The sequence below is a fragment of the Lemur catta genome, chromosome 4 (assembly GCF_020740605.2).
Source record: "Lemur catta isolate mLemCat1 chromosome 4, mLemCat1.pri, whole genome shotgun sequence".
In the NCBI taxonomy this organism is placed as follows: domain Eukaryota; kingdom Metazoa; phylum Chordata; class Mammalia; order Primates; family Lemuridae; genus Lemur; species Lemur catta.
The window spans coordinates 89,091,512-89,668,227 of NC_059131.1; positions in this window are offsets into that span (position 1 = coordinate 89,091,512).

Here is a 576,716-nt window from a genome sequence, read left to right on the forward strand (position 1 = left end):
TCTTTTAGTTGTGGAATTTTCTCAGGGGATCCAGTGAAACAATTTTATTCCTGTTTTACAAATTGGGGATTCTTAAGAATAGCAGTATATGGTCAGGTTGTTTGAACTGACTTTAATCAAAGAGTTCAAAGTCCCCTATTCTAAAACCTTGATGTGTTGTTTTTACATTAATTGTGTGTGTTTGTCATTTCTGGGTCAAAGTAAATTTTTCTCTAAACCAAATACTTTCATGTAAGACAAGGACAGTTGGACATCAAAATACGTATTCCCCCAGGAAGGGCTTCAAACTACTTCTTTTGATAACATTCTGCCTGACATGTTCAGTGCACCCATTACATCAAAGCCGATGCTGTCTTAAAAAAAGAAAAGGAAAAAAGCTCTTTAATTTTGTTTTTCTTAGAAAATGCATGTTTAAGTTTCCTCTCCATGTATATTTTTAAAACCATTGATGTACTTTCAAAAGAGGATTTTTCAATAACCTTGAGTAGAGATGTAGAATGCACACTTCTTATTTTGAAAAATATAGAACCTGGCAGATTCAGGAAAAGTTGTTAGAGGAGGTCACTTTGGGGCAGTTCTATAAAATGTTTAATGCTGACCTCAGTGGCCACAAACAGAATGAAGGCCTTCAAATTACCTTCGCTTCTTGGATGGTGATAAATTGACAGAGTGCTTAATGTACACCATTTTTTCTGATATCATTTCCAAATTCCTGGGTTCTGGTTTTCTGATGTACCTGAACTATCAGATAGGGTCTCCTGTTGCCCAGGAGATGGATAGCTGAGATCAGGAGCAAATGGCTGTCTTGGAAGGACCTATAAAATACTGATTAAAATGTTATCATTGATGGAAATGCATTATGGAAGAAAAATACATAGGTTGAATGTAGGTTTCTGGCCCTTCATACTTTTTCCAAATGCCTTTTGGATAGGAGGTTTGAAAGTGGGATTTTAAGAGCTGCCCAGATTTTTGTGCTCTGATACAACCAGTGGTAATAGCTATGGCAAAATAAAAAATATATATCTAAGATTTTATGCATTTATTAATATTTATTTTTTAACAGTTTTGAGCATTTACTAAATACCAGATGAAGAGTGGGGATACTGAGATAAATGCTATAGTCACTGCCCTTAGGATACAAACAATCTACTAGGAGAGGTAAATAGGAAATCCTCAACTTTTCTAATAAAAAGAAAAAAACACGCTCACAAAAGAGAATTAAAACAAGAGAAAAGTGATCAGTAAGGGCTTCGTGGAAGAGGAAACCATTGAGCTGAGTTCTACATATGAAATATTTTTGGGAAGAATACATGTTGGAAACTTGACAAAATTGGTCAATGTCAGAGAATTTGCTTAAGAAACTCAGTTCTCCCTTCTAGCTAAACTGCTTTGACCTTAGCATGAAATCTTGGAAAGCAGATTTGGGCTCTTTATGGTAACCACCATTTGGACCAAGATTCAAGACCTCTCATTGTTGAAAAGTTTCTCAGCTTGATCCTGATCTCCTTTACTTAAAGTCAATTGACTGTAGATGTTAATCACACCTGCAGTATACCTTCACAGCTCAGTTGCTTCATCAAACAACTGGGCCACCATAGCCTCGCCAAGTGGGCATGTCAAATGTAACCATCAAAACCCCAACTCCTTCTAATCCTTTCTCAGTGCTGCAGCCAGAATCATGTTTTCAAAACATAAATTAGATGGTATCATCATTGTTTCATACTTTAAAAATATTAAATATCATTCCCTTACACTATCTGCCCTACAAGGTGCAGCATGGCTAAGTCTAGGTAAGCTATATCTTTATTTCTCACATGCTTACATCTGTGGACCAGCCACAATATTTTTCTTATAATTCTTTTGTTGAATTCTTTGACTCCCGCTATAAGGATTTTGCAGACTTCTTTTCTTCCACATGGAATATTATTTCTTCTCCTCTTTGTTAGGTTCCTCCTATGCATCTGACATATTTCAGCTTAATTGTTCCATGTTCAACAAAATCTTCTCTACTTCTTTAGCAAGGTCAAGGCTCTTACAGCCTATGAATTTCATAATAACATGTGTTCTAATATCTAATCATATTTTTGTGGTTACTTTATTAAAGTCTGACCCCTCCCTGAACAGTAACTTCTAGTTACCTAAGAACAGAGACGTGTTTGTTTTTGTTTACAGTTGTATCTTCTGCACCTAGCAGGCAAACAAAGCAATGAGCAGAAGCACCTGTTGGGGAGAGAAGGGGGTCAGCAGACTAGCTAGCATAAAAGACACCATGTGGACCTAAAAGAGATAAAAGGAGTGGCTTCAGTTGCTAAATTCCTGATTTCCTTTGTTTTACTTGGAGTCTGGACATACTTTGGTTCCAGTCTTTGGATTCTGAGAAATTTCTGTACCCCTACAATAAATCTCAACCCTACTCTTTCCTTTTAGTATTTAGGTTATTTACATGAGCTTCCACTCTTTGTAGCCAAAGGAACTCAGAATTAAACACTGAGCCCCTGGGGGACAGTCTGACTGAAAGAATTACTCACTACCCTGCTGTACTTGACTTTCTCTTACTGCCATTTCTCTCCTTTCTGTGTTCTCTCACTATCTCAAGCACATGCAAAGAACAACAGTGAAGTGCAATCTTTGTCGGGCTGGTCTGATAGTAAACCAGTGAACTGTATGAATAAATATATAGATGAAAATATATTATTTTTAAGTACTTCAGTGTAGGCAACATATATATAATACTTACGAGTTGCCAGTTACTTTTCTAAGTAAGTCTATTAAACTCATTCATAGATTCTGTTTTTGAATTGCAATCTAGGGATTTCTGGATTCCTAAAACTATGCCTTTCCACCAAGTTTTGTCTCCTTGGAGAATCTGGGTGTAAATTATGACTCTGTGCTTTATTTGCTTCGATATTGAGCAAGTCACTTAATCCCATGAAGAACAGTTTTTCTCTCGTAGAAAACGAGGATAGCGAGTGTCACTTACCTCTCAATATGCCAGGGAGATAAAATTGTGTTTTCCTAGCTTGCTATATGAATGGAATGTATTATAAATCTTTAACATTCTTCACCTTCAGTTTTTCACATCAGTGTAGTAGTGCAATAAATACAGAGAGAGACAAAGGAGTTGACTTTTGGAGAAGATAATAAGTATACTTGTCGAGCACTTCAAGGTGAAAAGAAGAAAAAAGTAAGATGATTGAATTTTAGGACATGATACAACAGGATTGTTGGAGTCGGAGCACTTGAGTGAGCAAGCTAGAAAGAGAGGAGATGCTAGGGAAAGAGGGGTTTGTGTGGAATGAAGATCATGGAAAGATCACCACAGCTGGAAATGGCGACGTTGAGGTATGCCATGGGAATGAGTGACTGTGGTAGGTGAGCTGGCATCAACGCTAGAGGAGAGGTATACGAGGAACTGAAAGGCCAAAAGGAGGAAGAATAACCTATAAACTATGTTGGAATCATCTAGGGCATAAGGCAGGTATATAATTTTAGAGAGACTATAAGTAGTCCAGGAATTAAAGTGGTCAAAAAATGGCCTACATATTCCCCCTGGAAGATTACACTACAGAGTCAGCAGATATCGAACCTTACTTTCTATGCCACCACTTACTAGTTATAGAATAGTATAAAAACACTGTTTATGAGTGTTAAGAGTTCTCATTTTTAAAATGAATATAAGAATATGTGCTTTGCATCTCTGAAGTATTTTGGGGGAAGATTGTATGAGATAATGTTTATGAAAATTATCTAGTATAATGCATGGGGACTGTGAGATGGGTACTGTGTCATCTTGACCTTCACATTGCAAACTTCACTTTTCAGATCGCTGTAGGAGTTTCACCCAAGTTAGGTCACTCAGTCTGTGGTACAGAAAAGTGAGGAAGCACCCATCTTTTTTTTTGCTTTCTTTTAGACAGGAGACTAGATGACATTTAGGACCTCTTTTCATCCACTTTCCTGTACTCATCTGTTTTCAAACACCTCACTCTACTCAGTAAACATGGTAGGTGATTTTATTCAATAAATATTTGCAGAGCATCTCTTGGATGCCAAACACATATTTACCATACAGGATATTTTATATTTACATTTATTTTTTTCTAATACATCTCAGTTTATAGTAAGTTATTCCATTTTCATATATTTTTACCTTAGCTTCAGGAAAACATCCAAATTTTCTTGCAACTTAGATTATTCTTTATTGACAGAATAATTTTATTATGTCCCAGGTTCAACTCCACATCCTCTTACTAGAACACAAAGCAGTCTGGTAGAGTAAATAAATTAAATGTTAAAAGAAAATGAACAAAGAAATTAAAAAAATAACTAAACTCGAAGATTTGAACCTGTGCAAATACTTCTGAGAGAACTAATTTTAAAAAGACGTAGTGTACGACTTTATGTTATGTTAGAATTGTATACTTTAAGTTAAAGATCAATAGTAATCTTGATTTTGTAACAATAAATACTAATAGTTTTGGACACTTTAGAGATGGAGCCAAACATACAGTGACACTGCTCTAGTGATTATTTCAGTCTCTAACTTGTCTGTATTTGCCAATTGATTTTAAATTGTTAGAGAACAAGGGGCATGCCATTTCTGTATTTTTATTATAGGGCCTAGCACACGATAGGTCATCAGTAAATGTTAAATACTTTTAGTTAAATAAGATAGATGGAATTTATACAGAATAAAATGATTTTTAAAATGAACAATAAACCTCAACGAAAAGTTAATATTTTCAATGGTAAAACAGATATTATTTCTAAAAATTGTAAATCAAAATTATTGCATCATACAATTTTATCTCTGATTTTAAGGCAAGCAACAGCAATGCAAAATGCTTCTAAACCCTAGGAACATGTTTGTGTAGGATAAGTAATTTACCGTGTGTGACACTGAACAGTAGTTTAAATGACCTCTCTACTCTCCAAACATCTGGTATGTCTCCAATAAATAGGGCAGTATAAAAGGTAATATGGAAGAAAAACTTGCTCAGGGCTTTAGGGATATAAGTTTGCTGGGCTGGGGATTATGGATGTATATGCTTTTAATCATGGAAGATTATAAACATACAATCAAAAATTTTTATTAAAAAATATAAATAGCTTCTGAACAACCATTGGAATTTGAAATGGAAGCAGCAAGCTCCAAGGGCAATGTAATTTTCTTAACAATAACGGCTTCTATTTGATGAGAATTTTTATTTTGCCAGGCACAGTGATAATTAAATTGAATTTATTACCTTTCATCCTTATAACAACCTTAAAAGACAAGTATGGTCCCCAATTTAATTATGAAGGAACTGAAATGCAAAGAGTTTAACAAACTGGCCACAGGTCACAAAATAGAAACTGGTGGAACGAGGTTTGACTTCAGTCCTCATAGATGTTAAGACAAATGCCTGTTTTGATACCTACCACTTCGAGTTACTATGAGACGAAGATAATGATGGTGATAATAGCTATGATCAATGCTTTTGCATGTGCCAGACTATATTCCAAGCCCTTTACATGTCTTAACGTATTTAATCCTCAGAGCAACCTTATGAGGAACAAAGAAGTTATATGACTTGGCCAGAGGCATACAGCTTACATGTGAAACCAGACTCTTAAGTACAGAAGAACTACACTGTCTTTTTTTAAATTAAAAAAAAAAAAAAAAAAGGTGGGGCGGGGGACAGTTCCCAGTTCTCCAATTCACAAGAGAGTTATGATTTTCTCTATTTAGGTTTATAGAACTATCTGGCACAGTCATCACTTTTAGGTTATGTCTGTTTCATAAACTCTTGTAGTCCGGGCATTTTCATCTAAATGCCAGGCAATTTGTGATTATGCTTTGTTTTATGACCTTTCAGTTACTATGCAATCTGTTTGACAGTGCTCATCCGACACCTGTAGCAATTTTGCCTAATATGAAAGCAAGTTTTCCTGAGACACTAACTTGGGCTGAATAAATCAAATATAATCCAATACTTCTGCAATGCTGTCCTTATCGATATATCTCTGAATGGTATGACAAAAGGAGTCATGTTTTCTGGCATGATTTGTTTCTTTGAAAATCTATGCTAATTCCAGCTCATAGTTTATTTCTTTAAAAAAAACTGATTATTTTATGAATAGGCAGTTCATCATTCTAGTGAAGCTAGAAATAAACATGCTTATGGAGAGAAGAGTGTTTACATCACTGTCATATGGCAGATCATTGAACCTCATTATTTGCCATCGTGAATTTAAACAAAATTGATAAACTATTTTGGGGATATTTATTTGGTATTTAATCATTTTCTCTTCCCCCAAATTGAGTATTCATGTGTGTGTTTTTCACCTTCCTTTCAATAGAATATCTGGGTTTCTTTCTGATTTCCTTTTTAAGACAGAGTCTCTGTTGCCCAGGCTGGAGTGCAGTGGTGTCATCATAGCTCACTATAACCTCAAAATCCTGGCCTTGAGCGATCATCCTGCCTCAGTCTCCAAAGTATCTGGGACTATAGGTGCACACCAGCACACCCAGCTACTTTTTCTTTTTTTTTTTTTATTTTTTTTTTTCTTTTGTAGAGACATGGTCTCATTATTGCCTAGGCTGGTCTCAAACTCCTGTCCTCAAGCAATCCTCCTGCCTTGGCTGTTCAAAGTGCCAGGATTACAGGAGTAAGCCATGACCCCAGGCCTTAGAATATCTGTTTTTGAGGGCCAGAGAGAATGATTTTTATAACCTTTCATGTCTAGCACAATAAGAAGCATAGAGCAGTTGCTCAACAGTTAGTTATAGTTGTTTCATCTTCTCAGTCAACTGAGGAGAGGCATAAAGTTGTGGTTGAGTGTCAATGAGCTGACGTCATATAACCCTTGGTTCTAATTTTCTTTTGATTCCTACTGACTGGGTAATCTTGGGCATATTATTTAAATTTCCGCTTTTCATCTGTGCATCTTGGTGAATAATAGTCTTTACCACGTGGGAACAAATGGGATGATTAGCACTGTAATTGGCGTGTTGCAAAGACTGAAAATATTATTGGCATTAGTCATTTATTTAAGAATATTTATTGAGCACCTACTATAAGCCAATTAGGATCTGATCTAAGGGCTGGAGAAATTAGGTTGTTTTTGCCTTTAGGAGAGAGAGAAATAATATGATGTGATTAGTGTTGCAATCCATTATGTGAAAATATGGCACAGCAAGTGTCTAAATGCCTTAGAAAATCAAAAAGAATTCAGAAGGAAAGCAGTGTTTGAACTAATTCCTAAAGATGACCCCAACCAAAGAGGGAGAGCAAGCAAATTATAGGCATTAAAATACATGATCAAATAGCTTGTGTATCTGAGAAGCACTTTCGTGAAATTTGCATGACTACAGTTAATACATTTATTGAATAATTTTATAGTATTTACTTTCAATCGGAAGACCTTTCCTTACAACATTCACTGCTTGGTATTCCTCTCTAATTGCCATCATAACAATAGACTCTTAAAATATTTTCTTTTGGAAGGGTCTGTGTATTTGATTGGACAGTTTCTTCATAGTGATAATAGAAAAAGCTACTTAATTTCTTTTAAGTCCTATATTCCTCATCTATAAAACGGGACAGTTATTTCTGACTCACCATAAATGTGTAGAACGCTGGAGACGTTTTGGTCTGGACTCTTTTCCTATGCTATAGTGTGACTCTCACATGCAAGGCATATTTGGATTTGAAAAATATCATAGAGCCAGTCTGGGAGCCCTTGGTGCAGGCTGTATACAAGGGAGGGAGAGACAATAAACTAAGACATTATGTCCTGACTGTCTTATATTATCTGCACTACATGCTTTATACATTGACTTAGGGTTTTGGCTTGACTCTTTTAGTAAGATAGAAGGGTCTTTTATTTCTTATGTGAAATTTCACAAAAAAGCAGTTCAGGGTGTCAACTCCATGAGATTTTTGTAGGTACCCGAATCCTCTCTCTTGTTTCTCTGTCATCTCCCAGGGTGTTCCCTTGTTTGCTTTACAAAGTTGGTTCACCACCACCTTGTACATGTCCCAGCCCATGAGAAGGAGGAAAGAAGACAGAGAGAGCAAGAAACTCTCTTTTAAGGATACCACCCACGAGTTGAACACATCACGAACATCACATATCACCGGGGAGAACTTAGTCACAGAGTCCTAACTAGTTGCAAGGGGGTCTAGGAAATACAGTTTTTAACTGGGAAGCTATGTATTTAGTTGAAACACAGAGGTTCCATTATTAAAAGGAAGAAAGGAAGAATGGATACTGGGGTGTAATGAGCAATCTATATCTCATGCATGTTATTGCAATAATTCTCTAAGGATAATCTTATTGTCCACATTCAATGGATAAGATCATCGAAATTCAGAGAGAAGAAGTTACTTGTCAGAAGTCACTTAAATGTATAGAGCATGGAAGGATGATTACAATCAAGGCAGCACTACCCTAGGTTCTCAGCATAAAAAAGGAAGGAGAAAATAGCTACTTAATGTTGTTTTTCAACCCATCAAAAAACAGGCAGCTGCAGAGTTCATGTGCCATTGGCAAGCCTGTATTTTGCAGGCAATCTTGTGAGAGGTGACATAACAGGATAAAGATTAAATCATTGAAAGTAGTAGCTAGCGTTAAGCCCTTGGAAAAAAGCACAATTTGTTTTCAATTACTTGATTACACAAGCTTCAAAGATTCTCCTCTATGCCCTAGGTAGTTGAAATCTCCATTTTTTTTTTTTTAACCATCACTTTTAGTTGAATTTTTAGTTTGAGAGAACACCAGGAACACAAGTGATGTAAATTTACATGCAAAGCAAATTCAACCTTGAAAATATGGGGATGACTAGATAATAAGAAAGTAGGAGCAAAAAGATTGGACAAGGCCTAGCAATTTGCCATATTTTTGAGGTCCGATGTCCACGAGCCATGAAATTGTTTAAAAATTGCTCTGGATAGATAAACATATGTTTCTGAGAATTGCTTACAGGATGATGTTGCAGGTATCTGTCTAGGAAAATGATAAGAAAAGTTAGGTGAGAGAGAAAGCTCCTTAGGGCAAGAGACAACGTGAACACTAGGAAATATGTCCATGCATAAAGATGATACATTGAGCAGTATGTAATTACTTCCTTTACTTCCCCCATTCATGGGGAAAAATTTCTAGACAGCCTCAATTATTTTTAAACAATCCTAACTACTTCTTTTGAGGATTAAATTTTCTTAAGTCAGCTAATTTTTTTACTTTAGAGTTCTTTCATTTTACAATTCTTTGATTTTTGCTCATTATATTAGATTTAATTAGATTCTACCATTTTTTACATTTCTCGTTTTCCTTATTGGTTCTACTTAAGGAAGGGTTGCCTATAGACTTTGGTGTCAAGTACCTTTGTAGAAAGGTGGGAGATTTTGACAACAAATATTCCACACTGGAAACCAAAACTTTGAAAATAGAGGATGTTCCCATACATCAAGCATTATGATTTAAAGAAGAATCTCATATTATACAACAGAAAGTATTCCTTCTGTCTAATCGAAATTTTGTATCCATTGACTAACATCTCCCTAACACCTCTCCTTCCCCAAGACCCTGGAAACCACCATTCTACTCTACTTCTATGAGTTCAACTTTTTTAGACTTCAAATATATCTAAAAATTCCATGAAATCATACATTATTTGTCCCTCTGTGCTTGACTCACCTCACAACATGACAACTATAGTTCATAACGGTTTATTATGTTTTAAAAATAATTAGGAGAGATTTTTAAGTATTGTCACCACAAAAAGATAAATATTTGAGGTAATGCGAGCGTGTGTTTGTTCGATTGATTTATTCCACAATGTACACATATTTTAAAACATTGTGGAGTCCACACAAATATGTACAATTTGTATTCATCAATTTAAAAGAAGAGAGAATCTCAGTTGATTTCTTCTGTGAAAGTAACTGGTTAATAGCAACACAGAAAAGAATGACAAGACTTCAGTGTCTCACATCATAGTTATTTTTTTAAATAGATTCCTTCTCTTTCTATTAATGATACTACATACTAAAAATAGATGAATAAATTTAGAATCCTAGTCTAAATAGCCTTTGGAAAATTTTCTCTCCTTGGTCAACAGTCACTATTTGAGCAACAAACACTAAGAGAGCCCAGTAATATATTCATTTTCTAGTACGCAGAATTAAGCAAAACATTTAACTATGATGGTGGAAAAATGGAGTTAGACTGTATGTGTAATAATTTGAGAAGCTCATAATAATCCACATTTTGTATGGCCTATTTACCTTGTCTTTAAGGAGGTCTGAAATTCCCACCACTTTATCCAGTCCTTTGGTAAGGCTGTGTATTGGTCTGCTCTGGCTGTCATGACAGAGAAACCACAGACTGGGTGCCTTAAACAACAGAAATGTAGTTATTTTTTACAGTTCGGGAGGCTGTAAGGCTAAGATCAAGGTGCCAGCAGGGCTGGTTTCTGCTAAACACTTCCTTCCTGCCTTGCAGTTGGCTGCTTTCTTACTGTGTCCTCGCCTGGCCTTTCCTCTGTGTGAATATGTGAGCAGATTCCTGGTATTTCTTCCTCTTCTCATCAGTCTTATAGGATTAGGGCTCCATCCTTAACCTCAGTTTCCCCCTTAAAGGAGCTGTCTCTAAGTACAGTCACATCGGGGATTAGGGCCTCAGCATATAGATTTTCAGGGTCACAGTTCAGTCCATAACAGGCTGTGTTCCCCCAAAACTCTAGGAGAAAACAAATCTATATCCTGAGTGAAGAAGAAGGCTACAACTTTTAAAAATATATGCGTAACATGGGCAGGTTTATCATGTTTATTAGTTGTCATTTAAGGATACACGAAGCAGGATTTGGGTAGCGCAGGCCACGGGACAAAGCGTTTTTGAAGGAGATGGTCTAATTGCTAGAAAAGACAGTGCATCCTTTGCATGTAGGAAAGGCCTGGTGAGGCGCAAGTAGATAAAAGATGAAAGGAGGAACAGGGATGCAGAAATGGGCCATACGAACTATATTTGTCCCATTCTGGCTCTTTTGACATAACCCACCTACCTTTCTAACCTGTGGCTAACATGCAAAAAGAAAATTCCTAGCAGCACCCTTCTATGATTTACTGTAACTAACTGTCTTGGGTCTCATTGTTCCATTGTCCCCAATATTCCCAGTCTCTAACATTTGATCCTAATCATCGTTCTCATTCCTTGGACATGTAAACTGAAACTTTCATTAAACATTATATTAACAATAATCATATGCTTATTTACTTATAAAAATTGGTACAATTATTATAAGTACTTATCTAAAAACCATTAAGTAACATTTCCTGAGAACTTACAATGTGACAACTGCTTTACACTCATCTTTCCATTGTATTCTCATAACAGCCCCCCCAAATATAGTCTTTATGATCTCCACCGTTTTTCAGTATTAAACTGAGATCCTCCTCATTTATTAATAGCTAGTTTGCCACCTCCTTGTCTCAGAATAAGAGGTTGTACCTGGTCTTCAGGATACAACCTAGGATACAAAACACAAAATTATAGAGACACAGAATGAAAGATTGCACCAAGTCAAGTCCCCATGACACAATAGCACCATGGCTAGGGGCCAATTCGGTGGTAAGCATCCATCAGATCCACTTGCTTGGTGCTGGGTGGATTTTTCACTTGACTTTAGATTATTACTTAATACTGTGCAGCAGAAAATGTATTTCTGCAGACCTGTCATCTCCCCAAAGGGCACCTCTAACTTGCACAGTGTGATCTGCTCATCTGTATTACTGTGCTTGCATATCAAGGGCTCCCTTTTCCCAAGTACCCAGGAATTTTCTGATAAACATAACTGTTTGGAATAAAAGAGCATATTGGGTATAAAATTGTGCTTTCAGATTCTTACTTTCTTTTGAATATATCTCATTATTTATTTAATGTAGCTTGGATAGGATTATCTTAAAGTTGACTTAATTGCATAAAATCTGCAACTCATTTTAAACAACTAATATATTGATGTATAGTAACTGTGTTGAATGGATGCCTCATATGTTCCTGGCATTATACTAGAATGAGAGATCGTGTGATTTTAGCAACAATCTAAATGGTTAATAATTTTTACCTCTATTTAAAGATGCAGAAACTGAGGCATAGAGAAATTAAATACCTTTTACAGTGCTATGGAGTAATCAGTGGGAGACAGAGCTGGGGTCTGAAGCCATGGCTGGCAGACCACCATCTTAATATGTTTCATTATTAGTCTGTAGTTTCTCAGATGATTTTGAGTTTTCCAAATTATGAAATATAGTCACAGGTGGCCACAGCCATTTCAGTTAGTTTCTATCCCGGTGTGGATAAAGATATGCTTATTGCTCTTCTCACTACTTCCTTCATTTTCTAATAGCATGCCCGAATCTCTTTAAATGTTTATGATTTAAGTAAAAATCATGCCTTCTATGCACACATTAGTTGTTTCATTCATCTGGAATAAAATAATGCCAGAGAAAAATTCAGATTGAAACATTTTAAAGGAAAAAAATAGAAGACCTTGATTTTTATTTGTCATTTTAAGTTTAAGACACTGTCTACTTTTAAAGGTTATGGATTTGGCTTAAAACCTTGGCCCTGCTGTTCACCCGCAGGCTTGTGTGTGACCACGGAATCACTGTGCAAATAGCATACTTGGGTGTTTTTTGAGAGTATGTTTTCTGGTCTGTGGGCTTCATGTCTGTGTTTCCAAATGAGTGTACATTTCTATATGAGTATCTGAAAGTCTTTTTTTTTTTTTACCCCACAGAGATGATTTCATTTCCACTGGGATCTATAATGGACTAAGGATGGTTCCTGATATTTAAGAGAATTAAAATCCTGCTTCAAGAGAATTCAACATTAACTCTTCTATTTGTTCAATATTCCATCATCCCCATGTCCCTCTGCCCACTTATTTTCTGACTAAAACCATAAGCACTCTCGGAGCCAATTTTCAAAAAATTCTACTTTAAAATTTTTATTTGATCAGCAGCCTCAAGATCTGAAGGGGATTACGTTTTTCCCCCTTTCTTGTTTCTCGAACTAGCATAAATAATCCTCTTTATGATAATACCCTGTGTCCCAGAGTGCTTGTTTATCATAAGAGGACTCTTGTTTCCATGGACTAATGCACTCAGAAGCTTGGCTGACTTTCTGATGCAAATGTCAGACAGGAACCATGTCTTTGCTTTTCCAGCCAAATTGCTTCATTTTTATAACACTATGCCTGATTTATAGGGGTTTTTGAAATATTGAAATTGCCCCCTGTACTAAAAGAAATGCTACGTGTAGGCAGTTTAGTATAGAGACATTAATAAGAATAATTTATAGGGGAAATGGGTTGCAGGGTTTTGGAAAATACTCAACTCTTTGAGCAAAATATGGCAGTGTCAATGAACAACAGTGACATTCTAGAGGGAGGTGCATATATTAGGGGATAACCAGAGCCAACCCCAAGAGAATGTCATAATTTCTGAGGTTGGATTTAAATAATGCATTTAGAAATAGCAAAAAAAGAAGAAGAAAAAGAAAAAAAGGAACATAGAATATCAACTTATTTTTGTTTTTTATAGTGTGCTTCTTTATTTTTTTATTGATAAATGGTCCAAAATGACCATCAACCATGTGATTATTCAAAAATAGGGTTTCTATCTTAGTTAGGCTTTTAACTGGAGATTACAGCTGTATCTATATAGGAAGTGGGGAGGATGGTGATAGGGACTAATTTATTTTATATATTCAACATACAAGGAACAAGGACAGAGAGCTTACATGTCTTTTTAAATTTCATTCCTTCCATTTAACATGAGAACTGGGTGTTAGTGTTCACATGTCATTACTCTGGATACAAGAAGTCAAAGAGGTAAAGTGACATGTCTAATAGTCTAATATTTCACAGATAGTAAACTTTGGGTCAAATGAGCAATTCAGAAATCATGTTGAGAAGGAAAGAACAATATATAACAATAGTTGGTTTAAAAACATGTATTTTATATATAGCTTTAAAATAGCAAAATACTCACTAAATCTTATTAGTAAAAATTATATATATATATATTTTTTTAAATACATGACATTATTTTAAGCATAATTATAATAGTATGTTGTTATGGGGAGGGAAAATGGGTTCTGACAACATGATTTGCACCCCTTTTCAGAGTAGTTTTCATAATGGTTTTATGTAAGAATTCAATGGTTTTTATGGCCACTCAGAGGTCAGAGAGAACCTTTCAAGATGCATTAAACAGGGACCGAGTTTAAAAACCAACACATGGCATAAAACTTAAAGTAGAAGGTTGGAGAGAGAGTAAGAAAAAGTAGAGATGCAACAGAACACAGAAAACAGAAAAAAGAAAATTGAGGCAAGGGAGGAGAAAATATTGATTAAATCCACTGTCCTAAAGATATAGACTGCTTCTGGACAGTTTTATTTATTTTTATTTGATTATTTTGGGGGGTCATTAGTTTTTGAAAACTTGATAGAGGGCAGCCTTTGTTCTGAACAAGGAAGAGATGGAGCTCTATGATAGAAGGAGCTTATAGCCTGATGAGCACGACAACCAAGGAGACATGTGATGGTGCCAAAATGGGGATAATCCAGAGTCACTGCAGGAGGCCAACCCAAATATACAATGTCAGGAAAGCCTTCCCAAAGGAATGACAGTTAAACTGGGCTGAGACCAGAAAGCTAAGTAAGAGTTAGGTAATGAGAGGGAGCTTCGAGCAGAGGACAGAAAAGTTCACCAGGCACATTCTTTGATGTACGATAGCCCATAGTGAGAGTGAAATGGCACCATCTAGGACATGCAAGCAGTTTGGAATTCCTGGAGTGCAGAGAGGACACAAGAAACAGCAGGTAGGACAAAGAAGGACAGCAGAAGCTATTCATTCCTTCATTAAAGAAAATATCATCTTATGTTATTCATCTATTTATTATTTACAAACATTTATTATATGGCAGGTGCTCTGCCGTTGAATGTGAGTTTTTCCCGATAAAAATATAATTTTATACATTTGTAGAGGGCAAGAACAATGCTCTATTTATCCTTACATTCTGCATAAAAAGCACAAAATTGCATTTTGCATAGAAGGTGTTATATGGATTAGTTACTTGTTAAATGATCAATGATCTTGATGTTATTATTGAATCCACATAGCAGCTAAGGATTAGATAAATTTCAAAAACCCATGAGGAAATTAAGAAAAAAAATTAATTTAAAATAGCATCAAAAAGAATAAATTAATTGGGGATAACTTTAATAAATATAATTAAACAAATGCACTGAAAAATGTAAACCTTACTGAAAGAAATTTAAAATGAATTAAATAAATGGAAAGACTTCATATTCATGGATTGGAAGATTTAATATGGTTAAGATGGCAATATTCCTAAAATTAATCTTCAGATGCAAGGCAATCCCTACCAAAATCCTAACTAACTGCCTTTTCCCCCCTCAAAAAGGTGACCAACTGTTCCTAAAATTCATATGGAAATGCAAGGGACCGGGAATAGCCAAAACAATTGCATAAAAAGAAAAATAAATGCGAGAACTAACCTGTAACAATTTTGAAATTTTCTACAACACTAAAATAATCAACACAGTTTGCTACTGGCAAAGGATAGACATAGATGAATGAAATAGACTTGAGAGTCCAGAAATAAACACTGACATTCACGGTCAATTGATTTTTTTTTTTTTTTTTTGAGATAGAGTCTCGCTCTGTTGCCCGGGCTAGAGTGAGTGCCGTGGCGTCAGCCTAGCTCACAGCAGCCTCAAACTCCTGGGCTCAAGCAATCCTCCTGCCTCAGCCTCCCGAGTAGCTGGGACTACAGGCATGCACCACCATGCCTGGCTAATTTTTTCTATATATATTTTTAGTTGGCCAGATACTTTCTTTCTATTTTTAGTAGAGACGGGGTCTCACTCTTGCTCAGGCTGGTCTCGAACTCCTGACCTCGAGTGATCCACCCGCCTCAGCCTCCCAGAGTGCTAGGATTACAGGCATGAGCCACCGCACCCGGCCTTGATTTTTAATATGCCAAGATAATTCAATGGGGCAAAGAATAGTCTTTTCAACAAGTGATTCTAGGACAACTGGATATCTACAAGCAAAAAATGATATTGTATTCCCTCCTCACACCATACACAAAAATTAATTCTAAATGGATTAAAGACCTGAATGCAAGACCTAAAACTATAAAACTCCTAGAAGAAAACATAGCAGTAAATCTTATGACCTTGAATTAGGCAACAATTTATTAAATACTACACCAAGAATGAAGATAGATAAGTTGTACTTAACTAACATTTAAAAAAAAATAACTTTTGTACTTCAAAGGACACAACCAAGAAAGTAAAAAGACAACCCACGTATTAGTGAAAGTACCTTAAGAAATATTTATATATCTGATAAAGGATTCATATACAGAATATATGTAAAAATTTACAACTCAACAACAAAAAGGCAAATAATACAATTAATAAAAAAGCAAAGAACTTCTTCAAAGAAGACATATAAATTGCAATATGCAAAGGAGAAGAGGCTTAACCTCATCAGTCATGAGGGAAATGCAAATCAAAACTACAACACAACAACACTGTTTACCCACTAGAATGGCTGATGTCAAAAAGTCAGGCAGTAACAAGAGTTGGTGAGGCTGTGGAGAAATCAGAACTCACATACACTGCAAAAGGGAATATAAAATGGTGCAGTTACTTTGAACAACAGTCTGGCAATTCTTCAGTTAAACACAGTGTACCATATGTTGCAGCGATTTTACTCCAGCTGTATCTACTCTACTTGTATAAGTGTGTGTGTGTGTGTGTGTGTGTGTGTGTGTGTGTATACATGTGTACACACACACACACATACTTGGGGATATATATATATATATATATATATATCTCCAAGAAAAGAGAAAATATGTCCACACAAAAACTTCTACATAAATATTCATAGAAACATTCATTATATTAAGGAAAACATAAAACCAATCTAAATGTTTGTCAGCTAAGGAATGGGTAAACAAAATGCAGTATGTCCATATAATGGAATATTATTTGGCCATAAAAAGGGATAAAGTACTCATACATGCTACAACATGAATGGATCTTGAAAGTGCTATGTTAAATGAAAGAAGCCAATACAAAATCCCACATATTGTATGATTCCATTTATATGAAACGTCAGAATAGTCAAGTCCATAGACAGAAAGTAGATTAGTAAAACCACAGCAACAACAAAATGAGGATAATTTGGAAGTCTCTTCTTTCTGTCTCCTGCAAATAAGGGCTAACTTATCCAAAAGGCACATTATGCAGTGTTTAGTTTCCATGATAATTTTTATCATAGTTTCACAGAAGAATATAATCTTGATATTTATTCTTTTACAAATGTAGTAATAGAATATAATTTTTTAATAGAGGAAGGGTTCAACAAGGGAAATGTGGCTAGGGCCCACCAAAGTCATAGTGAGACTCTACCTGCTGTGTTTGAAGACAACCCCACCCTATCCCACTACCAATGGGGAAATTCTTGGGATGAAACAGAGGCTGTATATCTTTTTGTAAATTGCAAAAATGGCCATCATGTTTTGCAATGTTTTTAATCAAGTGGTGGATTTAATTTCTTCATGCCTTGTATCTGAGCTCACCTTTGATCAATAGCATTAGCAAATATGATGTTCAGACAGTTCTGAGCCTAAGCCACAAGATGTCTTGCAATTTGCAATTTCATAGTCTTGGAACTGGACAATCATCATGTGGACAAGGCTGGGCCAGCCTACTGGAACGAAGGAACATGTGGAGAAATGATCCAGTCATCACATCTGTGCTAGTGAAGCCATCCTAAACCGACAGACTCAAGGGACTCCAAACCTTATGACAAGCACATGAGCAGAGATCAGCTAAGCCTGGCTCCTTATTTTGCTTACAATACCACCCAATACAGTCACGTTTTAATGTCTGGCTTCAAATAGATATACTATATCATAAGAACTTTAGAAATCTCACTTTTAAAGTATATGTTCTTGAGTCTGGTTGTATATATTTGACCTAGATGAAATTTCATTATATGTTTCTTTTTGTTGCTGTTGTTGTTTTTTTTTTCAGTACAAATTAGAAGATTCTACTCTTGCCTCCATTTCAGAAAGATGAGCAGTGAAAGCTATCTGTGTTAGGAGACAAAGTAGCTTCTGGAATAAAATATGTGGTCTGGGCAGGGCGACATGTTATTCCAACTCTTAGATATAAGATGTAGGCTGCTTCTTCTAACAAAACAACATGATAACATACTTTATTCAATTATTTAAAAGTGCTAACAAGAATATGTAGATGGCGACAGCATACAAAACATTGGGTGTTTGAATGCATAGCTTCAGGGTCCAACTGATGGTGATTTTCACAGCATGAAATAAAAACACAAATTTTAAAAGATGCAACATACTCTTCACTTGCATTCTGAAGTTAGGTGGTCAAACAAATAAAGAAAGCTTTGTCTCTTAGTTTACTCTCACACAAATTGTTGTTGTTTTCTGTTTATCAAAAATAACTAGAGGCTTTAATTTACAGCACACTACAAAATAAACCCAGATAGAGGATTAAATAAAAAGAAGTGAAAATCATATAAATATATTTTTATGTGTAAGAGGAAACAGAAGGAATTCCTCATTATAATAAAAACAATGGGAAAAATCACAAAAGGATATATCAGATTTGGTACTTTAGACATTTTTGTCTGTGAAAAGATCATAAAATTAAAGCACAAAGAGAAAACTAGAAAAAATACTACATGCAACATTTATAACACATGTAAAGGTTATATAACTTAAAGTGTTCATACAAGTTAAAAAAGAAAAAAAAAAACTCTAAGTCATCAGTTTCATCAACTTCCAAAAAATCACTCAGAATCAAAGAAATACAAACTAAATAATAACCTTATTTTTATTTATCAATAATTCAACAAATGAACTTAAAAACTATTTTCGCTGGGTAGTATTGCCAGATATTACTTTTACAAAACTGAAAAAAACATTATCCTTTTCCTTGGGGAGTTTTCAATTCGTATGAAAAAAATAGACCAATGGGTCTGCTATGTATGGTTGTACAGGTTGTACACTATATAAAGTGCTCATGAGGTTTAAGAAGCAAGTCAGCTCTATCCATCAAACCATATGCCCTAGAATGAGCCACATTTATCTGATAAAATTAGATATTAGCAATATTTTATGTAGGAGGATCAACATGCATGCAGACACAAAAATAGAATATGTAGGTATAACATGGTAATGAGAAAAGAAGTTTTTGGAGTTCTATGATGACACTGCCTGGTTTTTAAGGAAGAGATTCTGCAAGGGGTCATGAACAGAGTCCTGAAAAATAGCCTGGAATTGTTGTCATTAATAAATATGCATAGATAACAGAAAATGTAATGCTCTGGATATGAAAGATTACATGGCACATTCAGCGTGACATTTCATGTGTGAGGAGAGTGTCATCAAGGCTGAAGCTGGCAAAGTATGGGGGAAAAAGATAGGCAGGACTTCATATAACCTACTAGGTGCTTGGCTGAGAAAAATAGAGTCATGGAAAGCTTTGCAAGCAGGAAAGTGATACAGAGATTTGAGTTTTAGGAGATTAAGATGGCATGCCAAAGAGAATTGGTTGATAATGGTTTTGGAAAGCGATTAAAAGGCTAGCAAGATTTGTTGTTCCTCTGTGTGTCTGCTATCCAAGCCTTTCCAGTTCCTTGTGAAGTATAGGCCTGAGTTGTCTGAGACATCTGTCCATCTTAATTAGGTAGTCTTTCCCCAGCCCACTCATACTTCTTCCACATTGTGTCCTGATAGTTTCTATTAGCGATTTTTTTTTTTTTTTTTATGTCATAGCTTCAGGTACCTATAGAGTCTGACCCATTTGCTATTGATCTTAACTCCAGATTCCTCGGAAAGGTAATATGGTTGGCTTAGACAGTGCTGGGTGATTTGTTGGGTCCAAACAGCCATGACTGTGGTCTCAGAGCCAGATGTGGATCAAAGCTGGCTACTGCGCACCCCCCATTCCAAGGAATGATGGGGCAAGTCCCAGGAAAAGAGAATATTTTGGAGTTAATGTTGACACACCTATGCATCTAAAATGTCTGCAATACACTGTACTAAATCAGAGGAAGGCTGGGGCTATGGCCTGAATGTATATGTGCCTCCTGCCCCCAACTTCAGGTGTGGAAACCTAATAACCAATGTGAAGGTATTGGCAGATAGGGGCTTTGGGAAGTGGTTAAGTCCTGAGGGTAGAGCCCTCATAAATGGGATTAGTGCCCTTATAAAAGAGGCGGCAGGGAGCTGTGTTACCTCTTCCATCACATGAGGACACGGTGAGAAAGTGCCATCTGTGCATCAGAAAGTGGGCCCTCACCAGACACCCAATCTTCCCACACCTTGACCTTGAACTTCCCAGCCTGGAACTGTGAGAAATAAATTTCTATTGTTTATAAGCTACCCAGTTCATGGTATTTATTTTAAAGAAGCCTAAATGGACAGAGACTGCTGGTATTTTAAGTATAAGGAGGGGAATATAGGCCAGAAGAGAGAGATGAAAGGGAATAGGAGGAACATGAGGAGAACGGCAGACATACTTATGAAATGCACCTGTGAAACTAACCTGTAAAACATCAAGAATTTTTACATTACTTTCATAGACCCAGCAATGTCCATTCCAGTATTCTGTATACTCCAGATACATCAGGGGTCTCAAGGAACTGGAGTCTTGCAACCCTCTGCCCCAGTCCCCTAGCTTTCTTCTGGACTCATCTCCTAGCATTTCTTGATGCAGACTTGCAGTTTTTCACTTCTGAGCTTATTTTTGTGCTTTCCTTGTTGCCTAAAATATCTCCTCCTGAACTCTTTTCTATATCTGTACTGGACTTTTCTTCATCATTTTAAGAAGCCAACCCATGCATCAACTCTGGCAGGAATATTTCATTCCAGGATGGTGGAATATTCTTCTCCAGAGACACTTTCCGTATAGTTTATGTTACTTACTTCTGAGTCAAGACCTTTCTTTAAAAATATAACTATCTCTCAAGAGTGTTCATTCTTAAATGATAAGGACTATGTCTTGTTCATCTTCATAACCTTTAAGAATATTACAGTGCTTTATTCATAGATGACATTCAATAAGCTTTTGTAGAATGAATTTAATGATGGGATGATTACAAAGATATTGAAGAGGGATGGGGTAAATATTAATATATTGATTAATTGCTGTCTTTGTTAAGAAAACTTGGCATGTTAACATGTGGGGACAAAAAGAATATTTCCTATATCGCTTCTGCAAGTATTTTTACTCAAGAGAAATGTCTAATTTTGCTTTGCTGGAAAGAGAGGCTCCTATCCTCTAATCTTGTGAGTGACTGTGATACCAAGTCTGGCTGCTTGATTGATACAGGGCAAACTATTAACAAGCATTTACTAAATTAAAGGGCAAAAGCCCCTATCCAATTAAAATTATAATGCAGTAAGTCCTCACTTAAGATCATCAATAGGTTCTTGGAAACTATGACTTCAAGTGAAATGACTTACCATAGGCTAATCAATGTAAAGAGGAGTTAGGTACTACTACATATTTCTGGTCACAAAAAAATTACCAAACTTCTAAATAAAGTCCGAAAATGCTTCTAAAATCAAACATTTAAATAAATGTTAGCTATACATACATTTAATAAAAATGAATAAAAAGAAGCAAGATAATTGTTTACCCACTTATGCAGGGTGCAGGTGGCAGGTGGTGGAAAGCCTCTCCCAGCAGCTCAGGGTCCCAGGAAGGAACTCACCCTGGACAGGATGCCATCCCATCGCAGGACACACTGACACACACACCCCCACACTCACTCAGAACGGGACCATGTAGACACACCAATGAACCTAACGTGCACACCTTTGGGATGTGGGAGGAAATCAGAATACCTGGAGGAAAGCCACACGTACCCAGGGAGAATGTGCAAACTCCAGAGAGAAAGTGGCCCCACCTGGGTTTGTTTTTTTCTCATCAATGTTACAACTAAACAATGTTGAACTAAATGACATCATTTGTGGACCTGCTGTAGTCCTATTCTGAATTTCTAATGATGTTTTAAAATAATTACTGAGCAATTTGATTTTTATCTCATTTTATTAAGAATCTCAAGAATTGACTAATAGTTTTTTCTCTTCTTGGGCCTTTATTCCAAGCAAAATTGTTGAGGAGGCAATATCAACATTTGATGCCATGTATTACAGCTTCTCATGAAAGTCTTTCTTGTATTCAATACTCTCCTCATTTCATATATTTAAAAAAAACTGCTCTAAGGAAAAAATAATATAACAATCATGTATAATATTGATAATTATGAATCAATTTTTTTGTGAGTACTAAACCTTATTTCTGATTGTGGAATATGCCCTTTTTTCCTTCCCTCTTCTTTGCGCCCTCCCTCCCTCTCTTCCTTCTTTTCTCCATCTTTTACTTCTCTGTCCTTCCTTTCTTTCCTTCCTTTTCTTTTTTTCCCCTACATTACTCTTTTTTTTAATTTCAGCGTATTACAGGGGTACAAATGTTTAGGTTACATATAATTACCTTTGCCCCAGCTGAGTCAGAGCTTCAAGTGTGTCCATCCCCCAGATGGTGCACACCACACCCATTAGGTGTGTATATACCCAGCCCCTCCTCCCCTCCTCCTATCTGCCCAACACCTGATGAATGTTAAGTGCATACTATGTGTGCACTTAAGTGTTGATCAGTTAATACCAGTTTGATGATGAGTACATGTGGTGCTTGTTTTTCCATACTTCTGATACTTCGCTTAGTAGAATGGGCTCCAGCTCTATCCAGGAGGTGCTAGATCACCTTTTCTTAAATCAAATGAATGAACATATTAGAGAGATATATGGATGGGAAAAAGAGCCTTCTGGAAGCTGTGAAATCATAGCTAAACTCAAAATTAGAGTTGGTACTTCACATCAAATAATTGATTAGTTATATTTAATACTACTCTTTTTTATAGACATACAGTCATTCATCACTTAACAATGGGGATACATTCTGAGAAATGTATCATTAAGCAATTTCTTTGATATGCAACATCACAGTGTGCTTACACGAACCTAGACTGTATAGCCCACTACTCACCGAGGCTGTATGATATAGTCTATTGCTCCTGGTCTATAATCCTGTATGATATGTAACTGTACTGAATACTGTAGGCAATTGTAACACAGTGGTAAATATGTCTGTAACTGAACACATCTAAACATAGAAAAGGTACAGTAAAAATGTGGCATTATAATTTTGTGGGAGCACTGTCACATACACGACTGAAGTGTTATTAGGGATGGCACATGACTTTTTTCTTTAGGAAAGATCACAATTCAAAAACTTGTCTTGAGAAAACCTATACTTTTTGGTTATGGTGGCCTAGAAATTGTCTTGGAAATAAACATCCTTTAACTTTTATCCTTTGCTGTTAAGTGACATAAAGACGAGTAAAAGTATTTAATTAATACATCTAAGATCATTTGCCTCAGGACAGCACTGAAAGGAATGGGTTAATTGCTTAGCTGCATTTCTATTTGTAGCATAGAAAAGTAATAAACATTACTCCAAGAAGAAGAAAAATTTCTATCTTCATTTGAGCTTTGTTTAAAAGGTAAACTTATTAATAAGAACCAATGAGAAATAAAATCCTGCAGAGTTCTTTATTTTGAAAAGACATTTCCAAGTGGCTGACTTTTCTCGTTTAAATTTAGGTTGTTTGAAAGAACAAACAATGAATGTACTTAATGATTAGAACTCAAATATCTTAGGGCCTTCATTAATATCTAGAATTGAAATTACCATCCAACACAGATGCATCTCAATTAAACTGATTCAATACACATTTCTTTCCAACCTATGCTCTTCTGATAATAAAAACTATTATATCTGACTTCAGAAGTACATCAAAGAGGCTTTGGACTAGATGACATTCAGTTACTATAAGTTTTGTGAAGTGAAAATATGATATTTCTGAAAGGAAAGCAAGCCGTTGTAGGCCAGGTCTGAAAAGCAACATTTCTTTTGACAGTGACATCATTCCTTTTCCCAAAGGAAAACATTTTCAGAAAAAAGTTTAAATGAAATTAAATTGATTTAAATGATAATTAAAATTTATATCTAGTTGTATATGTGTTTGTATATTTGCATATATACATACAGAGTACTAAAGTTTCTTGTAATAAATAGCATACTTGAAACTTTGAAATAAAGATGAATGAACCCAGTCCTGGCCTCTTTAATATATTGTCAGTAGAGAAAGAAGTGATTTTTCCCAGCTGCATCAATTTGTCACTTTTGTTGACAGAGTAGGTACAATAAATTTCTATACACAGTGAATCACCCAGATTTATACATAGTCTTTGCCATGACTTGAAGATGAGATTTTGGGTGACATCAGCACCTTCAACTAGACCCATTTTTCTGTTGACTTTAGAATAGAGTTGCATTGATAAAGTAGGAAGAAGCTTAAAATAAAGATTAATAATGCTCCAGGTGTGGTCAAGCTTGAATGGAGGTAAAACAGGATATCCACTGATAGCCACCTTTATAAAAAAATTAGAGAAGTAGCAGACCTCCATATCTAGAAATTACACACCTGATAATAGGCTTTAAGATAAATTATGTATAAAGGGCAATTTAAGCTTTTACCTCGACTTGCTTTTGTTGGCCATCGGTGGCCTGGGGGATGACTAGTGAGTGTGGTTTATATATGGGGTCTATAATGCATGTTTAAGTTTCTTTCTATGGGAACTGGTAAAATGAGGTCAACTTTTGTAGGTGCTGAGAATATCAATCTTAGTTGAGGCTTTCAAAGTAAGAGAAGAAGTTACTTATGTTCCCACTTGTGTGTCCAAATTATTCTACCTCTTTGAATGCAAAACTTTTGAACTAAGGCCTAACCTCTATGTGCTCCACTATTTTCTTCCCATTGCCAAGTTATAAAACTCTCCCACAAATTATGGATTTGACATCAGATGAGGTGTTACGTGGACTTTGGGTCCAAGTTGAAAACCCTGACCCTAATTTTAAAAAATTTAAAATAGCAATATTCTATTGTAAAAATCATGCTTTAGCATTATTTTCATGAACATTTTGATCATGATAGAATGTTCATATGGCCATCCTATTAAACAAAAGAAGCACATTTTCATTTGAATTTGGTCACCAAATTCTGCCTGCAGAAATCAGACTGACCCAAATCAACATGTTCCCCTGGATCAACATTGTGTTTCTTTATTTATAGGGGAAAGTGTTGGATTAAATCATGAAATTGAATTCTATTTCAGTGAGAGGCAGAGGGGTACAATGAACAGAACAAACTTCACAAGCCTTGTTTAAAATCTAATCCTGCCCTTTACTTTTGTGTGACCTTGACAGAATAGTTTACTTTCCCGGTCCATAGTTTGTTGTTTCAAGTAAAATATAATATTCTCTTTGTCGAATTCTCTGAGATATAGAGAATATTTTTCATGCTGCTGATGATCAATAGATAGTTACTATTGTTAATTTTGTGCAGCATGCTATAGCCAGAAAGGACTTACAAATTCTTTTCAGACTAATTCTGTGAAACCAACGGATACAGGCATTATTATTTCATTTTTATATATGGAGAATTGGACTTGTAGTGAGGTTATTTTCTTGAGTTCACAGCTAATAAGAATGTGCTAGACTTGAACTGTTATTTTTTGTTCTTTAATTGTTTCAACACACATGCTGTCTTTCTTAAGCCTGCTCCCAACTTTAAGGTCCACGATTCTGATATGTGTCAATCTTAGGTGATATTTGGAAACATATTGCAAAGAGTCTTATTTTGAAATAGATCTGTCGAAGATGGAAAGGCTCCATAATATTTGTTTCCCCAGTCTTCTTGCATTTACAATAAAATTTAATGTATATTATCTGTATTAGTTGCAATTATCTATAGCATTATTTTCATATCATGAATGTATATGTATGTTTGTGTGTGTGTGTATAAATGCTAATAATAGTCATTATTTTATTAGGAAATTAGTTTAAATATTTACTCAGCATAGTAGTCTGTGAAAACCAAAAGAGAAAACACTTTTTTGGTAATTTATTCAGTACATTGAATTTTGACCCTTGAAACTCAACTTCATCTAGATATTTCATTTTAATTTCCTTAAAAATAGCACTGGAAATCAGAATTTTTCAGCTCAATCACAATATCTAAGTTTGATTTGAAGTTTAATGCATTTTTAAAAATGTGGGCAACTGGTAATAGTCATTTGACCCTTCATGAATTTGTAAGTAATTTCCTAGAGCAGCCTAAAACATTATGCCTTCGAAGGGGACCTTAACAAAATCACCCTCAAATGAAATATCTAAGTTCCATTACGGAATTAATGTGACTTATTTTAGCAGCTAAAATGATATATAAGTTACAATAAATAGCCTAGCCCTTAGATAAAAACGCCTTTTCTAAACAAACAAACAAACAAACAAACAACAAAAAGGAAACTTTGAAGCAATATCGGTATGAATCCTATTGACATTGATGTATTTCAGGTATGCATATTTTATTGTTATGAATTTATTATTTTCATTCTTAAATTTTTTTAATAGAATAGATTTTTTGTGTTCATCTTGCTTAATAGTTTTGATTACTAGTTTTCTTTGCAGGAAGATCCTGTAGACATTCTCATATTACTACACAAACAGCAGTGATAATCTGACAAATATGTCATTTTTTAACCTTTTCTGAATGACTCATGGAATCTAAATATTCATGTCTACTTTGTACATGGCTGAATGATGACTTCCCCAAAGATGAACATGTCCTAATTCCCTGAATCTGTGAATATGTTACCTTATATAGCAAAAGGGCACTAGCAGTTGTGATTAAGTTAAGGATTTTGAGATATGGGGATTATCCTGGATTAGCCAAGTGAGTCCAATGTAATCACAAGTTTCCTTATGAAAGGGAGGCAGAGAGAGATTTGAACATGGAGGAAGAAGATGAGAAGATGATGGAAACAGAGGCTGCAATGGTGCACTTTAAGATGGGAGGAATGGGCCCCGAGTGAAGCAATGGAGATCTAGAAGCTGGGAAAAGCAAGAAACAGATTCTCCCCTAGAGAAACCTGAAAGAACACAGCCCAGACACCAAACACTTTGACCTTAGACTTCTGACATCCAGAACTGTAGGATAAATTTGTGCTGTTTAAGTCTAAAAGTTTGTGGTAATTTGTTACAGCAGCAATAGGAAACTAACAAATCTCTGTTTTGAAGGTAGAGCTGAAGCTATACATTTTGATGTTTTTCCTTTCCTACCGGAAATAAAATATTATTAATAGTTAAACATGTGATAGACCTGGAATTTGACGGATTTCAGAGGAGGAAAGTGAGGGATTTTAACCTTATAACGGTTGTGGAGTCTCTGATCTGCAAGAATATACTGAAAAAAAGGTGGTGGGACAAGGCGAGACCATTCCACTTAACTGGTGGTTACTTAGAGTAGAATTGTCTTAATAAATGCCTCCCTTTTCAAAAGTGACTGATTTCTTCAGCTGGTATTAATAAATGATATTGGAAATGATACTGGGTTATTTTTTTTCATATCATTCCCAATCTTCACATTCTCCGCATCTTAGATCTTTTCACTCTTTCATGAACAGTGCCTAATGCACCAGAACATTGCATTAAGTTGCTCTCTGGCTCTCCATATAAGCATTAAAATAAAAGAGACATTAGGAAGGGAGAAAAAGATTATAGTGGAAATAAAGGCCTTTTGTAAATTGTTTTCCAAGAGCTAGGCACCATTCCAGGAAAATGAAGGACTTTAACCTTCTCCTTGTGGTGGTATTCAAAGTCCTTCCTTAGGACATTAACTATATAAGCCAATGGTGAATATCTTGCCAGAATTTTTGCATTATAATTGTAATCACTTAATACTCTGAGGTTAAAGATATTTTATTATATAGAGAGTAATCTTAAAATTTGCATTTTAAGTTTATTATAATAAGTGGAGAAAACCTATCAAATATTTCTTCTTCTGGGACTTATACAACTAAATTTTATTTTTTCTATACATTTGTGCCAATATACCAAGAATGCCCATTGAGAAAAGGAAATAAATAGCTATTTTATGAGTAAAACCTATGTTTTTAATACTATGATTCTGTGGAAAAGTAAACATTCCTGACAGGTAAAGGGTGATAGAAATTTAGATATGAGAAACCAAACATTCCTTATACCTTGCCTATCATCAACATTTAAAATTCGACAAAATGAGACATGGAAGAAATATTAAAAAGTGTGAAGTGAAATATAAAGATAGATATGTAATATATAGAATAATATCACACTTATTAATTAATTATTGGAGCAGAGCCAAATTAGATAAGTTTATGTGTAGATTAAATCATTCTTTTCCTAACAAATACTTACATGAAATCAAGTTTAGAATTAGAGTGTAAGCTTATTTATAGTAAAAAATGTATATATATACATATTTTTACTATATACTATACATATGTGTGTATTACTCCTCTCATTCACACCATTTGGGATAAGACCATTTCATAAACTACAAAAACAAAGAAGCCACCAAACTAAAAAACCTAGAATCCCTGGGAGACACCTTGTTTAGGATGTCACACTAGCAAAACAGAGATGAGATTGGAACACAGTCTTTTGATGTGAAGATTGTACTCTTCCCTCAAATATAAGGTATTACGAAAAATGAGTGTCAAAAGGGAAAAGGGAAATTCTTTTAAGTGAAATTCTTCTTGATGGAGTTGATGTAGAAGGGATAGTATTTTGAGATTTGTGGGATTATTGTATGAGTCTTTGTTCTGTGTGTGTGCATGTGAATGTGTGACAAGCAGTGGATCATCTGAGTTTGTCAGTGGAAAGACCCATCCACCAAAACTTCCTTTTCAAAGGAAAATAATTAAAATGGATCTGTGGATCCAGTGAAAATGCATCTATTACCATAGTGACAGTCTGACATTTATGGAAACACAGAAGTAAATTATATGTACATTATTTTTGCTATTTGGTATATGATCTTTTTTGGGAGAAAATTCATGTAACTGTTATTTTGCAATGTACAAGAAGATTATCACTGGTGTATTAAATATATAATGTCAGGAAACTTTTAAGATGTTCTATGTGCCAGATATAATTCTAAAAATTTTATTTATTTGTTTTTTATAATGTATATCAACATAGTCCTCACAATTACTTATGAGGTTGGGACTGTTATAATCTCAGTTTTATAGACTGAGTAACTAAGCACACAGAAGCAAAATAACTTGTACAAAGTTACTCCCATAATAAGGGGCCTTCCTAGGATTCAAATCCAGGTGTCCAGACTCCAGAGACCTATATGCTAAATTATATGCTAAAATATATTACATTTCTAATAATAGCTAAATAGATTATCTTAAGATATTAAAAAGTGAAGGGAAGATTGAATAAATAGACTAATGAAACTTCCTAGGCCTAAATTATGATATGATTCTTTAGCATAACAGAGTCTACCAAGTACTGAGCAGGATGATGCAAAATGCACATTTAGTCACTTTCCCCATGACATTTCAGGCCATAAAAGATATAAAAAAGATTCCAAAATCCTACAGACACAAACAACAAGCTGGTTACTTACAAAGAAATGAGAATTAGAATAGCATTTGACTCCTCATCAGCAAATCTGAATGTGACAGTGGAAACAAAATACAGTTATTCTAAGTTCTAAAGGAAAATGCTATTTCCTGCCAAAATATCAAGGACAAGTGCAGCGCCAACATATATTTGGATATTCATTGACTCATTAAGTTTACCACTCATCTCCTAAAGTGATTTTCTAGAATGCACTCCAGTAAATTAAGATAAAATGCTGGAAAGAGGAAGACATGAGCTTCAAAAAATGTTATGCAAAACTTAAGTGAAATTTATAAACCCAGATGTTAAATGTACAGTTGGCTTAGAAAATGAATGAACTAAAATAGAATAGAAGTCAGCAAGCTCTAAAATAAAGACATTAAAGGAGAAAATTGTTTCACTGTAACATATAAAATGACATAGAAATGACATGACTTTGGTGCAGTGTTTCTCATTGTTGGCACTATTGACATTTGGGATCTGATAATCATTTTGTGTGAAAGAGGTTGTACTGTGAATTGTAGAATGTTCAGGAGCAACTTGAAAAATAATGAGATGCTTTATTCTTCTGTTGCATAGTATGTGCTCAATAAATATTTACCTGAACTAAGTTTACAGAAATAAAAAGAATAAATGTCAAAAACATTTATGTAAAAAGTAATGATGAATAAAATATGGGAGAATATTAGGCATTTGCACTTCTTAGCGTACATCATGAAAAATCTGGAGCTAATGTCTTAAGTTGACAGGTAATGAGCTAATATTTAAGTGAATATGCAAATCTATATAGATAATGAATAGGAAAGATGAAAATAAAATTTGGCATAAGTGTAGAAGACTAGGGAGTAAGGAAAGCACAAAAGAAAGTAGCTTCATGTATGGTTATGAAGATAACTTCCAGAATTATTAAAAAAAATGAATAGCCAATGAAATAAAACAAAAATACAAGTAAACCAAACCCAAAAAAAATTAATGGGCAAGAATCAGTGGTTGTAAAATCAATTTGTTATTTTTTACTCTCTTATATTGTTTAATTTATATATTTTACTTCAAGTTGTTTAAAACAAAAAATTATATATTTTACGGAAGGGTATTGGGAAAGTAGCAGAATGGTCTTGCCATGTAATGAGCTAGTTGTTTCACATGAAGCCTAATATCCTCCCCAGGAACACTGAATGGTGAGTGAGAAATTGGTAGATGAATAGTCAGGAAATGGCCCATGGAGAAGTCCAAACCATGGAACGGCAAATAAAACTTACATTTTAGAAATATCACTTTCAGGGCTGAATGGATATTAGGTCAATGATGTATTATGTTAGAGATAAGAATTCAATTAGAAGGTTCTTTTTTCCATCCAGGTTAGAAGTTAGGCCAGTGTGAATTCAGGGTCAGCTGTGGATTTGAAGGGAGGTCTAAACAGACTGATGAGAAACTTGGGAGTATGGAGGGGTAGAAGTTGGGAAAAATTACTGTATGAGACAGAGAAAAAGAGAACATCTAAGAAAACCGCTGTGGTGTCTCACAGAAAGATTGGATGAATGATATTAATAGTATCAACAATGAGAGGTAATATAGGAAAAGAAAGAGTTTTATTTGGGAAGAAAAGAAAAATAAATTTAATTTTTGAAAACATTAAATGTGAGGGCCTGTTTTAGTCCATTTCTGCTTCTATAACAAAATACCAAATCTGGGTAGCTTATAAATGACAGAAATATGTTTCCCATAGTTTCAGAGGCTGGAAAGTATAAGATCAAGGCACTGGCAGATTCAGAGTCTGGTAAGGCCCATATTTTGATTCATAGAAACAGTGCCTTCTCACACAGTAGAAGGGGAGAACTCTGATCTCTTCAGCCCCTTACAAAGGCATTAATCCTATTTATGAGGGTTCCACCCTCATGATTAGCCACTTTGCAAAAGACATTACCTCCTAAGGCTTCACCTTGCAGTTTAGAATTTCAGCCTATGAGTTTGGAGAGGAGACACAAACATACAGACCTTCTCAGTGTCTGTTGTTCATTCATTCATATAGATCTTGGAAATACAGGACTGAGGACTCAAAAAGTGAATTAGAAGTACACATTTTTTGAAAATCTTCAGTCTAGTGCTATTGTCTTTGAGATAATTCATGAATGTGGTAACTGATATGCTAGTCAGGGCTCTGGCATTTAGCTGTGTGAACTTGGAGAAATTACATATTTTGCACAGCAATAAAATAGGACAAAAGTAGGATAAGATTATATCAAAAGTATCTTGAGATCCTTAGAATTTATCAAAAGTCGTTACTGAAATTAGATGGCTTCACTAGATATATGGAGACTGAGTTTAGTCCACAGGTCAGAGCTATGTGCATTACAATCAGCTTCCTCCATATTCAGTATTTTCCAAGCACCTGGGAAGAGAGTGAATGCGGTACTGAAGCCAGAGCTTTCAGAGTTGTAGAGTCTCTGATATAATGTCACCCAATTTTTCATGGCTTATATCCCCCAGTATGTTCCTGAGTTTAAGCAAAGCATTTCTCTTATTTTTAGTCATTTCATAATAATCATATTGTTAATTTTTAAAAATATCTTTAGGAAAACTGGTTGAGTTAGGATGAAATGTGTTGTGGGATTCTGGGGGAGCCTTCTAAGATAACATACATGTTTCTGGATATAGGAAATTTTGGCCTGAGCAAATTTTTTTGATTGAGATTGATAAGACCTTGTTCAGATTATACTTCTTGAATTTATCCTGATTGTCCAAAACACAGTTAATTTTCTCCTTGCTTTTTTGCTACGCCTCTCTAGTCTAGACTGGAACTGTCTTCTCCAAGCATTCGGGAAATAGCCCAGAATGAAACTCCTTTATCAAATCCTACTTATAGCATTTCCCTAGGGAAAAATGCCAAAAACGACCACTTATGCCAAATAGGAAAACCTCAGCAGGCTTTCCATATTTAAACACTATAATTCTTCCAACAAGCATCTTTGAAAGCAAAGATATATGAGGTTTGCATGTTTTGGTTTACAGTGCTCAAACTGAAATTTGATTAACCTTAATTTTCATTAAGTACAAGGAAGAGAATAATCTAGGCTTTTCCTAGAATTCAACATAATCTGTTTACAACTGTATTCTGTGAATCTAAAAGCATTTCCAATGATTAAAAATAACCTTGTATCTATAATTCAGCCACAGTGCACATGATCACAGCACAGCTGACTTAAATCACATATGTTATCTTACAGATAAATGGCCCTCTATTTTGAGAAGAAGGAGTTTTAGATTTGCAAAATCAAAGATTAAAAATGAACAAATTCCAGGTTCTCTTGTAAAGTCTATGTTTTAGCAATATACTTTCTACTTAATGCTTATTGCCATCTACAAAGCGTGATGCATATTAAACTAGTTTAAAGATTTGTTATTTGTACTGATAGTCTTGTTTGTTTAGTAATGCAGTTTAATATTTTTGTTCATGTTATAATTGGCATTACTGGTTCTATAGATTAATTGAAAGTTAAATATTTTTATCACTCTTTATTAATATCAAGCTTGAAAACTTAGCATAAGAATTGGTCCAGTGGGGAGAAGGGTGGATTAGTTTGTGGACTCTCATGCAAATTGTGTGTGTTTGCATCTTCTTAGGTGTGCCAGGGAGGCTATTTTAATAAAGTTATGAAAATGAAGTTTTTAGAAAAAGGGAAAAGAGCTAATAGACTATTAATTCTTGTCTTAAATTGTGGTTTTATGAACTACAGAAATATTCAATTTTTGAAATGGATTGACCTATAACTTACAATTATAAAGACTTGTTTGTAAGCACTTTAGCAAAATTAACCTTCTCTTGATCACAACAGTATTTATTACTGAAAGATATGTAAATACAGTAATATTTGGAATTGTTGCTCTACATACATCTCAAATATCTTTTGAAAATATTTTTAAATAGATGTATTTTCCTTGACTTTTAATTAAATTTTGTATGTTGGTAGTAGTTACAAATAGAAATATCTTGTTTGCATGAAAGTTGTTTGCATACTTTTTTGAATAGCCCAGAATCTTCTTACAAAATAGATATATTCACTATATCTAAGCACATCAAAAATTCCACAGACATCTTCAATGAAATTTGTAGGATAAACTATTACCATGTATGTGGGGTCAAACCAAAAACAGCATGATTTTAACAATTCTTCAAGAGAAATCATGAGCAGGGAATAAATAATCTTCAAATAGCCCTGAGAGCTGAAGAACCCAGAAATCACCGTATTTGTTTTACGAGGCTTGGTGGACAAATCGTGAGCAGTCCAAATAAAAGGGGGTCTACAAAGGCTTAATTTTGCAAGGAAGTCAATGGTTACTATGGCAATTTTGGATAATGTTAAGATGACCTAGTCCCTATAAATTCTTGCAATTAATTAAGTTGAACTCACTTTTAAGATAAAGCCCCAGACTTAGGTGAAATTGCTGTCAATAGAATCCATACTCAGCAGAAAGTAGATATTGGACACAAAGGATGGATATAGTCCATAAAAAGTCAACAATGGAAACAGAGCCAGGATATCTCAGAACATACAAGGCTATATTTCTGAATTTTATATTATAATAATATATATTGTTCTAGACAGTTAAGTGACCAGATGATGCTATTTTAGTCTACCCTTCCCTTCTAAAAGTTCAGAAAAAAAATTCTCACTTATAAATAAACATCTAGAATCCTATACTAAATTGCTATAATGAAAAGAATAGAATGAGCAAAATAACATGCCTATAGATATGTAAGGCTTTCTGCAAAGACATGCATGAAAAACAAGCTAACATTTCAAAACAGCCAAAATGGAATTCATGAAGCAATAGAAATCATAATTAGAAAAGCTTAGTAATAAAGAGAATATGAATAACAGACAAACAGCATTCAGAAAATAATTAGAAATGAAAGAAAAAAGATAATTTCTGAAGTAAGTTTAAAGCAGAATGAAAACCATGGCTATTGGTTTATATTATATATGCATATATATTTCTCTCTCTCTCTCTTTCCATATACATATGTGTATATATATATAAACACACACACACATATATATACATAGGAAAGACAAAAAAAGTAAAGGAAACATAAAGAAAGGGAAAAAATAATTTGAGAGAATGATGGACATAAAGAATAGATAATTCTCTACTTCTAGTCAATTTAGTGTTGTTATAAAGGAATACCTGAGGCTGGGTCATTTATGAAGAAAAGAGATTTATTTAGCTCGTGGTTCTGCAAGCTCTAATTCATGAGAAGTTTACTGTAATATACCAACAACTTTTATATTTAGAGGTGGAAGCAGATTGAGCTACTTGTTCTAGAGAGAATTTTTGCTAAGAAAAGAATTGCCTTTTATTTAAGAATAACTCAAGGAAGGGCCTGTTTATTTATGTAAGGTGTTCTTTAGTAGAAGGTTAGAAAAGGACTAATTAGACCTCACCACATGGTAAAGTTTCAGGAATTTTGGCATTGGCCTCTGGGAGATGTAGAAGAAGACTGGGACTCCAGAGGAAGAAAGATGGAAAAACGAATACAGAAGAAAGGGATCGGGATAAAAGCATGCGCGAGATGGGGTAGGGAAGAGGCAGGGCTAGTGAAATGGGGGTACATTTCTGGGAATGGTGTGTTCCCCCTTGTGTTTTTCAGTAGCTTTTCTCCTTGTTGTAATCACTTCACAAACTCTCCTTCCTCACTTCCATATCCCCAAGTCACCAGTAAAAGCTCATTATACTTAAGTGATTGAGCACTGTGCTAGCAGTGTTTTAAGTCAGTGAAAAAGAAAGGGATGTTTTATATATTTGGGAAAAATCAGCTGAGAGATTAGCAAGCTGGAAAAGGCGATGCAGACAGCAGGTGTGGCAGATTCATTGGGCGCTGGAATGAATTAACAGTGAAAGGAACCTTGACAATGTAAATTGCCACTGAAACTCTCTCTTGGAGGAAGCTGTAATTCCTGCCTTTGGGTGGCATATTACTTTGAGCTGTTTTGTTTTGTTTTACAGGTACTCACCATCAAATTGGTTTCACTGATCATCACCTAAGAGTACATTTGGGAATAACACTAATGGGTGTCTGGCAGATGTGGGGTGGGGAGGGGATGGGTGTATACCTACATAATGAGTGCGATGCACACTGTCTGGGGAATGGACACGCTTGAAGCTCTGACTAGGGACAGGGGATGGGGGGCAAGGGAAATATAAGTAACCTAAACTTTTGTACCCCCATAATATGCTAAAATAAAAAAAAAGAAAAAAAGAAAGATTATCCCGTAAAATGAAGGACATATTATGCATATATAGACATTCAACCATGCTGTCTGGGCCCATTGAATTATTTGTAAAGTTAAAATGTTATAACAAAGCCCATCATTTTGTCATCTCCAAATATCTGCCTGCCCCCTTCTACAATTAGATTTCAAGTACATTAGAAATAGTTAAAATAAGTGTGGAAGATTTTTTTTTAAATTGAAAAATGAGAAATAAGAGCTGTCAGTAGGGAGGGACTACCAGAATCTCAAGGTTAAACAAAGGAACAGTTTGAGTTTGAGGAGTCAGTGTGGGGTCAAAAATCCAAAAACCTCTGCATTACTCCATTACTAAGGAGTAAAATAATTGTTATTCAAAATTATGATCTTTGTGTAAAGCCTTATAAACATTTTTTAAAAGCCCACACATCATTTTTAAAATTGGCACAATACTATTAATACCATAGGTTTTATATTCTTCATCCATTTTATAATAATTTTTAAACTATCCAGGGATTGCAAAACTACCGACACATTTATGAGGACATTTATTATCCCAGGTAGGCTGAGACCTGTGGATTGAAAAACTTCTATTATATATCTACTTACCAGCCAGAGATCCAAGGCAGGATCATGGAATCCAGGCAGTTGAGTTTACTTGAGCCGTAGTTGAATATACTTAGATACTTCTTACAGTTGGGTCCTGATGCTACATAAGTGGGCAACACTATTTCCGTGGCATCTGTCTGGAATTAATTTTGTAACCTAATGCATCCATTCTAGGTGTTTTCCATTTATCACATATTGTAATATTACTTAATATTTATGGCCAACGTTGCAGCTAACTCCCTTTACTTCTTGATTTGATTCAGCCTATGTTTTTACTGCCTCACTGCAGTCTTTATTGTTTACAGATTTTTCTATCTGGCTCTAGGCCTCAATTTTTATAGTCATTTTATTGTCACTGTTTATTTCAGAATGTTTTTCACACTGGTAAAAATATATTTCTAAATCTATGAACTTCAGGTCTAAGAAATATCCCATTATGTAAATCTCATTCCTCATTGATAGTGAAAAAAAAATGTTTGTGGGTGAGTGAGTTTGGGCATTATGACTTCCATTTCTTCTCTTTAGAAGGAAAAATCAGAGTGGAAAACTTCACTGTGAGCTTCAGTGAAAATATTCAATTATCATCTTTTTTTTTTTTTGGAGACAGAGTCTCGCTCTGTTGCCCAGGCTAGAGTGCCATGGTGTTAGCCTAGCTCACAGCAACCTCCAACTCCTGGGCTTAAGCAATCCTTCTGTCTCACCCTCCAAAGTAGCTGGGACTACAGGCATGTGCCACCATGCCCGACTAATTTTTGTCTATTTTTAGTTGTTTGGCTAATTTTTTTATTTTTAGTACAGACGGGATCTCGCTCTTGCTCAGGCTGGTCTCGAACTCCTGACCTCGAGTGATCCTCCTGCCTCGGCCTCCCAGAGTGCTAGGATTACAGGCATGAGCCACCGCGCCCAGCCTCAATTCTCATCTTGTCATGCAGTTTCAGGCCTTAGATTCCCCTCTCTCTTTATACCTTTTCTAAAGAATTAGAAAACACATTGATTTTTACTATTCTTCTTTTCACTCTTTCTTATTGTTCCTCTTAGCAAATTCTTACCTCAGAAATTTGGTCAAGTGCTTAGAGCTCTGCTATACCAAGAACAGATCTCTAGGATGACAACTTATCTAAAAGGTTCTTGACTCATTCTGGGAACACTGATATTCATTGATGCCAAAATATAGCTATGTTATTTGGGAACACTATACCCCATTGACCTAAATATAATTTCCCAATAACCTTATCCTCCATAGTTAAACATGATTTGTGTCAAATATTATTTCTATCATCTCCATTCACCCCCAGAAACATTTCCCTCAAATTTCATTTCATATGTATTCTATGTTTGGCCTAGATTTTGTGCTTTAGCTATCTTATTTTAAAGTTTCTGCCTTAGGATATGAGAAGAGCAATCAGTTTTCAAATTTCAAAGGAAAGGGTGATCTTGAATGATGAGGAGAATTTAGGTAAGTAGGGATAAGGGAAATAATATTCACAGAGCATAAAGTAATTTTATAATAGGTGTGGGTGCCTGTATATGCAATATTTCATATATAATACAAATATCCTATTTATTGCATTTTATCTTTTATTATTGCTGTGGTATAATAATTTATATTTTAAATGCATATATCATATAATTATATCAAACACATACCATAAAGAGTTTTGTGTGATCATTTTACTGATCTATGGCTGTATTTTCTCCTTACCTTTGTCTAGCAGCTATAAAGGTCAGGTTAGGAACGTAGACTCTGGAAACAGATAATCTGAGTTTGGATTTTATCCCTACTTCTTTCTTGTCATATAGTGTTGTTAAGTTACATAACTTCTCTGATTCATCTGGCTCATAAAAAAAAGCAATATTACTACACCAACCTCCTACAGATATTGTAAGGATTAAATGAGTTTGTATATGTTAATGACTTAGATCAGTGCTGGCAGTATAGGAAGGGGTGTGAAATCAAAGAAACTTGGGCAGAAGGATGGCAGACATGAACAAAAGCTCTTGCAAACTATTTTTAATAATTCATTTTTTGGTTACTTCCATTGTTACTTCTAATTCTATCTTCTACAGCTGAGTTTACCTATGTCTCAAAATAGCAAGGGAATTCTAAACTATAAACTAGGAGATAATATTTGTAAATCTACGCAAGACCTTGCCAAGTCATCTTTGTAGAGCTCAAAGGCAACAGCTCTAATTTGTCCTATGATAGTCTACAGAGCCTCCCTGAAAAACAATCTTCAAGCCAGATAATAAATGACACTAACAGTTCAACTACTTATAAAACAAAACTTTAGATAATTTCAGGAAGTTTTGCATTGACTTAGCAAAGAAGAGATTAAAGGAGAAAAGTCTTACATTTTGATTAGTGACTCAAGAAAAGTTTGTATAAATTGGATGAAAATACTCCATTTATTTTCACCCTGCAAGATTCATTATCTAAAACTCTTCAAATATTTAAGAACTGTATTTGGAATTAGATATCAGGAACTTATGCCAGCAATTTTAATATTAATATTTATCTTTGTTGGAAGCTATATTTGTATATAACAACATTTGTAGAGATTAAAGAGACTTTTCATGTCTTTGAGGACTTATGCTATGTAACCAAGCCAAGAGAACATTAAACAAGTCTTTAAGTGCCAGAAAGATCTGCTGTTATACGGAAAGTGGTTCTGTTATCTGTTTTACTGGGCTCCCAGTACAGTGTTACTTTAAGTACTAAAAATAAGGTTGGTAAAAATGAACTGGCAGGCCTCTTCTTACAACAGGGGAGCCTGCTCGTCGTCTGTGATGAACGTATCTTGCTCTTGCTCTGTAAATCTATCTTGCTCTTCCTCGATAAACCTCATCTTTATGCTTTAGAAAAGAAAAAAAGTCTGACATATAGATCAATGGAACAGAATAGAAAGCTCCAAAATAAATTCACATAGATATGGTCAATTGATTTTTGACAAAGGTACAAATACTATTGATTGGAGAAAGAAAAGATAGCCCTCCTTTTCAAAAAATGGGGTTGAAAAAATTAGTTATTCATTTGCCAAAAAAAAAAAAGTAAGAAAGAAAAAAAAAAAAAACCCAACCTGCTCAACCTGTACATCTCTTTTTATACCTGCATTAACTCATGATGATCATCATATGTATAATTATACAACTTTTAGAAGGAAACATGACAGAACATCTTTTTGACCTTGGGTTAGGCAGAGTTCTTAGATATGACACCGGAAAGCACAATCCATTAAAAAAAGTTATTTGTACTTCATCAAATTTCAGAACTTTTTGCTCTGCAAAAGATATTATTAAGGAAAGAAAAAAACACAAACTACAAACTAGGAGCAAATATTTGCAATCACATATTTAATAACAGACTTTTATCCAGAATATATATACAGAACTCTCAAATTTCAACAATAAATAAACTAATATCCAATAAAAGTTGGGGAAAATACTTGAACAAACTCTTCACCAGAAAAATATATGGATGACAAATAAGCACATGAAATCTCTGAAAAGAACACACGAAAAGATATTCAATATCAAATGAAAATGCTAATTAAAACAACACTAAGATATCCTTGCAAATTGCTATAATGGCTAACTTAGTGGGAAAACATGTACACACACACAAGCACAAAATACCAATTGTTAAAATAATTAAATTCCTCAGGCTTTGAAAATAGTTTGGAAATGTCATATAAAATTAAACATACATTTACTATATCATTCAGCAAATAGTATTTAACCTAAGTATCAACCCTAGACAAAAGTAAACTTATGTTTACCAAAAAAACTATGCACAACTATTTATAGCAACTTAATTCTTAACTATTCAATCTACATAATCATTTAACCAGTAAAAGGAAACACAAACAGTGGCATATCCATACAATGAAATACTATTCCACAACAAAAAAGAGCAAACACTTCTTGTATACAGCAACATGGATGAGTCTCAAAAGTATTTGGCCAAATAATGAAAGCCAGTATCAAAATATTATATACTCTATGATCCCATTTATTTGGCATTTTCTTCAAAGCTAATCTATGAAGACAGAAACAAATCAGTGATTGCCACAGGTTAGAGGTTGGGGTTGTGTTTCGTGACAAAGGAACAGTGGAAGAGAATTTTTGAGGTGACAACTATTTTGTATCCTGATTGTGGCAGTGGTTACATGAATCCACACAGATACTAGAAAAATTAGGAGAGCACACCAAAAATTTAAAAAGTTAATTTTATTGTACAATAGCTTAAGATTATATATATATATTTTTAATTGCAAAGATTTTTTTAATGGATAACATTGATAAAGACATGCAAGTCCACAGCTTATATAATTCAACAATAAGGAACTGAGCTGTGCTGCCCAGTACACTAGTTACTAGCGACGTGGCTATTGAGCACTTGAAATGTGACCAGTTTTATTTTTTTTTTTCAGGATATTTGAGGGTACAAACGTTTAGGTTACATGTTATGTCTTTGCCTCACCCAAGCGAGGATTAGAGACATGCTCTTCCCCTCTACAGTGCTCACCGTGTCCGTTAGTTGTGAGTTTACCCCTCCCCTAACCCCCTAATCCCTGGAGAATATCACTACTGTGTGAGCACCATAGAGTTGATCAGTTGGAGCCAGTTTGATGGCAAGTACATGTGGAGGCTACTCCTTCAATCTTGTGATACCTCACTGCGGATAATGGGCTCAAGCTTAATCCAAGAAAATATAAGAGGTGCTAGATCACTGCCATTTCTTATAATTGAGTGATATTCCATTGTATACATATACTAAATTTTAATAAGCCACTTATGAATTGATGGGCATTTGGCTTGTTTCCACATCCTTGCAATAGTGAATTATGCTGCCATAAACATTCGGCTGCAGATGTCTTTATTATAGAATGTCTTTTGCTCTTTTGAGTAGATGCCTAATAGTGCTATTGCTGGAACTAATGGTATTTCTATTTTTAGCTCTTTGAAGTATCTCCAAATTCTTTTCTGCAGAGGTTCCACCTATTTGCAGCCCCACCAGCAGTGTAAGAGTGTTCCCATCTCTCCACATCCTCGCTAGCATTTGTTGTTTTTGGGATTTTTTTGATAGAAGCCAATCTCAGTGGGGTTAGGTGATATCTCATTGTGGTTTTGATTTGCATTTCTCTAATGATTAGAGATGTTGAGCATTTTTTTATATGTTTGATGGTCATTATTCTGTCTTCTTTTGAAAAGTTTCTGTTCATTTTTTGTCCATTTATTGATAGCGTTGTCTGATTTTTTTGTTGTTGATTTTTTTAAGTTCTAGATAGATTCTTGTTATCAGCCCTTTATCAGATATGTAGAGAACAAATATTTTCTCCCATTCTGTAGGCTGTCTATTCACTCTAATGATGGTTTCCTTGGGTGTGCAAAAGCTTTTTAATATGATCAGATCCCATTTATTTATTTTTGTTGCTGCTTTGATTGCTTTGGGGGTCTTCCTCAAAAATTCTTTGCCTAGGCCAATGTCTGAAAAGGTCTTCCCAACATCTTCTTCTAGAATTCTTAAGGTTTCATGCCTTATGTTTAAGTCTGTTATCCATCGTGAATTGATTTTTGTAAGAGGTGAGAGGTGGGGATCCAGTTTCAATCTTCTGCACGTGGCTATCCAGTTTTCCCAGTACCATTTATTGAAAAAGATTCTTTTCTCCAGTGTATATTTTCGTCTGCTTTGTCAAAGATTAGATAACCATATGTAGATGGTTCCATCTTCGGATTCTCAGTCCTGTTATCAGTTTAAAATTATATTTTTTAAAAAGAACAAATATACTATCACAACTGGAGAACTGATTTTCTAAAATTCTTTGAGAAACCCTGGGTAGATTTCTAAGACTATAGAATACATCTAACTCCTAAATTAAAGCAAAAAGCCTTTTCTTAGAGCTATATTACTTGCATCCTTCTCTCTTTTCGTGTGTGTGTGTGTGTGTGTGTGTGTGTGTGTGTGTGTGTTTCGGGAGTGTGTTGCTGTAGTCAGTAGGGACATTTTCCTGGACCTAAAATTTGAGGAACGTTGGAATTATGGTTATCTTCCAGTCACTTCTGTTTCAAAAGAGCCCCACAAATCTTCATTACAATCCTGGATATACATTGAAATCCATCCATCTCTGGAGCTAAATGTATGGATGGAAGAGTAAAAGGGTCTCTGAATCTGAAAGCCACACTTGTTTTTGAAAGAATTATCAGAATATGAGGCTTTGTTTTGTTAGACTCTCTATAATTCTTGATTCTTGCTTAATCTGCCCTCCTCAGCCATTTCTGCTTCTCAAAATCCTTCCCATTCATCTGAAACATTCACAAATTCTACAATCTCCAGTAATAAATCCATGATTACCATCTTCCCAAACTGATATATATAGTTTATGTCTCTGGTATACTTTTAATATTTGGATGTTCCTCTTCAGTGACCATACCTGCTTTGTTTTTACCACCAGATTGAAATTTTCCTGAGATTACTATGAACAGTTTATGTATGAATTTCACATTGCATGAAGTACATAAAACCTTCATTAATTTACATTGTTTTGGGTTGATTGTTTGTTTGCTTGTTTTTAGGGCGAATGCACTAAGAACTAGAGTTAAAAAGATAATTTCAAAACATATGTGCAAAATTTCAGCAGCGCTTACTTAAGAATTTGTGGGCTGCTTTGGATTTGAGCACACCTCATGCCACATCCTTACTCATGTTTAGAATATAATCAAAGACTACCAGGTACCAAGAGAATAATGAACATCTATCTTTCTCTTTTAGGGCTAAGAAATAAGCTACATAGAAGGGGGAATTTGCCAAGAACATGCCCACCTTCCTGGGAAAGAGCATTCTAAGTAGAATGAACAGAAAGTGCATAACTTGTGTTAGGACTGTAACTGGCACACAAAGAGGACATGTGACCAGAGCAGGTGGAAGACATGGGGGGAGTTGTAAGACATGATGTAACAGAGATAATGGGGACCAGATCATGTGGTACCTTCTAGGCTCTTGTAAATATGCTGGCTTTTATTAAGAGTAAGATGGAGAGTCACTAGAGAATTTGAGAAGAAGAGTGATAGGTTTACTCTACCTTTGGGTAAAAATAGACCGTAGTTTGACAAGGCTACAGCAGAGAGACAAATCAGGAGAGTATGGAAGAATCCAGGTGAGATTAGACAGTGGCTTGAACAAGAGTACAATGGCAATAGTGTTGATGATTGGTTCAATTCTGTACATTTGCAGAAGGTATTTGCCTCGGTGTAGAGTGTAAGAGAAAGAGTGGATTCAGGAATGATTTGGCCCGAGTAGCTGGGAAGTTTATATTGCCATTATATGAGATGGAGAGGACTGGCATTGGAGGGAGCAGGTCTGATGGGTAATGGAAGGGAAATCAGGTTATCATTTTTAGAAACATTATGTTTTAGATCGCTATTGATCATCTACATCAAAGTGTCTAGTAGGCATTTGTGTTTATGAGTCTGGGGTTCTGGGAACAGGTTTGAACTGAGGATATTAATTTGGGAGTCATCAGACTGGAGATGATATTTAAAACCTTGGGTTTTCAAGAGATCACTTAGGGAGTCAGTGTAGATAGATCAGAAGTCGTCTGAGATTTGTGACCGAAGCCTTTCCATTGCCTAGAGATCGGAATATGTAAAGAAATTAACAAAAGGGAATGAAAACAATCTGCAAATGACATAAAAAGAGAATAAAGTGAGAGAGATGTCCAGATGCTAAGTGAACAAATGAGTTTCAAAAAGACCTAATTAGCTATGTCAGATACAGCTAGTTAGTGAGGTAAGATGCAGGCTTACAATTGAAAAGAATAACTTCAATGGAATAATGGGTTGAAACTTCATCTGACAGGGTTCAAGATAAAATGAGAGACTTTGGAGACATAATGTACAGATACCTTTTGTTGAGAAGATTTTCTATAAAGGAGAATGAAGCTGATTATAGAATCAAAGGAGAATTTCTGGTTCCTTTTTATACTGATCATTATTATAGCATGTTTATAAGCTAATAAGAATGATACAATAAAAAATAAAGGGTAATGATTTAAGAATGTTAGAACCATGAGTAGGTGGCAGAAGATGAATTCTAAAGCACCACAGTTGGGATTGGCCTTACACAGAAGCATGAGTGGTACATTCATCTTAACTGGAATGAAGAAGGACTATCAAGGCAAAAGCAGTTTTGTTGTAGATATTTTGGTCAGAGCATATGGATTTACTATCTGAATGTTTCCATTTTTTCAGTGAAATGGGATCCTAGGCAAACAGCTAAGAATGAAGGTGGGGTAGGAGGTCTTGGAAGTTCAAGGATAGAGAAGTTGTGAAATAGTTTTCTAGAAGAGGAAAGGGAATAAAGTTGTTCTAGAATTTCTGGGCATTGATAATGGCCTCTGTGAAGTGAGAGTTCAAGCTTTTAAAGGTAAACTATTTAGCTTAGTTTTGTTTTTCTCCACCCAAATTTAGTTGCTCTCATACAGATGAGGCATAGGCAAAGAATTAGAGTTTTGCAGAGTAAGTACAACACAGCAAGATAGGGGCAAGGGAGTTGATGGTATATATTAGAGTGTCATTAAAATCATGCCCCTATTTTGAGGGCAAATCAGTAGACACTCTATTGCATGGATCCCTATTCTGACTTTGATCCATAGTACAAAGCTTCCAATGGAAAGGGTATTGGCAGTGATATCATTATGGATAAATGTGCATCAAAATGTACCTACATCTGTAGTTGTTAGCCTAACTGGAGAAATAACTATTTAATACATTGATTCCTGTGATTTTCACCTCTCAGAGGTTATAGTGATACTTATCTAGTAAGTATCGCTTCTACCTTGTGAAGACTAAGGCTCCAAACAGATGAAGGAATTGAGGTCAGAGAGGAGAGCTGCCTTGCCCAAGGCCCCAGACAGTGGCTGAGCTGGGATTAGACCTACTGCATCCTTTTACATGAGCCTTGCTCATCTGCTATACCACACTGTATCAGCCTGTGCCTCGGGTCATAATTTAATTACATGTGTTGGTTTTAGTTCTGGTTAGGAACAACTGTTATCTCACTTGCAATTTCCTTTGTAGCCATTAGTGAAAAGGTCAAAAGTTTTGACTATAACCGAAACTCACTTCTAATAAATGGCAGGCCTTCTTTTTTTTTACTTTCCTCAGTCTTAAAGCTGTAGGATACAAAATTGCAAAAGCCTATGTTTATGCAACACAGATTACATATGGCATTAGGGAACTGAGAAAGTTTTGGAAACTAAATCTGAAAGGCAAATATAGGGTAATTAAATAAATTATTTTAGGGTCAGTGTTTATTTTGTCATAAAATGTGGCTCACTCAAGGAAGTAAAAATTAAGAAAATATCTTTTATCAAAACACTAAGTGGAAATTTAATTTTAAAAGGAAGACATTGCTCTGTTTTTCACCATGGAAGCTAAGCTCTGGGGAATTGCTCTGCTGTTTATGTGATGATTTCCTTATAAATGCACTACTTCCTCATGAAAGAACAAAAAGGGAAATATTTTTCTGTGCTTTGCTTATATTAAACCATTTAGAAATGTTACCTTTATTTGGAACCACTGTACCTCAGTTATTAAAATGTAGAGAATATGCTACTTGGTAATGTGTTGACATTTGTTTACTACTATGCTACTGCCTGAAATTTCTCATTCATGTCCACATGGCATTTTGAGAGATAGTTGCAAATCATGGTGTTTTAAATGTGTTGGCTTCCAACTCCATAACTGTCAGGCAAATGCATGTTCCACAAGCATCTGAAATGCAACATATTTTAATATTGATCTTATTTGTTCTCCCATCAAATAGCCCTCTCTGGATATTCTTGTAATCTACCACAGGATCCAAGTAAGATATCTGGAATTTATTCTTGGGTCCACAGCTCAATGGGTAAGATTTCAGGCTCTGGAGCCAGACAGACATATATTCAAACCTTGACTCTCCACCTTTTCAAGATGCCTTAATATGTTGTTTAGTTTTTCCAAACAGCATTTTTGTCATCTCTAAAAATGGGGAAATAATAGTGCCTAGTTCATAGGATTATTTTGAAGATTAAACAAAATAATACACTTAATGAATATTTACTGAGCCCCTACTGTCCAGTATTATAGAAGGCTCAATCTTTAATAGGCTAAGCAATCTATTTGAAAAACAGATATCAAATCAACAAACCAAAAAGCAAATATGATTATATCAAATAATAAATGTCATGATAGAAAAGAAAGTAGGTGAAATTACAAAGATAGGAGAATTAGATGAGCAGGAGAGGGGAGATCTTTGCAGGGATGTGAAAATAAAAATCCAGCAATATAAAAATCTAGATGCAGAGAATTTCAGCCCATGAGGAAGGAAGCAATTGCTGCAAAAGCAACAAAGTAGGAGTGGTGCTTTTGAGACATGTTGAATGATAAAAAATAGGCCAACATGGTCAGAAAGGAATGACAAAGAAGCAGAAGGGTGCAGATGATGTCAGAGTTTGGCAAGGACCAGATAATATAGCATGTAAAAAAGACAAAATCAAAGACTTTTGATTTTATTTTTAACGAGATAGAAAAAAACAATGGAGATTTGTATACAGGAGTGGCGTTATGCATCCTACTTTTGAAAAAATATTACTTGGTTACTGTTATGCTATAGGACAGTCTTACCATTTTATTTAAGCTGAAAACATCCTCTAATTTATTTTTCTCTGTAGTTCATATCATTGCTTACCATATTTTATATCTGTTTATTTGTTTATTGTGTACCTCAAGGCAATAAAATATAAATTGCACAAGACAAAAGACAATGGTTTATTCCATGTTGTGTCTTAGTTGTTTAGAAGGTTTTCAGCAAAGATCAGACTACATCAATTGAATGAGTTAATGCATGAATACAGGAATTAAGCAGGGCAGAGTGAAATCAGATTGATTCACAAATGAATGGATTAAGGACCCAACTAAATAGTGGTGACATAGTGAGAACCAGAAGACTGTCAAGCAACATTGAGGTTGGAGACATTTACAAGCTAAGGATTAGGAATAGAATTTTGATAATCCACACATTAAGACGGCTGTTAGACCAATGTAGGTAGTTGGATATAAAACACTAGAATCTACAGAAGTGGTCAGGGATGGAGATCAAAACTCCATTTTTGTGGATCAGAGGTCCACGTAAGTCTTTACTGGGTCCCCGGCTCAAGTATCACAGATTGCAGTGAAGGTTTTGGTCAAAACTGGGTTTTCATCAGAGGCTGTGCTGAGGAAGTGTTTACTTCCACACTCCCCAAGGCTGTTGTCAAAATTCATTTCATCGTGGATATGGATTCATGGAATCTTGCTTTGAAAACCAGCAACAGTAAGAGAGATTCCAGCAAGATAGGAGTTAAAATTTTATGCAATCACATAATTATAATCATGCACTTTCTATATCCTTTGCCATATTCCATTGGTTAAAACAGTTCACAGGTCCTACCCACACTAAAAAGAGGAGAGTATGTGAAGATGCACATGACAGGCAGTGAGGATCCCAGGGGCCATCTGAGTATCTGCCTCTCACAAGGCCAGAGGAGGAAGCAAAACAGCTTTAGAGTGCGAAAAGGAAACAGAAAATGTCAAACCAGGATTCTTTATGCAGTCCTGGTCTGATGTTTAGAAGTGAAAGTAACATATACAGACCTCTCTGATGCAGGACGCTAAAAGAATTAATTGCCAGAAGACCTACTCTAAAAAGAAATAAAAAGAAGTTTTTCAGACTGAGGGAAAATGATGCGAATAGGAAATATGATCTTCAGGAATAAAAGAAGAAAATAGAAATGGTAAATAGCTGGATAAATATAAAACACAACTTTTTCTACCCTCTACATTCTTTAAAATACATGTGACTATTTAAAGCAAATATTCTAACATTGCAGGTATTTTTAATGTATACAGATATACTGCATATGGCTATTATAAAGATCAGGAAAAATAAGAAAGGACATATAATTCCAAGTTTTCTAGATTTTACATGAAGTGGTCAAACATCAACTCTACAGATTGTTAAAAGTTTACTATGGACATTGTAATTCCTAGAATAACTATAAAAAAAGATAGTGTAATGTGGCCAAAAAGACAATAGATAAACTAAAAGGGAATTGAAATAACCACAAATTAGACAGGAACAGGAATAAAACAGAAAACAACAACAAAAAAAAGGACAAACAGAGAACAGTAATAAAATGTTACACTTAAATTCAATTACCTCATTAATTACATTAAATATTAATCACATAAACAATTCAATTAAAAATTAGAGATTAACACAGTGGAAGAAAGAGCAAGATTCTTTTATATGTTGTCTATAAGAGAAACACTAAAAACAAACACACATATAGGTGAAAGTAAATAGATGTAAAAAAGGTGTACCATGCACACAGCACACAGAAGAAGTCTGGAGTTGCTTTGCTAATATCAGATAAAATGTACTTCAATTTAAAAATAATACCAAAGATAACAGAGAAAAATTCTAGAACAACAAAATGAATACTTCACCAAAAAGGCATAATAATTATTAATGTGTATGTATGTAGTAATAGAGCCTTGAAAGCCTCAAAATACATGAAGAAAAAATATACATAATTAAAGAAAGAAGTAGATAATTTCATAATCATATTGAGATTTTTAATGCCCTGTATCAACAATTGATAGAAAAACTAAACAAACAGTCATTAAAAGCATAGAAGGTCTAACAACACTATTAACAATTTGATCCACTTGACATTTATAACATAATACACCCAACAAATGCAGAATACACGTTCATTTAAAATGCACACAGAGCATTCAGCAATATAGTATATATGCTGGGCCATAAAATAATCTCTACAAATTTAAAAAGCTCAGAATCTTACAGATGGCATTATGTGACAAAAGAAAAATTCAATACTGCTACTACTAAGAATCCAAATATCTGCAAAATAAACAGTACACTGTTATAAAATACATGGGGAAAAAACAAAATCATGGAGAAAAATAGAAAACATTTAAAAGTCAATGACAATGAAAAATATATCAAAATTTGTAGGTTGAAAGTAAAGCAGTGCTTAGGGGGAAATTTACATTTTTAAAATGCTTATATTAGAAAAGAAGATATATGTCAATAAATTAAATAAATTTTTCACTTAAAATCTGGAAAAATAAGAGAAATATTAGCTAAATGAAGTAGAGGGAAAGAAATAATAAAAAGTGAAAATCAAAGAAATATAAAATAGACAAACAATGGAGAAAATGTACAAAGCCCATAGCTAATTATTTCAAAGGATCAATAGAATTGATTAACCTCTAGAGGTTAATCAGAAGGTTTCTCCTTCTGAACAAGGAGAAAGAGACACAGAGAGAGAGAGAGAGAGAGAGAGAGAGAGAGAGAGAGAGAAAACAAATATCCAGAAATGAAAAAGAACTTATCTCAGATTCTAGACATTAACATGGTAAGAGAATGCTATGTACAAATTTGACAACTTGGATGATATATAAGTGTCTTTAAAAATTCAACATACCAAAATAGCTATACCTCCATGCTCAGAAAAGCTGAATATGTCTATATGTATTAAATAACTCACATTTGTTATCAAAACCTTTTTCAAAAATAAAACTGCAGGCCCAGATGCTTCACTGGTAAAATTTATTAAATATGCAATAAAGAAATTTAAAAAGTCTCAGACAAACATACTCTGAACATAGAGGAGAGGGATCGGTACCCAAATCATTTTATGTGGCCAATATAACCTTAATACATGGAAAAAAAAACTTACAATAAAAGACCAATATTCCTCAAGAACATGGATGCAAAATTCTTAAAGATATGTTAACAAATTAAATCCAACAATCAGATAATAAATATATCATGAGAAAGTAAGTTTTATCCTAGATATGTGAGATTGGTTTACCATTTGAAAATCAAACAATATAATCACCTATATTAACAGAAAAAAGATACAAATCTATATTATTACTTCAATTGTTACAGAAAAATCTTTTGACAAAATTGAGCATACATCCAAGATAAAAAATAACAGCAAATCAGGAATATAGTATGAAACTTTCTAAATGACAAAGGGTAGAATCTGTAAAAATTCCACAGTCAACATTTTATTTACTAGTGAAAAACTTAATTGCTTTCTTTCACGATAGGAGACAAAACACAAATGCCCACTATTGCCATGCCTATTCAACATTGTACTAGAAGTCCTAGGCATAACAATAAGGCAAGAAAAATAAACAAAAAGTACAATGATCAAAAAGGAAGAAATAAAACACTCCCTATTTGTAGGTTATATGATTGTTTATACAGAAAATCCCAGGGAACCTCCAAACAACTACTAAGGTAAATAAATTTGAGGCTGGACATGGTGGCTCATGTCTGCAATCCCAGCACTTTGGGAGGCTGAGGGAGGAAGATCACTTGGGGCATGAGTTCAAGAACAGCCCGGGCAGCAAGACCCTCTCTTTACAAAGAAAGAAAGAAGAAAGAAAGAAACAAGAGAGAAAGAGAGAAAGAAAGAAACAAAAGAAGGAAGGAAGGAAGGAAGAAAGAAAGAAAAGAAAGAACAATTAGCCAGGTGTGGTGGCATACACCTGTAGTCCTGGTTACTCAGGAGTAACTAAGCAGGTGGCAGGAGGATCCCTTGAGCCCATGAGTTCAAGCTGAGCTATGATCATGCCACTGCACTACAGTCTAGGTGACAGAGTGAGACTCTGTCTCTTAATAAATAAATACATAAATAAATATAGCAAATTTTCAGATAAAAAGTAAATATAAAGTATATATAAGAAGCAAATAATTAGAAAGTAATTTTTTAAAATCCCTTTTACAATGGCATGCAAACCACAAAATACTTAGGAAAATATTTAGTAAAACGCATCCAAGTCTTCCATAATGAAAATTATAGAACATTAATGAAGCCAAAGAAGAGATAAACAAATGCAAAAATATATGGTACTCATGAATTGGAGTGTTCATTATTGTTGTAAAATTCTTAAATTATCTTAAAGATTTAATAAAATGACATAAAATGAAAAAGTTTTATCACTTATTTTTTAAAATAAATTGACAAACATACTTCTAAAATAAATATGGAAATGCCAAGGCTTAAAATAGCTGGAATAATTGAAAGTCTTATCTTAACTGAGTTCAAGAATCAGAAACCTCAAAAGGCTGGTACTGGTGAAAAGATAGACACATACATATATGAAAAGAACAGAATATGGAGTCCATAATTACACTCACATGCTTAAAGAAAAGTGATTTTGAACCAAAGGGCTGAGGCAATCCTATTAGGAAAGAAACATATTTTCAACAAAGGCTTATGGACAAATGATTTATGTATGTAAAGATAAAATAATAAATATCTATACTTCATTCACACAGTAGACAAATTTTAACTTCACATGGATCACAGACAACTATAAATCTAAAAGAATAAGGCTTCTAAAAGAAAAGAAGAAAATCTTTACTATGCTTGCACAAAGATTTCCTGAAGAACACATAAAAGCATAACATAGAAAAACTAAGAGGCTGGATCTCACTCAAGTTTGCCATTGAAATACATAATTAAGAAGATGGAAATGAAAACTCCATATAGCAAGAAAATATTCACAACACATATATGAGGCAAAAGACATGTTCACTGAATATCTAAACAACATTTTCAACTCAATAATAAAGTAAATCATCCAACATAAATTGGGCAAAAAATTTGGGCACTTTACAAAAGACGAGATAGAAATGGCATATGGACATATGAAAAGATATTCAATATTATTAATTATCAGGGAGATGCAAATTGAACAGTGAGTTATCACTACATACCTTTACACATCCATTGGGTTTGCTAAATAAAAAAAGAATGAGCATACCAAGTATTAGTGAGGATTGGAGCAATTTCAATTCTCGTACACTCATGGTGGAAATATACAATGGTACTGCCACGTTGCAAAATAATTTGGTGGTTTCTTAAGACATTAAATGTATACCTAGCTTGTGACCCAGCCATTCTCTCTCTAGCGATGTACCTAAGAGAAACCAAAAGTATGTATGAATAATGACATGTACACAAATGTTCCTGGTAGCTTTACTTGTAATGTCTCCAAACTAGAACAACTCAAATGCTCATGAATAGGTGAGTGGATACTTACCCATCAAAAGGATGAACTACTGATATGTGGAATAATATAACTCTTAAAATCATTACAATGAGTGAACGAAGTAAGGCAAAAAAGAATTTACACTCCATTATTCCATAGATATAAAACTCTACACTCTATATAAACTAATTTATATTGTCAGAAAGTGGATCAGTGGTTTCCTGGAGACAGGGGTGGAGTGAAGAATACATTGCATATGGGTACAAGAAAACTTTCAGTGATGATCGAAATGTTCATTATCTTCATTTTGGGGGTGATTTCATAGGGATATATATGTCAAAACCATTTAAATTGTACTATTCACATAGATGCTATTTACCTCAATGATCTCTCAATAATGTTACAAAATTTTCATAACAATCTGACAGTAACAAACACTTGGAGAAATAGGCTTACCACCCTTAGTTGCTGAGAATTTAAATAGATATATTTTGAAAGCAATTTGGCATATCCTAATAAAATTGAAGATAAGCATATCTAAATTCACATTTCAATTCAGCATAGGAAAACTTTCACACATTTGCACAGAATATCTAAAAAAGTTCTCACTGGAGTATTGCTTTTATAATAATAGGTAAGATACTTAAACTAGCAAAATATTCAGCAGTAGGGGTATGAGCGAATAAAACGTGAAATAGTCATACAGTGAAAACCTATGTGATGCTTCTATACAAGTAAACTAGGTCCCTAAATGAAAGTATGGGAAAATATCCAAAACATCATAATTGAGTGAAAAAAGAAACAGAATGTTATACACAATATGATATAATTCATGAAAATTAAGCATACATTAAAACTCCATGGCATGGTTTTCCACCTGTTTATGTCCTCTGCTATTTCCTTCCGCAGTGTTTCATAGTTCTCCCTGTACAGGGCTTTCACCTCCTTAGTTAAATATATTTCTAGTTATTTTATTTTCTTTGTTGCTATTGTGAAGATCATTGAGTCTTTGATTTGGTTCTCAGTTTGACTGTTGTTGGTATATAGGAATGCTACTGATTTCTGCACATTGATTTTGTAACCTGAGACTTTGTTAAATTTGTTTATCAATTCCAGTAGTCTCATGGCAGAATCTTTTGGGTTTTCTAGATAATATTGTCAGCAAAGAGAGATAGTTAGGCATTGGGATGCCTTTGATTTGCTTCTCTTATCTCATTGCTCTGGTTAGGACTTCCAGCACTATGTTGAATAGAAGCAGTGATAGAGGAAAACTTTGTCTGGTTCCAGTTCTAAGTGGAAATGCTTTCAATTTTTCCCCATTCAGTATGATGTTGGCTGTGGGTTTGTCATATATGGCTTTTACCATTTTCAGGTAGGTCTTGCCTATGCCTATTTTGTTAAGTGTTCTTATCATAAAAAGGTGCTGAATTTTGTTGAATGGTTTTTCTGCATCTATTGAGAGGCTCATATGGTCTTTATTTTTACTTGTATGTATGTGTTGAATTACATTTATAGATTTGCGTATGTTGAACCATTCCTGCATCTCTGGGATGAAGCCCACTTGGTCATGATGGATTATATTTTTGATAAACATCTGAATTTGGTTTGCTAGGATTTTGTTGAGAATTTTTGCAACTATATTCATAGGGGATATTGGTCTGCAGTTTTCTTTTTTTGCTGCACCATTTCCTGTTTTTGGTATCAGAGTGATGTTGGTTTCATAAAACGTGTTGGGGAGGATTCCTTCCTTCTCGATGTTGTGGAATAATTTCTGCAGGATTGGCACCAATTCTTCTTTGTAGGTCTGGTAAAATTGGGGTGTGAAACCATCTGGTCCAGGACTTTTCTTTTTAGGAAGGTTTTTTATTGTTGCTTCAATTTCGATACTTGATATTGGTCTGCTCAGGAATTCTATTTCTTCCTGATTGAGCCTAGGGAGGTTGTGTATTTCTAAGAATTTGTCCCTTTTCTCCACATTCTCAAGTTTATGTGCACATAGTTTTTACAGTATTTATAGATGATATTTTACAGATCTAGAAAAAATAATTCTACACTTTGTATGGAACCAGAGAAGACCTCATATAGCAAAAGTAATTTTAAGCAAAAAGGACAAATTGGAGAGATCAATTTACCAGACTTCAAGCTATAATACAAGGCTATAGTAACCAAAACAGCATGGTACTGGCACAAGAACAGAGACATAGACCAATGGAATAGAACTGAGAAATCAGATATAAAACCATCCTCGTACAGGCACCTAATCTTTGACAAAGCAGACAAAAACATACACTGGGGAAAAGAATCCTTATTCAATAAATTGTGCTGGGAAAACTGGATAGCCACATGTAGAAGACTGAAACAGGATCTGCACCTCTCACCTCTCACAAAAATCAACTCACAGTGGATAACAGACTTAAATCTAAGGCTTGAAACAATAAGAATTCTAGAAGAAAATGTTGGATAAACTTTTACAGACATTGGATTAGAGAAAGAATTTATGAAGAAGACCTCAAAGGTAATCACAGCAACAACAAAAATAAATAAATGGAACCTGATCAAATTAAAAAGCTTCTGCACAGCCAAGGAAACTATCATGAGAGCAAATAGACGACCTACAGAACAGGAAAAAATATTTGTGTGTTACACATCTGATAAAGGGCTGGTAATTAGAATCTATATATAACTCAGGAAAATCAATAAGAAAAAATCAACCCCATTAAAAAGTAGGCAAAGGACATGAACAGAAACTTTTCAAAAGAAGACAGACTAATGGCCAACAAACAGAAAAAAAAGCTCAACATCTCTAATCATCAGAGAAATGCAAATCAAAATCACAATGAAATATCACTTAACCCCAGTTAGAATGGCTTTTATCAAAAAGTCCCCAAATAAAAAATGTTGGCATGGATACGGAGAGATATGAACACTCCTACACTGTTGGTGAGACTGCAAACTAGTGCAGCCTCTGTGGAAATTAATATGGAGATACCTCAAAGAGCTACAAGTAGAACTACCATTTGATCCAGCAATCCCACTACTCAGAATCTACCCAAAGGAAGAAAGACATTCTATAAAAAAGACATCTGCATTTGAATGTTTATAGCAACACAATTCACAATTGCAAAGTTGTGGAAACAACCCAAGTGCCCATCAATACATGGATGGATTAATAAAATGTGGTATATGTGTACCATGGAGTTCTACTCAGTCACAAAAACCAATGGTGATACAGCATCTCTTGTATTATCCTGGATAGAGCTGGAGCCCATTCTACTAAGTGAAGTATCACAAGAATGGAAAAACAATCACCACATATACTCACCATCAAATTGGTATTAACTGATCAACACTTATGTGCATATATAGTAGTAACATTGATCGGATGGCAGAAAAATGGGAGGGGAGGAGAGGCTGGATATATTCACACCTAATGGGTGTGGTGTGCACTGTCTGGGCGATAGACATGCTTGAAGCTCTGATTCAAGTGGTGCAAAGGCAATATATGTAACCTAAACATTTGTACCCCTGTAATATGCTGAAATAAAAATAAAAAAATAAAAAACCCTCCATGTCTTATGTACATCAGTATGTGTAAATTTATAAAATTGGATTTATATATTGTTAGTATATAAAAGTACATTAAACTCATATTCTTTTTCTTGAAAGTCCAGTAATATACAAATGAAATGGAACAGAGGAACATCAGAGTTTAAAAAGAAGCTTCATGTATATTTGCAGAGTACAACCCTTGACAAATCCTGAACAAATTTTGCAAAATACTAATAGCTATTAATTCTAGATGTTTGGGATATAAACATTTGTTACATTATGCTTGATGTTTTTAAAAACTTCTCAAACACACACATAACACTTAGTACATATAGATGTTTATGAATGTAAATATATGTACATATGTTTTATGTATGAAAATGCCTAAAACATATCTGAAAGGATGTGAAAATTGTAATATTTTATTTTTTTATTTTAATTTAATTTTTTTTTTTTTTGAGACAGGGTTTTGCTCTGTCACCCAGGATACAGCGCAGTGGCACAGTAGTAGCTCACTGCAGCTTCAACTCCTGGACTAAAGCAATCCTTCTGCCTCAACCTCTTGAGTAGCTGAGTCTATAGGTACTTGCCATCATGCTTGGCTTATTTTTAAATTTTTGTGGAGACAGGATCTGGTTATATTGCCCAGGCTGGTCTTGAACACCTGGCTTCAAGGGACCCTCCCACCTCTACCTCCTAAAGTGCTGGGATTATAGGAATGAGTCACCACACCCAGCCAATAGTTATACAATATGTTAGGAGAAGAGAGAGGGATTTAGAAACGGCAATTTGCAGTGGCAGGGTAGAGGGCAGTTAGCCAACAGAGACTTTGCCTTTACTTGTGCTGTTTTCATAGGAAGAATATATATGTGTCTTGTGTATTTAAAATAATTACTACATAAAATTAAATTACTAATAAAATGCCAAATTCTTTGATAGAGACAAAATATGCTGCCTTCAGAGCACTGAGATAAGGTGGTTATCCTGGCCTTGATGTGGACAGTGGTAACCAGAAAAGCTTCCTATTTTGAGAAGGTAACTACTAAATATAATCTAGAATTTAACTTGGGTGTTTAACTGAGGAGTCCATTAGATTGCATGGGAAGACATACATCTTTAATTTCACTAGCATTGAACTGAAATTTAGCATTTCCATCTAGTAGGAAAGAGGGCCACAGACCTTCCTTCTTATTGGTGGCAGGCCTGAGACTTTGTGGCCAATAGAAGTCATGGTATTTTCTAATCATAATTATAGTTAATGTAGATATATCAGAATGTCATTGAGCTCATCACTAATTTAAAATTGTGGTAGTAATTAAATATGCTGCAAGATCTTGTCATTTGATGTATTAATTAAAAAGATATATATTTTTTAGCTTAAATAGCTTGTTTTAAACAGTTCCAATAACTGGTTTCCTTTGTAATCCTGTATATTATGTTTTTAAAACCATGATTCTGAAATGGTGTGAATAAGCTTCACTAGACTGCCAAAGTGGTCCAACAAACACATGTTAAGAGCCTCTGATCTAGAAGAATGACCGAAGCAAGGGATGGTGGAGAGCAGGTGGATCGGGGTTGGGAAGGAATGGAGTAGCCCCAAGCAGCTGGACTTGGCCCATGAGGACGTGAGGGGATGCAGTGCTGTCAGGTCCAGCTCAGAAATGACTTCATGACTTTTTATGCTTCAAATACTGTTTGTCATCCACAGTTACCTGAGACAAAAATGTTCTCTTCTTATCAGTCTAATCAGCAGGTGGTTTGGTTCAGGAAGTGAATGACTTTGGAGCATGAAAGTATATCATGAAAAAAAAAAAATGTTTCCCAGATTCTACACTTTATGTCACTTTTACAAGAGAGTTATTATCCTTAGATTTTTACATGTGAGCTTATTATTTATAAATTGTTTATAAAAAATTACTTATCAGATTCACAGTTGAAGAAAGAGCTACTAAAATGTCCATGATTTAAACTTAATCTTATTAGCAAATTTGGGCTTCTTCACAATTACTACCATCCCAGTGGAAACTGAATAATCCAGAGAAATATTGCATTTTGTCTACATCAGTGGAATTATTGTCTCTAAATAAAATTTTGCTTGGGACTATAATATGTAAAAACCAAAGCAAAACTACTCTGCTTGGTGAGGCAGTGGGAAAACAGGCACTCTGCATACTTTCTGTCTGCCTTGTCCACTGCTGCAGCCCACAAGGCTATTTTACCTCAACCTAAGGCTTCAACGTCTAGATATTTGGAGTCATCTATCATTTTCCCTGGGATTTTCCATTTCAACTTGTACTTTGGACCCTGTGTAGCCTCAGCTCTGTGCTTTTAAAATATTACTATAATTATATATTATTTACATATACAAAATATGTTAGATTTTTCAATGCTGCCACTATGATTTCCATCTCTTATCTTCAGACACTATTCAGAAGAATAGGGGGTGTAAAATCCCCTTCTGTTCCCTCTCCTCCTACTCATTTGCCAGAAGCTTTCTAGGTCATAGGCTCCAAAAAAGTTCTTTAGAGCTCCCTGTTAAGCACATACTCAATTTCATTTCAATAATATCTTGCATGTATTCTGTCACAGGGCAGCTTTTTCTTAATTTCAATACTTTCAACTTTTGAACAATCACTCCTTTTGTACATAGAGGTTGACACCTATAAACTCACCATCATATACTGAATTCCAACATTGCTATAATAGATCACAAGTGCAAATTTCAAAATTTTCCATGATGACATTTGTTCTCAGTCAATAGTTCCTTGGCAACTTCACAAAGATACATATAATTATGTAAATTTAATAGTGATTTTATTGTGTTTTGCTTTGTTATTATATAAAAATGATTGAGGAGAAAAACAAAGCATTCTTATTGTGTTAAAATTAAATGCAGTTATAAATCATTTGTAGACATGTCAGAGCTACTGCTCTCATTGTTCTGGACTGGCTGGGTACCAGCTGCAAATAAGCCTTTTGACTTGAGGTTAAATTATAATACAAAAATCACAAATAAAGAGCACTTTTATGAAATGATAGAATTAAATTGTATTGTTAAAGATATTTAATCAGGAATCAAAAACTTTCCCTTTTCCCCTACCCTATAGCATGTAATCTGTAACTCAAGTTTGACAAGTTCTGCTTTTTGACAAGTTTTAGACATAGTGAAGTGAGGAAGCTCCCTGCGCAGTTTCTTGCTTCCAGCAGTCTGGGTACAACAATGGTCCTGCAGGCTGATAGTGATTTAAGCTCTGTAACTCCCAGCATATCAGTTAAACCTTCTGAACCCATTTCCTCATTCATGAAATGCCCGGGGGTCTCTGGCTAAGTGATCTCTAAAGTATCCTCCAGATCCATTGTCATGAGACTTAATATTTACTGCATTGAGGCAAGATATGGTCTTGGCCCTCTCTCAGCCACTACATAAACCTGGAATTAACCCATACCTCCTGCCAGCTGTTTGTGACACCTTGCACACCATATTTTATTGTATTGATTGAATGATAACCTTTTCCAACAAGACATCTAGTGGGATGCTCTTTCATATCACAGTCTGCCTTTACTTTGATGTATTCTCTTTAGATAAAGTATATACTTATTTTATTATATTTGAGAAATTCTGACTTTAAAGTAAAAGGATTCCAGAATAAAATCAATAGGCATCAACTTTCCTTCAAAACATTGCCTTAAAATTAAATGCCAGCTGGTAATTTAGTCCCATATCTGTTCATGACTGTACTATATAACTGAAAGTAGCTTCAGATGGTTTCTTTTTTCCAGCTAGAAAATTGATTTCATATATTACATCTAAACAGCTTAAATCGTCGCACTATTAGTAAACTTGCTAAGGAAGTCTCCAGTCTGGGTAGTATTAATTCAGATAAGCTTGAGAATCGTTAGCATAATAATGAGGTAATAGTTTGTCTAATTTAATCTTGACACAGTGATATGTGACACTTCAATAATAGCTGATGTGACCTTAAAGGTTAATGATGGCATTGCTCATCTCAAGTGACAGACTACTTCAAGTTCTCCTGCAGTCGATCTTAATTCCTTCTTTGCTTTTTTATTTTTTTTTATTATTATTAGGTTACTGGTGCGGTAATGAAGCTTCAGCGAACTGTTATCTGGAATTGCAAACTCAGGCAAATTAGTTCCAGAGGCCACACGATGAGACATTCATTGTTAAAGTAAATGGCAGCCCTGTTATGATAGTGTACATGAGGTAAAAATGTTTCTATCATAGATAATAAAATGCAGGACTGTTCAGAGATACTTCTGTGTATGGAACTTTTTCAACTACCAAGATAAAGTTTTCTCAGGCTATTGTATTATCATTTACATGCCCTCCTCACTTCCTGGAACAACCATATATGTGCCCCCCCCCAATATACTCCGAGATGAACCAGAATATGATCCCAGCTGCAAAGTGTTTATAATCCACTAAGGGAAATACAACAGATAGACAAATCACTGCTATAGAAGATAAGAAGCACAGCTGCCTTAGAGAAAAAATACGATGTTTTTGGATTCACCCGAGGACAGGAGAGATTTCTCCCAACTAGAGGCCGAAGGGAGGCCATTTCCTGGGTTATTCTCAGAAGCAGAAAAATTCAGAAATGTTCTGATTAAAATACACCTTATTCTACTGTGTTTGGTAAGAGAGGGAAAGAGAGAGACACAAAGAAATAATATGGTAAATATAGATATATAGGCGGATGGGATAGGGTAGATAAAGGTGGGCTTTGGCCATCAAGATATATAGGGACTGGCTTGAAAGACATCGCTGATGAGAAGATGTCATGTCAGCCAACTTGGAAAAGGAAGTGTAGGTGAATGGCCTTGAATGTGGAGGCCTGTGAGCAGCTTTATCTGATCCGTGTATGGGCAATGTGAAGACGGGAAGGCAGAGGTAGAACCTCTTTGGCTTGGGAAGTTTGGAAACCCACGGAAAGTCAGATTAATTTTATACTTTAGATTCTCTCTGAGGTGATTTCCTTTTTGATTTCTGTTAGTTTACCTTATGAGAATTTTAGCTTGTCTCTTTGATGTTAAGAAAGTCAAGGACCTGTTCCGGGTCAGGAACCAATATATGGTAAATCTCCCACTCTGTCTATTTGTCAGGTTTGGGAAGTCCCTGCCCTGAAGGACAAAGACCAGGACTTGGTCAGTTTTGGATTCCCCTCACATACACACACACCCTCCCTCCTGTGCAGTTCCTGAATAATTGAAAGCATCCAATAAAGTGTTCGTTAACACATGGCCACACTAGAAAAAAAAATTTGTCATTGGGGCCATGGGGTTTTATTATGAAAATAGAATACAAACTTTGAAAACACAATGATCCTTTCTAATTTAATGAAACATTTTTTATTTTTTATTGTTTTCTGTGTGTGAGTTATATGCAACTTGAAAAATAGCTCATGTGGCTCCCAAGGTGAAGAGACATGTGAGTTACATGTGCTTCATGGAGCCTCCCAGCTCAAAACTACAGTGAGTTCAATACAATTCACATGACAATTAATGTGTTAAAGAGAAATAAACTGATTGGAATGAACTATTCCATGTGGGCACCATGTGACCTTCAAACCACTGTTGAATTTTTGCAGAACACTCAATTCATTTATATACTGTATCGGCTGCCCCTTGTGAGTATCCAACAGTCAATTTAACAAAGAGGAAATAAAGGCACCTTTTCTTTATCTACTTCATTTCCTTAGTAGAGTGTTTAGGAGAGAGCTGTTGCTCAGGGATAATCACATTTTCTCATGTGAAGAGAACCCCAAATCATTGAAATGAGTAAGATTAGGACCCTTTGTGGCTCTAACACCAATGACATGTTCTCACCCGCATGACTCATCCTATAAACACCCTGTATAACTGTCAGTAGAGTGAATGCCCCACCCACCTGCAGACATGAGGGTATAATGCAGCACAGATTATCACAGAGCAGCTCAAATAAATATTAATTGAAGAATGCTGTGACATGCCATTTATTTTCCAGTGCTATTATCTTTAATAGCCCACTAAGTCCATCTAAAGGCATTTTCTCTAAACACCAAAAATAAAATAAAAATAATAGAGAGCCTATTCCAATCATCAGTTCTTATTCTGTTTGTTTATAATCTGAATATGTCTTTTATATCATCCATCTCATCTTAATGGACTTTAATCCACCCTATTTTGTTAAATAACTATAGCTAATTTTTCAGTTCTTAAATTGTTTTCTTATGCCTTTCTCATTTGACTCTCATTGTGTTTAGCCAGGGAGCTATCTCTTGCTATTGTCATTCTCCTTTGGCTCAAGCGGGGGCTGTGGAGGTGGGAAGTTCATTCTAAACCAGAAAATGGTGGAAATGAACTGGATGCCCAGCCATGAGCCCTGGTTTTTTGATTCTAGAACTGGCTTTTTGTTTGTTTGTTTATGCAAGTGATTCTCAAAGCATTTAAAGGGCTACCTGCTACCACACATTAAGGTCCACTGGGCACTTGTGAACTGCAGAACCAGGTGCTCCTACCAACCTCACCAAATCAGAACCTCTGGCTCCTGATGTTTTCTCTAACCCATTTGCTTTCTGTGTATATTTCTATTTTCTTATCCACCTCTTATTTATCTCTGTCATCTTGTTTTTTAAAAAATAACCCTTAAGCTAAGTTTAATGGCATTAATATTGATCCATGTAGCCATATAATAAATATTTACTACACTCCTACTACGCATCACATACAGAATCCCATAATGCAGAGACAGATGAATAAGACATAATAGTTGACATCCTAGCTTGTATTGGCAATGGGGAAATCAGCCATCAGACTGATTAGTCCTGCCATAGGATTTGGGCACGCAGGAGGCATTCAAATTGAGATTAATCCTTAAATGAGAGTAAAAGGAACAAAAGTTAGCCACTTGTATGCATACCCTGGTCAGAAGTTTAAGGCAAAAAGACCTCAGGTAGTCCTGATGTAACAGTTAAGGAAGCTTAAGGTATAAGATGACAGTCCCCAAATCCAAATAAACCCATCTCACTGTGTATCCAACTGCCCAGCCCGCTCCCTGCAGCCCCACTGCTTCCCTTTGAAAGGAGCTCACCGTGTAAGCAGGTGAGGGAATTTATAACAGAGCACATCAAAAGCAGAATGGGTAAGCGAGAGAAAGCAATGAGACAGGGTGCTCATTAATTGGAGGGGCTTACCTCTTCAGTGAGTTTGGAATGTGTAAGCTGCAGTGTTGTGAATTGAATTTCATGCACTCCTATTGTGTGTGAAGAGCTGGCTGCGTGTGGGAGGTGCTGAGTGATTTGCCAAAAGTGTTGTAAGAACACCAGCAATCAAACAGCCACTGGGCTCTGAAAGGCCTGGAATTGAGTGACGGTGCAAAAGCATGAAGGCTGAAGTGAATTGGGACTTTTCACTGAAATGGAGCTTGAAGCAGAGGAAGTACAATCAGTCATCAAGGGCTGGGAAGACAAAGGCAGGGCAGAGGGGCTTGGCCAAGGTCTTGCTAAGATCTCAATTCATCAATCAGATTTAGACTCTTGCTGAGACAAGGTCTACCTGGGCCTGGAGTAAAAGGCTCTCAAAGTCCAGAAAAGTTATTAAAACTAAGGGCCTATTAGGAATCATGAACCTATATTGAGGGGAAATAAAAGGTCATTTTAAACTATTCACATATCTAAACAGGACACTCCCCCCCACCCCCGCCACACACACACACACACACACACACACACACACAACCCATGAGGATGCTGAAGGCCTGATTACTTCACATGCTCACAACCCATTCCTCTAACCCACGCACTTACACACTCAAACATCTGAACTTTTGCCATTCTTCCAATAAACCATGCCACCTTTAACCCCTGTTTCCTTGGCCTGCAATACCTCCTGTATTACTTTTTTTTTTTCCTGCTTAATCGCTGCAACCAACTTTCTAGTCCCAGCTCTGATGCTAATTCTCCATTTGAAATGAGTCCAAGCTAAGAATACTTGCTCTGTAACTGCAGAGTAGCTTCTATCTAACACTCCACATCTGGCCCCTGCCTAATCTCAGCAGCTGAGCCTCATGATTTCTAGCCTGCCTTCAATTTCCTCAGTCCTTGCATCTGCACACATGCTATAATGTCTTTCTTGAAGCTCGTGCATTCCTCTTCATCCTTTAGAACTTTCTTCAAATGTCATTTCCTCAGGGCAACCTTTTCTGATCCTCAAGTTAAACAGTCTTAACAGTAGCCTATACATCAACTTTTATCGTTGATTTTCTGGCATCTGTCTTCCTCACTAAACTGTAAGCTCGGGAGGTCAGGACTGTATCTATGTTAGCCACTGTTGTATTTCTGCTTTTTGGTATGGTGCCTGGCATTTTTTGAGGCCCCAATAATTATGTTTTGTCTTAGACTGTCTTCTCAGTAGATTGCAAAATCCTTGAGGTTAAGGACTCTGTCCTAGATTTGTTTCTTTAGATTGAAACAAAATACCTGGTGCATAAGACATCTAACATCAATGAGTGTTAAATGAATCAATGTTAAACAAAAGTATCTAGAGCAAGGTTTCTCAACCTAGGCGCCAATGACATTCCAGGCCAGGGGGTTCTTTGTCATGGGGGTCTGCCCGGTGAACTGTAGGATACTTGGCAGCATGTCTGGTCTCTACCCACCAGATGTCAGTAGCATCACCACAATTGTGACAACAAAAAAAAATGTCTTCAGACATTGCCAAATATTCCCATTGGGGATGGATGAGAGTGTGTGTGGGGGTGTGTGTGTGTGCACACGTGTGCAAATCACCCCAGGCTGAAAATCACTCATCTAAAGTAAACACTTTTAAATCACCCAAACTGATAAACACAAATTTTTAGTTTTTGTAAAAAAGTGACCCATGCATAATGGGTAACAATTATAATAATATATTTATTTAGGATTATTTAAAAATTTATTTCATTGATAAGGGCTATTATCCAAGGTCTGTAAGAGAATCAGTGTGTATGTAGACAGAGGAGTTAATAAATTTTCTGAGAATATTCTAGTAAGGGTTATGTAGTAGGTACTTAGGCACATCTAGCTCAGTGTCCAGCTCACAGCAGCACTTCGGTTAATATTATTTCTCTTTCCCTGATCTAATAAAAGTATTTGATGTCAGATGGTCATAGCTAACAATGAAAAATTAGGAAGAATTTAGTCAAAGGAAAACACACACACATGCACACACACATGCACACAGAGTCTATTTAGTCATTTTTTTTTTCTTAAAGGGAAAACTTTTGACCAGTTGATTGACTGAGTTCTTTGTTAGGGGGCTGCTGTGTTGACACAGAGAGTTGGTTAAATTTCTTTCCTGCTGGGGAACACTAAATTACATCCCACTGACTTAAGCTCCCCTGGAGTGAATCACATAGTGGTTGACTTTAGAGTTCACTGAAGGTGAGAGTTTGAGCTCTCTGAGGTCAAATTTTCTCCATGAGCAGGATAAACAAAAATTTATAATGCTGAGATTCTTGGTATAATTTTTAAAAGTAGAGGGCCACTGGTTTCCTTCCCTCCTCCCAGCTCTTTCTTTGAAAGAAAGTGTAGGAATTACCTTCTGAGGCTACTGGCAGATGAAGAGTTTCTGGGTAAGTAGGATTTTGTTTTTTTTTTCCTTCCACACCCAGGGGAATTCATGGCTGACTGAGTAGTAAATTCACTCTCAGTGTTTCAGTGTACAAATAAAGAAGTAATAAGAGAAGCTCTGCATGCATATTGGCTGAAATAGAAAATGAACAATAAGTAACAGGAGTTTGTTAGAAAACATATCCTGCCAGAAAAATGTGATTGCTATTTTAGACAGAATTGCCAAATTGGAAACTACAGGGAAGTGGAGAGGTCATGCACTTTAAATAGAGGTAAATCTTAGATACAACAATTTATGAAATGAGATTTGCAAAACTAAATAGTCAATTTAGATTGCACGGGGCCACAAGCCAGGGAAGGGGTGTGCGAGGAGATGGGGGTAGGGAAGGGAGGTCTGTAGGTATCTCTGCAGCACACCTAGGATTACAGCAATTTGTTGAGCTTTATTCTTGTATTTGGGATTGGAATAGAATTGTTTGTGTGGCCCTAGCTTCCATAATGTCAAATACTTTGTGGGGTATCTAGAAAACCCTCAACCTATTTTTGTTTCCTGTGATTTATTCACAGAATTTCTTTATGATTTCCAAATAAAAAATATAAACAAAATAAAAGAGCTTCATACTTACTTCCTTTTTCCAGCTTAAGATTCCTTTCATGTAAAATGCTTGCACATAAATCTAATGTCTTTGAGTGGCTACATGATCCTAGAAGAATCATAGAACTTCTCTGGCCCTAGTTTCCACATTTGGAGAAGGACAGATTTGGAAGTTTCAACAAAGTACAGATAAACAAACAATGGATTCTTCTACCTGACTCGTTTTTGACTGGATTCAAATCTACTTTCTCTGATTACTTCAGTTTAGGATGACCTCAAGCTGAAAAAATGAGTGTTTGGGCTTCACTAGGAACACACTGATGTGGTTATGACTTCACATCAAATGTAAAGGCATAGATTAATCTACTTTGAGTGAGAAATATCAGAGAGCAACATCAACCACAGCCAGAAGTTTACAAACCAACATCAGGGATCAAATAGGTTGGGAAACTAAGGGAAACACGTGACAAAGTATCTACTACCTACTGGCTCTGTGACCTTGCATGCTTTGCTCCCCTTCTTCAGCTACTTTATCTGTAAAATGGAGTTTGCCATTCTTTCTCTGAAATTTTTCTAGGAAGCCTTAAGAACCTGAATCAGAAAGGAGAGTCAGGGTTCATAGAGGCCTCAAAACAAGATAAAAGGGAGAAACCCATGAGAGGACTCAGAGTGGAATTTGAGGTTGCTTAGAACCATGCCTGCCCTGTATCTTGGAATCTCTTGTGGCTTCATTCCATCTCAGTTAGTCTGGTCCCCTGGCCATGGGGTTAATGTGTGGGTGGGCCAATACCTTCATGGCATGTTTCAATAGCTTCTCTGTGACTTGACTTTTGAATGATACACAAACTAATCACCACCAGCCTCCTTATCCGACTGCATTAATCTGCTGGGACTGCCATAGCAAAATACCACAGACTGGGTGGCTTAAACAACATTTTCTCACAGTTCTGGAGTCTGGAAGTTTAAGATCAAGGTGCCAGCAGGGTTGGTACTTGGGGAGGCTTCTCTCCATGGGCCATTGCTGCATCCTCAATATAGCCTTTCCTCTGTGCACATGAGGAGAGAGAGATCATTGGTGTCTCTTCCCTTTCTCATGAGGAAACCAGTCCTATTGGATTAGGGCCTTACCCTTATGACCTCATTTAACCATAAATAGCTACCTAAAAGCTCTATCTCCAAATACAGTCACATTAGATTTCAGGATTTCAATATACAAGTTTGGTGAGGATGCAATTTAGTCCGTAACACTGACCATCTCTTCAGATTATTTGTTTTCTATGGACCTCCTAGGAGAAATGCTTGAGAAAAGGCAGAGTAGCAGGAGTTTTGAGTAAGTTATTTATAAGATCCCACAACTGTTTGGATCTATGGTTCAAAATTGTGATTTGCTGATTCCTATTTATGATTCCGTCTACCCAGAGTGATAACACAGTGAGATATTTAGAAAGGAAGTACAGAGGCTTCAGAGCCCAGAGAAAGCCCAACAAATCCAGCCCTCAGTGTTCCCATGCTCTTGCCTCTCTCCTCCCCCATAGGCCCAGGACTCTTCCCACTGGGGGGCCTCCACCCATGTCCTTTCCTTTGCTTTGGACATGCTTTCCCTCATGTCCCATGATTGACTCCTACAAGTTCTTCACGTTCTAGCTTCAATGTCTCAAAAGAGAGACATTCTTGATATTTTAACATTAAGGTCAGCCTCTAATATTCTTCTTTGAATTAGCTTTTACTTCCTTTATAACACTTATGAAATTCCACATTAGAGTTATGTGATCTTTTTTTAACTTCTTTAATGTCTTTCTTCCACCATTAAACTATGATGACAGGGGGGAGGAAACGTGTCTCTTTAGTTCACCACTTTATTTGAAGTGCAGAGAACAGTCCCTGGAATAATGTAAGAGCTCAACACACATCTGTTGATTGAATAAATGCAAGAATGAGCGAGCAGAGAATATCTAGCCCCAAAGAAGCCCATGAGGAGAGGACACAAGAACAGCTAGCAAGTAATATTTGTTTAAGGTTATTTCAGAGTGCTTTGATTTTCCCCTCTTCTCTTTTGTTATAAGCAACATTTTCCAGATGAGAAAATATAAAACACAGAGCTAAGTCTCTCTTCTAGAGATAAATTAATACAGTGTGAAATTAGAACTCATGGGCCAAATTGATTTTAAACTCAAATTCTCTACTTTTCCACGAATTATGACAGTACCTCAAACAGCTTCTGGAATCACTGGTCCCATCTTTCATTTTCTTCTAGGGAAGAAAATACCTTACTACTCCCGAGTATCTTACAGACACAACATATCCTGGACTCAGAGAGATGGTTAAAGTAATTTCTATTGTTTCATTAAAAGTCCTAGACTCCTTAATTTCTCTTCTGCAATCCTTCTTCTTATTATCATGTCATGAGATTTTGTTTTACATTAACTTGGCCCTGTTTATACCCAGATAAGGAATATTAAATTTATGATAATATCTTGCAACTTCATGATGCGCTTTGCATATTCTGCAGCAATTGCTTTGTTCATTGTTAATTCTCTGCTTCACCAGAGTTAATTCTTTTATTAACAACCACAGGTTTTCAGTGCTCTGTCTAGCCAATATCTTCTAAATTCTTCCCATTCTCTTTATGTATTATTGAATTCCCTAAGTGAATTATTTAACTCTGCACAGTGTTTTGGGATGCCATTTGCATGTAACACATTGTAACAACTAAAAGCATATCATATTAATACATCTATAATTGCTTGAAGGACATTCCTTCAGGAATTATATATATATATGAATATTTAATTAATACAAAAATAATTAATATATATAAATATGGGGAAGTTCTGAGTTCTAATGTGACAGTAACATGGAACAAACAGAAAAATTAGATGCAGAGATTTGACTTATATTTAAGCAGGTAAAATGTGTTTATGTGGCAACTGGGCTTTTTTGTTTGCTTTAAATTTTCATTTTCCTTTTGACCTCAAAGGTAATGGAAAGAGAACAGAGGAAATTTTTCCCTTAATTAATCTCTACAACAATTTTATTGAGTGGGTATTATTATTCCTATCTCACAGTTAAATCAAAAAGTTATCTGTAATAGTAAGTCAAAGAGATTAGTTGACTTACAGACCTTTCCAATTCCAAAGTCTCTGGCCTTTCTCTAGATGCCTCTTGCTAAGTGAATATGTGATGTAGGATATAGAATGACTGAATGGATTGAAATTTACCCTCTATGGCTTTTGTCACCGAGATGAGCAAAGGAGGTTTTGAGGAAGCAGATATGTTGGCAAGTCAGAGAGCATTTCCTTCTAGAATGTTTTTCTAGAATTTGAACCTGGAAGTCAGAACCTCCTAATTGGTACCATCTCTCTTAAAGTAGTACCATGTCTGGCTGTTGCCCACATGCTTGTATTCAAACTCTTTTCCTTGGCTGTAAAAGCCCTTGGTTGTCTAGACTTACCTATGGCCCCAACTTAACTCTCATTGTTTTCTCATTTTTTCTCCAGTAAGAAGATGTATCACTATTTTTGTAACACTCTTTTTTCATTTCTACATAAAGGTATTTCTGGATGGTGGAATGAATTGGCAAAAAGTTCACATTTCATTTTCTCAGAAGGAGATAAGGCTAGAGAAAATAGTAACACCCCATCTAACAAAGCTGATGCTATTCTTCCAGGAGGGTAAACAGGCAACACAGATAGGAAATGTAGATTTTTTTTTTAATTACCTCTAGGCCACAGAATAAATCTCAGCTAATAGAATAAGTGCCCTTTCATCAATGTGGGGTTAGGCTGTATTGGCTCAAAGAAAAATTCATGTTTATCTTAACAAAGTTTGTCCATTTTCATGGGAGATATGGTCAGTAGCTTTATGGAGGTCTATATCCAGACCAGTTCATCTTATAACCACATGTTCCTCCTCCAGAAATAGATCTTTGAAAAAGCTTATGTGAGGTGGACCCTACCCCCAACTCACAGACACACACACACTGACAATTCTCTTCTGAGATTCATTTGGCCCTTTAGGAACCTATATCACAAGGAATTTGCATATATGCATCTTAAATTAGGGTGTTTGATATGATGAAGACAGATGGCTCTGAATGGCCTTTGAAAGGCCAAGTATGAACTCAATGTAAAGAAATACATAATGAGTGCAATGGGTACCGTCTAGGGGATGGACATGCTTGAAGCTCTGATTGGGGGGGAGGCAAGGGCAATATACATAACCTAAACTTTGGTACTCCTATAGTATGCTGAAATAAAAAATAAATAAATGAAAATATAACTTAAAACCTAGGTGGCACGTGGAAGACTTTAGGTACTACTGAGAACGATAATGACTTTTAAACCACTCTACACAGTTTCCTAATGTATATTAGAGACCAAAATGAAGAAGGTTATATTGCTTTTAAAAGTCTGCTATGTAAGTTATTTCAAAGCCTTTGTCAATGTTAATGCTTCTTGAAATGGTTCTAAGTCTCTCTAGCTAGGAATGAGTTTATATACCCTAAGGAGCATTTTGATGTTTCCTAACTTCGTCATGAATTCAACACAATTTCTTGAAGACATGCTGTGTGCCAAGAAATGTTTTTGGTTTTAAAGATGCTGAAATGAGCAAGGGGGACATGAGTGTATGCATCAAGTTTCCACGTAGAAGCATGAACAGTCTAAGCCTGAAAGTAAAAGGCCTCCTTTTTTAATAGGCACCACTCACTTTCCAGTCTACCTTTTTGGAATTTGGTTTAAAAATAATTTGAATTTGCTGAAGGCAATGTATAACATTCTCTTTTTCAAAAATTACACTATACTCCTTAAAGAAGAATTTTTCAAAATTGAGTTTACCCAACCCAGGGAGCAACTGGGTGTTATCAGGAATTAAGCCTGTTTTGCAGATCTTGTCTCCCAAATCTTTGTTATGATATTCATGGCTGTTGACATTCAAACACTGATATAAAAATGACACTTAGGTACCAGTTTGTTCTGTTCTTAATAACTTCATATTATAAAAAATTGCATTATAAAATCAATATGACGTTTTCGGTGCAGAAGTATGGCTTGAAGAGTTTAAGTTGCTATTTAAAAAAAAACTTTCTGCAGATATTTCAATGACAAAAATTTTTTAAAATAGAATATAAATGGTTAGCTATAAAACCATGAAATGACTAAGAAAATCTAGAATTTGGTTACATTTTGCTCTTGGCCAATACTAATGAAATCATAATATTTATAATTACCTGTACCATCACTTGCATATTGCTTCTATACATTCATATAATTTTGTCACCTTTATCTCCCTTTGTTATAATAAACAAGCCATGAAGTCAGTAAATTTAAGCAACCCTGGTCATGAGAAATAAATTCTTCCTGATCGTGTCACTAGTTTGTGATCTTATTAGCATGATGCAACACACGTTCTCAAAAACAAAGGTAGCTAAATTCGTTAAATTCTTACTCTTTCCAGGTATATTATAAGTACTTTTATATAAAATACTCTGTTTTCACAACAGTCCTGTGAGACTAGTACTGATTATAATCCCACATTAGTAAAGATAAAGTGGCTTCCAAACTGCTAAACAGCCTCTGGGATTTGAATCCTGTTGATGGTGTCTCCAGAGACCATGGTCTTACCCAATCCACCTGACAGTTCCTCTTATTAATCAATTGGCATTATGAAAATGAAAGCTGAAGAAACACCTCACTTTATCAAGACAATCAGGTTGGAAGGGGGAATGAGTATATTTTGCTGTATAATATATTTGGACATAACATATAAGAAAGGAATATATGTGTGTTAATGTGGTGCTTTATAAACTTCCAGTTATTCCTTACTCAAGTATTGATGCCCATTCTGACCCACTGTGTCCAAGAAACGCATCTCTTTTGTGATTTAAATGACTTTTCTCCTCTCCACTGACTCTGATTTTTTTTTTGTTTGTTTGTTTCATAATTTCTGTGCTGCATTGTGTAATTCTTGCTTTTTTTAAATCAACAGCAAAAAAGTACATTTTGTTTATACACTAGGCAAATTTGTAGTCCTTCAACAGCATTTTTTTTATTAGTTGATAGTTGTTTTCTAAGAAGAACATTTCTTCCTAAGAATGGGTCATGCATCTAATTGTTTAACTTATTGTGCAATGGATAAATGACAGCTCTGTAATCACACTGCTTCAATCCAGCTGTATTTCCATAAAAAATTTACTTCACCTCTTTAAAGCTTAGTTTATTAACCTGTAATATGTGACTTGAATTTAACTCAGAGAAGTGTACCTGCAACCATGTAAGAGCCTTATAAATGTTAGATGCTCCTTACCAAGTTGAGGACTTTTGCTTGTCTTCCTAATTTGCTGAGTTTTGAAAATGAATGAATGATGGATTTTGTCAAATGCCATTTCCGTATCAATTGACATGATCGTATGGTTTCTGTTCTTCGGGCTACCTGAGGCCTTGCCTCGTGTACTTCCCAGCTAACTCTCCAATAGTGTCCTCTGCTATGAGCCCTTTCTCTCTCTCTCTCCATTCCAGGCACATGACCTCCTTTCTGCCTCCTGGCCACTTCATATTCCCTCTAGATTTCTCTCAAAATATCCACATGGCTAATATCCTCACCTCCCTCAAGTTTTTGCTCCAATTTTAACTTCTTACTGAGGGATAGTTTAACCATTCTATTCAATAATGTAACCTTAACCTGGTACTTCTGATCCCCCTTAATCTGGCCCATTTTTTAGTAGCATTTGTCACCTTGTAATCTATTATATTACTTACTTTTTATTGTGTTTATTCAATATTTTTCTGTTTCTCCATCCCAGCTGCTCCTCTTTCCCTCTAGCACCCTTTCCCACAAAAATGTAAGCTTCCTGTGGGCAACAGTTTTTATTTATTTTGTTTTTTGATGTATTCTGTGTACCTAGAACTGGCTCATAGTAGGTGTTATATCCACATTGGTAGAATGAATGACTGATTGACAGAAGGAATCACTGAATAATTTCTGCTTTACTCTTTGTTGGCCTCGTTCTCACCATTGCCAGTGAATTTCCTCATGAGTGAGAAGTGAACCGTGGCCACAGGGAGCATCATATTACCTTCAGGAATTCAGAGCAAAGAGAAATATACAATCAGTTTGTGTACACACACACACACACACACACACACACACACAGATACAGGAAAGAACTGTGATTGGCCAATTTTGAGTACTGTTTCTAAACCTGTTGGCTAGTATGAGAAAGGGGTCTGTCCCCAGAATCAGAACCATGTGGATCTTGGGTTGGGGTAGACTCAGGCCATTGACCCAAAGAAAGTAATGTGCTTTACTAGAAGAGAGGGGTGAGCAGATGTTGGAGAAACAAAATCCATACATGTTCACCACTGTCTTTATGTCAATGTGACACCTGCAAGACATATCGTCATTTGGCTAAGGGGTCAAAATGACCAGATATCTCAGTCCACTTTAAATGCCTTTGAAGTGGGAGTCACTCAAAAATCAGGTACAGCTAGCTCTCCCCAGTTACTATCTTAGACATTGAAAACTCAGAAGGTTTTGTTTACATTGCTTTTTGCTCCCAGGCCTTTTCAACTAACCACACTGCTAGCTGTTTCTAAATGTGCACGAAGAAGCTTCTTGGGTAGCCACAAAGTTTATATCTATTTCAAAGAAAATGGCTTTAGTCAGCAAAGATAATTTTTTTATATTGGCAAAGCCTACTGCAACTTATGGCAATTATGGAAAGATAACAGGGTTGAGAAAAAATGCCACAAATGAAAACAAACATTAGGTTTTATAATGGATGGAAACAGCAATTCAAGACAACTTTTAAAAAGGGAAGTTACTCAAAATATTAAATTCTCTATATCATCTGACATTTGCCTCTGATATAAAATCTTATAAATCAAAGAAAATGTCAATTATATTTATATTCTGTTATTTAATTAATATAATTTGCTTCATTTATTTAATATATAAATCACATTTATTTAATATTATTTAATCTATAATACATTATTTGATACTTTTAATGACACTAAGTGAGAGGAACTGTTATCCCATTTCACAGATGAGGACACTAAATTCTCAATAGTTTCTATTTATTCAATATCATTCAGCTAGCACCTGACAAGATGAGGAATCAGAATAATCTTGGATTATTCTAAATCCTCAAACAATAAATGTTAGCACGGATGTGGAGAGATAGGAACACTCATATACTGCTGGTGGGACTGTAAACTAGTACAACCTCTGTGGAAAGTAATATGAAGATATGTCAAAGAGCTGCAAGTAGAACTACCATTTGATCCAGCAATCCCACTACTGGGCATCTACCCAAAGGAACAAAAGACATGCTATAAAAAGACATCTGCACTAGAAAGTTTATAGCAGAACAATTCACAATTGCAAAGATGTGAAAACAACCCAAGTGCTCATCAATATATGAGTGGATTAATAAAATGTGGTATATGTATACCATGGAATTCTACTCAGCCACAAAAAACAGTGATGACCTAGCACCTCTTGTATTATCCTGGATAGAGCAGGAGCCCATTCTACTAAGTGAAATATCACAAGAATGGAAAAACAAGCACCACATGTACTCACCATCAAAGTGGTATTAACTGATCAACACTTAAGTGCATATATAGTAATAACATTCATCGGGTGTTGGGCAGATGGGAGGGGGGCGAAGGGATGTGTATATACACACCTAATGGGTGTGGTGCACACCGTCTGGGGGATGGACATGCTTGAAGCTCTGACTCAGGTGGGGCAAAGGCAACATATGCAACCTAAACATTTGTACCCCCATAATATGTTGGAATAAAAAAATAAATAAAATAAAAAATAAAAATAAATAAACTTTAATTCTCTAAGTTAGACAACAATAATGTGCTAGAAATTTGAGACTATTTTCTTTCAAATCACAATATCATACAATTTCCTAAACTGTTACATGGTTGACTGCTGCAAGATTGATCCAGGCTCATAACGTCTAAAAGCTCTTGGTATTATCTTTGTGTAAACCCAAGCTCCAAACCAATGACATGAAAAAAAGTTCACACACTGATTTTTTAACTTATTATTAACACAAGCACAGGGTTAAAAATAAAAGTCAATCAGTGAAATGCAGAAACGAAAATGCATATTGCAACCAATATTTATTATAGGAAGGCTGATACCTATAGTAGGAATGATTAATTGCTACTTAACAAGGTATTCCAGATGAAAAGCATTTTATTGACTATACCATAACTATAACATCATGTAATGAATCGCAGAACTTCTATTATACTGTCATTTGAAGGAAAGATTTCAAGTAATTAAAAACTGAGTTCATTTTTATAACAATAAAAAGTTCCAGAAGAATGTTATTTTTGGTAACTTGAACTAAAGATAACACCAGAAGCCTTGTGACTCAATAAAGTAAAGGGAAACAAGCAGCCTACTATTTTTGAAGAATGGAAACATCATTAACTAAGGAGAACTATTCCTATGGTATCTGTCTATATCGTGATATCAGTTAATGCTTCCACTTGTGGTAGTAAACAGCATTGGAATTCCAGTCTAAGACAAGTCCTGCTAGCTGATAACTCTACTGCCTTGTCGGGTGAACTTGAGCAGGTCACTTTAGTTCTCTGAGGTACTGTGTCTTCATTCATTAAATATGGATACTCCTGTCAATTTACAAATATTTTGTTAAGACACAGTAGGAGCACACACATACACACATAGAGAGACATACACACAAATATTTAGTAGGCTGTAAAGTCCATCACATAAAGGCATTGCTCTTAAATGTATTATTAATTACTCAAAGATTTTCTTTTAATAGTTTAGTCACTGCTGTCATTGGCTAAAGGTTCTTGTACCCAAAACTTGTTTTAGTAAACAGAGAGCTAAGGGTAGGTGGGAGGGCTTTATTAGTACAATATCTTTGGGATACTTTTGATACTTAAAAACCTGTATACTTATCTTTAGAGATGTTGCAACTCATGAGAACATTATAATATGTATCTGAGTGTGTGAGTGTGAAAAAGTTGGTAAGTTGGTAATGGTAAGAAATGTGTAGCTGGTGTATTGGGAATTTTACTATAAAATCACTAGCCAGAAAATACGCAAGAGTGATTTATTTTCTAAGTAAATTTTGAATGGCATATTCAGTGTTTATTTAAAGAAATGGTTACCATGGCATCCTTGCAGAAAAATATGCTGGTACCTGAAATCAAAAATAGCAATTTTAGTATTGTTCTTCAGGCTGAAAAATATACATGTATAGAAAAAAGTTTTGTTTAGTAGTGTAAAAGCATTGCCATGTAGGCCAGCAAGGTGATATTCCAACTGGAAGGATTTTTCAGGGAAAAAAAATAGCTAATATGATTTAAAGTAAAACATATATCACTTTTATTTATATAGGTATACAATTTCATTTATGTAAATTAAGATTAGAAAAATTTTTTTAAAAAACCATACAAGTTCAAAGAATTTGTGAAGAAGACCCCAAAGGCAATCACAGCAACAACAAAAATAAATAATTGAGACCTGATCAAATTAAAAAGCTTCTACACAGCCAAGGAAACTATCATGAGAGCAAACAGATAACCTACAGAATGGGAGAAAATATTCACATTACACAGCTGATAAAGGGTTGATAACTAGACTCTATATAGAACTTAGGAAAACCAGTAAGAAAAAAATCAAACAACCCTATCAAAAAGTGGGCAAAGGACATAAACAGAAACTTTTCAAGAGAAGATAGACTAATGGCCAAGAACTATATGAAAAAATGTTCAACATATCTAATCATCAGGAAAATGCAATCAAAATCACAATGCGGTATCATTTATCTCCAGTGAGAATGACCTTTATCAAAAAGTCCCAAAACAGTAAATGTTGGTGTGGATGCAGAGAGATAGGAACACTCATACACTGCTGATGGGACTGCAAACTAGTACAACCTCCATGGAAAGTAATATGGAGATACCTCAAAGAGCTATTAGTACAACTACGATTTGATTCAGCCATCCCATTACTGGGCATCTACCCAAAGGAACAAAAGACATTCTATAACAAAGACATCTGCACTTGAATGTTTATAGCAGCACGATTCACAATTGCAAAGATGTGGGAACAACCCAAGTGTCCATCAATACATGAGTGGATTAATAAAATGCGGTATATGTATACCATGGAGTACTACTCAGCCACAAAAAAACAATGGTGATCTAACACTTCTTGTATTATCCTGGATAGAGTTGGAATTGATTCTACTAAGCGAAGTATCACAAGACTGGAAAAATAAGCACCACATGTACTCACCATCAAATTGTTATTAACTGATCAACACTTAAGTGCACATATAGGAATAACATTCATCAGGTTTCAGGCAAATGGGAGGGGGAGGAGGGGATGGGTATATACACACCTAATGGGTGTGGTGCACACTGTCTGGGGGATGAACACATTTGAAGCTCTGACTCAGGTGAGGCAAAGACAATATATGTAACCTAAATATTTGTAGTCCCATAATGTGCTTAAATAAAAAAAATAAAAAAAAACATACAATTTCATGTCCCCTTATGAACTGCCTAAATTTACCTTTACTCTTATAACTCCCCCATAAATTTGACCTCTAACTAGCCACATTACTTGCATTTCTCAGAATGTGATTTTCCCATATAAACGAAGTATTTTTGTGGATTTTTGTTTTAGGCAATGACTCCATTTGACTTCTAGGCCCTTTCACATCCTGCAACACCTCTTCTTATTGCATTCTGCTCCCTTCAGGCTTAGCTTCAAAGTTTCATATGTTATTTTATTTCATTTTAATTAATTAATTCATTTATTTGAGACAGAGTCTCACTCTGTCAACCAGCTAGAGTGCTGTGTCATCAGCCTAGCTCACAGCAACCTCAAACTCCTGGGCTCAAGCGATCCTCCTGCCTCAGTCTCTCAAGTATCTGGGACTACAGGCACTTGCCACGATGCCTGGCTAATTTTCTTTCTTTTTTTTTAATTTCAGAATATTATGAGGGTACAAATATTTTGTTTACATTTTATACTTTGCCTCATCCAAACGAGGATTAGAGACATGCCCTTCCCCTCTACAAAGTTTACTGTGGCCATTTAGTTGTGAGTTTACCCCCTCTCCAACCCCCTAATCCCTGGAGAATATTACCACCATGCGAGCACCATAGTGTTGGTCAGTTAGTGCCAATTTAATGGCGAGTACATGTGGTGCCTATTCTTCCATTCTTGTGATACCTCACTTTGGAGGATGGGCTCAAGTTCTATCCAGGAAAATATAAGAGGTGCTAGATCACTGTCATTTCTTATAATTGAGTAATATTCCATTGTATACATATACCATATTTTATTAATCCACTCATGGATTGACAGGCAATTGGGTTGTTTCCACATCCTTGCAATAGTGAATTGTGCTGCCATAAACATTCAGGTGCAGATGTCTTTATTATAGAATGTCTTCTGCTCTTTGGGGTAGATGCCTAATAGTGCTATTGCTGGATGGAATGGTATTTCTATTTTTAGTAGAAACAGAGTCTTGTTCCTGCTCTGGGTGGTCTAGAACTCCTGAGATCAAGCAGTCCTCTTTCCTCTGTCTCCTAGAGTGCTAGGATTACAGGCATGAGACACCGCACCCAGCCCAAAGTTTCATATTTTAAACTTTCCTCTGTTACTTAGTAATATTAGGAGCTTCTTTGTGAGTTATATACTTACTTTTGTTTACTTTTGTAATAATGCAATTTAACTGTAATTTACAGGTCAGATTCATCAACTCTAGCTCCTTAATAGAAAGGTTCACAAAGCAAAGGATTAATAGATTCAGATTTATTCACCCATTCTTTATGTTAACAAGTATTTATGGAGCACTTACCATGAGTCAAGCAAGCAACCATCAACAAAAATCCAAACAATCCTTGACTTCATACAATTTACGTGGAGCCCTCTCCTAGTAGGAGAATAGACACTTGAACAATCTCATAAGCAAATTTATTATTACAACCAGGGCAAATTCTGTGAAGATAAGGGACATAGTGCTAGAATACCTGTGATGGGGTTAATTTGACCTCTTAATGCAGCAGGCAGCATAAAAGGCAATATCTTGTGATGGGTTGTATAATAGAACCAAAATAAAGCTGTTATGGCTGGAACAGAGAGAAAAGTGGAACCTTGTGGGAGGTGAGCTGAGAGAGAGAGATAAGGACCAACCATATTTGGAGTTCTGCCTCCTTTCTAACAAAGATGGAAAATTGCTAGAAGTGTTAAAGGAAGGTGGCAACATCAGCATAAAGCAAGATCTTACTGTCTTCAGTATTTGTGAATCCAAAGTCAAATGTTTCATGATATCCAGCTAAGAGATGATGGTACTTTGAATTAGATGGAGATTATGAGCTGGATTTGAGATATCTTTAGAAGGTGACATTAATGAGAATTCTGGTGTATTGATGAATTGGGGAATTGAGGGAGCGCCAGATGCCAAGGTTGCTGTCCATGTTTCTGGAGTGAGCCAGGCAAGGTGACAGTCAGACTGGGAGTACCTGGGGGCAGAAAGTGGTTCTCATTCAGCCTGTGGCTTCTTTAAGGTACTATTTTTTCTCAGTGCCTTTAACAGTGTATCAAGTGAATATTTGCTAAATAAGATTATTTATTTTTAGCTTTTAAAACAGTTATGGTATTCATGGCACTGTGTCTGGTAGTTATTTTATTTTGTTTATTTCTTTCTTTCTCTTGAAGTTAAAAATAAGGCAGAATTACTTCCCTTAAGACACTTTATATGATTCAATTAGGGGTACAACCATATACTCTCTCATTCTCTCACAATGTAGTCTTTGAGGTATGACTTTAAAAGGTATGTATATTGAGATCACAAGGGCATAAGAAACTTAATAGAATTAAAAAGATAGGAGAAGAAAAGACATAATATAAATAATGAAATTTAAGCATGGCCTTAAGTGGTGAGTATGATTTGGAAAGGCAGTTATGGATATTCTGGCAGAACAAATATCTTTTGCTTTTTTCTATTTTTTAACACTTTAAGAATTGGGTTTGTGGTATGTTGCCCAGGCTGGACTCGAACCCCTGGGCTCAGGCATCCTCCCACCTCAGCCTCCTGAGTAGCTTGGACTACACGAGAGCACCACCAGGCATCTGGAACAATGGCATGGATATGAGACTATGGCGGGGTGGGGGTGGGGTAGGGCAGCCACAGACATAGGCAGAGATGATGAGTGATGTAGTTTCCTGGTGATACAATGTGCTTGAGATAAAAAGAGAAGGCTAGAAAGTTTGAATTTTGATTGATAGCATGAGGATTATTTGCTTAATTTAAGAAGTGGAAAGTTTTTGAGTTAGATACAATAGCAATGGTAATTGGTGTTTTTCTGAGTTAAATGCAATAATTAGTAATTGAAATGGAGGAGAGACAGGATACTGGAAGATGCTAGATAACTATGAAAAGGTTGATAAAATAGTCACAAAAACCTAAATCTCCTTCCAAAATATGGAGAAGATAGACTTAGTCTTAAGAAGTGGGGGACATTCACATTTTACAACCCAAATATAGATTCTTTAGGTCATACAAGTGAAGACACTTGGAAGAAAGAGAAATAGAAAGCTTTCATGATTAGCTCAATTTCAAATTTATGCATGATACATAAAAAGTAAGTCTTATTTTAGGGATTTATTTTTATAATTACACTTAGGTATTCCATTATTTTTATTAAGATAAAAAATAAAAAATAATCTAGAATTGTGTGATTTTTTAACACATATATGACACAAAAAGATGATATTTTCACTTATGTTTAGGTAAACATTTTATGCTGTTTCAAAAAATTAGTAAACACTGCTTTTCATCTTGAAGCTATGTACTTTGTTTTAAAACTGCTGAATTCGGTTCAACAAAAATATCAATTACTGAAATAATGCATTTGCCACTGAGTAAATATGAACATGAAAGTTAGTGATTCATCTCACCTCTCAAGGAATTCAGCTAAGCATGAAGAACCTGTGAAGATTTGGAGATTTAATTAAATACTAAGTACTTTGAGGACAGGGCAATTCCTTCTGAGCCTATGCCAGAGCTTTACACATGTAGATAGTTAAAATACTGTCTGACTTGGCAGAATTCGTCTCTTAATTACATTGTTAGTGACAGGGACATTTTAATGAACTCCTGCTATATAAATATATTGTTAAGACTTATGTGTTTTCATTTAATTAATTTCATTTCACTCTTTTATTTTTCAGGAGGGATGATTAGCATTTCACAATCTAGCTTAAAAACAACTGTCATCATTTATACTTATTTAATGAAATTTCTTCATCATTTTCTACATTTCAATTCAATAAAGATATCACCTAGATAGGAGAGGTCAGAGGGGAATTCTTAGTTGATACTGGAGGTAAATTGAAAGTATGAATACATCTCATTCATGCAAGAGGGCATGCAGTCATCCTAGAATCAGAAAGCCTAAACAATATCACAGAGGTGAGAAGCAGCATGGAGCTGAAGGGAAACCAAGCAAATTTGTGACAGATGGTGGTAGAAGATAGGATAAGAGATGTAAAGGAATACAGTTTTTGAGGGTCATGTTTAGAAATTCAAATTTCAACATGCTAAAAATGGAGAGAGAGCTGTTGGTAACAAGTTTGGATTCATGCATCATATGAATCACTTCAATCTCTGAATGGAGAATGGATCTGGGAGAATAAAGCAGGAAGATGATATCAGGTAAAAGATTATTGGACCAGTTAGGACAATTGGTGATGAGGAGTTCAATTAAGGGGGCAGTAATGGAAATGGGGAAAATTACCCTGAATTTAAGAAATGTGGTGTACATAAGTTATGTTTGAATTTGGAACATAAGGGTCAGAGAGGAAGAAATGTAGATATATTAGGAAAAATGATGCTAGATTCTATAACAAATAAATTCTAAAATTTCATGGTTTGATAAAATAGAGTTTCATTTCTCAATGACTTTCAAAAACAGATGTTTCTGACAGGTGGATATCTTTCCTCCATGTAGTGAATTAGCTGCCCCAAATGCATCACCTTTTGGCTCTGCCATGCCCTAATACCTTGGAATCTTTTTCATCCAACCAGCAGAAAGGGAAATAGAGCATACAGGAGGAAGAGATACTTTCTAAAAGCTCCAGAAGGAAAATTACATGTATAACTTCCACTTACATTGCACTATTAGTCACATGGCCAAATCTGAATACAATAGTTCCTCCATCCAAGTGGGATACATTCCAACACTCCTAGTGGATGTCTCAAACCTTCGATAGTATCAAACTGTGTATATACTAGGGTTTTTAATCTAATAACTGAGATGGCTACCAAGTGACTAATGGGTGGGTAGCCTGTACCATGCAGAAGTGCTGCACGAATGAATGATTCATGTCCTGGGTAGGTCGAAGCAGGATGGTGTGAGATTTCTTCACACTACTCAGAAGTATATACAATTTAAAACTTAGGAACTGTTTCTGGGATTTTCCATTTAATATTTGTGAACCACAGTTGACTGTGGGGAACTGAACCAGCAGAAAGCAAAACCACAGATAAGTGGGGGGCTATCATACAAAGAAGGTGGGGAAATACAATTGAGCCATGTACCCAGGCAAACAAGAGCAGAATAGGTTGTAGGAGACAACTATATCTTTCCTACAGATGACTTCCAGGGTTCCAGCGTGTGGCTGCACATGGGTGTTGATGTTCTTATATTCGCCAGTACAAATAATTAACAACAAGAAGAATGATGCTGGGTTGTTCTGAACATGCTTACTCTGGAGTTTTATGGAACATTTCTACTGAAGGTTTCCAGAAGTAATTTGGATGGTAGGTCTGAAACTTGGAGAAAAACCTTGGGTTGCTTTTTGAATATGGAAGAGAATTGATAGACAAAGTTGACTTTTATAGGATTTAGTCAATCAATAAAAATATGTTTGTTCTAGAAATAAAATGATAGATGAAATAGATATGTTCTCTCTCTTGTGCTTGATAAAATGAGGAAACTCAGAAATTGTAAAGAGAGCAGTTTAGACCAACACTGTCCAACAGAAGGCTCTGTGGTGATGGATATGTTCTGTATCTGTTCTGTCCGATACAACAGCCACTGGCCACACGTAGCTATCGTGCACTTGGAATATGGCCAATGTGACTGACTAGCCCAAACTTCAATTTTATTTAATTTTAATTTAAATCTAAATAGATTGAAACTCCTATGACAAGGGTTAGCTTTTTCAGTTATTTAAACAATTATCAACAGCAATGACTACAAATACTTCCAGAGCACTTACTGTATGCCAAGCAAAATTTAAATCACTTCGCAGGTATTAACCAGCTTAGCCTTCATAACAACTCTCTGAGGTTAGCAATATTATTATAATTATCATTTTTCTGACAAGAAAACTAAGGCGTAGAACTGTGAGATATATTCCCTACCTTTAGGAAACATACAGTCCAATGCAGGAAATAGACTAGCACACAATCGTACTTCAGTGGTGGTAAGAGCTATGAAATAAACAAGAAATCACCTGAAATAAATCAGCAAGTAAAAATATAAATTTGCCTGATGAAAAAAGTGGAGAGGCTAAGATGGAACATGGAATAGACTAGGCATGAATTAGGGTAGGGTGGCAAAACTGACTATGTAAAATCTTTTTCTTAACATATAAAATTCCAGTGTTTTTCATTCCTTTTTTCTATCATATACAATGTTCAAGTTACTCCTTTACCTACCTGAAAGTACCTGGCTGTCTTTTACTTTAATCCTGCCTTGGATTACAGCATGTGGAGCCACCAAAAATACAGAAATGCTATAATATCAAAACTGAAAGGAGCTGTTCCCCTCCCCTGCCCCCTGCCTTCAGTTAGTCTGACTCTCTTCTGCTGAAAGCAACAGCCTGGCTGCCCTTTCCCTGGGATAGGTCAGCCTGCCTGGAGCTGAGCTCAGCCAATTTCCATGCATCATTAAGGCTAGATAACGATTAGCTTAAATTATTCCTTCTCTAAGCCTAATGAGCTGTGAGGTGATACATTTGTAGTTCAGTTTAAAAGATATAAATGTAGATAAAGATTTTGCCCGGAAAATGTTCGTCTAGAAACCCTCCACTTAACCCAACATGTCTCCTCTTTGTTGACTTAGAGAAATGTAGCCCATATGGTAACCCAAATTATTTATAAACTACTATCAGCTTCAAGATTATAGCAGATAATTGTTCTTAATTTACATTAAATATGTATATGCACGTGTGTGTATTCATTTTTGTGAAAATGTGACAACGGAACATCCTGGAGTTTATCCCAATTGGAGTAATAATAAATATCTTTCTGCCTTTTTATTTATTTTTTTACTTTTACTTTGAATTTGTTTCTTATTTATGGCTTGCTAATGTGTTTAATATAGATTTTTCTTCGATCTCAATTTATGCAATACAATATGTTTCTGCAAAGTTAGAGTCCAATTTTATCCTTGCAAATGATTAAAGACACTTCATGTTTAAAGGAGTTTCATGAGCATGATCATGTATGACTGTGCTTAAATCTGCACAGAGTGTGACATTATTTAAAGAAAGTCACAACTGCATTTCTAGATATCATAGATATCATATTTTGTGCCAGAAGCTCGTGACGCATTTGTTAGGACAAGCTCAGCTATGCAAACAAAACTGTCGGTAGCTTCATAAAATAGATACTACTTCCTCATGTAAGTGTTCTAGGAGGTTCAGATCAGCAGAGCAACTCACGTCCCCTAAGTCATGCTGGGACCCAGTCTCTTTTTTGCCATCTCTCAGGAAAGAAGAGGAAAGGAAGTATGAATGTAGGACACCAACTCTATTAAGAATTCTGACCAATAATCTTCCCACGTCATTTCTGCCCACATTCCACTGGAGAGAGGCTAGTCACATAGTCTAACTGCAAGGGAGAATGGGGACCATGGTCTAGATTTGTATCTAGCTATGATCCTCATTTTGATGGAAGGAGAGAATTGATTTGGAGGAGCAGTTAAGAGTTTCTGCCCCACTCTGGTTATGTAAAATATTGTATAGATCCAACTGATATATCTTCTACTTTTCTAATGTGAAAAACACAACCTTCAATTTTTCAGATGTCAAAACTTATACTGTCTTACTGTCCCCCCATTCCCCTGGCTTCTTTTGATGTCTTTATGAATAGATACTTGTTTCATTTATCTGCCCTTGAGATGCTTTGACTCCTTTCAAATTACCCCAGGATCCACACTCCACACACAATAGTAGGTCAATCTTTGTGTGTCTTCCCATCCTTCCCTTTCTTACCTCTCCTGCTACTACCACCTTTCAGATCTTGACACCGTCATAACTGGAATTTTGCTATCAGCCTCCTGGTGAGACTTCCTTCCTCCTATCTTTCTCTGCTCCAATCCATCATACACTGTTTCTAGATTAAATCCAAACGACCTCCTCACCCCCACCCCAAACATCCCCAGCTCAAAACCTGTGGTGATTTCTCACTGTATTATTTAATTTAAACTTGCTCACTCTGAAAGTCAAGGTGCTTCTCACTATGGTTCCAATCTGCCTTCCTTGTACAGCCTTAAAGACTATAGGTCACATCATGGTTCAGTTATTTCTCACAATCCATGTTTATTGCATTTTCATCTCTGCTCTAGCAAAGTACCACAAATTTAGTGGCTTATGACTACACACATTTATTACCTTATTGTTCTGGAGGTCAGAACTTTAAATGGGTTTCACGGGACTAAAATCTAGGCGCCAGCCTGTCATCTGTGCTTCTTTCTTGAGGCTCCTGGGGATCCTGTATGTACCAGAGGCTACATTTTCCTACCTTTATGGCTTCTAAGGCTACTCACATTCCCTGGTTCATGGTCCCCTCACTCTGTCTTCAAAAGCCAGCAATTGCATCAATCTGACCTTGCTTCTGTTCTCATATGTCTTTCTCTGACTCTCTCTTGTGATTACCTTGGGCCCACATAACCCAGGATAATCTGCATATTTAAAGGTCAGGTGATTAGGACCATTAATTCTATCTGCAAACTGAATTCCCTTTTGCCTGCTAACCTAACATATTTACGCATTCAGGGGATTAGGATATGTACATCTTTGGGAGGACATTATTCTGACTACCACACCATGTTTTTCTCTCTCTTAATTAGTGCCCATTCTACCCCTCTTACTTCCCTTACCCCATCTCAGAATGTTCTCTCTAAAACCCTTTATCCTTTGAAAACTTACCCATCCTCCATGTTCAAAGTCCATCTCCTATTCTACTTGCTTACCAAATTCTACTCACTGGGAGAAAACACATCCTTTCTATGCTCTTTGTCACTTTTTAAACACATTGCCTGATTTATTTTGGGTTTTCACTTTGGAAAAAAAAAACATAGATTGCATTTCGAGTGATATTTGTGAGTTCTGCACTCTTCTTGGGGAGAAGGCACTATGCTTTGTTCGCTTTTTATAGCCTTCATAAACTTTAGGAATGTTCTTACACATGATAACCATACATATAATTTTTTACCACCAGCAACCAAGGAGCACAGTAGCATAAGTAATCCTTTAAGAGCAAACACCCTAAAACTAACTTGCATGTGTTTTCGGAGTGCTTCTTATGTGGTTTTGCAAGAGATGTCTAGTTAAATTTTCCTCCTCATCCTGATATTATTTCATATGACTTCTCTCCTGTACAGTCTCACGAGTAAACATGAAGAGATCATCTTTGACAGCATGCTTACCCACACTGATCACATTTACTGGCCTTATCCCCAAAATGAATTCCCTGGAGAAAGGAGATTTAGACATTTGTCTGAATACTTTTTCACAAGAGAAATGCTTATAGAGTTCCTCCCTGTGTGAGTTCTCTGATGAATGACAATGTTGATTTCCAAACTCATTTTTTCTCTAAATACCGAAAGTATAAATTTTCTTCCCATGAGGACCCTTTGGTTGGCCTTTTGGCCAAGTGGTTTCCTCAGCCTTTCACCCTGATCTGGATTTTGTCTTGTACTTTGATCAAATGTTGACCTGGGACTGGGAACTTACGCAAATCTCATTTTTAGGAACAGTCTTCAATTATTTTTCTTTGCTTCAAGGCTTTTTTGTAAATACTAGGTTATCTATATCTTTCAGATTTGGGGGCTGTATCATTCACTTTTACTGAAGTTTAACTGGAAATCTTCTTAGAGATTGGCCTTTTGTAATCTTGTAAATCTTACATCGACATATAAGCTCATTAGAACATGTATTTCGTGAACCCAGGTGCTTCCTCTTGTTCCACTGGAATGGGGGCTGGGGAACACAATGCCAGTTAGGCCATATAATTGGTTTTCAAACACTAGCATGAATTACATGCATCACAATCACCTGGACAGCTTGTAAAACCAGAGTTCCTGCCTTCCTGCTAGAGTTTCTAAGATGAGCTGAGAATTTGCATTTCTATCAAGTTCTCAGGTGATGCTGATGCTGCTAGTTGGAGAACACACTTTGAGAATCACTGATACAAGTAATACTCCACAGAAAGAAGCACCCTAAAGAGTGAGAAAATTCATTCATTTAGTCATTAACTTATTCATTCATTTAAAAAATGTTTATTGTGTGTCTATTATATCTGATTCCTAAGTTTATTCTTTCCTTTATATTGATTTCATTTCTTCAGAATGAAATATGAAAATGGCTCAGATTTTACATAAATTAATATTTAAGACAATTTCTACAAATGCATTAATATATTGACATTTAAATTATGATATGTTTCTTACAAAACATAATTCAGCAATTATTTATTGAGTTCCTGCATTATACAAGAATTTTTCTAGCAACAGAGAACAAAATAAGAAAATAAAATAAAAAAAATATTAAATATATGAAAACACACCTCTACTTCTGTGTATCCCCATGCATAGTGTATGGATTTGTAAATTTTTCTATTAACTTTACTAGAATAAAATCTGACAATTAGCTTAAATGTCTATACTATTGTCATGCATTCTGCTAGCCAAGTTTCATTTTGCTTCACTTTTCATTTTACTTTTGTCATTGTGTTGTTTTTTGAGCCAAATTGGAAAAAAAAAAAAAACGCTGTTGGATTCAGAAATATGAAGTGTATGAAAATTCTATGTTAAACTTAAATTTATTTTTATTTATTTTAGTTGTCTTTATTTCCACAGAATTTTACTTATTATTCAAAAATTATAGTAAAGAAAGAATCTTTGAAAAGAAGATAGATGACTCGTAATTCAAAAACCCAAGCTTATTAGCAACGTTGTGTATGTGGCATGTTTGTTCATGTGTGTGCATGTGCACACATGAATGCTGCCTGTTGGCTCTTGCCTGTGTGCATATTTCTTTCTTACAATCTGAAGGTATTCATAATTTTGAATTTTACTTATTTCATTTACATTATAAACTATTTCTCACTTTCATAATTAAATGACTCCATAAATTTTAATTTAGACAAAAGTGCAGATTTCTCTTCATTTTAAACATATAAATCCTTCTATTTCTCTAATTTAGAAACATTTTTTAATGATATTCTTATGAAATAGTCCTAGTAGAGATGTTCTATGGTCAAAGTTATGAATATTTTTATTAATTTTTATTAGTCTCATTTATTTATAATATAAGCAATCATGTATAAAGATAATGATTTTTTAAGAGTTTATCATCACTGGGAATTTATGACTGTTAGTCATCTGATAGATATCAAAAGTGTTTTTTAATGTTAATTCACATGGATTTTATGACCAATGAATTTAATCATGTTGCTATGTTGACTTACAATATTTATTTGTATTTTTAGACGCACAAGTCACTTGAGTGAATATAATATTCTTTATTTTGTTTTTTTAATGGATAAGGCCACACTTTAAAACTGTGGACACTGAGCATAAAATATAACCTCCTTATTCCAAGTTTATGTAAACACTAAATAGAAAGTGGACATTTAATTAAAATAAACTGAAACTATAATTTCAAATGAAAATGAATATTTTTCTTATAAACATTTTAGATTTTTAAAAACAGCAAAATATCCATAATTTAAACACTCCAGAAAAATATTTCACTTTATTAGTAATGTAAGAATTTATGAAGAGCTTTTATAAGGTAAGACTGCATGCAAAATAGCATTCCCATAAAATATTTTATTATCATTTAGATGACTTAATAAAACTAAAGTAAGAATGCTTAAAAAAAATTATTGTAATTGTGTGTTAATGCTATAGACTGAACTGTGCATCCACCAAATCCGTAAGTTGAAGTCCTAGTATCTGATGTGGCTGTATTTGGAGACAGGGCTGCTAAACGCTAATTAAGGATAATTGAAAGCATAAGGATGGGCTCTTAATACCATAATATTGGTGGCCTTAGAAGAAGAGGAGAAAGAGTGATATATCTCTCTCCAACATGCACACACCAAGCAAAGACTATGTGAACACATAGCAATGAGGCAGCTATTGCAATCCAGAAAGAGAGGCTTCACCAGATCCTAACCATGCTGGCACTATGATCTTGAATTTCCAGCCTCAAAAACAGTGAGAAAATAAATTTCTGTTGTTTATGCCACCCTTTATATGCTATTATGTTATGGCAACCCAAGCAGACTGATAAAATTAATTATTATATGTATATTTATATGAGTACATCTTTTTCTGTTCCTCAAGGAAAATCTAATTTATTGGAGACTAATGCAGAATTTTGTTTTGGGACAGCCTAGAAAATGCGATTTCTAGTTTTTCCATGGTCTTCCCAATTATATAATGGAAATAATATCTGTTCTATTTTTCACTCCCTTTCTCACAAAAATTCATTGTGCTATTGTATATGAAAGTGGTTTGTAAGCAGAAAAAGACTATGAAAATGTGAGGTGATTATTTAATGATAAAATTCACAGGAATTAATTAAGCATCAACTATATTGCATGGACTAGTTTCTTTTTGTCACAATTAACATCATTAGAATCATTAGCTCAATACAAGTTACAAGACAGTAAAGAAAAAATAAAATAAATGGATTTGTGATACATCCATGAGCAGGAGCTTCACTGTCAGAAGTGGTCAGAAGTTCTGATCTGATTCTTAAATTAATAAATCTGGTATTTTAAACATGACTTTGCTTCATAATATACTTACAGATGTTCCATTGCCCTCACACTTCAGTGTAGGAGAATAATTTCAAAGAGTACATTTTGGAAAATAATGACTTGTTTGTAACTTCTCCTATATATAGGAAAAAGGGGGAATGTGGAAAGTTAATCTGAATCATCACTCTGCTTTATGTCTAGTAGGGAACCATTAGAACCTTGCAATGCACATCAGTTTTTCACCTTCCCCAACCCACTCAGTCTCTCAGCACACACTGTCAATTTTGCTATGTAAATTAACTTAACAATGTATGTAATTGCTGGGGAAAGTTGCTATTTAAGATAAAGAAAAAACTGTCAGATAAACTAAGGACAAAAAAATATACAGCTTCTAGATCTAGATTTTGTTGTCTGGAATCACCATCAACATCTTTTTCGTTTGCATTAGCAAGATTTCATAGTCCTGGAGGTAAAAGGCCACAATGAATGTTGATTATGGCCAAGAGTCTTGTTTACATTTTTTATTCCTGCTTGTTTTTGTTTCTCTGGTGTAACTGGGAAAGTTTTCTCTGATAGGCAGAGCCAGGTCATGACCGCATATGGTGGGCTCTTAAGACATATTTGTTAGAATTAATGTGTTTACTTGTTATCAAAACCAGATAAAATCCTGAATTTACTCTTTTACTAACATGTGGCTTTGTATCAATTACTTTTATGCTCTAAATCAGAGTTTTCTCATATGACAAATAAGCATATAATAATAGCTACCTAGGCTTGACGTGAAGATTGTGTAATTAAATATAAAGTAATATTTATAAAGTGAATGAACTGAGTCTGGAACATATTAATTACTACCTTGATGATAGATATCTTATTTTATCCACTCCTATTTTAGAAAAAGAGTTAAAGAATGTTCTATTGAACGTCTGTGAAATAATCTCATCTAAGATGCTCTCTCAAGAGCCAAAAAAAATCTTCACAAAATAAAAATATTGGGGAAAATTTTTGATGTCTAATATGGACTGAATACTTATGCTTTGATTTGAATGTTTGTCTCCTCCAAAACTCATGTTGGACTTTCATTGCCATTGTGACAGTATTAATAGGTAAGACCTCTGAGATGTGTCAGGCCATGAAGGCTCCACACTCATGCGTGGGATTGATGCCATTATAAAAGGGTGAGTTTGGTCCCCTTTTTTCTCTTTGCCCTTCTGCCATGTGATGACACAGCAAGAAGGTCCTCGCTACATGCTGCCACCTTAGATCTTGGACATCTCAGCCTCTAGAACTGTGGGAAAATAAGTTTGTTTATTATTTATTACTCAGTATCAGGTTTCTGTTATAGCAGCACAATGGACTAAGATACTTTGTAGCCCCCTGAATTTATAGGTTGAAATCCTAACTCTCAAAGTATTGTTATTTGGAGGTGGGGCTTTTGTGGGTGATTAGATCATAAGGTCAGAGTCCTCATGAATGGGATTAGTGTCCTTATACAAGAAACCCAAGAGAGTTCCCACATACCTTCCCATGTGGGGACCATAGCAAAAATAGCCATCTATGAACCAGACAGTGGGTCCTCACCAGACTCAAAATCATCTAGCACCTTGATCTTGGACTGGCCAGCCTTCAGAACTGTGAGAAATAAATTTCTGTTGTCTATAAAACACTCAGTCTATGGTATTTTATTATAGCAGTGCAAATGGACTAAGGCAAAGTCTAACATCTGTAGGTTCAGAACAAGATGAATTATTTTTTTTCTTTTACCTGGGTAATTGCCTCATTTAAGAGTTTGTACTTTCAGAAGGTTTTATATTTTTAAAAAACACTTTTCTAAAGAACATCTTATTTGTCTCTCATGGCAAAGCCTGCAGGATAGAACAATTATCAGTCTTGTTTTACAAATTTGAAAATACAATAGAGATATCACTTACCTGAACTTAAACAGGTTTTATCTTATCTCCCAAAACCTGTTCCTCCACCGTCTTTACCATCTCAATTAATTATAATTATCTATTAATAATTAATCAAGGCAACAGCCAAGAGGTATCTTTACCTACTTTTCTTCTTTTCCTTCACAACTTCTGCACCAGTGCCATTGCCTCTGTTTCAAATGCATATTCTGAATCCATCAATTTTACATCATTGCACTTTCATGCTCCAATCATTGCCATGACTACCTACATTACCTAGTATTGTTGTCAGGGTAAGACAAAGACAGAAAAAAATTGTTAACTGGAAAGTTAAAAACAAATCTAAATTTTGTTTCATTACTGGAGTTTAAAGAGTCCAATAAAAAGTACCCATTTTCCTTACCTAAATTTTTAATCAGTAGGAAGAGATAGACATGGAATGAAGCAAATAGAGATAAAAATGTCACCTTTATCGCTTTCCTGCATGCAGCACAACATTTCCATTTGTTCATTAATAGAATTTATGACCCTTCTCTGAGTGAATTAGTGGTTTCATTTTATTAAATCTCTCTTATTTATTCCATCCGTATATCTGGATATTCCAAATCTGCCACATTATTAGATTCTCCCGTAAGTCATGCGCCACAAGATTAGAGTAATTCTACTATATATTAATTGTAGGACTGATGGGAAAATTAACTGCCAAACCAAGGTTGTGCTTACCATGTGCAGGGGTTTTTGGAGTTTATTTCTTTTCACAGAAGTGTTCATGTAGCATAGCATCTTTGCTCCACCAAAGGAAGCTGCCTCTTTCTCCTGTCTGTTTTGTGGATAACTTGAAGTCAGACCTGTTAGAGATACTCTTCAGTTTTACTCTTTCATCTTAGCATCATCTTACATATCTAATCTCTGCCTCAATGGCCTCTGCAAAGTGAGGCCATACTTTTGTAGTTCAAGAGCAAACTGTAGCTTTATGCAGTCTAAAGCCAATATGGAATGCTTGATAAGATAGAACTGTCCAAGTTTGCTAAGGTCCCTGCAAGGCTTATTTGCTAAGGATCAAGGGGTCTATATTTTCTATGAGCTAAGCTGGCTAAAAATAAATCTACCTATATCAATAAAGCCACTTGCCGTGAACAAAGCTGCCATAAACCATAATGATCCACCAAGGACAAAATTCCACTCAGGCCACAGTTACTAAAGCCTTAAGAATAAAACTACCAGCCAACTTCTTTCTCTGTCCCAGGTATTTTGTTCCCCTAATTATTTTTCTTGACTTTTCTCAAGGTTCTCAGCCAGTAGACCCAGATATTGGAGTTTTGGGGAGCTTTATAAATAACAACTTTCTTCTCAGCCTTAGGTCAGTAAAAAATGAAATCTCAGAGATAGATAGATGGAGAGCCAGAGTATCTGCTTTATTGATATTTAGGTAAATGGAGACTTAGTCTGTAGATCTCTAGGCAGGTGAGCTTGCTAATACATTACTCCAGAATTGAGCAGATAGATTCACCTTGTCACAAAGGAGTATAGAATTACTGTTCTGCTCCCAACAAATATCGTTATGATTCTGCACTTCTTAAATGAAGAACCAAGTACTGAGAACTTAAATGATTTTAGTAACTAATGCGCATTAATTGCAAACTAATATCAAAGAGAAAGAAAAGATGCTCTTATAAATATGTGGCTGGTATGATTTTTCTCAATCCACTTATTTTGATGGTGATGATGATGATTAAAGTATGCTGGTTGTTTAAGAAAATAAATAGAATCTTTTTTATGATGTACTTTTTAGATCCTTGGTGCTCTCTTTTGGACCAATACTTGCACGTGTGTGGTAGTAGGGAGTATGGTCATTTGTCAGAATTAAGGGGAAGAGAAGATTAAGTTCCTCATATAGATGTTCTGATGTCCACCTCCAGCCCCTCCATTTGATAATTTCTTCTTAAGTGAGCTACAGAGGTGGAGTTTTAGAGAACAGTATGTTACATTCCTGGGGCCTGAAAGGATTTGAAGACCATTGTTTTGCAGTCCTGTCAATTCTCTATTGCCATGCTCATTTGTGGCCCCACTAGGCCCTTCGCTGACCTGACATTGAAACTCTTACCCCGGCATTTTGTGATTACCCTCCAGCTACCTAAGGCCTGTTGCCTCTCATGAATATTTCCTCCTGTCCTCTTCTCCCTGCTCCCACATGGAGATACTGTACTTAACCTATTAGAAAATATGCTTGGCATGTAAAGCTTATCACAAAGCAGGCTTTCAAGTGACCCAGTCTTTACTGCACCCATTTAATCCTAAAATAGTTGAGGACCATCTGCATGTGCCAGACCCTAAAGGAGACCTAAGATTACCATGGTTAGGAAGACACAGACATGGGCATGAAAGAACTTAGGGTGTAGCCAGAGCCACTTTTCCCAAAGTACCATTCTTAGAGCCTTACTACTCAAAGCGTGGTCCCCATGGCATTGTGTGAGAAATGATGAATTTTAGGCTCCACTCCAGACCTATTGATTCAGGTTCTGTATTTCAAGAAGAATCCCAGGTAATGGGTATGCATATCAAACTTTGAGAAATATTACCTTAAAATACTAATTTGGTGATGTGCCCTGCTACTAAAAATCTTCTATGTTTAATTCAGTTTCAGAAATTCTGGGTTAAATTAAGTTTTAAAGGCTTCTATATCGAATAGCAATTAAAGCCTCTGTATTGAGGCCTTAATATAGTTGTTTGCCATTTTAATCTGCAAGAAGCACATTATGTTTCCAAGAAGCACTGTTTTCCAAAATTTTTGAAGAAGCAACCACCTTCACCTCTAATCTAGAATGCTTAATAGAACTATGGCTTTAGAGAATGCCTATTGGAAAAAAGAAGGTCACATGTTTTTTTTTTCTTTTAATTTTTATTTTCTAGAAAATTATTATTTCATTATTTCTATGCTCTATTATACCAAACACCTTTCTCCCCAGCATACTTTGTTCTAGTAGTAGACATTGTTTCTGGCATTTAAACTCACCCTCTTCTTTCTCATTTTACATAGCTTGGGTGAGACGAGCTTACCCCTTAGGCAGCGGTGAGTGTATGACTCAGGACTGGCGAATCAATCACTGCGGTTTTGGTTCCACAATAGACGTATCAACTATGTTGGGGCATTGAGGTTAGCTATACTATGTTCTCAGAGAGAGAGAGGGAGAGAGAGACAGGGAAAGAGAGAAAGGAAAATGGGGGAGGGAGGGGAGAGAGAAAGAGAACACGTTAGTTACTATTGTCTTGATGGTACAATGATGCAATAATATCACATGAGCACCTGGATATAGATCATAGATATGCCTGAAGATTGCCCTCTGGACTTCCACCATTTTAAAAGTTATTCTGAGTTACGCATCTGCTGTTTTTAATCTAATAAAAGCCCTTTTTAATGCGCCTACTCCATTTGATACACTATTGGGACAGATACTGGGCCTTTTTGAAGGATTTGTTCTGTCATGGATGGCAAGGAGAGAAGATATGTGGGCCAGGCTCACTGTCAGCCAATGTCCTTTGAATGTCCAGTGAGTATAGAAACTGGGGTTAGAGACTACTCTGGGGAGATGGATTTTCTAATTGTTGCCACGGCACTGTCATTAGGGCTCTCAAAAACGGCATCTGGTGTCCCTAAAAACCTTTTTAAAAGTGGCTGTCAAATAAGATCATCTGGGGATCTTGTTAAACATTTAGACTTTGGGACCAATTGAGAGATACACAACAGAGTTGTTGGGGCAGAACCTAGGAAGCTGTGTCTATTAACAACCTCTCATCTGGCAGTTCCTAGTGCAGTCATCCTGGCATCTGTCCATGGTCGATCTTAGAAAAGCCTTGCCCTAGAGTATCTTTGGCTCCTCCTGGCTTTGGATGTCCTCCGGCTCAGTCAGTTCTTCTCCAAAGTAACCAGAAGTAGAGCCCTCCACCTCCTGGGGAATGAATTTTTGGGAGACAATCAACACTGAAACTTTTTTATTAAATCCTCTTGAGTGTTTTTTCCTGTTTCAGAGGGATTAGCTATACATACAATCTCAATATCTTGTGTCAGAATATCAAATGTTTAACTACATTTTTCTCCATCATCCCATTCAACCCTTGTGTATACTTGCCCAATAAAATACACAGCATTCAGTTAAATTTAAATTCCAGATAAACCATGTGCATCTTTTAATATGAGTGTTTCTCAAATATTGTATGGGACATATACTAAAAATGTATTTGTCCCTTTTCCTCTGGAAATCAAATATACCTGGACATACTGTATTTTTATTTGTTAAATCTGGTAACTCCAATACCTTGTAACAACCTATAAGAAAGACAGAGCAATTTTTAGTTTTAGCTGATTTTATAGATGAGGAAACTGAAATTGTGCAAGCCCGTGACTTTCTCCATGTCACACTATCAGTGAACTGCGGAGCAGAAACCAGAGCGAGGTTTCCTCACCTCTGATCCAGGTCTTTATTTTCACCCTTCCAGATTGAGGGATGACTGAAAAATAATTATCCTGTGCTTCTAACTGCTTCATTTTAGCATGCACTATTTTAGCATATATCGGTGGCATTAGTGTTACAAGGATGATTTAGACATGTTGTCTGCCTTTGAATCGATGATCAGATTATTACAAATAGTTTGGAAAATAAAATTATATTTCTAATGTGCTATATCAGAAATATTTATTTGCAAGATATATTCTATTTTATAATATAAAAATTATATTTCTGTAAACTAGTAGATTCCCAGATAATTGGTAGAAAGTATATTTATTTAAATATTGGTTAAGTAGAATCCTTTATTGTCTACAAAATGTCCAGTGAGCATAGAATAATCTATAACATGAATAAAAGCTAAATATTAATCTTTATTTGATTAGGGATTAGGAGGCTGTCTTCCTTGATTGAGTTGTAGGGCTAGGAATTAATATCATGGTCCAGAGTTTCAGACCTTTGTCATCAAAGTCAAATAACCTGGGTTCAAATCTGGTTCCATCTATTCTACTTCTGTACCCTTGGGCAAGTTGTTTAACTTTTGCAACTGAGTTTCTCACCTGTAAAACTGGGCTAATTATTGTAAACATTGCATAGAGTTGTTGTGAGGATTGATTAATTTAATGGATGTAAAGTGCTTTACAATGGTGCTTGGCAAGTAGTAAACACTCAATAAACTTAAGCTTCTGTGATGATTAATATTTTCCTTCTGCAGCTGCTGCTACCAGCATATACTGTAATTATTCCAGGTTTCCCCTTGCTCCAAATTACCTTTCTTCCTGGTTCCATTATTTGCAACGAATCACATAACTTCCAATAGAGGTTTGCATCCAATGCTCTGTTTATTAATAGACTGCAGTGGCTTTAAATGGTGGATGCCTAGATTGGTGCCTAAGCTAAGAATTAGGGTAAGTGCTCTGCTGATGCTCATGTGCAATGTAATTTTAAATGTCTATCTTCTAGCCTTTTAAGTTAGAGATAGTTTGGGCAAAGAACCATCTTGCAAACATAAATTTGTCATAAATTTAAGCTTTATGTCTTATCTTCATTTAGTTCATCAGAGGAATGTTGGAAATTTGAAACAGTAAGATATACAGTCAATTCGGAGTCTGTGAGTCTGAGCACATCAGACTAAAGTTTAAGTCCTTTAGACACGTACTCCTAAAATGAGTCTAGTTATCCTAGCCAACTTCTGTGGCCCACGGTATTCCCTCCATCTGCCAAGAGTTTGAGCATTTGATGGGTTCTGTGCCCTTTCTTCAGCTGATTGCCCGTCTGACCCATTACTGCTGACTTTAAAATATTCAAACCACTAACGTAATATGCAGCACCTGCAAGTACTGTGAAATATTAGTGGGGTGGTAATGAAAATTGACTGCAAGTGTAATGACAACAGGTGAAATTATTCATAGCCTGCTCGTGTAGCAAACTTAAGATATAAACTCATTGAACATAAATGGAATAAGTTCATGACAAATATGAAAATATCCCAAACTGCTAAAGTAATAAAAGTAAATATAATAAATCTTTCCTGCAAATATAATAAGGTCCCTAACTGCAAATGTAATAAAACCTATCAACAGCTGCAGTATATTTGGAACATATTATATAGCTTTACAAAGAATTATACCCCCTGTTGATATGGCCTCAACAATGTCATACTTTGTCTTTTTCCAGTGAGTCCAAATCTAGCAGACTACACGTTGCCCAGTATATATTAAATATGACAGAGCGTTAATACAACCAGGTTTAGATTGAAAATGAAATGCTCAATCCAGATGTGCTCTTTGGCCATTCTGCACGCAGAGCCAAAGGCTGTGGATCTCCCACCAGGGGCTGAAATGCTGCCAGGAAAGCTAAGCATGGGAGGTGAGGAATTGACGGATTGTTGGATAACCTTTTTGTTGCAATGATATGGTATCTGAATGAGGAAAGTAAGCAGTACGCAGGACTAAGGGAGTGGGGGCAGAGGGATTGGAGTGGGAAAGGGGTGTAGTGTGATGATGTTCTGTAAAGATCATGTATGTGCCATGCACTATGCTACATATTTTGTACCTTCCCTCCCTTGCTCCCTTTTTTCCTTTGTTCTTTCCAGAATTCAGCAAATATCTGTTGAATGCTTTCTAGTTTTCAGCTACAAATTGTATTCCAGGGAGAAAAGAGGAAATAGTGAAGTCATCATTCCTGGACCTGTGAGACCCTTAAATCCTGTGGGAGAATCAGAAAGGAATAAGGTAATTCTAATACAATGTAATTAAACCCATCACCAGGCAAGAGAAGGGAGTCTGGGACAAAAAGCTGAGAAATACTAACATTTAAGGGATGAGCAGAGTTATCTCAAATTTCTCTTTTCACTTCCCTTCTCATATTCAGCCAGTTTCCTTTTATATGTTATTTATTAAGTAAAATACTAAGAACTGAGCAGAAAGAGGATACCAGCAATAGCAACAGGACATCGTGGTTGTAAGCCCCAAACCTTGCAAATCTAAAAATCCTATAGCCTCTTCTAAACTAAATGTACATTTTCTTCTAAGTTATTTGATTATAGGTTTCCCAAATATTATGAAAAATAACAACACATGAGTTCATTACACCATTGAGGCAATTCCACCTCTCACACCCTCCCTTTGCAATCTGCCATCAGGTAACCAATGTTAACACCTGGTTTATATGGTAGCAGGTCATATTTTTTCTTCATGGAAGCCTAGATATACACATATACAGTTTTTGTAGTTTTTATATACACCTCACTTTGCATTTTGCTTTACTCACTTAATAGAGCATGGCTATCTTTTTAGGTCAATAAATGCAAAGCTAACTCATTATTTTTAAATGCTGCATGTTATTTCAAGTACTGATCTTCATCTGAAACCACCATTAGTGTTGCTTTCAGGGTTTCTTTTTTCCCTCTTCATTCTTCGTTTGCTTTTCTGCAGGAACAAACAAACAAATAAAAAAAACCCAAAATAAGTATCTTTGTACATATGGCTTTTAAATACTTGAACTTCACTCTATAATACTGAAAAGTGAATGTAAAAATGTAAAGGTATGAGATTTTTTATTTTGTAATAGATATTGCCAGATTACTTTTTGAAATGCAGAAGTGACCCACATTCTTATCAGAGATCTTTGTGGCTGCCCATTCTTGCATCTAGTCTCCAGCTCTGCTTTACATCTTTTGCAATCTGAGAGGTAAAACATAGTTTCCCATTGTGTCTTCAACTTCCAACTGTTGCTGGGGCTGCCATCTTTGTATTTATGGACTATTTGAATTTCTTATTATAAGAATTGTCTATTCATATAATTTCTTTAATTTCTATTTTTGTTTCTGATTTTTTCTTTTCATTATAAAAGAATTGTATGTACACTTGAGAAAGCAATCATTTACCTTACTATATGGGCTGCAAATATTTTATTATGTTCTTTGATTTGTTTATGGAATTCTTTTTATATCCATTTTCCTTTGTGGCATCTAGGTTTCCTTTCACTTTAGTGGGTATATTCTTTCCCAAAAGAACTCTACCAGACATTCTAAATTTTTCTAATATATTGGTTTTTAAAAAATTGTTTTAAATACATGTTGTATAAAGTTATAAAATATATTATTCATGAATATCATTATTTATTATTTATATACTTGCTATTTTTACAATATATTTATATAATTTATAATTATTTTGTATTAGATAACCAATATATACATTAAATTATTCCATAAGGAACTTTTTTATGTGGTGTGTGCTTTGTTTTCTTATAGATAGCAAAACACTTATGCTATCTATGAAAGAAATCACCATTTTGGTACCTAAAGGAATGATAACTTGTATATCCCATGATACTTTCATTTGGATCACTTTTGAGATAATTAATCTGATCAGTATGCATATACCTATGCAATTGCCACATCATTTTTATTATAATGGCTTTAGTGGAAACGTATCTACTAAGGCAAATTTTCCTCCACTATTCCTTTTTATTTTTTGAGACAGAGTCTCGCTTTGTTGCCCGAGCTGGAGTGAGTGCCGTGGCATCAGCCTAGCTCACAGCAACCTCAGACTCCTGGGCTTAAACGATCCTACTGCCTCAGCCTCCCGAGTAGCTGGGACTACAGGCATGCGCTACCACGCCAGGCTAATTTTTTCTATATATATATTTTAGTTGGCCAGATAATTTCTTTCTATTTTTAGTAGAGACGGGGTCTCGCTCTTGCTTAGGCTGGTCTCAAACTCGTGACCTCGAGCGATCCACCTGCCTCGGCCTCCCAGAGTGCTAAGATTACAGGCGTGAGCCACCACGCCTGGCCAGTATTCCTTTTCTTTTTTCTTTTGGCCATAATCAGATATTTGTCTTTCCATGAACTTTAATATCACCATATTCAATTTTAAAATAATATGGTATTCTAATTTAATATATGTTACCCTTATCTTGTGATTATGGGAGGATTTACATTTTGTAGTTAATATTCTTTCTATCAAAATACATGGTTGTTCCTCTATTTTCTCAGACTTTATATTATGTATTTCAATAAATGTTATTTTCTTCATCTGATTTTTCTCCATTTTTCATTATAACTGGATGATAGCAGAAACACTATTATATTTGGAGTGCTTATCATTTTCTAATTTTAGTGTGGATACGTTTGTGTGGGTGTGTTTGTGTGTTATTTTGTTTAAATTAGATAATTTTGATGATTCTAGGTATAAAAACACATCATCAGTAAAGACAGAATTTCTTGTCCAATGATAGATTTATATGCATAATTTCATTTTTGACTTATTGCACTAACTAGCACTTACAAATGAATATAACATCATGTCTTATTCCTAATTTTTTTTTTTTTTTTTTTGAGACAGAGTCTCACTCTGTTGCCTGGGCTAGAGTGAGTGCTGTGGCGTCAGCCTAGCTCACAGCAACCTCAAACTCCTGGGCTTAAGGGATCCTACTGCCTCAGCCTCCCGAGTAGCTGGGACTACAGGCATGTGCCACCATGCCCGGCTAATTTTTTCTATATATATTTTTAGTTGGCCAGATAATTTCTTTCTATTTTTAGTAGAGATGAGATCTCGCTCTTGCTCAGGCTGGTCTTGAACTCCTGAGCTCCAGCCATTCGCCCGCCTCAGCCTCCCAGAGTGCTAGGATTACAGGCGTGAGCCACTGCGCCCGGCCTTATTCCTAATTTTAATAAAAATTACATTACATTTAATTGTTTAGAATGATCTTTCTCATTTGTTTTAATAGTGTGCCACACTGTTTTTCTTATAATTTTTAATTAAAAATGCCTGATGAATTTTATCAAATTCATTTTTAATATATTGCTATAATTATTTCTTTTTTGTCTTTAATACACTGATTTGTTGTATTAGATTTTATGCACAGCCATTCTTTCATTTTGTAAATAATTTGTCTTGATTTTATTTATGATATAGTGTTTTTATTTTGTAATACAGGATTCAATTCCTAATTTTAAATTTAAAAATTATGTATTATTATTCAAAATGTAATCACTGCAGTTTTTAAAATTGTTTTTATCTTGATAAATTTGGATGCTATGATTTCTCTACTTTCTAAAAATGGACTGGGCTTCCAATCATTTGTGATCTATAAGATTTTCATAGTACTGGATTATGTCTTTTGCCCAGTTTTAAATAGAGTTATATGATTTTTTCTTGCTAATTGTTTGAGTTCTTTGTAGATTCTGCTTATTAACCTTTTATCAGATATATAACAGGCAAATATATTCTCTCATTCTGCAGGTTGTCTATTTGCTCTATTGATTGTCTTGTAGGCTGTGAAGAGCTTTTTAATTTTATCAGCTTTCATTTATTTATTTCTCTTGTTGCTGTGATTGCCTTTCCAGTCTTCTTCATAAATTCTTTGCCTGGGCCCGTGTCTATAAGAGGTTTTTTTTTTTTTTATCATTGTCTCTAGAATTCTTACAGTTTCATGTCTTAGGTTTAGGTCTGTTATCCATCTTGACTTAATATTATTGAGTGGTGAGAGATATGGATCCTGTTTCAATCTTCTACATGTGGCTTTCACATGTTCCCAGAACCATTTGTTGAATAGGCATTCTTTTCCCCACTGTATGTTTTTGTCTGCTTTGTCAAAGATCAAATGGCAATGTGAAGATGGCTTTATAACTGTGTTCTTTGTTCTGATCCATTGGTCTATGTGTCCCTTCTTGTGCCAGTACCATGCTGTTTTTGTTATTATAGCCTTGTAGTATAGCTTGAAGTCTGGGAAATTGATGCCTCCCAATTTGTTCTTTTTGCTTAAGGTTGCTTTGGCTATACAGGGTCTTTTCTTGTTCCATATGAAGTGTAGAATTATTTTTTCTAGAGCTGCAAAAAATGATGTTGGTATTTTAATGGGGTTTGCATTAAATCTGTAGATCATTTTGGGTAGTATAGACATTTTAGCAATGTTGGTTCTGCCAATCCATGAGCATGATATGTTTTTACATTTGTTTACTTCTTTTGTAATTCCCTTCCTTGGTGTTTCATAGTTTTCCCTGTAGAGGTCTTTAACCTCCTGGGTTAAATATATTCCTATGTATTGTATTTCCTTTGTTTCTGTTGTGAAAGATATTGAATCTTTGATTTGATTCTCAGCTTGACTACTGTTGGAATATAGGAATGGTACTGATTTGTGTACATTGATTTTGTAACCTGAGACATTTCTGAATTTATTTATCAATTCCAGGACTCTCTTAGCAGAATCTTTGAGTTTTTCTAGATATAAGATCATATCATCAGCAAAGAGCAATGCGTTGGCCTCATCTTTCCCCATCGAATACCCTTGATTTCCTTCTGTTGCTTAATTGCTCTGGCTTGGGCTTCCAGTATTATGTTGAATGAAAGTGGTGACAGTGGGCAACCCTTTCTGGTTCTCATTCTAAGTGGAAATGCTCTTAATTTTCCCCCATTCAGAATGATGTTGACTGTGGGATTGTCATATGTGGCTTTTATAATATTGAGATATGTTCCATCTATGTGTATTTTGTTAAGAGTTCTTATCAAAAAAAGGTGCTGAATTTTTTCAAATGCTTTTTTATGCATCTATTGAGAGGATCATATGTTTTTTGTTTTTACTTCTATTTATGTGGCGAATCACATTTATAGATTTGGGTATGTTGAACTATCCTTGCATCTGTGAGCTGATACCCACCTGGTCATGGAGGATTATTTTTTTTATGTGCAGCTGAATTCAGTTTCCTAGGATATTATTGAGAATTTTTGCATCTATATTCATAAGGGATATTGGTCTGTAGTTTTCTTTTTTGTTGTGTCCTTTCCTGGCTTTTGTATCAAGGTGATATTGCCTTTGTAGAACAGGTTGGGGAGGTTTCCTTCCTTCTCAATGTTATGAAATAATTTCTGCAGTATAGATACCAGTTCTTCTTTGTAAGTCTGGTAAAATTCAGCTGTGAAACTATCCAGTTGGGACTTTTTTTTGTTGAAAAATTTTTATTGCTGCTTCAATTTCATTACATGGTATTGGTATATTTAGGAGTTTACTTATTCATGATTGAGCCTGTGGAGGTTGTGTGTTTCCAAGAATTTGTTCATTTTCTTAACATTTCTAAGTTTATGTGCATAATGATTTTTATAGTATTCAGGGATGATATTTTGTATTACCATGGTATCAGTTGTATTAGCTCCTTTTTCATTTCTGATTTAGCTTATGAGGATCCTTTTCTTTCTATTTCTGGTTAATCTAAGTGAGAGGCCTCTCAATTTTGTTTATCTTTTCATAAAATCAACATTTTGTTTATTAATCTTCTGTATAATTATTGTGGAATTGATTTCATTTAGTTCTGTTCTAACTTTAGTTATTTCTTTTCTTCTGCTGGGTTTGGGAATGGTCTGCCCTTCCTTTTCCAATTCATTGAGACAATTCATTAGATTGTTGATTTGTGATCTTTCTTTGATTTAGATGTAAGCATTTAAGGCTATGAATTTTCCTCTTAAGTATGTTTTGCAGAATCCCACAGATTTTAGTAACGTGTGTCCCCTTTGCTATTTTACTCAAAGAATCTTTTGATTTTCATCTTAATTTCCTTCTTGGCCCAATAATTGTTCAGCAGTAGGTTGTTTAATTTCCATGACTTTGTTTAGAGTTGAGTGTTTCTGTAGGAATTGATTTCTAATTTTATTCCACTGTGGTCTGAGATAATACATGGTATAATTTCTATATTTTTAAATTTGTTGAGGCATGTTTTGTGGCCTAGGATGTGATCAGTTTTAGAGAATGTTTCATAAGCTGATGAGAAGAATGTATATTCGATAGTTTGGGGGTACAGTGTTCTGTACATATCTGTTAGGGACATTTGTTCTAGAGTCCTGTTTAAATCCATTGTTTCTTTCTTTGTGTTCTGCTTGGAGTATCTCTCCCATTCTGTCAGTGGGGTGTAGAAGTCCCCAGCTATTATGCTGCTGCTGTTTATCATTTTGTTTAGATCAAGTAGAGTTTGCTTTATAAATCTAGGTGCACCTGTGTTACATGCATAAATATTTAGGATTGTTATGTCTTTTTGTTAACCTATTCTCTTCAACATTATATAATGACCATCTTTGTCTTTCTTTACTTTTGTTGATTTGAAGTCTATATTATAGGATTTGAAAATTTGCTACACCAGCTTTCCTTTGGTTTCCATTTGCATGGAATATTGTTTTCCATCCTTGGCCTTGAGTCTGAATGAGTCCTTGTGGAATAGATGCATTTCCTGGAGATGGCAGATATTTGGCTTGCATTTTTTTATCCATTCAGCCAGCCTATGTCTCTTCAGTGGGGAGTTCAAGGCACTTAAATTTATTGAAAGAATTGATAAGTAGGGTTGATTTCTGTTCAACCTGTTGTGTAGAACTTTATTGCTTTATTTAACCTCTTGAGCCATTGTAGTATCTAGGCTTAGCTTTTGTATGATTTTACACCGGGGGATGTCTATTGTGCTGATCTGTGTATATTGTAGATCTGAGTACTTCCTGAAGTGCAGGCCTAGTTATGACAAATTTCCTCAATGTCTGCTTTTCTGGGAAAGTCTTAATTTCTCCATCAAATTTGAAACTTAGTTTTGCAGAATACAAAATTCTAGGCTGACAGTTGTTCTGTTTAAGAAGATTGAAGATGTGGGCCCATTCCTTTCTGGTTTGTAAGGTTTCTGTAGAGAGGTCCACTGTTATCGTGATGAGTTTTCCTTTTGTAGGTCATATGTTACTTACATCTAGCTGCTTGTAGAATTTTTTCTCTTTCATTTTGTCTTTGGCCAACTTAATTACTATGTGTCTCGAAGATGTCCTATTTGTTATGAATCTTCTAGTTCAATGACCATCTTGTATCTGGATGTCTGGATCTCTGGTGATACTAGGGAAGTTTCCCTTGATAATTCCCTCAAATAGATTTCCCATGTTTTTCGCACTTTCTTCTTCTCCCTCAGGGATACCTATAGTTCATATGTTTATTTGGTTTGCGTAGTCCCACATCTCTCAAAGTGATTATTTTGCCTTTGTTGTTCTCTTTTCTGCCTCTTTAAATGTTTTGGTTAATTCAAGAGCTTTGTCTCCAAGCTCTGAGATTCTTTCTTCTCCTTGGTTTAATCTGTTGCAAACTTTCTGCGGTGTTTTGAAAATCCCTGAATGATTCTTTCATTTCTTGTCTAGTTCTTTACTGACTTTTTCACTAATTTCCTGAAATATTTTTTGGGCTTCTCTTTGTTAGTTTTCAACTTTCTTTTTAATTCCATTCATCTGAGTTGCCATCCACATTCTGAATTCCATTTCTGTCATCTTGACAATCTCCTTATATTTGGAGTTCATTGCTTTAGCTCCATTGTGATGCATTTTTGTTTTGATTTTTCATGTTGCCAGGGTTCTTTCATTGATTTCTCCTCATCTGAGACCTCTTTTCTCAGCTCATGGCTAATGAGTTTGCAGTATTCCTGTTCCTTGCTGGAAACTCTCCTGCTTGGTTAGAGTAAGGGGAGATTACTAGGTAGAGCTCTTTTATTCCCCCTATTCTGGAATGTTGACTTGGCAGAGGAGGGGCATGTACACTAGAAGCCTGTAATGCAGCTGTTCTGATTTGTGATCACCTCTGCTTAAGCCTATGCTGAATGCTGTTTAGGTTGGGTGATGGGTTTCACCAGATAGTTGCAGGATGTTCCAATTGGGAGCTGAGAGAGACTGTCTTCACTGAGGCTGGTGTTGTTGAGGTCGCTCTACCCAGGGTTTCCCCACAGAGGTAACAGCAACAGCAGAATGTGGTTGTCATGTGTTCCGGGGCTGTGTGCATTTGCTCAGAACACAGCGCAGTGTACTGGCAGCTTGAGGTTGGGGGTTCCCTGGTTGGGTGTTGGACTTCGGAGCAATTCTTCCAACTCTGCTACAGTGGTGGAGGCTCTGGGGTGGGGTTTTGGAGTCTAGGTGCACCGCTGGAGACTTTGGATGCTGTCTTAGGCCTGGCGGGCGTTCTGGAGGCACAGAGGCAAAACCTCAGGGTCCAGTGTAAGAGCCTCAGATCTGGGACTGGGGAGGAGTCAGAAGCAGAGCTTCCAAGCAGGACTGAGGAGTCAGAAGTAGGGCTGTTTCCCACAGCGGGGCTGATTCGACCTGGAAGGCAGGTCAGGGCCAAGCAGGCAGGAGGAAGTGGGGCTGGGAGGTTGGAGTCAGGGCTGAGCAAGTGGCCGGCAGGCTCAGGGGCCCCGTAGATGCCAAGTTAAGTGGGCAGATGTTGGTTCCAGCAGCCCAGGGACCATGGAACTCTCTTTTCCCCACCCAGGACCTGCCCAAGCCGTTGCTCAACGCCTCTCAGGCAGGGGCCTGCTGTGCCTTGGTCAATTCCCGAGTTTGGCTCCCTTTGCGCTTTAGGAAAGAAGCGCTTGGCTTTTAAGTCACCTCACCAGGTATGGCTTAGGGAAGCTCCAAATCAGTTCACTCCTTCCCCAACCCGGTACAAACCTAGCACAGATCACTCAAGAGTTCAGGATGGCTTTAGCTGCAGCCGGATCCCCACGGGGCCTGCTGTCTGGTGCAATGGCTATGCACAGACTCCAGGCAAGTCCTCCGTCCAACCAAGCAGAGGTTGCGGGGGTGGTGGGAGCCGTCTTGCAGTTCAGTTTGCACTGCGCCAGCAGAACTAGCGGCATCCCAGTGCTCTATTCTCCTATTGTTCCCCGCTCGCTCTCTGATCTTCTTATATGTATCACCCCATCACACTTTTTTCCCACTCTGAGGGTCCCCTGTTCATTCTGTGTTATTTCACAATGCGGCTTCAGGGAAGAGTGAGTGATCCGTATCTAGGCAGCTGCCTGCACCTTTCACTTCTTTGCTCGGGAGCAGCACAATGGCAGGCTACTTCTAGTCCACCATTTTTTCAATTCCTGATTTTTCTTCAGATATTACAATTCATTGCCCTAATTTTGCACACTATATTTGCATATAAATATTTTAAACTCTTTTGAATATAATGATATGCCTCTTTTCTGATTACTCATAATATGTATTTTTGTTTTCTCTTTTCTTTATTTAATTAGAGTTTTATCAATTTTGTGAGGCTTTTCAAAAAATCAAACCACGGGGCTTTTAAAAATCATCTCTGTAAATTATTTTTGTTTTCTGTATTTCAATAATCTTACATTTTTGTAAATTGCTTTCTTTTGATTTTTAGGAACAGTAGATAATAGCTAAATTTTTTGGAAGGCCTGTAAATTAGTAATGCCTAAAATTTATTTACAGATTTTGTAGCCTCTCATAATTCGAATATTTATTCAGATAAATGTCTAGTAGCTATAATGTATTCATGATTTTATTAACATGTTCATTTCCCCCTTACTGTTACCTCATTTATTTATTTTTCAATTATATCTGTGTGTGAAACTCTTGATTTTCACGTCTAATGTACTATAATGTATAATTATGTTAAGTTGCCAGAGTTTAGCCATTTGTATCCTTCTTCACTTCTTGCCTTCATTTATTTGTGAATTGAAATTGCTTCCAATTATTAGAAATAATATATAGTACACCCATAAAAAATCTTGTCTAAATCTTTCTTTTCCCTGTTGAATTATTTCCTTGGGGTGTATTCCCTGATGTGCTTGTAGCAGGCAGAATCTTAAGGTGGTCCTCATGGCCCCCACCTTCTGTTATTCGCAGCCTTGTGTAATTCCCTCCCTTTACGTGTGGTGGTGACCTGTGACTTTACAGAATATGGAAAGGGTGATGGCATGCATGTGATTATGTGTATACAATTACGTTATGTAAGACTGTAATGCCTGTCTTACTGGAGTCTCTCTCTCCCTTGCTGGCTTCAAGGTAGCAAGTGCCTAGGTTAGGAGCCCAGTGTGGGAGGGGATTGTGAGCAGCATCTAGGAAGTGAGGGCAACCTCCAGCCAATAGCCAGAAAGAAACTGACACCCTCGGTATCACAAATGCAAGAACCTGAAATCTGCCAATAGCTCCAAGTAAACTTGGAAGTGGTTCCCCACTGAACTTCAGGTAAGACCCTACTCATGGCTGACACTTTGCGGCCTGTGAGACCCTAAGAGAGAATTTCGCTAAGCCGTGCCCAGACTCCTAATCTACAGAAACTGTGATACAATGAATATATATTGCTTTAAGCTGCTAAGTATGTAGAAATATTGTCATGCAGCAATAGAAATACAGCAGTATTATCAGGTCATATGGTAGCATAAGTCTAATATAGTAATATATTTTGAAATTTCTCTCCAGAAAGAGTGTATTCTTTAGGTGCAATCAAAATATATCAGAACTATCAAAAAATATCTATTTCAATCATACCTTTTCAAATATTAACTATTCATTTGCCGATTTGCTATTATTTTTAAATTTAATTTGTATATATGCACACAAATGTAGATACACATATATTTGCATATGTACATATACCGTCCTCCCTCAGCATCTATGGAGCGTTAGTTCCAGGACCCCCGTGGATACCTAAATCTAATGGATGCTCAAGTCCCTTATATTAAGTGGTACAGTATTTACATATAACATACACACATCCTTGTGTATATTTTAAATCATCTCTAGATTACTTACAATACCTAATATAATGTAAATGACATACAAATAATTGTTATACTGTAGCTGTATTGATTAGGAAATAAAGACAAGAAAAATAGTCTGTATGTGTTCGGTTCAGACACAACCATCCATTTTTAAAAAATATTTTTGATCTGCAGTTGGTTGAATCCACCAATGTAGAACTCACGGATATAAAGGGCCAACTATCTATGTATATGTATTCACACATATATTTGCCTAATATTGAGACTGAAAAAATGTCACATTTTTATCTATTATACTATTTGTTCTATTCCTAGTGTGAACTGTCAACTCCTGTCCCTTGCCGCTTGGCTACTGAAGTTTGGAAATTAATTTAGTAAAATTATGTTTTGTCAATTCTGATGTATTTCGCAGTAAAAATTTTTGTCACAGCAATCAAAAATTTTTCTTCACTCTATTTAGGCAATTTCTATATCATGCAAACCTCTTCTTTATTGTCAATTGCCTCTCTAAAATATGGGAACCAATTTTTCTTTATGTAGAACTGACATTTATTTAGTCCCCATTATGTGCCAAACAGTTTCTGCAAGACATAGGGTTCTTGGCTGACATATTCATGAATCTCTAGCATTTTACACACTGACAGAAATATAATAACTGCTCAATAAATCATTATTAGATACAAAAAGCAATCATATCTAATTGAGTGATTAATAAGTATAGCAAGAGAAGAACCAATTTGAAAGTGAAAGAAGACAAGAACTTATGTAGAAACTTCTGAGCACATAGTCCGCCAAAATGTTCTTTGTATAGAAGCCTTACCTTACACCATAGTTCTGTGTATTCTTTTATAGTCTTAAAAGCTCTTTCATTTGGTCTTTTCCAAAGCTCAGTGAACTTGGTATAATAGGTATATTTATCTGAATTCAAAAATAAGTGTTTCAGTAACTCTATGTCATAGAGGTATCATATGTCAAAATTGGAGCAAGAACCTGGGCATTTTACTGTGAATCCACTTCTCTTTCCATTATTCATAAGCTGTCTTAAACTGCTTATTTCAATGTCTTTACCTGTGGAATGAAGAAGTCTCTTGTGTTGGTGTTTTACATGGTTATTTATATTACATGTGTTATGTTCTGTCTCCCCAGCAAGACCCCAAGTTTTATTATGGTAGGCACTTGGTCTTATGTCTTTATTCTAGGTAACATGGAACTTTTTAGGCCCTCAATAAATAGCTACTGAGGATTAGTTTGAATACATTACATCTGTGATTCATTTGTCCATATACTTAACATCTTTGAACATCTCAAGTCCCTTGTCCACCTTTAGGCATAGATATTATACAGCTAAATCTGGTGTTAGGCTATGCTAATGATGTGGAACATGAAAAGTACACTCTTTGCAGTCTCCAAATGACAGTACAGAAATGGATTGGTTATGCTTTGATTCATATAGTGCCTCTGGCTAGACCACACATGCTATCTTTCTAAGTACCTAGATTATAAAGCACAGACATAGAAAATTCAGAGACAGCCATGCATCAGTGGGGATGACTATACTCTCTTATAGGACCAGTTAAAGGAAAATATATGTGCCTTTCTGTCTGTTATACTGCATTATACAGGTAACATGATAACTTTATGGAAAGTTACATTTCTTATATGATCTTTGGTTCAATACCACATTTCAATATCCTTATGGTCATTCTTACATATCATAAAAGTAAATACTGATTTTATGAGGATTTATCTTTGTGAAGGAAATTAACATGGGATTTTGATTCCTTCTGGGTGCTGGGGAATAAATATGTATATTCCAGAGATCAAGGAAAATATCTTTACCTCTCTCATAATTTCCTATTTCAAATGTCTGTTTCAACAACGTTTTATTTATGTCCTTGTATCTTATATCCGGCCTTTGCTAATACTGTCTATTTTCTTTGGAATATTTTCTCTAGGGTGTTTCCTTCTCAAACTTAAAGTCTCACTATAGAATTTTAATCCACCTGGAAGGCTTTCCAGCCCTCCCGTCTGCTCCTGTTTTTGTGTGTATCTTTAGCATGTCTTGTATTAAAATTATCTCTTTTTGTCTGTCTTTTCCACTAGGTATGATCTCCTTGGAGGCTGTGGTAATGCCACATTCATCATTGTATCCCAAGCACTTAGCACATACTGTAACTGCCAATAATTGCTGAATGTAAAAAGTAGTTGATTATTTAATATTAATAAAAGTTTGCTTTAGCAGTTGTCCAGAATAAAGACAAAAAAATGCATTTAAATAAGTAAATGCTACTGGTGATAAAGAGGAAGTAAAAGCTTTAAGCAGATGGATTAGAGAACATTTGGTGATTCCTTTAAATATTGTAAAGAAGAGGGAGGAGTCAAGTATAACTTCATGCTTTTCTGTTGGGAAAAACAGTTACGCGCTGCGCCATTGCTCAAGATGGGGAAACCAGATGGAGTTGCGCATGTGCAAGGCTGCTGATTAACGATGTTTGTGCGACATCTGAGAAAGTACAGGCTTAGATGGAAATGCATCATGATCAAGTTCAGTGATGTGATTTGCATTCACTTCTCATTCTGCCTGCAAAGTCCTTCCTCCCATTCTTCATTTTGATAATTGCTGCCTTTTTTCAAAATTTGACCCGAGTCCCCATCACCCCGGGAGCCTTGCCTAAATTGCGGATTGGATTAAAGTCCTCTCCTGTGAGTGAGCACATCTTGCTTCTCTCTGCCATTGGACTTATCATATCACACTGTCTCAGAGGAGATGCTCAACACTTACTCATTTACTTTTTCAATGAAGACTTATGGAATCAATAAGACTGATCTCTATAAGAAGAAAATAAATTGTTTAGTTCCACAGCACCAAAAACTAGCTTTCACTGTAAAGCTGGAAAAGAAACAATATACCTCAACAACCTGGAAAGCACAGATCTTTATTAAGGCCAGATGGATTCCCACCCCCCCCCTTTCTCAAATCAAGGCCTGCCGTAGCAAACATTAGAGAAGATATCATTTTACTTTTAATTTGTATTCCCCATTTCAGAGTTAGGAGAGTGAAATCTTCTTCAGATTATGTTAAACTGAATTTGTTCTGCATTAATTTTTCTAAATAAAGGTTCTTGCTTGGGGGGTTCACTCAGTTGGTCAGAAGGAAACCCAGGACTCTCAATTCACACAAACCTTCCAACATTGAGGAAAGGGTTGTACTTCTGAAAAATGTTTAAAAAGAGTTTTGTCAGGTGGCCCTCACTTTAGGAAGCAACCCTTCTGGAAAGAAAATGTCAGAAATAAAACAGTTTAAAATGACACTTAGTGAAAAATTCAGTCACAGTCTTGGGTCCATCTGTCTGGTTTCGATATCTTCCCATAATAGGGGACTCTGGGCAGAAATAGAAATTACTTATGAAAACTGAACACTCGTTTAAACCATATATAGTTTACCATACGTCTAGATAGAGGTTTTTATATATGCTAATTGTGAGTAACACATTACAGAGATTTAAGGTAAACTCCCATTTAAAAAAAAAAAATTCACTAAATATAGTTGGGAATTCAACTGTTTTGCAATGGTTCAGATTTATTTTCTTTCCTTTTAATTTTATATATCCTATTGAGAGTGGTTTAGATATTTTCCACTCCATACTTCCGTAGTAGCAATGAGAATAATAGAATCCTTATCATATAATTCAAATATATCACATATTGCACTACTTGGCCCAAAGTTGATGTTCAACAAATATTCTTGCCTACGCTTTTCCTCATAAGACCCATATGATACAATAGTTACTTTGTGAATGGGATAAAGTACTAACTTAGCTTTTGTTAAGGATGTTTTTACACAGTGGTTTTTATTTTATTGTAGTATCACTCTAGTGTGAGAGGATTTAAGCTCTAGCCATCATGGAGATCTATATATCTGTCAGCTATTGATTCAGGTTACAGAAAATCACAGAGAGCCTAAATTGTGCTGAGCGAGTGGATTTTTTAAACACAATTGCATTTCTTTGACTAGGGGCTCTGGTACAGTAATTACTTTTCTTCAAAAGAAACTTCTTAGCCCATCACAATGGCAACAGACCTAATAAAGCCAAATGGATCCCTGAAGTTATTGGAGCTGATCTTCTAGCTGATAGAAGCTATTTCCTTTAGTGTGAACAGAAACACATCTCTGGCCTTTATTTCCTTGTTATAAAATTCAAACGAAGTTGCATTTTGCTATCAAATCCTGTATACTCTGTCTCCTTCAAGCATTTTTAAGTATACTTACAAGTTCTTTGATTTTCAAATAAATTACCCATTGAACTTTATCATGACTGTTGCTTAAGTGACTGAAAATGTCTTAAACTACCTTATACATTGAATATGATTAATTACAAAATGTATGGGAATCTTGCTACCAAATTGCTAGAAGAGGCAGTGTTGTAACTAGTATCCCCAAAATACCTAAACTGCCAAGTAGGACCCTGGGCTCAGAAATTCCACTCGCTATAGAGGCTAATACTGGGGAAGGAACTTGGCCTACTGGAGGCAGAAAGTTTGAAAGGTTTTTCATGTTTATCAGGGGAAGGACTAGAGTGAAGGCAAGTGAAGCTAGGGTGCAGGATTTAAGGAGGCTTTTTCCCCAAAGTCATGAAATTGCCTCACTTGCCTTACCACAGTCTTCATCGATTTATTCCAACTTTTTTTTTTTTAATTCAGGCAATCAGTGGTGGTAAGCATTTCGATCAAAGAAAAACAATAAATTGAAGAGCTGGGACTGAAACACAGGCTGCAGGACCTATCATTTTAGAAGAGACCCCAAAGCATCTTTCCATGGAAACACAAGTTCCAGAGTGACAGTGGGACCCTGGGGTGGGTCAGCACAGGATGGTTGAGAGCTGAAAGAAATTGAAAAGACTATTCTGAGGAAGGTGCAAGTGGGACTGTATTTGTTCATTACGGCTTCCATAACAAAATACCACAGGCTGGGTGGCTTAAACAACAGAACTTTTTTCCTTTGCAGTTCTGGAGGCTAGAAGTTCAAGATCAAGGTGTTATCAGGTTTGATTTTTCATGAGGCCTCTTTCCTTAACTCATGGACAGCCACTTTCATGCTATGTCCTCACAAGAAAGGACTCTGTGTGTGTGCACCTCTTGTGTCTCTTCCTGTTCTTATAAGGACATTATCAGTATTGATTAAGGGCCCCACTCTTACAAACTTGCTTCACCTTAATTACCTCTTTGAAGGCCCTGTCGCTGAATACAGTCACATTAGAAATTAGAACTTCAACATATGAATTTTGGGGAGGACACAGTTTGGTCCATACCAGGTATGCAGAGATAATCTGATCCCTATTGTCCAAAGGAGAAGTGTCAGTCAGGGCAGACTAGAATGTGATGCAGTTACAAACAATCTTAAAACCTTAGTGAAATTAATACGATAATCATTTATTTCCTCCTCACACTATAGGTACAATGTGCCTTAATAGTGGCTCTGTTCCTGAGATCTCTCAGGGACCAAGAATGTCAGAAACATATCTTGACACATGCTTCCACCAGTGTAGAGAATGTAAAAAGGAAAATTGAGAGAATCGTGCATTGGTTTTAAAAACTTACCCTTTCCACTAATATTTAATTGGCCGAAACAAATCACACAGCTATGCTTAAATTGAAAAGTGGTAGAAAGTGCAATATTACTATTATATGCCTAGAAGGATCCCAGGGTGCCAGGCAGAGAAGAGAGAATCAGCTCATAAGTAAATTGTCTGTTATTGCCTTGGGTAGGGGGGTGGGTGGTTTTATGGATGTAGGCAGTTTCATATTTTTTTGTTTAGCTTGGTTATGGTTTTGGTTTAGAGGGGCCATTTAATTCTTTACTTTGTATTGTAAGATGTTTAGGATTTCTAGCCATGCCCAATAAAAGCCAGTAGCTCCTCTTCACCTCATTATAATAAGTAAAAACACTACCACACCACCACCAAATTTTCAAAACCCACTGAGGAAGGGAGTTGTGGGTTGGATGAACCTACTACTGGAATACAGTATTGTAATTTAGGAATGTACACTAATACCCAGGGGTCACTCCTCAATCCCAGGCCCTTCATCTGTTAGTCACAGCAACATGAAATTCACTTGCTCACAGAACTCACTCATTTTGTCATCACAAGAGACAGGAATGGGTTGAAGTAAGAATCACAGTGTCCACCTAGTGTCAGGCACTACAGTGTAAATAATCCATAAAGGCTATGAAGTCAGGGAAACCAACAGGAAGAAGAGACAGAATACAGACCAAAGGAAACAAAGGAGGCTCTGCTATAGCACCGACATCTATAGTATTTGCAGAGAGAATTTTTCCTGTAACATTTGAACTTAAGAAGCAAACCTAAATATTAATTACAACAAATCATAAATACCACAATTTGCTGAAACCATGTGGAAACACTCAGCTGGGAGTGTTATGGTCTGCGTACATAAATAGGTCAATATATTGGTCTTGCTGACTATGGCCAACATCAAAACCAGTAAAATGTACTGATTTTAATACCTCATTTCACTGTTGTTTTGCAGCAGTAAAATACTTTGGCAATTATGTAGCTTCAAGCATTTCTTATGGAAAATTACTTTTTCTTAACATAATGACCTTTTAAGTTGTGGTAATACTTCATTTTAATTCCCAAACTATTTATACTACTTACAGTTAGTGCCGTATGATGTAGAACTTTTATTTTATGGCCTCTTGTTCATTACTCTTTTGTCGTATAAATATTTCCTATTTAAACTTATTTTTAAAAGATGCTGGTATAAATATGGCAAAGGAGGAGGCAAAATTATTATCTTTTACATTTCTACACGTTTTAAAAAGCAAAATGAAGAAAATTATAGAAAATCATTTTTAACATTAAGGTAATTTATTTAGGCAGTTTAAAAATGAATATATAAAACACCAACATCTTTTCTGCATAAACGTAATAACAAGATAAGAATTGTAATAGAGGAAAAAGGCCCATATAAAATGGCAACAAAAAGGATGAACTGTCTAGAATAGACTTAATAAGAAATATGCATGATTCATATGAAGATAAAATTTTTAGAAGATAAATTTTATTAAGGAGCATAAGTGAAGTTTTAAGTAATTGAATACTCTTATATGGGAACTCAATATTGTAAAATTTAAACCCCCATAAAATTCAACTATAAATTCAGTGCAATCCCAATTGAAACACAAATAGATTTCATTGAAAACAAATAAGAAATTATATCGAAGAAAATAATGGAAATAAAATAAAAAGGCAAATATTAATAATAAGAAGAATGCATCAAACTAGATACTGAAGCTTGTTACAAAACTCTAATAATTAGTATGGTTTTCTACTGGATTTGTGTATCAATCGGGGTGGATTAGAATATACTGTAGTAACAAGTAACCGACACCTTAGTGGCCCACAACAACAAAGGTTTGGTTTTTCGCTCATTCTGTCTATTGCAGGTCACCTCTGAGCTCTGTCCATAACTCTTGAATCTAAGGTTCAGGCTTATAAAAAAATTGCATTATTTTGGGTATTACAAGTTATTATGGTAGATAAATTTTGAGTACAAAAATATCTTGCATTAGTAATGAAATGCTCTAGAACCTATCACTTCTGTTCACAGCTCATTGGCCAGAAATAGCTCCATCTAATGACAAGGGGGTCTGGGAAAAGGAAACCTGCCATGTGCCTGGAAAACAGGGAACCAGAAACATTGATGGTCACCAGTAACAACTAACACAATTTGAAATAAACAGATAAATAAAGCAGACAGAAGCATTCAAAGATAGACAATATGAGAATGAAGTTTCTAATAAATTTTGAAATATAATATTGAAATTGTATATTTGTGTGTAAGGGGGTTGTGAATGTTTTACAAAATAACTGATCATTTGTCCAAGAAAGATCGATCTTTTAACCTTTTGCCTACAATACGTTTGGTGCTGTTGTAGGTCCCAGGAATATGCCAAAGGAAAAACAAAAACAAAAACAAAAGCAAAAATTCCGACCCTTACTTTGCTTATTAAGACACAAATCTGAGAAATACTATGATAATTGCTCTCATGGGCCACAATCTGTCCATGAAAAACGTGGATATTACAGAGAATATACATAATTTTACAGAAATTTTTTAAGCACATGTACATTATCTTTGCGTAGAACATTTGGATATTTGTTTTAATTCTTCCTTTCCCTTTAGGCCTTTATATTGTTGGGGTTCAGAACATGAAATACTAAAATATGGCACTTGGCAATTGAGAAAGCCACAGATGCAAGATGACCATTGTGACCTTTCCCCACCTTTCTGTGTGAGGCATGGTCACAACGAATTTTACTCATTCCAGAGGATCGTGCTCCATCCATGGGGGAAGAAATGCTACACAGAGAGCCCAAGAAGAAACTGAACAGATCTTGCTAAGTTCACCCCAATTTATTACCATTAGCTCATACACTTTTTGTCCAATCATACCTCTCCACAATAATCCTTTTCTTTTTGTAAGACTTAGCATAAAAAGAAAGTTTTCCCTGGGTATTTGATGATTTTCTCTTGATAATCTGTCTTTTGCTATAGGGGTGTCAGCTGGGGACCTTGGGGAGAGTGAGGAAAAAAGATATCCTTCTCCTTGATAATATCCAATTCTCATTAAGCTATTTCTTTTTAACACTGAAATTTCCTCCCTGCTTTTTATATGTTTGTTTTTAGGCCATGGACTATAAATCAGATATTGCCATTTGTGTATTTTAATCTCAAAAACTTCATTATTTAACATAAAATTGTGTACATTAATTGAATAATGAATAATTTAAAGAGTAATCTAGAAAGAACACAATTCCTTGTAATCTATTACCTGTAGCTGCCTACTTTCAATATTTTGATGTGTTTTTAATTCATTTTTCTAAATGAAAACTATTTTTTAGGAACTAGATGTTCTTTTAAAGGTTGAATAATAAAACCTGTGACCACCATTGAGCTTTTAATCTTAATAGCAAATAATTTTGATAATCTGTTAAAATTATTCCTATGTATTTTTCCATTGAGGTCTTCTATTGAATACACTTTAATTTTTCAGAGAAGTTTTAGATTCCTAGTTAAATTCAGCAGAAAGTACAAAGAGTTTCCTTATATTCCCCCCCTCACCACATGCACAGCCTTCCCTATGGTCCACATCCCCCACCAGAATGGTACCTTTATTACAACTGATGAACCCACATTGACACATCATTATCACACAGAGTCCATAGTTTTCATTAGAGTTCACTCTTGGTGTTGAACATGCTATGGGTTTTGACACATGTATGTAGACATGCATCAACTACTATAATAATATCATATGGAATGGTTTCACTGCCACCAAAATCCTTTGTGCTCCATCTGTTCATCTCCCTACTAGCCACTGCCCCAGGCCTGGGCAGTCACGGAACTTTTTACCATTTCCGTAGTTTCACAGATTTAAGTTGGTGCCTTCTCCATTGATAAAATTTTATTGTGATTTAGAAATGCATGTGTTCTTCTCTTCCTGGTGGAGAAAGGAAGATACACTTACAAATACAGATTTTCATTATAAATGTAAATTGCCCTTACAAAAGAGTAACTTACACTCTGTTTTCAGAGCCTCTCCTGTGTATGCTGTTTCTCAAAATTATCAGCTCATAATAATCCTTCTGCCAGACAGGCATATTTTGGGGTGGCATATTCTGGTCTCCTACACTATATTTACCTGGTCTCCTACACTATATTTATTTATATATCTGGACTTTCTACTCTGGTACATTGGTCTATTTTTCAATTCTTTAACCAATATCACACTGACTTCATTACCATAGTTTTATAGTAAGTCTTGAAAGTAATTAACTTGTGTATGTATGTCAACCTTGTGCTACGGTTTGAATGTGTTCTTCAAAAGTTCATGTGTTGGAAGATTAGTTGCCCTTGTAACAGCATTAAGAGGTGATTAGGCCATGTGGATCCAGTCCTTATGAAGGGGTGAATGCTGTTATTCAGAAGTGGATTAGTTATTGCAGCAGTGTAGTCCTGGTTAAAGGATGAGTTCAGCTCTTTTTTTCTTTTCTGTCTTTCATGGGCTCACTTCCACCTTTCATCTTCTTCCATAAAATGACCTTTGAAAGATGCTGGCACCATGTTCTTGAACTTCCCAGCTTCCAATACCATGAGCCAGATAAACTTCTATTCTTAAATCACCCAGTCTATTATATTCATTATAGAAACAGAAAATGGACTAAGACTAAGAAAATTCATGCCAAGAATTGGGGCTGTTGCTAAAACAGCAACCTGAAAATGTGAAAGTAGCTTTGGAACTAGGTAATAGGTGGAGACTGGAAGAATGGGTAGGAAAAGGCTGTATTGCTGTGAACAGAGCATTAAGTATAAGTCTGGTCAGCCCTCAAAGGAAAAGATTAGGGAAGGTCTGGAACTTCTTAGAGGTTACTTAACTAGCTGTGACCAGAATGCAGGTAAAAATATGGACAGTAAATGCTATTCTGATGAAGTCTCAGATGAAACTGGGAAACAAGGTATTAGAAATTGGAGTAACGGCCATTTTTGTGATGAAGTAGCAAAGAACTTGGCTCACTTGTGTTTAAGCCCAACGGCTTTATGGAATACAGGACAGAAGAAATATCTAAATAGCTAAGCATTCAGGCTGTTGTGTGGTTACCTTTAACTGCATGTAGTGCGATACAAGAAGAAAGGATTGACTTAAAAACAGAATTTATAATTAAAAAGGAAGCAGAATATAAAGATATGAAAAATTCTCAGCCTGCCTTTGTAAAGAGTGAAAAAGTGTTTTTAAGAGAGAATACTAAGGATGTGGCAGATCAATCATTTGCTATAGATATTGCCCTCCATAGAAGGCAGCCAGGCGCTATTCATGAAGACAATGGATAAAAGATCCTGAAAACATTTCAATTATCTTCTAAGCTGTCATTCCCATCACAGTCCCAGTGCTCTAGGACAGCAAAATGGTTTGGGGGAATGGGCCTACTGCACCCTCCAGGGTGCCCAAGGCCACCTCAGGACTCTGCTTCCCAAATTCTGGTGCAACATTCCCTGGTCACCCCAGCCACAGCTGAAGCATGCCCAGGAGACGCTTAATCTGCCACCTGGAACGTACACACTATAAACCTTATCATTGTCTACATGGTGCTAAATCTACAGGCACATGGAATGCAACAGCTGTGGAGGCATGGCTTCCTCCACCTAGATTTCAAAGGATGACATAAATGGCCTAGAGGTCCAGGCAGACACTTGCCACAGTGGTGGGGCCATCACAAAAAGCTCCCAGTGGGGCAATGAACAGAAATTTGGGGTTGGATCTGCCACGGGGTCCTCACCAGAGCAATGCCTAGTGGAGCCACTGGTGTGGAACTGCCACTGACACCACAGAATCGCAAAACTACTGGCCTGTGCTGAAAGTCTCGGAGAGCTGAAAATGGGTTGAGTCTAGCAAAGCCATGGGTGAAGAGCTTCCCTGACCTTGGGGGCCCAAACTTTCTCCCAAAGTATCCAGGATATGGGACATGGAGTCAAACGAGAATGTTCTAGAGCCTTAGGATTTAATGTTTCCCTGTTGAGTTGTGGACTTACTTGGGACCAGTTACCCCTTTTTCCTACTTATTTCTGTCTTTGAAATGGAATTTTTGCCTTTATGCCTGTCTCACCATTGTGTTTTTAAATAGATAACTTGTTTTGATTTCACAGCCTCACAGCTAAAGGGAATTTGCCTCAGGGTGAATTGTGCCTTGAGTCCCACCCATATCTGACATAGATGAGAATCTGGACTTTGGATTTCTGAACTTGATGCTGAATGAGTTAAGACTTTTGGGGTTCTTGGTATGGAATGAATGTATTTTGTATGTGAAAAGGACATGAGTTTTGGGGTGGGGGTAGAATGCTATGGTTTGAATGTGTCCCCCTAAAGTTCATGTGTTTGGAAGCTTAATTGCCATTGTAACAGTATTGAGACAGTATTTTTAAGAGGTGCTGAGGGCCCCACCTTCCTGTAGGGATTAATGTGGTTATCCTGGGAGTGGGTTAGTTATTGTGGGAGAGGGCTGTGATATAAAAGGATGAGTTTGCCCTCCTTTTCCCTCTCTGTCTTTTGTGCTCAATCTCACCTTCCACCTTTCTGCCATTCCACTATGGGATAATGCAGCAAGAAGGCCCTGGCAGGATGCTGGCTCCATGATATTCGACTTGTCAGCCTCTAGAACTAGGAGAAATAATTTTTTTCCTTTATAAACTACCCAGTCTGTGGTATTATGTTATAGCAGCAGAAAATGAACTGACACCTTGTATCCTGCAACCTATCATCACTAATTAGTTCCAGAAATCATACTCTTTTCCATAAAATTTGTGTTTTCCCTTATTTTCTCAAAATTCTTGAACTGTGGCTATTTTATTGTTTTAATGTAAAACTTGTCACTACGAATTTTTTAAAAATCATATTGGATTTTCTAATTCACTAATTTCTGTTTTTGTCTTTAAAATATTAATATTTTTCTTCCACTGTATTTCCATATGTAGGTTTTATGCTATGTGTACCTAAATTTTGCTTTGAATGACTATTTCACATATTCTCCTTCTGCTTTCTTTAATCACAGAAGCATTTATGCTACTAGGTTGGACACTGAGTACATCTTTATGTGACTCTTATGCCTAGACTCTAACAGGTGATAGGCTGTAGAGTTGCATAGCTGAAGAATTAACTAGCCCTGTGACACTGGGCATATAAAATGAAAATAATGATAGTATCTTCAACACCAAGTGGTTGTAATGATTAAATGAAATAACAATGGAAAAGAATTCAGGGTAAGTATTCATTTTTAATAACTTTAATGAAATACAAAAGTATTCAATTATTACTAATATTTATATATACTTGGATATATATTTTTTGATATATTTTAGTTTAGATTAAAAATTTTAGAAACCTCTATTATAACATACCTATTCATTATTTGATTGAAATTGTCTGCCCTTATTTTTATTTTTTAACCTTTAAGCAAGTGAGAGATTATTGAGGTAAGTTCACATAAGCAGTCTTATAAGGCATGAATTTCTTCCAGTTTAGTCATTGTACTTTCAACACATTTCATTTTTATTACATATATATGCTATGCAATTTATTGGTTTCATTATGGAGTACAGAACTCCATTTTCACAGGCAACAAAGCCACACCCATTTCTTTATGTATTATCTATAGCTGCTTTCACACTACAATGCCAAAGTTGAGTGGTTGAGATAGATAAATGGTCTATAAAACCTAAAATATTCCCTGTTTCTTTGCAGGAAAAACGTTTATTTACCCTGTATAACAGCTTTTGGAGACAGCAAGTATTTAACATTTGCTGTGTGATATATATTGCATTCTTTATCTTTCTTAACTAGGGGAGAATGCTTTTTCTGTAGGATGAAATTTAGAACAAAAAGGCCACTGTGTTTACAGTTTTTGGCTCCCAAAGCTCCAGATAGCAATGGTCCTGCTTATTTAATACGTGGGACTTACATATATATCAGAACAAGGCCGTCTGGGTTTTGTATTCACATCATGTTCTCGGGGATGCAAGTGCTTCCAACATATTTTCCAAAGAGGTACTGAGCCTGTTATGATGATTTGATGGTGATGTTTTTGAAGAGAAGATAAGGGAAAGGGAATTGTTAATAGAATTTATGGGAAAACATTACATTAATTTTATGATTAATAGAAATTTTGGGATAGTTTTAAAGTATAAACTAGAATACTCTGAAAAGAAATATGATAAATGGGCGATATAAGCAACTTTTTTTGAGTCCCCGGAAAGTGAAGACTTTCCCAAATAGGTGCTTACTTTGGTGATGCCCTTCTCCCCTCACCGCAATGTGGATTTTGGAATATCCCCAGTGTTATCTCCATTTATTTAAAGCAGTTTTGAAACGTTTTTTAAATAATAAAGAAAGAGTTGATAAATAATTTTAATTTACAAAATAAATATATAGAATATAGCAATTTCAGGAGACCCTGGGATATGATACTCAATTAAACAAATAGAAAATTCAAATAACCACAGAATCAAGCAATGCAAACCAAAAGAACAAAAGATAGTATTTACTGGAGGAAAAATATCATTTCTTATAACATACTTGTCTAAAATCTCTATGCAAAGTCAGTGCATTTATTTAATATCTCTGATTATTTAAGCACACAATCATATTCAATATTGTTTCATTATTGGACTATTGTTGTCTAACTCCTGGATCATTAACTTTTGATGAATGAATATCTTGTTTAAAGAACTAAATTCAGACTCCTTAAGAAAATGGGATACGTTTTACATACGCACAAATTCTCCAGCCATGAAATGTAATTGAACATGACATAGAAATTAGAAGACCTATTATTCATTCTGTATACTATTTATAGTCCCCTATACCTGCTTAGGGCATCTAACCTCTCTATGCTTGTTTCTTCCTGCAACAGCCCTATATCAATGAGAAAGCAAGATCCCTTCCCTCATGGAGTTTAAATTCTGGTGGAGAAGTTAGACAATATACAAGTACACAAATAGACACTATATGAGTACAATAATAGACAATATTTTCATTAGTAATATTAAAAGAGTTATAGAAAACAAAAATCAGAAACAATAATGTGGTAACTGTAGTGATAATGGGTAGAAAGGACAACCTCAGAGTAAGTGTTCAGAGGTTGAGATCCAATTAATGAAAAGGGGCCTCATGAGCACGAGAGAAAACTGTATTTCAGACAGAGTAAAGGATAAACATCATGCTTTGAGGCAGACACCAGGTCTGCTTGCTCCAGAATGGAGTCAGATGTGCCTATGGCTCGATCACAGTTAGCCAGGGAGAAACTGTTGGATAGAAAGATGGAGCAATGTACAGGGCGGGCACTGGAAGATTTAAAGCCAGGAAGTAAAATGATCCCCCAGTTAGGAGGCCATTGTTCAGAGTCTTCACTAGAAATAAAGGTGCCTTGGAAGTCAGTGCTTTTATCAGATTTGGAGCAAAGTGGGTGGGCCTAAGACACGCTTTAGGAAAAAAAAAAAAAAAAAAAAAAAGCTTTGTAAATCTTACTGCACTGTGAAAATTTAACGTGCTATTATTATAGTTACTCATTATTTTAATAAATTTATCTTAACAGTTAATTGCTTATAAACTTTTACTCTTTTTTTTTAAATTAAAAGTAGCTTGCCTCTATGCACATTGCCATACTAGAGCAATCTTTGTTTCCTTGGTCCTTTTTCAATACAACAAACTGGCCTCTGACAAAATAATATCCAGGTGCATAGTTGCTACTTGATAAATATTTGCCATATTAATGACTACATAAATAAAATATGACAGGCTTGTTACGAGGCTATTGGGTCAAGGAGATATTTGAATGAATGAAGCATAGATGAAGGAATTTATTGCTACAAGTTAAAAGCAGTTGACGGTCTCTTCATTTCAGGTTGGGGATTTTATAATGTCACTGACCCTGCAATATGTGTTTACATGATATTTCTTGGCAGCATTAGCTTAGTCTGGTAGCATAAAATAATGTATATAAATGGGCTTTGAAGAGAACAAAACTCTGTGTCAATAATTTTAAGGATTGCTACCATTTATTTTCTGACCTCTACGTATCAGATCTCATGCTAGACATTTTCACATACATTATCTTGTTTAATTCTCACAAAAATCATGGAGGAAAGACTTTATACCTTTATTTTAAAATTGAGAGAACCATTACTCAAAAATGTTATTTAATATGTGGATAAAGATGTAGCTTTTAAACCCCGATCTGACTTATTTCATTCCTCAGTGAAGGGGGACATTACCATCTTGATTTTGAAATAAACATTAACACACAAATATCTACCAAATTGTTGATTTTTTTTTGAACGGTGTCTTAGAAATTATGCCACATATGCTCCTGGAATCATCATAGAGTTATAGATTTTAGAGATTTGGGGATAGATCTATAAGTAACCAGATACTTCTTCATATGCAATTTCTTGCCTGACTTTCACAGGCTCAAGGTCATCGGAAAGCAAAGCTAGGATTCAAATCCAATTTGGTGTTCTTCAGACCATAGCATACTGGCTCAGAATTTGACATTTTGTTTATCTCCGTGTTTATAAGAAGACTAAGATAAAAGACCTAGAGAAATCTATGAAAGGGCTCATTTTGCCATTGGTGAAAGAAATTTGTGATTTACTTGAAAGGAAAAAAAATGACATGACTAAAGTAACAAATAGGTTTGCCTTTAAGAAATAGTTTGCCTTACAAAATGCAGAAAAATAATGAAACCTCTAAGAGTGCTTAGCGTTACCATGAGCGTGTACTGCTCCAATGTAGAACAATATAGAGATGGAATGGAAGCTGCCAAATGTCAAAGGCAAACTTTGCCAGTATCAGCAGTGGCAGTATCAGCAGTGGCAGTAGCACAAACCTCTGACATGCACGGCCAGGAAAGCAGGAGGGCATAATAACAACAGAAAGAACAATGCATTGAGCATTCTGCAGATTTCTCAGCTGGAGAAGGATTTTCATCTCTCTTTGATCCCTTCAGCTCAAAATGGCCCCAAACAACAAATACTCAGGATGGTTCTTCCGCCTTCCTCTCCCCCGTGACCTCTGAGTGGAAAAGAACATCTATAGACAAACATAAGCCCGGGGACAGTCTTCCACTCAGGGCTAATCTCTCTCAGATAAACACTGGATATGTTTTCTCTGAACCCACCCACAACAAGCTCAGAACGCCCTCTACCCCACCAAATTCTTCAGAAGTGACTAATTTCTACACCATCTAATCAAGACAAAAGATTTCTACAAAAGATGTGGTTGCACTGAATCCATCAATTACAGTTTTCTTTAACTGAGAATTGCTTCATACCTCTGTTGGATATGGAGAATCCCAGTTTTGTTATAGGTATCAAATGAATCCAAAGTGCTGGGCGCAGTGGCTCACGCCTGTAACCCTAGCACTCTGGGAAGCCGAGGCGGGTGGATCATTTGAGCTCAGGAGTTCGAGACCAGCCTGAGCAAGAGTGAGATCCCGCCTCTACTAAAAATAGAAAGAAATTATATGGACAGCTAAAAATATATATCAAAAAATTAGCCAGGCATGGTGGCTCATGCCTGTAGTCCCAGCTACTCGGGAGGCTGAGGCAGAAGGATTGCTTGAGCCCAGGAGTTTGAGGTTGCTGTGAGCTAGGCTGATGCCACGGCACTCTAGCCCGGGCAACAGAATGACACACTGTCTCAAAAAAAAAAAAAAAAAAAAAAGAATCCAAAGTACTCACTGACATCACCAGTTCTGGATATTAATTATACTCATAATGATATACAAGAATGGAGTGAGAAAATATGAAAACCAAGGTCATATAGATAGGCTATAATTTATTACAGCCCACGACATTAGGAGTAAGCTAAAACTCTAAGCTGAAATATGTTTTGGGGGTTTTCACCAACAGTGAATTGCAGTTCCTAGCAGGGCTGAAAGTGGGATAGAGTGCCACTGGGAGTTGTACAGATTAATGTTTGAGGGGTTTGATTTAAATAGTTATGTCAGTTTACATGTTTATACTAACTTAATTGCTTCCGAATTTGTATTGTCATCCAACCGCTGCTCTATGTTTACCTTGTCCGTTGACTTATGAGAGCCTTTAATCCACTGTGAAAGGAAATGTAAAGGTGTTTTCAAATAAGTGGATTCAATGTACGGAGCAAAAAAACATAGAAATAAGAGCCAGAAGAAAATACAAAAGATGCAACACAAATCACATTGAGGAGCTGCCCCAAACTCTTTTCTGCCTCCTTAGTCTATGGCAGAACATACCATATTATTTTTCTATGTAGTAACCATCACATTGTAATTCAGTAATTTTTTATATAATTTCTTTGCTTGATATCAGAGCCAATTCTAGGCTATAAGAAGCTTTAGAGAATAGCTCGTGCCTGTGTTATTTTCTGCCTGAATCCATCCCCCAGGAAGTCCCTTCACACATAGGAGATATTTAGCACATATTTATTGAATGAATGAATGCTTATTTCCACTTTGTTCTGTATATTCTAATATTGGGTTTAGATGGATGGAATCATATATATTTTCATAAAGTTCCTTAGGTAATTCTGCTAAGAATTACTGACCTAGAGGTTTTTCACTTCATCTTGGGCATGCCATAAACTTGACAGGGGCCAAAGTGTATAGTAATAAATTTCTTCATTCTATTATTCTTATCTTTTCCAAAATATTTAATAACAGTTACTATGTTTCAGTACCATGCTTGGCACTGATAACATGAGATCAATGATCTGGTCCTTTTATGCAAGGACCTCTAATCTGTCTGTTGGAAGAGACAGATCAACAATTAGTCTGCAGGCCGTGGTTTGAATGCCACTCAAAATTCACATGGTATTAAATGATGTGGTCTTTTGGGAAGTGATTAAGTCATGATGGTTCTGCCTTCATGAATGAATGAGTGCCTTATAAAAGGACTGCAGGAAACCAGCTTAGCTTCCTTTTGCCTTTCTGCTTTCTACATTTAGTGTATCATGTTGGAAGCAGAGACTGAGCCCTCATCAGATACTAACTGTGATCTTGGACTTCCCAGCCTCCATAGTTGTGAACAATAAATTTATGTTCTTATAAATTACCCAGTCTCAGGTATTTTGTTATAGCAGCACAAATGGACTTAGACAATAGTATAAGCTTGATTATTTTGTTGTAAGTTACTTTTATTTTTCTAACCCTTTTAGTATCTTCTAGCCTTCAGTACTCAGTAAATTATTTTTAATCTTTCAGTCTGGTTTCAGTTGCACTATGAGAATTAAGAGAAGAGTCTTGTGCTCCATCTTGAAAGAAAATAACAAACAGAGAGTTGCACCCTCTTTAGGTGGCAGAGGAAAATAGAGAACCCTTCATTATGAAAGATAAAGAAGAAAAGATAAATTGCATAAGATTTGCCTTCTGCTAGTTTCTTGCCATAAAGATCTCTCATTTTTCTTCTCTCCTGTGAATTAGCTGTTATGATTATCCTAATTTTATGTATGAGGAAACTAAGTTTAATAGAATTTCTCTGATTCGCCCAAGGTCACATGTGCTGCTAAGCAACAAAATGGGAAATGTGACCTGAGGTGTGACTCTCCCCATGCTCCTACTCTCAGAGAAATAGAATCAAGTGGTGAAAAACACGTGGGATTTAGATCCAGACTGGATAGGGTGCCAGGCTTATCCCTTCTGCATGACCCTAAGCAAATTGTGGAACTTCCCTGAGCAAAAGTATCATAATCAATAAAATGGGAATAAAAATGACTAAACTGACTGTTGAGTGTGTTAATTAAGCTTGTTTATCCCATGGTTATCATGTGCTGGGCACTGTTTAAAACATTTGGCATATATTAGTTCATTTAACAACAACCATGTGGCTTAGGGGCTAATATTATGTCTATTTTATAACTCCAGAACCTGAGGCACAGACAGGTAAAGAGATTTACTACTTGTCAAAGGTCTTACAACAAAAAATGGAAGAGCAGGCATATGAACCAGAACAGGCTGGCTTCCTGTCCTTTTTAATCTTTATGCTGAGTAGTATGCATGACATCAGAAACTCTCAAAAACTGTGAGCCTCCCTTGCTCTATTGCTATAGATACCAAGCAATACATATACCACTTTCATACCAACTTACTATGCTGTCTTTAACACTATACAAAATAGTAAATAAAATAAAGATACTCAATTCAATACTGATGGATTAGAAATCAGTAAGATTTTTAAACTGCTGGTGATACGGACATTCACAATTTATTTCTACTTATTTGATGGAATTTTTTTTCAAAGTGCTCCATTCTGTATTGTGCAAAAGTAATAATATTCATAATTTGTTTTAGCAAATGCCTCGTATCATCATGTTCAACCCTCCCACTCCACCCCTACTTCCCCTATCTATGTTGAGGAAAGCCATATTTTAAATTATCTAGGTTTCGCTCACTCCTTGCTTTATGTATTTTAAAAGCTCTGATTGAAAGCACGTTATTAGGAGGGTCCTACAGAGCCATTACTGTGGAGCCACCATGGCTAACAGGGACGACCTAGTGACCCATTTGATGGTGGCTCTCCAAGGAGTGACAGCTTGAGATATAGCATATGTGTTAGGAGAGCTTTCCAGAGACAGCAGACTGCATTTTTGGCCTATTGTTTCACAATGCCAAGGCATTATGGGGACATGACTGTTAACAATAGAGCTTGCCATTGTTTTGCTGTTATTTTTTCTCAAGGCTTTCTGAGTGACAGTCCCTGGGGAGAGTGAATTATCATCCTTAACTTGTAACTTAACTGCTCCTTTTGTCATTCTGCATAATTTCTGTCACCCAGGTAAAACTAAATTGTTTTTCTCCCTGGCAAATTCTCCCACACTCAGCTTGGAGCCCTTCAGGCAAGACAGACAGACAGTGGGGAACTGGGCAGATAATGTGGCTATCTGAAATGAGTCCTTCCAGGGGGAGTCTTTGAAAGGCTTTGTCCCTGAAGACAAATGCCAAGCACAGTGAAAACACTAGTTTAAATAACCAAAGATGCAATTTACTTCACAATTACAAAAATAGGGATTATAATAGCATGGACCACATAGAGTAATTGTGAAGATTAAATTAGTTGATACATAAAAAGTGCTTAGTCCAGTGTGTGGCACAAAACATATAAGACCTCAGTCAATGTTAGCTTTTATTACTTTCTGACATTACGTGTTTAATCACTACAACCATCTTTCAAGGTAGTTATTATGAATCTCATTTCCAAGATGAGAACACTGGACTTTATTGGAGCCAGAATTTAGAAGTCAGTAGGCTTAACTCTGAAGTGGACAGGCTTAACTTCCAAAAGGGCTGTCTAGATTTACCCAGTGATGGCTGTAAAATATGCGATCCAGAGAGCTGATTACCCAGGGGAAATGGACAGTTCCTCCTGGGACTTATTATGGACTATAAGATTTATTAGATAGTCCATTACTTCAGTGAATTATTATATTTTTTCATAAAGCCATATTTTCATAAAATTAATATATCTGGTTAACTACAATAATCTATTTTGAAAAATAATACTTCAATACTTTCTTCATGTAATGCTTCAATACTTTCTTTGCTTTCATGGACCTGAGGCTGATAAGAGTTACTGATAATAATGCTTACCACAACAGTAATAGTAAATACAATAACAACAATGATAATAATTATGGCTTCTATTTATTGAGCATTTACTACATGCCAGACATTGTTCTAAGAACTTACTGTAAATAGCTCATTTAATTCCCATTAGGCAGGTGACGTTATTATCCCTGATTTATATATTATAAAACTGAAACTCAGAGAGATAAAGCAACATACTGAAAGTTGCAGTTACTAAGTGGATGAGATGGGATTTGACTCCAGGCTGTCAGACTCCCTCGTTATATCCTTTTAGACAGCTAGTAAATGATAAGTTAGGACTCCAACCCAGCACTGCCCCTCTCCCATGCTCATTCTCAAGGTTCGTGAGCATGGAAGCCCCTTGAATCCACCTTCTATGTCACTCACATTTGGTTAGCTTTTCTGTAAAACTAGGTAGTACACATTCATTAGATTCTAGAAAGCAAAATCTCCTTAGATTTCAGTATCATGCGTATTGGCCATGCTGAAATCAATAATTCAGAGTAAATGCAAGGACTGAGTTCACTGACTACATGATGATTCTCAGTCAAGTATGGATGGGTAGAAATGGGGAGAGGGGCACAGCAACATGGATAGGGATGGAGGCTGTGGCCTAGGAAGTAAAGGAAGTCTCTTTGTAACGATGCCAGTATTTCTAGAAAAGACAGGTATACATTGAAAAAGCACATTCATATGACTATGGTTTTCAAAACTCAGCAAAATCTTTGCTGATGGGTATACGAGTATGTCGTGGGTTAAAAAGAAAGAGTGAACCACTACTTAAAAGTTTGTCTACTTTTTACTAACACATATCTGAGGCTCAAACTGACTTGTGCTTAAAAACTGATTATATTAGGTAGTTAGCAAGGGATTCCAGGTCTCCAAGGGACCAAAGGGGGTGCTTTGCCTTGGTGAAATTGTCCCAGCTGGGAAAAAGGACAAGGGTGGGCTCCAGGCCCCATCTTGGTCCTGCCCCACCTTAATCCTTTCCCAAGGGACTGCCATACCTGGGGAGGAGGGAATACCCTACGAATCTGACAGTCACAACTTAGCACACCAGCTGCAGAAGAATGCAGAGGACTCTCTAGCCCACGGACCAAGCAGCATAGGTAGGACAGAGTCTGGAAGGTGACCTAGAACACCTGGCATGCGTAGTAACACTCAGATAACGCAACTCTCAACTGTCCAATCAGAGTGGTTCCATGGTGACCTCTGAACCACGAGGTAGGTCCCAATCTGGGCACTATAAAACAAGATGCAGACCATATCCAGGCTGGTTTTTTGCCCCTTCCTTTTGCTCTCGCTTTGTGCAACAATGGGTTTGGTCGTCATCTGTGGCGTATGTATCATGCTCAGTAAACCTGTATCTTTCTCTCCTCAATAAACCTCATTTTTGTGCTTGCCTTGCTTTGGTTCATCTGGTCATTCTTCAGCCATGAGCGCACCAAGAACCAACGTTTCATTCTGAAACTGGATGACTACGTTTTTGAGCAAGTTGAATCAGCTGAACCTCACAGCTTGATCAACTTTAAAACAGAGATTCTGATTCTTTCCTTGAAGGTATGGGTCCCAGCATATGTTAGGGACTCTGTAACTGGTATAACTATTATTATGATGATTATGTGTTTTAATAACAAATTTAAAGTAATATTCATCCAACAGTAAAATATTAGTAGATTTGATAGATTCATATTCACATTAATTTTATTCTTGATACTCCATAATCTATTCAATATATTTTTCTCTAAGTGCTAATTGTAAAGATACTTTTACCTCTAGTTTTTTTTTTCCTCTCTCTCTCTTTCTCTCTCTCCTTTCCTTTCTTCTTCTCTCCTGCCTTCTATCTCTCTTTTTTCCCCTAGGATTTCTTTGCTTCTCCTTTTCAAACCAGATTATCTATTCAGTTAATGCTTCATGACTTTATCTCTTTAAGATACTCAAAACAAGAAATTTTGAGTTTTCATGGCATAATCAATGTATTTTGTTTAAAAACACACAACAATTTTAACTCCTGCTTGTGCTCACTGTGAGAAAGCAGCTATCGCAATCTGCCCATTTCTTGATGAAATTCTTCATAACTAGTCTTAAAATGTGCAAAGCTTTTTAAAATATTAATAATGTGAAGGGCAGCCTATCCCTCCAGAGAGTCACTGAGTTGCAAAATCCAGTTACATTCTTTGAGGGGTTAAAGTCATTGTGAGGAATCTTTGAGAACAATTTACTCCAGTGATCAGTTGGTGGTGACACTGCCACTTTCTCATGCTCTGGACCTTAGGTGCCAGGGTCAAATATTTTGCAATTGCCTTGACAGTGATAGGGAAGAGGTATGATGTCTAACCTAAGCCACCAGCCAAGAGTTATTTATCTGTCAAAACTTTTCAAATGTAAGTTAGTGCTCCCGGGCCCTGCTGAGTCCGAAACTTCCAGCCTGTCTGATTTCCATGAGGAAGAACTTCAAATAATTTTTGTAAAGGCAAAACCAGGGCAGTCCCATCACCACAACTCAGAGATAAGAAGAGAAGAGAGACATTAAATATATATAATGTATTTAATGTCTCTCTTCTCTTCCATTAAAAGCAAACAAATATCTCTGACTTTTGAATGCACGTCTCATCTCCACAAGCATCGACTGAATTTTGAGTCAGGAAAAGCTACTCCCCCTTCTCCCAGCAGCTCCCCGCACAGAACCTCTAATTATAAAAGTTGGTTTTGCAGCACCTGGTTTTCTAGGAGTTCGAGAAGTGTCAAATTGGCTTAACTCAAACCTGCTTGTGCACTGCTTTTCAAGTCTGGGAGCCTAAATCTCTGCCAGGCCACCTTCCGCGTTCTTTTTCGTGCTCTGATCCCCTGATCTGTGGCCCTGCTGCTCCTCTCTCAACCCCTGAACCCTCAGTTAAAACGGCACAGTGGGGTGACATTTGGTTTGCAGAAGATAGCAGCACAACACTCGTCTTTGATTTAGTTCTATTAAAATTTTCTCTGAGAACAAGTTTGTTTGGGGGAGGAACAAGAAAGAAAAAGGATACCAGGTGTGTGTGTGTGTGTGTGTGTGTGTGTGTGTGTGTGTGTGGTGGGGAGGGGATACCCTTACAGCCCTGCTGATAAAATCAGCAGAGATTTGGAAGTGCATTACGGTTTTATTTTTCGACCAAACCACACCGCTGAGGGATTTGACTGCTGAGAGCAAAGAGGGCACATTTGTCAGACTTTTCACTTCAGTGTATGCTTGTGGAGTTGGTAAATAGAATACCTGAGCGGATATGAATTGCTCTGGTGTCCGGTGGCTTTAGAGCTGAGGGTTTACCTTACGGTTTTGCAAGTCCTTCTCTGGCTTATAACAGCTTTGTATTGAGTGAAGATATTTGAGACCTATTACCCTATGGAAAAGCACCTGAAAAATCAATTTGCTTACTGAAAACTGAGCTCACAGGTGTCAGGAGAAAAATGCAATAAATGTTGACAAATGTGTTTCAGAGAAATTCGGTGTTTCTGCCTACTGTGTGATTTCAGTGTAAATTCTGGGACACAGCATGTGCTTGATAAATGGCCATGGGATGAATGCATGGACTGTTTACATAGCACATATTACATAGCAGCTCACTGTTGTGCTCCTGATCCAGGTAATGTGTCACTGATGGGTCCATGTGATATGGAAAATAAAAGGATAGTTAACGAGTTAAAAAGGAGGCCAGTTCAACTTAGATGTTCAATACATGTTGGTTGGAGAAATTAAAACTCCACTACTGAAAATTATTGTCAGTAAAATCCTTTTATGCTGTGTCTCTTTTTCTTCAAGGTATTGGGCCCCGGCCACAAGGAGAACATACACTAAACATATATTTATAATGAACAATTGCCATTCCTTTAAGAGAACAGAATTCCTATGGCAATCTATTTCAGAATGTGCCTAAAACAGTTGTTTAAGTCATAATTAAAACATTTTCCTTGGTTTGGAAGGTGAGAGGAATTGAGTCCGTAGCTGTCCGGCTGAGAGGAAAAGCTTTTCATGGAGAAGGGGGTGACATTCTTTTCAGCCATAAATTAATGGCTCAATCCTTAGCAACATACCCTAATCATAGCTTCAGGATTTCAAGCTGAGTTAAATCAACATGACAACATAAGAACTGTTAAGGAATTATCTTGCTCTGTGAATACACACACACACACACACACACACACACACACACACACACACACACGTATGTATATATTTAAACCACTTTATCTGAGTATGATTTCCACGCAAAAAGCTTTCCTTAGTGCATACAACTTAAAACTTTGGGGATAAGTATACAGTCATGAAACCAGCACCACCAACAAGGTGATAGGAATATCTATACTTCCCAAAGTTTTCTTCTGCCACCTTTATTATTATTATTTTTATTATTGGTGTGTGTGTAAGTCTATTTATGTTTTGTAAGAACATGTAACATAAGATCTACTCTCTTAGAAAATTTTAAGAATACAATATTGTTAGCTATAGGCACCACGCTATATGGTAGATCTCCAGAACTTACCTTTCATAATTGAAACTCTGCATCCTTTGACTATCAAATATATCATTCATATACTGATTAAATCCTGCACATCACTTATTTTTAAGGTCAAAATGAATAGAAGTTAGGAAAGTCCCCTAGAGTCCTAAAATGACTAAATGTTTAATTATTGCTGTAGTGAGCAACCTGATGTATCTATGTAACAAACAGCACTTCAGCTCACCTTGACCAGCAGAACAGTGTCCCTTACGATGAACTTTCAGAAAAAAATTTTCTGGGAAATACTTGCCACCTCTTGAATGACACCAATTGATTTCCTTTTATCAGACCACAATAGCTATGTACTTAATGATATTTTCCTCCTTACGTTGGCTTAGAAGTAGCACAGGGTCAAATTTTCTCCTCTGCTTCAGACTTCACACAGACCCAGGATTCTTCATAGTCTTTATTCCCCTCTGCTTACTGAAGGCTTTATGTGCAACATTAAACTGTTTTTGGTTTTTTTTTTTACCGTTTCTATTTTAACAGTCTTTTTTGCGTGTGTGTATGTTTCATAAATCATCAGTCACTTCTTTTAGAATTATTTGAGCTATAAAACAACATATTTTGAATTATTAATTTAACCACACATTGTATTTAAATCATTACTAGTTTTGCCATCTCTGGCAAGTTTAAAAAAATTTCTATGCTTTTTTTTTTCCTATCTGCAAAATGGGGATAATAATATTTATCTTATAGTGTTGTGATGAGGAAACTGTGAATTAGTAATGCAAAGGATTAATTATAAAGTACAATCTTTGCCATTGACTTTGAGCTCCTGATACTACAGGAAATGACATAAACAGGTTCAGATTCCCAGGGCCTCTGGTGCACCTGGAAGCCAAGAGACATTTATCTCAATGGCTTTGGCCATGGAATTTTTTAGGCCTGGGATTGCCTTGTCGTATCTTGTCAAACACTATTCATCTCCGCCTTTATAAAGCCTTCCTTTCCCCTGCCAACTCAAATAGAACCGATCCCTTGGTCCCTGGTGTTACTCTGGTATTCTGTGTTTACCAGCATTTCTCAGCCTTGGTACTATGGACACATGGGACTAGGTAATTCTTTGTTGCAGGTAGGGTTCATGGTCGTACATGGAGAGGGGATTCCCACTGGGACAGTTTGTTTCCAGCGTCCTCGATCCTAACCACTTGGCTATGCTTCATGTCTTGTGAATGCATTTGTTTCCACCCTGGAGTGTGTCAGCCCCAGAGAATGGGGACGGGGGAGGGGATGGGACTCAGAGCCTGTAATTACCTTTGATTTCAGAGCATCAAGCATGGTGTAGACATTCAACTAGAGAAAGGTACATCTTTCTGTATTCCTACCTCTTCAGCAAAGAATGTTTTATACCACAGAGGTAAGATAATTAACTTATAGATGAGGAAACTGAGATTTAGAGAGATTAGATGGCTTCCCAAGGTCACAAGCCTGGTGAACAGCAGAAGGTGGCCCATATTCAATCTAACATGCAGTTTAATGCTCTTTAGCTCCTTATTGCTTTTCCATGATTCATTCCTTCCTTTGTCTTTCTTCCTTCCTTCCTTCCTTCTTTCCTTCCTCCTTTTCTGAGATGGGGTCTGACACACAGGCTGGAGTGCACGGGCACAATCATAGTTCACTTTAACCTTGAACTCCTGGACTCAAGCAATCCTCCCACCTCAGCCTCCTTTGTAGCTGGGACTACAGGTGTGCACCACCGCACCTGGATCATGATGATTTTCTTTCTTTGGATACTCTAATCTCACTACCAAAATCATCATCATCATCCTTATCGTCCTCATCACGCTCATCATCTATGCTCCATTGCCTATTTATTCTTTCCTAAAACTACTTTGAGTATTTATTGAAAATCCACAGTGTATAGCTTACTTACTGTACCTTTTTATTGTTCATGACAGAGGATTTCAAAGCTCAAAACATTAAACACTCTACTAATAACTCCCTTCTTACCAGCACCATTCTCCAAATCATTCTAAGCTCGTATGAGATCACTACATTTTGTTTCTTACACAGTCAAGCTTCTTGAATTTCTGTAGAAATGATGTTTGATTTACTGACATGAGGAATAATCAATTGCTAACTTTTAAGATGTCAGATAGAGTGGTAGGACTATTATAGAATTATTAGAACATTCCAAACACTTAAATCACACCCCCATGGTGGTTTTCGTAATTGTTCTTTGGTCTGCCAATGATCACTATGACAGATGGTAATTGTACAACTGCTGTTCTGACTCACAATTGCAGCAGCAAGAAAGAATCAAGTTATTCAGGAATTTAAATTAGTATATTACTAATAAAGCAGGGTCATAGCTGAATGATATCATCAAAATAAATCTTACGTGCAAGTAGGTGTTTTTCACCTAAGTTTTATGTGATTTGTGGAACACCCAGAAGGTATTTTGCTTCCTCTAGATATCTACTTACTCAAGGATTGCAGTACCTTAAGTCCCAGCACTAAAGAATCAATCCTTTTACTTTCTGTGTTCTTTTAAAAGCCAATAACCCTTGGAAGGAAGTGTTAATTAAAATTAATTCACACCCAGGTATTAACAGCAGGACATAATAATTTCTAGACAAAGAGTTAAAAGACTTATGATTTGCCTTGTTACTTTGAGCAAGTCGCTTAACCTTTCTCAGCTTGTATTTCTTCATCTGGAAAACAGAAATGATGAAATTAACCTGCAGATTCCTACTGTGAGCATTAAATAATGTCACACAAGTGAAAACAGTTTTAAAGAGTAATTTTGCTATTTTTGCCCAATTTTTGTGATAATTTTCAAAATGAAAGCGCAGGACATGAGACTAAATACCCAGGATGGAGATATTTAAAATAGATTTCCCAGATTTCAAAGTTTTATACACAGTAATCCCTGCACATATTTTTTTTTTAAATAATGAGAATTTAGGATTTGTGGAGTATTTGAGAGAAAATTGAAGGCCACTGACTAACAATGGAACTGCAGAAAGATTTCTCAAATACCCAGCTGCCTTCTGGCAATTACATAGTCTACCAATTACCCATAACCCTTCCAGACTTCTGGGTGTCCCCATTGCAAATTAGGAGACATTATTCAACTCCTTATTTGACTTTTTCAATCCAAAATGGAAGTTGTATTACTGTATCAACTCAGGGAAGTGCTATTGAAAACCATCTATTGCATGAATAAAACCAATGCCTAATGTTCACTGGCCTAAGCAGAGAGATTGGAAACCAATATACTAGTGTCCTGGTAGCTGCCAATCTAAATCCTAACAGTAGAGAAAAAGTAGTTTATTATGTTCAGGACAGCCACCTGAACACCGTGTTTGTCCAGGGTTGGGAAGTATCTATTGTCTAAAATCCCACTACTAGAGATCTGGTAGTCTGGTCATGTAGTGCTAAAGTGCCAGTTTTACCTTGTGGAAGATATAGACCAAATAAATGACTGCCCACCTAGACTAGGAACAGCCAACTCTCAATCATTTTCCTCTGTCTCGGTTCATAGTCATTTGCTACTACCAGCCACTCTGCTCTGCCAGGTATTTTTAACAAACTTTGTCTAGTTTAATTTTCCCAGCACATCAGTGAGAGAGTTAAGTATTCTCATCCCCTTTTTTGTTACTGATGAAGTTACTAAAGCCACAGAGAGTTAAGTGTGTCGGGTTGGGTGTGGAGCTGAGATTCAAACTTTGACGTTTTTGCTTTAAGTACTTTATCCATATAACACACAACCAAGGAATGAATGAAGCTTAATGCATCAATCACATGGGCAAGTCCTAACAATATTTTAAAGCTCAACACTGGTATCAGGTCTACATTTAACCTTGAATTAAAACCTTGATCCTCTGAACTTGTATGGTTCTTTATTTAAATCTCTTACTGCTTGTATTATCTTTTTTATATCAGAACCATTGATGAACGTCTCCCCTACTAGAATAGAATGTTGTGGTATTTCCCACAAACCCAAGCATTTTATCTTTTGATCATATTCATTAATTCACCCGTTCATTCATTCCTATCCCTTTTGTTTTGAGCCCCAGCAATATAGAAATACATGCAATGAGCAGGGTCCAGTGGTTTCACTCCAATTCTTATTAAGTGAATGAAATGCAGCTTTCCTTGACTGTTTTAGTTACTTCCCCAGATCCCGGGAGATATAAAGTATCCTTTCATAGCTCTTCAATCACACATGTTTTTTATTTTAGGATTTTTTTCCACACCAAGTATGTATTTCTAACAAGTGATACTCAAGGTCTGGGAAATAAGTTCTCACTTGGTAGAACCTTTTGTCACCTATTTCAAAGACAAAATCCATGTTTCACCTTCATCTCACTTTTGCTTTTACAGCCATAAACTTGTCTGTACTCATTATAATTGTGGTCACTGACACAGATAATCAGCCCAGTACATAAAGAGGGTTTTCAGAATTTTCACAAGGCTAGAGAGGAGTTCCCTGGGTGAAATTTACCCAGGTTCATGTAACATTCTTGTGCATGCATGTAATATATTTTCCAACTTCTACTTTCTAAGTTGTTGACTCCTGTGAAGAGTTCCCGCACACCTTGCCTTTTATGTTTGTTGTGTTTATTTCTAAATATTTTCTGACATTCCTTTTTAAAAAATAATTTTTGTCTTTATAATACTTTTTGATTTTCAGAAAAGTTGCAAAGATAATAAAGAGAATTTCCATACACACATCACCCAATTTTCTCCATCGTCAACATCTTACATTTCCATGATACATTTGCCATAAATAAGAAACTGATATTGGTACATTGCTATTGTCTGAAATCCAGACACTAGTTTTCCGTTAGCAATCTCTTTCTATCCCACTATCCAATCCAAGGTATCACATTGTGTTTAGTTGTCATATTTCTGGAGTTTTTCTGGTATGTGACAGTTCTTTCTTGTTTTTCATGACTTCGACACTCTTGAAGATTGTGGTCCAGGTGTTTTGTAGAATTTCCCACTAACCTGGGTTCATCTAATGTTTTTCTCACTATCTGACTGGGGACATGGATTTGGGGAAGAATCTCACAGAATTGAAATGTCCTTCTCATATTATCTTATCAGAGGTACATGGCATCCACATGATATGCTAGTGATGTCATCCTTCATTAGTTGATTAATGCAGTGTTTTTTCAGGTTTCTCCATGGCAGAGTTGTTTTTTTTTTTTTTTCCTCTCTCTCTCTTTCTCAGTGCTATTCTTGGGAAAGAATTGCCAAGTCTAGCACACTCTCATGGGAGGTAGAGGAAACCTAAACTCTGCTTTCCTGAGAATTGGAATTAGATTTATTCTGCAAGAAAATTGGTTGCCTCAATGCACTTATTTATTTACTTATTTATTCAATAATTTATTTATATCATATGCTTATGTTATACTTTAGTATGTAATCCAATACTCTGTTATTTATTGTGTTGTTTAAATTGTTCCAAGTCTGACCATCAGGAGCAACTTTAGTTTCCGCCACTGCTTTTTATTTTACTTTCTAAGAGAAGCAAATTTGCTAAGCACTGTCTATTTTGAGAATTAATATAGCCAACACTTGATTAACTAGCTGTGAAACAATATGAAAAAGTATGAAAAATAAGACATTAAAGCTGTCTGTAGAAGAAAGACCCCATGAGAGCAGGGACTTCGGGCACCTGTACTTACACCAGTGTGTAACACTTGGTAAATGCTCCATTACTATTTGTGCATTCATTATTTAGGAACACTATGTTCCCTTAAATTGCTTGATAAAACCTATTTCTTCTTATAACTGTACTACCTTTAGCTGTCTTTTCTTAGTTAAATTCTGTTACACAAATGCATATACACAAAGGTAAATAGAACCCTAATGGTCTGAATAGAAGATCAAACCACCCACAACATTACCTTAAGAGAAAGCCTTATCCAGACCAAGGCCCTAACTCTCTCCAGTGAAGGCTGAGAGAGGTGAAGAGGCTACAGAAGAAAATTTGGAAGTTAGCAGAGGTTGGCTCATGAGGTTTAAGGAAACCAGCCATCTCTGTAACATAAGCACTGATCATTTCTTGCCACTTCTTTTCCTCTCCTCTTCATCATTTACTTTCGCCAAACCCAGGATTCTTAGCCCAGTCTTTTCATGTCTTTTCCCATTCAGCTTTTCTTAGTTTAAATCTGTAGCAACCACTCTCACTCACCACTCAGGATGGGTCGATTGACAAAATGAGGTCGGTATCTTCTAGAAATATGTAAGTGTGGTTGTAGGAAAAGGGTGATCCATATCCCAGTATACATAAAGTGGCTTTTCTTTGTTGTCAGAGTTGAAAATAGAATATGCCCTTAAATATTATAGGCCCTCTCATAAAAAAGACTATTATTCATTCTGTTTCATTCATTATTTTTTCAACAAGCTTAACAGGGGTGCCAACCATGTGCTATGAACTCTTAATTTGTCACAAAGGGACCCTGCCCTCCTCCCCCAAGAAATTTTTAGGAGTTGACTGAAAGTGGTTGTTTCCAGAATAAGATTATCATAATTACTAACTATACAAAAGTATAATTAGTGTAATATAGTATTATACTATATTATATAAGCATAATAATAACTAGCTAAACAAAAGTTTAAAGGCTACTGAATGACTTTCTAATAATGTAGCTGGAAACTTCTTTCCGGGGGACAGTACAGGAAAGCATATCATTTGCATTTCTTGTCTTCCACTAGCCTCCGATGAACAACATTCTCTTCAACCCTTGTTTTCTTCCATGAATAAAATTAGGAAACTAGCTTAACTGTTTCAAAAGTCTCTTCCAACTAAAATATTCTATCCTCTAATGGAAATACAATTACATTGAATCAATAAACTTGGACTTGAATTCTGATTCCATTAGTTTAGACAAATTCCCTAAACATCTCTGAGACTCAGTTTCTTGTAGTAGAAATTGATTTAATATAAAGACTTTTTAGATATTTTTGAAATATTTTAAAATTTTTAATTAAAATATGCCTTCAATACATGACTGGATTAATAAAATGTGGTATATGTATACCATGGAGTTCTACTCAGCCACAAAAAACAATGGTGATATAGCACCTCTTGTATTATCCTGGATAGAGCTGGAGCCTATTCTACTAAGTGAAGTATCTCAAGAATGGAAAAACAAGTACCACATGTACTCACCATCAACTTGGTTTTAACTGATCAACACTTAAATGCACATATAGTAATAACATTCATTGGGTGTTGGGCAGATAGGAGAGGGGAGTAGGGGATGGGTATATTCACACCTAATGGGTGTAGTGCACACCATCTGGGGGATGAACACATTTGAAGCTCTGACTTGGGTAGGGCAAAGGCAATATATGTAATGTAAACATTTGTAACCCTGTAATATGCTGAAATAAAGAAATAAATAAAAAATATGCCTTCAATAAATGCTGCTTCACTCCTTGTCTTTAGTCTTCTCATACTCCTAATTTTTTTTTTTTAATTAATAGACAGTCCTAAATTCTGATCCTATCTTTAGGCATGTTACTTTACTTCTCTGGGATTCAGTTTCCTCACCTGAGGAATGGGGCTGATATGGGGCCAATGTGGGGTAGCAATGGGGCTGATATGATGATTTTTTTTAAATTGTTTTTCTGTAACCAAATGAGGCTATATATAGAAAATAAATGATCTAATGCAGGCATAGCTCATTTTATTTTACTTTGCTTTATTGTGCTTTAAAAATATTGCATTTTTTACAAATTGAAGGTCTGTGGCAACCCTGCATTGAGCAAGTCTATTGGCATCATTTTCCCAACAGCATGTGCTTCATGTCTCCGTGTTGCAGTTTGGTAATTCTCACAATATTTCAAACTCTTTCATTACTATTATATATGTTATGGTGATCTGTGATTAATGATCTTTGATGTAATGATTGCAGTTGTTTTTGGGCACCACGAACTATGCACATTAATTAATGATGGTGATCTGAATTGATAAATGTTATGTGTGTTCCGATTGTTCCATCGACCAGCCATTCTCCCTTTTCTCTCCCTTTCCTCAGGTCTCCCTCTTCTCTAAGACATGGCAATACTGACACAGGCCAACTAATAACCCTACAAGGGCGTCTAAGTCTTCAAGGAAAAGGAAGAGTCACACATCTCCCATCTCTCACTTTAAATCAAAAGGTAGGAATGATTACGCTTAGTGAGGAAGACATGTGGAAAGCTGAGATAAGACAAAGTTAGGCTTCTTGTACCAAACACTTAGCCAAGTTGTGAATACAAAGGAAAAGTTCTTGAAAAAAATTAATTATAACTGTGAATCCAGTAAAAAAAATTAGTAACAAGAAAGCAGAACAGATTTACTGCTGATATGAAGAAAGCTTTGGCGGTCTGAATAGAAGATCAAACCAGCCACAACATTACCTTAAGACAAAGCCTAATCCAGACCAAGGCCCTAATTCTCTCCAGTGAAGGCTGAGAGAGGTGAAGAAGCTACAGAAGAAAAGGTATAAGTTAGCAGGGGTTGGTTCATGAGGTTTAAGGAAACAAGCAGGCTCCATAACATAACAGTGCAAGGGGAAGCAGCAAGTGTTGATGGAGAAGTTTCCCCAAGTTATCTAGAAGATCTAGCCAAGATCATTGATGAAGATAGCTACACTAAACCACAGATTTTCAAGGTAGACAAAACAGCCCTGTACAATACTGGAAGAAGATGCTTCTAGGACTTTCATAGCTAGAAAGGAGAAATCAAAGCTGGCTTCAAAGCTTCAAAGGACAGGCTGACTCTTTTGTTAGAGGTTAGTGCAGCTGGTGACTTTAAATTAAAGTCAGTGCTTATTTGCCATTTCAAAAATCCTAGGGCCCTTAAGAATTAGGATAAATCTACTCTGTCTGTGCTCTATAAATGGAACAACAAAGCCTGGTTGGTAGCATATATGTTTACAGCAGAATTAACTGAATATGTTAAGCTCACTGTGAAGTCCTTCTGCTCAGACTAAAAGATTCCTTTCAAAATACTACTGCTCATTGACAGTACCTAGTCACACAAAAGCTCTGTGGAATGTACAAGTAGGTTAATGTTGTTTTCATGCCTGATAACCCATATCCATTGTGTAGTCCATGGATAAAGGAGCAATTTTGACTTTCAAATCTTATTATGTAAGAGATACGTTTTGTGAAGCTATAGCTGCCATAGATAGTGATTCCTCCGATAGGGGCAAAGTAAACTGAAAACTTTTTGGAAAGGATTCACAATTCAATATGTCATTAAGCACATTCATAATTCATGGGAGGAGGTCAAAATATCAACATTAACAGGAGTTTGGAAGAAGCTTATTTCACCCCTCATGGATGACTTTGAGGGGTTCAAGTCTTCAGTGGAAGAAATAACTGCAGATGTGGTGTAAATAGCAAGAGAACTAGAATTAGTAATGGAGCCTGAAGATGTGACTGAATTGCTGTAATCTCATGATAAAACTTGAATGCATGAGGAATTGATTCTTGTGGATGAGCAAAGAAAGTAATTTCTTGAGATGGAATGTAATCCTGGTGAAGATGCTATGAACATTGTTGAAATGACAACAAAGGATTTAGAATATCACATAAACTTAGTTAATATAGGAGGCAGGATTAGATAATATTGACTCCGGTTTTGAAAGAAGTTCTACTGTGGGTAAAATGCTATCAAATAGCATTACATGCTATGGAGAAGACATAGTGCTATTGCACACTTAATTGACTACACCATAGTAGTCTATCACTATAACTTGTACGTGTACTAGGAAACCAAAAAATTCCTGTGACTCATTTTATTGTGATATTTGCTTTATTGCTGTGGTTTGGAACAAAGCCTGCAATGTTTCTGAGGTATGCCTGTATGTCAATATATGATGCTGCTTTACTTTTTTTAGACACCATCTTGATTTTGATTGTATTTGCCCTAAGGAAGAGATGGCATTTGAACAAAAATTTGTTCTAATGGAGAGAGCATGAGTTTTAGAGTCAGGGAGACCCAGGAGTGAACCCTGGCTCCACAACCCATTAATGGTTTCATTGTAGCTTTAGGCTTCTCCAGTTTCCTCGTTTGTAAAATGTATGAATAGTGTTGGCAAGCTTAAACCAAACCAAGTCATGTGTTAAAAAATGACATTCTTTACAGTTTGGAAAAAAAAAAACCCTAAAACATATAATACTTTTAATAAATGAGTAAAGTGAATCAGGTGTTTGCCTCATTATAGAGATGCTAGTGTGTGTGTGTGTGTGTGTGTGTGTGTGTGTGCACGCGCACGTACAGTCATGCATTTCTTAATGACAGGGATGTGTTCTGAGAAATGTATCATCAGGCAATTTCCTCATTATGCAAACATCACAGAAAGCACAAACCCAAACCTAGATGGTATAGCCTATTGCTCCTAACTACAAATCTGTATAACACATTACTGTACTAAATACTGTACAGAATTATAACACAATAGTATTAGTGTATCAAAAAATAGAAAAGGAACAGTAAAAACAGTAAAAAATATGATATAAAAGATCAACAATGGCAAGTCCATATATGGCAGCTCATGTCTAATCTCGTGGAACAACAGTTGTATGTGTGGTCCATCAACTACTGAAGCATCATTATGTGTCACATGACTGTATTTGAGACTATAACCAGATTATTCTCATCCTTGTCTACAGTTCAAAACAATCAGCAAGATAAATAATTTGAATGATAATGGCATTTTGTCCCTTTCTGGATTTAGCCCCTATTTCATTTATCCAACTAATATTGACTGAGTACCTACTATGTGCTGGTGTAGACACAGCTTGCTGTGTGTTCAAACCTCTTTGAAGACATTTTTTCCCTATACAGTTAAAGTGATATCAATAAAATGTTATCAAACTAATTGTGTGATTTTAAACATTTGATTTTCTAACTATTAATCATGAGCTATGTTTGATATCAAAAATGAAATATAAAAAACATTTCAGTACAGTAAACATTGTATTTGTAAAGATGTTAACTAAATCTTGAGTACTGCTTTCCATTTGTAGAAGGGTGAACTTTCATAGATATAATATAATTTGCCTCCAATAAATCACATAAACAGTGAAAAATTCTCAGAAAAGTATTCTAGAAGTACCTGAATTTTTCATAAAAATTTTCACTGAGTTTGCAAAACACAGTTTTAATTCTAACGAAAGATAGATTCTGGTCCTATTTCTGCTCTCCATCAAATGATATTTCTAATGGCTTCCTGGAACTTTGAAACCTTGCCTTTTCTCCAAGAAAGAACTCATTCTGCCTTTCTTATTAACGTTTTCACAAGTCAACAATAATGTTTCAAAAATTAGCTTAAAGTGGGCTTGATATTTGAGGATAGCAGTCCTTTTGAATTCTCAATATATGACTATTCATTCATTGGCTATAAGAAAAAGATAAATGTATATGCGTTTGAGACAAAGAGACATGAACTATATGATAAGGTATTTTGATTTATGCTACGTGACATAAATGCAGGATTCTTAGAATTGTGGTCTTCTGAATCAAATAAATTGATTTTTACCTGAGATCTATAATTTTCTAGTTATGTGGCCTTGTAGGAAGTTCTTTAACTCCTTTAAAACTTAGTTTCCTCTTCTACGCTGTGGGACCAAGTCAATTCTCCAACTCATGGGCTTGTCATAATGATTAAATTAAATGATACATTGAAAGAGCTTAGTGCAGAGGTTTGTGCACTATACATGCTCAATGATTGTTCAACTTTTTAAATTTTTTTATTATTATCATTGTAATTAATGATGGTGGTAATGATGGCTGAGAGCAATAAGAATAGGAAGACTTCCCCCAAACCTTTCTCTAGTCATTTCCAAAATATTTTCCTTTATTTTTGATCATTTCCATTCTATATTTCTCTTTGCATTGTGTCTCACACTGAGATTGTTTTCTGCAGAGAATCTAGAGGGATCTTGTGGTACAAAAATAAGAAAGCATCAGCAAAAATAAAGGAGACTTTTTAGTGGAAGGTACCTGAACTCTGGAGTCAAACAGATCTGGGATTAAGTTGTCCAGCCTCATTTGCTACCTCTATGACTTTACATATATCTCTTAGTCCTCAAATTCTTATCTATAAAGGAAAAAAGTAACATTCATATCCCACAGTTAATATGAAAGTTCAGAAAGATAAAGAAGCTCTAAGAATCAAGAAAATGTAATACAAAAATTCAAATAGAAAAATCAACAGAAGACATGGGCAGACATTTTACAAACGAAGAAACACAAATGATTGTTAAATGTATGGCAAGATTTTCAGCTTCCTTAGTGATCTGTAAAACGCAAACAAAATCATTTCACCCATCAGAATGAAAAATTTTATTAAGTCTGACAATATTAAGTATTGGTGAGGATGTGGAGGAAGGGGAACTCTCATCCATGGTGTTGAGAAAATATGTTGGTACAGCTCTTTCAGAAAACAATTTGTCATTAACAAGTACAAATGAAGGCTTGCATACACCTGGACCTAAAAATTTTTGCTACCCAGTCCTTAAGAGGAGCTATTTTTGAAAAAAAAAATAGAGTATGTGAAGATGATTAACTTTTTTTTTCAGAATCTATATACCAAAGTCTTTACGATATCTTTTAATGTCTCAGATATTCTGTAAATGTGGCTCTTAACTCCTGATAAAATATTCATGGGGTACAATCCTTGAGAATCATACTCTAGAGCACCATTTATAACTTGGTAATTTAATTAAGTACTGACCCTGTACAGACATATATACAATGTGTCAGTTATTCATCCAGAGGATGATGGGATTGATTGGATACATGCTCAGAAGGACGGGGATGGGGGTAGATATCTGCTTTACATCCTGGCTCACGTCTAAATGAAACTATAGTTTTAGCCTCAACTGTAACTTAGCCAGCGCTTGGCCTTTCCAACAATGCTCATAAATTACTCTTCAAATCAACTTCATTCATAAATCACCAGTTTTTAATTACGTATTTTGGAATTTGACTCCAGATCCCAGACTTTTTTCTGCCTCTCTTTGCAAGGTACAATTCTAATTGGTGGTAGAAGATGAATGCACATAAAATTACAAATAATATTCCACATATATTTCCACAATAAAATACTTCAAAACAAGCTCTCTTAATCAATGTTCATGTAATAGATTCACTATACAAATGGAGCTTTCCCTTCATGCTATGAAACATATTGACACCCGTGACACTTTTAGTACTCAGGGTTTGAGGTTTTCTTTCTAGTTTGTTGACATATTTTGATACTTATAAAATAATGGGCACCTGTGGTATTAATAGCATAGAGCTCCATTGCTGGGGGTCTTTTAAACTAGGTAACTGTCCATCCAGGTTGCTGGAAATGTTATTCCTGCTTTTGTTTAGAGATCAAACTTATATTCTGAGGTCCTTATGCATTCATAAAAATTTGTTTATTTGAAACCCTAAATTCAAGAATTCTCTTTTAAGAGTAAAACACCATAGAGTTACAGGGAAAATGTTTAAAATTATATTTTTCCTTGGATAGACTTGTCTGAATTGTCATAAAATTGAGGGTTGTGTGATTTCTCAGAGCTCTCTCCTGGGATCTGCAGGGTGTTCAGAAGTAAGCTGGAGAAAAAGTCTTTTCACTCTCTAGTTCCGGGATGCGAGCCACAACGGAGTACCTAACTTAGACTACTGCTGGGATAATACTGACATGGCCACAATTCATCCTTGTCAAGTTAAATGTGGCACCCACAGAAATTCTCATGCATTCTTGGCATTCGTTCTCTTGGTGCCACGATGGGCTGATTAACAGCTCAGCTCTTTCAAAAGGATCATCATTCAGGGGTCGCATCTCTCTGACCACTCCCAGTTTTCAAGCATGATTCATGTTGCCATATAGATGCAGACATTTTCCTTGCAAAGCAGTCATGTTTCCTATGATGCAAATTGAACAGCAGTGCCTAAGGAGATTCAGGATGGTTATGGCTTACAAAGAAATTGATTATAGGTGCAAGGAATAAAAGTCCTTGGAAATGCAATGAAGATTTGAGAAATGAGAGGATGACGGATCTGTAACCCCTTTCCAATTTAGCTTGCAGTTTTCCCGATGTCTTTATTAGTAGTTCATTGGAGCCATCTGAGCTCCCGAATCGAAGTGAAACCTTAACTTCCCTCTTCCACTCCAATAAAGATAATAGTTAACATATATATTCAGACTATTATATACCAGAGGCCATACTATGGGCATCACATTTTATGGAATGCTTTAAATCAATGTTTTTTGAACATTAATGTGCATAAGAATTTCCTAAAGAGCTATTAAAATGCAGATTCCTAACTAACATCCTTTCCCTACATACCTCCAATTATGATTCAGAGTTCTGGAACAGGGCCCAAGAATTTGCATTTCTAGCAAGCTCCCAGGTGACAGGAAGCTGATGTTGCTGATCTAATAACAACACATTGAGTAACTCTGCAGTAACTCTGCAGATGATTCTCTGAGTCAGTTACTACCATAATTACCCCCATTTCATTCATGATAGAGCGAAGTCTCAGAAAAAGAGGATAGGTAATTTTTCCAAGATCAAGATACAGGAAAAGGTAGAGCCAGGACTTTGATAATAAAATCCACTATCTCAACTTCTACACCGACCCTGGGTTCTACTTTCTCTTCACTTTGATTTGTGATTTAAGTCCTTAATGTGCCTGAGTTTGACCTACAAACCAAAGACTCCTGTGGCTAGTACTATTGAAGGAAATATTCTTACTGGTTTTTATTTCACTAAGAGAAGCTGAGTGGTGGTAACAACAGGAGGAATGAAAGAAACCCTGGTAAGATCTTCTGGTGATTTAAAGGAATAGAATTTCAGGCTCAGGCTGCCAGGGTTTGTGAATAGTAGCTGAGCCACTGGCAACATCCCAAGACCTCAGCAGGACTGGAGATTCTGAATGGATGATATTTCTTTGTTGAATTCCTAAAACTAAAATTAATCACGATTGGGCATTGTTTAGAAATTGTCAGGGTGTATGCTTTCTAGTAATTGATTTCTTTCTACATGGACACCTTGTTTTCAATGCAAATAGTTTCCATGATGGGTTAGTTTTGTTTCTCCTTGTGTGTGCCAGGGGGCAGTGTGGTTTAATCATGTGTTCCTTGAGTCCGTGTTATTTTATTTTTACTTTCTGGAATCTGTGCTTGTAGCCTATTGTAGGATGAGGTATGGGTGTACTGTGACTCTTAGTTAAACTTAGCTTCTGAAAACTCCAGGTCATCTTATACTTGGTTTTGCTTTCCAAATACTATATTTCTCTAGACCAGGAACTCTAAGCACACTTGACTTTTGGAAGGCAGCTTTATTAATAAGAAGGTAACCTCGTGGTATGGAGGTGAAATTGCACAAAGTTAGCACTGAATACCTATTTAAACATTAGAATCAAATAAAGGTAAAGCAAAGTGAAATCCAGCATTACTATAAATGTGCTCCATTAGCAAGCTGCTGAGCCAAGGAATGCCACAGGCTAGGTTAAGAGGGAACTTAGTGACCTTTCAAGATTTCAAAATAGCCACTTAGAACAATAGTACTTGCCTATTTTAGGCACTCTAAGGATCCAATCCTTGAAATGCAGGAATACTGTGGGGATAAAGGCATTTGCCTTTTGTATTCTGAGTTCTATATCCAGCTGAAAGGTTGCATAACTGTAGCCATCGTTGAGCACTGACAGGTTCATACACAAAATAAGTCTATTTGTTACTGATATTTGGCCTTTGAAAGCCCCCTAACTCATGGGCTAAAATTTACGTCAGCACCAAAGTCTTCTTTTACATTCAGTAACACAGATGTGATGGTTGAATGTGCAGACTTCTGGAGTCAGAATGCATGAATTTGAATACTGTCTCTGCCTTTTACTAGTTTTGTGGCCTTGGGTACATACGTAAGTCAACCTTTCTGGGTCCAATTTTCTCATCTATAAAGTGAAGGACATAGGGTTTATGAGGGGGTTAAATGGGTTAATGTATGTAAAACATTTAGAAAGTGCTTAACACCTAATAAATGCTGCATTACATATAGGTGCTGACTATTATAGTTGGTGATCACAAAGTCACCATAAAGAGCAAGTTGATGAGCCACTGTGGCCTCTCTTCCTAGATCTTTAGCCTGATATTAGCCCTTGTCATCTTCTCCTTCTGAGGTGAGAAGAATCATAGATGGAAAGACCCTAAGGAAAGGCAGAAGCTCTTCTAAGCGCTTTATTCTAGGTCTCCTCTGCTCTGGGCTCCATCCACACTGGCTTCTGGTTGGAAAGGGGACTCTGAGCAGGAAATCAGCTCCTGGCCTGTCTTGCTGTAGCAACGCCAAAGAGAAGCGTTGCAAAGAGGAAAGGATACAGAAGACTCTATTCCGTGAAGGAAGCATTTTTAAAACTTATTCTTACTTCTCAAGGTTTTGCTTCCTAGTGTCTTGGCTCAATTTTTTCTCATAGGAATAAATTATGTCTGTAGCTGATACCTGTTCTTCATCTCCTCCTAGAATGGTGGATAAGACATGTGAAAAACCCCATTTGAAGCCTGAGTGAAAAATGCAAGCTCCCCACCACACACAGAGGAACGCTGTGCTGCCCTAGCTTAGAATGTTCAACAAAATTGTTACAAATAGATTGAGCAAATGCCAAAAGATAGTTACAAGGCACGAAAGATGTGCCCCAGCACTTTCTTGAGGCAGAGGCAACCAGTGTCAACCAGCCCTGACTTTAGCTGACATATAATACCCTTTAGCTAAGTGTAATACTAAAATCTCTGCCTAGTGGAGAATTATAATACCATTAACATAACGTGGGTTATATGAAGGCACGTGATAATTATACTGCACATGCTTGATTTATTTCAATGTGAACATGCAATGATACAATGTAAGAGTGCTGCAATATTCACTGGGAAGAGTTTAGGTAACAGCACAGGTACATAGGATAGACTTTGCTCTAGGAAGAACTTCTGCAGCCACCCAGGAGTGCGTGCCCAGAGGGTCCCTGTGTTAACCAGGAATGAATGCCTGCAGAGCACCTTTGCTGACCAGGAGCAAATGCCTGAAGATCCCTGTGTTGACCAGGAATAAGCACCTTTGTAAAAAAAGCTCTAATAACCTCATCTAACTCACTAAGCTGGACTTGTCTGAGTCACACTTTGGGCTCCCAGCTCCATCTCATTTTAGGGGGTGGTTTTTCTGTGTTGTCCCACCATTTTGCCAAGACAAAGTCACCTTCATGTTAAAGTATGGTGGCCAAAGAGCATGGCTCAGAGCATGTTATGGACTGCACTAAATGCTATGTTGTCATGGCAACTTCACTGTCATCTTTATGGCCATGCTCCTTCGAATTAAGCAGGGTCAATATCCTTTGGCAGCCACATCTAAGTTCCAGGAATCTGTTTTTACTTTAATCTCGAAAGAAGCTTGATTAAGTCAGAGGTCTAGAAGAATGAGGAAGGTATGGGACTCTGTCCTATACTCTTATGTACATAAGAGGAAGGAACAGCAGAATGCAAGAGGGTAGCACTAGGGAAGCAATTGATAGATACTTCCTATCTGTGACGATATGCAATGTTTGCAGTTTGGGTGCTATCTAGAGTACTTTAGTACAACTAAACCAAGGATGAGACACCATGGCTTTGGGATTATGGTAAAGGGAATAGTATCTATGATTAATTGATCAATGTTACTGCAGATGATCATCCCTCTCCTATTATATTCATGTAATTCAAGCTAACTAAATTTGCCCATCCCAGTGGTCAAATTTCTGTTGTAATCATCCAGGGCACACCCTTTTACTCAATCAGAGCACTTCTTTTCATGTAATAAAAAAATCTGCAAATAAGTAAGGTCAAAATATTTTGGGGGATGGACACACTTGAAGCTCTGACTCTGGTGGGGCAAAGGCAATATATGTCACCTAAATATTTGTACCCCTGTAATATGCTGAAATAAAAAAAAAATTAAAAAAAATTTTGGAAAGGTCAAAAATATTTCTCAAGTGCAGTTCATTTATTAAATACTTCCTTATCAATCAGAAGTCCTGCACAATCATGGTGACCCTATTTTTCCCTAAAATAATCTCTTGAATATCGAGGGGAAAAATATGAATAATTCTGTAATTGGAGCAATCATTGCATTAAGAGTCTAACCTATCACAACTATTTTTCATTCTTAAATTGTTAATCAAGATGAGAGAGAGAGAGAGAGCGTGCACATAAAATCAGACCAAGGGAGAAGGCTGACCTGGTGTTTTATTTAACAGACATTCTGTACAAGCTCAAAGCAACATCTCCACCACACATGAAGTAGGGCCTGACCTCTCTTGTGACTAGACTGCTTTGCTTTGCTTACACAGGCTTTAGGTACAACGACATCAATAACTCAAAAAAATAGAAATAGTAGAATGAAGGGGATTCAAGGATGGTTTAAAACAATCTTTCAAAGGCACCACTATACACGTATTTGATGTTTTCCGTGCTTACCTCTCTGTCTCTAACTCATAAATCTGTGGCTCAGAGGTTTGTACAGATTCCCCAAAATGATTTTTGCAAATATCATATTTTTTGTTCACAGTGCCACAATGTCCAAATAAACACATTATCTTCCACTATGCAGAAAATAGTGCATGAATACATTTTTCTGCCAAACTGGTTTTCTAACTGGAGCCACTGTCTTTTCCAATGACATGAATCCCCTAAAATGTCAATATGAATAAATTACTAATACTGAACTCTTCACTTATCTTTAATGCTTTGCCAAACACCAGATTGATTGAAAAGCTGATATTTAGCAGAAAGAAGAAAGGGTGTATCTTGAGGAAGAATCAGACTAACAAGGGTAATGGAGTAGAGCATTTCTGTGTCAAATTCCATCTGAACAATCCTGTTTTTTTAAAGGTCGGAAGCTCATACATACTTGGAATTTTTGCTCTCTGCCTTTGATTTAAAGCGCAAAATCAAAAGCCTGTTCTATGAAAAGAAGTGCACTTGAGCAACCCAGGAATGTGCTGAAGCCTTTCTACAAATTAATCTCTTCTTTAGTGAAGTGAAACATCGGGACCATTCAGGGACAGTAGGAGGGGCTCAGGGGGCTTGAATTTGAGCCAAGCTTAATGAGAAAGAGTTGGGGGCAAAATGGAATTGAACTGTACCTTGTTAACTGTTGAAAGCTGTGAATGAGATGGACTTTCTGGCCAAGAATTCTTTTCCTTTGTTGTAATTAAGTATAGGGGATACTTTTGAGGTAGTTTTCATGATTTTTAAAGATCATGATATCTTTTTAAAGTTTTATGTATTTTTTAAAAATATGAGGTATTTCCCTAATTCTGATTTCTAAATTTGCCACTGCCTTGAAGACACACAAGTTTATGTTTTGGTGGAGTAAACATTTATTCAGTTGATCATTTTGCAGGGAATCTGTATCACTAGCCATTCTGTCAGGTGTTGGGGAAAAAGCAATGATAATCTCAGCCCCTGGCTCAGAGGGCTCAGAGGCCAGCCCTGCTGGAATCTCTCAGCTCAAGGAGGAAAAGCAGAAACCAACAGGCCAAGTATGCATCACGCATTTAGCTGAAATTCTCTGAGCAAATCATTTCTTTTAGGTACCCTGACACAGCTTTCCCAGAGAGACCATTCTGTGGCACAAATGCTGGTTTACTCCATAAATTTCTTCTACAGGAAACTGCTAAGAAAAACTAAGCAGGAAGCCTCATAACCTTGAAAGTGAATGTTCAACTAGGACCCAGGAAACCTGGGTTTTATGACAAAGAAAAACCATCTGGAACAGGTTACTAAAACATTCTGTGACTCAGTTTTCTATTTTGCAAAATGGAGACATGTTTCACAGGGTTCCTGTGAGGTGTGTGCTGATTGCACTTCGCAAAATGGCTTAACTCATTGCTCAATGCAAGTTACTTGCTTAGCACCTTTTGAATGTTTAGAAATACACCTAATTTTGGTGTATATACTCTCTCTTAAGAGCCTGGGCACTAAAATATTTAATGAATAGAACAATTCTGTGGTTAAAATGGCTACTGGATTGAATGTGGAATCACAGATTTCTTTTAAGAGCTCTCAGGAGTGAGGGAAACTCCAAAGCTGTGAGTGAAATATGTAAAATGAATGCTTCAGTGTGGGAAGAAAATACTACACTCTGTGTTTTGTCTCATCTGTTACGAGTTTCTATTTTTATATATTTCATAATGCATATGATATAGTAGAACAGAAAACATATTTATACACACATATATGTAATTTATTAAGTGCACATATATTGGGATTGCCATGCTCAATTTTTTTAATTGACAGAGTTTATAGCCAAAAGAGTTAGGGGACCACTGTTTGAAAAGAGGAACAATTAAACTAGTGAGAATATATTTCTTTTCGGTCAAAAGTAATAAAGGGTCCAAAACCATGTAGGAGAGCAATATTCCAGTTTAATACAAATTCTCTTTAATATGAATCAACAAAAGCCCTCTAAATACAAAAAGTAACTAGTTTCCTTTTTCTGTCAATTTTAATGCAAGCAGTCTGAACCTGTGATTTGGTAGGGATTCTTAGAAAGCTGGGGAGAGTTTACAAAAATGACTACACAGGATATTTGCACCTTCAGATTCCCTGTTCTTTTTTTTTTCTTTCTTTCTTTCTTTTCTTTCTTTCTTTTTTTTTTTTTTTTACCTTACTGTCACTTCTGGGGGAGCTGGTGTCAGGGGTTGCATCATCTAAACTTCTTTGGATTTTGAGGTCTGTTTGCATTTGGTCAGTGAGAAGCCCTGGCAGGGTGTGGAGAGTGGAAGAAGAGAGCGTGGGGTGGTGATGACCTCAGTTCCTGCTTGGCATGGTGGCAGGTTGGCAGTGGCTGAAGGGCCACAGCTCTGTCCTGCAGACTTCTCCTACGGGCCTTACTCTCTCTGGGCTCTGGATGATGTCCCTCCCTTTGCTTTTTCATGTCGACATGGAGTAAGAACAATTTTACTCTTGCTGTATCATCTTGTTGGTTTCCTAAACCCTGCCCATGGGTTCTAAATAGAACCACCATCCATCTCTCCTTCATCGCCCATTTTGGTTTATACCCATTTCCTGTCAGTACCCTGATTGCATCTCCAATTCAATTCAACCTACGTCTGAACATACAAAAGCATACAGACCCCGATCTGGCTATGTGCCAAGTTTATCTGTTCTTATATTCAAAGAAAGTTTTTGATGCAGTTCTTTTTTAAAGCAGATTGAAAAAAATAATAAATAGGAAAATAATCTTTTAGCAGAAATATCATGCACTTAATTTTTCTTACCTGATGCAAGCATATACCTAAAAAAGGAAGCAGGTATTTTCTTAAAGGTCTTTTAGATCACATACCAAGCAAGGATACTATTATATAGATAAAAAGTACAAAATACAGTGACAATGTGTTTAATAGAGCAAAAGGGTGAGTTTAATTGGAAACCAGGTGCCAGACCTGCTCTGGTGGAGTGAGTTGACCTTATGGGGAATGCAAACATTCTACAACAATATGACTAAGATACACAGAGCTGCAAATTTAGGAGGAAAATATAACTAGTGTTAAGTTTAGATTTTTGAAAGTAAACAAGAGCATTACAACTATTAACAACAAATCTAATATTTACTGAGTTATTTGGTGCTATACATGTGTTAACATAGTTTTGTAATTTTTTATTTTTAATTTTTTTAATTTTTAATTTTTTACTTTTAATTATTATGGGTACATAATAGTTGCATATCTCTATAGGGTACACGTAATATTTTGATTCAGGCATACACTGTGTATAATCAAACCAGGGTACTTGGAGTTTCCATCACCTCAGGCATTTATCATTTCTTTGTGTTAGGAACATTCCAATTCCACTCTTTTAGTTATTCTAAAGTATATCATAACGTATTGTTAATTATAGTCACTTTGTTAACATATTTCTCATCATAACTAATAAAGTAGATACTATTATTATCCTCATTTTGTTTACATAGAAATTAAGGAAAAGAAGAAGAAATTCACACAAGATAAGAACCCGTACAATCTGGCTATATACATAAAGTGATGATTTAGGGTCAGCAGGAAAAAAATAGTGTGCCTTTAGCAATTATGCACAAACATATTTTTTCCCCTCTTTCAACTAAGTAATACATTTGCTTCGTTATTCGAATAACTCAAAAAGAGTTTAATGCTTAGACTGCCTCTTTCATTCTAGGAAATTCTCCTTAACAATTATAATTGAATTATTTCAGAAAGGGAGAAAAAAGAACTCTAGGATTTTTGTGAGATATATTAAAGGAATACATTGAGAGAGAGAGAGGTTTTAGCATTTCAATAGTTAGGACAGTAGTACGAAAGGCCTTTTTGAAGCAATTAAAGGACTCTTTTTAAAGTGGAGACCCAATTGTTCAAGGCCTCCCCCAAAGCTGGTCCATATCACCCAATAGTCTGGGATGCTTAATGGGCAAAGGCAAATATTTCAGCCTAAGTTTACAAAGGGAAATCAACTCAAAAACCTACTCTCTTTGAGAAACTGTGAAATCTCCTGGATGTTTAAAATATGTCACATTGGCTGTTATTTATCACATTCAACTGTGAGTTTTGCCTAGGAGGGAACAGATACAGTTGACACACTCTGGTCCTAACTGTGGTTGGGGTATGTGATTTATCCTGCATGGAGCAAATGGGAAGGGCCAGAGGGCTCTGAGTTCTGGTTTGTTCTGATGCTGAGCAGGCCTTGGCCTTGCTCCTGAAATCCGGCTATGGATGTCTTTTGGCCAGGCAATATTACAGATCAAATGCATTCCATCAGAAGATCTCTTACTAACCTCCTAGGATTATGCTGCATGTCTGAGACTGTAGTTCAAGCCCTGTAGAAATAGCCTTTCCCATACAATGGAAAGTGCAAGATGTACCGGAAAAAAAAAAAAAAAAAACAGGAATGCATGCCATGTGAGATCATTATTAAGAACCAGAAGGATTTCTGATGGAAAATTCCAAATTCCCTTTGAACAACTGCCTTGGGGAATGTCCTTCAGGAAACACAGGACTTACGTATAACATGTCATTAACTGCGCTTATGATTTCCTTTGTGTTTATAGATTGGAGTTAGGGTGTGGAATGTACAAATATAACACAAAAATTACAGTACAGTGATTGCCTCTTTCACTCACTCATTCTCCGGAAAGCTGTGAAACACACTGCAGTGGCATCTGTGGTATGTATGGAAACTTAAACTTTTACCTTTATTTAACCTCACAAGCTAGGTCTCACCCACAGTCTCTATCATACACATATTGTGGCAAGCACTTTGAGTAAATTTGGAAATGTGGGGCATTCTTATTGCAGACAAGTTTAAAATCTCTCTGTACCAGTGACAACTTCCTCAGCCTTACTTGTACTTGACAGTAAGGAAGAAGCATTGTCTCTGGAAAAGAAACCAGAAATAACATGCAGATGGTCCCATGGACTGTTCTCCACACTAGCCATTGCTGCTTTGCTGTAGTTTGGGACAGTGGCTATGGAGAAATTGTGGGTTGAACTTGTGATAGTCCAGTGCTAATGAAACCAAAGTTCACTGGCCTGGTTTGTCTCTTGGTGGCTGTCATAACTCTGACCCCATCTGGCACAGTTACACTCTTTCCCATGGGGATTAGGGGGTTCTCAGGGCACACACGGGACATAGAGGGGTGAGCTTAGTGTTCCAATCTCATGACTGGACTCCGGTGTCAGCTCAGCTGCTCTTTGCTTTGAGACCTTGAACAACATGTTTAAGTCCTATGTAGGCTTCAATTTCCTTTTGCAAAGCCCTTTGGGAACATTTATTATGATTTCACTAGCTAAATGCTTAGCCCACCGATGGTAGGAAACATGGTTTACATTTCTTCTCTTTCTCATGCAGTGCCTTACATACTGCCGGACGTAAAGACAGAATTAAAGAAAACCTTATTGATTCATATAGGGCCACCAGAATAGACTTGGGTGGTAAATTTCCTTTATAATGTCAAATAGTAACAATAATGGTAGTAGTAGTTGTTGTTGTAGTAATAGTAATAGTGGAGCAACTAATATTTGTCAAGTACATGACATTTCTTGTAAGGTTAGTATCTAATTTAATCCTCATAACAACCCTCTCAATCCGGTACTGTTACTGTATCTAATTTATGGCTGAGGAAAGGAAGAGTTACTTGACTAAGGTCAATAGCGAATAAATGACAGACCCAGGAATTACCTAAAGTTGGTTTCAAAGTTAATGTCACTCAGCCACTACATAAACTGCCTAATTTTGGACCCTGGGGCATTTCTAATAAATAGAAGCATCTCTTAATTCAACCTGTTTGACTCTTGTAGAGTATTTGACACATATAGATTTCTCTAGTTTAGAAAACCAAGGGTTAAATAATCGAAGAATAGATAAAGTGGAAATAGGGAATGATTATACTTGACTGCTTTCCTTATCACTGGCCTTCTACCAAGAAAAAGTTTCAGAAATTTAGGAAATATAAAGCTTTGCAGAACCTATTTCCTTGGTTTCCTTTACAAACAAAGTAAATCAGATTGTCCTGTGTTTGTTTATACTCCTTGGGAAAATGACTAATTTGCTCCTGTTTGAAATTTTAGGTTAAAGCTGGTTTCTATCTAAAGGTGGATTGGTAAATTAACAACCAAACTGCAAGCAACCCTCAAACTAACTGCAGTCTTGTGTAAAAGCCTAAATGCTTCTATCTCCTTTCATTCCATGAAGATCAATTTCACTTGTGGTTCTTCACACCTGCAGGGCATTACTGACCCAGCTTACCCCCCTCCATCAGGTCTTTACTCAAAGCTGCCTTAAAAAAACCTTTTCATCTGTCTCTATAACTGGAACACCAGAAAGAAGGCAATCTATTGGAAAAGTTTAGTAATTTTTTAGATATCTTTTAAATCAGCAATACTGGTGCCATGAATCCCACTCCTCAATTCATATGTTGAAGCCCTAAACCCCAATGTGACAGTATTTGGAGATAGGGCTTTTAGGACATAAAGTTAAGTGCAATCACAAGGATGGGGTCCTAATCCAGTAGGATTGGTAGCCTCATAAAAAGAGGAAAAGAGTGAGATCTTTCTCCCCAGAAGCGTGCATCAAGGAAAGGCCATTTGAGCACACAGCAAAACGGTCTGCATGTCAGGAAGAGGGCCCTCACCAGAACCCAACCATGCTGCACCTTGATCTCAGACTTCCAGCCTCCAGACTATGAGAAAATAAATGTTGTTGAGCACACCCTGTCTGTGGTATTTTATTATTGTAGCCCAAGCAGACTAAGACAATTGGAGAGCTATTTTGTTACGTGTATGTGTTTTCTTTCAATTCAACTTTTATTTGCTCTCCTTTCCTTTTTCTTTCTTTCTTTGCCTCCTTTTCTTGCCACATTTCTTTTTCTTCGTGTTTTCAAAAATTCTTAAATTTAGATTCGAAAACTTGTCCTTGAGACAGCCAAGTTGGCCTTCCTTGCCGATAGAGTTGACATGACTTTCAGTCTTTTCGTCATTGGCCATCTCTGAAGAATGTAGTCAGCAGTTTTTATTTCCATGTTTTCAGTCTTTCTTTCCAGATTCTTCAGCATCACATCTTCCATTCCTCAATGCCCCTTTTCCTCCCATGCCCAACATATTCAGAATCTGTGCTAAAGACAGGGCTATTCCTATCTGTGTGCATGCATCTCCCCACTACTATGGACCTAACTACCATGTACATAAGAGAATGGTAGTTTCTTACTGCAGAGGGAAAAAACAAAAACAAAAAACTTTGTCCTCTGCTATGGACTGAATTGTGTCCCCCCATCCATATTTACCTACTGAAGCCCTAACCTCTAGTATCTCAGAAGGTGACTACATTTGTTGATGGGGCCTCACAAAAGGCAATGAAGTTAAAATGAGGCCATTAGGGTGAGCCTGAATTTCATCCAACTGATGTCCTTATAGGAAGAACAGATTAGGATTTACAGAGAAACACTGGGGTTGCACATGAATTGAAGAGAAAGGGCTCCAGAGAAATCATACCTCCTTACACCTTGATCTTGGACTTCCAGGCTTTAAAACTATGAGAAAATAAATTTGTGCTGTGTAAGCCACACTCTCTGTGGTATTTTACTATGGCAGCATGAGCTAACTACTGCATCTCCTTCAAGGTATTCAGAACATTGGTGAGAGATGGGTGTGACTTTTGAGTGAAGAAAACCTCAGCATCTTTGATATCACATCAATAAACAACAAGAGGTATTGTTAGTTTTTATGGGCAAGTAATATTTTATTCTAGTTTTGCTTAGAATCACAAAATCATTATAATCTTAGTTGTTATCTATTCCAATCTCCTCATTTTACTTGTGAGGACACAGAGATGTGTATAGCATGACTCACTTGCCCCAGGCCCCACATTGGTTTCTGTCAAGGTTGGAGCTAGGTTTCAAATACATCAACTTCCAGTGCTCTGTCTCTGCTACCCTATAAAACATTTTATCTTGTTTTTATGTTTTCCCATCAATTCAAATGTATATTTTTGTTTTCTAACCTTCAAAGTTCATGTGTTTACATTTTCAAAATATTTTTATTTTCTTTTAAGTATTTATTTTGGAATACATTTTCTCTATCTGGGTTTACTATCTCATTAACTAAAAAGTTTTCAGGAATACACTAACAGTTTTTCCACTTCATGGATCTTTTACTCAGTTATTAAATTAAGGTGGTTTTCATAAGCTTTTCAGCTACTTCAAAAGGTTGATTTTACTGAAATAACTAAATGCATTTTTGTTTATTAAATGCACTGAATTTGTAATTACAGACCTTAATTAGATTATGGTCACTATCTTTGAATTTTTTCACTCCTGTATTATTAGAGCCCTCCCACCGCCACCACCACACACACACATAAAAGGTCCCTGGCTGTTTCCATTTTGAATTCTGCTTTCCTGAGCTACAAAAGAGCTTTTTTTATACCCTCACAGGGAGAGTTGATGCCTTGTGAAGTCTAAGGGTGGCTTTGTCAGATACAGTTTTGGCACAGCCTCAAATAAGTACTCAATCTTCCTATGTTGATACTATGTATAAACATGTGTGGTACTTTGCATGCATTTTGAAGATCATTTCTGATCTTTTTCAAATAAGGTAGTTCAATCTCAACATCAAACTGAAGTGTGCAGAAGCTCCTTTTCAGTGGTTGAAAGTGGATTTTAATCAAAGGGTTATCATGATGATGAAAGGAAATGTTTCCAGGGGACCTAAAAGTTTACAAGGCAATTTCACATACTTGAATCCACATGCTCTTCACACTAAGCCTGTAGAAGTTTACAGCAGGAGTAATGTTATATCCATATTGCAGTAGGCAAATGGATAGTGAGGAATCTTAAATCACTGACTCCAGGACAAAAACCATTATGGAGAATTGAAATCCATAATTTTTGTCTCCAGTGCCTTCCTTTTTATCCACCTCTATGTTCTTTCTTGCATGTAGCATCTCTATGTCAGTTGGAGTATTATTTCATTATGAAACACTTTACTGAGTTCCTTCTAGTGCATAAGGACAGAAAAATAAGCTTGGATTAAATGAAATTACTGTTAGTTCCAGTTAATGATCAGATATTTTAAAAATCACTAGTTGATTGACTCAGTTTTGTCTTCAAACTAATTTATATTTTTGGGTACAGTTTAGTTAGTGATGATTTAGAGAGTTTTAAGCCCAATTCTGACCTATAATCCTCTACTGTGTAAGAAGTATGGCACCCACAGCATATCTGAGCCTTCCTTACTGGCCATGAGGGTTTATTTGACAATAGAATCCAGCTTAGAAACTTGCAAAAAAACTGATATCATAGAGGTTAATAGCTTTCTAGACCTGGCTTTGGAGCTGGTCTATCATGGATGAAACAGGATATCAAAACCTTGTAAGGCTCATTTTCTTCAATATTTTTAAAAAAGAAAATGATAATAGTATTTCTGTCATGTGTTTGTTGGAAACGTTTAACAAAATAGTATATGAACACTGCTTAGGGCAGTGTGACATGTTGGTCCTAGAAGTTTACCTTTCTAAAACCAAAGCTAACCAAAATCAAAGTTTGAAATGTTACTTATCTCCATTATGAAGACCAAATTCTTTAGCTTAATACTTAAAATCCTTCACAAACTCAATCCATTTTACCATTACAATTTCATCCTCCTCCACTTTCACCTAACTTCCCTTCCAGCCACACTGAAATGACCGTCATCCTTAGTCACCTACTCTGCCTTGCCCTTCCTGTTTCACTGAAATTGTATTTTCATTATCCCACTGCCCTCTTGTTGGAAAGCCCATTCCTCCTCCTGTAAAAGTCCCACATTTCTAGAAAAAGCACAACAAGAGTATATTGCTTTGTTCTTTGTTCCCAAGGTACTTTCCCCCCTATATCTATAGTACTTTCTGTGCCCAATTGTATCTTACTTTCCACACATCTAACTCTTCCACTAGAATTCAAGGTCCTTGGAGTAGGTATTCCCTTTGATTCATATTAGCATTCCAGTCCCAGGTGCAGTGCCAGGCACAGAGTAGATATTCAATAGCTGTTAGATGAAATTAAACTGATCAATTAATCCATGAATTATTACAGAATACCTACCATACTGTGTGCCTGAGAAATGCCTTGAATAACAAAGATTTGTGAAATATTTCAAATTCATTGAATGAAAACTTGAAAGATAGAACACTTAACCAAGCTTTGGCTTAATTAATTGAGATGATCACTCTAAAGTACTCAATACAGTTAGTGGAATAGGATAGGTGCTCAAAAACTTTAATCCTTTCACCCCACAGATATCTGAAATGGTCAGAGCAGTGCTTTCCTTTATGAGAATTGTCCTAAAACTGTTGGAAAAGTGTTTACATAAGCCATTTAAAATCATCTGTAGATAAACAGCGTGTTCAACCAGTTGCACTCAAGTGATTTTAAAGTCTTCTGAAAATGTGTGAAAATGGACCTTAAGTTAGAAAATTTCAAAAGAATCCAGGCAATCCATATTTCAACAAACCTTTAGCCAACTGCTAATAATAAAATCAACTTTTATTTCATTTTTAATTTCAGCTATTCCAACAAGCTAAAATATAGGAATAGCATTTGATGTAGAATAAATTCAAAATATGTTTATGTAGATGAAAATAACTTATTTGCATGTTTTCCCTTTTCTCTACTTGGGGAATACAATTTGAATCTTACTAAACAAAATGCATAAAATGAAATAGCTCCTTGGAGCCTATTTGTACATTATTCTTGAGTAGCTAAAGATGCAATGAACTGGTTATATGTCTTCATTATTCAGGGTCCCTGAGAGAAACAGAACCAATAAGAGATTTGCATGTTTCCAGTGGTCAGGTGTGGTGCCAGACACAAAGTAGATACTCAATAACTGTTAGATTGAATTGAATTTATCAATGAATTCATAAGTTATTACAGAATACCTACTATGCTATGTGGCTGGGAGATGCCTTGGACAACAGAGCTTTGTCTGTTTATTTATTATAAGGTATTGGCTCATGCAATTATGGAGGCTAAGAACTCCCAAGATCTGCAGGGTAAGTCAGCAAGCTGCAGTCCCAGGAAAGCTGGTGGTGTAAGTTGCAGTCTGAGTACAATGGCCTGAGAGCCGGGAGAGCCTGTGTAATTCCAATCTGAAAGTAGGCAGGCTCAAGATCCAGGAAGAGTTGATGTTTCATTTTGAGTCTGAATGTAGATAAAAAGCTGATGTCCCAGTTGGAAGGTAAGCAGGCAGGAAGAATTCTCTCTTATTTAGGGGGCTGTCAGGCTTTGTGTTGTATTCAGGCCTTCAGCTGATTGAGCTGGCATTTTGGAGAGTAATTCACATTAGGGAGGGCAATTTGCTTTTTTTTTTTAAATTTCAGACTTTTTTTTTTTCTTTTTTTTCTTTAATTTCAAAGTATTACAGGGGTACAAATGCTTTTGGTTGCATGTATCGTTTTTATAATGCTTGAGTCAAGGTTAAAAGTGTGCCCGTCACCCACACAGTATTCATTGTACCCCTTAGGTACTTAGGTATATTTTCTCTTATCCTCTCCTCCTCCCTCCCTCCTACTTGATTTCCATTAGTTTTACTTCCCTCTATACACATGTGTGGTCATCAGTTACCTTTACTCATTCTACCAATTTAGGTGTTACTGTCATCTAAAAACATTCTTGCAGAAAAATCCAGAATGTTGACCAACATCTGAGTACCCAATGGCCCCGGAAAATTGACACAATAAAATTAACCACCACAGACTCCTTTGTTGATTTTGATCAGATAACTTAAATTTACCCAAATTGTCTTTATCCTCTTGTTCTTTGTCCTGGGATTCAGAATAACACATTGGACCCTCTGCTTTGATGCTGGTGGGCAAAATGACATCATTTTAGGCAATCCATCACATCTATTAGTAAGAAGGCTCAAAAGAAAAATAGTACTATTTGGAAACCAGGCTACAAAGGCCAAAATAAGGGAAAAAATATATTTCATCTCAATGACACAGAAGCAAAACTGAATTTTTATCCTTTAGAAGAATGAACAAAAACAATTCCTACATTTTCCTGATATTTCTAAAATGAAAAGTTTGGGAGAACAAGAAAGAGCTATATGTCTGAGATCAAGATTTCTGAATCCTCTACTGTTTCCCTGCTGTGTACATAGCCACCAGACCCACCTTTGCCACTCCCTCTCTCCATCCCTCTGAGATGTCCCTAAAAGGGATAGACTCACAGAAGACTAGACAAAGGAATATTTCATTATTTGGCTGCTCCAAGCTGCAGCTTACATATTTAAAATGGGGATATTATTAATTTCTACCTCTTACATTGTAGTGAGAATTAAATAAAATTATCAGCATGGCCAAGTAAATGCTTGATAAGGGTTAGCTATTAGTATTAAAACTACATCTTTAATGACAAACTTAGAATTAATCTCCTGTTAATATTTAATCTTTCTGTGTATTGATTTTAATGTTAATATTATTTTCATGAAATACACATGGCTTGATTCTGTGGTAAGGTATTTATTTACAAACAGGACTGGCAGAGAAATGGCCTTTCGATAGAATTCCGAGACCTATATACTTACTCATGCATACACCTGTCCATCCATCAGTTCACCCCAGATTTTCATTTACTTACTCAATCAATATTTGATTTGTAACTTTATCATGCCAAAAAGCCGTGTTGGCTTTAGAAATGTGTCAACCTGCCTAAGCTGAACATCATTTTCCAGAATTCCTGTTCCTGCAAATTTCCTATCATATAGGATGGGAAAATCACATTCTCGTGTGGGCCACAAGAGAGATTCTTGTGTGAGATTTGAAGGGTGCAAGTGAAGTAGCAGCCATTCTGTATGTCACATACTTTGTCTTTCATCTGCTGGTGCAGCATGTTGGTAAAAGGCAACATAACGCCAGTCTTACAACTACATCAATTTCTCCTAGATCCACTCCAGCTGCTCTGCCTCCTACACCAGTTACGTGTGTTTGGCTGTGTGATGCACGGTGCTGACTTCTGCAGGGCACCCGCACCATAAAGGTAAGAGTCAAAAAGAACCTACAATAGGCTTAGCCTGTCCTCATGGGCTCCAGGTCTTGCTTGTGGTTTCTAGCTTGCTCTTGTTCTCCCCAACTTTATATTTATCTTCTCTTCTCAATCACATTCCCTGAAAACTTCAAACTGTAGCATCAGATATGAATTCAATACCCTTATAGAAAGTGCTTAACTTGTTCCCACAAGTGCATATGGTCAAATATCTGTAATGAAACCTCTAGATGTACATTTGTATGAAATATACATTCCAGAGGTTCTGCTTCTGATTGAACCCTGACTGATCAACAAACCTGGTCTTGAGTCTGCTAGCAATAGTGCTAAATGTTGAATCATCTCCTTTGGTAAGTGAAAAGAAGACTAGAATTTATATTCTAGATAAACTCACTTGAACATACCATTCTAGTAATCACAGAGAATATATATTTATTGTGTGATTCAGATATACTTTACTTGATCTAAGTATTTTTGATTTGTTTTTATCTGCTAGACATTGCAACTCTTAAAACTGATAATTCCTTTTTTAACTGACTTTAAAAATACATATTTTCAAATTTTTATTCACCTTTTGAAGAGCTTGGAACATTGTGAACATTTAGTTCACTGATGGCTGCTTCTTCTTCTTTTTCCCTTTACCAACCCTTAAATTGTATCTTCCCTGATTTGCTTATCAGCTTCAAAGTGTACTTTATCCTCTTACTGTACTTATACTTATTTGTAGATTAAAATACATTTTGGAAAAAATGGGGTAAAAATCATAAATATAAATGAATGTCAGATATTTTCTTCAGTTCACCACTTGTTTTCATAAAAATATAAATATAAATTTTAATTTGATTTTTAAGGAGGAATGGAAGTTTTCCAATTTATTACAAACAGAACATTATAAACTTACAAGTACAAAACCGAAACTAATAAAGTAAAATTAATATTATGTTCAAGAATGTATAGATGTTTAAACGTGTGAGGGTCAACTATTTTTGTATTTCTTTCATTCATCTATCCTTAATCATTCATTTATTCATTCATTTCTTAACTGATTTATTCAACTAACAGAACAAAGTATATAAATGCTAGGGAGGAACAATATTAGATGCCAGAAATAAAATTTTCCTGCACATAGCTATGAGGAAAACAAATAAAGAAGAAGAAGAACAACAATACATTACAACACGTTAAAGTTTTATACTAAGGAGAAGTACAGAAGAAGAAGGGTGACGTAATCTCAACCAAAAATGGGGTGAACTCAACTCAGAACAGGATTTTCAGAAGTTTGTGAAAGATAAAACCAGAACGAATTTTGCAAGAAAGAGAGTGAATGAATAGGAAAGAATAGAAAGATATTACAAAGAAGCATATAGAGGCAAGTAGATAGTGTGTCTTTTAACAAATAGATATTTGTGTGGCTGAGTGTTAAAATATGTAGGTGGATGAAAGGGAAGGTTTTGGGATCACAGAATGAGTCCTGTCGACAACTTTGTACTATATCCTGAGGGCAAGTGGAGTTCTAGAGAGATTTTTCAGTGGGAAAATAACATCATATTTAACTTTGTCATCTAAACATGCATACCTAATAATCATCTCAAATTCAACATGGGTCAAAAGAGATCCATCATTTCGTCCTGAAACTGTTCTCCCAGGTTTCTCCATTTCAATAAATGGCAATGCCAGCTATTGAGTGCTCAAGCCAAAACTTTGGGCATCTTTTCTATTTTACTCTTTTCCTTACACTTCACATTCAGTTCATCAGTCAATCCACTGACTCTAAGTCTAAACACACTCTGAATCCATCCACTTCTTTCCATACCCACTCCTAGAAACCTCAGCTGTTTGTTTCTCTGTCCTCGGCAATAACCTTCTAAGTAATTTAGAGTACCTATCCAGTCTTTTTTTTTTCTACAGGTATATTTTAATTCTTTGCATAAGATCTGTCACTCTCTGACTCTGTATTTTCCTTGTTAACTTGCTTGTTTTTCTATGTCTTCTTCTAGAATGTAAATTCTCTGGTGGTAAAAACTGGTCTTATTCATCAACATGTAGAATCATATCTGGCAAATAGAATTCACTCAGGAAATTTGTGTTGCATTTAGGGATCAAAACATAAGAATCACTAATCTGGACACTGTGTAAAGAATGGCTTATAAAGGGGGCAAGCCTAGAGAAAACAGCAGTTACAAGGCTGTTTCTCTTGCTCACTACACTGGTTTGAGCTGCAGCTCTGAAGGGCATTTCCTGCAGGCTGGCAGCAGGCTACCTCTAGTGCTTCACTTAATTTAGCTTTTTCACCTCAGGGCATATATGTAGATTAAGCCCAGAAGTTCAGGAGAGTTACTGCTCCTGGGGCCACCCTTTCAACTGCCGGTGGAAGGGAGAAGGGGGATAAAGAACCACTTCCTATCCTGCAGAGGAACAGTTCTGAGATGCATTCTACATTGTTCTGCAGAATGTCCCAGAACCCCGAGCTCCTTTGCTCACAGTGGGGTAGCCTGCAGGATAATATGCCTGTGATTGACTTTTCTGGCTTCCTTGTCTCTCTCTTCCAGACCCCTTATTCCTGCTCCCCAATCAACTGGGGTCACTTCCCCCATCACAGGAAACTTAAACTAATACAGGATTTTTGGACTAATTTTTGCAAAGAGAGATGAAGATTTTCAAGCTCTTTGGGTGGTGAAATTGACAGGATTTTGAGAATTCTTCAATGAGATGATGGGGAAAAAATATAGGAGGGAGATTTCAAGGATGATTCCCAGTGTATGTTGATATAATCCATGTTAGTGGTAAAGAGGAAGAGATACAATGAATAATTCATAGTTCAGTTTTCCAGTACCACTAATTGCAAAAGTCCAGAAAATAGTCAAATGTGAAAATACGGAGTTCAGAAAAAGTTCTGGAAAGCAAGTACAGTTTCTTGGAGTCAGCATAAACTTGGTGTGGAAAATAGTTGAAGCGAAAGATCAGAGGAGGTACTACAGGGGAAATAGGTAGAATGGGAAAACAAGAAGAAAAAGAATACATTCTTGTGCTAATGACCCCTCCAATTCCTGAAATAAAGAAAACAAATGGCCACACCTGAATGGTTTCAGATATTCAATGGTACAGTAGTTTCACTGATTATTAATTGATATCTTGCACATATAGTAGTGTATAGTCAAACACATTTGAAACCTAGCTTAAACATACATAAACATAGTTTTTATTGCAAAAGAGTTTTAAAACTTTAAGATGCTAGCATGCTTTGAGAATTTTCTAAAAGGGGACTATGATATGTTGAATTTCCCAATATTTACTTGATGTTTTTCTGTCTTGAAGAACCACAGAAAATGTTCTTTGGCAAACATTAACTTAGCTGCACTTGAAGGTTCTTTTAAATTAGAATATCCAATCATTACATCTAAAAGTTGAACTGGTCTCTAGGAATGGTTTGTTTTCTGATCCTAAAGACAATGAACCCTACAGATTTCGAGGATCCTATAAATTGCAATATATGTGGAAAAAAGCAGGAATTAATTTTGCCTGTGCAAACCATGGTATTAAAACATTCTTAGTGCAGTTTAAAGCATGATAGAGAACATGAGAAAAAACTCACAGGTTCACAGATTTAAGAAATAATTTTAAAAAATTACCTATCATGTCATGGATATCCCTAACAGATCACATGGGAAATGTGTGACTGTGGTCTTATCAGGGCTCTTGCAAGGATAAGGAGACCCATCCTTGCCTTTTCCTACCCCAGAGAGATCCAGGTATGGCAGATTTCCAAGCCCCCAGACTCAACTCCATTTGGTGCCTCAAGCTCCCTCTTCAAACAAAGTCTGGGAGTGATGATGTGAGTCCAACATCCACCTTCAAACCCCCTGTGAGGATGTGCTTGCACAAGGTGTGGCCTGACTCTCTCTCCCTGGCTCTGATTGTTCCCTCTGGATAATTGTCCCATTCTCAGAGTGCCCCTTCCTTTTTATTCAGATGAGAAGCCTTCCCCTGAACTCTAGTCTCTCTGCTTGTCTCTCTGACAACCTGAAAAACTCCTGTTAGTCTTTGCTGGGGGCAGTGATGAAGTGGACACAGTATGTGAATGTTGTCCTTACATTTTAGCTTCTGATTTGCTTAAAACTAGATGGATTTTACTGTAACCAAGCTCTGATATTCCACTGTGTATAAATCTACCACTACCTTGAGCCACTGTTTGCTGTGCTCATCCATTTGAAACCATGTGAAAGGTTTTATTTACTCCTATTATATTTAATAAGAATTGAATAGAGTTTTAATGTGGGATTATAGAGACAAAGAAAAACAATGGGGATTTTTTAAATGCTATGCTTTCTAAAGAATTAATTTGTTCACAAGCATGACTAATTATAATATAATACAAATAACCAATTTCAATCCACAAGAAATTGAAATAAATAGAGCATAGAAAACTCAAGTGCGTACAGGAAAAGTTCTAAGCACACCTGTGCTCTTCTCTATTTTCCTCTCCTTGAACTCCTCTTTGGTACCTAGAAGGTTGTTTCTTTCCCTGAAAGTTTGTTCCCTGTGAAGACTCTTAGACACCCTTAGCACAAACATAAGTTATTGCTCAGGGGGGATTTTCACTCATAACCTGATTCTGCTAATGGTTATCTAACCTATTTGATATCTCTTCGGTATTGATACTGTTTACCACTTCCTCTTTCATAAACTTCTCATCTTATTTTGCTTTAACAATGCACTTATTTTCCATTCTCATTTTGATCATACTCCTTCTCAATCTATTCTTTATTCAACTGCTTCTTAAATATTTATATTACCCATGCTCGTTAATTCAGTCCCTTTGTTATTTGTCAATGAAACATGGTTGCAAGATGCTTAGCTGGCGTAAAAAATATATATATTTTGTAGCTATGGTATCCATTCCATCTTTAAGCAATTAATTCTTTGATCCACTATCTCTTTAACAAAATGCTCCTTTTCTATATATGATAGTTCCTGGTTCAGCATGTGGCCTCATTATTCAACCATGATATCTGGAATGATAATTAAGATTAAAAGTATCTGAACAGAACTGTAGGCATACTAGAAATCAATGGGTGACAAATAATAGAAACTACTCTACTCAGCTTAAGAAAACAAAAGAAAAAAAGATTAATTGGAGTAACACTGTGGCAGTTCAGAGAATCCAAGCTTAGGGAGGTAGGGAAAAATTAGAAACAGTTATTTAAATGTCACTGTTTCTCTTTGTATTAATGAATCTATTGTCACAATAAGGCTACACAAAAATATTTTTTCAAGAGAGCATACAACCTCAAGAATTTATTTTGCTTGCTCATAGGTGTGCAGGTCAGTTCAGGATGTTTATTTCAGGCTATGGCTTGGCTGGGCTTGGCTCGGCTTCTTTCTAGGCTGAGGATTGAATGTGGGCACACTCCATGTGTTTTCACATTGCCCCTGGCCCAAAAAATACCTGGGACATTTACTTCTCATGGTGAATCCCTAAAGTACATGAGTCTGAGAAGAAATAAGGAAAGCCTATTAGAGTCTCAGCCTGCAACTGGCATACTGATTCTCCAACCTACATTCCATTGACCAAAGCAAGTCACATGACCAATCCCAACATCAGGGGGATAAGAAAATATACTCTACCTCAAGTGGGAGGCACTAAAAAGTCACCTGGCAAAGGGGGTAGCCATAAAGAATTAGTGAATATGATCCAGTTCATCACATTCCCTCATTCTCTCATCCTGAATTAAATACAATAATTGAGGGTATCACAAACCACTCAGCCTCCCAAGCTAGAAGCCTGAGAAATGCCTTTCACCTATCCATAACTTAATTCCCTATATCTAGTGAATTATAAATTTTCCTCTGTTGTTTTCCTCTCATCTTTATCTCTCCTTTCCTTTTTATTATCATTGCTTGACTTTAGGTTGTAGTGCATTTACTTCATCATATAAATTTATATTATCTTATAATAATGTAAATGATTTATAAATATATACAATTTAAATGTAAATGTTATTTATAAATAATTGCTATGTCATCTGAACTGGTTTTCCCACCCCCAGCCACTCCCTACTGTCATCCACTGTCTACACAGCACTACAGTTCCACATTTCACTTTCTAAAGTACAATTCTGGGTTTTTATATGCTTCTGAAACATCTCTTATTATTTCTTATTTTCACAGATTAAAATTCCTTAGCATGGAATGGAAGTCCTTTTAAAGTCTTCTCCCAATTCATTTTTCAAGTTTAATTTTCTTCAATCATCCAGAATGAACCCATGCTCCAAATACAAATAACTACCTGTCATCCCATATAATTTGTGTATTTGTATATGGATTTCACCTTTAGGGCATCCTGATGCCAACCTCTAAATCTCTGTCTGGTTTCTCCTTTAGACCCCACCTCAAACTTTACATCTTCTAGGGAGTCTTGGCTGATCCCTTCCTCTCTCCTACCACAATACTTCTTGTATCTAACATGCTATTTGCCGCATCACTTGAATGCTTAATATGAAGCATTTTATATACCATATTTATTTTTACTCCTGCTTTGAACCCTATGTGGTAGGCGTTATTGTCTCCATTTTACTGATGAAGAAATTAGGCTTTAGAAAACTTAGGTAACTTAACCATGGCCAATGTACTGAGTAAGTGAAAAAAAAAGACAATGTTCAAAGCCAGGTGCTTTTGACCCCATAGAATGAAGTTTCAAATGCTACATTATAATAATGCTTGACGATGTACAATTATAAATGTATATGTGTGTCTATTTTTCTACTCATGTGATTTAATCAAAACAGGGACCTAGTTTTATTTATTTTTGTGTTATTACCAGGTAGTACTCTTGTCCCCAGGTATCTGTTAGTCAAACTATAGTATGGATAAATAAATCTAAAATGAAGTGTAGAACAGCTGATTGTCCATTGACAGGCACTTAGGAGCATGGTTAAAAAAAAGAGAGAAAAACAACAGAGAGATATGAAGACCCTGGGATTAGGAAGAGCAGAAGTGAGAGAGAACTCAGAGGGAGAGAAATTGTAGACTTTATCCTAATGGATGCCAAGGGAAATTGCTTTATGGATCCAAACACATGCCCTACAGAATTTCCAACAGGCTAAAGAAGAAAATCTCAATGTATTATAGTGTATGTTTTATTTCATTTTCTTCCTGTTGTAAAAATGACTGTTCTGCTTTGAGAGGGAAAGTGTTTACTTTTGCTTTTTAAATAATTTCCTGGGAAAACTGCTATGTTTATGGGGTGAGGGAGTTATGGAAAACTTCAAAACTGTCCTTATTACGCAGAACATTTTGAAACTGCTATAAATACATTATAAAGTGCTTTTCTTTCTAGAGGTTTGATTCCTACTTCTCAGACTATAATTATTAACATAAACCCTTTAAGGCACTCTCTTGTCATCTCCACCTGAATGTTCTATCTTGTTTTATCTGTGATTTCTCTCCTGCTTTATTAGCTTAAGGAGCCCTTGGCTATTCTCTAATGAGAGAAAACTAGGTTTCTGTAGCCTAGGTCACTGTCTATTGCTCGAAGGTAGAAAGAAGAAAGTTCATTGGGAGGTAAAAATAAATAAATAAATAAATAAACAACAACAAAAAAAAACCCTGACAGACCCAATCCCCTTAACATCCTTTTGTAACTACCAAGAACAACCTGCCTGATACTAAATTTAATTTTTGCATGACTGAAGTAAAAAAAAAAAAGAAAGAAAGAAAGAAAGAAATCACAATTCTACAATATTTCCCCTTAGGGGTTTAGCCTTATCTTGGTGTTCTCTATCTCTCTTGTGATCTCTAAATGCTGACAAATCTGCTAAACAACAGCCTTGGTGTTTCCTCCTGAATCCCCAAGTTCTCTCCTTACAGCAGTTGGCCTAGGGCAAGGTTTTTCAATCAGTGTCAGCTTCAGCCAGCAGCTTGCATCCTACTGCAAAATTTATGGAGCATGCTGATGAGAACAATGTGGCTCCCTGGGAAGATGACTGGGAATTGGCAGAGGAGTTTTGTAGGTCTGAGCTCTGCAGCTGGGCCATTGATTGTTCCTTCATCTGGTTGGACTTCAAAAGGTTGCATGCCTTGTTATCTGTTTTGCACTCCTAACCAAAAGCTACTTTGGGAGCACAATTCACTGCTTAGAATACATTAGAGTATTTTTCACAACCCATATCCCCTTTGCAGAGTTCACTCCTTTTCCAAGCTTCAAGTTTCTACAATGATGGGGAGAGAAGGGATTGGATCTGTTTGATTGGTTAGTTACCTGATCTGTCTCAAATGCAAATGACCAGGAGGTAAAAGAAAGAATGGGTTGTATTAAATGGTAGTGAAAGCATCTGGCACAGTGCCTACCATGTAGTGTACACCAAATGAGTACTTGGAGAGGAAATCAAGTGTAGACTCTGAAGTTAGATTGGTTGGATTTAAATTCTGGCTCTATTCCTTTTCAGCTTCATGAACACTAGCAGGTACTTAACCTGTTAGTGCCTCCATTTTTCTAACCTATAACATAGGGACAATATTAATGCCTCTAGGGATGGCTGAAGGACTGTGTGAGAAAATGCAGGCACATACTTATAAGGGTACCTGGCAAATAGCCAGTGCTTAATTTATGTTAGTTATTTGTTGAATAAGAACAATGGATAAATAGAGAAAGTGAATGAATCCTAGTCACCTTTAAGGTCCATTTTCTCTCATTTTTGAAATAACATTTGAGATATGGCCAAATATACACATACTTTTTCATAGTCATTACATTCCTGAAAGTGACCTAAGAGGAAAAAGATCTATCTTTTATATATATATACATATCATATATATGCCTACTATTCATATCTCACATATATATTATATGCAATATATACTATATTATATATGCGTTTATATATAAATCTTTATTTCTTATAGATAATACTTATAAATCTGATTTATGTATGTATAGATATATGTAATGTTATTTTTAACCCCACTTTTGATATTTCTACTAAATTTGAAATCAGTAGGATTGTAAGCAGAATGACTAATGTGAAATCTGAGTGTCTAGATTGTGGTTATATTTGTGTGCCTGAGAACTGATATTTTGATATTACCTGGTTTTCAGAGTATTTTTTATTGGCTTTTTAGAGCACTATTTCCTTTGGGCCAAAATTGTTCTCTGCAAGCACATTCTGATTTCCTCATTCAGTGTGAAGGTGGAAACCATCAGAGTTTAAATGCAAGACAGTAGGGGAGGAAGTTTAAGGATATTACTTTGTATTTTGCCTGGTTCATATCATCACTCAGTGTGAGCTTGCAACTCAGATTTTGGTTGACTTATTTAAATGCAGTTCTTCCCCAAAAGAAACTGATGAAAAAGCAAGAGAGTTATTGATCACCTTCAATGATATATACAGCAAAGCAACCTAAGGAATCCTTAGATGTGCACAGATGCAGTCAGTTACAATTAGGCACAGGGTTTGGCCAAATTATAAATCAGAAGTGACATCCAGATGTGGTGGGAAAAGGGGGTTTGGAATCAGGTAGATTTGGGTTTGATTTTTGCTAAAGCCTGAGTGTTTGTGCCCCCTACCTTTAATTCATATGTTGAAATGCTAATCATGATTATATCATAAGGGCTCACAAACGGGGTTGGTGCCCTTATGGAAGAGACTCCCAGAGAACTTCCCTGCGCTTTCAGGCATGTGAGGACATAGTGACAAGGCACAATCTCTGAACCACGAAACAAGCCCTCACCCAACATCAAATCTGCTGGTTCCTTGATTTTGGAGTTTCCAGCCTCCAGAACTATAAGAAATAAATCTCTGTTGTTTATGAGTCACCCAATCTATGGCATTTTTGTGATAGCAGCTCAATCAGACTAAAAACAATTCTTAACTTCACCACTTGCTAGCTGGTGACCTCAAAGTTTTAGATTTCTGAGTTTCTTCATTTGTACTTACAGACCTGAGCCTCACTTTCCATGTGGGAATGATTATACTTCCTTGCTGTTGAGTATTAAATGAAATACTGCCAGAGAAATCAGTCAATGTCAAACAACCAACTTAAATTTTCTATAGTGATTTTATATTAGTGATATAGATTCTCTTATTACTAAAACAGTATCAGAATTGTCAAAGCATACTCCAAATTTTGATGAAGTGAAAATAGCCTAGGTTTTGGAGGTGAGATTAAGTGAATTTGAATTTCAGGCTTTGTTTATTAGTTTGATAATCCAGAGAAAGTTAATAGGTATTAGAGAGCTTCAGTTCCCTCATTGGTGAAATAGAATACACTGAACCTGAGGATTCACTAAGCTATATAGATAGTGTTCAATGTGCACTATTTTTCTTATTTTTTTCTTAAAATAGGAATTTACTGTTTCCCTTTTTTTGCTTGAAGTAAAGGAAATATAACCCAAAGTCACTGATCTATGCAGTGTTACATTTTTGTCCTTTTGCATCTTCCCCTTCCGCCTAGAATATTGTTTTTCTCTTTCTTCTATAACTAGTAAACCTTTATTTTTCATTTGAGGCCCACCTTAAATATCACATATCTGAAATAGTGCCCATCTCTCTTAATATTGGTATAATGAGGAAGGAACTAACATTTTTGAAAATATACTCTCTCAGACATCATTTTATCCATTTGTGTAAATTATTCTGTTTAATACCAATAACACCCTATGGTTTGAGTAGCTCCAAGAAATCAAAAATGTAAATTGACGGATTTAAGACCACACCACTCATACATGATGGAGAAATGGTGGATCTTGGATTCTATCTCACATTTATATATCTCTAAAGCCCCAAACAAATTTATTTTCTTTGCCCTCTCTTCCTCTGCTCCCAAAGAACTGTATACTCATTTTTCTTTTAATGTTTATGCAAATTTGGTGGAACTATTTTCACATACTCTCTCTTTCCTATTAAACTATGAATATCTCAAAATCAGGAGCCTTAGTTTGTTTATCACTGCATTCTCGTTCCTGCAGCACTCTCTAGCAGATATTAGATATTCAGTTTGTGCTTGGGTGAACACATGCTCCAAACATTGAAATCCAATTTCCAAATAATCAATTGTTATAAAATTGAGTTATTAGCAAAATGATGCTTAGCAGGATGCAATCTTTCCTGCATCATTCAGGAGATTCTATAGGGCAAAGGAGTGCTTTATAAGAGAAACACATAATTATGAATATCAGTTGTCTACAGCCAGTAAGCATAAAAACATGGCTTTTTCTTAAGCAACACCTTCAGTATAATTGTCTGTAAATTTCCAAGTAATCTAGCAATAGTCACATTTCTTGACAACTGTCAGTGTGTATTTAAAATCTTAGTCTGGACCATTCAGACTTGTGCACATTATTCATGAATCTCCTCAGTATAGTATTTATAGAGGGATCAGCAAAAAAATTGTTTGTGGAATTTACATAGATAACCTGAAATTAAAAAGATTCTACATATTCTAGTATCCTAGTATTCTACAGAAAATTAAGTCAAATTAAAAGGGAGCCAGAATATTTCCCATTAATGTTAGCAATTTAACATGTTAAAAATAACACCATTTTCAACCATATATAGAAGAAGCAAAATTTACTGACCTCATTTGATTGGTTATCTATTTTTGCAAGTCCCCGAAGTAGCAAACAATTACTCTTGTCAGTTTTTGTTACAGTCTTGCAAAGATCTAGGGCAACCCTTTTTCATTTTTTTCTTTCTTCATCATGTTTAAATGCAGACAACAAGGACACTTCACAGGTTTATGCCAAAGACATCAATCGTTTTTTAATGAGGCCATAACCCTGAGTAGGTCATGGAATATTAAAAATAAATGCACATATTGCTGTCACTGGGGATTGTCACTGGGGTTGAAGGGTATCGATGAGGAAACACAATACCAGGATATGATACACGGAACTGCCTACATTTCAGAAGGCAGTTAATTAGCAGGCGCTGTATGAACAGCCCTTGCCTGAGTCCTCGGTGCACTCGAGTTACCTCTGAGTGAGAGACCCACACACTGCTTTTCTCAATAGAGGGCCAATTGGCCGAGACACATGACCGGGGGGCTTTATCTATACAGTCAATTGGGAGAATTAAAAGGTCAGTCATTCAATAGGAAAGATTTCCCTCTTAGTGGCCCTGTCTAGCAGGGAGATTATCCTCATGAATGCACGAGAATGAGAACAATAGTTTGTGAGGACCTAGACACAATCAATGAGAATGTGGAGGGAAAGGGGGAATTGAAAGATAAAGTTCGGTGTTACTCTAATGACAGGCTCTTCTTCAAGGGTCTTCATCTACTCCTCTAGCCTCATCTTCCACTATTCCCTACCACGCAGTGTAGAAGCAAGATGGAACTCCCCTATGCTCCTGTTTACACCCGCTCTTCTAACCTGCAGACTGTTGCACATGTTGTCCACTTCACTGGGGCATCCCGTTTGCTTATTTCCCTGGATAATGCCTGTTTATTATTTAAACCTCTGTTCTTGTGCCACCACACCTATGAAGCTCTCCTGACTCTTTCAGTCGGGTAGTGCTGGCTCACGGTGGAAACCTGTGGCAAAAATGCTATGACTGTTTACCAAATTTCTATAGCAAGGAGTTGTCTCTGGAAAGCAGCTTCTCAAGGAGGGACTGCAATATCTAGATTCCCTGTAATCTGGGTGAAATCCTGTAGCTAGCTTTTGCTGTGGCTTGTGAACAAAAACGATGTGCATTACTTTTAGGTTAAGGTGTTTAAGAAGTGGCGTATCCTTTTCCCACATCCTCCAGCTGAATACAGAGACTGGAAGACCATAGAAGATGCCTGAGGAAGAAACTGGCTAAATAATACATGAAGGAAAACCATGTTTTACCATCTGAAAACATCTGCATCCAGGCTGTTAAAATTTGGAATTCACTAGTTTTACCAATTAGGGTGTCCCTTAATAATTTAATATCTAAGTCTTAGTTTAATATTTTGACTCTGTGCTACAAAACTTGCATTTTAAAAACTACTTAATTACAGTATGACATAATTACTGTTCTTTTCCACATCTTTTTTCCTAGTAGAATTAGGAAAAATGCCTTGTCACCTTTGTAGCTCAGCTGCCCAGCAAACCTGTCACACCGTAACAGGGCTACAACAAAATGGGATGAATTAATGATGAACCATAGCTACTCCTTAATGGTCACATTCTATGCACAGTAACATGTGAGAGTTACCTCCTTTAATCTGCCACATCTGTGTAGTGAGTATGAATATCTATGTTTTTCAGAAGGCCATAGTCATTTATTCATTCTAAAATACGCTGATTCCTAATTCTGCACCATATATTTTGTCAGGAACCAGAGATAAAGCTGTGAAAAGAGAGATTTTTTTTTTTTAATTTCAAAGTCTATAATTAATATAGTGCATTCATTTCAAATTTTATCTTCCATGTTGCTGGGGAAGTTTTTTAAAAACACAGATCCCACTGTTATCTAAGTACAGAGTCACAGAGTTACACAGCATCTACTTCAAAGTCAGTGCTGTTTCTGAATTAAGTAATTATCAGGTTTTTTATGTTCTATGAAGAACATCGATAGTGAGATCTGTGGACTTGGTGTTTTAGCTATCATAATTTGGTTCTAAAATTTTTCTTTGTTCCAAAAATATATGAAGTCATTGCTGTATATTCATATATTGAGAAATGTATTTATGTTGGTGTCAGTTGAACCAATTTATCATGTGAATTCTAACTGCATTCTTTTCATGTAAATGAACTTTTACAGATAAACCTCATGTCTATAAAACTAATGAATGGTATAATATTAATACCTGATTTCTTGCTTGCCCAGGCCTATGCAAACTTACAATGCTATTCCTGTACCCACGTAACAATCTTCATTTTGCCTAGAGTATGAAATTCAATTGCTCAATGGTTAAAATTCATAGTACAAGGTCAATCGTGGATGATACTAGTTTGATGCTTAGCTTCCTCCTTGTCTTTGTTTGGGTGTTAGCTGAATTTCTCTGTGAGTGTAAATCTTATCAATATATTTCCAAGGGAATGATTTTGAAGAGTAATTGAGAGTGCATTTGGCCAATGACCAGACAAAGCCTTTTGTACTTTCAGAATAAATTTTAAAGAGTGCATAGCAAATATCTCATTTTAACAGCTAAATGCAAGCATTTATACAATACGCTAGTCTACAGATACAGGCTCTTTTGTCAAAAGGCAGTGAAGGTGGTTTCAATAGCTGCTATTCCCTCAAAAAAGCAATATAGAATAGTTGTTAGGAGCACAGATAGCTCAAAGGCTTCTATGACTATGCAAATGATGAAATGCAAATGATTAAAATCATGCTTGATCATTATAAGACTTAGACATGGTAATGGATATATAGTTGTTAGCTACAGTGGCTGGTATATATTGAGTTCTCAGAAAATGTTAACTTTAAATATTATCTTATAATACTTTTTAAAAATATAATTTTGCATCTTATATGAAACTTACCAGTGAGGTGGAACAATATGAAAGACTACTGATATTGAACACCAAACTTTCAAATTTTTCCAAGTTCTACAGGTTGAATGTCTCTTATTTAAAATGCTAGGGACCAAAAGTGTTTCCAGATTTTTTTTTTTTTTTATTTTGGGATATTGCAAATACATAATGGGATATCTTGGGGATGAGACCCAAGTCTAAACATGAAAATTTTTAATGTTTCTTTTTTTTATTTTTTTATTTTTTTGAGACAGAGTCTCACTTTGTTGCTCAGGCTAGAGTGAGTGCTATGGTGTCAGCCTAGCTCACACCAACCTCAAACTCCTGGGCTTAAGCAATCCTACTGCCTCAGCCTCCCGAGTAGCTGGGACTACAGGCATGTGCCACCATGCCTGGCTAATTTTTTCTACATATATTTTTAGTTGTCCAGATAATTTATTTCTATTTTTAGTAGAGACGGGGTCTCGCTCAGGCTGGTCTTGAACTCCTGACTTTGAGCGATCCACCCACCTTGGCCTCCCAGAGGGCTAGGATTACAGGCGTGAGCCACCGCTCCCGGCTGAAAATTTTTAATGTTTCTTATATACCTTATACACATAGCCCAAAAGTAATTTTATGCAATATTTTTAATAATTTTATGCATGAAACAAAGTTTTGACTGTGTTTTGATTGTGACTCACCATATTGGAGGTCAGGTGTAAAATTTTTCACTTGTGATGTTAGATTCACGCTCAAAAATTTTCAAATTTTGGAGCATTTCAGATTTTGAATTTTTGGATTAGAAATGCTCAACATGTATTTCCAGAGTTGATTCATATGCTATTGCCGTGAAGAGAAGTTTCCCTGAGTAGCACTATGGCTGAGTAATGCTTGGGCATCTGCTGCCATAACACAGCAGGGGAGATGACCTGACTCCATTCCATTTGTAATTCTCATTTCACTACCAGTAACAATGATATCCATACCAATTATATCAGTAGCAATATCTCCATTAATGATTTTCATCAACTTGCAAGAGAAATTATTTGACATATTTTCTCTTTGCTCTTCTTTCCACTTTACCAGTCTCATATGTAGCTAATTTATTGACAAGGAAAATAATTAATTCCTGCCATTTGTTGTCAAATTATTCTCAGATCTGCTCAGTGACATCTATACTATCTTAATAGTCTCTTAGTAAAATGTACTTTTGACTTTAAGAAAAGGCTCTCATTTGCTCAAAATAATAATAGTAATGATGACATTAGTAATGAGAGAGAAACAGAGAGGAAGAGAGAAAGGAGGAAGAAGAGGCAGAAGGAGGGGGAAAGAGGAGGAGGAGGAAGAGAAGGAGGAGGAGGAAGAGGAGGAGAAGAGAGGAAGAAGAGCAACAATAGTAACAACAAAAAAATAGGAAGAGGAGGGGAGGAGAAAAAGAAGACAGTAAAAGACAATAAAGTCTTTTGTTTGGATATTGTAAATAAAAACATCATTAAGTTTCTTTTCCTGTCTCCTGAAACTCAAATCATCATCTTCCTTAAGAAACATGAGGCTATACTTAGAAAAAAAAAAAAGTTGACATAGGTAAGAAATGCTCAATTCAATTAAATTCTGTGATAATTAATGAACCTTGTATGTGTCTTACTTCCTGTGGAATATAAAGAATAATGTATTTTTGTGTAGTGTAAAATTTCTTAAAGAAAATAGAATGGATTTTGAGTTATTTTTAGGTTCAAATCCCTGCTCCAACATATTGGACTTTCTTTTGGAAAAGTGACTTTCACCCTCTGTTTCTTTACGAACATAATGGAGATAAAGTTGCCTATTTTATAAGCTCATTTGACAGAAAAAAATCAAACTGTGCATATTAAGTACTGAGAAGAAGGCCATACACATACCAGATTTGCTATACATTTTAGCTTATGTCTGCCTGCCTGCAAGAAACGTGGGTTTTCATTGGCACAATGGGGCATGAATGTATTATTGGCCTGACAAACTATCAGGTTGTATGTGGTTATGGAGCAATATGAGCTACTCAGACAGTAAGATACTCAGAAAACTCAGGAGTAGGACAAAACTAGCGCCTTATGGACAAGACAGAGTTGGGGTTGGTGGCTGAAAGGAAAGGTGGGAAAGGCTTTGTTGAAAGGGAGATTGGGGTTTAAGTAGTGGCAGTGGAATCAGAGGTGGCTGAGGAAAGAGGATGAAGGAGCTCACATTTCTTAAGTTCCTACGGTTGAAAAGTGCCATATACAGTTTCTTTGGCAGAACACTTGGCCGAGCTGATGACAAGAAGAATGTGCTCCCATGGAATACAGTAAAATAATCAAACAGGAACCTGGGAGGAAGACTCTGGTGACATTGGCTCCCAGAGGAGCCTGCCTTCATGAGGCCGGATCATCACACTCTGTAATAAGAAGAATCCGGTCACAGGGCACAGGAAGCTACTCGTATGTTCCTTTCAAGACAATCAGCAGAATTCACAACCATTTACTGAGTGTTTCTATTTTTCAGTCATGACACTGAGCACTCCACAGAATTTACCGTTAATCCTCACAACATTGCTCTTAGGTAGATATTTTTAATTAACTGTTAATTAAAGAGAGAAAACTCAGGCTAGAAAAGTTTAATCAACTTGATCAAATTTCCACAATTTTAAGTGGCCAAGTCACTGAATTGAGGTTCTTTTTTTTCTCCCCCAGGTTTATTACAGTTTTATTTTTTAATTGTTATACATAAACTAACTTTTATTTTGATAAATTGAATATAAATTTTAAAACATGTATGGATTTGTGTAACAACATTTTAATAAAGTTTGAGAATAGTCCCATCACCTCCAAAAATTCACTTGAACTTTCCATTATGGTCACTCTCTACTCCTACTTCTAAGCTCTGGCACAGAATCATACAAACATACAGCTGCTTGAGACTGACAGGCTTCTTTCTTTCAGCACAGTGCCTTTGAAGCATGTCCAACGTATTAATAGTTTGTCCGTTTTTACTGCTGTATAGTATTACTTGGCATTAGTGTACCACATATTGTTTGCCCATTCACCCACTGAAGGGCATGAATCCAGTTTCATTTGATATTTCCTATCATAAAGCTAAGGGGAATTTTCTATAAGCTCTTAGGAAAATTTTATATTTCATTAATAGTTCAGAATGTTGATTTTTCTCAATCCTTACTTCTTTTTTTCTAATATGCTATCTCCTTTTTCTCTTCTTATGTGCGTAAATAAGCAGTGTAGTGTATCAGTTAGAAATATAGATTCTGTAGCCACATTTCTCAGGTTTAAATTTTTACTCTGCACCTTACTCACTGTGTAACACTGGCATGTTACTTAATTTTTATGGGCCTCAGTTTTCCTATCTGTAAGATAGGGATAATAATATCTACCTCATAAGCTTTCTAACCTTAAAAGAAGTAATACACACAAAATTCTTTGAAAACTGCTTGGCACATAGTGCTAAAAAATATTATCTATCTCTATGCCTATATATTAATAATTGAGCATAAGGAAAATAACATACCAACAAATTTTAAAACACAATTTTATATGTGTATGAATATAGGAAATTAATAGGTTTAAGTTGAATTTCCAATGTCAAATACTGACCATAGGGCTTAAAAATTAGTTGTAAATATCAGATATCATGCCTGTGGGATAGAGTATAGGAAAACTCATCAACACCACCTATGTCTGTTAGAAAACTGCTCTGAGATCTAATAATAAGGGGCAAGTGGGGTTTTAAATGATATTTATGGAGTTACGTTACTAACTTCAGTTGCATTTCAAGCAGCAAAATAGATGTGCTGATCCCTGTTGCAGTTTGACAAAATGGGACTGATTCCAATTCCAATGTTTGTATTTCCCCATCCCCTCATTTCTAAAGGAGCAAAGCAAAGAGGGAAGATTACAAAAGCAAAGACAAAGAGCCCTCTCTGTTTGCTGTTCTTTGTTTTTTTTATATTTTGTTCATTAATCTTTTAGAAATGTTTATATGCTTTTTTCCTTATTCAAAAGGGCAAAGGTGGGCTTGTGGCTTTGTTCAGAGAGAATATTTAGTTTTTGATATTTAACCAGAGCTTATACAAATCTATTTAGATCCCTAATACATTGTGATTACATTGAAAATCTGTTAAGATACAGATTTTCCTTGAATGTTCAAGTGCCTCTGGGTTACAAATAAAGCCACAATGTTTAATCTGAACACTTTCGGATGAAGATAGAAAATGACAAATTTACCCTCCCCCTGAAAATAAACAAATCAAAACTCTCTTCTGTCATCTCCACAAAGAAAAAAAACAAATATAGACAAAAATAATACACACTGACACACATATACAACACAAAAATCATAATCCATAGTGGCTCTTCTCCAGAAAGTCAAAAAACTTATATGTTTCTTTCTCCTTTATCCATTTGTTTCTGGCACAATTTACTCAGGATTTGTCACACATTTTCACAAATTTCTCATTTCTAGTGGACCTTCCATTTATCTAACTTGGACTACAGAATACTTGATGTGGTCTCTATGCCTATCCGTATAAACTATGACCATATCTTCCAAATTAGATGACTTTTTAGTATGAAACTATTAATTTTTCTAAAAAATTTCAAAATATTAAGGGGTAAAAATGTTTTTGTTACATGGATACATTTTATTATGCAGAAGTCAGTGCTTTTAGTGTGCCCGTCACCAGAATAGTGTTCATTGTACCCAATAGGTAAGTTTTTATCTCTCACCTGCTGCTCACTCTCCCCCCCTTTTGGTTTCCAGTGTCCTTTACGTGACTCCTTCTTTGACATCTGAAATTGTCATTTATCTCTTTTGATCTTTTCTTTGACTTATACATTTTCTTATTTTTTATCTTCCCTTCTGCAACCGTTCTTTAAAAAGCCAGATCAGGCTTACAGCTGAATTCAAATAAGTCTTCTACACAGATTTCTGTCTTTAACTTTTCCTTTTTGCCCACTCTACTCAAATAGATTCCTAAATCACTCTTTTCTCACATCTCTGCTCAAAAGTCTATACCTTCTCCATGGTCCACCTATGATCTTCCAACAACTTATTTGATAGCAATTCCTACCTCTCTATTATTCCAGTAACACATTTGTAGTTACTCTTAATTCTTGCTCTTTCCCCACATCTACTTGCACATCAATCAATCAGATGATCATTTTTCTCTACATCAGTTATATTGAGAAGCCCAACTATTCTCACTTCTCCTTTGCTACCTCATTGTGGATTAAGTAATAGCCTATGCTTCATTTATCTATAGGTATCTAGATTACTACAAATTACTCTAAAACTTTGTGACTTAAAGCAATATTTTATTTTTCTCCATTATGCTTTGGGTCGAGGTGGCCAGATGAATGGTTCTCATGGAAGCCTTTATTGCATTCACAGTCAGATGGTACTTGACACTGGATGTCCAAGATGGCTTACTCATTTGGCTAGCAGTGGATGCTGGCTATCGACTGGAGCTCAGCTGAGCTTGTGAAATGGACCATGCATGTACACACAGGCTTTCCATGTAGCTTGGGTTGCTCACAGTTTGGTGGTTAGGTTCTAAGCCAGAGCTTCCTAAGAGTGAGCTTCAAGAGGCTTAGTTCAAAGTTGCAGGACTTCTTATGAAGTCCTTCTGCTGTCATCTCACCTTATAGTCTACCCCAGATTCAAGGGGAGTGAAATGAGACTCCATCTCTTAATGTGGATGAGCAGCATTTGCATAACATAGGGAGGGGAAGAATTGATGGGAATCACCTTGGAGACTTGGCCATAGCCTCTTTTTGTTTCTATCTTTGCCCTTTTTCACTCTGTTATTGCTGAATCATCAAGAGTAATCCTCTCTAAATATGTCAGACTGTGTTAGTCCTTTTCACAAAATTATGCAGTGGCTCTCCATCTCACTTAAATGTTTAACTCCTTGTAATGACCTATAATACCGCTTACAGTTTGGTTCCCTGTTACCTCTCTACACTATTTTCTACCACCATCTCCACTACCACTCTGCTTTAGCCACACTGGCTTCCTTACAGTTTTCCTTAAATGCTCCAGGAATTTTTCTGACCTCGGGCATTTGCACTGACTATTCCCATTTCCTGAAATGATCTTCATTCAGCTATTTACAAGGTTACATTCCTCATCTGTTTCAACCTTTGTTTAAATCTCAGCTTCTTAGGGATGTCTAATCTGAACATCCAGTTTAGAATTGCAATCCTATTCCAGTTTAGGGCCTCCCAGTCTGAGGTAAGAGACTTCCTTCATTTCTGCTGTTTAGGGATTTTGATTTGTTGCATGGTCTGTGCATGCTTGTTCCTCTATAATCCACTGGAGATGAGTTTGGACAATTACAATTTTGGCTTGGTTTTGGAGATATTTTATCATTTGACAGTGTACATACCTGGAATGCATCCTGAGTCACCTATACCTGTCTTAGGCTGTTCCCTGACTGAACAGCTGCATCAGCATTGCCACATCTGAAAAGACTTGGTTCCCTTAATCTAGTCTGCATTAGTCATGTACCTTATTTCCTTCATTTCTTGTCCCAGTATAAGAAATGTCCCCCGCCCTTTTTGGAATTTTACTTCTTTCGAAATCTCTGCTTCTATCCCTGCTTCACCTCCTCCATATATCCATGCTCTAATCTCTTATTGTTAATATAGTTAGTTTTGTGAGAATCTCTTCTAATACAATGGTTCTCAAAGTTTGGTTCCTGGTAGTTCTGAGGCTCTTTTATGAGGTCCTTTAGATCAAAACAGTTTTCAAAATAGTTCTTGCTCTACAAAAGGGCAGCATTAAATTCATACCTGTTGATAAATTAGGTTCTGCAATGCAGCTCAGAATATTGTATCCTGTGGTTTCCAAATAGAGTAGGGGAAAAAAAGGCACACTCATGTTTTCCAAATAAGGTGGACAAAAGACAAATAAAATTGCAAAATTGAGTTTAAAAAAAGTGTAATTGCAAAGCCAGGTAAAAAAGATCTAGTGTGAAACTTTGAGAAACAGATTTCCAAAGTGTTTACTTCAGTCAAAGGAATTCCAGCCCCAATTATTAGCACCTAATCATGATACCCCTACTGATGGGTATGATTCCTGATTGGCCCATTGTCAGTGATATATGAGGTATTAGACTGAGAACAAGGTTAAGACAAGGTGTCAACTACCACATCTGGAATGGATTGAACCCTCCTTAGCAGCCCTATTGTTAACAGCCTCTTAACACCTCTCTTTTTATACTGCCTTAGCCTGAGAGGGGCAATTTCAAGTCCAGGTAAGACAGTACAGCTGGAAGTACTTCTCTACTGTATATATAACCCTCTCCATGGGAAGACTTGTTCCATATTCTAAATAGACTTGAATTATGCTGGAGAGGATAGTTTCATCCACTTAACCACTCTCCTTTTGTACAACCCTTCTCTCCTCCCTTAAGTAATTCAAGGAAACAATCGAATCAAATTGAATATATTGATTGTGTATGTATTTTACAGACATACTGAGAGATACTATGTCAATAAATATGCTGAGAGATCAAAACATAAACAGGACCTAGGCTTAGAATAGCTTTCCCAGAAAAGATAATCGATTTATACTGAATAAACCACATTTTCATTTAAAGTTCTCATAAAATCAACTGTTCATATTTGCAAGGTGACTTCAGTGGTGTAAGAGAGAGACTGTAATCTAAAAAGAAAAAAAAACCTCTACCTAACACCCCAGATTCCCATGTCCAAGCCTATAAAAGATGGAATACAATTAAGGCACTATGGAAAGAGCCTTGTTCCTGGAGTTGTTGAGACCCAGCTAACATAAGTTCAGTTGCTGGCCCTGACTACCAGCCAAAAGTGCCCCTTCTTTTTCGTTAGGTGCCATTTTCTCTGACTATACAATTAGGAGGACTCTAAGCTCCCATGCAGATCTGAAAATCCTATGGCTTTAAGTAAATATGTACTTTTAAGCCCCTAGATGTGGTAGAAAGGCCAGCTGCAGGCACTTGTCCTCTGAAGCACATCAGCCTGTGATGAGAAGGTCTGTTTTGAGCTAAGTTGTCACTCTGATTTCCGACTGTCCCCCGGGCCCTGTCCCTGCAGTCACGCAGAGAACAGACCCACTCAACTGTGCAACACGGACCAAAGAGAAGTGACAGGCGTGCAGAGGTCTCAGCCACCAACCAGCACGTGCTCTCACAGGACACTGCCATAAGCATTCAACCCTTGGAGCCCACAAGGGCAAAAGACTAAGTAAAAACAAAGTGACTATAGTCAACAACAAAGTTGTGGTATACTTTAAAATAACTAAAAGAGTGGAATTGGAAAGTTTCTAACACAAAGAACTGGTAAATGCTTGAGGTGGTGGATAGCCCCATTACCCTGATTTGACTAATACACATTGTATGCTGGTAGCAAATCATCACATGTACCCTATAAATATATGCAACTATTATGTACCCATAATAATCAAAAATTTAAAAAAGAATCAAAACAAGAGGTGGATACATCTACTTAAAAATAGGGCTGGCTTATACTTGCATAAGGGTTTGTGAAGGGAAAAGAGAAATTTGGTGATCTAAAATTATGGCAGAATGGATAACTGAAGGAGTATATATTCTATGGATACTTTTGGTTCCAAGATAGGATATTAATATTTTGAAATAAATAAAAAATAATTAGTATTCTCTTTCTTTATAATTCAATGGATTCATCTAAATCACATGAATTCTTCAGAATGCATTGTGATATAACCTGACCCCATAGAAACTTTACTGCAAGTTAGCCTTTAAATGATTGCATGCAGTATGTGACTGGCATTTTTAATCAGAACCACATTCATCTGTGTACCCTGAATCCCCTAAAGCCCTCATTAAAAATGAAAAGTCTTCTGTATAATAACTCCAGAGGTTGTTGAATTTCACAAACTCACCATTACTTCTTCCTGAATTTTATTTTACTACTTGGTCAACAGGAACTGTTTGCTGTGTTTGGAGATTTCAAGTTCCCAAATATGTCCAGGGTAAAAGTTAGCACTGAATTCTAAGCTACATTTGCCAGTTGAGATCCTGAGTGAAATGAAATACTCTAGTAAGATAATAATACTCTTATAATCTCCACTTATTAAATTGTCCATTGTGGTGACAGCCTTTATTAACATTTATTCCTTTTACTTTTTTTCTAACAGTCAGCAACAAACACATCCCTTCTACCTCCAGGAGGAAGTTCTAGATATAAATGGATCATTATTTCTATTTCTGATGGGAGGGATTCTTTTTTCTTTTTTTGCTGAGACACATCCAAAACATTTTTTTCAAAATATATATACAAAGCAAATGAAATGCTCTTATCGCTGTGTGATGGTGTACATTGGTTGACTTCTTTCCTTATAATCTTCTGTATTTTCCAAACAATTTTCTCTTAATATACATTATTTACAAAGTTCTCTTCAAAGAAGTTTCTTTAGAAATCTTATGCATTTATTCACCTCCATTGCTGAAAAATTCTCCATACAGTAATGGATGACACAGAGATATTTTTGGCATTTGGCAAAAGTCCTCACACAAAGCTGAGAGTGGATGGCAGTACTGGAGATGTGGAGGTGAAAAAATTTGCAGCTAAAAGCAAATGACAATTGTTTTAGATGCCCATGATTAGGAACATTCATGCGCTTCCTTTGCCTTCCGATTCATAGCAGCCTAATGACATTGATTCCACAGGGAAGCCTGTGCCTGCCATCTCAGTAGTTAAAAGAGTGAGCTTGACTTCCAAGGGTTGGTGCACAGGTGTACCAGGCGATAAAGAACCTAGGCGCTGGGAATGAGAAACAATTAGAGAACACTTCATTAATGCTTAATGATGCGGAGCAGGCACACAGCAAAGCTGATTGTGTGCTCTGTCTTAGCCAATGCTGCTCACACAATGCCAGTATGGTGTTGTAAATGCCCCTCTGCTCTATAGGCTGTGGATCAAAGAAGGCAGACGATGAAATTATCTGGGGAACTTAGTATGACAGATTGGAGAAACACCAGAAAATGACCACTGTGGATCCCATTGCCAATCTCAGTGCAGGCTGGAGAAATGTTATATACTTTTCATATTAGAGTCCCTAAGCTTAATTCCTAATAGGCATGGTTAAATCCCACTGAGGACTTCTGTTCCTAATAATGCATTAAGCGTCTCAGTTGGAAGGTCCCATAAAGCATTTTCCCCTGCTTTTTTTCTCTATCACACTGCAGTGAAAAAGGATTAAAAATACTGCACAGGTGCAAGTTGCAGCTGTTGAGGGTAAACTCTGTTCTCCTATATTAATTCATATCCCACCAGGGGAATTAGAGAATAGTTTAGTCCCCACAAGAAGAAAAAAAAATTGTCTTCATCAAAGAGGAAAGAAGTTTCCCATCCAGAGTATAACATTGTTTCTGGCCAAAGGGGTTTTTATAAATGTAATTTCCTAACCCAGTCAAACAGAGACAAAAATAAAAAGAGAGTTTCTTGGTTTTGGTTTAAAATTGTTTGTTTAAAATTATGTACGTGTATATATACATATATTTATGGTATTCATAGATAATCTAGTATATCTGTACATAACATACAAAACCTCAAGAAGCCACACTTCAGTAAAACTTTAAGCCATCAAAACTAATCAAGCCAGACCTATATCATTAGTCTTTCACCATGCTTAATTCCCACAACAAAAAACAATCTATGACAATATATAGTTTATAGCACATATTTATTTCAAAAAGTTAATCACATATTGGGGTGTCCTCGCTATAAAAATGTAGCTTTGTCTTCTGTACTTCCTATGGCCTCATCGACAGCTGGGTATGTTTATCAATAGTGTTCAAAATCATGGTCCCCGAGGTACAAGCTTTTAACTATTAAATGAAGACTCACATATGCTCAGTCTGGTAGAGTGAGAAGAGCAGAAGACAAAAAAGAAAGAGGAAGGAAGGAAAAAGAAGGGAGGGAGGGAGGGAGAGAGGAGGGGAAAAAGGAAAAGAGAGAGAGGGCAGAAGAGGAGCAAGGCAGGGGGGAGGCAGAGACGCCTGTTGTTACCTTGTCCCTCCCCCATTCACTGGCTCCAGGGTGACTTTTAACTGCTGGGATCCTCAGTTCCTTCCAAATGGATAACAGTTCCTGACCTGCTCATCTCCCAGAGTCATCATGGACATCCAATAAAATAATCATCAAAGACCTGTTACAATCTGATAATATCATGCTCTTTGTAACCCAGATCACACTGTCCTTTGATATTTTCATAAAGTTATCTTGGCTCCCCTGTCATGTCTCGTGAAAATCCATTGCTCCTACAAGATTTGTGTAGCTTCTACATATGTAGGGTCACTTTCAGCTCTGTGTTTTTCATGCTTACATGAAACTCTCTAACTTGTTGTTGTCAGTGATTCCTGTGGACACTCTCTTCTCTCTGACCCGACGCAGAGTTTAGATGAAATTCCTTAACATTCATGAAGCACTAGCCATGCAGGGCATGTTTGCCACCGAAGTTGACATTCAGCACCTATACATCTTTGGCCTTTCCTGTTAGGGAGAATTCTCACACCTCATATTTGTTTGTCCAGTTTCCACTAAGTTAACTCCTTATACTTCCCTTTTCTTTCATCTCATCTATCAACCGACCCCAATTTAATGCTTATTTTTACATGCAGCTATATTTCTATCACTGATTTCTCTTCTCTTCTAATTAAGGACATGTGAGAAATGAAGGACATTTCAATTTTAGCATCCCAAATGGCAAATAGCAAAACAAAACAAAAACAGAAACAAAAAAAGCCAAACAACAACAAAACATTCTAGAAGAAAATGGTGGCACTTCTTCATTTTGGATAGAAAAACTGATTTAAAGTGCTTTATATAGTGTTTTAATTACACATTCATAAATCTAGAAATCATAAGCATGTGAAATTTGTGTCCCCGTATCCCCTTAATAAATCCATGGCAGACATTCCTAAGCAAACAAGACCCCCTGTCCTGTGGAACTTAGAAACACCATTGGGATCCTGGTGAACACAGCCCTGCTAGACGACCCTGGTAGACTGGAGTTGGCACAGCAGATAATACCTATTTGCTATCCATGTTTTAGAACAAATAGACTAAGGCAAGAATGAGAAGCATTGCATTCATTCTTTCAATAAGCATATACCAATAAAGACACTCTGATGACTGCTCAGAATACACACATAATGGCTTTCTTAAAAATGACATGCTAGTGAAAGAGGCACACTTGTCAATAAATAAGTGAGAGAAAGTTTAACCTGTTAAATGGTTGCAGTTTGGTTCGGGATCTTCCTGGAGAACAAGGAGAATTTTAGAAGGAGAATAAGTAAGAGGCCAGGAAAGAAATTCTAAGAAGGAGGAATTATATATATTCATATATATATATTTATGCTTGTAATAAATGATTTCAGGAATAAATACTGTTACAAGTAAGATTTGAACTGTAATTTTTCTATTTAATATTTTAAACTAAATTACATGGTGATTATGTAACTCCATATACTTCACAAGAATAGTTATTTTTTTCAGTATTGTTTACTAATGTATCTTTAAAATGCACAGCAGTCTATGTTGCATAGAAGGTGCTCGATCTGATTAATTGAATTTAGAGGTATGTAGAGAAAATTCTCTTTTCTCTCTGTCCCCACTCACCCAGGTCTTACACAACTCTGATGCATAACTATTATTATGGGTTCTATGTACATTCTCACAGAGCTTTTATGCAGTGAAATGCAACAAATAATACTTCTTTTTCTCTTTGATTTTTGACAACTTTATTAAGATATGATTGGTGTGCAATGAATGATACATGTTTAACATGTATAATTTCATAACTTCTGACATAAATACACCCATGAAATAATCCCCACAATCAAGATAGTGAACAGATCCATCACCCTCCAAAGCTTCCCAGCACCCCTTTGTAATCTCTCTCTCACCCTTCACTGGCACCTTCGTCTCCAACCCCAGGCAATCACTGTCACTATAGATTATTTTGTATTTTCTAGAGTTTTATATAACAGAATAATAAATTTTGTCTGGCTTCTTTTGCTCAGCATAATGATTTTGAGTATCATCTATGGCATTGCATGTCCATTCCTTTTTAATTGCTGAGTAGTATTTGGTAGTAATGGAGGTCCATTTGAGGGTTTTAAGCAATTAGATTAAATTGTCATCTTACATGTGTTAGTTTCTAAATGATCCAAATTTAATTCTATCTTCAGGCTAGTCTCCTACTAATTTCTGCTCTTCTTTCTAGGAATATTGGAAATGTTTTTTGTTCTATGAACTACGTTGGTTAAAGGCCTTTTATATTCCTCTATGCTAATCACTATGCTTAGGAAAACAAATCTCCTGGTTCACGTGATGAATGCCTATTTATAGTTCAGAGCTCAACATCTGAGTATCTTCTAAAATGCCTTCTTTGTCTGTGATGGGGGTATTCACTTTCTCTTTTGTGTCACCTGAGGATTGTACTGTCATCTGTTTTAGCGTTTATCACATTTTACACTAATTATACATTAGTCCTATGAGTTTCTTCACTAGAATATGAGTTTCTACTCATAGAAACTATCCTACTAGAATTTGAGGTTCACATCATGTCATGATTATCATTTTCTATCCAACATTTAGCACAGTGCCAGCATTGTAATTGGTATATATTTTCATTAAACTTTCATCATGATTTTATTGGGTTGAATTGAATAAAATATAAATGTTGAAATTGCTTTCCTTCAACCTCTGGAATTAAGTGGAGACAACAATAAAGATGACTTTTTGTGAATCATATCAGGGTAATATCCAAACAGATGGTGGCTCTCTCTAGGTACCATTCTCAGGTTGGGAGGGTGAAGGTGGAGCCTGGCCATGCACACATGACAAACCCAGTATCTTCTGGAATCATGACTATAAAAATTGGTGGATGATGGGACTCAGTAACTTCTTAATTATACATGAAGAGTTTCTTTTCTTAGATGTTGTTAGCTCAAACAAGATTATTTGAGCAAATCTCATGGAACGAGTATAGTCATGCACTGCATAAGAAAATTTCCTTCAACTACTTACAGCATAGATGATGGTGTTCCTGTGAGATGATAACACTTATTTTTACTGTACTTTTTCTATTTTTAGATATGCTTAGATACACAAATACTTCCCATTGTGTTCCAGTTGCCTACAATATTCAGTATAGTAACCTGCTGTGCTGTGCAGATCTGTAGACTAGAAGTATTTTTGTAAATACACTCTGTGATGTTCACACGATGATAAAATTACCTGTTGACATATTTCTCAGAACATAATCCCATTGTTAAGTGATGCATGACTGAACTATAATTTTTAAATAAGTATTTTACCATATAGTTAATCAATTAACAGAACATAGATATAACTGCTTAGTAGTTGTCAACTGTGGTAGTTCTGCTCCAATAAGAGCATTTAACACCAAGGGCATTTCATTTTTTGTCTGGTGATGGTAACACTTTCTAGGAAAGAGGGAACTACTAGAATTGTGGAGAGTGGGTAGAGACATTAAACATTCTATATTCTTGGATCAGTCTTCTGCAAAAGAAAATTTCCCTGCCCCAAATCTTAATAATAGTCCTATAGTGAAACACTGATATTAAATAATTAGGGGAAGGCCGGGCACGGTGGCTCACGCCTGTAATCCTAGCACTCTGGGAGGTCGAGGCGGGTGGATCGCTCGAGGTCAGGAGTTCGAGACCAGCCTCAGCAAGAGCGAGACCCTGTCTCTACTAAAAATAGATAGAAATTATCTGGCCAACTAAAATATATATGTATAAAAATTAGCCGGGCATGGTGGCGCATGCCTGTAGTCCCAGCTACTGGGGAGGCTGAGGCAGTAGGATCGCTTAAGCCCAGGAGTTTGAGGTTGCTGTGAGCTAGGCTGATGCCACGGCACTCACTCTAGCCCGGGCAACAGAGCGAGACTCTGTCTCAAAAAAATAATAATAATAATAATAATAATAATAATTAGGGGATAATTAGCAGGAAATGCTTGCAAAAATATCTTGGTCCTGATTCTTTTTCATTGCTTGGTTCTGCTTCCAACGTGTATCATCTTGGGCTCTGTGTAAATCCCTGCCCCAAAGGCTCTTTCTTATATTAATAATCTTATCTTAACTGCAGAAAGTTTCCAAGGTTTCCATATGCAAACTCTGAAAGCTCAGTTTGATGACATCGTCTTCCTCAATCATATTTCCTTTTTTCTAGCTATTTCTGTTTTTATTTGTAATTTCAGAAACTTATAAAGATGATGGGATTACCAAAATCTTCCAATTCTGTGGAGATACTTCCTGGGAATGTCTATGTACTTCTTTCTTACAGTGCTGCTACCATGATAAGGGTTTTACAGTGCTCCAGATATTTCGGCAGGAAAGAGAACTACTGAATTTTTTCAATTTAAAGATAGATTTTAATATATACACATGTGTATATATATTAATATTTATTTAAGGATTTCATATTTACCGTTATGGGGTAGTGTTTCTCTGCCAATAATAATAGTAAAGCTATTATTAAATTTACATTTGTTATAAAATGGATTGCATTTGAGAATTAGAGAAATGTATTACATCAAGACTGGATGCTGCCTCTAAGAACATTCCCTTTAGCCTCATGACTTAGGATGTAGTAGCTTGACATCTAGAGCAGCATCTGTCCATATATGTGTATGTACAGGAGTTATCTCAGTGCTTAGTACGTACCAGCCACTCCATACTTGATAGCTGTTATTGTTAACTTCATTGAGATTCTGGCCACCCTCCTTTTGCTGAGCATACATATGGACGTAAGCAGAGAGCTTGGACTTATTGGCGCTCCAGCAGACTCTCTCAGTGCTGAGTATCTTTTTGCTCTTTCCCCAGCTCTGCTCTGCTGTTCTCTTAGACTGTTATTGTCCACAGGGAACTCGGAGGCATAGGTCTAGTGCATGCAGTGGAGGCAATCTCCTTTGGAACTGTCAGGAGACATGGCTGGAAATGTCTCCCTTACCATAGGCATCTTTGCCCTTTTCTCTCCTCAAGCCAACATGCTGGTTGTACAAGTATAGACAGATTTCTATCTGACAGCTTGGGCAGTGGCACTCAAAAAACAAAAGAAAGCAAGAAACAGTGAGGGATTTGTGTGTACAATGCAGATGGAAGTCAAGGAAGTCTCCAGTGTAGACATGGATCCTCCTATTACGAGTTTTTTTCCTACACATCCCTCCGGTGGGCTGGCTTCTTTATTACCAATGTCACAAACAAGCAATCTGTAGTCCAAATCCAGCCTGAAAAACTATGAGCCTGAACAAAAATTGAATTGTGAATAATTATTTTTTTAAGATTAAAAGAATTGATATAAAAATCTGAAATTCCAGCTTATGTTTAAATATCAGGAGATCTGGCACTCACGAGTCTTATTTTTGCACAAGAACAATCACCTTAGCTTAGTAGCAACTGCCCTATTTTAATTAGCCACAATTCTCATCAATGCCTATTGCTTTATATCAGGGCTGCTTCCCTTACGTACAGCATCACCTATCTGCCAGTGTAGATGGAAGGTGACAGTAAATAGTGCAGATTAAAACCTGTATTTGAAAAGGAAGTGATTTCTTAATTGGCAAAGTAACTCGGGTTAGATTCAATGCCCCTGTTATTCATTCTAAAAATCAATAATTCTCAGGGTGCAGATCCAGCACACACCTGCAATCAAAGTACCCGGAGTGCTTATTGAAATGCTATTTCCTGGGCTTCAGCTGGTCCTACTAAATCAAAACAACAGAGTAAGGCCTGGGAATCTGAACATTTAATAAACTCCTAAGATATTTCACACTCAAATTTAAAGATTGCTATCAACCAAAACCTTTTAAAACTGATGATCTCCTGAGATGACATTGGCTTTAACGGGAGCCCTCTTTGTTATTTTGTAAAAGTTTTGAAACTAGCTTTTTAAATTTCTGGATTATCTCTATGGCGGAGGGGCATTTCTAGGTCTTTTAGTTATATTATTATCTATAGCTTTTGTTCTTCGTGTCATAATAACCATTACCATTTTCATCATCATCTTTTTTATAGTATGCATTCAAAGTTGGCATACCCCAACCCTTTAGAAGAATTCCCTCTCCAACCCTAACCTTGATAAAGTACTACTACCATCAAGAATATATGTGAAAACAACCCCAGAGGTTGAATGACATACAGATTATACATCTTAGTTTGAAAATACTTTAGTGCAGTTGTTCTCAACTGGGGAAATTTTATTCCCCAAAGAACATTTGGCAGTGTCTGGTGATGTTTTGTTTGCCTTACATTGGGGGAATGGTGATACTGGTGTCTGATGGTAAGAGAAGCTAGATATGCCATTGCAACACAAAGAAACACCCCCAAACCAAAAAATTATCCAGCCCAAAATGTCAAAATTACTGAGCTTGGGAAACCCTGCTTTGGATTTTTTTTTCAAGATCAGAATGCCCTAGAATCCAGGAGTATCTAGTTTAGCTCATAATTCTACATCTAAGTGACATCAGCAGGAAATTATCCTTGACCTTGATAGGGAGATGGGAACTTAAAGAAGATTTAGGATTGGACAACAATACTTTCAGTGATCCTCTATTACATATAGTTTATAAGCCAAACTCCTTAGCTTTGTGATTCCCAAGCATTAGCATACATAAGAACCTCCTAGAGGGCTTGCTTAAACATAGATTTCTGCATTTCATCTGTGGGGTTTCCAATTCAGTAAAACTGGGGGTTTGCCAAGAATTTGCATTTCTTACAGGTTTCCTGGAGGTGCTGATGCTCTGGTGTAGATATCACACTTAGGGCACCACTACTGGCTTATTCCTCTCAGTCTGCTTCTAGTCTTTCCTTGGAAGCTTATTAATTTTCATTAAACATCTGCAGCAAAGTCAGATGGAATTCTTCTTTGATTCCTGTTTACATCTGCCATTTATTTATTTATTTGTTTGCTTATTATTACATTGGCAACTTAATTCAATTCCTTTTACTCACAATGGGTAAAAGGCCATAAAGGCTACTTTTCAAAATATCTCCTTCTAAGACAATAGTGCCCAGAAAGAATGAATACAAACAAATAAGCAAAAACCAAAAAAAATCCCTGGCCTTCCTCTTTAACTGACTTGTTACTGTTGATATAGTAACTGGTAGTATCTTTAACTTCTTCTAGCTAGAACCAAATTAACATCCAAGTACCTAAACTGAATACTATAAATACTATAAATTCTGATTTGCTGATGTTATACCTTTCTTGCTTTATTTTTTTCACTCATGATTTTTTTTAAACCCTGGTTTCTGCACCTTATTATTTTTAAAATTTGTTTCATAAAATCTTTTATAAGCGATTTGAAATCCTTTGAAAAGCAGGCAAGGTATAAATAATGAATAATACATCCTTCAGGGCCTGTTAAAAATGCCACCATACATACAAGAATTTCCCTGCTCTCACAATCTTAAAATAATATTGTAATAATGCTCCTTCTCTGAATTCCCTTAGACTATTATCCATGCCCCTCATGTGCCATGACTTTTTTTATGTTTTGATGTTTTAAATAATGCAGTATTTGATGGCTTAGTAGAAAATTTGTAACATAAATATAGGTCAAGACACCCTAGCAATAGAATAGAAGCCCTTGAGCCCTTCTAACTTCAGTCATTTGCTGTTGCTGGCACTGCTGGGCCCGTCCTTGACATGTGTCCTTGCCCCATAAGCAGAGATTTCCTTAGGGCTGATTCTACACTATAGCTGAATGGAACTGCCATATTGTGAGGTGCATATATGATCACTTTTACAAGACACTCGTCTGTGGATATACCACCTTATAGTTCTTTCAGCACCAAGATAGAGTTTTTGTTTCTTTAAAACTTTACCAACACTTTGGTAGTGTCCTAATCATTAAATTTTACCAAAATATCCAAAGGTAAAAAACAGTACCTCATCATGGTCTTAATTAATTTGTCTTTCTGTGACTGAAATTGGAGATTAATATTTCTTTTTTTTTTTTTTTCTAACTGTGAAATACTTATTCTTGACTTGCAAACTTTCAACTGGGTCATATGTCTTTTACTCCATTGAATTTTGTATTTTGTTTATTTGAAAATATGCTGGGGAGAAATATGTGCAGTTAAATAAATTTCGACTTTCCTGATGTCATCTTTTGATAACAGAATGTCTTGATTTTAATATAATTAAAGTTACAAATCTTTATTTTTATGCAGAACAAGTTTTTTTCTTTTTAGGAAAAATCTGGTTATAAAAATAGTCTTCTGTATTTTTTAACAGTTTTAAATTGTTTCTTTCTTATTTCAATCTTTAACCAATTGGATCTGTTAAATATGGTATATTGTAGAGATCAACTTATATTTATTTTTCCTAAAGAATAAACAATTATGTCACTTCATATAATAAGTGATTCCCTCTTTTCACTCTCATCTGCAGTGTCATCTCATGTAACACATTTTAATATGCTAGTTTTTTTCCCAGAATCTGTCTTAATTCATTGATCAATTTGTCCATCTCTGTACTAATATCACATATTCTTACTATTAAAGCTTTATAATACATTTTAGTATCTGGCAGAACATGTTTCACACATACTATGCTATTCTAACTATTCTTGGTCTTTATCTCTTTCATAAGTATTTAAGAATCAGTTTGTTACAGTCTTGAAGAAAAGAAGGACTAAAAGGCTTTCATCAGAATTCCATTAGACCTAGCAATCACTTTGGAAGAAATAACACCTTTATGACATGAACCTTCCTATCCATGCACATGGTACTTCCTTCCATTTATTTTGGTGTCCTCTTATGTTAGTCCTGAAAGTAACAGATATTTCTCCTAAATATATTGCATCTATTTTGAAAATTTTCCTAAGTATTTTAACTTTTGTTGCCCTTATAAATATTATCTTTAGCATTTTTTGTCTATTTTAGCTCTATAGAAATACAATTGATTTCATATTGATTTTTATCTCAGCCAGTTTGCTGAGTCATTTTTTAAACTTAATTTGCTGTTTTATTTACAGATTTAAAGGTGTTTTAAAAATGAGGAAATCTATAAATAATAGCTGCTTTGTTTTCTTCTTTTTTCATTTACCTATTTTACCACAATTGCTAATGTCTTGAGGATAATGGCAAGCAGATGCACTGATGGTGCCATCCTTATATTGCTCCTGATACTGGGGGATGGGAGAATGCTTCTAAATTGTTTATCATTAAGAATGATGTTTTCTGTACTTCTTAAAAACAATTACTTTATTTTCTAATTGATAAATACAATTGCATATATTGATGTTTTCTGTACTTTATTTTTTTGGGAGGTAGAGTGCATATACCTTTGCTAGATTAAGGGAGCTCTATTCTAGTCCTAGTTTGGTAAAAAGTTTTATTATAAATAGATGTTAAATTTCACCAAATTATTTTCTTTCCCAGTCTATAAACTTGATGGATGAAATATATGTTTCTTGTGTTAAACCACCCTTATATTCCTAAACAAAATCTAAGTTATTTATGATTATCTTTTATTATTATAATAAAATTATTGTTATTATTACAACTATTTTAACAGTATTATGTTTGATAATATTTGATTTTATTTTTTGCCTCTATGGTAGTGAGTGACATCAGTCTGTAATTTTCCCTTTTTGTTCCATTGTCTGTTTTTGGTAATAAGATAATATTGTCCTCATAGAATCAACTGGGTGGTGGAGAGATTTTTTTTAAAAATGTAATGATCTAGTCTATGAAGATTCTGTAGAACTCATCTGAAAGTCATCAGGGACTGAGTTTTTATTTGTGACATAAATTATTTTTATCTTAACTTACTATTGTTTATATATAATAGAATAAGACTTTTTTGAATGTATTCAATTATTTTTAATCACCCAATATATCACAAGAGGAGATATCATGAAGGAAGGCTTCCTAGAGTAGGTGACATGTAACTCAAGTTTTTTAACAACAAAAACAAGACACTAGGCAAGCAAACAGGAGGAGAGGCAGTAATAGACAAAAGGATCAGAATGTGCAAAAACTTGAAGGCATTTAAAAATTTAGGACGTGCAGGATGATAACAGCAGACTCATACCACTAGAATATACAGTTTTGGTAGTGGAAGTAGTTGGTAGGTAAGAGAAGACAAGATCAGGAAGCAGATAAGAGCCAGGTACCTTATCTGTCTGTGAGAGCCATGGCCTAGAAGACAAAAGGCCACAGGTCTTTACAGTTGGTTGTGGAGAATACTAGGGCTTCTTTTAAAAAAAGTAATAGACACCCTTGAAGATCTTGCTGTATGTTGCTGCTATTACTCTGACAAACTGAAGTCTCACAAAGTAAGTTTCCTCTGGAAAGGGATGGAGGAGAAGGGATAGAGTTGTAAGACATTCTCAACTTGGGACTTCATGTAGATCAATGTATTTAGCAAGTATTGGCAGGCATGAGAATCTGTCATGTAAATTCTAATGTGCATTAGAATAATGGAGGTCTAAGATAAAGCAAATAATGAGATCTCTACAATAAACATGGGTAAAAGAAATGTCTCTGATCATTAAAATATATTAAGGATTTTCCCACGAATCAAAACAGAGGTAACATATTGGAATAATTTCCCTATACAGTTTTATCAGGCAAATGGTCATCAAACAAGAAGTACATGATAAATGGGAGGGATTAGTGGTTGGGAAAATAAGAGTGCTGCGTTTGGAATTTTGCTCCTAAAAATGAGCCTGGTAGAGAAAAATTTAGGCAAAGGCATTAAAAGGGAATGTTTAGCTGAAATCTGGTTTAAGTGGAAACACTGAACAGGGATTTTGTTTCCTTAGCTCAAGACTTATTCATATCTCTATAAATTTCAGAGAATGAGTAGGACCCACATAATCTTTTCAAAGGATTATGATACTCAGAAATTCTTAATAATAATAGAGTCTAGAAAGGGGGTTGACATTTGTCTTGCCTCCAAGAAAGGAGAAAAATTTGACCACTACTCCAAAAGCATTATCCTTGACCATGTACATGACTAAGGAGAAGTCAGATACTAAACAGTAGGAAACTAAAGAAAAGCATCACATTATTTTAAGAGCATTTAATACATTTATGTTCAAGGTTAATATAGACATGTGAAGTTTTGTTCCTTTCATATTGTTAATTGCTCTAGTTGTTTTATAAATTCTTTCTTTATTTTTTTTTTCTCTGTCTGTTTGCCTTTGTGGTTTGGTGAAGTTTTGTCATGTGACCACTTGATTTCTTTCTCTTCTTCCTTTGTGTAATAGCTTTATAAGAGCCATAAGTTTTATACTTCCATGAATTTTTATGATGTTGAATATTGACCTTTAGTTTACAGGTTTAAGACTCCTTTGAGGATTTTAAAATCTCTATCAAAATGCCACTATCATTTTTCACATAATTAGAAAAACGATCCTAAATTCATATGGAACCAAAAAAATAGTCCAACTAGCCAAAGCAATCCTCAGCAAAAGAACAAAGCTGGAGGCATCACATCATGCTGACTTCAAATTATGGTACAGGGATATAGTAATCAAAACAGCATGGTACTAGTGTGAAGATAGACATATAGATCAATGGAACCGAATAGAGAACCTAGAAATAAAGCCATGTGTCTATAGCCAGCTGATCTCTGGCAAAATCAACAAAAACATACACCGGGGAAAAGACAACCTTTTCCATAAATGGTGCTGGGAAAATTGTTTTGCCATATGCAGAAGAATGAAACTTCAGTCTTTTCCCTCACCATATACAAAAATCAAATCAGTATGGATTAAAGACCTAAATGTGAGACTTGAAATGATAAAAATGCTAGAAGAAAATCTAGAGAAAACGCTCCTGGACACTAGTCTAGGCAAAGAATTTATGACTAAGTCCTCAAAAGCACAAGCAGCAAAACCAAAAATAGACAAATGGGACTTAATTAAACTAAAAAGCTTCTATATAGCAAAAGAAATAATCATGACAGTGAACAAACAACATGTGGAATGTGAGAAAATATTTGCAAATGATGCAACTGATAGTGGACTAATATCCAGAATTTGCAAGGAACTCAAACAATAACAAAAGATTCAAATAACCCTATTAAAACTAGGAAAAAGACATGAATAGACATTTTTCAAAAGAAGATATACAAATGGCCAAAAAGTATATGAAAAAATGTTTAACATCACTAATCATCACAGAAATGCATATTAAAACCACAATGAAATATCATCTTACACCTCAGAATGACTAGTACTACAAAGTCAAAAAATAACAGGTGTTGGTGAGAATGCAGAGAGAAAGGAATGCTTATATACTGTTGATGGGAATGTAAATGAGTACAGCCTCTATAGAAAACAGTATGGAGATTCCTCAAAGAACTAAAAATAGAACTACCATTCAATCCAGCTATCCCACTATTAGGTATCTACCCAAGAAAAAGAAATCATTATATCAAAAGGGTGCTTACATTCTCATGTTCATCATAGCAATCTTCACAATATCAAAGATATAGAATCAACCTAAGTATCCATCAGTGGATGACTGGATAAAGAAAATATGGTATATATATGCAATGGGATACTACTTGGCAATATAAAAGAATGTTTTCATGTCTTTTTCAGTAATAGGAATGGAATTGGAGTCCATTATCTTAAATGAAACACCTCAGACACAGAACAACCAATACCACATGTTCTCAGTTATAAGTGGGAGCTAAATAATGTATATACATGGCCATATATGGATAAAGAATATATAGATATATAAAACAAAGAATGAAAGACATTGAATACTCAAAAGGGTGGGAGGATGCGAGGGAGGTGGATGATGAGAACTTATTTAATGGGTAAAATATACATTATTTGTGTGACGAATACACCACAAGCTCAGACTTCATCACTACTCAATATATCCATGTAACAAAATTGCACTTTTGCCCCTTAAATTTATTCCAAAAAAGAAAAAAAAAAGAAAAGTACCGCATTCTTTTAGATGAGGAACTCCGGGTTAAAAGTGTGGTACAAAGGGCCCAACTACAGTGTCTTCAGTTGCTTTTTGAATTGCTTGTCTTCTCTGGGCCTCAGTTACCCTGTCTGCAAGATGGGCTGAACTGGGAGTATAGCTGTAACATGAAATTACTCTTAACAAAAATGCATCTTCTTATAATGAACATTGGCTTGCTTTTTTGCTTGACCAGCAACTATTTGCCTTCCTTCAAGTAATACGTTAGATTTAATGTGCGAATTCGCTGCCTGTTCTCTGTTCATCAAAACAGAAGTAGCTTAAGTATAGACACTGACGGAAGCCCAATCTATCTGGCACATGATAGGTGTTTAAAACATATTTCTTGTATAACGTAGTTTAAGTAGGGCTCTGTTACCCACTTCTAAGAAGAAAGGGGCTCAAGCCTAGCTAGTATAAATGTACCATGGTGGTTTTATATTGTTTATTTTTTTGGGGGGGGAAGGAGGAGGTTTGTGCTGTTTTTGTTTTTTAAAGGGCTATGTATATGACCTAAAGTGGCTAGATGAGACTTCAATTCAGGATTCTGTTAACATTATTAACATAAAAAACCCATTTAAATTTGAAGACAAATTTAAAGAGATCCTGAGGTTTACCATAAGAAACCTGGGGATTTTAGCTAATCCAGAAGAAGACAGACTAAAAGAAGAAAGAGAAAGATGGATCAAAGAGAGAACATGGTGGGGAGAGAGAGAGAAGGAAATGATGATATAGAGTCATGCATGATGGTGATATAATTTGTACACCTAGACAAACCCATTCCCAAAGTAAGATATATCTCATGAACTCTTTAGTTATAAGTGTCAATGAATTTCCTATTCTGCTTAAGTCTGTTTGACTTTCTGTAACCTTGAATAAAAAAACAAAATTCTCTATTTCTTGGAAAAGACTGGGAACCAAGATGAAAATAGTTTTCATCTTCCAGGCACTATAGCCCAGCATACCCTGACTATCTGCAACATAGAAAATATTACTCAATTAATTATATTGATGAATGAATCAATCAACAGATGAATAAACTTGGCAAGGATACCTAACTCTCCTGTAGAATAAGATTACATTGTAATCTGAATGTTGAACACCATGCAATTCCTGAGCACAGTGCATAAATAGCTTTCCTTCTCCGTTTCTTAGAGATGAAATTTAGTGAAAATTAATATATCCAGAGCAAGTACAAAGGAAAAAAGGAGAGAATAAAAAGGAGGAAAAGAAAAAAAAAGAAAGGAAAGAAGGAAGGAAGGAAGGAAGAAAAGGAGGGATTGAGGGAGGAAGGAAGGGAAGAAGAGAGGGATGGGAGAAGAAAACTAGGCAAGCCCATTGCCTCCAACCATACCCATAACAATATAACTAAACTCAGTTTTTATGGAAAGGGGTTTGCATATAACTCTTATATTATGTTTAACAGTGTTTTAGAAATACTCTCCACCCTTCTGGTTATTTCACCCTGAGACATTGCCCATATCTGGGCAGCAGTTTCTGTAGGTAGGAAATAGAGCAGAAACCACATCATATAGGAGTAGGATGCAGATTCCCTGCCACGAGGGAAATTGATTTGATATGTCACCTAGAGATGTCATCTGTATGCACCTTCAGCATTCTCCAAGGGTGAGTCATAAGACAGCATTTGCTGTGCTGCATAGCAAATTAGAGTCTACAGACAGATAAGATCAAAAGGAATGTGCTAACGTGCAAATAGTTACTAGACGTGTCAAATAAAGTGGCATGTTAATTAATATACACATGTGTTCATGTTGTGTTTATGGAAGAACATTGCAAATAGGGGGTTGCTTTGTGTCACAATTTCTGCAATTATCTGTTTTCATCATTTTCTGCTTGAAATTCATGTTTATGAATTATTTTTAAAAGAGTAGTCGAAAAATTGCAAAGTGTAGGTGTCTCAATTGTGCTTTCAAAATAACCAGTCTTGGAATTGAAAATATATGATTAAGAAAATAAAATCAAGATTTTAATAGAGTGAAGTTGATTTAGAAGATTTTAGCCTGCAGGCTTGGATACACAAGCATTGGCCACATTTCACTCTAAAAACAACATAGAGAAGGAATGAGGAACTTTCTTCCTGAAGTGGCAGGCCACATCTTGATTCATGCCCTTACGTTTTGGAAGTTTATATAGGTGCACAAATGCCTTGTGGAGGGTTGGGAGGAGGCCAGGAAGCTCTGCAGAACTCCAGTTTTAGTGCTCCTATCTATATATATGATTCCTTTTACAATACCAATAAGTGTCACTAAAACCTATCCCAATAACCTAGAATTGCTAAAAATGGCCAATCTATGTTTTACAGGGATATTTCTTCAAATATGGCCCAAGGACAGCCTCCTTCACAATCACTTGGAGTGCTTATTAAACTGCAGTTTCTGAGTCCCACACCAAGCCCATACCATTTCTGGTAAGGCACTGGGGAAACCTGCAGTGGAAAATCTGCAATTTGAAAACCACTTCCATAGGCAATATAAGGTAGTGATATGTAGTGATTAAGAGAAAATGTTAGAAACAAATTGCCTGGGTTTGAATTTAGGTTCCACCATTTAGTTATAATCTGTGGAATATTGAGCAAGTTGCTAAACTTCATTATACCTCAGTTTCCTGGTTTTTAGAATCGGTGTAGGTATGGATTATACAATAATTCCCATATTACACATATAGAGTGAAAATTAAGTAAGTTAATAGCATAAGTAGCTTAGAAAAGTACTAAACTATAAATACACATTAAAACCATTTTAGAGGTTACCATATAAAGAAATTCTGTGAATCCACACGATTTTCCCAAACTCCTCCACTGCTTCATGATATTTCCTTTGTTTTGATTTTAAACCCTGTGAGTGTAAAGACTATGTTGATTGGCTTACCTCCTTGCACAATGCCTGGGATATTATACTCTGAATAATTTTTAAAATTTGCTTTAATGTTACCCTCTCTCCTTATTAGAATGAAAGGCCATGGAACAATGGGTAATAGCTTTCCATCTCATAGGAAAAGATCTTAGTATCTTTAGACTGAGAAAAGTGTTGTAGCCTCTTCAAACATCTAAAGTTTCTGGACTTCATTAAAACTTTTCTTATAAAATATAGGCTTGTGTTCCTTTATGTCATTGTTGCTTTGTTTTTCTTTTTGCTTCTCCATAAGCATGGCAGGTCCTCCATAGTCCGATCTCTGCTTGCCTCCTAGCCTCATGAGCTTCTATGCCCTCCATTCTCACTCTAAGCTCCAGGAACATTAAACTTCTTACATTTCTCACCAGGAGCCACGAGCTCTCTTAGGAGTCATCACACATGCTGCTCTTTCCACCTGAACAGTCTTTCTCAGAATCTTCCTCATCTCAGTTCTCAATTGTTTGTCAGTAGGTCTGGGTCTCTGTCCACTCCATGGAGCATTTTGCAGACAGGAACCTTGTCTCATTTATCCCTGGATCCCCAATGCCTGGAAGAGGGAATCTTGCCTATTTCTACTGAAGTAATGAAGGAATCAAGGAAACTACAACCTAGGATTCTTCACATTTGCTTGTGTTCTCCTGTCGAGTGTTTGCATGGACATTATTTCAGGTTGTCAGGATCTTACCAGAAACATGGCATTGGACATGTTGGGGCCAGACTGGCCAGCTAGAAAGAGGGTTAACAGGCTGAGAAACATTCAACCAGAGAGAGCAAGAAAGCCCTATAGAAGCTTCAAGGCTTCCTCTAATATGGCTTCAGAAGTCACTCAACCATAAGTCTATTGCTTTATCTTAGTTACAGGCTAACTTCAGGGCCAGCCCAGATTTGAGGGAAGGGGACTAATAAGAGTATGTATCAATACAGGAGACTTGATTTATCAGTGAGGAGGAGGAAGAAGATCTTTTGACAGAAGACAGTATATGCTCACTCATCTTTATCTGACTCCTCAGATAAATTACAGAGGGGAGGAATTATGTAGTATGAACATTGCAGAAACTTTTAGATCTGCTATACCTGGGTTCACAGCCTGACTCCACCTTTTAGTAGCTATATGTTATGTCTTTTTTTTTTTTAACCTCATGTTACCTCTAAAAGGGAATTAACACTACCTACCTGTATTATAGGTTTATTGTGAGAATTAAAAATAAAATGAGAACAGCTTCTGCTATAAAGTATGCCCTTGGTAAATGGTAGCTATTGTTCGCATCATTTTTGTAATTTCACAAATAAATACTTATTTAACATGAGAAAGAGATGAATCACAAGATTTTATGTTTTTTCCCCTCTTAAAACAATCTCTAAATCAGCTCCACTCTGAATGTCATTAAACAGTATAAGATTATATATTTTCATCTCAGTTTCAATGTATTTTATATACAAGTAGCCCTTAAATCTGAGATAAAATCAATAAAGTTTAAATGCTTTATTGATTTCAATCTACCAACAGCAGTGAGTAGCCAGAAGCTTGCAAATACCCTTTATCCAGATGAATTGCTGATTAGACAGTGTACCAGAAATACTTGTTATTTATATCATAAAATTCAATGCCTTTTGCTAATAAATTAAAATGCTTTTCATATCTAGAACATCTTCACCTATCAGCCTTTATAATTTTCTGTTGAGAAAATATTACTAATCCTTCCTTTTCCCTTATTTTTGAGGAAATTTAGACCTGAGAGGTTAAGTGACTGGACTAAGTTCATTCCACAGGTTAATGGTAGAGAGAATAGACTTGTGTCTCTAACTCTGAGTTTGTGGCATTGTTGCTAGACTACAAACTGCTTTACTGGTTTCCCTCTGGACATTACCAAAAGTAAAAAAAGAGTGCTTTGCAAGGCATCATTCTATTTTAGCCATCAGGTATTATATTTTCATTAGACAAGTAAGTAAAAAATCTTTGGAAAACAAAGGGCAAGAGAACATCCTGATGATATTTCTGAGTAAAATCAGAATCACTGGACCCTGAAGATGATTTGTTTTCAGGTTTATGGCAGGATGAGTTTCCAATAATTCAATGTTCCTCAAGACTTCAAGGCTAGCAAAGATATTCAGAGGTCAGCTAATGTAATCTCTTGTTCCGAAGCAAAACTCACATATTCTTCAATATAGAAATAATGGAACTTTTTCTTCTTAAAATGGCTAGTGCAGGACCCTGTGGCTCACACCTGTAATCCTAGCACTTTGGGAGACTGAGGCAGGAGGATTGCCTTGGGCCAGGAATTCAAGACCAACCTGAGCACTATAGTGAGACCCCCTCAACCCCCATATGAAAAATATAAAAATTATCTGGGTGCGGTGGCGCACACCTGTTGTCCCAGCTACTCTGGAGGCTAAGGCAGGGGGATCACTTGAGCTAACGAGTTTGTGGTTGCAATGAGCTGTTATGATGCTACTGCACTCATGTCTGGGCAACAGAGGAAGGCACTGTCTTAAAAAAAAAAAGCTAGCAAATTTCTCTTAATTCCATTTATGACATAGATAATGACACATCCAATCTTGTATCCAGAGTGTATTTTCATAACCATCTTTCCCAATTTTTTTCTTCTAGAGATGGAGAAATAGAAATTCAAAGTGCTTGTCCAGTGCTCTTTTCTGGTGCCAACTTTGTCACTACACAATACTTCTGGACCATGCTATAGACTATCAGACATTTCCTAAAGCATCTTCATTTTATAATAATATCGATTTAAATTTTCTATTATCAATGTTAAATGCCAGTAGTGTCTGAGAGTTCCATAAAGACAAGGACCATCTTTTCATCTTTAGTTCTCAGTTGTTCTCACATTGTTTGATCCATAGAAGGCATTCAAAAGCTTGCCTGCTAAATGAAAGAATGTATGAAGTAATTACTTCCACCTTACTACTAGTAAGACAGGCAGATAATTCCATCTGTACAGCTCTAATTTTTATATATTAAGGCATATTCTGAGAAACTGACTACTTCTCAGGCAAAACAAAGAAACCCTTTGACCCAATAGGTCATTATTATTAAGACATCTCACCTTTTATTTGGCAGTGTTTTCTCTGTAGCATCACGACCTCTTGGTGTCTTCCATAACTCTGCTAGTGGTGCCATTGACTGTGTGCTCATTGTGTGCTAGGAACTGTGCTACAAACCTTATGTCCTACTTCCTTTAATTCTTACAAAAGCCTTATTGAACAGACTTTGGACACTGAGTCTTAGTGACCTGTTTCATATGACATGAGAGTTAATAACAGGATTAGTAATTGATTCTATGTCTTCTGGCTCCAAAGTCCATGTCCTTAAACATGACACTCTTCTGTCACAAGACAGTTAAGACACTACAAATCGTTGTTTCCTTTCTTTCCTTTGTTTCATATAACCAACAAGTATTTTCTGAGCACATCCTCGACATCAGATTCTGAGCCTAGGATTGCTGAAAGATGCTTCCCTCCATTCTAAACTAGTTAGCTTTCTTACCAGCTCTTCCTAAGCAAGGCAGTCCTACTGACCTGGTTGGTCAGAGTGTGAGACATTTGCTGAAACACACTGAAAAAATGGGCTGGGTTACTGTCTTAAAAATAGTAGAGCAGTGAAATTTCTTCTGCTCCCTTCTGATGCGGTCAGAGATCTGCAAGAGTGCTAGACTCTTTTCTGTATGGAAGGAAGTGTTGCGTCTTCTCTCTGCTTTTTCCCTGAGGCGTGCTCAGGGATTAGTGGTCTATCAAAGGTGAAATTTTGCCTGTGCTTACTTCATCTTACTCCTTTCCCTCTAGGATCAGGGTATAAGGTCTTATCACATTACAATGGTAAAATTGCACCCTGAGTTCAGAGAGGGGAGAGAGAACAATATTTAAGATCAGAAATGAAAGCGGTTTTCATATCTAGAATATCTGAACCTATCAACCTTTACAATTTTCTAATGAGAAAATATTACTAATCCTTCTTGTTCTTTTATTTTTGAGGAAACTTAGACCTCAGAGGTTAAGTGACTTGACTAAGTTCATACCGCAGGTTAATGGTAGAGAGATTAAACTTGTGTCTCTCTAACTATGAGTTTGTGGCATTGTTGCTAGAGTACAAACTGCTTTGCTGGCTCCCTTCTGTGACTTACTTCATCATTCTGTACTTAGTCATTACAAATCATTCTGACTTGAACCATTGGAAAAGTGAGAAATATCCTTACTAACAACCAGAGTGCAGTGTGCCCCATTGAACATAAACAATGCTTACAGAAAGACTATGATCACTTTGACAATGTTTGGATAAGACGACATAAACAAGGTTCCTTCCATGACCACAAAAATGACAATGACTAATGTGAAACTCTGGAACTAAATGTTCTCATCTCCTGATGTACATTGACTTTTTTTTTCAATTGAGTGATAGCCTCTCCCTTAGTATGGCCATTCTATCTTGACTTGACTTCTTCTGCCTTCTAGATAAAACTTACCATGATATCCAGTCATTAAATTTCCTTCACTTTTAGACAACATCTGAACCTGGTTCCCACTTCCCTCAACCCTGCTTGGAATCGTCTAACACATGCCCAAATCCTATAAGAAGCAGCTCCCAATTCTCCCTTTACACCTGGGTTCCCCTGGGGGTACATACTTCCTTTCTGCAGCAGGCTGAATAACCTAAACATCATCTTTACTGTAGATATGTTCCTAGTGGCATTTAGGGATGGACTTCCATACTATGTTCTCCACACCACACCATATTTTCCAGAAGTTATAGTAGTTCTATATTATGGAGTTCTGGGTCCTTGCCTAGATATAAATCAAAGTTATACATGCTTTTCTATAATATTATTAGGCTTCACAGTGTAGCTCCTATCTTAGTCAGCTCAGGCTGCCATAACAAAGTACCAGAAGTTTATTTGTTAAAGTTTGGAGGCTGGAAGTCTGAGAACTTTCAGCCTCCAGAACGCCAGCATGGTCGAATTCTGACAAGGTTGTAAACTGCCAACTTCTCATTATACCCTCACGTAGCAGAAAGAGAGCTGGCTAGCTTTCTAGCCACTTCTTATAAGGGCACTAATACCATCCATGAGGGCTCTACCCTGGTGAGTTAATTACCTCCTAAAAGCTCAACCACTGAATACCATCACATTTGGATTATGAACATATGAATTGTGGAGGACACAGACATTCAGCCCATTGCAACTCCCTCAGTAAAGAAGTTGATGAGGAAAAAGATAAAATGGGTAATATTCAGAACATAACAGCATTCTGAACCATCAGGGTTGATAGTTTCTTTCTGTCTGCCCTGCTTTTTGTTCTTCTGTCTTTAGTGGACAAGGCCAGATTAAGAATTTCAGAGGTGGAATAACCTACAAATATTTCTATTTCCTTTTATCTATTTTTGCTACTATTGAGCTCTTTCCATAAGCACTTGCTTAGTCTGAATATCATTTAATCATTCCACACTACAGTGTAAAATTTAGAGGGACTTTTGCTAATACTACTGTGGTAAGGCCATGCCTTCTAGACTGGGGGGGGTAAAATAGGACAGAGCAAAAGGCTGGACTTGAACTTGAACCTAAGCTACTGCTACTTTTTAACTAATAAGCACTTTTGGATGGGAGGTATGTGTTTATATATGCGTGTGGAGGGAGAAGAGGAATTATTTGATACTTGATTATCCATTAATAAAATGATTAGATTCTAAACAGAAAGGAAAGGGAGTGAACATGAAATTCTGAAACTAACACCTATGATCCTGCTGAAGAACACTCCCCAGAAGGCTTTTTTGTATATCAGCAAAAGCAAACACTAACCAAGTATTTGGAATAACATGTCATTAGTGCTTATGGGCAAATACCAGGGGCTAGCACAAGGGAACTTAATTTAGGGCCCCCAAAGGACATTTCATCTGAGATCTGAAAATGAGTAGATGCTCCCTAGGGAATCACGTGTGGGAAAGAGGCCCAGGGCACACAGAGCCTATGTGATAGTCTGGAAACAAGGCAGAGCTTTGAGTGGAGGAACAGAAAGAAGCTTTCTATGGTCAGAATGTTTATGCTCCTGCAAAATTCATATATTGAATTTCTTACCCCAAAAATGATAGTATTAGGAGGTGGGCCCTTTGGGAAGTAATTATGCCATGTGGACGGAGACCTTATGAATGGGATTAGTGCCCTTATAAAAGAGGTCCAAGAGACCCCTCACACCTTCTACCACACGAGGACATAGCAAGAAGGCACTATCTATAAGCTGGCCCTCACCAGACACCAAGTCTGCCTTGGTCTTGGACTTCTCAGCCTCCGGAACTGTGAGAATAAGCTAAGCAGTTCATGGTATTTTGTTATAGCATCCCAAAGAGACTAAGGCAGAGCTCCATCTCATATAGAATGAGGGTGAATGCCATAGGCTGAGCCATGTCAAAGGGCATAGACTTATTGGCCATGGATGTTGGTCCAGTCCAAATGTGAGTACCTTCTAGGCAAGGGAAGGAGGCCTCTTGTTCATCCTCATTTTACAATCTACCAAGAAAAAATGTTTTTCCCCAGGTGTTTCTCTCTCTGTCTCTCTCTGTCTCTTTGTCTCTCTCTGTCTCTGTGCTAGTCAGCTTTTAGATGTTTACTCTTTTTGCCTATAGTGTCATTTTTCTCTACTCATCCTTGGGCTGTTTTCTGACTGCTCAATAGCTGGTGTGTCCCCTGTGTATTAGGTTTGGGTTCTTACGTGGTACTTCTCTGATCTCATCTTGCTAGACCATAGTCATGATAAGATCTCAGAATACATGGGCAAGGCAGCATTCCACATGTGACTTGGGAGAAGTTACTGAACTGCTCTGTGCCTAATAAAACAGATATAATGATAGTTCTTTCACTTAAAGTTGTTGTAAGCATTAACTGAATTATTTTATGTAAAGTAATTACAGTAATAGCTAGCACATAGTAAGCACTCAATAACTATTATCTCTAGTTACCTTTGGAGCTTATCTATTGTTTTGTGCTTGTTCAACATCCATTCCCACTTCTAGTAAGAGCACTAATATGTACTTTGGAGAATACTTCTCCCCACTTGAAATCCTTGTCCTGGCTTCAGGTGTGGGCACATGCTCTAGTCTGGCCAGTCAGAATCATAATGATTCATTCATGAATGGATTTGACCCACTCCAAGTCAATGAAACTCCATCCCATGGCTGTTTGCCAAAACATCTGGGAAAGAGAGACTTTTTAAACTAATATTGCTAGAGGGAGTGAAATATAAATTAACCAAGATGGGATTTCCTTTCTAAGAATGAAGCTAAGATAGAGCAAAGCAAACCTGAAGGATGGAGACCAACAGATCCTGATAATCTTTTTTAAGTGCCTACAAACACCTAAGAAAACATCTCATTTACATATTTTGTTAAATTAGTAAAAACCTGTATCTGATTATGTTGTCAGTTTAAGCAAGGTGTCTTATATCCAAAGGAGCTCGAACCCACTGACATTCCCCAAGAGCTTTCTAATATGCAGGCTGCTCACGAAGACCTGGGCGTACAGTTTCACAAGTTGACCCAGGGGAACATGGCTGAGCACACACTTCATATTTCTACACAAAGGAAATACCTTTCTGTCCTTAAGTCAGCTTTGGCCTATGGCCCCAACAACTGAGAACACTTGCAACCTACCAGAAACTTCTGCTTCTGATTTTTCCATGCCCTGGGCCCTTTTGTTCTCCTGGGTTATGTCCGCCTCTCTAAGTTAGGTTTTTTTTTTTTTTTTTTTCCATTTCAGGGTAAGAAATCCATGCCATTTGTACCCATTTCAGTGATCTTTCTTGTTGTTCCTTGCACTCCCCAACACCAATGTAATCTTTCTCAGATCAAAGGAGGAAAACGGTTTATCCAAACTTCAACTAAGACGTCAAAAGGATGGTTTGGGCCACCATAGAGGCTGAAATGGACTCAAAGAGAAAAGGGGAACATGAAGAAATCCTAAAAATACAACAGAATTAGTGAGAAGAAACCACTGATGTAAGTGAGATAGGGACTGAGATGGGTAGGGAGGTCAGTTTGTTATGGAAAATTAAGCAAGAAATCTACCTGTAGTATTCTGCTGAAGCAAAGGTAGAAGAAAACACATCTAGCATTTGCCACAAAAAGGTAAGCATACTTGAAGGTGGGCAGAAAAGTGCAGAAACTAGAAAGTACTAAAATCAGAATCAGTCAAATTAATGGTTGTACTTTGGTCAGCTCTGTTCACCGGGCTAGTGAGGAGAAAAGTCTTGCTTTGTTTATATAACATCTAAAAGGATACAAAAGGATGTACTTATAGTCACTCATAATCCTGGTTCTGTTCTGTAGTATTTCTTCATGCTCTTCTTTTCCCTTTGAGTCCATTTGAGCCTCAATGGTGGCTCAAACCATCGTTTTGATGTCTTAGTTGAAGTTTGTATTAGCTAGCTACCTCCAAAAATTCACGCTCTGTTTTCCATAACGAAGATGTACCTGGGAAGGAGCTGCCCTGCCAAGGCTGCCTTTCCTGCATTCCTTATAGTTGTGTACAGCCACAGGAAGTATTTCCTTCATTAAGAGCCGTGGAGTCATTCTGACCTGGATTTGATTCCCTGATTTTCTACCTACTAACTGAGTGACCTTGGAGAATATCCTAAACCTCCCTGACCATCTATATCTCTAATATAGAAATGATTATCATCATTGTCCTGACTCAGAGGACTATTATCAGAACTAAACATGAGGCTAAATAGATATTTTCTAAATATGAAGTGCTGCAAAAATAATAATTATACATATTAGTATGTTTATCATCATCGCTATTATTTGGTGGAACAAATATCAAAGTAGAGACTCAAAAGAGTACAATGAATCTCTATCATGCAGATTGTTTTATAACTCGCGGTATCAGTGGGCATATTATTTTCAAAATGACAAAAACAATACATCAGAGATTTGAATCGTTCTTTTCCCAAGGGGAAGGTACTGAGTTTATGATGATTGATTGTGACCTTGAAAACATAATTATTTCCATGGTACTGAAAATGCAATTTATTATTTTCTGTATTTAGGACAGGTGGAGGAATTTCACACTGACCTGCAGAAGCGGTACGAGGGCACTTGCATTTCAAAATACAAATGAGACCATTGCAGATCCATAGAGCCAGTTCTCTAACTGTGCCTTGCAAATAGATTCAAATGTTCTCTTTAAAATGTCTACATTTTAATCATGTAGGTTAGTTATTATTGAACCTTTTCAATCAATGAGGAGAAAATCCAAAGGGATCACCTATGTCTAAGTATTTCCAGCTGGGTTTGGTGTCACTTCACAAGAGACCTTCTATATTTCAGACTCTAAAAGGCTGACAGAACAGATAAAAGTTGCCAGTATTTACCCTGACTATATATAAACACATGGTGTCAGACATTTTGGGGTAGAAAGCTTAAGTTCAATATTTACTAGCTTTGGTTTCTCAAATTTAACAACAACTGCCTGGGTCTCATGTTTTTAATCTATAAATTGGGAACACTAATATCTTCTTTGCAGACCATGTCTGTAATGATCTCTATGCAGAATAGATATTTAATATATGGTAGCTATTATAATTAGGATTTCCAAATTTAAAAACTAAAAAGACAAATTTCTTTACATTGTATACCTCTGTCCTGTCCCTAAACAAGAATATACTTTACTTTTGTAACCTTGCAATAAAGAACTGTACTTTTCTTTTTCTTCTTTAGACACTGACTCTACCTAATAGACTGTTGTCTGCAGTCTGCAGTCTGACTCTACCTAATAGATCCACCTTCCACGGTTTTTGTACCATTTCCATCTAGCTCATTCTCTCTAAAGTTTGGAACTTCCTTTTACACAGATCCCTGAAGTCCCATCCATTCTAGACCCTACACATTCCTGACTCAATGATCTTTTCCTTGCAATTTCTCCAAAATTTTCCCCAACCCAAATTCTCTTCTCAATTTTTTTCTGCCTGTCCATATTTTACACATCTTTTGAAGCACAGATTCAATGTTTCTGACTGTAACAAAGCCTCAACTCTATCTTAGGGACAGATAGTGATGGAATGAAAACAAGAGATTGTTGAGAGCATAGAGGCCAGTGTGACAGAAAGAATAATGACCTTCTGAAGATATTTATATCCTCATGCATGGAACCTGTGGATATTTTAGATTACAGGGCAAAGGAGAATTAAGGTTGCAGATGAAATTAAGGTTATTAATCAGCTGATTATCCCAGATTATCTGGGAAGTCTCAAAGTAATCCTGAGTCCTTAAATAGAAGAAGGCAAAAGAGTCACTGTTATGATAATCACTGGGGTCCTTAAATATGAAAGAGGGGCCCAGAAGAATCAGTGTCAGAATGATGCATTGTGAAAAAGACTTGACTCGCCATTGCTGATTTTGGGATAGTACACAACAAATATTAGTCACGCAGTCTGTTGTTTCTTCAAGTCCCCCAACATTCTATTCTGCAGTTTAAAATATTATTTTACTCTGGAATTTCAGTCTTATCTCTATAATTTGACAGAGAATGTTGTCCTCTATTACTGAATAAGCATGACATAGCATTTAGAAAATGGACTTTGACATTTACTCCACTGTATTTCATTCCCTTGCATCCCCTCACCCCACAAGCAGTTTACTCTCTGGCATTAATTTCTCTTAACCTCTATTTCATCATGTGTAAGATGATATTCCATAAATGACAGATAGCTATTATGTTTAGCTCTTCTATGTGCATTAATATATGTCATGGTTTTAGTAGATGCCAATACATACTCATTGAATCATTCATTCATTCATCAATTATTCAACATTATTAAAGTTTTATGTAGTATCTGGATAATATTGTCCTATTTTTTTCATTTTTTTGTGATACACTTTGGCATTGAAACAAATGTAAGCTTTAAAGACAGCTAAACATGAGATCAATGGAGAAAAATAATAACTCTGAGGGAGAAAACTTAGGTTAGAGTTTTAAGATTTGCATATACCAGCCATAAGGCTACATTTTTGTATAGTCACTCTTATATAGTCTCTTAACTCAATTTTCATATCTGTAAAGTAGAGAAACCTTAATGGGTTGTAGAGAAAATTAAAGTAATTGTATAAAAATTCCTAATGTGGAAGAAGCTGGTATGTAGTAGGTTGGTGCTCAACAAATAATTTGTATTATTATTTTCATTATTATTGAGATTGAGTTACAAATGCTTAGGAAGAACTATCATTTTTAAGATTGGTCATCATTATCATTATTGACAAAATTGTATTGTGTGGCTCATACTTTCTAAATGCTAAGCTCAAAGCCCTTGTTCTAGGAGTTGATGTAATCCCATTGCAACATGCTGAACTTTGCAAGAGAATAACAGGCTTGATTTGTACACGTATTGGCTAAATCCTGAAGATGATAAATGATTTTCATTAAAATTCACCCCACTTTATGTAAGCTCAAATACTATATGCAGTTAAACCTTCTGATAAATCAAAATAGTCTATGTGAAAGCTGAATACAAAACAGAGGTCAGAAAAGTGAGACTGGTTAATCAATTAATTTGCATACATATTTAGACATTCTGTTTAGTTATCCATCAAGCAATCAAAAAAATATAAATCTTTGTTCCATGTTCATTTTACCTTATCAGACACTACATGACCCTGAAGTAGGAAAGCAATAGATCATCACCAACAATATTTATTTAACCGTCACCATCTGCATAGAAAAATAAAGAACCCACTTTGCCAATAATGTCAAGAGTCTCAAGAAAGTTGTTTCCTTTTTTCTGGACTGATGAAGGCCATAATTTTAACCTCTGCTCCTGCAGAGAGAGACAGTAGACAAATTCATAGACCCAGTTTTTGATTCTTTCCACACTATAGATCTGAACATCCATTTGATTTTATGATACCTATATCTAGAGGATCTAGTATCATTATGATTTTCTGTTTTCAATTTCCAGGGCTGTCATTCCTCCATTTCCCGAGCTTCAATTGCATAGATATATTTGGGTCTAATTTTATCTTTTCCTTAATAACAATTGGCCATCACCCTTAGCAATTCCTTCTTCTAAACATTAGTTATACTGTTTCTTTATTGCCTCTGCTAACTTCCTTGGAAGGTCTTTAACACTTAATAAAATTACCTCTGAAGTGGCCACCTAATCTTTAGCTGTGATATCCTATTTTCAGAAAATATGTACACAAGTAGCAAACTCAAATGCTAGGGCCAGGCAGATGCTGCAAGGAGTGAAGCCAGTTAGGATACAAGTACACTTTGCATATGTATTCATTTCCACAAATACATGTGGTCTGTTTTATTTTCTGAAAGTCTATGCTTTTTTCCAATTTTTATCACTGGCCAATTAAATTTTCTGCTTTTATTAACTTACAATTACATGTCTTAGAATGTTAAATAGTACTAAAATTGTTATAAAGAAAAATAGTAGTTCTCTTTCCCACATTTTTCGCTCCTAATATGTGTTCCTGCAAAGACAAAACTTTTAATAAATTTGCCTGTTCCAATTGGGATTTACATCTATATTTCCTAAGAACTTTCTTATATTACCATTCTGATTATATAATTTTCCTGTAAGAGTATACTCTGGAAGAGGAGTGTTAGGCTTTCATAGTTTTCTCTAATACCTGCATTCACACCTTTCTTATATAATTAGTTCAGTGGTTTTCAAATGTTAGCATGTATCAGAATCAGCTGGAGGGCTTAATGAACCACAGACTGTGGGCCTCATTCTCAGAGTTTCTTATTCAGTAGTTCTGAAGTTGGACTCAACAATTTGTATTTCAAATGAAAGTATTCTTGCACTCACAATATCTCACAAGGTCTCAACACTGCTGTTCTCAGACATACTGTGAAAGATTGAATTTTTACATCATCGTTATTTGTAAAATCGTCATTTGCTATTGTTGTTTTTATGACCCAAATATTGTCTATACCTGTGCCTCATATGTACTATAATTATATTTCCATTATTCTGCAAAATTTTCTTATTCCTGTAGTTGATAGCTATTTTTCGTATTTTTATTTGAAAACTTTCTAACAGAATTGACATTTCTTAGTGTTCAAAGACATTCAATATGAAACAGAATATTTAATTTACTTAGATTCCATACTTGCAAACAGCAAAATTTTAAAAGGGTCAAAGTGTCTCATAATGGCATGTTCTCAAATTTTCATTTATGATTCACAAAATTCTTTGTAATGCAAATGATAATAATGTGATATAGTATATGTGTTTGTTAATTTATTTCTCATCTGAAGTCATATATATATATGTAGTGTGTGTGTGTATATATATGTATATTTTTTTGTTTTATTATCTTTAGACCTCTATCGTAACTTTCTTGTTTATAACATAAAAAATATTCCTTGCTTCTCTGGAAGCAAGGATCCTGGATTCAATCTTTTCCCCTGGGTCCTATTTCTTGATCCCTTATAGTTTTCACTTTCATTTTGCCGAAGCATATCCTTCATTAGCTTTCCTAAAACTGGTTCCTGTATGAATATATCTTTATTATATCTAAACATTTGATTGCTAGTTTGCCTAGTTATCCATTTATAGGTTAGAAATCTCTTTTCCTCAGAATTTTTGAAGCAATGTTTCATTTTTCTCTTTTAGTGTCACTATTGAGAAATCTGATACCATTTTTATTCTGGAAACTTTGTGTATGATGAGTGTAAACTAAAGATGTTGTATCTTTGAAAAGCTTTAACATTGTAAACCCATTAAGAGTAGGGCAGAGACTTCTAAGAGTTGTTAGATACTAATAACACAAAACAGCAGAATTTCTAAGTGGCCTAAAAAAATATGTATTTTCTGAGAGATGTATCTTTTCTTTAATAGGAGAATATTCTTGGCTGTGTGTGTGTGTGTGTGTGTGTGTGTGTGTGTGTGTTATAATTTACAACCCTTCAGATTAATGCTCCTTCAAGAAATTTGTCCCTGACTCCATGTGGCCACACTGGAGCTGTTGATGACAAAATCCTGCCTCTACCTTTCAGACGGTGAAGGACCAAGGCTGGCTGATGAAGCACTGTTCCTATATACCAGATCTAGGGATACATGCATGACCCAGCATCACCAGCCTTGTTGTTGTGTGGAGATCAGAAGAAAGTCCCCTTTCTGATGGATTTAAAAAATGGGAAACTATGAAGTTCCTACCCCTGGTGGTCGATATGCTCACCTTTCTCAGAAGAAAGCTAAATAGAGACAAAGAGAAAAATCCAGCTCTAATGACACGTTTGAGTCCCTGAATCCATTCCTGTCCTTTCTTGATCCATGAGACAGAAAATTTCTTTCCTACTTAAATGCGTAATTAATTTTCTGGCATTTGGAATAGATAAAAACTGGAAGAATGTACTTTCCACCCACGGCATGGACTAGTCATTTATGCCATTAAACAGAATATTTAATGCTCTTGGATTCCATACTTGCAAACAGAACAATTTTAAAAGGATTAAAGTATTCCATAGTAGTATGTTCTCAAGTGTTCATTTTTAATTCAGTAACTCTTTTTTAATGCAGGTATAAACTCAAAGCTGAAGTGATAGTCACGCGATACAGTATGTTTGGTAAACTCTAAAGGCTATTAACCATTATTCATACTATTGTACTTGTTATTATAATTTTTATTACTATTACTATGATTGTAATCCCACAGGTTTATTATTCTTCATGCATTCTATGGGTTAGAGCATATGACATGCTGATCAGTGTGTCTACTGTCACATCACTTCTATTGTACCATCATTTATTAATGTGAATAATATCATCATATAAAACAAATTGTATGACAGGCCATTATATATCTGGAAAGCTTTATCATAGCCAATCGCGATGCCACATGCCCCCCCTCACTGCTCTTGCTCTGTTGAACATTTTACTGCCTCCACTTTGTATGCCCTTCCTCTTATCCCTTTCAATCATAATCTTACTTTAATTGCCTCTTCTCTGGCAAATACAAACATTATCTTCCTTTCTCCTGGAATTAATAACTTTTTTGATGGCTTATCATCTTTTTTGCTCTCCAGTTCACCTTTTCCAATTAAAATGGAAATTAAATGGAACTGAATACGACAGCCAAAATCATGTATGTGTTATTTGGTGGATTTGGAATCCATTGAATGCTAATCAGAATTCTTTATATGTGAGCCTTTTCCCTATTTATTGTTTCCCAACATATAACATATGTTACATATGTATACACACTCACAGTTAAATAAATAGGTAGGTAGGTGGGTTGATCCTGGAAGGCTTATTACTCATTGGCATTATCATTTTTTTTTTGAGACAGAGTCTTGCTTTGTTGCCCGGGCTACAGTGAGTGCCGTGGCGTCAGCCTAGCTCACAGCAACCTCAAACTCCTGGGCTCAAGCAATCCTACTGCCTCAGCCTCCCGAGTAGCTGGGACTACAGGCATGAGCCCGGCTAATTTTTTCTATATATATTTTAGTTGGCCAGATAATTTCTTTCTATTTTTAGTAGAGACGGGGGTCTCGCTCAGGCTGGTCTCGAACTCCTGACCTCGAGCGATCCACCCGCCTCGGCCTCCCAGAGTGCTAGGATTACAGGCGTGAGCCACTGCGCCCAGCTGACATTATCATTTTTCAACCCTGACTTTACTAGTCCATTTTAACTGACGATTTTGATTTTTCTCTTTTGTTTACTTATATTTTTCATTGGTCTCAGTCTTTCTTGTTCAAATATAATTCTTAGTTCCTCTATTCTTATGTTTATTTAGCTTCATTTGTGAGAATGCAAAGGCTGCTGGAGAAGCTTTCTTCATTTGATCTGCCAATGTCCTTCTCACTGTCCCACCCATTTTCCTCCTAGGCACAAGGTCTCACTGCTGATCTTCTGATATTCCCATCTGCACAGTCAGTGAGGCTTTGCCCCTCAGCCAATCTTGACCACAGCAGGAAAGATATAAACTGCTTCCGTAAGGGCTTATTCTCTTCCAGATTGAAGAAGGTCCTAATAGTAGGTCACCTTCCTAGACCTGGGAGGTCACTGACATCCCCTGCATTCCTTCTCCATTTTCCTTACTTTCACTGTGGTTGATTTCAGCATAGTGCTTAGGCTAGAATTTTAACACTTCCTTGTTTACATTTCACAATAACTTTTGCTCTCTACCCCCTTCACATACAACTACGATGACTTTTTATTTATTTTTATTTGACAAAAAGTAATTCATGGTCATTACTAATAAAATGAAAGTAAAGACATCAGAAAATAAGAATAAAAGAAAATTACCAATAATTCCAACATAGGGGAGAAGCATTATTTAATATTTTGGGATAAATTCTCTCTTCCTTTAAAAATATTATACCACTGAAGTACTATGGCATAAACTCAAAAGAACAAGAATTTTAAAATGCAGTTTATGTTGCCCATAATGTTAGTTAATTGTTTTTGTTCTTTTAATAATATATCATGAATATTTTTTGAATCAAAAAATGATGTCTCTGTTAGCTCAGACTGTCATAGCAACATACCATGGACTGAGTGGCTTCAACAACAGAAATTTATTTTCTCACTTTTCTTGGGGCTAAAAGTACAAAACCAAAGTACTGTCAGGGTTGGTTTCTAGTGAGACCCCTCCTTCCAGCTTGCTCATGGCCTCCTTCTCACTGTGTCCTCATATGGCCTTGTCTCTATCTGCATGTGAAGAAACAGAGATCTGGTGACTCTTTTATAGGGACACCACCAATCCTATCAAATTAGGGTTCCATGCTTATGATCTCATTTAACCTTAATTACGTTTCTAAAGGCCTTATCTCAAAATATACTCACATTGAAGGTTAGGGCTTCAACATATGAATTTTCCAGCAGATACAGTTCAGCCCATAAAAATTTCTTTAATGCAATTTCTAATAGTTGCAAAATTTTTAATTGCATGAGGATAGCATAATTTCCTTGACAGATTTCATTTTGTATACTTGGGTCATGTCCATTAATTCTCTCTTTCTCTTAATTTTTTTTGAAATTATAAATAATGTAATGAACATGCTTTCTCATGTATAACATTTTACATTATTTTCCAGTTATTTCTTTTGAATAAAATATTCCTAGAAATAAAATTAGTCAAAATAGTTTCAAGTTTTAAAATTCATTCTACCAAACACTTTCCAGACAGATCATACCAATTTATTCTCACAATAGTCGTGATCAGCATGTCCTTTTTCTTTGACTCATCAACACTGGGAATCCAAATTTTCTTTAAATATATGTCATTTTGATACAAGAAAAACTTTATTTTATCAATTTTTTTTTCACTTACTTTATTTGACTAGTAATGGAGCTCATCATACTTCAACGTTTCTCCTTCTCTCAAGTGACTGGAGCTACTTACCTAAAACCTGTTCTTAGGGCAAAGGATTGGGTCACTCGATTGTACCTCCCTGATAGCAACCTTGCTAGCCCACTAGGACTCCCTAACGTCATGTCTTGCCACCTGTGTAACCTTCACTACTTTATCCCTTTCATCTGCTGTTGGACCACTTGGCTAGTTTATTTCTTTATGTCTTTGCATAAACCATTCTATCTGCCAGGTATGTCCACTGCTGATTTAACTTATCTCTCTAAATTCTACTAATCCTGAAACAACTAAGTTCAAAGATCACTTTCTGTGGAAGCCTTCCCTGATTTTCCCATTCTTATTAAATAGCCAGTTTCTCCAACTCCCAATTCATATATCAACACAAAGAGGATGGCCAATAAGTAGTAAATAATAGTATTATTATTGTTATTATCATACTCAGTATACACCACAGAACTTCTCCCACTATAATTTACTCATTTTTTTTTTCTGTGTCTTTTCCATTAGACTGATTACCTGGTCCTTGAAGACAACGTTCATATTTTGTTTAGCTTTTAAATCATAGAACATAACAATACATTTGTTTAATCAATTAATAAATGAACACTGTGTAGGAAGACTCTCTTGGTTTAAAATCATACTATCAAGGTTAGCTCTATCCTTGCCTCTCTTTCAACAAATTTGACCAAAGTTGAAGACATTTTGACGCTGACTTCACTTGCTCAGGAACTTGATACTTGATTTATGTTAGTTCTTTTTTCTATAAGCCAGTGGCCCACTTTGTCGCGCCGCACTCGCCTGCAAGGACGACGCAACAAACTGGAGTTCTTCCAACAGCAGTTTAATGAGGCATCTAGTCTAGTTACATGGCGAGAGACCCCGAACAGGAAGGACAGTGGGCTTATATACCATTGCAGGTAGTCGTGGCGGGAAGTGATTGGTAGAGGGCCCTGACAAGGCTCCCAGCAATGATTCTATTGGCTATGTGCTCACCCGTAATCAGAGACCGCTCCCAACAGCTCCCCCTTTTGTTTTGCAACACAAGCTTTGGGGACTCCAACTTCAAGGTCCGGATCCAGGGGGTGGGGTCCCTGAAGCAGGTGCAAAGGCCACCGTCTCCCGTGCAATGAGCAGAGACTCTGGGAGGTGCAACGGCTGGTAAGGGGGTGACACGCCACAATCTGGTGCAATGGGGAAACCCCTCAGAGTGCATGGGCCATGTCACGCTGTGCGAGAGGGGAGGCGGTCTTGACCTTCGGAGCGTAACATTTGTAGCCAGATGCCAGGGGATTGACCACACTCGAGGGTGGCTAGGGCTTGGGTAACCACCACTCGGTCCCTGCGGCGCTGTGCACGAATGCGCAGGAACCCCCAGATCACAAAACCTGCTCCCAGGATCCCCATGAACCCTAGGGACCCCAGGCCAGCCCAGTCCCGAAGTCCTCGGACTATTGACTGAAATGTAGGAAAGAGACCATTGGTCACTGTCAAGTCCAGGCGTGTGGAGTTAATGTGAGTGATCTCCAATTGCAACTGCCGGGTCAAGGCGGTAAATTGACTAGACCAGTGTCCTGTCAACATAGCAGATAATTGACGAGACTTGTTGGCTGCGGCGGAAGCATTATCAAACGGTACCGCGGTAATGCATAGTCCTGTGAAACGCCATTCGCAGCCCAGCTGTGCCAGCTGCCATAAGGCATCTATTTGCTCCTGGACCAAGTCCACACGTTGGTTCAGTATCATGATACCACCCTTCAGATGCGCGTTGACGGCGGATTGTGTGTCCAGAGCTGTAGCCACAGATGCCGATAGGTTGTTCAGCGTCTGTGCTGTCTGAACAGAGCCTACCGCTGCAGCCGTAGCGGCTGCCAGTGCGGCAGTCACTGCCAATGTGGAAATTACAGCTGCAGTAACGCCAAAATCTCTTCGCTGTCGGAAAAGGGTCAAGAAGCTAGGAGCCTCCACCGGCCTAGGAATATGCCGAGGCATACAGGCAACAATTGCCATGGACTGGCTGGAGGCATTCCAGCAACGGGCATAGGAGCAGTTTGCCGTGGAGCAATTGAGAACACCAGGACCAGAGGAAGTAGCAGTGATCCAGATAAAAGGGGGCCAGAGGCAAACAGGTGTGGAGGGGAAAGACAGATTACGCTGCTGAATAGCGTGGACCGACGTCTCAAATGTTGAGGAGGAGTTCCATGTAAGATTGGCAAGGCCCAAAGAGGCATTAGTAGCGAACAGCCGGGGGAAGATCTGGGCATCATGGGTCACCGGCATCGGTCTCGGGAACACCGACAGGATGGCCCAGCGCCGGTCCGTCGTCACCGATGCGGCCAGCAGCAGAAAGGTCAGGAGCAGCAGCATCCCCGGCAGTGGACGCCCCATCATCTGCATCCTCCACATCCGCCAACCGCTGCACTCGCCGCGTTAAGCGTGCCGGGACCCACACTGGATCAGGAGTGTCCTGTGGGAAAACACAGACAGCTCCCCTGGACCGGCTCACAACCGGATCCGGGCCTTTCCATTTGTTAAGCAGGACATCCTTCCACAAGACCTGCTCTGATAAAGGGGAACCGGGGTTGGCGTGGCGGTCCGCAGCAGAGCGCCCCTGATCATCCAGCAAAAGAAAATTTAAAGTGAACAAGGTGAGAGAGAGCACAGGCTTAGGGGTACGTAAGCCCAAAGGGCTCGTCCCCGTCTCCCCCTTTTGTTTTTTGAGATAGGCCTTTAAGGTGCCATGGGCACGCTCTATGATACCCTGGGCCTGGGGGTTATAGGGAAGGCCCGTGCGGTGCTCCACGCCTAGGCGTGTGCAGAATTGACGAAAAGCTTGTGAGGTATAGGCAGGGCCATTGTCAGTTTTGATAACCTGAGGTTTACCCCAGGCAGCCCAAGCCTCTAAGCAGTGGGTGATGACATGACTTACCTTTTCACCTGTCAAGGGAGTGGCATGAATTATGCCAGAGCAGGTATCAACAGAAACATGGACATAAGAAAGAGTGCCAAAGGAGGAGTAATGAGTGACGTCCATTTGCCACAAGTGGAGTGGCCGAAGACCACGAGGATTGACACCTACATGAGGTGCTGGACGAAAAGGTGCACAGGCCGCGCACTGCAGCACAATATCGCGTGCGGCTGCCCGCGAGAGGCCAAATTTGAGACGTAACGTCAGTGAAGGAGTATGGTATAGAGAATGAAACTGGTGAGCTGCCTCCAACGGAGAGCCAACCCAATAAGCGTGATCCGCCAGGGCATTGCCGGGCGCCATGGGGCCCGGCAAAAGGGAATGGGCCCAAATGTGCGTTATAAAAAATGGGGACCGGCGCGAATGGATGGCAGCACGGATAGCACAGAATAAGGAGAACACCGTGCTGCGAGAGTTAAGAGAATGGGCTGTTTCCAAGTGACGGACAGCCTGAACAACATAAGCAGAATCAGAGATTATATTAAGGGGCTCTGGCACGGTTCGGAGAACCAATTCAACGATAGCACATTCAACGTGCTGGGGAGAAGAGTAAGCGAAGCGGGCCGTAAACACCTGATCATTGATTACATAGCTACCAGTGCCTGTGGATGACCCGTCAGTATAAACAATGGTAGCCCCAATTAGAGGCTCAGGGGAAGTCAGATGAGGAAAGATAAGCTGATTGCGAAGTGCAAACTGAAGAAGGGGATGTTTAGGGTAATGGTTATCTATGTCTCCTGGGAAGATACAACAGAGTACTGCCCAAGAATTTAAGGAAGAGCAAAGGACTTGAGTCTGGGACTTGGTGTATGGGCAATGAATAACTGTAGGGTAAATACCGAAGTGGGAAAGGGACAACGAAAGCCCAGATAAGGCCAAATCCGCAACCTGCGTAGGATAATGTTCTATAGCACGCCGCGGAGAAGCATGTGTATGAATCCACAGCAAAGGCCCGTCCTGCCAGAGTACTGCCGTGGGCGCCACGGGAGAGGGCAAGAGGCACAAGGAAAAGGGGCGGTCCGGTTGGATGCAGACCAACTGAGCTTGCTGAAGAGTTTCCTCGACCTTAGCGAGAGCCTGCCGAGCCTCAAAGGTGAACGAACGGGGGGACAGTATAGCAGGGTCACCCTCCAATATTTGAAACAGAGGGCGCAGCTCAGAGGTTGGGAGACGTAAGAAGGGGCGAATCCAATTGATGTCGCCAAGTAATTTTTGAAAATCATTTAGAGTGTGCAGAGAATCTTTTCGAATTTCAATCTTTTGGGGTCGAATAGAAGAGGGACCGATACAAGCCCCCAAGAAGGTGCCTACATCGCCTTCCTGGACCTTTTCTGGGGCAAAAGTTAGGCCAAAAGAAGATAAGCTGTCACACAAGGCGGCATAGGCTTTGTGCATCACTGAGGTGTCAGAGTGGCAAAGCAAAAGATCATCCATATAATGGAGAATCTGGACACAGGGAAAGGCCTGCCTCACAGGGAAAACTGCTGCCGCCACATACAGCTGACACATGGTAGGACTGTTAGCCATCCCCTGAGGCAGGACCCTCCACTGGTATCGCTGATCAGGCTCCTGATGATTAAGGGATGGAAGCGTAAAAGCGAAACGCTCCTGATCATTGGGGTGTAGCGGAATGGAAAAGAAACAGTCCTTAATATCAACAATAAGAAGTTGCCAATGCTTAGGCAAAGCGGACAGAAGCGGGAGGCCGCGCTGCACTGACCCCATCAGCTGCATCTGGCGATTGCGCGGAGATCGTATAAGAGCCGCCACTTGCCAGATTTCTTTTTGATAACAAAGATTGGTGTATTCCAGAGAGAGCGAGATGGTTCCAAATGGCCCATGCGGAGCTGCTCAGAGACTAACTCTCGAGCGGCAGTAAGTTTGACTGAAGGCAGGGGCCACTGAGGCACCCAGACCGGCTCCACTGTTAGCCACGGTATGGGTATAGCTTGCTCCTCAGTTACCCCTAAGAAAAACCCAGCCCTTGTCGTGGAGGTTGCGGCTCAGGTATAATGGGCTCCGCTCGGCCCTGTAGCCGGGGGCCCAGTCCTTTTCCAGGAACGCAGCCCATAGCACGCATCATCTGTTGACTCTGTGGAGAGAACTCATTAGTCAACCGAAAAGACATTTGCTTTAACACTTCCCGTCCCCATAGGTTGACAGGTATAGGCATAACATATGGCTGAAATGAACCCTCATTACCCTCGGAGTCCCGCCATTTGAGACGGGATGCACTCATGGCCGGAGCAGAGGCATATCCGAGGCCTTGCAGACTATGTGTAGAGGGAACAGTGGGCCAGGAGGAAGGCCACCATACCGAAAGCATGGAGGTCCCATAGAGCGGGTATTTTGGCTTTTGCACTGTCTCCGAATGTGTCCTTGTTGGCCACACTTAAAACAAGTCACTTCGGAAGTGTCCTTAGCGGCGAGGATGGCAGCCGCCAAGCCCGCATTGGTGGGAGGGCCTCCAATTTCTCTGCAAGCTTTTAACCATGCACTGAGGCCCTTTCCCTTCCAAGGGGCAATAGCATGACGACACTCTCTCGTGCACTGCTCGAAAACCAACTGTTCCACTAATGGCATAGCCGAGTCGGCATCGCTGAAAATCCTTGCAGCGCATTCCACCATCCGAGCCACAAAGTCAGAAAACGGTTCTGCAGGGCCTTGGATGACCTTGGTTAAATTACCTGCAACTTCCCCGAGATTAGGCAGTTGTTGCCAGGCTCTTATAGCCAATTGATTAATCTGGCCATAGACCTGAATGGGAAAATTAAGCTGATTATTCTGCCAACGACCCTGTCCTAAGAGCATATCGGCATCCCAGGCAGGCTGGCCCTGCTGCGCGTTCTGCCGAGCTTGATTAATACAGGCTTCTTGACATATGGATTTCCAATCTAAATATTGCCCCATGGATAGACAGGCCCACGCGGTACCAGCCCAATCACTGGGGGTCATGGCATGCGCACTTAGCCGTTCCAGTAGGCCACGGGTGTAAGCGGCATTGCACCCATAAGCCTTGACAGCTTCAACCAAAGCTTTTAGTTGCTTGTAATCTAGGTGTTCGTGAAAGCGATGTTGATTAGCGTCCTCAAAGACGGGGAAAGCAAACTCCCTCTGTATCTTCTTTCTAGCTCGGGGAGGCACAAACGAGGTTCCGCCCTCCATATTTAGAGGGGCGGGTCCCGCAACGGGAAAAGGAGGGGCAGTAGCGTACGGGGGCGGGCGATTACGCTCCGCCTCATATCTAGCCGCCGCCTCCTCCAGCTCCGCCTTCTCCTGCGGAGACAGCCCCTCCTCCGCCTCGCGAGAACGCGAACGGGAAGAAGAGCGAGACGATGAAGAAGAACAGGAAGAAGAAGGACGAGAGGAAGAAGAGGAAGCCGACATGTGGAGGGAGGCCATTTTGAGAGCCACCTCCTAAATGTCCCTTTCAGGCGGCGGGCGTCCCCACCGTTCCTGTTTACCCGCGGACTTACGTTTCTTTTTCGGCCTTTTCCTCGGCCGCCCCGGCCGAGCCGGACCCACTTTGCCTCTCTCAGACATACTATCTTGATAATCACTGAGTACTTGCTGACCTTCCCGGACCGGACCGCTGCAACGGTCGTCCTCTAAACAGGAGCGCACCAGTGCCCACACAGGGAGAACACACTCCCAAAGGGGACCAGACTCTCGGGCACGGCGAAGGTCCTGCTCTAGCTTATCCCAACTCGGAATCGTTAAAGACCCCGAGTGGAGAAACCATGGGGCCACCCGGTCCACGTCCTGCACAAAATGGCGCAGGACACGGTCAGGGATAACTAGGAGAGTTCCCCATGGGGTAGGTCACAAGCACCCGGTGCCGGCGTCAGAAGAGGGCAGGGGTCCAAAATAAAGCCGCCCCAGCTGCTGTGGTTCTGAACTCACCTCCAAAGAGGTCGTCTCTGCCGGTGCGAGAAGTTCCCGGGTTTCGGCACCACTTGTCGCGCCGCACTCGCCTGCAAGGACGACGCAACAAACTGGAGTTCTTCCAACAGCAGTTTAATGAGGCATCTAGTCTAGTTACATGGCGAGAGACCCCGAACAGGAAGGACAGTGGGCTTATATACCATTGCAGGTAGTCGTGGCGGGAAGTGATTGGTAGAGGGCCCTGACAAGGCTCCCAGCAATGATTCTATTGGCTATGTGCTCACCCGTAATCAGAGACCGCTCCCAACACCACTTCATATTCATATATTGGTTTTTAAAATTTAAATAGATTTTTCAAAAAAAATTTAGAGCAGTTTTAGATTTATAGGAAAGTTTCAAAGTCCAGATAGGTGCCACATACCCTCTCAAACTTCCTCTATGTTTTTTCTTTTTTATTACGATGGCATATTCATCACAATTAAGGAACCAACATTGGTACATTATTATAACTACACAGTGTTAGGATTTCACTATTTTTTCCTAACACCTTTTTCTTTTTAGACTCTTTTCCAGGTGCCACATTACATTCAGTTGTCATGTCTCCTTAACCTTGTCTTGTCTGTGAGGTCTATCCGACTTTAGTTTCAATGACGTTGACAGTTTTAAGGAGCACTGGCCAGGTTTTCCACAGAATGTCCACAATATGCATTATTGTGATGTTTTTCTGATGCTTAAGGTGTCTTAGCCCATTTGGATTACAAAATACCATAAACCGGGTAGTTTTTAAACAACAGAAATTAATTTCTTACAGCTCTGGAGATTGGGAAATCTAAGATCAGGGCACTGGTAGATTTGGTGTTTGGTGAGGGGCCTCTTACTGGTCCATGGAGAGCTCTTTGTTGCTATGTCCTCACATAGAGGAAGGGACAAGAAATCTCTCTTGGACTTCTTTTATAGGGGCACTGATCTCATTCATGAGGGCTAGAGCCTAACGACCTAATTAAGAACGTCCTACTGCCATCACCCTGGGAGTTAGTATTTCAATATGTAAATACTGAGGGGACATAAATATTCAGATCATAACACTGGGTTCATAATTTTGGGGGAGGAAGACAAAATGAGGTGAAGTGTCATTCTCATCTCATCATATCAAAGGTACATATTATTAACATAAACACCTAACTTTCTGACCCTCTGTCTAAGGTAGTATTTGTAGATTTTCTCCACTATAAAGTCACTCTTAACTGCTTTTATTGACTCATGAATAATACTTTGTATTATAATTCAATACTACATTAATATTTTTGTTCATATTGCTACAGCTTTGGACATCAGGAGCAATTTTAGGTTGGTTCTCATGTCTCTATGATATGTCCTCATTCATTTTTTTTTTTTTTGAAAGCTTCCTAAATTACAGGCAGCAACAAAATTCTTCAGAATCATTTTGCATATTCTCTGTTCCAGCTCTGGAATCAATCATTTCTCCAAGAAGTTCTGATTTCTTTTCTTAGAGAATGATATAAGAACCTAAGATGCTATGCTTTCTCTCATATTACACTGGTTTTCTGGGTTGGATAGCCATCCAGCCATGCCATTACCACATCAAAAGTCTGCCCACTGCCCACATTGCTCACTCCTGTCTACAATCACCCCAGTGCTCTGGCCTTCAGATGGGACTTACTGGCACTAATGCAGAAAAAGCTGAATTAGCTATAACCATAGGTCCCTAAGCCTTGCCCTATACTGCTGCCCATGCTGAGTCTTACCTATAAAGTTAGGCCGACTTCCTGTTTTGCCCACATCATGGTGAGTTTCATTCAGTTTATTCTCACTTAATTTCTCTTCCATATCAGTTCAAATTATGACTGAGTCCCAACAACTTCCTTTTAGATTTCCTTTGCACAGTCACGGGCAGCAATGTCATCCTTGTGGGGCCTGGCTACAAGGTGGACTTTTCCAGAAGCTATACATAAACAAGACTACTTTCCATTACAACAACGAAGAGTGTCCTCATGGATTAATTTGACCAAATTTATAGGAATTATAAATCTAGATACTTTTCTGTTTTTATTGCCACGCAAAGATCTCTGAATAACAGTGTTTTCTAAAGGTAGGTATACAAAATTTGACGCAGCAAACTGAAATAATGGGACAGTTGCTAGTGTTCTTAAATATCTTAGGATACTGTTTTGTTATAGCTTCATATGAATTATGGCCATAGATTAAATAAAATTAAATAGCATCTAACAAAAGTGATAGTGCCCAATAGAAACTCAATAATTATGCAAGCTTTCAATTATTCCTAACATCTCCTTTCAGAATTTCTATGAAGTATGAGCTAAAGCTGCAGTCCCCAGCCCCCAGGCTGCAGACTGGCACCAGCCCATGGCCTGTCAGGAACTGGGCTGCACAGCAGGAGGTGAGCAGCCAGTGAAGGTTTATCTGTATTTACAGCTGCTCTCGTGGCTCCCATCGCTTACATCACCATGGAAGCTCTGCCTCCTGTCAGATCAGGGCGGTATTAGATTCGCATAGGAGTGAGAACCCTACTGTAAACTGTGCATGTGAGAGATCTAGGCTGCATGCTCCTTATGAGAATCTAATGCCTGATGATCTGAGGTGGAGCTGAGGTGGTGATGCTAGCCCTGGGGAGCAGCTGCAAATACAGATTATCATTAGCAGAGAGGTTTGACTGCACAATAAATGTAACGTGCTTCGATCATCTCAAAACCATCCCCTCCCCAGTCTGTGGAAAAATCGTCTTCCATAAAACCAGTCCCAGGTGCCAAAAAGATTGGAGACCACTGAGCTAAAGGACATGCCCCAGTGTTTTTGTGGACAGCTATCAGAACTAGGCAACTTCCAGTTGTGTATTCTAGTTCACATAATGAGAAGATCATTTATATCCAACCCTTTACCAACTGATGCTTTATCTGGAATTCTCTATACCTTGGGGAGCTGCATGCTATAGTTGCTTTAAAATCCTCCAACATTACTTGATTTCCCTCTTGAAAACTGACTATAATTTTATTACAAAATTTTATATTGTTTTCTAGAAGAGGTAGTTTGATTTTAAGTCACTGAATTTCAGTAAAAAGAAAGGTAACCACACACATGTGACATGTACAGAAGTTGGTCACAGAAGCATATACTTGAGTTAAATGCCAACTGCTGAACTTGGATCAAAAGATTGAGATTTCAAAATGTACACCTAGTTCCTGATTTAATAGAATAGACTTATTTCAAATAAAAGTCATAACTGAATTTCAAGAGAGCTGATTGATTTTTATCAGCTTGGACATTGATCTTTTCCTTTTCCTCCTGGGAAGTTGCAATGATGAATTTTTGTTATCCTTCAATAGATAGTTTTCGCATAATTCCTGAAATGTCCCATAGGAGGAATGTGCAGAAGCAACAAATATATTATTATGAAATGAAGATTTCTGCACTTATAACATTATATACAAGCTTTTGACTCATTTGTTTGAATACAAATAAGTCTTCTCCAGAGAGAACTTCTTTTAACATGATTTCAAGAGCCAGGCTCAAATCCAGAGTTCTAATCCAGGTCCCTTCACTTACCAGCTCTGTGACTTTGAGCAAGTTACCCAACTTCTCATTTGACAAATGGAGCCAATGCAAATGCTAATATTAATAGCTTTGTAGACTTGTGGTGCCCTTTACTGGCACTTACATGTAAAGAAATTAGCACAGTGCCTGATACATGTGAAGTGGTCAATAATTGTTAGATACTAGTATTTATTTCACACAGGAGTTCAGATGAGGGCTGTGATGGTTAACTTTTTGCATCAACTTGACTGGCTCTGGGGTGCCCAGATGCTTGGTTGAACATTATTTTGAGTGTCTCTGTAAAGGTTTCTTTGTTTTTGGATGAGATTAACAGTCAGATTAGTAGACTGAGTATAAAGCTGATTGCTGACAATAATGTAAGTGGGTTTCATCTAGTCAGTTAAAGGCCTGAATAGAACAAAATGGTTGACACTCCTGCAAGTAGGAGATCACTCCTCCTGCCTGACTGCCTTTAACTAAGAGACTGACTTTTTCCTCCCTTCAACTCAAATTGGAATATCAGCTCTTCTGGGTCTCAAACCTGCTAGTCTTTGAACTGGAACTACACGGTCAGCTCTCCTGGGTCTCCGGCTTGCTGACTCACCCTACATATCTGTGGGCTTGTCAACCTCCAGAATCACATGAGTAGCTCCTTCATTATATATATACATATATATACATATATATAAAAGTGTGTGTGTATATTGACTTTATTTTCTCTAGACAACCCTGAGTAATATTAAGATAAAATAGGGAAAAAAGATGAGATCTTAGAAAGCCCAAGTGTGCTAATTTCTAATTTCTGTGTTCTCTTCCATTGTCATTCTTCCACCCTGTGTTGACCTGTCAGTGTCACACAGTCATTAAAGTGCAGTGGTGTTGGTGTAAATTTATAATTGGCGTAGTCCTTATTGCTGACATGTCAATATTTAACTTGCATTAACCTTTACTTTGAAGCTGACAAATTGTGCATCTGTGGCTTGTTCAGTCTAATTTTTCATGTCATTGCCTTGCAGAGCACACAGATTTATAATGTCACCATGTGATGGATGCAGGTCCCTCCTTTGCCTTGGAGAAGGGTTTCAACCCACTTAGAGTATCCATGGGTTTATTTATTTATTTCCAGTTCCACCTACCACCTATTTTTAAAGGCCCTCCCAGAGGCCCACATTTTGAGGACAAGCAGAAGGGTACCCCTGTCAGCAATCATTAGCACGCCGCTGCTGAGGGGCCTACACATTGTTCTGGCCTGTCTCACCCAGAACAGCCTTCATCTGTGTGTGCATGTTGTCGCTAAGCATTTGTTGATAGGAAATGAAGACTGGTGAAGGAAAATTAGGTCAGAAGACTGTGTGGGAAGCAAATTGACATTCTTGTCAGTTTTGCCTAATCTCTAAGACAGAACTGACAGAGTTATAATTTCCTTAGGATGTGGACAGCTGAGACTTAAGCTCTATGCATTTTTGTGTTGTTTAATTTCTTAACGGTCCCTTCTCCCACTCCCCACAAGCTCTGGATACAAAGAATGGGCAGATGTCCAAGAGTTCCAGTCCAGAATGCTATGGATTTGGGACTGAGGGAGGCTTAGCAGTGCTGAGTCATCACATAGGTGTTCACAGTTTGTTTCCAAGACCAGTTTATGTAAAGATCAACCAAGGTCACCTGCTAGCAATCATTCTCCTCCCAGTTCCACAACACTGCACACACTCCAAACCACTATAAGCTGTTTTGGAGCAGTGGAGTTATCCAGCCTCCCTGTAGCAAGTCCAGTAAATTTATATAAACTTATCTAAGATAAAGAATGAGAGCTGCCTGAACCATATATTTAGGGGTGGGATGGTTATTTTAATTTACATTTATAGGAAGTTTGAGGCAAACCCAGAGGAAGGGACACTGAAATTTTCATCTCATTTTGGCAAAGTATTATTTACACATGTGCTATGAAAACGTAGCAATCATTGGTCTATTTCCTGGATCCGAGATTAAACTCTAACATATTGAGAAAGTCTAAGATGATTTATGGAAATTAAAAACGGTTAATATGTGTGAGTGAATAACACTCTGTTTCATCGCTTGCATTGGCTTTGTCCTGATCATGAGAACTCCAAAGCAAAACTGATGTTATATTTTCAATTACTGCTTAAAATGTTTTTCTTCTGCTTCACAATTTTAAGCAACATATATAAACAAAACTAATAAATTCCAGGTCACAAAATAAAAAGTGGTCTCAGATCAATCTTTGCCAATGCTAACACTATGTTGACAATCATATTTACAGTTAGGTTTTAGTTTAGTGTAATGAATCATGATAAATTTGTTGACCAGAGATAGTCATTCCAAGCAAACAAACAAACAATCATATTAGGGGTAGATTCCGCTTTTCCCCACTTAGCCATGAAATCTGCTCATTAAACACTAACACTAGCCTATATAGTAGCCCAATATTTAAAATAGGTAAAAACAGTAAAACTTTAGCTGAAGCAGGGACTGTGTTCTAAAGCCCAAATCAAAACTATCCCCTTTGTCTAGCCAATTTCCTCCTTGGAGTCTCTATTCCAAGCAGAGTTTGAAAACTCTAGATTCCATTCAACTCTTGGATTACAAATGAGAAAAATGATAGCTGGAGAGTATCAAGTGAATGACTCCATACCATAGTTTACAAAGCAGGGCCAGAACTAGAAATCAGACCTCCTAATTTTTAAGTCCAGTATCCTTTTCATTAAAATAGGTTAGGTGACTTCCACTCTGTCACAAGTTCATGTATTTATTTATTTATTTTAGAGACCAGGTTTTGCTTTGTCACCTAGGCTGGAGCGCAATGGCATGATTATAATTTACTGCAACCTTGAATGCCTGGGCTTGCTCAATTGATCCTCTTGCCTCAGCCTCCCAAGTAGCTGAGACTACAGGCATGTGCCTCCATGCACAGCTAATTTTTAAATTTTTTTGGTAGAGATGGGATCTTGCTCTGCTGCCCAGATTGGTCTCGAGTTCCTGGCTTCAAAGTGATCCTCTTTCCTCAGCCTCCCCAAGTTCCAGGATTACAGGCATGGGCCACTGTGCCTAGCCATTTAGGATGTACCTATCATGTGCCAGGCACTATTCTATGGGCTGTGGATACAAACATTTTCAATAAAAAAAATTTCTCCCTTCATAAGGTAAAGGAGTCAGGCAATAAAAACACATATCACTATACCATAAAATATTAGTTCTGTGAAGAAACAAAGTAAGATAAGTGTAAATGGTACTAGGGGATGCAATATTCAATGAAGTTGCCAGGGAAGGTCTTTTCCAAGCAGTGGTATTTGAGCAGACACCAGAATGGGGTAAGAGAATGAGTTGTGAGGTAGAACATTCAATGCACAGTGAACAGCAGATACAAATAACCTGAGTTAGATTGCGCTTGACACACTTAGGAGTGGCCAGAAGGCCAGAAGGGCTGGAACGCAGTGAGGGGTTGCTGGGAGGAGGCCAGGCTGGAGAGGGAGCAATTGAGATCATTTCAGATTTATTTGAGTCTCTTGGGAAGCCATTCATGGTTAGCATTGAGTGAATGACGTGTTACGGCTTTCATTTGAAAAGAAGTTTTCATCCTACTATTTGAAGGCTAAACTGCAGAGCAGCAAAATCAGAAGCATGCGTATGTACTAACAAACAATAATGCCAGTTCTTTATGTAACATCTTCTCCTTGAAGTCCTTTACACTGTTAATTTAATTTCTGCAGTTCTTCTGAGAGATAGATATGTCATATGGTATTAATTTCATTTAATATATTGGAAGCTAAGTTAGTAAAGTAGAAGATCAAGTATATACTCATATTTGAAGGCCAGCACCTCACTACACAATAATGACTATTTTTCACTGATAGATTGGCAGAGTGGGAGTAGGAAGGGGAGAGGAATACGTTTCTGCTTAGAAAGGAAAGTGAGGAATCAGCAGTTTTTTTAATTTAATCAACACTTATTTGGTATATGTTATATGCCAGGCACTGCATAAGGCTCTGGAGATACAGAAGCAACAACGTCAGTACCTGCACAGACAAAATTTACTCCAGGATGTAAGCATAACTATCTGCTTTTTACTCCTTACTGATGCTAAGCCATTTAGAAGTGGTATATGCTTTAATCCTCCTAATAACCATATGTTATACGTATGATTACAGTCACCTTTCAGTGTCCCTGGCGGATTGGTTACAGGTTATTCCCATGGATACCAAAATCCACAGATGCTCAAGTTCCTCATATAAAATTTGCATATAACCTACGCACATCCTCCAGTATACTTTAAAGCATGCCTAGATTACATATAATACCTAATACAATGTAAATGCTATGTAAACAGGTGTTATGCTCTATTGTTTAGAGAATAGTGACAAAGAAAAAAAAAGTTGTACATACTGAATACAGACAGAATTTTTTTTTCCTGATAATTTTGATCCATGGTTTGTTGAATTCACAGATGCAGAACCCAGGGATATAGAGGGCCAAATGCATAATCAACATTTCACAGACAATGAAATTAAAGAACAAAAAGATTTAAACAATTTTAAAAAGTCACTCAATGTATAAGTTGTGAGTTTTAGCATTCAAGCTCAAGGTTAACCCTAACGTCTATACTCTTAACTCTATGGTATTTTGGCTCTTTTAACATTCTGCATGTTTTAATGCCTCTTGCATCCCTCCCTCATCCTTTGTCTCTCTCAATCCTTTTTTTTTTTTTTTACCCTTATCATAGCCTGTGAATTTGTGGTTCTTATCAAATGAGTTGGTGGATGTGGGAACTTCAATGGGCTTGAGCTGATATAGGCAAATGGGACACAGAGCACTGCATTAGACTGGCCCATCGTCAAAAATGAAATCTTTCTTTCACTCATATACACACACCCCCCCACACTCTCTTTCTGACACACACATAGCACTAATAACACTGACCCCATCTGGTTCATTAGTTTTTCCTCAATTTTATAGGAAGTCCCTGTTTTACAATCTCCTGTTTGGTTTGTCCAAAGTTTTTAAACAATCTCAAAGTAATGCCATTGCTCCAGTTCTCTGGGTTTCCCATGGACACCCAGGATTAAGTATGCATTGTAGGACAAAATAGACTCCCAGACTTAGTCAATGGCCCCATAACTTAACCTATCTCTCTTCCTTGCTAACGTGGTTGGAAAGACTGTACACTTCAGAATTTTATATGGCTTATTTGAGATGCAATATTTAAGAGCAGGGACCCTGAGCCTGAGTTTAAATACTAGCTACACTGCTTACTAGTTGTGTCTGTTCTGGATAAATTATGTAACATTTCTGTGCTTCATTTTTCTCATTAGTAAATGGAAATAATAGTAGTACCTACCTCACAAAGTCATCTTGAATACTTAACAAATTGATAAAGTAAAATAAGTGATTTTCATTATTTGAATTCAAACATCAACGGTCCTTTCTAAAAATTAAGAGGTATTTTGACCACAAAAGATATTTTTACTAATTAATCACTTTTGTGTACTCCACAGGTCAGAAAGACCTTTTCTGTAATGGGCCAGAAAGTAAATATTTTAGCTTTTCCAGAACAAACTCAACTTTGATGTTGTAGCATGAATGAAGCAACAAGCAATAAGTAAAGAAATAATGTAGCTGTGTTAATAAAACATTATTTACAAAACAAATGGGCTGTGATTTGCCAACCCTTGGTATATGTAAATCTACTGGGTGCTCTGCTAGGTGCATCGTGTATTTCACTTCATTTCACTTTCAAAACAATATAATAAAGAGAGTGTTCTTAATATCTTCATATAATTTTATGAATTCACAATTCATATAATTTTAGCCAAAGTTTTAATATGTGCTAGAGCCTACTTCAAACATTGGTTTCTGTGACTACAATCCAAGCTTAAACTATTCAGTTACCTTATCTCTTCAGATGGTAAAATATTATAACTTGGTACCCTAAATGGAGTTGACTGACAATTTTAGCCCTAAGATAACAGAGTTAGCTGAAGGAAGGGAGTAAAGAAGCAGAAAGTATTTATGTGGAGAAAAATGACCCATAGACTGGACCTCCATATAATCAGTATTATTATTGCCAACATTATTTATATGGTTGTCTAGATATTTAACTAAAATGATTACTGATAAGCCTTGTAATCTGCTGAGCATAAAATCTTGTTTAAAATGGAAATTTTCCATATTTTTTCAATCTATAAAATGGGCCAATGTGAAGTACATAGATGGATTTTTTTTTTTTTTTTGGTGCCAGTCATAACTCTAAAAACTATGAATAAAGCAGGGACCAGGTTGCTTTACTCAAGAAGTTTCCATTCTAATGAGAAGAAAAAGGCAATAAAATGCACACAAAATAAAATTGGGGCAGCAAATCATACAGATATCTCTGTCAAAAGTATTCTATGCAAAGGGAACAAGTATGGAAATTCTGCAATGGAGGTGGCTTGGAAAGTTCTCAGAACAGGAAGACAATCAATGGAGTTGGAGTGGTGAACTAAGAAAGGGTGGTAAGAGAGTCAGAGACATAGCAGGATCAGAGTAGAGGATTTGCTTATGTTATGAGCAAGAAGTGACACCTTCTGATTTAAGTAAAAGTGAAGGAAGGCAGGGAGAGAGGAAGGAAGGAAAAGGAAGAAAGGAAGGAAAAGGAAGAAAAAGGGAGAGAATAAATGAATAAATACAAAATTCATACTATTGTGTGGAGAATAGATGAGGGGTCTGTCAACTGAAAAATGATGATGTTCATAAATCTGGAAAGGAGAACTTTATTTCTCATAAAGGCTTGCAGCCAGCAAGGTGGCCAATCTGACAGTCTGGGAAGCACAGCCTCTGACCAGAAGCTGGAAACAGGCACTTCCAGGGAAGAGTAAAAGGAATGGGAATTTATACTGAGTGGGGTGACCAAATATACATTTTAACAAGTTGTAGGAGGAGTTATGAATATTTATAAAAGGAGAAAGATACACATGAGCAATTGAGTTTCATGCCCCTTCATGGATTGCATGTACAAAAAAATGGCAGCATCAGTGTGATCTGAGGGTGGAGTTTTTGGCTCTCTGATAGCAAAAGGTACAACAGAGGATGTGAAGCCCTCTGTGTGTAGCCTTCATGGACTGACAAAAACCACTCCATGGTTGGTGGTCTTTTATCAGGAAGGAATGCTGGTTAGTAAACTCAAACCACAAAAGGGCAGGGCAGTCACAAGGTCGGTTGAAATCAGCAGTGGAGTGAGTCTTTCCTAAGAGTTGGTTTCTGTTTAACCCTTAGGGAAGACAGACTAATGGTGATTAATAAGGGAGATGTATCCCATTCCATCGTGGTTGGGAACTCAGTTTTAAGGTTTCTCTGGGGTCCCCTTGGTTCAGTTGGTTGTGGAACTTAAGATTTTATTTTTATTTGTCAGGGCAAAGGTGGAAGCAGGTTGAAGAGGAGTAATTAGAATGAAGGTTCTATTTGTGGGAAGATCAGTGAAGAAGGAATGTTAATTTTGAGGTGCATATTAAATAGCCATGTATGGATATAGAATATGTAGTTGGACATAAGAGTCTGTACTTCAAGATTTGGGGAGATGTGAGCATATTTGTCATTTGGAACCATTAGATATGATGGCATCATCAAAGGATTAAATGTTGATGCAACAAGAAGTCCAGGGATCAGTCCTGGTAGGTGATCATGTTTGGTAGCTAGTCTCTAGTTCCTTGAAGAAGAAACTAGCTAAGAAGAAATAGGGAATTTGGGATTAGAATTGTGGCAGAGTGATTCCCTAAAAGCCAAGTGTATAAAGTATTTCAAAGAGGATAGAGTATTCAAATAGGTACAATATCATTAAGTTGAGGGAGATAGGAACTTAGAAATGACTATTGAATGGGGGTCATTGATAATTGACTAAAGCAATTATGGTGGATGCAGTGGGAGTAAAACTCCCTGGGTTTAAGAAAGAATAAGAGGAGAGAAAATAGAAGGATATGAAGGCAGAAAATAGAAACTACAAGTTTCTTGTTGTTGTTTGTGAAGGGTATAAAATATAATTATAAGGCAGTTGCTCTAAGGAGATTGGGAGTCAGGGAAAAATTTTTATAGGAAATATTACAGATGTTATATGCACACATGAGTGATCAGGTACATAGGGAGATGTTATGATGCAGAAGAAGGAGGAGCAATTTCAGGAGTGATTTTTAGAGTAGAGAAACTGAGAAGGGGTGCAAGCACAGGTGAGTGAGTTGCCTTGAGAAGCACAGTGAGTTGACCCACTGGAATAGGAGGGAGGTTAAAGGAATGGGCCAGGCTGGTGGGTTTAATTATGGGTATCTGTGCAAGTTCTCTTCAGTTTCCTTCTTATGTTTTCTGAGAGTTAAGAAGGATCTGCAATCAAAACTCAGAAGGAGACAGCATGTGTTGGGGGATTAAGAGTTGAAGATTTCAAATCTTAATACAAAGGCAAATGAAAGACAAGGGAATTAACTGGTATTAAAGGGTAATGGTCCCTCAAGCAATCATGGATATAAAATGAGATATATTAGTACATGTATGTTTTTCTCCAATAATAATCAGCTGCTCCTATGCAGGTGTTAACCGGGAAGAGGATTTGGTTTTTAATTAGGGTTAGGGTGTCACCAGGAAGATGAGGGAAAGAGGGTAAATGGAGTTAAAGGTCTATCCAAGGAATTGATTTTAATGGTGAATTATGAGTCCAGGTAAAGGGGAAGTGAAAGAGATAAGGGATATAAAGGATAATGAGAAAGTAGATTGGGGATCTCAGGTGAATATAGAATTGGGTGGAGAAAAACAAGGTATAAGAAGAGAAAAGGAAACATAAGAGATGATAAAGAATGGAATTATTAAAAATTAAATATGGAGAAAGATAAATTATTGGTAATAATTTCTTGATCTTGACAATGTGTAACTATGCCTATTATACTTCTTAATTCACTTTTAAATTGCACAATCTCAATAAAATTTCAGACCTTATAAGAATTGGTCAGGCAGTCTTTTCTTTTGACACAGTATATTCCAAGAATTCTTCAACTTTCAGTATGAAAATGGTCACTTTTCTAGTCAGTCAAGAGCTTCACCTTCCAATAGGGTAACCACTGGCAACATGTGGCCATATGAATTTAAATTTTAATTATTTAAATTTAAATAAAATGTAAAATCACTTGGTCAGTCTCACTAATCACATTTGAAGTGCTCCAGAACTACATGTGGCTGGTCACTACTATCAGACAGTGCAACTCTAAAACTTTTTCATCATCATCAAAAGTTCCATTGAATAATGCTATTCTGGAGTTTTGCCTCTAACCACTCCAATGTTCAGTGGTTCTGGCATAGAGTGGGAATAAATTTTGTTTTTCAACTACCTGATCAGTTTTTCTAGGGTATAGGAATCATCTGACAATTACTATGGCACCACAGCTGCCCAGATACCATATGTTGTATGCCATCTATGGAATAGACAGATCATCGCCATGGTTACTGTATCACATAATATGAGCTAATGAGAAGTAATTCACTAGTAAAAGGCAACACAAAGGACGTGTTTGATTAAAGCAAGCATTTCCCATATGTCCTCCTTTGTTAAAGATTAGTTATTTCAGGGTATGGGAAGAAGGGTTTGTGATGCGAGCCATTAACCCTTATGATGATAGTGTACCTTCTAGCCCACAAATCAAATCCATGATATGGCACGAAATGGGGACTAATATGCAGATGGGGAAAACCAATGATTGTTTTAAAACCATGAAGCTAGCAATTTTCTTCTAGGCTTACTTCTTTTGGAAGAAAACAGATGAACAAATAAGCAATCAGTTTCTCATGAATGAAGGTGAGGTCAGCTAAACATCTGCTTTATTCTAGCCACATGGCATAATTTTCAGAAGAAATTGCTATGCCTATAACTAGAATGTCCACAAGGCTCATTTGCCAGCTAAGTGGATGTTGTGTTCATTTGATGGAATTTTGTTTCCTGTGGCATTTAAGTATATATACAAACATATACTACCAGAGGAGGGAAGAGAAAGGAAGATGAAGAGAGAAGAAGTAATAATTTGAAACTTAATCTGTGACATATCAGTGTGAGATTGTTAAATTATATCAGGCTATTTAATCTTCACACCAATTATTTGGTATATATTTTGTTTTCATCTCAGTTTTTTGGATGAATGTGCTTAGAAACATTAAGATCAAGTAACATGTCCATGTTGTCAGAATTTATAATAGTTCAAGGTTTACATCTTTCTGACTCTAACAAACCGTTATTGTATATAACAGACATATGTGCTACTTGTTGCATTTCCTTATAAGTCAGTGAACACTTTGAGCAGGTTGCTTCATTCAGCCAGTTAGACAGAAAACCAACCATGATAAATGGAATAGTGACAGACATGTATAAAACACTGCCAGTCAGGGAGGAAGGAAAGGTTTACATTATATCTACTCTGAATCATGTATCAGATAATACACTTTAAAAATGAATTTGTTGAGTCTCCACTGAATTTTATGGGGTTGATATTTTCAGCCAATATTTTGATAAATTATCATTTACCTCTCATATAGGTTAAGGTAAAATAGACAAGGTTACCCTAAAAGAGTACCTTCTGCTTTATAAGAAATGGCTCTAGAAGAGATAGCAAATCTGTCAATGACAACTTTTATAACTCTTAAAAAATTTCTTATGATAACTGGTATCTATTTTTTGGAAGATAAATTTTCCCTTAGTCTAACTAAAATTTTGCCGATGTTGTTATTCTTTTCAAAGAACCAACTTTTAGTTTTGTTGATTTTGTCTATTGTTTTTCTATTCTCTAGTTCATTTATTTATACTCTAATCTTTATTATTTCCTTCCTTCTGATTCCTTTGTTTTTATTTTGCTCTTATATTCTAGTGTCTTGTGGTAGAACTTTAGATTATTGATTTGAGATTGTTCTTTTTTTAAGATAGGCATTTACAACTATAAATTTTTCTCTAGTAACTATTTAGCTGCACTCCATGAATTTTGGTGTACTGTATTTTCATTTTCTTTCACCTCAAAATATTTCCTAATTCCCTTTGTGATTTCCTTTTTGATCCATTGATTATCTAGGAGTTTGTTAATTACAATATACTTGTGAATTTCCAAAATTTCTTTCTGTCATTGATTTCTAATTTTATTCCATTATATGGTTAGAACACATACAAACTATTCCAAAAAACAGAATAGGCTTAAATATTCCCCAACTCATTTTATAAATCCAGTATTGCCTTGATACTAAAAATACACAAAGATATTATAAGAAAAGAAAACTACAAACAAAATGTTTAAATAATATAAATGCAAATGCCCTCAACAAAATACTATCACACTAAATGCAGCAACATATAAAAAAGGTAATAGACCATTACAAAGTAGGATTTATAGTAAAAATTCGAAGTTGAAAACTCAAGCAGTGTAACACACCATGTTAATAGAGAAAAGAACAAAACACTGTTGATGGGAATGTAAATTAGTATAACCTCTATGCAAAACAAAAATCATGTCTTTTGCAGCAAAATGGATGAAACTAGAGGCCATTACCTTAGGTGAAAAAACCCAGAAACAAAAAGGCAAATACCACATGTTCTCACTTATAAGCGGGAGCCAAATGTGTTCACATGGTCACAGAGAGTGAAATAATTGACACTGGAGACTTGAAAGGGTGAAGGGGTGGCAGGGTGGGAGGGGAGTATGGGATAAAATAATTACTTTTTTAAATGGGTACTTTAAAATGTACTGGAGGTTCTAGTCTGTACAATTAGCCAAGAAAATGAAGCAAAAGGCATTCATATTTAAAAATAATAAAGATTAGCTATCTCCATTCACAGATGACATGAGCTTGTATATGGAAAATCCTGAGAAATTATCCTCCCTATACCCACACCTAAAACACTACTATTATTATTAATAAATGTTGTTTATTAGAACTAATAAACAAGTTCAGCAAGCTTTCAGGATACAAGATCAATATATAAAAATTAATTGCATTTCTATTCAGTGAAAGTGAATAATTGGAAAACGAAATTAAGAAAATGAATTTACAAGAGTTGAAAAATAAAATATTTAGGAATAAATTTAACAAAAGAAATGCAAGACTTTTACAGTGAATTTTACAAAATAGTGTTGAAAGTAATTAAGGAAGATCTAAATAATTAGAGAGATTTTCCATGTTCATGGATTATGAGACTTAATATTGTTAACATGGTAATATTCCACAAATTGACCTTTAGATTCAAGGCAATCAGAATCAAAATCTCAGCTGCCTCTTTTTTTGCAGAAATTGAAAGGGAGATTCCAAAATTTATATGGAAATGTAAGAGACCCAGAATAGCCAAAAAATCTCAAAAAAGAACTAAGTTGAAAGAACCGTAATTCCCAACTGCAAATCCTACTAAAAAACTATAGTAATCAAAACAGTATGCCACTGGCATAAAATAGACAGAAATTCATAAAAGAGAATTTAGAGTCCTTCACATTTATGGTCAACTGAATTTTGACGAGGTTCTAAGACCATATAGTGTAGAAAGAATAGTCTTTTTTCAAGAAGTGGTACTGGGACAACCAGATACAAAGATAAGAAAGAAAGAGAAAGAAGAAAGAACAAGGGAAAGAAAGAAAGAGAAAGAAGAAAGAAAAAGGGAAAGAAAGAAAGAGAAAGGAAAGAAAAGAAAGAAAGAAAGGAAAGAAGGAAGGAAGGAAAGAAAGGAAAGAAGGGAGGAAGGAAGGGAGGGCGGAAGAAAGGAGGGATGGAGGAAGGAAGGGGGAAGGAGGGAAAGAAAGGAGAAAGAAAAGAAAAGTAGGAAAGATGGAAAGGAGGGCACGAGGAAGGGAAAGAATAAAGGAAGGGAGGAAGGGAGAGAGGAAAGAAGTAAAAAGAAAAAGAAAGAAATTAGATGCCTACCTAAAACGCATTGCAAAATCAACTTGAAATGGATCATACAACTAAATATAAAGCTAAAACTATAAATCTTCTGAAAGAAAACATAGAGGTCAATCTTTTGACATAGGATTTGGCAATGCTTTTTTAGATAGAATACTAAAATCACAAGAAAATAAAAAAAAATAAGTAATTCAGACTTCATCAAAATTAAGAAATTGGGGGCTTAAAGGATGTTATCAAGAAAGTTAAGATACAACTCACAGAACAGTAAAAACTATTTGCAAATCATGTATGTGATGAGTGTCTAGTATTCTGAATATATGTAGAACTATTACAACTTCAAAAATACAAATAACTCAATTAAATATAGGAAAATGATTTGAATAAACATTTATCCAAAGAAGATATAAAAATTTCTAATAAGCACGTTAAAAGATCTTCAACATCATTAGTTATTAGGAATATTTAAATTGAAACCACAGTGACATATCATTTTCCACTCATCAAAATACCTATCTGGAAATTTCATACATTCCTGGTGGGGATGTAACATGATGTAGCTGTTTTTATAAACAGTTTGGTAGTTTTACTAAAAGTGAAAATTAGAGTCACCATGTGACTCAGATATTTCACTTCTAGCTACACACTGAAGAAAATTGAAAACATATTTCCACACAAAAACCTATACATGAATGTTCATAGCAGTATTATTCACAATGGCCAAAACAGTGAAAACAACTCAAATACTTCTCAACTAATTAATGGATAAGCAAAATGTTACATGTGCATGCAATGGAATATTATTTGGCCATAAGAAGGAATGAAGTATTAACATGTGCTAACAGGTATAAATCTTGAAATATTATGGTAAATGAGAGAAGTGAGACAGAAAAGACTACTTATTATAGATGCCATTTATATATTATATACTGAACGGGTAAATTTAAAGTACCAGAATGTAGAACAGTGTTTACCAGGAGCTGTGGGGAAGAAGGAGTAAGGGATTACTAAAGCATACAGGTTTCTTTTTGGAGTGATGAAAATATTAAAAAAATTAAATAGTGAAGAAGGTTACACAACTCTATGAACATACTAATAACCACTGGATTATATACTTTAAAAGTATAAATATTATGTGATTTATATTCTGGTAAAGCTACTACTTGATTAAGCCTATACTTATTTAGTCAAGGGAGAATTTCTAGGCAAATCTCCACCTGATCTTTCTGCAAGAATCAGTTCAGAATACTCCCTTCTTTGTGTCACTTAACAGCCAGCAGTGAGACTCTCAGCTTTATTGAGATATCATTTAGATTTTTATTGTACTTATGAAAGTATAAATCCATTATTCCTTATGGTCTTTGACCATGGTGGAGGTCAGGGGTCATATTTCATATATATCTCTATCTCAGGATCCAGATTTCGTGTGTTGAATAAGTGAATGGAGCTAAGAACTACAGGAAGGTGCAGATGAAACACAAAGAATAGCTTCTTAACAGGACAGGTATTAAGAGACTTTGAAGCATAATAATCCCAGCAAGGCTGACTGCTCTTCTGTAGGTAAGACTATCGAATGTTTAGGTGAAAAGGAATGAATAAAATTCAAATTTAAAAGTCATCAAAGGAAAAAATCAGAGGAGAACATGAGAAAAAAGTCAAAGAAAGGGAAATGTTTTGGACTTTTGCATCTGAAAGAGTGCAGGGTCACTTGGGAACAGTAAAGTCCCATCAGGACAATTTATTCTATTACCAGTAGAACTTGTTGTCTTCTGTTCATCGTGACCCATAGAAGTTGCAGGATTTCAGTAGCTGCCCATTCAGGGCAATCCATCATTTTCAACCCAGCTGCTCCATCTTTACTAGCAAAGTGGGTGGCAAATTGTAAAAGAAACAAACGGGGCTCACGTATGCAATAAGATACTTTTTCCCAAATGTTCTCTGAGATCACAATTTCTTTGGTGAATCAACCTGGCCCTTCTATTGCTCATTAGAAGTGGGAGGTAGATATGTCAACAAACATTTCCAGAGCTTCTGGAAGCAATCAACATGAATGCTGCAGGAGAGATGGCCTGCTTCTTTAGTTCCAGAATCATGGGAAAGAACTGATAAGCTCAATTCCATAACAACAGAGAGAAGGAGGAAAGATAATTGTCAAAAACTTATTTTTGTTAGTTAACTATGGTAGATATGTATGAATAGTTCCATCAGTAAGCTCTGTATGATGGTTGCAGATTACATAGTCCTAGTCATACTAGTGCGACATTCAGAAATCACATATACTTTCAGACCTTTAAGTCCAAATAACATGGTCCTAAACATTTAAAGCTCACTGGATGATAGAGTACCAGAAGAGAATATCGCCAAGTCTTAAATTGACATCCCAAACTCCTTTCAGTTGTGCTAATCCTGTACTTTCCAGTAGCATTGCTCAAAGTTTGGAGACTCCCTCACCCCCACTGTCATAGGCTCTCTCACATTGTCTCATTTTCTTCACCCTCCACAGCCCATTCTGTCCTCTTAATGCATGCAAGGGTTTGTATCCTCTAGAGCTCTGTGTCATCATCCATAATATCCTCTAAGAGAAAGGGCAGGGCTTTGGATCCTGATGGTGGAAGAAAGTTGGGGGCTCTCATGGTCTCATAGTAGCCTGGCTCCCACGTGGAAAAGTCTAAGAGGCCATGAGATGCTTTACACGATGAATACTAGGAAACTGGCATCCTATTTTCTGCCCTTTATCATGCCCAAAGATGATTATATCCCCTTATGCCTGAAGCTGCTTTACCAAAGCTCATCTTTTATCAATACTATTTCTAGGGGTGCCAAGGAGGCATCTAGGCTGGGTACAGGCAATAAGGTTATGCATTTAATGTAACAATAAAACTGACTAATAGTTATTCTGCTTTTTATGATTGCCCTGAGTAAACAGTCCTAAACAATTTCTAAATAATGACAGTAATAAAATACTCTTCCCTACTGGGACAGAACTCTCCCACTGCCTCCAACCTCCCCTACCCCCAACCACCATGCTACTATCAAAGAGTGCATAGATCTTCCCCAGAGGAGATGATTCAATCAATGGAGGGATCATGAGTGATTTGTTCAAAGCTATGTTCTTCACAGCATTTTGCACAATAACATCCTCATAGTAGGTACTCAAAAATATTTGTTAAATTAAATCTTTACCTTACATGTGAGGCTGTTGTAAACAAAGGGAACAGAATGTGCAAAAGAATTAAGGTCAAACTGCATGATATGCTCAGAAAACCATACAAAATTAGAAGTCTTGATGCATAAAATGTAAGGAGGGGCCAGGGCATGAGATGATTATGAAAGATGAGGAATTGGAACTGGGCTTGCCAAAATAGTAACATATAAAGAGGCAGAAAAGAGTGATGAGAAAGAGAGTGAGTCAAATCGAGGGGAGACACACTCATTTATTCAATTACTCAAACATAGTTTGAGCACACTTTCTATGTAACACACATTTTTTCCTAGGCTGAGGAGAAGTAATATTTATAAGATATTGTTCCTAAGCAACTCACAGTCTACAGAGAGAAGTAGATGGCATTAATTGCAAAAATATAAAGGGTATCTTTGAGTGCCTTCTATATACCAGGTACTTTCAAAATATTATTGGAAAGTATCCCAATAAGGCTGCAAGGCAGGTGTTATCATTGTTGGCCTTTTAGAAATGAGGAACTGGTAGATCAGAGAGGTCTTTGTTCACAAAATCTCAGGTGGGACAGTTGGGTTATCAGCTGAGTCCTGTCTGTGTCCCCTGGCAAATGAAAGGAGAAGCAAGAGCATGTCTATTTGGTGGCAGTATGGGGTTCACAGGAGTGTGAAGGGGTAGTAAGGCAGGGGATGAAAGCTGGAGTCTTTCATGAGGCCTCTGAAGCCTCTAGACTGTTGATGAATTCCTGACAAGGGGGGAAAAAGCCATTTGTTTAAAAAAGTGAAATTGGGTAAAATCAAGACCTAATATTTTGACTAATTTCACAGAATGAATCAGCATTTTGGCATTTCCTCTTTACTTGACTTTCTTTAAATCCTGGCTTATTGGTATATAATGTATTAATAAAAACAGAAGTCTGAGTGAGATCTGGCCTAGTTCCATTAAGATTGAGAGACCCCACATTGTCTGGGCTTATTCATATAAAATTTATTCCCAGAGATTCAAATAGATTCACTCCTCTGTCAAACTACCTTTATTTTTTTAAAATATACCTTAAAATCAATTATTAAAAATGTATCCATGTCTCCAATGCTGAATATTAAAAAACATATATATGTAGTATAGTTTATATATATAAATATATATTCATGTATATATACATGTACCTATAATGTATATAAACACATTTACACACACACACACACACACACACACACACAGATAGATATCCTGTTTAGTTTATGCAATTTCCCAATGAACAGAATAATGGGTCAGTATTATATATATTAGCCATGTCAAATGTTTTAAAATGCTATATATTTTAAGTGGATTTCTTTGTATTTTTATGCAATGCAAAGTTATTGTAAGTTCTCAGGGAAACTTAAGCACACATCCATCTTTTCAAGAGGGTTGTATATGGTTGTATATGAATATTTGAATTGCTTTCAAATATTCAAACTTCTGTTGCATTTGAGTCACAGTGAGGAGAATGTGAGAGTATTTGAGTTCAAGCCCAAGGTACCTCCTTTGTTTTCACTGGTATTTGATGTTTTGTTCTCAGGGGTGTTGCAGTAAGAAAGGGCGGTTTAAAGAGGCCCAACAGAAGCAGGTCTGTTTTACGTTAAAGAGCCAAGTCAGGTTTGCACTTGGATGGCTGTCTGTGTTTTATCCCGGCGCCTTGGGGAGGAGAAGTATTTCAGGGCGCTCTGTGCTCTCTGTGCTGAGGTCACAGACAACCTTCAGATCAGAAATGCAGGGCTCCAGGTGTCTCAAAGTAAATTTGATTAATCTTTACAAATTATTAGATAAAATAGATCATACTTTTAATAGATAATTTGAGGGTTATATCGTTTCATAAATTTGAACCCAATCATTTTGGAAACTTACTCAAATCTCCTTCTATTCTGTATTGGAACTCAGACATCACTAAGAAAAACTGGATACCGAAAAAGATAATTACGTGTTTTGCTTATTGAATTGATGTTTTCTTCTGCCCTATGAGCCCAATTTTAAATGGATTTCATGTTCCTCAATTTAAATAATGGCCATAAATATATGTCTATTTATGGTAAAGAACATACCAGCAAAACTTTGTTAGATAACTCATATTTATTATTTTAGAGAACTTCTACAAAATTTGTAGACAAGTGCTCATCTTAAAGAGTGAGAAACTGAAACTTGGATAATGTATATCTTGTCTAGTTTATCAGTAAGCGCCCCATATTTCTTAAGCATGACCAGCCTTTTGGATCTTTAATACTTATCCATAAAAACCAATTTCGAGTTCACTTAACAAAAGTATCTGTGTATAAGATGTATCATACTCATACACAAATTCCCCTAGATGTCTTAATCATGGCTCTGTTGCTGCTATAACTTTTTTCAAAATTCAATCTAAACTGGTTTGGACAAACACCCCCCCCCACCCCCCCCCCCACAGATTCAATCAATTCATCAATAAAAATTTTAAAAGAAACTTGAAATTATTAGCTCAATAAATCAACACTCAGAAGGCAGGAGTATGTATCATTCATGGGCAGAGGTCCATGCTGTCTTTCTCCTTCTGTCCACTCAGGATTTCCTCCTTTAAGATGGGCTTTTCCATAGGTACACATATTCCTGATCATGGACACTTCCTGGCATCATACATCCTCAGCTGTGTCATACAAAAGGAAAGGACTTTTGTCCAACTTTTCTACTTGGAATAGTTGCAGAGTAGATCCTTGATTGGCCCATCATGAGTCAATGTGTCCTTTCTAAGACCAGTAATTGAGGCTAGGTTGGTAAGAACTTATGAAAGAATGGCAATTTTCAGAATAGGAAGGGGAGGATAAGTTTTCTCAAAGAAGAGAGATAAGTGAAGATAGGATAAAAATTTTGTACCGGTGACTAGCTTAGTTTGGGGCTTCTAATACAGAAATCAATTTCAGAGAATAGCTATTTTGACCTATATGTTTCCTTTAGGAATAACCTAAAAATTGAATCTAATAGTCTTACTATTTCAATTTTTTTTTTCTTTAATGTGGGGACAGGTAGTTTCCAAGGAAGGAAGATTGTACAGCTCTGACTCACAGCTGCAGTAGGGATCAGGTTCAGAGACTCGAAGTAGAGTCTAGAAATAAAACTAGTTTTCAGCATAAAAACCATAATTCTGCATCTTATTATTTGGTAATAATTCATTAAACAAAACCAAACAAACACAAGTATTGATGCCTGTGAAGCTATCAGGTCAATTAAGTCTGAAGATTACCCAAAGGAAAATAAATAACATATCTAGTTCAAAGATCTTAGGTATAAGTCCTGATGAAGGAAAATAAGTGGGAATCAGGCTACTATGTAAGTCCAGAGTCAGCCAGAGGTCAGCTGCTTCTGATTTATAATTTATATCCAATCTCGCTGATAGTGGATGCCTGAGGGTAAGAAGGGAATTTGAGTTCTGGGTGGTCAATGGTATACTTAACAGAGAATAGCATAATACCTACTGAGTAATCAGAATATGCACTCAATAAATATGTGCAATTTTTTAACACATAGGGCAGCTATGATAGAAAGGTTTTTCATGGAAGCCCAAAATCTCTGTAATGTAACAACAAGCTGAAGATGCTCAGCTTATTTTCTCTATTTCCTCAATTGCTGTCTCTCTGTGTTCTAAGATGGGTTTTTCTCCTTGGATCATTCTAAAATGTGCCACTCACTTCCACAGCTTTCCAGTGGCCGGAAAAGAGAAATGATCTTTTCTCTGAGTAACACCAGCTTTATTTTTCTCTACCTGTTAAAATAGTTCATAATATTCTCTATTTTAACAGTTTGTCCACAGGTGGCCAAGAAGTTAGAGCCCAGTCCTTACGGGGAATGTTTTTCTCATGAAGTCACCTGAGACCCTGTTTTCCAAATCAGTTGTCAACCCTCACACCTTCGTGCACAGACTGAAATCCACTTGACTTGGTGAGGCTTTGCTCACTTTCATTCTTTCCTTAGGTGGCAGAGATCAACTGGTTGTAGGGAAAACTCCCTCCCTTTTGTTCTTCAGGACACAGTCCACTTCTCCCAGTCCTCCTTGCGGTAAAATGTGGCCACTGATTAAGTTCTAGGCAACAGAATGTGAGTAGAAATAATGTGGCCCACTTCTAGAACTGTCCTACTAAAACCTCCCATAAACCAATGCAAAAGCCTCTCTTTCCTCAGCCACCAATGAAGAGTCCACTGAGGGTGGACCTAGAGGGAGGTAAAGTCACACCTGGAAGGAGTCCTTGCTCTTGAGTGACCATATAGATGGCCACCTGACTACAAGCATCCCCCTGAAACTGTGAATGGAAAACAAAGTAAACTTTATATTTTTAAGTCACCAAGATTTGAAAGGTTATCTGTTACAGAAGCAAGTGTATTTTTGACTAGCAAATTCATTTCTCTGCCTTCAGTCAACATCACCTAGAAACAGTTGATCCTTCTCATCTTCAGTGCTTAGTAGTTTGTTCCTTCACTTCCCTCTTCAGCTTCTATTAGTCCAATGTCAGGACTTACACTAGACGGTACATGGTATCTTCTGAAGGATGGGGACCTTCTTTCTTTAGTGTGTGCCAAAGAACTTATAAAGCAAACCGCATATCATGCAAATATAGTATACATATGCATATTCATCCAGAAATCCACAAGAACAGTACAAGAGACTTTTTTTCTTCCTCAGCCAAGAGAAGTCCATGAAAGAAGTAAATAAAAACAGGTGTATTACACCTGTAATGTTGACTGAATCCCACTCAAACATCATATCAGTATTTGCAGGTGTGTTTTAGATACTATAGTCACAGCAAGCAGGGAAGAGTATTTTAAAATTTTATTTCATTTCCTTTTATTTCATTTTGTTTAACTTTATTTTATTTAAATTTAAATTTGTTGTGTGTATCAATGGTTTATTGATCAATAGCATTTCATAGTATGTGTGTGCCAGTTTAACTACTCATCCATTGAAGGACATTTGGATAGATGCAAAATTTTGGCTATTACAAATTAAGCTTCTGTGAACAGTTATGAACACATTTTATATAGATAAAAGTTTTTATTTCTCTCAGATAATTGACAGTGAGTACAAATGCTGGGTCATGTGACAATTGCATGTTATTTTTTTCCAGCTTTATTGAGGTATAATTGGTAACAGCAACACTTCACATAATTAATGTGTATAATTTGATGAGTTTGGACACATGTATGAACTCGAGTTACCATCACCACAATCAAGGTAATAACATATCCATACCCTCTAAAATTTCCTTGTGTCCCTTTATGTGTATGTGTGTGTGTGTGTGTGTGTGTGTGTGTGTGTGTGTTTACAGTAAGAATACTTAACATAAAATCTACGCTCTTAACAAATTTTTAGATTCACAATTAATTATTGTTAATGGTAGGTACTTTGTTGCATAGTAGATCTCTACATCCTCTTCCCCACCATCCTCTGGTAACCACTATTCTATTATCTACATATATATATATATATATATATGACTAATTTAGATACCTTATATAAGAGGGATCATGTAGTATTTGTCCTTCTGGGATTAACTTATTTAATTTAGCATAATGTCATTTAAATCCAAGTATGTTGCTGGAAATAATAGGATTTTCTTCTCTTTCAAGACTGAATTATATCCCCTTGTATGTATTTACCACCTTTTCTTTATCCACTCCTCTGTTGATGGACATCTGAGTTTGTTTCCATTACTTAAGTTATTATAAATAATGCTGCAATGAGCATGGGAGTCCAAATTTTTCTTCAAGATCCTGATTTTAATTTTTTAGATGCATACCAAAAGTAGAATTTCTGTATGAGACAATAGTTCTATTTTTAATTTTTTTAGGATCCTTTTTCCTGTTTTCCATAGAAGCTGCACCATTTTATATTCCCACAGTGTTTAAGGGTTCTAATTTCTCCACAATCTTGCCAATACTTGTTATAACTGTTTTGGGGTTTTTAAAATTTTTATTTTAATTATTATGTGGACATAATAGTTGTATATTTTATAGGGTACATATGATGTTTTAATATAGGCATACAATGTGAATTAATCAAATTAGGATAACTGGAGTATCCATCACCTCAGGCATTCATCATTTCTTTGTGTTACAAACATTCCAATTGCACTATTCTAATTATTTCAAAGTGTATCCTAACTTATTAACAATAAATGATCATAGTCACTTTGTTGTGCTATCAAATATTGTTCATTCTATCTAACTGTATTTTTGCACCCATTGACCATCCTCATTTTATCCCTCCTTCCCTTCTACCGTCCCCAGCCTCTGATAATTGTCATTCTACTCTCTGCTTCCATGAGATCAATTGTTTTTAATATTTAGCTGCCACATATGAGTGAGAATATGCAAGATTTATCTTTCTGTGCTTGGTTTATTTCATTGAAAATAATGTTCTCTAGTTCTATCCATGTTGTTGCAAATGGCAGGATCTCATTCTTTTGTGGCTATGTAATATTCCATTGCGTATGTGTACCACAATTTCTTTATCCATTCATCCATTGATGGACTCTTAGGTTGATTCAAAATCTAGGCTATTATAAATAGTGCTACAATAAACAGATAGTAGCCATCCTAACAGGTATGAGGTGATATATCATTGAGGTTTTGATTTGTATTTCCTTAATGATTAGCAATTTTGAAAATATTTTTATATGCTTCTTAGTCATTTATATATATCCTTTTTGGAGAAACATCTATTCAAGTTCTTTGCCCACTTTTAATTGAGTTATTTAGGGTTTTTTGCTATTGAGTTGTAGATTTGGAAATCCTAGACAGAATGATCAGGCAAGAAAAATAAATAGAAGTCATTCAAATCAGAGATAATGAAATGAAATTGTCTCTGTTTGCATATGACATGATCTTATCTCCAGTAAACTCTAACGATGCTACCAAAAAAAAAAAAAAGCTGTTAGTGCTAATAAACAATTTCAATAAAGTTGTAGGATAGAAAATCAACATATAAAAATTAGTTGCATTTCTATACACCAACAAAATACCCGAAAAAGAAATTAAGAAAACAATCTCATTTACAATAGCACCAGAAAGAATAAAATTCTTAGAAATAAATCTAACCAAAGAGGTGAAATACATGTACACTGAAATCTATAAAACAAAAGAAATAAAGCAGGCACAAATAAATGAAAAGACATGATGTGTTCATTGACATAAAGAATTAACATTATTAAAATGTCCATACCACCCAAAGTGATCTAAAGATTCAATGCAATCCCTAACAAAATCTCGAAGACATTTTCTTTTACAGAAATAGAAAAAACAATCTTACAATTTATATGGAATCACAAAAGATCTCAACTAGCCTAAGCAATTTTGAGCAAGAAGAACAAAGCTGGAGGCATCACACTTCCTGATTTCAAAACATATTACAAGGCCACAATAATTAAAAACAGTATGATACTAGCAAAAAAGATAGGTATATGAACCCATGGAACAGAACAGAGCCCATAAATAAACTCATACATATATGATCAAATGATCTTTGACCAGATGCCCAGAATCCACAATAGAGAAGGACAGCGTCTTCTGCAATGGTGTCGGGGAAACTGGACAGCCACATACAAAAGAATGAAGCTGAACCTTTAGCTTAGAATACACCATACAAAACAACCTAGAACTGCTTATACATAAACATATGATCTGAAATTGTAAAACTAGAAGACAAAGGGGAAAAGTTTCTTGACTTTGTTCTTGGCAATGCTCTCTTGGATATGACACAAAAGCACAGGCAGCAAAAGGAAAAATAGGTAAGTGAGACTACATCAAACCAAAAAGCTTCTGCACAGCAAAGGAGACGATCAACAGAGTGTACAGGCAACCTACAGAATGGAAGAAATGTTCATAAATTGTAAATCTGATGAGGAGTTAATTTCCAAAATAAAAAAGGGAGCCAGTTTTACTGATTAGGTAACCAACACTCTCTGGCTTACCTCTTCAGCTGCTTTTACGGACTTAATTTTTTAGATCAGTTTAGGTTCACAGCAAAATTGAGTGGAAGGTATAGATTTCTCATATACTCCCCACCCCACCATATGCGTAACATTCTCCATGATCAACATCCTACACCAGAGTGGAACATTTATTACAATGGATGAAGCTATTTTTACATGACGTTATCACCTGAAGTTTGAAGTCTACATTAGATTTCACTCCAGATGTTATACATTCTATGGATTTTGACAAATGTATAATGACATGAATCTACCATTATTGTGTCATACAGACTAGTTTCATTGACCTAAAAATCCTCTGTGTTATACCAAGTCACACCTCTTTCCCTATTCTCTAGCAACTACTGATTACTGTCTCCATAATTTTGCCCTTTTCTGAATATCATATCGCTGGAATCGTACAGCATACAACCTTTTAGATTGGCTTTTTCACTCAGTAAAAAACACTTACGTTTCCTCAATGTCTTCTTATAGCTTGATAGCTCATTTCTTTTTGGAGCTGAATAATATTCCATTGTCTACATGTTCCACAGTTTATTCATGCACTTTCTGAAGGGTGTCTCGGTTGCTTCCAAGTTTTGGCAACTATGAATAGAGGTGCTATAAATATTCATGTGCAGGTTTCTGTGCAGACATAAGTTCTCAAGTCATTTAGATAATACCAAGGAGACCAGCTTCTTCATTTTTATTACTAGACAATCTCAAATCCATCACTGGTTTTAGTGGTGATTGTACTTGGGCGGGTGGGTTTTTCTTTTTCGTTTCACCAGCTGACAAATGAAGAAGTGAGATTTCAAAGAATTTTCAGCTGGCTTTTTCCTTCCAGTTCAAGAGTGGCATCTCCCAAAGAAAGGGTTATCAGGGGGTTAAAGAAATCAGCTATGCTACCTCAAGTTTGGTGCATTCATTCCCATACATATACCACAAAAAGTAGAACTGCTTTTCTGTGTAGTCTTACAAAGATATTTTTTTTAGCAGAGCTGACTTCCAACCTCCTCTTAGATTACCCATTTCCCTTGATCTCTTCTTCTCTTTGGTCCCTGAACTAGGGCTCTGTTTTTATTGTTGTTTGTCTGTTTTTGTTTTGTTTCTTTTGGTTTGATTCCCCAAATCTTCATCCTCCAGCACAGATCTGATACTGACCCCATGGAGGAGTTCTGCTGCTGAGGAACATATAGCAGGAGCTTCAGTTCAGGATGATGGGATGTTCAAAAAGGCCAAGAGCTGGTCTGAGCCATAGGTTACAACTTGTCCTTTCTTTCTTGTTGATCAGATGTCTTAAATCACCCACGGCAACAAAGACAACAGGTCACTTGAAGAGGAGAGCTATTATCTGGCAAACACTTACTTTACCTTAATGTTAAAAGTACATCTGTCTCCTTTCCAAACATAAATTGCATTATGAAGATGGTTTCAAACCTCTTCTTTATTCCTAAATTTCATTTTCTCTTTCTCCACTGCAACATGTGTTAAAAAAGCCCATCCCATCACAATTAATATTAAAAATTCTTAGAATGTGTTGTTCTTTAGTATTTGACATCACCATTGGTACTGAAATTGTAATTAGTCTAAAAATGTTGCTTTCGTATTACCATAGGTTGATTCTCCTACCTCAGGTATCATTACAATCAGTTCCTAGTTAATGGAAAACAAGATCTTGAAAAGAAATAACACAGGAAGAGGTATGGCAAGTGTAGTGTTCCCATCACTTCCTCTGCTGGGACCCTAAAACTCCTGACCCTCACCTGCCATGCCCCCTTCACAGTGAGTAACTTCAGTGCTGCACTGTTTCTGTCTCAATGCCTGGAAGGCCATCTCCAGCCCTCCCACCCTCTGCCCAGCTGTTTGTATCTTGTCATCATTTATGCATCAGCCTGTGGACATGCCCAGTGAGTGGAGTTTGCTGATGATCTCCATGCTGCCCCTGCCTTCCTAGAATTCCCTCTTATTCCCTGGGCTGCAACTCCAGAGACCAACAGTCACACAGAATCCTCTGACTGAATCCTCTGGGAGGTAGCGTGCCCTCTCCTTTATATCTCCCAAGATCTGCATTTCACCATGAAGGTCTGGGGGCCAGGGCCTGTACCTTGAAATGAACTGTTCAGCAGTCTGTGATAAAACCAGAAAGATGTGCAAAAAATTGTGAGTTTTAAAATAAAGTCCCATGCGTCAATTTAAAAATCTGACTTTATTCTAAACAGGTGACCTGCTTACATATCTGATGTTAAATTATTCTATAGTTATGAAAGTACCTTTGTAGTTCGATTTTCTTGATGTCTGCGTCTGGCGAAATAAAAACATGGCAACAAAATTTGAGTTGTCAAGCTAAAGTAAACAGATATATACTGCTCTATAAAACCCACAAATCTGCTGTAGCAACTGTCCACATTTATTATAAATTCCGCTCTATATCAATGACTCTAGATCCAGGGGCAGTTGGGATGATGCCTTATTTATCAGTAAGCCAGAACCTAGTACAGCAGATGTTTAATGAATATTTTCTGCAGAATGGATGGAGAAGAGAAAGGTAACAAAAAGACATGTAAAGTGGTAGAAATATTTATTTTAGTCTTCCCTTCTTCTAGACACAATTCAAAGGACTGTAAAAAGGTACTCCTCTCCAATAATATGGTACTTCAAGGAGTCAAGACTTATCTGTAAAAAGCAGTTTCAGTCCTTCTGGTATGTCTGTTTCTATGATCTATGTAAGTATACATATACGGAAAAGAAGTAGTGAATTATTTTTAAAGTAAAACAGATTATACATGAGATAAAGAATATCCTGTATACCTGGGAATATAAAAATAATTAAAAAAATAAATAATAATCCTAGCATTTATTTATATGATATTTATGAACTTTATTGTTTCACAGGTGTTGTCTCATTTGATCCTTAGAAAACTCAGTGAATTAAGTGTATAATTCACTTCCAGGTGGAAGGATCAGAGAACCTCATTTACTAAGTGACAGGGTGGAAACATGGAGCCATAGCTCTAGCCCCAAACCGGATATTGTGTTGATTTGTTTGTTTGTTTCTTTGTTTTGTTTAGTTTTGTTTTCCCCCAGGAGCATCCCTGTAGAAGCAGGGGTGGGGTGGGAGCAGAGTGGTCCCCTTGCCTTCTGTCCTCCACTCCCTCCTGAATGCTCAGCCTCCTTCTTCTGCATGGGAAGAACAATTTTATCATTGATATTGTTTACACTTGCAAACGTGCAGTGATAATAAAATGCAGACTGAATTTTGGTAAGTTTTCTTTTATTATTTTTGTTTTAAATTTCTCTACATATAATGCATCATCTCTCCTTTTCCTGCACCCTAGGGGATTCTCACTGCCTCGTCACTGTCATTGGTGCACCCATTTGTGTTAGTCAGGCAAAATTGACAGCTAAGGCAAATAACTCCCAAATGGCAAATGATTTCTTGAGCAATAACAGTTTGTTTCTTGGTGACATTGCAGTGTGATTTTGGTCATCAAAAGCTCAGTTTCATGAAGTCTTCAGGCACCTAAGCTCTTTTATCCTGTGGCTCTGCAGCCTTTAGTTTCTATTTTTTCTATTCAGCCTGTGGATAATGAAAGAGAGAGCATGAAGGATCATGTAGAATATTTCAAGGATCAGGCTTGTGATTGGCATCCATCATTTCTGTTCGGGAAAGTGGGCACACATCACTGCAAAGAAGGCTGGGGAATAAGGACTATCTGTATACTGGGGTTGGGAAAAGGGCATTGGGTTTTGTGAGCACATTTCCGTATCACTACTTCATTCTATTTCCAGACTTTGTTCACTCCTGGACTAGGCCGATAAATAAGCAGTTTACTGGTCATGGAGGATGTCTACTAATCATGCATTTGGCAAAAAAAGTTTGGAAATGATTATTGAAATAAAAGCACTGTTTTTTCTAGCAATGAAATTCCTCCAATGCTAACTCAACTTGAATTCCCATAATCATAAAAATTCAATTTATTTTTTGAGTATTTTACAGTGTGCAAGTAATAGTCTAGCTTAGCGATTTCTCTATGGATGGTTGATATCTATTTCTCTTCCCCATATTATACATGTAACATTGATTAATGTTAATAGTTATAATCCTCATCTAGTGGGTAACAAGTACTCTCAAAACAGTATTGTGTAAGGGGAAAGTATGTTAGATACTGCTAGTTACCCAAGCAATATTCATTCACCAACTTTCTTTATTAAAATCATTCTCACTTCATTCAGATGCACAGCAGATGGTAGTTATATGACACAATTCAGGGAAGGAATACGTAAGTAGAGGTCCCTTCTAAAAAGGGACAGGTGGAGCTGATTTTGTCTTTTTTCTTCATGTATTAATAAAAGACCACCCACACCTGCAGACCTGTCTCCTTGAAAGGATCATATGTACAAATAAACATATATATAATACATTTATGTGTGTATAGGCATATATATTCCCAGTGTTTGCAAAAACATAAATTTATTCTCTGTTATAATTCTGGAGACAGGGGGCTGTGCATCTTCCCAAAGCTGTAGGGGGAAATACTTCCTTGATGTTTCCAGTTTCGGAGGGCTCCAGGCATTCCTTGGTCTGTCTATATATCCCTGCCACCGTCTTCACGTCGTCTTCTCTTGTTTTCTGTGTCTTCTCTTTTTCTATCTCTTATAAAGACATTTATCATTGTGTTGAGGACCCACCTGGGCAATCCAGCATGATCTCATCTCCAGATCCTTAACTTAATCTTATCTGTAGAAACCCCTTTACCAAATAGAGTCATATTTACAGGTTCTGGATGTCAGGACGTGGGCACATCTTTATGAAGGCCACCACTTGGCCTGCTACACCACGTCTACAGTTTTAATTTCCTATTACTGCTATAACAGATTACCACAACCTCGGTGGCTTAAAACAACATATCTTTACTACCTTACAATTCTGGAAGTCAGAGGTCAAAAATCAGATATCTTTAGTGCTGTTTCACTTCTGAAAGTTTCAAGAGAGGATCTGTTTCCTTGCCTTTTTCAGCTTCTAGAGGATGTCTGCATTCCTTGGCCAATGCCCCTTCCTTGTATCACTCAAACTGTTTCCATCATCACATCTCCTGCCACTAACTTCATCCCTCTTATAGGTGCCCTTTGACTGTATTGGGACCAACATGCTCTCCTCATCGCAGTACCTTTAACTTAATCACGCCGGCAAGGGCCTTTTTGGCCTGTAAGAAAACATATTTACAGGTTTTGGGGATTAGGATATGGATGGCTACTATTTAATCTATCACACCTGCTCCCCCATTCAAAAATATAAAATGCCATGAATAATTCAAGGTCTGGATATTTAGATTAAGGACTGAAGTTAAACCAGTGAGGGCATGTTGGGGTATGAGGCCAATGACCATACTCTATGGGCCAGGTCTGATACTGATGAACATGGAAAGAAAGGTCCCCTCTACCACTCACGAAAGTGCCAGAGCTGGGGACTGTCAAGGTTCTGGCCTCTCTGGTCTCTAGCTTCTCCTGTTTTCAGAGCAATAGATTTTAATTTGCTGTTCTCTCCCTTGTGGAGAGCTTAAAGGACTCTATAAGCATTTGGCTTATTAATCTTCATAACATCTCTGAACACCCCTGTGAAGTTATAAAAGGGCAAAGAAAAGGGCAGCAATAATTATCTTTATTTCACAGACGGGAGATTGTGACAGCAAAGTGGTTCAATTAAGGTCTCTAATGAGTTGTAGACAAAAGCAGGAAAAGGCCCCAGATCTCTGGAAACCATCTATTCCCCATCCCCTCAACCAGTATTTTGCTTTTACAGCTTTTTAACTAACAGTTTCTTAAAAACATGGCCTGGGCTTTCTTACAGGTAGGTTGGTAGCAATGGATGCACTGGTTATATTCATGCATGTGTATCTGCTTGTGTCACTGCCTTTGATGGGCAGCTTGCAGACTACCATCCCAGGGTGAGGCCAGAATGATCCAACCCCAGAGAAAGGTAAAACTAAAAGGTAAGCAGAGCTGATAGAACTCAACTTCTTCATGTGGAAATTATTCACTAATAATGTATTTTTCCAATGGATGGAATAAGTGTGTTTGCAACCTGAAATTTGAAATGGGCAAAAGGTACAAGGAAGTCCCTTGTATTCATCCAATTCTTTTGTGTTTTCTAGAAAATACACATATGCGTCTTAATCTATGTCAACCTAAAAGTGAACTAGTCTGTAAAAATCCTATACTGAAGCAAATTCTTGAACACCATTTTCACTGTGATTAGAGAAGCAAGAGGGTTTAGGTCAAAGGTGTTTCCTGACCCATATTCCTAAATCAGACACTGAACAATATTGATCAAAGACTGTATCACTCTTCATCCCTTTCCAACCTTTCCTTTGTGCTAATATAATGCTACTTTTCCGAATTTGTATCAGATAGGGAAGTTCACCAAACTGAGACAAAAGGCCAAGAGATTATGTAACGTGATGCAGCAGAGAGCAGGGCCAGGAAGGGATCTAGCCTTGTTGGATCTCTCATGGTTCCCTCCACGCCTGCAGATTTTCTTTTGAAATCTGTCACTATCATCCCTCCCAGTCTCCTGTCTCCAGCAATACTAAAATTCATCTGATTTTCCGAGCATGCCATGCATCTTCTCATTTTATTTCCTCTGTGTGAGATGCACTTGTTACCTTATACATTCTCCTTTTATATTTAATTCTCCCCTTGACTCCTATTCATACTTCAGATCCCAGTTTACACATCATTTCTTCTTAGAAGTCTTCTCTTTCTCCCTAAGGCTGGATTAGATACACTTGCAATATGCTCCATGACACCCAACAGGTGTTCCAAAATTATTTGTTAAATGAATACCAAGTTCAATGTTCCAATATTTTTAAAGTTAATATTTGACATATATTTTGAAAGAACCATCAAATCAATGAAAAACAAAGGCCAATTCCAAAATTACCACTCGTCCATAACCTTTTATCCTGGCATTCAATTTCAAGAAAATCTTCTTAAGGAAATAATCTGAAATTCAGACAAAAGAGCTTTGGTGAGAAGATATTCCTGACAGTATTATTTATACTCATAAAACATTGGAACAAAATCAATTTTAAAATATGGAAGTTAGGATATGTTGTGGATAGGATTTTATCTATCCATTAAAATTCTTCCTATGAAGAGTTTACAACAACAAGCAGATATTTGTACTGTAATGTTAAATATAGAATGTAGATTAAAAATACATATAACATCAAATAAAAATTTAAATATATAAAAATTAAATAACCACAAATTTGTAATAAAAAAGTAACAGAAAAAAAATAGACAGCAAAGTATTTTGGATAGTAGAGCTATGGGTAATTCATTTTTATTCTATATTCCTTATTATATTTTAAAAGTATGACAAGTGTGCATTAAAATTACTTTATTGAAATATTACTACTTTATGAAGAAAACTTCTATTCTTCTTACAAATTCCACAAAATGTATAAAATAAACCCCTAAAAACATATATACCCATAACAAATGAACAGTAACACTAAACTGTATTTTAAAAGGCATAAATTAATTAACAGATAATAAAAATTAGTGATTTTTATCATCTTTCCTGGCAGGCCTTGTCTATATCTTGTGCAGTTCAACTGGCAGTAGATATAAAAGTAACATACTTCGGGAAAATTTCTTAATTTGCTTGTAGTGAACATCTGTTGTTTTCTTCCTGCCCAGCATTGCTTCCATGTTCTTTGGAGATTACATCCTGATTTTTTTTGGAGACCACCTGTGCCATATTTGCAGTTTCTGGGGTTTGAGTGGGGGTGGGCACAGGATTCAGATTTATCAGTCATTTTATTCCACTGCAACCAAAAAGAACTAATCCAGGGATGGGATGAGAGTCAAAATAGGTCAATTTCAACAATTCTTCGTGTTTTGCTAAAACTTCCAAGAGAGTGATGCACATTTTCCTAGGGATCACCAATAATAAGAACTGTAAAGTTCATTTTTGTCTGAAAAAACTTAAGACAAAACATTTTCTGGTTTTGTTTAAGCTATTCTGAGTTAGTATTTGAAAGAAAAACGGTTTTCTCTCTACTCTGTAACTACTTTCAATACTTCAGCTCTGACATCAGATTGCAGGTGTTTTTTTCACACAAACTAATTCTCCAGTTCTTGGTAGACACTGACTGGGTGTCCTACAGTTTAACACAATTCTGATACTAAGTGCGCGGAGTTAGGGCAGACCCCACAGGTTAAGGGCTCAATCTCACAAGAATGTTTTCCACTTCAAATGGCCATCACAAGTAGTGGGTCCTCAGGTTCCCCACAAGTTCTGTCTCACTTGGCTACAAATATGAGGTTCTCATAACCTCTCCTCAGTTTCTGTAATTTGCTAGAAATGACTCACAGAGCTCAGGAAAAGAGTGGTACTTACTATTACATTACTGAGCTTTTTGCCAGGGACATATTAAAGGCTACAAGTGACCAGGCAGATGAAGAGATACATAGGATTAGGTGTGGAAGGGTTGTGAGCACAGGAGCTTCTGTCCCCACGGAGTTTAGGGGTGCATCACCCTCCTGGCATGTAGATGCATTCTTCTTCTTCATCCTAAAAACTCCAGGAAGCCCTTCGGTTTGGGTTTTATGGAACTTTCCAACCCTCTAATCACATGGTTGTTTCCCCTGGCAACCACCCTCTCTACTGTGGTTATCTAGGGGCTTTCCAAAAGTCCCCTCATTAACATAAACCCAGATGTGCTTCAAAAAGGCTTGTTATGAATAACAAAAGCTGCCCCTATCACCTGTGTGTCTCAAGCTATTTCAGGAGCTAAGAACAAAACCCAAATATTATAATAAAAGATGTTCCTAACTGCTTTTATCACTTATGAAGTTAAAACAAGGGTTTTAGGAACTATATGCCAAGAACAGTAACCAAACGAATACATAGTTCTTACTATATCACGATATCATAAGTTTCTATCATGTGCAATCAGCAGAATCCTAATTCTTCACTATTATTCAAGTGCTTCCCTGATTTGCTCCTCTTTTTCTACCCGTAAACATGGCCACATACAGACAGAGGCAGAGAAAATTAAAGCATAAATGTTCCAATTGGAAAAATATCTTAAGATTCAGCCTAGTCTGTTAATCAGTCCTGTGTTTGCTATATCATTAAGGTTCCTAATCATATTCAACCTTTCCACAGTCACTGACAGCTCACAGGTTCAAATATACGACACCTCAGATTTTGACATTCCTTAGGCATGATGTATAATTAACCCTTTGTAGAATATTTCTTCTTTTGTAATTTAAAATTTATTCTATCTGTAGTTTTCTAAATATTTTTTTAAAAGGGTATTGGTTTCTTATGATTAATTGCATAAATAAGCACATGTATTTTATTGAATTTGTAGTGAAATAGTTATTTAAGCATTTTTTTTATTATTTTATTTTTTATTTTATTTATTTATTTATTTTTTTTGAGACAGTCTCACTCTGTTGCCCGGGCTAGAGTGCCGTGTCTTCAGCCTAGCTCACAGCAACCTCAAACTCCTGGGCTCAAGCAATCCTACTGCCTCAGCCTCCCAAGTAGCTGGGCCTACAGGCATGCGCCACCATGCCTGGCTAATTTTTTCTATATATTTTTAGTTGTTTCGCTAATTTCTTTCTATTTTTTTAGTAGAGACGGGGTCTCATTCTTGCTCAGGCTGGTCTCGAACTCCTGAGCACAAATGATCCACCCACCTCGGCCTCCCAGAGTGCTAGGATTACAGGCGTGAGCCACCACGCCCGGCCAAGCATCTTTTAAATGGATTCCTTCTTTGGCATATCTTAGGGCCTTCTGATGATTCCTTGATATATTCTGTTTTTGTCTGGAAATATTTTAATCAATTAATTCTTTTTATTGCCTTCAATGGAGACTAAAAGAGAAAATATTTTCTATATGAAATAAATATTTTCCACATTTATTTATAGAATTAAATGGGAACTGTTAGAGCTGAAGATCTGGAAATTTTTATGCATGAGTTTAGGCATTTGATTCTAGGCTTATAGATGATGAAAAGAGAATAAACACCCACAATCTCTGAGCGAGCTGCTAACAATTTAATCTGGGTCTTTCTTTTAACTATGTTCTTTCCATGAGATTATTCAATTAGTTTCTTAAATAATAAATGACTGCTCAGTGGAACATCAAATGCTGGATAGTTTTCCTGCAGGATTTTTTTTTTTTAAAGACACCTTTTCCCCTGGGATACTAGTTGGAAGGTACTATGGATGCAGCACCTGGGGTGAACAAGGGTAATAGAGTTTATGATAATTAATTTGCAGCAGCTATTCTCTAGTGATCAAAGATTGAATCATATGCAAGTGTGGTTTTAATTTCCTCTTTTAAATGAAGAACAAGAAAACTATAAATCACATATCCAATTCTGCCATAAATTTCATTTGTTCCATTGCTTGCCGACAGTCTGAAAGAAATATTTTATTCTTCGCATTCTTTGTCCATATCAGGTTCATTATATTTTATTCTTTCCAGTAATAAGTAAGCACAGGACATGCAAACTCCGAAGTCGTTAGCAGTGATTTCTCTGCTGCCCACCAAGATTGATAGCAACAGGCAATCAGACACGTTAACAATATTGGCTTGTCTATGCATTGCAGTTCACATTCTGAAAGAGACAAGTCACATGCACCACAGTTTGTGAGGGGCATCTCAAAGTGATTTGTGGGTTGCAGTGGAAAAATAGTCTCCAACAACCTTTCTCTTAGGAGATAGATTTTCTTCAGTTTTGATGCCCCAAAACTATCCAGAAAATCTTTTCACAAACGCTTTGGAATGCCTTATACCCATCTATATAATTTACTGCAAAAAGCTAACAATATATGAAAATATCCTAAACTTTTATTTTTTTATTCTCCAGAAATGGAAGATTTTCTATTAGGTCTCCAATACTCAATCCTTACTTCAAAAGAAAGTAAGGATTCTGAGCCAAATTTGTAAACTGTTTTCTTTTCTCTCTCAATCACGTTCTTCCTTTGAAGTTTTGCAGACTTATATATGTATATATTTTTTCTTTGTTTATACTTTTCAAATGCTTGATATTTTTCTGGATACATAGCTTTTGCTAGGGAAGTGGCTCTGCTTGATGTAATAACCTAATAGTAGATAACACAGTAGATTTTTTTTCTTTCTTTCCAAAATATTGGTTTTGGTCAAGTTAGATATTGATATGCTGAACTAGAAGAACAGTCTTCCAAGAATAATGAAAAAGTTATACAACATGTCTTTAGTCTTTTATATTTAGACCGTTTTAACAGAGTAAAGTATTATGATTTTAGTGATAATGTAGTATGAATTTGTATTTGTTGGTCATAAATCTGAAAGTAAGGGTATGACTTAACTTGGAAGATATATATTTTTGTATAATATTCCCAAAAGTCATAGTTCATCACTTTGTAGGCAGGAAAACAATTTTCAGAAGAGGAGTCATGGATTACAATTCTAATCTCAGTCTCTTTGCTATGTCTTATTGTGTAAATCATTTGATTTATGAGTTTCTTTGGCTTTCCCTCAGAGAAAATGGACCTTTCTCCCCACTTACTCTCAACAAAAATGTTGAACATCATTGACATTTGAAAGAACACCAAACCAAGACTAGAACTGCCTACATTCAATGTTTAAATATATATCCTTAATAGGAATGAGTACTTTAATAATAGCACCTCTCAGGTCTCTAATCTTAGTGGAACTAAAGTTTCTTCCAAGTTATAATAAGCTATGGTAAGAGCTTTTGTTTTTTCTCTCATTCTTTGAGATAAGTAAATGTATGCATAGAGTGCAACATACAATTTATAATGTTATATAACCAAATATATACCAGGCAGTGTCCATGACAACACACAAACACACACACACAGACACACACACAGTAGCTCGTGTATCTTTCATAATTCCCTTTATTCTTAGGTAACATTAATATCTGCATTTTACAGTTGAGCAAACTTGAATCACAGAGAATAATGCAGAATAATGTGGCCAAAGTCTCATAGCCAATTAGTGTGATCATGAAGCCTAAAACACAGAGTTTGGCTACACAGTTTGCTCTCTTAAACTCTGAAAGGTAATGTTATTTTTTCTCACTGAAATGTAATAGTCCAGGATCTTTATAAATGTGATAAGTTCTTGCATTGTTCAGAAATATCCGAAAGACCACCTCTGACAACGAACACAACTTCTATAATAATATCTTGCCTTCAAAGAATATCACAGAAATCCCTTCTCATCTTCATATCTTCTTCACAAATAAATGGCTTGCTTATAATGGAAGAGCCACATGTTGGTGGGTAGTTATCTGTGTGTTTTGGTTTGTTGTAGCTAATTCATTTTAGTCATGGGAAATGGTCTCTGATGTTTGCTGTACTCTAATTTCCTGAACAATATGTTCTTTCTTTACATGTGTCTCCTTTGGAAGACTTTCCTGAGTTTGCCTTTGATATTGTAATTCTTGTGGGTTTTGCAGTAGTTTTGTGATGTTTGAGATTTGAGACAGAGTAAGAGTATCTGTGTTAACCACCTACATCCCTCAAAAGAGGAAAGAATGACTTGAACAGTGATCAATAATAAGAATGAAAAAGAGTAAGAATATTTTTTCTCTCCATATGATACAGAGTTGAAATATCCATTTTCATTTCAGAAAGTTTATTGTAGTAGCAGTATTATGCATTGTGTGGTAAGAATACCAGAGTTAAGACGAGCAAGTAGGAGAATGGGTCAGTAAGCCAGATGACAAATGATAGTGGACTAAATTAATGCAACGTCTATGGGAAGGGGAAAAATGGGTGAATTTGAGAAATATTAAAGAGATTAACTTGCTAGAACTCTGCATTTTGGTTCTGTGTGGGGGATGAGGAGATTGTCAAAATGATACCTACATTTCTACTTCAGAATTAGGTGGATAGTGAACAAATTACTTAACCTATCTGAGCCTCAGTGTTTTTGTATGTGAAGTAGAAATGCACACTTTGTGAGCATATCGAACATTCCAGTGAAAGAATGCAAGATATCCAGCATACAGGCAGAAGTAGCTGAATACTCACTGAAAAGGTTATTATTTAAGAGCCACTTTAAAATAAGTTTCTATTTTATACCAGACTTTTAAAAACTATGATACAACTTTGTGAAATAGATGACCAAGTGGCCCAACATGAACAAAAGCACAAGGGCATGAAAGTGCTTTACTAAGGCCTGTTCTTTTCTGGAATCTAAAAATCCAAAACATAAGTATTCAGAAATAATTTTAATTTATGCCTCTTTCTTGAGAGAAACAGGCAAATGGCAATTCAATGTATTTCTCAGAAGAAATACAGATTTGAGAAACTTTATAAAATCTTCCCCCAACAGCCCAGCTGCTCAGTAGAATATTTTATTCTGTATCCTACCTTTCCTATGACTACACAAAAAAATGTCACAATCCCAAAATATTACCACAAAAGTACAGCCCAGAGAGGGAATCAACATTTGGTGAGTGGATGGAGGAGTGACATATAGATTTTGACCCGTTCACTTCCAGTTGCATTTGTTTAAAGTCAGTTCTGTAGGTTCTTGTGGAACTAGAGCTCCTGGACAAAGAGCAGAAGAATTTGCACAGAGTATTCATTCAATACACACAGTCTTTACTCCCTATCTAGGGGAGATCGGTTGTAGGATTCTCCCATATACATACATAGACTTTTCATTTTGTAGTTTTGAAATTTTACTGAAAGATAAAAAGTCGCCATAAATATATGAGACTTCCAGAAAATCAAACATGAGCATTCATGTCAGTGGAAACGCTTGAATGGCTCGTGTCATCAAGGTCTTGGACAAAACTTAAGTGTCAGAAAAGTATCTAGACCATCATTTATTAGTTCATTACTGATTCATTTACTAAAAAATACTTATTCAGCACCAAAGAGACATCATGTACTATTCTAAGAACTGAGGATTTCACAATCAATCAATAAAGTTTAAATAAAATGAACTGAAGTCTCAGAACCCATGGACTTATTTTTTTAGTAGGGGTGAGGAATACTGATAATGAATGAATTAACATCTAGCTTATAATATAATATTGGATTGTATTAAGTGCTGAGAAGGAACTAGGCAGTACAAGAGAAAGAGAGTTTTATTCAGTGATCAAGGAAGACTCCCCGTTTGGGGTAGAGGCCCAAAGACAGCACTGTAAGGTTGTCATCATTAACATATCTGGCATCTCAAGACCAGAACATTTGTGTGTCCTCATCGTTGACATGCCTGGCCTAAGCAGACAATGAGATCCTCAAGATTTTTTCTTGCCCTGTTAGCCTTGACTCCTCAAATTTCAGCACTCTATAACTTCCCCCACTTTAATTTTATTGATAAAAAATATCCCTTTCTGTTTCCCCTTATTAATTGATTATTCTATTTTTCTCTCATAGTATATTGTGTTTTCAATCTAAGGGGGGGTTCTGCAAATGGCCAAATTGCTGTTTTTGTTTAATTTTGTTATGCTTATTTAAATAGTCTTACTGGAACTTAAGTACAGCCATTTCTTTATATACTATCAGTGGCTGATTTTGTACCCTGACGGCAAAGTTCAGTTATTGCAATAGAAACCATGTAGCCCTCAAAGCCTGAAATAGTTGCCATCTAGCCTTACACACACACACACACACACACACACACACAATTAGAATTTGCTGACTTATGGTTTAAGGCAATACCTATTGAAATAAAAAAGTTACAAATATATAAAATGAAGTAGCCAAATTTTCATACAGTCTTTCCCACTGTCTCTATGCTCTTCTTATAGCCTGTCATGGCCTCTCTTTTGCTGTAGCATTCATATCCACGGACTAGGACATGACAAAATCATCCCCTCTCCTAAAACACTTTGTGATCCCCAATTGACCCTTAGCCTCTCTATTCCTTTAACCTTCCTAAACAAGAAATGTCATTTAATTTGTGGCAATTTTTTTAGTTACTTATTAATATACTTCATCCATTTCCTTCTAACTTATGCACCCCAATTTTATTTGGTGTGGCCAGCTAAACAAATGCTTTTACAACCTGTCTTGAAGTTAAAAGTGGCTATGAAATTCACTTCTGGATGTGGTATAAAGGGGTATCACATTGAGGTTTTGGGAGACATTTTGGTTTCCTAATATTATTATTATGCAAAGGAAGGTGCTGCAGCTGCCACTCCTGTCCCATCTCTTCTTATCTTGAGTGAGGAGATGATGCACATAACTGGGCACCATCTGACTCCTGAAGACAAACCCCAACATATTAAGAGTAGGAAAGCTGACAAATTAGGAGTCTGAGACCCTGGTGGTTGCACTGAAAGAAAGGCTGAAGCAATGCCGGAAATCATTACCCCCAGACACCTTGCTACACAGGAAGAATATAACCCCATTGGTTTAGACTACTATTACTTGGATTTTTCTGTTACTGGAAACCAAGAACACTCCCAACAGACACACAATTAGTGGAGATAGCTGAAAAAATTCAGTCTCTCAAGTGTGGAATTCTTTATAACAGATCTTGATCATGTCAAGCAGAGTTTAGCTCATTTTGTGTGAGCTAAACAAGCATCGGGTCTGTTAAAATAAAAATACCAGTGTGTGTGTGTGTGTGTGTGTGTGTGTGTGTGCGCGCGCGCGCACGTGTGTATGTGTGTATGTAAATAAATATATATACACCTATATATTTACATATAATTTGACAATCTTAAAATACTTGGAAGTCTAAATTAAAAAATGTAAAAGCTGACATTTTACGTGACTTTGTTCTTTATAAAATGTTTCACTGTTTCCTTGGTTTTGATAGCAATTTTGATTACATAATCTTTCTCTTCTGCAATAACTGAAAATATTGGGCAAATAAGATAAATTGTGCTTAACATACTTAACATAAACAGTATATGTAACCTTGTCCTTTTGACAAAAGTTAGATAAAGGCAGAGACAGCAATTTAAATGATTATAAGTGTCCATTCAGCAAGTTACTTTTAAAAGCTAGCTCTTAATAGCAGTATATTGAGATGCCATTGGCCTCTTTCCCTTGGAGAAAACCAATACAAAACACAAACAAAACTAAATAAACATCAGGGACATACTTTTAGTTAGTTGATTTTTCTCATTCAGATGCAGTTAAATGAAAAACAAGTGTATTTTTGAGTGTCAGACAAGTGAAACTGGAAACACTATGTAGTATAATATAATCTATAGTCGAAAGGTCTTGGAAAATTTTTGTATGTCTTCTTTCTGGTAGAAGGAATGACCTGCAGCTAACAAAAAGTGTCCATTAACCAGGATTACATTCTGAGTCGACACATGGTTTCTACTAATACTTTTGTTGAGGATATAAAGTTCAATTCATTACAGAAATGCTTTATTAATTATTTATCCTATTTATTATTAATAACATTTTATTCATTGAATTAATACAATCAAGCACCCAATATATGAAAAATTTGTCTAAATAACAACCTTACTCTGAAGAGAGAGTTTAAGATTGCAGGATACATAATAATTTATACCATTCAAGTACTAACCAGGCCTAACCCTGCTTAGCTTCTGAGATCAGATGAGATTGGGCACATTCAGGGTGGTATGGCCATAGACAAACTTTTAAGTCAGACATACCTAAGTCTGAAGCCCAGCTTGGCTCTTCATTTCATGTGTGACCTCAGGAAATTTAATTAAGGCATTGACACTCTACTTCTCCTCTTGTCCCTTAGTCCCATATCACAGATTTGGTGTGAGGCCAAGGTGAGATAACATATATATAATGGCTAGCATTGTTCCTAGACCAGAGGAGATTCTATGGACATGTGTTGTATTCATCTTAGAGAGTTAACAGTTTATCACATAGGCAACAGGAGAAGCCTCACGAAGTATAGATTGAACACTGTGAGGGGGGTAGAGAATATACCTTGTGGGACAAAGAAATGAGGAATAAAAGAGATGACACTTGAGCTAAATGTTGAAGAAACGATTTTATCTGAACATGAAATGTGGTGTGGATGTATCTTCCATTTCAGAAGCAATTTATTTCTGCTTCTCACACAGCACAGCAATACATCCTTTTTGGTATTAACAGCACATCAGCTTCGTTAATGTACTGAATGATTTGAGTTCTTCGTTATTATCCCTAATTATTTGCTGTCTTGCCCAATTTAACCTCATCCATCTGAAAGCTGGGAAATCATGTTTAGATTCTTTTTCATCATTGTTTGGGTTAAGCAGGCTTGAAAGCATTGAATCCTTAATGACCCATCTTCATTATGTGAGGAAATTACATAATGCAGTGTACCATCTTTGCATTTAACCTTAAATTTTAACTCCATTATTTGGTCATTAACCTTATGTTTTATGTGACCCCAATTCTTTCGATGATCGGTAAAGGCTCACTTCTGCATTATTGTGGGGTAAATTGAATTAAATTCATCAAGATTTCCCAAATGTCGATTATGGGCCCAGACACTTCACATATTCATATCTGTATCCCCAAGTCTTACCATAGTACCTGGCACACTTTAGACACTCAATAAATATTTTTAAATGAATAAATGTTAGGTACTCTGAAGGGCAATAACATGAACAAGATGCCATTTCGACACTTAACAATTTCAAGAAATGATTATGTAGGCTAAATGAAATATATCTGAGTAATTCTGTGTGTCTGCTTGTGTATGAAAATAGTATAGGAGTTGTGTGACTAAAAGAGTAGATGACAACTGATTAGTAAAGGAGAACCAGAAAATTTAATATAGAAGGCAATATTAGACACAAATATCAACATGTGATTAAGAAAATGATAACATTGATTTTCACATGTATAATTCAGATACTTTTCTGTTTTCTTTGACAGAGGGGGCCATGTCTGTCACATCTGTCCTTCCCACATGATACAGATATGAAATAATCTAAGATGTGTAGTAAAGATTAAATATAGTCTGGCTTAATTGATAAAATTGATCAGCTCCTATGAAAAAGATGGGGCTACCTAATAAAACTCAATTTTATTATTGTTGTAGGTTTTTGTATTTTGTTTATTTGAGGCAGGGTCTCACTCCGTCAGCCAGGCTAAAGAGTGTAATGTCATCATCACAGGTCACCGAAACCTCAAACTTCTGTGTTCAAGTGATCCTCTTGCCTCAGCCTCCCGAGGAGCTGGGACTACAAGCATGACCCACCACACCCAGCCTGTTGATTTTTATAGGTAAAAGAAATTTGCAGAGAGGAAAATTTTGCCCAGCATTCCTCAGTACTCCAATAGAAACTGTTGCAAAAATTCCATACAAGTTAAAAGAATCCTCACAGTCAGCAAAAAGTAGGGGGCTGATGTTAGAAAATTTGGGTTCAAATTCAGACCCATCACTTTCTAGGTGTGTAAGTTGGTTTAGGTTATTTGACCTTTTTAGCTTCCATGTTAGCGTTATTAAAGTAGGAATAATAACCTCTACCTCAATAGTTGTGTAGAAAATAAACTAGATTAAAATTCATAAAGTACTCAGCAAATTTCAGAGCCTTAGTGCTTAAAAATTTTAGCTACTTTTGTATCAGTTAAAATGCCTTGGTTTCCAAGTAATAGACATTTCTAACTCAAATTAACTTAAAGAACAAAGGGACTCTTTTTCACATATAACAAAAAGCCAAGGGGAATATATTTGAACTTGGATCACTCAGAGGCTTCGTAATGTCATAAAGGAACCAGTTTCTTCCTTTCTCTCTGTACTGACAATTCTTGGTGCATGAATTCATTTTTCATGCTTCCAGGTTAGATCCGGCTACCCTCATGGCTCTACATGGCTGCATCAGTTCCAGACATCACATCTTATACAATAATGGCCAGAGGCATAAGGTGACAGTTTTTTCTAGTGTCTCATTATTTTGATAAGTAAATATTTTCTAGAATAAACTTAATAGTTGTGTTTCCTGTCTCTTCGGCCAAAATGAAATGTGTATATCTTTAGGTCACTAACAAGAAGATGGGATTATTTTATTTGTATGGACAATTTATTCGGGGTAGAATGGATTTGAAGAGTCCAAAATCATTATAACTATCAAGTATGATTTTCCAATTTGGATTTTTAAAACCTTTATTTTAAAAACCTCCTGGTAGCCACTCTTGAATAAATTTTAAAAAGTAGGACAAAAAGAGAAAAACTTGCTAACGAAATAATTTTCAAACATATATGAAGCCTAATGAAGTATCTGTTTCTATCTAATAAAATACAGTCAATTCTCCTTATAAAATGGGGGAAAATAATACTATTACCTTTGTATACCGTAGGGAAGGACGAAAAGATAAAAATATCAAATCGAATCGTATAAGCAATTCTCAATAAATTATAGCAGATGAACTACATCATTTTATTTTCAAATCTATTTTCCAAAAATCCATGGACCCCTCTGTGGTGTATGAATTTTCCATAATTTCTCTACCATGTATGTATTTGATTTTTATGAAGTGGGGTTCTGTTCCATGAAATTGCTTTTAACCAGAGATGAAATATGCATTTTGAATTGACCTTGAAAGAGATATGACATCATTGAATGTCAAAATATGGATCAGATAAGTTCTAGCAGTGACTTAGAAGCAGAGACTCATGTGCCAACCATTTCCTTACACAGTATGTTCCCTTTCACGCCTTTTATAATGTCTTTAATGTTATAAGGAAACTTTACCACAAGACAATGCACAGGAAATCGTAATTTCGTAGAGGTATTATTATCTTAAACTATAACATATAATAAATATATGAAGTTCTGTGAAGAATTTGACCCTTCATGAGGAAAAAGCAGTCTACAATAAGCAGGAAAGCTTCCCTTTAGATCTTAACATACTGGCTTATTTTTACCAGATGTTTTTATTTTAGTGATTTTTTTCTGTTCCATATAAATGACAATATTTTTCTCCAACTGTAAAAAGAATGAATATTTATGGAAAAAAATAAATCGTGAAACATTGCATTTGGCTTTTCCGTTCAGAGCCAAGATTTAGAGATGCAGTGGGAAAGTTACAAATTATTAATGTGTTCATTCCATTAAATGACCATAGAGTTTTCCATTTATGGATGAAATTTCCTCATTTCCAATTCTATCTTTTAATTTTTTTTTCATGCATTGTGCCTCTATAAACCACATAGCCCACAAAAAAGAGCAAATGATTTAATATCCCCCAGATGTTTAAAACCACGTAGGAAAAAGAAAATAGCAAGACCAAACAATTAAACCACGAGTATTGTTAACATGACACTCACTGGTAGGCTCTTGTCTTTCCCGGTGAGTAGCATATGTTTGGGGTTGTAAATTAATATTATAGCTCTTTAGAGCTCAGGATATGACATGACATTTTGAGGTCTTAGAACAAATGCTGTTTTAGAGATGTTCAAATGGAATTTCAGTTAAAATATAATCAGGTGATGTAGTAAGAAAAATAAATCTCAAGATGCTGTTATTATGGGCCTATGCCACAGTGCTCATGAAGATTATTAACGATCCACCAAATTTTCATGTTATCATATCAAAGAAATCAAGAGAATAATAATTATCTGAGATTTTACATTTGATTAGCATCATTTCTGACATGTAAAAATTAGCATTAAGACATATTTTCAATACTATGCTTACTTGGCTCAGTTTAAGATCACAGAGATTGTCTATAATTTGTTTATTGTAGGAAAGTAGGAGATGACTGATTTTGTAGGGAGACAAAAGATGGCATTGGGAGGTGACAGTTGAAGGCTAATTAATTTTTCAAAAAGAAACCTCATAAGATGGCATTATCTTGGTATCCTTAAACATTTTGTCAGTGTTTCAGTGTTCACAAAATTGAGTTGGTGGACTCATAATAATTTAGCACGTAGGAGAAAGAACCATATAAATCAAACTACCACTGAATTCGTTTCAAAAGGGACATTCCTTCCAATTGACCAAAATTATTCCACCTCTCATCTAGAGAATTCTCCTCCAAGATTGTAGTTCATGGGAATCTGGATTACTAGTTGGAGTATTGCTGGAAGAACATGGAAACTAAGCAAAGACAAGTGGTCAATTTGGCCAAGATGAGTAGGTATCAATCTAAGGCAACTGGAAAATGTGTTTAATTTTTGAACACTACTGTTTAAACTTGTTCACTGTGTGGCTCTTTGGAATGTCCCTTAGTTCATCCGGCCAACTATATCTTTTCATTCACATTCTTTCTCCAACATAAATTATTAGCCTGCCACTTCCAAACTTAAATCGCAGTCCAGTTATGCCACTCTTAAATTACATTCATTTTGCTTCCAGTGGTGTTTTGAATGTTCCCAACAGTTTTAAGTCACAAATTTACAATCTCCTATTATTATCAATTTGTCTGTTTATTTATACACACACACACATACATATACACACACACATATATACATATACACCCATATACACACATACACATACATACACATGCACACATATTTATCTTCAGAGATAGGGTCTCACTCTGTTGCCCAGGCTAGAATGTAGTGGCTTGATCATAGCTTACTGTAATCTTGAATTCCTGGGTTTAAGAGATTCTCCTGACTCACCCTCCAGAGTAGCTAGGATGACAGGTATTTGCCACCACACCAGGATAATTTAAAAAAAACAACTTTTTTTGTAGAGACAGGATCTCATTATGTTGCCCAGGCTAATCTAAAACTCCTGGTATATAATGATTCTTCTCTCTTTTGTCTAGATAGTATTTAAATCCCAAAGAATCACTTTATTTGTTTATTTGTTTTTTGTTTGCTTTTACCTCATTCTTGCCAACAAGATCTTTTTTTCTTTCTTCTTAGAAACTACCTATTTACTCCTTTTCCTTATTGTGTTTTAGTTTTCTAATTTATTTCCTACTAGTAATGCTACTAATGATAATTAAGATCTATTGCTTGATTACTAATAACTTAAATGTCACAAGTCTGATAATGATAGATCCAAAATCCAGAATCATGTTTGTATGACCCAAACATCTATGAATCATTAAACAAAAAAAATGTAAACAAAATCGTTGTTAAACTATAATTATGAGGAAAAATAAATAATTATATGAACTGGTAAATATATCAAGGTTTAATTGAATCTTTCCTAAAATAAAAAAAAAAAACAAAACGTAGGTATGACTACATGGTGAGTGCCAGGCGCACTGTCTGGAGAATGGACACGCTTGAGGCTCTGACTCAGGGGGATGGGCAGGACACGGACAATGTATATAACCTGAGCTTTTGTACCCCCATGAAGAGCTGAAATAAAAAATAAATAAAAAACAAACAAACAAACAAACAAAAAACAAAAACATAACCCAACAATGAATTCACAATGAAAGAGTCACTGGTTGATTCTTTCAGCTTTCAGCTGAAATCCCCAAATTCAGAGCAACTTCAGGGAACAGTGTATCATGTAGGTAATCTCCACAATGTAGCAGCATTATCATCCCACAACCACCAGCATAAATTGGACCTTCATTGTCTCTCAATGATCTTTGCATCCATCTCTTACTGAATCTCTTTTTTATTTTGTATGACTTCTATTTGAAACCTTCCATATTTTTTGAGCTCCCTGTTCTCTATTCTCGTCTTCTCATGGGTAACAAATGATCTTGCACTTTTTGTTGTCTACATAAGTACAAATGAATGTTAAAAGACAAGCTAACTGCTCATGTTACACTGGGAACTTCAATTTTATCTCAGAGTTCGCAAGTAATTTAAAGTAATCTCACTGAACGAATGAAAGTACACTAATTTATGAAATATGAAGAACAAGAATAGCCCAGGATTCTAAAAGTAAACAAATAAAATAAGAATTTTTTTTTTCAAAAAAAGAAAACGATAAAGACAAATTATGCAAGATGAGGTAAGAAGTTTATTATCAAATGTAGGCTTTGGATGTTATAGATGATAATGGAAATTATAAATTTTGTCTTATATGAACATTTTGAAATTATAATATTTAAAACCAAAATATACAAAATTTGAAAAATACAGTAAAGTGTGAAGCAACAAACAAGTAAATAAAGCAAAAACAAATATAAAGACCCCACCTCACTACAGTGGATTTTTTCAGATTTGTGGAGAATTGTTTGTCCATTTCTCTCCTTTGCCATCACTACCTATGTGGAGCAAAGTTTTCGAAATCCCTGACTTTAGGCTTTGTACATGGCTTGTTTTGGCCGATGAAATATGAGTGGCTTGAGTGTGATGCCCAAGCAAAAGCTTTTAGAAGCAGTGCATATTTTTGTTTTTGTCAGTCTTCTTGCATTCTTGGAATCCACATTGGAATGCAACATTGGAATTACATTATCCTCTTGTGTTCCTGCCCTACGCCAAAGGAAGCTCAAGAAAGAAAGGGTCATTTCAGAGGACACCTAAACTCAACCTGCACACTGAAACCAAGCTTAAGGGAGATAAGCTAAGACCAGCAGGATGTGAAGTCTTTGGAATTCTTTGGGGTATGACACTCAGTCTTCATGTAGCATAAATGAGAAATAAATCTTTGTTATGATGTTTGTTTTTTATGCACACAATATAGTAAATGCTGATTAACACATGCAATATCCTAATATCTCTTTGGCTCTTCACCAAGTGAGGTGGGTAGAAAAGAATTGTCAAATATTTTAATGTATTTTTATACAAAAAATGTTATTACATATATCTTTGTTCATGGTTGAGGTGATATATATACTTTTTTATTTTAGAATATTACAGGTATATAAACACTTTTATTACATATATTGCCTTTACACTGCCCTAGTCAGAGCTACAAGTATGACCATGCCCCAGACACTCCACAGTGCACCCATTAGGTGTGAATTTACCCATCCCCTCCTCCCCATCCACCTGGCTGACACCCGATGAATGTTATTTCCATACGTGCACATAACTGTTGATCAAGTAGTACCAATTTAATGGCGAGTACATGTGGTGCTTTTTTTTTTCATTCTTGTGATACTTCACTTAGAAGAATGGGCTCCAACTCCATCCAGGGTAAAACAAGAGGTATTAATTCACCATTGTTTTATGGCTGAGTAGTACTCCATGGTATACATATACTACATTTTATTAAGCCACTTATGTTTTGATGGGCACTCGGGTTGTTTCCACATCTTTGTGATCATGAATTGTGCTGCTATAAACATTCGAATGACGATGACTTTATTATAGAATGTCTTTTTTTCCCTATGACTAAAAACCCAGTAGTGGGATAGCTGAATCAAATTGTAGTTCTACCTTTAGTTCTTCGAGGTATCTCCATAGTACATTCCATAGAGGCTGTACTAGTTTGCAGTCCCACCAGCAGTGTATGAGTGTTCCTATCTCTCCGCATCCATGCCAACATTTATTGTTTTGGAACTTTTTGATAAAAACCATTCTCCCTGGAGTTAGGTGATATCTCATTGTGCTTTTTTTTTTTTTTTTTTTGATTTGCATTTCCCTGATGATTAGAGATGCTGAGCAATTTTCCCATGTTTGTTGGCTATTAGTCTGTCTTCTTTTGAAAAGTTCTGTTCATGTCATTTCCCAATTTTTAATGAGGTTGTTTGATTTTTTTCTTGTTGAGTTTCCTGAGTTTTCTGTAGATTCTAGTTATCAGCCTTTTATCGATGTGTAGCATGCAAATATTTTTTCCCATTTTGTATGTTGTCTATTTGCTCTAATGATAGTTTCCTTGGCTGTGCAGGAACTTTTTAATTTGATCAGGTCCCATTTATTTATTTTTGTTGCTGTGATTGCTTTTGGGGTCTTCAACATAAATTCTTTACCTAGGCTGATGTCTGTAAGAGTTTTCCCAAAAGTTTCCTCTAGAATTCCTATGGTTTCATGCCTTAGGTTTAAGTCTGTAATCCAACATGAATTGATTTTTGTGAGAGGTGAGAGGTGCAGATCCTATTTTAGTCTTCTATATGTGGCTATGCAATTTTCCCAGCATCACTTATTGAATAAGAATTCTTTCCCCAACTGTATGTGCTTGTCTGCTTTGTCAAAGATCAAATGACAATACGAGGATACTTTTGTATCTGGATTCTCAGTCCTATTCCATTGGTCTATGTCTCTGTTCTTGTGCCAGTATGATGCTGTTTTGAGGTGATATTTTAAAATGTAATTTTCTACCCTAACATTTTATTTGATATTGTTTATGATAGGATTATTTCATAAAGTATATTTGTAGTGGGTGCGTACTATTAAGAGTGACTGGATACTTTCCGGACAGCCCTCATATATGACACTGGAATGAGAACCTTTTATCTTAACCTTGTCTATATGACACATTTAAGGATATAAGAGTTTCCTAGAATGGAATTAATTTGTCAAAACAAGTGCATATTTTAAGCCTGGTGACACACATAACTTTTGTCATCCAGAAATTTTGGAGCAATTTACCCTTCTATCACCAATATATGAAATTTCACTTTTTGTTGTACTTTCCTTACCATTAAGAATTTAAATTTCTAAACATTTCCTAATTGTATAAGCAGAAATGACATGCTGTTTTAATCAGGATTAGAATGCAATTTTAAAATATTGAATTACAAGCATTAGAAGAGAAAGAATTGCTAACCAGGATTCAGGCAATGATTATAGTGAATAAGTTATACAACATTAATTTATGTCACACTAACATTGTTTACTTTGGAGAAGAGCATCACAGAGGTGGTATGTAAGGGATTTCTGGAGGCATAATACATTGTCATTTCAAAAACTGTGTTACAAAGGGTTTTCCTGAATGAAATAGAAAAGATGTGTACTTAAAACTATTAGAAATAGGCAAGTTTGTAATAGATTATAATACTGATTCAAGCGTGGTTCTGCCAATGGTTTGAAATGTTTTGAAAATCAATTTGAGTTGTTATGATGATTTAAAAGTGCTCTAAACATTTAGAAGATGGAAGCTGGAAATGCCACAGTTCTTGCATTGCATTGGATGGTTCTTCACAAAAACTGCCAGTCCAAATGCTAAACGCAATTTCTTTGAGAATCATTAGACCATAGGATATTAACATTGTGTCAATGGCAAGCTAGACAAGATCTGTGATAACAATTTTTCCTTGACTCCTCTCTCTCATTCTCTCACTCTCTCTCTCCACACACATGAACACACGCAAATACTAAATATTTAATCACATGAGTTCATCCAAGGATTTAAATGGATATGCCAATACCATGTAGTTCAAATTAATGAATAGCAAAGAAAAAAATATGACCGATGTCCTGGCTGACAAAACAGATTCCAAAAATACTGTAAAGTATCAGAATGAAGGCTCAAATTCAGTTTTCTTTTGGACATTCTAAATACTCTTTCTTCTAGAGCTGAATCCATTCTAACCTGTAATGACATCATTTGTATTGTTATGTTCTTTTTTACTTAGATAAACTTTAAGTGCCTTGAGAACAGACCATGCCTAACCTAGTTTGGGTTCTGGCATATCTTAATTATTCAATATTTATTTAATAAAATAAAGAATAAGTGGATGAGTATCATGAACTTACATCTATTCTCTATACACTTCCATTCACTCAGAAAATCGATGCTGCTGAAATGTACCAGTTAAGGTTCAGACAGGAGAAAAACAAACTATTCTAAGTATTTTTACCAGGATAAAATTTAAAACAGAAATAGCCACTTCAAAACATTTGAAATTATTGTGAAAGTCATAGTCAGTGAGAATCTATTCACTTCCAGGAAATCAGAAGGTGAGGAAATTGAGTGTAGATGGTTCCAATAATCTCAATTGCTGTCAGCAACAAGTCAGGTGATTTGAAGAAGTTCACTCAGAACTTTCTGGAAGCTGTCCCTCTACCCTATGCCCACATTTCTACCAGCTCCTGTTGTAAGAAATGGCAATGGCCTCTCCTTTCTTTCCATGTTCTAAATCTCACATAAATACCTCTTCCAGGCAGAACCTAAGCAGTAGACCAACTAGCCAGAAAGTCAGAGAAATACACTTTCCAGGTTTCAAGCCTTTGTGATACAATGACAATATAGAAGGGATGAGAATGGTGCTGAGATGCCAATAGTCAATCTGACACAGTAGGTAGAAATTCCAAATTCTGGATATTTTCACTTTTCATTTTGCTCCATAAAACACCGTATAACTATGCCATATGTTTGAATTTTTTCTCTTCCTTGACTATATTTACATTTCAAAAGAAGGACTATAAAATACATGTTCAAGATAGCATGCAGTTTCAGGGATATAGCTATGTTGGGGGTATGGCTAGGATTTGGAAACCATAGTAAAGCCTAGCTCCTAATGCCCATAATTTCATCAGCATTAAACATGTGAGAGCCTATGTAGAACATCGTGGAATGTCGGGTGTCTAGAAAAAGAAGATAAATAAGAAAAAAATGTAGATTTAGCAGTAGATTGCAAGGTCAAGAATGAATTAGCTGGAATTGGGCAGAAGTTGAAAAGATTCATGGAGAGTATGTAAACTGTGGATTGGAAAAGTGAGGAACACAGGGTTTAAATTTGTGCTGGGGGCAGGAGGAAAGGAATTTCAAGGTAAAGAGAAGCCATTAGGAAAATGAAGGACATGCACTGTGAGGCTAAAAGACAATTTTGCTGGATTCAGTAATACAATGACTGCTGTCCTTGATTGAGTCATTCCTCATTGACATTGTCACTGCATGATTATAAGGGTTTGATGTTAAGACTTATAACAATCTCCCTTTCATGTTTTCAGTATTTTAGTTTTTTTAAAACTTAATTTATCTTTAACCCATTTTCCACTGGCATACATCAATCCTTTCCCTAAAACAACTCCTAATTTTACTCTTCAACATCCAGTACATGTTACATCCCTTAGGACTCCATGGGGCATGATGTAGTTAATGATTATGAAGATGGAGAAATATCAGTTTGTTCATAGAATGATTTTTTTTCTGTTTTATAGTAGTGGTTCATGAAGCTTTTCTGTAAAGAACCAAAAAGTATTTTAGGTTTGCAGGCCATACGCTATCTTGCAATTACTCAACTCTGCTGTGGCAGTGTGAAAGTAGTTATAGGCAGTGTGTAAATGAATGGGTGTGAACGTATTCTAATAAAATATTTTAAACCAACAGTGAAATTCAAATTTTACATGATTTTCATATGCCACAAGATATTATTTTTATGTTGATTTTCCCCAGATATTTAGAAGAAGTAAAAATCATTCTTAGCACTTGGGACATACAAAAACAGACTGCAGGCTGAATTGGACCAACAAGCCAAAATCTTTCTTTAAACTTACATTGTCCAATATAGTATACACCAGCCACATGTGATTATTGCTCACTGGGAATGTAGTTAGTGTAACTGAAGAACTTACTTACTTATTTGCTTAACTTTAAATGTCAAGAAAGAAACAAACTCAGTTTAGTTATTGTAAAATATTAAGTGTTTGGAAGAACTTAAATATGTAAACCTACTTTCTAACTGCAAATTTTATGAAATATAAATAAAAATTAATTATTTCTAATTAAAATTTTATGTCAGAATTGAAATATCCTTAAACTACCTAAAATATATATCAGATTTTGAAGTCTTGATATGAAAAAAAGAATGGAAAATATGTCACCAATAATTTTTATATTTAATATATATTGAAATGATAAAGTATTAGATATATGGGTCTAAATAAGATACATTATTAAAACTAATTTTATCTGTTTGTTTTTACATTATAATGTGGCTACTAGAAAATTTATAATTCCACGTGTGACTCACATTTTATTTTTATTGGATAGAACTACTCCAGGCACACACAGCAAGGCTGTATTTCCTGTCTCTCTTGCCATTTGGTGTGGCTATGTGACTAAATTCAGGTCAAAGGAATGCTGGCAGTAGTGAAACAGGACATCTCTAAGCTTGGCCCATCAGCATTACCAGGCTTTTTGTTTTCACCTTCATGCCAACAAAAGGCAGAAAAATCTGACGAGCATGCTGGCACAGAAAGATTGAAGGAGCCTGAGTCCTGAGAGGTTGCTTGCAGGCCAGCTGGCCTGGAGAACTACCCAACCAAACATACCTACCTTGAAGTATAATGTGAGCAGGAAGTAACCTTTTATTATATAAGCCGCTGAAATTTTTATATATTGTTTTTACAGTAGATACTCCATCCTAATTCAATAAGCTAAAAAAATACCCATGTAGCCAGGACAGAGTATAAGAAGTGACTTTACCTTTCTGGTTTAAACAATTACATAACTGGCCAAAATATATAAGACAACCATTTCCAACTGGAAGCATACGACTATGATCTCTGAGAGAAGGGAAACAAATTAAACACTATGGTTCCACTTTTGCAGAAGTTTATTGAATGGAGGAAGTTTTCGGATTATAGAATAGAGGGAGAAAAACAAATAGAGCCAGGTAATGTTTCTGAGTAAAGGAAATAGAGATCAGAATTTGGAGAGTCCAAGGAAGCTAGAATTCATAGGACACAGTACTGAAGAGGATAGAGATATGAAGAGGAGAGAGAAAGAGAAAGAGAAAGACAGAGAGAGAATCTCTGAAGAGTTATGAAGGGGCCTCCTCAACAATTTGACTGTACATATATGAAACAAAATTATCTGAGACCAATGAAAGAGCCACCTAAAATGAGTAGACAGAATAAATTCTGGTGCTTATTATGAAAGTTAGGAAGAGTAGAAGAGTTCATGTTTCCATCAGATTGTAAAAATGTAGTAATAAATAAGATATTAGGTAGAATTCTCAAAAGGATATTGCCTTAATCATGAGGCTAATTTAGCCCCACAAAAAAGCTGCTCTGGCCCTAATCAGAAAGCCTTAAAAAATTAAAATAATTGTAAAAAATTTAATTGCATACTAAGGCAAAATAGAATACTGCTTAAAGGAATGCAGAAATATCCCTCAACCAACAACATAAAAGTTCTAATTCCAGCATCCAATAAAAATTACCACACATGCAAAGAAGCAGGAAAATATTAATATGACCCATAAGCAGGAAAAGAAATAATAGAAGAAAATCCAGAAATAAATAAAAAATGGTACTAGAAGATAAAGACATTATGACATCTATTGTAAAAATGCTGCATATGTTTAACAAGATAGAGAAAAATATTACCATGATGAGAAGAGAAATACTAACTACAAAAAATATACAATCAGAAAATCTAGGGATGAAAAATAAAATATCAGAAATGAAAAAACACTATATGTGATTAACAGCAGATTAGACATAGCAGAAAATAATCAATTAACATGAAGACATAGCAATATAAACTATCCAAAATAAAGCAGAGTGGTACAAAAAGTGATCTGAGCATCAGTGAGCTCTAGGACACAAACATGAGGATGAAGTATAATGTATGAATAATTAGAGTTCAAAAAGTGGAGGAGTGACATACAGGATAAACATATAAAAAAATGCCAAGGCACATGATAAATAAATTGCTGAAAAAAAGAAATAAAGGTCTTATAAAGTATCCAGAGGAGAAAAGAGGCCACAATATGCACAGAGGAATAAATATAAGAACTGTAATGACTTCTTGGTAAAAAAATTATGCAAGCCAGTAGACAGTGAAATGGTGTGTGTGTGTGTGTTTGTGTGTGTGTGTGTCTGTATAAAATTACAATTCATTATGTGGTGTCAATGTCCTTTAAAATAAAAAGCTAAATACTGACTTTTTCAGGAAATAAATCTGAGAGAACTCATTACTAGCAGACTGCACTATAAGAAATGTTAAGAGAGTTCTTTAGATAGTAATAAAATAAAACCAGGAGGAAATCTGTATCTTTACAGAGGAATGAAGTGTGCTGAAAATGGTAAATATGTATCTATGCATAAAAATGCAATGTATAAAAACAATAGCACAAAAATAGAAGGGGAAAATAAAAATACTGTGCTATAATTTTCTTAAAGTACAGATGAAGTTATATAACATGTTTATTTGAAGGTAGACTTTGCAAAGTTAAAGTGCATCTTATATCTTATGGCAACTATTATAAATAAAATTGAGGCATACAAGTGATCTAACAATGGAAATAAAATATAATCATTAAAATATAAAATGAAAAAATTCAAAAGAATCAAGAAAGAATTAAAAAGCAAAAATAGAAAAAATAAAACAAATAGCACAATGCCACCTATATAACAGATCATAGTATAATTATTTTAATGCAAATGTGTAAAAAATTTACTAAAAGTTGGATATTGTCAGACTGAATAAAAAACAGGGCCGAATTATATGTTGCTAAAAGAAACTTGCTTTAAATCTATAGAGACATACATAGGTTAAACACAAAACTGTGAAAAAGGATATACTATTCAAACAATAATTAAAACAGTGACTGTCATGCCTATAATGATAAGAATCAAATTGAACTTCAAAACAAAGACTATTTTGAGGGATAAAGAGAAAAACTCATAGTGATAAATGAGTCATTTCAGTAAGAGGATCTCACAATTCTAAACATGTTTGCTTCAAACAACATGACAGAACTTGAAAAAAAGGGAAAATAGACAAAATCCACACGGGTATATTAATTGAAAGAACATTAGATGGAATAGGCAAAAAGATATCAAAGATTTGAGCAAAACTCTTAAATAACTTGACCTAATTAACATTTATAGTACACTCCACACAACAACAACAGAATACAATTCTTCTAAAATGTACATGAAATATTAAATGAGATAGAATAAATTCTGGGCCATCAAACAAATCTGAATATATTTAAAGGAATGAATCATGTAAGGTATGTTCCTGGCCACAATGAAATCACTAGAAATCAATACTAGAAAGATACCTGGAAAATTCTCCAATGTTTGGAATTTAGCAACATACTGTTAAATAGCCCATGAGTGAAAGAAGAAATCCCAAAGATAATTAGAAAAAAATTTGAAATTTGAACTGAACAAAATGGAAAACTTTACACAGATATACACACACATATAGTGTGTGTCTAATAACACAAAAATAGCAAGTACTTCAAGGGAAGTTACCAGCATTAAAATTTTATATTTAAAAAAATAAATATTTTAAACCTGTAAGTTTCTATCTTAAGAAACTAAAAGAAGAAGAGTAAATCAAAGCAAGTCAGCATAAGAAAAGACCAAATAAAGATAGGAATAGAAATCAATAATATAGAAAATAAAAAAATATACAGAAAATCAGTGATCACAAGTAATGGGCATTTGTAAGGGCTAATCCTATAAACCTTCTAAAATTCTATAAATCTTTCTAAGGAAGAAATGTTTGTGGAATTGAGTTGGGCAAACATTTTATAGGTAAGACACAAATGTACTGGATATTAAGAGAAAATTTTGTTACAGTGGACTTCATGAAAATTAATAACCTTTTGCTCTTTGAAAGATACTGATAAGAAAATGAAATGGGAAGCTACAGACTGAGAGAAAATATTTAAAAAATATATGTCTGAATTCATACCAGAATTTACTAACAACTCTTATAACTCAATAAAAAAGCAATTCAATAAAAACTGAGCAAAAGTTTTGAATATATGCTGCATCCAAGAAGATAGGGGATTCACTGCCCTCCCACTAAAATTGCTAATATTAAAGATTAACCATACCAATTGAAGTTGATGCTATGGAGCAACTGTTTTAACCATGTTAGAAGTGAAGCAGAACAGAAGATACACTGTATGATTCCATTTATTTACATTTTTAGTAAGGCCAAAATAATGATATCAGAAAGTATATTGTAAATTGGTATTTGCCATGGGACTAGATTAAGGCTAGTACTGGCTTCAAAGTGGCACAAGATAACTTTTTGCATTGATAAAACTTTTCTCTGTCATAACTATGGTCGTGGTTACTCTATGGAACGTCTTTGTCAAAATTCAAAATATAGTGAATTTTATTGTATGCAAATTATAATAAAAACTGGCTTAAAAATACTTCATGAATTTAATTTCATTATTTCATAAAATGTGCTCTTTCATTGCTCTCCACTTCTGTAATATTTAGTATTTAATATTTCCTGTACAAAATATCTTCTCCTGCACAGTATATAGATTTTGTAACAGATGAGAGGTCTTTCCTTTGGTGTTCATTCTTACATTATCTGAGAGAAAACAAAGGGATTTAAGATGATTTAAATGGTAGAATGCTGCCAAAATTAATCAATTGGTTATTGGACCACACTGATGAAGACAAAGTGGTGTGTACAGAGGCCCCTAGTAGTGTGTCCTGTCTGCCTTTTAGCTCAAGATTGCAGTAAGACCCAGCCAGTTGTTTTAAAAACATTTAAAAATATTCAATAAAAGGAGTCTTACATTAATAGTGTGGCTGCTTCAGCTCTTAGCTTTTTTGATAGCTGATAAAACATCCCTCTTTATTGGAGGTATTTAAAAAAATATATTCCTGTAGAGTTAGCCATTTTTAAGGAGTTTAATCTAACTCATATTACAAAGCCTTCCCACATTCATATAATAAAGGAGAATTTATCATTACTTCTCTTAGAAGCTAGAAAAACTAGAGCCCTTGACCAAGATCTCAAAGTTAGGTGAGAGTTAGGATTTTTACCAACTTCTTCTGTTATTAAATTGTATTCCATTTTCTATGCTGCCCATATTATCTCTTTCTATGATTGATGGACAATATAATTATTTTTAAAAGGCTCAAGTTCTGTAGTAGAAAAACAATGGGAATAGAAAAATGTTTGGGGAAAGTGGTCAACTTAGATAATATTTTTTTCAGATTCTGGCCTTAGCTGTAATTCTAGGAGTGATGAATGAGTACCCATTGTTTATGTCAATATTATATTATATTTATCTATTTATCTCCATATGGCCTTTACAGCATCTGTCTTTTCCTCTTTCACTTGTGTTGCCTAAATATCCTGTCTTCTGATTTCAATTGCAATTTGGAAAGGTCCACATCTAAAGTATGAGAGTCTCAAAAATGACATGGTTTACCACCCTCTCTATAGATATGGATTCAAATATTTCCCTCTATACAACATAAGCCCAACACAAATTTCCATTTCCCTTCATGAGAAATATTCACTAGATAGTGGGAACAATTGTTTTGTTTGAGACCCTCATCTTTGTCTTAAAGCAAAACCCCATTTTCCTTGGGATATCAGCTATCTCTTAGCCCATGGGGTTGAGGAGGTGCTAACTCTTTGGTTCAAGGATGGGCATGTGACTTGACCATAAGCTGATCAGGTTACTCTGTCTTCCTGGCCTCAGTCATTGATTCAGAGAAAAGTCCAACTCACAGCCTCCACATTGCTGTCACCCTCATGTTACCTTGAGAAGAAAACTGCCTGAAAATAGAGGAAATCTCAGGAAATGAGGACCAAGTGATAGAAAATGAGTGGGCACTGATGATATTGATATTGTTAGACTTACTAAATTCAACCGTATCAGAAACCATAACCAATTTTTGTCTTTGCAATTATAGAAGTCAACAAAATTCCATATTGTTTAAGCCAATTTAAATTGGTTTTTACCTTTACATCAGAAAAATTTGCAATAATATATTTATCAAACCACTTCTTTATGTCTTTCCTTACTCACAAAATAGAAGTAGCCTCATTCCCTGGCACTGACTCTGAAAAACACATATGATAATAACACTGAGATTCAAAATGCAAATGGACTCAGCATTCAACTTATTTTCCCTAAGCTACAAGTAGGGTCTCTAGTTAGATACATGGAAGGATTGGTGGCCAGTAGAGATAGGCAAAAGCTAATTTCCTCATGCTAGGCCAGACTTCTTTTGTCCAAAGTTAAATATCTCTGGAAATTGAGGCTTATTGCAAAGGCTGTTACCATTTGTCTCAGATTAGTTTCATTTTCCCACCCAAATATCTATCTGGTATAACATCAGTCAAGTGTCCTCAATGGGTGGTCACTAGGTTTTACTTTTTAATGCTTTTATGGGTTTAAAAATAATTATTTTTCTAACTATAGGGTATTTTCTTTAATCTATTTGATTAAGCAAGCCAGGAATTGGAAGGAAAGATAATGTTTTCTCACTTCCTTTCTGATGAATAATAAATGTCACTAAGGAATTAGATAGTAGGAGGTAGTTGCCTGAGCCATCTGCTGCATTTGGGAACAGAAGAAAGATATTAAACTTTAAATTAGGTATTGCTTCACAGAACCTAAAAGATGAAAGGAGATACACACTAAACTGGAAGATACTCATCAATTCTTATCAGTGAACTTATTTCTTTGAATGAGTAAAAAAAAACACACACACACACAACTATTGCTTTTCCTTTCTGGTGAACATATATTGTTGCATTGAGTACAGGAAATCTGTAATTAGCATGACTCTTCTTCAGTTAATGCATTTTCAAACTTCTACAAATAAACTGTGCAGTTTTTTAAATATACACAGCTGATGATAATCTAAGAAAAAAAAAGGCTCTTTTTATTTCAACATATATAATATAGTAAAGAAACAGTCTCATTTCCATAGCAACTATATCATAGGTCAAAGGAGAAAAATAGAACATTTATGGCTAAGTACACTTACTTTAAAAATTATTGGCTAAGTTTTGGTCATCAACATAATGGTTAATTTTAATAAAGAAACGATCTCTGTTACTTTATTTTTCTATATAATTATTCATAAGGGAAGTGTCTATATGTCTACAAGTTTCTGCTGTCTTGATATCATTTCTGTTTAAACAAGATTTAGGGGAAACATTTTTATAAGAGAAGTGTAAATACTGGAAACGATATTATGAAAATAATTTAGTATAGTTCTTAACAGTATAGCTTCAAAGTCAAGCAAGGAGACTAGATGAAAATTGTGTACATGACACTAGGACCAGTTACCTAATTTCTTTAAATCTCAATTTTATTCTTCTATAAAATGGGTAAATGTTATAGCTTTCACCTAATACACAAAGTGCAGAAAATAATATAAGACACATTAATAAAAATTGGGCAGAAGATATAAAAAAGCAATTTAAAAAAAGGAATATGGATACATAACAAACATGTTAAAAACATTAAACTTTGTTAGTGATTAAATAAAAACAAATCTATGACCTTTCACATGTGAAATTGAAAAAATTAGAAAAGATTAGAATAGCCAGTGTTTAGAGAAGCTGAAGGGAAGGATAAGTCTCATGTACTATTGCTAATTATACTGTGTATGATTAGAACATTTGAGGATAGCATTTAGGAAATGCCTGGGAAATTTTAAGATGTATCTACTCTTTTATCTATTTATTTCATGTTTAGGAATCAATCCTACTGAGATACTAACAGAAGTCTACAGTCATTCATGTAAAAGGATATCTATTGCTGTACTATTTGTAATAGTAAAATATTGAACCAAATTAAATATCCATAAGCAGACAAAGGGACAACTGCACTGTGAAATATTGTCATCTTAAGAAAAGTGAAGTTGACGTGTGTGCAGTGATATTGAAAGAGGTCCATAAAATACTGTTTTATAAAAAACTGAAAAAAAAAACATGTTATAAGATATTTTTATAATGATGGATATATGCTTGAAGAAATGTGTGAGGTTTAACATGAAAATATAAAATCTACATTAGCATAATATTTTATAAACTATTCAGCAACATTTGTGGCACAAAAGCAGGGTTAAACAATTATTATTTCTGTAATTATTTAACATTTTGAGTCAACATCCATAAATAGCTAATAGAACTATGGTTGTCTAGAAATGAAAACTTAGAAAGAAAACAATTGCTTGGAGATAAGGTTGCTATGGAGATCTTTCTGGAGTATAAATTGCATTATTTTACAAAAGAATTTAAATTATTAAGACATAAAATTCTGTTTCCCTTTCTGCTATAGACTAAATAGCACAAGTATTAAAATGCATTTTTCTTCCCCCCTCCTCTTTTAGAAAAAGAGAGATTCACTAAGATTTCATGTTCTTTCATGCTGTGAATTATTTGCTTTTTTTTTTTTTTGGCATATGTGTTTTGAATGAGGATGGTTTTGTGTGTGTAGCAAGGACCTTAAATTTTAGAAGATAGGGCCCCGAAATGCTTTAGGTCAGATATGATGAAGGTGGATGAGGCTGGGGGCTGGGGAAGCCAGGGGAGATAAGAATATCTTAAACCCTGCAGGAAAGGTTCTCATTCCCTGACACTAGAAAGACTGAGAAGTAATAACATTTTTATGGAGTAATCACATGTTCCCCACTGGTATCAACACCCCAAAGTCATAGAACTTCATCTGGGGATGGCTGCATGGCTACTTTGAGACTGAATCCTTAGTTGTGTGCATTGGATCTAGCTTGGTCTAGAGTGGTTGAGAAAAATCAATGAAAGTACAAAAGAAAAACATGAAAATTTAAAGGCAACATCATTGGGGAAAAAGAAATAAATGAAGTGGATATTTTAACTCAAGTGATAGGATTCTGTGAATATTTATTTTGGAACATTGTAAATTTCTTATAGTTAGGTTATTTATAAAGAAAAAAATTAATTTTTCCTTGAATAATTGGCAAAATGAGACATTTGTTTTACTGAATCAATATCACTAGGAAAACATTTTTGTGCATTTTTTTCTCTGCCAGGCATAGTGTCCATAATTGAGCATTATCAGTAATTGAGACCATAAAATATGGCCCATGGCTTATGGTTTGTCAAAGAAATATACTGAAATAGTTTAAGGGCTTTTCTGGAGATGTCTCAGGATTTTTTTTTTTTTATCTCTCTGTAATTTATAAATTGTTTCTTAATTCAAAGATGTTTACAATTACAGGTTTTACTCTCGATCCTATTCCCTGTAACATATGCAATTGCGAATTTTCCCAATATGCCAAATCCCTAAAAAGCCCACAATAAATGTCTCCTCCAAAACATAGCTCTCAAATACAATTTTTGGTGATGTAATAAATAACTTTTTAAATGTCCTGACTGCTTCATCATCGAGTGGATTACCATGATTGCCAAGGGCAGAGACATAAATTGAAGTTTAACATTAATTATCATTTTAGTATGTGCTATTTTGCTCACCATTGGATTTATTTATTTATTTATTTTTGGTTTTCAATATTGCATTTTATTTTATTTTTTATTCTTTATTTTTTCTTTTTTTAATTTCAGAATATTATGGGGGTACAAGTGTTTAGGTTACATATATTGCCTTTGCCCTGCCCAAGTCAGGGGTACAAGCATGCCCATCCACCAGACAGTGCACTCTGCACCCATTAGATGTGAATACCTACTCCCTCCTACCCCCTTCCACCTGCCTGACACCCAATGAATGTTACTTCCATATGTGCATATAAGTATTGATCAATTAGTACCAATTAAATGGTGAGTATATGTGGTGCTTGTCTTTCCATTCCTGTGATATTTCACTTAGGAGAATGGGCTCCAGCTCCATCCAGGATAATACAAGAAGTGTTAGTTTATCATTATTTCTTGTGGCTGAGTGGTACTCTATGGTATATATATACCACATTTTATTAATCCACTCATGCATTGATGGGCTCTTGGGTTGTTTCCACATCTTTTGCAATTGTGAATTGTGTTGCTATAAACATTCTAATGCAGATGTATTTTTTATAGAGTGTCTTTTGTTCCTTTGGGTAGATGCCCAGTAGTGGGATTGCTGGATCAAATGGTAGTTCTACTTTTAGTTCTTTGAGGTATCTCCATATTACTTTCTACAGAGGTTGTACTAGTTTGCAGTCCCACAAGCAGTGTATGAGTGTTCCTATCTCTTCGCATCCATGTTGACATTTATTGTGTTGGGACTTTTTGATAAAAGCCATTCTCACTGGAGTTAAGTGATATCTCATTGTGGTTTTGATTTGCATTTCTCTGATGCAGGATTCTTTCATTCATTCACTCCATCTACTCTGTTTAAGGTGCTGTATGATAACTTGGTGACATGGGTTGAAACAAGGTGGTCTTGGACCCCAGTTTGTCCAAAGTTGAGAGTGAACAGAGATACATACAGACATACTAGAATAGTGATGTGACAATCATTCTTACGTTTGTGTGATGCCCAATGATCTACACAGGTCTGGTAACGAACCACAATTAATTCTTCTGAAATAGGCTTTAAAGGAGAAAACACTTGAATTAGATATTACAGGATAAGTATAAGTTAATCAGATTTGATTTGAAAGTGGAGAGACATTACTTCAGGCAGGGAGAAACTTATTGAAATATTTCAGAGCCACCATTACGAGCATTCAGGATCACAGACATTATAGAATAAAGTTGCATTGGCCCTAGGTCATATACCAAAATCTTTGTTTAAGGGGTCAGTGTCTAATAGCAACTTGTTTCCTATTTAACCACTTATTTTCTTGGAAATCTTTTATTCATCAATCATGAGTTAGCTTGCAGTATTGTTTTTAATCTTTTTAATTTAAAAATATTAGGGGTATACAAATGTTTTTGTTACATGGATAGCTTTTATATTGCTTTAGTCAAGGGCTATAAGTGCGTCCATCACCTGAATAATGTTCATTTTATCTATTAGGTAGGTTTTTATTCCTCCATTCATCTCCCCCTTCCCTTCTCGATTTCCAACAATTTGTACTTCTTTTTGTGCCCATGTATGTCCATCAATTAGTTCCAAGTTATTAGAGAGTGCATGTTGTGTTTGTTTTTCCATTCTTGAGATACTTCACTTGGGATAGTGATCTCCAGTTCCATCTGAATTGCTGCAAAAGACATTAATTCATTTCTTTTTATGGCTGAGTAGTACTGCATTACTATCAGTTGAAGAGGTTTCCTGATCCTTCCCCCCAAACTGGATTAGGTACTACTCCTCTGTCTGCTGAGCACTGCTGCATAGTTCCCCGATAGGAGGAAAAGAGAGGTGGACAGAGGGACAGGAGCAGGGAGGTATCACAGCACTGTCACATTCAGTAGGTATAATACATACTTGCATATGTTGCCCCACTGGGCTGAATGTCTCTTGTGGACGGTTCTTATCAAAGTGCCTGTCACATAACAAGTGTCCCATAAAGATTGAAAAAGTTAAATAATGAATGAGAAGAATATGGACATTTTCAGTTGTTTTCATTTTGTAGTGAGAGTTGAAAACATATTCAAGCAACGGTTCCCTGTTGCCTAGGAAATTGAAGACATGCTGCTTAGCTCAGCATTACTTAGCTCCACAATCTCTTCCTAGCCCATATCTTCATCCCCGCTGCACTGATCTCACATAGGAACCCTACGCACCACCCGAACTAGAGTCTTCCTGAACCTGCCCTGGACTTGCCATCAAGCTTCTGCTTTCCACTGTATCCTTTCCTTCCATTCATTTTTTACCATGAGTATTTTTTATAGTAAGTACTGACTAAGATTTGAAAGACACTGATCCTAATCCTAGTTTAGTCAGTAACCCCTCTGAGAGAGAGACAGACCATGTGATCACTTTGGGTGCCTGCTTTGTTATAATTAAATAGTTATTCCTTGCTATAAGCACTATGATCTTTGCCAACTCTAAATTATCTCCCCTAATCTTAGCTAAAACAGTCTCTGACAATCTCTTCTTGAGCCCTAAGTTTGTTTATAGCTTACATCACTACCTGGTGTCCCAGAAACTAGAGCAGTACCTGAAACAAAATATTTGCTCAAAATGTATTTTCTTAATAAATAAATGAATGAATACTTGACTCCATGCTTGTATCAGACCTCTGAAGTTTTTGAGGTAGGTCTTTGTCTAATATGTCTTTGTGTCTCCATTGTACTTAATTCCAAAACAAGCACATTGTGGAACTGCCAGGAATACCTATTGTATGGTGAATGCATGGATAATGCTTAAGTAAATGTTTCTTATTTAAGCCTATAGTAACCATAGCACAGAGGGAAGTCAAGATTTGTTCATTACTGTTTTAAAACCATGGACTAAACAGAATTCTAAAAACAGTTCTTGAATAATTTTATGTAATGTGTACAAAGTATATAATTAAGTTATGACACTACTTTATGGTATTGGGAAAAGAGATACAATATCACATATTATCTGTAGAGAAATTAGTATGCATTGGACTCTCATTATTTTTTATATAGATGCACATTTAATAATAGGATTAATGACTTTACTATGTTGGATTAGAACAAAATTGAATTCTAACCCTAAGAAGCAATTCCTAGCAGTTCTACCTTTGTGGTAGGAAAATGAAAATATAGCTTACCACCTAGCAAATTCTGGCTTTCCAGAACTATTACACACTATTATCCTAAACATTCCCTAAAATTCAAGAAGTTTATATTATCTTTTGTTCTCTGAGGTTACCTTCTTACCTCCATATCTTTGCTGATGCAAGTACTCCACCAGGAATGCCATGTCTTCACCTAGATTCACCTTCAAACATCCTACATGTCCTGCAAAGCACCATTCAGATGCCTCCTCCTCTGGGGAGCTTTTCTATACCAGACGATTGCACCTTCACTGAATCCAGCAACACTCTGTGAACTTCACTCTTATTTCACATATCTGAATCTATCTGTTTTAGTAAGGCCATTGTGCGCAGGTCTCATTCCCCATATTAGCTTACAAGACTCATCTTTGCTCCCTGGTGGAGTACCTTGCATACAAATGACATCTATATTGTGTTCAAGCATTCAGATCTATTGTACTGAAAATAAATATTCCATTTTGCCTCAGGGCTGACATATTCTGTTTAAGCTCAGGATAATGGAAGCACTGCATTTTTAGAGTGTTCACATATATGTATTCATTTTATCCAATCACTCTTCTGTTCGTGATGACTTTATTATCAGTTGTTGGTGGTGAAAGCCAGGAAGAAGAGGCTTGAGGGAACCACAGGATCTTGACCCTGTAGTTTAGTTCTTCACTCACCCTTTGCTCCTCAATGCCTGCAGATGCATGGTTTCCAGGTTCCAGGTGAAGTATAGGCTGGCAATCCCAGTTGAAGCATATTCCAGGACACCCCTTCATATTTGGGAAGCTCTTGGACAGGATTGCATGAGAGGTGAAGTTCCTCAGAGAATGATACCCTGGAGAGGCTTATGGCATAATAATGGCAACAGTGATAGGTACATCAGATGATGCGACTACGTTATATAAATGAGTGAAGAATGGCCTCAGTGTATTGGGCTCTGGCTATTTTTTCATTGTAATTCAAGACTTACTGGTTCAAAAACTCATTGGTGCCAAATCAAATTTTTTACACACCCGGTTATTTAAGAAATGGACCAAATAGTAGGATTTTTTGACATTTAGAGCTTGCATACTTTCCATATCCTGTGAAATCTCACCTCACATCCACTGGCCGTTGACAAGATACAGTCTTGCAGTTGTAAGACTCCCAAGCTGCCCTTTGCAGCTCCTGGACACAGATTCTCCGCTGAGATGATGAGTGGCGTCACCTAGGTATGCAAGCCCCTTTGGGATTCCCCCTCACCCAGGAGTCCCCTTGCCTCCTCACTTCTGAATGGTGTTCCCCTTGTTACAAGCCTCTTGACGGTATCGTGCTCTGAGGAACTTCACCTCTCATGCAAACCTATCCAAGAGCTTCCCAATAAAGCTTGTGGAGTGTTACCTCTTATTGTGGTCAAACCTTTCTTTCTAAATCAGCCCCCAAATCCCTCAAACAAGCAATAAACTAGCATCAAAGTTTGCTTTCAGAAGGAAAAAAAGATAACATAAATCTATTTATTCCTGGGGAGGAACTGGTTATTAAAATTATATTCACACTTTTGCCTTATGGATAAATGCATTTATGTTGCTACTCAGTAAAAGAAATGAAAACTCTCATTTCCCTTTAGTTCGAGATATATATCTTTTCTTTTTTATGTTGTTTTGCTATATATTTTTTTCATTTTAACTCAGACTTTTGATCTCTTCCCCTTTTCTCTTTTAAATAGTCTCGTGGGTTTTTTCTTCTATGTGTTCTCTTGAGAAAGAGAAAAATCTTAAACAGGTATACATTTATGTGGCACATAAAGGCTAATAAATAAGCACAAAGAAACCACGCTGCAGTGGTGTGTGATGTGCAAACACGCACACCCAGGTCCACAAATTTCTCAGCAAGAAAATTCGCTGGGGAGCTTTTTGTGACCTGCTGGTTAGCTAGAAAATCTTTATGTAGCATGAGGAGATTATAAGCTGTCATTATTGACCTTATCACCAGTTTTTTTTTTCCTTTATTTAAACGACATCCTTGATAAAGAAAAACTGCTCCCGTAAGGTTTTCTCTCAACCATCCTTTGCAGGCTCCAGGTCTGGTCATTTCAGTGCCCCTCAGACATCATTGAACCTTTCCATGCTTCTCAATCACAATTAGGGTTAATACTGCCTCAGCCTCCCCCTGTGCCCCATTCTTCCAGCTGTGATTGAATGCACTTCCCCCCAGCCCCAGCCCCAGCCCCCCACTGCAGCAGGAAGGAGGCTCTTGACTTTCATGTAGCCTGATTATGCAGGTATGTGTTTCCCATGGCAGCTGGCTCAGATCTCCCTGGCAGCTTGTCTCCCCTTGGCATGCATGCTGTCACCAAAAGGCACTTTTAAGCCTTCCTTTGCTACATCCTTTACAGCTCCTTGCTAGAAACAAATCCTTGAGAGAAAAAGAGACAGTGAAGTGGGGCTGACTTGGAGGGTCACAAAGGAATAGAAGTGGAGGAATAGGAAGAAGAGTGAGCAACCACTTCCCTTTTCTTCAAAGGCCCTGATTTACTATGGGTCTATAAAATTATTAAAGGGGGCACACAAGGTTTTGCAAAAGAAAATCAACATTTACCAAGATCTTGATGTAAACTGGTAAGTATATCACATGCTTACTATTACCCTGACACTGTACCAAATATTTAAACTGTAACAACTCATTAAAGGCTAACAACAAATTACTTTGGTGGTCACTATTATTTTCCTTATTTTACCATGGAGTGAACTATACAAAGTTATACCATCTTGTGGGTAAAGATGGGGCTTGGATTGTACTTCCAACACCTGCAGTTAGCTCTCTTCTACCAATATCCAAGAGTTTATTCAACCTCTCAGTGAATCTGAAATAGGAATTATACCGTATTTTGTTGATAAAGACTGAGGTTTGCTGTATTCCCATATATGTATATACAATTATACTAGCCCTTCGCAGGAACTATGGTATCCTATGGAAAATCTACAAAGAGTAAAATTGGATCCTTGAAATTTGGAGAGCTGCTCCAAATTCAGACTGCTAATAAGAGGATGAGAAAGGGTTCAAGTACAAATATATACAGCTCCAAACTTCTCTCACCTTCCAGTGCAGGTTTGAATTGATTCCCAAAAGTAGCCTAGACAAAGGAGAACAGGAAGTGTCATTCAAGTAGGGTATTTCTGGGTGACATTTTTGCTAAGTGTTACTTATTTCCAGTAGTTCTATCCTGAAGTGGTCATATTTGCTAGAGTATCCTAAAGTTACTGTGAGATCCTAGCACAGAGCTAAGTGACGTATACAACAATAAATGAATGGTAAGCTCTACAAATAAAAGCCCACTCCATTACAAAAAAATAGGAAAATAAGCATTCTTCACTTTACTGGTCATCAAAATATTGTATTGAAAAGGTCAAGTGGGTAGAGATATGTAATGGAACTGGATACTTGAGTTTTAAATTGTTATTCTGGATACTGAATATTAATGGTTATTAATATGGCTTTCTGGTTATTAATATGAGGAACCTCACTGAATAACTACAGAAGGAAATAATAATGCCTGGAGCCATGCCAATGTGAGAGTGAAGAGAAGAAAGGGAATTAGGGCATACCTACTGAATGAGAAAATATTCTAAAAGCCAGATTCTCAGGCTAGCGTATGGGGGTGTTATTGGGGCATTTGGTATATAGTTAGTAAGGGCTGTTCTGCTTTATTAGTCTTTTTGAACTGCTATATCCTGTCATACAGTTGAATTGTATACAACTGGAATTTGACACCATCTTGCCATCTCAGTAAGATAACTTCTTGTTTTTATTTTTTAATGAGCAAATCAAATCCAATGTTTTAAAGGAGTAATTTACAGAACCCTTTAGGAAGATCCATTTAATCTGTTCTCTGTTCTCATAGATTCACGTCAATAACATAGCAGGGACCACTATGCATGATCTTGAATTTTTTGCAAACATTTGCTCCCTACTTAGTGATGAAATTCTTAAGAGAAAAAAAATTATAGCATTATAATCTCCTCTTTTTAAAATGTCTAGGTTTGTTCAAGTAACTTGTCAATAAACAATTCATCATTAATTAGCTGAGGCATATTTTATGTTGAAAAAGTATTGAGTAGCTTTGGTATTGGTTATGTTGTCTAAAGTACAATTTATAGAAGGGAAGGAGGAGAATGTGTTTGATATATTCTGCTTGCTGGCTGAATCTACTCTCCACTCCAGGTGACCTGCCTTTTATGGAATACATCTGTGTGTTCTCCTTCTGCTATCTGGCTTGGGGGTGCATGTGGTTAGTCTGAAGCACAGGGAGGCATCAGCAGAAGGAAAGGAATGAAGTCAGGGAATGTATTGTCCTGGTTTCCTTCCTCCTAGGTCACCACAGGTGGATGTGTCTTTGGATCATAGGCCATAAGTTCTGTTTACTGATCCCCTCTATACCATTCTCTTGATGGATTCTATCACCACTCCTGCCACTTGTTCCTTCTGACAAAGGTCTTGCCATCAGCCCCAGGGGTACTACACCAGCACATGTTCTATTCTCTACCCCCTTACACTCCTCTATATACAATTCCTTTATTAAACTATCCTCAGCAATCTTGTTTGGGAAAGCCATTTTTTTTTGCTGACAAAAATGACATTGAAAATATCACATGGAACACTTGACAATTATTTACAAAGTGCCTCCTGAATGGCAAATGTCTTGAAGTAATACAAAAACATAATGAACAAAGGCTGTATCTCCATAAATTAAAGGTGAAGGTTGAAAAATTCAGGTCCTTAATTCATGGTTTTTTCTACATGATCTCAAGCAATATAACATCTATTTATTTGTCCCTGTATTACACTGATGTGATTTGATTTTTCACCGTGTTGGGCAAAGAACTAGGTGTAGTTATATGAAAGTAGCCAAAATTCTCAGCAACAGGAAATGCAAAAACAAAAGGGTGGTAGAAGTCAAAGCCAAAACTTACCACCAACATCTATTTATAAGTTCAGCTTTACAGTTTTGAGGACGTTTACATTGTCAATATTTAATTACACAATGTACTCAGTGTAAACAAACATTGAGGCAAGGATGATTGCCCTCTAAAATATCAATTTAATTTTATGAAATTGCACAACTCATTTCTAATTTTTTTCTCGCAAATGTCTTTTCTGAATATTTTCCAGTGTATTATAAGTACAAATGGAAAAGTCCAATTGAAAAAGCCCTCATGAATCTGTAGAATTTTTCATTAGAAGAACAAGTAAGGTGTTTGGGTTAGAAATCGGTGGAAAATACTTTTTAAAAAATGTGAGGAAAAACCTTGACTAATAGAAAAGGAAACCATGTATTATATGGCAATAAGTATTAGCAGCCTTTGAAACACATTAAATTGTTCTCTCTCAAAACGAGGGAGAAACCACTTCACTGATGGTGAACTAGACTGTGAGTTCACTTTTATGCCAGAGGGATTTGACCTTTATCCAGTTAAAGAAGCAAAATTTATTGCTATTGGTACTATTTCTCTTATTTCTGGTTCCACACATTTTGTAAGCCCCTATTTTCACAAAATAAAATTTAAAATTGTATTCTATTTTAATTTTTATGTGAGCTTGGGGAAAGGATTTAATTTTCAGGCTATAAATAACAAAGTTAAATAATAATTTTATTTTCCAATTTTTTATTTCTGATAGAAATGATACATTCGTTTGTCATCAAATGCTCAGAAAGAAGGCTAAATTCTATAATTTTTCAGAACATAAAAGTCAATAAACATTTATTGAGTAACTAATTTATAATAGTATTTGTTTGGAAAACACATTTTAGTTACTACTGTCTGCCAAGTAATGCCTACATGAAAATACAGGAACTCGATACAAAAAATATTTGTAATCCAATAAATAAACAGACATCTAAATAGATAATATACTATGAAGAGCTGCCAGCTGAATATCTATATATCAGGTTAATTAAAATTAAACCACAAATGTAAGAACACTTATATTAATCAAGATAGGTTGAGTTATACTATGGCAACAAATGATCCCCACACTCTGTGTGACTCAACATGACCACATTTTATTCCTCTGTCATTCCTCATGCCTAATGCAGGCTGCCAGGTTGCTGTAGTTATTATAGACACCCAAGGATCTAGCTAAAAAAGGTTCAATCTTGACACATGCTAAAATAATCACTGTGACAGGAGGAAAGCATACATAACAAATCGCACACTGAATCTTAAAGCTTCTACGTGGAAGTGAAGCTTCCCCTTACGTTTCATTTATCCAAACCAGTCACATGACCCCACTTAGCTTCAGAGACAGCGGGGAAGCACAGCATGTTTAGAACAATAGAACCAAAATATTTCTTAAGAGTCCTTATGATTAATACTGTTAAATATGAATGTACAACTCAAGAGTATGTTCCACAAAGATGGTAATATTCAAAATAACTCCTAAAATAAGAGAAGGGATTCTTTATAGTCAGATTAATTATTTCAAATAATTTTGTACCCTGGTTTATTCTACAATTTCTTTCAACTTATTTTTTATTAAATAATTTCTGATAATAAACAAGAATGTGTCTTTATAATCATTAGCCAATATCTTCATACATATAAAAACTCTTACACCGTTATACATTGCTATGGACATATAATAACTTTATATTTTTAAAAGCCTAAAATATTTCACCAGCAGTTAAAAAGTTGTTCATCCCCCATCCTTAGTCACATACACACACTAATGCCAATACCTTTACAAGTTCACAATGTGGTCTGGATTATTTTTTGAGAGGTTTTGTTTTCCTCTCTTGCTACATAATTCTCCCTAGTTGTTTATTCTGTCATTTTCAAAGCAAGAGTGTACGCTATGATTTTTATTTATCTATTTAAAGACCTTTTTGAGTTTTTTTAGGTCCTGATTTACTGGAAGTCCTTTTATTAAAAAAAGCCTAGAAATGACAATGTTAAACACACAGACAAATTATTTTTCTTAGATAACAGAAAATCATATTTTGCTTTTTTAAAATAGAATTTGAACACCAATTGGGTATCAGACAGAGGTGGGGGGTGAGGGGAGGGGATGGGTGTATACCTACATGATGAGTGTGATGTGCACTGTCTGGGGAATGGACATGCTTGAAGCTCAGACTTGGGGGGATGGGGGGGGCATGGGCAATATATATAACCTGAACTTTTGTACCCCATAATAAGCTGAAATAAAAAAAAATAAAAAAATAGAATTTGAACTCAAAAAGGTAGGGATCTTCTTCAAAATTCAAAAATGATGGTGCAAAAGTATAATTAGTACCTGGGAAATTCAGTTTAGCAGTCAATTTTAGAACAGTCATTACAAGATAAATGTTCTATTTGAAAGGGTTCATCTGTGGAAGAAACTGTAGCAGATTTTTTAAAGGGACCATAGTAAGTTTCAAATATAGCATTAGAAAGGTTTTCAAAGACTATAAATTAAAGAGAAAAGAGTTATAGCCTTATTTCTATTTTTCTTTGGAAGATGATATTAGACCGTGGGACTTTCAGTAAGATAATCAGTTTTTTTTTTTTTAAGCCATAGTTTTATCACTTTTTCTAACTATTCAAAAAATGTTGCCAAAATTTTACCAGTCTTTCCAGAGGAATCAGGTTGATTTCCCTCTTCAACTATGTACACAGCTTCCTTTTCTTTATGAAACTCCTTCTTCTTCCTTTATTGCCTACTGCAATACTTGCTCTCATTTCCTTCAATTACTTGTCTCTCCTCTCTCTAGTCAGACTACAATTTCTTGGCTGAATGCCCTGAGTTTTATTTTTTATTTTCAATTCTATCTTCTGGGTTTTCAATAGTTTCTTCTCTTGTGTTTCCATGAGATTTTGTTGGCTTCTCTTTCAAATTCATTGGTTTAAAGAAATCTGAAATTTCAAGACACTGGCTCCTGAAATACACATAGAATATGCTCCCACAGTCCTTGCAATGCTTATAAATAGATTTATTTCATTGCATTTTTGCTACACATGTGGAAATTGAGGTTGCAAGAAATAATAATTGTTATAATAAAAATAATTAGAGTAGTTTATGTGTTCCTATGTTCTGGGCACTCTGATTTTTCTGTTAAAGGAATTATCTCATTTAACCTGTAAATAATCCCAAGAGGTAGATATTATTATTCCTATTTTATAGAAGAAAATAAAACTCAAAAATATTAAGTAACTGGCTTATAGAGTCTGGAGTTTTAATTTTTACTCTATAAAGTAGTCCTCGAAGTGATATTCACAAAATTATACAAAGAAAAGTTACTATAATCTTTATAAATATTTATTTATTCATTGACCCATTGGCTTTCATATCAGGTCATACATCAGAATGGGAAAACATTACTGTGGTATGTTGATGATTCTCTGGGTAAAGATGGGAATCTAACCACAGACTCTAATAATTTGGGACCATCATATCTTTTTCATTTGATGAAACATTGAGTTTCATCATAGTCAAATTACTCTTAGTTAAATAAATTTACAGAATATTTTAAATACTATAATTTTCTAATAATCTACTTTGTCATAACATTGGAAGTGACTATAAAATGACAGTTAGAAACTTTAAAAATGTTTGCTGATCATCTCATGGCAAAGAATTTAGGATTATCAGTCTGCAAAATATATTATGCAATTTTTTTCACTGAAAAAGCATATGTGAAATGATAAATGCTTGAGGTGGTGGATACCACAATTACCTTGATTAGATTAATGCACATTGTATGCCTCTATCAAAATATCATATGTACCCTATAAATATAGACAATTATTATGTACTCATAATAATTAAAATTAACCCCCTTAAAAAGTAGGCAAAGGACATGAACAGAAACTTTTTAAAAGAAGACAAACTAATGGCCAACAAACATATGAAAAAATGCTCAACATCTCTAATCATCAGAGAAATGCAAATCAAAACCACAATGAGATATCATTTAACTCCAATGAGAATGGCTTTTATCAAAAAGTTCCAAAACAATAAATGTTGGTGTGGATGTGGCAAGATAGGACACTCATATACTGCTGGTGGGACTGCAAACTAGTACAACCTCTGTGAAAGTAATATGGAGATACCTCAAAGAACTAAAAGTAGAACTACCATTTGATCCAGCAATCCCATTACTAATGGGCTTCTACCCAAAGGAAAAAAAGACATTCTATAATAAAATCATCTACACTCGAATGTTTATAGCAGCACAATTCACAATTGCAAAGATGTGGAAACCACCCAAGAGCCCATCAATGCATGAGTAAATTAATAAAATGTGGTACATGTATACCATGGGTTACTACTCAGACATAAAAAACAATGGTGATCTAGTACCTCCTGTACTATCCTGGATAGAGCTGGAGCCAATTCTACTAAGTAAAGTAACACAAGAACGGGAAAACAAGCACCATATGTACTCACCGTCAAATTGATATTAATTGATCAACACTTATGTGCACATTTAGTGGTAAGATTCATCCGGTGTGAAGTAGGTGGGAAGGGGAAGGAGGGGATCCGTATATTCACACCTAATGAGTGCAGTGCACACCGTGTGGGGGATGGACATGCTTGAAGCTTTGACTCAGGTGTGGCAAAAGCAATATATGTAATCTAAGCATTTGTACTCCTGTAACATGCTAACATAAATATATATATATTTATATATACATAAATAAAAATAAAAAACATTTAAAATTTTTTCAAAATGCATATGTGCTTCAATTTGCTGAGCTTTTTTATCACACTGTGGTAGATTAATTAAATACATAGACTTTGTTGTGTAGCTTTGCGAGTCTTCCACTGTGATTGGAGTATATTTTTCCTGTGCCATGATGTCAGACTTTGTGATGTGACTTTTTTTGCTTAATAAAATATTAGTAAACATTATATGGACTTAAATGTGTGGGCATGGTTTGTTCTGCCCTCTTGCTGTAATCTGCTATAAGAAGACCATGACATGAATAATTGCTATAATCTTCTATAAGAACAGATATGAATAATTGCTGATTAAAAAAATAATTAGAAAACACATGCAATAGACTTAAACTTAACCCACAATTTAAAGCCAAGTCTATCTGATCCTAAACCATAGCCACAGTTGACCCAGGAGTCTATAAATATCTGAGATTGTTCAGCAGCAAAGCTAATACAGATATCAAGAGGTAGTCAATGGTTTGTTGACCAGCAGGTATTTTTGAAAATATAAACGTACTAAATATGTCCATTCAAGAAAAATGTGTAGCCACTTAATTAAGAACGTTATTGTTTGTAGGAGCTATGGAACTTGCTGTTATACACTTTTCCAGGCTTGCCCAGGGAATCCAATTCATACAGATATCACTCTCACAAACACTGATTCAGAACTTGACAGTGTTTTTATAACTAATTTAACAAATTAGTCATTTATGAAACTCTTCTTCATTTTACTCCTGTGAGTTTTTGTCAGCTCCTACACGGTGAGCCCATAATCTTTTTCTCTTCTAGTCAGTAACTTCTTTATAACTTAAATAATTCATGTCTATAATTAAATTCCAAGTACCCAATTATCAGGTAAATTTCATCAATGGGATTGCTTCTGTTTTTTCTCTGTTTACATTAATGTTTTCTTCTTTTATTCCAACAATGACATTGCAAAAATATATAACATGTGGGTTATAAGTACTGGCTCTGTAATTAGAATGTTTGAAATCAGACTTAATTACTTAATCATGTTAAACCTCAAATTCTTATTCCTGCATGGGTCAATATTAGTATTTGCCTTTAAAATTCTTGCCAGTGTTACATAGGTCAATGTAATTCTTAGCACAGTGGTTGGCACATAGTAAGTTCTCAGAGGGCAATGTGTAGGCAGTCAGAAAGAAGGACCTTCAGTGATAAGACAGGAGACCACCTCATGCATTGCGCCATCCTTATACACTCACTACCATTCACACCATTCCTCCTTGCTTTAGTACATGGTTTTCCCCCCTGCATATATCTTCATTCTTTTTGTCTTTCTCTAGTAGGAAAATTTCTTAAGATTCAACTCATATATTACCTCCTCTGAGAAATCCTCTATGATTGATTTATGATGCATTAGTCATTCCATCTTCATTATTCCTCTTTTTATTTTCTTTTCTGTATACATAAGAAACTTGGTGTAAATTATTTCTATTTTTTACTGTAATTATGAGACGTTATATGAAATACCCATAACATGGTCAGCCACAAGAGTAATTGACATTTTCTTAACTACATAATACTAATAACCTATGATCATGCTCAGTAAGTGTTGAATGAATGGATGAATGAATGAACAAAGAAATGTATAAGAATGATTTTTCACGTTTTGGAAACAAATATTAACATTGTGAGATGACTCTGCAATCATGTATTTCCTACCAAATTGAATAAACACAGAACTCCCCATAAATTTCACCTTCTGTGGGTCAACATATCAAGAGCTCTGTGAATACATGGGGACCCTTTTAAATATTCATTTATACAGTGTTTAATTATAAATGAATTAATCAATTACTCATAGCTATATAATTTCAATATTTTGTTTCTTGTCATTTTATTTAAAGTGACTCTATCTCTCATATTTGAAATCTCAGATAAATATTATGAATTTTGAGAGTTTCTGTAAATTTTGCTGTTTTTGCTATAGTCCCTAAATTGCATATTCTCTGTCCAAATTTGGAGAGCACAGTTGGATATCTTTAAAGAGTCTTGAAGAATTTTGATACTAATTTAACTGTAATAGACCAACTCCAGTATCTTGATTAGCCTAAATATTTTTAGTTCTCAATGAGGCATTTTTGTCAATGGTTTAAAGCTTATAAAATCCAGAAATGAACATCTGCTATTCTCTCCATCTTTACTACATAAGAAATTCAATTACAAAAGAAAATCAGAAAACTTTCCACCATTAGATGCTTCTCCATATTGTCTTTGATTTCACCAATGTCTGTAAATTAAATTTGTATGAAGAGTTTAGTTAAAATAATCTGGTCAGAACAGGTACTTGCCATGTCCCAGGCACTTCGTAGATACATAATAAATTACTCACTGAATCCTAAGTTGACATTAGGAGGTACCTGTCATTATCTTTCTCGTATATGGATAGATGGATGCACAGGTATATCAATAGTTAAATAGATATGGAGCCTCAGATAAATTAATTTGCCTATAGACACATTTAATAAGAATTAAAAAATGGATTTGAATTAAATTCTGAAAGATTTCAAATCCCTTGACCTTTCCATGGTATCACTTGGCCCTCTGTGCTATTTTGGACTTAAAAATGGACTTAATTGTTCAATTGGAGTAGATAATAAAGCATTTCAAAACCCAGACATTTTCAACCATACAAACACACACACACACACACACACACACACACATACACACAGATTGACCTTGGTCCCTATTCCTCAAACTTGGCAAAGTTTTTATATGTAATTATAATATACCAGGCATAGCCTAGAAAACCAGAGAGTAATTTTTCCCTGATGTTCTTTTGATATAAATAAGCAGGGAAGGCAAAAAAAAAAATATTCCAGTCTTCCTCTTATTTTAAGCAAATGAACATCTAAACAACTTGCCTGAAACAAAGTCTTTGATGTAATTTATGGCTCTTAGCACAGTTCTGCCCTAAGCACTGCTATAAGAAGATAAATAAGGGCATTATTACCAAGTTAACAAAAATATAGATCTTTGGTACAGCAGTTTAAATACGATTCATGCTGTAACTTAAGTACATGATGAGTGCAAGATGGGAAAACAAAAATTGATGAATTATACATATGTTGGCAGAATATTAATTTTTCAAATCATATTAAGTATACAAATTGATTAAAAAGGAGGGTTTAGTTTTCATTAAAATAAATGTTTAGTTCCCCAACTGTTATTTTACAGTATCCTGAATATTTTTAATATAGCACTCAGTATGTTTTAATAGACATGTGTTTTTTTGCTTAATGCTTTTTTCCCATCAATAAAACTTATGTTTCTAGGAAAAGAAGTAGGTATTTTATGTATTCTCAGTGCCAAACACATAGTAGGTGCTCAATAAGTGTTTTTTTCATAAATCATTGGATGGATATATTTAGTTTTATAACTAGTCTAATAAAGAACATCTAATGTAAAATATTTTTATTAGCCTAGAAACAATTTAAACTATTTTAAATTGAAATATAAAATAGTGTAATGGCAAACTCTGGAGCCAGGATGCCTAAGTTTCAAACCCAGTTTTGCCATGTACTTGTTATTTGACCTTGGGCAAATTATTAATCTCTTGGTGCCTTAATTTCCTCAATCTTAAGTGAGTGATATTTACCTCAGAGCCTTTTTATAGGCATTTTATGGATTTCTTCTCATATATAGCAATCAGTATACAAATGTTGCAACTTATTTTTATTTATCTATTATTTTATTGGTTGCTAGGCTTTCTGTTTGACCACATGATCTTCAGCTATATTGAGGGGAAAGCATTGATGAAGTCAATGATATATAAGGGATGATTTCTATTCCGTTTGTGAGGACTTTTCTGGCATGAGGATTTTTCCATGACCAAAGTCACTTTCCCTTTGAAGGTATTGCCTTTGATAATTAAGTAGATTAAGATAACTTCCTTAGGAAAAAAATGAGTGAGAATTAAGATGTCACAGTAGAAAGAGCATAAACATTGCAGTCTGACAGAGCTACTTTCAAATTCCAGTTATGATAATGACCTTGGATGAGTAACTTTTTGAATTTTGGTCTTCATCTGTGAAGTGGGAATTGTTTGAACTGTTCTTCAAAATTATGACATGTAATATCTTGACAATATTTTAATTCCTATCAGATAATGTGATGTATCTTCTTTGATTTTAATGCTTTTACCCACCAACTACTGCCCTCTCAAACAGCCTGAAATTGCACGGCCCTGTAGTTTAAAATCTGCTCTCTTTTATCTCCAGGGGAATGGATGTTGTACAATGGTAATTTGTTGTGTGGCCCAGCATCACAGCACTGAAAGAAGCATACAGATCTTGAGTTCAAATCCTAGCTCCTCTGTACTTTCCATGCATTGGGATTTGAGAAAAAGACTATAGTTCTAAGATTTTGAGTAGCCATGCAGAGCTCATAATAATTATTGTACTTAATAGTAAAGATCAAATAAGAAAGTCTAAGAGAAAATACATTCAAAACTGTAATATACAATCCAAATGTAATAGTGTGGGTTATGTTTGCTCTGGGAACCAATGGGACAAGTTCCATTTATTTGGAATCCAGCAAACACCACCAGGGAATATGACTGAGCATTTGGCACCCTCACATTGAAACAGAAATTATGATTCTGTTTCCAAATAGTTTGCAGTTCATTCATGATTCACTCTCCTCAAGCTTTACTGCTAATAAATCCACTGAAGCCCAAGCCACTGAATACAGCTTATTTACCAAACTCATTGCACATCCACTACATGATAAGGAGGCAGTTTTCCATTAGGGACATACACTGTATTTCAAGCTTTCCTTAATTTAACAAGACACATTTTGTTGCCATTCTGCTTCCAGGTAAAAATTCTAATTGTGTAATGCTATCTAATTTTTACACCAAAGAAATGAACACAGACACCATAAACACTAAAGTCAATGGTTAGAGTAATACATGCTAAGGATGCCTTTAAAAAGTGCCACAGATCTAATGATTTGAACAACAGAAATTTATTTTCTGAAATAAAATCACTATTTTCTGAATAATATTACTATTTTTTTTTCCTGGCAGACAGACATCCAGGATCAAGGTGTCAGAGGAGACAGTTTCTTCTGAGGCTTCTCTTCTCAGTTTGTAGATGATTATGTTCTCCCTGTGTCTTCACATGGTCTTTCTACTATGTGCCGTGTCTTAATCTCCTCTTACTTAAAATGATACCAGTTAGATCGGATTAAGTCCCAGCCCCATTTTAACTTAATTACCTCTGTAAAGCCCCTATCTCCAAATACAGTAACATTCTGAGGTACCAGGGATTATCACTTCAACATATGAATTTTGGGGGAATAAAACTCAGACCAAAACAGATGGTAATGTAACAACAAAGAAAATGATTCTAAGGGAATTTGATATGGTATTTTAAATATCTTATTCAGTTATTTATTTAACAAAAGCTTAACAGGCATTTATTAAATATCAACTTGGAACAAGAAATTACATTATCCTGTGAGCAATTATAATGGAGAGACACAGTTAAAATAAAAATCAGAATTCTGCAATTTTTCATTAATCGACACGACCACCCCGAGAATTTATGCTCATTTTAGGGAAAAAAGCAAACTGAGGTAAAAGAGGTTAAGTTACTTGTTTAAAATCATATAGCTGTTAGATGGAAGCCCTGCTAATCAAGCCTGGAACTACTGAACTCCAAAGTCTATAATTCTTTTAATTGTTTTTCTCTCTTTATTTTATTTTGTTTTCTGTTTTCTCTAGAGGTATGCATAAGGAGGCTGGAATAATCAACAATTATGAGAGAGTTCAAAGAAAAAAATATTTGTGAAGGTATTGGTTCAGTATAAGCCTTAGCTTATGACCTTAATACTTTATACCCACTAACCTCCGTGCTCCTAACAACCCTAAACTGTGCATCCCTGGGGTTCAAAATCTTCTTTCTCTGGTTCCAGAGGCACAGATGCTGGACAATAGGAACCTCTGGTGTGGTCTAGCAGCCACAGCATTAGAAGATGAATCCAAAATTTTTGGGGGGTCGGAGGAAAATCAACAATACAAACTAGAAGGCTAGCAAGAAGAAAAGTGTAAAACTGGGAGGCTGTGGTGAGATCGTGAGGCAGGAGAGACTCTGGATCATTGATACGGATGGAGGGAGATAGTGGAAAACGATCAAAAACCAGCTTAGGGCCAGATTTCAGAAGATATCAGATGCCACATTAAGGAATTTATACAGTAGTTCCTAGGTCAGTGGTTCTAAATATTTATTGTGTAAAAGAAACATCAGGAGTGCTTGTGACTGATCCCCAGAGTTATATTGCACCCCAGAAAATTCTGAGGCTGGGTTTCCAGATGTCACACACCGAGACCCATGTCTATAAGTAGTAGGTAACCGGGAGAGGCGGGTGAGCAGCAGATACTGGCAAAGTCAAAGGTGAGGCATAGCAGTGAGGTCTGGTAGGCGGTGAAACCAACTAAGAAATGACTTCAGTGAATGCAAAGATGATTATAAGCCCCAGATATTTCACATTTTAATACAGAGGGTTCTTGTATTCAATTTAATGGAAGGAGAGTTGTTTTGTTATTTTATGCTAAGATTGAAACAGTGTTCGGTCCCAAATAATCTCAGAAAGCATTTTAATTCTCTGTAAGCATCTTGGCTGCTTATTGGATTGTTTTGTTTTTCCTTTAGCTTAAATCTAATAAAATAAGAAAGCCACTAAGGAAGGATTAGTGATCCCTGACCTATTCCTTTAAGATGCTTTTACCGCTAGTATTATGAATCAACTGAGCTGTTAAGTAAAATAAACGACATCCTTTATTTTGTTTAATCTGGCAGTCAGAGAGACCAGGATCTTTCTTAATGTTCCGGCCAAAGGTTCCATTGAGTTCATTGCAAATCCTTTCTCCTCATGAAGGGGGACACGGCCTCCTTTTCCAGTTGTCTGCCTGTTCCCAAGAGCAATTCTGGGAGAAAGTGAGGAGGCCAACTCAAGGGCCCACATATAAAATTACACACAAACACAGTAGAGCCTCAGTTAATCAGAATGTTGTCACAATAGAGGCTTTCAGTTACTAGATTTTCCTGTTAACAAAAGGTTAATCCTATATTCCTTCTGGTTTAACCTTTGTTTAAAATCATGGGGCAAAGACTAATTCCTATTCATGTCTATAACTGTCCTGCCAGACCCAGCATCCACACGGTTTCACCCAGAGTGTGTACTCAAACAAAATAAAGCCAAAAGCGAACAATTATTGAACTGGACTTCTGTCTTCATATATTAAATCTAGTGGACAGTATTTAATCTTATAGTAGAAAGAGAAATTCTAATCTCTGTTATCTCTGTAACTCCATGAATATTTTCTGTTAACATATTTTTGTGATTATGGAAATAACATATTTATTCTAGTTAGAAAATAAAGACAAACAAAATTAAGAAATTAAAAATACCTATATTCTTATGAGAAAAAAATAAGCTTTTAAAATAATATATTCTTAAAGTATTTAGTTGTTTAAAGATATTCATTACTTGTTTTTTTTGTGTGTGTGTATATGCATTTTTAGGCCCACATATTTAAGCAAAATGCATATACATAAATCTGGGTACAAACATGTACACATATATCCATGCATATACATAGTTTATGGTACAACACTCATACCCATATATAATTTTGCCCAGTACGGCAAGTTTTAGCCAATGGGTTTTTATATAGTGTTACTGATTATAAATAACTTACCAACAACCTTATATCAAACTATGTTTCATTAAAGATAATTTATCCATTTACTCCTTTACTTATTCATTCAATATTTATTGACTCACTGCTCTATCTAAAACCCTGTGGTCAGCATTTTTGAAAATATACATATGCACAGTGCACACTCCAAAGTCTCAAATAGCTTATAAAGCAGTTTCTAGGCTTATGAAACAGCCAGTTCTGTCTTTTACTCACAGCCTCACAGCAGTGCCTGTGCAGTGTACATAGCTCATTTGCTGACAAGCCTTCTGACCCTTCGGAATAGGATAGGAATTCTCATGTACCAAGAAAAGATTAAAAAAAAAAAATCTTCAATTTCTGCTGGGTGGGCCATAGGCTTCTTGTGCTCTTTCAAGGATGTTTTGCAACCATGCAAGTAAGGAATGTCTCAAGAGCAAGTTCTTCCCTTAACATACCTTTCATTTGAGGAATCAAGTTACAAGACAGCTGTATACATAAGAGAGGAGTTCAGAGGCTGGAAAAGTTCTTGGGCCACCTGGCAGCAAATACCCTTTGGGAGAAGAAGGCAGTCCTCATTCCCTGGTTGGCACTCACACGGCCTATGGAGCCCAGGGTTCAGTAAAATAACTAATGATTCTATTTTTATTTTTAAGGCTAGATAAAGCACCAAACATAACACTGACTTTTGTACTTATCCAATAATACTGTCATGATTTATTTACTAACATTCTAATTGACATAAATAATTTTTTAAGGATATTAGGTTGTTATGTATCTGTTGTAAAATCTTTTTCAAAACGAATATACCTGATTTCAATTTGAATTTTAAAAAAAAATTTTGTTTTGTTTTGTTTTAGAATTTGGTTCAGTTTGGGTAATTAGATTATTTGGAGCCTTAACAAATTATCTTGTTTCAATCTGATTTTTGTTTACTTCTTAAATAGATATAACCTGGCGGTTATTATATTATATCCTGATTTGTCTTTAGGGATCATGTCATGATAAAGACTGACAAATATTCTACTGAATTCTATAGTAAGAATGGTAAGATGTATCATTTATTCATTATTCATTCATTCAACGAACACTTACCGTGTGTCTAGAAGGTGTCAGATTCTGTATTAGATGCTGGATGCTGGACTAATTGAAGAAGACATTATCATTCAAAAATGACACAGGATAAGATACTTTGAATGAGGTATGCCTATGATGCCAAGAAAGTATAAAACACAGTGCCTTATACAGACTATGGAATTCTGGAACTATTTTTTGAGAGTAGGATGCAGGAAGTATTGAGAATGAATTAAAATGCCACACTTGGGAGACATGGGGTAGTACACTATGGTTGATGTCAAGACTGGGCAGGTTGAACTCATGAACTAGGAGAGTGTTAGGAAGATCATATAGGGTCTTGTTTGCAAGTCATATAATAAAGGTACTATAACAGCTATGAAGATCTTATTTCAAGCAGCTTCATATTTAGTATTTTGGTCATCATAAGAACTTTTAAAAACAAACATGATAAGGTAGTAATAATTAACAATGAGTTGATGCAAATTAAGTTTTTCTACATTTTTCTCATGGTGTGCCCTGATCATGTAAAAACTTTGCCTATTATTTCTGTGTGGAAAACTTTTGTTCATTTTTCAAAACTAATTTGAAGGTCATTGTTCTAAGAAGCCCTTTTCTTACATACTATTGCCCCAGGCAGCCTCACCTCTTCTTTGTACCCTTTAATGCAACATTAAGACCCAATTCCTTGCGATTGCATTGACATTGCATCTGTCAGGTTTCTTCACTTGCCTATGAGATTTATATAAAAGTGAATGTGACTAACTCATCTTTGAATGTCTTGTGTTTAGCTTATGGAATAAAATGGAACAGAAAGTCAGTTTATACTTATTGAAAGAATGGATGAGCCATAAGCCTGTTTAAAGAAAGATCAGGCTCCTGATCAATATTCCTTTCTCCTTTAGCATGAAAAACATCTTCAACTGGATTATTTTAAAATAAATGGTATGCCTTGTTTTAATATGGCTATTAAATAAAACATGTATTTTGTCAAAAGTTCAAGAAATTTTAAAGAGCAAAGGGCAGAGAGAACATACCAGAATTCTACTACCTAGAGATAATCAATGGTAATATTTTGGAATATGTGCTTACAACATTTTTATCTTTTACTATGGAAAGGGAGATTTTTAGAATTTGTTTTGTACTATACATAGTGTTTTACAACCAGTTTAATTAAGCTTAATATGCCATGAAAATGTTCAGCTTATCAAAATTTCTCCCTCATCCAATATTTGAATGACTGCATGATATTTCATCATATTGCTTTGTAATAATTTATTAGACATTTTCCTTTTTAAGACATTCATGTTTTATTTTGTGTTTAAAGAGCTTCTGATTGTCATAGTCAATAATGTGAAGAAGATTCTTATACTTATGTCTCTTTGAACCTATGACTTATTTTTTATGAGAGCTACACAGAAATGAAATCGATAGGTAAAAGGAGTGCCAGAGTTGAAGTCTTTCAAATGTATTTGCAAATTGACAACTGAAACATTAAATAGTTTATATTGTCATCAGCAATGACTAAGAACATGAATTTTCCTAAACACGTTTATATTATTACCATTTAAAAGAACACCTGCCAATTTGGTGGAATTTGGCATATTATTTTTAAGTTTGATTTTTCTAATGATAGTGAAGTTTAGGTATTTGGAAATTTTATATTAGACAATTATTCTTCATTTTGTAATTTATATTACTATAATTTCATAATTATTATCAATTTATATATTTACAGATATTGTCTATCATTATTTGTTGTGATTTCTATTTGTTAAGAATAACTTTATATTATAAATGGGCATAGGTATTCCCCTATTTGCATTCTAATTCTGAGACATTGGCTACCAGTAACAAAATATAGCCAAATATGAGCAATGACAATGAGTATCCTTTTCGCCTTGAGTTTGGCAATAACGTGAATATCTTCATGGCATTACTCATAATTATATTAGCTTTCATGATTTGAAATACATCATATTCTTTTTAATGAGAAAATATGAACTGATTTTCTTATTTTATATTATTTAGGCATGGATGATATGTTTCATCAAATATGCATTTAAGGAGATTTGTTTCTTTCTGTGTAACTGAAGTAATGAATTACATGAATTGATTCTCTACCATTGAACAAATTTGCACATCTGGATAATTTCCTACATTTTTATGGCTTTCTTATTCTTTCAAGGAAGTGAAGGACTCCTTTGACTAATATTTGCATCTAAAATAATAAATAAATTTGCTCACTAATTTTCTTTTATTTAGATTTCTTTGCCACATTTTCACTTTAGGGTTGATTAATTGAATAGGTTCTATGATTTAGAATTTTGCAGATTCTCTCCTCTCTTTTGACTAAGCTAATAATTTTGAGGTTAGTTAAATGTATTCCTTTTCAGAAACAGAACAGTCGACTGTAGTTACTACCATCTCATCCACGGCACTATCGCATTTGCCGGTATTATTTCAGTGGTCTGGTGAGGAACCAGCGTCCTTGCACTCACCCTGGTGAGCCTACATTCTGTTTTCTACACAACAGCCAGTGACCCTTTCAAAATAGAAGTCAAATCATGTCAATCTTTTGTTTAAAATCCTGCAAAGGCATGTTATTTCACTCAGAGTAAAAGCCAAAACATTCTTACCATGAATTCCTAATCTACAATTTGTACTATGGAGAACAGTAATAGTCACTAGTCAATTTACTGAATGCACAAATAAAGCATGAATGTAACATGACTAGAAGGGAGTATATCCCACTTCTCATACCATTACCCTGTATCCCCCAAATCCAGATAGAACTTAATTGCTCCTTCTAGAATTTCAATATATCTATTTAGTGTTACCTGAATGTTACAGGGATGGGGGTAGAAGTATAAAAAGTAGGTCATGGTATATGACAAAATGGAACATTAGAATCATCAAATATTTTAAATATGTACGTATACACATAAATATATATGTGCATGCAAATATTGTAAATATACACATATATACATAAATATATATGTGCGTGCATTATATAATTTTATGAAAGTAATACATGAATATAATTTTTTAAAACTCACACAATTGTGAAATATTAAGCATGAGTATATTTATTCTGTGTTAATGTAAACTTGAAAATCTTTGGGCTGATAGAAATCCAACCCAGATGATTCTATAGAATGTTCTACTTCCATTATGTTTGAATCTCTCCCCAACTGCATTAGGAGTCAGTGACCTGTTAGAAACTCTCCCGCACAACAGGAAATGAGCGGCCGGTGAGCATGGGAAGCTTCATCTGCTACAGGCACTCCCCAGCACGGTCTCTGGCATCACCACGTATGCTCCGCCTCCTGTTAGATCAACCACTGCGTTAGATTCTCACAGGAGCCAGAACCCTATTGTAAACGGCGCATGTGAGGAAGCATCTAGGTTGTGCTCCTTATGAGGATCTCATGCCTGATGATCTGAGGTGGAGCTGAGGTGGTGATGCTAGCACTGGGGAGCGGCTGCAAATAAAGATTATCATTAGCAGAGAGGTTAGACTGCACAATAAATGTAACATACTTGAATCATCCTGAAACCATTGCCAAGTCCCAGTCTGTGGAAAAATTGTCTTCCATGAGACCGGCCCCTGGCCCCTGGTGCCAAAAAGGTTGGGGACTGCCAATTCTGTTTCAATTATGCTTCTGTAATTATTCACTTCATATGACTTTAAATCACACCCACCTTAAATACAACTTAGATATTGAATATATCTTGCTTTTTGAGTATGTTTGGAACAGCATAATATATTAAAGTGCCATTTAAAGTACTTCTTCATTTGTACACCTAAAGAGAATGTTAAATCTATTCAGCAATTCTTATTAGGATTGTTCCCTTCAGATTATAAAATGAAAGAGTAGAACCATAGGCATAAGAAAAAAAAGTCTGATTTTCATAAGAGGTTTTAATTAGCAAATTGAGAACTATAATATACTGAATCTTTGCTTTGGTTCTGGAATTTGCCTTAGAAAAATGTTTAATTTTGAACTTCCACTTATATTTTTAATATCTGTTTGATACAAAATAAGGTATCCCACACCTATTCCACTACAAATTATTAATATACACAGCATATAGAATGGCAGGTTCCAATTTTACTATTTTAGACTTGGTCAATGAAAAATGTAAAATGTCCATTGTATGGACAATTTAATGGGGTATAAATGATAGATTTAGATAATTTGGTCTCCCAAATCTGTAAGAATAGAGTAAACATAGGTTATTCTGAAGTACTTTATCAAGCTATTAGCAACTGAGTAGACTTGGCTTAAGCCCATGACATTGCTGAAAAATATTTTGTTCCTTTATTGAAAAAAACATATTTATTTGTTTTTATAGATTTTTATTTATACTTATTTCCTTTTCTGAAAGTGATACAGGAGAAACTGTAGCCATTATATATGTTTCTATTGGAATGGAAGAAAGAGGGAGAGAATAGCAATGAAATAAAGATAGAATTTTTCCCAAAGAATTAGGCCCTCATTTTTAATAAGCATTTTGCAAAGACTTACTAGTGGCAAATTAACTTGAGGAAAATAAAGAGGAAATTGTAACAGAGAAATAAATTGCTTTAATGGATCTAAAAATATATACAGAAAAAACTTGGAAAAAAAAAAGAGCCCTGATGTTCAAAGCCTGCTGATTTAAAATCTGGTAGGTAGGTTTAGCTACAGAAAGTGAAAGAGGAGATCACTGTTTCGATTTTAGCCCATTTTGTTGAATAAATAATCTCAGAAATGATTGATAAGTAAATCATAGCATAAACTACATATTGCACTATAGCTGTGGGATTTTAACTCCATCCCTGCTATCTTTCAATGATTACTTTTAGCAACATTTTGTTCTGAAGAAATTTTAAAAGGACACAACTTTTCCATGCATACAAAATACATTGTATTGAGAAATGGAATTCTAGGTTCCAGTCTTGGGTTTAATAATAGCACTTGATTTTGAAAAAAGATCGTAACATTTTCAGCTCCCATTTTTTTAATTAACAAATAAGGATTTGTATCGATATTCTTCATGACACTTTAGTACTCAGTGCTTCTCTGAGTTAAGCAAAAAACAATTCAACACTACCCTTAAAATTCTTTCAAATTTTCTTTATTATTAATATGATTTTTCAGCTCTGGTATTTAAATTCATTTTTATTATAATTATATAGAGTTATAATTACAACTCTTATAAATATTTTTACAAATAAACTTTAAAAGGAAATGTTTTCTATTTTATAAAAACAGGCTTAAGGCTGACCTATCATCAATCATTTTAATCACTTAAATTCATATTAGATAATGATATTGTAGATAGTCCTGTTCCTATAGGGAATTGGATACTCCTATCTACAGTGTCCTGATGAGAAGGGATTGGTATCATTGCACTTTTCCTTGAGGCTTCTTCTATTTTGGAAATGAGTTGGATGAACTAGCAATGCTTGATTTCAAAGACAAATTACATATTAGTACAATTTTCCCTCCCTCATTAGTGCAGGTGTTTATGATCTGAAACTTATGAATGGATACCATATCAATGAACATCAATAATTCAGAAAAAATTTCCTGACAGTTTCCTAAGCTTAGGAGGCATTTTGTGTAGAGGGAAAGGAAGAAGATACAGATTTATGTGTATATAAATACAGATTATATACACATAAAATATTTTCAACGCCCCATAATAATGTAATAGGACAAATGCATAGTGCAATTAAAATCATACCACTGAATCTCTATTTTAAATAAACAAAGCACATGTGTAGTTGTCATATTTTTGCATGCAGTTTTTGTTGGAGAGATAATTCATTGAAAATAAAAGGACTTAGCTCAAACAGCTAACCTATTAGTAAATATTTATTTTTTGGAGCAAGAACAAGATATTTTAATGTTTCCATCTTGTGGATCAGTGGCAACATGTTTCAATTACGCTCAATATTTTCAGTTCAGTTTGATAACATGTTTTTAAATTCTTTAGAAATGATGTTACATTCTAAAGAGCACAAATGATTCCAAACATGTTTACCTATGAATTCACATTTACTAATGTGTGCACAATTGTAGGTACTCTGAGATTTAAACTTTTTGCAAGTTTGATAACTCACTTTTGAAATTTTGGTAATTTTCAACTCCAGCAATGGTTGAAAGTGAGAACTTTTAAGTCGGATTACTGACTTCAAAATGTGTAAGTTCATGGGAAACTTACCTAACTTCCCTAAGCTTCAGTTTTTTACATCTATAAAAAGAAAGACTCATAGAACTTTCCTTAGTTTGTAGGAATGAAATGAAACAATGCATAAGAACTTCTTAGAACGCTCTGGCATACAATCAATAGATATTTTATTAAACATGACATACTAGATTGAACATCAAGTGTATGCCAAGCATTATGCTAGAAGTCAGAGATACAATGAAGAGCAAATCACTTTTTATCTTTCTTTTTCTCATTTTAATAACTTTATTAATATAATACACAATAAAATTTACCATTCAAAGTTATACAATTAAATGTATTTAGTTGTCCAACCATCACTGATATCTTTTTTATTCTGGGCTTACTGAAGTATAGTTGGTATTCAAAAACCACCCATAATTAATGTATACATTTTGGTGAGTTTGGACATATTTATACATTCATGTTGCTATCATCACAATCAAGGTGATAAATGTACACATCATGTCCAAAAGTTTGCTTTGTGTCCCTTATGCTTTTCATTTGTTTGTTTTATTAATTTTTTTATGATAATAGTTAACATGAGCTCTACCTTCTTAAATATTTAGTGCACAATCCTTTATTTTTAACTATAGGCATTATGCCATACAGCATATCTCTGGAAATTGCTCACCTTATATAATTGCAATGTTGTACTCATTAAACAACAATGGTCCATATCCCCCTCCCTCCATCCCCTGGGAACCAACCACCATTTAAAAAGCTTGACTATTTTAGATGCTTCCTATAAAAGGAATCATGCAGCATTTGTCCTTCTGTGACTAACTTATTTCCCTTAGCAGGTCTCCCAGGCCCGTCCATGTTGTTATGAATGATAGGATTTCCATGTTTTGTAAGACTGAATACTATACTATTGTATGTATATACCACATTTTCTTTATCCATTCATCTGTTGATGGACATTTGGTTTTCCAAATTTTGGCTATTTTGTGCAATGCTGCAATGGAAGTGGCAGTACAGATACCTCTTTGAGATTCTGATTTTAATTCTTTTGGACATATACCCAGAAGTAGGATTGGTGGGTCATATGGTAGTTCTATTTTTAATTTTTTGAGAAACTTCCATACTGTTTTCCACAGAGACTGTGCCATTTCACATTCCTACTACAGTGTACAGGGTTCCCTCTTCTCCACGTACTTAGCAACCCTTATCTATTTGGTTTGTTTGTTTATGTTTATAATAGCCATCCTAAGAGTTTGTGAGGTGATATATTTTGTGATCTTGATTTGCATTCCCTGATGATTAGCAATGCTGAGTATTTTTTCATATATCTCTTGGCTATTTGTATGTCCTCTTTGAAGAAATGCCTAAAGTTCTTTGGCCATGTTTTAATTATTTGTATTGTCTTTTTTTTTTTTTTTGCATTTGAGATTTAGGAGAAAAGCATTTCTAAAGAATGTATGCAGGAAAAGAGAGGAAGACAAAGAGAGAGAGAAAGACAGAGAACAACCTAGAACTATAATTACAGTGTATTTATATTTCACAATGTATACTGCACACCATGTCTGTAGTCCTGGAATTTAACTAATGTGACTGTTCTTATATGAACATTACTTTGTTATTTCAGGTATAGGAAGTCTTTTTAAAAGACTTGGAATCATGAAACAAATTGACTTGATGCCATTTGACTGTGAAACTGGGAACATTACTTCCTCATTAACAATATATTTTAAAGATAATAATAAAAGTTGAATTAGTGAACACTAGATGGCGGCATTTATGAAAATTTAAATTGGAGTAAGGTACTATGTCACGTAAAAAAAATCACAGACATCGTTTTTTCACAATGAGTTGTATTTCTCATTTGTTTATTTCTTTTATTTTGTTTACCATCTCAAAGATAAGATTTAATAAGTCAGGAGAGGAAAAGAGATAGGTGGGAAGGTATTGCAATATATTCCTTTTGTTTTACAGGTAGGATTCACTGAACACTTTACTCCTGAACGTCCAGATCTGCGTTTGAGTTGTTGAACTATTTATTACTAGAAAAGTGATTAAAGGCTGACATGTAGTCTAAAAGGACCAGTATTCAAGCAGGTGTTTGCTTTTTGAAAGAAACCTATTCTGAGTGTAATGCCTGGCATTTAGGTACCAGTGATTCCAGAAATGGTTGTGCTATTTTTCTAACATATAATAATGGGTATCATTAATTGAGTGTTTAGGGATGTTCCAAGTACAGGGGTAAGAACGTGTCATGTATCACCTCATTATATCTTTCTACAACATAATGAGGTAGGTACATTTTTTGGTCCTATTTTGCAGATGAGGATATGGAATTTTAGAAGGCTGAAGAACTTCTGAAAGTATGTACCATTTTTAAATGAGAGAATTAAGTTTCAAATTTCAAATCCACATAATTCTGAGTCTAGACTTGAGATTTTAACCATTTTGATGTACACATATCTAAATCACAGATTTTAACTACTTGATTCTTGTAAAAGGCACCATTTTGAGACATAATATCATGCATCAACCTAAATTTAAATGTGACTTAGAAATCGTTTGATTTGCAGATAGGAACCAAATTACTTACAAAAATATTTAAAGTGTGAGATTCAATGTCCAGAGAACAGAACTTAATCTTATTTTTCAATTTCCTTTATTGCTGTTTTGGATAGCCTCAGCTAGTTACTTCTGTAAATGAAGCTCTAAAATACCATAGAACAAACAGATTGCATTTCTCATTATACTTAAAAGCCAATAATTGATAAGATTCAAGAAAAAAGAAAGAATCAATTTATTCTTTTTAACATAAATACAAATTGCATGGCTTGGATTTTATGTAAATTATACAAAACCTTGTAGCCTTTAAATTTTCAATGTGTAAGAGTCATATCATGAATTATAACATCTAAACTTTACAAAATACATATTTTGAGCCTTAACTCTGAAAAAGTGTGCTTTTAAAAAAATGAGAGTATATAATAACTCAATTATATACCTTTAGGTAACTACATTAATATTTTAAATTATGAAAAACAATATAAAACTCAAATCCTTATAAATTTATGAGAAAAATGCTAATTCTCAGCATTTTTTGTGGTAGGAGATAGAGTAAGGAAGAAAGAAATTTCATTCAGTTATTTAAGTTAGAACTTTTCCAGATGTCTGATGATTTACCGTTTATATATATCAGGTTTTGTTTTAATTTGACAGATAAAAATAGACCTTTCTCATATGAAATTATAATATCAATCTGCCAATCAGATCCATTTAAAATATGTTTTGTCATAAGTTGATAGATGTTCAATGTAGAAAATTTGAAGAATATGGAAGACAAAATGTCATTAAAATGTATATACTGTTACCAATTCAAAGATAAGCATTATTCATATTTAACATATTTTTATAGTGTTTTCTTGATGCATTAACTGTGAATGTGAAAAACACAGATGCACAGCTACATAAACACAAATACACACACATCCCGTATACACCCATATGTCTCAGAATTGGAATAACTTGGAATATAAAACTTTAGATTCTGCTGTCTTTTTTTTAACATAACATTATTTTGTACGCATGTCCCCTATCCTATAAATATTCTTTGAAAAACTACATAATGTGCCATTGTATTCATTTAACAAATGTTATTTAAACGTCCCCATAATCACATACACTCAGGTAGTTTTCTATTATTATTCACTGTAATAAATAATTGCGATGACTAACTGTATACATACATTTTAAATATTTTTCTGATTATTTCTTTCAGATAATTTCTTAGAACTGAAATGCTGGATGTGGATTGAAGAGGACAAACACTTTTAAGATTTTTACATACATGCCAAATTGCTTTCTAGAAAACGTGTACTTATTTTTATTTCTACCAATAGCTTACTAAACTGCTTGCCATAACACACATTCAGCAATTTTTAGCATTTTATTTTTAAAAGCTTAATTAAAAATAGTGTCCCATTATTGTTTTAATTCCCATCTTTTTGATTACTAGTAAGGTTGAACAGTTGTTCATGTCTGTGTTTTTTATTTGTGTTTCTTTTGTGCATTGGCTGTTCATGTTCCTTTTAGGCAATTTTATTGAAATGAACATAAAAGCAGTATCAAACCAACGTGTTTGCCATACAACTACCAATCAGTTTGAAGCCAGCTTAACTCTTTTTGTCAAGAATATGAATAATGTACAAAAGAATTCTGCAAAAGAAAAAAGTACCTCAAGAGCAGAAAACTGACGCTAATCATAGGATTGTTTTTTTTTTTTTTAAATGAAAATAAGGCTTGCTTTGAAGTATTTTTGCTGCTTCCCTTCTATTCCTTTGGCTAAATTTTGTTTTCATAATGTTTATTCAGTTAACCTTCGTATTTTTAGGACTTATCTGGTCTTGATGTTTTCTCCAAAGCCCTGTTCTTTTTTGATTCATGTACTTTGGGCTTTCTTAGGTTGATTTATTTCTGTCAAAACCTATTTCATAGTATAATGTACTGTCCACAAATCCATTTCTTATGGTATGCCTATTGCTTTAGAAAAGTTAATTTCATGTGCAGATAAAACATGTATATTTTCGCAATTTTTTAACGGTATTATCCACTTGTGTGGCAGCAAGCTAGAGCTTTGAAAAATAATACTTTCCAGGCCTGACCTGGCGGTGGACTTTTGTAACGTTCCATTATTGGCTACTGTGCATTTATATATAACAAAGAAGTGGGCAAACCTATTTGGATACAAGTAGTGAAATGAAACTTCTATCCTTATTCTTGAGATGCATATATATTTTTTACATATAAATATACAGTCATGCATTGCTTAACGAGTGAGGCATGTTCTGCCAAATGAGTCTTTAAGTAATTTTGTTGTCATGTGAACATGATAGAGTGTACTTAATCAAACCCAGATAGTATAGTCTACTTCACACCTAGACTATATTGTTTCTGGGCTACAAACCAGTAATGCATGTAACTTTACTGAATACTATAGGCAATTGTGGCACAATGGTAAGTATTTGTGTATCTAAACATACCTAAATGCTGAAAAGATACACTAAAAATATGGTATTGTAGTCGTACAGGACCACAGTTGTATATACCATTTGTCATTCCCTGAAATGTCAATGTGTGGCATATGACTATATATAAAAATATATATATTTCCCACGCTGGCATATATGTATGCCATTATATATTACACAATATATATTTATAGATATTTTACATATCATATATATGTATTTCCCATGTTTTTCTGTAATCTCTATTTAGTTTAATATGTGTAGAAAATGCTAAAAGATAAAGGTAAGGGGGAAGAGGTCCTTTACATCCAGTTTGATCAGTGGATGATTGTGAGGTGTTTTTTTTTTTTTTTAAACCTTTGTCACCGGGAATTTTTATTTCCTTCTACAAATGAGATATGAGGCTGAAATGTGGTGATAAGTTTTATGTATTAACTTAACTGGCCTAGAAGATGCCCATAGAGCTTGTAAGGCATAATTTCTGGGTGTGTCTGTGAGGCTTTTTCTGGAAGAGATGAGCATCTGAATTAGTAGACTGACTAAAGAAAATTCGCCCTCAGCAATGTGCTTGGGAATCAACCAATCCATTGAGGGCTCCAAGAGATCAAAAAGGTGGGGAAGGATGGATTCCCTCTCTTTCTTTCTCCTTTTCAGCTGGAGCATGCATCTTTTACTGTCCTCATATATCCGAGTTCTGGTTCTCAGCCCTTTGGACTTGGACTGAGAGTTTAGGCATCAGCTTCCCTGCTTCTCAGGCCTTTGTACTCAGACTGAAATATACCTCTGCCTTTCCTAGTTCTCCAATTGTAGATGATGGATTAAGGGACTGGCTCCATAATCATATAAGCCAATTTCTTCTCTCTCTTTATAGATAGATAGATAGATCTCCTATTGCTTTTGTTTCTCTGGAGAATCCTAATACTTGATGTACCAAAATTTTCCATAGTCATGGTGCAGTATCACCTTAGAACTGGATAAAATCTTTTAACTCCCTCTGGAATACTTATTGCAGAAGGCACAATTCTATAGAAGCTTGATTTGATTTAGATTCAAATGTTCAAAACATACTTTAAGATTGAAGACAGCTTCCTCAAGTAAAAAGAAAAAGAAATATATCATGAAATGGAAGTAACCTGATTTTGTTCTCTCAAGAGTTAGACAATTAGATCTATGTCTTGTGCATGTAGAGATGACAATTAAATCTACAATAGTAGGTGATAACACAATTCACAACATTAAGGCTATTAACTCCAACTTGAACCAAAATGGATCAATCTCTGACTAAGTGGGAAATAGTTTAACTTATTTTAATATCTTATAATTTATTAAAATAATGTTTTCTCAGCATGAATTTTTTCTGATATATATTTTAACATGAATATCATTTTGTTTATGCTACTATTCTCACTGGCCATCATTTAACATTTTCCTTAACAATAACTCATATTTTTGTATGTTTAACAGTTACATTAATTTCGTTTGAATGTTTGTCATTTACTGTGCAAATGGACATATTTTTGCCAGGGCATAATCCACAATATTGAATAACAAATTTTCCTGTGTGTTTCATTTTTATTTCAAGAAACAAACAAAAATTTCTCATGACATTGCAAGAATAATGTACAAGGAGAGAATTTTTAATATTACTGTATCTACTACCTTCACCATCATTCGATTACCTTCAAAGTTAAGTCATTATGGGGAAACTAAACCACCTCAAATCTTATCCATGTTGTCAAATGAGATTCTCAAATGTACATATAATCCTGCTTTTCATGTCCTTCCTCCTCTTCTTTTGCCTTTTCATAGTCCTCAGCCAGAGATAAAGAATGAGAAGAAGAGAAAGAAACAGAGAATGATTTTGCATGTTAATTTATTTGTCCACTTAGGTACGTTTCCTTAAGATAGCCAGAGACATAATCTATGCATTACCAAACAAAGGTATCAAGGGGTTTGTTTGTCTAGTTGAAGCCATTTTCAAGGAACATTCTTCTTTTAATGAACAGAGAATTCATGCTTGTTTGGGTTAACTTGTAGCATTTTTTCAGCCCATTAGGCTTGATCCTAGAGGAAGGATGCCAGATCTTGCAAATATAAATAGAGGACACCAAGTTAAATTTGAATTTCAGGTAAAAAAAAATACATTTTCAGTATATACTTCTACCCTAAACATTGCATGGGACATAGTTAAACTAAAAATGTATTTATTGTTTATCTGAACTCCAAATTTAACTAAGCACTTTCTGTTTTATCTGGCTTCTTAATCCTGTAACCACTACACACAGAGCTGGAGGCATTCGCTTCTACTCTCCATTAGCTAGCTGTTGCTGTCTTACTGTTGAACTCTGATAAATATACAATAGATAAGAAATAGGTAGGGACTTGTCATACTTTCACTTTTCTTCTGTTCCTGCAAACAAGTATTTATGTTCTAAATTCTAGAGGAGTTTTATCCCCAGATACATATCTGTCATACTGTGCACTCATTCTGGGAAAAGAGCCAGGTGGAATATCCTTTTAATTCTATACTAAGCCTGAAAAGCAAAAGGTTCTGAAGACAGTTATCTAGAATGTCACAGTCATCATTTCAATGATATGAAGTCCATATACATGGATGACTGCAATATTTAGCTGCTTGTCACACTTTCATGTAAACTGATTGTAAAATTTTATTTCATAGTATTGTATATGCTACAAACAATGTATTTTGCCCCCAACTTTCTGTAGGTAAAACTGATACTGTTACCTTTAGCATGTATGCATGTATTAAGGGAATTGGAGCATGGTCAGACTTTTGTCTTCTAACCACACAAGCAAATCAATTGAGATGTAAACATTTGAGAGGTTAGAGAATATATCAGTCACTATTGTGCTTATCAGCAATATGCGATTTCATGGTATCTCATTTATTTTTAACCTCTTTCAGGTGTCTTATACTTCCATGCTGCTCTCTCTGCTGCCCTTATACCTGTCTCATGCCACTTCTCTTTATCTTTCGGGACCTAGTTCAAGTACTACTTCTTCTAGGTAGCCTTCCAAACCCATGTCAGCTGGTTTGAGAGGCATTTATTTATGCTTCCCTCTGTACTGTAATAGTGGTTTCTCTTCTGGCTCTGGTCTGTGAGATCAGGAAGCCTTGGTTTTGTATGCACAAGAGCCCTTCTCAGGTCCTTGCCACCTTGTAGTTTTCTTCTGCATAACTGCCTACCCCATAGTCGTCCACATGAAGGTTTCTCACGTATAAAAAATTATTCCCCCATCCACAGTTGATTTACGTGAGATCTCCCAAAGATGAAGGCTGGTCTATGGCTTGACCTAAGACACATTCTCAAGAGTATTTTTCAAAGGGTCTATCAGGCTAGTTGGGTTAATTGGATCCTGTCTCAGAAATACTTAGGCAGAGATGGAGAAAATAGCTGAATTATTTTCATGCCAGATCCCTAAAGTGAGATATAGTAAACTCACTTCCTGCTAAAGAGACAGAAAGAAAATTTTATGGTGATTGCAGCTTAGAACCCTGTTGGACCCTCAGTTTCCTTAGCAAAGCCAACCTTGACTTCCAGACTGTATTAGGCCCACTGCTACATGTATTCATGTTAAGTGCCATTATTTTAAACTATGAGTTGATTCAGATGATTAATAATTTCCTCTCTATAAAGCTGTAGAAAAAAGAGGTGGATTTGTATCTCTCGTCAAGGCACTCAAAAAGATATAGAGCTGAATGAATTCTGCATGAACTGTTATTTTCACCATATTCGTCTCCAAACAGCTGGCAAACTCCAGCCTACTAAATTTTACTTAAAATGAGGATCGCTGTGCTTAGAATGGTTTCAGAAATAACTGTTGAAATAGTGCCATCAGTTAAGCTCTAGGTCATGTCCTTCCTCCCTCCACTCACCTTCGTGGATCTTCCTAGCTAACCAGGATTCTTACATCTGTGAATTCAGAACATTTTAATATTATTATTATTATTATTATTATTAATGTCAGAGATATTCTCTTTCATTGTGTGTGTATATCCATAAAAAATTGACAACAGTCCTCTAAAGAGACTGTTTCATTTCTAATCTACAACAGCAATTATCACAATCTCTTACCTAAGGAGAGTGCATGATCTGTTTGTTGACTGAAAAAAAAATGTTTGAAAATGAGCATCATCTTGGCCTTTTCTTTTTTTTTCTTTCTTTCTTTCTTTTTTTTTTTTTTTTTACAGATTTTTGAATGAAAGTTAGTAGGATTGCAGAGCTGTGAGAAACTGAAAAATTTATTGAGTCTGGTTTTCTAGTTTTATAATTTAGGCTGAAAATCCAGAGGGCTTCTGACTTGTCAAGTTAGAGACAGCTAGGTTATTTTACTTAATAAGTGTTCTGAAGAAAATACACAGGATCAATAAGATGTAGACTTACTCAGTGAGGCAGGGGAGGTCAACTCCAAAGTGGTGATTGCTGAAAACCATTGAACTGAGCACAGATTTACAAGAACTTTCTATGTCTTGCTCTGGGGAAAAGGCATTTTGGGCAAAGGGTATCTAACATATGCAAAAGTTATGTTAATAAGACCCCTGAAGTTAATAAGACCTTGACTTGCTTAAGGAACAAAGGTATCATCAGGGAGGCTGGATAATTGCAAGTGGTAGTGAAAGCAGAAGAAGGTGAGACAGAGGAGAGTTCAAAGAAGGCTTTGTGGACTGTGGCAAAGCATTTGGATTTTATTTTATATTAAATAGAATGCCATTGGAGATTTGTACATATTTGTATATATTTAGACAAATCATTGTTTTTACACACATAAATATTTTTAAGCATTTTCTATGTACCAGGAACTGATTCCAACTATTGCAATCAGAGATGATTTAGGCAGCAACCCTACTCTAAAAACTCACAATCTATTGGAGAAAAAAAAGAAAACTATGTGTACACTATCGTATATACTTATAACAGAATGTAACCAGGTCTATAGTAGAGAGAAACTAAACTGTTAAACCCAAGAGGACAGGGACATATTCTGACTTGTTTATTTATGTAGCTTCAGCCCATAACACAATGGCTGGCACACAGTAGGTGCTCAACGATTGTCTATTGAAGGAAATGAGCAGAAAGGAAACATGGCAAATAAGTAGATACTTATGTAGGTATGGATTCTGTCCTCTACAAATAAAATACCTCAAGCTCAGTTTTCCTGTTTGCTTTCTACCAGGGCTAATTCTTTGAAATGACAGAGTTTCTCTAACCTTATTTCTCCCTGGATAAAGCATTTTCTACAGTCACTGAGGCACTGCCTTTATAAAATCATGGATTTTCGGTGGTAAATGTAGAAAAAGCTATCACAGATGTCCCAGGTTGGAGATTGCATCAGCCAGTCAGCTTATCTAGAGCTGGACCTCGCAGACACCAGGAATTTGCTTGACAGGCTTTGTGGAAATGCCAGCTGGCCTGTTAACGTGCTTCATGGTGGGACGTACGGGTGATGGTGATAATGTGGAGAACATTTAAGAAAGTGGGGACACAGTAAATAGTGTCACTGAGAGAAGAGAGTCATGGAAGAGAGGAAAGGAGGTGAGGAGAAAAGCCTGAGGATTGTAGGGGGGAATCTTGGAAACTAAGGACTTGGCCTAAGTAAGTAATCAGAGGACAGGAACTGTGCATCCTTCAAGATGAAGGATGAAGTGCCTCCTTCAAGAGATCAAATACTGGAAAGGCAGCTCCTTTGTTTTTGAGCAAGTCACTGTGGTTTGCATTAGGAGCCCAGAGGCAGCCACGCAATGGATGCATTTACCATTGTTCCCTTCTCCTTTCTCCAGTAACAATTTTGGAATGACACCAGCAACCTTCTTCTGGGAGGGAGCCAGGGGCTAGTGTTTACAGATCCTCAGAACTAGAAGAAGGGTGTTTAAAGATCACCTATTTCAAACTTTCATTCCACAGAAAAGGCAGCTTAGGGTGAGAGATGTCAAGCATCTTGCCAAGGTTACTTTTTTGTTTCATGGCTGAGCCAATGACAGAATCCAGGTCTCTTGATTCATAGTCAAAAATGTTTCTGGACAGCACTAGAGTCCTAGCTGCTTTTTACGACACAGTGATTTGAAGGTATTAATAGTTTGACCTGAGACAAAGCAAGGAGTGATCAAGTGAGCTCCAATTGTTCAGCTGGTTCATTTGCCAATGACTATGTCTGTTGTTAAAATAAAAGAAATAAATTACATCAGTTAAGGTTTAGGGATAAAGATTCAACAGTTAAACGAGAAACCAAAAATCTTCAGAGGCCATTCTAAAGAATTATCTTAACTGGTATATTTAATTCACTATATATGTAAACTTTGAGTTGTGCTCACTTCAAATCTTACAGTTGCCTGGCATGGTAGGTTTTAGTTAGTCACTGTGTGGTTAACTAATTAGTCTGTTACATAGTGGTGAAAAACTATAGGATGAGTGATAGATTTGGCTTCAATCAGAGACCTGTGTTCTAAGCTTGGCTCTGCCCCTTATAAATTATGGGATCTTGGGGGAATTTAAGAAAGTCCTTGTGCCTAAGTTCCCTCCAGCATGAGATGCTATTAATGGCTTTGAAGAATTAATATTGCAATAATTAAGTATATAAACTGATAACATACATATGTATACACACATGTACACATGGCAGCTAAGAATAGATTTTAAGATATTCGTTTATGATAATTACAAAAATATGACAAAACTAGAATGCTGAGTCAGTAACCACATGAGCAATATAGCCTGGTGATTTACAGAATTTGATAATTTTAGAGAGAATGTTCAAGTTATAAGGATCTAAATTCCTGGTTCTCTCCATTACCAGCTATTTGAACACTGGGCAAGTTGCCTAATTAGCATGAACATTAATTATTTGTAAAAAAAAGGAAAAAGAAAAGAAAGGGAAAAAATGGGAATGTAGTAAGGTGCTATGAGTCTTAAGATAATTAGCCATGTAAATGTTAGTCCTGTGCCTGCCTCAGTGACAAATATTATTATTACTCATAGGGAGTTCTTTGTAGTCTTTCAGAACACGGTATCTTCTGAGACTGGGTGTTATACAGAAAGAGATATAATTTTGAGACAAAGTTTTCCTCTCTAGCTCTGTTCTTTTCCTTTTTCCTCATCACTAATGTTTTCCTAACAGGAGGACAGTTAATGGAGAATGGGCTAAGGCATCATCACTGATGGCTCAAAAATTGGGACCACACCACACACAACAGCAAATGAAGAAATAGGATTACTGGATGGGATTTATATGCCATCCTGAAGACAATGTATGAGAGTTATATCACTTTCCTCTTTCCATGCCCAATATAAAAGAAAAAATGTTATCAGTTGGCAAAGACTATATGATTATCATCTCATATCTAAGGTTGCATACAGAGGACCAAAGAATAGCTCTTCACTTTGTTCTCAATAGTGAAAATAGAACAGCCAGCACTCTACACTAGTTAGGAGCAGAGCTGGGACTAAAATTTGGGATTGTAATAAAACCTTTCCATCGGATTAGGAAGAAACCATATTTTTCCATTGTCTTAAACACTTAACACTGAACCTAATTAGGTCCAATAAATAACTAGACAATTAATTCCATCCATATGTCTTCTTTTCAAAGATATTTCATGGAAGCTATTCATTCTCACATTGAATCCAAGCCCATGAGCATGCTGCAAAATGAAATTATCATCTACTATTTACCAAGAAATCCATTAAAACAGAAGAAACCAAGAATTGTTATCAATTTCAAAGCAATTCAGGGGAAAAACGAAAATGGTGAGCTCAGAATTATTACCTACCATGCGCCAAATGAATCCCTTGCACCAATATTCCTTCCCCTCCATAGGGAAGAATCAAAAACCTATCGAAAAGAGCATAAATTTTAGGGCCAGAGAGATGTGGATTACATATCCAGCCCTATCACTGATTATTCCCTGAGTCTCAGGCATCCTCCTCTGTAAAATGGATGTGATACCAACCTTACAAGACTGGTTTAAGGATTAACTAGAATATAAAATTAAGCAGAATAATAGTAAGTGCTAAATAAGTGCCAGTTATGATCCCTTCCCTTTTTCCTCTGTTCTTGGGAATTCATGGCTTTGAAATGCCAGCCACTCCTCTGCTGGCGGGATTTGTTTATCTTAAGAGCAATTCACAGACAGCCTTCCTTGTAACTGCATGCCTGAAACTGCTGAGTAATCCCCCTCAGTGACATGAACCATGTCAGCCTTTGACTTACATTATCATATCTGTGATCACCAATAGCTGTTTGACTTCTCTTCAACTTATGGCTATATTTATGATGATCCCTTTAATTCTAGACTTAAGGGAAAGACGCCTTCCCCACTAAATATGTCAGTATCAAAGGACATGCAAAATGTTAGTGTCAAAAGTAAATACAAAGAAGTAAATAATATTTAACTTTCACCTAAAAGATGAGAAACTAAGCTCAGAAGCTCCACACTGAGAACTTCAGACACTGCAGAGTGAAATTTTCAAATATAAAATTTCACTTTATTATATTGATTCAATTTCCAGAGACTGGACTCCATACAGCAGAAAGAAAATTGCCAGAACTGGAGGAAACAGTCTCTAATTGGAGGAAGAGAAGTTTAAAACAAATTTAATGATTTAGAAACACCAAATTTTATGCTTGGAAGGGAACCTCAGAATCATTAAGTTTAATGGTGGGCAAGACCCCAACCTCAATTAAAATAGCTATTCCTTAAATAAAATTAGAATACACTTTCTAGAACCTGTGTGTTTAAGCAGATTTTCTTTTAAATTTGCTTTTATTTCTATAATATATTTCAAATAATATAAGAATATTCAATATCATTTGACAATATCAAAATAGAATAATGTTTCAAAAGTTTATGCAAATACTTATGTTTATATCTATAATCACATTGGCACCAAAAAATGACTTAAATGACATGTCGCATTTAAACATGATTGCAGCATTTCTGAAAGTTGGATACATGGAGTATGGAGAGTCAGGATTATTATCTTCCTGATGGCGCTAACTATACTACTCAAGTAATAGAAACACTTCTCTAAAGTATTTGATCTACTGATCACTAAGTGTGTGACACTGGAAAAATCTTAAACTTGTAGAAACTTAGTATTCTCATGTATAAAGTGGGAATAATAATGATCTTACAGACATATAGCCAATCAATTACATGATTTAAAGTATTTAGCTCTGGTCTCACATGAAAGAGATGTACAATAAACATGATTTATACTTTCCCTTCCTCAAAACTCTGTTTATATATTTGCTTCTTGAGGCCACTAGCTGCATACATTCCATATATAATTAAATAAAACAAATACTGGACATGTTTTGTTACTAATAAAATAAATGGAAAATTATTTATGTATGACATGACTTGAGTCATGACATGACATGAATCTCAAGAAAAACAGGTCTAAAATAAATAATAAATACATTTGGAATACTTAGGAAAAATGTTGCCCTTTTAGAACAGTTCTCTGGTCTGACTTGAAGGGGAGAAACCAAAACTCTTTCCTATCTTGGCAAATGGACTCACTGATTCTGTCATCTGCAGGTAAAGTATTGGAACCTATAGTTAAAGAGATGTAAACTTACCCAGGTTGCTTCAGGCATTGTACCTAATGAGTTTTAGGATAACTCCTGGGTAATCTTTCATCGAGGAGTCAGAGCTTTCCCCAGCTTCACTGTCTGTTTTCCCTGATGGTGTCCTGAATGAAAGTATTGGCACAGACCAGAAATTGTGTTGCCATTTCAGTTTTGTAACTGCCATTACATTTCACGGTCAGAGTAAAAATCTGACCGTGGCCCTGCCCAACTCATCCCTGTGTCCTGGAAAACAGAAACTTGCTCCTAAATTTCCCTAACATTTATCGGAGTGGCAGGTAATGGTCCGATGTGAACAATACAAACACTGTAGACTGGTATTCATTTATACAACAAATAATTATTGAATCTCTAAAATTTCAGGGTCATTTTGTAGATTAAATGACAGAACAGGTTAGAATGTTTAACAGTGTCTGGAACACACAGCAGATTCCTTAACGATGAGATGCTTGCTTCAATTTATTTCCATTAAATTATGGAGACTACAAATCTCTGTAGGAATTTAAAATATCATTTAGCTCTCTCTAGCTAGCTAACATTTAGCAGGATAAGAATTTATGGATGTTGGAATGGTAAAGGAAATATCTAGTAGGGTTAAGATTACCAATAGGAACAGATGAGATGGGGAGGTGCTGGATTTAGGCAGATGTGATCCATGCTGGGATAAAGGCTTAATCCTGAAAGACAGGAGGGTAGAGATAAAAGCCAAAATTGTATCCACATTGTAAATACGTAGACTCAAAGATAGAAATCATCCTACAGAGAATGGCCAGATCCTGGTGTGTAGAGTCTGGAAGGGAGTCAGTTCACGTGCAATAAACAGATAAGAAGGGTGGATCATGAGAGCAGTAACAGTGAAAGAAATCTGACCACGCAGGATCTGCAGACAGAGCGAAATCCAGTTGCATAATCCAAGGTGACAGCATCCGGCATTCAGGCAGCGTCTGTGCTCTGTAGGTAGGCTGAATGTCTGAGAAGAGGCGTCTTCAGAGGGAAAGATTATCTAGTTTATAGATTTATCATAAACAGAGATTGTCCAAACTGATTTGTATCATTGCATGAGCCCAAATACCTAATGCTCGCTGCTTCTTGTCTTTCATCTATTTAAATATCATCTCCCCCAGTGCCAAGAAGCATGTATTATATGAGTACAAAAAACAAGACCAAGAGTAAATCATGGAAAAATGAGATAAAAGGGTGACTGAGAATTTGTGAGAGTACTTTGTCTCTCTGGGTGACTTCACATACACACTTGCACCCAGCTGGGTTCATCTTGTAAGGGAGTGGATGAGATGATTATAATATATTAAGTCTAATTTTTAAAGGCAACCTTGTAATTTTTTTTCTGTATCCATAGATGTTCTATATCCACAACAATGAAAGATGCGATAAATTTAGTTTTTTCCCAAAACTGTTTCAAAATTCCTTCTGAGCCACTCTTTGAGCCAAATCAATTTTTAAAAAATGTTATCAGTTTATTTTTACATGAAAACATCTATTGCTCAGTTTAATGACTCCAGTCCTTCATCAGGATTCACTCTGGTTAATGTTCAGCAGTTTCCAAGTGTCAAGTCCACCTTCAAATGATGATAAATTCTGTTGCTGGTGATATGCCATATAGGATGAGTTGGGAAAATATTTTTACCAATTTTCAGTGATGAGTCATAGAAGATGTGATTCTAAGTCAGGAAAAAGATGCTTATGGTGGCTGTGGAAATAGCCACTTTACATGTGATTTTTTAGATTCATCTTGTGTACTTTTCATTTATTTCATTTATTTATTTATTTGTTTTACTGACACTTGATATTTTACCTGTCATAGGACTGATTTGATTTTACATAAAGTACAGAATACAGGTCAATGGAATAAAATAATCAGTCTTAAGGCAGGTACCTTGTGGTTTGTCTCACATAACTTGTGGTTTGTCTCATATACATTGGTGAGTTAAGTCAGCAATATCTTCAAGTTTGTTTGGATAATAATTGCGATTTGTTACTTTTGCTACAACTTTAGTGTTTACAGAATTTCTTCCATGGACATCATTCTGTTTGAGCCTCAGGAACATTGTAGAATATAAAGTATTTTCTGTCTCTGTTATAAAGATGAAGGCTAAGTTTAGAGAGTTTAAGTGATTTACACAAATTACATAGTAAGGTGGAAGAGTTTGGGCTTAAACACATTTCATAAAAGAGTTCTTTGCATTCTAATATGTGAGGCTCTAAAAAATTTATCTGCCATAGAAATAAAGGCTGGCATAAAAGACAAGTCTAAAAATTTGGCAGAGAAGAAATCTAGAAAATACTAAATAGCGAGGGAGAGAGAGAGCATGCACGTCTGTTTATTGGGTGGGTGACATAGGTAACTTAGGTTAAATGTATTAAGAGTATTCTTTGTTTTGTGATATACAAGTCTTAGGAATGGCATTGGGAAAACTAAAACAATGTGGTCATTATTGACTCTGTCTATGAGCCAAATGAGTGTAGGTTTTTGAAAATAAGTACCAAATCTAACTAGCATCATCACCACCACCCCCAATCAGTGTGCTTATTGATGTTTCCATCCCTCACTGTTTTCACCTAAGGTGCACTCACCTCTTTTGCTAATCTACAGCCTACTCTTTCTTAAAAACTATTGTTTATAGTTGACTTTCTTTAAGAACTTTTTATTGATTCCAAGTGTGTACATTGACTTTTTTTGTCTCAACTCCAGTGCCTTGATATCTCATATATTAATGCTTAATTATTCTCAAATTGTGTTTTATCTATCAGTTTTCTTTCATTTTGAAAACAATTACAATGGTCACATGGATTTATTCTTTCTTAAAAATTAATTTTTTAATTGACACATTGTAGTTGTGCATATATATGGGGTACTAGTTCATATTTTGTACATAGCTATGTTTCATAATGACGCAATAAGGGTAGTTAGTGTATTTATCACCTCATGCATTTATCATTTCTTTGTGCTGAAAACATTTGAAAGCCTCTCTTCTAGTTATTTTGTACTATATATTTTTAATGCCTGGGAAATATTTACCTTATATTTTCTTCTAGTAGTTTCATAGTTTCAGGACTTACATTTAAGTCTTTAATCCATTTTGAGTTGATATTTGTATATGGTGAGATGTAGGGGTCTAGTGTCATTCTTCTGTATGTGGATATTCAATTTTCCCAGCACCATTTATTAAAGACATTTTTTTCTATAACATGTGTTCTTGGCACCTTTGTCAAAAATCAGTTGGTTATAGATGTGTGAATTTATTTTAGGGATATCTACTCCATTCCATCAGTCTATGTGTCAGTTTTTATGAAGTACTATGGAATTTTTATATTTATTATAGCTTTGTAGTATATTTTTGAAGTCAGTGTGATGTCCTCCAACTTTGTTCTTTTTGCTCTGCGTTGCTTTGGCTGTTTGGGGTCTTTTGAGGTTCCATATAAATTTTAGAATTGTTTAGGATGTGTGTGAATAATGTCATTGGCATTTTGATAGAGATTGCCTTAAATCTGTAGATCACTTTGGGTAGAATGCCCACTTTAATAATATTAATTTTTTCAATTCATGAATATAGGCTTTCTTTTCATTTGTTTATGTCCTCTTCAATTTCTTTCATAAAAAATGTAGTTTTCAGCGTAGAGATCTTTCTCCTCCTTGGTTGATTATATTCCTAGGTATCTCATATTTTAGTAGCTGTTGTAAATGGAATTGTTTTCTTGATTTCTTTTTCATATAGTTCACTATTAGCATATAGGAACACTACTGATTTTTGCACCTTGATTTTGTATCCTGCAACTTTATTGAATTCATTTATTAGTGTTAATAGTTTTTTGGTAGACTCTAAGATTTCCTATATATAAGATCATGTCATCTGTAGACAGAGAAAGTCCTGTCCAATTTGGATTCCTTTTAATTTTTTCTCTTGCCTAATTGCTTTTCCTAGGGCATCTAGTATTATATTGTAAATAATGTAAGTGGTGAAATAATCCTTCTCTTGCTTCTCATCTTACAGAAAAGACTTTCAACTTTTCTCCATTCATTATGATGTTAGCTGTATATTTGTCATATGTGGACTTCATTGTCTTAAAGTACATACCTTTTTTACCTAATATATTGAAAGTTTTTATCATGAAAAGATGTCAAATTTTGTCAAATGTTTTTTCTGCATCTGTTAAAATGATCTTTTTTTAATGTTAGTGTAGTGTATTATATTTATTGATTTGCACATGTTAAACTATTTTTGCATCTCTGGGATAATTCCCACATGATTACAGTGAGTGATTTTTTTTTAAGGTGCTATTGGATTTGGTTTGCTAGTACTTGCTGGGACTTTTTCATCAGCAATATTGACCTATAGGCATTTTGTTGTTGTTGTTATTGTTGTTGTGTCCTTGTCTACTTTTGGAATCAGGGTAGAACTTCCAGTATTATGTTGAATGAGGGTGTTGAAAGTGGGCTTCCTTGTCTTATTACAGTTTTTAGAAGGAAAACTTTCAATTTTTCTCCATTCAGTATGATATTAGCTGTGGGTGTGACATATGTGACCCTTATTTTGTTGAAGTATATTTCTTCTACACCAAATTTGTTGAGCAGTTTTATCAGGAAGGGATGTAGAATATAAACAAATGCTTTTTTGCGTGTCTATTGAGATGATCGTATGTTTTTGTCCTACAATCTGTTGATATGATGTACCACTTTTATTGACTTGCTTATGTTGAACCATCCTTGCATCCCTGAAATAAATCTCACCTGATCATGGTGTGTAACCTTTCTGTGCTATTGGATTTGTTTACTAGCACTTTGTTGGCAAATTTTTCATCTATTTCCATCAGGGATATTTGCCAGTACTTAATTTTTTGTTGTTGTTGTTGTTGTGTCTATATCTGGCTTTCATATCAGGGTAATGCTGGTCACATAAAATGAGTATGGAAGCATTCCCTCCTCTTCAATTTTATTGCATAGTTTGAGGGGCATTGCTGTTAGTTCTTCATTAAATATTTGGTATAATTCAATAATGAAGCCATCAGATCTTGGCCTTTTCCTTGATGAAAGACTTTTAATTACTATTTCTCTTAGCCCCTTTTGCAAGGCTATAAAGGAATGCCTGAGACTATATAATTTATAAAGAAAGAGATGTATTTTTCTCATGTTTCTTCAGGCTGTCCAAGAAGCATGGCACCAGCATCTGCTTCTGGTGAGAGCTTCCAATCAAGGTGAAAGGTGAAGGAGGAGTAGGTGTGTCATACTGTGGCAGAACCAGTAAGAGAGAGAAGGTGGAGGTGCCACACTCTTTAAACAACCAGCTCCCATGTGAACTAATAGAGTGAGAACTCCCTCATTATCAAGGAGGGCACAAAGCTGTTCTTGAGGGACCTTCCCCCATGACCCAAACACCTCCCATTTATCAGCTGGTCATCAGTGTGTGTGTACTTGGTGGGCTGCCAACTGTGTGAAGCATCTGTGTGGGTAAGGCAACCAGTCAGGTGCTTGGTGGCTTCTTGGCTGTGCTAGTCTGCCTGGTTGCTGGGCACGGTGGTGTGTTACATGGGTTCAGTCACCAGGGTCTCAGTCATTTTGTCTGGACTAGGCTTTGGGAAACCAAGGCAGTGATGCTACAGGCACCCAGGTGAACATGGTACAATGACAGCAGGGCCTCAGGAATGGAGAGGGCTCCTGACAGAATACACTCTAGTGGTGGGTCTAGTTTCAAGACAGCACTGTGCTGTAGCAGCTTGGGTTATAGAAATTGGGGGGATATGTGAAAAGGTGGGCTTCTACTCCAAGGCAATGCAGCTGCATGAACTCCTGGCTACTCTCCAAATTGGATTCAGAACTTGTGGGCACAGAGAAACTCTCCTGTAACAAGGATTGCTAGCATTTGTGGCAGCAATAAGGACTTCTGGGAATCTCAGCTTATCTTTTCTCCATAAGAAGTCCCTGCTGACTCTGATCTGATTCTGTTTGGGGAAACAGTGTGGCAGAGGCAGGATGCCTCATTGCCTGATCTATGGTACTATCCTGGGCTTCCCTTGTGCACTCCAGCATACTTCCTCAGTCACTCTAGCCAAAATAGAGTTGCTTATTCATTGATTTGGTCTGGTTTTGCTGGAGGGGTAAGCATCAGTGGCTCTAGTTGGCCGCCTTGCTGACATCACTGCACATGCATTACATATAAATTCCTGCCCTCTGCACCAGCCCTACTGTGGATAACAAAATGATTAAAGTCAGCATAAAAACATTGCACTTTGTGTCTAACACAAAGCTTGTCTCAAAATAAGAAACACAATTATTGCTTAATTGATTGATTGTAATGGTCTAATTGGTACCTTCATTCAATTAGTAAAATATTAGTAAACAAAAGAGAAGACATTATTTAATGTCTAGTTGTAACTGAGCTATAAGTGATATAAAATAATTCTACAACAGAATTAAGATATCTGAAGAAATTGAGGATATTTAACTCACATAAGTTTAAATATGTCTGCTAAAATAAAATATTATTACACAATTACTTTTATCAGAACTTTTTTTGTCAAAGATCAAGCAAATTCAGCTCAGTTCTTTTTTAAATTATGAATTATATATGTAGATATAAAATTTACATGCCATTGCCTATATGAATGTGTATATAGGATATGTAAATTCGACTAAAAATATGCCTGATGAAATGTTTATAAGAGGATGGCAAGAGCATATGGCCATTTTTTTTTTCTCAATCACATGGGTGCATTTACTAGAAACCATGGTATTTTATTGTCCAACATCTTTTCACAAGCTAACATCAAAAATCTGGACTATGGATGTCAAAAATGCTTTGTATTAGTGATTTACCTTATCTCCCACAAAAAGGCAGCCATGCTTTAGACATTGAAAAATAAAGAGGAAAAATTCTAGTCATTTGGTTACCTGTGTACTCTAGAGACATGGCGAAGAGGAGGAATGATAAAATAATGTGTGGTTACAAAATTCTACTGGTATGTAACATGCCAAAGTACAACTTCAAATTCCATTTGCATTTTAAAAGAAGCACACTCCAAAATAATTTCCCTTTGAACATTTCTAAGCCTGAATTTATTTTATATAACTCCCAGGGGACACACACTTTTCTGTTAGTAATTGAGCACATTTTCTTGTTCTAATGTTACAGACATTTCTTGAGCAAGTTATGCCAAAATACCTATCAAAATTATTTTGAGGTGTAAAAATATTGTGTCACCTGCTTCTAATTCCAAAACAATCCAAGTTATATTTTATTTAAAATTTTCTGCCAAAATATTCAGTTAAGAGAAAAATATCATTAGTAAAAACTATCACCTCACCAAAGTTTATGACCTGAAAGAGTTTTAACTGGGTCCACATGAAACTCGAAATGTTTGTGTTTGTTGATGACATTTCCATTGGCTGGGATCCTAAAGCACCCACGTTTGTAGGAAAAAAAAACCCACATAATTCAAATGCCATACATTGGGACTGGGTTTTGCTATTTGAGAAACAGAGAATAATAACATTTTTAACCTGAAAAACATCTTCAAAATTTACTCTGTCAGTTTTTCATTTTAGAGATGGGAAAAACAAAGCCCAGAAATGTTCATTTATTCCTACGTTACACAGCAAATGAAGGAGTTTCATTAAAGTAGAGGTGATGGTATTTTAACTGAATCTTGAAAGATTCTTTACTGATGAGGACTTTGCTAATGACTTGTCCTGAGCCTCCTCTAGACCTCAAAGATTGTTGCTCCATTTTCTTTGCATGCATTACTCTTATTCTAGGTCTCACCAGGCAGTTATCATGTGTTTCTGGGCTTCATTTCAATACTGGAGCTTCCCAGAGCCAACACACTCTCCCACAGCAAGTTGAAGTATTGCCAGGTAGCAGAGGAGAGGCTGACTTCCCTGTGGGAGAGCCAGCGCTGGGCTCATCCTGCCTCAAGCTAGGCCTCTAAAGGATGACTTGAACCTTCTTAGAATACTGATATTAGGCAGATACCAAAAGCAGCATAGAAGGATCTGCTCACACACCACTGGAAGGTTCCAGTGAGACCTGAGATACAGGGGATCTTGAAATGATGCTGTATCTGAATTTTTCCAAATGGTTGTTTTGGGAAATTAAAACATGGATATAGTGGGAGGATGTGGGCCAGGTAGGAAGAAGAAAGAAATGAATGGATAGTGAGCATCTACTGACATTCACTTCATTAGCAACTAATTAAAGTAGAGATGTCATCCTATCCTAGCTTAGCTTTGAAGTTTTAAAACATGTCTGCAAGTTCTTTGACACTCTTCCCACGAAAAGTGTGATATGATTTCTCACCATTTGAATTTGTATCAACATGAAATGACTCACTCCTAATGAATAAAATGCTGTATAAATTCTATACAGTTACTAAGTGATTTTTCTCTTTTGCTCTATCTTTTCTGTCTCTTTTGGGTCCTCAGGGGTTTGGATCCCTGGATGTCCAAGTAAGAAGTTTAGCTCCCCTGAACTTAATGTGCTTCAGTAATTATACAGAGATAGAGAGACTAGCCCAAGGAGCCACAGATGTCCTGTCTCAGAGCTGTTCAAGTCCAGATGCCCTCATGTGAGAGAGTGAGACTTCGGATATTCCAACCCCCAGCCTTTGAACTATTCCAGCTGACGGTAAGAGGAGTAGAAAAACCTTTCCTCACAGGGTCTTGTCCAGATCGCAGATATGTGAGTGAAAGTCACGATGTTTTGTTTAAGCCATTCAGTGTCGGGGTGGTTTGTTGCATAGCTTCAGCTCCTGGAACATGAGCACAGCTATCTCAACCGAGTCTCAGACAATTTTAGCCTTTTCTTCCATAGAGCTGGCCAGTGCAGAGCCAGGAGCTGAATCCTCGTTTTTCTTCCATCAAAACTTCTGCTTTTCTCATCATACTACATGGACCGACATGTTTTATTTCAGCTGCAAACTCACAATTTGTCATTTGTCTAAGGTGGTGTCTACAACAGTATAGTCTGAATGTATAATTAACAGACCTGTGTCAATACTAACAGTCACAAAGCTGTTATCTGGATGGCAAATCTCTGTGCAAAGAACCTGTCACATTGATATAATAGATAATAACAACCAATTTCACATAGCATTGCAGTTTAAATGAACCATACCTGCGGTAGCTAGTCCCCAGACAATTTCCTATATACATGTGCTACTGTGCCCGTCAAGACAAGAAACTTAGATACTCTCTCTGATCTGACCAATAGAATGTAGAAGTTGGGACGGTCAGGGACTTGTGAGCTCTGGCCTCTGCTTCCTTCCTTGTGAAGCCCTGAGTCCTGTCTTAGTAAGTTCAAGCTGCTATAACAAAAATACCATAGACAGCGTGTCTTAAACAACAAAAATTTATTTTTTACAGTTCTGGAGGCTGCAAAGTCCAAGATTAAGGAGCCAACAAATCCAGTGTCTGGTGAATGCCCATTTTCAGGCTTGCAGATTTTATGGATTTATTTTCGTAGCAGAGAAAGAGAGCACTTCCTTCCCTTAAAAGGGGACTAATCCCCTTAAGAGGGATCTATACTCATGACCTAATTACTTCTCACAGGCCCCATCTCCAAATATGGTAGTCCCTTCTCATCCACGATTTTGCTTTCCATGGTTTCAGTTACCCAAGGTACAGTACAATATGGTATTTTGAGAGACAGAGAGCGAGAGAGAGAGAGAAAGACACCACAATCATATAACTTTTATGACAATATATTGTTATAATTGTTTTATTTTATAATTAGTATTGTCATTAATCTCTCACTGTGCCTAATTTATATATTAAACTTTATCATAGGTGTATGTGTATAGGCAAAAATCATAGTATAGGATTTGGTACTACATGTGGTTTCAAGCATCCACCACCAGGTCCTTGAAACATATCCCCCTGGAGCAAGGAGCAACTACTGCACCATCACATTGGAAATTAAATCATTTGACACGTGAATTTTGGGGCCTGCAAAACATTCAGTCAATAACAACCACCATAGAAGAAGCCCAGACTAGACCGCACAAGAATTCAGCCACATGACAAGGTCATAGAGGATGACCTGCCAGGTGAAGAGAGAGGCCAAATGGAGGTGTGTAGGGGACTCACGCAAACCCAGCTGCAGCCATAGCCACCAACTCACGGGAACACTCCAAAGTGTGAAAAAGAGAATACCTAGTTGAGCCCTGGCCATCCCTTAGAATAGTGAAATATAGTAAAATGGTTATCATTTTGATCCTATGTGTTTGGAGGTGGCTGTGTAATCAGCAATAGCTAATCAGAACAGGACCTATTAATGCCATTGCCAGTAATGCACAGAATAATACCTATTAACTATTGACAGTTGCTATGTTTGACACAGTACTTAATGTATTGTTTAATCATAAATAAATTCAGTGATAGAAAAGCAGTTATTAATATGGCATTCTTTCAGTATGGAAACTGAGGTGTTGAGAGGTGAGGTTTGCTCCCTGACTTTATGCAGTTAATAAGTAATAGGAGTTGAGCGCGAATGCAAATTAATTGAGTCCAAAATATTTTTGTACTTGTGTTATTATTACTTACAAAGATTACTCACGTATCTGTGGTGATTCTAGTGTATATAAACCTACTGCGTTGCCAGTCACACAAAAGTCTAGCACATGCAATTATGTACAGTACTTGATACTTGGTGGTGATAATAAATGACTATGTTGTTTATGTATTTGCTATGCTACATTTTTAAATATTATTTTAGAGTCTACTTCTACTTATTAAAAAAGTTAACTGCAAAACAGCAGGCGGTTTCATCAGGAGGTATTCTAGAAGAAGGCATTGTTATCATGGGGGATGACAGCTCCATGCATGTTATTGCCCCTGAAGACCTTCCGGTGGGGCAAGGGTCACAGTGATGTTGGTGATCCTGACCCTATGCAGTCCTAGCTTAGTGTGAGTGTTTATGTCTTAGATTTTAAAAAAAAAGTTTAAAAAGTAAAAAAAATAAATTAAAAATAGAAAAATATAAAATCTAAAGAAAGATAATTTTTGTACTGCAGTCAATGTGTTTGTGTTTTAAGCTAAGTATTATTACAATAGAGTCAAAGGCTTTAAACATTTTAAAGTTTATAAAATAAAAAACTTACAATAAGCTAAGGTTAATTTATTATTAAACAAATAATTTTTAATAAATTTAGTGTAGCCTATGTGTACAGTGTTTATAAAGTCTACGGCAGTGTTCAGTGATGTCCTAGGCCTTCACATTCCCTTACCACTCACTGACTTACCCTGAGCAACTTCCAGTCATGCAAGGTATATTCATGGTAAGTGTCTCATACAGGTATACTATTTTTCACCATTTATGCTGTATTTTTACGGTACCTTTTCTATGTTTTGATACACACTTAACATCGTGTTACAGTTGCCTGCAATATTTAGTACAGTAACATGCTGCATAGGTATGTAGCTTAGGAAAATAGGGTATTATGCCTTATAGCCCAGGTGTGTAATAGGCTATACAATCTATGTTTGTGTAAGTACACTCTATGATGTTTGCACACTGAGAAAATTGCCTGAGGACACATTTTTCAGAGCATATCCCTATCGTTAAGGGATGCATGACTGTATTTGCAAGTGGATGCTTTACAGGCATTTGGGGAAGCAAGTTGTCTCAGGGTACTGGTGCTTCCTGGAGGAATCATCAATCAAGTTTCACTGTATCCTCCAGGAAGTGAGAAGTTCTTGGGTTGACTGGAGGCCTCCTGTGTTGTCAAGATGATTCAGGTTTCTAAGTGACTTGAGCAATCTGAGCAACCTACTGAGCTGACTAGACTCCTAATCATAAAAGTGCCACCCAAAGATGAAGCCTTCTGGGTCTTCAAAGGTTCGTTCCAAATTTAGAGGCACATTTGCTCAGGATGAACTTAGTGCATGGAAAAAAAAAATAGGAGCTCTGCATTCTATTAAGTAACCACAGCTAATAAAGTGGAATAGACATCAACTTGGGAAGATTTCCAATTTGAACTGGAGAGCTCTAGCAACAGCATTTGACTTCACATTGTTCTATACTTTAAAAAAGCGTGGGACATGAGTTATTTCCTCCCTTCCGGCTGTGTCTTGAATTATAGAAATTATCCACCTGTCCTATGGAGCTCCAGCTTGAAATCCTGAGCACCTGGTTTATATATTTTCTGTAGACATTGGCTTCTAGAAATTAAATTAAGAAAAGCTTTGTGAGGGAAATTTTTAGTTTAAAGATGACTTTATTCAGGTTATTCAGGTTTTAATTTTCATTCCAAATAAAAAACCCATTTATTAATGTTTACTAAGCCCCAGGAACTATTTTTGATTCTGGGTATACAATGGTAAATAAAATAAAAATGATTTCATCCTTTAAAGAGCTTAGAATTTTCTACTTCAAAGGTAGGATTTCTACTGAACTCCATGTTACTCCAAATTTGGGGAATTATTTATCAGTGATAACGTGTCCCTATGTAAGATCAAATAAGACTCAATGAGGAAATGAGCTTATGCATGTGCACAATTTCAGAGTCATAGATTGCTACAAAAAAGGCTTGAAGATAAATACTTCCCAACAAAGCCAAGTGAATCACCCAAAGATGTCAGAGGCCCCAGTATCTCACAGAATCCAAGACTTCTAATATGCAAGTCAGTATTCTTTATTATCAAATTCCCCCAAATCTTATACTGTGACTCTTTCAAGACACAGTAAGATGTCATCTGTGTTATTAAAGCATCAAATTGATTACTCCAAGTTATTGTAGAGTGGTTAAGATCACAGGCTTTGGAGTCAGAACTTTCTATCACATGCCCAGAGTATGTGTCATACCCTCTGTCCTGGTGATGTAATCTTGGGCAAGATGATACATTTCTAGGAGTTTCTGTACTCCCATTTTTAAAATAGGGAGATAAATATGACTCTGGTACCTTGGAATTACTCAATAAATGATAACTATGAGTTAACTGTTTTTCCCTCTTGAATGTCTATTTTGATTTTTATACTTGAAAATCTTTTTCCTTGGCAACTTTTAGTTATAAAATAAAGCAATACTCTCATGGTTCCTAACGTCAAGTCTCTGGCACACATGGGTGAATGAAAGTAGTCATTGGGTAAACAAAAGTAATTTTTAAAAGACAAGAAATCTATAATGGAAAAAAAATTTCTGCCTCCATGTATTAAAAAAAAATACAATACTTGAATCATAGCACAATGGTTAAAAGTACAAGATTTAGAGATAAACTACCAGGGTTTAAACCCCAGAAATATTTTACCACATATGTGACTTCCATCAACTTACTTGACCATTTCAGAGCCCTAGTTTCCTCTTCTGTAAAATATGGATAATTATTATTCTTGGTTTTAAGTTGTTATAATAAGGAAATGAGCAGTACTTAGCTCTTGGAGAGCTCTAAATATGTGTTTATTACTATTATTATTACAGCTATTTGACAAACAACTTTAGATTATCAGTCATAGAGCATGGAATTACACATTTATAAATGAGTAATTTCTTGAACGCCAGCTGTGTGTCTGGCCCTGTACTAAGACTGACTAATACTGTTATTTCTTATCTCTTTAAGCATTATCAGAGAGGGGGCCTGCAACATTCGGTCTGAAAACATTGTGGAAGCTAAAGAAACACAATCCAGCAAAAAAAATGAAAAAAAAAAGAAAGTAATTATCAAACACTTACTTTCATTTTTAAAAATACGTGAAAGACCCAATTATGTTTTCTATGGAGACATGTCAAATTTGTTTCTTTCCCTTTTTAAAATACACTTCCATCATACACCACCACAACTCTAGAGCATGTTTTCCCAGGAGCCTCAAATTTCCGATTTTTGTTCCTAATACCCATTTCCCTTTTTGTATTTCTGAATGTAGATCTACTTTGCCTTTCACCAATGAGAAAGAATGTTAATTCTTGAGGAGGCATAGAGAAAGGGGGGCAAGGCAATGAGAGCTGATGTGGAAATTATTTAATTCTCTTTGGCCATTGGAGGAAACATATCCAAATTAATAATATTTCTTTAGTCAAATCTAGATTATCCTCTTAATCCATCTATGAATTAAGTATTATTACCATTTTTATTGATGAAGAATTTAAAATTTAAAAAAAAAAAACCTTCAACTCTTAAGATATAGAGCTGAATTTCAAAGCTCTAGTTTATATAATTTTCAAAATAGATGTTTTCTTGCTAGATTATCTCATATGATTGTTATTTATACACTAACTGCCTAGAAGCAATCTTAACTCTGGACTGAGATCCTTGCCTGTTTATTCTTTCCTTGCTTCTTAGGTCTCCATGTTTGTAAGTTTGGACCATGCTTCATTTTCTTGGTTCATCCATGACACCAACTTATCATATCTAGGGTCAGCATGGCTATTCCCACATCCTCCTTCACCACTTGTCATTTAGCCCTTATGTTGTTGTGGCAAACACTGCTAGTTTCATAGCTGGCACCCATTCTTCTCTTCATACGTAAGGGCATCCAGGCCAGCAATTTGCCCACTAAAACACATCCTTAGCACTTTAGAATGGAGTGACTAGAAGAGAAACTCAGGCAAAATATGGGGTGCTGCCAATATTGTGTGTCTTGATCTGGGTACAAATTGCATAATGTGTTCCATTAGTAAAAATGTATCACCCTGTGAACTTTTCACATATATACCTTTTGGTATATGAATCATTCTTCAATATAAAGTGGGAAAAAAAAGAAGGAAAGAAAAGAAGTAAACAGGATGACAACAACAGCAATAACAAAACACTTCTTGAAGATAATGGTAACCATGTGATCCAATTTTGGATATTAAGATATAAGCAGAACCTACAGGATGGGGCTTCATAGTAAGACCATTGTTTTCTTCATAGAAGACTCAGATAGACTATGATGTTTACCTTTTATCCTTCTCCATTTCTTTTTCTTTGTTCCTGAGACTCAGGCATGAATGTAGAGATAGATCACATATCTTGTAAGCCTAAGAATAAAAGCCATCCATATGCTAAAATAATAAAGTAGGAAGCTGGAAGGAACCTGGGCCTTGACATTTTTTAGAAAGGGCATCTGTCCTGGATTGTGACCTCTAGACTTGTTATTTGACAAACATGTATTCTTTAATTATTTTTGCTTTTATTATTATTTTTAAATAACACGATCATTATACATATTTATGGGATGCAGTATTATATTTTGGTGCATATATGTAATGTGTAATGATTCAAATCAGAGTAATTAGTATAACCATCACCTCAAAAATTTATCATTTCTTTGCATTAGGAATATTCAAAATCCAGTCTTTTAGCTATTTGAAAATATACAATCAATGGTTGTCAATTATCATCACCCTATAGTGCTATTGAACACTAGAGTTTATTCCTCCTATCTAGCTAACCAACCTTTGGCTATCTCCAATATTAATGACTGCAAAGTCCCTTCCTTTCTTCCTTCCCTTCCTCCTTCTTTCCTTCCCTCCTTCCTTCCTTCCCTTTCTTCATTTGTTTATTTCTTTTTTTCACATTTAGACAAATTTAATCTTAACTAATTTTCTAACTTTACCTGAGAAACTCTACTATTCACTCTGAATTACATGTATTTGAATAAAACCCACCATTATTATGGTCAAATTGTGCAAGGGTTAAAATGTCTTATAGATGGGACCCCAAAAACCAATTAGTACAACCTCAGTGGGTGTGTCTGGACAGGTTAAGTCTTTTACAGATAATCATTAGTTACTCATACAGGTAATATCACAATGAAGTTCTTCAAGCCATCTTTTTTGTACCTTTTATATTCACTATCTTCAAATGATGACACTATCTCTTACCTAAATACATTGGAAGTCATGTTTTATAAAAAGCCAAAAATAAGGTAAATATATTCTACTACCTAAGAATGAAGACTGAGACTGAATATTCTGCATGTCTCATAAAATTGAATGAAGAGACTTTAACTGTTCTGAGCTGAGCAGCATTACTGTACCAACTAGCTATTTTCCTAAGAAAAGTCATTTGAATTAGAGCATTCAATTCTGCATGTAAATTTGGTACTAGTCAAAAACAAAACAAAACAAGATTAAAACAAAACAAAAAACAACAAAACTACAAAATAAAATAAAGTCAGCCATCCAGCAGTCACATTTGAACTTACAATTATTTGGGCCCCAAACCTTAAAGACAGAGTTAATTTTTCTATTTCTGTCACAGTGCTTATTCAATCTACTAAATGCTATCTTACCTACTGTCAAAACACATGCATGATCTTTTCCCTTCTCCACTAGCAGCGTGGTCCAAACCTTTCAGTTCTTCCCCAAACAGTTGCAATATTCTTTTTCCTAACTGCTATTCTGGGCCTCCACCCCTGTGTCCCCCGCTCCCTGCAGGCAGAAGTCAGTTAATTCCGCTGCTCAAAAGCCCTCCTATACCTTCTCATCTCATCCATTCTGTGATGGATAGGCTTTATTTTGACACAAAAGTTACTTAATAACCCAGTTACTGTTATCACACTTACATCTTACCACTTTTCCCTTCCTTTGTCAGGATGTGCTTTGGACTTAGGAGCTTTGACTTGCTGTTCCCTCTGCCTGAAACATTCTTATCCCAAATAACATCTTCACTTTCTCCCTTGTTTTGTTCTGTTTGGAGGTTGGATTCAAATGTCCCTATATCACAGAGCCTTATCCTGCACAGTGTATCTAAGATAACTAACCGCCTCCTCTTCCTCCTTCTTTTCTTAATCCACTTATCTAGCTTATTATTTTCTCCACAATTCGTATCATAGGAATTAGTATATTTTAATTTATCTGATTATTTTCTGTATAAAATGTAAGCTCCATGAGAGTCATCCTTATGCATGCTTTATTCACTGAAGTGGTGGGTACTAAAATAAAAATAGGCTGAACAAATAAATCATTCAAGGAATGAAGAATATAAAATTCAGCTTCATCTTTGGACATATGCTCAATTATTGGAGTAAAAGTTGGGGGAAGGAAAGAAAGAAAACGTTGAAAAAATCTGCTTCCCTGGAATTCTTTGTGAAAGACATGCTGACTACTCTTTGTCAAATGCCCAGTGGTAACAATGCGCTACTCAGACAGCATTCATCACGGTCAGCATTCCACACGCAGGGAGGGGAGGGAGCCGGTGCTTTCCCTGACAAACAACTCTCCTTGCACCGACCCACTGCACTGCCTCCTAAAACCTGGGAGAACCCCTGCCCAAAATGACAGACCCTCAATTTCAGTCAGGAGACACAAGGCAGGTAGAGAAGCTCTGTTTTGCTCCTTTAAAAGATAAAGGATGCCCTGAGTCCTCTGGTTTAAGATTTATGATTACGAATCTGATAACTCATCAGAGATAAACGTGGTTTGTTTTTCTCTCTCTTGCCAAAGATTACACCCCTCCAGACTGCCATAAATGTCTGCAGGTTGCCCCATCTTATCACTGCAAGGATGGGGTAGAACTATGTGAAATGCTCACCGAAATCCCATTCCAGCATCCTCATCTTCCTGCCGGTCCTCCTTGTCACGCTCCTTTTTTTCCCCGATGTAAAGCAGGGATACATGCAAATGCACGTTCACACACACATATACACACAAACATACAAATGGGTACTATTTTTAATGGTAGTTTAGACATGCTTCACATGAGCAGTTTCAACTGTGAACTCTGACCTGCTTATCCAGGCAATGCATTCCAGGTTTCAGCAGAAAGGTTTTTAATGAAACCATCATCTTAAAAAAGCAAGTGATGGAGCTTTATTCAAACATATCTAATTCTTGAAAGGTTACATAAATAACTTAAGACAAGATCACATTCGATTTTGTTTTGCTTTCTGCAATGGGGACTGTTTTTTTTTTTTTTTTTTGGTTTGGTTTGGTTTGGTTTGATTTTCTTTTTTTTGCTATCTTTCCCTTCTCTTGTGGGGTTGTACCATTAAGTGATTCATGGATTAAAGCTGAAAACTTGGAAATGGGCCAAACATATTGAGTTCCCGTTCCAGTTTTCTAACCCTTTGAGAGAAAATCAGGGAACAAACATTTTATAATATGAATATTTGATCTCACAAGCTGAAAATTATTATTTGAATGTGTGATTAAAATCATTTTCAAATCATAAAACTTATTGTTATTCCACAGACAAATTTGGTATTATGTCAAAAATACTGAGAAAAATCTCCACCCTTCCTAATAGAATGTTAACACTTTTAATTTCTTAGACTAGGAATACTTGAATACTGAAGTACTCGAGATAAACATAAAAGGTAATTAAGTTTTGGAAAAGGAAACCAGACATACAAGGGACTTTAAGTATTTTTCTCATCTCATTCTTATAGTATTTCTATGTGAGGGGGATTGTTATATTACACCCAGTTTCATGATGAGGAGAAGAAGATTCAGCAAGTGAGCTGATGTTTTGAGTGGTACCCAGCTGGCATGTAGAAGAGCCAATACTGAAAGATGAGTCTGAAACCAACCTGTGTATGCAAAAAAAGAAGATCTAAACAGGTTATAAGGTCTGTCTGCATTTTTGGTTCCTTAGACTATGAGATTCAGGAGTATTGCAAGAGGACTTTGTAGAAGTAAAATTTGAAATGGAATTTAAAGAGAAAATAATCTTAAAACAAGGATAAAGAAAGATAATAAAGATAGAAGGGATAAGGGAAATAAATACTCTAATGAGATAAGAAAATATAGGGTTGAGTAGACAAAGCCTAAATCAGAGCTATAATTTGGTGAAAACAAATCTTATAACTGTAGAGATTGTTTGGATTAGGAGTGGAGGATTCTGACAAATCAGGTTCTGAGGAATCTACAGATAATAGGGGAGACCCTGAAGATTTTGTATAGTGAGTGACATGTGCAAAGCAGAGGGTTAGGGTTATTCATCTGACAGTGGAAAACGGGAAAAATGGAAAGGGGAAAGAATAGAGATAAAAATACAATTAGATAGAATCCCATCACAATAGACTAGACCAGATGGTTGCAGTTAATGCAGCTTTGTGGAGAAGGCCTAAACAATCATGAGCAGAATATTTTGCATATCCCATAAAAGAATATTATGTGCCATGAAGTTTTTGTTACCATGGATGCATTCACTCTTTTTCACTGTTTAGCAAGCACCTCCTCCATTCTCAGGAGTTTGGAATGCACAGCGGACAGATATAGTCCCTGACCTCAAAGAGCTTAATGTCTAGTAAGAGGCAAACGAGTAACCAGGCAGTTGCAATGCACTGTGCTTATTGCTATAAAAGCAGTAAATACAGGGAGCAACTGAAGCACAAAGAAATACACTGCAATTGCAGTTTTACTAAATCTTTGATCCGCAGCTTATTTGGGACTGTTTTTGAACTAGATTTTAGGTTTGATTCTAGTTTGCAAGGGCTTGGTAAATGAATTATCATGTGAAAAAAATAAAATACAAAGAGAAAACAGAAGCAGAGATCCAGTTGCACTGTATGACCAAACAGTCTAGAAGTTAGGTGACAACTCTGGAGAACAAAGTGGTCCTGAGCATAGGGAATAAAATCCTTCATGCTTCGAAATAGCAGTTCTGGAAAAGCCCTAATAGTGTCTGGATAACCAATAGTCACAGTTGTAATTTAGAATCAGAAGCAATCATTGAGGGGTATGAATACAAGGAGACAGTTTTCATGGTGAATTAAAGTGTTTTAATAATGAAATAGGTATTTCAACATAAATTAACAAAGTGTCTCAGATGCAACATCTAAATTTACAGTGAAAAAATGTAGACGTCTGTAGCTATATTTTTATTAGGGTGAATAAATTAATGTGTTAGAAGAAAATTAATTACTGCAAAATGAGTTTAAAATAAAATAAGAGTAGGTAGCATATCATCTGGAAAAAACAGAGCAAAGACCACAGAAATCTCATCCTCACTACAGTGATACTCTAGATGACCTTGGGAACTAAGAATGATCAGATATTAGCTAACGCCTATGGAGTTTCTTGTTCTCATTCTTTCCTTTTCACTCTCTCTATAACACATCTGTTCACCCACATATCTGCCTACACCCCAAGCCTCTCTTCTCATTACATATCTGATAAAATTTCTATGGAGAAGTATAGCCAAGTGGTTAGAAACATAGATTTTGGACTCATGGGTTCCTGAATTCCAAAACCATTCAGGATCTAAGGTGACTTCCTTCTTCATCTCTTTCAGCTGAAGTTTCTTCACTCATAAAGTGAGCATAGCAATGTATTGTCTACTTACTAGAACAGTTTTGAGAATGAAGGTGATGCTATATATGAGGTGCTTAACATGGTGCTCAACATACGGTAAGGAATCAATCATGTTTTTTATTATTATTATGTACTAAACACTAAGAATCAATTTCTCAATTTAATGTCTCATATATTTTTTCAGATGTATTATAATTACCTGTGATATTAAAGGGTAATTGAAATGCCCTCCTCCTATCTATAAATCTCTGCAACTCAATACTACGTTTATGCACTCAAGTTACTAAGCTCCTCTGAACTGCACATAAAAATAGGCTGAGCTTTGCACTTGTACACTGAAAACTCTTAAATGAGAAATATGTGCATACACACACGTGCATACTTTAAGACCTTCACATCCCACGTAAGAATAATGTGATACCTGTATTTCATTTTTACATCTTATTCTTCCAGTTGGTAAGACTTATTAATAACTAATTGGTAAAAAATCCCAGAAACCCAGCACTGTCAAAGGATGAAAGCTAATCTCATGATCTGGGTAATTTGACTTGGTTAGAGCCATCTAGGTGGTCTGCTACTTAGATTTCCTGCCCTGCCTTTAACATGGTCCTGCTCATGTCTTTTTATTTTCTCCCAGGTCCCCTCCCCTGGCTCATGTCTTATGTAGAGGGAAAGCATGGAACAAGAAAAAGTAGAAAAAAGAAATGAGGTATAGCATCATATGCATTCATTATGTCTCTCTTTTTCATAGACTGTCTTAGATGAAATGGGTATCAAGATTATAAGGAAGCCTGAAAGAATATCAAAATGATTAATCCAATGCAATAAAGAGGCATATATGTGCAATGTTCAAGATGAGCTCTTTGCACATGCTCTATTTTATAGTAAAATTATAATATTTTCATTAGGGATCAAAATAGCCTGCACTTCACATGAAAAAAATATCCTGAAAGCTTTTATGTCTAATGAAAAGACTCAATGAATTCTTCAATTTTATAATAGTACCAGATAAGAGCGAGTCTAGCTCTTTTCTAGTTCAAGGACAAATTTTCCTCATAAAATGTTTAGATTCAGTGCTTTCTTTTGGGGTTGTAATAGAATTCAAATTTAAAAGCAGTCACTCTTCATTTTTGTGGGGTATCTACTCTTATGAGTATATAATGAAAGTTATGAGAACTTCCATTGGAAGAATATACATATGCACATATATTAAAATATTTCAGTTTAATATTTTTATTTCTCCCTTTTCCTGAAGTGTTTTCATTAACTCTTGAGAAGTCTTGGATCTTCTGTTTTGAGAATGATGTTACCTTCCAAAGCTAAATAATAGTCCCAGGAAAGCCACATTTTCACTTCTCACTCTAATACAAAAAACAATCAGGAAAACCTGTGGAATTTTAAAGATGATGGATTTTTAAAGACAGACTTTATCTAGTTTACTAATTCAGAAGAGAATGTAGCAAACTAAGTCATTGTGAAGGATGAAGGTAGTTTATTGAAAATTCCTTTTGTTTCATCTTGGAGATGCACTCTAGCCTTATACAAGCTTTCTACAGATAAGACTGAGAAAGGCCAGGGGTTGTACAGAGAAAACAGACTTTGATATTAATTGTATATAAAACCCAGCAATGACCAGGCCCAAATATAACAAAGAAAAAAAAAGGGGAAATCTAGTAGGAAAATTCGGCCAAAACAAACAAGGCCCTATTCCTCCCTTCTGACTCCTTTGCGGTCCATGCTGAGGTTATTAACATCACGGTCAGCTGAACAGAGAATCTCAGGATATGAACCATCCCAAGGAGGCAAGCCACAGCCACAAGCCTACAGCCTGATGAAGCCAGAGCAGTCACTGAACTGATGAGACAGTCACCTGTTCTCTTTGTGCCATCATCTCTCTTATTCTCCCCACCCCAAATTTCATTGTCACAAGCCAAGATCTGGTTTCTTTCCAGGGAGGGCTCAAGTACTTACAGGTGGCTTTACCACCTGTGACCATGGAGATGTAGCCAAAACAATGCTCTCTGTGGACTGCTTGGTTGGAGGATTTGGATAAATAATAAGACATGACTCAGGGTCGGGAGAGGAAACAGAGGCTGTTTTGAAGGTGGAGAGAGAAGGGAAGTGAATGGCAAGTAATACGTATGAGTGACTCTGTTCTGCTGCCTGCTTCCTGCCTCTGCCCTCCTCATTCTATTACGTGATGGATGGGGGTTGAGATAAAGGCACTTCACTTTAAATTGCACAGTCCTATTAAGAGCAAACGATCAAGACCTGGGATTTGTATATCTTTGCTTTTCTTTTATTCTCAGGACTGCTTTGGCTTCTCCCTGTTTCTCACTGAATCTTTCCCCTGGGCTTTAAATTTAATACTTCCCGTCAGAAGGCATTTCCTATTTCTCCTCTCTTCATGATGATACAGACATGTACAAAGGAGAGGAAAAAAAAAATACATTGGATTCTCATGTTAGAAAAATCAGCCACAAGAGATATCTTTCATTTTTCTAAGAGGTTGCTATGTGCCGTATACTGTAGTAAATACACAGGTAATTTGTAACCATCACAACAATTCTGCAACTGGCTTTTGTCATATGCATTTTGGGTTGAAGAGACTGAGACTCAAAGATATTAAATGACTTGACGATCTCGTCCTGAAAGACGAAGAAACAGAAAATACCCCCCAAGAGGCCTAGATAGTGTGACAATAAATAAAAACCAATATAAAAAGACCACATGCTCTATGCCAGGACTCTTCCAAATACTTTGCATATATAAACACTTTCATCATCACCAGAATTGCATGAAATAGATACAAGTGTTAGTCCCATTTTAAGAGATGAGATAACTGAGACTCAAAGAACTCAAAGTCAAGTTGATAGCAAGTGCAATCGTTAATTTTACTTGTCAACTTGGCTAGCCTATGGTGCCCAGTTTATTGATCAAATATCTGTTTAGATGTTGTTGTGAAGGTATTGTTTACATGTGATCAACATTTAAATCAGCGGACTCTACAAAGAGGAGATTGCCCTCCACAGTGTAGGTACACCTCAGCCAATCAGTGGAAGACTTTGAGAGCAAAGACTGAGGTTTTCTGAAGTATTTTTCCTCAAGACAGCACTATAGAAACCCTAAGTCCCAACCTGCTGCCCTGCAGAATTTGTACTCAAAGCTGCCACCTTCACTCTTCCCTGAATTTCCAGCCTGTCAGCCTTCCCTACTGGTATCTGACTTGGCAGCTCCTGATTCCTTTAAAAGTCTTTCTCTCTCTTTCCCCATCTCCATTTACACACAGCTGCCTTCTTAGATTAGGACAGTGTCTGGACTAGAACCCCTCAGCGATGCAGTTGTGATGATGATTGTGGCAAGGCAGACTAACTGTCCAGCTAAAATCTGTGCTTCCCCTTCTGTAGTACACAGTTGTCTCTGGGAAGAGGTGTCCCAGTCAGGGACTTTATATTGCAGCTCTCTCTGCACATAATTTGGGCATGGTGACAATCTTGACCAAGAAATGTGAGCAGAGATGCGGAAATTTGACCAAGAGAGTTAAAACACAGGTGGACTTTCTCCACATTGCCTCACCACTTCTGTCTGGTGGTTTCAGGGGACCCTGAAGGTCTTAGGGAACGGTGGGAACGCAAAATGAAAGGAGACTGTGTCTTTGAATTTTTACAGGGAGAAATATCCACTACCTGCTACCAGGAATGCCCACCTTGGATGGTTGTATGAATAAGAAATAAATGTTTAATATGTTAAACAACTAAAATTTTGGTGTTTGTCAGTTTCTAGCTTAGCCTCAACTAAATTGATGATAATGATAAAGAGTATAATAACAATGATATTTTCCCAAGCACAAAAATGTATTAAGTCATAAAGTCAGTATCACAACCTAGATATATCATGACTAGATGTAGAACTAGTACTCTCTATCCATTCATCTATCATTTATCAGCCTTTGCTATAACAACAAACAACCCTAATATTTCAATTGTTTGAGAATATATTTCTTATTCCTCTACAAGAACAGGCTGGTCTGGGCTGTTCCAGATTTCTGAGCAATGCTAGCATTATTCCATGTATCTTTTCATTTCAGAAACAAGGCTAAAATGGTAGCTTCTTTCTGAGGCATGGTTTTCTTATGGTAAAATTCAAGAATAAGGGTGATAGAGACAGATGTTAGCACACTTAGAGCTTTGGCTCACATGTGGTATATAAGTTCACATTTAATTGTCCAAAGGAACTCACAGGTCTAAGCTCGAAGGCAATTGGGCAGAAAAGTATATTCTGTATATGGGAAAACATGGCAAGTACGGGGAAGAAATAAATGGTTATGAGCCAGTAATACAATCAACTATATTTTCGAATTCATACTCTTTACAACATTTTATCAATAGCTAAGGAAGATTTTGACTATCATATGATTCTTCCAAAACTACTTAACTAATGATGTGATCACCTGACTTTATAAAAAAGTACTCTAGATCCTAAACTACGGGGAGGACCCATCTTGAAGACAACATCTTAAAGTGGGACATTGGAAAGAATGCAGAGTATTTTTCAGGTGGTATCGAGCTATCATATATCATGTATTTTCCACTTCTGTAAAGCATTTATAAAAATCATTAAGACTTAAAGTAATTTTCAACTCTCTACTTCCTACAATTCCATATGTGGTCAAATTTACTTATTGAAGATTCACTGAGTAGATATGAGCAATAAAAAGTATTGTATTGAATTTTATAACTGAGGTATTTATACTAATCACTCCCACCCCACCTATAACTCTCCATCAAAACTTCTCTTTCTTCTCCTTTTAACATCCGGCTATAAGAGCAACATATCTTCTTCAAAAACCAGGTAGTGAGCATGGCCACTCATAGTTAGTCAGTCATGTAATTTAATTTATCTAGCTGTTTCCAAAATACAAATTGATAAAATTCAATCTGACATCTACTTTGCTTTCTCTTTAAGCTGGAGTAGTGTGTTTGTGTGTGTAACCTCCTCAGCCTTAAGTTTTGCTTATTGATATAAGCTAAATAAACAAATTTCAAATAAACAATTATGTTAGACTAATCATGGCTGATTCAGTAAATTTCCCACTTTTCACTCAAACACTCAGATGTTATGGACTTATATAGAAGACATTGTATAAAAATCAATTCACCTGGAAATTAATTAGGCAATTAGGTATGTTGAGAATAAACAGTTAAAATGTTTTTGATTGGTTCACTTACATTAATGGTGGGTGGGGATACACAGGCTCTGTATTAAGTTAAAAATTTACATACAGATTTCTTTAAATTTATGGTAATGATCATGAGGGTAAAGATCATGTCTATTATTTTTATTATTTTGCATCTAATCACAGACTGCTGACAATTGATAGTGCTTAAGAGACTCACAAAATAAGTATTATTTCTTCTATGAAACTAAAGAAACTTTGAAAGTAAAGAAACACGCTGTATTTCAATACATACAGGCATTACCATCATGTAGTATATGTGAGCTTCATAAATAGATTTGGATTATAGCACCTACCTTAATATTCTTATCTAGAGGCTCACCTAGGGAAAAATCTGCTTCCAAGCTTTTGCAGGTTGTGGGCAGAATTCATTTCCTGTGGCTTTATGACTGAAGGCTCTGGCTTATACTGACTGTCACTTGGAGGCTACTCTCAGTTCCCTGCCACATGCCCTCTTCATAGGCCATTCACAACATAGCTTGTTTGCATTCTTAAGGTCAGCAGAGAATCTTTTCTAACTACAGTGTGCTAAGGCAGAGAGCTAGATAATATAACATAGTCATGGGAATGACATTCCATTCCCTTTGCCACATAATGCAGCATAATCAACAGAATGACATCCCAGCATTAGAATTAGAAGCAATTCATAAGTTCTGACTGCACTCACAGTGAGGAAATCATACAAGCATATGGTCATTGGGGGTTACCTTAGTCTGCATTTTTCATATGCCAGTTTTATTATCATTTTACATGTAAGAGAATTGAGACTCAGAGAAATTAAGTGGCTTGTCTATGGTCAAAAGTTAATAACTGAAAAAGTTGAATTTGAACTCAAGTGAGATGAATCTAGGGTCCTTGCTCTAAATTACTAGCCTATGTCTATTGGAGTAATCTGTTTCTAACATTCAATATGCATCTATTGAGTTACTCCAACGTGTTAGGTACTGATAAACATTGTAAATACTGTTGCAGAAGAGATATGTTCCTTGCCCTCAGATAATTTATCATCTAGTGGGGATATAGACAATGGAAAGTCATTGACAGAAAAATATTTTCTCAATTGTGTGAACACTTTACCTACTACACATAGAATAACTGGAGGCTGGGGGCTCAGGTAGAATTTGTTTGTAATATTTTAGGTAAGAGATAGCAATCATTTGGACCAGTTTAATGAGATTTAGTATGGACAGAGGTCAATACATTTAGGGGCTATCTTTATGCTTAATTTTTTCTTCTGGGATACATTTTCCGTAATTTCTTCAATTAGTATATCTCACTTTTAACATCAGAAAATTGTTCATTTAATAAGGGTCAATAAAACAGATATTCTCTCCAAACATGGTGTCCTTCTAATATTTTTAAATTAAATTTCAGAATTTTTTTTTTACCAGGTGATAATCTACACACTAACACATCCTTTCCTATCTTTTTCCCTGAAGACCTTACTGTTTCATAATGAAAAGCTGCTCTGTTACTTCTAGTGGTCTCTCTGTCCAGTATATCTAACCAGAATTTACTTTCCATCTTATCAGTAGGAAATTGAAAGCCCCAAGAACATATCGGGCTCATGCAGAGCTTGTTTTTCAGCAAATAAGACTGTTGTGGCACCAAAAAAGAAAGAGTAAGCAATTTACTAAGAATCTCAGAATTGTCTCCTCTCCAGCAGGTCAAAGAATGGTGGGGTGGAAAGCCTGGAACAGAGGGTCTGGAGTCCTAAATTTGGGAGCATCTGCTCCACCATCTTTGAAGTTCTATTGGACAGACAGCCTTGGTATATACATTTTGCCCAGGCTTTGAAAACAACATGGCTAAAGTTTAATGCCAAATGGCATTATGACATAAGTGTTCTTGGAACCCCTTGCTGGTCTGAAAAACTGTGCTCGGTTCCTGATGCTATCCCCAAGACCAGACTATTGTCTGAAAATAGTTTGGAAGGCATAGTAGGCTGAATAATGGCAACTCAAAGATATCAAGTCCTAATCCCTGGAACTTGTAATTGTTGACTTATTTGGGAAAAATGTCTTTGCAGATGTAAGTAAGTTAAGGCTCTTGAGATGACAGTACCCTTGATTATGCAGATGAACCCTAACTGACATGACATGTCCTTATTAGAGACAGACAAAACAATATAACACAGATGCTCAGAAAAGAAGGTGATGTGAAGATGAAGGACAGAGAGAAGCAGTCACAAGGCAAGAAATGCCAGCAGCTGACACAAGCTGGAAGAGCAAGGAATGGATTCTATCCTAGCTCCTTCAGAGTATGTACATCCCTGCTGCCACCTTGATTTTGGACTCCAGCCTTGAGAACTATAAAAGAATAAATTTATTTTCTTTTAAGCTTCTCACTATGATAATATGTTTTGTCATTTGTAGGAAAGTAATACAGGAGGGATAGAATAAGTTTAGGGCATGTTTTGTGTAAATTAGGAAAGAGCTTTGCTCTGTGAATGGATAACACTCCATTGACAACTGGCAGGAATGAAGCGCCTGGGCTGGGTTTCAGACTCTACTTACTACCTCTGCAAAAGGCAGTGAACAACCTCACTCTGTGGAGTGAGCCGCCTACGCAACTGTACCTGACAGCACTGAAAATGGATGAGTAAACAAGACTCTAAATTTACAGCAAGTCAGGATCTGGACAACGAGAAAGAGTGCCAAAATGAGGATGCGGTGGTATGTAAGCACAGGATTACAGCTCTCTTTTTAGAGAGTTTCTCAAAAATGCTTCATGTGAATTATTTCTGTGCCCTCACAATATCCCTGTGAGAAGGCATCAGCCCCGTAGCCTCCACACTCCACTGGGTACTGTCAGATGGCTAACTTCCAAATATTCTCCTCCTCCCTTTACCTTTTCCTGTCACTATTGAATTGACCAAGCAGAATCATTTTATTTTACAGGGAGTTTAATTAGGCACTTCTTTCAGGAAGTCTACCAAGTCCAGATTGGTTAAGATTGCTTTCGGAATGATATTTCATTGGGGTAATGGTTTAAACTGGTTATTGATGAGGGAAGATTCTATGGTGACTTGCTTAGTTCCTTCTGGATAATAGCAGAAATCGTTCCTGAGTCAGTTCCTAAGATAATTTGAAAAAATAAATATATTAGGCATGTAAATTAGCAATTGAGATAATGCTGACTAAGGTGAGCCAAAATTTTTGCCAAACCATTAAGAGTGTAAATTCTCTAGAACAGACACACTCCAGGTGACAAGATGATCTCTTTCCACTGAGTCATCTGTGAATTCAGTGCTAATTCTGTGCTCCATAATGTTTACTAAGGACCAGAAGCAGGCATCTTCAGGCTGAGTGACAACTAACAAGTCCTGAGTCCCACCAGAAAGAGTTAGGAGCGTGATATTCTGACTCTTTCATTACCACACTGCTCTGGGCAGAAGATATTATCATCCTCATTTATCAAGACTGAGATATCAAACAATTCATCTAAGACCACGCTGTGAGTAAGTGATGAGTGGGTAGCTTCAGAGCCCAGATCCCTGGAAGTATGAAGCAAATTCATTCATTCAGCAACTGTTTAATAAATACCCCTCTAAACTAAACCCTAGGAACCTGGAATAAAACAGAACAAAACATATCCTGTCATCAGGAAGATGACAATCAGTAGAGGCAAACAGACAGTGAACAAATTAAAAAGGAAACAAATTATGTGCCAGGGTAGAAGAGATGCCAAATGCCTTAGAACATACTATACACTCCCTCATTCTTTCCCTTTTTCTCTTTTTCCAAGAAGCTGTTTCCTTTCTCAGAACAACAAAAGGAAAGGAACTTAAGAAGACATCTGTAAGCAGACAGTGGCATTGTGAGGAGTGGCCTCTTTCTATTCGAGGATTGTCAATGGTGATTTTTTTTAAATGAGGTTTTAATACTATATTTTTGAATTACTCAAATCACCCCGTCTAATCGCATTTACCATCCCATTCATTTGCTTGTCATTGCTGCTCTGGTGCAAGCAGGTACAACCTTCTTATCATAGTCTAGGTTTTCATGGTAAGACTACCAGAGGTTGAAACATTGTCCTGTCACCTGCTTGTTGAGCCTCAGTTTCCTTATCTGCAAAGGGGACTGAAGAGTCAGTGGGCAAGATCAGGGAAAGTGCTTAGGAGAGGGCTTGCTACACAATGAGTGCTCAATAAATGTTAGCTATTAATACTCATCGTTATTCCTACATGATATTTTGTGTGAAGGAAACGGGGAGAGGATTAGGCAAGGCCTTGGGTGACAAATGCCTGAGGCTTTTTTCTCTCTCCAATTCTCTCCCCAGCTTGTCCTGTGATTACCTCTCTCCCTTGTATGTGTGTGTCTCACAACCCATGTGCCCTAGTCCTGCCTCTATCCCATAACTTGAACATCAATAATCTTGAGTTTTAGCTTTGTCTTTTTGTGCCTTTGTGATTTCAGCAAGTTTTCTAACCAAATGGGCTAAGTTGTCTTGTTTTTCAAAATAAGGACAGTAATGCCATCCCAGCATTTTTATGGAAGTTAGGAATTGCTAATGCTATCTAATATTTATTGATAACATATTTGTATCAACTTATTGGACAACTGATTTGTGGACAAGTACTTTACAAGGATATCTCCTTTATTTTTCACAATCCTGTCAAGTATTTATTTTTCATCAGTTGTACAGATGAGGAAACTGAGTTGTAATGACTCAACATACATGTGATTGAATATTAAAAAGTAATGTAAAACTAAACAACAATAAGAATGATCTAACAAAAGAAACATAATTCAATTTCCTTTAGAGTACCTGTAAGATTGCTATGGTTATGTACAATTTCTTACAGAAATTAAGTTATAATTTAAACTGTGATTTAAAAGACCTGGAAGACTTTGATCAACCAAACTAGCAGAAAGTACATGTTTTACACAACTATATACCCACACATTTTTTTTCATATTCCAATATTTTTGAAAAAAGTGATGTGTCTTAAAATTGATGAATATATTTTAGGTGATGATATTTCTATTTTCCTCTAAAAATCTATTATTGAAACAATAATTTTGTTTTGTTTTGTTGTTTAAAGAATTAATGTTGCTTGGAATTAGGGAAACTGAAATTATTCATGTTTACTGTATACATCTCCAGGGAGATAACCAACTCAATTTGCTTTCAGTAATCAAAACCAACCTTTGCTTTGAATTAATTAAAGAACCAGAACTGCATTTCTGTGTATGTAAGAATCCATTGGATTTGGAGTCAGGAGATCTGGCTTTTCAAATCCTTTCTTTCCACACATTAGTGAGATAACTAAATTCAAATATTAAACCACCTGGGCATCAGCTTTCTCAGCTGTGCAAACAGGAATTGTTTTTCTGCCCAACTCATAGGGTTAATTTCAGATTTAATAATGTGACATCTCAAATATTCTCTATTAAATATCTTACATTTTTCTAAATTGTCTTTGAGGCCATCAAAAGTATTACATTTATTTTTGGTCTTTATTTCCTCAAGCAATGAATGGACAATATCTACCTGCTGAATGAACATATGATTTAATAGTTACCATGATAAAATCAGCTGGTAAAATGTAAAAAGAAAACAAGACCCACATGCACACATATGGTTTTGTTGTTCAATCAACTACTTGACTATTTGAAACATAAGAACCATTTAAATTTCATCCATGTATTCATTCATTGATACTTTCTTATCTCTTACTGTGTGGCCCACACTATCCTAGAAGGTAGGAATACAGTAGGAAACAACATAGACACAGCCCTACCCACAATGCCTTGCAGTCTTTAAGCATTTTGAAGCATCTGCGGACACTTCGGCAGAAGCAGCAGCAGACTCCTTTGTGTGTAGGCCTGCATAAGGAATTATATTTTCTTTTAAAAATTTATTTGGTAAATAAGTGAATCACTCCAATTAGTTTACCTCTTTTTTAAAATAAGCACCAATAATCATAGTAGTAGAAGAAACTACATTTTAAAACTTGGATAAAACTAATTTTGCTTTCTGACACAGGGTATTGTAAAATTTCTGCAAAAACACAATAATGAGCTAAATTCACTAATCTTTAAAATGATATTTTTATTTCAAGAACTGGCATAAATAGATGGATTTATTTCAATTTAAAGATATTTTTGATGTTATAATTTCCTATAGATATTCCTATAACATAGAGAAATAAGTAATCTAGTATTGTTTGTTCTTGTCATGATTAATTATTGAGCAAACATAGTGAGATTTTCCTTCAAACATAACAATAAAGCTCTCTGGCTTCCAGTAGCATTCTAATTAGTAGATGAAAGTCTAAAAGGACAAATTAACCTGTAAGAGCTACCTGCCTGTACCCAAAAATCATGTTTAACATTTCAATAATTACCTAGATGTCACCCGGGCAGTAGTCTTTCCAGAATGAGAAGACAAATAGCTCACCTCTGAAAAGATATTTTTATTTTGAAATTAATAAGGAACATCAGAAGAGAGGTTTTCATGCCCACTGCGTTTAAAGAGAGTGATTTCTTTCCTAATACAGTGTAGCTAATTTGTTAATTATTCTGGATTTTTTTATGATTCATTCAACAAACCAAAATAATATGTACCATTCACTTTCTTGTTAACGTTTTTTCTATATTTCTGCTTGACAGCTACATTACTGGTTGAGGTCAACACTTAGCTTTTTTAAATAATTCAGTTCTAAGGAAAATAGAAATAAAATCCCTATGAAGAAAACAGCTGAGTAATTCTTAAAATATAGCTGAGGATATATTTGTTCAATTCTCTTGCCAGAAAGCCCCAAAAGAAACAAAGAAAATATATCTTAAAACAAGATGGCATGGCTAGATCTAGATCAAACACATCTTTCATATCAGATATTGGATCAAAAATAAAAGTATATACCATGTAAAGGCAAAAACTGTAAGCAATATGATTCATAAAAGTTTAAATTTAAAGGATAGACAAATAATTAGAACAGAATATAAAAACTACAAGGAGACTTGAGCAGACCCAATGGCATTATGAGAAAAAACATATTTTCTTTACATCTATTTGCCAGTTGAAGTAGACAAAGAATAATAACACCAATATAGAGTATATGTTTTTAAGTGACCATAAAACTTTTTAAAAATTATAATATAATGGACAAAAACAAAGCCATGTTTACTAAAATTATAACTAGTGGAATTGGTCTATGTTGGATATTTTGACACAGATGGACAGATTTCTCATTCTAGCTTTTCCTCCAGGCAATCACATAAGCTCTGTGTGTTCCAGTATTATCAGCAAAAGGAAATAATCATGGTGCCCACCTTATAGGGTTTGTAAATTTTAACAAATTCATAATAAGTAAAGGACCTAGAACATTGTCTTGCATTATATGAATGCCAGATATTATTATTTCTAGTTGTCTTCTTAAATAATTATTTCTGTGTTCCATATATCTTTTTTCTACAATCATTTTGTTTGTTTTCCTTTTGCTTCTGCATTCTGGAGAGTCTCTCAAATCTATACTTTGCAGCTCTGCTTCAGTGTTCAATAATGTCAGTTGTTTTCTTCACAGCCTACAAATATATTTCAATTTTGCTATGGTACTTTTTGTATCCTTATGTTATTTTCACGTATTAATCTGATTTTTTTCATCTCTGAAATTATTCACTCTCATATCTCCATTTGATCCTGTACTCTCAATTGTTATGCTTTTAAACCCATGTTCTTGCAAATATTTTAAGATTTAGGCAATACTTCTTAAAATTTATTTTCTTTTAAAGAAAATGATTTTTTTTTCAAAGCATTCTCTTTCTATGAATTTTAGAACAATGCAAACTTTTTCTTAAGGCTTTTGATAGATTTCTTTTAAAAAATAGAATAGCTACGTTTACCTGTGACAGATGTATGCAGTCTTTGTCCAATCAAAGTGAATAGCAGAGTGCCTGGTATTCTCCATTGCTCAACCAATATCTAGATCTTTTTTCCCTATTAGATCTCCATTCAATATATCAAGAAAATATACATTGAGCCCTTACCAATTTGCAGAGATTGTTTTAGGTAATAGGGATTTGTAGAGCATAGACTGGAAGTGGTTACTACTTCTATGATAGATAATAAACAAACAAGAACTGCAAAATTGTGGCATAGAATGTTTCCAGCAGATATGCACAGCCAGGGCAAAGGCAATGAGGTAGCAACAAGGCTGGCCTATACGAGGAACCGCAGAAGGCCAGTGTGGCTAGAGCATAAACATAAGGCTAAAGCTCACAAGCACAGGATTTAATTAAATTCACAATACCTGACAAATATATGTTTATTCTGGAGCTGTTTGTCGAGGGAGGAGATTTCCCTCCCCTCACTGTTGGGTTCTCTGAACTACTAGAGTCAATTGCAGTTTGTCAACCTCCTGAGGACTGAGGTTTAGGAAACACTTAATTCCCTCCACCTTCCAATGGCATTTGATTTTCTGGTCAAGTATATTCTCTCTATTCTGTAATTAGACATAATGTGGGGGAAAAAAACAAAGCGTTTTTCTAATTTCTTTGAGAGTACATCCTGTTCTGCATTAGGTTGTAACATATGGCATTTGTAGAATTATGTGTTTCTCAGTCTATTAACATTCACAGCTCTGATAAAAGGTTTATCCATACAGAACATATGTTCTTTGGTAGTTCTTAACGCATAGATCTGTTGTCAATTTTTGCTTTTTTATGTACCTTAGAAAATGTTTTAATGAAAGATTTCAAGGAGACACAGAAGACATGGCCAGTCCATCCCTGTGTTCACCTACAAGTTTTGAGGAAACATTTTATTGGGAGTGGATGATGAATTTGCTTTGGTAGATATTAAAATTTTCCACTTAGAGTTCTCTGGTATGTAGATGAACTCAAGGGGAAAGTCAAGTTTGGAAAGGTAGATCTTTGAATGTTCTGCGTAGAAGTGAGAGCTTTGTATAACTTGAGGCCAACGGAGCATCTTTCTCATTTTACCACTCTGTCCAAGTGGCCTAAAATATGCTTATGTAGCCTACTCCTTATCCTTCATGACTCTGCTCAAATTTCATCTTCTCATAGAGCCCTTCCATGATCAAAAAATCTATAATTGGTTACTTTAGATTAATTTATCTATAGTGACTAGCACTTTTCTCCGTACCACCCATTCTGTATGTAATTATATATGTTTATCTATTTGTTTGTTTAATAAGTGCCTCCATCGTTAGATTCCAAATTCACTGAGGAGAGAGTCCATGTCTAGTTTGTTTATTAATGTATACTAAGCCTACCAAGATGCTTGGCTCATATTAAATGTTAATTATTATTTGTAGAAGCAATGAGAAAAAAGTTAAGTAACATAGACAATGCTTGATGAATGTGTTTAATGAACACATTACAAAAGAAAGGGAAGAGACAAAGAAAACTGGTGGAAGAAAATTACATCACTATGGAAAATAATGCAGAGAAATGAAAGTACAAGGAAGAAAAAGGAATTGGGCTTGATCAACCTAATGTTATTCAATACTAGCTTCCTTTTTTGGCAGAGAAATATCTAAGAAAATTATAATTAAGAATGAAATGTATATCTCAATATCAAGAAACTTCTAGTTAGCTCAAATATTCCTATCATAGTGGCAATAGACAACCCTCACCTACAAAATAATATTTCGCGCATCATATGTAAGATTGAAGAGACAGATTCACTGGAGACCCATGTCTTCTGTTACATTAAGTTTAAACTAAAGTTGCCTCCTTACAGATTTTAAGTTCAGCTGGTTTCTCCATACATAGTGAGCTATAACTTAACTGGATATGAAATAGACTGTAAACTATTCTTGTGCCAGTCACCAAGTTTCAGGCAATCACAGGTGGCCAACTGTTTCAACCATGTTTAAATAAGGCAAAAGCTAAGCTGTAACCAATCCAGCTGTTTCGTACCTCACTTCAGTTCTCTGCACATCACTTTCCCTTTTCTATCCATAAATCTTCAACCATGGGGCAGTGCCTGATTCTCTCTGAACTTATTCTGGTTCAGGGGCTGCCTAATCCGCAAATCATTCTCTGTTCAATTAAACTTTGTTAAATTTAATTTGTCCAAATTTTTTTTAAAACATCTGTAAGTTATGTTTGTATCCTAAAAGGAATTAGTCTAACTTTGCAAGAAACAGATGGAGTCAAAGAGGTCAGGTGACTTGAATGGACGTTCAAAATTCAAGCTGCTCAAAGCACGGTATGAGAAGTCACAGAAAGTGGAGAAGGTATGTTGACAGGACTGCATTTTCTAAAGAAAGAGAGAGAGAGAGAAGAAGGGAGAGCATGAAAGAATTATTACATTATCTCATAAAACATCATCTTGCCAGTAAGTAGGAACTTTGAAGCTCACTGTGGAGTATACAGGTCAGGATTTCTCTTATCCTGCTTGAGTAAAGTTGGTCAGGCAGACAGTTTCCCAAACACTTAAGGGATTTGTACTTGAAAACTGACAGAAAACAGGAAGGACCAGGAAGTTTAAAGCAAAGAAAGTTCTTGCAAGATGTTAGGCCTATCTTGCAAATTTAAGAACTCCAGGGCATTCCAGGCAAAATAATCCTCCAGCATGAAATGAAGAACTCAGTAGAAGGAAAGGAATGTAGTTGAAACAGCAGGGTCCTCTTTTCCAATGGTCCATCCAAAGAGAATTAAGTTAAGGATATTCTAGAGACTTTTTTCCCTATCAGTCACTCCATGAGGCCAATAACAATGCAGGAGTGGTAAAAGAGAGCTCAACAGACAATATCCATTAATATTAACTTAGTAATGGAACAACAACAACAAAAAAAGTACAAAAATATTGTCTTGAATTTTAGAATATTGAGGAAAGAAAAATTCAAACTCATTAAGAGACAATCACAGTAAGCAGTGTAAAACATAGAGGAATGGGGAAGGGGAGAAGACTTCAGATAGAGAGCATTTGGACATTCTGCCTTCCAGAGAAAGAGATCCAGAGCCAAATCTACTGTCTTTTATATGCTTCTCAAATGACAAAATCACAACATATTTAGTTATAGATATAATTGGATTTTATTTGGGATTTATGAATCTCCATTGTACAAAATAGGATGAGAATTTCCACTAGGCAATACCAGACACTGGATTTAGTAAAGTGGGAACAAGGAGATAGCACAATAGAAAAAAGATACTGATTGTTTCACATCAAATTATTTCAGGTTACGTTCTTGTAAGGGTTAAAACAGAGAGGACTTCGTTATTCCTTGACTTAGGTAGACTAGAATCTCCTGTTTTCAGGAAAAAGCTGGCCTGTTTTAGTATCTATCTGCTTCCTTAAAGTTTCAGTTTGATAATGTGGCATTTAGCATCAGTGACTCCATTTTGGTTTTATCTTATCTGTTGGGGCCTGATGCAGGAGCTCAGTCCAAAGCAATGGCCTCATGTAATTTTTGTTTAATATTCTACACTGCAATTTGACCTCTTCATATCAACTTCTAAGAATATAAACCCTTGACTTTTACAATTGCATGCAAAATAAAAACCCAAGAAAAAAGGTCAGATATAGACCATAAGGAAAAGAGGAAAGGACATTATTCACTTGAGATGATTTATTACTATTATTATTATTACTTATGATAATAACAGAGGGCATTTAATTTTCCAAAGGAAAGGTTTTACTTAGGAAGGAAACTGGAATTCAGTTTAAATGTATTGAAAACAGGAAGTATAATATTGATTTCAAGACACATTTGACAAACTCCAGGCACTCTTTTCTTTCTCTGTTTTAGGACTGAGTAAGGGATTTCTGGCTTTTCTGAGTTCTGAACCTCTAAAGAGATAGCAGTAAAACTACAAGGAGAAAAAAGAGGAGGGGTATGATTCACTATGTGACTCAGTAGTGAGATACAGGGATTTGAGTCACAGCATTTCCTTGCCAGATTCTTTGACTCGGATGTAAAATGGCAAGAATTCCAACCTTCATTTTATTTGCCTGCTGATAATTATTCCCTTTAAACACTTTCTTCCCATACCAATTTTAACACAATGATGTGCCACATGTTTAAAACAAGAAAATTGCAAAGCACTAAGGAATAGAATTGCCTTCAGTAATTCATGGAAAATTTTATAATTTATGCAAACAAATATTTTTAATAATTATGTAAACAGACATTGTAAATAATGAAAAAATCACTGGAACCTCAGGCTGACAATTATGATATCGTATATTCCTAGTATAGCCTCTTAATTAAATTAGAAATAACAGACTCTTGTTCTTTACTTACAATAATCTCTCCAAAACCTTAGCTAGCTTTCTGATTTGCTTGGCAGATAAAGGAGACTCTGACTTCTGACCTTACTGAAATGGTGGTCTTTTCACAAAAATACACTGCTTTAAAAAAAAAATCTCTTTTGTTCTTCATTCTGTTTAATTTTGTTATTTTAAAAGGGTCTTTGTCATTGAAGACAAGCTAATAAAGTAGTGCTTTGGGGGCAGGGGCTAGTTTATGAATTTCAGATAAGGACACCTTGCTACCTCTATTAATTATATAGATCAAATAGGAGAGTTGCCTGTAGGGTCTTCAGCAGAGATAATGGTGATCTTCTTAAGTGGCTAGAGTGTTACATATTTAACAAACATGTGAGCAATTGCCATCTGGCAAACATCGTTCTCATCTTATGACTACTAAAAAGATAGTGCAGATCAGAAACCTTGTTTAGAAGCTTATCATCCAGAAATGGAGATGAAATATGCACATGAATAACTCCAATGATAGTCAGAACTAATCTACAGCCACCCTAAACAAACTCAGTGTGAGAATCCAACTCAGAGCATAATTAATTCCATTAGAGAGCAGAGCAGCTATAGAGGTTAAAACATGGAAAAATCCCTCTTCCTGTGGAGAATAGGCATGTTTTTATGAAGAACGTGGCAAGTTCTAAATAGAAAGGCAGGATGTAAATTTGTGAAGTAAAGGATATAAGGATATAAGGAAAAACTTGGGCAAAAGAGATAGACAATAAATTATAGAACCTTTAAAGAAAACAGGAAATAGCCTATTTCTAGTGTTCTTAGGGTCATAGAAAATATCCTCAACAATGGCAATAGGATTGGAGAATTACGTAACAAGATCATGAGCTAATGAAAGATGACATTTAATTTTTACCTAATTCCTCATTCGTCTACCTCCTTTGTATTTATTTGATATTTTTTTCCATATTGTATGCAATCTAAATTGCCAAGAGAACTATATGTTTTGATTTTCCCCGCATCAGTGGGCATTTAGACATTAGTGACTAGTGACTAGTCTTTGAGAAAGTGATGGTGAATCTGTCCTAATCATTATATCTTTCTTAGAGTTAATCATATCAACACAGTATTACTTAGCAATCACTTAGCTACAGTTAGAAAATTCATTTTAGATAGCTGATTTTCTATCTTTTTCTTTTTATTTGTTTATTGCATGACTAGAGACTAGGGAATCATTTTTCAAATAAACCTGGAAAAGCTGTGAGACTTTATTTCTAAATAACTTTATTAAATGCTGTCAACACAAACACAGATGAAGTTGGATTGTTCAGCAAGTTGATTTTCCTGTTCTTTAAATTAAATGATTAGTTTGAACCACAAAGGAAAGGCAATCTTACTTTTTTTGTGAATATGAGAGCTTTTGGTGTTCAGGGAGATTTTGAATATTTAAAATATACTTCCTATTTTTTTACTATGAATTTTAAGAAATCATTAGCTCAAACATTAATATGTACAAAATTTAGAACAAATGTAATAGAAAGAGTAGAATATCTTTTCAAAGTAGGGAAGGAAGATATTTGTTAATGAGAATACACAGTAGGGAGAGGAGAATCAGTTACTGACAATTCAAACTTTTAAGGATCAAGAGAGTGAGCCATCTGGATTTAATCAGCATAAATCTATAGCTTGCATTAGCTCCACAATTAAGACACTCATAAAAATCCACTGTGTGAGTAAACGCTTTCCTGAATCATAATTTAACCATGATATTCTATCAGATGACTGTTTCATGCTTCAATTTAAAACCACAAAGAAAATGCATGAAGCAAATTGGTGTTGAAAAGGAGAAAATATTTACCTATTAGTTAGTTACTTTTCTTCTTGTTAATATAACTGATGAAAAATAATTCTTTAATGATGTTTATTATTCTAATTTTAATAATGTTTAATATCATTACTTATTAATAATGTATATTTACTGCTAATAATAACATGATTAAATAGATTTATTCTACATTTAACAAAGTGAAATGAAATAAATTTTAGATATTATAATTTTAGAAAAAGCAATTATAATGTTTTAGAGGAAGCAATTATAATATCACCATAATAATAATGTGTGGGAAGCCGTGGACTCTAGCCCCAGTGAGCTTGGATTTTAGGAGACAGTCTGTCATTAATTTAATTGATGTTTCATTTTCATTAATTTGTTCATTTTGTTGCATTTTACAGGTTTTTAAAGATATCATTACATTTGAGAAAATAGAGAAGATGCAAGGTGAACTTAAAAGCATAAAGTCTAGGAAAATTATTAAATTGGAAAATGGTAGAATGCAGAGTCAGATGTCTGAACACTTGAACAACAGCTTGGTGGGATCAAGAAAAAGTGACCATTGCATATTTCTGTCTTTTAGAACAGAAAGAAGAGTTCTAGGAAATGAGACAGAGGTGATATCTGTAGCTCAGCAGAAACAGGAAATTCAGTCAGTAGATAGAGAAATCTTGAGGAAGAGCATGAGATTGTTCACATTTCTTGAGATGATGTCATGACCCAATTTTATATCAATCACTTAAAGTTAAATGACTTCAGTGGACACCTGGTTTGCTGAGTAGCAAGCCTGAGAGGACACTCAGGCAGGAAAACTTTGAGAGTGAAAAGAGCAAAGAAGCTCCAAAGACACGGATGAGAATGAGGGTTATAAGGTTGGGAACAGTAAAAGCTCCACAGAGAATGGTTCTGCTGGATGTAGAGACAATCGTACGTGGCTGTGACATAATGAGCAGATGAATTTTTGTAAGCAGACCTTAGAATTCTGACACTGGTTGAGTTGGTGAATCGTGAGGCTCTCAGTAAACTAGAAGAGAACAGGAGCCAAAGAGGATTTATCAGGCACAGTCAGAAAATAGTCTTGCTGGTGATGGGATAGGAATAATTAAGCACCATCACATGGTTGGATTAAAAAAGGCTTTAAATATGGGATTTATCAGTACAGTGGCCTGTAAAAAGTATTTGTCCTCCTCCCAATTATAATAGTAAAGAGAAGATTCTATATTCAAACAAGCTTGGAAAGTGCCATAGATCTCTTCCACATTCCTCTGTGGAGACTCATACCTCATATTGGGACCATAAATTCCAAAGAAAATGTACATTAAAAAGAAAATATTTTACCCTTTTTACCTTCATTTAACACAGTGTTAAACCCTTTTGTAAGGAACATTGTTTATTCTCCTATGAAGTGTCATAAAAGTTGGAAAATAGCAAAGTTGACAGGGCATGCCGAAAAGAAAATGTTGAAAGATTTAAGCCTGTGCTGAGCTAAGTTCCTGTGATTTTTATGAACAGTAAACTACTTCTTCTGGAAACATCCATTTTTGTGTGTGTTTGGTAACAATTTTGCTCCTGAACTGACATTGAATTTTGGACTAGGACAGAGGGCAAGCCAAGTAGCAACTGCTGCCAAATAAGGATCAAATATGGAATAGGACATAAATCTGCTTCCCTTAACCTTTCCTCATATTCTCTTGGGTGCAAGAAAACACACCAAGACAAATCATGGAAGAAACTGGACTGAGAGGGTCATCTTTTTGAGAATGCATAGATATAAGACTTCTAATGGCAGCCACACAGTAAGCTGTTGCTCTGAGGAGAGTAGTTAGCTTGTAGTAAATACACATGATAGAATAAGGCTAAGCAATACAACGGAAGAAACTATTAACACATGGCACAATAGGGATAGATGTTGAACATTATGCTCAGCAGGAGAAATCAGACACAGAAGACTGTATAGTTGTACTGTATACATCTATTTATATGAAGTTCTAAAACAGGTAAAAATAATTTATAGTGAGAAAATATCAGAAAAATATTTGCTTCAGGGGATTTGTTGACTGCAAAGGAGCACCATTGGGCTTTGTTGAGGGACAGAAAGGTTCTACATCTTGACAGTGGCATAGGTTTTACTGAAGTATGAATTTGTCAAACCCATCTAACTGCATACATAGATTTGTATATACGTACATTTTACCTTCTCCATTAAAAATGGACTGTAAAGAAATATTAAACCCTAGTTAGTAGGTTTTCTTTTTATAGTGATATGGATTAGAAATTCAGAAATGACTTTTTGTGAATTTGTACCTTGGGAAATGAGTAAAATATATTAAAGATAAAGGGAGCCAAGTTTCTCATTATTGGATAATGAAGTTCCCGATATAAAAAAGGGTAAGAATAAATATACCCTTTAGTGTTGGATAGAAATTCAAAATCCCAGAATGAATTCATATTTTACAAATAAACACATATATATATGTACACATATATATTTGTATACATGCACACACACATGTATATGTATATGCATATGGTTAGATGGAATTAAACTAATATACTTAGATAACTGCATACACACCTAAACATAATAGGGAAAGAGAGAGAATAAGCAAATATATTTATATGTATATAAATAATACATATACACACATATACATGTGTGTGTGTGTGTATATATTTCCTAGCTCTGTATGTTGAGAAGACTTAAAATGATTGGAAAGCTATTAGCAATGTGCAAACCTAGCATTCACATATTGATTTCCAAATCCTGATTTCCAGTTACCAAAACCATATATCCTTGGGGGAAAAGCTAAATCTAGGATTTAGGCAGGGTGTCTGAAGCGTTGTACTAGAGCAGAAATTAAGAAACTAAGTAACAGGCCGGGCGCGGTGGCTCACGCCTGTAATCCTAGCTCTCTGGGAGGCCGAGGCGGGTGGATCGCTCAAGGTCAGGAGTTCAAGACCAGCCTGAGCGAGACCCCGTCTCTACTAAAAAAATAGAAATAAACTATCTGGACAACTAAAAATATATATAGAAAAAATTAGCCGGGCATGGTGGCACATGCCTGTAGTCCCAGCTACTCGGGAGGCTGAGGCAGTAGGATTGCTTAAACCCAGGAGTTTGAGGTTGCTGTGAGCGAGGCTGACGCCACGGCACTCACTCTAGCCCGGGCAACAAAGTGACACTCTGTCTCAAAAAAAAAAAAAAAAAAAAAAAAAAAAAAACTAAGTAACTTACAAATGATGAGAGCCTATGAATAGGATAAAGGAGCAAGCTTGAGGGTGCTCCTACTGGCCAAAACTGGGAAAATTTCACAATCAAAATAATGACAATAATATATTATAGCTCATTGAATAAAATAAAAATCCTTAAATCTATAGTTAATACAGACATAAATATATATACACACATATGCACAAATAACATATATGCATAAATATACAAACAGGAAAGCTCTTCCTGACGGTAAAATATCAAATACAAAAACCTAGAAGGAATGTCAAAGTTAAAAAATTATTACTGGGTGCAAAAACCATTGGGTGAATTTTTGATGAGTTGCAAAATATTTACATAATACCACAATATCTCCCCACAAATTATTGGATACAAAGAAAAAAATAGAAATCTTAGGATGAAAACAATAAAAATCTCCAATATTGGGAAAAATCAAATATTATATGATGTGATACACTGAGGACATATCACATATTATACTCTTACCCAAATACATAAATAAATCTAAACCCAAATGGAAGAGAATTCTACCAAATACTTGGGTCATATTCTTCTGAACTGTCAAAATCAAGAAAGACATTAAAGGAAGCTAAAGAAAATTGACAACTAAATCAGTAAGATTCTCCATTGAATCTTGGAATAAATAATTATAAAGAAAAGAATATATTGGGGCAATTAATGAAATTTGGATATGGACTACGTAGTTTTAACTGAGGTCAACCATCTTGTTCTGTACAGGCCTGAAAACAAATATTTTAGACATTCCCGGTCTCTGTTGCAATATGTCAATCTTGAATTGTAGTAAGAAAACAGTATACACTATGTAAATAAATGAATGTGACTCTGTTCAAAAAAACTTTATTTATAAAAATATGCAGCATGGTAACAGAGTCCTATCTGATAAATAAAGCAATATCCGCCACCCGACTTTTTCTTCCTTTTTTGATTTTAACTGAACATTTTATATGATTTTATTTTACCTTCTCTCTTAGCATATTTATTCTTAAACATTTTTTACTGGTTATTCTAGAGTTTTATTTTATTTTATTTTATTTTATTTTTTATTATTTTTTTTAGAGGCAGAGTCTTACTCTGTCACCCAGGCTGGAGTGCAGTGGAGTCATCATAGCTCACTGCAGCCTTAAACTCTTGAGTTCCAGGCTGGAGTGCAGTGGCATCATCATAGCTCACTGCAGCCTTGAACTCTTGAGTCCAAGTGATCCTCCAGCCTCAGCCTCCCATGTAGCTGGGACTATAGGCACGCATCACCATGCCTGGCTATTTTTTTTAAATTATTATTTTTGTAGAGATGGGGTCTTGCTTTGTTGCACAGGCTGGTCTCTAACTCCTGACTTCAAGCAATCCTTCTGCCTAGGCCTCCCAAATGCTCATATTACAGCCATGAGCACTTGGCCTGTCCTAGGGTTTTAAATACATATTTTTATTTAATCAAAGTCCACCCTCAAATAACACTAGACTATTTCACATGTACTGCAAGTAATTTATTACAGAGTATTCCCAGTGCCTCCCTATCATCCCTTATGGCATTGCAGTCATTCATTTTATGGGCATATGACATCACCACCCAATACATTATTACTATTATTACTTTAAAAACTTATCTTGAGAACACTGTGGAAGATGGCTGACCAGAGACATCGCTTGCTAACTATCCTGGAGGAAGGTAGGATTTCAAATAGAGGATAGGGGAGAGGAGATGAAGCTCAGATGTAGATCATAGAGAGAGGTGCCAGACACTGCCAGGGACCTTGAGGAGGAAATTTGTGAAGCAGAGAAGGAAGAAGATAAAATAAAAGAGGATATAAGCAAAGATCAAAGGAAGAGAGGCTCAGACACCAGTGAAGAGGTAAGGGGAATCCCTCTCTCCCTCCCACACACACCTTTGGTGACCAGCGGCTACCAAGATTCTTGGAGGCTTTTCCATTCCCGCAAGCCCAGGCACAGTGGCAAACACAGAATAGTGGAGAGAACTTGTATGATCCCAGAGCTTGGACATTCCTTGTAAGGTTCCCCTCCAAAGAGAGGGGAACCTCTCCAAAGAGGCCGGAAAGCTGGCTTCCTCCCATTCAGACGCTTTTCCTTCCCTGCCCCTCCCCCATCCACTGCAACCCAAAAAGCAGTTTGAGTTGAAAATTTGGCAAGCAGCTGGCTCTCCCCAGTGGGTGTGTGCTTCAGGCTGAGTTTCCATGGAGAGCAGGACCCACACCTTTCCTCTTGGGGACCTGCACTGGACCCGGAGGCCCCACTCTGGGAGCTCCCTGCCCACTGGTGTTTCTTGGAGTCACAAGCCAGTGGACAAGACAAGTAGGTCAGACCCCATGCTCCATGTCCCCAAACTTGAGTGTGTTGCTGGAGGACACAGGGGAGGTCTGGGAGCTGGACTCGGGTGGCAAGGAAGCCCAAGTGGACAGGACTGATGGGAGAATACTGTGAGGTTCCAAGATGCAGTGATGTGGGAGAGTGCCCACCTCCTCTGGAGGAAAAACGCCCTGTTGGATTAGGGCAGATCCTGTGCTGAAGAAAAGCCCAACCCTGGGAGCCATAGCAACAAACATGGTACATTCAGTCACTCAGGCTGACCAGGAACTGTGGCCCCTCCCATTGCAACCAGGAGAGCAGTTTGAGCTAAGAATTTAGTGAGCAGTTGCCTCTGCCTAGTGGTCATGTCCTCCAGGCTAAGGTCTCCACAAAGAATGGGGCCCACGCCTCTTCCCTGCAGTGGAACCAGGGTGCCCAGCCTGGGAGCTCCATGTCTGCCAGTATTTTGCAGAGACCCATGCCAGCAGGTCAGACACACAGGATGGGTGGTGGTTTGAGAGCTGGACTAGGGTGGCATGGGAGCCCATGTGGACAGAACTGATGGGAGAATACTATGGGGTTCTGAGACATAGCAATCTGGGAGAGCACCTACCCCTCCCCACAGGAAAGCTGAGCCATTGGATTAGGGCGAGTCATCTGGCAGGGAAGATTCCAGCCTGGCACCATGGACACCAAGAATATAGGCCTCTGCCACTCTGGAGAGCCTGCCCTGACTTTCCTCCCAGCAGCTTCCCCTAGTGGCCAGCAAAGCAACCTCTGAGCCCTGCTGACGCTTTGCAAAGCCTTTCAGGTTTGCACAACCTTGCCATGCTCTGCCTTGCTCCTCCACCCACCTCTGCTGTGGTGGAGATTAAGCAACCTGCTGGGAGCTACAGGGCCCCTCCCAAATCCTGGGGCCCTCAAGTGCTCCACCTGAGGAGTAGAGCTCACCATGGGCACAAAACAGCATCTTGACAATTGGCCACAAAAGAGCCTTTCATGCAAACATTAACCACTGACAGAGAAGACAACTCTATAGCTCATCACAGCATCTACCAACTCAATCAAACAGGGTGTGGCTGATTCTTACTCACAAGTACAACCCACTATTTCAGAGATTAAGCTGGGGGACCCAGTACAATTCACACTGCTGGGAAGAAGTGAAGAGAGCAGGATAGAGGAAATGCAAGGGGACGTTTTTTATTAGGAAAGAAACAAAAGTTATAGGCAACTCGATCTCTGAGGAGTCTCCCTCTTCCACTGCAGACCTCTGGGCTGATCAGGGAGCTGCTCAGAGTCTGTGAAGAGACATTCCACTGGAGATCAGGGACAGCAGAGATCTGGTGCCTGCCAATACCAGGCTTTTGCAGCTGATCACATCTTGATCTCTCTGGTGCACAGAACCAGGTCTGCTCAGGACCCAGCCATCCAGCAGTAACCTTAGCATCATCCCTGTTGGGCCAGGGAAGAAACAGACGTTCCCCTGTGTTGAGCCCTGTGACTGGGGGTTGAGAACACCTCCTCCTTGGCATGGAAGCAGAACAGAGGGGGTGACACAGATATCACAGGCACCACTTGGGAAGCCTCTAGTGACTGCCTCAGTGGATCCTAGGTACGGGAGGAGAACCTTAGCTGACCAGTAGCTCTGGCCCACCTACATGGAACCTGAGCCCTGAGAGAAACCCCTGCCTGTGTGATTTGGCATCAGAAGTACCCATGCTGGTAGAACAGCCTCCCATGTTGGCAGCTCTGCCCCTCAAATCCTCAGAGCCAGCTCTAAAGCTCTTGCCATGCCCATGTGCAAGGCTCTGCCGTGTAGCTCCAGGGCCCCTGTTGGGCTTGTGACTTCACTGCTGAGACTCCAGAGTTGTGCCTGGACCCCAATAATCCACAAGTGAGTCCCCACCACTAACACTAGGCTGGTAGAGCCTCCCTGAGGTCCACCATTCATGACCCCAGACCTAAGCAGCCATCACTCCTGGATTTGGTCTCAGAAAGCACCTAGCAAAGGAGAACAGATGCTCTGCATACCTATTAACCCAAAGCTAAGAGAAGAGAAGCCAGATGAGAAGTTTGACACCCTCAGGAGTACACAATGGAGCTATAGTAGTGGATTCAACCCACAAGGAAATTGCTGAAATGACAGAAATGGAGTTCAGAATATGGATGGCAAATAAGATGATTGGAATTGAAGAAAAAGCTGACACCAACAAAAAGAAGCCAAAAAAGTATATTTCAGGAAATCAATGAAAAAGTCACTAGAGACCTAGACAACATAAGGAAGGATATAATAGAATTTAAAGAAATGAAAGAGTCATTCAGGGAATTTCAAATTGCAGCTAAAAGCTTTAATAACAGGTTAAGCCATGGAGAATACAGAATCTCAGTCCTTAAATAAGAGGCTCTCAAAATAACCCATTCAAACAGGCAGAGAAGAGTATAAAAAAGTCCGAGAAATCACTGAGAGAGATATGAGACTATGTGAAGCATGCTAACATTCGAATTATAGGTAACCCTGAGGGCAAAGAAGAAAGAGCTAAAAGCATGGAAAACCTGTTTGAGGAAATTATTGAGGAAAACTTCCCAGACATTACCAGAAACTCAGACATACAGGTATAAGATGGACATTGAACACTGAGAAGATTCATAGCAAATATGTCATCTCCAAGACACGTAACAATCAACCTGGCCAAAGTCAAAATGAAGGAAAAAATTAGGCAAGCAGCAAGATGAATGCATCATATAATCTACAAAGGAAAACCTATCAGGTTAACTGCAGACTTTTCAGTGGAAACCTTACAAAGCAGAAGGGATTAGGGCCCCATTTTCAATCAACTTAAACTGAACAGCTGTCAGACTAGACTATTGCATCCTGCAAAGCTAAGTTTTACAGGAGATGAAGAAATCACGTTCTTTCCAGACAAGCAAACATTGAGGGAGTTTGTCATGACAAGGCCTGCTCCACACAAGATACTCAGAACAGCACTATACACAAATCAACACAACAGATACCCAACAGCATATATTCACCTAAACTGCCCCCCCGCAAACTCATGACTTACAAAACAATAGAACAAGAGGTAAAATAAAGCAATAAGGGACTATCCAACAAAATGTTGATTCTTTGAAAAGATAAACAAAATTGACAGACCTCTTCCTAGATTAACCAAGAACAGAAGAGAAAGGAACAAAAAAAACCTCAATCAGAAATGAAAAAGGTGACATTACAACTGATACCACAGAAATATAAAACATCATCTATGAATACTACATAAATCTCTATGTGCATACACTAGAGAATGTAGAGGAAATGGACATGTTCCTGGAAACACACAACCTCCCATGACTCAAACAGGAAGTAATAGAACTCTATAACAGACCAATAACAATCAGTAAGATAGAATCACTAATAAAACACTTCCTAAAAGCAACAAGAAAAAGCTCTGGACAAGATGGATTTACAGCCAAATTCTATCAGACCTACAAAGAAGACCTGGTACCCATAATACAGAAATTATTCCATAATACTGAGAAAGAGGGAATCCTCCTTAACTCATTCTATGAAGCCAGTATCATTTTGATACCAAAACCGGGAATGGAAAAAAAAATTCAGACCAATATCATCTATGAAAGTAGACGTAAAAATCCTCAATAAAATACTAGCAATCTAAATTCAACAGCTCATCAAAAAAATAAAATAAAATAATTGACTAGGACAAAGTGGGCTTTATCCCAGGGATGCAAGATGGCTCAAATACATAAATCAATAAATGTGATTCACCACATAAACAAAAGCAAAAACAAAGACTATATGATCATATCAATAGATGCAGAACAAGCATTTGATAAAATCCATCATCCTTTCATGATGAAAACCCTCAACAAACTAGGGTTAAAAGGATCACATCTCAGAATAATAAAAGCCATCTATGAAAAACTTACAGCCAACATCACACTGAATGGGGAAAAGTTGAAAGCATTTCTCCTTAGAATTGGAATAGGACATGGATGTCCATTGTCAACACTCCTATTCAACACAGACCTGGAAGTACTAGACAGGGCAACCAGGCAAGAGAAGAATATTAAGCATATCCAAACTGGGAAAGAAGAGGTCAAACTATCACTCTTTACTAATGATATGACCTTGTACCTAGAAAAACCCAAAGATTCCACCATGAGTCTCCTGTAATTGACAAATAAATTCAGCAAAGTCTCAGCATATAAATTCAAAGTCCACAAATCACTAGTATTTCTATATACTAATAACAGTAAAGCCAAGAGTCAAATGAAAGACTCGATGCCATTCATGGTAGCTATAAAGAAAATAAAATACCTGGAAATATACTTAACCAAGAAGGTGAAAGATCTCTATAATGAGAAATACAGAAATCTGACAAAAGAAATCACAGAGGGTAAACACAAATGAAAAAACATACCCTGCTCAGGGATATGTAGTACCAACATTGGTAAAATTGCCATACAACCCAAAGTAATTTACAATTCAATGCAATCTCCATCATGTTACCAAGTCATACTTTACAGATTTAGAAAAAATAATTCTTTTAGAATCAGAAAAGAGTCCAAATAGCCAAGGAAATCTTAAGCAAAAAGAAAAAATTTGTAGGCATCACATTACCAGAATTCAAACTATATTACAAGATTATAGTATTCAAAACACATGATATTGTTACAAAAATAGAAACATAAACCAATGGAACAGAACAGAGAAACCAGGTATAAATGCATCTACCTATAACCAACTGATATTTGACAAATCAGACAACAATGTACACTAGGTATATAGTTTTCTATTCAATAAATGGTGCTGGGAAAATTGGATAGCCACATAAAGAATGAAACAGGACCCCTACCACTCACAAAGATTAATTCAAGATGGATAAAAGACTTAGATCTAAGGATAGAACCCATAAGAATTCTAGAGAAAAATATAGGAAAAACTCTTCTAGATATCAGACTAGGCAAAGAATTTATGAAAGACTCCAATGGCAATCATGGCAACAATAAAAATTAAAAAATGGGATTTGATGAAGCTAAAAAACTCTGTACACCTAACAAAACAATCAACAGAGCAAATAGATAAGCTACAGAACGGGAGAAAATGTTCACAAGCTACCATCCAATAAAGGGCTAATAATCAGAATTTACAAAGAACTCAGGCAAATCAGCAAGACAAAACCAAACAACATTATTAAAAAGTGGGCAAAAGACAGGAACAGATGTTTCTCAAAAGAAGAATGACAAATGGTCAAGAAACAGATGAAAAAATGCTCAATGTCACTAATCATTAGGGAAATGCAAAATAAATCCACAATGAGATACCACCTTACCCCATTGTGAATGGCTTTTATTAAAAAGTCCAAAAACAATAGATGCCGGTGTGGATGCAGAAGGAAAGGAATGTTTATACACTGTTTGTGGGACTGAAAATTAGTACAACCTTTATGGAAAACAGTATAGAGATTCCTCAAAGAACTAAATGCAGACCTACCATTCTATCCAGCAATTCTACTACTGGGTGGTTACCCAGAGGAAAAGAAGTCATTTTATCAAAAGCACAACTGCACTCGAATGTTTACTGTAACACAATTTACAAGTGCAAAGATGTGGAATCAACCCAAGTGCCCATCAATTCATAAATGGATTAATAAAATGTGGTATATGTACACCATGGTGTACTACTTAGCTATAAAAAATGAATACCTTTTGCCAAAATCTGGGTGGAACTGGAGACCAGTCTCCTAAGTGAAATATAATAAGAATGGAGAAACAATCACCACATGTACTCACCATTAAATTGGAACTAACTAATGAGCACACAAGTGCACCAAGGGAAGTAAAACTCAGTGGAAAGCAACCAGTGGGGAGGGGATGTGGGAAGGGGAACAAACCAACCTAATGAGTACTATGAACACTATTTGGGTGATGGGCACACCTATAGCCAGGACTCAAGCATTGAGAAAATGAACCATGTAACCTAAAACAGTTGTACCACCTTAATATTTTGAAATTAAAAAAAAGAATAGCAAAAAAGACACATTTTTGAGAGCCCCATTAAATGTTCTGTTTCCTGTACTGTCTCTGTTCATTTGAGTGAGAACTGAAATGTGCAAGTAAATATTGAATCAAATGAAAAAAAAAATGGTATCTTACTGATTAAGAAAGAAGAAAAATATTTTTTAAAATTTTACCTTTCTTGACTTTTTTCACCAATGACTTTCCTTCCTTTTCATGGATACAATTTCCATCTACAGAAATTTTAACACTTTTTGCAGGATGGCTCTTCAGGTGTGAAAAATTCCTTCAATTTTTGTTTGTCAAAGAATATTTTTTTCTCATTCAGTTTTGAAGTATAATTTTACTGCATGTATAATTCAAGGTTGTGTTTTTTTTCTTTTTTTATCACTTTACATGCAATGATGTGTTTCTTAATGACAGGGATAAGTTCTGAGAAATGCTTCATAGATGATTTCTTTGTTATGCAAATATCATAGAGTATACTTACACAAATTTAAATGGTATAACCTATGACACAGCTGTACTATATGATATAGCCTATTGCTCCTAGGTTACAAACCTACACAGCATGTTACTGTACTGAATAATGTAGGCAATTGTAACACAATGGTATTTGTGTATCTAAACATATCTAAGAATAAGAAAAGCTACAGTAAAAGTACAGTAGTATAATCTTATGGGATCATAAGCATATATCAATATATGCATGCATTCTGTCCTTGACTGGAACATCATTATGTGGCACATGCCTGTATTTAATTCCCTTCTTTTCTTATTTGAGTGGTTTCTAACAAGAAGTCTGCTATAATTCTTATTCTTTTTCATCTGTAAGTTAAGTGTTTTCCTTTGCCCTCTGTCTTTGTTCATTGTTTTCTCTTTGCCTTTTGTTTTCTGCAGGTTGACTAGGACATGCCTAGATATACATTTGTTTTTTATATATATTTGCTTTGTTTGTTTGTCTTTATGGGAGTGGCATGTATCCCGTTGTTGTTCTGTGATCTTCCTGGATTATACTTGGCATTTGTTATTAGTTGTGGAAAAACCTTGGCCATTTTTGCTTCATATTTTTTTTGGCTCTATTTTCTCTTTCTTGTATTCCAATTATGCATGTGTTATATCTTTTGAATTATCCTACAGTTCTTGGATGTTCTGTTTAATGCCTTTTTATCCTTTTATTTCCTCTATTCTGATTTTCTCTTAGGAGGCTTCCATTAACCTACCTTCAAACTCACTGATTCTCCCTCAACTGTGTTCAGTTCCTGATGAGTGTGCATAAGGTATTCTTCATTTATGTAAGTTTTTGATTCCTACCATTTTCTTTTAATTGTTTCAATTTCCATCTCTCTGCTTACATTATACATCTGTTCTTGTAGTTATCTACCTTTTATAATTAGAGCCCTTAACATATTAATTATAACTATTCTGCATTCCTTGTCAAATAATTTTGACCTCTTTGTCATATTTGAATATGTTTATAATGCTTGCCTAAGATTTTCTTTTTGGTGAGTGATAGGGGATTGGTATGGCTTTTAATTTTTTTTTTTTTTTGAAAGGTGAACATGCATAAGCTATAGGAACTGAAGTAATAGGACTTTAGTATGGGGATCTTTGTTAATTTGGGTAGGTGTTGGACTGTGTTTAAGGTTTGCGGTGCCCGTAGAACCTAGAGACTTCTGTTTCCTCTAGTGTCTTTGTTTTGTATTGTTTTCCTTCCTTGTATTTCTCCCTTGTCTTCAGGTTTCCCTAAGATCTCCTTCTTAAATTGAATCAGCATCTTGAAGCCTATTCATTTGTAATCCATTGTTATACCTGAGTCCTGTTTGTGTGGTGGTAAGGTGTGAGGGAGAGTAAATATTATATAATCTTATGATTAAATCAAATTCCTTTACTGGGCCTGTGTCTGGGGCCTGTGACCTTCACATGTGTTTCTCCATGGGTATATCCTTTTTGCCTTTTGGTAAATGGGAAGGTTAGAGGGGGTCAGAGTGGGAGGAGTGCCTTTTCCCCAGGTGGAGTAGGCTTTGGTAAAGTCTTTCTCCCTAGAGAGTAGGCCTTTGTTTTGGAAAAAACACTAGGAGTTTTTTCACAGTATTACTCTTCTCCAACCTCTGCCAGAGACTTAAGGGGCTTTTCTTGGCTCTTTACAGGGAGAACTTGGAGAGATTCTTAGAGGTCACAACCACAAAAAATTTGAGGACAACTCTAAAACTATGGCCCCCTGGAGTTTCTCTGTTTTGTTATTCAGCTGTGGGGTTGAGGTTTAAAGTTTATCAAGTTACCTTCTGGAATGTAACATTGAATGAAAAGCCAAGGAATTGCTAGGTATCTCAAAGTTAAAGGCACTTCATATTTTCTCAGTGAAGAGAAATTAGTACAACTCTAGACAAGAAAAATTCTTGGAATTCTGTTTGTAGAGAATGAATTTAGTGCAGAATCCTGGACACAGTATCCAAATAACCACTAGGCCACCCACAGTGGCCTTTCCTTTCCTCAAAAAAGAAAGTGAGGCTTTATGCTTTACAATTAGATGCTAAGCTCTTGAGCTCAGGGAACTAGTTTTATGTCATTTCCTAATCACTCCAATAACGTTACTATAAGGTGCTAACAACATAAGAGGTTTTTTAAAAAATACATTTTTTGAATATATACACATATTAGGGATGATTATTATTTTTTTATTCCAAAATATTAAGACGGTACAAATGTTTTTGTTACATGGCTTCTTGATTAAATACATTCCACAACTAGTAAGTAGAAGAGATCGATTTTGGAAAGACCAGTTAAGTAAGAGCTGTTGAAGACTTGAACTTAGGCTGGCATGATAGTAGTAGAAAGGAAACGCCAGATAAAAGAGGCATTTAGAAAACCAAGTAATTCAAGTGCGAAATAAAACAAGATGATCAAGGATAACTCTGAGATTGCAGGCTTGAATAACCGAATATTTCAACCAGAACAGATCCACTTACTAGAATGAAATATAGAACAAAGTAAAGATTTGGGGCTAGAAAAACAATTTGAGTCTGGAAAATGTTTAGATTGAAGTTTCTCAGGGATTTATTACATATCATTACATTAATGTTAATCCTTCATTCCAGTCCTTTTGACTCTTTCCAAATATCAGTTTTTTCATTTGAATTCTGAGCTAGTCTTCCTGGCTTCTGTTATCATTGATGATGAGAAATGTGAGTAATGGAATGGGATTAAAATGACCCTTCCTTGTGTAAGACACCATTTTACATGATAGTTACCTTATTTGTTTTGATCTGACACATATTATATTGCAATTTTGCAAATGAGAAGTTCAGAGTGATTAACTGGTAGAACCTAGATCTTTGTGAAATATGCTATTTTAAGATTAATAATCCTAGTAAATATCTCTAACAATTTTCATAAACAATCAGATGCTGTTAATACCTAATGGTAGACAGTTAGAAAGAGTTTCAATGAATATTTTAAAGAATAAGAATTTGAGACATGCATAATAATACTTTTGGTTAAATATATTTTATCTCCTTTTAAGTACATTTAATATCTTCTCCATTTCTTTCTCTCAGCTTTTATGAGCTGTCAAAATGCTATCCACCTCTGCAAAGGAGGCCAAAGAATGAATTGTTCATTCAAGTTGTAAACCACTTAAAGCTTTCTGGGTAGAGTAAATGTTACCACTTGAGGGCATCCTGTCATTATGTTCTGTAATAGTTCTGAACTTCTAAATCCACCTCAAAATCATGGCTTTCTGACAGAAGAGACTGAGAAAAAAAAGAAGAAGAAGAAAAAAAAAGCCTTTGCCGGAAAGGCTGAGGCAGCAGTGAAAATGGTAATTTACCATGCTAAATTGGTGTTTCCTGGAGTACTAGGTCAGTGAAGACTGTATTTCAAGAAATGCTAAGTCAACAGAAGAGGGCAAGTGACACAGGTAGAAGTTGATGGAACCTTCCTGGCAGGGACCAAAATAGGAATTCAGACACATCAAGCGCTCTACAAGTTTTAATTGGTTTTGGCCAATCAGAGGAGGGATCTGCATTTGAAATTTTCCTTGTGCAGAGAAGCAAAAAAAAACAAAAAACAAACAAACAAAAAAAAAAACACCATCGTAAACAGCATCCCTTCCTGTGAAGGAGTAAACAGCATTACTCTTCCCCTACCTCTGCCAGAGACTTGGGGGGATTTCTTTGGTTCTTTACAGTAAGAACCTGGAGGGATGCTGCCATCCTGCTTGGAACCTATCACTTGTAGGGAGAAAGTTGGAAATGAATGACATATCTTATTAGAAAATTTTAATTGACAATTACCTAGACATTAGGAATTTTCCTCCCTCAGATTTTCAACAAAGATGATAAAACAAATGCCTTAAAATATGTGCAAAATGTCTGAAAACTTATGATTACTGTTAGAGTTTAATAAATCTTTCTCTATTGTTGAATGGTAAATTTAAAAATGCCCATACTCATTATGATGACTTGGTGTTCATCTGTGCTTGTAGAAGAAAATAAATAGAATCTAGGGAAAGAAACGTTGTGTCCTAAAGTAAAAATAATGGTCAAAATTAGGGCACAACAAATAAAGCTAACTACATTTTTAAAAAACTCTATTAAACTAGTAGCTTTTACTAATGAGACACAATCTATAATTTTTTGGAGGATCAAAGTGTTTGTGATAAGCACTGTAAGTTTACAGTTTCATCCAACCCCTCAATCTTTCTAACAGTCTGTTGTATAATTTGAGTGAATAGCAATGCTTTGTTGTATTCCAAATTGCCTTTACTTTTGATAATTTGGAGGGGGTGGATATAAGATATCATATTGATTATTGATGAATAAAGTATAGGTACCAAGTCTATTTCTTGTGTTTACGGGAAGTTGACCTTTTTTTTCTATTTAATTGATTTAGTATGCTACGTACAGTGTAAAGCAGAGGGGATATGTTTACACTAAGGAAGTCCAACTCAGAAGCAATCTTAAAACAATTATTCCCATATATAATATAAAGTATAATTCTTAAATAAGGTTAATTTTACGTACAGAACAGCTGGTTAATCTTAGAAAATTTGGTTTAATACCATTCTTGACAATTTTTAAATGAAGGGATCACGAGTGCTAATTTTTTGTTGTTCGTGGTGTTATTTTTTTCTCCCCCCTCATGGTTTAATCCTTAGCACCAGTAGCTGCTGTTAGGCTATTAGCAGCCACAGCAGGTCAGTGAAGGAATGAGCCATGTCAAGGAGTTGTTGGGTCTGGGCCAGTATCCTTTAACACACTGTCATGATTGCTTTAGTGTGACAAGATAGCATCTTAAAAAGATCTGGAGGTAAACATTTCTCATTAAAGGCAAACTATCAATTCTCTCAACCAGAAACATTTGTCAGGGGTTTTCTCAGAAGCTTGGTCTTGAATTTCTATTCAAAATAGAGTTAAAGTTCCATACATTCACTTACAAAATAATCCCCTGGGTCCAGAACAAAGTCTATGACAGGTTGAATAAAATAGAACTTTCGAGTTTGGATTTCCCTGATAGCTTCAGGATGACAGAAAGCTCTGATAGTAGCAGACTAGGAAAAAAAATGTCCATTAGGGAGTTGAAAGTCATTTATTGTCAGCAAACTCCCAAGGAGGGAAAAGAGAAAAAAAAAAAAAAAAGAAAGAAAAGAAAAGAATTCTGGTGAGGTCTTGTTTGCAGTTAATTTCACACAAAGCTTGTGTGTGTGCGATGTATAGTAAACAAGTACCTCAAATTGATTTCCTTAAGGGGAGAAAAATGTCACTACCCAATAGACTTTAAAAGTAATATCAGAAAAAAAGCAAAAGGAGATTATTACTATAAAATTTCCAATCACCTTATAAATGGAGGGTAAAAAGCAGTTGATAGCAGGGCTAACTTCTTTTTCATCTAAGCAACAAGCTGCTCCTGTTCCGTGAAATGGTATGAAATGAATGCCATAGCCTTTTTCAGGGGCACAGGGGATCTATTTATTGTGAGAAGAGATTTGCTGAATAACCGTAAAATGCAGAGATGATTTTGGAAGTCAGCTAACAGCTTTGATGTGGAGACCCTCAGAACCCACCTGTCCATAATATCTATTCCTCCTCCAGCAGGCTTCTCATTTATTGAAAATCACTTTTCTCGTCATCATCAGCCAAAGTGTCTGTCCACTTGAAAAAAAGGAGTTTAAAAAAACGACACTGACAATGACAAGAGCTAACTTCTGGCATGATAAAGATTAGGGACATGGAAAATTGTCATTCAGTGACCATTAATTTCATTGGAAAACAGAAGAGAGAATGTGTTTCAGATTTTTCCCATTAGCACATGTCTACTCTGATTCTCTGTGCTCCCAACAGGGCAGGAAGGTGCAGTGTGAGATGAAGAGGTACGTAGTCCTTTTGGTGGTGCAGACAGGTATTCCTTTATTGACTAGGTTGGATGAGTTTATTCACAGATGTTGTTTAAATTAAATCTATAATGTTGTTTTAAATTAAATCTATAATGATTTTTGTGTATCAGTTACAAACATTTGAGAATGCAATTTTCTGTAATTTTACTTATGTTACAATACAAATCAAAGTTAACGTAGCATTTATCTTTATATCAAATATTTAAAGCAGAGATAGTGACATTCTGATAAAATATGCATAAAGTCACTCAAAGACACAAGTAATAATATATAAATTCATCTCTATGTTATGGAAAGCAGATTATAAAAAATGAAAAAAAATGACAATTTAACCAAAAGTGACAAAATCAATCTGAACCTCCTCCCTCCCTTTCTCCCCACTCCAGTTTTTATTCAACCTCTTATGTATATTCTATGACAATATATGTAACTGAATTTTTTTATTTCAGAATATTGTGGGGGTACAAATGCTTTGGTCACATAAATTGCCTTTGCACTGCCCGTCAAAGCTACAAGCATGCTCATCCCACAGACAGCAGGTACTGTACCCAGCATGTGTGAATTTACCCATCCCTTCCTCACCTCTCCTACCCTCCCCATCCCCAATGAATGTTACTTCCATATGTGCACAGAAGTTTTGATCCATTAGTACCAATTTAATGATGAGTACATGTAGTGTTTGTTTTTCCATTTTTGTGATACTTCACTTAGGACAATGGGCTCCAGCTCCACCCAGGATAATACAAGAGTTATTAGTTGACCACTTTTTGATGGCTGAGTAGTACTCCATGGTATGCATATGCCACAATTTATTAATCCACTCATGTATTGATGGGCACTTGGGTTGTTTCCACATCTTTGTAATTGTGAATTGTGCTTCTATAAATGTTTGAGTGCAAATGTCCTTTTTATAAAATGTCTTTTTTTCCTTTGGGTAAAAAGGAAAAGCTGAATCAAATGGTAGTTCTACTTTTAATTCTTTGAGGTATCTCCATAGTACTTTCCAAAGAGGTTGTACTAGTTTGCAGTCCTACCAGTAGTGTATGACTCCTCATCCATGCCAACATTTGTGGTTTTGGGACTTTTTGGTAAAAGCCATTCTCACTGGAGTGAAGTGATATCTCACTGTGGTTTTGATTTGCATTTCCCTGATGATTAGAGATGTTGAGCATTCTTTCATATGTTTGCTTGCCATTAGTTTGTCTTCTTGTGGAAAGTTTCTATTCATGTCCATTGCCCACTTTTTAATGGGGTTGCTTGATTTTTTCTTACCGATTTGCCTAAGTTCTCTATAGATTCTAGTTATCAGCTTTTTATCGATGTATAGCAGCCAAATATTTTCTCCCATTCTGTAGGTTGTCTGTTCACTCTAATTTTCGAAGGAAGTTAAAAGTAGATGTATTTTAGGCTTGAAGGTGTGACTTTGGAATAAAAGAGTGGAGGAAACACAGAGAGCAGAAATCCCAATTCAGAACATAATAGTAACATGGTAAGAGAAAGTATATTTCCTTGTACACGTGTGACATTCAATAAAGCCAAGTATCAGCCAGTGAATAGTGAAATGCTGACATTATTTAAAATTATATAGATGTAAATTTTTATAGATCTCTGCACAAGCAGCTATTCTGTTATTTGAGCTCTGACTTAAATGGTAGACTTCAATTTCCAGTAGCGTGATGGTCTACATATCCTTAATGATCACTCCAATAAAACCAATACAGTGTTTGAAAATAAAATATTTCTTAAATCTTATATATTGCATTACTGAGAAGACATGTTAGGAAAAAAAAAAATCATCAGAGTCCCAAAGTGAAGCCAAAACAGAAACCCTGGAGAGTCAGTAATCCCCAAAGCCATCTGGGGATTCAAATATAAGACTTCTGCATGAAACCAGAAGCCCCAAAGTGCTACATTTGGATCTTTCAAAACTCTAGAAATGGAGCTCTTAAACATTACAGAAGCATTGTGCCTCACCCTGTGAGAAACACCACTGTCCAACATGCAAAATTTCACATAGCCTTCGGAAGTGATACTGTTATGTTTTATGATGTCTTTTGTACCCAGGGAAATATAGTTTTGCTTTTAAACTGTTTTAGCATTTAGAAGGCATTGTGGCATACATATCTTCGTTTAACCTCAAAATAACTCTATGATGTTAGAATCTTTTATTACCCTGGTTGAGAAGTTGGGGACTTGTGGTCAGTGAAAGCAGACTGATGCAGTACTTGGAACGAAACCTAGCTTTTTCTGATTCTGAAGCCTGTTTCCTGTCTCAAACTGTCCAAACACATTCTGTTAATATGGTAAATTTTACTTTTTAAAGGATTCACCCTACATCTATGGAGTAGTTCACACCCAGGGAAAATTTGGTTCCATGCCTAATAGATTGTTAAAAACCTTATAAAAAGAAAAGTGCAACATTTTCTTCATTTTTTCCCTGATGATCCAACTTAGAACTGAGTACAGAACAGAACAGCAGAAAGCAATGATACCCACTTGCCGTTCCAAACTTTCTGGGTTATTAAGCATAATGGATCCAAATCATGTCTATGTGGATGGCTCAATAAATCAGTCCCAGAGGAGTTACGAATTTCCAATTCAAAAACAATTTCTACTTGGAGTTTAATACCTATTCCTTATTCTTCATCAAATGCATTGGGCCATCTGTAAGTCTGGAAAGGACTTGTAATTAACAATCCTAAAATGTGCTTTTGAAATTTTAACTTAATAAAGAGTTTAATGCTTTTAATCAGAAAACCTGATGATATGTTTAAAAACAAAAACAAAAGCAAAGTCCAGAGGAACCCTAATACTTAACTGCAAAAAAAGTTCATGGCAAGTGTATCATATATATGTCTGTATAAATGAATCTGTGTGTATGCATGTGTGTATATATACACATATGCACACACACATACAGATACATAATATAATATATATATTATATATGTGCGTCTATGTATTATCACCCCTTAAAGGATTTGATGGAGTTATATTAAAATATTATTTTCCTTTGACATTTGAGACATTTCTGGAAAGAAAGAATGAAGAGAAAAGATTATTACAAGGACAACCCATAATGCTATAACACTCAGAGGCTAGTAATGAAATAGAGGACTAGCTCCAACAGTCCTAAGGGATTTGACAGGCAGCTCACTAATCCAGCAGATAACAGTTTCATATCCTCGTGGCTGGCAGTCGATTAAGTGAAAATAATTTTGAATGTATATATGGGTGGAGTGAGTTATTGATTTTCCTCTCTCTCTGTATTTCCTTTTGGTTTTTATCATTTAAAACAAAACAAAAAATAAAAAAAGAGTGAGTTACAATCTTGGCCTGGCCACTGACATACTGCAAAGATGACTGGGTGCATTTGGGTACCTTACTCCACTGCAGTAGGAAAACCCTTTTTCTATCTCTTCCGTCAAGGTCTGCCATCTCCTTGAGGCTTCTCATAAAATTATAATTATAACAATACTGCTAAATTACATAGTTACCACACACCACAAATTCATACAACTCTTTCCAAACATTATTTCACTTGATTATCACAATAGCTATGAGATGCCAAAATGGCAGGTGCTTCCGTGTAGATGGTTATACCAAAGTTTAGAGTGGAGACTGTTCTTACCTGCTGTATTCCGACCTGCATGATTGCTAACTCTTCTGAATCTTATCACACATGTAGCCTATACCCCTTTTTGAGCTTAGGTCTTTGGTGAGTACATTAAGGTCTTTCTTACGAGTAATAACATCATAATAGCACATATCATTCTTGTTATACATCAAGCACTTTTAAAGAGATTTACATATATTAATTCCTTTAATCCATATAATAACCCTGTGAAATAGGTACCATGATTGTCTAGATTTTACAGATGAGAAAACTTAAAGAGCTTAAGCGACTTTGTCAAGGCCACATACCCAATAGGTGGTAGAGACTGGATGTGGAACAAAGCAGTCTGGTTACAGAACTTGTGCTTTAGTAGACTAGCCTTAGATTGCATAGTTTTAATGTAAATGTCTTTGTTCTTGCTATTTTCAGTTATAACTAATCATTTCAGGTTTAATTATAGCAATGAGACAACCTTTAATTATCCAAAAGAATAATTGTGCAATTCTGTCTGAAAGCCACAAATCTCTGATGGTTCTTGGAGGTGCTTTCAATGGTCTATATGTGCACTCAGCCCCATAACTCAGTTATGTATGTACTATTGTTATAGAAGACGTTGAAGGTTGCATAATGTGAGTGAGGCTCCCACAATAATCAAATTTCTTTATCCAACTATGATTTTACTATTGATCTAGCAGAATGACAAGTACCTCTAATAGAAGACTGGTAGAAATTGACCATATTTATAATTATTCCGTATTTTACAAATCAATGTCTCAGGGGTGGTTGTGGTTGCTATTTTGTTTATTTGATGATTTTTTGTTGTTGTTTTTTTAATTTTACCTCACATCCCCAATAGCATTGAAAGTATAAAATGATTTCACTGTGACACCAAAAGTGCTGTAATCTTTCCTGGAGAATCCCCGTGGCTCCAGTATACTGAGCTCAGCTAGCAGCTAGGTGGTTCATATATCTCTTACTGGAGGACTAAAAAGGTTGGAACGTTCACTAGAACCACAATTAAAGTCTCTCTCCTGGGTTTCTAAGGTCACTAGGCTGGTATTTGTGAGATTAGCTCTCCAGCATGGTAAATTCTGATTCTTGGGCTTTTTTGCTTCTACTATTAATACTCCCCATAGCTAATGTGTTGGAAATCATTTAGATAATATCTGCACAATCCCAGGTGATGGGTTAATCAACATATATTCATTAAGTTCTTGAGATCCAACTCTGGGAATCTGGCAGATCATTTGATTCAAAAAACTAGAAGAGACAATGCAAGTGAACACATTGTAATGCTCTGGCTGACTCCACAGCAGGTATCTGCTCACTTAAGCATTTTCTATGAGGGTGGAGAAAATATGGCATAGTGGTTAAAAACAGACTCTGGGAGTAGTCTGCCTGAATTTGCCTGATTCTTCCACCAGTCAAGATTGTCTAGGGAAAGGAAATATTTTTTCTCCCCATCTTAGGTTCGTGGCTGAGGCCTCTGTTACAAAAGACATGTTAACAAGAGAAAAGCACACATGTGTATTTAATGTTTTGTGTGTCTTGAGAGCCTTTATAAGGACATGCAGACCTAAAAGACAGGTAAACCTGTATATTTTTTACCCTAGGTTTGATGAAGAAGTGGATAGTCATGGAGAAATATAATAAGATAAGGGGGATATGATCTAATGATAACGAGTGGGGAGGGAGGACATAGCAAGGCCTTGTTTGCTCAGATTTTTCTATGTGTCCTGTGATGTCAGAGATAAGAGTGTCCCTTTCCTCTGGGTACAGGGATGGCACCTCTTGAATGAGGGTCTTACAACCTGTTTCAGGAAAAGGTCAGAAAATTCTTCCTAGATTTTATGACCTGCTTCAGAGCAGGTGTGTGGGCAGAAGGTAAGAATTACCTTCCTGCTTCTGCTGCTTTCTCAAACGCCAAGGTGCCCTATTTTGGGGTAGGGTCTCCTTAACCCCATTAATTGCATTTTCAAACACTTAAAATAGTGCCTGGTATATAGCATGCCATTAAATAGTTCCTAGTGTCATTATTAAGAACAAAGATGCTGTTCTTTGTATTAGCATATTCTACCTAAGAATGACATGCAGAGACTTTTAAATATATAAGGTTAACACTACTTCAGACCTACCTAATATGTATTTCTGACAAATTAAAGTCCAAAAACTTATATTTTTAATGAATTGATGATATTCACTCAGGTAGTTCTGATGCTGTTGATTGAGAACACAAATGTGAGCAAAATTAATGATTATTTTTTCAATATATATAGTAAGTTTTTAAAAGAGCTGTTATTCAATCTTCATATTTGTAAGACACTGCACTAAAACTGTATAAAGGTTTCATCCAAAACTTATAAAATACCTCATTCGTATTTATCTGCTTTATTTTTCAGCTAGAATAGACACAGCAGTGTTCACATTCATTTCATGACAAAGTAGAGGATGTTTAATGCTGTCACAAATTGTCCTCCTTCCCAATCCTTAGGACCCCTGGCAGCACATGTATACAACTGAAAGAGGGAAAAAATAAGTGATTTGTAAACATTAGCAGTACAAAAAAGACATAATGGACTAGGCTGATATTTTGGGAATCCTAATATAAAGATGGAGCATGGATTTATTTTTTTTTTTGCCTCCCCCATTGTGGCTTTTTGGAGTAATGTCACTATAGGAAAGCCCTGCTCAGGGAAGGAGTGAAGGCTCAATGATATATACCATGGAGAAGTGATGAGGTCTTACAGCAAAGGAAGGAGCAATGCCAACAAGCAACAAAGACCCTGATGCCAGGCCAACATCAGTCTGAATCAGCACAACAGCAGAATTAAGGGAAAAGAACATATCAGAATTTTCACCCTTGCTAGAAAGAATGTGTCAACCAATAAAAAATATTTTAAGTCCAGTTAGTTAAAGAGCATTAGGCTAGGTTCTCTCAGTTCTGCTTATATGGATTCAGGCTACTCTTCCCTGACATGACATGGGCTGTACTCCCACAAAACAAAGAGTGTAGCCTCAGTTTAGTGTCTATATGAAGTGGAAAGAAACAAACTAATAGTACTTATATCATCAGGTTGTTGTTGAAGGTTTAAAGGGATAATATGTAAAAACACATAGAAAAGTCTTTTGCACATGGTAAATACTACATAATTACTAGTTTTAACATTATACCTACAATAGTTCCTATTAAAATTACTTTTATACCAGCATTTCTCAAAGTATGGCCTGTAGACTCTTGGGTATCCCAGAGAAGTTTCAGTGGGTTGGAAAGCTGAAAAACATATTTTAAATATTTTTATTTGTGGTAAAAACAAACCCATAATAGAATAGATATACAAATATGGCATATACATACAATGGAATATTATTAAGACTCAAAAAGGAAGTAAATCTCACATGCTACAATGTGGATGAACTTTTAGAATATTATGCTAAGTAAAATAAGCTTGCCACAAAATGACAAATACTGTATGATTCCACTTTTATGAGGTACCTCTAGTGTTCATATTCATAGACACAAAAGTAGAATGATGATCAAACCTACTTTTATAACTATACTGTGTTAATCTGATCAGGCTGCTGTAGTCAAATACTGTAACAGAAGAAAAATTAATTTTTTCTCAACCCTCATAAGTTATTCAATAGAATGGACTCCCATAACAAAAGACAAATTCACAAGAAAAAAATAAACAGAATTGTATTAACATATGTACTTTCATATATACATAAGACACATCCGTGGAATAAGTACTTCTCACAGACATGGCTTTGACTCTGAGCTTATTCAGCATCTTCAGCAGAGAACAGTAAATTTTTGGAGCAGTGACAAGACAACTTTGGGATGGCAAGTTGGGGGAAGGCAAATAAGTGGCAGATAAAGCCTATTTAGTAACTTAAATTCTTCTGGTGCCATCTCAAGGCCAATAAAGGTCCAAAGTTGTCTTCAGTGGTTAACCTTTGTTCTCCCTGGTAGGAAGAAAAGGTGGGGTACCTCTGTCTTTGTAAATCTTTGTACTGCTTTCAGGCAAATAGAGGGAGAGCAAAGAGCTTTCCAACATCTGCTTCTTCTTAATTGCATAACACAACAATCCTTGTCAAAAGAGACATATTTTGGGGTGATATGTTCTGGTGCCCCACAATAACATAGCCTAGGTGACTTAAACAACAGAAGTTCACCTCTCACAGTTGTGGAGGCTGGACGTATACAAGTCTGATATCAAGGTGTTGACCTGTTCTTCGTTTGCAGGTAGACACCAGATTCTTGCAGATAGTCTGCAGATTCTTGCTATGTCACATAGCCTTTCCTTGGTATGAGCATAGAGGGAGACAGGGGAGGGGTTGGAGCTCAGGTTTCCCTTATTAAAAAGCTATTAATCATGTCATAGTGGTCCCCACCATTATAAAGGCAGATATTAAAGGGATTTACAAAAATCTAGAATGGTGCAATATCTTTCCCTAATTATTTTCTTATTTTAGAAATTATAACATTTTAATAAAAATTATGTCATTCACATCAACATATATTAGATTCATTATTTTTAACATAAATAAATCTATATTTAAAACAAATTCTGTTTTAATTTTTAATGTGTGAAATATTGTTAAGAGTAATCACGTAAACAAAATTTCTTTAGGTCTGTAATAATATTTAAGACTGTAAAAGGAATCTGAGACCAAAACACTTAATAACCATGCCTTATCCCAAATTCTTAGCAATTCTCCTAGACCTTTTTGGTATAGTCTTTAATACACTGCATTTTCATTGATTATTTTAGGTCAGAACTGTATGACTTAAGTTAATGATGGAAATGATAATAATAGAGTTTTATGTAAAATGAGCACTAGACTGAACATCAGATGACATAATTATTAATCCTAAATTTGTGGCAGAACTAAGGTTGCCAGGTTTAAGACAGTTAAATTTGAATTTCAGGTAAACATTGAATAATATTTTAGTGTGAATTATGTCCTATGTAATATTTGGGATATACTTATTCTAAAAATAAATCCATTGTTTATCTGAAATTTAGACTTAACTGACATTCTGTATATTATCTGGCAACCTTTTCTCTGATTACTCTGACCCTCACAAAGCTGCTTTACATCTAGAGGTTTACCCTTTTCCTTATCTAGAAAATATGAAGTATGGACTTCCCTAGCTGATAACCTCGTCATTCTATGAATCAAAGGTCAGTATGCCTAACCTTGGGCTAAACGTCAGGGAAAATGAGAGAGATTTTAGTTATTAGAACCTTTGAGAGGAAATATGTGCTTGGCACAATTGACCTGAAAAGGGAGAGCTTTGCGGAAATTTTTCAAGGGCAAAACTGGATCATTTTGGTTAGAAGAGTATTTCAATCCCAAGGCTGTGCCAGGCAGTTACCTAGAGAGTAAAAGAGATATTGCCTGAATCAGAGCTATTGTTTCTCTTGAATTTGATGGCCTGGGGCATGCTAATAAAGGAAATACTGCTAGATTGGGTGATCAAATGTCCTGGTTTGCCCTGGTAAGTTCCAGTTTAGATCTGTTGTCCTAATATCCTTCTCAGTTTAGCATTTGTCCCTCAAATAGAGACTTAAAATGATGGAAAGCCATGTCCCATCATGAATCATGAGAGAGTCTTAAGGAAAGACCACCTTGCTGAGGTCCAGCAGAAAGGAAATAGATAGCGGACACTGTATCCCACAACTTTGTATATTAATCCCTACCTCTAGAAAAAGACATAATAAATAATTACGCTTGAGTACTTCCTTCCTATTCATATTTTAATAAAAAAATGAAAACATCAAATACTTTGTAACTAGGTAGAGGAATACACTGTTTCTCAGAAGAAACAAGAAGAGCCACGGCTTTCAAGGAAGCAGCACTCTGTCCTATGGAGAGGTTGTGGAATTTGTCAGTTTGCAGCAGGAACACTAGGTATCCTATAATGCAAAGATATTTCTGCTCCATCATCGAGAAGGCTGCAGTGAACTTGACAAACAGAAGCCTTTGCCCTCATGAAGAGGATATGCTAGTGTAGGGGGAGGGCAATAAACACATAAATGTATAATATATATGAGATAAATTAATATGTATTTAGTGCATGTATGAGCCAGAAATTGCTCTAGATATTTGTACTGCATCATTTTAAAGAGATAGCAAACATATTCTATAAAAGAGTAGATTAATGGGCTAGAGAGTGACAATGAAAGATGGAAGAGGTCAACTAAAATAGTTAGGTATATGGTGAGAGAGGAATATCGAGTTGAGATTTGAATGGTCTTGAGGAGACAATTATGCAAAGATCTGGGGAAGAACAGGCAGAGCAAACAGTCCAAATGCACCAAGAAGCGAGTTTGGCTTGAACAAGAGACAGAAAAAGTCAGTAAGTCTGAAACGTAATGAAAGAAAGGGAAAGTAGTAGGAGATGATGGTGTAGGTAGATGAGCTCAAGATCTTATAGACCATGGTGCAAAATTCAGATTTTTGTTTTCACATTGGACCATGACAAATTTAATTCGTCATAAGGATGTTGGGAAGGTGACTAGCCCTGATCAGTGGATCCACTGGCTTTGCAAGTAGTTGTTTTACAAAGCGTTGTCCTAGCTACTCTTGCCTTGAGTCGGAAACCCTGGCTGCATTCCTTGATATGTCATCCATCACAGTCAACAATATGTCTCTACGGGAAGAGGATCCTCCCTGGTCTCACAGTTGACTTTCACTGGCCTGTTATAACGCCAGTGGGACTTTGCAAAGTGAAAGATCTGGAAGCTCCACTGGTGAATGGAAGAATAATCATTTTCCTAAAACTTAAAACAGACTATGACAAGAAGATAATTTTCATTTTATATTGATTGTATTTGTTTTAAGGAAAACGTTTTACTTCCTCTCAGATAGATTTGCAGAGAAACTATTTTGGTGAGTACATCTTCAGTCCATTAAGTCTTTGAAACATTGTTAATTGGTAATGTCTAATTTCATAAGGCATTTAATCAAATCATAAAATTTTGAATGTAAAAAAGATCTGACAAGGTTCATACACTAATCTCCAAATATGATCCTCAATATATGTCTATGCTCCACATTTTTGGTAACTCATATACCACTTGAGACAGCTCAATCATATTCTATTGTTAGAAAAATTGTATTTAACGAATAAAATTTTCCTTGAGATTTCCAATTTATGTAGTTCTGATTTTTATTCCTTGAAAAGATTTTTATATTCCTTATCCAGTCATGTGAGACCACTAGTATATCCTAACCTAACCCCTCTCTAAATTGAACAACTAAAATTCTCTCAATTTTTTTCTACTCTGATTAATTACTTCACAAGGATACAATCTAATTGGTCAATATCCTCTTTAAAGCGTTATGTCCAGAAAACAAAAATATTTCTGATGTGCTTAAACCAGCACCAAATAAATATTATTACCTTCTTTCTGAAATCCTCCATTCCTTCTCAAAAACTAGCAACTACTTTGTCGTTTGCTCTAAGACTTTGTCTTAAAGGATTTTTTACATTAATCTCTAGTTTTTTGAAATCACCAATGCCCTTCTTAAGGCCTACGGATCTTTCTTTTTATAATAATTATAGATAGCGGTAGACAATGTCTATTGTTGAGCTGTTATTATGTATGCTGCACAATTATCTCCATGTGCTAACACATTTAATTCATTTAATGCTCATCCCTAAGAGGTGGATACTGTTTTTATCTTCATTGTACCGATGGATGTTTGGGCAAAATAATAAATGAATGAATGAATCAATGGTCTGACCATCCTCCCACCTTATCTGGAGCCAGAAGTGGAGCCCAAATGTGATTCCCATTCTTGCAGAATTATTATTTTAATGGGCGTGCCATGGGCTGACTTGATTAATGGAGAATGTTATTCCTCCAGTAAGAAAACCTTAGATGCAGAAAACTTATTTTAAAAAAATATTATCAAGAAATAAGGTTACAATGAATGAAACAACATATATCTAATTGATTTCAAACTGAAGGGGGCTCACTTCCCATAAAATTCCCTCCATTTAGGCAATGCCTTATTTCCTGCATGCTCCAGCTGTACCTGCCCAAATCCACTGGGCACACAGGCAATCTCTCAGGAACTTGGACAAGGTAATTATAGGTAGCTGTCCATTCTCGTTCCCTCACTCTAGTGTGCCAAACAGCCTTTCAGTCAATCTGTGGAGTTTCTGGGAATTATCCCTGTCCCCTGTAATTCCCATGAGGCAGCAGCCTACATATTCCCTTTTCTTAGCACACAGAAGGTTTCCCTTCATTTGCCATCATGATTTAAGGACAGCACAGTCTAACTCCCAAATTTAATTTCAGACACATGTGCCTTGGATCAAATATTCTTCTGGTCCTTGTCCAAACCTCCTTTTTTCACCTTGGATTTCCTGACTTAATTACCTCCAACGCAGATAAAGCCAAATTCAAATTATATGAAAAAGATCATATCTTTAGCCATTATGGAATGGCCTCTTCTGATTTAAAACAATGGCGGAACATTAGCTACAGTAAAATAATGAGATATGATATTCACTCCTAAAAGAGTTTTCCTATTCAGCATTTTACTAGGTGTGAATATGTTTTAAATTCATTTTTCTTCTACTTGCCATCTTTGTCAGTTCCCCAGTAAATAGGTCTATGTGGCAAGACCTGGACTGGAATTGTTGAAGGGTGACTCAATAACCACCTTCATTATCCCAAGTGTGATCATGTGGAGGATGGTGCCCAGCTGTTCTCCCTCTCTGATGAGGCAAGAATAAGAGAAGAAGGGCATAAATTGCAGCTGGAGGGAATTCAAATGATGTAAGGAGAAACTCCAGGGGTAGCAAGCATGGTTAAGCAGAGGAGGAGTTAGCAGAGCAGTTAATTCCTTCCCTGACAATGTGTCTGGAATGGTTTGTTTTGTGAGCTTTATGTAAAGCAAGAAGTTCACCTAGATGACTTTGACAGAACTTTCTGGTTCCAAGATTCCACCATCATTCCTAATTGTGTAGTTCAATTGGTGGCCCTCATGATGTACTTTAAGAGGTAAATCATTTGCAAAAGTTAAATCAACGGGGACATTAAAAAAAATTAGACAGCTAAAGGAGTTACATAACATAGAGACTATAAAAATTGGGCTTTGGAATCAGGCATACAGGAGTCCAGGCTAGATATTTATTCATTTTCTGACCTCAGGCAAGTTACATAATGTTTTTTGGCTTATTTCATAGTGATGTTGTGATAACTAGATAAAATATCTATAAAGCACAAAATACAAATAAATGAAAATATAACAATTTTAATCAATAAATCTTTGTGGACTTGGTAATGTTGCTTTAGAGCATTTTGTTACTTTATATATCATCTCTTGAATTTTACCACAACCTTTGAGATTAATGGTTGGTATTTTATAGTTCTATAAACTAAGGCCCAAAGAAGTTGAGGAGGGACTTGTCCATGGTAACACAACTAATGAAGATGATTTAGAAACTCAAATTGAAGTTTTGCCTTGTTTCTCCAGATCTGGAATCAATTGTTCCTATTGTTTCATTATTAATCACTCTTTATCTACTAAAATCGATAAATGCACTGTGACAAAAGAATAACCATAAATACCATAACTGTGACCTTTTTTTTAGGATAAAAAATAACCACTTAAAACATACTGTTCTAGGGACATCTTAATTTGTAGTTGAAAAAAAACCAAAGCTTAACATTTGCTTAATAGTAATTTTTCAGTTGTAAAGTCTTTACCTAGAAAGCTGTCTTTTCTCTTTGAATATACTTATAGCATTTTATGATATTCTCAGCATCATTCACATTGACCATCACGTCCTGATACAACATCTTTTATTGGCCATCTTTCTAGGACCACATTCCCATATGGCATATATCTATTTGAAGAGAGAAAAGATACTATGGGGAATGAGAAGACCTACTGAGTAGCTTCCCTAGGAGACAGATTCTCAAAAACCTAGTAATATTATTAGAATAAATTAGTTCTCATGCATGCCACTATCTACCTGCCTTTAAATTGGGGGTCAGTGTTTGATGCTCTTTCCCACTTTGTGTTTTTTGAGAGTGAAAAAGTAATAAAAAATGTGAGATAGCTTGCCTCAACACCTCAATAGGGGTTCCCCATTTAAATTGCCAAATCCAGAAAATAATTCCAGTGACTGTTATCTCAATTCATCCAAGATGATACAAATGTACTGCCATTGTAGATGCATAAGGAAGAAGGCCACTCATTAGACCAAATGAATGCCTCTTAAAACATTAGGGTTTACTTCTCTTATGGAGTTTTGTTTAGAAAGGCTGATGAGACAAACTAGGTAGTTAGCCTTTCCTCCTCACTCATCAGCCTCCCTAAAGCTCTCGATCTTCCGAAGGTGCTCTGGCTTCACTACTCACTGACAAAATATAAGTTGTGCCAAGAGTCCCTCAATATCCCCAGGTCTTGACACAATGGATATCCTGCTTTGCCTTTGTCTCACCACTAATTAGTAGTCAAATAGTAAAATGAACATGATTAAGCCTTTAGTCCCATGAATGAAATGTTTGTATAAACTCAATTCATACTGGATAAATTTTATGTGAATACAACTGTGCTAAATTTCATAAGGAAAAGGAAGATTGTGATAATCTAGTTCCTGCCCACCAACAGATTATTATTTAGCCAAGATACAGAGATTTTTCAATTATGATATATTTTTAAATAATAGGGGGAATTGAACACAATCAAATGTTATCATGGGTTATTATTATTGTAATTAATTAATAATTATTAACTATTGGATATCAATTTTCTAGATAAAATACAAAATATGGATGTTCAAGTATCAAATCCCTGAAAAAGCCCATATTTTGGACAGAATACAGATAGAATATTACTAAAATTCTGGTTCAAAATGATATCCATGTGTTTTGGTGATAATACATTAAGAATATAAATATATATTTGTATATGTATGCAGACATATACAGTAATGGTATATATAGTATATATGCATTTTTTATATGTAATTAAATGAATAAAAATATATGTCTCCAGTCAACTGTGGGAGGCAGCATAGCTGAGCCGGAAATAGGTTAAAATTGATTTGGTTATTCTGGGCTGTGTTGGAAGCGCATGGAAGGAAGCTGTAATGGATGCTTGTCTCCCTCGTTGGATTGCACAGTGACACAACATCCAGTGCTCTCATCTGGACCTGTCTCTGTCCAGTCTGTCCAGACAGGAGGGTGAGTTAAAGGGCCAGATACCAAGAAAAGCACTGTAGATTCTTATGGATGACATCTTTACCCTGCCTGAGAAGCACTGCGATTAAGTAAAACTAAATATGCCGTATGGTCTGTGCATCTGCAACGTGGCCAGAAGTATAGACCTTAGGCAACATCTGCAGACTCTACATAGAGTAGAGGCTCTAGGGAATCCACTCAGAAGTTCAAGATGAAACCCCACCTCCTTTATCTAATAGTGATGCAACTAGGCTAGTCACTTAATTTCACCAAATCTCTGGTTTCTTACTGAGAAGTGTGAATAATCCATAAACTTGCAAGGTTTGAGGGGAACATTAGCACTTTTATACATACAGTCTAGAAGACCAATAATTGGTAGCTATTTTTGGGCTAAAGGTTTAAGCTAATTTCTCCCCCTATCTATAATAAAATGTATGTTTATAAAAGCATGCATCCATCATGATTTGGGTGTTTCTTTGTTTTCTGTTCGGAGTTATCTTTATTTTTTGCTCTCATTATAGGTGATATTAAGTGAGGAGGGGTTGTTTGGTACAACTCAGAAACAAACACAAAGTGTTCCCTGGCATCATCCTTCTGTCTGTTCTTTTGTTGAGTAGGAAGTATAAGACCAGGTGCCTTAAAGAGCTGACCAAAATGTTGCATTCAAATGATAAAAATATATGCGCACAGAATGGTCGAAATCCTTTTTAATCCAAATGCCTACAGATGCAGGTGGTATTGAAACAGCAACTTAAGTTTACTTGTGCAACATGGAACTTCCCTTCAGGCCCTATCCAAAGTCACTGTAACTAAATAAGAAAGAAAGAGTATATAGGAAACTTTGGAAGTTGAATTGGTAATACACTGAGAAAGTGGGGAAAATTGGTAATGGACTAGTGAGCTGAAGCACGGCATTAAACCTGGCACATATTGTGATTGAAAGTCATTCCCACCTGCAAGCTGCCCATTCAAATGCTAGGATGTGTTCTCAGCATTGATTCAGTTCCTGCTGGTCACAGGCCCAGTGCAGGGTCTATTCATCCGGAATGCCTTTAGCAGCAAACAGGGCAAAAATTAAATAAGTAAATAAAAAAGAGGAAGAAAGGGAAACAAGTGCTGGACAAGTATAAAGAGATTGTAGCCCTTTGCCCTGGAGATGTACTCTCTGAATGGGCCCCCCACAAGGCAACAGTGCTCGGCTTGAAAAGAAAAGGCGCAGACATATCCAATCCCTCCTACAAGCAGGAGGGAATAAATCACAAGTGAATAAAAGGTAAACAATTTTTTCCTAGTATATATTTTGAAACTTCTATATGTTTAACATTTTAGGAGGGATTATAGATGACTGTGTAGCTTAAATGCATAAGGTAGCAGGAAATAGATGACCAAATCAAGGATATTAGACAAGAGTAGACACATTAATCATAAAAATAATAATAAAAATAACGGATTGAAAAGCTATTGAGATAAAAACTTTGTACACATTTTCCCATTTAATTTCCACAACTATCTTATTAGTTAAGTCACTTTAAACCTCCTTCACAGAAGAAGGGTGCTCTAGGTTGAATTGTGTCTCCTGCCACCACCCTGCAAATTTGTATGTTAAAGACCTAACTTCCAGTATCTCAGAATGTAAACTTGTTTGGAAATAGGCTTGCTGCAGATATGATTAAGATGAAGTCACAGTTGAGTAGGATGGGCCCCTAATCTAATTAGTGTCCCTTTAAAAAAAAATAAAATAGGAAATTTGGGCAGAGACACATAGATACACACAAGAGGAAAGCCATGGGAAGATTGGAATTATGCTGCCACAAGCCGACAACCTACTTAGAGGCTAGGAGAGGGGCCTGGAATAGATGCTGCCCTAGAGTCTTCAAAGGGAACATAGTCCCACCAACATCTTGATCTCAAAATTCCAGCTTCTAGAACTGTGAGACAATATTTATCTGTTGTTTAAGCCAACCAGTTTGTGGTATCTTGCTATGGCAGCCCTAGGAATCTAATACAAGGAGTTTTAGAGAGATTAAATAATTTTTAAGGCCGGGCGCAGTGGCTCACACCTGTAATCCTAGCTCTGGGAGGCCGAGGCGGGTGGATCGCTCGAGGTCAGGAGTTCGAGGCCAGCCTGAGCAAGAGTGAGACCCCGTCTCTACTAAAAATAGAAAGAAATTATCTGGCCAACTAAAAAATATATATACAAAAAAATTAGCCGGGCATGGTGGCTCATGCCTGTAGTCCCAGCTACTCGGGAGGCTGAGGCAGTAGGATCGCTTAAGCCCAGGAGTCTGAGGTTGCTGTGAGCTAGGCTGATGCCACGGCACTCACTCTAGCCCGGGCAACAAAAGTGAGACTCTGTCTCAAAAAAAAAAAATAAATAAAAAATAAATAAATAAATAAATAAATAATTTTTAAAAACTTACATGGTCAGTCATTTGTGCAGTTGGGATTTAAACCCTGACTTATGACTTCAATCCATTTACTTAACACTTCAATGCATAGCAACACTGTAAAGGGTCCCTAAAGATGTTTGGTACAACACACTTGATACCTGAATCTGCTTTACAAAGTCATCCCTTCTGCAACATCACTGTATACAGTATCTCCCTGCCTTCCAATGTTGATTTTGAGTAATCTGTAATGTTAGAAAGCCATGGATATTCCTCAAAGCTTAGCTCAAATCCTAATGCCTCTGCAAAGTTTCCCTCAAACACATCTCAAATTCAGAAGAACTAATACATCCTTTATAATTTACTCAGTACATTTTTTTTTTAATTTGGCCAATACAATTCCTTCCTTTGCTGCTTTACTTTGATTTAATGAAGCAAGACAATGTGGTGGTTCCAAGTACTTGTTCTCAAAGTTTGGCTCCTGAACCTGCAATATCAGTGTCCTCTGGGAGCTTGTCAGAAATGCAAGTTCTCAGCCCCAACCTGAAAACTACTGAATCAAAAATTGTTGATGAGATCCAGCAATTGTGTTTTAACAAGTCCTCCTTGAGAACCAATAGTTTGGAGCACAGATTTAGTCAAGTATTAAGAAGAAAGCTGGGGCTTTCACTACAGTCTTCTGACTGTGCTTGTTCTCACTCTATCATAACTTTTTCCATAATAACATATATCAGATAAGTCATATTAATTATAGATAAGCTATAACAAGTCAAAATGTAACATATAGGAGGTTAAAGTTTTCATAAATTAAAGAAAAAAACAGTATGAGTGAAAAGACATATCCTATGCCAGTCAAAAATGAACCAGTGGAGATCAATACCTAGAAAAATTAAAAATCATATTAGTTTACTATTATGAAAACAAGTAGCCACAAAAAATAACACTTCATTGTTTAAAAATTATACTCCTCAAGCTAAAATGTTAAGGAGAAATTTTTCAGGAAAAAATATGAATCTGTAGCCTAGTTGGCTAGAATGTCCAAGTAAAAAATATTCTTTTAGATGTAGAAACCACATAATGGTGCACAGACATATAATTATTAAAAACACACCCACCCACACATATGCAACATGTTTTCTTGACAACATACTCTTACTCACTGAAAGCAAAAGAAACAAAGAAGAAAGAAGGAAGGAAGGAAATAAAACCAAATACTGAAAAAAGGAAAAATAAAACATAATGTAAAATCCCACTCAACACTCTCTGGATGCCTTATCAGCTTTCCCTGGCAAGAAATTTTTTCTACTCTTTCGTTGATTATTTAATCCTTTCCTTGCCTTCCTCAATCCTCCGACTTCCTTTGCCCCTTTCATTGTCTGCGGATGACCCAATGTCACATTTCATAGAGTTACATTCTCATACCACATAGGAACAACTGCATGCTCCCACATTCAATGTAGTCCTTCATCTCTGTCCATACTCCCCCCATTACACTGTAATGGGAAACATTCATGCATCCTGCCAGTGACCAAATCTTTCACAAATCCCCTAGATCTCCAACTGTCTTTCCAGCCCTATTGGTTGCTCTTCCTATCCTCATTTTCTTCCACTTCTACCTTACTTTTGTATCCTTCACAACACTTCTTGAAAGTGTTTTTAATTCTCACTTCCCGCTGTCTTTCACCCATTCTAATCTGGCTCCCTCTCTATCATAACTCGCTATATTCACAAGTGACCCAGTTGGTGAATCACATCTACACATTTCAGGCCTTGATTTTCATTAATTTTATGTTGCATATTGTCAGTCGCCGATTTAGCATCTCTTATTCCTTTCTTCCTTCCTAGCAGAATTCTAGTTAATATAGGCACATAACCCATCACCACCTAGTCAGGTGCCTTAGTAGATGATGATCTCACACTCAGCACCACTGCAATTGCTGTAAAGAGTAATTCCACTTCTCTTGCTCATGCATAAATGAGCAGGTGTCTCTTCTGTAGCCAGTAGAACATAAGGAGATGTCTGTAGGTCTAAACAAAGAGAGAATCCACCCATTTAAGGGATGTGAACTCATATAACTCTTTTCCACTGGCAAGAGGGAAGCCAGACTTAAGATTAAATTTACACTGTGGACAGCAAAGCAAAGAGGTGGGAAAATTGTGCTCCTTTACATTCTGGTTGAGACGCTAGATGAATAAACCCTAGCTTGTGATCAAATATAAATTCTTATTATTTAAGCCAAGCAACTTTAGCGTATCTATAAACATTCTTCTCAACAGCATTTGAGACTGTCTCTGTGACATTTCCTTGATACTCCTCCTAATTCTTTGGCTACTTTTCTACATTTTGCGTTTTGTAATCTCACTCCTCTTTCTCACTCTAAATCTGAGTGGTCTTGAGGACTCATCTCCCACCCTGCAACAGTACTAGTTTGTTGTTATTTCCTTAAATTGGATGAAGTATTGTTTGACTTCCTCAATTTTTCCCCACACGCTGATATTTTGCCAGGAGGTTTCTTTCATGGTCTCTTTGCTTGGTTACGTTCCATTCATTTTTCAAGTCATGTCCTAAAGGTCGTCCTCTGACTGGCTTTAGTGTTACCCCTTAATCTGATTCAGAGCCCCTGCTATAGCTCCTCATATGTTCCTCTACTTTTCCTTTAAAGCACTTGACCCAATTCATTTTCTTAATCTAGATAATACTAGTAACAAAACTTTTCTAAATATAAGAAAGGATAAAAATTAGACAATATTATAGATGTGAATATTAAACAGCCTGAAAATAAATCAAAGATATTTACATATTTAAACAAATATAATCTATATTGGCTTATCTTGAAGCAGGAAGACATGGTTTGATATCATGAAAATAATATCAACAGTGCAAATGATAAGAAATGATAATATTCATTGAAACCCTATTAGTCATCTATGAATTCAGTAACATTTCTCATTAAGGAAAATTAAATCCTAGTAATGTAGTCTTTCTAAATTAATCTTTAGGTTTGATACAATTCTTAACATGCCAATTATGTTTTTTAATGTTTTTCAAGGTAATAGTCTAAGTTTTCTCTTAAAATAGTATTTGTAAATAATGTTTCTAAAATGATTCTCCAAAAGTAATGTTCCATAGTGTATCAGGTATAAAATCTGAAATATCCAGGAAAACATTGAAAATAAAGTATGATGAAGAACTTCCAAATCATTATTAAAAAGTATTATGAAACTAAGATAGTTAAAATTTGTATGATGGGTTACCAGATTATTGACAGATATATCACTAGAACTGTTTGTAGACACAAGAAGTAGATACATGGTATGTATATGTGTATATGTTTGTGTCTGTGTATGTATTGCATCATATGTATATAATTCATTAGAAAAATTATTTTCTAAAAATCACATGGCAATTTATGTTTTTAAAGTTGATCTTTAAAAATATAGTAAAATAAGTTATATAGTAAAATAAATGTTAAAAATATTCAATATTTAAAGTGAGAAAACAAGTATTAGAAAAGAAATTATAGGTGACTATTTTAAAAATAATGTAATATAGCACACCATTTGAAAATATTACCGAAGACTGAAATTAAAAATAAAGTCATTGAGATTTACTACAATTTTAATGAAAGAAAGCACTATGAAGTAAACTAGGACAAATTATAAATGAAGAAAATATTAAAAATATATAAATTAATATATAAAGCATAATTAAATGCTATTTCAAACTGAGAAAGAAAAGACAATGTTCACTCACCAATCTGGTTTCCTTCTACATTCCCAGTTGTGTGTTCTTAATCTTCACAGCTAGCCTTTTATTCATCCCACATTGATAATTAAAGAAACATACTGCATTATAGTGGTAAGAACACAAGCTCTCAGGCCCAACAGACCTGAACCCCACTCCTACTATAATTCCTTATATTAATAGTTTTCTCAATTTGAATAGGTTACTTAGCATCAGTGATGATTCCCACATTTGTAAAGTAGAGAAGAAGCACCTATTTTATGGGATTATTGTAAGGAATAGAGAATTTACTTTTAGCTTTACTCTAATGCCCAGCACATAGTAAATGCATAATCAATGTCAGCTATTTTAGTATATATACAAACAGAAAAAAATTCAAAGAGAGCATTAATATAAAAGGGAACAAGAGTTGTGTCTGTTAAATTTCTAGAGGGAAAAAAAGGAATGCCAAGTAGTGAAATTTGGTAAGACATAAAGGAAGCATAAAACCAAATAAGAAAAACCAAAGATGACAAAATTAAGATCAAATACATCTGATATGATGATAAATATGTTAAACTGTCTCATACAAAATCCTCAGATTGAGTTTAAAATAATTAACATGGCTACATTTTGTCTATAGAAATGACATGGAAAATATGCCCTGTATATAGTTTATCATCAAAACCAGGATACAAAAGTGTATGTGAAAGGAGCTCTTTTGAGAATGAATAAAGTCCCAAATGAAACCACCTCCAAATGTCAATCATGATGCTAGATGGTTTTAAAACTAGACATTGAATTGCCAGATCAATTTGATTATGCTAAAATTAATTAATTAAAAAATGCTATTACTTTATTTATTGAGTATAGTATTAAATATTTTTGTTTTTATGAACCAAGTCCCTGGATAACTCACTGTATGGAGAGTTCTAATAAGTTTGTTCCTGACAATTTTCACTTAGTTTCAGAAGTGAAAATTGCAGGGTGAAATATTCAAGAGCTTTATTCACACTAGAGATGTTATTATTAAAAATACACAAGTGTGGCAAGCTAAACGGCTCTTATATCCTTTTGGCCTTCAGACAATGAGATTAAACAAGCCAAGCTATCTCAGTGCTCCGGCAAAGGTTAAAGAACTTAGAGACAACTGCATGGGGAAAAAAAAAAAAAAAAAAAAAAACTTTTAGTTAGCAGAGAGTTATAGTTAGATCAAGAAGGCTTTGAAATTTCCGTAGGGAAAATGCCTTTATTAATTTACTTTCTTTTGTAGTTCTTTTATTTTATAAATAGCACCCCATTCTAAAACCTTTCCTAGTTGTCCTAGTCTCTTCACACCTTCTTTTCACTCATTAGCCTCTTCAAATTTCCATGGAATCATTTCAGTTGAAATTTGCCATTGTTCCCTTTTCTTTCTAATGGCTTCCCCCCAAATTCTGTATTTATTTGCTCATTTCCTCAAAATTTTATAATAAAGTCAAGACCTTTTTTTATGCTTCTTCTTTAGAGATACATTTTTTTCTTTATGTGGGTTGAAAGTCTCCCATCCCCTTTGTTTTAAAGTTTCATTTTTTTTTCTGATTCATAATTTTCTCTAGAATATTTTTTCTTAATTGTTCAAATAGTGTTATATGGTACACCTTCAGGAATTGTGAATCAATATATTTTAAAATTAATTTTGATTTTCAAATAAATTTCCATTTTTATATTTGCAGACTATAGGAACTTTATTTATTTCTCTTTTGGGACCTTCACTTTTTGGGCAGGTTTACTGAGTAAATTAATAACTGATTCTTTGTGATATAAACTACTCAATCTGTACTAGAGTAAAATAAACCTCTATAACTTTAAAACTTCAATATTTTCTTCTCTATGAAACTTTCATTCTACAAAACTATCTAGACTAAATGTGAAATCATATTTTCCTCCAATAAATGCTCTTTTTAATATTAAGGTGGAAAGTCAACATAAAAAGTGTATTAATTCCTCTCTCGAAATGCTTTCAGTAAATAGTTCTCTGTTCAAAAATGAGAAAACGTGGAATATTAATTCTAACTCCAGACTAAATCACTCACCAGTTAAGAATATCTGTTTCTAAATTATTTTAATCATGTTGAAATTGCAAATAAAAATATGTTCAGTATTTTAAGGAATCACAAGTACTTTGAGATTTATGAAATGGGGGCACTTTGGCCATTTTTCCATTCAGCTGTTGCAACCATGAGAGTTATTGATGGATTAACGATATGTGTAAGTGGCAGCGATATAAGTAGGTGGAAAGTTTCAGAAGTCTGGAATGTGTAAGTTTTATGTCAAGTGACTTTGAAATGGAGAACACTTGCAGTTCACTTACAGCAACATGAAATAGCTATTCACTTAGGTTCCAATTTTAGCCTCTATAATTGGTTCACTGAAAAACAATAATACACCAAAATTCTATTGGAGCTATTTTTCTATAGCAACAAGGCTTGCTTTTATTACCTATGCATTTTCGTTTAGTTTTTAACAGAGTCAGGTAATTCCCAAAGAGGTTTGTATGTTTCCATTGCATTTTTTAGAGTAATGAGTTTTCAACTTATAAATGAAAGATAGAAGGCTAATTTTGCAATGGAAGAAGTTATAGGAACCAATAGAGCACCTTTGCACTGCATTCCAGCAGACAACAATTTGCCACATTTGTTTGGTGGAATCCAAGTGATTATTTCCAACAGTAGTTAATTAGCAGGGGATGAGATTTCAGTATGTTCTGAAATGTGAACTGCTATTTAAATATTTCACTCATTTTACATCCAATCTTCAAAATCATGGCAGCTGGTCAATGAGTTAGACAGTGGGCTTTCATTGTTCCCTGCCATGCATGATGCTTTGTGGGACTACCTGGTAACTAGGAGAAAACCAGGTGGCTTTTTTGTTTAGTTTCCCCATTAGATGAAATTGTCTAAAAATGATATTTCAAGAGGGCTCATAAAATAAATAAATTTATAGGGAGTCTGAATATGGCAAAAGCCTTTTTGCAATAAAATATGTGTAAGTGACAGCACATAGTCTAGGGTCTTTGATACACATTGCTCAAAGATTTATGTAGGAAACCTGAGCAAGTTAATGTGCAGCAAACAGTGTTATGGGAGGGCCATCTGTGTGAACCGCCACATGTTCAAGCAGTTATCCAATCACCATGCCATAATTTTCTCTGAATTGAGGTTCTATTAATAAATGTAAGTCTAATTTGGCAGTTTTAAGAAAAAAGAATATATCTTATTCTTGTTTGGAGAAGTATGGTGGATGAACTTTAGGAAAATAGTCATGATCCTCTCTCGATGTTCAAATGCTTGTATGGTCCCCTCACCTGGAGTATGGGCACAACCTGTGGCTTATTTCTAACCAATAGAACACAGCAAAGGTGGTGGATGTAGGTAATTAGGCATACTTGGTTATGCACATTATATTGCAGCACCAGCCTTCCTGGAGTCTCTCTCCTTTGCTGGATTTGAAGAAGCAAGTGGACATTGTGGGAAACCCCATGTGGCTAGGAACTGTGAGCATCTCCAGAAATTAGAGAAGCTTCTGGTTGACAGCCAGAAAGAACCTGGAGTCCTCAGTCCTACACATTCAAGAAACTGAATTATGACAACAATTTGTGTAAATTTGAAAGTGGTTCCTTCCCCCAGGCAAGCCTCAGATGAGACCATATCCATGGCCAATGTCTTGACTACAGCTTTGTAGAGGGCACAGCTAAGCTGTTTCAGGATACCTGACTCATAGGAACTGTGAGATAATGAACATGTGTTGTTTAAAATCATTAAATTTATGTCAATATTGTCACACAATAATAATTAAGTAATACAGGGAACCACATCTAATGCCTTGATGTTTGGTATCTACTCTCTTTGGCACTTATGTTAATCAAAAAATCCAGAGGAGTAACATGACAGAGACTCAATAGAGGGTTCTCTTTTTAATTTAGTACAATATGGCTCTAACCAACACCACAGTGAACTCTATTGTTTCTTAAAAGTCCTCATTTGGAGACCATTTTTCTTATCCATTTCTCTAGTTAACAGGTATAAAGTCACAAAATAATAGCCAATGAGCCAAATTCAATTTGCAGATATACTTAGCATGTGGACTACATGCTTTTAAAAAAAAATGATACATTTAGCATTACGAAAACAACTTTTCCATGTTCATGCAAATTCTGAAGTTCTGGAATATAATGATACATCTGGCAACTCCATGGTTATACACTCCGTGGAAACAAGCAACAGAAGCTGAGAATTATCTACTCTCTTAAACCGGGGTACATACTGTCTAATTCATCTCAGGCCAAACCACTTCCCATTGTATTTCATACTGAGGCCAAGTACAGTAGTCATTGGCTATTTTTCAAGCCACCTATTTATTTTTACTATTGCCCCATTTAACAAATTCACAAATTATTTTGTCCCTGTTCCAATCTTTCTAAGTGTTAAATATAAGTTATATCACCAACAGGCACTAGGTATGGGCTGTATTTACTTATCATTGTCCATTCCTTAGGAAATAAGTTATAGAGATATGGCTTCTATGACTTTCATTAAAATAACCATTTTGAAGTGACTCAAAAGTTTGGTTTTAAGTCAAAAATATATCCAAAATTATGTGGGACAGTGCCTATTTACTGTAATATAGGATACACTTTTAATCATTGATGTGTCTTAGTTCAGATAATATTCAGTCTACTGATTATGTATTGCCAAAGAAAGATCATTTATTAAATGATCCAAACTCCTCAGTATCACACAAATAAGCTGGTAAGATTAAGTTGGTAAGGTTCAATTGATCCAGTCTGGAAAAGATGATATTTTTTATGCTTGGTCATGAGTTTAGGGTTAGTTAGAGACTGGCTATGAGGCGGTACTGATGTTGGCTGAGCTCGTCAGATTCCCAGGGGCTTGCCAACTACTGGCTGATGTAGGATAGCCTTGGTTGGTCTGTCTGGAGCGAGTCAGCTCTATTCTCTGCAGGCTAACCCAGGAATATTCTCCTGGTCTTGGCAGAGAAGCAAGACTGAGCAACCCTAATCATACCACTCCTCTTCAAGTTTCCGCTTTGCCACATTTGCCAATATCTCACTGACCAAAAGAAGTCACATGGGTAAGCCCAGACTCAGAACTAAGGGTCAATAAAAGTTACTTTGCAAAAGGTATGGTTTCAAGAGTAGTTGAAGACTCGGGGCCTTTAATACAATCAATCTGTCACAGACATTGCCCTATGTTTATCAGCTTTTCCAACTTGGAAAATTGGGCCATAATTATAATTATAATCATAATTTTAGTTAAAACATTCACATGGAATCCTCATGTCAAAGTAATTTTATGAAATTTTCTTGCTGTAAAAAATGTTGGAGCTATATAACGCCAGTGGAATGGATTAATTCAGAAAGGCTGAAACCATGCATGATATTACATAGAGTTTACTATACCTTAATTATATTTTCACATTAAAAACTATAAATATTATGTAGTTTGTGTTTCCAATGATTATTTCAAATACGTGCTCATTACTTATTAGCTAAAATTTATTAAGCCAAAATGATGAAGATATTGGCCTCTGTCAGGATTCTATGTTGACTTTCTCTTCTGTGATTCATTTGGTTCTCATCTCATGCAGTGCGCTAGCAATAAATTGAGTGTGTGCGTATGTTTGTGTTTTAAAGCGGCAGACCTTTAAAACTGGTTAAAATTCTCATCTTTAAATCTGCAATAGCAATGAAAAAATATTCTAATGAACACACTTTCCTTGAAATGCTCCAAAATAAAGTTTTAATTTTCAAAAAATGTACATGTCATATGCTCTTCCAGACAGCCCATGCAATGCATATTGTTATCTTTAAGACTCCAAGAAGTCTTGCAAGCAAACCTCATCAGTTTGTTATAATTACTATTTCACAAACTAGTGACTGCATGAAAGTCAGCATGTGCTCAGAGTTCTGGTCTTTCTCCACTCATGGAGACGACTTGTTCTTCTCTCTGTGGAATGTATTTTCACGTTGGGTCATTTTGTATAGCTTCCTTCTTCACTCTCGTTTCATATAGCTTCTTTTTTTTTTTTTTTCCTGTAATAAACTGTGTGAGATTGCTCTGTGTCTGTGATCACTCTGTCACCAGCTCAACTTGGTACCAGTACTCATTGTTGACACTGGGAACTGGGGGGCCATGGAACATCCAGACAGTTCAAAATATAATTTCTCGTGAAAAATAATTGATATTTCTTAAAGAAAAGACTGAGTCTAAATTTGCATCAGGAAATGTATAAGATGAGCCTATCTTACCAACACATTTATAAGGCAATTATAAGCTGTCATACCAGAGAGTTTATAAGGCAGTTGAGGACTGCCTGGGTCATGTCTAAAGAGTCAACTTAAGCTCAGACCAGCAAAAGTTGTGCCAATTTAAAAATTAAAAATAACAGTAATTATATCAGATTGAAACTCATTAAATATGTTTAATTCCTGAATTCATAATAATATAATAAAATAGTCACATTTAGAAAATGATTTAAAAAGACAATTATATTAAAAAGTAAAAAAGTCAAAAGAAAGTGATATTGGCAAATTCAATGAAACAGTTGAATTTTTAAGAAGATTAGTGACATTGACAGGCCTCTAGCAATAATTGACAAAGAAAAAATTTGAGAAGTCAAAAATTATAAATATCAAAAATGAAATGGGATATTACTAAAGAAATATGAAGACATCAAAATGATAGCAAAGAAATGCTTTGGACAATTTCATACACATAAATTTGACAACTGAGATGAAATGGACCAATTTCTTCAAGAAATTGTAGCACAACTCATCCAATATAGAATAGATAACTTGAATAACCCTATAACTCTAAAAGAAATTGAATTCATTGTTAGAAACCTCCTTCTCTCCCACCTTAAAAAAAATTCCAAGTCCAGATAGTTTCACTGGAGAATTCTTTTTTTTTTTTTTTTTTTTTTTTTTTGAGACAGAGTGTCACTTTGTTGCCCGGGCTAGAGTGAGTGCCGTGGCATCAGCCTAGCTCACAGCAACCTCAGACTCCTGGGCTTAAGCGATCCTACTGCCTCAGCCTCCCTAGTAGCTGGGACTACAGGCATGAGCCACCATGCCCGGCTAATTTTTTTGTATATATATATTTTTTTTTAGTTGGCCAAATAATTTCTTTCTATTTTTAGTAGAGACGGGGTCTCACTCTTGCTCAGGCTGGTCTCGAACTCCTGACCTCGAGCGATCCACCCGCCTCGGCCTCCCAGAGCTAGGATTACAGGCGTGAGCCACCGCGCCCGGCCTTCACTGGAGAATTCTATCATGAATTAATACCACTTTTTTTTTGGAAAATAGGAGGAAACATTCTATAGCTAATTTATTACTCTGTTAGAAAATCCAGACATAGACAGTACTACGAAAAGAAGAAAACTAGACTAATATCTCTCACTAATATAGATGAAAAATCCTTAACATATTATTAAGAAGAATTGTTAATATATAAAAATAATTGTACACTGAGATCAAGTGGGATTTATATGAAGAAGTCAAGGCTGGTTCAATATGACAAAAACAATCAATATAACCAACTATATTAATAGGCTAAGCAAGAAAAATCAGATGACCTTATCAGTCTATATGGAAAAGTCATTTGATAAAAATTCAACATTCATTCACAATAAAAACTCTCAGGAAAATAGGAATAGAAGAGAACTCTTCAATTTGATAAAGAATATGCATGAAAAAAAACTTACAGCTAATTTACACTTAATGGCGAAAGACTGAATTTTTCTCCCATCAGATTGAACATAAGGATGAATGTCTATTCTCGACACTTTTATTCATCATAATGCTGGAAGTTCTAGACAGTACAATAAGGAAAAAAAAAGGCCTTCGGATCAGAAAGGAAGACATAAAACTGCTTCTATTTGGAGAGGATATGATTATCTGCATAAAAAATCTCTACATATCTATAAGAACAAAACAGAACAAAAATCTCTTAAAAGTTGTGTTACTCTCTTCAGAAAAGAAGGGAGAGGGGCTGAAGATTGAGTTAATAACCAATGGTTAATCATTTAATCAATCATGTGTATGCAATGGAAACTCCATTAAAAACAGCAACAACAACAAACCTAAGTGATGAGGTTTGGAGAGCTTACAGGTTGGTGAACACATTCAACTGCTGGGAGGCTGTCTCATCACTACTCCATGGGGACAGAAGCTCTTGTGCTCAGGACCTTTCCGGATCTCACCCTCGTACTTCCTTATCTGGCTATTCATTTGTATCCTTTATAATAAGCTGTTGATGGTAAATAAAATGTTTTCCTGAGTTCTTGATCTGATCTGGCAAAGTATTCAATATGAAGGGAAGTTTGTGAGAATGCCTCACATTGTAGCCAAGTCGGACAGACATGTAGGTAACTTACGTATCCAATACTTGAACTGGCATCTGCTGCTGGTATCTGAAGTGAGGGCAGTCTTATGAGACTGACTTCTTATACTGAGTCTGAAGCTAACTCTGGATAGTTAGTATGAGAATTTAATTGAAGTGTAGGACACACAGTTAGTGTTTGGAGAGTGGAAGAATTGGTTGTTCATGTACAAAAACCTACACACTTGGTGTCAAAAGTGTAATTAGTGAAAATACTTTGAACTGACCTAGGAGTTAAATTCATGTCTTCTACTCCAAATTTATACTATTTCTACTGTACCATTTTATTAAATATCTCCCAGAGTGAAAGGAGTCTTGCCTTTGATGGCAGCTTTTTGGCATGTTCCCATCATAGAGACTTGAGTAAATGAACTAGGAGTTGAATGATCTGCAGAGCTAGATTTGTGGGCTCATTGGAAGAAACAGGCCGCTGGAATATTTAATTTCATACTCAGTCAGCTCTGAGGCTTTTGTTGTGAAATTACTGAAAAAAAAGCCTAGTAAATCAGAACTGTGACCAGTTGTAGTATGGACTCATTGAACAAAAACTGATAAAAATGGTTCAAACAAATCCAGAGTTTAAAACTTGGAGTATTCCAATTTTAGCATATTCTCTCTTAGTTCTGGGTAACACTGACGAGGCCAGATACAGCTACAGTCCAGACAATACAAGAAACACACGTACACACTCAAAGTCACATAGTAAAGTCCATATCATTAATTTCTTATGTATCACTGCTGATACCATAAAAATAGAAAAAAACTGGAGCTTTTGAATACGCATGGGTACTAGGAGGAATTTGGCAAAAAGTAAATGAATAAAATCTTTGAAATCCAGACACATTGCAAATTTTAAATGTATTTATGTTGTATTTGTATCATAACACTAATAGATTAATTTAACCTTACAAGGTGACTCATTTCACAAATTATTTGAAGTACAACTTTGAAGTTATTAATCAAATTAGAAAGGAAAAAAGAAAAGTACTTTTGTTGGTTCTCAAACAAGCAACATTTGTTGAGGCTTCATTTTTGCTCTCAGTAGAGTGCCAGGCATGGTGTAGAATGCAGAGAAGTGTCGGCCGCGGTTCCTGCCCCCGAGGATATTACAGTCTAGTTGAGAAGACAATGGCCACATTCAAAAGACAAACTTGATCAATACAAAACAGTAAGTTTTCAACAATAAATTTCATGGTATGGATAGAAAGAACACTGAGAATTCAAAGAACAACTCCTCATCAAGGAGTGGTGTTCTTGGTCTTGACAAAGGTTTTAAGAGAATGAATTAATTAAAGTCTTAAAAGATGAGTAGAAATAGTGTGGAAAGAGACACAAAAGAAAAAGGCAAGATGAGGTAATAAAGGAAGCTAAGAAGACAGCAACTAGCAGGAAAAACATAGTCTTTTGGAAATGAATCCAGAAGGGGAAAAATAGATAACCAAGAGCTTGATTAAGGACTGGAAAGCCAGACAGGAAGAGTGAGTAAGGGGAAGATTTTTGAGCAAGGAAGTGACATGATACTGTTGGCTTTGAATAATTTGATGGAGAGACTGGAGGTAGAAAAGTGATTAGGAGATGATAAAAAATAAGTCACTAGGTAGGGAGCTAAGCTCAGCTAAGATGTTAATACAGGGAATGGAAAGAAATTATTCAAGTAGAGTAGTTATTTGAAGAAAAGCCAAGAATTGTCAGTATAATAGAGCTTCAGAAAACGTATGGATACAACATTTAGTCACCCTTGGGACCACTAAATAAAAAAAAAAAAAACAGCTATATACCCAATGACAGTAAAAATGGAAATCCAAAAAGTACGATAAGTGGAAGCACTGAATCAAACAAAAACAACAAACTCAAAGTGTCAGTTTCTGGTTCAGTGGAGTGATTTGCAGTTTCCAGTCTAGGCCCTTTCATTCTCATGTCTTAAATACTTTGTGTGGACTACTCACAGAGCAGAAAATTTTCTTTTTCCCTCTTCACCTACCTATTTCAGTTATCTTCCAAGACTTGCTCAGATTATAACCACTTCCTCTTGCTGACAGGTGAAGAAGGAAGCACACTTCTGCACTCCCAGTACACTGTTCATTTCCTCCTGTCATAGCACCTTCCACATTGCATTTTTATGTTGTATTTACTGGAAATCTCTCCATCAGACTGTGAGCTTCTTTTTTCTTAACCCAGAACAAAATCACAAAAAAAAAAAGAAGATACAACAATAAAACAAAACAAAACAGAGACAGAGTGTTATTCTGTCTAGAAAACAACCTTCTAGAAAATAACCTAGAACAACAGTCTAGAAAATAACCCCAGAAAGGAAGTCTGAGATTCGAGTAGACATTGTGAATAACAAAATGCTTAGCTTGCATTTTCCTTATAATTTTGACCTAAGTAATCTCTATATTCTCATATAGGCAAAGTTGTGTATGTGTGTGTGTATATACACTTAAGAGCATATATATATGTGCTTAAGTGTTTGGCCTCTTCCCAAATCTTTTGAGAAAACTCTGCTTGAACAGTGATCAGGAACAAAACTCAACCAGGCTTTGAACATATATATTTTTTTCATTCTATCATAGTTTTCCAGTAAATGTCCTTCATGAACTGAAACAGAAACAAAAGCTTTGAAACACAGCAGGGCCTGTGTACCTTCTCTTTTGACATTCCTCATTTAGGTAAGGAGATTCATGGCAATAGATTTCATGGAACATGATACCTTCTCAGACCATGCTCTTTCATTCTTTAAAACTGAGTGATAGTCTTCAGTTAAAATAAAATTACGATGTTTGAAACTAGTAAAATAAGAATCTCAGGTAAATTGAGAGGCTAGCTAAGAATATTTTTTCTTCTGAAATTTGTAGAGAGTCATTTTAAAAAGCAACCCCAAACCCCAAAGTTTAATACTTTTTAGAGACCCAGTCTGCATGATCCAGAGTCAGTGTCCTTTCCCTCCATTTTCTGAAGTTGAAACATTGTTGCTCTTCACCTTTTGGAAGCCAGAATGCAGCAAGCTCAACTAAGCGTCTGGGGTAAGGCCTGTGGAATACCAACTCTTTTATCAAAATGGTTTTGGAAAGCTAACTTTCTTCAATGTCTCCTGAAGAAAACAATAACTGATTCTTTATGGTGGTGGTTGTTTTAATTTGCTTCACTATTCTTGTTCTCTAGTTTTATATGACACATATATAACATCCAGGCAGCACAAATAGATGAGAGTATGGAGAATATGCAACAAGTTAACATGGTTTATTTCACTGGAATAAAATGACATTTAAAGCAGGAATGCAAAATTTTTTGTGTTCTTTCTCAAAAAAATTTTCAATAATTTATTTTACTTTATTTATTTTTATTTCAGCATATTACAAGAATACACATGATTAGGTTACATATATTGCCTTTGTCCCACCTGTGTCAGAGCTTCAAGCGTGTTCATCCCCCAGACAGTGCACACCACACCCATTAGGTGTGAATATACCCATCTCTTCTACCCCCTCCCACCTGCCGGACACCCCAAGAATGTTACACAGAATATGTGCACATAAGTATTGATCAGTTACTACCAATTTGATGGTGAGTACAAGCGGTGCTTGTTTTTCCATTCTTGTGATACTTCACTGAGTAGAATGGGCTTCGGCTCTATCCAGGAAAATACAAGAGGTGCTAGATCACCATTATTTCTTATAGCTGAGTAGTACTCCATGGTATACATATACCACATTTTATTAATCTGCTCATGCATTGATCGGCACTTAGGTTGATTCCACATCTTTGCAGTTGTGAATTGTGCTGCTATAAACATTCTAGTGCAGATGTCTTTTTTATAGAATGTCTTTTTTCCTTTGAGTAGATTCCTAGTAATGGGATTTCTGGATCAAACGGTAGTTCTACTTGTAGCTCTTTGAGGTATCTCCATATTACTTTCCACAGAGGTTGTACTAGTCTGCCGTCCCGTCAGCAGTGTATGAGTGTTTCTATCTCTCTGCATACACGCTAACATTTATTGTTTTGGGACTTTTTGATAAAAGCCATTCTCACTGAAGTCACTAATCATCAGGGAAATGCAAATCAAAACCACAAAGAGATATCACTTAACTACAGTGATGCTTGCATTACTATTGTAATTGTTTTGGGGCACCACAAACCAACCCCATAGAAGACAGCGAACTTAATTGATAAATGTGTGTGTTACTGCTCCACCAGTCAGCCCTTTCCCCATATCTCTCCCTCTACTCAGAAGACTCCCTATTTCCTGAGACACAAAAATTTTGAAAGTAGGCTAATTAACAACCCTACAATGGCCTCTCAGTGTTGACCTCTCAGTGTTTAAGTGAAAGGAAGCATTTCATGTCTTTCAGTTTAAATAAAAAAACTCAATATGATTAAGCTTAGTGAGGAAGGGATGTAGAAAGTCCAGATAAGTGAAAAGGTAGGCCTTTTGTGCCAAACATTTAGCAAAGTTGCTAATGCAAAGGAGAAATTCTTTAAGGAAATTAAAAGTGCTATTCCAGTGAAAACATGGATGAGAAAGTGAAACAACCTTACTGTTGATATGGAGAAAGTTTTTGTGGTCTGGATAGAAGGTCAAACCAGCCCCAACATTCCCTTAAAACAAAGCCTAATCTACAGTAAGGCCCTAACTCTCTTCAATCCTATAAAACCTTAGAGAGGTGGAGAAGCTTCAGAAGAAAAGTTTGAAGGTAGCAGAAGTTGGTTCATGAAATATAAGGAAAAAAGCCATCTAGATACATTAGAAGTACAAAGTGAAATAGCAAGTGCTGATGTAGAAGCTGTACAAAGTTATCCAAAAAATCAAGCTAAGACAGTAAATGAAAGTGGCTGCCCTAAGCAACAGATTTTCAATGTAGACAAAATAGCTTTGTATTGGAAGAAGATGGCATCTAGGGCTTTCATAGCTAGAGAGGAGAAGTCAATGCCTGGCTTCAAAGCTTCAAAGGATAGGCTGACTCTCTTATTAGGGGTTAATGAAATAGTTAGTGACTCTAAGTTGAAGCCAATGCTCATTGACCATTGAAAAAATCTTAAGGCCCTAAAGAATCATGATAAATCTACTCTGCCTGTGCTCTATAGATGGAACAGCAAAGTTTAGATGACAGTACATCTGTTTACTGCATGGTTTAATGAACGTTTTAAGATCACTGTTGAGACCCACCACTCAGAAGAAAGATTTCTTTCAAAATATTACTGCTCATAGACAATTCACATGGTCACCCAAGAACTCTGATGGAGATGTACAAGAATATGAATGCTATTTTCATGCCTGCTAACACAACATCCATTCTTCAGCCCATGGATCAAGAGTCATTATGACTTTCATTTCTTATTATCTAAGAAATACATTTTGTAAGGCTTTAGCTGCTACAGATAATGATTCCTTGGCTGCATCTGGGCAAATTAAATTGAAATATTTCTGGAAATAATTCACCATTCTAGATGTCATTAAGAACGTTTATGATCTATGGGAGGAGGTAAAAATATTGACATTAAAAGAGGTAGAGAGAATTTGATTCCAGCTCTCATAATTGTGACTTTGAGAGGTTTAAGACTTCAGTGAAGAAAGTAACTGCAGAGGTGGGAAAATAGCAAGAAAGCTAGAATTGGAATTGTAGCCTAAAGATGTAACTGAATTGCTGTAATCTCAGTTAAAACATTCATGGCTGACTAATTGCTTCTTATGGATGAGCAAAGAAAGTGATTTCTTGAGATGGAATCTACTCCTGGTGAAGATTTCTTTGAACATTGTTGAAATTCACTCCAACCTTTAACCACCACCATCCTGATCACTCAGCACCCATCAACATCAAGGTAAGATGCTATGCTATCAAAACAATATGATTCCTGGAAGCTCAGATGTTCATTAGCAATTTTTAGCAATAAAGTGCTTTTTAATTAAGAAATTTACTTTTTAAAGAAATAATGCTATTGCATACTTAATAGACTACACTGTAGTGTGAACATAACTTTTATATGCACTAGGAAACCAAAAATTTCTGTTGACTTCCTTAATTCTGATACTTTCTTTATTACAGTGGTCCAGGACTAAAACTGTAATATCTCTGAGGTACACTTGTATATAAAAATTGCAAAACATTAAAATTTAATGTTAAGACATTAATTCATTGTATCTGATGATACAATTTTACATAAACTACTTTGCCTTTCCAAGGCTAAATCATGAAAAGAAATTTTATCTGGACCAATTCAAAGGACAATATTTGACTGTGATAATGTTAATGCAGAAAATATCTATGAGCATTAATATGTATAAAAATGACATTAATGCATCTAATTTATCTTTGTATCCTTCAAGCCATTAACTTTATTAATGGGTGTCAACAGCAGGTTGAATAACTACTTAAAAATCTTCCCACAGGAAAAAGACTAGGTCCAGATGGCTGTACTATAAATTCACTCAAATATTTAAATAATAAATAATACTAAGCTTCACAAACTCTTACACAAGATAGAGGAGAGCACACTACCCAATGCAATCTATGAGGCCAGTGCTATCCAGATACCAAAGCACGACAAAAACATCAGAGGAAAAGAATATTACCTACCAATATCCATCACAAATACATGTGCAAAAAATCCTTCACAAAATATTAGTACACAGAATCCAGCTATCTATAAAACACCATGGCTTAATGGAGCTTATTCCAGGAATGCAGGGTTGGTTTAGAGACCAAAAATAAATTACAATTATATACCACATTAATAGAATAAAGGACAAAAAACATGTGATTATCTCAATAAATATAGAAAACACATTTGAAAAGTTGACCACCCATTCATGATAAAAATCCCAACAAACTAGAAGTAGAAGTGTGCTTCCTCATCCTGTAAAGGGCATCTTTAAAAAATCCAGAGGTAACAATGAAGCTAATATGTAAAGACAATATATTTTCCCAACTATTTGGAGTAAGGTGAAGATCTTTGCTATTGCTAATTTACTCAACATTGTACTAGAGGCTCTAACTGGTTAAATAAGGCAGTAAGTAAGAGAGATAAGATAGAGATGGAGATAGAGATAAAAAGTTAAATAGAAGAGAGAGAGAGAGTGAGAGAGAGAGAGAGAGAGAGAGAGATTCAGATTGGGAAGGGACAAGTAAAATGTCTTTATAAAAAAATTTAAGGAATTCATGAGGATAGGTGTGGCTAGTAGGACCATAAATAAGTTTAACAAATTGCAGGATACAAGGTCTATATGCAAAAAATAATTTTCCTTCCATATAGTAAGAATCAAATCTGAAAAGGCAATTATCAAAACAATTATTATTATAGTAGCATCAAAATAATAAAATGCTTAGTTATAATAGAAAAATGCAAGATTCATGCACTGAAAATTACACACATAGCTGAAATAAATTAGAGATGTTTTAAAGATAAATGGAAAGACATTTAATTTTTTTGGATTAGAAGACTCAGTATTGTTAAATGAAGATTTCCTTTATACTGATGTATAAATTGCATTCATTTTATTTCAAACTCAGTTGTTTTGTTAATAAAAGTTGATATATAGATCTGAAACTTTATATGGAAATTCAAAGAACCAAGGGTAGTCATAACACTTTTGGGAAAAAAAGAAGTTAGGGAATTCACACTACTATCTGATTTCAAGATCTGCTATAAAGCCATAGTAATCAAGGTAGTGTATTGGTACAAAAATAAGCATACAGAGTAATATAGCACAATTGTGAGTTCAACTGGACTTGAGAAAAATGTAAATCCCTATTCAAAAATCAAAAGGAAGAGGAGAAGGAGAAGGAATGAAGTAATGAAGGAGAGGAACTTAGAATTTCAACTCTTACCATAAACAAAAAATTAACTCAAAATTAATCAGATACTCAAATGCAAGAGCTAAAAACTATGAAACATCTGAAACAAAATATAGGAGGAAATCATCATGAACTGAGGTTCAACAATGATGCCGAGATATGATAATGAACATAAAAGAAAAAAATCAATACATTTGACTTTATCAAGATTAAAAACTTTGTACCTCAAAAAATTAAGAAAATCCACAGACTAAGAGAAAATATTTAAAGCCATATGGCTGATTAAGAACTTATACCCATAATATCAAGGATTCTCTCAATTCAACCATAAGTACTTAAGCAACCCAATCAAAATTAGCAAATTCTTTGAGTAGATCTTTCACTAAAGACTTCACTATCAAAGTCTAGTAAGCACATGAAAAGTGCTCTAAACTACATTAGAGAGAAGTATTTTAAAACCACAATAAAATATCGCTACATACCAACTAGAATGGCTATCATCTAAAAGAGAGACAATACCAAGATTTGGCCAGAAGGTAGAAAAACTGCATCCTTCATACTTTGCTAACTGGAATGTTAAATAGTACAAGTACCTTGGAAAACCATTTGACAAGTTCTTAAACACAGTAGTTAACATTTCCATAAGACCTGTCTGTTCCACTCCTGACATTCTACCCAACAGAAAGAAAATCTATGTTCCCCCAAAGCCATGTACACAACAACAAATTCTCACAGACCATTATTGACAATAGCCAAAATTTGAAGTCATTCCAAATTCTCACCAACTGGTAAATGGGTAGACAAATTGTCGTAATATCCATATGAAGCAATATTACTATTCAATAAAAAGGAATGAATTACTAATACGTACTCTAATGTGGAACAAACTTAAAATGTTATATAAAGAGAAAGAAGACAGACATAAAACACTACATATTGTATAATTGCATTTATATGAAATGCTCAGAAAATGCAAATTTATAAAAACAGCAGATCAGACATTGCATAGTATTGGTAGTAAGAGTAAGGATTAGATGTAAACAGACACAAGAGATTTGGAGGTTTATGAAAATGTTCTAAATTCCGATGATTGCTACATAACTATACATTTGCTAAAAATCATACAATTGGACAATTGCAATGGGGACACTTTATACCATGTATTATGTTTTGATAAAGCTGTTAAAATGTGAGTAATTGCAGAGAAGAGACAGTTTTGTGAGTGGTGGATGAGAGATTCGACACAGAAGATTAGTTAGAAATACATTGCACCATTCTAGATAAAAGAAGATTAAATGAAAGAGCCATGCATACACCAATGCACAGAGTTATTATAGAAATGGAAATGACCCAAGAGATCTTTGTCTTCCCACACCACTGGATTTTAAATTAAAACTCAGTAAAAGTAAATGAGTTTTCTATTTTCAAATGGCTGGTTGTTGGAAGAACCAAAACCAGATACTAGGTCTGTTGAAACATCCAGCACTCATTATATGGATCATTTACTCAAGAACTGGTAAGAACTCAGCTGAAATTGTTAAAAGCAAAGTTTTCTCTTAAAAAAAAAAAAACAACATTATTACTCTTTAGAGCTGTCACAAGAAAAGCAAATGATTTGTATAAACTGTGTTAGAATGGGCCTTAAGTACATAGTGAGAAATAAAACTAACTTAAAGGTGTTTTTTGGAACTCTAAAAACTGAATGCATTTTTTCCAAAGGAAACATAATGAATATCAATTTGTAAAAAAAATCCTATTAATAGGTGGAAAGTATTCAGAATGTGAGTAGTTTCTTTGAAATAATGGACACGTCTTGAGTCTGGTAATGTTTGTTCCACCTAACAAATTAGGAGTGGGAATTGGCGGGTGTTGAGTGGGGGTGGATGGAAGAATGACATCAATGATCAGTCAACTAGATAATAAAAATTACAGAACTCAGATTCATTCATTAATTTTAGAAGACTATTAGATTCATTTAGGGAAGACAATGTAAATGAGGATTCTGAAAGTCACAATTCCCCTAGGAATAAGATGAACAACTATTAGTTTATTTACCATGAATTAATACTGAATTACAGATTTATATTTATGGAAGGAAGAAAAGTGATCTACATTCAACATCTATGCAATTGAAAAGTGAAAATCCCAGCCTGTGAAGCATGAGATACACACAAAATCAATCCTAGAGATTTTTTCCTTGCAAAGCATATGACATTTTAATAATTAACCTACCATCAAGTGAAATCTACTGTAATAAAAATACATTTCTTTCAAGGCAGCCCAACAGCCCAACATGCAGTGCTATTGTTATTCTACAAGCACCTATTTTGATGAGGAATGAATCTAGATATTGTTAATGCAATGTTAGATGATTGAGAGACATTGAATTGATGTAGATCTTCACCATAAATGTTCAGTGATTTTGATGATTAGAAACTGAGTTCCCTAGTCCCTTGGCTTCTATGATAAAAATTCTGTAGGATTAAAAGATTTGAAATACGCACACACACACACACATATATATATATATATTTATACATATATATATTTTTTTTTCCTAAGGGCAGGGTCTTGCTTTGTTGCCCAGACATGAGGGCAGTTGCATCATAATAGCTCACTGCAACCTCAAACTCCTAAGCTCAAATGATTCTTCTGCTTCAGCCTTCTGAGTAGCTGGGACTACAGGTACACACCACCACACCTGGATAATATTATTACTTTTTGTAGAGATGAGAATTCACTGTGTTGCTCCTGACCTCAAGTGATTCTCCTGTCTTGACCTTCAAAGTGCTAGGATTACAGGCATGATTCATCATGCCCAGCCCTTGAAATATATTTTTGATAGCATTTAGTTATCTCTGAAACCTCAGAGAAATTGTTTAAACTCTTTGAACCTTAGTTTCTCTAACTGTGAAATGGAGGCAGTTACACTTGTAATTGCAATTCCTGTCTCAACAGATCCACATTAGTCAGTGTGAGCTAGGCTTCATTGTGATAACATAAAATAATAAATAAAACAAAATCAATAAAATGAAATAACCTTAACCTGTCTATCCTGTCTATGGTTTATGTTCCACTCATGTAAAATTTTATGTGGATTGCTGGACGTCCTCCATCTCTTAGCTATACCATCTGGAACATGTGTTATCCAAGGTCACTGTATTAGGGAATGACAGAAATATGAAGGAGATATACAGCTCTTAATTGCCTCATCCTGGAAATGACACACATCATTATTTCTCACTTCTCATTTGTAAGTAGTTATCACATAGCTCCAACAAATTGTAATGGAATCTGGAAATGTGGAGCTTTCATAATAATTAACATTGTTAATTAATAATAATTAACATTTATTGAACTTTTACCATGTGCAAAATTACATAAGTGCCTTATAGCCATTATTCCACATAATCTACTCAGCAGTCCTCTCTAGAAAGTATTATCATGCTTCCATTTTAGAAATGAAGGACCAGGTTTAATTACTGTATGTTTTTGCCCAACGTCACACAGTAAGTGTTAAATGTGATAGTCAGACTCAGATCTACCTGATTCCAAAACTTTCCTCCTAAACCACTGTACTATACAGTCAGGGACATGTGAGACAAATGTAATTCTCATGATGCCAAATGCAGTGCTGTTGTTCTTGTTGCTTTAACTTCTCCCATCATTCTTTGACCATGACCTAGGTCTTCAGTCCAACTTCACTGGATGTAGGTTCAACAAACTGTCATGGAGCTTAGGAGTGAGTGATTTCTTGTAGAAAACTGTTGGTGGTTCTATCAGTACACCCATCCCTGCTGTGATTGGCACATTACCCTACTTTTCCCCAAACCCATCAGCCTAAAGCAGATCTTGGCAAGTGAATTTCTATTCCCATTGTGGCAGCTGGATCATATCAAGCCTTGTATGCTATAGTGGTGATAATTTGGAAGACAGAAACCATAGATATGGCATGTTGAAGTCAAAGGAAAGGTGGAAAAGAAAACAAAAGGTGAAAGAGGTTATGTTACAAGCAATTATTACCTGTCATCGAACTTTTTCTTTGTCATTAGGCTGATTGTCCATAAACTAAGTGTTGTTTTTCAGCATAACTTTTAGCACATTGACAGAATGATTGAGTCTTCACCTACTTCTTTGCTACTTGATTTGATAGACTCTGAACTTGTGTCTGGATAATTTAAACAGTTATAAGAAATGGTAACCATTGTTTCTCTGAGGACTATTTTTAAAGTCTAGCAATTTTAAATGAGAATGTTTTTATATCTATTTTTAAAGTTATATATAGTTGATATTTTTTATGCTAATTGAAATTAATATTAGTTGATATCTCACTAATATAATGCTCGGAGGTTTTTTGTTTTTTTATCTTAAAATATTAAGGGGGTACAATTTTTTTAATATGGATACTTTTTTATTTCAAAGTATTATGGGGGTACAGATATTTCTGGTCACAAGGATCACTTTTGTAATGCTCGAGTCAGGGTTAAAAATGGGCCTGTCACCCAAATAGTGTTCGTTGCACCTGCTAGATAGGTTTTCACTCACCCCCCTGCCTCCCTCCTGCTGCTTGATTTCCTTTGAGATTTACTTCCCTCTATGCACATGTGTGTTCATCAGTTAGTTCCTATTTAAGAGTGAGTACATGCGGTGTTTGTTTTTTCATTCTTAGATACTTCACTTAGGTTAATGGTTTTCAGTTCCATCCAAATTGTTACAAAAGGCATTGAGTCATCCTTCTTCATGCCTGAGTAATATTAAATTAAAAAGCTTCTGCACAGCCAAGGAAATAATTAACAGAGCAAATAGACAACCTACAGAATGGGAAAAAAATATTCCAAGCTATGCATATAATAAAGGACTAATAACCAGAATCTACAAATAACTCAAGCAAATCAGCAACAAAAAAAAATCAAACAAACCTATTAAATAGTGGGCAAAAGACATGAACAGCAGCTTCTCAGAAGAAGATAGACAAATGGCCAATACATATATGAAAAAATTCTCAATGTCACTAATCATCAGGGAAATGCAAATCAAAACCACAATTTTATATCACCTTACTTCTGTCAGAATGGCCATTATTAAAAAGCCCAAAAACAATAGATGTTGGCAAGGATGTAGCGAGAAAGGAATGCTTATACCCTCTTGGTGGGGCTGCAAATTAGTACAATCTCTATGGAAAACAGTATGGAGATTCCTCAAAGGATGAAAAGTTGACCTACCATTTGATCCAGCAATCCCTCTACTGGGTATCTACCCAAAGGAAAAAAAGTCACTTTATCAAGAAGACATCTGCACTCGACTGCTTACTATAGCACAATTCACAATTGCAAAGATGTGAAATCAACCCAAATGCCCATCCATTCATGAGTGGATCAACAAAATGTGGTACATGGATACTTTTTATAATGCCTAAGTCGGGGCTTTTAGTGTACCCATTACCCAAGTAGTGTTCATTGTACCTTTTAGGTAGGTTTTATCCCACCCCTTCTTCCTCCTCACCTCTTCTTGATTTCCAGTGACCCTTACATCTCTTTGTTCCTGTGTGTGCCCATCAATTAGCTACCAATTATTAGAGAGTACACATGGTGTTTGTTTTTCTATTCCTGAGATACTTAACTTAGGATAATAGTCTCTAATTCCATTCAAGTTGCTGCAAAAGACATGTCATTCCTTTTTATGGCTGAGTAGTACTCCACAGTGTGTGTATATGTGTGTGTGTGTATATATGTATGTGAGTGTGTGTATATATATATTACAATTTCTTTTTCCACTCATGCACTGATGAGCACTGAGGTTGATTATAAATCTTTATGATTGTGAATTATGCTGGAATCAACATTTGAGTACAAGTGTCTTTTAGATAAAAATCACTTCTTCTCCTTTGGGTAGATACCTAGTAGTGGAACTCCTTGGTTGAATGGTAAGTCTACATTTATATTTTTGAGGAATCTACATACTGTTTTCCAATAGAGGTTACATGAATTTCCAGTTCTACCAACAACGTATAATCATTCCTTTCTCTCTGCATTCATGCCAGCATCTATTGTTTTTTTACTTTTTAATAATGCCATTCTGACAGAGGTAAGGTGATATATCATTGTGGTTTTAATTTACATTTCTCTGATGAGTAATGATATTGAGCATTTCTTCATATGTTTATTGGTCATTTGTCCATCTTTTCATAAAAAACTTCTGCTCATGTCTTTTGCCCACTCTTTAATGGGGTTGTTCATGTTTTTCTTGCTTATTTGTTGGAATTCTTCATTCCCTATGAGACCTGGAACAAGGCAAGGGTGCCCACTGCCACCACTTCTATTCGACATAGTACTGGAAGTTCTAGCCAGAACAATCAGGAAAGAGAGGGAAATGAAAGGTATCCAAATCAGGGAAGAGGAGGTCAAACTATTGCTTTTGCTGATGATACTATCTTGTATATAGAAAATCCCAAAGACTCCACAAAAAGACTCCTAGAATTGATAAATAAATTCAGCAAAGTCTCAGGTACCTAAATCAATGTACACAAATCAATAGCATTCCTATACACCAATAACTGTCAAGCTGAGAGTCAAATCAAAGACGCAATACCATTCACAATAACTATGAAGAGAATTAAATACTTAGGAATGTATTTACTAAGGAAGTGAAAGATCTCTACAAGGAGAACTACAAAACACTGAGGAAAGAAATTGTAGATGGCACACACACACACAAAAAGGAAAAATATCTCATGCTCATGGATTGGTAGAATCAACATTGTTGAAATATTCATATTGTCCAAAGTGATTTACAGATTCAATGCAATCCCCATCAACATACATCATATTTCACAGATTTAGAAAAAAATAATTCCACCCTTCATTTAGAACCAAAAAAAAAAAAAAGCCCAAATAGCCAAAGCAATCTTAAATAAAAAGAACACATCTAGAGGCATTACCAGACTTCAAATTATGCTACAAGCCTATAGTAACCAAAGCAGCATGGTACTGGTATAAAAGTAGAGGCGTAGAACAATGGAACAGAATAGAGAACCCAGATATAAAACCATTTACCTGCAATCGCTGATCTTCAACAAAGCAGACAACAACATACACTGGGGAAAGGAAGTCATATTTAACAAATGTTGCTGGGAAAACTGGATAGCCACATGCCAAAGAATGAAACAGGACCTCTGTCTCTTGCTATATACAAAAACTAATTCAAAATGGATAAAAGACTTAAATGTAAAGCATGAAACCATAACATTTGTAGAAGAAAATGTAGGAAAAACTTTTCTAGACATCAGCCTTGGCAAAGAATTTATGACTAAGACAGCAGAGACAAATGAAGCAACAACAAAAATAAATCAATGGGATTTGAGTAAGTTAAAAAGCTTCTGTACAGCAAAAGAAATAATCAACAGAGTAAATAGACAACACACAGAATGGGAGAAAATATTCACAAACTATACATATGAAAGAGGCCTAATATCTAGAATCTATAATGTTCAGCTTTTTATGAAAATCTGGGTCCTTAACAAAAGCATTTCAACAACACAATTGAAAAGCAAAGTGACACCATAATAGCCATTATCCTGTTGTTATGTGGTAGGACTTTATACATATACAACTAGATATTATTTTCATTTCTTGATTAAAATTAGACTATAAAATATTTTTTGCCATTTTAATCTTTCTAAATGAGTCCTAGATTTTGTTTTGCTTTTTCTTTTAGTATATAATACCTCATACCGAACCACTAAAATGATATCTACCTTCAGAGATTACCAGACAATGACATATACTATGACAATGATATTTAATGAAACATGTTATTGGATTGAGAGCATAATAGAGAAAGCATATAAGCATATTGGCTGTGATATTAAATGATCTACAATTCAGAAAGATAAGCTGTAAATGACTAAAATATTTATTGCTATTATTTAATTGTAACTCATTTTTCCAAGCATTCAAAGCACACAACCCTTTATGTAAATAGCAACAAGACAGTAAAACAATATCAATTTACACAGCAGCTGGCACATTTGTTAATTTTCTGATCAGGCTGAGATCAAGTATTCAATCAAATTCCACTAAAATGATAATTCCTCTTACTGGAATTCTGATTCTCACCTATCCTGAGAACCAAATGACCCAATATTAGGAATTAGTGGTATCCTGAGTAATTATATTAACATGTTTATATTCTGCAGTAAAAACATTGAAAAAAAAGAATGCTTTTGTAAAACTTTAATATTATATTAAATTTGATTGAATAACAGAACAAATTCCTGAATTGTTGTTTCCACACTTACAATTCATTTTAAACACTTTAAATTATTGAAGACACTTACAGGTAGGGAATATATGTTTCTTATTGTCTATCATTCATTTTGTTTTTCTTTCTTTCTATTTTTTGTAAACAAAATATATTTCTTTCCCTAGGCTCCAGTCATAAATTAACATTTGAATCTAAATGACAGGATGTGCTTTTTCTTTTCCTGTACAATTTTTGTCACAAATATGCTGTTTTTAATGGCAAAAATAATCTAATTAGACACAGTATGCTCTGGAAAAGCAACGGAGTTAATTGAATTAGTATTAAAATACTCAGTAATTAATCACTTCTTGTAGAACTGTTATTCAGAGCTGAAAATTATTGCCAAAGCTCATTCCTACCTGCATGCTTTCTCAGCACAACTAGCATATATTAGTGTACCCTAGGTGTGTCCTAAACCCACACAAGTTTACAAAAGAATGGTGAGCTCATTTAAGATTGTTGTAAGTCTACATAATTCATAATGTTACTAAATATTCCTTTCAATCCTATATTGAAATAACTTTAATATAAAATGAGTTAATAAAATATTGAACGAGGACTCTGGAATAAAATATTACTACAAGAGCTTGTTTGAAATCGGGAATTTCCCTTTCGACTTGTTGGGTGCTAGCTGAACATCAGCTGCTTTTTTCTTTCAGTATCTCTGACTTGTTTCTAGGCTGATTTTGACCTTTAGATCCCAGAGGTTTCAGTGAATTTTTTTTCATTCACCCTGTTTTCCTGAAAAATCAACACCTACCTCACATTTTGTGATGCTTTATCTTCAGTGTGTGAGTTAACCTACAAAAAGCTATTATATAATGTGTACACTCTTCTCTCCATCCATTATTCAGAGGTATATGGAAATAAGTTATTGACAAATTGAAAAATTGAGAATAGAAAGTTGGCATGAAGATTTTATTTATTTAAATTAAAAACTATTTCAATTCCCTTGTAGAAAAACTTGGAATTTGGTTGCACAAAACAAGAAAACATATTGACATGATTGTGTACAAATGTGTGATCCTATTTTTCATTCATTCATTCACTCATTGGATTAGTAGGTCAACACTGGTGGGACTCAACGTTCAACACTATCTGAGGATCTGAAACCTCTTTGCACTGTTTTAAAATAGACATGTCTAGACCTCAAAGGTTCTTCACATGTAGGCCTACAGTGGAATCCAGACAACCGTATTACTAAGGCTACATAGGAGATAAGATTCTGGTACACACCAAGTTTAAGAACCACTGTTCCGGGTGCTCTTCTAGCATTGTGGATGCAAAGACCAATAAACGACAGTTCCTGTGGAAGCTTCCAGTCTACAACAGTTATAAATCGCTAAGTAAAATTAGAATAATGGCCAGCTTTACATGCGGCAGAATTAAACCAGATAATTGATGATAAGAATACATACTATGGTTGAGGGGATTTGTCCCAGAACAAACTTTATTTTTAAATTTCTTTTTCTTTTCACATTAAATCGATATTTATTAAGAGCTTAATATATGCCCAATACTTTCACATTTGTCACATTTAATTCTTATGACCGCCTTGGAAAAGATATCATTATCAATGCCATTTGAACAAATGAAAAACCGAGGTGCAGACAGATTAAGTGGCTTATTCAAAGCTCTTCAGATGATACATTCAGAAGGAAGGATTTGAATTCAGCCTTGATTTCAAGTCCAGATCCTTCCCCACTGTTCTACACTACAAAAGGGTGAAAGGGACTTCTGCCACACACACAACACCAGGTCCTGAGTAGCTGTCTCCTGGACTCCTGTCAGGCTGTACCAGGGAGGTGAAGCCAGGAGGGAGGGTGGTGAGGAAGAGGTCCCCTTCCATGAGAAGAGTGACAGGGCTCTCTCCAGGGAATAGAAAGAAGCATAAAGGGGTGAGAGCTGGAATACAACCCAGGGATCTCACCGACTGCTCCTTCTTGGTGCAAGGGTGTGATGATTATGAAATAAAAATCCAATATAAGCACAATTTAAGTCTTCCTTAAGATCCTGTATTGAATAATAATTCTAATAATACAATTTCTTGATGTACAATTTAAATACATTCATTTTATTGTATACACAAGAATATTGGTACTGACTGGAAATGATAGTAAGAGAAGTGGTGTTTTCTCAATGAAAGTCATAGACTGAAAATTTAGAATCAATATTCAAAACCACATTTTTAGAATGTATTAGACTACAGCATATGGGTGGAAGGCCCAGGTTTTATTCATCATTATTTTTTTTGCAAGAACAAAACAATGAGAGGCACAAAGTAAACATCCAATCAATTTTTGTTGAATTAATGACTGAATGAATAATACACTATCTCTAAAATGATGATTGGTTATTGTTTCACTTTGACTAAATTAATTTTTCTATTCTTTCAGTGAAAGTCAATGAAAGCTGTTAAGTATTATAAAAGGGGTTTTCTGAATAACTGCTCCAAAGTATGACAGCCATAATGGCTAACAGAAATAATTTTCTCACATGCTGAGCAAACTCCCTCACCTCTTTAACAATCTGTGCAAAGTCAAATGCTATTGCTGCCAAAATAAAATTTTAAATTCTGCAAATGTTGGATCCTTCCTCCAAGAATATATCTAAAACAAGATTCATGAAACCAAGGAAAATGCTGCCAAGGCAATCACAATATTGCTTTCCAATTCCTGACTGTTTTAGAAGGTAAATAAAATTGGGAACAAAATTCTGTGAAGAATTAACTATGGAATTAAGTGATAACAACAAAGATAATAGAGAATTTGAGCCAATTTGGAGAATTAACTAAATAATTTAGGCTACAGTAATATGACAACAATTGAGAGGATTTCTAATACTCATGGTATTAGCTTTTGCCCTGAAGTCAGCACATCAGTAAACAATGAAAGATCTGAAACTCTAATTATCAGTGTTCAGATAGAAAGGAGGTAGGAGAATTGATGTATCAGAATCAACTCCTGAAAATAAAAATAGCTCACACATATCTAATGCTGTTTGTACAATGTTGCTATGATCTGAGCCTTGCTCTCAGAACTTTGTGATATAGATTCTTTAATCCCCTCAACAACACTTTGAGGCAGGTACAACTAGTAAATTTTTTCTTCTTTGTTTTTATGGATGCAAAACAGGCAAAGTGGTAATTGTCAGAGCCAGGATCTGAACCCAATCTTTCTGGTTCCAGCATCTATGATCTGACTCACTGTGCTAATAAAACAAACAAACAAACAAACTCACCAAGTTTTTAAAACATCCTATTTTGAAGACTATGTTTCCTAGATATTCCTTCACTAGTCTGTTCAGAAATGATAAATTAAATATTTCATGCTTCATTTAGCTTCCAGGAAGTATTGTCATATATTCAAACTCCTCTTTCTTCTGTCATGACACTGGTTCTTCATTACCAAAAGCCATCCCTCATCGACATTCATTTTCCCTCCAGAATACAGTAACATTACTAGACCTGCTTTTCATAAGGACCTACTTAAAACGGAAATAGTTGAGGTACAAACGTGTACCACAGGCTCACAAATAAACTGCTGTGAATCCATGACTCTGTAAAACACTTAACAGCTTCAGTAATATCTTTGGCATTGTGTTATTGGTGAGAATTTTTTTCAACTATGCTGTAAGTATATTTGGAATATATCCCTGTGTTATGGGGCAGCAGCTAAGAGAGAGAAGTGCTAAATGAAAGCAGGATTTTAATGGATCAGGTTGTGACTTCTGAAAAAAAAAAACTGAATTTAATAGAAGACTAAAATCCACTTGCCTTACTATTTTGGCTCTCTTTGAGTAGAAGAATTTCAATTGCATCCAGATACTCTTGTCATAAAAACCAGTGAGAATCTTTATACTCCTCTCAAGCCTTCTCAGATTGCGTGCTTGACCTAGTGAGCTGAATAATCTCTTCCCTTTCCTCTTTGGATTAACCAAGAGGTGAAAAAACCTGTGGCTTTATGAGCTTGGCATGATGTCTTAAAATTTGAACTTTGATAATTCTAGGCTTTATTCCAACCCCAGCCTTAAATGTCTCACACAGGTAAGACGTGCTTACTGATTCAGAGGAATTCTTTTTCCTTTCTACTATCAAGACTGCAAAATTTTGAAAATGTGGCATGACTCTGGCATCTCCCAACTGCAGTCAATAATAACCTTCACCTGAAGGCTCGGTCTAGTCAAATTTCTCAGCACTTGTGAATTTCTGATCATCAGCAACTCTGACATATGAATCCTACCTTATATCTCTTCTTCGGGCTGGATTTATATGCTGAGGCTTTAGTTTCTGGGTTGAATGCTCCATGGCCCCTCTGCGATGGTACTCATTCCTTGACCTCCAGACTGCTTGTCTTAACCATTGCAAGCTATATGGCCTTTGCCACTTTGATTTCCTGTTTTCAATGCTTCTGGTCTCTTGAATCTGTGTGTGATTGGTTTAAGCTTCCAGAATAATGAACAAAAATGCCTTCACTCTGATGTTTCTAGCTATGTCTCTTATGCACATAATCTGTGGCCACTGAAGGTTAAGGCAATCCTTAAGTAAATAAAGAGCCTGACTCCATACTTGATGTTTGATTGCTGACAGCTTTCAAGATCCATCACTGCCCTTTCCCTTCTACCGTATATTGGCAAGCTCATAAGGAAATCTACCTTCTGTCTTTTGTGGTGCCAGGGAGAAAATCAAGTCCCACAAACCCCAGCTGATGTGTGGGAACCCTCACCCCAGCTTCATATTCTAACCACGCTAAAACCCCAAGTCAGTCTCCTTTCCCTGCTCTCTCAAGCCGTTATCAGATCAGCTTGGGAGCCTGCCCTGTTCTTCCAAGAAAGCCTCATTATGCAAGTAATAAACTTCTCATACGTTCTTGGTGTGTATATGGAATCATTAGGATTGGCATCTGAAGTTCTGGATGAGGGTTCATTCTGGTTTTTTGGATTGATCAAAAATATCCTTCATTCTTCTTATGTCCTTTCTTATTCTTTTAATTCTCTATACAGCAGGTCTTTGAATAATATCATTGGGTTCAAAGTCATTTCATTATAAAGGTGATGAGAAAAAGATCTTGATTTCCAGCCAGAACTACTGTCTGTATGGAGTTTGCATGTTGTCCTCATGTCTGCGTGGGTTTTCTCCAGGTACTCTGGTTTCCTCTAACATCTCAAAGATTTGCACGTTAGGTTAATGGGCATGTCTAAATGATCCCAGTCTCAGTGTGTGTGTGTGTGTGTGTGTGTGTGTGTGTGCACACGCGCACACACACGTGCCCTGGGACAGAATGGCATCCAGTCCAGGATGCATTCTCACCTTGTTGGGAACTGCTAGGAGAAGATCCAATCGCCCGTGACTCTGAACTGGAATAAACTGGTTGGAAAATAAATAAATGAATAAGTACAAATTATTGTAAAATAAAAATTCCTAAAGTGTATGATAGTCATACAAATGCATTACAATAACGATGTGGTGCAGAAGCACTCAGCAAGACCACTATGCTTGTTATTGTTGGGTTTTAAACTGTGGCGGTAGGAGGTGCGTCTTATGACTTTCTTTTTGCAAACATTTATTCCTTGATTCAACCCATTATCATCATAACCACTGACCCTCACTGATTCTCCAAAAATTGGGTAGATAAATATCTTGTTTTTATTAATCTTTCTTAAATGTGTGCATATCTCACTTTTATTTCAATGCTTAGTATTAAAAGGGTTATGGCCTTTATTTAGAAGTTTGGTGATGTTTCTGTGAACATAACTGTGCTGTAGGAACTTAATTCTGGTTTATATCAATTAGCCTATGGTACAATTGGTTTTGTTTTATATATATGTCGTTTCACTTAAAGTTGCAGTTTCTGAGAACCTGCACGTGACATTAAGTGAAGACTTACTCTACTTCTCTGCCGTGATTCTGTTTGATACTGACCTCATTTCTGAGAACTTTCAACTATTTCTTCTGAAATATAGAGGGCAGATCTACCTATTTCCTCACCCTTTCTGTGACTTTTTTTCTCTAGCTCCTGTGTTCTCTTAATCCCAGATTTGCCTTAGAACATTTCTTCCTCTACGGCACTCACCGATAGACAGTGTTCATTTTGCCAAACCCATCATCCATAATTTCACCTGATGTTCAGAATTCCTATGATGTATCATACCAAAGAGTTTTGAGCCTGGGTTTTTCTTTCATTTTTTATCCCCTGGATGCTGTAAATCTGGGGGACATCAATAATTATAAGCAAGATCAACCCAACTAACCAGTTCCCAGTCCCTGGGCTTCCCCCATCTATTGGCTTTCATCTGTGCTTTACTCTATTATCTTCTTCCTGTATCACACCCTGGGTCTTATTTTCAGGCATAACTAAATCATAACAGAAAAGTTAACATCCAACAACATACTCTCTGACCATTGGGTTTTGCCATTCTAAGGATCTCACACCCTCATATTCATTAAACTTTCTAATGAAAGTACAGAGGCTGCCGATACATTGACTTTTCATTTATTCTACTATCTTAGTGGAAGCTCAACAATGCTAATTCAACAACACACAGGTAGTTAGCAGACATTTTCTTGGTTTACCTGGGAAATAAATTAGTTACGCACATTCTCTTTCAGCTTTGCTCTCTTCTGTCTAAATCTCATCTTCATTACCTTCTATACTTAGTTCATTTTCTGTAATTCTAGAGAATGATATTCTTCTTCCTGTCCCTGACTCTATCAATATCTTTGACCTCACTAATCCTTAACTCCTCTGGGATCTTGTACCATCAGTGCTTCACCCACTCGCCCTTCTATCTTCAACTTCTCCTTCTTTATTCAAACAGCCCCTTCATCAGCCTATAAATCTTTGAAAGCCTAAATAAGCTCATTCTGGAATCACATTACTCTACTACTCTCAAGCTGTCATCCCCGTCTCTCAAGCCATTCTAATCCATGATATGCAAAAGAGTTATCTGCAGTGGCTATCTTTATTCACCTTCCATCCACTACTCAATGACTTATCAGAATCTGCTAAAATTATTGCCACACATGTCACCAATGACCTTAATTCTCAAATTTTAGTAGATATTTCCTACTCATTTCTTCTTTAACATTTACCTTGTAATTAATTGACAACACTGTCCTTTTTTAAATGCTTTATTCTTTTTGATTCTGTGATGTGACTCTCTCCTGCCTCTCTTTATAGCTCTGAATATATCTTTTCTGTCTCTTCCATGAGCTCCTCTTCCTATACGATTGTACTCTTCTCACTCTATGTGCTTTCCCAAAACAAAGATCCACAATTGTATAGTTTATGCAAATCATGGTCATGTTTATTGCTTAAGCCACCCTCATACACCCACTTCAAACTCTACTGCATCCATTCACCTGAATGTCCCTCAACCACTATATATTGACCACGTTCCAATTTGAACTCCACTTAATCCTGTACTATCTCTTTGAATTGGTCACTGTTAGGTCATCTCTCAACCACTTAGCTGCCTTTCTCATTTTCCTTATACTTTCAGCCACCACATCCAATCACTTACCAAGTCCTAAATATTCATATTACATATATATGAAATAAACACATATTTTACATATGTATATATATTAATAAATACACATACGATTACGTGTGTGTGTGTGTATTCTTCTGCCTTCATATCAACCTCTCTGCCCTCACATATGTCTCTAAAATCTCCAAACTGGATTATTGCACTAACTTCCCAACTAGTCTTTCTGCTTTCATTTTTGACTCCTTAGATGATGCTGGCACCAGTGTTCCATAAATGCAAATCCAACTGTGACACTTCTAAAATTTTCTAGTCATTCCACATTTTCTTATGTAATAAAACAGAGTTCTTAAATATGGCTTGCTAGGCATTTTGAGGTTTGGATCTACTGATGCAAGCTTATTTCCTGTATTCCTCCTCTTTACCTTTTAGATTCCAGGAACAATATATTGTTTGTATTTTCTCTATACCCCTCCACAATATATGACATTGCTTTTGCTTATGTATATCTCTGCCTCTGTAATCCTTTCCTGTGCATAGTCCTCCTCCTCACCAATCCTCCTCATTCCCCTGACACCTGTCTGGAAAACTTCTACCCCTACTCATCCTTTAAGACTCAGATTAGAGGTCACTGTTTCCAGTGCCTCTTCTCTGACCCCCTAGGCTGGCTTATGCGTCCCTCTTCTGTATGCATTTCACTTATTTGATTCCATAGTATGTTTTGTACTTACCTTTACCATTAGACTGTGAAGTCCTTTAGAGCAAGGACTATGTCTCATAAATCGTAACTCCAGCACCTAGCAAAGTTCCTGACACACGGTCAATAAACTTTTATTGCATAGGGAGTCTTCAACCCATAAAATGATTCACAGGAGAATTAATGGAGAAGTAACAAGGTCCGAGCACTCCTCAAGGAATCAGTGCTCTGTGTGATGCTGGTGAGGTCACTGAACCTTTCTGCATTTCTATCTCTCAGCTGAGAAGAGACCACCGAGGTCATAAGGTTCTTTCCTGCTCCATATTTCTATGAAATGCAGACTCTTTATGCTGCATTTGCAGTTTTGATTATAGAATTTTAACAACTCCCTTGAGATACTTTGCGGACACTACACACAGAGTAAGTACATTGAAGCTAAGCTATTGTCAATCAAGTCATTTACAGTGATTATGTTCCCAGAAAATAACTGTGAGTAAATGTAACTTGAATAAATAAATTTACATTTTATTAGTAGCTTTTAAAAATTTATTGAATAAATATGAATTTTTATCAAGATGGATAAATAGGTATATAGATATTTTAGTCAACAAAGAATAAAGCCTACTCAAATACCCACAGGTTTTTTTTTTTCTTTTTGGTGGGGGGAGTATGAATAATCCAGATAAACTATGTGCTAAAGTATTATTCATTAAGCCAACAAATTTTGTTTTTATGTTTCTTTTTCTTTCTTTCTTTCCTTCTTTCTCTTTCTTTCTTTCTTTCTTTCTTTCTTTCTTTTTCTTTTTATTTCAGCTTATTATGGGGGTACAAAAGTTCAGGTTATGTATATTGCCCATGCCCCCCATCCCCCTGAGTCAGAGCTTCAAGCGTGTCCATTCCCTAGACAGTGCGCATCACACTCATCACGTAGGTATGCACCCATCCCCTCCCCCCACCCCCCACCTCTGTCCGATACCCAATTGGTGTTATTCCCAAATGTGCGCTTAGTTGATGATCAGGGAAACCAATTTGCTGGCGAGTACATGTGGTGCTTATTTTTCCATTCTTGAGATACTTCACTTAATAGAATGGGTTCCAGCTCTCTCCAGGAGAACAAAAGAGATCCTGTATCACCAAGCCGACAAAGTTTTGAGAATCTACTGGTAAGATTTTTATTATATGTAGTGAGCAATCCAATCAATAACAATTATATTAAAATTGTCAATTTCGTTATATTTCAATGGCACTAAATACTTATTTCTTCAGTATCAGCATAACTTTCTTGCTCATCTTTATATGTTCCTAGGAGAATAGAAGTTCTGGAAACTCACTGACAGAGTTAAGGGTCTGGTCCTGCCATGTCAGACCTGTGTGGCCCATGGCAAGATATTTGACTTTCCTGAGCCATATATCTTCTTCCTTAAAATGGAGCTAAATATATGAGTACCTACACATAGATTAGGTCAGGTATATCATGCAACATAATACATGCAACATAAGAATAAAAGGTGTAGAATTAAGTAAATTACAATAGCACATAAAACTAAGTGTGTTCAAAAATACTACTCTAATAGATGCTCACTAAATATTTGTTGGCTTAACATAAAATTGACAAGGTCAATAGATTATAAGAATGGTAGTTAAGCCATATATGCAAAAATTCTAATGAAAGGTTAAAAAATGTCTTAATGGATCAGTGAATTATATTGTAGAGGTTTAAAGCTAGGAAATATTACTGACACTTTATTCTAAAGATGCATTGGTATTCATTCAAAAAACATCCATTAAATATGAAATATATGATAGATATTGTGCTAGTTGCCAAAAATAGTATGAACAAAACATGTGATTCATGCCCTTATGGTGCTTATAGTTGGGAAGACACGCATTGAATAACTATTTGCATTTATGGAATATAAGATGAGAAAATTTGATGCCCTATAGAAGCACATAAAAATAGATCCAGTATGAAAGATAAGAAGAACATTGTGGAGGAAGTATTCCCTTTGTATAACCGCTGGAGCTTATGCATCCTTCTGAGTTATGATTAAATGGGTTCCTACAGAATGTCGTTTGGGGGATTACTCCCACCACTGTATGAGAAAGTTACTAGAGATAGCTAATGCAACATTTTATACAATGATAACAACCTAAATATTTACATCAAACTTCAAAACTGTGTTTTCATACACATTGTCTCATTTAAATTTCATAGTCACTAGTTACCTGCATATGAATTTCCTCATGTTACAAAAATGGAAAGTAAAGCTGATTGGCCTGTGTAAAGTCACAATACTAATGTGGCTGGAAATCATGTAACCAAACTGTAGATCCTGAAGACGATGCAGTACAAACTCTCGGTTCTCTGTACTGATTAGTGCGCATCCTGCACAGTGAATATGAGGGAGAGCCATTCATTCAACAAATATTGATACCTATCAAACACTGGCACTGATTTAGGTGTTGAGTATAAAGCAGTGAACAATACAAGCAACAGGCTTGTCTTCATGAAGCTTATTTTCTAGGTGGGAGAGGCAGAAAACAAACAAGATGAATGAATCAAATATATAGTACGTTAGTGGTGGCAAGGGCTAAGAAGAAAAATAAAGTAGGAAAGGGAGAATGAAGATCATCAATATACAGTTTCAGAAGGGGCAGGGGAAGACTCACAGGGATTGTAAAATTTGAGGTAAAGACTGTGGGAGAGGAGAGATACAGCCACACTGAGACCTCAGAGAAGGGCTCTCTAAGTAAAGGCAATTGCAGTACAAAAACCTTGGCCTTGTACAAAATAACCAGCATGCCTGGAGTGGAAAACACAAGGGTGGAAGTGGTAGGAAAGGCAACAAGAGGCTAGAATTTATAGGGCTTTGTAGGCCACTATGAGGAATTTGCCTTTTAGGTTGAGTGAGAAGGGCAGTCACTGCAGGGTTTAGAACAAAGGAAAGTCAATATCTGGTTTATGCTATAAGAGGATCACGAAGTTCTGTGGTCCCCAATCCGCGCTGCAGAGCTCCACTTTCCCCCACCCCAAGTTTTGCCTCCCCCAACCATCAGTCTGTGAAAAAAAAGTCTTCCATGAAATATGAAACTGGTCCTTGATGCCAAAAACGTTGGGGACCACTGACCTAGTCTATTGTGTTGGGATGAGACTATTTGCAAAGACAAATATAGAATGACAAGTGAGGAGGTCATTAAAATAATAGATGATGGTGGGCGTGCCCAATAAATAGGAGATGGTGAGATAGGATTAAATTCTGGATATATTTAAGCTTAAGGATGACAGGATATAGAATTGATTTAGGATTGGATACAGGTGTAAAGGAAGAAAGGCATCAATGAGTACTGCAAGTTTAAAAGGTAACGTGTATTATATCGTGCTCATTTATTTTCCTGCTAGCCCTGTGAGGATGTGCTGCTGTTGTTTTATTGTTTTTATTGTTGTTTATATGTCTATTAGTTATTTTGCATGAGTGGTTTGAGAAAGTGGAATTCAGAGAGTAAGATGAGCGAGGGTAATTAGTTGGGACTTGGTGTAAGTTCAAAGAAACTTCAGGAAGGGTATTTGTAGCAAACCTACAATAAAAATATCATTACAAAATCTAGGGGTCTACTGCTTATTTTGTTTTTCACCTAGAAAAGTGTTTCTGTCACATGTGCAGAAATTAGAGAAAATTGCACAATTGAGTTATATTTTCCAAGGAATTTCGTTGATTGTAATCACATAAACAAAAGTCATCTTTACATAGCAGCCTCTAAGAAATAATAACAGCTTTACTGACTGAAATTCTCCTTTGATATGTTATCTATTTTGAATAGCATTTCTCCTGGAGCAAAAATTAAGTATTGTGTTTACACAAAGGAATGCATGCTTATTAGTCTGCAATTTTCTCAAACTTGGCAGTCGAATCATTTTGCAAGCATGGACCTTGATATGAATACTTGCAAAATGTATTTAGGGGTAGCAAGGGTAGATATTAATGCTGAACAATTACAGGTATGACATAGGTGCTAGACTTCACGCTGAGGGGTCACCGCACATGTTATTTCACAATGACTGCCTCAGTGGATGAGCTAACATAACAAGCCACTGCCGATGCCATAAACGATTGCCAATTTCATTTTATAGGAGTCTCATAGAAGAGTTGAACCAGAAAAAGTGATGATGATAGACGAAACTGAATATGTATGACTCATTCAGAGCTGGGCACTAGCACAGATTCAGCATCGGAGAGCCTGGTTCAAACCCCAAGCTTACCATTTATTAGTTACGTGACCTTGAGCAGACCACTGGGTTGGTTTCTTCACTTTAGAAAATGAGACAATTAACTTAGACTTATCCTGGAGAATCATGTGAATCAAATGAGAAAAGGAATGTGTAAAAATATCTTAAAGCACTGCATAAATATTTGATGTTATTGAATAGATTTTCCCTTTGAAAGATTGAAAAGAGGAGAATTTAGCAATTATTTAAATTATTTAAATGATTTAGCAATTACTGAGTACCTTCCTTGGTTTCAGCATTGCCCACATGATACTCCATAGAATTTAAACAACACTAAATCTGTCTATCTGTCACTTATGTATTTGTCTATCCAACAGCTCTATTGCACATCTTGCCTGATATCATTGTGTATGTAAGAGTCAAGATCCAAACTGGAATCTTTCTTGCTCCCAAGACACAATTCCTATTATACCAAGTCGCCCTCTGTTCATTTTACATGTAACCACACTGTGTCAGAAGTATTAGAGATCATATAATGGAATGGTTTTTAAGTATTTTGTTGCTAAGTCCTATTGGGAAGCTCAATATTTGCTAGAAGTAGAGCTTCCCTTGTTAAAACAGGGGTACAAGGCCGGGCGCGGGGGCTCACGCCTGTAATCCTAGCACTCTGGGAGGCTGAGGCGGGTGGATCGCTCGAGGTCGGGAGTTCAAGACCAGCCTGAGCAAGAGTGAGACCCCGTCTCTACTAAAAAAAAAAACGGAAAGAAATTATCTGGTCAACTAAAAATATATATAGAAAAAATTAGCCGGGCATGATGGCGCATGCTTGTAGTCCCAGCTACTCGGGAGGCTGAGGCAGTAGGATCACTTAAGCCTAGGAGTTTGAGGTTGCTGTGAGCTAGGCTGACGCCACTGCACTCACTCTAGTCCGGGCAACAGAGAGAGACTCTGTCTCAAAAAAACAACAACAAAAAAAAAACAGGGGTAGAGTCTCCAAATTTACCTCTCTGCTTGGTTCTCTTCCACTTCTCCCCTTGGAAGAGTGAATATCTTAGGGTTTGAAGAACACATTAATCTAGCTCACTCCCCTCATTTTTGCATGAGTAAAAATCAGAAAGTCAAATGATTTACCCAAAACCACAAAATCTTTTAATGGCAAAACAAAAAGGGGGAGCCCAATTCAAGGAATTTTACTACCTTATTCTCCCTGTACTCTTCCTACATTATTCCTACAATGTTAATATTTGACAGGTCTCTATGAATAATATTCCTGTTTCCTATCATCTTTCTGAGCCAGTTAAGAGTTAAAAAAAAGGGGTTTGTTATGAGACAGAAATATCAGTCATGCAACTGATGGGACTGCCAAAGAGCATAACACACTGTGTGGCAAAAAAAGGCTGCTCTCAGGTGACAGGGCTTACCTTTCACAGGTGGGATGCCCTCCCTCAAGGACAGATCCCTTACCAGTAAACTTGCTACTGGGGCAAAAACCTACCAGAATATAAGTTCCATGGCCGTCAAGTCCTGCAGCTAAATGGGTAGTAGTTTGAGTTCTGCCTACCTGGTTCCTTCTCCCTAACTCACCAGGTCAATCATTCTTCCTTGGGAGCAGGGAATGAAGGGACAGGGAGAGTCCATTGTTGCCTTAATATATAATCTTTGTTATGAAATGAAACGTCAGAAGAATGGGCTTAGGGACACCACCTAATGAAATAATGGAGCTTATGAGAACTGCACGTAATAACGTATAGTTTTATGTTGTTCACACTTCTGATTTTAAATCTGATTTATTTATTGTACTATTAAGTATTATTTTTCTCATTAATATACCCATGTGTTTGAGTACTTGCTAAATTTATAAATTTTATGTATTTCTTGGTGACTTCATAATTTATAGATGAACTTACTTATTTCTGAAATGAATGTTATTATAAAGAGATATTATGTGAGGAAAAAGTAAACCGTAAAATACTATTTTTCTTGATCACCCTGAAAAAGCAGAGTTAGTGATTTCCAGGTCTTCAAAGCAAAGACATCCAAAAGACAGGGAGGAAATTGGAATCTCAGAATCAGTGAGACCATGCAGGACTTTTGAGAATCAAATAAACAGACTGAGGAAAGATAGGAATTGATAAAAGAACACCTGGATGTAGCAAGAAATTAGAAACACCCACCATCCAGGTAATATTAATATTAAAGAACTGTTGAAGATCCTCAGTGTGATTTTATTATAGCTGAATGTATGATTACAAGAGGATTACTAGACCTGCATTTAAAGTAACTGTTCAGTTTAATTTAAAAACAGGTTTAATGTCTGAGAGCATCGATTTAAAAAGCATTCACTGAAAAGTCAAGACACTGCAGTAGTTAAGAAAACCATCTTATTATTAAAATTTTTAGATATGATTTTAATAGTGAGTCATGCAAGCTAAAATTACTATGGTTTTAATGTAAAATGAATATATATCCTAGCTTCAATCCCTTAAAAAAGAAATTATATATTTCTTTTTATTATTCTCCATTTCCTTTTGAATCCTGGATCTACTTCTTACCTTTGGGATGTGGATCACTTTGGTGAAAGACTTGTCTTTACTCGTGTTGTTGTGGTCATTAACTTCAACTCATTCTCCAATTCTCATTTTCAATATCACTTCTACAAGGAACTCTGCCATTATCTTCAAATGAAAATGAGTTCCCCTGTTGTGTTTTTTCATAACATTCTAAGATTCTTTCTAAAACAGTGGCTACCAGGATAAGAGAGAGGGGAGGAAATGTAGAGATGTAGTTCGAAGAATAAGAAGTAGCAAATATGTAGGATGAATAAGTTAAAAGATGCAATGTACAATATGAGGATTACAGTTAATAATAGTGTGTTGTAGTCCGTATTTTTGCTAAACGAGTGGACTATAGCTGCTCTTGACACACAGGGGAAAATGAGTAGCTATATGAGCTGATGGATATATTCATTGTTTTATTATAGTAATGATTTTACTATATATACATATATATGCATTTTATAAGATCATGTTGTATACCTTAAATATACACAATATGATTTATTTGAAAAAATATGTCTGTCTCTTTACATACTATCCATACCCTCCTCATTTTGTACTTGTTAAATTTATAAATGTTATATATTTCTTAGTGGCTTCATACTTTGCAGATGAACTTAATTGTTTCTGAAATTAATGTTATTGTTGTGAGATAGTATGTAAGGCAAAAATAAATCTTAACATACTCTTTTTCTCTATCATTCTGAAAGAGCAGAGTTAGAGTTCCTTTGGTCAATCAAAAATATTTATTGAGCATCTATTACCAGTCAGGCATTTTTCTAAATTCTTGATATACAATATTGAATAGCATAGACTAGATTCTTGCTCTTATGTATTATACATACTAGTGGGGACACTCCAGGTGTTCAGGAATATTACTTAGAAGTTTCTATTTTTTTTCCCACTGATATTTGCTAAACTTTTGTAATAGTCTTTGATATATTGCAGGTGCTAATACATATTTATTTAATAAATAAATCAAAATTGTGAGGACTAAAAAAATAAGTGTATCAGTTATTGATAAATGCTATGTAGAGAATTAATATTCGGTGAAGTAATTGATATTCACCAGCCTATCCTAGATTAACTGATTATGTATGACCTCTCTGAGGACTTGACATTGATACTGACAAATACGTGATAGAAAGAAGCCAATTTTATGTGCTACTACCCCAAAACTACCATTCTCTGAGAAGCCCAAGCAATGGTGAGAGGCCTGGAGATTGAGATACCAGAGAGATACAGAGAGGGAGAGAGAGAGGGAAGAAGAAAGAATAGGAAAGAAAAGAATAGATAAGAAAGGAAGGGAATTGAAAGGAAGGAAAGGGGATGAAATGGAAAGAGAAGAGAAGAGAGAGAAGAGCAGAGGAGAGGAGGGGAGGGGAAGGGAGGGGAGGAGGGGAGGGGAGGGGAGGGGAGGAGGGGAGAGGAGAGGAGAGGAGGCACTAAGGCAAATCAAGATACCAAGCATGAGGGAAGGACCCATTTGGAAGTGGATCTTCCAGCCAATGCTGTCACTGTGTGGAACAGAAATGAACCATCTGAATTCCTGAGGCACAAAATTGAGACCAAAAACAAAATGTCTGTTTTAACTCATGGCCTGGGGTTGTTCCACAACCACAGAGAATTGAAGAATGTGTCTTTCAAAGACACTGCATCTACCAAGCTCAGTTACTGCCCCATACTAGATGAGAAAAAAAATTGTAGAAAGAATAATTAAAGAATTATTGATCACTATCTATGATATTTGGCATGCTCTCTCTCTGAGCCTCATTGTATTTGCATATAAAATAAAGATGTTGTGTAACTTTCAGAGTGCTTAAAAGAATCAAATTAGGTAACATATGTAATATATTTGATACAGTGCTTGCACACAATAGTTATAGAAGTAGCAGAGTTATTAAACTTACTTTATTGATTGTTTTATCTACAGTATCTAAAGCATCATCTATGATGTAGGTTTTCATTAGTATATTTTTACAAATGAGGAAATGAATACATTAAGAAAACTATCAGGCACCATTCAAGTCACTAGAACTATGAAGGATAACAGGCTCAGTTGTGTATGTGGCATGCCACATGCACCTCCTGGGGCCTGAGGACCTGCCCACCTGGTACCTGCTGCCACTGGTAACATCAACACCCACCACCTGTGAAGCCACTGTGTACTGTGAATGCCCCCTTTGATCCAAGGTGCCTGCTGCCACCAATGATGCCAACTCCTATCACCAGCAGAGTCACTCTGCCCAGTGTGCACCCTTACAGGGCCTAAGAGAACCAGCCTATCCAGTGGCCCCTGCCCTGAGCAAAGCCACATCACTACCTTCACAAACACCCTCGGTTTAGGCCATTGACACACATGCAGACACCACTGACATTGATGATAGACACAGCAATCACATGGAGACTACACTACTGTCCCCACCCAGAACCAAAGCCAAAGAACCCTATCCAACCAACACTAGAGATACAGAATCTACAGGAAAAAGGCTTTTCCTATGAAAGCTGTTTCATAGAATTAGAAGAGGTGACTGTTGTATCAGTTGTACAGATACCAAGATAAGGACACAAGAAACATAAAAAAATCACAGAAAAAAAACAGCAAAGAGCGAAGCAAGAGCAAAATGTCAAGTAACATATAAGGAAATGCACGTTAGACTAACAGAACATTTTTCAGCAGAAACATTACAGGCCAGGAGAATATCAGATGATATGTTCAAATTGTTGAAAGAAAAAAATGTCAGCCAAGAATACTATAGATAGCAAACTTATACTTCAGAAATGAAGGAGAAATAAAATTTTTCCCAGACAAGCAAAAACTGAGGAAATTTGTCATCACCAAACCAGCTTTGAAAGAAGTGCTTAAGGGATCCTACACATATAAGTGTTAGGACAATAACTACCATCATGAAAAAACACACAATTATAAAACTTGCTGGTAAATCAGATATGCATTTCAGAAAGAGAAAGAAAACAAAACTTATCACTACAGAAAACCATCAAACTGCAAAGGTAAACAAGAGAGGAAGAAGGAACAAAAGCTATTAAAAAAAACATGAAACAATTAACAAAATGACAGGAGTAATTTCTTACCTATTAATAACAATCTTGAATGTAAATGGTTTAGATTTCCAAATTAAAAGATATAGACAGGATGAGTGGTTAAGAAAACAAGGCCCATTATATGCCACATGTAAGAAAATCACTTCACCTGTAAAGACACACATAGGTTGAAAGTGAAGGGAGGAAAAAGATATTACAAGCAAATGCAAATCAAAAGTGAGCAAGAACAGTCTTACTAATATCAGATAAGAGAGACTTTAAGTCAAAAATTATAAAGGCAGAAAAAGAAGCTCATTGTATAATGACAAAAGGATATATTTAGCAAAAGGACATAACAATTAAAAATATATATGTACAACCAATACCAGAGAACTAGATATATAAAGCACACATTAACAGATCTAAGGGCAAAGATAGACTCCAATACAATAAGAGTTGGGAATATCAACACCCCACTCTAAGAATTGGTCAAGTCATCTAGACAGAAAATCCATAAACACTGGACTTAAACTGCACTCCAGAGCAAATGGACCTAACGTATTATAGATTTATAGAGCATTTCACCCACAGTTGCAGAATGTATATTCTCTTCAGCACATGGAATATTCTCCATGATATGCCACGTGTTAGGTCACAAAACAAGTCTCAACAAATGGAAATTTTGATGAAAAACTTATGTCAAATATCTCTTCTGACCACAATGAAATAAAACTAGAAGTCAATAAGTCTAGGATGTTTTTTATTGAAAAATAAATCAATAAAGCAATCTCATTTATAATAGCTTTGGAAATATAAATACCTAGGAATAAATTTAGCCAAGAAGGTGAAAGATCTATACAATGAAAATAATAAAATGCTGGTGAAAAAAAATTGAAGAGGGACAAGGATATAAAAAACTGAAAAGACATTCCATGTTCATGGATTGGAAGAATTAGTATTGTTAAAAGGATGATACCACCCAAAGTGATTTACAGATTTAATGCAAATGCAACGTCTACAAAAATACCAATGACATTATTAACAGAAATAGAAAAAACAATCCTAAAGCTATTATAAAACCACAAAAGATCCCATGTAGCCAAAGAAATTCTGAGTAAAAAGAACACAACTGAAGGCATCACACTATCTGGTTTCAAAATACACTAGAAAGCTATAGTAACCAAAAGAACATAGTCCTGGCATAAAAACCAACATATAGGCCAATAAAATAGAATACAGGACTCAGAAGTAAACCAACATATTTATGGCTACCTCATTTTTGACACTGGTGCTAAGAACATACATTGGGGAAAGGACAGTCTCTTCAATACGTGATACTGGGAAAGCTGATATACATATGCCAAAGAATGAAACTACACCCCTATCTTTCACCATACAATCAACTCAAAATGGATTAAAGATTTAAATGTGAGACCTGAAAATATGAAACTACTAGAAGAAACACAGGGAAAATGCTGGAGGACATTGGTCTGTGTAAAGATTTAATGGTTAAGATATCAAAAGCACAGGCAACAAAAGAAAAAATAGATAAATGTGATTATATCAAACTATAAATCTTTTGCACAGAAGAGAAAACTCTCCACAGAGTGCGAAGACAAGCCACAGAATAGGAAAAAAAAAAAATATTTGCCAACTATTCGTCAGACAAGGGATTAATTTCAGAATATACAAAAAGCTGAAACAAGTTAACAGCAAGAAGACAAAGAATCCAACTAAAAAATGGGCAAGTTATCTAAATAGACACTTCTCAAAAGAAGACATGCAAATAGCCAAAAAGTATATGAAAAAAAATGTTCAACATCACTAATGATCAGGAAAATAAAAATCAAAACCCCAATGAAACCTCATCCTTGTTAGAGTAACTATTATCTAAAAGAAGAAAAAATAATGTTTATGAGGATGTGGAGAAAAATGAGCTCTTACACACTGTTGGTGGGAATGTAAATTAGTACAGGAATTACAGACAACAATATGGAGTTTTCAAAGGCTAAAAATATACTTACCATTTGATTCAGCAATCCCAATACTGGGTATATATCCAAAGGATAGGAAATCAGTATACCAAGGGGATATCTTCATTTCCATATTTATTGTAGCACTACTCACAACACCCAAGATATGGAATCAACCTGTCTTCATCAACAGATGAAGGGATAAAGAAAATGTGGTATATATACACAGTGGAATACTATTCATCCATAAAACTGAATAAAATCCTGAAATGTGCATGCGGCAATATGAATGAGCCTGAAGAACATTATATTAAGTGAAATAAGCCAGGCATAAAAAGACAAAGACAAATACCACATGGTCTCACTCGTATGTGGAAACTAAAAAAAAAAAAAAAAAAAAAAATCTCATAAAAGTAAAGAGTAGAAGAATAGTGGTTACTAGAGGCTGGGAATGGTAGGTAGAGGTTGGTTAAGGGACACAAAATTGCAGTCATTAATAGATAGGAAAGGCAAATTTGGACTTATAACGATTCTTTTACTGCCTAGTGACCTATAGAGGCTGACCATGTTAACAATATGTTGTTGTATATTTTCAAATAGCTAGAAGAAAGGATTTTGAATGCTCTCAACACAGAGAAGTTATAAATGTTTGAGTTGATGGATACCCTAAATACCTTGATTTAATCATTATGCCTTTTATACATATATCAAAATATCACACTGTGCCCCATAAATATGTGCAGTTATTATGTGTCAATCAACATAATGAAAAAAAGAATAATGGTTACTCTTTTATTGGAGCCTAAACTCATGCCCAATTGTTCATTATGAATATAACAACTAACCTCATTCCTAACGGAGGAAACAACTTGAAGAAAAAACAAAATGAAACTGACATGCAGCATATCAAGGGCCTTCAGATGTTATGGTTGAGCTCAGGCAGGCACAGGAGGTATGTGGAGAATGATATGAGTAGTCAGATAAGCTGAACCCAGATCAGGAAGGGTTGAGTATGCCACAACAATATGTTTGACCTTAATGTGTAAGGAATAGAGAGACAGTTACTAATTTTGTTCAGAGTTCTGATATTCTTATACTTGTATTTTAGGAAGATTATTTTAGACCATTGTGAAGAATAGATTGAAATGCTTGGGATGGAAGCAAAGTCTAGCTAGGAGGCTGCCGCTATTACTAAGGAGAGGAAGGATACTGACTTGAACTAAAGCAGGTGTATAGTAAGAAAGTGACAAGTATGGAAAAATTTAATAGCAGTAATTTATAGACTCTAGTTGACTAATTTTATATGGAAGTTGAAGAAAATAGGGGAGGCAAGGACAGCTTGCAAATATTAACTTGTATGGACATGATAGTAATCAGATATTCCCTTCTATAATGGAGCTAACAAATAAACCCAAATTCTTGGCAACTAATAAACCAAACATTTATTTTTCTTGCTCACATAGCTGCTTATCTTGCAAGGGATTGGTTCAAGTCAGCTTGGCTTGGCTCCGGGCTGTAGCTTGAGCTCAGGTCTCTTTCTTGTGTCATTCATTCTCCTTGGACCAGAGGCTATCTGGAGTATGTGGGTCTGTTTGAAAATGCAGGAGTCCAGGAGGAAAGGCAGAAATACGCAAGGCTTATTATGGCATAGACACTGTCATTTTCACTTAGATGCTATTAGCTAAAATAAGTAGCATGGCCAAGCTCAACATTAATAGGTGCAGCAATGCATACTTGGCCCACACCAGAAGGCACTAGATAGTTGACAAAGGACATGGGCATGCAATTCTAAAATGGAAGCGGGTGGAGAAATTGGAAACAATGACAAAACTGACTACCCCAATCATGCTAACACATCATGCAGGGATATCTGTGAGTAGAGCTGAAGTGAGAAACATCAGGCATTTCTACATTAGGTCTCTTGACACAAAGCTTCATTACACTCACTTCATAGTATTTTGAAGTCATTGCTTTATGGGGTCTCCTATACTGAGTTAGTTACTTGCTACATCACATTTGATTAATTTTTGGACTACTTCATGTAAAGAATGCTACCATAAAAATACCAAGCCAACCTTCTTCAATACCGACAAAGATGGAACATTGGCAAATATAGATGGATATTAGGAACTCATGGTCTCAAAGATTGTTTCCTAATGATCTTTTCTTTAGGAAATCAATACCACTTAAGCATCAAACGCTACTTGATTTTAGGAAATCAATACTCCTAAGGCCCAAATTTGGACTCACAACTATCTTTTACTGCTTGGAAACATGGCCAGTACAATGAGATAAGATTAAAAACAAGACTTTGCTAATGGTCCAGAAATGATAAAAGATAAATAGCCCAAGAAAGTACCAAGGTAAACCTCACTCCTCTTCACTTCATAACACATGCAGGGACCTTCTTACTGGGCTTCTCAATCGCCCAGCAAAGATGGCTATATAAATATACTTGAAAGCCTGTCTAAACCAGTTCAAATTCCTAACTAAGAGAAGAAGACCCACAGGTTCTTTGTTAAACTTTTGTAGTAGACAGAATGATGGCCTCCAAAAATGTTCATGTTCTAATCTCTAGAATGTCTGAATACATTTAGTTTACATGGCGTTGGGGAGTTAAGGTTGCAGATGGAATTAAGCTTACTAATCAGTTGACTTTAAGATAAAAAAAATTATGCTGTATTATTCAGATAAGTCTAGTGTAATCATATGGTCCTTTATACAGAAGAGGGAAGCATAAGAAGAGGTCAGAGTCAGAGAGTGATTTGAAAATTCTGTGCTGCTGATTCTGAAGTTAGTGGAAGTGGCCACAATATAAGGAATGAAGCTGGACTTTTTAAGTTAGAAAAGTCAAGAAACACATTATCGCTTAGCACCTTCAGAAAAAATGCAGCCCTGCTGACACCTTGATTGTGTTAGCCCAGTGAGACCTACTTTGGACATCTTACCTCTAGAACTGTTTCATAATACATTTGTGTTGTTTTAAGGCACTAAGCTTGTGGTCATTTACTACAGCTTCAATAGGAAATGAATGTAGCTTCCATGTCTTTTGTTGATACCAAAAATACCAAACCCCCTTTAAGGAGAAAACTCTCCAATAGGAGATTAAAGTTATCCTATAGATAACCATCTCAGAATGCAATAAAATAAATACCATTCTGAAGAAGACACAGACAATAAACTAATATGATTTTTCCCCTTTAAATCACTTAAGCACTTGCCAACTATACTTCCAGAACCTTCACAAAAATAATTGACACTCTAACACAAAACCAATAACAAAAATGGCACAGATTTATCGTATAGGTCTAGAAATCTGTCTTTCCTCTCTTCTAGTAGGGAGACAGGATTTATTAGGGGAAAATTTTACTCTTCTTCCACTATGTGGGACTCTAAGGTACACATAAATTTGTTTATGTATACACACACACATGCATATATATATATAAGAACAGCATATACATTAAAACATAAAATGTTTAGAATTACTAATTATTATATAAATATTTTTATTTTATATATACATAGACACACACACACTTGACTTTTCTGCACCCATCACAGGACCTAGATCTATGATTTATGCATAGTAATAAAATTTGTACTTTACTACCTCAAGAACATCAAAACTCTTACTTCATTCTAATGTCAATGAGCTCAGATTGCCTGGCATTTCATTTCCACCTCTCTAAAGTCTAACAATGTACCTAGCATGTAGTTCTTGCCCCATGATTATTGTTCAACTAATTAGTTAACATTAAATGCTATTGAATTGCTCCATAGCACTTGACAATTAATAAACATTTCTGAGACAGACCTTTTGTAGACCAGACCCTTCTTACAGATATATTTCAAGTATTATGAACAAGGAAAAGTATTCACCATGTATTCCTCAAGTATTCAGCATAGTCACCATGTCAAATTGCTTGGATGATAAAAGACAGTAACTAATGAAAGAAAAAATATCTGTAGGCAAAATTTTAAGAACAAAGATGATTTTTCTTAGGCTATATTAAAATGGATTTGCAATGAGAATGTACATTGAACATTTGGTTATTTTTAACTATTTTTCATTTCAATGCATTTCTTGTGCTGTGTTCTAGAATAACTTTTCACTAATATTTTTTCCTATCTCTAGAACTATAAAATGTAAATTAATTTAATCAATATACTCAGTACACTAGTTAGTTATAGATATCATCAGGACATTTAAAATGAAAAATACTATAATTAAAAAAGTTAATATACTAGAAGTTGTATTCCAGGAGTGTTATTAAAGGAAATAAAAGCTGTTTAAAATAAACAGACTCTTTGGCAGTTGAATACACATGGGTTTCATCTTATATTACTACTTGGTTTGACTGAATTAAATTTTCCAAGTAAAATAATGACTTGGCTGATATAATGCCCCCCAAGTTCTCATTTGCTATTTCCAGCTCTTGAACATTTCAGGATCTGCAAGACTTACAGGAATCTGACATCAAAATATTGTATGGCAAAAAGCAAGTAAAGGTGGCCTGAGAAACACAGTGCAATTTGACTCAAATCTATAAATAATATTATTGTGGCTTTAAACATTTGCATAAAATTAATGCAATTAAATTATTTTAGATTAAAGGAAACATTTCAGAAACTTTCAGCGGGATGCTGTTCCACACACACTCTATAAGTCTAGGGCCCACACACAAAAACATAAAAGTGGGACAAAAATATTTCAGAAAGAGAGATACTTTATTCTCTGTGCTCATATCCACTACATGAACAAACAAATCAAGGAATTCAGTGGTAGGGACTCTTTACTGAGGTTGCAGCTGTCTAACACTCAGTCACTCACAATCACACACAGCAGGATGCAAACAGCTGGGGCTCAAGGAGGAAGGCACCAGATTTACCCACACAGAGGCCACCACTGAGGGACAAAAGGTGATATGTAGGTACGTGTGGTGTCTGAGACCTAGGAATGCAATTAGAAGGTGTGGCACCATGCCAGCTGCCAAAATGGCAGTGAAATGTGAAATGGACCTGATACTAATGTTATTGGAAAGTATTCATGTTGCTATTCATCAGATTTTGCTTAAAAAATACAGAACATGTTAATCAAATGGCATTACATTGGGATTCTGTAGGTTTGTGTGTGTGTGTCTTTGTGTGTGTGTGTGTGTGTGTGTGTGTGTGTGTGTGTGTGTCTTGACTCTTGGCTCTCTGCTGTATCACTTAGTAATTTGGGGAGATATTTTAACTTCTCTGAGTCTCATGAGAACACTGAAAACTAATTCTCAGAGTTGGGTTTTTCCAAAATCTGTAAAGATTTTTTAATTATAGCAATGACCTAAGAAGCACAGCTGGTTTCCAATGTATATTTTGCCATCACAAATTGAGTAAACCTGCTGGTCCAGAGGGAGGACAGGAGACAGTCTATTTCTCCTCTACTTTTTGCCCTTGTCTCAGGGACTGAAGAACTGGGTATTCTTTTGGAGAAAGACACAGTACAGTATTCTTGCTTTCCATCAGTATCTCTCTTTCTAAGATTATTTAGTGATTTCCATTTGGGAAAAAAAAAAGCAGGGTAGGAAGAATAATTAAAGAAAAGAACTAATATTGGCTCATTGTATTCTTGAAATGTGCATTTCCAGAAAGGAAATTAGTGAAGCAAGAACCAAAAGCATTCTAGAAGTAGTGAAAACTGTGGTTTATACTTTTGAAATTTATATGTCTATCTGTTACATAATGAGAAAATGGTTCCATTTTTATTCAACAGGGCTGCTTTAAATAAATTTATTTTGGATGATGAATATAGGATTATCTTTGCATTTGACATTTCCTGCAGCTGCAAATCTAAAAAACAGATTCTACCCCAAAGGCCATCAGATAGTGAGTAAAGCTGAGGAGGAGTCCTGTGCTGTACCTCCCAGTCTGCAGGAAAAGTGCTTTTCGGTTGCTAATGTGCCTATGGATCCCTTGTAGATTCAACTAAAATACAGATTTTGACGCAGAACCTAGCTTCTACACAGCTCCCAAGCCCTTGCTGGTGGGGACTGTACTTTGAGTAGCAAGACAGTGAGCTGCAACAAATTATACGCACTCTGTCTTAGGATGAATAAAGTGTAAACAAAAAAGAGAAGCACACCCAAAAGATATTACAGGATAACTGACATAATAAATAAAAAATACTTAACTTGCTTCAGTAAGAAAAAAAGATGGGAAGTTAGGAAGAAAGTAAAGAAAAGAAGGAAGACAGAGGTGGGGGGAAAGAGAGAAAATTAAAGGGAAATCACACACAAAAGACTGATAAAAAGTATAGTCTGAAAGAAATAAAAGGAAAGACAATCCAAGGAAAAAGTATACCTTCCTAAGGAATACTTCATTAAAGAGTAGAACTGGCTAAGATTCTAATTCAGTGTAGTTGAACTTGCCTGGGTTTGAAATCCAGTTCAGCCATTAGCTAGCCATGTGACACTGGCCAATTACTTAACCATTCTGAGCTTCCATTTTATTGCCTGAATAAAGGAGAGAAGAATGGCAACTACTTTATTTGGTGTGCTGGGGATTTAAAATGAAGATTCTTAGAGACATTTAAAACAGTCACTGGAATAGTGAGTCAAGTGGCCACTTCTTTGCGCATAGCTTTCAATGGTTTCCTATTTCCCTCGGTGCACAAAGCAAAATCCTTCGAATGGCCTCCAAGGCCCTATGTGACCCAGCCCATTGCTACCTCTCAGAACTTTCCCCTCTATGCTTGTCTTACTCACTCTGCTGCAGCCACACCATGCCCCTTGCATGTCTCCACTCAAGGCCTTTCCTCTGGTTCTTCCCCCTGCCTGGAATGTGCTTCTCCTCTTACATGCACAGCTCCACTGCTCATCTTCTCCATTCTTTGCATATATCTGATCGTTTTACTGGTGGCCACTCCATCTAAAATCACAATTGTCCACATATACCTAAATTTCCAGTCTTTCCTTCCTAGGCCCCATGGCTCTCTATGTCTTTAATACCTTTACATAATAACAACTTCATGTACACTATGTATCTGTTGATTAACTATCTCCCTTTCACTAGAATGTAAGTTCTATGAAGTTGGGACTTTTGACTATTTGGGCCACTGCTATATGTCTGGCACCTACAAAGAACCTGAGACTAATTATATATTTGTTGAATAAATGAATTTTATGCATAAAATCGGTATTAAGATTTAAGATGAGACCAAATTCTGTGACACATTGAGATGCAAACACATACACTCATACCTACTCAAACACACTGTCATTGATTGGTGACCTAACGCACGTGTCTCACTTTACTAGTTGCTTTATACATATTATTTTATTTAATTATGGCAGTAATCCTGAGATAGGGTTTATTTTCCCCATTTTTCAGGTTATCTCCAATTCAGAGAGTTGGGCCTGTGTGTTTCAAGCATATTCAGCTCGACAGTAGTAGGCCTTGCCTGATAAATGTATGTGCTCTTGATCTAAAAGTGAGTTAATATATCCCCTGTATAAACTAAGTCATCCCAATTCACACAAATATGCACCCATTTTAAAATGTGGGTTGCTTAATTCTTGGCATTGTCAAGCCGAGATCTTGATCTGAGATAGTGAGTTTGCTTCACGCATTACTTTCATCAGACATATATAAAAAATTGCAAAATAAAACAAAAAGTTGGCTTACTTTCAATTGTTTGGATAGCATGTGACTACTTTTTTTTTAAAAAAGGAATTTGTTGTAAACAGCAACTGACATTTTTACGTGAATTATCTAAAAGTGATAGTTTGATAGAAAGTCATTTTCTGTTTTCTTTTTCTTTTTTAAATTAATTTTTAATCATTATGGGTACGTAATAGTTGTATATCTTTATGTTGACTTTTGATCCATCTTTTTCAGTTTATTAAAACTCTTGGAGTCCTCACTCTGATTTCATTTTGGCCCTTGCTCACTGACATGACAGGTTTAATGATCACATTTCAGTATTCCAAGAGCCTCCTGTTTAACAGAAGAGTGCTGTTCCTCTGGAATACTCTAGTCACCTCTCATCCACTGACCTTTCCCCTCAAAGCATTCATCACCAGTGACACTGACTGATGAGCAGCATGATCCCCTGACCTCCAATTTATTAATGTTGATGGTCTTGACACTCTTCCTAGTCTCCCAGGCTCCGCACAGCTGCCTAATATCATCAGTGGATCCTTACTTCCCAGAAATACTTTCCATTTCCTCACTGTATGGCACATATTACTTGCTCTCCTATCAAGCATGAACTGTCACTTTTTTTTTCACTTATTGCTTTTCAAAATTTTCAGACTCCCTCCAACTCCACTGACTTTTCTAGGTCATTCATCTAGTTACATATAGCTTGTCCCTCATAGGGGGTCATTTTCTGAGAAAATAGATACTCTGCCTGGTAGAATATCTCATCAACGAGAAGAGAAATTCCACATCATTTATGAAGGGTCAACTGAACCCAGTCAGAGCCTTCCCATCTTCAGTTGACAACAGTGTTCATGTCCTCCCTTGATAAAGGCTACTATTATTAGTTCCATGCCACTTTCTTAGAAGATTCAACAATTCATGCTGCTAATAAATATACTACTACTATTAATAACTGCCATTAATAGTTTGTTTACTATTTTTCAAAATAGAATGAAGAAAGGAACAAAGAGTAACGTTAATATGTACAATAATAAAAAGCATTTTTGAACACTTATTGTGGATCAGAAACTGTGATCAGTACGTGTTATCTCATTTAATCATGCCATAAATCCTTTGAGATAAATGTTATCATCATCCTTATATTACAAAGAAGGAAACTGAGACAGTGAAATTCCCTAAGACCATATGTCTGGCCACTGATGAAACAAGGATTTGGTTAGATAATTCAGTAATTATTCTGGATTGACCAGCTTCATCTAACAAATCTGGTTCAAAAATAAAAAATTGTAATAATGACAATGATGACAAAGCAATATTAATAATAAAAACTACTATTTCTTGTGCCAGGTCATGCTGTATGTACTTTTCATACAGAATGTTGCCTTTTTTAGTTCTTATAACAAGAGAACAAGCTAGTTATCCTCATCCTGATTTTATAGATCAGACAATTGATAATTGGAGATGTGACATATTTTTCCTAAGACAATAGGAATAATTCTAAGCAGATCTGTTTGTCATCGAGTGTTTGCTTTAGTGCTATGTGGGTGTTCAGAGCATGAATCATTTCAATGAATAAAACCTTTACCAGCAGTAGCACCTGGTGGGCATTTTGATCAAGGTCTCATTTCAGGTAGAAATATATTATAATTATCTTATCTTCTCTTCAATAGGCTACAGATTTCTTGATTGCCAGTGTTCTGTGTTATCCAAATATATAGTATACATATTCTGTCAAGAAATAGGTATTGAATTAAATAGATTGAAAGAAGGAAAACCTAAAAGGTTAAGGGCTTGACCAGGTTCCCAGCATCAATTGGTAGATGAGAGAGACTCTGTGCCCTGATTTGTGTTCTGTGCTTTTTTCTTTACCCTTTGATGAACTTACAGATAGAGAACTAAAGTAAAAAATATAAAATATGTTTGTATATGGTATGTTCAACAGTTATTAAAGATCAGAAAATGATCTCTTAATTCCCATTCTTTACTATTAATCTGCGATTAACTATTGAACATGACATTTATACTTTAATCATAAAATATTTATCATTTTTCCATTTCTACTTTCTCTCCTTCTTCTAAGACCTTTGCCACAACTCATTAGTCATGAAAAATATAAAAATGTATTCATATACTTGAAAAAAATCACCTTTTTATGTTTAGATCATAAAAGACATTAAATCTTAGATGTGTTTCCTAATTTTGAAGAGACACTTTTCCTTAAATATTTGTCTATTTGAATGGATTAAATAAATGAGTTTTTCAAGTATTTCAAAGAGGGTTTTGTTCACTTGTCATCACTGGTGCTCATATTGTGAACCAGGAACTCTGATTGCTTTATATTCCTCAAGAGAATTTAATTATGTCAGAGACACCATTTTCCACCCAAAAGATGGAAGAAAGATAAATAAATAATGGGTGTTCTGTGTCATCTTTATCTATTATAAAGTGTAAATGCTTTGACATAAATATTTTCAAAATCAAACTAAGGAAAATGTAAAGAAATGCATGTAGTCCTCAAAACAGAAATCCATGAATTAAAGAAAAATAGATTTAATAAATAAATTGAAATTGAGGCCTATGTTTTCAAAAAATTTTTTAAAATAGTGATACATGCTGCAATATAGATAAACTTCAAAAACTTTATGCTAAGTAAAAGAAATCAGTCACAAAGGACCACATATTGTATGATTCCATTTGTAAAAATTTTCCATATTGGAAAGTAGATCAGGGATTGCCTGGGGTGGGAATGGGGAACAAGGATTGATTGAAACTGGCATGAGGAATCTTACTGAGTTGATGGCAAAGTTCTAAAACCAGTTTTGGATGATAATTAAGCAACTCAGTAAATATACCAAAAAATTATTGAATTATATACTTCCAATGGGTAATTTTATCACATCTAATTTATATCTAAATAAATTCATTTTAAATAGAAACTCTAAAAATTTTAACAAATAAAGATCTTCTAGTATTTAAATATTAGAATATTCGATATATTTACTAAACCTCATTTTCTTTGTTTTTCCAGAAAACACTACTCCATTTATTTCTGATTTTAATATGTATATTGCTTACCTTGATGTTTTCATTTTATAGTAATTACAATCAATTATATAATTTAACAGCAATAGTTTTATAGATCTTGATAACATTTTATATTTTATTATTCTTTAAGAATTACCCAAAGAATTAATCCATAAATTCAATTTAACAATCCTATTCAAAGTCTACCTGCACATATATCAGCATGGATTTAGTATTTCATTTCCCTGTTTACATGCCCATAGCTTGATATTCTCTCAGGGACAATTTGATTTCACATGTAACTTTTACCTGGTAGAATGGCATTAATCAACAAGCATTGTAAATCACATGAAGAACATTTGAATTAAATGTTAGTTTGCCTTTAGCAATAATACAACATAGAACATCAATGTGCCTCAATTACTGTCATTAGATATTTATCTGGCACTATATGTATAAGGCATCATGGATGCTATAATGGCTAACACTCTTAGTACCATACAAGAGTGGATAGTCCAACTGAGGAGACAAACAAATACACAGAAAAGTATAACACAACATGAAAATTTATATATGCAGGGTGCTTGCTGTGAGATTTAGTAGTTGGCATCTTAGCCAAGTTTTGGGTTTAAGGAGGTTTCTCCTCACAATATATTACCTGCACTAAGAAGTAAATGGTGCTTAGGAGTTAGCTAGGTGATAAGAGGTGGGGAACATTAATGCAAGTTGAGAAAAGTTGCAGGTGGAGAAACTAGGCAGACAGAACTTGACATCAGGAGGTCTGAATGACTGGATCAGAATACTGAGGAGTGTCCTTGGATACAGCAATGGAAAAGACATTGTTATCCCCTTTCTAATGAGCCATGTCCAAGGACAATAATGGACCATGAAGAGGTAAGGAAGTGATTCACTGGATTAATTTGGATTAATATTATAGCAGATATTTAAGGCAAAATATTACTTTCACTATAATTTAAAATATTTTAAAAGATTTTTTCCATAATAGAGTAGTAAAAATCATAGGTATCCAGGACGATTTCTCTACTTTTTATTTATACTTTGCATGAGAGGACAAAAAAAAATAATATCTGTATCAGAATATAAGAAGGAATATATAGTAGAAACAAAGAAAATCCAGACTAGATTAATTAATTTAATTATTCAACAAATATCTATTGAGTTTCTATTATGTGCTAGATATTGTGTTTAAATGGGCTCAGTGATGGATGATGTAGCTTTGTTTCTGAATCCATGGTCTAATCTGTGAAAAAAAAGAAGCTTAGATGATGTGTATAGCAGAACCCCACAGGCAATCTCTCCTTTTGAGATTAACCAGTTTCCTGGAGGGAAGGCAAAACGGTCACAAATTCCAATATGCACAGCTATCATATAAGACGACATTAATTCATGAAGCCATTCGGGTGCCAATATGCTTTCATTGTGAGGAAGACTAATGCATGTCTAGTGATATTGCTATTTGAAATATGGTACATGCCAAATAAAAAGTCAAATCAAAACATGCTCATTACCTAAGGTATAAATCCACTGGTATGATGTCATGTGAACGAGACTATAGAGAGGCTATATGGAGGGTCCATCACCCCAGATCATCGAGATTGAAGGACAGAAGTTTACAGAGGCTCCAACACTCACAATGATGATAAATAATTAACATACTATTCAAAAGAAAAATGTGCAGTAGAGGAAATATGTTTATGTCATCTATCAGCTTAAGAATACAATTGAGAATATAAGAGAAAAATAACCACCAATGGTAAGACAATAATCATGAATTCAGTCACTAAACAACAAACAAACAAAAAAATTAATACACTGGTAGGATCAAAACAATAGTATTTACAATAATGAGTAAGTGGAGAAAGTCTACTTGTAAAAATAGCCATCTGGGACATTACAACACATGTGGAATCTTCCTACTCAAATTGCCTTTAGCATAGTTGGGATTTTAGCAAAGCTTGTGTTGTTGGCCTCATCGTTTAACTTCCACCAACTTTCTTCGCCTGAGACTGTTGGATTTTGTTTATTTGCTTTGTTTTGTTTTGTTTTCTATTGTCAGTAGAGTTTGCCCTGCACTTTTATCTCATCGTTTATATCGTTTTGTTCTATCCTCATCTAAATTCTTGTCATGAAAGTTAAAGACTTATTTATTATTGATTCATAATGACTTACCTGCTCAGAGGCAATTATATCCTAAAGGCTATTACAGTATTAAGCTTAACATGGCAGCATGGTAGGCAGCAGAGAGGAAAAGGAGGTAGATTTCTGGAAGTTGGTCTATATTATTGAACGCCAAATCACCATAGATGCAAATAGCTTTTCACAAAACTGGCCATCTTCACTTCTCTTTTTGATCATCTTTATGTCTTTATTTTATAAATGAAAAAAGTGAGGCACATAGAGGTTCAATAAAACTGAGAGACAAACTTGAGCAGTCTGGTTCCAGTTCATGTGCCTGTGCCCTACTGGGGCCACCCCAGCACTTCTTCTGAAAACATTATCTCGTTCCCCATAATTCAGATTTTCTCTCTAGGTCTGCTGCATTCACTGCCAAGGGCAGTATCTATTCCTAGATACTTCCAACTCTAACATTCTGCATCTGAAGTTGGATGGCTTACATTTATATTCTTTACTGATATAGAAAGGAATATTCAAAAGGAAATGTGGATCTCTTGAGAAAATTTATACAGTTTATATATTGCTTGGGGCTGGTCTGATTCAGTTGAGGTCACAATCAATAACTTGTATCTTCTAGAAAATGACTAATAGCACAATAAAATAATGGCCATGAATTCTTCCAACATTTTTTCATTTTGAGTACCCAATTATAGTTCATTGATTCTCCAATATTTATTTCACCTAAAACTGCTGTCTAAAATTAATATGCATTCTAAATTAAAATTGTAACATCATTTTGACAAAATAAAAGACATAAAATAGTGTCTCAAAGTCCAACCACTGATGCCAGTAAAGATAGAGACCAACTTTTAAACAAAAGAGGTGCTGTGGAGTGATAGAGATTGTTTTCCTTCATAAGGTGTATATATATATATATATGTATATATATGCATATGTGTGTGTATGTGTGTGTATGTGTATATATACATACACACACATATACACGTATATCATATATTTATCTCATGATATATATACCATGAGACAACAATAGGACCATGGAAATTTAAGTAATCACTAATTTCATCTGGAATGCCTGTTTTTATCTAAGGCTTACGTTGTCTTTTACAGAAAAATTATTATCTGTTTTGAGGCTTAAATTCAAAATCAACTCCTTGTACTTTTTACTATCATTATAAAGTGCACTGTTATACAATGATTTAATGATCGCTTCATGTTCATGTTGTCTTATATTAATTAACCTTCAAGCTCAAGCTATTGCATGTATGGCAGACATTACTACTGCTCACTGAAGTTTTGTCTCCTCTTGGGTTAGTAAGAGGATTGTGAGTCCCTGACCCTGTTCAGTTAGGACTGGCTATGGGGTTATTTTAGCCACTGAGTTGAAGGTCGAAATGATATGTGTCATTTCTGGGCCAGAGTATTTAACAGTAAGTGTGAGAATCTAACGCTTTCTCTTCCCCTGTTGTGGATGTCATGGACAGTTATGTGGGGAAGGAATTGATATTTAGATGTCCCTGACTGAGTATGACAGAGTTCCCCTAGCAATCTTCATTAGAAAAAGAGCAAAAGCATGATAAAAATCTTCATATTATTATTTTGTTGCTTTTTTCTTGCTTTATGTGTTTAAAATTTATTTATTGCTTAGGTTATTCTGACAGATAGTGGAACATATTCATTTTTTATTCCACCATAATTCAACACTTACCTCAGTGCTTGTATGTGTTAAGCGTTCAAGACATAACCTGAATTTCTCACATTTTGTCCTTGATTCTTTATTATTAATTAATCATATGATGTACTAAATTTTAGGGCAACTGTTTAATAAATTTTAAGAATATTATTAACATTCAGGCTGGGCACGGTAGCTCACGCCTGTAATCCTAGCACTCTGGGGGGCCGAGGCGGGTGGATCGCTCCAGCTCAGGAGTTCAAGACCAGCTTGAGCAAGAGCGAGACCCCGTCTCTACTAAAAATAGAAAGAAATTATCTGGCCAACTAAAATATATATAGAAAAAATTAGCCGGGCATGGTGGCGCATGCCTGTAGTCCCAGCTTCCTGAGAGACTGAGGCAGTAGGATCACTTAAGCCCAGGAGTTTGAGGTTGCTGTGAGCTAGGCTGACGCCACGGCACTCACTCTAGCCCAGGCAACAGAGCAAGACTGTCTCAAAAAAAAAAAGAATATTATTAACATTCAAAGGATTTCTATTGAATGCCATATACTATATCTTCATTTCTTTTAATGGAAGTACATGTAGTTCTTAGGGTGAGAATGTCACCTGTGCATTTATTATTATTTTTTTCTTATCACCGTATATGCAGGTGCACCCAATGCTTGAAGTTTTGTATTAGGATCCAGAATTATGAAATCCCTTTTAGAAATAGAAAAAGAAAAAGGAGATTTACTTTGAATCAAAATAATCTTAAATGTTCATAGCATTTATTAGATGTTAAAATATCCCACAGTAAAATTCAGCCTAATTTAATAAAACATAACAAAGGCTGTACTCCAAAATTTTTTTTGAATCATGATTTGCTTTCAGGGGTAATCATATTGGGTAGGTTAAAAAAAAAAAAACAAAACCTCCATCCATGTGGATGAAAATTTAGGATGCATATACACATGTACTTAATAATAATCTTGATGAATTCTGGTAATCAAATGCTCAAATGAGACCTCTGTATGTTATATGTGGGAGGTATGACCTCTCTAACTGAAGTACTATGTATGATCACCAAATTCACAATCCCATAGGGATAACATTTATTATCATAAAATGTACTATAGCATTTGAAATCTGAGGTTAAACATTTACTACAAGGTTTACGAGGAGACTATGAATCTCAAGTGAATTCACTGCATGAGAAAAGTGAATTTATTATCAAGGGCATGAAAAGAATCAGTCTTCTGAATGCTTAATATACTCTGTCTGTTAAAGCTTCTTAATAAACTGTTCACCTCATTCTCATGCTATTCCAAAGTCCACAATGCAGGACGTGTCTAACCTCTAAATTATAGGCCTTTTAAGGCCTTGCCAAAATAGTAAATAATTCACATGTATTCATTGTGGCAAAAAATTCACCAAAGAATAGCCAGTGTTACGACACTGATTTTTCTAAGCTATTTGGTAGGAATGGATTCTAATCCAATCTAATGTAAAGGGATGGCCTTTCAATATGCAATGTTCATCATATACAAAGTGCTCTGAATCTCAAAAGATCATAAAAATATCACAGATGAAGTGATCGGTTGAGGTGATAATTTTTAAAAGCATCTTAGAGGATACCTCGTACATTCTGATGGTTCGTAAATGCTAACCGAGTTAAGACGTGACGTGGTAGGTTTTAAAAAATATAACTGCCTAGAAACGTCACTGCAGAAAAGGTCAGTGAACTGGCAATATCATGAGATCTTTGATGGAATCTAATTAGCACCCAGTTCACATTCTGAAAACATTTTGTTAGACTGACAAGAGGCTAGAAAAGAAACAGATGATACTTGAGAGAGGTCCTTTCCCCCCTAATGTATATGAATAATTTCCATTATGGATAATTAGAACTTCATACATGGAACAGTGAAAGAATAGACCAGAACGCATTTTCTTCCCTGAAAAGCACTATTTCAGCAGCAATGGAACAGACTGCTGAGGTCAGAAGGGTCCCGGAGCTAGACGGTGTTTGCGAAGCCAGGGAACAGGTTTTAGTGTGAAAGAAATTCCCCACGGCCAAATGATGGAAACATAAGGAAATTATTCTGATGAATATGAAAAATGTTAAGCATTATTTACTTCTCATCATAAAATAGTTTAACCAGCTTTCACTTTACCACACATAGATTTGGAGGCATACATTTTTTCGACAAATAGCAAATGGGAAAACAAGTAGGAGTCAGGCAAGCCCTGAGGATGGCATAAGGCAAAATGGCCACCCAAGCTGTGAGCCTGCCATTGAGTTAATGCTGCTACCAAGAAAATGAAAATAAAAAGATGAGAGGGGAAAAATTTTTAATAAAGTACATGGAGATTTGTAAACAGATTTTAAGGCAACACTATTTTGGCCTTTGGGTTAGAACCAAGCGTGCCTTTTCCTTCAGAAACTCTGATATCTAAAAAGGTAGGAAAAAATAAAAGCAGGGGGCAGTACATTTGGAAAGAGCAAGGAGATGCCCACCCTTTTCTGAATTATGTGACCCTCCCATAGCAAACTTTCCTGCCAACTGTTCTTATCTCTGTAATAGTCGTCGTGATAGTCTATTACAATAATCGTTTCATGTACCTTCTTCCCCTTTTACACAGTGAACTTCCTTGAAAGGAGACTGTATTTTCTCTTTGAATCCCCAGAATCTGGCATAATAACTAATGCATAATAGACCTTCCACTCTTTTGTATTCATTAAGATGGTTTAAAGATATTTAATGAGTTGATTGCAGGGTCTTGAGAGATAGTAATGCAAATGCAAGCAATGTTACAGTTTCTTATATCTTAAGTGCTTTTATGCTTTCTACTATTTTTGTCCAAAGAAGAAAAAATGATTCATTAAAATGAGAAATGAATATAAATAAATGAGACGTGTTTTTAAAAAGCAAATCCAAAAAATTATCATGAACAAATAATGATATATTTTTACAAGGGCCATTTTTCTACTAAAATTGTATTCAAAAGCCTCATGTATCACCAAAAACTGTGTAGACAAGACACAAAACTTTTCCCAAAATTCTGAGAGCAAACACCAAAGAGGTCATTGTGAAATGAGTGAAAAAAATATTGGAAAAATATGATGGCCAGAGTGAGGCTAGTACTGGAAGGTCAGCCAGAGTAATCAGAATGGCACCTGCCTAGTGTGGTCAAGATGGTCAAAGAGAAATAAAAGAAAACCAGGTAACCAATATTGGAGGTGTTTTGAAGAACAAGTGGCTTGAAACTTGTTTTTAGGGCATGTAACAAAAAAAATCAAAAACAACGAAGGATATCATCGTATACTTTACAACTAGAACTTCAGACAAATAACTTTTACAAAGTGTGGATGTGCACTAACAGGACTCATGGAAAAAATATGTACACATATGGGTGTGTTAAGGTCGTTAAAAATGAATATAGATTTGAGAAATAAGAACAGAAATTTCTCAGATAAAAGTGCAGAGTCAGAAATGTCGAGAAGCGAGTAATGCTGAAAACTAAGAGTAGATGACATAGTACCAGAAACCCTACACCTTAGAACCGAAAGTGACTATGAGGCAAAGTATGTCAAGTACCACACACATCAGTAGCAGATGGCTGTAGGTGGACCACCCAGCATCCAGGTGCATTGTTCTGGAGAGATTTGATTTTTGCCTAAGTGATAGTTTTTGTACAGTTTGGTTCTGTTGCTAGAAAGTATCCTTTGGTAAGGAAAACATGACAAAGGCTGATACTATTAATAGAACACATTGATCCAGGGAGTAATAAAGTGCAACAGGTAAAAGTTCTGAGGGAGATAATCAAAGTACTGGGGATGGAACATCTAATTTTGCTTTCTTGCAACCCCACCAACCATCAGGAAAGAGATTTCTCTTTTTATAACTCAGTTTTTATCACTCACAAAATCATGAAAGTTGGGTGATGGGAAACTAGACATGCTAACAGTAGTTTAGAAGCTGGAAAGCATGTGGATGTGCGGTAAATGACTTATGGTGGGTAATGGGCAGTACCACATTCCTTGGGCTTTGGAGTGGGTAGGGAAGGAAGCATCTAAAATAAGGGAAGGGAGTCCAAGCGGTGGTTGAAGGTACTGGAGAAGCAATTAGAGCTTGTACACAACAATTATAGAGCTGGCGTGGAAATAAGAGGTGCCTTTTTATTTTTTGTTCTTCCATGCATCTATTCAAGACATTAATTGAGCATCCACTATATGATTTTAGTAGAAGCTGGGGTAGGTATCCACTAACTCCCATCCCATATTTGTTGAGGATTGCTCCGAGGGTGTTAAGGCCAACTGAATAAGAGGTGCCTTGATCTAAGAAAGACAGGCATACTAGTCTAAAACATTCATTAAATCACTTGTAAATTTTTATTTACCAGGAAATCCTAAAGTACTTCACTTTAAACTACACATTTTGTACATTATTTTTCCCAGTTTGCTTACCTATTTTCCAAACACTGAAAATTGAAATTCAATGTAGATTTCATCAGGAAATAGAGTTGCTATAGTCTATAGCTAGATACAATAAGAGCATTGATATCAGCTGGTGGACTTGTGAAAGAAAGAGTCCTTGGATGGCTTAGGGTGGGACAAACACTTTGCCATATCCTTAGTGGCATTCATCTTCCAAATATTGCACCAACATTAAACCATGTGCAATGGGCTAAACTTGAGAGAAAAGATGTCTATAATGCGTTTTAGAAGTCTTTCATCTAAGATAGACTTACAAATTTCTGACACTTGAAAATGTACCTCTGGCAATTTGGATAATTCATTCTGTCCAAACCTCCATTCCCCGGCATTATTGAATGCATGAGGTGTCCCGACTTATGCACCTCCTCCTGGTTAGAACCTCCTCCATGCTACATTACCCAAACATAGAATAATTTATATGCAGAGAAAGCAGAAATCAGCTGAAAGTCCTGGCACTTATAAAATTCAAATGAAAGGGAATCATAAAATATATTCATATTTCTCCAGGGAGCCATGCTTTGGTTAGAAAGGGGAAATGACATGGTTGTGGAGATTTAGCTCTTCTGTTAATGTTAAATTATTAACATATGATTAGGGAAATTTTTAAGTGAAATTATCAAAATTTATTTCAGATATGGACTTTGGTTTGCTAAGGCTATGAAAAACAAGGGTGTATACATTTACATTTTTTGCTTTTGACAATCATTTTCTCTTGAAAGTCATTAATTACCACAGAGGTTTCATGAAGAAAAAGTCAGATTCCTGACCTCAATTCCTTTGGGGTTAACATAGCCAAGTAAAGGAGTACAGCAGGGTACTGTTTTGAAATATCATCCGAAGTATTTTTCTTTTAAAAAATTTATGTTTCCTCCCTGGAATTATCTTGCAATTAAGACTAGGCCAAGGGGATTAGGTTTATTGCCATAGATAAGAGGCAGGCAGATATTGCATATGCAGGTAAAAAAAAAAAAAGAAAGAAAGAAAAAGTCAGTGTTCAGCTTTGAATTTCAAACTAAATGCCCCAAGTTAAGTTCTCTGAAAGTAGATGTTGAGACAAAGTTTAGCATGTGAGAAATTTATTAGGGATTCACACCTATAGCAAAGAATGAGCAGCAGCAGGGTCAGGCTGAGGGAGCAGTCAGATTTCCATGCAGTCCAGTGGGCTTAAAGTCCCCTTAGTGGTTGTGTGCAGGTTGAGGCTACTGATGAAAGCTCAGGTGAGCCTACAAATACTTTCTCAAAGGAGAATCTGACAATGGGTTTCTGAGTCTGTACACTACTTTTATAAAACCTCAATCCCAAAGTTTCCAGCCATGCTTTCAAATAAAAGAAATGAGATTTCTTGGACATCCTAAAGCTGTCTTTTCACTTATCAACCAAAACTTAGAGAATTCCACAGTAAGCCCAATAGCTAGGAGCAGTGCAAGCTTTAAGTGAAAGAATTTATCACAGTGCTTTCAATATCTTTCCAGGACTGCTTGAGGATAGCTGAGGTTGGGAAGAGAACTAGGAGAGAGAGGATATGACCAAAAAACTCATAGTTTTGGAAAGTTTCCCCAAATTTCAATTCTGATTCTTTGTTTCTTGACCATAACCTGCAGATTCTGGAAGACTCTGGGAGAGCCCTGCCTATTATTGCCTGGGAATAGCAGTATTGCAATGGCTGGAGAAAGGCCTAAGTGTTGGGCGGGCATGAGGGCTTCCTCACAGGGAGGTACACACTGCACCATCTGCGGCAAAAGCCAGTGAGATTTCTTTATTCCAAGAGTTAGAAATCAGAAATTTTGTGAAAAACAGTGAATGTGAATAGACCTGGGAGTCAGAAGAAGGTCATTGGCATAAGCAAAGGCAAGATCCAGAGTCATCAAATTCAGGTATAAACATAATTAGTAAATGATCGAGAGAATTTTCATTTCTTAGCAAATGCTGTCACCAGACCTGTATGCATCCAGAAAGACCCAGACCCAGTTACAAAACAAAGGAATTTAGGGAGAACAGAATATGTGGTCCAGAGAAAAAGGATAATGATACATCCCAGACAATGACCAGATAACATTCCCATAATATTCTGAGGATACATAAACACAAAACTCAAACTTCCACCACATTCAACACTCAGAACACCTTGGGGATAGGACAGGAACAGTCTTTTAAAGAAAGACAAATTCAGAAAGACTTAAGTTTAAACTGGAAGACAGAAGATACATTAAAATTGTGCCAAAATGTTATTAACCAAATACGTTTAGTAGGGTGAAATGTAGAGTTGGACTGTCCAAAATGCTAGCCACTAGGCACATGTAGGTATTTAAATTAATTAATTAAAGTTAAGTTGAAATCAAATAAATTAAAGTTAATAAAAGTTAAATAAAATTAAAGATAAAATTAAAAATACAGTTTTTCTTTTGTTTTAGACACATTTCTGGAGCTTAATAGTTATGTATGATTAGTGGCTTCCACATTGAACAATTTGAATTATGGAACATGACCTTCATTGCAGGAAGTTCTACTGGGCAGTGGTACTTGAGAGAAATAGGAAATTAGTTATTTTAAAATATTTATTTTTTACATTTTGCACACCCGAATTGCAATGTATATCCATGGATCATGCCACGTGAAGAATTAATTCTTCAACCCTGTTTGGAGCTAAGAAGAAATCCAAAATGTTTTGTTTTGTTTTTTTTAGAAGCAGATTTTAATGAGGCCAATTTTGTCACTGTCCATGAAAATATCACCCTCAGGCTCACTACAATTCTTTTGCTTTTATCAACTTACATTCTTTTCCAAATATCACACATCTGAAAAAGTCAAAATGAATCTATCTTTCCATGAAGCTCACCATAACAGGATAAATGCTTAATAAAATTATCTGTTATTTCCAGAACACCCATGGCAACAATGATTAAGTGTGTATCAGAAGCCTTACACTTAGCATGATATTTTTGAGGTTTTTCTGCATTGTAGCATGTGTCAGTGCTTCATTCTGTTTCATGGCTGAATAATAAATACTGTATGGACATACCACATTTGTTAATCTTTCATCTGTTCATGAATATTGTGGTTGTTTTTTCCTTTTGGCTATTGGGGATAGTTTTCTATGAATGTTCTTCTATGTACATCTTGTGCACAAGTATTTGTTTGAATACCACTTTTCAATTTTGGTGGGTATATACTAGCAGTTGGATGGCTGGGTCTTTTGATAATTCTGTGTTTAATATTTGGAGGAACCACCAGACTGTTCACAGCAGCTACATCATTTTACATTCTCACCACAGTGTAAGATGGTTCCTCTTTCTCCACATGCTCATCAACACTTGATATTCTCTGTTTTTGTTTTGTTTTGTTTTTAAATATTAGCCATACTAATGTGTATGAGGAGGTATTGATTTGCATGTCCCTGAATACTGATAATGTTGAGCATCTTTTCATGAGCTTATTGGCCATGTGTATGTCTTCTTTGGAGGAATGTCTATTTCAATCTAAAGGACTCAATTAATGTGACAAAATATACCAAATACCTTAAGCAAAATGCCTGTGATTACATACCGATGGAAATTATTACTAAATATTGATCCTTGTCCCCCACCAGATACACATATTAAACTTCGCAATTTTCATTTCATTCTCTTTCGGTAATAACTAAAAAGTTGATATGACTGTTGCTATGGTCTGAAAGTTTTTGTCTCCCCAAAATTCTTGTACTGAAATCACAACTCCCAAGCTGATGGCATTAGGAGGTAAAGCCTCTGAGAGGTGATTAGGGGGAGCTTTACCTTCATGAATCTAATTGTTGTCCTTATAAAAAAGACCCAAGGGAGACCCCCTACCCCTTCTACCATGTAAGGACATAGCAAGAAGGCATCAACTATCATGAAGACCCTCACTGGACAGCACATCTGCTAACAATTTGATCTTGGATTTTGCAGTCTCCAGAACTGAAAAAATAATTTTTCTATTGTTAATAAGCTACCCAGTTTGTGGTATTTTGTTATAGCAGCCCAAATGTACAAATGTATTTTTCATTTCACATCTTTTACTCTAAAGAACAGTTATTAAGTAGGCTACCAAGTAAACTATGTGTTTAGAGATATCTTTCTGTTTCAAAACTCATTATTGGTAACATTATGTACATTTTTAGGATTGCTGTCAAATTTGGGGAATGCTTTTATGTATAAGTTTAAAGATTTCAGGAGCATTATATTTGTACAATACCTAACCTTGACTGTTCTTTGAATATAAAAACTCACTGAGCTATTTTTAATGTATTCTCTTCTTGTAGAGGCATACTATGAGTTTTAAGCTCTCTGTAACTGATAGTAAGTCCTCTGAAAGTAGAAAAATTTTCTATTTCTAGAATTAAAATATATATACAGTAAATTATGTAAACTTCACTAATTTTAAAAATTAAGCTAAAATGAATATTTATATATGTATGTAGAAGTTATGCTATTACCTATATGGTTATCTTTTGTCTATTCCTTCTCTAAACTTCTCTTCCATAGGTCACCACTATCACTGATTCTTTCACAAAATTTGTCTATTCCTAGTACAGGATATTGTTTACTATTTTATATCTGAGATCTTTATTTAAAACAATGTTTGAGAGAGACATTCATGTTGCTGCATTATTTTTTTTTAATTGCTCTGTAGATTTGCATTTTGTGTACATACCAAAATATATTTATCTATTCTGTTACTGATATTCAGGTTGTTTCCGGGTATTAGATACTATGAATAAAACTTTTCTGAATGATTTTTTCATGCTTTTCAGGTGACACATACACATTTCTTTTTGGTATGTAACTAGTACTGAAGTTGCTATATCAATGAATAGCTGCCATAAGCAATTTTTAAGATGGACCCAATGACCCCCCACTACCTGGAACTACACTACCTGTGTAACACTCTCCCCTTGGGTATATGATGGACTTATTGACTCACTTCTAACAAACAATATGGCAGACATGATATGATGTCCCTTCAGAAACTAGGATATTAAAATATTGGCTTCTGCTCAGGGCATTCTTTCTTCCTCCCTCTTGGATCATTTGTTTATGGAAGAAGCCAGTTGAGTTAGCTCTGTAGAGAGGCCCAAGTGAGTAAGCTCAAAAGTAATAGACACTCTGAAAGCTTTCAGCAGTGATGTGAGTGATCTTGAAAGCAGCTCTTCTGAAGCCTGCCAACAGTCATATGAGTAGGCTCCATAGAGCATCTTCCCTCAGACTAGCCTTGAGATGATTGCAAGGCCAGCTAAGATTGCAGCTTGTGAGAGCCCTTGAGTGGGAAACACCCAGCAAAGCTGCTTGCCAATGTCTGACCCATAGAAACTGGGAGATAGTAAATGTCTACAGTTTTTATCAATTAATTTTGGGGTAATTTGTGCAAAAATGAGATGACTAAGATAGTAAACATGTGTTTAGGTTTAATAATTATTGAAAATAAATTTTAAACTGTTTGTATTGTTTTACACTCCATCAGCAATGTATGAAAGTTCTAGTTGTACCATGTCTTTGAAAACTGTTGCTGTTGTCAGCTTTCTAAGTTTAGCCATTGTAGTTAAATCATCATTTCTCTGAAAAGTAATGACATTGAATATATTCTTGTATTATTGTTAGTTACATGTATACTGTCTTTTGAGAAGTGCCTATAGAAATTTTTTGCCCGTGTTTGTATTTGGTTCTTCTTATTTTCTTCTAGATATATAAAACTTCTTTATGTATTATGGATTTGTGTCATTCATCTGATATGTATTTAAAAAATCTTCACATATTCTGTGAGTAGACTATAGATTTTTCTAATGGTTTCTTTTGGTGAAAAATGGATTAACTCTAATAACTGTCATAAATTAGGGCACACTATATTTGGGTTATATTTATGAACTATCTATGTTGTTCCATAAGTATTTGTCTGTAAGTAAACCATTACCACATTGTCTTAATTATTGCAACTTGCATTGTCTTAAATAAGACATATTAAAATTTGTATTTTTGTTTAAGATTATCTTAACTTATAGATCCTTTGTATTTTCATATAAACTTTAGAATAATATTACAAATATTAACACATACATACACACACTCATATACATGCACACACAAACATATACACAAAGATCTGTGAGGATTTTGATTTTGATTGTGTTGAATCTATGGATCAGTTTGGGGATAAGTTACATTATACCAATATTGTGTTCTCTAAGACATTAATGTGTATATCTCTCAATTTATTCAGCTATTTTAATTTCAATAAATTTTAAGTGTTTGATGTAGATATTTTGCCAATATTATGTTAGATTTCTTCTTACGTGTTTTATAATGATGAAATTTAATAATATTGTCTTTTAATTTCAGTTTTGGCATGGAATATTTGAATTCCTTATACCTAATTATTTCCTAAATTTAATTGTTAATTCTAATCATTTTTGTAGATTCTTTTTTTTTTTTTTTAATAGAGATGGGGTCTCACTCGTGCTCAGGCTGGTCTTGAACTCCTGACCTCAAGAGATTCTCTCACCTTGGCTTCCCAGAGTGCTAGGATTACAGGCATGAGCCACCATGCCTGGCCCATTTTTTGTATATTCTTTTAGATTTCCTATGTATACAATTATGTCATATATAAATAAGTTTACTTTTTCCCTTTTTTATTTCTTGTGTTTCCTTTTATAGTTTTCTTATTGCTATAACTAGGACCTTGGTAAAGTATTTAAAATAAGTCATAATGTTGAAATTCTTTGCCTTCTTCCCATCATAAGGAATAAAGCACTATTTCACTAATACTTATAAGACTTTGTAATGATGACATCAAAGTCATCATTCTACTGCCTTCTGACTTATTGCTGTGGAGAAGTCTACCGTTAGTCCACTTGTCACTGTTGTGTAAGAATACTCTTGTCTTTTGTGTGTGTGTGTGATCTGCAATTTCACTAGGATACCAGAAAGTGTAAATTTTTTAAATATATTGCTTTGGATTCATTGCACTACCCAGACTTTAAGATTCTTGGCTTTTATCAAAAAATCCATGCTAGTCCCAGATTCTGTAAATATTTCTTTCCTCTCTGATAGTTTCTTTACTGTCGTCTTGGTGAACTCAAATATACGAGAATTTTTTATTTTATTTTTCAATCCTTATAAACTTTGTCCATTTTTTATACATTAATAATGAAGAGACAGCTGGGTGGTTATTTTAGATTAGATCACTGCAGTTATTACTTCTTTATTCAAGTAAGGGTGGTTTTTTTTGAGACTTCTATTTTTATGTAGTCATAACATATATGAAGAAAGTAGAGAGTCAGTATTATTATTATTTTTTTTTTTTTTTTGAGACAGAGTCTCACTCTGTTTCCCTGGCTAGAGTGAGTGCCATGGCATCAGCCTAGCTCACAGCAACCTCAAACTCCTGGGCTTAAGCAATCCTCCTGCCTCAGCCTCCCGAGTAGCTGGGACTACAGGCATGCACCACCATGCCCGGCTAATTTTTTCTATATATATATTTTTAGTTGTCCAGATAATTTTTATTTCTATTTTTAGTAGAGACAGGGTCTCGCTCAGGCTGGTCTCGAACTCCTGACCTCGAGCGATCCACCCACCTCGGCCTCCCAGAGTGCTAGGATTACAGGCGTGAGCCACCGCGCCCCGCCAGTATTATTATTATTGACACAGTTAAGGACTGGCTTATTAAGAAATCACAATAAAATATGTTTTTTGACAAACTGATTTAATACAATGGGTAAAACAGATATTTACTGTTTTTTTCAGGAATAGCATGAGTTTCTCACACTTAATCTAGTTTCTCATTTTATAGTATATAGATATATAGATAGGTTTATGTTTTCCAAATTTATAACTCTACCACATCCTCAAGCTTTAGAGGTCTATACCCAAGACTTGACATTTGTACTTAAGTATATCAAATTTAAACCTTCTTAAAAGAAAATTTCTGAATTTTCTCTAAAAACTATTTTTCTTTGCACATAATTCTCATTTTAATATTGGCATAATTATCCATCTAGTCACTCAGGTCAAAACCTTAGGAGTCATTTTTAATCCTTCCCTTCCCTCACCCCCTACATCATCAGTCCACTCAATACATGTTGGTTAGATTCACAAAATTTACCTCCTGTTTTACCATTCTCTCCATGTTCACTGTTACTCATCTAGTCCAAACCACTATTATTACATTCCTGAACTTCTTCAATAAATTTTTTTTTATTTTTTTATTTCAGCTCATCATGGGGATATATAAGTTCATGTTATACATTGTCCATGTCCTGCCCATCCCCCTGAGTCAGAGCCTCAAGCGTGTCCATTCTCATTCTCCAGACAGTGCACCAGGCACTCACCATGTAGTCATACCTCCATCCCCTCCCGCCACCCCCCACCTCCCCGAGTCAGCACCTTCAAGCATGACCATTCCCCAGACGGTGCGCAAGGCACTCATCATGTAGGCATACACCCATTCCCCCCCCCCCCCCGTCTCAGTCTGATATCCAATTGGTATCCTTCCCCAATGTGCATTTAGGTGATGATCAGGGAAACCAATTTTCTGGTGGGTACATGTGATGCTTGTTTTTCCATTCTTTGGATACTTCACTTAATATAATGGGTTCCAATTCTCTCCAGGAGAACCAAAGAGATGTCGTATCACCATCATTTCTTATAGCTGAGTAATACTCCATGGTATACATATACCACAGTTTACTAATCCATTCGTGGATTGATGGGCATTTGGGTTGTTTCCACATCTTTGCAACTGTGAATTGTGCTGCTATAAACATTCGGGTACAGGTGTCTTTTTTATAGAATGACTTTTGTTCTTCTGGGTAGATGCCCAATAATGGGATTGCTGGATCGAATGGTAGGTCTACTTGAATTTGTTTAAGGTATCTCCATAGTGCTTTCCACAGGGGTTGCACTAGTTTGCAGTCCCACCAGCAGTGTATGAGTGTTCCTGTCTCTCCGCATCCACGCCAACATGTGTTGTTTTGGGACTTTTTGATAAAGGCCATTCTCACTGGAGTTAAGTGGTATCTCATTGTGGTTTTGATTTGCATTTCCCTGATGATTAGGGATGTTGAGCATTTTTTCATGTTTGTTAGCCATTCTTATATCTTCTTTTGAAAAATTTCTATTCATGTCCTTTGCCCACTTTTTGATAGGGTTGTTTGATTTTTTCTTGCTGAATTCTTTATTGTTTTTTTTGTTCCATTCTAATACCTCTTGTAGGTAACAGTCAGAATAATCCTTAAAAAGGTAAATCAGATCATATTCTGCAACTGCTTGAATGCTTCCATTGCTTTCTCACTCTAACTAGGATAAAATTCAACATCTTTTTAGAATCCTTATGGCCCTATTTGTCCTCTCCAGCCCCAAATTATTTCACTTCCTTCCTCATTGATGACTTGTAATAGCATGTGATTTTTTGTTATACCTTCAAAATACCAATGCATTTCCTTCTGAGGCAGTTTTCAATTTTCAGTTACTTCCTCTCAACATTCTTCTTGCCACAAATATGTAAATTACTGGCTCTTTAGCATCACTTTTTAAGGAAATATTTAAGGAAGTGTCATGAGGACAGAGCAAACAAATGGACTTTGACTTCCCAAACCTAGGGAAATATGAGCATCAAAAAACAATGGAAATGATGGATTATAAAATGTATGCATTCGGAAAGAAAGAAAAAAAGAAAGAGGAAAAGCTCTTCTTTTTAGTGGAATGCCAACCAATAAATACCAAAGAAATGGTGGAGTTAGAAAAGTTATCATTTTTCAATCAAGGTAATAATTATTTACATCAAAAATCAGAGATGGATGCTAAGGTTGTGGGAAAAGTTTCATGAAGAATAGAATACTCACACAATTTCAATGTATTCTTCCAGCAATCCCTTGTCCCTCACAAACGGTAAAAATAGTAATTTTAGAATGAAGTAACCTGGCAAATATCAACTTAATCAAGACATTATAGTTAAAATTATAAATGGACCAAACCTAAACCATGTGCCTTTTCATAGGATGCACCAGGAAGGACACAGCACAAGTCTGTGATATTCACAATCTGTCCAGATGCATAATCTGAATCTCCTCATGAGGAAATAGCAGACAAACTCAAAGTGAGGAACATTCCACAAAAAACTGAGCTGTACTTTTCAAAAATGTTAATTTCATTAAGACAAAGAAAGGGTAAGACACTATTCCAGAGTAAAACAGATGAAACAGATATGACAAAAAGTGAACTACAAGATCCAAGATTGGTTCCTTGGCTATGAAAAAATATGTCTATACAGGACATTATTAGGACAGTTCATGAAATTTTACTATAGAGTATGGATTTAAAAATGTACTGTATCAAAATTAACTTTTCTGATTTTGATTTTGTTTCATATTTATATAAGAGAATGATCTAATTCTAGAACAACCATGCTATTGTATTTTGGGATAAAGTGGCAGTCAGGTATATAGTTTACCCTGAAATGGTCCAGATATATGTACCTTGGGCTAATTGTGAATTTTTACAAAGTTTACTGTGGATTTAACCACCCAAATTTTGAATCATGTTGCCCACCTCCACTTTGGATTTCACCACTTTGTGGGTAGATTTCTGATAATTCAATGAACCTAGTACATGTTCTAAGAAAAATTTTTTCCATTATAAAATGATTGATATGCCAGAGAGGTAAATCAAAAAATGCTTATGTATTGGAGCCAAACATATGGCAACCACCTGAAAAATAGGTCAAAAAAATAATCACAAGTTTGACTACTGCTGTAATAACTTTAAAACTGTTAGTATTACCTTCTGGCCTATAAAAATAATGAAGGTTGGGAAAACTCTACAGTAAATATTTTGATGGTTTCTCATACAACTTTATAACCCTCTTCTGTTTATAACTTCAAAGAAACTGTTTTTGGGCTTTGTGATGTTTTTAATATTTTATCAGTTGTAAATGAAATTCAGCTTTTCTATTGAAATTGCTAAGCAGCTAGACTATAGAACTTTGGAAGTGGTATTCATTAAATACATTAAGTATTATGCAATGCTAAAGCTTTGATTTAAAAGTATAATATAAAAAGTAGTAGTTAAAAGGTAGACTTGTTGGGGATAAGATTTTTTTGTTAGAATTGTGGAAAATACATAACGAGGTTACAAAAAGTAACTGCCTATGCAATGTCATATTAATTTGCCTATTAAAACATGTTGTAAGACATTAAATAATATTTACTGAACAAAAACATTAATTTTCAACAACTGTATGATAAGCAAAGAGTTATATGGTGGTCGTTGTGGATAGTCTTATTCCCACTTTCAAACACATCATAAACGAACACACAATTAAACATGGAGCAGATTATGGCAGGCAGAGGGTTCAGTGAGGACAAGTACTCGAGGGTGCTATCTGACTTGGCATATAAGGAGCTTTCTAAGTAGTTCATCCAAGCTGAAGAAAAGATTGTACTCTGGGGCCTCGGGGAAGCTGAGATGCTTTATCTTTATTCTTAAAAAGTATCCCCATTTTCTGTCCTAAAATTAAGACAATTAGGCAAATTGGAAAATGCAGAGCATCATTTGTTTGTTTGCATAATAATGTTGATGCATTAGGACAGAAGAAATAAAGCCACAATTCTGTTCATCAAATATATATGCTATTTTTCAAACTTTTAGGATTTGGCAAAATATAACACGTGGTTCTCTAAACTCTTTCCTTTCTTAATTTTTAAACCTAGACATTTTTTCGCGGAAATTCAATCCTTATGCTCCTCATTCCTTTCCACTTAACTCATGAAAATGTGGCTCTACATAAGATATTTGACATTCAGCATAAATTTGATTCTTTTTTTCCCTAAAACATAGGAAGCTGTACTTTTCCAATGGTAAACAAATCAAAATATTCAACTTCAGACTGAATTCATCAAGAAGTGTATGCTTATATGCCTGTGTATGGATGCTACTTTTGGCAAAACAGATTTCTCCTCTGTTCTAAAAACTTTACTGACATGATAACAAGTGAATTGAAGAATAAGGAAAGAAACAATACACATACATTCAGCATAAAAAAAATCATTCTTATAAAGAAGTCAAGAGAACAATGAATTTACAACATATAATATGATTATTAGATTCACTCCAAAATTCTATTTCTTCCAGTGCTTAACTTGCATTCATTGGTATTAAACATTTTATACATTAATATTCAGGAAAAATAATATCAAATATTTCTGGAAACAATGTCATTTGTTTTATACATATTTCCTATTTCCTAATTTTCAAATAATCTTGAGAATGAAGAACAATTATTTACATTATATAAATGAGAAATTTAAGGCATTGAAAGTTTAGGTGCCTCCATCAGTTGCACACTTATCATTAAGTGACTGAGACAGTATTCACGTGCAGATCTCATGGACTGCAAAATATAGGAATTTTAGAATACCTTATACTTTTTCATTCCAGTTGGCTTATGAAACTCTATTATCTTTTAATTCATTTAAAGTGAAAAATTGGTTTGATCTGGCTCAATATGAATTGAATCTTCATTCACTTATATTAGAAACATGTAAAAGATCACCTATTTTGGTGAAATTTTATGCTTCCTTATGTGATCTTAAGTAGTTTATGATAGCATCAAAAGGGTTTAAATTTAAGAACTAATATTCAAAGTCCTGGCTTTCATATTTAAACATTATTTTTCTTGCCAAATATTAACATCTTAAAGTTTTAAAAAAATCTATTATTACATTTATTAACAACACAATTAAGATTATAAATGCTAAACAATACTGAATGGACATTTCTGATAAAAAGCCGAGGGAATTCCTTGGTAAATACTCCTTATCTAGAAGTTTCCATAAAAATTATTTGAAAGGTATTTTTTGAATGAAATTCTTAGTAAAATTTGGTTAAAGAACTAGACAGAGAAGACATCTTGCTAGTAGTACTTAACTTAGGTCTTAAAAGTTACTTTTGATTTTTGTTGCAGAAACTTAAAGAATATATACCTTTACTGATTAGAAAATATGAGGGAAAATTATTTCATGTTAAAATTAAAACTGAGTTGAATCAATATATAGATGATTATTTTGCTAATTTCTCACAAGAAAATGGAATTGTTTTCCAAAAAATATGATGTTAGTTTTATTTCATATTAGAAAATAATAAAATGATTTAAATTTCAATTGACAAGATATATTCACTGGCGATGATTATGCAGTCATTGATGTGTATGCATCACACATATCGTGAATATGTGACAGAGTTTAAAACTAAAAGAATACTGGGTTGGAGTAATAATGTAGGGTAAACAAATAGATTCTCATAAAAGATGAATCAGACACAGCATTTGGCACATCAGTTTGACCCAAAAGTTGCCACCTGCTACTGGATGAGAATATTTATCCTTGAGGATGAATAATGTGTTAGATAAAATTTACAAAGAGGCAGCTTTTAGTTAAAGTTTAAAAAGATTGTTTAAGCAAACAGCTACCCCCAAATAAGAAATAAGCCTTTGAAGCACATATATCTTACTTCCCAGAATAGCTGTATTTTTTGTTATCTCCCTATTCCTATTATACTACCAATTGCAATGTATGTCAATAATTGTTGCTTCCAAATCTCCTTAAGACATCTGTTCTCTTCTGAAGAGATGACTCTGTTTTATTCAATTATGTATCTTAGTGTGAGTCAAATCTCATGGAAGGTCATGACCATATAATGGTTTTGTGAAATAATCAAAGAATTATAACAATTTGACAAATTATAATGATTTCTTGTTTCTGTCACACTTTGTGAGATCAATTTCAACATTCTCCATCTGGAAGAGAGGTAAAAATTTTCTCTTTGGATGTGATGCAAGATTAGATAGTCCGGAAGTATTCTGGATTGTCAGAGTAAGGAGTTCCAAAAATCAACTCCTCCATAAAAGCAAGAAGATTGGCAAAAATGTAAAAATCAATATTTTCAGAATTCTGAAAATGAACAAAAGGCTTGAAATAACCAAAGACTGTTTATTCAATAAAAAGGGGTAAGTCTTAGTTACGGGAGCAAGATTTGTGTCATTTTAACTTGCCCTATCCTGATCTCCTGTCCTCAGGTCTACAGTAGACTAGAAAACCAAAAATCATGCAAATGTAGTAGCTATACAAACCAACAGGCTAACAGCTATTGAAGGAGGAACAATGGGTATGGAACTTCCCAAAAGTCCCCGCCTGAGAGAATTGTCACAATTTGATCCATTGGGCACTTTTCTAAAAGGCTCCATTTGCAGGCCTGTTTTTATTTGAACTAAATTGGAGCTTACTCTGTCTAAACAGCCTTATTTTTAGGGTATTTGTTGAAAATAGTCCAAAGCAATTTAACATTATAGATGCCTGAAGTAGCAATATCAGCTGAGGCTAATAGGAGGCAGATGAAAACACTTGAAAGGAAAAACTGGGGTGTATTGTCTTTGCATGGGACTTTCTAAAACTCTGGCATATTCTTGAGAATGTACAAGGCCACAGGTAAATATGCGGTTGTGGGAACACCCAGCATATATATGAGAATACCCTAATATCTTACCTATGGTTGATCTTGAGGCTCTGCACAAATAAAAAGTTAAGGCTAAGGAAGAGTTGTAAACTACCTGTGGAGTTTTGAACACATGCCCAACTATACACACAAGGCATATTAGCAAAGGCTGGGAGACATTAATTCAAGATACTTAAGGAAATCTCTATTCAATTATTAGTTTGCCACTAAGCTACCAAAGTAGAGACTTCAGTGACTGCATGCTGAACAAAGTATAGATAGATAGATAGACAGATAGATAGAGGATACAGACTATAGAAAATTACTCCAGGCCAGGTGTGGTGGCTCATGCCTGTAATCCTAGCACTCTGGGAGGCCGAGGCGGGAGGATTGCTGGAGGTCAAGAGTTCAAGACCAGCAAGAGCAAGAGCAAGACCCTGTCTCTACTAAAAAACAGAAAGAAATTAACCAGACAACTAAAAATATATAGAAAAAAATAGCCGGGCATGATGGTGCATGTCTGTAGTCCCAGCTACTCAGGAGGCTGAGGTGGTAGGATCACTGGAGCCCAAGAACTTTGAGGTTGCTGTGAGCTAGGCTGGCACCATGTCACTCTAGCCTGGGCAGCAGAGTGAGACTCTTTCTGAAAAAAAAAAAATAAATAAAAAAAGAAAAGAAAAGAAAAGAAAATTACTCCAGGAAAGTCATGAAACAAACAGCAATCTCAACAACAGAAAACCACAACAAACCCAGGGTTCTCCTTTCCAGAGCTACTACATTATATTATTTAAAATGACAATATAAAAAGAATGAAACATGCCAAGAAACAGGAAAGTATGGACCAATAACAGGAGGAAATGACATTAATACAATCACCCCTGAGGAAGCCCAAACATTGGGTTTATCAAAGACTTTAAATCAACTATAATAAATATGTTTAAAAATTAAAGGAAACAATGTCTAAAAACTTAAAGGAGAGAATGAGAGTGTTGTTTTCAAATAGAGAACATCAATACAGAGAAAGAATTCAATGTTGCTCACGTTACAAATTCTAGAGTTGAAATTATAATAAAATAAATAACAAAAATACACTCTTTGGGCTTAACGCCAGATTTGACCTGGCAAAAGAATCAGCGACCTTGAAGATCGCTTAATATAGATTATCTAGTATGAAAAAAAGAAAGAATAAAGAAAAAATAATAGAGCCTCAGAGCCCCATGAGACACCACCAAGGATGTTACCATACACATAGTGGAATCATCATAGAGATGGAGAGAAAAAGGGGAAAAATATATTTGAAGAAATGATGGTAACAACTTTGTAATTTATTAAAAAAATTAAAACGCAGTCAAGAAACTCAGTGAACTATAATTGGATAACCACAAAAATATGCAGTCCTAAACATATCATAATAAAACTATTAAAAGCCAAAGGCATAGAAATAATCTTGAAAGCCACAAGAGAAAAGGAAGTCATGGAATACAAGGGTCTTCAAGACTATTAACAGCTGATTTTTCCTTAGAAATTATGGAGGCCATGAGGCAACAGGATGACACATTCAAAGTATTGAAAGGAAAAAAGAAAAACAGTAAAGCAAGAATATTATATCCAGTAAAATGATCTTTCAAAAGACAAAGAAGGAACTTCTGGTTTTTGGTCCAACATATAAGAAGCTTGGAAATTGAGTTTCCATCCTAACAATAAGTAAAAAGCTAGAAACCACCCCCCCCAACTCAAAAATTACTCTTAGATTTGTCAGAAAAGTAAAGTCACAGAGCAAACTCTTGCCCCCAAATTAGAGAGACAGGGAAATACAGAGAATCAATAAGCTACTAGAGCAAAAATACATGAACAGAAATCTCTGTGGGAACCAGTGCTAGTGTACAGACACCTGAAATAATAATTGATGAATTGCTAGAGTCTCAATGTAGACAAGTCTTGGAAATAAAAACTCCATGGGGACCCAGGCATTAGGACCTCCCACCAAACTTCTGTGAGTTTTACCTCCTGGAGCTCTCCTAGCCTCTCACAGTGAATGTCAGAGAAAAATCCCCTTGTGGTTTTGGCAAGGGGAGAATAAAAAGGAACTACTCAGGAATAAGACAAAGCATTCAGTTCTTCTTAACAAGGTGTGCCCTAAGTAGAAACTATTTAACCTGAGTCTAACCTACTGGAATTTTATCAGAGCCTAAGATCTATGGGAAGGGAAACACCCAATTCCAATCAGCTCCAGTCTTCTACATGGAGGAAGGGAAATACCCACTTCCAGCTCACTCTAGCCAACCTGTCCCACCTAAGGTGAGGAAGGCACTGAGAAGCAGTTATGAAGTTTACATTCCAGGCATAGGTGCAATAAAAGACTAAGACCTAATTTAAGAGTATAGAATGCTTCTCCTCCCCCCTTATCACTACATTTCTAAAGTCCTATTTATAACAGTACATTTTACTCAGTACATCATGTCCAGCCATCAATAAAAAAATTACAGGCATGCTTAAAGGCGAAAAACACAGTTTAAAGAGACAGAGCAAAAATCAAAACCAGATTCAGATATGGCAGGGAATTTGAAATTATCAGACTTGGAATTTAAAACAATTTCAAACAACTATGATTAATATGCTAAGGGCTCAAAAGGTTAAAATAGACAGTGTGCAAGAACAGATGGGAAATATAAATACATAGATGAAAATTTCAAGAAAGAAAAAAAAAGAAATGCTGAAGATCAAAAACACTGTAATAAAATGAATAATGCCTTTGATGGGCTTATTAGCTGACTGGACACAGCTGAGGAAAGAATCTCTGTGCTTCAGGATATCTTAATAGTAACTGCCACACTGAAAAGCAAAGAGAAAAAAAGAGAATGAAAAACCAGGACAGAACATCCAAAACTGTGGGATAATTACCAAAACTGTTACATATTTATAATGGGAATTCCAGGAGGAGAAGGAAGACAGAAAGGAACAGAAGCCATATTTAAAGCAACAATTACTGGGAATTTCCCCCAAATTAATTTCAGACAACAAACCACAGATCCAGGAAGTTCAGAGAACACCAAGCAAAATACATCCCCCTCCCCCAAGAAAAAAAATGTATAGCAAGAGCTGGGCACAGTGGCTCACACCTATAACCATAACAGTTTTGGAGGCCAAGGCAGGAAAATTGCTTGAGGCCAGAAGTTTGAGACCAGCCTGAGAACCATAGCAAGACCTTGTCTGTACAAAAAATAGGAAAATTAGCTGTGTGTGCTGATATGCTTCTGTAGTCCCAGTTACTCAGGAGGCTGAGGCAGGAGGATAGCTTATACTCAGGTGTTTGAGGTTGCAGTCAGCTATGAAGAGCCCACTGCTCTCTAGCCTGAGGAATAAAGCGAGACCCTGTCTCAAATATATATATATATATTGTGCATATATATATATATTTGTGTGTGTATATATATATGTACACACAAACACATATATGGTTAGGCTAATCATATTCAAACTACAGAAAATCAAAGATAAAGAAAAACTCCTAAAGAAGCCAGGCAGCAGGTAAGAATTACATCTGACATTCCTTAGGAACTATTCAAGCAATAAGAGAAGGGAGTGAAATATTTAAAGCGTTGAGAGCAAAAACTCACTAACCTAGAATTCTATACCCTGAAAAGTTGTCCTTCAATGGTGAAGGATATTGTACCCAATTTCTCCAATTTAATTTCCGTTGTTTAGACACACACACATGTACACACACACACACACACACACAAAGGGTTTACAACATGCATTTTTAAACTGTCAAAATCTACTGTCAAATGACATCACTCCACTTCATATATAACAGAAAACTTAACAATATACGTTGCCTTCCCTCTTTCAACCTTTGTACTATTGTTTTTACATATTTTAGTTTTACATATATTATTATTTTTGCTTTACTCAATTTTATTGGTATTAAAATTCAAAAGAAAATGTTTTATATGCAATGTTGCATTTAATATCTTGGTGATCTTTTATTTGTGAAGATCTGAGTTTCCATCATGAAGCATATTCTCTCAGCCTGAAGAATTTCATTTTCCATTTTCCATAGTGTACATCAGCTAGTGATAATATCCTTTGATTTTTCACATCTGGAAAGGCCTTCATATTATCTTATCAGGTATATTTTTCTTTGATATAAAAATATAGGTTGATGTTTATTTTCTTTCAGTACTTTAATAAGTTTCTGGCTTCCATTTATTACAATGAAAGATTAAACATAATTCTTATTGCCATTGTCCTATGTACTACCTCCCATAACTAGCTGATTTTAAGATTTTTCTCTTTATCATAGGTTTTCAGCAATTTGATTATATTATTCCTTAATGTGGTTTTCTTGAGTTTTTCCTGCTTGAGATTACTGAGCTTCTTGGATCTCAAAGTTTATAGTTAGCTTCAAATTTGGAAATAAATTCAGTCATTATGTTTTTCAAATATAATAATTATTCTACACCACCCAATTCCCCGATTTTGCCCTGAGACATGAATTACATGTATTTGTACATTAAACTACACAATATTTTCCCACAGATTACTGGATTCCATTCACTATTCTCCATTATGTTCTCTCTTTTTTCCTCTCTCTCTTTCAATAAAGTTTCAAATTTGTTGTCTCCACATTTATCAACCTTTTCTTTAGCACTATTTTATTTGATTTAAGCTGATTCTGTGAATTTTCCAAAAAAAAAAAAAAATCAGATATTATATTTTCAGCTCTAGAAGTAACCTTTGCTAATTTTTATAGTTTAAATTTTTCTTCATGCTATATATTTTCCATTGAATCCTTGAGTGTATTTATAATAACTATTTAAAGTCCTTATCTTAGAGTTCCATTTATTCTGCCATTTCTAGCTCTGTTTCTATGACTGATTTTTTTCCTGACTATGATTCACACATTTTTGATTCTTTTCTGGTTTAGTCCTTGTTGATCAGATGCTACACGCTGTGTTGTGTTTTTTAATGTAAGTGTTATGTTGTCCTTTAAAGCATATTGGAAGCATTTTGATAAGTTATTTGCAAATCAGCTTGCTTTTTGTAACATTTGATTTTAAACTCCGTTAAGATGCTTCTAGCATAGCTTTTACTCTACTGCTAGTTTAGACTTACTACTAAGGTGTGACCTTCTGGGATCCTCACTGAATTCCCTGGGTACTCGCTGACTTCTCTATATTATGACTGGGTGGAGTTCAAATGTCTCCCAGTCCTGTATATTCTGGAAATTTTTAGCTAATAATTCTTTTGCAGTTTTTGTTGGTTTGTTTTGCCCGGTCTTGCAGAATTTCTCTATGCATGTGCAGTTTTAGTATTCAGACGGAGACTCAAGGGGGCTATGTGGGATTTCTGGAACTTTTTCCCTGAATATCCCATTCATCTCCAGTGCTTAGTCCCACAAATTTCAATCTTGTTGGTTTCCTTGAACTTTTCTCTTTCTCAGCTCAGTGAAATTCCTTTTCACTATCTGCGTGGTTCTCACCTCCGTGAACAGCAGTATGGAAAGAGGATCCAGGAAAAAAAACTTATTTGTTTCCCTTTTCTCAGAGTTCTTATACTGACCATTGTATGTTATTTATTAAATAAAAGTAGGTTTTCACATAATTTTTCCAGTTTTCATGTACTTTACAATGGAGGAGTGAAATCTAGTTCTGGTTATTCAACATAAATGCATGTAGTAGCTACTATGTAGACTAATACAAAATAAGATTGTATGGACTGGTTTAGTGTATTTGGCACTCTGAGCATGAGTACTATGGTATTTTACATGTACACAATGAATCTAAACATTTTCCATAAGACCACCCACTCTTTATTGCCAAATATTTGGCTTCTGTTTGATATTTTAAATTCAACATGCTTCTTTTTAATGCAGTATAAATGTGCTCCCTCTTTCACCACCTTCAATTTTTGGTTACTGTCCCATTTATTTGTGAATGTAGAACACGTTTTTAAATGGAAGTTGGTTTATATTTGTTTAAAAATCAATTTATTTTTTAATAAAAAGCATTTTTGATTTCAATAAAAATAAAGTGTATTTCCAGCTAAGAAGAACATATGGACTTTTGAAGATTGTCTGTTTTCTGGACTAACATGGCGATTGTACAGATTGTCTTAATTTTCTTGGTATTTCTCAGCTTCATGGGTGTCACGACTAGCTATGGAATTCTTGTATCCATAACAATCTAAAAAATGATCTTCCCCTGAGTTTAAATTTATTTTGTGAATCTTTGAGTTAAAGAGGGAAGGGGAGAATGGAAGGTAGGTTATTAAATTTCTCAAGTCCCAAATGCAATCCCAATCATTGTAATTTTTCATTTTCCGCTAGGTCATTGTGGCATATCTTGATATGTTGAAAGGTTAGTATCTCTAATTTCAAGGTGTTAGCAAAACAGTCCCTTTCCTTTTACTGCACATGAACTGTAGTGTTGCATGTATACTATATTTTAGACTTTATCAAATTATTTGGAAACATAGGTCCCTGAAGTTCTCAAGCCCGTGTGCCTAAAGGTGCTCTGTATTCCTTCTCAGTATAATGTAAAGACCACCAATTTGAATTTCTATTTTATTTAAAAAAAATCTACCAGTATCCACCTTAGCTGTACTAATTAAGAATCCTAACTGGTTAGCTTTGATAGCTTCTCTAAATATCAGGCATGTTTTCTAAAAGGTATTATACTTGGTGAGATACTGCTCCCCCCTCACTTAATAACCAACCTCAGAATGTGACCTTTTTTGGAAATAGAGTCTCTACACATGTGATTAGCTAAGGATTTTGGGATTAATTATCCTGGATTTAGGACGAGTCTAAATCCAATGATTGGTGTTTGCATAAGCAAAAGAGAGAACAGAGAAAGTCATATAGAGAAGGCCATTTGAAGATGAAGCAAAGATCGGACATACTTGGCCACAAGCTGAGGAATGCCTGGGATCACCAGTAGCTGGAAAAGGCAAGTAAGTATTCTTCCCTAGAACCTTCAGGAAAACCTTGGCCATGCTGAAACCTTGATGTTGGATTTCTGGTCTCCATAACTCTAACAGAATAAATTTCTATTGCTTTAAGCCACCAAGTTGTGGATATTTGTTACGGAAACCCTAGAAAACTAATACAGGCTATGTTTTTTAAAAAAATCTTCAATCGTATGCCTCGTATTAATTTAAACATCTCTAAAAATCACTTACAAAACATACTCAATGACAAAACATAAAACAAATATAACATAGAACAAATATACCAAAGATAGAATTGACATAAGCAATAGAATACATTGTCCACTTAAACCACATATTTTGATGTTGGATTTTGGTCAGGTGTTTTATGTCTGGCTGATTCTATAGCTCCAGTGCCGAGGGTAAACTATGATGTTGAGATTGCTAGTCAGTTAGCTTTAGCTCTGTTCTTCGCCAACGTGATTTATCATCAGATTTCCAATTCCAGACAACTTCACAAGGGAATTTTTCTGTATGTGCATTTTATGTATGGGAGAGAGGCTGTTCTACTTTTCCCAGCTTTCCAAGAATAAAGAACTCTGTAATTGACCCAATCAACACTGAAAATTACTATATCAAATATTATGGCTAAGTGTGCCCTTATATGATACTAATTGAAGAAGAAACTAGACTTCAGTACCATTTTATTATCTGCAATGAAGTAACCGCCATTGGTAGGATTACATTACTTAAATTGTGATCTCCACAAGAAAATAATCGGTATTCTCTCCAACAAAGGGTTCTGTGGTGATAAATATATGGTTAAATACATTTAAATATGTTTCTTTAAGGAAACCTCTTCTTTAAGAATCTAGTATGTATTTTGAATCTTCAAGAAGAAAAATATGCAACATTTCTCAAACTTATTTGCCTATTTTAACACAGTTTTCATAGACTATCTATAGTAACTCCAAGTACAAGTTCTCTGGAGAGCATTGTTTGGAACAGCACTTTTACAGCTTGGTGGTACTATGGGCTTTTATAGTAATCAGGATGTAATATTTACTACTACATAAGACTTTCTTACTTTTTCATAGTACTTACATAATACTAATTCTTATGTAATATTTTCTTCATTCCAGGCATGGTTCTAGCAATTTTTTACTAAGTCATTTATTCTTTTCAACAATCTTTTAAGATAGGTAATATAAATATCCCTATATAACATAGTTAAATCACATGTCCAGTGTAAAATAGCTTATTAGCGTTAGAGCAGGAATTTGGAACTTAAGCTGTCTAGTTACAGAGTTTGTGAATTTAACCTGCAACAAAAATTTATGGGCAAATATTGAAGCTTGATAAAGGCAAGAATAAACAAATAAAGTAAATCAGTGTTTCTTAACTAGTTTTGATCATGGCATCATTTGAGAATTCGAAGAAAGCCACAGAATCTATCCTTATAACAATGTAAACATTTGTATTCAAATACATGTTTATACTATTTCTGGGGCATTGACAATCTCCTAAATTATCCAGTAGACACCATGTTGAGAAATCACGAATTTAACTACTTTTGTATGATGTATGACTAAATTAATGGGTGCCAGACCAAAAATAAATATTAAAGTATATTAGTGTATAGTAGAAGAAAAAGAGACATTTCAGGTTGAGGTCTGGGAAAGAAAACTATTCCATGCCATTCAAAGGACTGGAATGTTATTCAGACTGATTTTATTGTTCATTTGTTAGCTTTGACAATTTTTATTTCTTTTTCCATAATTTTCTAAGAAATTCTTTGGGCAACTGATAATTCTTATTTTGAATTAAAATACTTATTGGTGACCTGGAAGGATAGGACAGACCTCTGGTTCATTCATTTGCTCTAATTTAATTTTCTGTAAGGTTCATGTCTGCTTCTATTTGAATTTGACTTGGGTTATTAATTTCTTCTCATAGGAAAAATGTAAGTTAAAATTCTGATGTACTTTCCTAATTAAAACAGTAAAATAAGATAAAATTAAATAGGTTTTTATTTCAATATCCAATCAAGGGAGCATAAAAATAATTTTTACAATTTAAATGAAAATATTTGTAGAATAGCACTTGACTATACCAAAAATATACAATTCATTTTGATAGAATATTTAATATTTTCAAAATATGGACTGAAATGTGAATTACTTGAATGCAGCCTGGCATAATGAAATGAGATGAAAATTGGAGGAAGGTAGACCTGGATTCAAAATCACTTATAAGTTCAACAAATATCCCCTGAGTATGTTTTGGGTAGTTTAAAAAGAAGAAATTTTTAATTTTAATAAAGTTCAACCTATCAATTGTTTCTTTCCTGAATCATGCCTTTGGTATTGTATCTAAAAAGTCATTGCCACACTCAAGCTCCTCTAGATCTCTCCTATGTTATCTTCTAGGAATCTCATAATTTTGCATTTTATATTTACGTCTATGATCCATTTTAAATTATTTTTTGTGAAAGGCTCAAAGACTGTGCCTAGATTCTAAGATCTTTGTGTGTGTGTGTGTGTGTGTGTGTGTGTGTGTGTGTGTGTGTGTGTGTGGATGTGTGTGGATGTCCAGTTGTGCCATCACCATTGTTGAAAAGATTATCTTTCCTCAGTTGTACTTTGCTCCTCTATAAATGATCAGTTGACAATGCAGTTGCCCCTTGAACAATGCAGGGGTTAGGGGGACCGATCCCTATATAGTCAAAAATCCACTTATAACTTTTGACTCCCCAAAAACTTAGCTACCAAGAGCTTATTGTTGACCAGAAGCCTTACCAACAATCTAAACAATTATGACATATTTTATATGTTTTATGTATTATATACTGTATTCCTACAATAAAGTAAGCTAGAGAAAGAAAATGTAATTAAGAAAATCATAAGAGAAAATATATTTACTATGCATTAAGTGGAAGTAGGTCATGATAAAATTTGTCATCTTCATACTCTTCACGCTGAGTAGGCTGAAGAGGAAGAGGAGGGATTGGTCTTGCTGTCTCAGGGGTGGCAGAGGTGGAAGAAAAATCTGTGTATCAGTGGATCCTCACAGTTCACACCTGGGTTGTTCAAGGGTTAACTGTATTTATATTTCTGGGCTCTGCATTTTGTTCCATTGATCTATTTGTCTTTTTTTTCACAAATACCAGACTCTCTTGATTACTGGTTGTTTTGGGATATTTTTTGTTTTTTTCTTTTTATGTTTGTAGGATGGTTGACAGCAGCAGTTGGGGCTAAGTTTTCTCAGAGAAAGAGAAAGAGAGAGAAAGTTTCAAAAACCGTCCTATGAAAGTCTTCCATCTTTCACTGCTTGAATCATCCCTGAACAAATTTTCATGGCAAAGGGCATAAAAGTGGCTGATTGTCTTAGTTGAAGAAACAGGAAATAAACACTGGGAATGTGGATGCAGACGACTTTCAATTTTAGCTGGCATGTTAAAAGATCTAAAAAACTCTAGATCTCTCTGTCTGTATCAACAGTTGCAAAACTCATAAATTTAATCACATGCTTTGGAAAGCAAGTGAAATGAAGGAAATGCTAGGTTTATTATGCTAATGAAGAAAAGGACACTCTAAGAGGACTGAAATTTTGAAAAAAACTTGGGAAAGTAGAGATGGTAACCACATCATTTAATTTACTCCCTCCTGAGACAATATTTCCTCTAGTTTACATATAAGAGTATGAATAAGGCATTTCTCCAGAGTGCAAACAAGCTGGATGTCACAAAAATACACATTCACACATGTCTGCACTCCAGTTCTGACAATGCCATTTCCTAACTACATTGTTTTGGAAGGTAACAATTTATCTCCTGCTCTGTTGCCTCATCTTTAAAAGGGTAATGATAATAATAGCTGCTTTGCTAGGTAGTTAGATAGAATAGACAATATTTGATAGCACAACAAAGTGACTATAATCAACAATAAGTTAGGGTATACTTTAAACAAAAAGAAAATGTAATTGGAGTGTTTCTAATACAAAGAAATGATAAATGCCTGAGGTGCTAGATATTCCAATTAGCCTGATTTGATTAATTCACATTGTATGCCTGTATCAAAACATTACATGTGCCCCATAAAGATATAAACTACTTTGGACCCTATAACTTTAAAACCTATAACTTTAAAAAAATATAAATAAACAAATTTATGACCCCAGGACATAGTGAGCCAAGTCAACATGCAGTACAAAAGGGGAGGCTTTTAAATGTTTATTAACTCATAAGCCAGTATCAAGGCAGTACATCTTGCTTTCGGGAGGGAGGAAGCTGAATTTGACTTACATTAATTCATAAATGCTTTAACTGTGCTCATAAACAGCTGACTTTGGTCCTCTCCTATCACACACCACATATGTCCACCAAAAAATGAAATGCCACCTAAGAGGCTCAGGAGTCATGCGTCCTAGAAATGCATGGGTACTGTTACAATCAATCAGGTAACATAATGAGTATCCTGTATGAGGACTAAATTGTGCAGATGTTTGCAAGGGGACTAATTTTTAGAAAAATTCTATTAAGACATTGGGCAGTTCACAAATACAATGGAGCCACATCATCTATCATCCTATAAGAAGCCAGAAATGTGCCTTGAGCAAAGGTGGCTTTGTAAGCTGGATTCCACGCTTCTGTGTGGCGTAGTAGGATAATCACAGCATGAGGAGTTGGACACTGGACAAGAGACTTAAGAGTCATGTGACAATCGCACCTACAAAATGGAGAGCACAATTGTGGCCCTGCCAACTTCATAGCATCTTGATGGGAGGGTCAAACTTCCTAGTGTAAGACGAACAAGCTGTTACCATCTCTGTCAGCTAGAAAATGGTGTCAGGCAAGTGACTAAAATGCAGAAATAAAGCAAGTCCTTGTGGAAAACAATTTTGTTTTCTGCTTTTAGAAAAATTTATAACCCCAAAATATCATCATTCCAAAATTGTGAAACGTCATGATAAATAAAAAGAAATTGACAAATAATAAGGAAATATTCCAAATTAAAATATTTTTTCAATTAAAAAATAATAGCTGCTTTGCACTACTGAAATAATGATTGAAGGAAATAATGTATATAATGTTCAGTAAAATGTTTGACATTTGTAAACTCAGCGAATGTTAGCTATTAATTTGGTTTAGATCAATCAAGTGTTAGACTTCCTAAGATTTTATGCAAGTTTATTCTGCAAAGCCTTCTATCTGCCTATTATTTCTATCTGCCTGCTATTTCTATCTGATATTCTGTCTAAATTACTCCTACTCAGTGTCATTGTTTCTATCTGTGAAGAATTAAAAGAGGAGTGATAGGAACAAGGATAAACAACAAATTGTTTTGGCACTCTTATAAACAGACTTTCATGTTTGATTTGCTTTTCTGTTCCAGGAATTTGTTTATTTGCATAAAGACAAAAAATAAAAGCTACTAAGGGCTGCATGCCATGCAATCAGAGGAAAACTTGGCATAGCTTTGAAACTTTATGATCAAAGCAGTGGGGATATATGTTAGGGGTACCCAAGAATCTTTGGTTTCATGAAGAGCTAATGATAAGTTACATATGATGTTAAAGGGCTTTAATTTAAAGGCACAATAGAGCATGGACTAAAGAAAAATCTGACCATAACATGATATCTGATAGCTCTTATTCATCATTGTATGAGGTTATTGCCACTACTGACCTTCAACTATAATCAGCTTTACATATATGGTTAAGAGCTGAGTAATTTAGAGTCCTTGCTGTAAGAGAGAACTTTTGGAATCACACATTCCTGAGTCTTCTCTGCTTCTGCCACCTCTCATTACCATGGCAAGCTGTTTAACATTTATGAGAATCCATCTCCTCATCTGATATTTTGGTTTAATAGCATAGATCTCAGGGTTTTTGAAAGTATTAAACATACCCAAAGCATGTGTGGCACATAGTAGGTGCTTGATAATCACATACTTTATTTTTCATATGTTTATTTGTTTATATATATCACTTGTTGAAAAAGAGACTTAAGACAGCTAAATCTATCTTAAACAATACAAGCTGATATAGAACATATTTTTTAAAAGGAAGCAAAAAAGAACGGAAGGGCTGAAGCACAAACAGGAGACAGGAATAATGCAAATATAAAAATGTAAAACCTAAATTTCCTTCATATTTTTCTAAGCGTGGGCCAGTTTCAAATTTGTCTCTAAGGTTTCTAGTACTAAGGATCAAAAGGGAAACGTGATCTGTACAATAATTCACAGATTCCAATATATAAAATAAAACAACTAGTCAGTAAAAGCAAAACTCTTCATTTATTACTCAGGCTCCCACTTGTGAAGTTGTGGGGAGTTGAGGGGGGACAACTGGCTGCACCCCTCAAATGATGGACTAGCAGCTCTGCCCACACGGCTTCCTCTGTTTCTAAGTCTTGGTGCCCACTCTTCCTGCCTGGCCGATGGGCAGTATATTCCTGATTTCGGTTTCCTTATACTCTGCCCATATCTTGGTAACTGGTCCTGCATTCATTAGCTTCCACTAGTTTATGCCAAGGTAAAAACTACCCCCACATTTCAGTATCTTGTAAGTAGTTTTTCACTTATGTTGCATGGAGGCCACTTCAGTGTAAGGTCCAGCTCTGCCCCGCCTGTCTTCTCATCCTGGGGCCCGGACTGAAGAGGCAGGCCCTATTTGGAATATACCACTTTTGAAGCACAGAGAGAGAGCAAGACAGCTGCCAGAAACAAGCTGGCTTTGTCTCAAAGCTTCCATTCAGAACTGTCACCTCCCTCCTCATGTCATGGATGTGTCAGGGTATGGCCCACACTGACAATGGGGCAGGAAAATGTGTTCCCCCGACAGGAAGGCCTCTCAAGGCACAGGACCTGGGGTGTGGTGGGAGGGTGTACATAGGAAAGAGGGTGGTGGATGCACAATCCCCTTATAAGAAAGGGTGTTGCCAATCAATGAGAATGGCAATGTCATCTGCAACCTTTTTAAACTCTCCTCAAATCTTTCGGAGTCAACCACTTGCTGCTTCCTAGCATTCTGACCTTTACCTTGTTTATAGGAGAAATTAAACAGGAACTCCAATTAGGGGACAATATTCAAAGATGTAAGACCTTAGCATTAAATAAAAATATTGGCAAAATAAAGATTCATACGTTGTTAAAATTGCAAATGAATTATTTCGGGTATGCGTATTATTGTTTGGCAGGTTCTCTCTTTAAACCATCATAAATTTTTAAATTATTTTACCAGTACCTACAAGCTGTTCCTGTTTCAGAAGGGAAGTCCTTCTAAGGCTGTGTGTATGAGCAGTCCCCAGCCTTTTTGGCACCAGGGAGTGGTTTCACGGAAGACAATTTTTCTACAAGAGGGGGTGGGAGGTGGAACTCAGGTGGTGATGTGAGGATGGGGAGTGGCTGTAAATGCAGATGATGCTTCACTTGCTCACCAGCTGTTCACCTATTGCTACGTGCCTGGTTCCTAAGTTTCGTGGGAGACAATTTTTCTAAGGCAGGGCAGGAGGCGAAGCTCAGATAGTGAAGCATGGCCCAGTTCCTAACAGGCCACGGACAAGTACCGGGTCATGGCCAGGGGTTTGGGGACCACAGACCTAGAGGAATGTATAAGATTAATAGTAAAGAAAACTCATTTGAGCTCTGTGGCCAGTGTATACACACGCGGTCCCCAAAGCCCGGCCGTGGACCAGTTACCGTCAGTGGTCTATTGGGAACTGGGCCACACAGCAGGAGGTGAGCGGCAGGCCAGCTATGGAAGCTTCATCTGTATTTACAACTGCTCCCCATTGCCTGCATCACCGCATAAGCCCCACGTCCTGTCAGATCAGCAGCAGCATTAGATTCTCTTAGGATCTCCAACCCCACTGTGAACTGCACATGCGGGGGATCAGGTCGCCCACTCCTTATGAGAATCTAATGCCTGACGATCTCAGGTGGAGCTGAGGTTAGTGCTGAGGAGTGGCTGCAAATACAGATTATCAATAGATGTAATGTGCTTGAACCATCCTGAAACCAGACCCTACCCCAGTCCGCAGAAATATTGTCCTCCAGGAAAACAGTGCCTGGTGCCAAAAAGGTTGGGACTGCTGCTCTGTACAATTCAGTTTGAACTTTGCTAATCGGAAGGTAAAGGGTCATATTTCTGTTTGCTGGTAAGTTGATTGTTTTATAAATACATTTGTTTTACACACACACACACATACACATTTTCTTCTGTCTCATCATATCCTTAGCCCAATGTTTCACAGAGGTGTTGTTCCTAAAATAACAGCCAATGCTTATATTGTCATTATTATGTATGTATAAGGCAGATTCTGTCCTAAAAATGTTCTAAACACTTAATACATGTCATTAATTCTCATGACAACCCTAAGAGTGGTACAATTATGAGTCTCATTCTATAGACAAGGAAACAAAAATATAGAGTGGGTGAGGGAATTACCATTATTAAACATTTTATTTATTTGAAACGTTTCATTATAAAATGAATACTACATTTGTTATAATTTTATTGATGCTATTAATGTTATTTTTACACAGAATTAAAAACACGAAGCTCTTTGATATTATTCTAAAGTTCAAAGTTATATAAATAATCTCATAGTTTTAGTACATTACTTATACTCTATTATACTTTATTTCTAAAAATAAAAATATAATTAATCCAGAATTTATTTTTAAACATAGTGTGATTTAGGGACTTAATTTTATTTTTAATGAAAAGTTGGCCACATTTCCATATACCATCTACTGCATAATATTTATGTTAGTTTGACTACCATCTTTATTATATAATTCATTTTTTCATGCTTCAATGTTTTCTTGCATATCCCATTCAGCTAAGTGCATGTTTCTTTGCTGCTACAACATTATTTAAATTTTTGTTATTTTTTATCAGGTCTCTATAACAGGCCAATCTTTTTAACGGTTTTCTTAATTTTTCTTCCATATTCATAGATCCAGATTAATTTATCAAAATTAATTTAAAAAAATGTAAAACAAAATATTTTTTCAATTTTGTTAAATGTATAAATACTTTCAAAGATGTGGAATTTTTCCTGTGCAAGAACATTATCTCTCCATTTCCTTTCTATTAAATAGTATTTATATTGATTAAGGTGGTGTACTTTTTCATATTGTATATGTTTTATGAAATTATTTCTTAGTTTTTAATTTTCCCTTTTTTCTTTCATGCATCAGACCTTTTCAACTCAATGTTCTAAAATTTCTATTAATTTATAACAAAGAGAATGTGATATTGAAAAATTTCTGATTTAAAATTTCAATATATTTGTGGGTACAAGAGGTTTTTGGTTACACAGATGAATTGTTCACTGATAATGTCTGTTTTTTTGTGTATATATATATATAGTACATATCACTGTATAGGTAGCTTTTCTTTAATAATGTGAAGGAAATATCTATATATCTTTATTGTAATAAATTTATTTGATTAAAAAGGAGTATTTCATTTTATGAAAGCCTTTGAATTTATTAAAAACTTATATTCCTTTTATTTTTATTCTGCCTAGAACATGCATGCTTTTGATTGTTAGATTGCAAGTCAACTCAAGGTAATTTTCTTTCATTATATCATTGATTATTATTTTCTTTCCATTTGGTTCCTTACATTCTCTTTGAACTGCTATTTCTCCACATACAGCCGTAGATAAATATTTCTAACCTCATCTAGACTGGGCAAGATTTTGGAGGCCAAGATAGACTAGACAAATTTGAATGCAAGAATCAGATTGCTACCTAAGAGCATTCCTGTTTGACAGTGGGCTCATGAAGTAGGATGAAGGATGGTGAAGGATGGTGAGAAGAGTGGTGGGATCAATATGTAGTGAGGAAAATATATACAGATATTTTCACATTTAGATCACTAATAGTGCCCACATTGCAGATATCATATAGTAAACAAATACTTGTTGTTCCAGAGCATGTTAATTTCTGAGAGAGTTGGAAACCAGGTATGTAATACACACCTTTTTTCTAATTACAGAGTTCAGCTGAACCCAGTAAGTCCGTGAACCTCACTGGGATATATTTCTGAATTGTTTTGGTTATTAGAACTGGAAAATCTCAGCTCTTATCTGGTAGCCTTTGGTCATGTGCTTACAAAACAAATAAGAGGCTTCCCTACCCATGTGGAATGTGTCAATTTCTGAACAATTGTATGTGTGTGTGTGTGTGTGTGTGTGTGTGTGTGTGTGTATACATAAAGTCATTTGAACACCTACTCTCCTCACTCCACCTTCCTACTTCTTATTCTGTTTACTGTTATTCTTCATCTAATGTATCTAGTAATGTTTCTTCTGCTGTTGAATGCCTTCAAAATGCAACTCTTGCTCCCTGCTGTATTTACTATTGCCACTCATCTTCTCACTATTAGTGTTTCTACCATAATTCACATCTTTAGTCTAGAATAGATGTTTTTCTCCCATCAATGACTAGCTCTTTGCTCATTTCCTGAAGAATATGCTGAAACTTCTTGTGCTTTATATGCTGTTCTCAAGAAATTTAAGATTTTTTTTTCCTGGGGGAGTGTGAGAGAACAAAATGACAGCTTACAATCAGAAGTCTTTCTTTTTCATAACAATAAATTGGTTTTCCAGGAACAGCTTAGGCACCTTGTCAGTATCTGCCATATGGAAGTATTTTATGAACATCTTCTGTACTCATGGTGTCTGCTATTTCTGAATACCTGCTATAAATACTGGTGCTTTTCCTTTGCTTCAGAATCTGAATTTTTATGTCTCAGTACCCACTTATGAATCCCAATTTTCTTGCAGTACTTTTCACAATAGGCCCAGGTCTTCATGCAAGTAGAAGATATAATGGTCCACCCAGTATATTCTAGTATTCAAAAGTGGGCTTACCAATGAAGTTCCATTCTCTTTTAAAGTATTTTACTTTGTGTTTATCTGCCTTCTGTGTTTAAGAAAACATGTCTACCCTTGAAGTCATTCCTGCCTTCTAGAATTATTCTAAAATTTATATATATATATATATATATATTTTTTTTTTTTTTCATTGATAGAGAAGCTAAACCAACAAAGGTTAATGTGGGATGCTGTTCTGCCAGAGCCATGTTTAATCTGATAATAACATTGCTTTGCTCTTGGAAAAACATAGACTTTAAAGAACACATTTATGGAAATGATCTCATTTTATCTTTACAAGAGCACAGCATGTCATGCTTCATTTTATGGGGGAAAATCTAAGTAAGACTCAAAGAAACTAAATAATACTGCAAGTGGGTGCAACAACTTGGGTTTACCCTCAGGCTTTTTGTCTCTCATTACTAAATAATTTAATTCCCAAACTACACTCTTGGATACTAGGCATTGTCTTGAAGGGTTCATATATTTGTTATTTGAAACTAGTATCTTTTTTAAAACTCAACTCATCCTTCCCCACACTAAGTGGATTCTTCTCTTATATTATGAATATTCTCCTGGGAATCTGGGAGATTTTATTCAGCCCTTAACCATTCCCTCCACATATACACATACAGACTTGTCAAGTCCTAATGATTCTCCTCCTAAATATTTTTGAATGTATCTCCTTACACAATACCCCTGTTTCCATTACCCTAGTTCTGACTTTTGCAACTCCTCACAGGAATCACTACATTATCTTCACAACTGGTCCTCTTCTCCCCAGAGACTTCCTGCCACCTACAGAGCATGGTCAAATAAATACAAGACCCACTATGAACACACCCATGTCCACCCCAGAGGTTCACCATTTGACACTCTCTGCCTCATATTCTAGGCTGTAGAAACCATGAATTGTCTGTATTTTCCTCAGTTCACCTAGCTGTCTCTTGTCTCTCTCCTTTCTGTACATTTCTCCTTCTGTTGGCAAAAGGTTTTTCATCCTTTTCACATACCACATTCCATTTTGTTCATGCCTACGACTCTCATTAACACCCCCAATTATTGTGTAAGGAATCCCTTTTTGGTGTTACTACAGTGCTACAATACAATATGCATACATCTATTGCTATACTTGCATCATTATTTTTAAAAATTTATATTATTTTTAATTGGTGATGTTATGTATTTATCTCTTTATTAGACAATTAAATATTTATGTCTTGTCTGTTTATATGCTCACTGCCCTAATTAAGCTGTAAGTTTTTTAAGGAGATTGTTTTCACAAAGGAGATTCCTGGTGGAGATAATGTACAACCACATATTTATTTAATATTTATCTACCTCATTAAGTAATGTATAAATAGAAACCACTAACATTAGTACACACATACATATCCTTAAATGCACATATATATGGACATATGCACACATACATACATGACACATATATACAAATAGGTATGTGTGTATATGATATATACATTTGAGTGTTCTCCTTTTCTCTCCTGTCAGTGAAAGAATCTCTTGTTCTTTGAGTTTAATGTTTGGAATATAAACACTTGTAGAAATATTTTATACAAAATTAAACATCTGATTCTAAAACCCAAACCCTACTCTAAGGAATATGTTTATGTGCACCAGTGGAAATGTTGAGTTGAGCATAAGATTGATAGGAGGATGTAAAGGTTATTGCATCTGTACCTCAGCTATTCTCCATTTAGGATAATGTCTTAGTATTGAGCTCAAATTGTCCACAAAGGTGACATGTTTTTACTATCATCTTCCTTACACTGTTATACATCTTGTAAGAGTGTAAGTGAACCTAAGAAGCCTATAAAGGCCAAATCATTACCAAAACACCTGTAATTCATAAAGTCTATGCATTGAGAGAAGTGAATACTTATAAGAAAAATGCAACTCATTTCCAATATTGTACACGATTGTTACATACTATATGCACACATATTAATTAAAGGGTTTTTAAGGCATAAATTCAATAAGTAGCAATGATTCAAACTGTTAATATTATGCAAAGATAGTTTATGGCTTACTAAGTAAGGAGTTAAAGTAGTATCTTGGAAAATGTGTTGGACTTTTGGATGGGCTATGAACACATTATTTTTTTCTCACTTAATTTAAGGAATACAGGCTCCACTATCAGAAATGGTGCTAATGAACACCTTTTGGAGAAATAATCAGATTTAGATAATCAGGGGAATACACATGCACATAATCATGGTCACACCTATTAATAGACATATATGTGTATATACATACATATGCATTTATATGTGTTTGCATACATATATACACCAACCACATGAGCCAGAGCAATATCAAATCCTATTGCTTTACTACTATTTTCCTGATTATAAGACAATGATTAATTTCAATAAAAGTCTCAATACTTATTAAGTGGACCTACATTCGAATACTTTTCTATTCTTATGTTATATTAATAGAATCTTTTATATATTTTAATCTTATGTTTGTATATGTGCCTATCAATTTAAATTTTTTTTAAATTTAAAAGTCTCTTCTAAGTGCCTCCATTCTCTGATAAAATCACTTCTCTAATTTTCTGTTAAATATCTAATACAGTGTGTTTTTGAGGTTATTTTAAGTCTATGGAGTGAAGTTCTATGCTTAAGAGAATGAGAGACTTGGTGCACCTTATCCTCTTTTATATAAGTGATTGGGACCTGCAAGGCTTGTCTGCATTCTGCAAGGCCTGTCTCCATTCTGCAAGGCCAGCATTCTGCATATCAAATGTCACTTTACCCAAGTCAAGTTTCTAACTCAATCTAAATGCCAAATGCCTCATCTACTAATTAATGGCATCTGCAGATTCCAAGCCTAGAATTTCCTTTGATTTATTTCATGTTCAGGCTTAAACTGTTCTTTAGGGAAGTAAGTATCTTCATTTCATCAGTCCTAATAAAGCTCAATTTATTCAAATCCCTTTCAAGAACATGAGCATCTCACATTTAAAATATAGTGATTATTTCTAATCCTTGTTAAGCAAATCACTATAACCATCCTACCGTTGACATCTAGAGGAGGATATTCAGGGTTAGGGAATTCTTTTTCCCTAGCTTAAACGTATCACAGTGTAATGAACCTAGCTCTAGATCAGGGATTCTCCTATCCATCGTATAAGCATAAGCCACAGAAACACCTGGAGGGCTTATTAAGACACAGCCTGCTGAACCCCACCCTCAGAGTTTCAGAGTCTCAGATTCAGTAGGTCTCGGGTGGAGCCCAAAATTTGCATTTCTAACAAATTCCCAGGTGATGCTGATCCTGCTGGTGCCAGAACTGCACTTTGAGAACTATTTTTCTAGGTCCAAAACCTGACACTCTTGCTTCTTACTTTTAACCCCTTATTAAACATATGACTTTCAGTCTGTCTCTTGTTCTCCCTGAGATTCAAGTTTCACATTAGCCTTTGTAACATAGTCTAATGTTCATAAGGGCCACACACCTGCTTAGGCAGCTGAGCTAAGAGAGAGGGAACAGACAGATGGGCAATGGTCAGATCATATATAACGGTAGAGCTCTGACCCTAAACCTCTGCAGCAGCCACCCAGGAAGCCACCCCACAGCCTCTAATGCAATTGACCAGAATGTCAGGACTCTGACAGCAACGTCCAGCTTTCCTATTTCCATCTGCTTCCATTTCAGGACCAACCAGAGAAAGCCAAGTACGCTCCCCAAACCAATCCCACTTCCAGCTTTCCCATGTCTATAATTTCCAATCAGTGCACACCTGAAGCCTTCCTTTCCCCCCTGCCCCCTATAAAAATTTCCTACTTCCCTGCTTGCCCTTGAATCTCTGCCAAACGTAAGTGATTGTGCTGACTCCTTTGCTATGGAAAACTCTGAATGTTTATGAATATTATAGAAAGCCATTTAGCCTCTGTTTTTCTCACATTTGAGCGGTCTTGCACAGCTAGCACTGGACCAAAACATCTAAGTTTAGTAGTATTTCTACCTCATCACAGCTACCACCAGCAGAGATAATAATGTAAGAGCTGTACTTCTTCCTGCCATATTTCTCAGTTTTACAGAGAAGCCACAGATAACCCTAGATGTTGTACTAACTTATTAAAAAAAAAACTTTTAATACCTTTTATTATATCTCAGACAGTGTTTACTTCCGGGGGAAAATATAGATATGTTGTTGTTAAGGAGATCACATTTTAGTGTGAAAAATGTGTATTTTACAACTGAGATACTGTTGTTTTAAAATGCCTATAAAGGACATATAATCCAGACTTGTAGGGGAACAAGAGGATCATTCAAAGTGGATGAAGTCTAAAATAATTATTAGTAGGATACATTACTACAAGTGTAGGATTCTAAATAGAATGGACATTATTTAATTTATAGTGATAAATCACCCCACCAAGAAAACTCCAGGCTCTAATGGTTTCACTTGTATCTTCTGCCAGACAAATCAAGAAGAAATTATACCAGCTCTATACAAATTCTTCCCTCAAATTAAAGAGAGGGAATACTTTCCAACTCATTCTATGATGGAAGCATTCCTCTTATACTAAAACCAGATAAATATGTTACAAGGAAAGAAAACTATAGACATAAGAAAAAATATCTCTTATAGAAAACTACAGAAATAAGAGAAAACATCTCCTGCAAGCAAACATAAAGGCAAAAGTTCCTAACACAATCTTAGTCAATTAAATCCAGAAATATATATATATGCGCCAACCAGATCATGATTGCTAAAAGAATAAATTGTACTATATTAGCATGAAGAACTTAAGCCCAGAACAGCTAAGTCCTGGCTAGCTGTGGGGCTGCAGACACATAAGCTAAATAAATGCTCATGTTGCACACTGCAAAAAAAAAAAAAAAGAAAGAAAAAATTCTACTTTTTGAAAGAAACTGGTAAAAGAATGAAAAGACAAACCATTGACTGGGAGAAAATATTTGCAAAACATTTATCTGATAATAAATGTAATCAGATTATAAAAGAACAAATAAAATGGATGATATTTAAATAAACATCCTCCCAAAATGTACAAATGAACTGAACATATACTTTCCAATGACACCTAGAGCCAAAGTATATATATGTGTCAAATTAGCATATCATATATTCAGCATTATTAGTCATTAGGGAAATGTAAGCCAAGTGAGCTACAACCACACATCTATTAAAATGCTTAAATTTAAAAGCCTGAGGCCGGGCACGGTGGCTCACGCCTGTAATCCTAGCACTCTGGGAGGCCGAGGCAGGTGGATTGCTCAAGGTCGGGAGTTCCAGACCAGCCTGAGCAAGAGCGAGACCCTGTCTCTACTAAAAATAGAAAGAAATTAGCTGGCCAACTAAAATATATATAGAAAAAATTAGCCGGGCATGGTGGCGCATGCCTGTAGTCCCAGCTACTCGGGAGGCTGAGGCAGGAGGATCGCTTAAGCCCAGGAGTCAGAAGTTGCTGTGAGCTAGGCTGATGCCACGGCACTCACTCCAGCCTGGGCAACACAGCGAGACTCTGTCTCAAAAAAATAAATAAATAAATAAATAAAAGCCTGAACGCACCATGGTTTGTTGGTGAGGGTATAAAACAACTGAAACTCTCCCATACTGCTGGAGGATATGTAAAATAGCCAATAACTTTTGAAAACAATTTGGCACTTTATTAAAATTTAAACATGGACTGACCCTATGACCCAGTTATTTCACTGCTAGGTGTTTACATTAGAGAAATGAAAGCATATATCTATATAAAAATCTATATAAGAATGTTTATAGCAGATTTATTCATTCTTGTCAAAAACTGGAAAAATTTATGATGTCCTTCAATAGGAAAAAGGGTAAATTGTGCTACATCCATGGAAAGGAATACTACTCAGTAATTAACAGGAACAATCCACTAAAACACATAGCATACATGAAATAATTATACTGAGTGAAAGACGTCAGAGAGGAAAACGGTGCATAATGTATTATCCATTTACATAAAATTCTAGAATTGCAAAGTAACCTGTAGTGACAAAAAAGCATACCAGTTGTCTGGAGATGGGGTAGGTTGGAGGCAGGGGGAGAGTGTTGGTAGGAATGACACAGGAGCCTGAGAAAACTTTCCCGGTAATTGATTTTTTTTTGTTTCTTGACTGTATTAATGTTTTTTATCTCTACAGATATGTGTCAACACATCAAATTGTACATTTCAAATATGTGCAGTTTATTTTATGTTATACCTCAATAAAGCTACTAAAAACAACCAAAAATCAAAAATTAAATGAGAATAGTGGAGCCCAGAGACTCTTTCAAATTTATTTCTTTTATCTTGTTTTGAAACACTAGAGCATCCTTCTATCACCCGTATGAAAATTTCTGGCTATGCTTGTGTAATTTTGTTTCACAGAATCATTGTTTATAGCCAGTTATCTGTGATGTGGTGGAGGTATTCACAGAGAATTTTCTATACTTACTCTGTACCTCACATCCCTTTGCCCACAGAGAAGAGAGAACAATAGAATGAGAGAACAGAAGAATTAAATATTTGTAATGTATATAATAAATTTTATACACACATAACCCATGAATCATATATATCATTTATAATACGCATACACATATATTTTTGTAGTGTGGAAATCAAGTAGTTGTATAAAAATCAGCTTGTTATTTTGTAAGCTCATGGAAAAATGCATAATGAATACACAGGTATCACCTAGTAACTCATGGTGTTTAATAGGATCAAAAATAATTACTCTGATCATTACAGAATATAAAAATATCTATTTACCATAAAACTCCATACATTTCCTTCTCTAAAATAGTATCTGTCATTAAAACACACCTAGTGCTGTGCAAATGCCTTGCTGTTAATTAAGCAGTATGTTTCTCACCATAGAAGCCAATGAATACCATGTAGCATTCGAGTTTTTCCAAAGTTGTTATTAAAAGTTTTATCATGCAGCTTAGGCAGTATAAAGACAGCAAATAAAGCCCTTCATTCCTGCCTCTCCACCATGATTCTAATAGGCCAATGAAAAGTTGTTTTAATTAAAAGTCATATTGTGTAAATAGACAGAATGTCTTATATCTTCTCCTTTCTGCACTGGGGCATGAAATGTGCTCGTCTCTGTGAGAGTCAGGTGTTTCATGTTTACCCTTTTCAAATATGACAAAGGATGCAAGTTGAAACCTGGAAATCTTTCATGGAATGAGAAGATTCAAAATGGTGTGTGTGGGAAGAGGGGTTGGAGGAGGCAAACAGAAAATGTGCCATCTCTAAGACACCGCATCTTAAGTCAATGCCCTTTCTGACAGATATGGAAATAGATGTATCGAGAAAGGAAGTGACTCCCAAGATTGCAGAGTAGATTAGAGGAGAGTGAGAAGTGTAATCTGTTACTTCTTAGAAGGCATCTAACTCAGGCTAGCAGGGATTTCCTCACAATAGGACCTCCAGGAATTTCTATGCACATTAATTAAAGAAAAAAATGCCTGAGATTCAGATGTTAGCCAACAGGTATACTTTGCTCCTGTAGTAGACTTTGACCTTTTCAGACAAATGCGCTATGACAAACTCAGTAATTTGTTCCAGTTGGAAATAATGTACTCTTCAACTCCCCTCACCAAGTGGTATTTCTTTTTTCCCTTTTTTTTTTTTTTTTTTTTGTGACAGAGTCTCACTCTGTTGCCCAGGCTAGAGTGCCATGGCATCAGCCTAACTCACAGCAACCTCAAACTCCTGGGCTCAAGCAATCCTCCTGTCTCAGTCTCCCGAGTAGCTGGGATTACAGGCACGTGCCACCACCCCAGGCTAATTTTTTTCTATTTTTAGTAGAGATGTGGTCTTGCTCTTGCTCAGGTTGGTCTTGAACTTCTGACCTCAAGCGATACTCCTGACTACAAGTGATCCTCCTGCCTTGGCCTCCCAGAATGCTAGGATTACAGGCATGAGCCACCACGCCCAGCCAAGTGGTGATTCTTGAGAAGTGCCAGTAAGCAGGAGTTAAGTCAAGGGTTCTCAACCTCAGCACTACTGACGTTTAGGACTGGTTGATTTTTTTGTTGCGGGCTGTCCTGTGCATTGCAGGATGTTTAGGAGCATCCCTGGTCTCTACCAACTACATGCCAGTAGCCCCCATTTCATTTGTGGCAACCCAAAATCTCTCCAAACATTGTCAAATAGCCCCTAAGGAGGCAAAATTCCCCCCTCATGAGAATTAATGATGGAGGTAAACCATCACTAAGTATTTATTTCTGATATTGCCTATTAAATTTAAACTTAAAATACTTTACTTATTCTGAGATCTTTCATTTATCATCAATTTTTAAATGACTTTTTATTTGCTCTGTTTTACTTTATGTCATTCATATATAATTGGCTCATTGAAGAATCTCAACTTTGAGTAAAAACCAAATGCTTACTTTTCCTGATCATTGTTAGGTTATTTTGATTACTTCCTTTCTGAAGAAGAATGGGTCATTTAATGAACACTCAAGCATATTCCACTGGTTTTTGGTCAATTTTGATGTTAATACTGGTTTACAGTCATCCAATTTCCTCCCCTTATCAGATCCTAAACTCTCTTCTCCACTGTCCCCAGTTTAGGTCACCTATGGCTCTACATGCATGAAAGGGGAAAGGGTTTCGAGCTCCATCTCATTGCAGACACACTCCCCAGAGGAAGGCAAAAACAGTTCCTGACTTGACTTGGAAAAGAGATATTCACTCCTCTTTGATTGTCATCCTGTGTTTCAAAGAGATAGACTGTTACTTCTTGTGAGTGTATTAATTTCAACAAGTGTTCACAAATTCCCCTGGCCTTTGTGGGTCCCCAACTTCCCTCGGATAATTAAGGCTCATTTGCTCTCAAACTCCAGCTCATAGTCTTGCTCAGTAGTCACTTGATTTGTGTATTCTCGACCCATGTTGCCTTCTGGCAAATCCGTGGTTCACATTTTCATCTAACCTCCATGGTCCTCAGCTTCAGAACTTGAAGGCATATGATTAATGCCTCTTCTTAGAACCCAGAAATTTAGAGGATGGTCCTAACCCCCTCTGTTAGGCTGCCTCGTGTCCCAGCAAGCATCTCTCTCTTGCCTCCCTTTCTAATCCTCAGAAGCGTCAGGCACTCTTCCAGGTCAGTGAGTTAGCAAATTTTAGATAGGAGATAATTAAAAACTTCTATTTGGCAACTTTGTGCAATCCTAACATAAGAAATGTGTTTCTCCCCATTTTCTCTCTTCTTATTTTTTTGGTGGGCATTTTGATGACTTTTATTAGGGTTCTGTGTACATAGATATCTTTTAAAAGTCATAGAATCCCTGTTGTTATCACTGTGACTGCCATACCTTGAATGGTATTACCATTGATTACTTTTCTAATTTGTCTTTCCCAACATTTTGTGAGTTTCATGAGAGTATTTGATCCCCCAGCACCAAACATAATTTCTGAAGCATAGTATGTCAATACTTATTGAACAAGTGAATACATGAATAATAATGAGTGATATAGTCTGTGTGTATATATATATATACATATACACATACATATATGTATGTTTCTTGTCTATCTCTTAGATTTTGTTTATATTTCTAATTCTCACACCAGTATCGCTGCAATTTCACTAATGTAGTTTTACAATTTGTTTAATAGCTCATTTCCTTTTAGAACTCTATTTTAATATCAATTGCATTCTAATTTTTCTATGACTTAAATTTTCCAAGTAATATATTGATTTACATTTATCAAGTTATAATAGTAAACAAAAACAACAACAACAAAAAGCAGATGATATTTTGATAATAAGTGCTCATGTCTACTAAGAGCTTACTATATCCAGGGCCTTGTGTTAAGCACTTGTGTTAATTATCTCACTTAATTTCCACAAGAATTTAGAATAAATACTATTATATCCCTCTTTTACTGATGACCACAGCTACAAAACTCATACATAATAAAGATAGAATTTGAGCCCATGTTCTCAAATCGTAAAATATAGAGCTTTAACCACTATGATGTGTATTTTGAATGTATTTACATTTATAAACTAATCTGTGAATTAAAGACCTATTTGTAAGGTTAGTTCTCTCATCAAGGTGCATTGGATTTATCTACATTCCTTAAATTCTCATTTTTATCTCTTCATCTCTTTGTAGAATGCTTTTCGTCACATAAATGCTACACAGTCATTGTTAAATTTACTTTCTTGTATTTTTGATTGCCATTGTGGATGAGATCTATTTTTTGCTACATTTTCTATTTTGTAATTTAGTGCTGTACAGGAAAGATATTTATTTTGACATTTACATTTTACATTATGTCATCTTAATAAAACAGCATTAATTGTAAAAGTACTCAAGTTGAGTAGGTATTCAAGCATATTTTCTGAAAATAATGGTAATTTTAACCAATCTCAGTAGTATTTATTCATAATAGTTATATATTATAAAGTATATTTTGACTCTCACATTTGTAAAAAGCTTAAAATAGGAATGGGTTTTGCATTTTTATCAAGTAATTTTTTTAGTGTTTATCTTTACCTAGAATTCATTGAATACATTATGTTGATATATTTGCATAAATGCCAATCTTAAACTGATATTTTTCTTAAACTATTAGTCTTATATTTCCATTTATTAAATGTGAAAAATAAATAAAATACATACCATACAAACAAAACAAATGAACAGCTTCAAAAACTACCTGAGTCCCAATCCTTAGAGAATCACTGTGAATACTTTTGTGTATCTCTTATCCTTGATGTGTATTGTTCTCCTTTTTATTATTACTTTGTATCATTATTGATTATTATTTTATATAAAATGTGTGTTATACTGTTAATAACATGCATCTCTAAATTTTAATTGTGTCCCCTTTGTGGAAGATATGATCCAGTTTTGGGGGGTAAGGGGAAGATAGAGAGATAAAATAAGGAACAAATATAATAAAACTTAAATTGTGTAGTATGTTAGGAGGATATAAGTGTCACAGAACCCAACTAGAACAGGAATAAGGGGCTAATCAGTACTAAAATTGGTATTTCAAGTTTTGATAGTGGCTAAGTGTAGGCATTGGAACAGGACCTTGAAGAAAAGAGGACGTGAGGCCCCCGCACAGGGAGGGAAGAACTTTCAAAGCAGAGGCATCTCCTGAGCAGATGCCCCGAGGTGGGGATGTGCCAGGTGTGTGAAGAACAGCAAGGAGGCCGGTCTGCTTGGGGATGAGAGAGTGAGAGGGAAGTGACAAGGTGAGTGAGCAAAGGAAGGCTCAGATCACACAGGCCTTCTAAACCATTGCAAGTACTCCCGGGACAACCTTTCATTTTGGTGGCAATGAGCATTCACCGGAGAATTTTCATCAGAGATGTGATAAAGGCTCAACTCACACATTTAATGAATTCTGACGGAAAGAGTCTTAGCAGGGAATTACTGGGTCAATGGTGTGAACATTTCTAAGGCTCTTTCACATAATTCAAAACTAATTTCCAGTCAGATTGTATAATAATGAATACACCCCCACCCACACATACACCCCAAACAGCACAAAAAATGCTCCAGGTTGAGGGCGGGGAGCAAGATGCGGACTGGAAGCGGCCTGCGCGCAGCACTGTCATGGGGAGGATCTAGGGTGGCGGACGGATGTCCACCTACAGATCAGTCGTCTAAGCAAGAGGGTTGGGACCCCAAAGAGAGGCCGCAGGAGGCACCCAAAGTGAAGGAGAAGGGAGAGAGGTGACCTGCTGTGCGATGTGGAGGTACACAGGGAAGACGAGCGCACCTGGAGGAAGGCGCAGAGGGGGAAAACCCAGTGCTCCACGCCGTCCCCATGATCCTTGCTCTCCGAGCCTCAGGAGGCCCCCCTACTGCAGAAAGCAGCAGGACTGGCTTGGGGAGCGATCTGAAGACTGTGAAACAGCATTGCTTCAGAGACACAGTGCACAGCGGTGACCCACTGGCTCATAAATCCTGGGTGCTGCAGCTGGCGTCATTTTAAAATCCTATTCCCAGAATGCTGCCACTACCCAGAGGTCAGATCTGTTGCTGCCGCCTCCCCATCATCCCTGCCAGTCTGAGGGTGGGGACGAAGCAGGGAGACCGGGCACTTTCGCGAGTTCTGTGAGCAGGAGCCACGCACTCCCACTGCCTTTTGAGGACCTCGGCAGCCTATAATCACCGCCATCTGTTGACCAGCGGGGCTGCGCTCAAGCCAGGGCCCCGCGGATAAACAGAGCCAACCCAGGATCCAAATGGGGCAACTCTCAAGCTTGAGCTGGCCGCCAATCACCGCTGCCCATAGGTTTGAGTGGTGCCACACTCAAGCAATAAGGGCTGACAAATACCACTGCCTGCAGATCTAGCCCCAACAGCTAAAGCTGGCAGGAGCTCACAATCACTGCACTCAAGCAGGTGCAAGGCAATAAACGCTGCTGACTATAGATCTGAAGAGGCAGCCCTCAAGCCAGCATACGCCAATTACTGCCACTGGAGGGCATGAGTGGGATGATGCTCAAGCCACATGGGGCAATAAAATGCCACCACCCGCGGATCTGAGTGGGGCAGCTTCCAAGTCAGCATGGGCAGACAATCACCACCAACCAGAGGTATGGGCAGTCCTGTGCTCAAGCTGGGCTAGGCTGACAAATACCACTGGCCACAGATCTGAGTGAAACAGCTCTCAAGCCAGTTCAGGCTGACAACCGCCATTGCTGACAGAACTAGGTGGAGCATTCACTCATTTTATAATGCTGGGACTCCCAATCACAACCACAGAGGAACAATGTTCACAGTGCATCACTCATCATTGGCTAAGTCAGTCCTCCACAGTAGGACACAAGTGCACCATCCAGGGACCTTTCCTTATCTGCAATAAGAAGGAGAGTTCCCAGCAGAGGAAAACAGGTACACTGCAACTTTATCTTTCTTGAGCTGAGAGATGAGATTTCAGATGAGAAGGAACCAGAATAAGAGCTCTGGCAACATAAAAAAATTTTAAAAAAGCTATTTCAGCAGCTGCAAAGGATCATAAGAGGTCTACTACAATGGAACCCAACCTAAAGGAAAGTGTTGAAATGTCAGAGACGGAATTCAGAATATTGATGAATAAGTTGAATGGGATTGAAGAGAAAGTTAAAACCAACACAAAGAAGCCAAAAAAAAAAATTTTTTTTTTCAGGGCATGAATAAAAAAAATGAAAAACTTACTAAAAGAAATGAAAGAGTAATTTAGGGAATTTCAAAATACAGAATAGTTTCAACTACAGGCTAAAACAAGTAAGAATTTCAGACTTCAAAGATGAGACTTTTGAACTAACTCAGTCAAAGATGCAGAAAAAAGAATGAAGAAGAATAAATGATCACTCAGAGAAGTATGGAAATATGTAAAGTGGCCCAATATAAAAATTATAGGTATCCCCGTGGGAGAAGAAGTAAAGGAAAAAAGTGTGGAAAACATATTGGAGGAAATTATTGAGGAAAATATCCTTGATATTGCCAGAGATGCAGATATCTAGATACAAGATGGTCATCGAACACCAGGAAGTTTCATAGTAAATAGGACATGTCCAACATATATAGTCATCAACCTGGAAAGAAGTCAAAATGAAGGAGAAAATTCTACAAGCTACAAGACAAAATCAGCAACTGACATACAAAGGAAAACAGCAGATTTCTCAGCAGAGACTTTACAAGCTGGAAGAGATTGGAGCTTCATTTTTAATCTTCTTAAACAAAACAACTGCCAGCCAAGAATTTATATCCTGCAAAACTATGTTTCATTAGTAATGGAGAAATACAGACTTTTCCAGACAAGCAAACACTAAGGGAATTTGTCACTATTGGACATGTCCTATGGGAAAAACTCAAAACTACATTATGCATAAAAAAGCACAATAAATACCCATCAGTGTAAAAATACTCAAAAGTTAAAGTTCACAGCTTTGATAAAAGAATAACATAAGACATAAAACAAAACAAAGTAACATTCAACATGGTGAATAGAGCAGTACAGTAGTCCATATATCAATACTAACACTGAATCGGAATGGTCTGAATGCTCCACTTAAAAGGTAGATTGTTTGACTAGATGAAAAAAACACACCCCAAGTATATGCTTTCTCCAAGAAACACATCTAAGTCATGAGGATTTTCGCAGAATCAAGGTAAAATGATGGAAAAATATTCCATGCAAACGGAAACCAAAGTTGAGCAGGTGTAGCCATTCTTATATCAGAAAAAATGGACTTTAACAATGGTCAAAAAAGATAAAGATGGTTATTTAGCGTATATATTTAGCAACCCTAAATATATATGCATCTGCCACAGGAGCTTCCAGATTCGTAAAACAAACTGCACTAGAACTAAGCAAAGGATGAAAAGTGTCATCATAATTTCCAGGGACTTCAACACTTCACTGAGTGAACTAGACAGAGCATCAAAGCAGAAAATCAATAATGAAACAGTGGAATTAAAAGGAACTCTAGAAAAAGTGGACCTAATAGACATTTACAGAACATTCTATCCTAAAACTACTGAATATACATTATTTTCATCAGCAAATGGGATGTTTTACAAGACTGATCATATCTTAGGCCACAAAACAAGACTTAGAAAAATAAAAAAAAAATTGAAATCATATCATGTACCTTCTCAGATCACAGTGGAATAAAACTAGAAATCAATTTGAAGGGAAACACTCAATTCTAAACAAATTCATGGAAATTAAACAACCTGCTTCTGAACAATCCTTGAGTGAATGCTGAAATTAAAATGAAAATAAAAGATTCCTCAAACTGAATAAAAAGGAAACATGTTCTTTCAAAAACTTTGGGATACAGGGAAAATGGTCTTAAGGTTACAATTTATAGCCTTAAATGCCTAATGAAAAAGACAGAAAGATCACAAATTAGCAACCTAATGTCATATGTCAAAGAACCAGAATAAGAAGAACAAACTAAACCCAAAGCCAGCAGGAAAAACAAACAAACAAAAAACAAAGCTCAGAGCAGAACTAAATGAAATTGAAACAACAAAAAAATAACAAAAAGGATCAATGCAACACAATGTTGGTTCTTTGAAAATATAAACAAAATTGATAGAACACTAGGCTGATTAACCAGAAATAGAGGAGAAAGGACTCAAAAGAGCTCAATCAGAAATTAAAAAGGGGACATTACAACTGAAACAACAGAAATACAAAATATCATCCATAAATAATAACAAAACCTCTATGCGCACAAACTAGAAAATGTAGAAGAAATGGATAAGTTCCTGGAAACACACAACCTCCCAAGAAGGAATCAGGAAAAAACAGAAATCCTGAACAAACCATACCAAACAGTGGGATTGAAGCAGTAATAAGAAATCTCCCAACAAGAAAAGCACCCTCTCCTGAATAGATTCATGGCCAAATCAGACCAGGCCTACAAAGAAGAACTGGTATCTATCTTACAGAAGTTATACCCTAACATTGAGAAGGAGACAATCCCCCCTAACTCATTCTATTAAGCCAGCATAACCTTGATACCAAAGCCAGGAAAGGACACAGCAACAACAACAAAACTACCAACCAATATGTTTTATGAACATAGATGCAAAAATCCTCAGCAAAATCCTAACAAACCAAATTTAACAGTACATCAGAAAGATAACTCACTATGGTCAAGTGGTTTTCATATCAGGGATGCAAGAATGTTTTAACATACACAAATCAATAAGCATGATTCACCACATAAACAAAGAACATATGATTATCTCAATAGATGCAGAAAAAGCATTGAATGAAGCCCAGAAAACGTTCATGATAAAAACCCTGAACAAACTAGGCATAGAAGGAATATACATCAAATTATAAAAGCCATATATGACAGACCCACAGCCAATATCATATTTAATGGGGAAAAGTTGAAAACATTCCTTTTAAGAACTGGAAAAAAGATAAGGGTGCCCACTGTCACTACTTCTATTCAACATATTACTAACAGTTCCAGCCACAGCAATCAGGCAAGAAAAAGAGTATATCTAAATAAATAAAGTGTATCTAAATCAGAAAAGAGGAGGTCAAACTATCCAAACTCACTGATAATATGATCTTGTATCTAGAAATCCTAAAGACTCCTCCAAGACTCCTAGAATTGATAAATAAATTCAGCAAAGTTTTGGGTTATAAAATCAATATAAAAATTAGTAGTGATTTTATATATTAATAACAGTCAAGTTGTGAGGCAAATCAAGGACTCAACAATAGCTGTAAAGAAAATAAAATATCTGGGAATGTAGTTAACAAAGGAAGTGAAAGATCTCTCCAAGGAGAACTACAAATACTGAAGAAAAAAAATCGTAGATGATATAAACAAATAGGAAAATATCCCATGCTCATGGATTGGTAGAATCAACATTGCTAAAATGTCGATACTTCCCAAAGTGACTTACAGATTTTATACAATCTATATCAAAATACCAATGTCATATTTTACAGATGTAGAAAAAATAATTCTATGCTTCATTTGTAACCAAAAAAGAGCCCAAATAGCCAAAGCAATCTCAAGCAAAAAGATCAAATCTGGAGGCATCATTACCTGACTTATACTACAAGGCTATATTAACCAAAACAGAATAATACTGGTATAAATGTAGAGATATAGACCAATGGAATAGAATAGAGAACACAGAAATAAAATAATCTACCTACCACCAACTGATCTTTGATAAAGCATGTAACAACATACACACAGGGGAAAGGGAGCCATATTCAATAAGTGGTGCTCTGAAAACTGGATAGCCACAGGCAGAAGAATGAAACAAGACTCCTGTCTTTCACCATATACAAAAATTAATTCAAGATGGATAAAAGACTTAAATTTAAGGCATGAAACAATAAAAACTCTAGAAGAAAACATAGGACAAACTCTTCTAGACATCGTCCTAGGCAAATAATTTATGACTAAGACCACAAAGGCAAATATAGCAACACAAAAATTAATAAATGGGACTCGATTATGTTTCAAAGCTTCTGACTAGCAAAGGAAATAATCAACAGAGTTAATAGACAACTCTCAGAATGGGAGAAAATATTTACAAACTATATAAATATTGATAAAGGGCTAATATCTAGAATCTATGAAGAAGTCAAACAAATTAGCAAGAAAAAAAGCAAACAACCCCATTAAAAATGGGTAAAAGATATAAACAGAAGTTTTTCAAAAGATGATAGACAAATGGCCAACAAACATATGAAAAAATGCTCAATATTACTCTGAGAAATGCCAATTAAAACCGCAATGAGATATAAACTTACCCCCGTCAGAATGGTCATTATTAAAAAGTCAAAAACCAACAGATGCTGGTGTGTAAAAAGAAGGATAGGGATGCTTATACACTGTTAGTGGGACTGCAAATTAATACAACCTCTATAGATAACAGTACAGAAAGTCCTCAAAGAAATAAATGTTGTCTTACCATTTGATCTAGCAATCCCACTATTGCATGTCTACCCAAAGGAAAACAAATCATTTTATCAAGAAAATTGCAAAAGATGCAATCTAATGTTTATCCCTGCACAATTCACAATTGCAAAGACGTGGAATCAACCAAAGTGCTTTAAATTCATGAGTAGATAAAGAAAATGTGATATATAAATACCACGAAGTACTATTCAGCCATAAAAAGGAGTGAAATAATTACTTTGGCAGCAACCTGCATGGAACTGGAGACCAAATGAAGTATTTCAGGAATGGAAATTGAACACCACCTGTATGCTCTAATAATTGTGAGCTAAACTATGAGCATACATAAGCACAAAGAGATGCAAATGACATTTGGAAACCAAGAAGGGAGGAGTATAGGAGGGAGTGAGGGGAAAAACTTACCTATTGCTATAAAGAACATTATTTTGGTGGTGGACACACTAAAAGCCCCAACTTAATCCTTATACAAGGTACATGGATTATATGGATACATTCTTCCCCCCTTAATATTTAGAAATAAAGATACTCTAATTTGTCACATCTTCATCAGCATGGGGCAGTTTTTCATACTCCTGTGGCTACCATCCACCTAAGAAAAGAACTTCATATCACAATCTAGCACATAAATATATATGTCGATGTGTCTATAGGTATTGACATAGACATGGACATAGAGGTATGAAATAAAAGTTTCCAGTTATTCATAATAATGGCAATGCTTTCTTATATTTTCTAAACCATTTTCCCTTTATTAAAAAAAATTGTTCTGAAGCCATTATATTAATTTTACAGCTCACTTTTGAGATCATATTTGTTAGCCAACCTTTTTAAATATTAGAGGTTATCTTAATCTTTTGTTTATATTTTTTGTATATTCATGACATTAACCACCTATAATATTTGCCTATTAATGTAATTGATACTGGCTTATGATAATTCAGATATATTATTTATATACAACAAAATTTATCAATTCTTTCTTGCATTAATTTAATTATTAAAATTTTGGGCATTTAGAAGTCAGAAAAATATTCGACCTTAAAAATATTTTATGGGAGTTCTATTTCCATATGATTCTTTAATCCACAGATTATACTTTGCTACATGCTTTGATGTGAAGCCCTAACTTACATTTTACACAAAAAGGAGATCCACTCATGATGGTTCTTTTCCAGGTTTTTTCAGGAGTCTTTGCAATTCATTTATTCCCATGGTTAATCATACAATTGTCAAAAGTAGTTCAATAAAATAACCCTATGGAATATTTTAATACTATGTAGTTTCACAGTGCTTTTAATATACTTAATAAAATAGGCTTTGAATACACTTAAAATTATTAAGATGATAAATTTTATGTCCTGTGTATTTTAAAACAGTAAAAAAATGGGAAAAAGGGGGAAATAAAACAGGCTTTAGAGTCAGACAAAACTGGATTCAAATCCTGGCTCTTTAACTTTCTAGATGGGGGACCTCAGGTAGTTTACTTAATGTCTCTGAGCCTCATTTTCCTTAGTTTAAAAATTAAGAGGACAATTTAACTATATAATATGTTCAAAATATTTAGGATAATACTTGATGCAAGGTGAATGCTCAGTCAATTGCAATCAGAATTTACAGTTCATTAAAGTTGTCTTAGATGAAAGACGATATTTACATAATATGTTTTTCTTAAATGGAGTAATTTCACTGAGTAACCTCTTATTTTTATTGTCTTTAATATTCTCTACATAAAAGCATGCTATTTGCAAATGTGAAAAATAATAATTCCTTACCTTTTGTCTACTCATTATCTTCTCGCATTCATAAAAATTACCCCCAAAATGTGATATTATATTTATTATTTTGTTCCTTCCTTTAATTGGGACATTAGTAAAGTAAAATTTTGACTTTTCATGTTAAGAAGGTGGTTGCCTCTGTGTCAATTTTGTAGGAGTTGTCATTCTAGGGGCATTAATTTTATGGAATTCCCACTGTGCTCTTATTAATTAAGCCTGTTGAAATAAACTTGAAAATTTTAATTTATGTTTTAATTTATATCCATAAATGATATTATTTTACATTTTTCCTTTGATACTTCCTTTGTCAGTTGTAAATGAGCTTCATAAAATAAATTATGCAACATCCCATGATGTTTTGTTCTGGGAAACTGTTTATAGAGCATTTCAGTTAAACTTTTAAAATAAAAATTTAAAGCAACATGCTTATAAATTTTCTAAGTCTACAGTATTACTAATAACTTTATGTTTATATGTTTATTCTATGGTCATTGATCCATTCAGATTTTTAAAACTTTTTTGACTCAGTTTTAGTAAATTATATTTTTATACTGTAAAATATCCATAAACATTTTTAAAAGAATATAGTTGTACAAATTATTATCCCATACAAACCTAGTCCTTAGCCTCCTATAATTTTATTTCTCTAGTACTAAATTTTAATAATATTTTTATTTATTTCTTGAACTCCCTGCTTTTTTCATTTTATATAGTTATTACTTTCAAAGAACTAGACGTTTTTGTTTTATTTTCCATTTCTACTTCATTTTTTAAATTCTTACATTTTGTTTTATATTAATAGTATTTATTTTGCTTTCTTGTGATTCTGTTTATTGCTTTTTAAATCCATAAATTAAACTTGTTTAAATAATAAATAATAAAAATAACACAGCCATAAATCTTGCTTAGGCCATGACCAAAGCATTGTTTTCTCGAGTTTGTGACAGTAATTCTTACTCCTCTTTTGTTAAATAACAGAAGTGTTGCTCTTGTGAGACTATTTTGTTCTTGTTTTGCTAAAAAGTGTGATGGGGATGAATATCCTAGTAGGTGAGGCTTTATATATTTCTTTTTCTTTCACTCAAAACACAAATATTTTTATAGTCTGTCTTTTCATGAACAGGTAGAAGATACTGCAAGTAGAACCTGATTTGTAGATTTTGACATAATACTATTTCAGGAGATTTGAAATAACTGAATGCTTATTATATTATCATTAAAAAGGTATTATATTAAAATTGAAGGAAAATAAGACTTTAGATTGAAAATTAATAATATACAATTAAGGATTATTTTATTATTAAAATATATATGTGTATATGTGTCTGTGTTTATACATATAAATTTATACAAACATATATGTGCATATATACAGGTATGATCTTTCATCTAAGATTATATTTCACCAAAAATTTGTTGATACATTATCTCTCTAACAAAATCAATTGAGGGTTTAATTTTATACCTTGGCAGTTGTGGGTCCTTGAAAACATTATTTAACATCACTGAGCCAAGATTTGCTTATTCTTCCTCATTTAATGATAAAAATAACCTATGTCTCACTTGATTTGATAAGGGAATATGTTTCAAGGCCTAGCATAGTGCCTGGTTCATCGTTTTTGCTTAATAAATATTGTTGACAGAAGTATCTGACACACCATCTATCTCCATTGCTACCCCACCTTTATTCCCCACCAACATGCTCCCCACCACCTGAGCTCTAGTCTTCTTACAGCTGGGATTATTCCTGAATGAAATAAGAGACAGCTCCTTGGCTTAATAAATATTCTACACTCCAAGTACCAGTAGCCTGCCTTGCTCTGCCTGTTAACATTTTCCATTTCAGGATTATATCCCAGGGCAGGTCTTGTCTTGGATGAATCATTGGCTTTTGTAAAACCAACCTGTTGCCTGCCCTGATTGTCCAAATGGCTCGCTCAATTCTTCACAGAGGAAAAGGCTAGAAACTTGAAAACTGATAGACTGGGATTCAAATGTCAGCTTTGTGAACTTGGGCAAGTTATTTAACACAAATTTTGTATCCTTATTTTCAAAAGAGAGTAATCACAGTCAATACCCAGTGGGATTTTGTGAATTGGCTGAGATAATACAGGCAGAAGTTCCAGGCATAAGTGGTGATGTAAACAATGACTGACCCACCTTTGCTTTCTTCCTCCATCCCTGCCTCCTTTCCTCCATCACTCCCTCCTTCCTTCTCCCTTCCTTTGTGCCTGTCATCGCCACTTTATTATACAAAACCAGCTTTTTACAGATGAGGATGATGGTGCTATAAAAAAAATGACTTTGGAAAATGTTAATCTAAAAAATTGAATATCTCTCCTTATAGACAAATGTCAAACGCGGAGTTCAAATTTACAAATATAGGAGGTTGTGATTTCTTTTTTTTCTTTCTTTTTTTTTTTTTTTTTGAGACAGAGTCTCGCTTTGTTGCCCCAGCTAGAGTGAGTGCATGGCGTCAGCCTAGCTCACAGCAACCTCAAACTCCTGGGCTTCAGTGGTCCTACTGCCTCAGCCTCCCGAGTAGCTGGAACTACAGGCATGTGCCACCATGCCCGGCTAATTTTTTCTATATATATATTTTAGTTGGCCAGATAATTTATTTCTATTTTTAGTAGAGATGAGGTCTCGCTCTTGCCCAGGCTGGTCTCGAACTCCTGAGCTCAAGCAATCCACCCGCCTCGGCTTCCCAGAGTGCTAGGATTACAGGCGTGAGCCACCGCGCCCGGCCGTGATTTCTTGAGTAATGTTAGAGTATCATAAAACAATTTCTCTACCTCTTATAAATGATAATTATTATAGTACATACAGTCATATTTCCAAAAAGTTGTGTATGTATTTTTTTATTGAGCATCAATTCAGTGCTTAATTAATATATAATGTTGTAATATACAAATTGCTTAATTTTAAATTTATTTTAATTGTTGAGAAAAAGGTTTAGCAAATGAGAAAATATTTTTAAACTAGTACTGTTGAGATAATTACTATATAAGTGATTTAAATTAGAAATGAATGAGTTTGGGGTTCTCTCAACTTATTTCTTAGTTAAATGTAAGAAAACTGAAATGTCTACTTTTTGCATGGTAAACATGGCTACTTTGGAATACTTGAGTAATTTTACTTAGCCTAGGCAACATAGAACTTTCAAAATATGCATTCTGTTTTTGATAGGAATATTCCTTAGAACAAATATATCTAGTCAATTTCTATCATTGACCTGTATGCATGTAGGAGAGACAGTTGGAAACAAAGTTAGATAGATACAAAGATAGATACAGAAATTAAAATGCACAGAAGTGAAAGAGATGAGTGAGACTTCGAGAAGTGAAAAACACACATGCAGAGAGAGAACAATTTAAATTGTAAGGGATTTAGCCCGCCATTCCAATGAGTGAAGTCTTGGAGTGACTATGAGATGCAAAATTGTTTTTGCTGTTCTTTCATCAGTCTCACTTCCACTGTGCTTCTTGTGGTATCATCATCTGACCATGCTGAATTTGGATTTACTGAGACCAGGACACATAAATATAGATTTCTGGAACTAGAAATGTTTAAAAGGGAAAGTCAGGTACTTTAGGCAATGATTAGAAACATATAAAGTTGGATATTAGAGCTTCCAAGATAACCTAGTGCTTGATGTATAGAACACAAAGAAACTGGCTGTACTCAGCATAACCTCTGCCATTTAAGTCAATTTTAAGAGCCTTCAGTAAAAATATTATTGCATTTATTTTAAGTGTTAACTTCTGTTGCTCAGTATCTTGCATAATTTACATCGCAGTGTCTATGCTTTGTGATTTCTCATATGTAGTCTTTTTTCCTCTTCAGAGTTTTCTGCCAGTATTCACCACCACAAAATTCCATTTCAGTCTCAAAATTTATTTTATCTCTTCTCTAATGTTTTAGTAACTTTCTTTGCAGGGTACCTTTGAAATCTTACACGTTTCAGCCATTTTACACTTCCTAAAACATTTAAACCCTTGATTAAATAAATATCTGTTCAAAAGATCATAAAATACTTTAATAAAGCACATAAACACTCAGAAACACATATAGCTCTTATAAACACTTTATGTATTGCATTAAGTTTAAAATTGGAGACACATGTTTAATGTCACATTTGAAAAATTCAAAGCTTCATGTAAGTAAATAAATTTCAGAAACACACTTTTTATAATGGATCATTACCTGTCACCTGATAGTAACGGCATTTATAAATTACTGGATATAGCTTGCATATGATTGCTCATTGATTGCCTAGTATCTGCAAAACTTTAATAAAGTTCACCACTAATTCATCATAAAAGATTTAGCAAACCGGAAATAAATACAAATGACTTTTTAACAGCATGTGTGCTTCAATACGATATTTTGCGAGAAGTCCCATTAAAATTATGCACAAAAAAGCAAGTGCACTTTCTGTCATCCTTACTACTGAATATTTACCAGAATCCCCTAAACAGTGCAAAAATTTGTATAACAATTGTAAAAGAACAGATGAAATCACCATTTCTTTTCAAAAACTAAGATCTAATTCATAAAACATCCAAGAATATCTATAAATTATTAAACATAATAAGATGGTATAAGAAGAATGCTGGTGAGTACATGTGGTGCTTATTTTTCCATTCTTGGGATACTTCACTTAGTAGAATGGGTTCCAACTCTGTCCAGGACGACACCCGATTAATGTTATTCCTGAATGTTCTCTTAGGTCATCACCTAAGGAATCCGGTGTCGGGTAGATGTGGGGGGTGGGGAGGGGGGAGGGGATGGGTGTATACATACATAATGAGTGCGATGCGCACTGTCAAGGGGATGGACACGTTTGAAGCTCTGACTCGGGAGGGGGGCTGGGGGGGGAGGGCAATATACTTAACCTAAACTTTTGTACCTCAACAATATGCTGAAATAATAATAATAATGAAAAAGAAGAATGCTGAGACAAATCAGTATAAGTCATGGTGTTCTTACACACCATTAATAGCTAATGAAAATATGAATAAATTCTAATACATAATGGGAAGTGCTATCATGAGATAACTAAGTAAATTTTTTTAAAAGTACAAGAATTTTACATACAAATTTTAAATCTTTATTAACTTAAATTGAGATTTAGAAAAAGGCAAGGTAGCCTAATGTCCTGAATAACAAGACTCAGTACCACAAAGATGACAGATAACACTAAATTAACTTGTAAAGTTGAGGTAATGTAAATTGAAATTCCTCTAGGGTCCACTGTGGATTTTGGCAAGTTAACCCTAAAATTCCTGTGGAATGATAAAAGGCTAAGAATGCCTAAGGTGTATTCAAAGAAGAGCAAAGTTGGACAATTAGTCTTCTCATTTATCAAAACTCTTTAAAACGTATGTTAATTAAAACCACATGTTATAGGTAGGCATAGTAATAGACAAATATGTCACTGGAATACACTAGAAAACCCAGAATTAGAGCCATAAAAAAAAACAACAACAACAAAGTTTATAAGGGCAGAGGTCATGTTACAGCCAAATGGGAAAAAATATATTGCTCACTAAATGGTAAAAGGAGCATTGATTTCCTTTATGAAAAAATAGATCTATGCATCATACCATGGACACAAATAAATTCCACATATATTAAAAGTATAAATATTAAAATCAAACTATTAAACTTTTAGAATTACATGTAGGACAATAGCTTTTTGGTAGCAGTAGAATGAATTATTTCACAGACACTGTGAACAAGTCATAAAATTCAAACTGATACATATAATAAATAATGCCTAACAAAAAGAAAAAAATACACAAATTTAAAAGATAAATCATAGGCTTTGAGAAGATATTTGCAATGTATATTAGACAAAGATTTAGTGTGGAAAAAACATTGCACCCCTACATATTATTTTTTAAGACAAACAGCCCCTCCCACACACACACAAAATGGGTGAAGCATATATAGATAATTCACTGAATAACAAAATTGAATGAATCAAATTGTATAAAGTACACAACTTCACTAATAATTATAGAAAGGTGAATACAGACAATGAAAAACTCACCCATCAGATTTATAAAACTTAAAACAATCTAATGATACCAAGGTAAAACATAGTTTGGAGAAAGTGTCATAAATTAATAAATTATGAATGGATATGACCTATAACCCAGCTATCCCATTTTTCAGTTTAATTACTAAGAGAAAGTATCACATAGCTACATTTATTAATTTCCTAAAGCTGCTGTAACGAATTACAACAAACTGGATGGCTTAAAACAACAAAAATATATCCTCTCACAGTTCTGGAGGCCAGAAGTCCAAAATCAAGGTTAGTTCCTGTGGATAGTCTGAGGGAGATGCCGTCCCATGCATCATTTCCACCTTCTGGTGACTGTAGGCAGTTTGTGGTGTTCCTTGCTTTATAGACACATCGTTTGAATCTCTGCCTTTCTGTTTACAAGGTGTTCTCCTCTGCATTGCCCGTATGTCTGAATTCCCTTCTTCTTATAAGGACACAGTCATTACATTGGGGCCCATCCTAATCCATTATGACTTCATCTTAACTTGATTACATCTGCAAAAACCTTATTTCCAAAGTCATGTTCTGACATTCCATGTGAACGTGCATTTTCAGGGAACATTATTAAACCCCATACACTACAAAAGGATAAATGTATACCAAGGAAGTGTATCACAGCACTATTCGTCAGCAACAAAAATATCCATTATTGTAGCAATGGATAATAAATAATGGTATAGACATACTATGGAGCTTATACAGTTATTACAACCAATGACTACAACTATAAATATCAAAGTTTATAAAACTTAACGTATTGAGTGAAGAAAAGAAAGTTATAGGATATTTGACAGTTCAATATCTTATTTGTAAGGATGATAAACACACAAAACACAACATAGTTTTTGATACATATAAAATAAAATATACAAATATGCAAAGTTACCTGTACATCAATTTTAGGATAGTGGTTATCTCCAAGGAGGGAAGGTAGAGAATGAGATCAGGAATAAACAAATGCTTCAAATACATTTGTAATGTTTTTTATTTTGTAAAGGATGGGAGATTTGGAACAAATGTGGGAAAATGTTAGCATTTGTTACAGTTGAATGGTAAGTATAGGGCAGAGTTTCTCAACCTCTGCACTACTAGTATATTGGGCAATATTTGTTTTGTATGGAGCTGCCCCAAGCATTGTGGAACATTTAGATGTTTAGCAGCCTCTCTGGCCTCTGTCCACTAGATGCCAGTAGCAAACCTTTCCCCTACCCCCAGCTGTGGTAACCAAAAATGTTCCCAATTATTTTTGCTTTGTGGAGAAAAATCAATTCTGGTTGAGGACCACAGGTATAGAGTATTCGTTATATCCTTCCCTTTGTTATTCTGCATATTTGAAATATATTATGATATATATTCTGACAAAATATTCAAATATACATGTATATTTCTTGCCTCACAAGTTTTAATAGAAAAAGGTTGTCAACATGTAAACATAAATATATGTAATAAAATTTTCCATGTTGTGAATTAGAGCTTAGAGATATAAAGACTTAAGCAACCCAGAAAATTTGCAATTAATTTTGTCTGGGTTGTTTTGTTTAAGATAGGCTAAACCGAAGAGAGGATATGTCAGTTTCACCTGAAAGGATGCATAGGATTTTGCATGTTTAAAAAATGATGGGAAAGCATTCTAAGTAGAAGAAACAGCAAGGAAGCAGAAACTATGTAATGACTTTATGGCATGGTGAGTTCTGTGAAACCGAAACAATGTCTCAAATTTTCATGCCTTCAAAGGCAGTAGCATATACATGTGGTGTGGAGCGAATGACTATAAGAAATATTAGAAATGTAGGGCCTATGACGTTGGAGAGGGCACCTAGAAGACCAGGCAAAAGAAGTCTGAGGGCAGATTCGGTCCACAATTTTAATGCCCCCTTTCTTAGACTATATGGAGGGGCCTATCTAGATATCTGCTGGCAAGGAATGATTGATGTCATTGAAAAACAGAAATCATTAAAATTAATATTCCTGTAGAATGTTGACACATTAAAAACTAGCTTGAGAGATATACAAACTCATGGATTTGAAGTCTTAATAAAATTCATATATTAATTCTCCACATGTTGATTTACAGATTAAATGCAATCAAACATATACTACCAGCAGAATTCTTTAGAAATTAGCATGATGATTCTAAAACTCCATATGAAAATACAAAGTATCTAGGCTATCCAAAGCAATATCGTGATAGAATAAAGTTGTAATGTTTATACTATGTTTTGAGAGCGACTGTAAAGCTACATAATCATGAAGTGTGGTGGTGGTGTAAGGATCATCAAATAGATCAGTGAAACAGAATAGATAGACCAGCAACAGACCCCAACTCATCTGTGGTCCTTTGATTTTCTACAAAGGTTTCAATGTTATCTGATTTTTGTCAGTATTTGTCTTTTCAACAAGTACTGGAATAAATGGATACTATACCTTGACATATACATCACAACATATACAAAAATAATTCAAGATGCACCATAGATGTAAGCATAAAAGCTAAAACCTTAAAGCTTTTAGACGAAAACATCAGAGAATTTCTTTGTGATTTGGGGATATCCAAAGGTTTCTTATACTGGAAACAAAAGCAATAATAACAGAAGAACAAATTGACAACTTAAACTTCATCAAAAATTAAAAATAGTCATTAAGAAAAATAACAGGAATGTCATAGATGTAGAGACAATATTTGCAGAATATATATCTTACCAAGAACTGGTATCTAGGATATTTACATAACTTCTATACATCAGTAATAAAAGACAAACCATTAAAAAAATAAGGAAAAAATGGGAAACTCCCAAAATACTAGTACAAGAATAGCCAGTAGACACTTTACAATATATCTGTCATTTAAATCTGAGAAATAACAATTAAAAGCACAATGAGAAATCCATCAGCAAGAACAATACTGAATCTTGAGAGTAAGTGGATCAATTAATATTCTTATACATTGTTTGTAGAAGTATAAAATATTACAATCATTTTAGTAATATTTCTGGTATTTTTATTTTATTTGTTAATTTTTTGTCCAAAAATGTGTTCTCTACTAGAGAAAGATCTGAAAAGGGGTTCCTTGTTCTTGCAACACTATGAATATTTCATGTGTATCATACAATAACTTCACAGCAGCAGTAGTGTTGCATTTAACATGTTATTTTAATGCTGAAGGTCACACCAAATATAAAATCATGTACAAACTCTTGGTGTGTATTTTAATTTTCATATATTCTGACAGGAGCCCCAGGATATGAACAATTAGCAATAGAATTAAAAATTCTCAGGGTGAATAGTCATATGCCCTATCTGTTATTATTTTTATCCATATACCATGAAGAATTGTTAGTTACAAAATATATATAGCCTTTATTATATTCAGATAGAAAAAATGTATTCACTCTTCACTTAGCAATGCTTGCCTTTCAATAGAAGGATCTTCTATGAAAGCAAGAATTGTGTCTCATTCATGTTTGTTTGCCCAGTGCCTAGAATCATATCTGACATATGATAAAAATTCAATAAATATTTGTTGAATGAAGGAATGTGACTGTCAGAGTACAATATTTGCAAGACTATTCATGTTTATGAGGATAGTATTTGTGTCTTCATAAAAAAATGACATTTTAAAAGGCCATGTGACTTGTTAAATATCTACATTTAATATATATATATTTTTTTAAGAAATTAAAAAGTATATTTTTAAAAATCCGGTTAGATTTGTTTAAGTGCTTTGGAATTTTACTTCAAATATTCCATAAAGCATAAATTCTTATTTGCATCTTCTAATAATGCATGCTGAATTACGATTTGGGGACACAACGGCTTATATAAATGCTGGGTGAATTTTATGTGCACACATTTCCCATTCAAATGATTTTCATAGCTTATGGGGCCTTCAGTTAGATGCAATCACTCTTACGTTTCACGGCAATAGAACGAGATCTGAAAGAGATGCATTTTTTCCCCACCAGTTCATTTCTCTCATTGTAGTTCAGCACTGTATTTCTTTAATGAGAATTGCATTTTGCTGTTGTTGCTTTTTCTTTACACTTGTTATTTTCCACAGTGTTATTAGGAATCAAAATCTTTGATTCTTACATTAGTTTTTTTTTTTTTTGAGTTTTCTTTTTTTTCTTGGGCAATTTAGGTAATTTTTATACATTAGGTTTTTCTTTGACAATTTCTACTAATGCAGTCGAATGGTGATTATAGCATTTTCCAAAATTAGATATCTACATATCCTTTGTTTCCTTTGTCACTTTTTGACAATTACATACACATAGGGATTGAATCTCACTTTTAAAAAGTCAACTTCTGATTCTGAGAGTGTGGTTTACTCTTCCTTGCTTGATCAGGAAAGGTTTTTGGTCAAGAGCCAAGACAGGAAATGTCTGCTTTCATGTTTTCAGATTTAGAAAACATATATCTGACTTGAGAGGTGCCCAATAATGAACCACAAATAGCTCTTATAGTTAGAAGAAAAGAGAAATTTAATCACAGTTTTTATAATTACATTTCCAGAATGAAGATTTAAAAATAGTATGTTTCCAATAATATAAGTAAAGAACATTGCTTTTAAAAAATATAGGGGAAAATAAAATGGCATAAAAAAGGGAGGAAAAAGATGCCCAGGTAAATCTATTGTAAACATTTTGCTATACATCATCCTAGTTATCTACAAATTTAAAAGGCAAAGTATTGGCCGGGCGCAGTGGCTCACTCCTGTAATCCTAGCACTCTGGGAGGCCGAGGCAGGTGGATCACTCGAGGTCAGGAGTTAGAGACCAGCCTGAACAAGAGCAAGACCCCGTCTCTACTAAAAATAGAAACAAATTACCTGGCCAACTAAAATATATGTAGAGAAAAAATTAGCCGGGCATGGTGGCGCATGCCTGTAGTCCCAGCTACTCGGGAGGCTGAGGCAGTAGGATCGCTTAAGCCCAGGAGTTTGAGGTTGCTGTGAGCTAGGCTGACGCCATGGCACTCACTCTAGCCCGGGCAACAAAGTGACACTCTGTCTCAAAAAAAAAAAAAAAAGACAAACTATTGTTTTATTATATTTACCATGCTGTAATCTGAATATATTGTCTTTTACTTAGCAATAATCTCAAGTGATTTAATATTTATTTGCAATGTTATTTTAATGACTTTTTAACATTCCACCAGTTAGACCCAGAATGTTTTACCAAACCAATTGCTTATCGTAGGACATTTCAGCTCTTTCCAATTGCAATCACTGTCCCTGTCTTTATTTTCATATCTGATAGTCTTTTTATAGGGTATTTTACAGTAAAAATGACACTTTCCATTAGCTTAAAATATTAACAGGGATAGCTGATAAATATTATTATTTTGACACATAATGGAATAAGCTGTGACTCTGGTCCCGATCCAAATTAATTACACGAATTTGAGAGAGTTCAATTATTTACTTGATCTGTCAGAAACATTCAGCACAGTGGGACTGTATTTTTTCATTGGCTGTCCAGGACCTCAGATTCTTGCTTTTTCTTCTATGTTGCTGGTCATTAGTTCCTCACAGATTAATGCTTGAATATATCTGCCTTAATTTCTAAATACGTGCCACAGTGATGACATCCAGTTTCACGACTTCAGCATCATCTATCTGTAACCTATCTTTATCTATTACTCTCTCTCTATTTATATTGTAAATATATAAAATTTATATTATATATAAATATAACATATACATATACAGAGCCATTTATCTTTCCAAATACTATCATCTGTCTCAGAACTCTTTCTTGGGCTCCAAATTCAGACTTCCAACTGCTTACTAAAATTTCTTCTTTGAATATCTAATAGGGAAGTTTCCATCACGCACAACTGAGTTCCTATTTTTTTCTTCACATACTGGTTCTACCTCAGTTAATGGTTAAACCAGAGGTCAAAATTTGGGTCTACGCTTGACTCTCCTCTTTTAAATTTAAGGTTTAATATACCTGCAAATCGTGTGACTGAATTTGAATGATATCTCAACACTTTTGCTGCTAACATCCTTTCCTAAACTATAAACATCTCTGCCCTTGGTTACTGCAGTCCCCTCTTGCTGTTCTTGCTTTTTAGAATAATTTCTCCCAGACATCATGTAGCTCACACATTCACCTCCTCGCCTTTCACTGAAGGCTTTTCCAACCAAGCTATGTGCAAAAATCTAGTAATCTCCATCCTATTACCTGACTTATTTTTCTTGCTAGCACCAATCAACATTTTATAATGCTCTACATTTTATATTGTTATTTTCTGTAGCCACACAAGAATGTAAGTTCTCTGACAGTAGGAATAAAGATTCCTGTTTTATTGATTACTAGGCACAAAATAGGGGCTAAATAACCATGAACATTTTTCTAATCCAGAATATTCTTTGTTTGCTAATATTATTTTTTGCCTAGATTCTACAATGTGGACAAGTTGGGTATTAATATTAGGTTTTATATAAGGTTTTAAATACTATGTGCTTATAAGAAAACACCCATATTCCCACATTTAAGATTTGTGATCCCACGTTCTCAGAACAAAAACATACAATGATTAAGGGTGCCTTGGCCACCAATCTTATGTTTGTTAATTTTTGTTAAGCTTCCTAGCAACCTTGACTAAAATTTTCTTCTTCCTTCCGGTCCTAATTCAATTTTCTGACAAGTTGGACATGATTTGTCTTAACACTTACATTCCCCCGTCAAGGCAAATGCAGTCTGCTCAAACATATGGTCTTTTTTGGACAATATTTTAACTTTAATTTATTCTGCACACCCCTATGACTTGCCAATCTCTGGGGACCTTGAATGCCTGGATTGGGGGCAGATCTGATGAAGGCCTTCTTGGACTCAACGGCGAATGGGTGAATTGCGTCCCATTCTTTCACAGACAGCAACATTAATCTAAATTGAAAATTCATCACCAGCATTTATGGTTCTGAGTGGTAGCATATGGTGTTAATCTGGAGGAATTTTACCTTTACTATTACTTTTCAGGCCAGTGACCTAAATATTGTTAAAGTGAGAGTAACTTATTTTTGACTACTAATCTTGTGACGGCTCTTCTGTATGAAAACAGAAAGGCAGAATTTTTTCTGGGTTTTAATTCTGGACATAACTATAGCAGAACATTACTATTGCAATTTTACCTTTAAGATAAAGGACGATAAGAAGTCTAAGATACACACAAGGACTTTCAAACTCTATTTCAAACCCAATGGTACCATTCCCTAAGATAAATAAAGACATGTAACATGTCCATCTTTTGAAATTATATACAAGACTTAATACTTTTGGAAATAATCACCATTCTATATTTCATTGGCACATTTTGATACAGGAAACAGCCAAATGTACTCTCAATTGTTTGAAACAGCGAGTGATCAATCTAGGTGACAAATACGAACTAAAAGGTATATTTATAAAAAATATTTCTGAGCATGACTTCCTAAAATGTGTTAAGCTATAACTTAATCTTTGAAATACATGAAAATTTTCCTAATGAACCTACTTTAAGGCAATGCATTCATACAGATGTACATATTCTGGCATGTTTAATAATTTCACAATAATAAATAGTCATTCATGTGCCCCCATAATGAGCTGAAATTAAAAAAAAAAGAAAAGAATATTCAAGTTTTCTTCTTAGAATCAATACACTTGTTACAACAATAAAAGCTAATATTTCTTGGCACTTTTCATACCAGACAATATGCTAATGTTGTGATAAGCATCACTCATTTCTTCTTTCAATAAATATGCATTGAGTGCTTGCTCTGTGTCAAGTACTGATCTAGGAACTTGAGATACATCAATAAATAAACAAAAAATGAAGGTCCCTGATAGCATAGAGCATTATGGTGAGAGAAATTTGCAAAAACCAACAGACATAGATGGTAATAGACTAAGTAAATTACAATATTGTTATGGGTTCAATTATGTACCCCTAAAATTCCTATGTTAAAACCCTAAGCTGCATTGACCCATAATGTGACCTAATTTGGACATAGGGTCTTTACAAAGGTAATCCACCTAAAATCAAGTCATTAGGTTAGTTCCTAGTCCAATAGGACTGGTGTCCTTTTAAAAGGGGGAAATTTGGAGATAGACACATATGCTGAGAAAATGCCATGTGAAGATGAAGGCAGAAATCTGAGAGATGCTTCTATAAGCCAAGGGATATCAAAGACTGCCAGAAAATCACCAGAAGCTAGGTAGGAGGCACAGAACAAATTTTCTTTTACAACTCTCAGTAAGAACCAGCTCTACCAACAACTTGAACTTGGACTTCTAGGCTCCAGAACAGAAACAAGAAATTTATGTTTTTAGGTCACCCATTTATGGTACTTTGATAAGGTAGCCCAGTAAACTAATACAAGTATATAAGATGGTCTGGGAGAATGTCTTTAAATATAGCTATAACTCCTTTTTTACCCATGGATGTATGCCAATCTTCCCATAATGAGATGGAATCTTTTTACCTTTGTGTCTGAACTAGTCATGTGACTTGCTTTGAGCAATACTGTGGGGTGTAAGTGAGGCTGTGCCAGTGTCAGGACTAGCTCATGGAGGACCTGACAGTTTCCACTTTGGATTTCTGAGAACCCAGCTGCCATACTTTAAATTAAAACCCTAGTCTAGACTTCTAGAAGAAGTATGGCCACATGAAGGAGAATTTATGCATCTCAAATACAGCCAGTTCAAACTGATGTACAGACCAACAGTGTGTTCTTGCACATCGCAATCCCCAGTTGGCCCCCACCTGAATGCATAAGCAATTTGAACTAACGCTACATGGGGCAGAATAACTGAACAGCTGAACTCTAGCTCACCCACAGAATCATGGGAAGTGATACACCATTGTTTTAAGCTTCTAAATTTTGGAATGATTTTTTTACATATCGATAGATCATTGAACATAGAATGATAAATTCCAGGAAAACAATAAAGAAAAGTGGAGTGAAGGAATTGAATAAGAGTGTGTTTACATGTGGTGGCAATGGTGGGGGAAGGGAGGATGCTATACTGTAATCCTCACAGTACTTAATGAGGTAGATATAATCCTATCTTCCAGACAAGCAAATGAGACTTACAGAAGTTAAGCAATGTATCAAAGGTTACATAATGAAGTCTAGATTCAAATTCAGGGTATCTCTGTCTAAAGTACTGTATCAGATAAATTGTTGGGGGTGAAAAGAGAATGGGAGCTCATTGGTGGTGGCGAAGTCTCATCAGAGCCAATTTTGTTCTCCCATATAACAGTCTAGGAAAAATATTTTTAAAGGAAAGACTTCAAGAAAGGTGTGATGGTTAATTTCATGTGTCAACTTGACTGAACCGTGAAGTACCCATACTATTTGCTAAAACATTATTCTGGGGATGTCTGTGAGGGTGTTTTTGAATGGGATTAAGATTCACATTTGAACCAGTAGACTGAGTAAAACAAATTGCCCTCCCTAATACAAGTGGGCCTCATCCAATTAGTTGAAAGCTTGAATTAAAAAAAAAAAAATACTGACCCTCCTCCTGCAAGTAAGAGGGAACTCCTCCTGCCTGACTGCCTTCAAGGTAGGGTATTGTTATTTCCTGCCTTCAGACTTGTACTGAAACCTGGGCTCTTTCTGAGTCTTGAGCTCACCAGCCTTCAGCCTGGAACTACACCATCAGTTCTGTGTCGCCAGCTTGCTGGCTACAGACCATGAGATTTCTCGGCCTCCATAATTGTGAGGGACAACTTTTTACAGTAAATCTTTCTGCATATATATACATCCTATATGCTCTTTTTCTCTAGAGAACCTTGATTAGTACAGAAGTTAACCTCCTTCCCCCTCTCCGTGTGTGTGTGTGTGTGTGTGTGTGTGTGTGTGAGTGAGGCATGAATATGGGATTTAGAGAGAAATGCTAGAAACTCAGTCTAAGACACCTTCACTTAAGATTATTAAAAAGTAAAAAATAATAATTTTATCTGAGGGGCTAACTAATTAGAATATGCTATACTACACTAAAATCCTGAATGAGAGTTTTTAAATCAAAATTCAATTTTCCATCTAGATACTTTTATATTTTAAATGAATTTAAAATAGCATATTCATGGAAAACTGGAAAAAATATCAGCAAGAGAAATGAACTATATATAAAAATGCACATTAGACAATTTGCATATTTAGGTGGCATTTGTTCTTTCATAACATGATTGTTGAATTTGTAAGCAAGGTTGCATAAGAAAAAATAAATTTTATGGGAAAATAAATGAAAATTTTTAGGGAGTTTCAGATTCTTAAAAACAAAGGCATATGCCTTAACTCTATGTTGTTATGGTATGCCTAAATAATAATTTGATTAAGCAAAATTCAACCAATAAATAATTTCTTTTGTTCTTTAATCTTCCAGATATTGTCAGTCTCTGCTGTCATCTTTTACCTAAGTTTGTAACTTTGATTGTTGCATTGTTCACAATCACCAAAGATAAGCCAAAGTGAAACTTCATTAAAGGTATAAGAAAGAAAAAAAGAAAAAAGGTGATACTAACAGACTAACAGAACAATAAGCTCAAAAATACCACTGCTCCTGTTTTTCTCATAGAAAAACAAAATTATAACTTCCATATTCCATGGATCCAGATTTTGATTGTACTGCAACTAGTAATAGTCTGTGTAATACAAATAATGTTTCCTTATTAATCAAATTCCAATTATCCTATTTGCTTTATGAAAACTCACACTGCAGGAGAACTGCCTCTACTTATGTTTTGCAGCATTTCCTTTGAAAGGGAAGCAATTTTTCTTCATACATTTTTAAATAGAATCAGAAAATATATGGTTTGTGGTTTTCAGCTAGTATAGTTTTCATAAATTGTATCTTACAGAGGGGGGAAAAAAACCCAGACACTTTATAAATGTATTTTCTTCTTGATGAAAAATTTTGTTAGTTTTGTGATAACAGAAAGGCATATGGGTGATGAAATGGGATAGATTAGATTCACTCCAGCTTCATTATTGATTTGCTGTATAACTATGTCAGATTACATCAACTTTCTCAAGCTACATTTTTCTCTCTCTCAATAACAACAACAACAACAACGACAATAATAATTCTTAATTAGTAAGGTTTTGTTATGGTTAAAAGTAATATATGAGAAATAACTTAGTTCATCTTGAGTGTGCTGATAATATCAGTTGTTGTCCATAATATCACTGCTTTTTTCCCCATTATTACCCTTATTACTACTCTTCAGATAAGAAATAAAATCTCGTGTAATTTAATTATCTCAATAGGGAAGAAAGAGAAACTCCTCCTCCCTAAAGGATCTGTAATGTCATAGCTGTCACGTGGAAACACAGATCCACGACAGAAGCACTGGTAGGCTGGATTCTAAAATCCATACCTTTATAATTGTAAAGATCATCTCCCTCTCTAAGAAAAAATATTGATATAAAATTAGAAATACTATTTTAATTTTCCCATGTACCCTATGGAAAAAATAGCCTATGCAATTGGGCCATAATAATCGTAATTTCATGAGAACTTATCCTGGTGACCCTCGGAAGCCACTTATCGTTTCCTAACTTTAGTTTTTTCATCTGAAAAAGTAGATAATGATGTTGTTTATATTAACATTGACATTGTAAGACTACTATAATTAACTCATAAGATTGTATATATACAAATAGATATACATACACTATATGCAAATACATATATGCATATATGTAATTTACAAATTGTAAAAATTGTAATAAAAATAATGCTAATCAAATATTATAGAAATTAACCACAATATTTCTTATTCATATGTAATATTCAAAACATGAGTGCTAAATGAGTTTGATAATATAGACTGAGGTTAATCAGCTTTAAAATCATGGTTCTTACGAGGTATAAACATTCAAGCTTTCTCCATAGCATAAGTCTTCCATAACATTGTTACTAGGCAATACTCTTACCTTCACATTATGATTGCCAATACTTATATTTCAATCCATTATAAAATTATGTGTCAATCCACATAAAGTTTTTGTGGCAGCTGTTAATTTACCTTATGCACTCAGCCATGCGTACAGAGACAGTGACATTTTTTCAGCAAGATAATCTTTGTAGTCATGAGCAGTGATAGCTTCTAAAAATGACACTGCTACGACATTGTTACTGGCCAGATACTAACCCTTACCACATGGAAGGTTTCAACCTCACCAAAGATTTTATCATTAGTTACTGTCTTACTGGGGAAAGCCAGATTTAAGAAAAGTATATAAAAATTCTGACACCCATCTAAATAAATTATACATATATGAGCAAATGTGGAAGCCATTTGCTCTAGTACAAAAATCATGATAACTACATCCAGACAGAATTTGAAAACTCTAACCAAAAATCTGCAGTGTGTTTTACTTCACCTTTTTTTTTTTTTAGGATTGTTAGCAAAGAAGATTGCTTCTGTATTTGCATGCAATTTATTAGTCCAAGAAAATCTGTATCTCAGAAAGTTTCCTTTGGATGAAGCTCTCTTAGCAATTTAGTTTGACCTAAGTAAGGAGAGGTGTTATAAGGATTAAAATAGTAAGTTTGTAAACACTTGGAAAAGTTCCTAGACATAGTTAAGAACTGAATAAATTATAATTTTTTATTATTATTAATAAATTAAACTATACCACAAAGACTAGAGAGGCAAAGTGTCTCATTTCTACCAGGTCCTATGGCTTTTAAAAAACATAAACGGAAACCAAGGCTCAGTTTTCTTATCTGCAGGTTGAAACTATTTTCTCCTTGATATTTCCTTGGTGCTTTCTCCATGCATTTATTATAGCTTGTTTCACTTATTCTTATTCTTCTAACCCTATGGTTCCTATATTTGCTATATTATTTGGTGGAATATCTCTTTCCCCCACATCCTTCATGGTTTTACAGTAAGATGAACCAGTAGTACTTATCAAAACATAAAGGAAGTTTTGTAAATCAGTCAGAGAATTGATTTGTGTTTTCCATTCAGGTCACTTGTGATTTTTTTGCCCTAGGAGTTCTGTTTTCAATGTTTCATTTTACATTTTCTCTTGTAAGGCTCATGACATGCTGGTGAAGGAGATGTGGTTTCACCCACCTGAAGCTTAGTAAGCACATTTAGTATTCACAGCACAGGTGTAGGGTTGGGATTTGTGAGATCCAAGGTTTAGAGCTGAGCCTTTCTGTTAGCAGTCATTCTATTTAATCTTATGCTGTTTCTGTAGACATTTACATTGCAAAAAAATTGAATGATCTTAAAAGATTTATACTTAACATCTGAATGTAAGACCACATCTACTCTATGTGGGTAGAATGGTATGTATTAATAGTTTAAGAATGATCTGGGTGATGTTGCCATTCTTCCAGGAGATGAATTACAACATTTCCCACCCATTTACCCTAAACACACACACACAAATACTCTTACTACCTGGTGGTTTGGGGCCAAAGTTAAGAGTGTTACCCTACTCCAGGGCGCATCACAGCCCTGGGTGTGTGTTTGAAGATAAGATTTGGGAAACACCTATTGCCTGTGTTTTATGGCACCCTGACTAACAGGTTCACCATCGTGACCTCCGTGTGTAGCACACTGACTAAGAATATGGCAAGGGTTCAATAAATATATGATGAATAACTTTATTTAATATAAAAATTTCTTAAAGAAATGTCCGATCCATGGTGTTAGGTGTCTGTGCCATATAAATGAGATTTATTTATTTATTTAATCATCCATTCGATTCAATAGTTACTGACCGATACCTTCCTATTTCGGTTTCCATATGGTCATGTATGTTATCTTCTGTGCCTCCTTCTATTCTCTTAGAATTATCTAGTTCACTGTAGCCTAGAAGTCTGTATCACATTTATGATTTTTATCTTATCAACATATTTTTCTTTAAATCGATTTTCTTTTTTAATTCAGTCATATTAGTCTGATGTTAAAAGATAATATCCATGAAGTCACAAGTTTGATGTAGTCGTTATGGTTTTTCTAATACATAAAATTTAAATAAATATATTATTAATATAAAATCATTAATTTATCATTTGAAACTATGACAAAAAACTACTGGGTTTAAGGTCATAGTTTGGAAAACACTGGTCTAGATTGACGCTGTTAATTTGACGTTAAGACACTGAAGACAGTGGTAGTTATTAAGTGGCATAATTAAGGTTAACAAATGGTTCATGGCAACACATGCTAAAACAGAGGCTTTCTCTTAGGAATAAAATAATGCCTCATGTATCTCCTTTTAAATTAGAAGCATTATCAGTACAGACTATAATAATATTCCATTTCTCTCATAGTGCAGCACACTATTTTTTGCAACCATTTTAGAAACCATTACAATTTTTAGGGACTTTCTTAAACTTACACTATAATATACCATTATTAATATACTAATAATGTATATTACTATAAAGTAAATTCTTATTAGTATTTTTTTTTAATTTTGTGGGGATATGGACCCAGTTACATTTACCAATTGTGGCTGCATTAAACCTCAGCTTTATGACTTATCAGATTTTTAGTGTTGGGAAAGTTATTTCACTTCCTGGTATTCCATGTCCTTATCTATATAAATATGCACAATAAAGTGCATTTAAAAATGGGATAATAATACCTATTTAAAGGCACAGTTATGGTCATTAAATGAAATCATTTATGCTGGGCATTTCAATAATACCTTGCAAATAGTAATCAGATGTGTTGATTATCAAAATTATTATGACTGTTAAAAAATTTCATTAATTTCATAGAAGATTTGATGACCTTCTTGCTTTAAAAATATATAGTTGCACATAAAGTCAAAATTTTGAATACAAATGTCAGAGTTTTTTTCAGACTTCTTGAAACCTGCATTTTCTAGCTTACGGGAATCTATTGATACTTTTAAGGATTCAAGTAATAGAGAAAAGACTTGCACTATTTCTAGTAGTGTCGTTGAAAACAAATTGGTCATCAATTTTCTAATCAACCCAACAAATATAAGAAAATTTGGGAAAAAAAATTATATTATACTGAGCAGAGGAAATGTTACTATAGTAATCTTAATTATATAAGATTATATAAGCCTACTTTAAAATACAAGGGACAGAGACATTGCTGATATAAAGCAGTCTATTAATTTGGATTATTAAGAACAGAATTATGGAACATCCTGGAAGTAAAGATCATTAACGAAAGGGTATATAGCATTTCCATGCATTTAGGGATGTGTTGGATGGAGAAAATAATTCTAGTTATCTGAAGTTCTATCCCTGTCCTTGCTTGTTTACCGTATTATCGCATGAGAAGTTTGAGAGCAAAAATAGGTAGAGTGTATGTGAGTGATTGGATTTTGAAGCCAATAGGAATCTAAGAACGAACATTTATAGATATAGCACTATGCTGATAACAGACATGAGTGAAAAATCATAGAGGATTATGAGACAAGAGTGACAAAGTTGGAAAAATGCTAACAAAAGTGAAACAAGGCACATGAAGAAAAGCAAGAAGAAAGGGAGGCTATGTCTAGACTAATAACATTCTGAGAACAGAGTAATGCAAATATTAATAGAAATAGGAGAAGGTTTGGGAAAAACTATTCAGTGGGAAAAGAACAGACCAAGAACAAAAATGAATATAGAAAGTTTTCAGTATATTTCAACCAAACCATGAGAAATTTATACATAAGAGGAAAACAACTTTAAACGGAATCAAAGGTCAACAGGATCATCATTCTGTATCATGTTAGAGCACAAACATGAGCATGTGGGCTTTAGCCAGACCATTGGATGCATGGAACTGGACTAGAATTGGGTACCAGTGCATGGAAGGGCCAAATGAAAAAAGCAAAACATTATATATAAACCTAAAAGGAGACTAATGATATAAGCAAGACCAAATTTATGAATTTGTTTAAATATTAAAAAGAAGAAGTATAAGATTACTAATAAATTGTAAAATTCATCTCAGAATACATCAGACCATACAGATGACTTCAATACACCAAGTGTTTAAAATAAAATAGTTACATGTTTCACATAATAGAACACAGCATTATCTCCTTTCTCATCTCATATTGTTGGCATGTGTGTTTTTCCTATTCCCCATCAACCACAAATTTCCCTTTTCAAACTTTACCTCCTTCAACTTGTTCAGTTCTCTTATCATGGTGGTTTTCAGTAACTTTGCGATTGGAGTGGGATTCCTAAATGTAGTATTTTCTTAGAAAAGCAAAATAGCCATAATAATGGTATTTTAAAGAACATTTTGGAATCAAGTCATAATAATTACTATTAAATTGTTCAAGACAGATCTCTAGCTGAAACAATAAATGAAATAGGTGTGCAGTTTTATCTAACAGATCCTGGCTGTGAAAATGATCATATTCTGTACTGACGAGCCCCATCAATCTGCAGTGACTGTGGAAAGTGCTGCCTCAAGACAACTTCTGAGGAGCATATGAGCTCAGTGGGCTTGAGGGCCGTGATTAATTACCAATGTGTTTCAAGGATTCTAATCAAGGAGTACCAACACATATGCCACACAATCAATATTACAGTCATAGTGTAAAAAGCAATCATTACACATATACAGCAACTGTCATCCATCCGTGCTCTGTTTAGTAGTAATACAAATACCACGGGGGCTCTACCACTCTGATTGTTTTATGTGGTCTATAATGGAGTGTAATAAAAGTCTTCCTTCCTGTGATCTGAACACTTTGTTTCTATTATTATATAGCTTAAAAGCTATCTTTTTTTTTCCCCCAGACACAAATTACATTAAATCCCCAAGATTGTGATCATGTGTTCTGGTTGGAAACAAGAACCTCATCATCCTCTATTTACATACACAGTTGCGTTTCTGAAGGAAAACAAAGGACTTCTTACATTACCCTTGTAAGATAGATACAATTGTTCCCATTTTATAGATAAAGAAATTGAGGCTCATAAATGCTGAGTAACTTGTAAGGATCACGCAACCAGTAAATGGTAAAGTTTGCATTTAAACAAACACATGCCAACAAAAGTTTGTCATTTTATATGTTTCCATGTGTTTGTTTTGATCCACTGTTTCAGCCTGTTGACAAACATTTTGAGTATGATAGTTGTCATCTGGCTATGTATTAGACAGCCTATCTGTCTGTTAGAACTACTAGAATAGGCGTTTGTTTTCCTAATAAAATTGTTTTAACCATTTCTACATAGCTGTGAGAACACCATTCTCTAGTTTGTTTTTCCACTTCTTAGTTGACCTCTTATGTTTCCTTTTTAAATATACTTAAGAAATTTAAGTAAATTTTTATTAATATCCATTTTCTCAAGGTTCAAAATCAGCATTATATTCTGACATCTCACTTTATATCTGAATTTCTGAAGGGTAAGATCTTCTGTCTTTCTCTTTTGTTCTTTAAATGCATATCTTCCTTCTTAAGTTCATTGTATACATTCTGTTTTAAATAAGCAAAACTGTGCAATGACTAATTAACACCAAATACTATGTAATCAGCTCCTGATCTATATAACTAGGGCATTAATTATATTCCTTACACAAGGTTGTTATAAAGATAAAAGCATAAAATAATTTATATAAGGCACTAAACATAACACCTGACATGCAGAAAATGTTCAGTTTAAGTTATTACTAATTTTACTCTGTATTACTATTCATGTGGTTTGATTTGTTCTTCTGATTCCTCTCTTGATTTTTGGCCAGGCTCCAGAGTTCATCTCTTAGATAATGACCTTTTGTTTCTGGCTTCTTCCCTTTCTTCTGCCCTCAGACTAGACTGGAGCGAGTATGATACCAGAAAACAGGAAATGCATAGGGTGGTCAGTGAGCTTGAAGGGAGATAAGGCATTTTTGCACCCAGTAATTTTGAGAGGGGGTGATACTAATTCCCTACCAGGCTATATGGAATGAGTGGAAGCTTTTTGGTCATCACAGTTCCTGGGGTTGCTACTGTTATCTTCACCCCGAAGCCAGAAGTGCTACAAGCTTTGCTCTGAACAGGATAGTTGGCCCTAAGTGCTACGGTACGTAAGCGAAATCAATGCAGTGAATGACATAGCAGAACCACGAGGCTCACCCAGTGGGGATATGGAGAAACAGGAACAGAGGGGCCTGTAAGCTACAGTTATATACTGTGTGGAAGTATGTTATGTGGATTTGAAATATAATCTTATAATGTAACATAATCAAAAAAGATATATGCCTAATTTGAAATTTTGTGATGCCTCCCCAATCTTCAAAATTCAGGACACATTTTATCTGTTTATGTTAAAACACAACTATAGCACTTATGACAGACTAGCCTTTGTTCTAAATATCTTATATATGTTAACTTATTTAATTCTCAGAATACTTCCCTGATGTAAATCTTTAATGGCATTACTTGACTCATACAGTTATTTACCTATATTGGAACTTCTGCAAATGCTTTGGTGACTCAAGTTCTGCACTTACATTATTTACTATTATCATAATAAAAAATCTTCTTAAAATATTCTATAACAGTGCCATGTAAAACCTAGTAATAATGCAATAAAATGCACTAAGAAATCAATAACCTGCAAAGGAAGTTAAACAAGATAAAAATGCCACAAAGAAGACCAATCTCCATAAAATGCCATACATTTAATAGTGAGTATTCTGAGAAATATTGGTGATAATTCTGAGGAAACATAAAAGCATTGTTAAAGACACTACACCTTTAATTTTGCAAAAATAATCATAAAACCAGGCAAGGATAATAAGAAGATGCTGATTGCAAGTTCAATTCTACTAAAATGTGCTTCTAACTCAAGTTACCATCTGTACTAAGGCATAAAGTAGCCTGGATGATCTTAAAGGAGATGGTATATTTACATATAAATATTTTTGCCGGTATTCATTGCACTTAGAAAGTATATCCATATGCAAATATATGCTACAATGTTTGTAGATGCATGGAATCTGGGAGACGTCCTCCGTTATTTATGTTTACTCAATGAGAAAAGTCGCCTTAAATCTTTTCACTCTGCTATTGTATTACGGATTTAGGAGTCAGACAGGCTTCTCCATTCTACTACTGGAAAACTCTGAGCTACAAATCTCTGAGCTTTGTTTTCTCAAATATGCAAATCTCCAAGGCTGACTGAAGAATAAATGAGATAATATGTGCTAAGTACTTAGTACAGCACAGACTCTCAACCTTTGGCACATATCGTCAAAATAATAATAGGCAACACTACTGCAGCACTTAGGACAGGCCAGCCTTTGTTCTAAATATCTTATATATGTTAACTCATTTCATCCACAAAATACTTCTCTGATGTAAATATTATACCATCAATCCCATTTTACAGATCAGGACATTAAGCAACAAAAAGGTTAAGCAACTTTTGCAAGTTCCCATAACTAGAAAGTGGCTAAATTGGGATTTGAACCTCAGCAACCCAGTTTTCAAAGACTGTGTGCTTGTTCATGCTTGCCATTGACAATCATCAGCTCTTGACTTAATCCCAAGGTACTTACAAGCAGACTGTTGCTTCAGCCTAAATTTTCACTTATTATGTATTAGTTGTCCATCCAGTATTCAAAATAAGACCAAATTAGACATTCAGTGATGACACTGATGAGTGATTGTCAGCAAATCAGTTACTAGTTTGAGTTTGGAATGATTTCCCATCCAGATGCATGTTCCAAAGATAACTATTGCTTTGGTAAATCCTTGTTAATGAAGAATTGAAAGAATCAGAAACATAACGTGATGGAATAAGCTCTAACCAGAGATACTGAAATGGAGAATGATATTCCTCCAATAATGGTCGTGGGGGTGGGATAGGTGGCAGTGCACAGGGGCCAAAAACCATCATGATCCTAAGAAAATGTTAAGACAGCTAAGGAAAGATTAAGGCATAATCAGTATTATGCCTCCAAACTGGCATTTTAATGGAGAGTCTTTTTTTTTTCCTCTAGTTAAAGAATATTAAAATATGTAACAGCTGGCCCAGAGCCAAATGCACTTGAATACCCCGTACTATCAAGAATGTTAGGATTTTTGTTTCTACATGGAGTAGAGCTGACCCTCCTCCCAGAAATGAAATCTTTTAACCACTTTGTTTTTTAAATAGCTTTTGGGGGGTTAGACTCAGAGTGAACTCACGAAACCACCTGTGTTTTTTGTTTTTCTTAAACAGAAATGCTCTTTCAAAACTCTAATTAAAGTTTGTTGTTTACACCAGCTTTTTTTTTTATTTCAGCTTATTATGGGGGTACAAAAGTTCAGGTTATATATATTGCCCATGTCCCATCCATCAGAGCTTCAAGCGTGTCCATTCCCCAGACAGAGCACAATGCACTCATCATGTAGGTATACACCCATCCCCTCCCCCCACCCCCCACCTCAGTCCTATACTCAATTGGCGTTATTCCCAAATGTGCGCTTAGGTGATGATCAGGGAAACCAATTTGCTGGTGAGTACATGCGGTGCTTATTTTTCCATTCTTGGGATACTACACCAGCTTTTAATGTGGTGGGTACAGGCAGAGTGCAAGATCCTAATATCTAGATGAGCCACTACCATCGTTCAGAGAGAGGAGGGCAATGGAAAGCAAAAGTGTTCATTTTTTTCTGCCTGGTGGTAAATATTTGAAATCACACAATTTACATTTCAGAAAGTCATTAAATATGGAATAAGTTTGTATAGGTTTGACCTAGTTCAGACTTGGAGTTGCCGCAAGCATCCTGAATTGTGATGTTATAGAAGGCAAATTCTTATTCTTTTCCAAAACCTACTAGTATCCTTCTGATATTATACTATAAAAATCCTTGAAATTTTTTATTTCCTAATTGGCTTTTGGCCATACAATATGGAAGTAAGGACAACATCCCTGAAGTTGATCTAGGGATTAATGAGATGGATTGGTGGGAGGCGGGGATGGAGCTCCTGATAGCAGAAGAACCATAATCTTTTTCTTAACTCCTGACCTCCCTAGCCACCAAATTCAGAAGGTTAATAGTGTGATGAATGAGAAGCATCAAATTGAAATTTTGATTTGGTTTCATCTCTTGCTAATTCTAGGACCTTTAGGAACTTTTTGAATGTGCCTGTGGCTATGTTATGACAGAAGTGTTGGAGGATGGAATGACATACATGTACAAAGCCCTTAGAGAAAAATTAATATGCATCCCTTATGATTTAGCTCAAATCTGCCTCTTCTACACTCCTGCCACCTGGCCATTGTTCCCTCCACTTCTGCTCCATGAAGGTTTGTGCTGCATAATTAACGAAAGAGCAAACACTATGGTATGGTCTAAGAGTCTCTTCTACAAAGGGGACAACATCACATGCTTGTTTAACTTTGGTGAGATAAAAAAGAAAATATGCTCCACACTCTAATAAAAAGACATTATGCTAACAATTTAGACGAAGGATCAGCCAACTAGAGCCCTAAGGCCAAATCCAGCTACCTGCTTTGATCAATAAAGTTTCACTGGAAAATAGCTGCGACCATTCATTTCCACATTGTCTCTGGTGGCTTTAGTGCTACAACAGCAGAGTTGACTAGTTCCAACAAAGACCTCATAACCCACAAACCCAAAAGTATTAGTAGTTATCCTCAGGCCCATTACAGGAAAAATTTGCTGGTTTGCTGACTCAACTCTATGAGTGTATGTCCCAGGGTGGGCCTAATAAATTATGTCAATCTGTAGTTCCCTCATTGGCTTAAGTTTCATTCTGTGGCCCTAAGGTGGACGGTAATGTTTATAGGTCAAGAATGCAAGGCAGTGGTTGTTGTTGTTTTCTTTATATATCCTGACTCTTAAACACAAAGTAGCTCCTTCATCTGGTGCAACTAAGGAAATAGCAATCTGTTTTGCAGAATTTTTTTTAAGGTTCTGCTCTGTCACCCAATCACAAGGCTGTATGTGCACTCAATTCAGTTTTCTACAAGCATGCCGGCTCATATAGGTATCTCTAAGCCTTTGTGTTCCTTGCCCCTCCTGTTTGGTATAGCAGATATTGCCAAGTATCTCTCAATATCCACCCCTCCCTTCTTTCATGAAGACAGCATTTTTCCCAGAGCACATACCTGCACAGATTTCTTTTTGCCTTGGCATTGTCATGTGATTAGGTTTTGCCTGATGGAATATAAGAGGAAGTGGTACATGCAACTTCTGGGTCATGACCGTGTAGGGAGACATTGTCTTTCTCGCTCCAGTTTATCTTCCCTTATCCTGCCACCTAGGTCATGAATGTAATGATGAAATATCTTGGATGGTACAGAAATATTCTGGGAATACTGAGGAAATAAAATAGACTCCAGGTTCCTGACATCAGGGAGCTGCCAGACTAGTCATTAACAGTTCTATGCAAGAGACAGGTGCTTCTGTCTCCTTGATACTACTTGATTTGGGGTCCCTCCTTTATGCAGCAATACTTATTTGCTGATGGAAACCCAGTCACTACCCACATAAAGTGTATGCCCAAGTAGTTGAGGTAACTGTTTATTAACTTATACCAATGAGTATATAATTTAAATTTGAATATATTCAGGAATCTTTATCTTTTAGAGGCATATTTATTTTACAAATGAAGCTAAGAAATCCTCTTCTGAAGTAATGACATGGAAAGTTCTAGAATTTAATACTTATTCCTCTGATACTTTGCACTTGCTGTTTCTTCTACCTGGTAAGCTCTTTTCCTATACGTAGCACATAGAGCTTTAACGTAGGAATTTCTCCCTGACTTCCTTTAGGTCTCTGCACAAATATCACATAATCAGAGACAACCTCCTGATGCTGCTATGTAAAAGCAACTCCCACAAAATTGTTAACCAGCTGAAACACTCTGTATCTATGTATTTACTTAATGCCTTCCCATCCACACTCATATCCTACAAAATATATTCCAGGCAAGTACATACTGCATCTATTTTATTTTATTAACAGCTCTTTCTCTGGAGTGAAGAAAAATACCTGGTAAGAAGTGACCCTTGACAAAGTTTTGCTGAATGATTGAATGAATCAATGAATACCTGTCAAGAAGACCAGAAGCCCATAGATATTATGGGAATAGTAACTGAGGTGAGCCTTAAAAGGTAGGCCCAGCCAGTCCATGAAGGGCCTCGTCAGTCATAAGAATAGTTTTGTCATTCTCCCAAGATCAGTGGAAGCATTCAAGGGCCTTCAAGGGACCAGAATGCCCCATGATCAAATAAGGGAATGTGAAGAGCTCATTCTCTCTGCAGTATGGAAAGTAGGGAGAAGTCAGAGTTAGTTAAGAGGGAGCTGTAGTAGACTATTTTAGTCATTTAAGGGAGAGATTATGGTCAAATGGGATTAAATGGAAGAGCAAGGCTATGCTTTGGAAATAGGGCTGGTCATTTTCCAGGTTACTCTCACCTTCCCTCCACTGCTCTGTCTGGGCTCTGTGTCACAGTGCCTGAGTCAGACTGGGCTGCCATAACATACTACCACAGGTTGCGTCACTTATAAACAACAGAAATTCATTTCTCACAGTTCTGGATGCTGGAAGTCTGAGATCAGGGTCCTTTTGGTGAGGACTCAATTCACGGTTGCAGATTGCTGACTTCTCCCTGTATCCTCACATGAAGAAAGGGTTAGGAAGACCTCTGGGGTCTCTTTTATAAGGGCACTAATGCCATTCCTGAGAGCAGGGTCTCAACTCCCAAAGACCTCCAATACCATCATGTTGGGGATTAGGTTTCAAACAGAAGAATTTGGGGGGAACGTAAGCATTCCCTCTATGGCACCCAGGATCCCTTGGTAGCTGGCTTCTGACTGGTTCCTCCAACCGAGAGCAGTGGCAGGAGACATGAGGAGGAGAGCAAGGGAGAGCCAAGGCATAATCCCAATTCCACCTGCTGACAATTTCAAATATGGTGGCTGTGTGTCCTCCATGGTTCCAGCTCTCCCTTCCCTAAGCTCCTCTTCCCACACCCTCAGCTGTGATGGCCCACCATGGATCGAGCTCCTACAGGGTAACCTCAACTTCTAGTGGTCCATGCCCCCCAGTCCCTCCCACTGAGAGACTGACAACTGCTTCCTACAATTGGTAATCTCTGGGTGACCTCTTAGTCCTCTGTTTGGTTTCTCAGCATTCCATCATTAGACTAACCAATTACCTCTATTATATTATGTGTTTTTGAAAAACAGAGAGGATTTCTGTTTTACCAACTGAACACTGACAGATACAGTTTTATATTCCGCCAGATAGATACCTTTGTTTAAAAAAAAAAAAAAAAAAGAACATTATAGAAAAGGCTATTTTTTTTTCACATAGCACGATTTCTTTCAGGAAGAAAATGGTAATTTAAAAATGATGACTAGCAAGCAAACTTCTTAGAAACAAAGTTTCTATCATTTTATCTTCTTTTTTCCAGGTACCAGCTTCACGTTTGCATTGCTTATAGCCCAGAGCAGAAAGGAAATGTTAGCAATACTATGGCAATATGCATACAGATGCTTGGAAGTAAAAATTCTAACTGTTGACTTTCTTTTGCTGTCATCTCTCCAAATAAAATGGACAACATGGCCTTTTTATGTTTTTCTATTTTCTGTTAAAAATGATAGATCTTATTACACCATATTTCTGCTGCAAATTAGCTTAATAGCAGTTAGCACAGTATATCACTGGCGTGGCCCAGCTGCTATTGTTTTTATTGCGGCATTCCAGTGCCTCGGGGTAATTACCTTTGAGACCTCAAATGCATTCTCATATGTAAAACCCATTCTTTCATGTTCGGTGTTTTGAAGTATATATCCTCAGCACTTATTTTATTTTCTCATATTTATTCATTCACAATGACCATTTCAAAATCAGCTTTGGATGTTCTCATATAAGCTTCAAGGAGCACATCCAAGGGCACACAAAATGAACTCCTTGTTTTTCAGAGCCCAAGAGGTATTTAACACTTTGGCAGGACTTTGGGGCTGTGTAGGAGCCATGAGTGATGATTCTAGCTCCTGCCTTTGCATGCATTAACTGCTAGTTGCCTCTGAATAATTGGCTAAGAATATTGGTTAACACGTCAAGTGAAAATGTATGTGGTGGTGCCTGTCTTCATTGTCCCAGGAGAACATCTGTCCACTTCCCAAATCCACTAAACAATTTGGCTCTCATCTGCTTGACTGGCAGCCTGTCCCAGTGAGGCCCCGTGCCACAAAGCAGGGATGGGGGACATTTGGGTTTGAGTTGTGTTGGCAGGTTTTGTTGAAACACTTGGAGAGTAATTTTACAAAATTTGCCCGCTGGTGATATTAGCCCTTTATTTTTGTGAAAGTCAAGGAGAATAAAAAAACCACACACAACTTTTTCTGTGCATAGAAATTGCTTTGGAATGTAGCTCTTGGGGTATATTCAGGTTATTCTGTAAATGTGTGTTGACCTTCTTCAAGCAGAAGCTTGAATCCTACTTCAGAATGATTCTATTTTGAACAGGGACAGAATCAATTTATATATATGTATAAATATATATATATTATCATAGTATAATTGATTAAAAACAAATTGAATCAAGGACAAATTATTTGACCATTTTTGAGACTGCACATCACTGGTGACCTATAGATTTCGCAATCCAAAGAGGCAATTTTTTGCTGTTGTGTTTTGTATATACCAAGTTATCCATGGGCATGCTCTAATAATGATCATGAGGCTATCACCCCCCCTTTTAAGATATCTGTACTGCCAAGAATTGTCTGTACGGCTGGAGTTGACATAAGGACTTCCAAATATTCACCTCCGGGATTATCCACCAGCCTTTTCTACTAACATTGGAGGATCCTTCTATATCACACATTTTCCTACTTATCTCCCTTCGTTAATAGTTTATTCTGAACTTTGAAGTCACTGTGCATTTAGGATCTTGGAAAGGAGCAAGGAAGGTACAGATTACCAAAGAAGCTTTTTCATCATCCTTTGCTGAAATTTAGAGCCTTCAGCCCAAGTTTCTGTGGTTTTCCACAAGACTCTCTGATTCGCAAGAATTCCAAATGTGATTTGGTCTGTTTATCACAGAACTTAATTTTCTGCTGATAATACAGATTATTTGTTGGAGCTTCCAACTTCTTTAAGGGGTAGGTCCTTTCTCCTCATGGGGATATACGTCTGGAGTTAGTGTAAATGGGTAGTGCTTCAAAGCACTCCCAAAATTACAGACAAGGAAGTCACATAAATGGTGGAAACTGCTATTCCAATTATATTTAATATCTGAAGAGCTTTTTATAAGGAAAATATTTACACACATTTCTCCCATTTAAGGAAGTATTTTGAAAAGGCTTCTGAATACACTTTAAGGTATACGAACTTGAATCTGGGTATATTATAAAATGTTGCTGTATGCACCTAAAATTTGTTTATGTACATGTTAATATATAAATATACAGTACATATTATATACATGTAAATAAATAGAATCAGTCTCCCAATTTCCATATTTGCATCTGTTTTATTAGTGTTTTCATACAAATGCATTCATTATGCAAATTTAGCACAAACACATGACATCCATCACTCCTACCACCTCATCAAGTTCCTGTTCCATATATACCATATCTTATAAAACTCATTGCAAATGCATTTATAAATTATAAGTTATAAAATTCATGGGAAATGCTTTTTCTACTGTCATTCCCTCTGCTTCCTTATACACACTATCTCACAAGCCCCTTACAATATGAGTTCCACCCCAGCCACTTTTCCAGAACTGCTGCTTTATTGCGATAAAATATGATTACAACCCTCGACGTTCTCACCACTTTGACCTCACTCCAGCATTCATTACTTGAACCATACCTTTCCTTTGTAAACTCACTCCTCCTCATTTTTGCACCCCCCACTGTAAGTCTTTCCTTAGGTTCTATTTGAGCTCTCTTTTCTTAACTTCCTCTAAATTTTCTCCCTCTGAAATCTCATTCTCCTGTGTTCTTTGACTTCTCTCACATTGACAGCTCCCCATTAGCTTCTCCGCCAATCAGCCATGCCCCAATTCCAGCCTGCTGCTGATCCTCTCCTCCTAAAAGTCCTGCTGGCATCCTTAACTCAACATCTAAAACCAAGCTCATCCTCCTCCTAACACCAAGAATAGCTCCTCTGCCTTTCCTTTATTTCTGTGAATATCATTTCTCTGTCCATAAAGGTTGCAAACTTGGAGGCATCAATAGTTCCTCTTCTTCACTTAGTTCACCCAGGTGACTGAGAGCCAAGCCCTGAGGATGCTGCCCTGTCTCTGGAATGCACGCCCTGCCTTCATCCCTGCTGCCTCAATCCAGGTCCAGACACTGATTACCTCTCCTGTGGATTATTCCAGCAGCTTTTGAACAGCTTTCTCTCCTTACCTATAGACCCTTCATTCTCCCAAACGTCACACTTAACACTTATAGATTAATTCAGGGAAGCTCAAATTAGAATGACTTTCACCAATCTCTAAATTATCTTCTAATCTCTTGCCATAAAGTATTTTCTAGTCATATCTTAAAGTTTCCTAACACATATGCTCTATATTTGTGCTAAATTGGACTATTCACTGAACCTCAAAAATGCCCTTTGCCCTGTTCCTGCCTTATTCATGAGGTTTGTTTCACTTAGCAAGCCACATTCCTTATCCTGCCTGTCAAATATCATCCATCATTCAAGGATCAACTCATTTGCCACATCTTTATGAAGCCTTTTAAAAGTCCACAGTCCAGTAGTGAATAGTCATTTCTTGAAATGCCATAAGATTTAATAATTTGTCTTATAATCCTACTTCATTTTGCAGTTAATTGTATAGTTAACTTATTTACCGAACTGAATTTGTATTCACCAAGTTTGAAACCTCACAGTGTTCACTTTTATATGATTAACAGTGCTGGGCACAAATCCCACTTCTTAAGTCATTAATAAATAAAGGAGAAAAATACCTGATACAAGTTCCCAAATGATTACTGTTTTGATCATTTTACTTTCAGTTTTTAATTTTAGTTACACACATAAAAATTTTAGTATTTTAAAAATACATGACTCGTTTTTAAACTTAAAAACAGTATATACTAATGTCACATCACATGTAACAAATGTATTCGATACAAACCATGTAATTCAGCCATTTGATTTTTTCTCATTTGTCTGGCTAAGTAAATTGAAAGTTATCAGCTGTTCATGTAGAAGACATGTAGGAAGACAGAGGTAATAAATACATAGAATAACACTGGTAAACACCCTCATGTCTCAGAGAACTGATTTAACTAAACCTTGGCCCAAATGGCTATGATTGTCCTGTCTTGAGACAAGATAGGGTATTGGATTGAATGAAGTTTTAGGTTTCTTCTAAGCTCTCGAGTTCCATAGAAAAGTATTAATTGCTGAAAACATACCACATTCTCTTTAAATTGGGTAGATTTCTAACAGTGGGAATTGAAATGATTATTTAAATATTAAACATATATTTATTACTGAACACATGAAAAAATAGTAACTGAAGAATATGGTTGTATGGTTAACATGCAGCCCACAGGTTGCTAAAGTGACTGGCCAAGTTTTCCAGTAAATTAAAATGTAGGTGACAATAAGTTGCATTCTTTAGAAATGATGGGTGACCAGATATCAAGTGTTCTTTCCATAAAAGTGATAACTATGTGAGGTGGTGATGCATTTGTTAATTACCTGAATTTAACCATTCCACAATATATATATATAGTGTGTGCGTGTGTGTGTACTTCAAGACATTATGCTGTACATGATAAATACATAAATTTTTAGAAGTCCATTTTAAAAAAATAAAAAAAAAATTGAATAAAAGGGGTTGGGGATACCAGAAAATATAATAAGGACATGATTGCACTAGTGTTTCACTTTCAACTTATTACTTTGGTATTATTCAGACATAGCCAAAGGCTAAGATATGTTACCTAATTCTATCAAGAATGTGTTGCATTTTGCTGGGTATTATCAAAGAGAATCAGAGCTGGACACTAGTTAAACCAATAAATACAAGAATATGCATTCTACTGCTATAGGATGGAGTGTTTTGTATATGTATTTGGTCTGAGATGTTGGTCAAGTCCAATGTTTACTTATTGATTTTCTGTCTAGATGAAAATGGGAGAATTAATGTTCTATATTAGTATTGTTTTGCTGTTTATCTCTTCTGTCACATCCTTTAATATTTGCATTATATACTTAGGTACTCCAATCTCGGATGCATATATTAATGTATTTAAAATTGTTATATCTTGACCCCTTTACAATTATATTAATATAATGACTTTCTTTGTCTTTTTCTACAGTTTTTGACTTAAAGTCTATTTTGTCTGACATAAGTGTAGCTACTTTTCTTTTGGTTTTTCATTTGCATGAAATATAATTTTTCATCTCCTCACTTTAAGTGTGCTCTTAAAGCAGAAGTGAGTCTTTTGAAGGTAGAATATATTTGGGTCTTATTTTTTTATTTATTTAGCCACTGTATGCCATTTGATTGAAAAATTTAATCCATTTGTACTTAGTTTTATTATGGTGATCATTTCACAATGTAAACATATACTAAACATCACATTGTACACTTTGAATATACATATTTTCTATTTTTCAATTATGCAACAATAAAGCTAAAAACTACAGTAAATAAATACATAAAACAGCCAAGGGAGATTTTATTAAGTAACTCTTGCAAAAAGGAAGAAGAGACTCCAGTATATAATGGCCCTCCATTCTCGATACAATAAGACAAGTGAGGATTCATATAGATAAGGAGTAGGGGTTGGTGAGGTGGTCCGTGAACAAATAATTACTAAGAAAATATTTAAAGAGTGGGATAGCACACCATAATCAAGTGGTATTTATCAAGAGAATGCATAGGTGATTGAACATATGCAAATTAATAACTGTGACACATCATATTAACAGAATGAAGGGCAAAAAATGATATAATCATCTCAATATATGCAGAAAACCATTTGATAAATTTTAACATGACTTCATAATAAATGCTCTCAAAAAGTAGGCACAGAAGGAACAACCTCAAGATAATAAAGGCCATATATGACAAACCCACGTCTAACATCTGAAAGTCTTTCCTCTAAGAACTGGACCAAGACAAGGATATATACTTTCACAACTGTTACTCAACATAGCCCTGGAAGTTCTAGGCAGATGAATAAGGCAAAAGAATAAAATAAAAGACATCCAAATTGAAATAGAGAAAGTTAAATTTTCCTTCTTTGCAGACCATATGAGCTCATAGGTAGGAAAACCTAAAGTCTACAACAAAAAACTCTTAGAACTTATAAGTGAATTCCAATAATGAACTAGCAGAAAAATATATAAAGTAATCCCACTTACAATAGCTACAAAATATATAAATTTTCTAGGAATAAATTTAACCAAAGAAGTGAAAGACCTCTACGAGAAAAATTACAAGCTACTGATGAAAGAAATTGAAGAGGACACAAATGGAAATACATCTCATGCTCATGAATTTCAAAAATTAATATTATTAAAATAATCATACTATTAAAAACAATCTACAGTTTCAACGCAATCCATATCAAAATACCAATGACATTCCTCACAGATGTAGAAAAAACAGTCTTAATACTAATACGGACCTGCAAAGGACCCCAAATAGGTGAAGCACTACAAAGTAAAAAGAACAAAGCTGGAGACATCACACTATCTTACTTCAAAATATACCACAAAGCCATTGTCACCAAAACAATATAGTATTGGTATAAAAACAGACACATAAGCCAAGGGAACAGAATAGAGAGAACGTGGAAACAATTACACATATTTACACCCAAATGATTTTGACAAACACTCCAAGAATATACATTGTGAAAAGAGTACCTCTTCAAAAATAGTACTAAGAAAACTGAATATTCACATGCAGAAGAATGAAACTAGTAATCCCTGTCTCTCATTATATGCAAAAACTAGCTCAAAATGGATTCAACCTATAAATGTAAAACCCAAAACTATAAAATTACTTGAAGAAACATAAGGGAAATGCTTCAGGATATTATTGGTCTAGGCAAGGATTTTATGAGTAACACTTCAAAAATGGACAAGATAAACATAAATAGACAAATGAGACTATAGTAAACTAAAAAGCTTTTGCAGAGCAAACAAACAAACAAACAACAACAACAAAAAAACAATGAACAGAGTGAAGAGACAACCTGTAGAATGGGAGAAAAATATTTGCAAACTAGTCATCCAACAAGAGACTAATATCCAGAATTTAAAAAGAACTCAGACAACTTACAGAACAAACAAAAATAATATAACTAAAGAGTGGGCAATGGAACTAAATAGACATTTGTCAAAAGAAGACAAATACCTAATAAACCTATTTAAAAATCTCAACATTACTAATTATCAGGGAAATGCAAATAAAAACCACAATGAGATATCATTTCAGCCCAGTTAGAATGGCTATTATCAAAAAGAAAAAAAAATAACAAATGTTGGTGAGGATAGGGATAAAGGAAACACTTACACACTCTTAGTGGGATTGAAAATTAGTACAGCCACTATGGAAAACAGTATGGAAGTTTCTCAAGAAAATAAAAATAGAACTGCCATATGATCCAGTAACCCCACTATTGAGTATTTAGGCCAAAGAAAGGAAATCAGTATACCAAAGGGATACTGATAGCTGTGTTTATTGCAGCACCATTCATAATAGCTAAGATATGAAATAAACCTAAATGCGCACGGACAGACGAATGAATAAAGAAAATGTGGTATACATGGATAATGGAATACTAATCAGCCATGAAGAATAATGAAATCCTGTCTCTTACAGCAACACAGATGAGCCTGGAGGACATTATGTTAAGAGAAATATGTCAGGTACAGAAGGATAAGTGTCACATGTTCTCGCTCATATGTGGGAGCTAAAAAAAATTTTGAGGTTGTGAAAGTAGACAGAATTGTGAATTTTAGAGGTTGAGAAGGGTTGGTGGGAGGGGAGGACAGGGAAAGGTTTGTTAAAGGATAGAAAATTAAAGCTAGATAGAAGGAATAAGTTCTGGTGTTTTGCAGCTCTGTGGGATAAATTTGGCTAACTATAATGTATTGTATATTTTCAAAAAGCTAGAAGAAAGAATTTGGAATGCTCCTAACACAAAGAAATGATAAACATTTGAGGTGATGGTGATACTAAATAACATGACTTGATCATTATACATTGTATACACATATCAAAAAATCACTCTGTATACCATAAATATATAGAATTAATTATCTGTCAACTGAAAAAGAAATGGGCAAGAAACTATAAGAATTCTAGAATAAAATGTAGAAAAACCTCTTCTGGATATTGGCCTAGGCAAAGAATTTATGACTAAGACACCAATGGCAATCACAGCAACAAAAATAAATAAATGGGACTTTATTAAATTAAAAAGCTTCTACATAGCTAAAGAAGTAATCAACAGAGCAAATAGACAACTTAGGGAATGGGAGAAAATATTTGCAAGCTATACATATGATAAAGGGCTAATAACCAGAATCTACAAAGAACTCAAACAAATCAGCAAGAAAAAAAAAAAAAAGAAAGAAAGAAAACCCATTAAAAATTGAGCAAAAGACATGAAAGGAAGGTTTTCAAAAGAAGATAGACAAATGGCCAATGAACGTATGAAAAAATGCTAACATCACTAATCATCAGGGAAATGCAAATTGAAACCACAATGAGATATCTCCTTACCCCAGTTAGAATGGCTATTATTAAAAAATCCAAAAACAATAGATGCTGGCATGGATGCAGAGAAGGAATGCTTATACACTGCCGGTGGGACTGCAAATTAGTACAAACTCTGTGGAAAACAGTATAAAGATTCCTCAAAGAACTAAAAGTTGACCTACTCGTTGATCCATCAGTACCACTACTGAGTATTTCCCCAAAGGAAAAGAAATCATTTTATCAGAAAGACACCTGCACTTGGATGTTTATTGCAGCACAATTCACAATTGCAAAGATGTAGAATCAACCCAAGTGCCCATCAATTCATAAGTGGATTAATAAAATGTGGTATATGTATACCATGAAGTACTACTCATCCGTGAAGAAGGATGACTTAATGCCTTTTGCAGCAATTTGTATGGAACTGGAGACCATTTTCCTAAGTGAAGTATCTAAAGAATGGAAAAACAAACACCACATGTACTCACTTTTAAATTGGAACTAAGCAATGAGCACAAGTGTGCATAGAGGGAAGTAAAACTCAGTGGAAATCAAGCAGGGGGGAAGTGGGAGGAGGGGTATAATGAACACCATCTATGTGATGGGAACTCTTGTAGCCCTGATTCAAGCATACAGTAGAGATCCACGTAACCAAAAACGTTTGTGCTCCCATAATATTTTGAAATATATACAAACAAAAGAGAAATATAATAAAAAGAAAGGGGAAAAAAGGTGTACAGCAATACCATATGACTCTTTTTGTGGTTATTATCTCCAGATATAATCAGAGATGAGAATAATGCTTAGGAGTTTTAAATGCCAGATCATGATATTTTATGAAGTAAAATAAAAGAAGCAATGTCTTTGGAAAGATTCCACCTTGTATTAGTTTTCTATTGTTGCTGTAACAAACTACCACAAACTTAGCAACATAAAATCTTAATGACACAGATTTACTACCTTGTAATTCTGTAGGTCAGAAGTCTGACACAGGTCTCACTGGACTGAAATCTGGTGTTACGAGAGCTACATTCCTCTCTGGAGACTCCAGGGGAGAAGGTGTTTCTTTTCATTTTCCAACTTTTAGAGGCAGCCTGGGATCACAGCCCCCTTCTTTTATCTTCAAAGCGGTAGTGAGTGGAGTCTCGCATCACATTACTCTGACCTGTGTGCACCATCACATCTCTTTCTCTAAATCTTCTCTTCTGTCTCTTTCTTCTACTTTTAAGGACCCAGTGGTTATACTGAGCACACCCAGCTAATCCAGGATAATTTCCCTATTTTATTGTCAGTTGATTAGGAACCTTAATTCTCCATTGCCATATAATGCAATACATCCACAGGTTCCAGGAAATAGGACTTGGATGTGTTTGGGGGCCATTATTCCGTGTACCACCCAACAATTGGAGCTGAGTCTACCATATAAACATATGCAAAACACAATACATAAAATTTCAAAAGTATTATTATTTTATGTAAGTAAAATAAACAAGATTTACATGTTCTCCCATAGCGAAATATAAATCTCATTTACTATGTTCCCTCATACACAGAATGTGAAAATAACTAAAAGATAAGCCATTTCTTAGAGCTGATAATCTCATGGCAAAAGGATTATCAGGAGACAAGTGTATCTACTTCAATAATTAAAAAAAATACAGAAGCTACGACCCTGTATTTTTACGTTTCATTTTCTCTCCCTTGTATTGAAATGAGTTGTTTTAATCGTAACATTTAATTAGCATAATCTTTTTGTTTTTCTGCTTCAACTCTAAAACTAGTTTAAGAGATCCACTACCTGGTACTTTTCATTCTTGTGGCAGGTTACCCTTGGCAATTTCCTTGCACTCATTGCCCATCCTCAGGCTACTCTCAAATCTGCCTGTCCACAGCCTCCTAGGTCCCCACCTTGTTTGAAAGGTGGCAGAGTTTTGCGACATGGTTTGAGCCTTCCTGTAGGCAACGCTCTAGTGGAGACTCTCAATACCTTATAGTATTCTATGTTCCATCTTTGACTGAGGATGACTGTGATTACTACCACAGATTAAGTGAAGTAATCCATTAAAAATACTGAGGACAGAACATATCATACACTAAGCATGTGATATGTGATGCTTGTATTTAATATTCTTTTCTTCCTATGCGTCTTTGAACTCAGGGTATACTTGTTATGTCTGGCATTTGACTCTCAAATTCGCTCTGATCAGCTTTATCTTGGACTGGCTCCTACTGCTTGCAGTTCTGAACTGCCTTGGTAGTTAGGGCCCTCGGGAACCCCAACTTTGGCATCGGTTGCTTGCCTCTTATCTGAGCTGGTATTTGTATCCCCCCACCCCTTCTTCACGGGGGATGGGAGGATTCGGAGCTACTTGGAGTTCAGCTGCTTCATAAATCACACAGCATTTCAGCTTATTCAATATTTTTTATGAATAATTGTGGAGACAAGAAAAGAAGGGACATTTGTATTACTTAGGGAGCTTAGGGTGTCTGTGTTGTTGGCAGTCACATTGCATTCAGGGAGAGTCAGCTCTGCTCTGGTACGTCTGCCAGATCTGGACAAAAGATGTCTGTCATTCCCATCCAGACGAAAGAACATCAATATCAACAATACGTGCAGATTTGGAGTTATCTGAAGCCAGGGCATTCTGCCTTTTCAGCCAAGATTGAAAGAGCAGAGGGCGTCTACTATGCCAAACATGTGGGACACACAAACATTCTCCACAAGTCCCACCTCCGACCTGCTGCAGTCTGCCCTCAGCCTGAACTTTAGACCAGAGTTATGCAGAAGTGTTCCCGTGCGAGCTGAGCTCCCGTTACACTTCCTGGCACCAGCGTCCAACCACTGAGCACCGTGCAGTGGGCAGAGTTTAGCCAGGGTCCAAAGGAAGAGCTTGTGGTTAGGAGCATTTGACTCTCTCAAATCCTGATCCTGCCACTTAAACAGAGGAGTGACCTCTGGAAAACTTCTCTGTGCCCCAGTTTCCTCATCTGAGAAAACAGAATTTTTAGGATTGTGAGGAGTAAGTCATACCAGATGCCTAGGGCAGCTCTTGGAGCACAGCTCCCTTGTAAGCGGGAACTGCCACTCTTTCTGCTTACTCAGCCAGGGACCTGTGTGAGCCTACTTAATGCGATCCAGAACTCCCTTTTCCAGAGAAAATGGGTGGGAGCGGGAGAAAAGGGAGTTGGTGACTGTTGCTGGAGACGTCATTCTCCCTATGCTGGTTCCTTTCTCCAATTTACTACTCAGACCTCAGGACTGTCTCTTCACAATGACTCATAGGAAATTATCTGAAATTCATTTGCACTACTGTGAAAAGATGCTAGAATCCTAAATGAGATCTATATAGACTTGGTTAAAGGGGGGAAAAAAAAGACTCTAACTAGAATTTCATTCATTCATTCTTCAAACTTTTCTTAATATTTACCACAGTACCCTGTTAGGTACTGCCTGATACAGAAATTAAGGCATGGTCTTTTAAAGCTTGGTGGGGCCCTCATACCTATCAACAGAGAGCTATGTTATGATGATTGTTACAATGACATGCATAAAAAGCTTCAAGGGCATAAAGAAAGGAGGGCCTCCCCTTATTTTCAGTGAAGCCAAAAAGACTGGGTGGAAGAGAAGAATTTATATATCCTAAGGAATAAGAACATTAAATCACCTGGGCAGTCGCTTACTTGCCTACTTGTGGTTACTACTTCTGTTAATGTTAAGACTATTTTTGGCTGTTTTATACCCGACAAGAGCACCAATGCACCTTATAGAGTCAAAATGGGTATGATCAGCTACAATGTTGGCTGCGGAATTTCTCTACTTTCTCTGTAAAGAAAGTTGAAACCATGCTATAAGGCTGTAAAAGTGGATTGTTGGCTTGTCTTGAAGCTACATTTGTTT